Source organism: Rhyacophila brunnea, unplaced genomic scaffold (assembly GCF_057557595.1).
Source record: "Rhyacophila brunnea isolate RB1 unplaced genomic scaffold, BYU_Rbru_1.0 scaffold_17, whole genome shotgun sequence".
Classification (NCBI taxonomy): domain Eukaryota; kingdom Metazoa; phylum Arthropoda; class Insecta; order Trichoptera; family Rhyacophilidae; genus Rhyacophila; species Rhyacophila brunnea.
The window spans coordinates 17,138,302-17,625,888 of record NW_028232827.1 but is presented as its reverse complement, the minus strand read 5'-3'; the positions used below and the strand labels follow the sequence as shown (position 1 = coordinate 17,625,888).

Genomic DNA, 487,587 nt, shown 5'->3' with positions numbered 1-487,587 from the left:
TTTGTTATTCAAAACACAGATCACCTCACCAAACATTTTCTTTAGAATTTCGTTAACATTAATTATTTAATGTTCTATTTTTTATACTTAACTGTATAAAATTATTTATGAGCATACTCTTACAATAATTATGTGATCTGATTTTCTATCTACAGTGGTTTATCGTGAGTTCATTAAACAACAGTCTATTTTAATGTTCTAATTATTTTTACTTGCTTATTGGCAATACTTATTCAATAATAATGTCAAATGTTTATCACAACATTGTTTTATGTACACTTGTTTTTATAGTTGTGCTACAACTGTTAGTTAATTATGAGACACTTTTAAACCATGCCTTTGGACATCATTCTTACTGTATTTTTGAGGGCTTGTCTCTTGTTGCAGAACCATATTCTTATAACTTCTCGTTCGTAGCCAAGCTGGTGCGCCAACCCTGTTATTTCAGTTCCTGAAATCAAAATGATTACTTACTTAAATTCATTAAAATTATTGATTGAACGCAAAGAATTTGAACTAGATGAAGGGTAATCTAATTTTTTTAGTGTGTTTTATTTTTTAAAACTTTAAATCGTAGCTTAGGATATTTTTAACTTCACAAAAGGATAATAAATTATTGAACACTGCTTAAATGCACGTCAACTATAATTATTTAAGTAAAAACTAGCAAATAATATTACCAGGCCTTGGCGGTACCACGTCAAAATTCACATTCCAGTTCTCTCTGTCTCTCACTTTCTCATACATTTACGTGTTTTACTGTCATTGTTCTGGGATTTAACACTTAATTATTTGTCTGTGAGTTGCTGCAACTATAATGTTTCTATTTTTTGAGTTACAGTAAATTACAATGCCCTATCCCTATTATAATTATTAGGTACCTACAGTAAAATCTTTTTGATAACACACTAATTTCTCGATCACTAATGCTATTACCACACTGTAAGCATCTGCTAAACTATTACGACAGTGTTATTAGTTTTCTTACATGACACTATTAAAATAAACGATTTCTCAAATTTTTCAAATTTATAATTAACATTTATATGTGTATGTTTAATAGGTCTTCTCCCTGTCTCGCTCTCTCTTACACGCCATGTTCATATTATGTTTTCAATCATGCATTACAGAATTTGATAATCTGAGACAAATATTTTACTAATTTTAAGATAATAATATTTTCATATTTTTATAATATCACCTGTGAGGAAAAAATAAAAGGTTTAACTGTCATTATATTTCGATGTACAATCATAGATGCCGTTGCTGTTCTTATTCTTTTTGATTAAAGTGTTATAAAATAGTAATAAAGCTTTCTTCGGCAACCAGGTGTACTACCTAAGAATTTTAATAATTTAAATTTTCTTATCTAGACAAATAAGAAGGGTTTCTTATAATAAAAGCTACTTTAAATATGTATTTCTATCTGGTTATTACCTGAAGGATGCGTATTTCTTTCAAAATGTGCATTTAGTAGCTCTAACGCCTGGGGGGTGAATGATGTGCGTCGCTTTCTCTTTTTGCTTGGTTCCATTCCAATAAAGTCCGTCAAGTGTCCTTGACCAGATGCGTACCTGAAAATAAAAGAATGGAACAACGTAAGAATATAATTTACATTCGATAATCTTTAATTAAGTATATCAGTTTCTCTGTGGCAGTTTGTTTTTAATTGCAATTAATTGTGACCATATAAAAGATAGGGCTACTCAGCGTAAGTCCCATTTAAAAAAATCTGTTTTTGGCCATATGGTCAACGAGTTAGGTATTTGAATGTATCATAATAAATATTGAGGATTGGTTGTTACCCACTCGCTCAACGGCTTCTCAAGTCGAGATGACATCACAGATGTCCATGCGCTGGATTCAAATACACATGTTAATTAATTTAATTATTGAAAAATTTACACAGCAATTTTTAGACACTGCTGGGAATCGAACCCAGGACCTTCTTTCTGTACTCTAATTTGAAAATATACTTTATTTGCCACAGCATAGAGTATAGCAATTGAATCACTTTATTGATGTAATAACTAGCTTTGAGTAATAAATTAATAACATAATATTAGAATTAACAATAAAATTAGGTTGTGGATTGTATAAATTAGTGAATATTTATAAATTAGTATTACTTAATATTTCCCAAACTATTGATATAGGTACAGTAAATAATTATCCTTAAGACATTTTGGAGGACACACCGATGTCTTAGAAGTAGAATTTCTATGCAAAACTAGTTTCCACAATAATGTTAAATTTTACTCCTATCAGATATAAATACAAAATGTTTGTTAATACCAATGAAGGTTCTTTAGATTATTTTTAACCTACTAATTTTGCCTAGGTTATAAGTATTGTAAAATAAAATTGATTGATGGAATTTAACGGTGATATAGTTTCTATTTCAATGTAGAATGCGATCGTGTAACTGAAGCTTCCAGATCCTACAGACAATTCTTGCCTTACTCATGTCGATGGTCAATAAAATTTCTTTGTCAAATATTTTAGGAAATCTTATTGTACACCGTATAGAGAAGCATGTAGTATGTATGTGTTACCCGGAAACTTCAGTAACGCGGTGGTTTTTTTTGGTACCGATAATTGATGATGGTGTCTAAGTTAAAGAAAAGGAAATGGTGTACCGCTTACCTCTCTTCGGCTTCTTTCATCCATCTTTCTAATACTGGTTTAATTTTTTGAGCACTCTTTGGCGTGATATCCAATTTTTCAAATCTGCGACGAAACAAATAACAATAGTTAAAAAAACAAAACAACAGAAATAATCTCCAAACGGTTTTAAGGATTTACGTTATAAGCACAGGACATTGACAGACAGGTGTCTTCTATAACACGATTAATGAGATCCATAATATCATAATGGTTTGTTATGCATTCAATCAATTATTGAGGAAACTAGTTCGCTTGCCAATGCCCTGGCTTTCAACAGTTTTCGGTGGGAAATAACAAGTAAACATAAATTTTAAATCAACAATAAAAACATATCACACAACAATCATAAAACATATTTAACTCTCTCGATAAGTCTTATTGTTGGTTCATCAATAAGTGACAGACAGAAAAAAAACATGCAAACTCAAGAACCAATGAGCGTAACAAATAGTCTGTTCCCGTTTCTGATTGGTCGGTTTTCAACTTAAGGTCTGACTGTTTTATTATGTGATTAATATAGAATGTAATGATGTTTTCTAAAGACGTACATGTTTTGTTGCTGAGAAGAGAGCTGGGCAGCAAACATCTGCGAAGCCAGGGCACTGGGGACGAGCATTAAAAAGACTGCGTTAGACAATATCACAAACTACAACACTTACCCTACGGGGCCGTTCAAAAATGACATCGCACGCATGACTAGGAGAGTTGTAGTATAGTTGAACATTGGGGATGTATGAACTTATGTTATTTAACAATACAATGTAGCACACATTTGATTGATGAGAAAGTCATGTAACTTAGGGCAGTATCAATCTAAATAAAAAGTCTGCATAGCAAAACAACATGGTAGCCAGAGCAGAGGTCAATAACGTTTTCCACAGCCTAGTTTGACTGCCATATTGTTTTGCTGCGAAGGCTTTTTATTTAGATCGGTATTGCCCTAAGTCATCTGACTTGCTCATCAATGAAGTGCCTGCATAATAATATCATTAGGTAGGTAGCTATTTGCACTTAGAGTTGAGTTGTGACAGGGTTGCCAGATTCATTGGATGAATTAAAAATACTATCTTTGAATTAACTTTAGTGTTAATTTGATTACGATGCCTTCATTTAAAATATTAACAGCTTTTATGATAATTCTTCAAAAATATTGAAATAGTTTACGTCTTGAGGGCTTAAAAAATGTCATTTTTGAACCGCCTGAAAAAAATAAGCATTAGGTATTTCAACAATATTAGTTTGATTTTTTGCAATAAAATTATTATTATTAAGTTCACTTTACTGACATCTGTTAAATAAATCGATAACCTGTCCCGTTAAGAAACACAGGTAGGTAACTAAAAAATAACAAAAAATTAAATATACTTATCAGTGAGTAATAAATTTTTTGCAATTATTTTTACGATAAGAAATTAATTATGGGTAATTATTATCGAATGAAATCGTTCGCAAAATAATTACACACCACCCTCGATATTATTCTTGTGGGAACAAAGTTTATTATTCGATTGATGTACCTAATAATAGGTTTATTATTCGCCGCCCTTTGTTAATATCTTTTTATTTAATTATACACACAAATCTCTCGAAAATAATAATCAGTTAGTTCCGAAAGAAATAATATTATTACTCTCCTATGAAGTTGCAAATTGGTCTTAGTTAGCATGAAGTCGATTTATTTCCTACCTACTATACCTAATAAATAATGATTTTATTTTAGAATTTGATGCCGTGTTCTACTAGGGACATCTAGTGTCGGAATGATGAAACATGCAATCTAATACATTTTTTAGCTATTGTCATAATATTGAAACTTGGTAATAATGAATAAGGATTTCAAGTAGGTACCTACATATCTACTTAAACATGTTTTTATTTTCAAAGAAATAATGTTTCTAAAAATATTAAGTGCTTAAATAAAAAATATGGTACTGTTCGGTTATACCGGAGGCAGCGGAAAACGCATTTTGAAAATAGCCGATAAACTGGATTATTTGATAGTTTGGGTTAGTTTAGGTTCGGTTAGGTTGGGTTAGGTTAGGTTAGGTTAGGTTAGGTTAGGTTTGGTTAGGTTAACCTAACAAATAATTCAGTTTATCGGCTATTTTCAAAATGCGTTTTCCGCTGCCTCCGGTATAACCGAACAGTACCAAAAATATATTCATAAATCTCTTTTGCACTTTCGAGAGAAAGAACTAGGTATATTTCAATGATAAAAATATGCAAGCTTTCGATGGACATTCATTTTATAACAATTATTTTTAGCTATAAGTTTATCTTAGAATTTAAAAACTATTTACTTTTCTCTATAATATTTTTAGATACCTACCTACTCACGTATTAATTATTAATGAGAACACTTCCAGATTTATTTAAAAAAAAAATCGTAATTCCGTCACTATATTATGTTATGTTTAATAGCACTACACTCTCCCTTAAATTCGTACTCGTAATATTTTAATGTCTATGACGTGTAGACTACCCAGCGTTTTAAGGGGGGACATGCTCGTCGAAGGTCAAAATTGAGTTTTTATTGTATTTTCAAACCATGATCCTGGACACTCCTTAAACGTTGTAGATAATCTATTTATATAATTTTGAAGCCTTATTATCCTTTGTAGTTATTTTAAACATTTGATGACTGCATAAAGTATTTTTGTTACATAAAATAGTATTCTTTTAAACCTCTCGCTCTAATGTTTTAGAATATAGTCATATTTCGGTACATAACTGTGCAGTGGTGTTAGGATTTTTTACATTTATTAATTTTTAAACGCATTTATAAAACCATTAGCATAATTTATTACGAGATAATTTTTGTAAAATATTCACGATAAAAAATTATATTGATAATCTCTGTGATCCCAAATTTGACAAGAATTAGGCATTTTATTATTCAAAAAATCGGCAAGATTAACACATTTGAAGATGATTTTAAAGATATTTATTATAAGCTATGTCTTTGACCATTCAAACGTGATAAACATCTTATGAATAATGATTGCTTTATAATAATTATTGACCTAAGAATAAGGTAGTGTTTTTTTGAAATACGCCATTTCTTTTATCATTCCCCAGTGATTAAGCTACAACATACGGCCGTAGCCATAAATTGACAAACTATAATTGAAGTAAGGAGTAAAATAATATTGACGCGCGTGTTTGAACATGTACCGTTAAAAAAAAAATAAAAAAAAATTCGGTTAGGTACATGTTCAAACACGCGCGTTAACATAATTTTAATCCCTACTTTAATTATAGTTTGTCAATTTATGGCTACGGCCGTATGTTGTAGCTTAATCACTAGGGAATGACAAAAGAAATGGCGTATTTTAAAAAAACACTACTTTATTCTTAGGTCAATAATTATTATAAAGCAATCATAATTCATAAGATGTTTATCTCACTTGAATGGTCAAAGACATAGCTTATAATAAATATCTTTAGAATTTTCTTCAAATGTGTTAATTTTGCCGATTTTTTGAATAATAAAATGCCTAATTCTTGTCAAATTTGGGATCACAGAGGTTATCAATATAATTTTTTATTGTGAATATTTTACAAAAATTATCTCATAATAAATTATACTAATGGTTTTATAAATGCGTTTAAAAATTAATAAATGTAAAAAATCTTAACACCACTGCACAGTTATGTACCGAAATATGACTATATTCTAAAACATTAGAGCGAGAGGTTTAAAAGAATACTATGTTATGTAACAAAAATACTTTATGCAGTCATCAAATGTTTACAATAACTATAAAGGATAATAAGGCTTTAAAATTATATAAATAGATTATCTACAACGTTTAAGGAGTGTCCAGGATTATGATTTGAAAATACAATAAAAACTCAATTTTGACCTTCGACGAGCATGTCCCCCCTTAAGATAACTATTACCGTAAGTTTAATATACTAAATAGGTAACAAAGGATTTTGCGGAGAACGGGAATATTCTATGATATGATTCAGTGTTTGTTTGTATAAGTAGGTATGCCAAAAATTTCAAGCAAATCGTCATTGAAATAATTAAATGTACAAATAATTATATTCTTCTAATGCCACCCTGGTGTTGAGACATAAAATACAAACATTGTCTCACTTTTCGATATTACGAAAATCACCATTACTAAATTCTAGATTTTCGACTACATATTCATGTGAGAAAACTGCTACGGGCATTTCAGTACTTAATAAAAACTAAATAGAGAAACGGAATGCAAGTCAATGCAGCGCTTCGCCTCCAAAATAACGCTGAAGCCACATATGCAAAGATGCACTAGCAGATTTTGCAGTATTATTAACAAATTAGTTTCTGATTATTTCAACAATAAAATATTTCTTAGTGTTCACCATCAGACTACTATTTATATGCCTGGTACGTCCATAATTTATTCTATAAGATTTTAAATATTACAACAAACAAAACACTAAGCAGGTACATAAAATAATAGTTTTATTTTGCATTAGCTGTCCGCGAAATGTATCTTATAATTTCACCGGTCCGCAGGAGTAAAAAGGTCTTGAAAAACTGATCTAATTTATTTATTATCAAATATATATAATATGTATGTCAGGGTGTTTTATTAAATTTTTAATCTATATAATTAGTCCTTTATTATAGACCTTGTTATTTTATATACTGTTGCGATAACATAGCTATGTCGTTCATACTATAACTAATAAGAAAGCAAATCTTCTGATATAATATAGAACAAATAAATACTCAAGCATACTCGTACCTTCACTATTTCTCACTAAGTAGATAAAATTAATTAATATTTTCTTGGTAATTACCTGCAGATGGCACTTTGCGAATAGGCGGGTCCTTCGGTTACAGACAGAGCCTGTCCAACTTGCGTCTGGGTGAGCCCAAGGCTTAGTCGTCGAAGCTTGAAGGCCTTCGCAAACTCTTTGATATCATCAAGGTTTATTCCGTCGACCACGTTGCTAGAAGTCTGGTTGATTGTCGGTTGATCTGTTAATAAAGACAAAGAAAAATATGGTGACTACAATATTACGTAACATGGTATTACATACATGGTCGAAGATACATTGGGAAATAAATAAATGCTTGAAAATAAATACGGTCAAACATAATCTATAAATTTTCACTTTTCTCCAATTATTTGTATTAACCATAAGTTAAAAATAATGCACACTACTAAGATAAATGATTAACTTTTATTAGGGACCCTAGACTAATACAAATCTAGGGTTATTCGAACATATCACTTACTTCCATAATCAATAAAATAGTGATACATTATGATATGTCGTATGATAATATGTCGTATTCATTATCCCGAGAAGTTCACTGTCAGACGTAATATTTTTTTAACACGGTCGCCCATGACCGCATCAACCTCGAGCTGTCAAATGTGGTTGAGTAACACAGTTAATACGTCTTACGTGATTCCTAATGAATTCCAATAGAATCAAATAAGACCTGTTAACTGTGCTAACAATTATTGTAAATAACCGCCTTGTTTATGGAATTGCTCCGAGTGATATCCGTGTTATTTTGGGGCAATAAAGCCAGTGCCTTACACATTGGACTAAAACGATTCCTTGATATCTGCTAATGTACCGACCCAAGTATCACATTCTTAAATATCCCGGACCTACCTATAATTCAGTCTCAAAAAATAAATTAAGAATTGATATTACATATGCGATCTTAAGAGAATCGTAATATTATTTTGGGCATCAGAATGATTTTTAAACATTGAAATTGAAAGCCAATAAACTATGACCTTTGGGCTTATACAAATAAAAACACGGCATAAAAAATGATTTGTAATGATTCTCCAGCACCCTTTTTAGAAAAAATTCTAACACAAAAATTTCGAAACACTAATGTCAGGTTTTTTAGAAACCCAATCCCTAATGGAACTGTCAAAAAATTCTCGGTGTCCACCCGAATTCCGGAGTGGTGTAGGTCATGGCTGGGGAGGGGCTGACAGGGCTCTAGCCTTGGGGGCCCGGGCTGTGGGGGGCCCAGCGTGTCGGGTTGACCAGATAAGTGAGATAAACACATATCATTAATTAGCTTTAATAGTAAAAAAGTCGCCTGCGGCGCTATTATACTTCGAGACCATGAATATTTTCAATTACTTATATAATTGTGCAATATATTTTTTGATTATTATGTGTCGATACTCAACAGCTCCATTATTAAAGTAGATGTATTAAAAATCGCCAATGATTCACTGTATAAGTACCCTTAATTTGAACTAAAACACAATTTGAAAAACGTTAATGTAGTGTTTCACACTGCCTTTAATCTTAGCGGTAGGTAGGGGGCCCACCAAATATCCTAGCCTAAGGGCCCGTTTCAGGATGTGGGGACCATGGTATAAGTACATCGAGTGCAATAGACAAAATACCGATAAACGAGAAATTAGGCTGTGAAGAAGAAAAAGAGCCTATGGGACTGATTTAAATTCTAGTCCTTGGGCCCCCCCAATATTAAATCCTGGGTGCGCCACTGTCCACGACATTATAAGCCGACGCGTTTCTATATAATATTTTTAAAAAACTTGTTTTTATTTTTTCGATTAAAAATTACTCTGATTAATAATTGATTAATGATTTAGGTCTATTCATTTTAAGTGCTTTTTTGATATTAGTAATGTGAGTCATATTAACTAATATATCGACACGTTTAAAATGAGGAAGCAAGGGTGATTACGTGCCGAATAAAACGGTGGTTTTAGTATGTAATTAATGATTGAGTTCGATGATGTTTATCTCATTTCTAAATTCGGATCAATGTCGTATTCATTAATTAATTGCCAGAATGATCGTTCCCCCTTCTTTTGTTTAATGTACGAGCCGGCATCGTAATGTATAAGTGATATTTAGCTTCATTACTGCAATTAAGGTGCAATTACAGCTAATTGTAAGACTGCTGAAATGGCAGCTACTACGTCACAATTTATTGTAGGTACAGAATGGACGAAAAAAACCAATCACAAAAAACAGAAAATATCTGTTGCGTAAGTAACCTTGTTAAATAATATTTTGAATAATGACAATTTTCAACTGCCAACTCTTTATGCTTTGTGTATTCTGTTATATGACGTATTGCCCTTTTATTTAAATATTTTCTTTGTTTTCGTATCATGTTATGAACGCTTTGAATATTGTAAATATTTGTCATATTAATTGTTTGTAAAATAAATTTGAATTTAGTACCTTCCTGCATCGTTACTATGTTATCTAACTATAGAGAATGTCAAATGAACGGCAGTTATCAATTATATATAATCGAATGTTATATTTAGAAAACGTTATAAGTTACATTTTTACCAAAGGTGAATTAAGTTGCAAAAAATCTTCAGATTACCTAAATACACTAAAGCATTATGAAAACGTTCTAAGTCATTTCAGAGCATTGCAAATATGTATGTATTTCGAAAACTTTACGATTCCAATACAATACTATAATTTTGATTCCGCGAAAAATGTTAAAGACTATAATTTACGTGAAATATTCATATTTTTTATAAATTAATATGACCTGTTCTTCGGTGAAGCCTGTATTTTTTCGAAATATTTTTTGATTAATTCATATTATAATAATTGAGGTGCTAGAAAGAAGTGCACCAGTTGAATAATTCAATTTCAAAGTTAAATATTCGCTTGTAAATTCTACATAACTGGTTCAAAACTCTGTAAATGAGGTCTTGTTAGGGTTTTAAGGAGGATAAATTACACAATAAAATTTAAATTATTATACATGTGTTATGAAAATTATAACATTTTATACATAATGTCCATGGATTTAATGCAATGTTAGAAATAAAATGCTTATCACTTTTCATACAAAGCAGTCTTATTTCACGCGAAAATATTGTAATGTTGAAACTCTTTTTCTAATTATATGTCGCTTGTATCTATTAATTATTTCATCCTAAACAACTTAATTAATAATGGCGGAGTAAGCGCACAAAATTAACATCTGGAATACATTTAATAAAATGGCCATAGTTTTAAAATCATTCCAGACCTACTTGTAAACAGACGTGTTATTTTTCATAATATCGTGTTGACGTAAAACGTCAATAGTATTGTATTAGAATCTATCTATCGTAATAGAATTGTACAATGCATTTTTTTTTTAATTACTAACTTGACCTTTTTTACAAATTAATAATCACAAATTGCACTGCATCTAATTCTTACCCCACTTAAATGTCTCAAGTAGTGTATACAGATCTTTTTTTATAAATAGGTAGCTGCTCGAATAAAATGTCATATTATTTCGAAAACAGACCCTTGTATTAAATAAATGATATAACCATAGGTAGGGACATGTGTACTGTTAATACAATATAAAATATATTGTAGTGTATTGCCTACCTATTGTGCAAATACGACGCACGTGACCAGTTATATGATATTTTTTCACGATATTTAAATAAAAATTGGTCTGTTTAGGGGCGGTTAAAAAGGGTGACCAATCTACAATAATTTCAATGGGGAAAATGTGATACATATTTATAAGATAATTTAGACATTATTAATTTGTAATTCCCATAGTAACTTCACGCTATCGATTAGGCACAGATTATGTGATCGATCTTGAGATAAGTTTTGTCTTGGAATAGGTACTAGAAAGAAGATGGTTTGGCTTGAGATCTACGTTTATTATTCATATTTTCGTTTGTATATTTAGTAGGTATTTGAATTTATATTACATAAAAAAATGGATGGTTGGAATACTGTACACGAGTAGGTTCAGCAAGCAGGCGGTAAAAACGACTAGCGGCTCTCGTGGTGCAGTGCGTAAGGTGCTGGCCTTCTATCCCGGAGTTCTTGGTTCGATTCCCGGTGAAGTCAAAATATATTTACATAATCTAATTCTAATACATATGTAAATTCCTCAAGCTTGGGAGTTTTATCTGGGGATTCACGGCCTGCTGTGGTGTTTAATAAAGAAATAAATAATATAATAATAATATACACCAGATGAAGCTTACGGAAGATAGTGAAGAATAGAGATGCTTCAAAGACATAAACGCATGCATGTTGAGTTATTTACCAACGTTTATGATTTATGATGACATATTACAAAACTATGGAAAAAATCCTTAAAGTTTATACCGAATTAAATTTAATTCACTCGTAGTAATATGTAAAGTAACTTTTACTTTTTTTATTAAACTTTCTTATTTTTGTGGCTACCTACTTAAAAAAATAATGCAGTTAAATAGACTGACAATAAAATTATTATCTTTAGCGATATGGATAAGATAATGCACGCATATATGTATTTATTAATACATAATACATTACTAATTCCACTTTTAATATCAAAATATGGTCACGCGACTGCATTTGGGGGTAATTTTATTGCCCTAATTATAGACACACACAATAATATGCTGACCGGATATTAAAAAGTAGCTTTTTATATGACTCATTACGGTATCTAAATATATATGTGTACCTATATTTTATATTTGCTTACATATAAAAAATGTTACGTTTTTGCTAGAGTCTGGTCTCAGTAAAATAAATTATATGATCATACAAAATAATAATATATTGCATGGAATCACAATAAATGACGTTTCTGAACGATAATTATTGTGGCTTTGGTTCTTTAGTACGAAATATAAGACATTGAAGATAGTAGCACGGCCAAACCAACTACACCTGCCGTGCACCACACTCGGTCATAATCGGGCGTATTACGGCACCTTACGTTTGGATATGAAGCATCACATTGTATGACAATGAATGCATCAGGAGCTGTGACTCAAGACCCATGCTAATACAAAACTGCCGATATTATATAAGAGATCTTTACATTGGCAGTATGACGCCACAACTCGTCACAAGATAAAGATTAAATGCAAGAACGACAACATCGGAAGGTTCGATGGGTCCAACAGCTGATTGAACCGAATTGAGCAGCTTTTCCCTTTCCGTAGAGATTAGGGCATTCCCAGAGGATGTGGTTTACACCCTGTATTTCTCCGCCACATGGAGATGTTAAATGGATAACAACCATACTAGAAACAAGACCGAGCTCATTGAGCCTGCTAGCAAAGCCACCATATCCAGTTAAAATTCATTAGTGTAATGATCCGAAGTCAAAGTGATTATCTCCATTCGCCATTTTATATTTGAAAAATATGTAATATATATATATATATATATGTGCCTATGATTATGATCTATATTAAATATCTCATATCTACTATCCTTATTCATTGTTGTCATCCAGGCGCTTAACTATTTAACGAGTCTTCAGTCGCCCATGATGGATACAAAGGCAGTTATTCGTACACTACGACCGTGTCAACTTGATACAGTGTGACCGTCGTCCAAGCAATAATTCAATTCGAGTCTCCTTACGAACTCCTTATTAGACCACCAATCAAGCCGTGTTACTGGTAGAGGGTATCTTATACGAACTTGTCATCATCATTCATGTTCATAAGTGTAACCATGCGAGTGATAGACATAACCATTTGCATCCTAGAGACCGACAAGTTTCCGCGTTGCAGCGGAGCCTCACGTTAAACTTGTCGGCCTCTAGTGCATGAGTGGATGACCCGGGACATGCTCTAGCCAGAAAGCCGAACAACGTCAAGGTTAGTGCCTGGATCGACTCCCGTTTAAATCGCCTTCCCCCAATATCCACATCCACAATCATCCAATATTACAGTCCACTAAAAAGCGCTGGCAGTAGGTAAATATGAACGATTTAAATTTAACGTAAGTATATAGATAAATAAATGTCTTAAAGCAGAGCTGGAAGATTTCTATTATACGTAACAGTGGATAATAATATTATATGCGAAAAACAACAGATCGAGAAGTCCAATGCACACGTCCCATATATTGCAATAGGTAGGTATGTGATTTAAAAAAAATGTAAACAAAAGAAAAAAATCTGTTAAATGATTCTGTGGGTGTGTAAGTAAGGTTGTGCGGCCCTAAAATAGAAATTATTAAGCCAGCTGTTTACTGTATTGATCCAATGCATCAATTATTTAGCAAGAGTTAAGGTAACTATTTATAACTAACTACACAGTTTCATTTTGATGGATGTTGAAGTGTTTAGTTAGGTACGTATTATGTGGGGTGAAATAATATCAGCTCTCATTACATGATACTCACAATAGGTACTATAAAGTCTATAAACTAAAAAGTTATTATATTTTATTATTGAAGTATATAAACCAATAATAAATGACGTTTAAGGTTTAATTTATATGCTCCATTTTTAATAACTTATTTATATAATATTTTAATTAAAACTTATTATTATTACTTTAGGAAGGTGTGGGTACTTAGATAGGTTATAGTTGCTAGAAGTAAAAACTGAAATTTGAAAAAACTGTGACGCCATAATTACATTAATCAAGGTATGTAAGTAATGTTATTTATTATTTTGATTTTTTTACGAGCAATGGTTTCTATCAATGATGGAACTAAAAATATCGACATGGATCTTAGTAAAGTGTTTGCCCCGAATACGATATAAGTACGTGGATTCAAACTTCGAACACAGTGTCGTTCCTAAGTTTTTATTGTTTTAGTGTACCTATATATAAAAGCTTTTCCTACAACATTTTAGTTTTATTCGACGCTATCTTAACTTGTTGGAAGCGGAGCATTTAATTACCGCATTTAAATAACATGCTAATTATATCGAACGGCCAATTAATTAGCGTACCGTCCGCGTAGAAAGGATTAAATAGATAAATACAATAAAAATGTATCCACTAAAGATTGGAGTTGGTAGTTGCCAGCGACACAGGCTCTATTCTAATCTACGTGGAATAAACTTGTAAAAAGTTTTGTTATTCACATGTTTTCTTTGCCCCTAAACAACACATGACTTGTTTGTCGTCACGAAATGTCACTATTGAAACCCCATTAGGTCCAAGATTTAAAAAATGATTTTCTAATAGGCATACATATTTATGAAAATGCTCCGAATTATAATCGAATTACCGATATAACTATCAATACACTAATAAATGGCAGCCTTTCTTAGCGTTATCTACATTGTATTTCATTACCACTGTTCTCGTGAAACCAGAAGGTAGAAAAAAAATTATCGTGTAAAAGATTTAATTATTTATGCAACCACATGTTGCACAACACTGCAAGTACAAATAATTTGATAAGAGATAACCAGTGTATAGTCTTACCCGGTGAGTCAGCCAGGAGGTCTGAAACATCAGTGGAGGCGGGAGATGGTTTCGAGGGGGGCGTCCGACCGCTACCGGGTGATCCTGCCCCTCCGCGCGCCGCTGTTATCGTCAGTTCGCCATTACTTGCTGCCAATCTATAACATAATCACACTATTATTATGTAATACTAAATAATATAATATTAGTAACAAAGTTGCAAATGTACATAAGTAAGTAGGTAGTGTGACCATTGTAATACTAGGTAATAAGTAATAATATATCGAAAGCACGTGTGAACTGATGTATTATTATATCGTGATCGTGATTGATTGACCAAAGCAGAGCCAGTTTAATTTTTGTTTGAAATTAACACCATTTTAGCAAGGTTTCTAATAATATCAATCAGACCTAATAAAAGAAGCCATCTAACATGAAGAATGCTAAACAACCCTTAAATATCTTTCTTGTAAATTCTGATAAAAAATTGTATTCCTACTCTTATACTTGTCTTATAATTTTATTCCATGTTCGTAAAAAAATCGCCGGAGTTGCAATTTTGCTTAGTAGTTATGTGAATTTGAAAATTGTGCCTGGACTAACTACAATATGTTATTTTAGTTTTAAGCTTTTAATATCTCAAAAAATATAGCACTGTGCAATTGGCAATATTAAAATATTGTATTGCACCTTCCATACACGATTAGATATAAATTATATGAATTTTAAGTTAAGGTTTTAAAAACGATATTTTTTAATACCTAATAGATCAATAATAGAATTGTTTAAAAAAATGCTATGACGGAGACACCGGATTATTAGACTGCCCGCCGACGATGTACAACTACTAAAGCAATGCAGTAAATTTTGGGGCCAGTCGGCGAACACCCTAACAGGCCCAATACTAGGTACCTTTCCTTGACAAAACCAATCGTACAATTGAATGTAGGAAATAATAACCAAACGATGGTTGAACGAACGCTCATTTTATAGCAGTTTTTTTAGATTGCTTGTTTATCTTCGAAAAAGAATAATATTTAATATTTTGTTTTTAAAAATAAATAATATAAAATTTAATTATTTTAATAACATATTGTCCCTATTGAATTTCATGTTTCGCGATTCAGTCAATAGATGTCTCTAGCACTTATTATACTGCCACTTAGTTCGTATAAATACAATTAGAATGAAATTTTACTAACCTCCCGCAATTATAATATAGTGGAGATAATCTTTCGTTTAAATTCTTACGTGATTACGGTTAATTTTAATATTTACATTCCATTGTGTTTTTATTCTGAATACCTACGTATAATAAAAATGTAATTAGGTGTATTCGATGTTCTATGAGGTAATGATGTATTTAATAGGGCAATACAAATTTAAATTGCTGCATAGGTATGGGGAGACGGTATATGTATGAAACGTTACGAAATCCACATTGTGTGAAAATAATATTGTCTTTTCAAATATTATTAAAAAAATAACAAAACTATATTTTAATAGACGAATAATAGTAATGTATGTATGCATACTGTAAACATTTAAAATGATTTATTATTTATCGTGAACAATATTTTATAATACTTATACTAATATAATACATAATAAATTGAACGTGTTATAAGAAAATTAAAATTATTTTGATATACATGATCGCGTTTGTATTCCTCCGTGGATGAAAAAAATATGTGCAAAAAAATTTTGGGGGGAAATTTTAATGTTTCATCGAAGAAGCGACGCGTGGTCAGGTAATATGTTTTTTTGATTGAAGCACGAAAATTATATTATATTGTGTAAATTGTCTAAATTACATTCAAAGTTATAGTAATATTAATTGCAGGTATGTCATTTGCTGAGTTTCAAAAATTTTAAAGAGTGAACCATGCTTGGACATTAATTGTGTTGGGACAGGTGTTTACAGAACAAGTGTATAAATTTTTCACGAAGATAATATGTTAGTATATTGTTCTGAACTAAGAATAATGGTACCTAATACAATATAGGTACATATTTATTGTAATGGTAGTTTTAAATTTATTACCTAGCTGTACAGTAGACAGCATCATGCAGAAGATAATTTCATTTCGTCCTCCGGTGAGGTATTTTATAGTCGTATTGTCTAAGGCTATACTTCAGTTGAGGCTTGGTCTAAAAAAATCGTGGCTAGGCGAACGAAATATAATTTATCATAAAAATCCAACATGCGTCCATTTAATGTTATGTTTATTGTTATATTACTAATAATAATAGTATAGTCATTGACATGTTTTCTTTTTTAATACTAAAGTTAGTTAAATACTAATTCATACGTAAAGTTTTTTAGTCATCTTTACACGATTTAAGAATATTTTCATCTGACGCCATGACAAAAAAAATCGACGTGCGGACACCTCGACCGTCTGTCTCTGATTGGCGACTACTACGGCGCACCTACTGTTGAAAATTATTTGCCGTTTCACTGAAGTACGCTCTTAACTATTAAGGTGCAGATCCGATGCCATTCCATGCGTAAGAAGTAGGAGAAGTTAATATGTCCACTTATATCGCCGGCAGTGCTTAAATCACGCCTGTCGTATTGCCCTGTCTCGCTCGACGCCCTTTCCATTGTTTCGTGTTTTCTGCCTACACTATTGAATCTTATATATAATGTGGTAAATTATAATGAAAGCAGAAAAGTTGAAAGAGGTTTTGATGGTATGGAAATGAATACGTGCTTGTATTACAGGTGTATAAATTATTAATCGCTCACAAAGAAAAATGAAGAAGTGTTTTGAAAGAAATATCGATCTAGTATTTCATTGAAAGTTAAAGAGTGCAATTATGAAAAATACATGCTTGCCCGATAGGTTGACAGGTTTGGGGGTCTCTGTACGTAAAGTTTTTGCGTAGGTACTAATTATTAAAAATATAGCAATAGATATGTCGTGAAAAATTTGCATATATTTAAAATAAATGACTAAGAATCTGTTTCATGGAAAGCCACATAAGGACGTTTGTGTGATGCCCATAAAGTTAAAACTAGAACATGTCTTTATGATATTAATTAAATTTATCAGATGGTAACATTTGCGTTGAACCTTGTGTAATATTGTGAATATTATTACTTAAATGAGAAATGATGGAAAGAATGGGGCAATTTACAATCATAATTATAGCCAATAAAGACATCTATAAAGTCGGCTATTTCATGTCATTATGAGTTGTAAAACACATGCATAATTAAAACAATTATCATAATTCAATTCAAAGTACTCAATCGCTTCGAAAAACGCTAATGATATTAATTTGATGTGTATTTTATAGTAAGCTATAATATCTATAATAATAATGGAACATTTCCATAGAATCGACGGCGGCACAACTTTTATTGGCGTATAAAAACGTAATTATATAATTATATGAATAAAAGATAGAGTATTTTTATGATAATATATCCGAAGTCGAAAGTTTAATTAGTGTAGTTATGATACTAATTATATTATAATGAATATGAGCTAGGATTTTTTTCCCTAATATAAAATCATATAAAACCTCTAATGAAAATTTAAATAGTTTAATTATAAATAATTAGTCTGACGTTAATAACAAGATAATATTTTTTATGGTACAGATCTACAATAGAAATATAATTCTATTTGTGGTTTCAAATAACTTAAGGTATACTAGTATTTATATATTTATGTATATCAGGCATCTCAAACTTCAAATAGACTGTGACATACAACTATCTAATAAGAAAAATGGCAGTGACCTACCACAGTCTATCATAATAATTCTAACAAACGTTTTATATTTGGCTGAGGACAGTGGGGCGATACTAATTAATCAACACGTTTTTCACACAATCACAAAGAAATACTCAATTTTTCATTCGTCGTGAAACTGATGTTTTTTTTTTTTTTGGCAACTTATTGCACCCATTGTCAAACTATTACATATCATTTATTGTCTTTGCACAATAATACGCCTCGGTTTAAAGCACGGGAATTCACGAATTTTCGTTCTCTCCTTCTTGCGGGAAACCATGGGCCTTATGTTGTAACTTGCGAGTTGAAGTCGCCCGGTTGACATGGCGTCATATGACATCATTGTGACGTACTACCGGAGTGCGTCAATAGCATTCGAGATATTAACGCTACTCTAATACTGGCGTTATTCATTGTCCCCATACACAAATAGGTGTTTCAGCATAATAATATCTATGGTGAGCCGTGTGCTTGGGCGGCTCGCCTCGATGCGTGTATTGAGGTTACGTCACAATTACGTCATGTCGTCGGGTGACTTCATGTCACAAGTTATAACATAGGGCACCATGAGTAACACAATATAAATCAGGTGATATGACGACATCACCCGGAGTTTCTCATGGTTAATTTTAAAATGAATTTCACTTGAGCTGGTTAAGGAAATAATAATAAGAATAATTAATTCTTATCCTTCGAAATCCCAATAAAACCATAATAATATATCACAAATTGATGAAGATACACGATTTTTATATTTTCGCGACTTAATTTCTATAGTGTTATCCACCAAAATCCATCCCACGATCGACGCGTTAGACTATCTGGTATATATAGCTACAAGAGTACGTATTTTTTACAATCTTGAGTATAAAAGATCAAAATACAAAAAATCCAAATTCTATGAATGGAGATTAATTGCACAACTATAATTGCATAAAAATGAGCTAATCCAAACAACATTAGAAAACACTCGCAGAACAATAATGTAAAACCAAAATATAAAACTGTAGGAACACATTTCGATGTAGGTATTTCAATGTATTTATCAGGGAAAATAATACGAACTGAAATACCTAGTGGATGTAGAGTAACAGGCAACCGATCTCGAGCGAGGATGAATATGGAATAAAGAGAATAAACGCTCGTTCAGAAAACAGCTTTCGGTATATGCACTGACGCTCATTCAATATTGGTATATTTGAAGATTGCAACACACACAATTGCACGTCTATAATGAGTGTTTCATTTTCGTAAGACACTCACACATTCAAAACCTTACGTGAAAATGTAGTGTTTAGGGGTATAACCTATCGGAATTATATTTAATAATCTGTTCTGTGGTATATCTTTATTCAAGAATCACCAATACATAGTATCTATGTTACAATATTAGTTTGTTTCGACGAGTCCGAGAGTGACAAGCTAGGTTATATCTAGGAGGAGTGGATACGATATTTTTAATCCGAAATGTACGAACATAATAAACGCGATCGTTGAGGTGTTAAAACTTCGATGTGTATTTATATTAGACACCATTAAATTAAAATGTAATTGATTATAAATACCTCATATTTAACATGTCATATTTTAATAAAAGGTAAATATTACAAATAGTCAACGACGACAAGCTATTTATATAAATCTGATTATTCTCTAAAGCTTACAAAAAAATAATGTTTACCTATATATTGTCTGTGCTTATAAAGTAGTTTTCATCTCTCCTGTAAAATTAAAATTTTGTCTCATCGTGTAGGTTTTAGCAGCCACTAACCATGACTCCCCGTGCTATATGAATTCATAAAAGTCATCAATTACTGTATAAAAAAGATAAAACGACTCAATAAGACTTGAAGAATGAAGAAAATATACTATAATATGACAAAGGAAAAGTATTAAAAGTAATGAATAGAGAAAGTTGTGGTTGTAGCGTAGTCAGAAGCACCGAAGATCGTGGCATTTTTTTAAGAGCGTACTTCAGTGAAACGGAAAATAATTTTCAGCAATAGGTGGGACGTAATTTCGCATGCGTTGCCAGTCGGAGAGCAATAGTCGACCTGTGAGCACGTCAATTTGTTTTGTCATGACGTCGGAGGAAATAATTCTTAAATCGTGTAAAGATGAATAAAAAACGTTACATATTTACTCGAAAAACAAAATATTGTCAATGAATATATTAATATCATTATTATCACTTAAATAACAATAAACATAACATTAATTGGACGCATGTTGAATTTTTATGACAAATTCGTATGGACAATCTGCGGGTCGCGTAGTCACGATCGTTTTAGACCATGCCTCAGCTGAAGTACAGCCCTAATGTTGAAGTAGGTTGACCAAAAATGCATTTTTATGCTAATTTAAAAAGTATTATAAATAAAAAGAAAACTTGCCTGCTAATACTGTTAAGGGCGGCAGCCGCAGCTGACACCGACTGGTTCCCACATGATCCATTCATTCCATTACTCAAACTGCCTAAACTCTCTCTGTGTTCTCTGTCTCGATCTCTCTCTCTTGATCCCGTCTTCTCTCTTCCAAGATCGCCAAGGAAAGAATGTTCTCCGTGACTACTCTGGTGGTGATAACTGGAAGATTCTTTATAATGCCGTTGGTTCTGTTGATGATGCTGACTCGATTGGTCAGACCAATTGTTTGAAGAAGGAGAATGTTGGCTTCCTTGTGACCCTAAGAGATGGTGTTGGGACCCCATTTGACCCATTGGCCCGGAATGTAAATTGTGATTCTGGGGTATCTGTTGCTGTTGTTGCATTGCTTGTAAAATTTGTTGCGCTCCTACTGTTCCATTGGCTAAAAGTCCAGGAATTGCGGCTGGGTTCAGTAGCGCATTTGTCAGTGCTGCATTCGCCGCATTTTGACCCATTAGATTATTTCTCATCGATGAATTTGATCCGACTTGGTTTCCGAGAATCTGGTGGGGCTGAGCCATTGCTTGTAGATTTGCAAGCGACGTTGTGACCACTTGACCATTATTTAAAGCCAGGTTCACCATTTGGTCGCTGGAGTTTACGTGGTTTACGGGAATGGTCAGGATCGTTTGAGTTGCTATTCCTAGAAAAAAAATTATAAGACTAATTAAAAAATATATATTTACATGTTGAATATATTCAATAGTACCTGATTCATTATCTAGTACATATAGGGTATTGTATTAAATCATAATGGTATACACTGAACCACTATCAAGAATTATATTATATATCAGTATTCAGTGCATTGTTATATTTTAATCGATATATTTTTAAAACCTTGTATAATCCATTTCGGATCCACAGAACATTGAGCTATATAACATATAATTTGTAAGAATTTTAAAAGAACAATATCAATACTGCCCTGCTAAGTGAAAAGACAAGTTTTAAACTACTTTTTCTCGTATATTATATAAAATTATTGGATAGTTTTGACATAATATAAGAAAAAAGGCACTTTAAAACTTGGGTTCTCATTTTACTATAACCGAAAACGCTATCTTTTACTTAGCAGGGCAGAATATTACTATCGTAGACTAAGGGCTAAGACATGTGGCTTGGTGCTGTAAGTTGCCGCGTTCGTTCCGCGTTGTTGTGGATGCAAGGATGGTTTTGCACAGACGATGCAATGCACATCTGACATCGTCAAATCACTTAGTATCCGCGTCGACACGATGTGAACTTGCAGCGCCGTATGTCTTAGCCCTTAAAGTGATAATATGAACACTCAATTATTATAATTGGGTACATTTTTAAGCGTTGTAATGACGTGATGATTTAAAATTTATGCATGGAAATTATTTTAATCAAAAAAATGTGATAATTTTATAGTCTATATAGAAAATTACTGAGAAAAATAAATGCCAATGAGTTGCTTAACATGGTTCAAATCTGGTAGAATCATTTATTATAATCCATGTTGGTAAATAATAATATTAGGACTGGGTTAAATCGTTAAATAAAATCAATGTAATATAGTAACTACATAGTTCTCACAGAAAAAAGTTAAGTTATTAAATTTGAAACGTGAAAAGCAATAGGTAGATGTAGCGAGTCGGGATGTATCCGTGATGAGCAAAGACAGCGTGTAAAAAATAATGAAAGATAGTGATGTTGTCGGCGCATACGAAGCGTCGTTCGGTGCGCAGGCGCGCGATTAGTATTGCTATCGCATAGGTGTTGTGAATGACATGTATTATACTATTCCTCTGACTCTATGATGATTATTGTAATTCAGATATAAAATTTTTAATGTTATTAAGCGATTATTATAATATGATGTACCTTGTGAGGTTGGTATGAGTAGTTGTGCGCCTTGAATTCCCTGGACCAACTGACCGGAAGCAAGAATTAGTTGTGGCATGGGTGATGGCAAAGCCGGTTGGAGAAGACCACCTCCTCCGGCTGCTCCAATTCCTGGTCCTCCATTTGCTGATGCCAGTCCTCCTGAATAAAGTTAATATTGGTTTAAAAAATAACTGATTCTATTGACTTTTGGATAATTATAAAAAAGGCGTATAGTGATTATTTTATTAATTGAACTGGCGTTTTATTTTAATATGTACCTACTACTCAAGTATTTTTCAATAATAATTGTTCTTCTTGTTAATCTTGTAATAGTGGTAAAATATCGTTAAATACTAGTGCTTTAAATACTAGTGCTACACACGATGGTGGTTAAACTTCATGAGTAGTGTAATGGATAGAGGCCAAGGCCTGAACAAAAACGAACCATAAGTGGGAGTGAGAAAGTATTCGACACAATATGAGTTAGAGCAAGATAGAATTTCTACGGCTGAATGAAATATTTTCATACACGTCGCCGGTAAATATTGGTTTGAATGACTACATTCATTCAAACACTGCGAGCACGTATTGCTGAAATTTATTGTTTTTGTGTTAAATAAAAAGTAAGTGGTAAATTTTTAGTTAATTTAGTAGACCATAATATTATTATGGTTAACTATGTTGTGCTTAAATTTAGTAGCCGTACTGAAAAGCAACATGATGGTTTATGGTTGATGATGGTAACAACGTTTCATAGTTAAGTTAATAATAATAAAATTGAGGTTCTACTGTGCGTTATACGCAAGAAACACGGCTTCATATAGCTGAACAATATACACTCTCTTTATATTATTACTCTGAGGTAGAGGCACTATTTAATTTTATAGTAAACAAAACTTTTGCTACACCGATATAAGATATTATATTTAATATACATCATCGATATGATCTATATAGCATGGTAGAGATGTCGAAAATTATGGATAATACTACTTCTTTGTTGTAATATCTACCAAGTATTGATAGATACGTTTTGTCAATTTGGAATCCAAACATTTAGTACCAAATATATTTCGGATTATAATATTATGTATAGTTGGAATTATAAAATTTAAATATTTTTCGATAATCTTACCTCCACCTCCCACACTGAGATTAAGTGGTGAAGTGATGGTAGGGGCTGGAGCAGGTGCGTTTGGAAGATTTGCTAGACCCTGCAGATTTGCAGCCAGCTGTGACATCTGCTGAGATATCTGAGGAAGACCAGCCAGCCCTTGTAGGCCGCGAAACATGCCAGGTACTGTAACAAAAAGTGATAATTTCTTACAAGTTAATCAATATTATATCAGTAAATCTACAACTAGAGTATATAGTAAACGCCTGATCGTTTTTAGTTTTCTTTTATTATATTATATTATGTGTAGGTATAAAATAATTACAAGTTCTCACGAAACATCGGCATCGATCGACTGCTTTTGAGTGAAGACAATATTCGTAAACAAAAGTTTAGATTATTTTAAAATCTTATATCTTTCATTGCCTCTACAATTTGTCCAATTTGTCTTCTAGAAAACAGTTTTTTCACATTTTATGCCAGATTTAAAATCTTTATGTGTAATCAATTCAATGACATAATAAATAATATTGTCGTATTTTCCCCATGTATTCTGATACTCTACTTAGACTATGTTTAATATCACACCTTATATTCTTAGTAGGATTTACCTGTGTGCCCCTGATAACTATCTTACAAATTGGATGCTCCAGTTATTGAGTCTTAGTTCTTGAGACTAACCTGCAGTTGGTAATGCCGATTGGGCGGGCAGTAGCTGCGTTCAACCAAATCGCTGCGTATATTGATAGGTAGGTATATTCAACTTGTATGAGTGGATTTGATGCATTAATGAATATGATGTTTTATAAATTCTTAAAATATATAATTTTATACAGTGTACTCCGTTTTTTGTATAAATATAGTTAATACTGTAACGTATTTCATTGTTTTCTTTCCCCCCTCCTATGTCATGTTGGGCAAGTCTTGCATTTATAATTTGTAAAGTTCACATGGTTTATGTTAAAATAAATAATCTTGATAACGGCATCTGCAAAGAGCCCGAAATGTCGAGGAAAGAAGGAAGAAGGACACACGGTGGAAACCCAAAAATCTATTACGATAAAAAAACAACCGTGAAAGCCTAAAACATTATATAAAAATAAATAAATTTAATTTTAAATTTCATCATAAATTTTCTGCAATAGGTACTTACCTACTTACTTAGATATTTCACTTTTTAATTCGTCTATTAGGTACTTAATTTTTACCAGTAGGTCCAGTAGTAAATCCAGAGATAAATAAATTTGAAACCTTTTTTATATTTTTTTAATACATTTTGAATACATAATTTCGTCACTGTTCTGTCAGAAGACAATAATTCGAAAAAATGACATTTGAGTTAGTTATACCAAAATGTTCCTTATTTCAAACTTTACCGTCTGGAAACCTTCTTAATAAATAAACAGTCTTTATTTTAAAGTCATCCTTTTTACGATTACTTAATAAACTCACATTATAGACCATTTCAAACATTTTAACAACTTCAAAGTCAAATTACTCAAAACTAGTATTCTCCAGCTAGTGTGTTCTGCCAGAACAGAGACGATTTGTTTCACACTTAAATGAGAGTAATGTTCAGAAATGAAAAAAAACTATCAAAACTACAATTAAGATCTGATGGGTTTACGGTATTGGAAAAATACGTATTTATAAATAACCGTACATACTACATAGGCACCTATTTACCAAATAATTATCAATCAAGAAAGTGTTAAATGTGAACATTCTTGTTTATTTTTAATATTATAAATTCAAACAATGTTGGTACTTCCACATAGTAGACAAACAAAAAAATATGTACCTATACGAGAAATTTCACTGGTTTTTGTCTCATCTCGTATTTTCGTGAATGCAATCAGTATAATAATATGTCAATTATTGTAGATGCATTTGAATAATCCATATTCTTGCAGAGATAGAAATAACATTATTATTTACTAAATTAATATATTCTTACCATAATAATGTTTTGATAGTTAATAATATTTTAATGCTTCTTATTGATTATTTGAAAAGTGGTAATGGTATACCAACTCACTGGGGGAAGTTTGATCAGTGGTGCGCGGAGGGGTGGGGGAGGCTCTCTGAGGGGTAGGGGTTCCTCCGCCACTGGACCGCTCTGACTCCTGCTGTAACACAAAAAAAACAATTCATTAATTCGTGGTATTATTAATTATAATAATATAACTTATCGGCCAACGGTGGTTGTTTGAAGTTTTAATTTATGGAAATTTAGACATAATAATTTTGTTACGAATAATGATAAAACTCTTAACTAATTAGATCTAGCCTCGAAAGTAACTGACTTATTTGAATATGAAGTAAGGAATAATCGAAACGTCGCTCCTAGTTTAATGCACATTAATATTTTTAAGATAAGAAAATGTCACCAAGTGATATTATAATAAGATCAAATATATTGGCTTGTATTAATACTATATTTGTAATCGAGTTAATTATACTCAGTTCTTTCAAGTCTCTAATAGGTAAATGTATCTGTTTTGTTTTATTATTTATAGTTTAGTAATTAATTCTGAGATTCATTTGTAACTATTTTCGTTGAATTTGATATTATGCTCATTATTTGTACACAACATAACAATATTAAAAAGTAAAACTGTTTATCAGGAGAATGTATGGATAATATTGAAAACGAAATAACCTATTTTACAATAAAATTAACTTCAAAACAATTATTTGAAATTAACTATGCATTAATTATTGTGAGCAAATGTATTTTATATCTTTAATAGTGTCAACTGTCATTATTTATTAGTGAAAAACGTTGTATTAATTAGAATTAAAATAAAAACTTTACGTGGAATTTATTTTTCTTATTTTAATAATCATTAGGACCGGTTTAATCCGCTTCAATGGAACATCGTCAACTGATACAAAATGTACAATATTACACTATAATACTAATGTTTTCAAAAAATCTACGTAAATTTAATTGATTTATTTTTGTATAGAGGATTTTTAAAATTTTTATTCATGTCTTCAATAAATGGTTTTGATTACACATTTTATAGTTAAATACAGATAAAAGTTGTCAGATTATTTAACATACTTTACATTACAGTTAATTCGAATAACATCATGATGGTGTATGGTTAAACTATCAGTATTTCATATTAAAAAAACAACAAAATTTTTATAGTAATTATCTGGAAAATAATAAACCATACTAAATGGATTATAATATAGAAAATACCTGTTTCATTATTTACATATTAATAATAATATGAACACTAACTTTGAGTAACAAATAATACTGTATGTGTAAAGAAAGATAAACTATCTACTTAAAGTTCGTAGGTATATTATATTAATATATTACAAATATTTATTAATGAATCTATATTTTTTTTTGATACAAGAGTTAATTGCAAATACTTTTGTGAAAAGTCGTTAAATATACACTAAAGAAACATTGAAAAAAATATGCTCCAAAAAGTTGAACGATATTACAACTACTTCTTGATCCATTAGCGAACTAAAAAACACGAACACTCATTAATTGCTTTTATCTGATAAAAAAAAGAAACATTATTAATTATACTCACACAAGATAATGTCATAACGCCGACTATTTTCAGCACTTTCAGAGAACAAAACCTTTTTTAACACCGATTTATTATAAGTATTAATCTTTTAACTTTTAAAGTTGTGTTGACTGTGTGAACTAGATTTATAATGATTATTTTAAGTTATGTTTAATTTGGTTTGTTGATTTGAGTTGTTATATTGTGAGAATTTGATTTGGCAACAAAAAAAAGTCATTGGCGTAGTTTAAATTCGATTACGTATCGTCCAAAAAAGCATTATTGTTCGTTATTTGAAATTGGCCGCGCTGCACTCTTTTGTTCGCACAATGCAAGAGAAAACACATTCGTATATTTACGTCCATAAGTAAACCTCACCGACTACGAAATGAAAGCGCGTCATCAGTTTGAAAAATCAAGCGCTATCCCAACCCCTCACACACACAATAAACACACACATACAAAGGGGATACACACTCAAGCGTACGCTTAAAATCAACCCCCTCCGCCCCCACAGTGCGTGGTAGGGGGGCGCGGAGAGCGTCCGCCAAAATAAAAAAAACGAATATGGAAAAAGGGGTGAAACACGCCAGTTGTAGAGTAGAGTAGATATACTAGGTAGGTTTTACTCATTAATTTTAAAACGCCCGGTTTTTTCCGCGAGCGGCTCGCGGCGGGCCGAGGGTGGCAGGGGGAGGGGGTTAAATAGATTGGTCTGCATGCGTGGCGGATGGGGGTGGTTGAAAAAATATAATTAAAAATCGAAAAAAGGGGTCGCGATCGCGGCCGGGGAGTGGGCTGTGGGAGTTAAGCCTACCCCCCACGGTATCTGCGCGCATCTACGCCTCTGGCGAATGGAAAACGGGCGCTTTCCACGGCGGAACGTTAACACCTTATGATTTTTGACCACCACGATTAAAATATGTCCAAAGAAAGAAGTTTCCACGTGTTCCTCTATTTGGAAAACACTATACCTAAAAAGTTCCACAAAATATGAACATAAGTAAACTTATAAGGACACAAAAAGTGAAGCCGTAGCTTATAATAATACATTCTTTGAAATTTGATTATAACCTTATACATACATGAGAGAAAACATATGAGAATTTGTAAGAGAGAGAAAGACAGAGAGAAGACGTATCAAACATACACGTATAACAAAAATTCTAAATTTAAAAATTCGGAGGATTTGTTTATTTTAATCGGGTCGTGAAATAAAAAATAAATGATACTCTCGTAATAGTTTGATAGATGATTACAGTAGGGTCATAGCATATAGAGTATTCATTCTAGAAATGAGTGTGTTATCCAAGAGATTTAACGGTAATTATAATAGGGATAGGGTGCTGTAACCTACTGTAACCTTAGGTAACATACACAATCAATCAGAAAATAGTAATATTATGGATGAGGAAGATTCACCAGCTAAGCGTCGCCGCTTGACAAATGGACAAGTTAACCATATTATTATGGTAGGTATGAAAGAAACTAGTATTATCACTGGTTCGATTATTGTATGATTTACTTAGATACCTAAATCTAATCTAATTTGGTACCTACACTTTTAAGCATATTACAAGAAATTATGCAAAGGATAGAGCTACATTATGGCAAAAAAATTGATGAAAACGATAAAATTAACAATCGTTGACAAGTAAATAGTTTTAAGAAAAGTTTATAAATTATAATATACATAAGGTAACTGTTTTAAAAGATCATATTATATTATAATAGAGAAGGTAACAAATTTCTAAAACCGATGAGTCTCAACAGCTATTGTGGTCCTGAAAAATAGACTTTGCCTAAGTTGTCTATACACAATGCATAATTTTAATATTTAAATATCTATGTAAATGGTGACTTTATTAACTATATTATAATACTTTCTTTCAGCAGTAATTTATCTATTAAAACAGTAAGTATTAATGACTTCAGATCAACTTTGTGGTCAATGGTTAAGTATCATAAATGCAATAGTTTAAACTATTAAATCCCTGTAACGAAAGAAAAGTGGTATTTTTTATAAAACAAATAGTACAATGATTTCAATAGTTTGGATTGAATAAACCTAAACGAAAGAGTTCACGATACTTTTGTTGAAAAGTTGTATACTGTATATTTACTTGAAATTATCAATTTTGACTTTATCATAAATTGACCACAAACCACTCTATTTTTTATTATTTTTATTAAAAAGAATTTTTTTAATGAATATTACATATCTACGTAAAACTGTCAAGTTATGGTAAGTAATCAAATGTTTCCACGAATGAAAAAAATAAATCAAATGATTTGTATGGACAATATTAATCAATAACGTTCCAATTGAATATGAAACAACATTAAAGATATTACAGAGCAATATGATTGTAATTGCCCGGCAATATTAATAAATAAATAATTAATTGAATGATTCTCCTGTCTTTTGTTATCTGTTCAATCTACAAAGTATGATTAATTGAATGAAATGGGTAATTTTTATTACTCATTCTAATGTAGTGTTATTTATCTAATTTAATCAAAAAGATGTTAGAGGAAGGAATTGGAGAGAAATGGTGATACAAGACGAATCTATTTAATAGAGCGCTGATAATAAAATAAAAAGAATTTTGAAATAGATACTCAAAAATAACATTATTATAATATAATAAGGAGTAGGAACGATATAGAAAATCTTGTAATGTGTATGTTCATTCATATTTTTGAAAAAACTTGTATGCGGATTCCAGTGTCTGCAATGTAAAATACCTTTTTACAAGTATTTTTAATAAATCATTATAATAATGAAATGAAGTAGAGAAAGGAAAGAAATACTATTTGTGACTTGTAGGTATAAGAAACAATAAATTTTGTTTCAGTGCAAGTTTTGCTATCAACTAAAGCAGTGGTTGACGATGTTGATACCATATTACCATTTTATATTATTATCTTTAGATCAGCGCTCGAAATGGAAAAATTTACGAACCGGAGCGCTCGTCAAATTTTCTGAAGATATTTACATAGTCATCAAATCGTATGTGTATTTTATAAAAATAAGTGTGTCAGATTTTTTATTCTATGGCCTATCTAGCTAAGACGGTCAACATATTATTTCCACGAGACGGAGCGATAATTTTACAAATTTCACGAGCCGGAACGGTGCTCCGGTGCGTTCCGTTCCATTTCGAGCCCTGCTTTAGATACATTTGATGTGTGTAGAACACTCAAATCTAACCGATTAAATAAATTATTACAGATTTACAGAATGATATTATAATTAGTGAGTTTGCATAATATGTGCCTGGAGTAAATTGATTAGATATAAGTGGAAATAGTAGATTATTTATAGATGCTGCGTTGCCGACTTAGCATTTTTTGCCAGATCTAGCATTTCTAAATATTTCTAAATCTACCTTGCAAAAATCGCATCATGACCTTAAATCAAACGTTTTAACTATTCATAATAAAGCTGAAATATTACACCAGATTACTTTAAAATGAATATGCTGGCCTTTTGTCCATTATATTTTATAAATAAAACAAATACTACTTTCTAAATGATCATTAAATTTGTTACCTGGTTCAATTAAAAAAAAAAATATATTTAATATTATTACATCATTAAATGCTAGTTTCTAGACACTTTTTAAATTTTGAAACAATCTAGCATTTTTCCTACCATCTAGTTCTTATCATATCTAACACTTAATTTGTCTTAGTATTCAAAATAAACTGTATGTAAAACTGCCCCAAGTGGCTACGTTTGCAGTAGAATTAAACACCTAGAAGTGTATTTATTTCATTACGAATCTAGATCGATTTAATAACGAGTTAGCTAAAATGATCTAATAATTAGTGCAGCCTCTAACCTCTCTTTACTAAACGCACAAAATAACAACACGCAATCCTTATGTTTAAATTGCATTATATAAAAAAAAAGTATATATTATCAACAAGACTTCTGTTTTACATTTCTATCTGGAAACCGTGCATGAGGAATCTATTAGTGAAGATTTCCGATTGATTAACAAGTAAGTTTATTGAAGAATATTGTATGTTTACTTCATGGTTGGAGGACCAGACCCCCTCCAATTTTTAATAAAATATGACATAGTCACCGCATTTGCTACTTTATATTGTAGCAGATTGTATCTTAATTATTATATTATATAAGTAAATTGTTTAATTATATATTGAGTTTCTAATATCGCATACGTAATAATTACTAAATGTTCTACCACAAATTCAAATTATCAAGTAGCGCTCAATTTATCGATATTTCACGTAAAAACTACAAATAGAGTGACCAATATCAAACACGCAACCGGCAATTAAAAATAAGATCACGCACTTGTAAAAAAATAAATTAAATGTCGCTTTGGCTCGTCTAATTTACTACTCTGGAGTAATTCAGTCTTCGGAATGGAATTGAGACTAGCACATAAACGATCGACACATGCAAACATTATTGAGTAGTATATTATATTTTTATAAACCGTCTCTATAAGAAGGGGGTGGATAAAACCCTCGTCCTGTAGCGAATTACCAACCACAGACAGTTAAATGTTGATATGCGTAGTCAATAATTGCTACTTTTATTATATATACTAAATAGGATTTAGCGTTTGCTTGAAATATATTTTTTATTACCTTCAAACATAATAATCAAAATACCACACTTATTAAAACTAGTTTTATTAATATAAAATTAACATTTTTTTAAACAACACGACAACATCAATAACGTTATCATTAGTTTAGCAAAATATATATTAAATATTATTCAATACACTGACAGTGCCAATTCTAACTGACAATTATTAAAGCAGATCATTTAATAACTTGTCAGAGATTATCATTATTAAAATAAGTATAACTTAAATATTATATGTACCCAATACCCATACAATAAATTAAATATAAATTTAGTAAGATAATAATATATTTAGTGTTAAATCACTTTGTATTTGTTTAAAAATACACTTCATACAATTTAAATCCATTCTATATTACCAGTGAGCTCTAGAAAAATATAGTTTTTTTTATGTTGAACTTCTTCATTTATTTATTTTATAAAAATACTGTATTAAGGTTTTTGGCATATGCTTCACAATGTATCTATAGTTGTATTCAAATGCAATTCACACAATTATATAATAACTGTATCTCACAAAAAGGAAATTAAGCTTGGTTACTATTTTACATCATCTTTATAGCGCTATGAAATAGGCAAACCGCACGATAGAAAACATCATGCACTACTATGTATCTCCTGTGACGCAGTATTAATTATGAAGGATTGACAATTAATTAGGTACATTATGTACATAATAATATATACATATACAAGTACGATATTGGGGGGAAAATTATTAAATTATAGTAAAGAAGATAGTAACGTTAAAGGTACGCGCTATTCGTTCTGGTGTGTTGAAGTGTTATATTATATATTTTTTTCATAGAAGTGTAATGTGTGAATGTGCGATGAAGATTTATAATCATAATAACTTATTATGATATTTTTATAATTTTACCATATACTTTTATGGTTAGTATATTCCCTACATTAATATATTTATAACTGACTGAAATATTAATACATGGAAAATAAAAGCTCACTCGATTTTTTATAACACTTATATTAGGTTCCTATATAAGTTTTTAATAAAATCACTGTAGTCAATGAGGTTTACGCGAAACATCACAGTAATTAAATATTAAATTAAAATCTAACATCTGGCATCACTGTTGCGTATATATCTAAAGAGTTGATCACGTTAAGGAAAACCGTCTATACTCTATAGTATAGACGATTTTTTTTTTAAGTGAAGCTGAAAATAAATTATCAAAATGATTAAATAGCTACGATCACTGTACATTGTAATTTCGCACAGTATATACCTATAAGTACTCCATAAGTTACAAGATACGAAAATATTGCGAAGACAAACCCTAAAATCGAATTTATTATGAATGGTGAACTATTATTATTTAGATAAACAATTATAACAACACTTCACAACATGCAGCCAAATGCAGCGGCTATAAATAAGAGTTTATAGCAGCCACATCTCACTACGACAACGTAGGCTATTCATTATTATATCTATAGTCTAAGATTGTATGGCTACAAATATATCCATACGAAAGTGTTGTAATTTAAACAGTCCACAAGACTACCTATTCTATAGTCTTATTTCTTTGCATCAAACCATTTTTTATCATAAAGAGATGTGTGAATATTTTTTTTTGTTGAAAATGATGTTTAAAATATGTATAGAATGTTTCATTTGTAGGTACCAATGATAGAATTACTATTATTGTGAATCCCAAAAAGAAATTTTACATTTAGTATAATTTAGTTTATAAGATATTAGTATTATTATAATAGTACTAGCTGAAGTACCCGGCTTCGCACAGGGTCGCTTCGTGGTTATATTTATCTTAGATATTTGAAAAATAATAAGAGGTAATTATTTTTTTAATATTAAAATATCTGTGTAATACAATATGGCAATATGAAAACAATTCTAATAGGAGTAAAGATCAAACATAAGAACACTAAATTAAAATCGAATCCAAAATATGAAAACGTTATTAATGTTATTAATATGTAGTAAAAAAAAAAAGAAATTGGATGGAACAAACAAACAAAAAACTTTGTATTTTATATATTAATAATTTAGAAACCTTCGCGGGTGTGCGCACAACAACTGACAAAAGTTTCATCGCATTCGGATGAATGGTATAGGAACGCATACGAATAGTAGAAGAAGATGATGGTTGTACTAATTCAAAAACCTTCGCGGGCGTGCGCACAACAACTGGTCAAAATTTCATCACAATCGGATGAATGGCATAAGAACGCATACAAATAGAAGAAGAAAAAGATGATTGTACTAATTCAGAAACCTTTGCGGGCAAGGGCACAACACTTGATCAAAATGTCATTGCAATCGGATGAATGGTATAGGAACGCATACGAATAGAAGTAGAAGATGATTTTCTAATTCAGAAATCTTCGTGGGCATGCGCACGACAACTCACCAAAGTTTCATTGCAATCGGATGAATGGTGTAGGTACGCATTCGAATAGAAGAAGAAGATGATGGTTGTACTAATTAAGAAACCTTCGCAGGCGTGCGCACGACAACTCACCAAAGTTTCATTGTAATCGGATGAATGGTATAGGAACGCATACGAATAGAAGAATATAGAATAGAAGAAGAAGAAGAAGATGATGATTTTTTTCTAATTTAGAAACCTTTATGGGTGTGCATACAACCACTTACCAAAATTTCATTGCAATCGGATGAATGGTATAGGAACGCATACGAATAGAAGAAGAAGAAGATGGTTGTACTAATTCAGAAACCTTCGCGGGCTTGCGCACAACAACTGGTCAAAATTTCATCGCAATTGATGAATGGTATAAGAACGCATACGAATAGAAGAAGATAGAATAGAAGAAGAAGATGGTTGTACTAATTCAGAAACCTTCGCGGGTGTTGGCACAATTACTGACAAAAATGTTATTGCAATCGGATGAATAGAATAGAAACGCATACGAATAAAAGACTATAGAATAGAAGAAGAAGAAGAAGAAGATAGTTGTACTAATTCAAAAACCATTGCGGGTGTTACCACAACAACTGACGAAGGTTTCATCGCAATCGGATGAATGGTATATGGACCATACGAATAAAAGAAGATAGAATGAAGAAGAAGAAGAAGAAAAAGATGGTTGTACTATTTCAGAAACCTTTGCGGGTGTTAAAACAACTGACGAAGGTTTCATCGCAATCGGATGAATGGTATAGGAACCATACGAATAGAAAAATATAGAATAGAAGAAGAAGAAGAAGATAGTTGTACTAATTCAAAAACCATTGCGGGTGTTACCACAAAAACTGACGAAGGTTTCATTGCAATCGGATGAATGGTATAGGGACCATACGAATAAAAGAAGATAGAATGAAGAAGAAGAAGAAGAAAAAGATGGTTGTACTATTTTAGAAACCTTTGCGGGTGTTAACACAACAACTGACGAAGGTTTCATCGCAATCGGATGAATGGTATAGGAACCATACGAATAAAAGAAGATAGAATGAAGAAGAAGAAGAAGATGATGATTTTTTTCTAATTTAGAAACCTTTATGGGTGTGCATACAACCACTTACCAAAATTTCATTGCAATCGGATGAATGGTATAGGAACGCATACGAATAGAAGAAGAAGAAGATGATTGTACTAATTCAGAAACCTTCGCGGGCTTGCGCACAACAACTGGTCAAAATTTCATCGCAATTGATGAATGGTATAAGAACGCATACGAATAGAAGAAGATAGAATAGAAGAAGAAGATGGTTGTACTAATTCAGAAACCTTCGCGGGTGTTGGCACAATTACTGACAAAAATTTTATTGCAATCGGATGAATAGAATAGAAACGCATACGAATAGAAGACTATAGAATAGAAGAAGAAGAAGAAGAAGATAGTTGTACTAATTCAAAAACCATTGCGGGTGTTACCACAACAACTGACGAAGGTTTCATCGCAATCGGATGAATGGTATAGGGACCATACGAATAAAAGAAGATAGAATGAAGAAGAAGAAGAAGAAGAAGAAAAAGATGGTTGTACTATTTCAGAAACCTTTGCGGGTGTTAAAACAACTGACGAAGGTTTCATCGCAATCGGATGAATGGTATAGGAACCATACGAATAGAAAAATATAGAATAGAAGAAGAAGAAGAAGATGGTTGTACTAATTCAAAAACCATTGCGGGTGTTACCACAAAAACTGACGAAGGTTTCATTGCAATCGGATGAATGGTATAGGGACCATACGAATAAAAGAAGATAGAATGAAGAAGAAGAAGAAGATGATGATTTTTCTAATTCAGAAACCTTCATGGGTGTGCATACAACCACTTACCAAAATTTCATCGCAATCGGATTAATGGTATAGGAACGCATACGGGACAGACACACAGACAGACAGACATACAGACAGACAGACATTAATTTTTATATATTGGTATAGCCTATACTCTTCGCGCAAGTGCAAGCAATAAGTTTACAAAGTTTTATTGCAATCGGATGAACGGTATGGCTGCGCATTCAATACGAACAAACAAACACACAAATATTAATTTTTATATATTAGATGTATAGTATTATTTCTGAAAATTGTTATTTTTAATTATCTACTCATAACTACAACAATATATAGATATTTTAACCCTTAACCCTTTTTCTAATCGTAACAAAGTAAGATAATTAGTGGTACGTATGTTTATAAGTTTTTTTTTTTTTTTAAATAAGTACATAAAAATATATTCAATTTCGTTAAATTATAATGATTTAATTATTTTTTGAAAATCATATTATAAGTACTTAATTAATTCCGAAATCCCGGGATTCAAACATTTTCAATACCGGGATCAAAATAATGCGACCATGCGCATCTACTCTACACACAAGTTGGCTATGGGCGGCTATCGGTGGCTATCGAGGTTAATTTATCATATTTATGTATTGATGCGGTTAATTGTTACAATAAGATTACCATATGAACCAAGGCCTGAACAAAAACGATGCATGAGTGCGAGTGAGAAAGTATTCGGCACCCTTACAATCTCTGCGACACGCGCTAGAGTAAGATAAAAGGTCTACTAGCTACAAGCCAGTTTCCAAAAGTATCGCCATCAAATCGGGGCGAAACGCTTCATATAGCATCGATAACTTGCGAGCTCGTGTTGCTATAATTGATATTTTTTGTGTTAAACATAAAGTCAGTGGTAAATATTTTTGATTAATTAAGTAGAAAAGATGGTTCTGTGTGTTGTCTTAAAATGTGGTAGCCGTACTGATAAGCAAGAAGATGGTATTACGTTTCATAAGTAAGTTGATACATGTTCGTGATAATTTATTTGTATTTTATTATATATTTTAATATCAGTGACCTAGTGTTTCTTTAAAATAACTTAAATTATGGATATCTTTATCTAATGGTTGCATTTTGACCGCTTAAAAATACTATATAACGTAAAAAAATAGAAAATTATATTTTAATTCTGAGCGTCTAGTGCGAGCACTTTGGGCGAGCACTAGCGAAATGGTCTATGGTCTCGAACATTTGTAAACGAATGCGTTCGCTCGCTCACAAACCAAACGCAAGGCACGCGGCTTCATTTAGCAATGCAACGGGTGGCGTCTAGATGTATCTATAGTCTAAGATATGAACTGTCAAAAAGTGCCATGTTTTAACAGCACCTCTCTTGGCTGCGTTAACTTTTAGAGCGAGATAGACAGTTTTGATAGTTTAGATGGCTAACTTATTATAACAATTATAATACCTCATAACATAAATATGATAAACTATCCTCGATATCCGCCTTATGTATAAAATAGATGTACAGGATTACAACCCTAGTTTATAGCTAGTAATTCAATGCCTAGGTAGTATATTTTAATTAAGCTTATTATTTGCATCTGCATGACTTGGCCGTGTTTACAAAAGCGAACGAGTTAAAAAGCTTGGCACGGTGGGTGGAGGGGGCCAGTATGCATGGCAGTAGGAAAGAATTAGCCCTAATGAGTCCAATTGATCATCGCTCAAGAGTCGCATGATTAGGGGACGCAGAAAGGAAATTAAACGATAATGACCCAATATCCTAGCGCTAATTACGGCGACACTCGTGCGATGGCTGTACGCTGACGTACCGCGTGTGTTTATTGTTTTCGATCTACAGTCGGCGGGTAACGGATGCCATATTATTTAGTGGGCTTTAATTCCGTTTTCACAAACAACCTAATTACGTACGCTTAATAAGATTATTTTATTCTGCATTTTAGAAATGACTTCTGAAAATTATACACATGCCATTGATTTTTATATCTAGGAGGTGAGAGATTGTATCATGATCCCCCATTTCCTGAAGCGCCCCCCCTACCTATCGCTATGGTTAGAATGTTCGTTTTATAACTTTGCACTTTTTTGTACTTTTTACTACACTAATACGCCTCATTGTCTGATTACCTCGCATAAAATTCGATTAAATGATATTCACTTGTATTATTATATGGAGTAATAATAATTAAATATATAGATAATTTATATGTAAAAAAGTACCTAATTTTGGAATATATCACATAATTTTTATGAAGCATATACTCTAAGGGCAGTGTGACGCTATACAGAAGCGTTTTCTAAATGTTGTTTAAGGTAAAATCAAGGGTATTCAGTGTATTATTAGCAATTTTTAATACATCCACTTGAACTATAAAGTTGTCGAGTATCAACACACAATAATCAAAAATTATAACGCACAGTAACGTATTTTAAAATGTTATTAGCCATGATGTAAAATAGCACCGCAGGCAATTTTTTTTACTGTGAGAGCGAATTTGTGATGGGTGTTTATCTCACTTAACTTGGCAACCCATTACGCCGCTCCTCCTGAGTCTAGGCCCTCAGACTAGAGCCCTATCAGTCCCTCCCCTTATGGGGGTAATTGATTTTATATAAAAGCGATAGGCCAAATGGCGTAAGGGGCATATAGACTAAAATTATATATGTTAATATTATAATTATTTTATTTATCTATCGAGAAAGGGCTTAGTTAAGATATCATCTTCAGCGTCCCAAAATTTACGTCAAGAATTATCCCGTGATGAAGTTACAATATTTTTTTTTATATCAAATCCCTCTTTTGTCATTTTGCAAAGAATAACTTATGCTCCTTTTGTTTTTTCCTTTTCTTTTGACCATGTCCGATCCTAATAGGACCATAAATGGGCCTCTACAGCGTGACGGTTTGTATTAACAAATTTTTGTTTTTTTTAATAGAAACGGATGTTATCCACTTACTCAACCTATTAGGTCCATACTCTGACCCCAAAACACAAACACGTATTTACCAGACCCATGATTTGACCCTGGGACCTACGACATTATAAGCCGTCGCGTAAGTTGCTCGGCCATTGCGGGTGATTTAAAAACATTATGTTTATGCATTTCTTTTGTTTTGGTAGCTCCTTCAAAGAGCCGTATTGTACGGGACCGCTTAGATTTAACCACTGTTTAATGAGCACCGGTAGTTGACAGTTACATCCCAGGTGTTCACCGCACGCATCAGATCAATGAGTATCCAGGTGCAAAGGGAAAGGTCATTGAAGCCCGAAGATGCCATAGGTATATGGAATAAAATCAGAGTCTATCGCACCAACGAGCTGCGGAGTTACCGACCATGCTACTGTTCAAGGTAGCATATCCATCGTGTACAAACGGACCATAATATGATAAAAGCAGCCTTCATCTTACCGTAGCGACCACCAGTCGTAGTCTCAAGTAATAAGCCTTCAATATTAATAATAATATATCTCAGATTAATCTGTGTACTAGAACACTTAGGCTAGAACATTGGTCGCCCTTTGATGCAGTCTCAATTATAATTATATAATATTACTTGCTGACCCGGCAAACGTTGTTCTGCCATATAAATTATTTCTAGTGAATATTTTGGTTGTTAAATAAAAAATAACGAATGTATCGTAAGTGTGTGGGGATGGGATCTATGACAGAAAGAGGAATAGAGCGCTGTAGACGATGACCGCCGATGAAAACAAAAAAACATCAACCATTCATTCTCAATTCAAAATGAGTAATGATGTTCATAATGAATGAATTACCTGTGACAGGATCTCGTTGTTTAATGTTTATGCAATAACCGTCTTGTCCCTTCCAGAAAATTAGCGGATATTGGAGAGCGTCCTATGTACGGTTTGTGTCAGCGATGAACTCCAGATTATTGTTTCTTCTTCGAATCACGATTTCTCGGGTCGATGTGCGGTCGCCAACCATGATTCCAGCAATGTCGTCAACAACAGTCGCATTGAATCGACGTACGTGCTTTCCAGCTGGTGTTTTATCATATGATGACAATAGCGTGATTGTCACTTTGCAATTCGTGCATGTGTGCTTTGAAGAATTTCAATAATTCATTGTGCTCATTCAATAGGGCGTCCAGTTCGCCGACGATGCGCCTGGGATTAGGCGAATTGAGGCTATTGTAGCCGCAACGTGCATCCACATGATTGATGTCCTCACCGCCGCGCACATGAAGTAGATTTGTAAAAATGTATGTGGTTCGTTTGGCATTGGCAGCAATGAGCCTACTTTGTGGTATACTTGGCCTTTGATTTTGAACGTAGAATGGAATTGTTGACCATTTGCCGCAGTATTGTGAACTATTTCTGTTGCTCTGGACGAAGTCATTTGGAAGCAAGAATTGAATGTGCGAATGGACTTCAGGAACAGGTTTGAATCTGGAACCGTGCCGATGAGCAAGCCGTTCAAAGGTTCTGGTGGTATCTCAATTTCTGGTAGTTGCACTTTTCCTGATGCGCAACACATCCCGGCTGACTCATGTTTGAATTTGAGCGCATGACAATGGGGACATTCTTTGTCCATAGCACCAATCAGCACTTTCGGATGAGCGGAATATTAAATATCTGGCTCGTACTCGAATGTGAAACGAAGGAACGAAGCGGATGTAAATGTTCGATGTACTTGTTGGCGTTGTCGGTCATTTGCTCTGCGTGTGTTAACTACGAACCGGCGCGCTTGGCTCCGTTCCAATTGTCGTTGTTGATTTCGTTCAGCTCGTGCCTCTTGTGATTGAGATGCACGCAATTTGCGAAATGCACGTTTTTGTTATCTTGTTGGATTTGTTCGTCTGTTCTTTCTGCTCTACTATTTCGCATGTTTGTTGCTTTATTCGTTTGACGACCCAAATGGACCCCCTTGCATTTTGCTGGCATTGTGCACTGTAATACACGCACAAAAAAATAGATAAATAAAATAAATCGTACAAAATTTTGCACGCACTGCATTGTGGTATGCCGAATGAAATGTCAAAATGACGCGACGCTTCTCTTGAATTCTTCTCGGACGTAGCGCCATCTGTCATTCAACAACATAAATAATTTCGTTCTGTTTGAAATACGAACGACGGTTAAATTTGTTCATACAAAAATAATAAAATCGCGATTAAAAAATAGGAGGGTGGGGGTAGGAGGGTGAAAATTTGGGGTTATAGGTATTTTTTATGCCAAATAATAAAAAAATACAAAAAAAAAATTGTCAAAAAAATAAAAGAAAAATTTTCTGGATAGAGATACCCTTATCACATAGCGGTATAAAATATACTTGTTGACCTATTCTCATACCTAAAAAATATACATAAAAAAATTCATAAAAATCGGTCGAGCCATTTCGGAGGAGTTCGACCACAAACATCGTGACACGAGATTTATATATCGCACCGTGAGTGTAAAACCATAGCAAGTGCAAATTTTTCAATTTCGAGATTTAAATGCAAAACAACTGCAAAAGTCATAAACTTGATAATGTAAAATTGAAGTTACTGCAAACTTAAAAATTTTCATTAAAAAAGACAGATATTTGGGTTTTACAATACAAAGATTTACTTCCATTGTTAATGTAAAACCATAGTATCTGCAAATGATATCCATGACTAATTGTGAAACCCGAGCATCAGACGCATTTTTTTGGTGAATGCAATGTGGCATTGTTTTTATTATTGTGATAGCAGGCAATTATTGAAATGATTCAGTGTTAAGACTTTGATAACGCATCCAGACGTATTCTACAACACATTATTGTTTCCTTTGATTCAAGTAATGTAGTGCAGTGTATTTTGTTTTTATCAAATATGAGTTTAAGGATTCGAATGATGGTGGAGTTAGCTTTAAAAGCTGAAAAACTTCTAAAAAGGTAAGACTTTGTGATAAATATTATACTAACATGATATACAAAACTAACCTTAATATTATTATTGTTATGAAACTTATTATTATCGACTTATCTTATGTACCTATGTATTTATTTTATGCACCTACAATAATAAACTCTTTCAATTAACACAACAGTATATCAATCAGATCTATGATATTTTTGTTTTTGCAATGTTACAGATTTTCAAAAATGTGACAAGTACATTTCTTGATGCTGAAGAACCCATGTTGGATATAGATAAGCATGCTGCTGGTTTGCAAGAGGAACAATACCCATTATAATATAGGCTTTTTTCAACCAAACAAGGAACTATGTGACTTTTGTAGAAATATAAAAATTGCAGTAGCGAAGAGAAAAATATAATTCAAGTTAAATAATATATGACATTCATCAAAAAAAATAAACAATTATCGAGAACACAGAAGGCGAAAGACGAATAAAATAGTATGTTGCTATAATCTGCAGGCCGTATTATCAACACCAAATGCCCAGATATCAGTGCTATATTATAAAAGAAAGCTTTCAACCTATAATTTTACCATCTTACACACATTAATAATAAAAATGGTTACTGTTTTGTTTAGCATGGAGGGACTACAAACAAAGGGGCCAATGCAATTGGTTCTTGTGTTGTAAAATTCCAAAAAAGACCAATCAATTGGGAAGGAAGTCATTTTTTATTCGGATAATTGTGCCGGACAGAATAAAAATAAAATTATTACAGCAATGTATTTATACGCCGTCCAGAATTTTAATATCCCGAAAATCACACACAACTTTTTGGTCGTAGGACACACCTTGAACGAGGGTGACTCTACAACACTCTTGCATAGAGAAACAAAAAAATAGTCTTGAAGTCAGGTCCAATTTATATACCAATACAGTGGATTCCAGTGATTCACTGGAAATTGGCACTGACGAGATTTTTGATTTTCACAAGTTAGCAAATGAAATGGGCAATAATTTTCAACTCAACGAAAATAGTAAAAAGGTTAGTTGGGTAGACATTTGCGTTATCGAAGTGAGGAAAAACAATCCTTATTGCCTGTTCTATAAAAATAAGTATGAAACAGAAGTGTTTGATGTAATAAATATTAGAAAACGTCAGGGCGGACGTCAATCAGTACAACCTCAACTACACAAAGCATTTATAAAACCACCTCGGATCTCCGAAGCAAAATTAAATGACTTGATTTCCCTATGTTTGTCCTATTCAGATAATAATTGACGTCGATAAAATTAATTATAAAAACATTACAATTATTGTAATTTGCTATTTTTATTTTGGTTTAAAATTGTATGCATCTATTTTAATAAATTATAGTTAGTAAGCTTAAAATATCAAAATATTATAGGTAAATATCATTATTGATTTATTTAATAATAATATAATATATTATATTATAATGGTATTACCAAAGTTCCCAATAAAAATCTTACTGCAATTCAGGTAACTGCGAAATATCAACATTTTCTATGCATCATGAAAGTGTAAAACCATAGCAACTGCTAAAACTTGTAATCTTGATGGATTTATATGAAAAAAAAATAAAATTAATAAAAGAACATGTCATAATGTATACATACACCAAATATTATGGTTTTATTTTAAAAACTCTATTTATCCTGACCAAATGAAAACTTCAAACCCTTATATCTCCAAACTATGTAATTTGCACATACGTTGGTTTTACACTCACGGTGCGATATATATAGAGATGTAAATGCGTTACAATGTATATACGTATTATTGTTTTGTATCGTATTTCCCATGGTTCACGTTACATAGAATTACATATTTACTTCTATTATATAATATTAAAGAAATAATTGCCAATGAATATAGTACACATTGATTCACTGTATGTAATCAATAATACTGCATACGCATGTCTCAGAATTAAACAACAGTAATTGCTTCTTGTCAATTGATAATTGCTGAATGCCAGTTATGTTCGAGGATATTTACTGCACTTCAAATTTAACAGTAAAGTGCTTTGTTGCATCCGGAAGGCGAAAAAAGTGCAGCGGAGGAAATGAGGGCTAATTAAAGGCTGCAAGTGCACCGAAGAAGCGAGATTGAGGGCGAATTAACGGCGCACGCTAAGCGATCATCCCTTATTATGCTGTCGGGTTGTTACTTCGTCAGTGTTGCGATGCGAGTAATATTATCTTCTGAACGAGTTTTGTGCTTACGGGTTTAAATCGGTTAAATTACAAATTGTATAATAAACAAGTAAGCTACCATTTTTGTACATAAACAGGTCATATATATCATATGCAGGCCTCTATGGAGTGAAAAATATTTTCAAATACTTTTTTAATAATTAATAAGAAGGTAGTTGTCAGCTGTTTGCTTATAGAAGTATATCAATTAGGTATACACTGAAAAAATAACATGCGATTTTTGCTAGATTGGAACACCATACTATGCTTTTTTGAAAAAAGAGGGTAGTAAATATTTCAGACCACTCTGTTCCTATTGGGATCGGACATGGTCAAAAGACAAAAAAAGGAATATTTCAAATATAAACTTAATTATCATCTATAAAATGATCATTTCGTCCCTATGTTTTGTGAATCGGTTGCTAGAATTGAAAAAGTAAGGGAAATATTTTGTGTCTTAATTAAATAACTTACACCCCTATTGTTAGAAATACATAATAAATATACAATATAACACATTTTTCAAAGATTTTTCACAATCAATCTTTTGTAATTCTATTATATTAAAAAATTATATAAAACGATTATGGTATTATTGTACTAGATACAATAGTTTAATACTGTAGGTAGGTTTTATACTGTAGGTATCTTTGACAAAGTCAAGGTTCGGGTGAGGTACTTCTCATTCTCTATATGGTCCGTTCAGGAGAGAAAATTGTATTTTTTAGTTAGCATCTGTAGATTAACAATAAAAATAATACTTTTTAATTTCGATAACTAACCAAGAAATATGGGAGCAGTCTGGATAGAGATTTATCTAATAGAGTTTATTTAATTAACATAAATATAATCTTAACAATAGCACTGAGATAAAAATATGATAACAGGTATTGTGTACATTAAAATACAAAACATGGAAAAGCCTTAAAAATATATTACAAACATCTCGAAGAAAATGAGATTGAAGCATTTGTATTAATTTGCTTTCGAGTGAGTGTTTACTAATTAAACTTAAGTTACTAGCAAATATCTTCTAATAAAGATTTTATATGAGGTATTTTTTTAATTCCGCCAATAAACGACTTCTTACCAACTTTGCAAAATACACAATACAAAATACAAGTTAATAATTAAAGACATTAAGTACATCATAAATTTGATTCGTTGTGTATTTGTTTATTTTATGGCTGCACCAGTATTATCAAAATATTTTTCCACGAAAGCTAAGGTTTGATACAGCGTTAAGCCGGTTTAAAGAAATAATGAGTAGTCAGCATACACTTCAGATATAGCTGATGTAAATACAGGATAAATAAGTGGATATTAAATACGTCTCTTTTATGTGAGATAAGTGTTAGTAAGAGGATATGTCCAAACCGTTGGTTATTTTGTTGAGATTTTCTTCATGTATGGTTTCTCTATGGGACTTTCTGCCATCCACCAAACTGATAAAAATGCACTGGCAAAATGTGTGGTTTTGTGTTTGTATGTTACCACCATATAAATGAATGAATGAGTCTAAAGTCTAAAGAAATTCATGGAGGATTGGAAATTTTTGCATAATTATTATTTGGTTAGCAATTTTATCAACCATGTTAACAAAGCAGTTTATTTAACTTTCCACTCTACGCCCATTTTATGACGTCAACGACAATAATAACTTAAAAAAATTAAAGCGCTCAAATCAATCAAGAAGCCTGTGAATAATTCGAGGGCCACTATACAAGTTTCCCAACCCTTTTAGTTACCCCCATCCGGCCGCCTGCCCCCCTACGCCTCTGCGCGGGCGGGTGGGCTTTAATTAGAATATGTATATTAGTTCCATTATGTCTAATTATAAATTCTATGGCTATTCAGTACTGTTCGGCGTCCTTCCATACATTCGCCAGGCAGTGGCGCGCGGTGGTTGGGGCGCACAGCTTTCGTATTGTTTTCCTTTACAATTGCATGATTTAATGGTAATTGCATGCAATATTATACCTACCCATGTGGTACTTCGAAGAATGGACTGTCAATATATGTCAAATAATAATAATTTTGTTGATTACGATAAATTTCGAAAATAAACCCACATACGTACCGAAGTTTTATTTAGATTAAACATGCTTTTGTTAATCAGATCTACATATTTTTTTGTTATTAAACATGTAATTAAGTATTAAATAAATCTGGTGTATTTTTTACAAAATTATATATTAATAATAAAGGAAAATAAGATAATAAGAAAATATCATACGCAAAGATCTATAATATTTTTTAAACTGTATGGCAGAACAAAATATATTATGTTATATCTGAAGATGGTGACATTAATTGATTATTGCTGGATTTTAACTAAATAAAACTTTTTTCTTAATTTTACGGTAGGTATTTAAGGTATTTATTTTGACATAAAATTTGTTTCGAGTTATAAACCCATCCTCAGAACGACACCAAATATAACTGTTATAGCTCGAAACATATGTCAATATTAATATCACAGATATTGTAGAATTAACAAAAAATCTAAATTTAAAATTAATTTTGTTACAATTACATTATACCTAATAATGAAGTGTGAATAATTTAAAGAATATGAGTAAGCAGGTTTAGAAATGAAGTCTTCATTGATAAGTATGATGTGAATTGGAAAAACTGATTTTTCAATATACGAGGGTGGGTCAATAATTCCTTAGAAAAAAGCATTAAAACAGTTTTTATTTTTGTATTTTTTTTTTTATTTCTCAACATAATCTCCTTGGAGCTCAATACACTTGGTTAGACGTTTCTCAATTTTTTTAAACCGTCAGAAAAATAAGTTTTCGGAAGGTCCTCAAAATAAGCATTTGTCCGATCGACGACTTCTTCATTTGAAAAAAAACGTTGTCCACTTAGCCATTTTTTTAAGTTTGGGAAAAGGAAAAAGTCACTGGGGGCTAAATCTGGCGAATACGGTGGGTGGTCGACCAATTCGAACTTCAATTCTTCAATTTTAGCCATTGATCGTAAACATGTGTGAACACGGGCATTGTCCTGATGAAAGAGGATTTTTTTCCTGTTTAAATGAGGCCATTTTTCTTCAATTTCGTTTTTTAGCTGGTCCAATAAAGATGCATAATAATCCCCTGTTATTGTTTTTCCTTTTTCCAAATAGTCAACGAAAATAATTTCACGTGCATCCCAAAATACAGTAGCCATAACCTTACCAGCTGATTTTACGGTTTTCGCCTTCTTTGGACATGGTTTGTCTTCGCAATCCACTGCTTTGACTGTTCTTTCGTCTCGGGAGTATAGTGGTGTATCCATGTTTCATCTACAGTCACAAAGCGACGAAAAAATTCATCCGGATTGCGTTGCATGAGCGACAACAGGGCTTTAGAGGCCACCACCCTATTGCGTTTATTGTCGACTGTGAGCAAACGCGGCACCCATCTTGCAGAAACTTTTTTCATGCCCAATTTGTCATGTAAAATAGAAATGACGCTACCTTTTGAGATCCCTGTAACCTCAATTATCTCACTCAACTTTAATCTTCGGTCACTTAACACCATATCGTGGATTTTATTGATCATTTCTGGTGTAGTCACCTCTACAGGACGTCCTGAGCGTGGTTCATCCTTTGTTGATGTACGACCACGTTTAAATTCATTTAACCAGTTATAAATAGTTGCAAGTGAAGGAGCAGATATGCCGTGAACTAAATCCAACTCATTTTTTATTTCCTTTGCTGTTAACCCTTTTATATTAAAATGTTTAATAATAGCTCTAAACTCAATTTTCTCCATTTTTGTAAACAAGCAAATTTTTTTTTTAAATGTACGAAAATAAAAAACAACAACCCGACCAATCTGATTGAAACTTCGCAGCATACTGAATCGGTAGTGCCGCTGCATGAAAACAAACCGCTTACAGTACTAGCCGCGCCACCTGTCGGCTTTTCTAAGGACTTATTGACCCACCCTCGTATTAATATTTGATAATACTTATTATGGGTAAAGCATCACGAAGTTTTGGAAGATGATCGAAGATGATCGAAGACGAATTAATATATAAATAAAACCGTTAGAGACCAAGGAAAAAATGTAGACTTAAAAAAACATTTTATTATGATGTAATTATTATGTAAGTAATGTTTGGAACTTTAGAGGCGTTGGTTCTCTTGGACACGAAATCATTTAACTTGGTCAAAAGTATTTGTTGAAATACGGTATTAAAGAATTGGACGAAAAAAATATTTATCTGTATATATTTTCAATAAAATTAAAATAAGAAGTGCTTGAATACGTTGGTATAGTTTTGCTGACCAAAACATATTACAACTGAACCAGCTAAAATCGTAAATTAGTCCGATAAATGGGTTATTTAAAAAAAATAACATTAAAGGGATTTTTACATTAATAAGTTATACTTTTCTTATATGTTTTCTATAAATGATCGACTTACAACTAGGATTTGTAGTTATGTAATCACAAATCATATCTACATATTTTGATCTAAAATACACTTTTTGGAATTTTTCAATGAATATGAGTACATTATAGGGAACAGTTACATTAATTGTTTGAATATTTATGAGAAAATGACACATATGTCTTAATATTCATATTGTCGATTATTTTAATAAATACTGAATATGTTATCATTGACTTTATTCATTTGTACTATATTAATTGAGACGATAACTTATAGATTATATTTTTAAAAGCTCACTAATACATTTTTAATGTATCGGAACAGGAAGTAAATTCACACAAATATATGTATCTAACTATCCCACATACTATCATAATGAAAGCTTGTGAACGTGAAATATTATTGTCATTCTTTCTTTGCTAGCAAAAAGTGTATGACAAACAAATTTTTGGGCATAATCTTAAATGATTTTACAGCTTCCGGAAACGTAATCGGGAATACTAATTTCAAAACCCAGAATTGAAAGTTCTGTTCGAGCTTTCAATTACTATAACCAATACTTCACAGATTAAGTAACGTAGAATTCGCGTAATTTATGTTGTATGTTTAAGTATCTATTTATCATGTTTGTAAATTTAATATTCTCGGTAGAATGGTTTGGGTATTTCTTTGTACTAATCAATTCTTACAGTTTTATCATCATATTAGTATAACAAAAACGATATAAGACATTTATTTTTACCTAAACTAAAACAAGTTTTTCAATTTGTATTTGGAGACAGAGTATGGACATAATATCGTCACTGTTCTGGCAGAAGACACTATTTCGAAAAAATGACATATTGAGTTAGTTATACCAAAATGTTCCTTATTTCAAGCTTTACCATCTGGAAACCTTCTTAATAAATAATTAATCTTTATTTTAAAGTCATCCTTTTAACGTTTACTTAATAAACTCCCATGATAGACCATTTCAAACATTTTAACAACTTCAAAGTCAAATTACTCATAACTAGTATTCTCCAGTTAGTGTGTTCTGCCAGAACAGAGACGATATATTGAGGAAGTGGCTAACGTCCATATCTCGTAAGAACAAAATTCTGTTAATACAAACCTCCACTATGTAGATGCCCATATGATCCTATTAAAATCGGACATCTTCAAAAGAAGAAAAAGAAACTAAACTATGTTAAGGTTTAGTTTTGCGTGAAGTAAAATTTTGATTAAAGTTTAAAGATTAAAGATAAAAGTTTGATTGAATTTTTACCAGATAGCTGTTTTATATATAAAAATAAATTCCATGCAAAATCCACAATTTTAAGATACTGACGTAAAACCACCAAACGCATTTATGGCTACAAATAATAAATAGTTTTTGTTTTATAATGATTAGAAAAATTAAATGGCGAAATTAAAGTACCTACATAAACCAATTAAATTACTTAATTAACTATTTCTTTTATCCAACGAATAATTCACAAGATTTAAGAATGTACCATTCTAATTACGTATTATTTTAATTAAAAATGTACCATTCTAAACAGCGTTCTTCCAAATCAAGCTATGAACAGGTATTAAAAGGCCAATAGTTAAAGTTTGTCGTCATTAGTATGTCACCTCATAGCATAGTAGATAATGCGCGGATTGGGGCGTAAACCCAGGAAATGCAGGTTCGATTCCTGCCGGGTGTCTTACTTTTTTCAAAAAGATTTTTTCTATTGGTTATAATATATTTTCTCAGAAGTGTTTTCAAAATTATGTATGTTCAAGTTAAATTAGGTACATTAAAAAATTGAACAAAAAAATATTTTTAAAATGACTGCTAATGTATGTAACCAACTATACAACCAACATGTGGTGTAATGCTATTTTACTATCAAAATGAACTGAATTCGATCGTTAATAAACGTACATACAATTGGAAAATACTTATAGATCAATATATTGAAAAATAATCGATTTCCCAAGTAGTGGCCTCTTTGGGTTAAGTGGGTAGGGACTTTAGTCAATTTAATTAAATAATTAATAAATAGTTAATTAGTTTTAAGATAAAAACAGTAATAAAGAAATTTAGGTTTATTATCTAAACTAAACAATTGCTCGTTTACAAGTACAATTTATTTCATTATCATCTGGATAAATAATGTTATTTGTGAAATTATATTTATTTCCTGCCATTGCACACCGTTTCATTTCTTATTGAGCATTAAAAGCTCCAACACGTTATTCATTTCCCGGTAAAGTCATAGTAGAGCTTTTGCGTGAAATGATGCACTGTGCCTTCCTAACTTCGGCCATATCTGAGTAATGTACTTAGCGCTATCCTGTAGTTAGTTAGTACTCTGTCAATCCTGGACAGTAAATGGCACCGTAGCTACGAGTTTAAGCTATACTTTGTGATACGGCCTTAACTCAGTGACGATGTATCTATCTTCTACAGGTATATCATGTTTATGGCCAACTATGTAGATTACAATTATTAGGGATTACTATTTACCTGTAATAAGGCTTTGTTAAATACGTTGTTGTTTCAAAGATACACAATCTATAGTGTAAATTATTAAATCACAGCTAGGCCGCTCATACTTTTTGCGGTTTGAGGTGGTATCGGTTTATTTAAATTTTACGCGATATTAGATCGAGTATTAATTAACATATGATTGTCAAGCGGTAAGGTGTTGGTTTAATAATTCGTGAGTCCCGGGTATAACAAATTAACATGTCGTTTTTTTATGTGAGACGGACCCATAGTATGGACATTATAGATTAAGCAACTGACCAACATTGAATTCTCGTAAAAAACAAAAAAAAAACTGTTTCTTCAACTTCTATTCTGTGGAGTGTACTAGTGAGGTAATGTAATGTAATTAGTAGCTTGGTTGGTAGGTATTAACATCAGGTTTTAGTTGAAAGATGAAAATTATTATAATGTAATATTTAATATTTATTGAATTCCCACTTTAGTATGCAAATAATTGATATAATTTCACGATGTTTTTATACCAAAAAAAATATATCATGATTTTAATTTATACTTTTGGATATGTTTATCATTGTTACAGCATATTAATAAAATAGTATTCGATGGATACTGTTTCGAGTCCCATTCGGTAGCATATTCTTTTAAAGACAATATTTTCTAATATGTATATTACTAAGACGTTTTCAATCGTGCGACCGTATGAAAAATTATTTATATTCATTAGGTTTGTACAATGTTGATCTCTTTAAATATGTGGGTACATATTTTTTCAAAATAAACCGTAAAAACATTTTAAAATTCAAGTTTTGGATTAGTATAAAATGGGCGGTGTAATATATAGGTGCATACTTGAGAAAACTTACCTAACCAATAAGCAAAACTTAAAACTAGTACGACATTACTGAAATAATAGCTTTAAAATTGGACCTGATTAGTTAACTTAAGAAAGTTCGAATTACAAAATTTTCTTTCGCTTCAAATAAGCACTAACATTTTGAATTGGGAACAGAACGATTTCAAATCGTTCAAAAATCCGGCACCGATTGTCAACTTACCCCCTCACTCGTCATTTGGCATAACCCCATTACCGCCCCGTTTTCTGGCCTCCCAACCCCCCGGCGATAGTCTCCCAACCCTCTGCCGCCATCGGCTCGGTAAACAATAGAATCCATTCTCATTATTATTACTCTCTCTCTCTCAATGCTTATGTACGCCTACCCCGGCTTAACCCGTTAGGTGACGCCGGAAAATGGACATTTGGCACAACGGAATGTCTCGCAGATATGAAAATAGTTTTAGTAAAGTTGTCTCTCATAATATTATGAAGGGTGTAAAAGACAAATTTGCATTGCATCACAGAACTCGCATATTTCGTTACATATTGGAAATAACCCCAAACGGAAGCAATATCATTATGAAACAAATTATCAAAATTAGTTTAAAAAAGCAAAGGAAAAACATTAGATTGAAGGTACTGCTGAAAATTAAAATTAAAACATGATCTATTTTAATTTCAACCACTTAGGAAACAATGTGAACAATATGTTTTCATGGACTATTTACTATCAGTTGTTTTGTTTTCTTCTTATATCAGAGCTTTTCAAACTGCGTACCGCAAGATATTGCTGCATTTCATCAATAGATATTAAATAATATTTTTTACCATTTAGCTTAATATTTTATAATCAACATGAGGATCATCATCATCGTCATCAGCATGAATCTGTCCACTGGATGAAGGCCTCTTCAAGCTGATAAACGTTTAAATTTTTTTCCCTCCGAATTATTTCGAGTAGCTCTTTCCAGCTTCAATCTAGGCATATAAAAAATCATCTTGATCTAATTATATTACATATCGTATATTACAAGTCTAATATTTTTATTTCTCAAATTAAATTAAGTTTTTTATGAGAACATTTTCATTTTGCTTCAAATATCGATATGTTCCATTTGCGCGAGGTGAATTTAGTTAGATAATTTTAAATGTCTATATAGCTCACTGAATATACTCCACTTTTTACAACGTTTTTCTTAGCTCGTATTCTTATTTGTCCGGTGGTTCTTTGTCCGGTACAAATCTTGCAATCGATTTTTAACAAACTTTCCGACTAGCTAGACATTTGAAACTTTTAGAATATATCAGAACACGATGCCAATGCCATCTTTCAGTAGAATTGAATTCATTTTCAGTTAATTCTGTTTTTTATGAAAAGTTATTTCGACACCATTATTGGTTACTAGCTGGGGTCCTAGCAATTAAATTATTAATATATACGTGCGTTACTATGGAAATCAGTATGACATGTCAAAATGACATTTCAGTATTATTTCTATCAAGTACATTTTTTTTGATCGTTTAAGCTAGCCAAGTCAAGTTTATATGATTCAACAGAAAATTTAAAAACGTTGTATATAAAACCTTCTTTTCATCTTGTAATTATTAATATTTATATAATAATATATATTTATTGCATTATATTGCATTTAAATAATATTAGGTAGATACATATTTTTCTTAGTAATTTGTAATGCCTGTTATGAAAGTCATCCGCTTTTACATATTATTATGTATGTGAGTAAAAGTATCTATATAAATTTTCTATTAGTTTTTTTGATGTTTTTATACCTACAGTGGAGTACAGGCAGTAGCCGTATTAAATAATATCGAAGATCGCGAGTTCAAATCCCGCACCTGGAAAATATCACTCTTAATTATTGTTTATAAGACAAAGTAAGTTTGATTCAGACAAGGAGTCAATTCGTTTGGTGAAAACTTATTTCATAAAAAAATATCATCTCAGAAGCAAAAATAGTAATTTATATTTCTTTAATAAAACTGACGCTATTATAAATAATAACACGAAACTTACACCTGTCTGTTTATCGGAAATTGATTTTTTTTAAATATGTTAGTTTGCCAACCATAATAGTAAAGTTTTATTTTAAATGAATATTGAATAATTTACATAATATAACTTTAATAATTCAGATTGCTATATTTGCTTATGAACTTATTTTATACGAATATTCCAGAAGGTTGTGTAATTTAGTTGATGTTATAATATTATTTAATAATCAATTATATGGAAAATGGATAGCAGAAAACATGATTTATATAGTTTTAAACTTAAGTGGATTTGCTTCTACTGGCATTCTTGCTATGCAAATGTGTAAATAAATTTATATAAATAGGTACATTGTATGAAAATTATTTTTAGTATTGACTAGTACCATAAGAAACTAAGTCGTTGGCAGATGGCTCTGAGGTATTTTATATGTTGATCCTACGGTTATGATAGATGTTATTATTGCCTTAGGTACAGTTGAAAGGGTTAAAGGCTAACTAATTTAGCACGTTCATATCGACGCGGGGATGTTCGTTCATTATACGACCGGCCTGGCTACTTACAACCGAATTTGCATATATTTGTGAATTACGTAGTTTGCGAGCCGGCCGTTAAATTAAGGCGGAGCTACTTGTCTTCAATTTATTCCACGTATTGTCCGATATTACGAGGTGTTTGATATTAAATGCTGTATACATATTCATAATGTGGCACTCCGGAGACGTTATTGCTCAATTTAATACTTTGTTGTTAACTTTGGCAATACATTACACTTCCATTAAGACCTAAACAATGATAGCGCTGCGGTAACGTTCGTTTTCTACCTCTGCGTATGATTATTTACATATTACGCAAATACTTTAATAAATCTACATTAAACCACAAACCATACTTAATGAAAGCTAATGAAATTAGCCGGGAAGTTTACAAGTTCACTGTGGAATATTCGCTTATAATTACTATAATATAAAAGAGAGTTCGCGCCAAGTATGCGATTTTGAATCTCTACGTCATGGATTTGACACTCCATCTGGTATAGTCACATGTTATTATTTTTGAATATATGAATTAATCCATAACATGAATCTAATTTATCTTTACTTGTTTTTCATGAGTGAACATTATAAATGATCAGTTTCCAGACAATATGGTTAAGATCTTGAGTGGGATGCCCACACTGACACTGAGGGCTATCTACCACTTTAATTTTGTACAATGATTCGTTGAGACTGTAATGCCCTGTCCTGCTTCTAGCTATTGTCACTATTACATCTCGCTTTATTTTACAATGTTTACTAACCCAAGTTTTAGGAAATCTACTATAATAATTTTGATAGTAGTGTGTTTTTTTCTTTTTTCCTTTTTTTCCCCAAGATTTTCTAAATATTTACCGTTATTTTTGCTCATTGTTTGTTTAAACTGGGCTTTAAAATCTGCGTATGAAATTCTTATATTTTCTGATGGGTATTTTACGGATTTTTTTGCCAATTGATCAGCAATTTCATTGCCATTAATTCCTTTATGTGCTGGAATCCAGTATATCTGTATATTTGTACCGTGTTCGTTACTATTGCTAAATTTGGAAATGTTGGTTTTAATATCATTAGAATAAAGAATTAAAAAAACAACAGCTGATGCTCCCGATAAGTGAATAGCTAACAAATTACTTTTGGTAAAAAAAATAAGACTTCATCAGAAGCGAGATTTGAGCTGTTCTGTAATAAGTAGTTTTCTTGAATATAATATAATAAATAGATTATAAAGGTATAAAGACTTAACTTATCTAGGTTTTTAGCTTATTACACACTTTCGGTTATAGATACTTACCTGTAAAATATATTCATGATAGAAATTCACACATATCGTACTGCTTGTTCAGCCAAAAGAATATGCAATATTATTGAACATACGCGTGTGTATACTGATATAAATAAAATATTCAAATATATCGCTCAAGTATATAGTTACGTGTATATCTGACTTTAATATAAACAATTATTATTGGTTAATTTGGTATTCATATATATTTTTATTCAGTTATTTTAACATAATAAGCCACACCTATTAGTATGATCAACCGTTTTTGGGCCGCGAAATACACGTATGGTCCGACGATTATCAACCCCTGGTATATAATATTATTATATCCCTAAATATTAATATTATTATGGTAAATAATTTGTTGTGAAAAAAATTGTTTCTCAGAATTGCCAAATCTCTAACGATATTAGGTTAAATAAATTGAAATTAATTGTAGAATACACTTGTCAGTATATATATTATAATATTATATTTATTTAGTTGAGAGTAATAACATTTTCACGGTGATAACTTGAAATCACATTGGTTGATGCTGTCTGAATTTCTCTCAACTGTAGATATCTACTTGCACAATGTAAACATATTGCAATATTATTGCAAAGAAGACTGGACCCTTAAAATTATATATTATTTTACTCAACAACATTTAGAAGTTAATTTTATACAAAAAACATAAAATATGTGGATTGGTTGAAATAACACATAATTTATGGATCAGAATGTGATATATTTTTAAATATTTTCATTGGTTAACTGGTCTATTGCAATACCTAGCCTTTATCAAAATATAATATTATTGCTGGTTTTATGACAAATTTTTATTGTTTAAGTTTTGTAATATTCCATTTGAGTAATTATTGTGACTTAGGTTTCGTCGTTTTGGCATCCTCATGCACTATGCGCACTCACCAATGACAAATGCACACGGACACTGACTGACTATGTAATTATCTAGTTCCATTGTTTATGACTTGTGACATCTTAATAAGATTGCTTAATGTATTACTGTTAACAGTGTTTAATCTTATATACTACAGCATTATCAAACACTTAAAAGTTTTTATACTCAAAATTTTACTTAGTAATACAGTTTTGAAATTATTTTATTAAATTAATTTATATAAACGAGAATAAATTAAACGTATTCTGTGTTGCGTGAAGCTCGGATCGGAAAAATAGTATAAAATATAAAGCAATTTAAGAATATAATTTTAAATTCCACCAATTCGGTAGGACCAATTTTCGTTATTTCAGAAGACCCAACGTTGACATTTATAATAATATCAGTAGAATTACATATAATTATATTATAATAATCCAAAAATTACTCACATGGAAAGTTTATTGAAATGAAAATACAATACTCAATTAATATTATTATTCTTGCAATATAAACATGTTTTTAATGAAAGCTTTTTATAAATTCTGGAGAATATGTTATTGACAGAAACACTTATACAATTAAGAAAAATAATATGTCTTATTTATTAGACACGATACGATAGTTAATTACATGCCTCTAAACATTAATAGGTCACTTGTTAATGTATCAATCTTGTTTTAATTATATTATTGTTTGTATACTTATAATAATTTATTATGTTGATATAGTAGAGAGGTATGTACAGTAATATTATGTTATATATTCTGAACATAAAATAAATTGATAGTTTCAATTAATAATTTGCTATATGGGTACATTTTGGGATGAAAAAAAAAGATTTTTTGAAAAAAAAAATATGATCAGTTACTTTAAAAGCATTAATTCTTAAAGACGAAGGTACTAATTATTATATGGATATAATCGATTTTATTGCATTATATAATAACTTGAAATCTCGAAACAAAACAATCGGAATATCTTCCTCTGCTAAATAATGTTTCTTGCGAAATCTCAACACCAGAATTGCTTTAATTTTAGTATGCTCGATGCAATATTTGCATACAACTTGTGTTCCAGTTCTGCAGGCTGCAGTTTATACTCGAATCCCGTTTTGCGACTGACTGTAATGGTCGCTTAATAACAGAGCCTCAGTAAGTATTTATTTTCTTTATTTATTTATAAAAAATATATATACATTCGAAATATATATATATTAAATTGAATGTCACATGAAAACATTACAATCAAATCGTTTTTAATAATAAAAGTCGCACTGAAGAATCAAAAATTTTGCAATTACTGAAAATATAAACTTTTGAAGAATTTTTAACTAAAATATAATGATTATTCTATTATTGTTAACAATTTATTAAGTTAACAACTTATCCAAAACTTTAATAGGATGTTTCACTATTTAATAATTTATTCATATAATAATATGCACATTTGCATAATATCGTCAACATAATAATATAATTTGATACTATCAACTGTAACAAGTGCAAAGTGTACATGATGGAATTGGAATTTGATTTAAGTTTTGTACTATCCTTTTTGAGTATTTTTTTCCATCCAGCATTTTGCCTTTCGGTCTTTTCAGGCACTAAGCACACTCACTAATGACAAAAATGCACATTGACACAGAATACAGTTAATTTTCGTAATATATAAAAAACAAATTAAACCAATAAAATAACGTGAAAATCGTATTACTAACTATTACTATAATAGAACCAAGTACTTATGTATTAATTTTTGTTGTTGAAAATTGTTTGTAAAAAAACTCTAGTTGATACATTGGATACTCACTACATATTAACACATCCAGTAAGCGCATTAAAATATCATTACATTACTCAAAAACAATGGAACTAGGCAGAATGCTGGAAGCCTAATAAAATTAGGTACTACCTTTCTAATGAGAGATCTCACTAAATATATTATTAAATAAAAACAAATAAAAAATGTTAAAGTATAATCCATAACCGGTAAATAATCATGAACGCAACAACTGTGATAGGTATACAGTATCAGGAAAACCTGAGATTTTTGGTTTTAGCACTGAAAAAGTTTTTACAGTTTGAAGTTATATTAATTAACAGTGGTTTATGATAGCTGAATAAACTAGTATAATTTTTCGATTAAATCTTTTCAACAAACGTCGATAGATTTTAGCACAAATATAGCAGTGTATAATATAATATACATTAGACCAAAATTGCTTTGTTTACGATAAGATTGAAATGGAGTGATGATATATTACTACAATATCGACGAATCTATTTATACTACACTGTTTGAATATGCAAAGAAGATTAATAATCTAAATGACGTCATTTTTGCTGCATCCGATACTGTGTAACAGTAGTCGCTCCTAATGAGATGAATTAATATTGATGAAGTGTGAGACGGAGGTGAGCTTTATTATGCAGAGCTTTTGTATGAACATAAATTATAGTATCATAAAAATTCAAACTTTCTTGCAATACCGGTTGAACTAGTGTATTTATTACTTGAAGTAAGTATCTACTATTCGCAGTTTGATACTTGAAAAGCACCTATATAAATTCTTATCTTACAAGTCAATAGTGAATTTGTATTAAGATATTTATGGTCATAATTTTCCATGGATTACTTTCATGAATATTTAAACAATAGCGTCCATAGCGTTACAAATATTTTCATACACTGATGTTAACACCTTGTCTTAATGGCAGTTTTCGATGATAGTGGAAGATTTCAATAATTTCGTATAGTCGAAATTATTCAACTATGAGGCACGCATTACACACTCCATTTGGATCGCGGATCATAGATCTTGGATATCGATTCAGTTTATTAATTAATCAATCTGCTCGTTACACATTCAATCTTGATCACAATCCTACATTAAATTGTTTCTGTCGGTCGTAATCCAGATTCAATATTTTACTATTATAATGGTTCTACTATGTAACGCTAATTCAATTAATAAATCAGAAATTTTTATTCAACCAACTAGGCCTACATACCTACTCTAATTAATGAATACCTTGTCGTTATACGACGTATCCTAGTTTACCTTAATTGAATTATACATAATTATGCTTATAAATTATACAATAATAATTTGTTTCATTCTCTTGATTATGTAGTAACTAACAGTCAGCGATTATCAAACTTTTTCGATTCACGGTGCATCAGGATTATTCCATGGCGCACGAAACAAGTCTAAGCCGAAGTCCCAAAAAAGCTTTTTCAAAAATGTCGATTGATTTTTTTCGGCTATAAATTATTATGTTTAAAACACGGGTATTTAAACAGTAAAAACTGTATGTAATATTATAATTATGCATATATTTGTATATCATATAAGCCCAATCGCACATTGACCATCGTCTCGACTGAGATATTATCGTGCTCATAAATCATAGGCGAGACCATACTGGGACAGTGATATCATGCGGCTAGCCAACATGAATGACGAAGAGCGACATTATGGTAAATATTATACCTGCGCCCTATATCCGGTGAAATTTGTTGCTTGCGACAAGAGCGGTTTTTTTTCAAACTAAAATGTCGCATTCAAGCTATGACGTATGTGTTTTGTGAATACCAACAAAATCACCTCGACTTATTCGATGTATTGCAGTCTAGATAAGTTAACAGTCATGATATAAACAGTTTTGTTTTTGATTATTGAATGTTTTTTTTTATTCCATAAACTAAATGTTTTTTCACTCTTCTTTACTTGAAAAAAAATGCAATTTTTCTCATATAAATGACGGGATTCCGGGATCATAAAATAAAGTAAGATCTCAAGATTGCAAACCCGTATTATGAAAGCATGACAATACCTACATAGATCTCCTTGTTTTTTTCCATTCGTTGCTTTAAAGAATGTACGCTATTTCGGTTGGCAGAAGCTACGGTGGGTATCGCTTTCATTCAGAGAAATGATGCGCGAAGACAAAAAAGCCTACCTACTCATTGTATTTATTTTAAATAGGTAATTCATTTTGTCCTAGCGGAGCCAGCTTGATGTTTTTCGACATGGCAAATTCTTAATTCGAAATATAAACTGACACGAGCAAATAAAAGATTCGTTTATAAACGGGTCGTAAAAGAAAACAAATGACAATCATTCTCCTATTAGTTTGACAGCTGAATACCAGTGCAGCGTAAATCATATAATATTTTCGTAGTAATTAGTAGGGAAATATCACTTTTCTTCAGTTAAAACTTTTTGTACAATAATCATAATTTATAGAATAATCATTGTGATTTGTGATATATCGAGTAAATAGAAAATATTAAAAGACATTACAATTAATTTGTGATAGATAGACAAAGATATTATGAAAAAGTATGGTGGCCGATAGAAAACGCGTTTTTGAAAATTATATATTTCTGAAAATGTAAATTTATATAAAGATAGGCTCGATTTAAATTGTAGATATTTCGGGAGTGTGAAAATGTTTAAAAATTCAACGAAGCGTCGTTTAAATAAAAATTTATTGTGATATCCATTAGATTTTAGATTGATTATTATATGGATTGTTATTTTACAATATTATGCTCCTTTTGAATCTAAGATATATTTCAGTAGCTCTTCAGAAAATAATTTGGACGAATAACAATAATTTATAAAAAATGCATAAATACACAAAGTTTTAGAATGATTGATTCTTATTGTTGAACATACATAATTATGAATTTTTAAAAATTCGTAAACTATACTTTATTTCCCATATTAGTATGGTAGAAGCTCATCATTGGCTTTACAATACAATGTGGATGGTGAAATTGAACGAGGATACCCACGTTATCAGAAGCAGACATTTCGCCACTTAGTGGCGAATTATCCAAGAATTATTAAGGCTACTGGTATTAAAAGTGGAAGCAGATGGCTATTCATAAATACATAATAATTTTAGACAATCTTAATTCAATGCGCTAATGCACGATCATAATAATGTGCGATGTATTTATGATAGAGTTTTATTTTTGTTTGAACATTGCATAGTACTTTGTCCTTATTTGGCAGGGCACCGCGAAATAACCTCTACATAGTACGATCGCTGTGAAACGAAAAAGTTTAATTATCTTGGTCTATAATTTGGAGCTTACTTCATATTAAATATATTATAACTATTATCAAACCTATGACGAATTGATAATACTAAAAATAAAGCATATACGGTAGGTATGCATTAGATAGGTTATTGATATCTGATAATATTTATTGGGATTCAAAACCTAAGTTTTTTGCAAGATATTCGATATTACGCGTAGCATTGTTACTAAATGACGAAGCCATAAAATATTTATTCGATCTTTGTTTGCAAGAATAATGATTATAATATTCATCTTAATTGACTAATTATAAATTTCAACTAGATTTATGTGGAAAGATATTGTTTCAGAATTTGATCGCATTATAATTTCTCATCCAGATATATTAAACTAAGTTATTATTTTTTCGATGGTCCAATTTTATTTATTTTTACAACTCATTTGCTACAAATACGTATGCCAGATATAAAAATGATTTCCTGGCTCACGGTGGACGAATGATAAGGTTGTGTTCGCTCATGTAGGTGAAAAATTTAGGTTCGTATTTCGGGTCTGGTACATTCACAATTTGACAATGAGTGCGCTCGGACCCACAGCATGGGTAAATTAATAATATCCATTTCTTGTAAAAAATCTGTGAAAATCATTATTTCAAGTTGTACGTATATATGTTTTCAAATAAATTAATATAAACACCATTAAAACGATAAATTAGTCAAAAAATCTTTACTATTGATACATTCGAGCTAAAGAAAAAAAATCTAATAATAAATATGAAAGAATAATGATAGCTAATAATAATTACATTGTAAGTTTAGCTTTTACTTAAAATTTAAAAAAATACATTTCGTTTTAATATTTCTAGATACGTATTCATTAATTAATATACTTTTAGATGTACATTATTTTAATAGGTATATTATCTCAAATTGCAAGTTTCGTATTTTTCCGCTAGGTTCCTCTGGTAGGTGGTTTAGTAAAAAAGCAAAGGTCGACATCGGATTCGATTGTCAAAAAAAAAAGGATTTAATATGGTAGTCACATTACCAATGAGGAAGTTTTAAGACAACCCAATATGCCGAGGTATCTATACCAGTGACGAAGGGTAGAGATCGGCTGTTGAGATCCGATATAAATAGTGCATACTAAAAATTGTCAGTCAAACGTATTTGTTTTCATTGAACTAAGACTGCAATGTGTAAATAGTGTTCGTTATTTTTTTTAAATTCAATTATACCCTGTTTAATTCAAGCCATAGGAGATAATAGTAAAAAAATATTCGTTTTTCTATAAAATATCTAAAATTATGTCTTTAAACCATACGTCATTTTAGATATTGTATTATCGATTATAGTTTGGTTGGTAGGGCACCATAAAACACCATTTTGTAATATGTATTCTTAATTCAACCAAAACAATAATTAAGTATGACTGAATAAATGTGTTCTATTTTGTCGGATCACCCATAGCATATGTAAACTATTATGGTTTGGTTTAAGCAGCGTTTATTTGGATTTTAAAAATTAACCAGCACCACCTGCAAATTGTATTAATAGTTCAATACATAAAATAAGTATGACTGACAAAGTTTAGTGTGCACTATTTATGTCGAATCTTAATAGAGTAGGTATCTCCACCCCTCGTTACTGATCTATAGCTACCAACAAAGCTGCATAATTCTACTGTAATTAGTAGAATGATTTACTCAACCTATAGGGTAGGGTAAATTATTGCAGGGAAATGTAGAAAGCAGCAGAAGCGTAGGTAGAAGGTGATTATATTGGCTAGGTAACCTCCCTAAGTGGCTGAATGTATATATAAGCCGTTAAGGCGTTTGTGTTCTGATACGACAAGCCCAAGATCTGTAATTTGGTCGACAACAAGAGTAAATGTTATATTATAAATTTCCTTAAATTATTTTAAATACCTAATCAAAGAGTTATCATACCTAGTGTGTGAATTATTAATAACCATGTCCTTGCTTTTTCGTACAAGGTGGTTGTTAGTAGGTAATTTTGAACAATCACAAACACCCAGGCTTTGAGAAAAACACATAAATATTGTGTCCTCACCGGGAATCGAACCCAGAACTCTAGGGTGAAAAGCCAGCGCCTTACGTACTGCACCACGAGAGCCGCCAAATAACGATATTATGATATACCGACATAGTGTGAATATGCCATTGTTGTGCGCTCATAGCACCTGAAGATGCCGAAAGATGAAACCAGAGTCGCATAAAAAATACTCAAATAGAATAGTAAGTATAAAATGTAAATCAAAATAAATTTAAATTCCATCAAGGACCCTCAGTTGATAAATAGTATTAATTAACAATATTACACGATGCGACCCATTTCGTGCGTGCGAATGAAATATCTCTGGCCAATACATCCATGGTCTTTGCCCGAGATGGGAGTATCGAGGGATAGATGAGCGCACGGGGTCAGACTCGATTGTTAAGATGAAAGCCGATCTCGGAGAAAAGGGATAATTTATGGATTACAACATTGAGAAAGTGCTTATAATTAATGTTAGCCTCAAACAATGTGGTATACAGCGAGGCAACTTGGAATATATTTATTCGGAGCGTCTCTTGCCCGAAATCAGCCATTCGTGAATTTTAATCATAGAATAGGTACGAACGTTAAATTAATAACTAGACAAATTAATGGAGATAATCGGAGAGGGTTGGCGCATTATCGGACAAACCTTTGGGATATTTTCATAAATAGTAATAATAATGGAAATTTTGATGTGTTTGTGTTATACAGAATCCGAAATTTCAGCATTGCGGAATAGGTAGTTCTCAAGGCCCACTATAATCCGGCTTTGACACGGAATTTTAAATTAAGATCTTAGTGCTAGTTTTTCTGCAATTATATTGCATTTAAAAAAAATCCGATGTCTTATTGCGGACGTGATGATCTCTTCACATAATTTTGTTTGTCCGTATTGTTTCAGCTTTGTTTTTTTGTATCTTATATATCATAAATTTATTTATTTCTGTTAAGTCTCCGTGCTTTTCTCTCCCATGAAACTTTTTATTAAATTACATCTTTCAGTAAACTCAGTCAAAGCTCACTTAAGAGCGTGGCTAAGACTTAGGCATCTGCTCATTCCCAGGTATAAAAAAACTGCTTATGCTTCACACCCAAACGTAGGGCTTCATGGTACGCTCGATTAAGACCAAGTGTCATGCAGGCGGCTTGGTTTGGAGGAGTCTATGTGTGCCCCTCCTCCTTTAAATCAACATGAACTGGAGAATTTTGCATTTTCGAGTATTATAAAAATATTTCGTTATTACTTTGAAAAAATCCACTTAATAGATATTTATACTTAATAGCATCAATAGTGTGTTAATTAAAATATCGAAATAATAACTGTTTACTCATTTCAAATCATAAACGAGATGCGTTGTCGTCATTGTAGTGTGCTATTGAAAAGTTGTAAAATTGGTAAACGTAAAAATGTTCTGCTAGATGTAGCTTACCGGCAAGTTCGCCATTATCGTTCAGACGTATCGGCAGAAATATCACACAAGTCCAATTATCGCGTGAAAATTTAAAGGTGCTGAAATGCATGCATGCATGCAATCTCGCAACTTGTACGATAATACGTGTTTACAAGTGCATCTTCTTATTATGACAGCGATAATACGCACGGTCAGCAGTTAATCCATGCAAGCATACCTACCGCTTATTTTGCTCGAATGTCCATCAAGTTTCCTTATATTTATTGTAAATCTATAAATTGATGATAAGTCTAAATAGTATCATGTTATTAAATGTTAATTTGTAAGTAATTGTCTCATGATATATTAAACTTGTTAGATATTAAGTGGAATTTTCACTACACTAAGCCCTGAATTTAATTTGTTTATGATAAAAATAATTAGGAGCTTCGTTAATTGAATTCCTAATAACTTTTCGTTGTAGAAATAATAATATTTACTTTATTCAGCTTAATTACATAAATTCAATTATAATAAGAATTTTATGATAACCTAGATAAATAAATATATTTAATTTATTTTGAACAGTAAATTTCTTGGAAGATTATTTAATTTTTCAAAATATTGTTTTACTTTTTTTTTATAAATCGTTAGTATCTGTATTATTATATGATCTTTGCTAGTTGATAGTGCTCTGAAGTGGATGAAATCAGTCCAGAATAATATTGAGTAAGTGAAAAAAAGTATACTGAAAACACTTTCTTTTTTATGTTAGTGATATATAAATTTACTCGTACTTGGTATCTCCTGTAAAAAAGAGAAAAATAATTTACGTTTGTTCGGTCCAGAAGGGCAGTTCATACTTCGGAATTCAGTGCCCCGGCCTGTCTATAATAGTCAGCCTTAGGTTGCTCAAATTAAGCTGTTCAAGCTTTCACTGTGGCTACTGTGAATATCTAATATTCTACATCATATTATTGTCGAGTACCTGTGTGAATTTTCACCTTGTGTTCCTTGGTCCTTACAATCAACTTTTTTAAATGTCTAAAGCAGTAGCGTAGATAGAATTATTGGATGATAGTCAAAATCGTCAAAAATCAAAGTTGAGATTTTATAAAGCTCTTCCTCGATCTATCCGATCTATATTTTTCGTGAACGGTATAATATTATAAAAAAGAAAATTAATTATATGAGTTTGAGATTTAGGGCCTGTTAGGTTGGGCCCTAATGTTTAGCATACTATTGCGATGAGTTATCTACGTCACTGGATTAAAGTTTAAAATGTTAATTTTCCTTTCTATGTGTAATTTTTACATGATATTTATAGGCACCACCGCAGACAGATTGGTTCTAAACTTTCGGAAAAGCTAAAACCAATGCAATTATTCACAGTGAAGATGCATATTGACATTAGCCACAAGAGTACAACTTCCAAACCACTTAGTTTATTTGAGATACGTGTAATAATTATTATAATATTGAAATGTCGCAACTCTTTTTTTTTGTAGCGGGAATTCAGTGTTGTGGTTTAATTGTATTAACTATCAATTATTCTTACTAGGAAAATATTATATTATTATGTATCTATATAATACATAAAGTACAAAGTATGTTTACTTGTTCCTTCTATATCCAAATTTTTACCACAGATTACAATAAAATATTTTAGATTCAATTGAAAAATGTAAATATTAATGTTTTGATAATAATATGTAAGATAAATGTATATCGATCAACGACGCAACCTTGTACGAAGCTGGGTAGATTGGCCACTTCATTACTCTGACTCCGGCTCTAAGGTGACAATGATGTAATAATATGTACTAAAAATATATTTTTTTACATAATTTATTATCTATTTATTCATTTATAACTGCATATTAATACAAATGAATATCATTTGATCTAATTTTATGCAAGGTAATTAGGGAAAGAGACTTATCAGTGTAGTAAAGAATGCAAAAAAGTGCAAAGTGTAAACTCTACTTTAGGTACGAGGGTGGGTCAATAATTCCTTAGAAAAAAGCATTAAAACAGTTTTTATTTTTGTATTTTTTTTTTATTTCTCAACATAATCTCCTTGGAGCTCAATACACTTGGTTTGACGTTTCTCAATTTTTTTTAAACCGTCAGAAAAATAAGTTTTCGGAAGGTCCTCAAAATAAGCATTTTTCCGATCGATGACTTCTTCATTTGAAAAAAAACGTTGTCCACTTAGCCATTTTTTTAAGTTTGGGAAAAGGAAAAAGTCACTGGGGGCTAAATCTGGCGAATACGGTGGGTGGTCGACCAATTCGAACTTCAATTCTTCAATTTTAGCCATTGATCGTAAACATGTGTGAACACGGGCATTGTCCTGATGAAAGAGGATTTTTTTTCCTGTTTAAATGAGGCCGTTTTTCTTCAATTTTGTTTTTTAGCTGGTCCAATAAAGATGCATAATAATCCCCTGTTATTGTTTTTCCTTTTTCCAAATAGTCAACGAAAATAATTTCACGTGCATCCCAAAATACAGTAGCCATAACCTTACCAGCTGATTTCACGGTTTTCGCCTTCTTTGGACATGGTTTGCCTTCGCAATCCACTGCTTTGACTGTTCTTTCGTCTCGGGAGTATAGTGGTGTACCCATGTTTCATCTACAGTCACAAAGCGACGAAAAATTCATCCGGATTGCGTTGCATGAGCGACAACAGGGCTTTAGAGGCCACCACCCTATTGCGTTTATTGTCGACTGTGAGCAAACGCGGCACCCATCTTGCAGAAATATTTTTCATGCCCAATTTGTCATGTAAAATAGAAATGACGCTACCTTTTGAGATCCCTGTAACCTCAATTATCTCACTCAACTTTAATCTTCGGTCACTTAACACCATATCGTGGATTTTATTGATCATTTCTGGTGTAGTCACCTCTACAGGACGTCCTGAGCGTGGTTCATCCTTTGTTGATGTACGACCACGTTTAAATTCATTTAACCAGTTATAAATAGTTGCAAGTGAAGGAGCAGATATGCCGTGAACTAAATCCAACTCATTTTTTATTTCCTTTGCTGTTAACCCTTTTATATTAAAATGTTTAATAACAGCTCTAAACTCAATTTTCTCCATTTTCCATTTTTCCATTTTCCACAAACAATTTTTTTTTTTAAATGTACGAGAAACACACAACAACCCGACCAATCTGATTGAAACTTCGCAGCATACTGAATCGGTAGTGCCGCTGCATGAAAACAAACCGCTAACAGTACTAGTCACGCCACTTGTCGGCTTTTCTAAGGACTTATTGACCCACCCTCTAGTTTAGTAATATAAAACTCAATATGTATTATTTATTCAACATAATTTAATGACTTTTATGATCGGTGTTGTTTACTTCAATATCAGTGAAGTATGTCACATTGAAACAAATGAAACTGATTATATATTACATATTATTATTACTACGTTTTTATTAGCTCGTATTCTTGTTTGTCCGGTACAGATTTTTTCTTGTGTGTCCAGTACAAATTTTTTCTTGTTTGTCCAAGATTTGTATTGGACGATTGAAGATTTTTCCCGACTAGCTAGACATTTGAAACTTTTAGAATATATCAGAACACAACGACAATGCATTCTTTTAATACTTTTGGCCATCTTTGAGCATAATTGAATTCATTTTCAGTTAATTCTGTTTTGCATATTTCGGAAAAAATTTGTTAAAAGTAAAACACTATTATTGGTTGCTAAGGGGGTCCTAGCAACTAAATTATTAATATATACGTGTGTTACTATGGAAATCAATATGAAATGTCAAAATGACATTTAGGTATTATATATGTACCTATTCAGTACTTCTATCAAGTGCAAAAAAAGTATTTATTAATACATAGAATTGTCAAGTTTATATGATTCAACAGATAATTTAAAAACGTGGTCTATAAAAAGTTCTTTTTATCTTGTAATTATTTTTATTATAATTCTTAATAGTTAATTTTGAATCAGAATATAATAAAATTATAATTACGTACCTATGTATACTCATTGAATTGGTGGGGTATCTTTGTTCAGGTTAACTTATTCAGTCGAAAAAAATGATCTATTAAAACAACGTATCACTCTAGTTGAACATGAAATATAGTAAGTTTGATCTAAATTGACGGTTTAAAATTACCTGAGCTTTGTACAGGTATAATTTAATTGTGTTTCAGTATGTGTACACGGTTATGTAACTATTTTATTATATAAGTGCTAAAGGGAAACATTTTTGGCTAGCTATTCAGATATTTATGAATCCACCGATTGTTTTGCAATTTAAATAAATCAAATCCTTACACATCGTTGAAAGCGAAATAAATCAAATTAAATGTAAAAAAATGCCGTATTACACAATCTTCATTCCCAATGGGTTTTGTTATTTTTTGCCGCTTTGAAACATACTTTATCGTTTTAATTTTTAATCCAATTTGCCGGGGATTAAATATGTAATTATATTTTTTCGACTGCCTTTCGCATTCGTATGTCCGTATGCACAAACACGTACATACGTGTAAAACGCGCTTTAATTAAATTTGGTCTTAATAGGAAGAGTGGGGCCAAAAAAATACATGCATACGGGTAATACAGTTGAAAAGAATTACGAATTTTTTCGGACAATGGCATGGTATTAATTATTTTTCGCCCCATTGTTTTTCCAAGGGATGACCACTGCGCGACATATACGGAAATTGAATAGCACTCACTTGTGTGTATTTAGATAATGAATGAATAATTACGCAAGTCCGCAGCAACGCAGTTTCCCTGGAAAGCTTATTACTTACGTTACCGGTTCAAAGCTTTGTCTCGTAAAATTAATAGGCAACTTTCGATATAATTTACAAGTGCCACTTACATAATATGTCATCTGATGTGTGCATAGTGTGCTAATACTTCAACTATCATAGGTACCGAAAGAAAGCTAGATACACATTTGTTATAGGTCACGCGAAAGACCAATAATTCAGATGTAGATACTTACACTAAGTTTTCATATTGAATTTCCGTCATACTATAAGGCTCTTTAATAGAGCCCATACTCTTCAAATTCAGCAAAATCGCTACTTGAAGTTAAATTGTAAATAAGAAAATTAGTTTTTAATGAAAATGAAATAACATTTTCTTTAAATGTATTAGTTGAGACAGAATTTACTTTGTAAAATTCCGTTTTACAAAATTATAATATAAATTATATCAAATTCTACAGATTGTTATTTAGGTCGATATATATTTCGGTTATAAATTATCATTAATATGATAAAAGTATATGACTTACCTATACTTAAGGTTAACACTCAGAAAATGAGACGGGATGCTCGCTCTTCCTCGCAATTTGACTATTCAAGAAAATACTTACTTACTTATTTGGAAACCGTATTAATTTATTTTCCTACAAGTAAAAATTTATAACGTTTGTGCAATATTTATAATTCCATATTTTAGACACAATTGTCTTTTTTATCCTAATCAAATTTTATTGATTTAGAGATCTGGTTACTTATATACAGAAGTAGCATTAATTCAATGATTACTTATCTTCTTCTTGGTCGTTCCCTCGTGGCTGAGGGTCATGACCATATTGACATTCTGTCATTTTTTGAGCGACCAAGACTTTTCATCCCCCTCGATCCATAGGTAGCATTAATTCAATGATTACTTATGTAGATTGTAACTTGGTACCATCTTTAAATTTGCTTTGCTTATTTAAAATTTTTGAATTATCCAATTTCTTAAAATAATTTATCTCCCTAAAAATATACATAGCTGTATTATTATTATATTGTATTTTGTTTTGTTTGCTTATAAATTGTTTCTTCATTGATTGCAGAAACTTTGAAAGGTATTTTTGGGAAACTTCGTGAGAAAACGAAAAATATATCAGATGTATTTTCAGAAGTGAAAAGCTTGTGAAAACATTTTTTGAAATAAATTAAGTATTTATCATTAAAGTTATTTAACAGCCAGAGAAATGTTTGTATTGATTTTGTAATTTTGAATAGTATATTTTTATTGACTTTGCGTTAGTAAACTATGTATTACTTCAGACTAGAATTTAGATGTTAGTTTTAAGTTTAATAAATCCATATTATTTTTTAAATATTATTATCTTTAGAAAATACTACAGAAAAATAAAGTTTTATCTAAATAAGATATTTCACACCCACTATAAAATTATAGATAGTCTTTAAAATATACGAACGTGATCAGTCGACTATTGATTAATGAATTTATTAAGACGTCCTGCATTTTCAAAAATATTATTAAATGTTTTATTCATCTTGGTATCTGTTGATGGCAAGCAGCCTAATGTCTGATGGGGAATACACTCACGGCATCTCACCAAAATTATTTGGTTATTTATTTTAGTGAGCCTAACAATGCCAAAAAAATACGTTTGTGTATCGTTTGTCCCCTGGATTTCAAAATATTTGGATTCTGAGGATTCACTGCTTTGAAGAAGTTGGCTGAGATCATTTGTCCCTTGAATGGTAAAGCAGGTGACTGCCGTTCAACTGAGTAAATGAAACAGCGAATAATCATAAAAATTCAAAGACGCAATAATTATAATTACTGTTTTTATTACTATTCAGGTATCCAGGGAATATTTTATACACTAGGAGAAACCTAAGATATCAAAAGATTTATAAACATTTTAGTTTATATAATATAATATGTAATATTAATCATTTAATTTTATATCTTTACTAAATGTTATTTTGTTTTAGTCTTTTTGTATTAATATATTATTAAATTCTCTATCTACTGTTAAAATTAATTGAAATTAACATGAATAATAATTGAAAATACAAATACATTAGAGTTGACACTCTTCATCATTGAATTTATAGAGATAGTAATCATTCAAAATATTCAGCGGACTGACGAAATCATAGACAAAATTTGTCGCTGTGTTAGCATGTGAGTGATCATAATGTAATCACAGCAATAAAATCTCATTTTTTATGACAATCATATTAGTAAATTTACCACGTCAATATAATTGTTACATTATATCATAAGATATTTTTGCTGTACCGTTTAGGTACAAGTTGTAGTACTTTAAAAGATGGTTTTCAAGATATACTAGCACCGACGTTTCATCAAAAGAATTACCAACGCCTAAATCAAGTACCTGCACAACGAAATAAAAAAAATGGTCAATCGGATTCGTAAGTTGTACTACTATCGTGCGTGTTTTACACAAAACACACCATTTTAAAATGGTAGTTAAACATTTACGTTAATTTGGACGAATAACCAAAAAATATTGAATTTATCAGTTTTTGAACGATACGCATTTAATATAGTAAATGTGAATTTGAGTGTGTATTTTTGTAAGTATTGATTTAATATTTCGACAAGTTGCAATTAGATAAGTACGTTATTTGAAATGAACCAGCTATAATAATGACAATATTGAAACAATTTTCTTAAGCGGAGACGAATGACCTAAGTTGAATTGAGCGCAGACGTGAATGGCCGACTTTGTGTAAAGGTCAGGACCCTAGACTATGTCGATGATTTATTCTAGATAATAAACTATTTTATATAATTTTGGATGGATAATATTATATAAATTATTTTGAAATTTATTCATAACTTATCCGTAGATAAAGCCATGTTATAAAAAGTGTAAGAGATAATAATATGAACAACCTGAGAAAATCGTAAGTAAACACATCGATAGCCGTAAAATATTAGTATTTACACAGATTTTTACAATTTCATGAATAAAACTGTACCTACACGCCATATGTTTTTAACGTAATATTTATATGTTTCAACCGGATTTGTTTCCTAAAGTAGGCGCTACAGGGATCTGGGGGTGCATCGCTAACCCCAGGGGTAGTTGAGGTGCGTTGAGAAGCAAGTGGGAAATAAATAATATAGAGCCTAATATTAAAGATAAAATATAAATGGGTAACATAGCACAGGCTCATCTAACCAATTTATTATTATTATTTTTTTGAATTGCTTAATTAATAATATTAGTGAGTAATGAAACCTAAAATTTATAAATAATAGTTATATAATTTCAGTTCTTATTTGTAGTTTTATTTTCAAATTCCAAAAATCGGTGAAATTTATTAAAAAAAAATTTTTTATTACTAGTTGAGGTAAATATAATTTTCTATCTCGGTGCTGAATAAAATATTTTTTGAAAAGAAGGCATGATTTGAGTTAGTCCATCTCCGCCCGTCATGTATATGCAGCCGCAATTTGTACATGGCCGCCTTCTATGATGCTATAAACGTGTCAGAATGAAAAGATGTTAATGTAACACTTCCTTGTCTCTAAAAACGAAGCTGTGTGGGACTGAACAACCATGCACCTTGGTGCTTAAAGAAAGAGTTTAAAAAAATCTTGACTTGCTCTGCCGTCATTTACCTTTAATGACACGAAGTGTCCTCTGTACCCGTGTACTGACACTCTGCCGAAACAAAGTCAGAGTCAGGAGTTGAAAGTAATGAATCTAAGGAGGGATCGGAATTATTCCGTCCTCCATATGACTCAGCAACTTTTTCAAATGCAGTGATTCAAAAAAAGAATCTAGATGTACCAGCTTATTATTTATAATATGTCTATAGATAGATATACCATCACCTTAGCTTTATTTCGTTTTTTACATACGAGTCGATATTAAAATGCTCTATAAATATTAGTACCTATATTACATTTTTTTGTTGTAAAATAAAATATATATTACTAATTACGACTACTTATATCGCAAGGAAAAGTTTAGCATTTGATATTATAAGGTGACATAAGTTTATTTTTGCTACTCATTAGCAATATAGAGCTACCTACTAGTTATATAACTGCGCGAAAAATAAATGACAACCTTTATGAATATTTATACATAAGATATAGCCAGCCGATTCGTTCGGACAATACGCCACCCCAAATTTAATACAGAAATAAGTAAGTACTTACTCTTTTAATAATTTTGAATATCGTTAAGTTGACTATTGCCGATCGAAGTATGAATCACAACCCTTTAGATTTCTAGACGAGCTGAGCACTACGGCTGGGGGTGAACGAGGCAACGCGGGGAAGGACGAGTCATAATTATACATTTATGGTAATACAAGTAAGACGCGGCCCGGTCGATCGATATCACAAACAGTAATTATAATCAAGGGAGTAGCCACCTAGCCCCACTTTCCCCTTTTCGAGTCTCCGTCTGGGGGTGGGGCGGGAGGGGTCTCGCCTCTGGACAGTGAAGGGTTGAAGGAGGTTCGCACTGTCAAAATCAGATTTGTTTTTAATGAATATTTAAATGTAAGTATTTCTTTAATTTTAAATAAAGCAAAACACGAAGAAAATTTTAAATGAAACGGTGACATTATAATAATATATTATATATACAGTTTACGTTTGAGAATTACCTATAGTAATATTTTTTTTTGTAGTAGGTATCATTTAAATGTTTATTGTAGAATCAATATTTATAAATGTTATAAGTTAAAAATATTATATAGCAGAACCGAGTAATTTTGGGAGGATTAGCCTTCGGAGGAAGGTCGTGAGCTTCCAATTACAGCAATATCATGAAGGAAATGACTGAACTAATAATCGCTAAAATATCAGGATCACCGAAAGATTGCTCCGGATTTACGAAAGTTTTTTGAAAATCTTTCAGTAATGACGCAATATAAATGATATTATGTAAGTAAGTTGTTTTAAAAAAATCATTTACTTATCAAAAATAACTTACTTATATCATATCATAACTTTATAATACATAATAATGAAAATTACTTCCAATATCCATTTTTATTAACTGAGGATGCAATGACGTATAATTTTATTACACTATAATATGAAGCTATCTATAATAATATGTTTCTGGAAAACACAGATATACTATCACGACAGAATTCATGAATTTTTGTTTGATGCCTAGCTAGAACAGTAGCTGTTACATAATATGGTATATACGCCTGTAAGGTACCAATAATAGATATGTATTTACCATGATTCATAGACGACGTCCAAATTTTAGTCTTAACGTACCTACTTGCTAACTAAGACTAAGCTAAGACTATTTCTTTTCATTAAAGAATAATTTACAAGATTTAGGAATATAGCGTTATTTATTTAATTGAATATATTATAATTCGGAAACCCCTATTGTAACGTAAATGGTAACGATCAATTAATCCGTCAATTACATTTTGATATTTAATTCAAATATAGTTTTTGTCAACAGTAAGTAACTGTACAAAAAGAACTTCAATATTGTGATAACATTAATATTCGACTCTTAGATTGGTGGTAATTACGGGAATGACCATTTATCTTTATTAATATGTTGCAATAGTATAGAAATTTTTCAGTTTTTAGTCTGTTTTTGAATGATGAATATGATGAATACGAGTCATTCATTGAAATGACAATAGGAGTTGTTTATAATTTAATAAAATTGCGTAGATAATTATTGATTTTAATTTTCATTTTTGACGCTTATGTTCAAATTATTTTTTATAAATTCCATTCCAAGCCATTAAAAATAATTTATTTATCAAGCACATTAGCGTTTCCGCGCTCACTTTAAAAATGGTTTAAAACAAGCGCTAATTAATTTAAACAACAAGCCATAAAGCATTATATTATAACACTGTGGACGTAATTACAATTTATAAAACCCGATGACACATGTGAGACCCCCCAGCGACCGTACCACGATATCAGGGGCGCGGGCGGGCAGGGGGGATCCTACAACATTAATTTTGCGAAATGAACCTAATTTACATTTAAATAAGGAACCTCGCAAGGGTGCGTCTAACCCCCTCCCACTCTTCGCCGCTAGAACCAAAGCCTTCGTTTTACCCCTTTCTCTCATAGTTTAACCAAAAGTGCAGTGATTGATAAGCGTTCGCAGCTCGAGAGGGAAAACTGAAGTAATATAGTTCTGTCAACGGGTAATTTTCATGAGTAGTTATTCGACTGATCTGATGAAATACTGCATGATCCTATGTTTTCACTTTTTGTCTGCCAAAGTCGCAACATTAAATAACTACCTACTACAAGAATCAGCTGATCTCAAAGCTCAAGATACGTAGCAATAAAGCTGCGACGTACCTACTTGGCTCGGCGATGTGTTACAGAATCGTAAAGGAATGTATTGCAAGTGTAAATACATGTTAATTCCATTAGTAATCTCCAAGCTAGAGATGAGAATAATATGACAGTAGTCAACGAAGAAATTATATAGCTTTTTATGAATGATGTATTGGTACACTAATAATAAAAATTATTTACAATTATGGTTTTGCAATTATTTAACTATTCCAGGCAATCTCAAAATGAAGTGTGTGGTTAAGAGAATTACTTGACTACATGTTCATAATTATTATGTTAGTAAGAGAAAACATATGATATAACTAATAAGGGACATGCCCTAGATACTTCAAGTAAGTGTATAACTTTGAAGATAGTAATAATAATTTTTAATTGCTGTATAATATTTTTAAATATCTTGTTATTCGAATTTTAACAATTTAAATTTGGAATCCGTTCGATTGCTGTTATATCGAATGCATAAAATGTAATAATTATTTTATTATGGTTGGTAATTACTGGCGGTGTATTCCAACTAGTGTTACTTGTGACGATATTATTATGGCCGAGACTTAAGTGAGAATACATACTATTGTGGGGATAGTGATAAGGTTTTGAACCACACTACTTATAATATAAAACGGACTTAGGTATAATATGCGATGGGTTTGCAGATACCGGACTTACTCGTAGGCTGTGTCCGTTCTTTAATTAAAGGATTGCGTATAAGGTGTGCCAAAATAACCAGATATAACTAACAACCACCAAGGTTTGTCAAAATAGATGTATCAAATAATTATCTTATTTATTTACAAACAAGAAAACATATTATTAATATTATAACATATATACAGTTTGACAGTACTTATGCATTACAGCATCATGTCATGTACTACTAAATAATGAAACTAATACATTTATGATAGTGTTAGTAAGAGCAAAATGCATTGATATTTACAAACTTAAATTAAAAAAAAAAACAGTAATATATGTATCATACAATGATAGCAGCGTATAACTGTATATGTCAAAACCTTTATGAAGTGAATTTATATGTTATAAAGAGGCATCTCATAAACCCGATGCGAAAAAATATTCAATAATTAATTAGTATGAGAAGCACAATTAATTCTTGGATAACTAAGTGTCAATTATATATTCGCCCGATATGTAGAATTAATTTTCCATTAAAGATCTCAATTAGGAGAGAAATAGTTTTGTACAACTAAATAATTGTATTTCGATATATTTTATTAACGTGAGAGTGAGTATAGGTTAAGTTTTTTATCAATAATATTAATACTATCAACTGAAGGTACTTGATGGAATTTGAATTTAAATTATAATGGATTTAAGTTTTGTACTATTCCATTTAGAGTAAAAAACTTAAATCCATTAGAATTTTTATCAATACTTAATAAAGGTTATGTGTAAATTATTAAAAAAATATGGTAAAGTCTAAGGTTGTTAATAATTAATAATTATTATTATATTTACTTGAAATGTGAAAGTTGGAGAATGACTGTGTAGGAGATCAGGGTTGTACCTTGAGCTGAAATGTCATCAAAGAAGTATAGCAACGATGACATAATAATAATAATTATATAACTCTTCTTTATTTCTTTTGAGGGACAACAGCCCTTGGATGGACCTTGGCCGTCTGAAGCAGACGGTGATACCATACAAATATAATATTAAAAATTATTCTTAACCATTCGCGTAATACGGTTCACACGTTTTTTTTTTAATGTATAGCTTTCGCTTTCCTAAGGTCGCGTCTTTGAGATAATATATTATGTATAGGTATAAACAAATCTCATTTTTTTCAAATAAATAATATTTAACTATAAAAATAATTGTTCACATCGTAATGAAAATAAAAATGGGGTTACCAGGATCATTAATTTATTAGAAACAAATCCAGTAAGTTCCTGTATTTTTTCGATGTAAATATTCCATGATATACAAGTGAAAAATACTAATCCAGTTGCATGTGGTAATTATTAGAAAAAATCGTTTGATATAATATTATACTAGCGGTAATAAATAACAGTCATACGACTGGAAATTAAATTAATATAATAATATAATAAAGCATCCGAAAGCATGACATTTTTTATAGACATCCAAAGGTCCGAACACAACATACGCGATGCCATAGTTGCCTCTCGTCTGTTAGCTTAACCCCCTCCCCCTTAAACAACCGCCTTTGAGACCCGTTGCTCACTTATACAAACTCGTCTCAACTTAACTCAAACCTTATCTATTTACACAACTGAGTTTAACAGATATACGAAGGCCGCTGCGCAAAACGCGCCGAGTTACATAGATTCTAATTAATTATGCTAATGAGACAGAAGACGCTGCTAGGGGGGGCACCGTAGGGGGCTCGGGGGGCGTAGGGAGACCCCCCGGCGGGAGTAAGGGAGTTATTGTGGACGGAGAGGGTAGCACTACTATCTTTTGTTCGCTGTGTAATTTGTGAAAGAATAAACTCGAAAACAATTATTATAATGTAAATAAAATTCTAATTCAAAAGTTCTGCGATGCGATAAAATTTTCTTTATAATTACCTACACAAATAAAACATACTTACCAACTAATTTATGGTGAAAGTATTATTTATTTTTATTAAAAAAACATAATTTTGAAAAGCCTCATATAGGAAAAATTAAAAAAAAACATTTGGATCAGTGAGATTCGAATACACGTAATTATGGGTAACTCTTAGCCAATAATTAAGCTAGGTGTTTAAGGGGAAGAGGCATGCCAATAGAGAACCTAGCGGAAAAATACGAAGCTTGCAATTTGAGTTTTTTTTTTGAAAATTTACAATTTCTTAATTTACTATTTATTAATTAATAAATATGTATCTGAAAAAAACTTTAAGTTATACACATTAATATTTTTATAAAAATCGATGTTTTTTTTAAATAAATATAAAAAATATTAAAACGATGAATTAGTCAAAAATCTAAACGACAAAAAATAGAAAACTTAATAAACTAAATTTTAAAAATAAATATGATCACAAAATATAATGTAATAATAAGATGTAACCCTGCAACGAATTCACATTTTATTACATTTTTTTACAAATGTAAGTTTATCTTTAAATAAAAAAATAAATAAAAAAAATTCTTAATGTTTTCAGATACATAATAATTATTTAATACAGATGAAATTGTAAATTATCAAAAAAAATCTCAAATTGCAAGCTTCAAATTTTTTCTCTAGGTTCTCTGCTGGCGTGCCTCTCCCCCTTAAGTATTCTTCTTGTGATTTTGGAATTCCAACAAGAAATTGCTGTCATCTTTCCAAAATTTAATTTTGACAACGATGCACTTGGTCAAGAAATTAAATATATTTTTAATCATTTATAAATCTAGCATTTTTATCGAAAAACACCAGAAATATAATACTTATAAAAAAATTCAAACCGAATAGATCCAAGCTTTTTTCCGGAAAGTGAAAGCTGATGTATACTCAAAATTTATGAGCTTTGCTTGAAGACCCACCACTACTTATTTTTAAATCTTAGAATGAATATTTTCTAACTTTTAAATAAAAACTTTTCATAGTTATTTTGATTTTTTTTAAAATATAAATGATTAATTTAAGGAAACTAATATAAAATTATTTATCACATGCTGTTTGAAATTTATTAATAATATGTATTGAGATATTATAACTAACTGGAACAAAGATCAAAAAAAATAGTCACAAATTGTAGTGTATACCTACATATCCATTACAACATTATAATATTACATTGTTTTATAGTTAACGGTGTATTTATTTATTGGAGATACCTAGATAAAAACTGTATTGGATTTTGATTATTATTATTCTTCTTTATTCTAATATCAAGAGTTAAAAGTACCTACGTAGAGAACATAAATGTTGTTGTACAAATTATACGATATTTTATCATGATCAGGGCAGGTTTCACAAAGAAAGCATTTACTACTGCTGAATTTCACTGGCGAATCAAATATTTATCTACCGTTTGAAATATCATTCTCAAAACGTACAGAATAATATCGCGTTTGACAGCCATTATTCCAAGAACCTTTCCGAAAGGGGTAAGTAAGTAAAAGGTGGCCACCATTGTAGGTACAAGTACTAACTAGAAACAACAGCATCGCTCGCAGCTCTTCTCACCACCGCACCACTACATCGGCAGACATAGAATAATAATTTACATAAATAATAATATAATATGGAAAGAATTATGGAAATTAGCACGGCGTAGTTATGAGTTACTTATTCCACCGCGAGATGGCGACGAGCGTTTTGTTCGGGTGACATATTTCGACCGACGAATTCCCGCCACTTTTCCCAGCTGAGGTGAGATGACGTCACGCAAAGGATTTTTCAGACGACTTTCAAGGTCGCCCGGAAAACTTGTAGACGTAAGTTAAGGCTTCGACACTTTTGTTATTTCTTACTTCGACCGGACTATATAATATATACGTTTGTCTGTCAACTATTATTTCGCATATCTCGTATATCGGTAAACGAGTACCAATGTAGTGACGATAATATATTGCTTTAAATTTGATGGCTCCAAACATTGCTTTCCCATATTTGATTAATTTTGAATTATACATAGTATATGCTACAAATTTATGTCATATTCACACGAAACTGTTGTAATAATAAAAAAAAACAATCCCATCTATACGTTGACGTATTTACGATAACATTATCATTTTTTTACATTAAAAAATATATGTTTTTAATTTTTTAACTAGACCTATTAATTCAATGATAAAAATATCTGTAAGCACATAAAACTTATTAACTATTATTATTGGACATCTTGAAACAAGGCCCACCATAGTCAGGCCGCGACAAGAAGCTGTAAGCGTTGATGGTAGTGATAGTTATTGCCCATCTTTCGAATACAATATGGTAAACTATTTGTAGAAAACAATGATTATTACATAATATTTAAATAAATGGTAAGTAATAATTTAAATGAAATATGTAATAAAAATCTTTATTTATTGCATTCGAAGTCTTAATTAATATTGCCTTCGAAAATAATCAATAACTAAAACCACCATCATAATTTACAATGCAGTGCCGCGGCCTGAACGTAGTTGGCAGTGCCTTGAACGAATCGATATAGTTATTTTATAACTATTGTTTTTTTTTTTATCTAGTTCTTCTTTACTAGACGAGGTCCAAATATATAAAAGTAAAACTTTGAAATAACTCATTGACTCATGTTTAAATTAGGTGTAAGTCTTTGCACATTATAATATACCTATAGGAAACTTCAGAAATACTATCGTCTGCATCTCTCAGCCAAACTGTCAAAAACCGCAAACATTTCAAGATACATTCAGATATAGTCAAACAGTCAATTCTGTATATTATTTTTATTGATATACCAAATTGCGCTAAATGTGTGTAGTTTTATTTTTAAATTAGATAATATTTCCGACGGTATAAAAGACGATAATAAGTTATCCAGAAATGATAAATCGTCAAATGGTTTCTCAATTTGGAATTACTCAATTATTACCGCAAGTTGGCGGATTCAGCATTCATATTTAGTAAATAAGAGCAATCACAAATATGCGTAGTTGTATCATCCGTACTTAAAAATAAACAAATAATGGAAGTGGATATAAACAAGCATGTTCTATATTTAAATTTCAATCACCCGAAAAAATATTGATTTTAGTCTGGCTATTAATTCGAACATACTAAGCACATTTTATTGATGAAATTTAATTCATAACGATTTCGATCGTTACAGTCAAAAACTTTTGGTTAGAATGTTTAAGAAGATAATTTTTCCTTACAAATATGTGACGTGAACGTAACCTCAAATAATTTGAAGATACACCATATAAATACTTGGGTACCTAACACCACGGTTAATGTAGAATTAGACACTCTGATAATTTCATAAATCTAGGTCGGCTTCCAGTCTTCAATTTACTGTACCATTAACGATAATTATGTTGAAAGCCGATAATGTGACCGTAATAAGAATAATACGATCAAATATTTGCACGGCATTAGCGGATAATATCAATAATATTTGGTTAACTCTATGGAATAATTCCCATGCAAATGAAAAAAAAAACATCGATGTGTGTACTCATGTACGCGCGTTAGAAGTTATACTTCTTTGGCGTAACAAAATAAAATAATCGCACACCGCGTTAGTCAAAATTCACATCAACCAAAAATATTCAAACAGAAAATAGTTTTCACATTAACTAAGTATGTAATACCAAACAAAAGTAACGTACCCATCACACTTAAAAATATTAAGCTTAGTTTTGACAGCTAATCTAATATATAAAAATTAATAATTGTTTGTGTGTTTGTTTGTTTGTTTGTTTGTTTGTTCGTATTGAATGCACTGCCATACCGTTCATCCGATTGCGATAAAACTTTGTGAACTTATTGCTTGCACTTCCGTGAAGAGTATAGGCTATATATTATATATAAAAATGAATGTCTGTCTGTCTGTATGCCTGTTTGTCTGTCTGTCTTTCTGTCTGTCCCGTATGCATTCCTATACCATTCATCCGATTGCGATGAAATTTTGGTAAGTGGTTGTATGCACACCCACAAAGGTTTCTGAATTAGAAAAATTATCATCTTCTTCTTCTTCATCATTCTATTTTCTTTTATTCGTATGGTTCCTATACCATTCATCCGATTGCAACGAAACTTTCGTAAGTTATTGTACACACACCCGCAAAGGTTTCTAAATTAGAAAAACCATCTTTTTTTACTTCTTCTTCATTATATTTTCTTTTATTCGTATGGTTCCTGTACCATTCATCCGATTGCAATGAAACCTTCGTCAGTTGTTGTGGTAACACCCGCAAAAGTTTCTCGATAAGTATAACTATCTTCTTCTTCTTCTTCTTCATCATTCTATCTTCTTTTATTTGTATGGTCCCTATACCATTCATCCGATTGCGATGAAACTTTCGTTAGTAGTTGTGCCAACACCTGCGAAGGTTTCTGAATTAGTACAACCATCTTCTTCTTCTTCTTAATTATATCTTATGGTTCCTATACCATTCATCCGATTGCGATGAAACCTTTGTCAGTTGTTGTGGTAACATCCGCAAAGGTTTATGAATAAGTACAACCATCTTCTTCTTCTTCTTTTTTATCATTCTATCTTCATTTATTTGTATGGTCCCTATACCATTCATCCGATTGCGATGAAACTTTCGTTAGTGGTTGTGCCAACACCTGCGAAGGTTTCTGAATTAGTACAACCATCTTCTTCTTCTTCTTCATCATATCTTCTTTTATTCGTATGGTTCCTATACCATTCATCCGATTTCGATGAAACCTTCGTCAGTTGTTGTGGTAACACCCGCAAAGGTTTCTGAATAAGTACAACCATCTTTTTCTTCTTAATCATTCTATCTTCTTTTATTTGTATGGTCCCTATAGCATTCATCCGATTGCGATGAAACTATCGTAAGTGGTTGTGCCAACACCTGCAAAGGTTTATGAATTAGTACAACCATCTTCTTCTTTTTCTTCATTATATCTTATGGTTCCTATACTTTATACATTATTCTTTATACTTTATACATTATTCGTATGGTTCCTATACCATTCATCCGATTGCGATGAAACCTTCGTCAGTTATTGTGGTAACACCCGCAAAGGTTTCTGAATAAGTACAACCATCTCCTTCTTCTTCTTCTTCTTCATCATTCTATCTTCTTTTATTTGTATGGTCCCTATACCATTCATCCGATTGCGATGAAACTTTCGTTAGTGGTTGTGCCAACACCTGCGAAGGTTTCTGAATTAGTACAACCATCTTCTTCTTCTTTTTCATTATATCTTCTTTTATTCGTATGGTTCCTATACCATTCATCCGATTTGCAGCCATTCGATCAGATTTCATTCATTTGATCAAGCAGCATTGGTCTAATCTCATCGAATTTTACAGTACACATTTACTTTATTATGTAACTATTAAAACTGTTAGTTCGTATTACTGATCACACCGCGGGTGTTTTTAACATATCGACTCAAAACAATTGACTACTAACAAACTGTCAAATTATTTATATTTAAAACAGTGTAGTTATCTATTTATTGATTGCTATTAGTACAACATATTTTCTATTAAAGTGAAAATAGTGGCAATGCAAATTAATGCATTTTCAATCATCATTTATATGCCATCTATGGAAAAATTATTGAATGATTCAATACTGGCAAAAAAAGTATTGATAATATTTAGCGAAGGCCCTAGCTATCTTTACCTAGCTATTTTTGAAAATACTTGAATTTAGTTCTGAGGATTTTCATGTTGACTAGTTAGTTATAACTTATTGCATTTAAAATAAATAAATAAAAATACATTTTATGCAAAAACTGTAGACGCGAAGAAAAAGAACCAAAAAAAAAATAAAGCCGCTTATTACGAGGGTTCAATAAAATTCGCAATTAATTATCGTGATCGTAATTTTTGTGTAAATCTTTTTACTTGGTAATCTAATAAATGTTGAGCGGTAACGCAGGGGTGGATCAGGCGAATCCCCCCCACCCCTCCTTCAAGTAATATTAAAACCCCTCTTAACAATTCGTAATTGTCAGGCCACTTAAGTCATGGGAGTGGGGTGGTAAAAGGTGGTGGGGCGCTAAAGGGGCAAGGGGTGCAATGGGGGACTAGGGCGCCGACTGCCTGGCAATTAACCCTTCCGGCGCGATTTCGGTACAACTTGTACGTGCGGCTTGTCAATCGATAGACTTTTCTGAATCGATACACGAGTTTTATTCTATTATTTATAGTGAATGTAGGCAAATTAAAATGATATGACAGTTAAATACTTTTATTACATACATTTATGTTGTGTTATTAATATAAATTTAATAAAATGTTTGCAGTTATACTTTATTTACATTGTTACTTATATGATTATACAGAGAAATATTTTTAAAAAAGAAATGTAATAATAGAAAAATACTAAAAAATAATTTGTTGTCGTTGACGATCAAAATGGGATGCTATAGTACCACCTTCAGATATTGGTATTTTGGGGTAAATTGATATTAATATTATAACCTAATCCCAACCATAATCGAGTGTTGCAAGAAACTATTTGACATCATCGTCTTTGATTTGTCAATTAAATTATTTTTTAAACCAGATTCAATCGTTAATACCTAATTAACTTCGAAAATAAAAGAAAACCGAAAAGTCACTTATCTGTAGAATGACCAAAAATGGAACTACGAACTACCATAGGACGCAATTATGAAAAAGTCATTCGAATGTCATATTTTGTTCAGTTACGAGTCTTGATTGGGTAATTTACGACAGTGGCTTCCCCATCCCATTCTTCATATAAGTTTGTAGGTCTGTAAGCAACTATTTTATTCTGTTTTTTTTTTAAATTCAGACAGTTCACAAAGTCGAAATTAAACAAAGTTCACAAAGTCATAGTTAAATGAATAACCTGTATGTTTATTGATATAACACAATAAGTCAAAATTGATTGTGTGTTTCATTATCAAACTGTTTTCTATTCAATAAATACAAATAGTTTTAAACAAAATAGTATTTAATACAAATGTTCTTAATCTTCGATGTATTAATATGAATGCTTATCGTATTTACTTATCGAATTATCAATTTTGAAACAAGTCTATGGTCACGAGTATAATGTGGCTGTTGGCACAATTTTTGTCACATAGCATCCAAGAGGTATACAATCAAGCCAACTTAATATTTATGAGGAGATTAAAAATTATGGATGCTGAAAACTGGAAATAGTGTCATAAACTAAAATGGCATTATGATATTATAAATAATATAATATGTAGGTAAGGAGAAATCTCGAGAAAATGTTCATAATGAAAAATCAATGTTGAACAAAAAGCCAATAGTTTTGGTTACTTATAGGGTAAGAGCTACTATTATGGGCCAGCTTCAATTATTGGCCACTTGCAGATAAAATCTAGTTCTATAAGGTATTAAATCAACATTGCCGTCTCTTAACTTATTAAGAAATCTCGTCAATTGTTCCTCCGTTGGTAAAACAGGTAATTGTTACTTTTAGCATTACAAAAAAACCTCAAAACCGCATTTTTATCTGACAGTTCGAGCGAAATCGTGAAATAAGTGAGATTTGTTGTAAATTGTACAAGGACATGACATCTGTTGAAAGGTATGTTAAACATTTAATATTATACAAAATGCTAATCCAATTGACAAAGTATCTATGTATTTAATTTATGTATACATCATTAGACATATATTTTGGAAAAAATAGGTGGGTAGGTATACCATGATGGTGGCCAATAACTGATTCCAAAATACGTCGATTTTCCTTTATCGGCCGGCCTGGCTAATAATAGAATATGTGACTAATTAGTAAAGTATTACATTTATTTTTATTGGTTGAATAGTGTTTTAACAGTATTATTAATCATCTTTGTTTTTATTATATTTCTCCGATATTCGTAGATAAATGTTGGCCACCGGGCCCATAATTGTAGTTTTGATGGCCGATAATAGAAACTTTTTTCTTGATTGTTCCAGAATAAAAATGCATCAAAATAAACGAATGGAATATAGTCAAGAACGGAAGAATAAAAGAAGCAATAGAGTATATGAAAGACCATAGTGAAGAGTCTTTGCGTTCAGTAACAAGAAACACGCTAAAATTCAAAACTAAAATTCCTTCCGCAAAAATCCTCTACTGAAAAGTTTTGTATGCTGTTCCGACTGTGGGAAAACTTCAATGATTCTCATTTATCCTCTATGCTACGTCAAGATGTTTGTTAACTTCTATGTATTAGGTAGTGGACTGAACAACATCTCACTTCAGCATCTGCAAGACAGGTTGAAATCTAGCGGCGTGTTCATTTTTTTGTAATGTGTCATTATAACGCAATGGATTAAACCAGTGTTTTTCAACCTTTCTGAGTTTAAGACATAATTTAAGACTAACTAACTAGACATATTTAAAATAATTATAGTTTTCGAAAAAAAATCCGACACACTGATTGGGAAATCATTTTATCATAGCTGTCAAAATTAATATGTAGTACCTACCCAATTTTGATCTCAAATAAATAGTTTAACCAATTTATCATAGTATTAATAAATAAAATGACATAATGACCAAATTGAAAATATTATAAAATATTTATAATATTGTTGTTCAGCGTGTATTTAAAGTAAAAAGCGCCACACATAGCCAGATTAATGAAAAAAAACATTTTAATAAAAATTAAACAAAAAATTAACATTTTTTAGACTGTTTCAAATGTTTTAAAATACGTATGCAGTGAGTAGGACCACAGAATTTTGGCGCCAAAAATTCTAGTCACATTTTAACGAAACTGAGATTTTACGAAATACACTGTGTCAAAGAATGCAGGATTTTTTGTGTATTTCAGACTTGTCACATATTTGCAAAAATATATTTTTTAAATGGGAAAAATAACATAGGTTTAGAAAGACATTTTTTATCCTGAGTAAAAGCTAAAATATTTCACCATACTGAGACTTTAATCATACATAACTAATGTAAAATATGCATTAATTAACTTCTAAGCTACAGTATTTTGAAAACTGCGGTTTATTTAAAATGCGATTATCTCAGCTGCACCCAAACTGATTTAAGTACGTTTTACCCAGAAACCTCAGAATTTATGCTTGGCCTGTATACTACAGTACTACAGATGGACTTAGTAAGCGAATTGCTTAGAACCGTTCCTCGCAAAAAGTTTAAATAATTCCACTCGTAAGCTTATATTATTTTCATGTCATTTGTATATTTGATTATAACGCGATTTATATCAGTAATATTTATTCAATACATTATTTCTTGTAAATATATAATAATAACCCGGAATCAGTATCATATTATCTTTGAATAAAATTTTAGTTCCAAGATTTTACATAATAATAATATCATATTGCATGTAATAATATGTTCTAATTTTTTTTACGTTTACGTTTACAAGATAAAACATATTATGTAAATGTATAAGAGAGAGCAAGACAGTGAGAGGACGTATTAAATGGGTTCAGATTAATGAAAAGATACACGTAAATGCAAATTTTTAATTTGAAACATAAGCCGACATGAAAATAAAGGAATCGTGTATTTTAATGGGGTTATGAAAGACTTGACAAGTGATTTTAAAGTTTAAATGTGATTGCAGGTAATCAAAATAACTTTTGTTGCAGAATATCCAAGAATATTGACAAGTGGCGCACTGGCAACTGATATTCTACATAGTAACAAAATATGAAAATTGATTGATTGAGATTTTTAGTTTAATGATAGATGATCAATGTTGTTCACATTACTACACTCTTGTGACAAAGATTGTTACGGAATATAACATTATAATAAATATATACATAATATATAGATATATATATATAATATACATGTGTGTTTTTGTAATTAAAATAGTTTTAGTACGGTAGTTTTACTTCACAAATTATGATATTTTAAACTACTAGAAATGTAAATCCCAGTGACAAATTATTCTAAAACGTGAATTGATCCAGTAATTAAGCCTTTAATTTATAATTATACTTAACCCCATACACCCCATATACCAGCCCAAAGAACTTGCTTTGTACTAACGTCTAATTTACATTTCCATTTAATACTAATACGGATTTAGGCAACTACAAACTGCAAACTCGATTATGAGCCTTAAATCGAATAACGCAGAGAACAAGTTCCTCTGGCACAGTCGTATTGTATGGGAAAGCATTTATGGATATACTCGATTGTCACAAATGTATAATCAAAATGAAATTAGTCAGCAAATGTTAAGAATTGTTTGCTTTGCAAGAGCCGGCCGTTAATGTTTAGCAAATATACGTACATACTTACTTGTGAGACAGTTCTAATGAAACATTATTGTCAAGCAAAAAGCAAATAAAATATTATTTAATTAATTAAAATACAAAATAACACTGTTATTACTAATCATAACAATGAACGTGTACTAACAATTGAATGCTGAAAACACACTAAAAGTTAATATGTTTCTGTTTCCACAATTATGGACAACAAAAACACGTTAAGTAGGTACTTATTTTAAAATAATATTGACGTAATTATTGACGATATTACAACTAGCTAAAATTCATATTATTAATTTTATCATTGTAAATTCCACGAATGTAGGTAGTTCTTTAATAAACTGAAATAACAATCCATTTTATTTATGATGCTACTACCGTTAACGATTATTAAAATATTTATTAATAAAATCCTAAAATTATTTTATTATAGGAACTTTCCTAGATATAGTAGGTGGGTAGTAATTTATACAGCTCTTGGAATAATATATTACATTATTGAGTATTTTTTATTTCTTTTATTTTAACGTCGCTAAAAATAACATAAAATAGTTCTCGTTGAAACTATGATAAATTATATCTGTACCCGAGAGCTCATATACCGTAGGTATGTCAGAAAATAACAAACTTAAGACTTTTTAGCCGATTGACGTCTATAAACTTTCGCCTTTTAGTATGAGTATACTGAGCAAATTCAATGTATTCTGAAATTATCGAGACAAGCCGAATATTAATGCTAAGTTTAATTGTTCACATACTTATCGGTTTCTATACTCGTTTACCCTTTTCAAAAGACAGTCTTTACCACTTGTCTTCTATAATAATATATTATGTATCTCTAGTATTTTTACGAATGTAATGTTGAATATACACAAAATTTGAATTGGCTCTGAAATATTATTATGATGATATAAGTACAAAATGTCTTAGCTCATTTTCATTAAACAGACGATTACAAGGTAGCACATTAGAATTAGTTATTATTAGAAATAATCTTTTTGTTATTTTTATAACATTTTAACTAAAAAAAACTCTAAGATTATATTTTTTAATAAGTAAATAGATACACAGAAAACTATATTAACAATAACTAAAAAATTGTAAAACAATCATGAATATGTAAATAAGAATTTCAAATATAAGGTAAGTACATTTCCGTATAACGCTACTAATTATTTACCCTGTAAAGTGAAGCTATGACCTCTTAGTACCAGTGTTCGGCCATTCATAGTAAGGTATTGATCAGTGACAGAGTTGTAGAGGAAATGGTATGCAAGACATGATAATTAATACCAACAGGGAAGTGAGCATTTCACATTCGTGCCGAAGACAAAACGCCTGTCAGCCGACAACCACTGTTTCCGGATCCGAAGTGTTATGCTCAATAGATTGCGTATAATATAAGTTGTAAATGTTTTTGAAAAAACCGTAATTTAAATTACACAATTATTCATATAACCGAGGCAGAATATAATACGAGAAGTCGCTATTAATATAAATTATTTTTAATTATAAATTATACAAAAGCCTTTATCAATGTATTTTTTATTTATAACGAATTTCTTTACGAAAGACTATATTAAATACCTACTTAAATAACTAACATTATCTTAGAACTGATTCTACTTAATTAGTTTATAAATAATCAGGCATTTAAATCGTTTCTACAAAATAGATAATATATAGATAGGTACCTACGAGTACCTTAGATATAATATTATTTAAAAGATTTCTTTTATTCTGAACCAGTGTTTTCTAATCATCTTTTGGCGAAAATGAGATAATTACAAAATTTTGTACATAATATATTATCATATTATATATACGTAATGGCCAATTAACGTTTTGATTTTATTCGTAATATTATAAAACTAAAATTGTTAAAACCATAAGGCCCCAAGTACATTAATATTAAAGGCATGAAAAATCTTGAATTTAATTTACTTGAAAGTGTTTTTGGACTTAAAATACACTGATTCTCAATTAAAAATTTAATATACTTACTTATACTTACATAGTTTAATGATTCTGAAATGGTATATTTATCTTAATTTAAATTACAAAGTTAATAAGTAGTCATTTCATGACAGAATTTGAAACAACCCATGCAGTTCTTAAAAAATATTCGTAATGTTGACAGATGGACCAGTAGCTTAATGGATAAGAACCGAAAATTAAGCTCGGTTACACATTAAAAAATCGTCTCAACTGAGATATGTTCGTAAATCAAAACCACCGATAAAGTTATAACTTTCTTCCGACGATCATTCCGGGATAGTGACATCACAAACATGGCTAGCTGAAATGAATGAAAATGCAGTTTCTGCACATGCGCCGATGCGATGTTTTGCTACTCTACCTGCGCTCCATGTCGAATGCAATTTTTAGTCAATGTCAATGTGTTGCAGTCCAGGCGAGTTCATGTATTCTTTTTAACACTACAACAGGCCTAAAAGCCCAATGTCAGTAGTGTATTATAGTAATAAAAGTAAAACAATCAAAAACACCCAGGCTTTGAGAAAATCACCCACATAATACATTGTGTCTTCACCGGGTATCGATACCCGGAGCTCACGGATAAAAGGCCAGCGCCTTACGTAGAATACTGCACTACGTGGCAAAAATAGAGGGTTTGTTGAATGCGCCACTCTGTTAAAAATGGATTTTTAATTATATGTATATATAGAATGTTTCTTAGAATTTTGTGTATTTTTAAAATATAAGTTTTGTACAGAGTTTTAACCCAATTTAGAGAATTTAAAATACGTATTTTTTCATCTTTAAATATAGATTTGAGAAAGGCCAGGTATTTTATATATTATTATTATAGAAACTTTTTCTCTGAATCCAAATTTATAATTCGAAATCAGACTTGTCGAATACAATTTTATAATCTGTTCAAGTAAGAAATACCAACAATCGACACATAATAGATGGGGAGAACAAACAATTATTGAGGACACGCCGATATTCGCGAGTTCATCTATTAGGCAAATTGGAGCAGTCGTAGCCGTCGTCAGTCCGATTGCACCCCTCCCATGTTTCCATCCACCCACTTCTAACGCCCCAATGCCAAAATGCCGAATGCTAGAACACCCGGGTACCGGGGTGGATGGCTCTAGTTTAGGTTAGATTATAGAAGTTGAATTACCCAAATATACCTTACATAATTCAAATAAACCCCAAAAAAAGACTTTCAACTGCCCTACATTCCACGAAACGGTGATTTTCTTTAACGCAAATGACGCAATCAATTCATCGTGGTATTTAAACGGGGGCCGTTAAGCAGTTCAAACTAGTCTTAGAATTTAATCCTGCACGCGTAGAGGGTATATATACTATTTATATTCGTGCAAAAATTAATTTTTGGTGCAAAAAATTATACATGTTTATCTATTTAATTTGTGCTTGTTGGCAATATTAATTATCTTATTTTAAAAAACAAAATGTTATTTCATATATTTTAATAGAATAATGGAAAATTTATTACGAATTACTCGGAAATTTAAAAAATCATATACGCCATTTTACGTGTGAAGGTTCAATTATTAAATTATACCAAACACTTAAATGTTATTTTAATTTGATCAGCCAATGTGGCGGGCTTCTACGTTATTTACAATATTTTTTGTTGTCTTATTGATATAGATATGCTCCATCTCACCGGTTTAAAGAGTTATATAGATATATAATACATATACTTTTATATTTGAACACTACGTAGTGTAGTGAAAAATAGCGTAGTTATTAATAAAGAAGAAACACCAAGGCTTTGATAAAATCACATAGATATTGTGACTTCATTGAGAATCGAACCCGGAGCCCCCAGATGAAATAACACAATAAAATGTTATCTCGAATCATGATGTTTTATAATTGTATACTTATATTATGACGTATACGTATGTATTGATTCTCCGTTCAAAGTTTACAACGTCAATGAAGAAAGTGTCAATACTTAGTCATAATTACCTATTGTAAAAAAAAACTTTAGTGGACCGTAGTATCTGAACACCTAAGCATGTAATACCGATGTAGCTGGGTGGTAGATTATTTACGTAAGAAGTCATGGGTTGCTTATTCAACATCCGCGTATGATAAATAAATGTATGTTTGTACATGTGGATTTTCAATTTCTGTTTTCCACTCGGCTAGCATTAATTTGTCGTAAAATAAAATATGTGAAGAAAGTTTGTCAGAAGGCGGTCAAGATTCACATCGTATTATAGATGACAATGTAATACCAATACAGTTAATTTTATAATATTAACTCCACAATCTCGCTTTGCAATGTAGTCCAATATATATAATTATGACTCACATCTCTCGAATCGTCCAAACACAGGGTAGCACTAGTAGACGGAGAACCATTCGCATTAATTAATTATAATTAAGTTTAAGTTGACGCAGAGCTTGTTAAGGCTCGCACGGAGTGGGGGAAGGGTGGATGGAGAGGGAGTTGTTATGAGGGGTGGTTAAATCGGGTGAATGTTCTGCGGGGCGAATGGGTTTATATGCGGACAGTTCGCGCCTGGTAAGCTCATCAAGCTTTGACAAACAATTATCTTATATACAGAAAAGCTCCAGAAAATGTATCGTTCTTGTTGATTTAAATATATGGACCCGATAGGTATCTAAGTATAGTGGGATATTTAAAAAAATGCATTTTTTTCAATTTTAGTTGCAGAGTTTTCGCTTTTCGGCATCTGTAGGCACTATGAATATCTGCTTATGGTACCTACTTAAACAATATACAACTGAAATATATACTAGTTAGGCTTCATCTCTATATACTAAATTAGCATATTATTAAAACATAATAAATATTACACAATTCGTAAGCAAATAATCGCTCAGTCTTTAGAGAAATATTGTATGTTGGATTTAGTAAACTTTTCAGTAGAGGTAATACCACGAAATTTCATCTCATTTAAAATGCATGCGATTTTAATTAAAATGCATAATATTATAACATTATTAATAACGACGTAGGTGCTGAAATTTGGGATCGATTGCATATATATATATATATATATATATGTGTGTGTGTGTGTGTGTGTGTGTGTGCAATTACATGATGGAAAAAGTAACGGGTATACATTATCTCATATGAAAAATTATCTAATTATAAACTTGGGCTTCTAAGTTTAATAACGATAGGTATTATTATAATAATGTTTTTAATATTAATACTATCGAACGAGGACACTTGATAAAATTTGAATTTAAATTACAATGGATTTAAATATTTTTTTTTTTACTAAAACTCAAAAGCAAATAGTTCTATAAAACTCAATTTGTTTAGAATACATATTATTATGCTGGATATAAATAATTTAGTATTGTACCATTCTTCTAAGTACATCATATGAAAATTTGAAACTTGTATTTTCCATTTTTATGTTAGAATTGCTAAATTGTTGAGAAATATCTAAACGAAACTATCAACCAGTTTTCCCATGCATTACGTAAATTTATTGAGAAGTCGATTATTATTTTCAAGACCGAACCTACTTTAAAATATATACATCGCGTATAAATCTTTGGTTATGCTTCATTTGTGAAGTATATTATGTACATATTGTATTAATATATTCATTACCACACTGTTTTTAATGTAATTGCAATTTGATATAATGTAAAATGGCGGTGTAAACTTTTTACAACAATAAGAATAGTACTACTTGATATTGATTTATCGTTACCGAGCATAGATGTGTTTGACAAAATATCATGGAATAGCTCTTTTGAAACGCTGAAATTTCGCCATAAAGTCCAAATGTATATTACATTAGTAGATAAATGATTCAGATAAAATAGCTAGTCCATTTTCTATTGAACATATATATATTTCATATTAAATAAATTTTATATGCAATGAACAGAAATGATTTTTTTTTATTAAAATATCAAACCAACGCTGAATTGCTTGAAAGGGTAATTGATGTATCCGTAGGTGAATTGTTTGCAAAGTTTTCACACACTGGTCATGGAATGGGCTACTGTATCGAGTCGAAGGCTTTGACGGAGATTTCTACGTCTTATGGTCAGGTTTAGAGGTTCGCATGGCTGTGTTCTTGGATATTAGTGAAATGTTATTGGATTTAATAATCGCAAAATGGCGCCGTTATTTATAATAACATTTCGATATTATTAGGGTGTAATATTAAGTATTTCGATTTATAGTGCAGCCATGTACAATGTAAGTAATATATGTTATTAGTTTTCTATAGTTTTGCATTTTACGTCATTTAATTCCCACATTTTGACAATCATATGTTTTATTATCATCTATCGGTGTTATGTAAATACTGAACGTAAGTTTATTTTTGTATACTTTTCCCAAATCTAAGCAATTTGTTGTTACGTTTTTGTGCCAAAATTCTACGGTTCATCTTGTTTTTACTTTATTTTTCTCATATACTCGGGTTACTTTTTTCACTGTGACGGGATAAACTTCCTATCACACCATAAAGTCAAATATAAAAATAATAATATCAATATAATCTTAATAACACGTCTCCGTGTAAAAAGTAAAATATTGAGACTAATAAAAGTGTAACTTGAATAATTAAAGTCCAAAAAATATACTCAAATAAAATGTTTGTATATGTCGATGCATCAAATATACTCAATACATATGCATTCTATGTGTAACTTTTTTTCTTCAAGGAATTCCTTATTAAGGCTAAGCGTAGAGTTTTATTTAACAAAAAAACTAAACAAGGATGAATAACATGTAATCTCAAAATACATGGATTAATTGTAAGTATGATACAAGATTATCTGGTTTCATAGCTATTATTAGACCAAAGAAATGGAATTATGTATGAAAATATCACTATTTTAGAAATAATGTAATATAGTCAATGTATACATATCGTCGGTGTTTTGTAAAAAGGGCGAATTAACCAAAATGCTACTTTACAGAAAGAGGATTTTTAACTTGTAACATTTATTTGTTTTTTACCTGTTGATGATTATAAACATCTAACAAGTTTATAATAAAGCTTAGAAAGAATACTGTCATTATAATAGGTATTATTATATAATATTTTCAAAGGCCTAATATGTCACATTTGCTTTTTATTTCGTAATTTTAATTAATTTAATTTTAATCGATTATCGTTTTTAAGTACTTTTCTGTGGAGATAAAAATTCGCCGTTTTTACACAACAGAGCTAGTGGGGTACATATTGTATTTTCATTAAAATCTCGATTTCGCCAAAATGGTTGATTCGCCCTTTTTACAAAACACCGACGATATGCGGTGCATCTAATGAAAAATAAATATATCCATAAGTACTTATATTATTTGGAATAATAAATAAAAATCATTATTTACAGTTTAGGTATATAATTAATAATCGTTAAATGTTGATTAGGTATTACGAAAAACATATCGTAAAGAAAATCGATAAATATTTAATTGTGGATTATTCTACTTTTGATTCCATATGAGGCGAGGCACCATTAAAAAAAAATGATATGTTCTGTGATACATTATAATGAAAGATCTACAAATTTAAAAACCCGCATAAAGTATTTTAAAAATATTTTTAAAAACTTAATGATTTCTAAAAACTGATTAATGGTTCAAATAAATGACAATTATTTTGCTTGTATTTAAAGCAATAAAGGATAGGTGTTATATATGGTAATATTATATTATCGACAATTGAAATTATATAACCTTGGGCAGCAGTGAAAAAACTACTGCATTTAATATTATGTTATCCTTTACCAGAGTAAGTCTTTCGTAATATCTATGGAGATACGATACATTACAATATAATACATTAATCTGTTTCTGAATGCTGAAGTAATAGAGCTGGTTTGGCAGAGGAACATGCCGTCTTTTCATTGGGCAAAATCGACCCATCACTACACCGTGACGGTCAAACAGTTAGAATGGGATTCTGCCATCCATTCAGCCTGAATATTAATTTGTATTAATGAGGATAGTGATAATCCTCAACGGGTTGAATATATTGAGCATATTTGTATCGAACGGCATATATTCCATAATATATTCCAAATGGGTATAGTTTATAACAGCTCCATGGACTGTTAGTTAGTTTTGAAAAAAATATAGCATCTAATTCCTACCTACAGTAAACCCAGACATTAGAGTGGCCTGCGATCTGTTTCAATGTGTGGAACCGAGTAAAAAAAATGTAAGGACCTATGTATTATTTTTCGATTTATGATATTTTCCTACTTACTTATAGAAGATAATAATAATATGTAAGTGGTTAACTAAACATCCCTGTAAATAGTGTGTTGAGATACTTTTATTTATGTTTATGGAAAGTGGAGTTTTTTACAATTTTTTGGCTATAAAGTCATCTAATATTACGATGTGTGAAGTCTGGGTATTATATATTTGTCTTTATTTATCTATCTGTCTGTTTGTAAGGCAGGATCAAAAATATATGTAATTGTTTAGGATAGAGCGATACAGAGAGGGAACGTGTTAAAGGGGGTAAGGTGAGATAGAAAAAAACTGACATGCAAATAAAGGAATCGTTTATTTTAACCAGGTTTTGAAATAAGACAAATGATAATATGACACTCTCATAATAAGTTGACAGGTGTTTACAGTGCAGTACTAGCATATTGAGTTTAATTAGCATATTAAATTCTTATATAAATAAGTCTATATTTATATTACAGAACTGAGCCATATCCAAGAATATTGACAAATAATAGCACTACTGTATTTTTATAGTCATAAAATATTAAATTATAAACCATATTATTTGTTTTTTTCTCTATTAAATTTTATACAGATGTAGGTAAGTACTAGTATTTAAGTAACTACGTTTAAGTACTAGTACTAAATATTAAGTAACATAAAATAGTTATAATACAGACAGTAAAGATTTTTTCATCTATTGGCAAAATCTTAACCAATAAAATACCTTCATTATAGTAGGTAATTTATTCGTCATTTTTCTCGAAATTATAAGGTCGTTATAGAAACAAAACACCGGTTATTTTTCGAAATGGAATTTATTCAGGTTTCGGCAAACACTGTTCAGAGTAAAAAAAAAAGTGAGGATTATCAATATTAGCTGCAACCAGACCAAACAATTTTGAAAGTATCAATAAATATCTGCATTAACAACAAACAATGAAAAACTTATTGGATTAAGCCAAATAATTTGGGTCGTAATATGACTTCAGTTGAAAGTTATTATCTGATAAAAATCAAGAAACACCGCACGTGTTCTCAAAAATAATTAAGTACACTATTATTAGAGGTCATTAGTAAAATTTCTTGTTATAGATGCGTCTTATCCAAAACGTCAAATTTTTACCTCAGTTTTAAAAAGTTTTGCAAGAAAAACAAGAAACTTTTTATGCGTACAAGATTAATGACGGCGATAACCTTGTTTATGGGGTTGTTCGCGCATTCCGCAGAATTCAAAGGGGGTGGGAGAATTCAGCTCTAAGAGACTTTTAAGGGTGGCTGGCGTACAAGTAGGTAGGCGCCTACTAACTCGCGATAGGGAAAAACTGAGAGAGCGAGCGCGGAGAGCGTGCGAAAAATTCTAACTGGTAATGGGAGACCCGAAATAAAAACACTTTATAAAACAATTTTGTTTTTCATTTTACTCAGTCATTAAATTTATATTAACAGTGCGAAAATAGATATGAATGAATATTTTTTTAATAAAAAAAAAATGTCAATATAACATATAAAATGCTATAATTAAGTTATCGTCAATAATATTGAAAGAGGTCATATGTCAAGAGATATCGAGTGTTCAGTAAGCAAAAAAAAACGTTGGAAATGAATCTCTAATAAACGTGATTTCTTATGATTGCAATAGTGCAAGATTGCAAATATTTTTTTATAACATAGGTAGTGAATTGATTGGGTGTAATTTTAAATTACTTTCTTTTTATTGATATCCTAGATATTTTTTATTGAAAATTAACGTTGGCTACTCATTTTATAAATTATAATATCCAGTGCTTGGCCAGTTTGACAAATTATGGCCTATTTAAAAAAATATGTTTACACTCCCGTGATATATGACTCTACTCCTTGGCATATTGTGACGCTCTCACGTTGTAGATAAATATACATATGTTGGTTGCTTTTATGTTAATATAACAATATTTATGTTAGTTTGGCATAGTTACGATCTTTTTCAATATCAAATATTGGTATATTAGTGAATAGTTATTTCGATTATCATTGATCACGATATTATCATGATTTGACACTGGTGAGATAACTGAAGAAGCTATAAACTATAAAACCAATATATGCTAAACGAAAAAACGATTATTGCTGTTTTTTAAAATGAACTAATCATTGGACATGTTTGGTTACACAGTTTCTATAAATAATACAAATAATGACGAGAAAATATATTCGAAATTTAAGATTTCTATAAATTTCTTCCATCTCTCTCTCAGAAACAATTAGTTATAATGTAAGTTTAAATAAAACCTGTCTACATACGAAAAATATTATACAGATGTCTCATTAAAACGTTATTGGAAATTTAGTTATGAAATTAGAGCTTTAAAATTATTTACTTCACACAATTGAGATATTTAAGCAATAATTAATAAAATATATACATAATAATAATAACGATTACTATAATTATTGTGAATAACAAAATACCACAGATAACTAATTACCGATAGAGTATTTTGATGTAGTATTTTTTTAAAGACACACTGATTTATGATACATCGTATACCTAACTTTTAAATTGAATATATAATATTTAAATGCATGTCGATTTTTTCGTCCACCTTATATATGCAAGAGGAAGAAGGGTGGCAAAGTAAACGGCACCTGTTGCTCATCCAAGCCGCACACTTATTCCAAACCAACTTCACATTATTATTTTCGCAATATTCTTCTGCTGCTAGCTTTTAACATTTTCCCAGCGAAAGCTCTACCGTGTAGGTCAAACGTAAAGTCAATCGTTAAGAGTGTTTGCACGGAGTAATGCTTATATTGAATTTGTTACGTTGAATGCTTTCTCTTATATTATTTTTTATTAAGTTCCTTTTTTGTTGGTGGTTTTTTATTTGTTTCTTAACGACGGTATACCTACTTTTAAAAGCATATTCTTACCTACTAATTTTGCAAGATGTTACTTTTTTGTTACTTAAGCCTTTTTAATAAACACGTCTAAATAATTATTGTTCTTCTTCTTCAGAGGGCATCTGGCATAATCACACTAGGCTTGTATCTGCGATAACGACAATGCAGCGCCCTTTGAACTTCTAGAGCACTGGGTTTTAAATACCTACTGCATCTTCAGGTTTTTCCAAAGTTGAGCTACAGCTATTTCTACATCATTTGGAAGGTCTGACAAAAAGACGACTTCCACAACATAGTTATCAACTTTTTTGTATTGTAATTATTATATACTTAGAATAACGTATATGCCTTTAGAAATTTGAAAATGTATTTTCTCTGACGACGTTCGACGATAAATTTTTGCCTATCTAACAAAATTGCGTGTGAAGTGGGCAAGTTAAATGTAACTGATTTACATTTTTTTTAATAGATGCACTATTCCACTTGTGCGTAATATAGTTATATTATTATTCGACCATGTCCGATCCTAAAGGTTCATTTTGACCTCTACAGAGTAAAGGTTTTGTATTAACAGATTTTATTTGTTTACGAGAAATGGATGTCAGCCACTTGCTCAACCTATTAAGTCCATACCCTGACTCACACACAAATTGAGAAACAATATGTGTACTTGTCAGACCCAGGATTCGAACCTGGGAACCACGGCGTTATAGTCCAACGCTTAAGCCGCGCGGCCACCGTGGGTGTATAGATAATATACCAAAATTAAACAGGACAACAAGTAATAAATTATTCAATTCACACTTATGGTTACATTGTATAATGTAAATAACAATAGTTTGGATTTTTGTTTTATGTTATGTTGGAATAACTATTTTTTGTGATTTACTATAAAGCACCCAAATGATTACCACATTATCAGTTAAGTACATGTAACAGAGCAAAATCTGGTGGTCTGTAGGTAAAGAACGATGAAAGTAAATCCATACAATATTCGCGATCGTATCCGAAAATTTGTACGTAAACAGTTCACCACAGGACACTTATTCGTGCGCCGCAGTACGTGTAACATGATTTCGTGTAACATTCAATCAAATGACGAGTTCTTCGTTGAATATTTTACCGTGGAGTATATCTGTACGTTTGCTACAACATGTGGTGAATTTTAAGAGATGTCTTTACTAGGTTAGGTTAGGGTTAATCTAATTGAAACAGTACTATTTGCAAACTATCGCCGCATTTTGTAAGATAAGTAAAACATGTATTCCACGGTAAAATGTTCAACGAAGAACTCGTCATTTGATAAAATGTTATACGAACTCATGTTTCACGTACTGCGACTCACTAATAAGTGTTTCACGATGAACTGCATACGTACAACGTACATATAACCATTTAATACAAGTCTGTCTATACATAACCAATAAATTTGAAAGTGTATTAATGTAAAGCAGTGTATATGTTAATGAGACGTTCGTATATTAATATATCAACAAGAATTAACTAAATTGATTAAACTAGGTCTGTATGTATAATGTATAATTATGTTGTAATCGTAATGAAATTCTCGAAATCATCCAAGCCCATTGCCGTGCTATGTCAAACTACTTTGGCATTTCGTTAATTGATAGAATCAATTTTACAGCCATATGCGCATGCATGGCATTTTTATCGTTAAATTAGATAATTGGTTTATTTGTCTATATTAATTTATATTAGGTACGTTTAACTATAGGTACAGTAATATAAACGATATAAGTACTTGCATAGTTGTAATTAGCTAAGTAGATTAAAATGCAATTGGGAATTTGAATTATTTGTATTTTTATAAATGTTGGCAGATATTTTATTAGCATTTATAAAATATCATATATTATTATGTCTATAGTTTATTACTCTATTGATTTTAACCGTCAATTCTTTGTAAATAGTCATTATTTTAATAAAAAATAATACAAAATATTAAAGCTCGCACTGTTGAACTGCTCGAACTGCAAAATCGATTAATACCGTATTTTATTCACTTTCAAGAACAGTTAACAATATTCGTCAAAGCATTCGAAACTGGTCATGATCGTTATTTGATTATCCATGACGATGCCCGATCGTAATAAGATCAAATGCTCATCCATGGAATGAAGGTTTGTTTTAACAGATTTTTGTTTTTACGAGAAATTGATGGTAGCCACTTGCTCAACCTATTAGGTCCATACTATGACTCCAAACACACATCTAAAAACAATATTATGTATTTGCGAGATCCAGGACTCTAAGCTAGGACCTACAAAATTATAAGGCGATGCGGTAGCCGCTCGGCTATCCTTGTGTGTATCCAGCGTGATTTAACATAAATATAATATTGAATATTTAATCGTCAATATTTTATATCAAGAAATGAATAATAAATATATTTTTTTTAAAATATTTCTGCGGTGGAGTAGTGAGTAGAACGGTGATCTCTCAATTTCCGTCTCGAAACGTCTCGTTTCTATTCAGTTCGCCGAAAACTTAAAAAAGGGGTAATTGGTAAAATACTAATCACCTTGAAATTTACTGGCTTTTTCGTTTGTATTGAATACTTTACATTGATTCTTAGATGGAGTCAGGATCTCAGTAAAATTGAGTTTAAACGTACTCACTCGCATATGCTTATCGTGACTGAATATACATAATTTGGAATATCGCAAACATATATTATTTTAAATATTGGTACCACGTGGGACTCAAACCTGCATCCATCGGATCCCAACAGTCTGTTCTGTAGATCCCAGTCAATATGTAGATAAAATTATGATTCCGATACGTTTAAATTATAAAGCAAACGTAAGTACAAGATAGTGGGTGTATGTAATATGAAGGTTGAGGAATTGCTATTCCATTTTGATTTGTTTGGTTTCTCCGGGTAATATTTCATCTTAAAATCGAAACACGTCGCTGAAACCGCATCGCCGCCAATCGCGTCAATAGAAAAAAGGGTTGATTTTTAATCGAACGGCCATTTGAAAGCTCGCCCTCCCCCACACAGAGGTACACCCCCTCCCCCTCAAAAGGACGGAGGGATGAAATCTTCACATCGATTATTTCGTCGGGTCGTCGCTCGGCATTAATTATTTCCAACATTTGCAACAAGCACCACCGTTTATAATTACGAACCCCTTCCCCACACTACCGCCAGAGTGGGACATCAGGCTGCAAAAAGTAGCGTGCACAAGATTAATAGCAAAGGGTAAATATGTCATCAAAATTACATCAATTCAATAAATTGATGTAAAAGTGATATAACGTAGGTATTAATAATTATAACGATTATAACACATACTGTTATTATATCCCACGGTGGTGGACTATCACGCCGTGGGTTTCAGGTTCGAGTCCTGGGTCTGGCAAGTACACATATTGTTTTTCAATTTGTGTGTGAGTCAGGGTATGGACCTAATAGGTTGAGCAAGTGGCTGACATCCATTTCTCGTAAAAAACAAAATCTGTTAATACAAACCTCTACTCTATGGAGGCCCATATGATCCTGTTAGGATCGAACATGGTGGAAAAAATATATATTATAGAACAATTTAAGTAGCAAAAATGATTATTTGATTCATTTTTCAAGTTATTATCCTTCCTTCCTCTTTTTGTCTATTGAAGCAGTGGCGATGTTTTTTGACGCAGTTGACGCAGTCGATTCATCAAATTATTTTAATGAGCTCCGATACAGTTCAAACCAGTCATTTAATACATTGGACGCTAAAGACGCACCTAGCGCGTAACGATTAGGTTGTCATTCGTTATTATTAGCATGCTATTTAAATGAGGTAATTAAAAAGTAATTATCTAGTAGTAGTATCGTGAAAAAAAGATACGTGAAATATTACTAAAAGTATACAAAAACCCATGCATCTAACATAAAGCGGTCACGTCACGGTCACAACCACTTAAACAGATACGTACTAACAAGATAAATCGCTAATATTACTATGTGGCATCGCTGTCATCTTTAATAATAATTATTTTTGTTTACGCGATGCTGTGATTCTAGTAAAGGTATACATTGATATTTTGCTAGGTACCTACACAGGTAATTGGAATGTATGGTTTTATTTTCATTTTTTTTTATCTTGGGAGTCCCAACGTCAGTCGGTACCGCGGGCTTTGGACCCCGAAGTCCTACAACCTGCCACTGTATTGGAGAAGAACATCTCAGGTAAAGTTCGATATATTCTATCTTTGAAATAGTTGTAAAGAAAATTGATTACTTGGATAAGTTATTCAATATGCAGATACTTTAGTCTAAGACAATTAATATGTAGTATGAAACGCTCACGAGATTGTTAATGAGTAATTAAGATATCTTCTTTCAATACGAAAAGTATTGTTTAATACTAAATAATTAATTATTGATTTGCATAAAGTAAGTATGAAAAATATACTAAATAATAGTTTCATTATCTTATAAGCACGCCTCTGATAATTCAGTACTATTCCCTCAGACAGACGACGCCTTTCCTCTCCTATAACACCCTCCTCCCGAAAACCCATACTCCAGTGTCGTAATTTACATTAATCCAATAATTGCAAGGGGGTACCCTGGTTAGAAATTCAAATGAGGTGGCGCTAGAGTGAGACAGCGCGAGATGTTGGTCTCCAAATGCGGCTGGCAGACGGAGATGGTCGATTGCTTTACCACGATCGATAGATCGATGCATGCAACTTCGAAGGAACTATTTTTTTAATGATTCCCTATGCAATCAATTTTGTTCTAGGAAATTTAAATATTGAAGGAATGTATGGCGATCTTTTGTGCCCTGAGGTTTGAAATTATTTGAGCAAAACGATTTATACATAATTAAAAAATATATATTTTATTCACTTTTAAGCATTACATTTTAAAGGCAAAAATTTATTAATATTTTTTTTTATACTGCAATCATCATCGTAAGCTCGCTTCGCCTACTGTGGAGATTTTTTAATATCTATAAGTACAAGAAATGGTTGTTAATCAGTCGATCAGCTTATTAAGGCCAAAGACTATATATTATTAATATAATAAAGATTATATTATTCTGCTATAATATGTGGCTGTTTTCTATGTGTTGTGCAAATATTTCATTTATCCAAACTAATTAGGATCAAGGTACTCTAAATAATGATAAATTCAGATAGTCGAAAAAAATAATAGTAAACCCATTTTTAATTTAATTTTAAATCAAGCGTTATTCTTATTAAATCATAAAAAAAACTGACAATTGTGCGAGCCGGATTATCAATAATCTGAGTATCGTGGTTGGCATACTGGAGAATCTACTGTATTAAAACAGTTTACGTATTTATAAATTAACCACTAAATATTTAACAAACATTTAAGTTTGACTTAAAAAATATATATATTATTTAATTTTAACACACCGCACTATTATTTGCCTGATCACCGAACAGCCAAACACCGATAACGCGGTTTCACAGTAGTGCAATTTAGGCTTATGTTTCAGTTTCTTCAATCTTAGCGGTTCCAAAATTTCTTTGTATCATTCTCATATGCTGGTAGTGTTCAGAACCTGGTCCAAATGTATTTAAAAATGCCATATGTACTATACATGAAATAATGGTTTTAGAAGCGGACATTATGCTACTCATTTATCATGGTGACCGTCCTATCATTCTAATTTCAAGCGATTGAACGTAAATAAAATATATTATAATTCCTGCACTTTTATACTTTGTACTACCATTGTACTTTTTTATTAAATATTAAAAATATAAAAGCTATCAACATTATCAAACTAAATAGATATGTAAAATCACATTATATAAATAATTTATTATTGAAATTCGATATTAGTCTAAATAATATAATATATACGAGTATAATAATTATTATACTTATGTGTTTAGTATTTTGTCACGTTTAGAAACAAACAATTAAATTCTGAGTTTCATTAGTACGTTTATGTGTAAATATCGCATATAGGTATGTTATAATTTTGAAGATAACATGAAATAATTTCGTCCCCTTATTGCAGAACTAGCCTAACTGATTTTTTGTGATTTTTTTTTTATTTGAGAGAAAAATTCCTTTTTTGATTCTCTATTTGGAGTCCGAACAGGCGTATCTGAATTATCAATATAAAAAAAGTTATCAGCTTAGATCATTCCAAGCCTAAATTCAATCTTAAAAATATTTTGGAACTAAATTAGCCTAACTGACGTTAAGCTAGTTCTGCACGCAAAAGTACACCTACACGTTGGCAATATCGCCTCTTTCTATTGCAGTTAGGATTTATTTGTACTAGTTCGCTGTCAATGTCAACTGCCAACGTAATTACGCTGATGCTGTAATTACCGACAAGTATTGCAATTATTCTATGGACCATCTAGTGGCTCCTTCCACATCTAATTCGGTTGATGATGATGAGATAGTTAACACATTTTCTACCGAAATCAGTGGCATGACTGGAGTTCAATCAACACCAAATCGATTGATCCCGCTGACTCCAAATAACGAAGGAGAAATCAGTGCCACAGTGGCCCACTTTACATTAGAACAACGAGGTAATTATGAGTTTTATTGTTCACTTTTACAACAAAAATAAACACTTTCTTGACTGAAATAAGAACTGCAATTTGCTTCTATCCCGCACATTAGCTCAATGATGTATATATTTTCAGACTCTGTAATCATCGACAAGGTTTGCAATAATTTTATGGATGATCAAGAGGTTCTTTCGACATCTGATTCCTTTGATAATGATGGGAAAGTGGACCCATTTTCTACCGACAGTGTATCAGACTATGAACCACCACAGCATTCACTATCATCACACAGTGATGAAAACTCATCAAATGGTATTGGTAATATTGTAAATCGACTTTCAGCACCTGTCCTAGAGGTGTATAACTCAAGTCAAGCAGGGAAAAAAGACTAGGAAAAGACATCGTAATGAAGCTCTGTGGCGCAGAAATGTAATAAAAAAGTAGCGAAATTCTGGAAACGAATTTATAAACTGGAAAAACAATGTAATATGTGAGCGTCAAATGAAGGAACCCTCTCCTCGAACATGCAAATTTGGTTGTTCTATAAAAATTACCCAAGAACAGAGGGTTGCAATATTTCATCAGTTTTGGAATTTAGGTGATATAAATAATCAACGTGAACCGCTTCGTTGAATTTAATAAAAAAAAAGAACTGCAATTGATATAAGTGAAGGTCGAGAAAGAAGTCATCGTAAAATGACTGACAACTCAAATTTTCTTTCAGAAGATCTTAACAAGATTAAAATATGCCAATTGTTTTTAAACTCATTGAGCATACGTTATCAAATGGTTAAGACTGCTGCAAATAATTCATACCACCTTAATTCAAGCACGGTTGCTGATGACAGCAGAGGGTTGCAGAGGATATTTGCGGTAAGCGACCACATGAAGCAAAACGTGAGGGATCACATTAACAGCTTTTCTACAGTAAGCAGCCATTATTGCCGAAAAAAGACCACGAAGCAGTACTTGGATGCAGCATTAAATATAACAAAGATGTTTGACCTATATAAAAAGGACTACGAAGGAAAAAGCTTGACAGTAGCCATTGCTTCAATGTACCTACATATAGAGGCATATTTTGTAATGAATTCAATTATTCTTTACTCCGAAGAAGGACCAGTGTGACTTTTTCTTGAAATATGAGCAGAGCAGTAATGAAGAAAAAGATATTATGAAAGCAGAATATTATGATACTCATTTAAAAAATAAAGAAATTACCCAAAAGTTAAAATAAATGTCAAGGAGCAGGCAAACTTAAATAAAACGTTCCTATTGCGAAACAAGTCTTACAAATCCCAGAGCAGAAGCCGCACAACTATACTATAAACATAAACGAAAGTATGCCACATACAATCTCAGTATTCATGATCTAGGATCACAACAAGATCATTGTTTTATGTGGCATGGATCAATTGGAATGAGAGGAGTGTGTGAAATTTGGAAGCTGTGTCTTTGATTTCATCAAACAACAGGTATCGGAAGGGATAAAAGAATTCATATTTTTTTCAGATAATCGTGCTGGAAAAAATTGTATCCATTTCATGTACTGTATGTACATGTTCTGTGCGGCCAATTTCTCTTGTAAAATAACACATATCTTTTCAGAAAAAGGTCACACGCAGAATGAAGTTGATTCGATTCATAGTGTTATTGAAAAGGCTGCCAAGAAAATACCAGTATATACACCGAGCTAGTGGTATTCAATAGCACGATCAGCATGTAGGAAGAGACCCTACGCCTACATTGCTTGAAATCAACAACCAAAAATTGGGATTAGGATGAACGTGGAATCAAATTTTCTTGGCAAAAGATAAAACGAATCTCAGTAATGCCAGAAAATCCACACACACTCCAAATCGAGTACAACTTGAAGATTTGCCTGCACCAGTTAATACAGCTGAGCGTAGCCGTGGACCACTAATTCAAAAGATAACTGACTTCAAATTGATGCCAGTAAGAAGTTCGGTCATACCAATAGCTAAGCTAAAACATTGTGATCTAATGTATTTTTGCCCGGAGAAAATAATCCCTGTTGACTACCATTCTTTCTATACAGGACTGATCACCTCACCACAAGAAGTGAATAGGGATGAAACCGACAGTGATTAAATTAAAAATAGTGCTTATGAGTAATAGGTTTTATTGCCTTTTCATTTATATAACTTCTTGAACTTTAACTTTCATTAATAACTATAGTATATTATAAGTACCCATGTTCATTGAAGTGTTTGGTAGATTTTGTGAATAAAAAAACTATGTCGTGAGATTTAATTTTTATTTTGTAGTGCTATACAAATTTAGCCTAACTTCCTAATGCGCTTAAGGTACCATTTTTTATTGCCTTATGTTCGCGTTCAAATACCTTAACTCAATTAAGATAGTTCTGATCTGAATTATTGTAGTACAACTATATCCTAATAGTTATGCAGAACAAGCTTAACTCAAATAAGATAGTGCTGATTTCAAATACTGTAGTGCAAAAGTAGCCTATCTGCATAAAATATGTGACGGAATATACTTTTTGGTATTTTTTTTTCACATAAACAAAGCATTTAACCAATGCATTATCATATATTTAAATCAATTTTTTTATATTTACAGTTTTCAAATTAATGACGAAATAAAGTTTAAAAGTGCTCTCCTGTAAAATGTCCAAAAATCAGTTAGGCTAGTTCTGCAATAAGGGGACGATTTATGCCTCTCTAAATATTCAAAATTTTTTATCAATAATGTAGAATGTTTTTCGCTACATTACTCGTATTAGGATAGCCAATAACTCCGTATGTAGACGTAGTCAATAACGAAATAAAGACGCCGACTACATATTATTATATAGCAAAAAAAATGCAGCTTGAAAAGACGCCTTTACTCGAGCATATTCATAACGTATGCTGGTTGAGATTTTTTTGCTGTTTCAACACAATAAATCAGGTTATATTGTACTAGTCCAATCTAGTGATCGATTGTAAATATAAAAAAATCTTCAATTATCGTTTCAAAAAAAAATATTTCATACTATCAATTTTTTTTTTATTGAAAACATTATCATATAATAGTTTTTTTAAAAAGCATTATATTCTGATCGTCATTGTTTTGTATTCAGTACCTATATATAATGGATTAATGTCATGAATATGTTGGTATTTTATACTTAAAAAGACTGCCAACCTCTGACAATCGTATGAACCGTGCAAAAGCACAATCATTAAGAATCCAATACTATCGAACAATGTTCACGAGAATATACAATGTATAGCTAGCCATAGACAGGGTTAAGTCTAGATGCTAAAATATAATTAGATTGCGAGCATCTACTTATCGAAAGCAATCGAGGGTTGAAATATACTTACACACACACACTTACACATCTGCCCACTTCTAAAAAGCAAACGTATCTACAAGGGTTCACAGTAGGTACTTCAATATTATTAAATTACTGTATTAACATTTTGCATGTAATCATGATAAAAAAGAATAAGTTTATTTTACTGCAATTTCTTGACGGAAAGACATGATTTTATTAAGTAGTATATCTGTTGTTTATTTTATAACTCCAATATAGATTTTGAAATGAGTACTAAAATAAAATATAAATAGTGTTTATTAATTCATTCAATATTTGAAAAAGTTAATATTTATTTAGGTGTTTATATTTAATTGGATGTAATCAAAGACTATTTTCAGATAAATTATATTTTAAAGAATAAAGCATTTTAATTAATTATTAAGTTCCTATATAAACATAAACAAAAAGTCAAATAAATATTTCTGCAATTCAACGACATAATAAGGAGGTACATAGTATAAATAAAATTGAAAATAAACATTGAAAATCGAGCGTTCATTGTACTACCTCCTACAGTATTCTCATCAAAAATAACTTCAATAAGTTTTTTCAAGTAATTCACAAATTTCAAGGTAATATACGTTTAATTTTAAATATATATTATATATTATATATATATATATATATATATATATATAAGTGTTAGTACGTCACTATATAATATTTGAAATATTTTTAATGTTTACTGATTAGATATAATTAAAAATTATTTCAAGATATAAGTAGGTACTTTATTCTTTAAAAAAAATATTTTTGTAATTACTGATTATTTACTAAAAAAAACTTTTTAAAAAAAGTTGTTGTAAATATTTCTCGTTGTAAAAACAGCAGTTAGTTGTTTTGGCAAACCTCACATAAAAATAAATTGAGAATCTAAATAATTATTCTTCGGTATTTTATAGAAATCGAGTTTACATAATTAATTACATAAGTAAACTTTAGTTCACATAAGTAACAGTAATAAATACCCGCCGATAATAAATATAAATCTAATAAGAATACATACTCTGTAGGTTGAATTATCAAGCATTGTACAAATCCATAATAATCGAAATAATTTCCACATAAATTCGTAGATGGGTCTACGGCGTAGAGGTACATAAACAAAAGCTCAGACGTAAACCCACACTGACGCGCATCTAACAACAAATACACCTCACACACTTTCAAACAAATTACTTACAGTGGTGTGCTCAAAGAATTTATTTCGTTAACATTATGATATAAATTTTTTATCAAAATTTAAAATATGTAGGAAATATATTTTAAATATAAATTTTTATAACGAGCTTATTCATGTTTTATAATGCAGAATACGAAGGAAAAATCATTAACTCGATATAAAAATGGTCAAAATGTATAGTTTTAAAAAAAATTTATAAAACTTATATTATGAAAAGAATAAATGATAATATGTTGAGTATTTTATGTGGTTTTAATCTTATTTTCGATTTCGATATAAACAAAAATACATTACATGGTAAATGTTCCCAAAAATGGAGATTACTGTAGTTTACGGAAAGTGCATACAATATTGTGAATTTTAATTGTATGTGTAAATGTAAAGTGCTAAGTCAAAGAGGTATAAAAAATATAATAAGTGTAAATTAAGGCTATTTGTATGTTTAATGAATAATACAGATAGTTTAATAATGTAGCATTCGTTATTCGTAATACTGCAGAAACATACATTATGTAAAAAATGCTTCGAAGATATGTTTAGGCACCGGGTGGGACAGAACCATTTAGTGTTCTAACTGGTTGGTAAAGTGCGACTGCATAATATTATCATCACGACTAAGATGACACTAAATTCAATATATACTCCGGTCTTTCACGAATATCTCTGTACCCCCACCCCACGCATTCGTCATTAGGCTACCTATACAAATAAACCAATAATAACATCAAACTAGTTACTTACCGCATTTATATATAATGTTTTCATAAATAATTTTATCGCGTTATCTTTAAAGACTCGTGCACGTCACTGGGTGTATTACACTCAACACTAGCAAGTTTGAATCATTGGACAATGTAAATGAGGTTCGCACGATGTTGGTCGAACCCTCCGACACCTCAAACTCCCCAAACTGTGGGAGGCTTAGAACCCTGCAAGAGGTGAAAATCAGGGGTGGATTTAAGACAATATTGCGATAAGAAACTTAATAATAAACAATAATCATTGATAATATAAATTTAATCGTGTAAATCCAAATACTATATAGGGTGTATATCAAATAAATTGAAGCACGTGGTTATATCATATTATGATTAGAATATTTTGTATTACAATATTTGATGGCAATTCTAGAATATCTTTTAATACGGAAGAATTTGTAAAAAATATATTCTCTGCATTGACAGAATTGTTGATTTGTTTTATGTTAAAAAGTTAAATTGGGACCTACTATTTGCATGTTTCTCTTATTATGTACTTATCCATCGATCAAATATGCAATTATTCATACCTTTTCATATAAATAAAGTCGGTTTAATTCGTTACAAAATTGTTTAAAAGTATTTTTCTACAATAGATTTCACATAATCGGTATAAAACTTGTAACAAATGAATCTGGGATTTTAAAACATATCAGTTACGTAGAAAATATCAACATGAATAGCAATTGAATCGATAGCTTAATTGCTTAGCCATAGATTCGAATGTGACTGATTTCTTTTTCAAGGCCTTTTCTAATAATTATGGTTTCTTGTACATTTTAAGTAATTTATCTTGCAGTATCACTGTTCACCACGATCTGTCTTACAGAAAATAGATAGATGTATAGTATTACAATATAACGCGCTGTTCGTGGAGCATTGCATACAGTAATGTTCTAATTTTATTAAATTCAATAAGAATATATTGGTATCAAATGTCTGATATGAATTCTGTCATTATTATCACATATTTGATAACTAGGTGCGGTGCTACTTGATACTTCCAAATACCTACCAGAATTTTATATAAATACCTATATAAAATATGGTTATATTTATGATTTAATTACCTACCTATATTTTCCTTGCATTCAGGCGGTTTTTATTACGTATTTTTTATACGTATTACGAACATGCACTCAATAATATCAGGCTAATATTTTTCCGAAACAATAGTTCAGTATGAACCGTGATACGGCCAATGGAAAACATTCCATTAGGTATGTTACTGACACTATCCTGAGTTATTTATTTTCAATGAAGAACGTTACATTATTACACCTTGAATAAAAAATGATTTAATATTACTAGAAAATGTTGAATTAAATTAAACTGACGGAATTAAATAATTGATCTTAATAATATATGTTGGTTTATAAGAACACCGTTGCATTTTTTAAATCGTTTTTATATACTAACAATTGCAGTTTTTAAATTAAAATTATGCTTAATAATTAATAATCAATACTAGTTTTCAATCAGTGGTTACGCAACTAGAATAATTAACATGGGGTGGTATGTATAGAGCCTCCTTGTAAAAGGCCAAGGGGGTTAAGTTCAACGTAAACTTTACAATTATGAATACACTCTGAGGCAGGCGATTTTGTTAAGCTAATTATGCGAGCCCGCAACAACTGGAATATATTATTTACTAGACTGTGTACACACTCTTATTATTTTGCTAGTTGTAAGTATGTAGATTCGCTGGTGTTTGTATGGATGGTGCGTAGAAGCTTTTTAGTTACCCTGCCAAATTGTCTCGACGAAGTTTGAGAAGTTCGGCAATGAAATACGTAAATTATGTTATTGTGTTAGGTACTGTTGTTTGGAATAAATTGCGAGTATGTAGATGCAAATTTGTCTGTTTTAATCTCATTCAAAAATTTACAGGTTTTTTATAATATAATAAAATTTACTGTTGTTGTTAAAACACCCTGTTAAATTTCCTGTCCTGGATATTTTGATTTATTTTTATTTATACGGTGATATTATCAACACCAGTTTGTCTTTTATTATTTAGTCAAGTTTGTCAATGAATTATAAAATAAATGCCGCTAGCCGTCGTCCATCTAGCAAACCTTAAAAGATAACAAGATAACTGTGCCTCAACTCTGTTATAATTTCATTAATACAGACCTCACCATCTAAATAAGTAAGACATTATTATTTTTTTTCTTTACTGAATACCAAGGCCTACTATTATAGACAAGCCGGGGCAGTAAATTGCAAGTTATGATGGTAGTGTTTGCTGATCATCGATTTTTGCCGAATGTAATAAGGTAACCCTAGAATTGTACATTTCATTCAAATTAACAAAACTATTATCATGTAATAAATTACTTATTTTATTCAATGAATAATTTATACGATTTGAGAATGTAATATTCTATATTATATTGAACATACGTATATAATTTTAAAATATCTCATGCATTTACGATACAGAATTTCATGTAAGAAATACTAGTTAAAATCGTTATAATTAAGTAAGATTCCAGTAGATCAATTGGAAAGGCACACTTGCAAGAAACCAGCAGTTACAGGCTCACATCCCTACAGGTTTTTTTTTCTAAAATGGATTTTTTCTAATGGGTAATATATTCATGATATTTTCTCAAATTACATAATATGTATTATCATATATTTCAATATGTAACAATCGTAATTATTTTCAACAGACAGTTTATTATATTACACTCAAAATATGAGCAATAATTAACACTACGATCGAAATTTCCAGTTTCGTATTAAGGCCTTAATATAGTGAGCATCACTTTACCTTACAGATGGTGCACATGGACTGAATTCAATGAATAATCTAGGATTCGGGTCATTTTATACATGAAAAGTGTTTATTTTAAACATATTGTATTCTCTACCCGTTAGCATTGAGCTTAAATACATGGAGTATATGAAATTCTTAATCTCTTTTACGACAAACGTAGATAAATATTTGTACGTTTTTTTATTGTTTATACCAGTACGAGTGCATTTAAATCCGCAGATAGTGAGTTCGAATATAGCATCCGACTAATTAACATGTTGCTTAGATACAGAGGATAGACTATGATATACAAATGGCTAACACTCATTTATCGTAAATAAATGTTTTATAAAACTTCTTTGTATGGTGATTGGTCACCAAGGCTATTCAGCCAAAGATAAGATAATTTTCCCGAATATTTCCTCTAGCTATATACATAGTAATATATTGAGCGAATAGTTTATAATTTCTAAATATCTATCTACATTATAGTCATTTTTTCTTGGGGAATCATATCGATATTAGGGGCCAACTAAAATGATACTACGGAAGTTATGGTAAAAATTATATTATATTTATGGATTATTTACAATGTCATATTCAGCGTCCGAATAATGGCATCGGCAAGAATTATTCCATAATAAAGTTACAACACTTTTTTGGCGTGGTAGTTAAATAAAATAACATATAACGAAACCAATACAATTCTTTTGTAAATTGTTCTCTTCTGAAGTTTCAGATTATATATTCTATAATGAACAAAGTTAGTTTGCAGTATTATAGGTATCTACTCGTAATTACAATTATTATTTGTTTAAATTTTAAAACATATCCAACGAAGCTTGTCATTATTTTATGGTTTATAATATGAGAAAATTAAAATCCACGTTTCCCCACTGTTTTGTAAATATGATAAATTAGTTAGTATGATTAATATTGAGTATCAAGAGAAATTTTATTATTTCGAAATATTCATATAATAATATTATGCTAATATTTTCATGAAATACTTATAGGATATTGAACAATAGGTATCCATTGTTTGCACAAATAATAATTGTAATCCAAATAAGATTAATGAAGGAAAAGGAGAAATATCTTCAATTCATTAGCACATTTGTAAGATACAGTCACCCAAACAGGTTATGCTAATTTCGCCCGTCCTCTGTTCTTGTTACCATACATATTAACTTTCAGTACAGGGCTGTATCCCGTGCATATTGTTATATAGAGGCGTGCGGACTTTGCTAAATGAAAATGATTCATAAAGATATTCTTGTTTGCCATACATAATACATAGTTTTATTTTATTTTAACAAAGTAACGGGTGACTAATAGTTTTAATAATTTTAAATTATACCCAAATTAGTCATTTAAAATAATATTTATAATATTAAATTTGCACAAAAAATACATTATATAATTTTTTTTTCAGAAGGTAATTAAAAGGTATCGAACGACCAGAAAATCAACGCAAATAAAACCAAAGTAATAGCAACTATTCCAATCGAGATTTCTCTCTGATCAGTAATGAAAACTACAATATGTATAAAGAAGTAGTGTCACCTGTCTCAGTTGCCAGTTTCGAACCGTTAACTTTGGCTCAACAATCCGATTTCTTCTGTATGGATGTCGGTCACCTTTATGAAGGTTTCTTAATACATATTTTACGAGGAAGCCATTCATGTTATGATATAATTAAACGCAAAGTGAGAAGCCAACATTAATCATCAAATTGTATTTTTTGAAACTTGCTTCTTCTTCCTGGCGCTATAAAGCTATGTGGGGCTTGGCTTCCGTGAGCATCTGCCTCCATCCAAATTTATCCAAAACAGCTTCCCTCCTGTTTAGAACTCTTTAAATCCAACTCTTAATTATCCCGCTATCTTGTACTAAGTCAACCAGGTATTCGTTTATCTTCTAGCTTCCTGAATGTCAGTTTTATTTATCATACGTGAGCCGTTTATCCTGCATACATCACCTAACGCGACCAAATTTGTTTGACTGTACGATTTTCGGGCTAACTCATTAATATTAATATATATTAATAATAAAAAATACCTAATAATTATTAGAAAGTGCAGGACGCCATAACAAAAATTTGGATAACTCTGGTAAGTGATATTTTTACCATGATCACAATTCAAATCGGACAGATGGTAGCATTTCCGTAGCGGAGTTTTAAATATTTCCGATACATAACGGTGTTATTACAATTAATTCACTTAACTCATATATCGATATATGGCTTATAAAGATAAGATCACTAACACAGACAGTGAATTATCTAAGTTAACCGAATACCACCCGATCTTACTTTTTTCTAATGGGTTATCTTTACTTCCAAGGTTAATAAAAAATGATGTATTTTCAATATTAACAAATTAAATTTTTATGTATATTCAGTATTGAACTTAAATATAATAAATAGTGTAATTTATTTACTTTAGTGTTTATTTAATTACGTAGACATTTAATATGTTTAACAATCCGTCATAGTTGTAGATATAGATATCATGGGTACAAAGAAGAGGGTTGATAATAAAAATAAGAATAAAGTCGTTGCATACTTTCCGTTCCGAGTATTTTCTGATAAAAATAAAATCACTAATGAAAACGACTTATATTTATCGTATGAAAACTATTACGTAACGTAGCGTATTATGTTTTAAGAAGATAAAATACCTTTAATGATTCATTTTTATATATTTTTCAAGAAATTTGAGATTTATCGTAATTATATTAAAATTTATTAACGTTAACCAATTGTTTTATCTTATGATATTCATATTTAATATGTGGGAAGGAAACATGTAGATCACTTTCCATCGATAGCATTAATTACCGTTCGAAAATTTCGAGGCATTAATTTCAACACATTCAAACACACCACTGGTAACTCTGTTAGTTATTTCAATATAGGTACTTTTACAATAATATATACGTAAAAATTAAATGTGTAGATAGATCTTGGTCTCTATGCAAATATAGAATATAAATTACTTAATCTAGTATTATAGATCGCTAAAATCACACATAGGTGTGTAAAAATAAATGAATTAGTTTGTTTGTCAAACTGTTAAAAAATTCATAATATTAAAAACCCCAGAAACCATTCTACACGTATAAAAAAATCGATCTAGTGCACACTTGAATTATTTCCGTCATAAATTCACTGTCTTTGTGAAAAATTACTAACGACGACGCCATATGTAGTATTTCAAATTTTATTAAGACTGCCGACATTGTTTTGTTTAATTTAAATAATAAATCATTTTGAAAAGTCTCAGATATAATTTTGGATCAAATTAGATCCGGATACACATCGTTATGCTCTTAACCAATGAAGCAGTCGATCCTTGCAAATAATTCTTAATAACTACGCCATCTGAGGCGTTTCAAATACCATCAAGAAATGGCTACCAACTTTGTAATTTAAATCAAAGTGATGAAATGATTTGTAGCTGGTTTCAGCAGCAATTTAAATTTAAATTGTTACGTCCTTGTACTAATTGCTGATAATTATTATTTCAATTATTTACTTTATTTACGTCCAAACTGTGACAGCATTTTTCATCAAGCTGAAATAGAGTTGGCACACTGATGCTTAACATGACGTAAGTATGATCAACTTCCGATAAAGTTGCCGATCAGTGAGTGCGTGCCCTAAAGAATGGTAACTCCGTAAATTACACCAGGAAGTGTCAACACTAGGAGTGATCAATTGACGGAATCGAACACGTTACCATCACTCACACTAATAAACCCAATACGGGAGACTTTACAAAGGGGAGAAGGTGCAAACCGAACAGACGGGGAAAGCGGCCAGGGTAGACCGGGGAGAAACGTTACGTAGGGGGGTGGGGATAATTAAAATCCGTTGATTAATATGTAAATGTAATAAGATTACCCGGCGACTGCCACGCCGGCTATATGTAATGACGTGCATTGTGCGACGGGGCGGGGCGGGGGGAGGCCGGGGAACGGCTGGGGCCCCTTGCTAAACCTGAATACATTACCCCATTGAATACCGATTCTTAATATAATCGCAATAAGCGGAGACTATAACGCCCCGGCCTCCGAATGCTAATGTAGCCCCAGTCTACCCAAAGTGGATGGCAATTTAAGAAATGCTACACAAATTAAAAGTTCAATTGTCAAATATTGTGGCGGATAAAGGGAAATTATTAAGACAACGAAAGCATCAACCCTTTTATAACCATTTATTTATCTAGTATCCCCATCATTAGATGGCGTTGATTTATTTCTAAACTAAGGTTTCTTTTAGCATTTCCAACATCTCTCTGTCATTTTAGAACAATTAAATCTAATTTTGAGGTAAACTAATAATAAGTATTGTTAAAAAATAATACAAAACTATTATTTCATAATATAAAATACCACTCAAATTTAATAATGAAAGCGTTGTAAAAAATCTTTATAAATATAACAGAATCAATCAATAGGAAAGGTTTAAACTATGTTATTCTGTGCAAGTGTAAAAGTAGGTATGTACATATTTAATAATAGCAAAGATTTTTTTTCTGAATTACAATGTATTTTTTAATTATTAAAATACACATAAATAAAATGATTTACATACAGATTATACAACCATATCTACTGTTTGATGGATTACGTAGACAGATATTATTTATTATCCGTGATAATTATTTAAAAAAAAATCGAAAACATCAGTTCTCACAGGGTAACTAACCTACCATTGGAAATGACAATTGGGAGGGCAATAACTGTGTTTCAACAAATTACTTAGTATATTGATATATTTTGATATATTTCACGACTACGTGATGGTGAATTTAGGGGGTGTTATTTTATAAACTCGCAAACCAAAGTCGGTTTACATTTTATAATTTTTGTTTATATGAACTCTTCTTATTATGCAATTTTTATTGAATATTTTTAATACTGTTATTAAAATATCCTTGTTTTTTACGTAAGATTACGTTTTTTGCAGTATTTATGGGGTATCGTGACACTGCATCACGAAATTGGAAGTAATTTAAAATGCTGATTGATTCAAAACTATTCAAGATTTTGCAACGAGTGAAAGTATAGATAACAGAGAAAAATATGATAATGCAAGAATTATCAGTAACGATGTGGGATAAGGTAGTATGTTATACAATTGAGGGCACAAATGTCGTCAGTCACCCAACGATCACCGCGCGTAGCATAATACGTACTGTGTATCGCAGTAAAACAAATAAAGCCTACATGACGTATTTAACATTAAAGTTTCATTCGAAAGTTATGCAATAAAATTGCGCACATATAATATGAACAATTAGAGTCAAATAAAATGTGGTCTATTGAAAATAGTAGACTGTTATTCACCGCTGCTGCAAAATGTTTTAGACTTTATAGACAGAGAGATAAAAGGCGGTCTCTCGCGCTAACAGTGACATTACATCACCAAGATTAACGACGTCGGGCATTATAGCTACAAAACGAATCAAAACTAAGATCTACAATAGCTTGTACTTTCATTCTTACTCCGATCACAAAATCCGACTCACACAGGCGGACACAGGGAATCACACAGGGACAGCCATCGCATTTTTTTACAAACGCTATAATTTTATAAGTAGTTCACTTTATATAAATAAATATAATTTTAAATAACTTAATATATACTTAATTTTGACAGTTACATTCGTGTCATGACTATTTTATAATTGGATATAATTGAATCCTCATTATATGTTTTTAGTTTTTTCATGTAGGTACCTATGTAAATATAGTTTTTGAAATTTTTATATTTAGTAGATTCAACAATGGAGGGCTCTATAAATATAATAATTGACCAGCTCGGTGGCTGGTGCTTAATCATGTTATGCATTTCTTCCAGGCGTTCTTAGGAGAGCCGGTCGCTGAACTATCGATCTATTTTCAAGTCATCGATGCGCGTAATAACTTAAGAGGTGGCCTGCTACTTAGTACATACTGGCTGTCTTATAAAATATACGAAAATTAATTTTAGACGGCGGATAGCAAAGTGCTTACTGGGTTTTGCGAAAATGACGTGCAATACTATATCTCGGGGAACAATGTTTAAAAATGTACTTTAGTCAAAAAAATAATGAAATGAATTATAATGGATTTAAGTTTTGTATTATTCCATTCCTATACTATTACTCAAATGGAATAGTATAGAATAACTACATTTTTAAACATAGTTCCCTGGTATATAGTATTGCAGGTCATTTTCGCAAAACCCAGTAAGCACTTTGCTATCCGCCGTCTAAAATTAATTATCGTATATTTTATAAGACATTTTCATTTTCTGAGCTGAGCTGAGCTGGAGAGGAAAGGCAAGGAATCGATCAGAATTAGGGAGTTAGCATTAAACAGTCAATGATAGTCACCAAGTTGTAGTGCCAGAAATGAAAAAGACAAACTTGTTTTAAAATTTAAAATAAAAGTCACTGCAAACTCGCCCTAAAGTTTAATAATAACAATGTATCAATTATTTAAATTCAATCCGACTGATTGAAGTGATATGCGAGGGCTATACTATCATATTGAATTTTCGAAACTGATTTTACCATACATTTTTTTATAAAAATTAAAAGCCATCTCCTTTCTGTTTAACCAAATTAGTTTATCTGGAAAGAAAATCTATCCGGCAAAAAGACAGGCGGTGAAAAGGGTAGGAATTGTCATCAACCTGTTGCTATTTTGCAGTAAAAACTTTTCTCTATATAAGTATTCTCAACTTAAATAAAAGTTTATTCTATTAGTACTTTAAATCGAAGTTAATAATAGAAATGACGCTGAGCGGCTGAATTCGAACAGTCCAACCTTTGCTTACCTAACATTCCTTCATATAGTATATTAACTGAGCAGAATTTTATTCGCTATTCAAGTTCAAGTATATAGATAGGTACCAGTGTGGTGACTTTCGTTAGTTGGTATGTTGTCAAAAATACATATATATACATTACCTACTACATGTATTATCGTGTACTTGCACCACTAAAAGTTATGCGACTAATCGAATCATGCATCAAGGTCTAAGTATAACACTACATATGTATTATTTTCTTATTTCTTCCTTACCACCTAATTTTACAATAAAAATATAATATTATCAATATATACTATTTTATCAAGTGTTTTTGGTCATGCTCCGTATCCGCAGCGTCTATGGGCCGCACGCTACTTGTAGGTTCATATGTATATATATCTGATGGTAGCCCGAACATGGTTCAACATGTCCAGGTGGTTGAAAAATACAGAATGCAAACCACATCTTCTGGGAATATCCCAAAATGTGTACGGAAAGGGAAGAGTTGCTTAAATCACTTCAGCCAACTGTTGAGTCCATCAGATCATCCGACCTGGTCGCCATAAAGATAAATGTTGTTGCATTTAGAAAAATTGCAACTTTATACTGTTAACGTGAAAGATCTTTTTACTTAGATTATTTGGCAGTTTTGGATTAATATTTTGCTTCTATGTACCCCTTTCTCCTATGTGTACTCTTAACATAAAGTCATATAAATTCAGTTAAAGCACGCTCGAGTGCATGGCAACCTCAGTCATGGATAACTCCTCCTGAGATGTTCTAAGTCATAAAAAAATACTAGTGCTTCATTAATACCGGGATTGATGCGGGGGCGGCTGTGGTTTGGTAGGGAATTTAACTTCAATGACGATAACTCACCTTAAAATCTAATTAGTATATTGATTAGTGATGTAATGTAGATAATACAAATTATAATTAAATCACGTATATTAACTTAAAAGTGTTAACATATTCTTACATAAGCATTGACGATTCTTTCAATAAATTATAGCTACGCCACTGCTTTTACAAAATTGAAATTAACTAGGCTTAGAATAATAATGCACTTAAAATATTGCACAGTGCAAATGCAGCTTAAATTTACAAAATACGCACATTGCATTCTAATTAGATTCTTGGGGTGTATGGGAGATTCGTGAGAATTAATTTCTGAGATATAACACCGTATTAGCATACTGAATATGCTAATACTTTGTAGAAATGCTCAAATATCTCATCTATACGTCTTATCACGGCAAATTGTATGTATAAATGTTTGGAAAATATGTTTTTAAATATTACAGTTTTTAAACATTTCAATAAATTTATTAAAATAATAACTAATGCAGGGCATACGACATAGTTTTTTTTAACGTGTCTTAGATGTAGTTTTATTTTTTGTTTAACCTCAAGATAGTCCTGATTCACCTATAAATATAATTCGGAAAGTTATGCCTTTAGTATATTGGCAATGTAAAAATGATCACTATCATGATAACATTGATAACATGAGTCGCTAGATTTCAAAATCAGCCAAGTCCATAATAGATGAATAGGAGAAAAACAGCGTTTTGTTTTCTCAAATACACAGTCACAAGGGTGAAAGTTTATATTATTTCGAGTATAGAATATTTTAAACTAATAAATTCCACATTTTGATAATGCAGAAATGTTAGAAAGCAGTAGTTCTTCAGCAATTAACAAAAAAGTCAAAAATACCTAAAGGTGGACTTGGCTGATTTTGAAATGTAGCGACACAATAGTCTTAAAAGCTTCGTACATAGAACAAGTAACTTCAGACCGCATATTGTCTTAGACCACTAATAATATTATAATATCCCGTCAAACAAAATATCAAACATCGCAATTCTAATACATAACTATGATTTCGTACTATATTATAAATAGGTGTATTGTTAGTTTTGGTAGGTGATCAGTGAAACACGTGTGAACACTTTTAATATATGTTTATTTGGAGTTCATTATACAATGTAAATTTATGAACATGCTCATTGCAAGTATGTGCCACGGACTGACTCATTCGGAACGCTGCAGGATCCCCCTCGTAGTGAAATACTTCATGAAATGAGATCATAGTATTGTGATAGTATCTATATGTGACATAATATTTAAGCAATCTTGTTGAATTAGTAAGTCCATATTCGCTATCAGCAACTGTCCCGATATAGATTTACCTCTGATTAATGACAAGAAAAACATGGAAAATATGGATAACTTTTAATATCCGAGATTGCACATCACGGGAAATTTGAGCTCGCTATCCTAATCAAAACGATTGGAGCAACATTTAACTCTATACTGAATATCTGTCTTTTATGTCTGTACTCAGTTATGCCCCATGTTTGACTGATGTTTGTATTCTGACAGTATTTCTTTACACTTTTAGAGTAACGAGCAATGTCATATTACAAAAATTGATAACAGAATACTAAGTTTATTGAACAATTTCTTGCCTTGCCTTGAGTACTAGGTGGGACTTGGTCAGTACATCAAAGGTCATGGTATAATTTTCAGATTAACAAGGAGTTAAGAGGGTGGATCATTCTCCCTCACTTTTAAAGTGAAGAAGCGATGTTGGATTTAGCTCTTAACTTGGTCTATCTTATTTATACAGATAAGAATAGAAAATTATGTTAATTAAAATATTATGACAGAGAAGGTATTTTTAAATACTATCTTTATATGTATGTATATTGTTTGGGAAGTGGTCAAAAGATATCAACACAACTGTTATAATGGGTCTGTCTCTTTAAAGTAGTTTTCTTTCTCCGTCCCTCAGAAGTCGGTACATACAGCAATAATTAGTACGTCAAGGCGTCTGCGCCGATAATAATTACGCGCCTTATAATTTATAGCGTCTCAGTCGGTAATTATTGAAGTAAAGCTTCTCAAATGAAAAGAAAGCTACGACTGTGTCATTTATCATTGAAAAAAGGTATAACCTCATTTTCTTATAATAAGATTCCTTAATAACATAATTGTTGACATTTACACAACGTATCGGAATCGTACTATCTTCTGAACGGATGTAGAAATATTCTTCGCCAATAATTCATCGTCCATAATTCTCCGCCTATAATTCTTCGCCTATAAAAAAATTGTCTACATCTTTTCGGTCTAATAAATCGTCGATTCCACAAACCTTAATGTACCTGTAATGAAATCTATTTAAAGTTTTGTACTATTTTTTTTTTGACTTGTTTTTTGGGTGATGGGTTTTATCTTTTGGAATCTTCATACACTATGCGCACTCATCAACGAAAAATACACAATGAGAATGAATACAGTTAATTCTAATTTACATAATAAATCAATGCAATAAAATATGAAAAAAAAACAATACTACCCACTACGCATAGGTTAAAGTATAAAAACAAATTTCGAATTTTTGAAATTTTTGTAAAAACCCGTAGTAGTTACATTAGATACTCACTATTAACACTTCCAGTAAGCGCATTAAACTGTCATTACTACATTTTTGTGAAATCTATTCCGTATATAGGTATTACTATTTTTAACGATATTTAAACTTTGTTAAATACATAGTGATACTATAGACTTGACTGGTGTTTGGAAATTCACAGCACTTCTATATTATATAATTTTAACGTGATTCTAAATCAAAACAAATATAAGTTTGAGTTAACCGACATTTTACAAATACTTAATTTTTGTGTCAATATACTATCATAAAATTCTTCGTATGATTATACTAATGCCAATACTATAATAATGTAGGTGGGCAACATCTGACATTATTGCTACAGAGTACAGAAGAATAGGGAGTGAAATTGAGAGACCTATGTTCCGTACTAAATGAAAACCAATTTAAAATAATGAGTTGTTCTTGATATTCAAGTGAACTGTGTTAACATTCTTGGAATTTTTAGAGCTCATTAAATTAAATAGTATTTTTAAATAGTATGTTCATCGATCAACTCTTAGAGAGAATGTTATAATAGATTTTCTTACCACTATACATAATAATATGTAGGTATTATTTTGTATGTATATATGGGTTTGAAGTGGAGCCGTGCGCCGGTCGAATAACGAATAATTAATTTGGAATGATAATACGGATAAAAAAAATCTAAGAAAATGTGATGGTCATTATTTCACTGAAAGTGATGTATCGTAAGAAATTACACGATTCACACGTCGTTATTAACTCTTTCATGTCCTGCGTATTTTTAAATAATACAAAAATAATAAAGAAGCTTTTTTACAATAAAATTGAGCTAACGAGTTGACATTAATTAAGTACTTACAAAAAAAATATGGCGGATTTTTCAGATTTATAAAAAAAAAAAATTTTTTTGTGTAATGTTCATGATGAAACGTCTATTATAATTCATTTATATTTTTTTCATTGTAATTAATAAGTATTTCGTAAAAACGTGTGACGTTATTTATGGACGACATCTTAAAAGTGTTTCTTTTTACCGCACGAAACATTGAGCAAGGAAAAACATTGAGTTATTCCAAGTTGTACCGAAGAAGGCAAACAATCTTATCTATCTATAAGCATTAATTAACTTTGGATATTTTCATATTGCTTTTAAAAATATAGTGCATTATTACCACCAAAAACAATTAAAAAATCTATATGTAAATTTACGAGAAAATCAAATTACTTTTACTTCTTTCTTCAATGGAGTTGAACGTCAATCATTCTTGGTGGATAGACATTGTATTAATTAAAATAAAACAAAATAATATTTGGTACTTATTCCACAGTATAGTTTATTTACTAAAAAAAATACCAGGTGGCAGTGCAACCTGTCAACATTCTTGGATATAGCGATATGCTAGCACTGCACTCCAAACTATTGTAAGAGTGTCTTATTATTTGTTTTCCTTCACAACCCGATTAAAATAAACGATCCCGTCATTTGCACGTCAGTTTATGTTTCAAATTTGCTCCTACACATTTACATACGTTTTCTCTCGTGCGTTGTTACATAATATAAACAGATAGATAAATCAAGACAAATATAATATTGTAAGAATTCTAATGTCTCCATACCGCGAACGGATAACTCTTTTAACTTAATATGTATTATCATACTGTTGGTTGGTTATCTAGTGGTTGGTTATTGTATCTCAAAGCGTTAGTTATAAATTATGCTCCGATAAATCTTGATCGAAAGGTAATGGTCAGAGGACGATGGCAATAATTATCATTCTGAAATCCGACTATCGTCTCGTCCGCCATGATAAAATGAGTATCACTGAGAGTTTAATTCAAACATCATAACAAACTACACACAAAACACATACACTTATTTCTAGTTTTGATTCTGTTCTGAGTAACCGGTATGTTCATGAGATTCTACTGTTCTATATAATTAAATACGTGTATGACTAATGGCTTATGTTCGATAAAAAGCTCAGTAATTTGATATCAGTAATAAATCCATGAAATTATATATTTTCAATGCAATAGTAATATTTTATCATCGTTAATTCATTTATCCTGCTTGGTTCGTGACTTCAAAATAGTTTTATTGGTGTGGGAAATGGTATTTTTTTTAAACTATAAATATTATTTGGATATTTGACATCAAAACTTAATTTGCATTACAGTTACAAAAACGTACTTTAGAAAATAATATTTATTATGAATCGAAATTATAAATTTTCAACACAGATATTTTCTACAATAAATTATGGTCGATCTTCTATGTTTAGTAATATAAATTTAATAATATCAACCGAGTGTACACAGAATTAATTGATTTAGTTTCGTACTATTCGATTTGAGTCGTTTTTCAGTTGACCTTTCTTAATAGCTCATTGCTTTATTTAATCTAAGAGTTTATATACAAAACTATAATTTAAAATATATGTATAGTACATAATTATTATACGGAGAAAAAGAAAACAAAAGGGGATACGGAGAATTTTTTTTAGCTAATACCTATACTTTCTTTATACCTGGCATTGTGGTGATGCGGCTTATGTATTAGGTTTTTTGATTATATTATGTTAAAATTATTTATTTGTTATTTATGAGGTAGTAGTAGGTATATTATGTAGTGACATTTCTCATTAACTAATTTTATATTAAATTTCCATTACGTTACGTAGTATTAGTAAGAAAAATTTAATACGCTTACTGAATGTATAAATTTATATTGGGTACCTAGCTAATATATATACTACGTGTTTTTACAAACATTCCGTACATTTCAAAAAATTCTAAATTTGTTTTCATACTTCTACTATCTTTACTCGTGTTAAATTATTGCAAGTGCGTTGGAGTCTTGCTGGCTTGGAGGCTTGGATTCTTTCACTTAATAATGTACTAGAAAAAATATTGGGTGGCATGAAATCACATTTTGAGCCACTTGCAAGACTCCGTTAACTACAAAATAGTATATCCTATCGAACACCTAACTTCCAAATTAATATTGATATGTCGTTTAATACTTTCAATATACTCGACATGCATGTACTGCACTGTAAGCATATGTCAAACTGTATCCTATCATTTTATATTTTTAGTTTACGACCCGATTAAAATTAGCCTTCCTTTGCTTGTCAATTTATTTTTTAAATTTAGAATTTGCATTTACATACATGTTTTCTCACATGTTTACTTTTCTCTGTCAAGCTCTCTTCTACACATTTACATATGTTTTTTCTCGTGCATAACAGATAGATATAATAAATCAAGACAAATATTTATTGATGATAATATGTAACTTTCCATGGCATCAAATTTGTATGATCACTCCTGGTTTTAGGGTAATATAGTATTTACATTAATTTCTCGTGATGCAAGATGATAATTTCATCTGCATTGCAAATTACGTGTTTATAAATCAATCCATATTAAATACAAGAATGAACACAAATTTTACTCAAAAAATCAGTCTACGGAACAATAAAGCGTCAATTAATCATAATTTTTATCCAAACACGTAGCGTTATCTTTCGGTAAAATTATGAACGAAAAACGGGTTCAAAAAAGTTTGCGTTTTTTAGCAATATTGTATCGGCGAACGAACGAAAAACTATTGCTCGATAAAAAATGATAGGACCGGTAATAAATTATTTGTTACATTTTTTAATCGAGGTAATAAAGTATCGCTGGACGATCCGCTCTCCAAACCTTTGACGTACGTCTCTTTTAAAATCATATTTTAGCCCAATATTTCGGTAAATATTGTAATAAAATCATAATACATTGTAAAAGAAGATTGCTTCGGAATCAATTTGTGAACCTTCATTATATTTTTAGAGCATACAACTTATGCGCCGGCTAGACGGCAGCGACTTGCCTGTGCGGTATAACTTGGGCAAAAAAACACTTTTACAGCACTTTGCGCAAGCTACAGTGTTCCCGTCCATACACACGGGCTTCTCGATACAATCCGGTTTGCGCAGTAAAGCATGAGCATGTAGCCGGCGCATTAGACACAGAACAGATTAATAAATATAACTCCGATATGCTATATCTCAATACACTACATTTTAACGCAGGGTTTTTGTCCTACGAAAATGACCCACCCATTATAGACATGCAATAGTGTGTGTTGAAACTTTCAAATACACCAATATTGAATTATCGTCAGTGCATAAAACAAGAACAGTTGTCAGAATGAAATACAAGCGTATTCTCGACACACGTTTAAGTTTATCCCATATTCTTCAATCCTTGAGATCGTTTGCCTGTTTCTCCATACCCATTAGGTATTTCAGTTCCGATTATTTCTAAATTCCTTAAACTAAGATATATATGTACACCAGTGGCGTACCATATATGCTGTATATGCTCCGCATCCCCGCAAATAATCGATGTAATACTTTGTAATAATATCTATTTATTATACAATAGTTTGTTAAAGTCTACTTAACTTTAAAGATTTCTTCTATATGATTTTTTTTTCTAGATGCGTTTATGGATACCTCGCATTTACGATCAAAGTTTCTTTAAGAACTTTGGCACACAAACTAGTCTACGTAATGCCAAGTAAAAGAAAAATTGTAACGGTTGAGAAAAATGCCTTCTTTAAAACAATTCGTCTATGTGCATCTGATATTACTGATCTGGACTTGACCAAGGCATATAAAACTGCCTTTAAAAAAAAATGAATGTAGGTAATTATTTTTAAAATGCATTTATATCAAAGCGACCAAGCTGCAGAACCTCACACTATACTGCTTATTAATCGATCATTCGCTAAAATTGAATTAGTTTCAAAATCCTAAGCAGTAGCAAATATAAAGTAAGTATATTATATTAATAACCTCCCTAGAAGTACAAGTCATCGCACGCCACTAATGTAAGCATATCGTCGGCTTAACTAGAAAACTGCTTATCTACAGTTTAGCAAAATGTTCAGGAGAGCATAAAAACTGAATAAAATCAGTTGTAACCAATATCATGTTGTGAATTTTACATATGTTACGTAAATAATAATTTTTGTTGATTTGGCATTCAAATATTAAGAAAAATTTTAACCTGTCTCCCAAAAAACACAAAAAATGCAGATACGTATTATTCTCTTTTCCTTACCAACATAAAATTTGGAGATACGCAGTTTGCGTAACTTATTTTAAGTATGCAAATTTAGTGTGAGGATACTAATATTACCCAATTATCAACACACAATGAATGTAACAGCATGATATAACAAGCTGAAAGAAGTACCTACATAGCAAGCTTTTCTCCTACCAAGTATAATCATAGGAAAATAAGTTTGAACTATTAACTTATGGAAGAATAATATTTTATTAAAATGTTAACATATAAAATTTTTACAAAAATAGTTTCTTGCACACTCTGACATATCTATTTCTGCATTTTAAGGATAGCACAGTGGAAGTTGATCTTCTTGATGCTTTTTTCGTACTGGTTTTTCTATTTGTTGCATTAACTGTTACAAGCGTATTAACCAACACTTTCTTTTCTGCCCAAGATAACTTCCAAAAAATCATTAAACATAACTCTCCTCTCTTCTGATATCGACTGATATTTTATAACAGAGCGATCTTTCTTTGAGGAACTGCAATTAAACCTTTCTTTCAGTGTTCTTTTCTCTTTGCCGATGCCATACTTCCATTTTCCATTTATTTTCTTTTTTCCTTTGTAAGATTCACCCTTTTCTCTCTTTTTTGCGATTGCCCATTGGTTTTTATCCATCTGACCCGTTTGAGATCTTCGTTTATCAACTGTGTTATCTTCAGTTGACAGACTAGCATTAATCTGTACCTCCTTTTTTGTATGTATTCCTTCCACCTGCTCTGCAAAGACTAACACATCGTCTAGCGAATTGTTATTCGAATCCATTTGGATGTAGTTTTGAGTCTCCACTTGCTCAATCAAACAATGAGTTGTCTCTAAAATGTTATTTGACTCCATTTGGATATAGTTTTGAGTCTCCGCTTGCGCAAACAATGAGTTGTCTTTTCTTCATAACCATTTTCCACCTGTGCTACCGAAATGCAAATTTCACCTAATTCAAGATTGTTTGAATCAATAATTGTATTTACAGTCCTTGTCTCCACTGGCTCAATTTTCTTTGTGAGACTACCATCATCATTGACGACGTAATTTTTAAGGGCATTCATAATTTTATGGGCTCTTAACGACGACATGGTTGATTTCTGTAACATAAAAATTCAATGTGTCACTAACCCCTTCCGTGAATTTTAATAAAACAAGTAAATAACCATAATAATATTTATTATCAAACTGTAAATTATTTTCTATACTTTTGTAGTGTCAGTAATTAAGTTTTAGTACAAGAAATGGGATCAACAAAAATAATAATATCATATTAATCGTATTACAAACGCCCGCAAACTGCGTATCTACTGACACACTCTTATGAGAAAAGTAGGTATCTACCACAGTGAATTTAAAGTTCATTTTAAACATGTAAACAGCACTTTTTCATATAAACTTAATATTTAATGATATTATAATGACATAACATACCTCGAATAATGTGAAGATTCGTTTAAAAACACCAAATTTGAGCAATTGAACTAGTCTGAACAGGAACGTTGCTCGCTGCTCGCCAAACTTAGAGCGAATGAAAGCAGATACGCACTTTTCTTGTCACTAATATGATGTTAGAAGTTACGCATTTTTCTAAAGCGAAGATTGTGCAAATGCCATATTTTTTTTAATTATACGTAGTTTGCAGTTCGATGACGTATAAAATTCTCTACAAAATGGCGTTCTCAACTTTTTTTCGACCAAATACGTAGATAAGCAGTTTTCTAGTTAAGCCGACGATATGTACATAAATAATTAATTTTTAAAGCATTTGGCGGTACGTATATTTGGGGTAGAAATTTAAAAATTAGATTTTCTACATAAAATTATAATATACTTACTACATTTCCAATTTTCTTACTGTAACAACGCAAAATATAATATCAGTTATGTACGTATTAAATAAAATAATTTAATATTTTTTTAATGATTTTATTATTTGTGTAAGTGTAATAATTTATATTCATATGAACTTTAGTTGCTAATTTCAACACTTATACTGTTCAATTGAACACTTAGTTCGTTGTGCAGGCGCTTCACGTTTATCACGTCTTTATTCAAGTCTTCGCGTATATGGCTAAGACTGCACAACCGTCCTTCAGAATCTCTATCCCGAGCCTCTACCTCCAGTTGGAAAAAAATCAATGCTCAAAACTATCTCCACAATATACCGGATAACATTATAATTATTGTATTTTGAACAGTTGAAACTATTAAACCACGTGATGTAGTCAAAATAATAAAATATATTTATATTATATTCAATACTGAATAGACACAAGATTTAATAATTTTAAATAAAATCAGTAAGATGTGAGGTTCGAGTCCCGCTTTGCTCATTTTTTTACAATTTTTCTAATATGTAAGAGGAATTTTAAAATTATGTATTAAAAATAATTATTTTTTGTAAATAGTGAGCTTTTTATTTAATTTTTATTTTTTAATCAAGAATATACGATTGACCAATAGGATTTTTATTGATAAAACTTGAAATAGCCATGGAAACACGCATATTGAAAAATATCTATTAAAACTCTTGAACCGATTAAGATTTTAACACACATCTATTGCGTGTAAGGTAAATAATACGTTGACCAAATAAACTAGCTTAGATAATATCTACGTAACTGAGGTGTTACTATTTAGATATGTGCTAAATATAAAGTAGTAAGGCGTACATGATAAAATCAAGGACTATATTGATAACGATATTTAATAAAATTAATTCTATCGACTGAGGGTACTTGATGGAATTTGGTGCCATTTTTATAAGTAATTTTAATACTCTCGTTGTCCTGTGCGTAAGGTACTGGCCTTTCATTCGGGGGCTCGGGGCTGGATTTACAGTGACGTCACAATATATGTAAGTACCTACCTATATGATTTTCTCAAAGTCTGGGTGTTTGTGATTATTTATTGGGGCCTCATGGTCTGTTGTAGTATTAAAAAGAATATTTATATATTTAATAGATTTTCTAAATATTATACTAGCTATGGGTATCTAACGCACTAGGTACTAGGTAATTTACAAACAAAAAAATTTGCAACATTTGATTTTATACTTGGTGTTTTCATTATTTTTTTTTTTTTATATAAACGAGAATTACTGTGTATTTTGCAATAGTGCCTGAAATGTAGAAAAAGAACCCGTGTTGCAAAAAATACTCAAAAGAAATTATAAAAAAACATAAATAATTAGAAGAATAACGATATTTTTGTCATAATTTCTTCAAATAATTCATATAGGTATATCTTATATTTCACAAAATTAGCTTTGTACCAGTGCATGTTAGAGCAATGCTATAAACTATTTCCAGAAAATCAATCTCGCTAATTTACAATGGTATACTGTTATAGTTAGACTGCAGTGAAGGTATGTAATGCACATGCCCTTAATAATTTGTACTTGCAAACTAATACCATTACCCACCTATTGCATTCAGTCACCAATACGGTTACACAAACTGGGGCAGTAATGATATTATGGATGCTAGCTGGCAGCGGAACCTCGTCAATTTCATTACAGAATGTTTAGAGTTTCAAAAAAACCAAATATAAAATTATTAATCGTACATTACAATATACTGCTGACGATAAGAAGGGGTGTTATCGCAAGACAATGATATGCCACATAATTATGAATTTGTTGATTTTGAATAAAACCAATTCCCAGGGCATACACTCACGTTTTACTTAAGGTACTTTTTTTTTAAAATACACAGATGTCTCAATAATTATGATCAATGTGTAGTTCTTACAAATTCAAATTTTGCTATAAAAATGGTTATAACAATAATATGATATGCCATGCCAGTCAAAACTGATATCGGTCAGTCATCCATGTCTTTTGCTCCAAGCAGAATAATTATATGTGAGATAGATCGAACATTTTAATGAGGATAGTAATTTTTCCTGTTACAATAGTGAACGATCAAGAACATTAAATTGCTCATATCTCCAAACTATGTTTCTGTAGCATAGCATTGTCTTACAATAACTTTTTCGATTCTTGGTGGGAAAACATTGTAATAATTTAAATTAAAAAATATATAAATAGTGAATGCGAGACTGGGAAAAACAACTGCAACGTATTTGAAAGAGGAAAAATATTGGCAATCGACGAAATACGTCTTTTACGATCAATTGTTTTCCCAAATTGTATAATATAATAATACTTGCGATATTCAGATGATTAAAGCAAGGGATGTATTTAAAATGTCACGCTTGAGGCGAATGCAGAAAGTCTCGTGGATGGTGAAACGTACGCATGGTTTTATCATCAATAAACTTCATATTCCAGACAAACTATCCTCATTTGATCAGGTTGAAAGTCGGAGAGGATGAGATAAAGCTCGCGGTAGATGAATGGGTCACGTTGATAATGCTACAAGTTTTCCACTAACATTGGCCCTGCGTAATGGTGTAACCATGCTGTGGAGAAGGCGAAGACACGATCTTCAGCTATATCATGGTGTTAACGAATAAAAATAAGTAAATATTTTAGTTTAAAAAACATGTTAAAACATGGCGTCAACGAAATGTACGTTTCGAAGCATAGAAATGATAATATTCCATCAGAGATCAAACAAATATATCCGACCAATGTTCCAAATTGAACATGTGACAAGACAAAAAAGAAAATTCTAATATACACATGTGGATAGTATATATGTAACTATGGTTCCATACACTGTAATCTACAAAAAATCCGATGACTATCCGAAGGGTAAAAAGGCAGATTCGTTTGAATATGTACTATGTATTAGTTTTAACTGATCGATTTCCATATACCTAACAATTAGATTTAATTATTGAAAATCATTTTATTTAGCCTGAAGTATATACATATTATCGTTTATGTATATTAACATATTCTATGATATACAAAATGTTTAACATAGATGTTTCTTAGATTATTGTATTTAATTAGTGTCCATGTCTTCAATACAAATCATATTTTCATTTTCATTTCAAATATTGTCCCACTGAAGCAGAATAAATTAGTATTGATCGTTGAGTATTAAATAATGTGGAATACGTATTATATATTTTGTTTTATTTTAATTACTACATAAAAGGCTACCTCGATTTTTGTTCTACCTGCTACCTCGATTATCTACAATGTTTGCTTATATATGTCAAGGCTATGCCTTATTATATTGTTTACTATATTTAATAATTTAAAAAAAACAGTAATTAAACAAAATAATATATGTAGGAACATATTGTAATTGTCTGAAAACATATAGAAACTAATCACAAACATTCGGGATTTTACCAATATCAATGACGAGACTTCGGCGTGAAAGCTCTAATAGCATCTGCGCCTAAGCTTTTACGCATTCGTTACAATTTTGACATACAAATACTCTAGATATTTAATATGAAAATATTTATAATGTACGTATTTGGAGAGTAAAAGCATTCCACGTCCATGATGCACGTGGTCCGGCCAAGTAGAGATGACGATGAGAGATGCTGGCCGTAAATCAAGCCAACGGACCGAGCCTCGGACGTTACAACTACCTAACACTACTCGCACGTACGTTCGCAACAGTGGGATGGTGTTAGTATCTACCCCTGAATTATTATGGATGGATTTATAATAATATGCTAAGTCATATTTCATTAACGAATCGCCAAAACCAGAAAAAATCTAAGCAATTTTTAAACACTTTATTTCCATTAATTATTATATAACGAGATATCATTATCTATAATAAGTGATTATTTATAATGCAAAATCTCTTATAACTTACTTAATCAGTTTTATTTTTTTGCTACAATTTCGTAGAGTCAGGCTTTATATCTATAAAATAATGTTATTTCAACATCTTTGGAGAAAAGGGAATAAAAATTGTGACAGTATGGCGGTGTATTTCGTAGAAAAGAGGGTTTATATATGTGGCGGTGACGATTCCCTGGTTTCTTAATAATTGGTGATTTGCGTGTTTAATGCTCAGTCGATAATAAAGACTTCTATTGCATTTATTTATCCAATATATTAAAAAAAAAACTGAGCATTAACGTTATCACTGCCACCCAATTTTTACTAGATGGACACTTTTGTAGGCCAGCTATTTTTCGAATAAAATAAATCCTTCAATAATATTGTATATAGTATAAAATAGGTACAAATTTTAGTCATTTGACCGAGTTACTCGTCCATGGCCTGACGCGACATATTAAATGCTTTGATTAGTTAACTCGGCTCTGGCAGTGATCAGGTTAGGAAAATTATCAAGCGCTTCGGCTCGTAATATTTTCCATTTTTAGCGCTGTTATAGCTCGTGGTTGTATCTTCTTTGTCACGTACGGTGCCTTGTTTCTTGGGCATATGCATCAGTTTCGTGCGGTTCTGTTTCGGGACGAAATGAGCGCTTAAAAATCACTTCTTTCAGATACGTTTGTAGTGTCATGGAAGGCGGCTGTGCATATCCATGGCTGTACATACATGACGGGTGGTGGTGGGAAAACAAAGGTTCCAAACACCCTTCTTAATATTACCTTACTTTCAAAGATATCCAGCTATCTATTATCTTTACCTAACACTCAAGACGTAAGTGAGACAGGTAACTATAGCAAATGAACTAAACGCATTCAACTGTACAGTATTGGTGATTCCATCAAACGCATGTTGGTCAGAACTCAGAATATGTGTTGTATAGAAATTCTTCTGTTTGAATTAACGATAATGAAACAAATTTGACTGGTAATAAATTACTTTCCGGGGCAACGTACAAAGCATCCTAACCAGGACGTCTCCCCCACCTCTCCGCCACCAAAAGAGTGCACAGGAAGGGTGTGGCGAATGGGGAGGCGTCGTTTTTCCGCATTTGTGCCCATTATTTCAACGAACGAAAATAAAAAAAAATGTTTAAAAAAATGCATCCCAACACAGTCGCAAAAGCATCCCGCGATTATGCATACATGCATGTCCAATCGCAAACAGCGATTGCATACAATTTCACAACACAAACGCGCGGTGTGCTATGGACACTTTTTTACAGAGATGTATCAAAGAATCAATAGGCACTTAAGTTTTCTTGTTAAAAAAATCTGTCAACGTAAAATTTTATCAATTACATATTTTACCACCACTGTTTTGCATAAAAAATAGTATCTGAAATCACGTAATTATCTATGGCCGATATCAAAACATTTGTGACTTCCTAAGTAGACTAAATCTTCAGTTTTCTTAATCCACACCACCCTTAATCCATTGAACGTACGTATTGTTGTATTGCCACCCCGCGAAGAGGTTTCGAAACAGATTGTTTTACGAAGAGTGATATTTTACCCACTTGCTCAACCTGTTAGGACAATGCTCTCGGTCCAAACACACATTGACTAAATATATCTACACGTGAAGAAGGTTTATTGTACAAAACTACATCTTTCAGTAGTAGGTTTATTTGACAAAGAATATAAGTACAAGATGAGAATGAGAATAAACAGAATAGTATTTAAATCGCCCATTGTACATCGCCCATAATGACAAACGTCGAAGTCTTGACACAGAACAGATGAAGAGTTCCCTGTTATAGTTTTTAGATGCATATACATATAACTAATGTCAAATTATGTGAAATCTAAATAATGTCAATATAATAATTATTATGCATATACCATAATTCAACTATTCCTATATACAATTCCTAGACAAGAGAAGGGTAATTATTGAGCCCTTCACTAGAAAACTAGCGTTATCGCCACAATGCTATCAGTATACATTTTCTTATAATATATTAGCCGAAAATCATTATTTAACCTCGACAAAAGATTGCACAAGAATTATTGGAGTCTTGGACAGTCGCGTCGTGTTGCTGTGATAAAAATACGAATATGTCAGTATAATAACGGTATTAGACTAGAAAAGATCAATGTTTTAAGATCATTCTTTTATCTAACACGAGAGAGAGAAAATTATTACATTGCGTGAAATGTTGTAAATAAGTTTAGTTTTAAATAATTACAAGATAAAAAGAACTTTTTATATACAACGTTTTTAAATTTTCTGTTGAATCATATAAACTTGACTTGACTAGCTTAAACGATCAAAAAAAATATACTTGATAGAAATACTGAATAATGAAAATAAATGTCATTTCATATTGATTTCCATAGTAACGCACGTATATATTATTTAATAATTTAGTTGCTATGACCCCCTAGCAACCAATAATGGTATCAAAATAGCTTTTCATACAAAACAGAATTAACTAAAAATGAATTCAATTATATTTAAAGATGGCTAAAAGTATTTAAAAAATGCATTTGCATCATGTTCAGATATATTCTAAAAATTTCAAATGTCTAGCTAGTCGGGAAGTTAGTTAAAAATTGATTACAAGATTTGTACCGGACAAACAACCACCGGACAAATAAGAATACGACCTAAAAAAACGTTGTAAAATGGAAAACGAATTTATGTTGGCTTGTACGTTTATGCTTGCAGTCATTCAATTCTATTTTTGTGGCAATTATTATACAGCATTGAATATTTTTCGTTTCCAACAATCAACAATTTTATTGACTAATTTCTTGCCGTCTTCCATTTTGAAATGAGCTGTCACAATAGTCGCCAAACAACGTTGCCATATTTACTAAAATTTCAGTAGATCTACTGATATTTAAAATTGGATGAAATGTCTCATTTGCGTGATTTTAGAAGATATTTGTGGGATTATAACAATAGCAAGACTTAAAGGTCAATAATTAATTGTTTTTTTACACATTTTTGTCTATATACCTACTGAATATTGAAAATTTCATCTTTCAGCACTGTTGTAAATACTTATTGCTAAGAAACAGCGATTGAAATAGAAAAGTTTACGAACCGCAGCGCTCGACATTTTTCTGAAGATATTAGCATAGTTATCAAAATTTATGTAACTTTACGAAAATAAGTGTGTTAGATTTTTTGTTATATGGACTATCTAAGCTCAGACTGTCAAATTATTTTTTCCACGATACGGAGCGATAATTTTACCGATTTCAGGAACTTGAACGGTACTCCGGTGCGCTCCGGTCCATTTCGAGCCCTGGATAAAACGTAATGAACTTTTATGTAATAATATATGCTAAATATACTATAATACTGTTAAGAGCGTACTTCAGTGAAACAGCAAATAATTTACAACAGTAGGTGCGACAATATTTCTCACTAGTCGCCAATCGGAGACTGACAGTCGAGGTGTCTGCACGTCGATTTGTTTTGTCATGGCGTCGGATGAAAATATTCTTAAATCGTGTAAAGATGACTAAAAAAACTTTACGTATGTACTAAAAAAGAAAACATGTCAATGAATATACCATTATTATTAGTAATATAACAATAAACATAACATGAAATGGACGCATGTTGGATTTTTATGACAAATTATATATCGTTTGGCATGCGTCATTTGCACAATCCGCGCATCGCCTAACCACGATTTTTTTAGAACATGCCTCAGCTGAAGTATAGCCTTAATTATCTGTATATAATATTGAAGATCTTTGATTGTCTAATACCGGCCTAGCACTACTTTGGTGATTCTGGCAAGTAAGAATTAACAAATCAGAATTTTAAATAAGGATAAGCTTGCCCATAAATATCAACAACTAAAGTAAAGTGACAGTAGGTAGTGAACTTATAAATTACGTTACAACCAAATTATATTGGTAATAAATCTCACGCCTGCACTGCAATCAAATGCATCCGTACGCCCGTGCGCCGTGCGTATGTGACGCGGCACACATTCAAAAAATGCCGTTGGGTATCGCTAAAAAGTATAAAAGAATCGTCGATAGGAAGGCGGCCGCCCGAGAGCAGGCCGATGAGGGGGCGGCAAAGCGGGATGACGCAGGGGCGCTGTCTGGCGGGGGGCGGTGGGTGGCGCGCTGGTCCGACGAAAAAAATTATGCCGAGTCAATTTTGCACGAGCTGCTTGCTAATGGTAATGACAATTGCGAGCCTAGAGTTATTAGATCACTATAACGTACTTTCATTATTTACTAGGCTAAAATTAGGGCATTTTTTAAAGTGTTCGAAATTCGGTAAAATAAACTAAATTACTAATTTCAGTTTAAACTCTCATACACTGCTAACAAAATTATTTCTAAAAAATATTATAAAATTTGACACAGATGGGCTTAGTTTAGTTTAGTTAGTAATACATATTTTTATGACATTATTTCGAGTCATTATATAAAAGGCACAATATGGTATTTTTAGCCATCACAATAATTACGTAAAATTTAAAAAAAAGTTAACAACCATATTATAAAATATTCAAAGCTGAGCATAATATGAGCCGAAGGTTATATTAACAGATCTTTTACGAGAAATAGTTGTAAGCCATCAATTTCAATCCATTAGAATGGTGTAGGTTTTTTATTACCTTCCCAATAACTGAATTTCAATAATAATAATAATAATAATAAAAAATGTGAATAGTATTGACAATTTTATACATTATCTCATAAGGAGCAGCTCCGCTCTCATTCTTTTACCGATCTCGTGGACTATTTATTCACTTCATATTATGTTCTATTATTGCTAGAATTAGAAAATATTAGAAATTAATTAAAATATAACACATTATTTGATACCGGTTTTATATTATATTATTAAAGTCTGAACAGTTGAGAATGTATTATAACTAACTTATAATTTATAATATAGTACAATAAAAGCATTCGAAATATAATTATGTGGATGACTACGCCATAATAATAGTATTGCTACTATATTTTAAGGTTACACTACAATTATATGAGACTATGAATCATGATAGCATAATAAATTAATGTTTATTTTGAATTCTAGTGACGATTTATGAAATTATTGTCAACCCGACATTAAAATAATTTCAAAATTCATTTGACAACTTCTGCAAAACGGCGTCAGAGCTGCTGCAAGCGGCGGAACAATAAAAACGCGAACCGTTAGCAAGAGCAAAAAAAAAGTTCCGAAAAAACACACGAATCGAACGAAAAAGTAGACAAAGAGGAGGGCTTGCTCTGCGGGAGGCTTGCCGCGCCTAAATCAACACGCCCCCGTGCGACTGCCCGCTGGCCTACGCCTGATGCCGGCCCTGGCACACGTAATCGACAAAGCTATCACCCATTGCCAATTCCAAGTCGCGTAATCGGATTTGCGGATCGTGAAGGTGATCCTAATGATAGTAACGACGTTTTCATAATTGCGTGATAAAAGTGATATCATAATAAGAATCATCTACTAAAAACACTAGAATAAGACGTCAACTGAACATTAAAAATATAAGACGTCACCTACACTGCATTATCTAGTGGATTTGTCGCTAACTTCACAACCAACCATTTTCGCGCCTTTCCTTCTTCTAATGAAAACCATCGTCGAGTAAAACATTTAATTCTTTCCGACGTAAAACGTAATTAAATATTTCAACTAAATAATCCACTATATTCTCGGATGTTTCAAATCAATTTTACCCAATATGTTAACCGCATATGATCGAACTATTCAATTAGTCTATGTTAATGCACTATATTATCAGCTTTGTACCATAATTAAGTTATTACCTATATCTTTATATCTACCTATTCTAAAAATATTGTACTTCCAATCGAACTATGGTATCTATGTCAAATGATAATCTACAAGTGAAATACAGATTGAATGTCGATTTTACCTTCGATTCGAATCATTCAAATTCGATTATCTTTAAACATGCAAACTGTAAACAGGCACAAAATATCAACGATATCTAAATGTTACATTAATTATTTTCATACAAACTACTAATATAAACTCACATCGATAACTTTACTGGTGAATAGCGTTTTTATTAATATACCCCGATACTTCTACTATAAATAATTTGTCATCACCTAAAATATCACAAAAGATAAAGGCAGATGTACACTGAAAGATTGTCGCATCATCAACTATAACATAACTTAACGTCGGTCTTAACTAAAACAAAAAAGACTCCACTCTGCCTCAATCTACTTCAACTGCAGTAACTTCAGTTACTATGTTTCTATCTACACGCAACAACAAGCATAGTCTAGGTATCCCGACCATCCTTTTCTCTACCATTCTATTAGCGAGGAACCTCTTGGGTTAGTAGTTTTCATCCTTCCTTGAAACATGATTTTTGAAAATTTTAAAAATGAGACAACAAGGAGACCATTGTACCCACAACTCGTATTATAGTTTAAGGTTGTATCGTCTTCGTGGCAGATCATCTTCATCGCATGCGTCGCCGAAGATTCTTCTCAATATCTTCCTTTCGAATATGTATAATATATTACCCATCAATTCAGTCATTTTGTCAATATGAGACTTTAAGCTTTATTTTAGTTTCCTTTGAAGTATCTCTGTAAATTGTAATATAATTGCTATTGTGAAAGATTATCTATCGTCAGATAGTTTATTAATACTATCACATAAAGGCCTAACATATTACACTGTGATATCAAAGTAGATCGTTATTAGACATAACCTGTAACCACGTATAATAGCAGATCTCCCTATGTACAAAGGGTAGGTATATCAAATTTTTTTACTTGCAGACAACTTTATATGGACATATTTAAGTTGTTAGTCATATCGTCAGCTGATCTAGGTATATCCAGAGTTTATTCATAAGAAAATGAATAATATGACAATAATACATGTTGTAACCTTAAATATTATGATCAATTAAGTACACAATTTATCTATAATTATTATTTGTACCTGTATGAAAATTATGTTTTTTCAGGCCATACTGCCCCGTTCATATTTTTAAAACTAAAAAAATATGATATACTCAGGCAAAGCCTTTTTTATATCTATTTTGAAATATTGGTTCAAATAATATATAAATAGTTTGCTGCAATATAAAGAACAGATAAATCTTCCTAACGAAAATTGGTATGTTCCAACGCAATCGTTTCTTCACTCGTTATGATTTTTAATCGATAAATTCTTTTGTTAATTTCCATTATTGTGAAACTAATACATTTCCGTTGAGAAAAAAATGGCTGATATTCGGAATGAGGCAACGACGATTGTTATTCTCAAAAACGAATAAATAATTTCTACTTTAACCATAGCGTTGCAGAATGATAATTATAGTTTTTATGGAAAGTCGAATCTCTGATGATGCCATCAGCATAATACATTCAGTTTTGAATTACAACATTATTGCGAGCATTTTTAAAGTTAGTAAACAGGTAGGTACGAGGGTGGGTCAATAATTCCTTAGAAAAAAGCATTAAAACAGTTTTTATTTTTGTATTTTTTTTTTATTTCTCAACATAATCTCCTTGGAGCTCAATACACTTGGTTAGACGTTTCTCAATTTTTTTTAAACCGTCAGAAAAATAAGTTTTCGGAAGGTCCTCAAAATAAGCATTTGTCCGATCGATGACTTCTTCATTTGAAAAAAAACGTTGTCCACTTAGCCATTTTTTTAAGTTTGGGAAAAGGAAAAAGTCACTGGGGGCTAAATCTGGCGAATACGGTGGGTGGTCGACCAATTCGAACTTCAATTCTTCAATTTTAGCCATTGATCGTAAACATGTGTGAACACGGGCATTGTCCTGATGAAAGAGGATTTTTTTCCTGTTTAAATGAGGCCGTTTTTCTTCAATTTTGTTTTTTAGCTGGTCCAATAAAGATGCATAATAATCCCCTGTTATTGTTTTTCCTTTTTCCAAATAGTCAACGAAAATAATTCCACGTGCATCCCAAAATACAGTAGCCATAACCTTACCAGCTGATTTTACGGTTTTCGCCTTCTTTGGACATGGTTTGCCTTTCGCAATCCACTGCTTTGACTGTTCTTTCGTCTCGGGAGTATAGTGGTGTATCCATGTTTCATCTAAAGTCACAAAGCGACGAAAAAATTCATCCGGATTGCGTTGCATGAGCGACAACAGGGCTTTAGAGGCCACCACCCTATTGCGTTTATTGTCGACTGTGAGCAAACGCGGCACCCATCTTGCAGAAACTTTTTTCATGCCCAATTTGTCATGTAAAATAGAAATGACGCTACCTTTTGAGATCCCTGTAACCTCAATTATCTCACTCAACTTTAATCTTCGGTCACTTAACACCATATCATGGATTTTATTGATCATTTCTGGTGTAGTCACCTCTACAGGACGTCCTGAGCGTGGTTCATCCTTTGTTGATGTACGACCACGTTTAAATTCATTTAACCGGTTATAAATAGTTGCAAATGAAGGAGCAGATATGCCGTGAACTAAATCCAACTCATTTTTTATTTCCTTTGCTGTTAACCCTTTTATATTACAATGTTTAATAACAGCTCTAAACTCAATTTTCTCCATTTTTGTAAACAAGCAAATTTTTTTTTTAAATGTACGAAAATAAAAAACAACAACCCGACCAATCTGATTGAAACTTCGCAGCATACTGAATCGGTAGTGCCGCTGCATGAAAACAAACCGCTTACAGTACTAGTCGCGCCACCTGTCGGCTTTTCTAAGGACTTATTGACCCACCCTCGTAGTGGTTTTAATTTTATTAAGGGCACTTGAAAAATCTTTTATAGTTTTAAAATGACAAATTTTGGGCATCATTGGAAGTTGAGCCATAAAATATAGAGATATATCAATATTGTGCGTGGCTTTTAATTTATATTTACTTATACCTTTACCTATATATACTTAGGACCGATAATGATAAGATGCTATGTCTTTGCAGTACTACAATATGAAGTAGAGGCGTAGAAACAACACTCAGAAAGCTTGCAGATTTCGAAAAGTAGATGTACAGATGCATGCTTCGTATCAGCTGGAAAGACAAGGTTACGAATGTCGAGGATGGAAAGGACCAAAGACATAAAAACTACAATGTTCGCACTAGAAGAGAAAGAACCTCATGGCTGAAGAATCTTACGAGTCTGATTTGATCTCAGCTTTCCATCTCTGTTAAGGGCAGCAGGGACAGTACGTCTTTAGTAGAAATCATCGCCGACTCTGACAACGAGTATGATGAATAAAAGAAGAAGCCAATAGATATGTCGTAAAGTAAGCTTAGTTTTACAAAATATCGTCTTTATCAATTAGACCGTCAGAATATATTAATTGTTAATGATAAGTAATGATTATCATCATCTTTATCATAGGTGGCCCAACAACCCAGGGCGGGTCCTACACTTCTCTAGAACTTTCTCCATCTTCCCCTATCTTGGGCTAGTCTTCTCCAGGTATCTGCACCGGCCGATCGAGCATCTTTGTTGACACCGTCTTACCACCGGCGACCGGACTTAATAAAAATGATTATTTGATGCCCACGATAGCTGAGCGGTTACCGCGTCAACTATTAATGACGAGGGCCGCAGGTTCGAATCCTCGGTCTGGCAAAATTCACCTAATAGGTTGAACAAGTGGCTATCATCCATTTCTCGTAAAAAATAAAAATCACTTATAAATACTACATCCACTAATCTCCTTAGGAAAAAATATTGATAAAATAAAGCAATAAAAAAACTCTATTTTAGCGAAAACAAAAGAATAAGTAGTTTTAGTAAATTGTCAAAACCACGGAAATAATTCTTTACTTGTAATTATTTATCGATTGTATTGTATTTCATGTAGATAATAAGTTTTTTACGTATGCAAAATTTGTAAAAAAAAAATACCCCTTTTTACATAAAAAAATAATTAAAAACGGAATTTTAAAATACAAGGTGGGATGACACATCTAGGCGAGTATGAGTAGGGTGGGCAGTGCAGCGGGTTAAAAAAAATATGGATGGGTGGGAGGCGAGTGTCGGAGGGGTTGAAGCAAATTAAAAAAAATAATGCAATCAGATTAACTGCTAATACATGAATAATTTCGGCACGAATCGAAAAAGTGCAGACGTAGCAAAAAGTAGAAATAAAATTTACCGCATTGTGGAATATTATTATGAATACAAATTCAGTGATTTCAGTACTTATGTGAATGAATATTGATTAAAATAATATGTGTATATTTAACAGGTTTTTGAAACATCGTTAGAGCCTAGTTTAAAATACTAGCTATAATTAGGGTCCTAAAATTAAACATTTTTTAAAAATTGGTTAAATAATAATTATATTTAAACATTTGTATTCCGCCAACATAGTTTTTCATTCAAAATTACTTAAAAACAGTGTGACGTATACCTTACGTCAAGGCCCGTATGTACCTATATAGATAAATATCTACTTTGTTTTTACAACCATGTAATAACGCATCTTTTTTTGTTTGTCAGTTTGTTCCGTTATAACTCAAAAACGATTGAAGTATATTGATAAATTTTACACATCTTATTGAGCGGAAATAATTATTGATGTGCTGATTTAGAAGGTGTACATCAACATCTAAAAATTGTTACAATAATTATTAGACATATTTTACTTAAGCCGCGTTGACACTATCCAAGTTTACTTGGACCGAGCGCACTCGTATGAGACATCTGCATACTAATTATTCCTATCCATGCTAGCTTGGATGAGTAGGACATGGTCCAAGTAGCTTGGATAGGAGTAATTTGTATGAAGATGTCCCGTACGAGTGCGCTTGGATGGCGCTCGGTCCAAGTGTACTTGGATCGTACTTGTGGCAACGCGTGGCAACGCAGCTTTAGGTCGTGCTTAGATAATATCATGAAAATATGTCAAAATATTAATCGAATGGAAAATATTTACACACATTAAAATGTTATTATTACTATAGATATTCTATAGCATTCAGCCTATACTCATTATTGTATACTTATGTGTAATTCCGTAGTGGTTAAAATTATTATTTATTTATTAATTATTATTTAAGTATTTTTGTAATTATATAGAAACGACACTTCAATTTAACTAAAAACTTATGTACTTATATATTTATTGATTGATAACACTCCACCTTTCCTTTTCTTCCAAAAAACGTTCTTTCTACTATCAACATTAAATTTAATGTAATAAAATTATAAGAAATATTTATAAGTAAAAACATTATCGTAAATTATAATAATTTTGTCTGAAATATAGGTAAATAATAATAATACAAAAACATTCGTAATTATACCAATTAAGGCTTTTCCATAGACGAGTATGTATTTTTATGGCTTATATAATAATCGGTACAGCCTTTCAGTTCTCGTATATATTTTCCAAATGATTCCATTTTTGGGTAATCATTTCACTTGAAAAGGTTTACAGTTTATTACTTCACAGGGTCGAATTTAATGAAGTGGACTGGGTCTGTCTGTATACATATACTTAAATGAGAAAATACAAAAGAAGAAATAATACAATGAGGGGGCGAGAATTATTATTCAATATAAAAAATTTACATTCGTAATAGACGTATTTTAAAAGCAAATCCTTTAAATGAGTCCATTTGTACTGGTTGGATGCATGTAGGTACGTTTTGTTATAATGTACGTGACTCCGCATTTTAATTTGCCCATAATAAACAGTTTTTTTAATGACGCCCATTCTAATAGCTCGATTCAATTTTTTTATTACGCCGAATATATATTATAGTAAGGCCTTCCAAACTGGAGTGATCCCGAAACCATTAAAAACACTTAAATCTACAACACAAATATGGACCCTTCCAAACCAACCACCTCGCACCACACTCGGTCTTAATCGAGCGAGGCTCTACGTTTGGTGTGAAGCATGAACAGTTGTTTACGTCTGGAAATATCTCAGGAGCAAAATACTGAGATCGCCACGCTCTCAAGTGAGCTTTGACTGAGTTTACTGAAAGACGTAGTTTTAATAAAAAAAAGAGAGAAAGGCACGGAGATTTCACAGAAATTAATTGATATATAATATACAAAAAACAATACGAATCTACAATATAATTTCGAAGCTTATTTTTAGTACTTACTGCCCGCTGTGGAAAAGTGGATTTTAATCTAATTATTTCCGAAGTCATAGACTGCGGCATTGAATTCTGCTTCTGGTATATTAACATTTCGTTAAGTTACACATTATGCGAGTTTTAATCCAGAGCATAAACATTATTGGTTGAGAAACTGACAACTATTTTTAGAAAAAATCTATTAAGAATCAAAAAAATAAGAAACGGAAACCGGCTACGAAAAGTAGCCAAGATCCACATCAAATAAATGTAGAGTCAATAAAAACCACTGAAAAATAAATTAATGTCTCATGAACTGAAGTAGGTATTTTCTAATTGCAAGAAAATATTTTTTTAAATATTTCATTAATGTTATATTAAATATAAGTGTTGGTTTCGTTTTTGACTGACGTTATTTAAAAAAAAAAATGGCTGAGGCCACGTGCTTAAAAAATCCAATTATCGTACAGTATCTGAAATATATATACTAATCACCGGTTTTTATGATAAGTGAATGAGTGAAATAGAAAAGTATAAACTATGATTGTGCTGAGGATACAATAGTGGTGGTCAAACTGAGATATATTTCATATGATAGTATTACATTTATTAGACACGTTGTCCAAATACATTAATGACAATCAGCAAGAAGTGTTCAATAAATTACATTAATTTAAAATTGAAATATATATTGCATTCATTTTTCAATCTCATTTATCTATTAGTTGTTCTAGCAGCCTCTTGGCTTACTTTTCGGATGTTTTTCCACTTTTTTATGATTAGATTTACGGGGCGCGGTTATCCCTTTTTCGCGTTATGTATCAAAATCATTTCCATTCCACTTCAGTACAGCTATCTTTAGACATTTATTGGGCCAGATTAATGTGGTTATTCACCAGCTCGAGCTGAGTGCCACCGATGAGTACCTATATCTTTACGATCACCAAAGTAGTTAAACCTAAGTTCATTTTTATTCGTCTAATATATTATATGAATTTGAATGAGTTAACCTCAATATCTAGTACAAGAGTCCATATTTTCATAAAGTATATTTTTAATTGTGTTTTCACTCTCATGATATCATAGCTCATCTTTTATTGATATATCTAAAGCAATACACGTAAGGACATGTATAATGCGTATACTGGCAGATACATGCACACCATTTAAATATTATCAAATAAAAAACGCTTAAATGAAGACTGGAGAATAAGAATATCTACTATTATAAAGCGTTGAATAAGTAAATAATATATGTTATACAACGAAAAAATTATACCTAAGTAGGTATATATATAATATATATATACCTACTTAGGTATATTTATATATAGTATAAAAATACTGACACATACTAATATTAGTTTGTACTATTCTTATTTTATGATGTAAGAATGATTTTTCAAAAAAATAGATAATATTATTATGTAGGTAAGTAATTCAACTTAACAATAATATATACTGTGAATTTTAATATATAGCATAAAACCCCACTGTACGAAAAAATGTTCCTACAACACCAAATGCTTCAATATCTATATTCTCCACATAATTAATTAACATTAGTTTAGTAGGTGTTGTAACAAACATTATGAAACCAAATTTCAATACCTATATGTAATAATACTATGTAATAATTACTAGTAATATTACAATTATTAATAAGATTTTAAAAATATGTTAAACAAAAATGTTCAACGAAATTTGAAAAATGAAAAATATGTTAATGAAATAAAAGCAAGCTTATGAATTATAATAAAAATATAAAATAAAATTATAAAATGGATTTTTATTTTCCTATTTTCTAACTCAATATATTGTAAAATTTTAGATTATTCTTTTAATATTATAATATGTTACGTTTTAATTAAAAATCTTAGTAGCTACCTATCGGAATATAATTGAATTTGGCTTGATTAAAAACACTAAATTTAAAAAAAAATCCCAATTGCTATTTTATTGTGCCGAGTTATTAATAAAAAGCAATAATCATAATAATTATTATTTCTTGTTTATATCAGTTCGCTTTATGGCTCATTTCCTTTTGAAGAACGTTCTTACCTCCGGTTTGAATAAAGAAAGTATAATTATATGGTGATAGCTTGGCATTTGTGTTAATATTTCTCAGAAAATAATCGACAACCACACACACATTGGTATATTTTTTTTCTTCATAAAAGCTGAGTGCTTATGTATGCTAATTAGTAATTATTATATTATACATATTATGCATATTTTCCTTACAAGCGGGTACAACGTCTCAAAAGAGTAATTTTTAAATTTTTTATTTTAACAAGCATTTTCTTATAATCTGTAGATATCCGTTGGATTCAAGTAAGAAAAATAAATCAAACAAACATAATTTGACTTTTATACACTTATATATAGATTGTACCTGGAAAAATCTACTAAAAACCTTGCACCCTTATTACACGGTTATTTTATAGTAGCAATTTATCATTGATATACTACTAGATGAGGAGTTCCCATACAAGTGTCATTTTAAAAATGTACCACAAAAGAAGATATTACGAATATCGTCTTATAATATTTCCTTGTAGGTATAATGCGTTAAGACCGTTAACATGGACTTTCGAATTTCACCCGTATTGCCCTGGTTATAAAACTAAATTTGCGTTCTTGGAATAGTGACCCTAAGGGTGTCCGCAACCTAAAGCTTGCAAGCTACCAAAAATGCATGTCTGAGCGGACATAGCAAGTCGTCATGCGCTGACTATTAGTTAGAGTAAGATGCAAGCTAGATCGGGCTTACTCATAATTATTGCCAGGTCGTTTTCGAGACAAATATTAAGTGAGCTTCCGTCCTAAGTCCGCTGATATTAAAACAGTAAGTTTTAACACTGGCCGAGTCGCTGAAAATCGGACGTCATTTTAAGAAGCATATGATTCATCCAGTAGTATATCAATGCAATTTATGATATTCAATTTAATTAGTTGCCAATACGGGTTATGTAATTATTCAAAAAAGTAATGACTACCTACCTAAAATGCATTCCATATATAAATGTACCTACTCTAACATGGACTATCGAGTCATCGTGCAAATCGGTGTATATGAATAGAAAAGTTGTACATAAATAAATACTGAGAATGCAAGATTTAGGAAACAAGACAGTTTAATTAATATATATTTTTTTATAATATTCAACGAATATTTGTTTGTGATTTATTATTATTAATATCTATTTTAATAAATATATTTTATTACAGATAACATTTGCTCACATAACAAGCTTTGGCTAATAGTATTATAATACCTACTTACCAATATTATCTTCTGATGTGTGGAATAGAAAACGACAAAAGTACTGTGAGAAAGGGCAGTTAAACGAATTTACAAGTTACAATACAATTATTGTGTATAGTGTATATTGAATATTTTTATTTATGATGTTTTTCTGTGAGCGAAATACGTGTTGTAAAATACCTATTATAATATGTATCTGTATTTAAACGTTTGCTTTTTTGTGTACCTCGACTTTTGTCTCATTCCCTATATTATATTTGAGAAAATACTAAGAGCATAATGCAGAGTTGTCGACGTTAAGGAGCCGTTCTAACAAGAAAAACACGTTACATATTGGCCTATTAAAATTAGGCGCATATCTTAGTGACTTACGCATCTAAGTATGGTTCTGCATCGCGCTCTACAAACAAATTCCTGCTCGCAATGAAAATGTGTGTATTCCCTTTGCCTCAATATAGTTTTTTGGATGCTTCATACTTACTTACTTAGTATGTTGTTTGTGAAATAAATTGATGAATTAAGAATATAATTTATTGTATAGAGCTCATTCGTAGTGAAATTGTCTATACGTAAAATAATAATTAAAGGTTCTCGCTTTGCCTTTGAAAAATCAAAATTTAAGTGGTAACTTAAATTATTTCTTTGATTGCCGTCTGAGACGATTCGTCAATTAGAATTTGAATAAAATGTAACGATCGGTGTGAGTTATTTATGTTATCATTTTTGTAATCAGTCTTTTCTAAATAGCTACTTTTTGTTAAATTCTACTTACATTCAAGTAAGTAATTAAATATAATAACATAGAGTACCACATTACTAAAATTTTAAACGGTTTATTAAATTTTTTATCAATCTTGTATCAATACAATATTACTACAGCTAGACTTTTATCACATAACATTTGCCGACAATTCCGAAATATATGAAAAATTTATATATTCACAACTCAAAAACAACTGACTATCACATATCGATATATCTGAATAAAATTGGATGAAAATGTTTTTCGGAACAATCGAGTTTCAACGCTGGTAATCTAATGAATAGGAACTTGTATCAATAATACCAATAAAATTCATAAACATAATTATTTGGAGGGACATGTTGAATAATGTAAGATAGAAATCAAATACAAATTCAAATTTATGTATTTACATATTATAGTGAACATTATCAATTACAAATCCAACGCATTCACAACATGACAATATGAAGCATAGCAGAGTTGTCAACCACATTGTGTAGACGAATAGAAAGCATATTTCGATTCATTTTACACGTTTTCACAATATTATATTGCTTGCCGTGCAGTATTTGAAGATAATTTTTAATTTTGCCTGTTAGAGGCACCTAGTGGCAGAATTAGAAGCTTACAATGTAATACAATTGATTAATAATACATTTAAGGCGAAGTCTTCATTGAGCCTTTTTTAAAGAGGCACCTAGCGGAAAAATACGAAGCTTGCAATTTGAGACATTTTTTTGATAATTTACAATTTCAACTGTAATAATGTATAAATATGTATTTGAAAACATTAAAAATAAAAATATTTTTTATTTTAAGTCAAAGACAAACTTACAATTTTAAAAAATGTAATAAAATGTGAATTTGTTCTATCGGTCCGCACCCTATTATTACATATATTTTATGGTCATATTTATTATTAATATTTAGTTTATTAAGTTTTCTAAGCATCACTTAAGCGATTTTTGACAAATTCATAGTTTTAATATTTTTTATATCTATTTTAAAAAACATCGATTTTTATAAAAAATATAAATGTGTATAACTTGAAATCCTTTTTATTTATATCAAATCAATTATTTTTTTAAATATAAATAAAATATTTATATTAATATAAATAAAAAGGATTTCAAGTTATACACATTTATATTTTTTATAAAAATCGATGTTTTTTAAAATAGATATAAAAAATATTAAAACTATGAATTTGTCAAAAATCGCTTAAGTAATGCTTAGAAAACTTAATAAACTAAATTTTAATAATAAATATGACCACAAAATACATGTAATAATAGGGTGCGGATCGATAGAACAAATTCACATTTTATTACATTTTTTACAATTGTAAGTTTGTCTTTGACTTAAAATAAAAAATATTTTTATTTTTAATGTTTTAGATACATATTTATTCATTAATACAGTTGAAATTGTAAATTATCAAAAAAATGTCTCAAATTGCAAGCTTCGTATTTTTCCGCTAGGTGCCTCTTTAAAAAAGGCTCAGTGAAGACTTCGCCTTAAGGTGAATACTTTACACAGCCATTCTAAAAGAGGGATCTAGCGGAAAAATACGAAGCTTGCAATTTGAGACATTTTTTTGATAATTTATAATTTAAACTGTATTAATTAATAAATATGTATCTGAAAACATTAAAAGGAAAAATATTTTTATTTTAAATCAAAGATAAACCTACAATTTAGGAAAAATGTTATAAAATGTGAATTTGTTGCAGGGTCCCACGTTATTATTACACATTATTTTATAGTCATATTTATTATTAAATTTAGTATATTAAGTTTTCTATTTTTTGTGACAGAGATTTTTGACTAATTAATAGTTATTTTTTTTATATTCATTTTAAAAAACATCGGTTTTTATAAAAATATAAATGTGTATAACTTGAAAACCTTTTTATTTCTATAAAATTTAGTTTCAGTATTGTTACAATATTCAAGCTCGATTTAATAAAATTCTTAAAGAGCCCAGCATTGGTACATAATATACACATCGTGTTTGATTATCCTTTACCGGGTCAAGTATTCTTCGGAAAATGTTTTTAAATACTTGGATGTCCTTTCATGTATCTCCGTCTTTCAAGGATCTATATTTTGATTTTACAATAAGAATATAAAAAAAAATATATAAATATATTTTCTGATATAGCACCGGCTTAAATGACAATTTTCAAATTAAAAATACAGTGTTACCACATCGCGTCGTGCGGTTCCTTTTATTTCCGCGAGGAACGATTTTAATTCGCAAAACTCTCGCATTTTTTGTACATATCTGTCGCTGGTGGAACAACCAGCCACAAGCGCCTAATTAATAATGTTGCTATAATCATAAATGATTCAACAAACAGTCGAAAACAAAACGGGAAACCAGATTAATCATTTGCCCAGCGAGACAATGTAAAGAGAAGGGTTGGGAATCATTAATAACCCTCTTTCAGTGGCGCACAGAAGGGGTGAGTAAGAGGAGCTGAACTCTAATAATATTCTATCGGTACCTACAAACTGTAATTCAAAATAATTTAATATTCATCTCACCTAAATCATGAAAAACTATATTTTGTTAAAATATAACAATCTACAGACATTGAGTAAGAGATAATTTTCGAAATACGATACGACTAGTTTAGAAATCTTAAATTCTAAAATACTTTAATAATATCTATGTAACAGTAATATAAAATTCATATTTGTTTGTAGTAATAAGATATGCCTAAATGTGTATGGGTTTATGCTACATAATTTTAAACACAGTAATTTATAATATTTTTTACAATGAGAAATATGATTTGCTCAAAGTCTAAATCATAATATAAGAAAAGGTAGATGACAACAACGTATATAAATGAAAATTTTCTTGGCTAAGAAGCCTCATTGAGTGACTTAATGTTAAAGGCGTTGGAGATCTGATACAACTTGCCCAGGACAGGGATAATATACGAGTATACCGCAAGATTTTTATATACATCAATTTTATTATTTTAAACGTTGTTTAGCCTTACATTTACGATGCTAATATTTTTTTTTCCGTTCCGATGATGTCACCTTGTATGACCTACCGAGCGAGATTGACAATATTACAGTAAGTAAAAGGAAAATGCATATTTGGAAATATATATGTCTACAAATTCATTATCATTATCTGTTTTATCTGTTAAATGATTAAAATGATAATCATACTAGTATTTCTATCCATATTGTCCACAAAGGCATAATACTGTCATGATTACACCACTGACTTTTATATCTCGCATAATATACTTTTAGATGTTTAATCGTAATAGAATGCGATGCACTGTTTGCAATGTGCATTTATAATTTATGATTTGTAAATAAAATCTAACGGATTTCAATTATATTTACTAGATAATGCTATCGATTTTTAAAATTTATTTTGATATATGAATGATTCTAAGAATAGCTAAAATATGAAAATGACGAATTCAAACTATTAACCATGCAAGACGAAGATAAGAAAATGTTAAAATGTAGATATTGAATTTGATTTAAGGTATATATATTTGTTTTTTTGGCACATGCTGATTGATCTAATATAAGTTTTATAATGAATTTAAAAAATCTATCTAAATCTCTCTATATCTCTAAACCCTTTTGGATGCAGATGGTGGTAGGTATACCAAATGACAAGAGCATTTGAAAACTATTTTGGGAGTATTTCAGAAGAATCCTTCAAAGTGCCCGATAGTGAAATTGCAACCTGGATGAATGAATTTGAACGCAAATACTTTCAACTAAAATGTCTTGTAACAATGAATACTATAACAGACTACTACTTAATTAGAAGTATAGCTCATTAAAAACAAAAATATTTTGGCTCATTGAGAAATTCATAATAATAATTATGTACGTCATTGCTATCAGCAGTCCCCTCTACATACCATTTGTTTCGTTTGGTCGAATATAAAAAAATACAAAACACCACATGCTTATATGTTACGTATATATTATTATACATGTATATTTGCAGAGTTTCGTTTTAAAATTCGCACATATAAAGAGTTCTCCTACTTGCATTTGTGCGATTAATAATTTACAAACAGTGTGAAGCTGAAAAAAATAATGTAATATATTCGCGCTCAGTAAAAATTTGAATCAAAGGGTAAATACACTTTGGAGTACCTGGTAACACTGAGTGCAAATGCCTATTCATGTAAGTATTTGCCACGTCATAATAATTAATATTATTAGCATTATATACTGTATATTTTTTTTGTTCTTATAAGATTAATGTTTTAAAATCGTTTAAATAAATTGTCTTTTTTTTCATTTGCTTATCCTAAAATACTATAATAGATATTTAAGAAAACTGTTATGTAACGAATAATCTTTTCACGCGTATTATCAGATGTTAACAAACTACCTATGAGCTACACACACAATTAATTATTTCATAACACTCCCTACAGTCCCTACAGATTGCTACCTAGAATATTTTAACTAAAAAGAATGATTATTGGATTATATACCATGCTACAATATAGAGTTGGCCATGGACCGATATTACCAAAATTACAAAAATATCCATTTTATATTATAAGTTGTAAGTTTGAACAAAAAATAATGATCTCTTCATATATAACGGTAACTATCTACTTATTAAACTGTCTCTGAATAGCTACTTTGTAAAGTAATATTATTATACCTAACTTAAATGAGATTATAGTATTTGTGAGGTTTATATACAAGTCAGTCATACGATCTGAATCAATCTGAAATCTGGACTTCCAAAGGATCTGATATGAAAATAGTTAACATATTCAAGATGTGGTTGTGAAAAAGGACGCTTTGCATTTCATGAGCACGAATATTTCCACACTGGAAAAGGTGAGTATCAAATAACGTTTTTTAAGTTACTTCTGCATGAGACGCGGTATTCAATTCTTTGATTACTTTATAAGAGATCTGAGTGCCCTAAAGCATATAGTTACTGGTGGTGTTGCCGCAGGAAGATTGTGAGGGCTTCCACTTCTCAGATGGAGTAACATCGTCAAGAAAATGACTGAATTAACAATGACAGAAGCAGTGAAAGAAAGGAGATTGTTGGCAAAGCCTGTAATTTTAGAGATTACGTCCATATGTAATGAAGCAAATGATGTAATATATTGATAATGAGTACTTATATTAAAATATTTTACTTCGTATCAATATCAAATTAATTTTGAACTATAATAATATAAGTCTTGTTTGAAGAATGATAGTTAATTTTGATATATTGTAGTTTAGCTGAAAAGATGATGACAGGAAAAGTATAATAGTACTATTATGACAATCAATTAAAATACAATATCATCAAAACTAGTAATATTCGCAAGATACGAGTATTAATAAGTTATTATAACTTTCCGGTTATTTTAATGAATTTTATATTAGCGTGCTACTGAAAATTGATGTGTAATAAAATTTGTAAGCAAAGGATTTGATTCGAAAAGGAGATCGATTCTAAATACAAAAAAAAAGCTTCGAAATCCAACACTCATCACCATGTGAAGCATTCAAGGCTTACAAAGCGACTCTCTATGCTCAAAAAGTTCAATCGCATGCTGGCGTCCCAAAAATCAACGAAAAATAGCCTTCGTCGCTTATGGAACACTTGCCCTCCTAACACGGTACAGTAGTTTGTAATTTGGAAAAAGCTGCATAGCTACTCATAATATGCCATAGAAGAGCTTTTATGTTTGAACTTTGCATGTTTTGTTGATGAATAAAAGAGCTTTTGAAATTAAAATTTTGAATATATCGGACAATATTTTATCTACAGGGAATATTATAATATTTATTGCACGAAAAAAGGGTTTGTTTTACAAGTTATTATCGTTTTAAATGACGTCAGTGTGTCTTCTGATCAATATGAAGTAGATTTTAAAACCGGACTAGTAATTGTCAATATTTTACTTAAATATCGTAATTGAAAAGTAAATGTGGTATCTAATGAAATATAATATTCATTAAATAAATTAATTCAGTAGCATAGTGCCTTTCCAGTTTTGATTATTTATATAGAACAAACACACATCCATTCCATAAAAAAAATACGTTAAAGACATATTTTAATCATATGGATTCATGGCAAAACAATATACAAATAACAAAGTGTTTTTAGTATAGGTATAAAGGAATTAATATATTTTATAAACTATTTCTTTTATTTCAACGAATAAATTATTAACGCAAATTGATAAACATTTTATGTAAGAATTACTATTTAAATTCGATGTAATTAACATTCTACGCTCGTAGTTTAATTGGAAAATCCCACTGGCACAAATCCAGCGGTTACAAGTTCAAGTCCCATCGGGTGTCGTATTTTTTTCCTAAAAATGATTTTTTTTAGTATGTATAATATTATGTATATGCATGAGTTGTTTTCAAATTATGTATGTTTAATATATATTATGTTGAAACTTCCTAAGATTACCTGTTAACATCTCATTACTGTAGATGTACGTAATATGCCATACTGTTATTTGTATATAAATATTTTAAATAGTACTTTTTCATTGTATAAAAAGCTTGTTTAACGTTTTTTAACACTAATGTAATACTTTTGTGTTATCTCTTGCATCGTCGCAAATACTTACCTACAGTACAATAGTACAAAGCACAAAATTTGCTACAAATGAATTTCTCATTTGAAATTACTATGTAACCTAGCCTTTTATCATTCATATAGTATAATAATTCTACCTCCATTATAAGAAGGTTTTATTCGACAACTTTTGATCAATGTGAAATAATAAGTATATTCTTACAATAATGTATAGGAGCACTAAATATTAAAATATGTTCATAGGAACTATATTTTTATTCTAAATGCCATAATGTATGCATTCTGATTTCATCCGGAAGAGGCCAAAATTATAACATAATGTATCAAAATATGAGTTCATAACAAATAGATATTTTCTAAGTACTTATCCTTTGAAATGAATGTGTGTTTTTTTTTTATTTCGCGATGAATAATGTATTTCTGTTTATTTGACGCGAGCCCATTTTTTACATAAGTAGGTACCTTAGGTGATAAAAGGGTTAGCTAGCCCCCCCACACTTTCCAGTGACGTGCGCGAAATTGAACAAGTGTACAGAAAACACGGTCCAGCCAGTGTTTGCTTTTATGTATTATGCAGTATTAACAGATCGGTGTAACACGGAGAGGAAAAATTCTATCTCAAAATTTCCATCTCACTCAACTGGCCCGAGTTAAAAAAAAAATAGAAATTTCATTCACACGTTTGTTGCTCTTTTGTTATACAATATTTATAATTCAATTCAATTCATCTTAATATTTTTTATAGTTATTCGAATTTTGATCGCTAAGTCCCTTTTACCTTCATATGAAGACTGATGAAATAGTTTATCCAATATCTGTAAGTAAAGGACACTCATGAATTGAGATTACTTAGTAGAATTCAATTTTAAAATAATTAAAAAATATAACTGTACAATGTAACATTCTTCGTTATTTACTTACGTTTTTGTTTTGTATGTAACAACCTCTTAGCATCAATATCATATTGGCCCAAATACTTAAGTATAGACCCCTGCCTCTTCCAAAATCACTTACAGGTTAACATCTTCACAATATAAAAATAATGCCAGATTTGAGGGATTTTTAAGTTCATTACAAATGTTATTATACTGTACTAGTACAAAATAGTGTACTGAGGTACATTTACATATACTTAAGTTAAAAATAATAACATTATTTGGTATAATTTGAACATTTCAAAAAGTGACTTGTACATTTTAAAAATTGAGAGAAACCTGCTTACCCGCCACAAATCTTTACACTCACAACTCTTCATATAAACTTCACCTTTTTGCAACAAAATTCATAGAAAGCTTAATAAATTTATGTCATCTATACATTTTTTTAACACTGCTACTATTCAAATTATTATGTCAATTTAATTTCAATATATGTAAATGTCAATTCCATTCAAATAATGAATGTATTATAATACTTATGGTACCTATTTAAAATAGTATTAAATTCACTATTTTAGTTTTTATCCGATAATTATTTCGGCTATTCGACCATTGTCAAAACCAGCTTAAATTAAGGATTTATTTCTTGATGGGATGTTATGTTTTTGTCTAGTTTTGTTTCTAAATATAAGTACTTATTATACGTAATAACTTATTCCATAGATGAGAATGAAGCAATGTACCAAGACTGTGCCGAGTTATCTTTGTTTCTGCTATAGAACGATACCAGAATTTACTTATTATTCATAATCGGTATTTCGATGCACTTAGGTTTATTTTATTTTAGTATATTTTTATTACAAAATCTTACGAACATAGTGTAGGATTTTGGTAATTATGCAATCAGAATTTAGAATCGCAAAACTAATAATCGCTAATATTTAGGTTTTTAATGAAAACTGAATTTATAATAATCTTGCACTTTTCTATGTTTATACCTTCCCGAAACGAGATTGTCATAAATGTACAACTCATATAAAATAGGATCACCTATTTTTTTATATAGTTTCAACTGACATACTCTGTTACTAACTCTTCTCAGAAAGAGAACAAATTTTCAATTCGGCCTTATCGTCAGTAATAAAGACAATGTCTCAAATCTTAAAACAACCCAATGCTATTAAATTTATCTTCACGCATTTTGGCCCAGTAAAAATAATATAATCGTGATGTTTATTGATGTTAGTCATAATATTATACTTATATGTCATATATAGTGACATGTATTAATAGGGATACAATAATTAAATCAGTATAGTGAGTTGAAACATTCTTACAGTTTTAACAGATTGGTGCGACGCGGAGAAAAATGGTCCCAGTATTATAGAATTGGACTTTTTTCATTTCATTATGGCGCGCGAAATTTGGCTGGACATTCTCCACTCAGGACGAGATATGGGGGGAAGTATTTGTAGATATGGTAATTCAATTCAGTCTAACAGTGTTATATTATTATTAACGTTATATAATGATTCGCGTTTTTGAAGTTTATTTAAATGCTACGATATGGTATTTTTGGTTTAAATCTTTTTAATCAATTACCTACATAAATTTCAACGGATTTATAGAATTATAATGGCATATTATTAACTTAATCAATCAAAAAATGTTTTATAATAATAAAAATTTGAAAAGCCTAAACTTACAAAATAAATTAATACTTATATACTTACATAATGCATTTAAAAAAATAATAGAAATAAATTAAAAATGCCCTGCTATCAATATATAACAAAAATAAATACGTAAAAATACCATAGTAATACTACAAAGCGATGTTTGTCAATAATTTTGCATAAATGTTTTGCATCCTCGACAACATACAAATCAATATATATTAAAATAAGTTAAATGTTCTTATACGTATTACAAACATATTATTTTATACAATTTTCGAATACCTAGTTTTTACATAGTGTTCCTTTAATCACGATCTGGTATATTTTAGTCTGAACTAGGCATAAATTTTAAGACGAAAATTATAATATAATGTGATGTACTTATTACTGCTCCATGGTGCTCTTTTATGAAGCCGTATGAATTCTTGTGCCAACCAAAAATCACATGCTATTTTTGCAATGCAAGTATACAGAACTACGTCATAATTTTAAATAATAATATTAGAAAAAATACCTACAACAACAGTGGCGAAGGGTGGAGGTAGGCTATTAAGATTCATCATAAATAGTGCACATTAAACTTTGTCAGTCATATGTATTTTTTTTCATTGGAATAAGACTACAATTACAGACGCTGTTGGTTAGTTTTTAAAATTCAATTAAACCCTGCGAAAACCAAGCCATAATAGATAATAGTCAAAAAATCTATCTTTAAAATATCTAAAACTTTGGAGATTATAATATTTATTATTATATAATATTTTTATCTAGTTTTGTTAGGCAGGGCTTAATAAATTTAAAAAAAATGAGCCAACAATAATATGTCTAATATGTATTCTTAATCCAACGAAAACAAATAAGTATGAATGAAAAAGTGTGCACAATTTTGTCGTATCTCTCAAAATATACCAAAACTATTATGGTTTGTTTTAAGCAGGGTTTCATTGATGGTATCACAATTTGTTATGTATATATGTCCTGATGTTTAAAGACTAACCAACACCACGGTAAATTGCAGTATTATTTCAATAAAAACAATCAATACATATGACTAATAAGGCAACTATCTATGGCAGATCTTAACAGCCTACCTCCACCTTTCGCTACTGTAAACTACAGTAAAAATAATATGTACGCATGGTGACATAAATTTAAGCTTCAGTATTTTTATATAAATTTATTTAAATATATCGATATGCTTAAAATAGTAAATAGAAACTTAAGATAATAAAAAATATGTTATGTACTTACATTATGTAGTTATGTATCTGGTTAATATAAATTCACAATTTTCTGATATATTATTTTAGTTCGCATTTTGTGATGTTTTTAATAAACACTAACCATAAATATTGTTCTTTAACGAATAGAGACCATCATAAAGATGGTATTTTTAATTAACACCGGGAATACAAAGCTGATTTTCATAGAGTCCGCGAAAATTATTTACCAACACACACATACTGTTAATATTACTTCTTTTTTTATATCACAATGATATATTCATAAAAACACAACTGCAACAGTAATAAAATTAATCATTGACGTAGAGTTAAATGATTATTTTTTTAGAAATTTAATACATTTATTATTTTGAGTACATTCGTATAATAATTAAGTAAACTGAGTTTTTTTAGTGATTGTGTTTAAATATTCGTAAAATTAATGGTATTATTATCATCAGTTCGAATCAACCTACTGCTGATTAATACTTTTGACGCTGAAGACGCACATGCGCGTAATGACCAGGCGGCCGATCGATGTAATTAACGTGCAGTTTAAAGGTGCTCAATTCGTACTTACCATAAAATAACAGTAAAAATTGTAAGTAGCCGAAATCCATCTGTTAACTATAGATTATAGAGATAAGGAATCCTTAACCATAGACTACTTTTGTTATGAACTCGCCTCCTTGCCCCCCTTCCGTATTGCCATTTACCACTGACAGCTGCTGTCAAAATAAATTGACGTGTCTTTAAAACGGCCAATACACTCAAATTCATTTAACAATTGATCTCAATATGGGTATTGAACAACTATTAAATATCCATGACATTTAATACGACATATTTTCCTTTACTTTCTTGATTCTGTACATGTCTTAATTTAGTAAAAACCGATTATCGAATTGAAATGTCAGTGTCAATGAATTATGAATTAACTTTTATTATTCAGATTTAGATATTTATGTAATATTAAACAAATAGATAGGTAGTTGAAATATATAAGTACTTAGTTACCTACACACCAACATGGTAATATTAGTTTTAATCACTCTATATAATTATTCACATCATGGCATATATTTGTAATAATTGTAAATGACAAAATCTGACATTTCAACGGCAAGTTTACCGTATCGGGAAAAGATGGTCAAAAAATAACTTATATTATTCACTAATTGCGGAGACATTTAATCATTTTTATTAAATATTAATTGTGTATTTATAGTTAATGAATTTATTTTGTATATTTGTCATATTTTTGTCATCGTTTAACAATTACAAAATAATTTACCTAAATTATGAAAAAGAGAATTTTTTTATATGGTAATATTTTCAATAGAAAAACAGAACGAAGCTATTGCAGATTTGGTGGACCATAGACAACTCGATCATAACTATGAAAGGCTTTCTGGATAGTGTTTTGTTGTAATTTTGTTGTAATTATGACAGACGATTGTGCATAGGGCTTTTAGTCACGAGTCTCGGATTTGAATATCAATCTTGTAAAATTGACATGTTATTTTTTCAATATGTATTTGGACCCAGAGTATGGACTTAATACGTTGATCAAGTAGTTGATATTAATTTCTCGTAAAAACAAAAATCTGCTAATACAACCTCCATAATATTGTGGAACAAATATTTATTAACATCAATCAGTGAGTACGAATATTTATATATTTTACATTTTTTCTTTTCAATAAAGTGCATCACAATTTGTTAGGTATATTATAAATGAAATGGTTTCATCATTTAAATATTTTATTATTTAATTTTGCGTATGGTTGTTTTAGAAAATATCTTTTACAGACTACGTCCCTGTCCTTATAAATGAACGTTGAAAAATCTGATTATTTTTTATCCGCCGAATGAATTTTCGCACACACATTATTATAGGTACGTATTCATATTAACCATACACTCACGTACACACATGTGAGTACCTTACACAAAGTTAAATTGTCCACAATGTATTTTTTTGGAGTAAAAAATGATCTACGAAAGCTATGCTCTCATCCTGAAGAGAACAATTAATATATTGCTTTGTTTAATTTAAAACAATACAATTTTGATAAATAAAACTAAAAAGATTATGCTTTCTGATAATCTAATATTTATATATCTAGCAGTTAGTAAATAATCAGTTATAGTGTTACTAGTTACATAACATATTAATTGCCATAATAAGTATTTTTAAAATAATGGAAAGATGATACAAGAGTTCAATTGTCTGTTTTTGTCAGGACCTCATGACTCTGAGGCTAATTTGGCCACCCAACAGCCTTCTCAGTGGCTTTCCTCTTTCCCTCTAGGCTTCCCTGTAGCACTCTTAATTTGAACTATCCATCTGGAGGGAGTTGTTTCTCGGCTTCTCCAACTTTCAACCCGGTCTAACTTCACGATTTTTTCACGATCTTAGACCAAAAAAACTGAAGAGGCCGGCAAAGGCAAACTGATGAGAATCTATCTCGAATCTGGAGTTCACTGATTATGGAGACATTGGTACGTTCGGCTTTCGACGAAATTCTTATCATCTACCTCCAGCTATACATTTCAAAGACGTCTAGATACTTTTTTCCTAATATTTTAAGGGGGGACATGCTCGTCGAAGGTCAAAATTGAGTTTTTATTGTATTTTCAAACCATGATCCTGGACACTCCTTAAACGTTGTAGATAATCTATTTATATAATTTTGAAGCCTTATTATCCTTTATAGTTATTTTAAACATTTGATGACTGCATAAAGTATTTTTGTTACATAAAATAGTATTCTTTTAAACCTCTCGCTCTAATGTTTTAGAATATAGTCATATTTCGGTACATAACTGTGCAGTGCTGTTACGATTTTTTACATTTATTAATTTTTAAACGTATTTATAAAACCATTAGCATAATTTATTATGAGATAATTTTTGTAAAATATTCACGATAAAAAATTATATTGATAATCTCTGTGATCCCAAATTTGACAAGAATTAGGCATTTTATTATTCAAAAAATCGGCAAGATTAACACATTTGAAGATGATTCTAAAGATATTTATTATAAGCTATGTTTTTGACCATTCAAGTGTGATAAACATCTTATGAATAATGATTGCTTTATAATAATTATTGACCTAAGAATAAGGTAGTGTTTTTTTGAAATACGCCATTTCTTTTGTCATTCCCCAGTGGTTAAGCTACAACATACGGCCGTAGCCATAAATTGACAAACTATAATTGAAGTAGGGAGTAAAATGATATTAACGCGCGTGTTTGAACATGTACCGTTTAAAAAAAAATAAAAAAAAATTCGGTTAGGTACATGTTCAAACACGCGCGTTAACATAATTTTACTCCCTACTTTAATTATAGTTTGTTATTTTATGGCTACGGCCGTATGTTGTAGCTTAACCACTAGGGAATGACAAAAGAAATGGCGTATTTCAAAAAAACACTACCTTATTCTTAGGTCAATAATTATTATAAAGCAATCATTATTCACAAGATTTTTATCACACTTGAATGGTCAAAGACATAGCTTATAATAAGTATCTTTAGAATCATCTTCAAATGTGTTAATCTTGCCGATTTTTTGAATAATAAAATGCCTAATTCTTGTCAAATTTGGGATCACAGAGATTATCAAAATAATTTTTTATCGTGAATATTTTACAAAAATTATCTCGTAATAAATTATACTTATGGTTTTATAAATGCGTTTTAAAATTAATAAATGTAAAAAATCTTAACACCACTGCACAGTTCTGTACCGAAATATGACTATATTCTAAAACATTAGAGCGAGAGGTTTAAAAGAATACTATTTTATGTAACAAAAATACTTCATGCAGTCATCAAATGTGTAAAATAACTATAAAGGATAATAAGGCTTCAAAATTATATAAATATATTATCTACAACGTTTAAGGAGTGTCCAGGATCATGGTTTGAAAATACAATAAAAACTCAATTTTGACCTTCGACGAGCATGTCCCCCCTTAATTGGTTTCAATTTTGACATACCTTTTATATACATAATAGAGAAAAAATATATTTTTTTTAATTATGGATAGTAAAGTGTCTGAACCAATTTAATATTGAGCGATATTAAAGAATACAAGTAATGCATATCACTCATGCATTGCGTATTGTCGCGTAAATTCATTGGGATACCTAAGTAGGTACGGAAAATAATAAAAAAAAATGTATTAACGCTTCTGTGTGAGTGTCAACACGGACGTGTAAGTGGGGTAGTTAGAAATTCGGAGGGTAGGCAGTCCAATTCCTCCCGAATGGCTTTCATAATTTTTCAAACATAATAACAATAATAAATGAAATATCTGTAAAAATATTACCGCAGAGTGAGAGCACTGTGGGGAGGGTTGAGTTTTTCCACTCATTGGTGTATTTTTTACAATTTAATATTTTCTATACCCTCTAGGTACATATACGCAAAATGCGTAACTCGTCAATCTGATTACGTATTCGGTAATTATAAAAAAAATATTAGTATTTATCGTTACAATAAAACGTATCACTTAAAGTTTAAGAGCGCGATGCTCAATCGTCTGTCAAAATTACAACAAAATACAACAAAACACTATGCAGAAAGCCTTTCATAGTTATGATTGAGTTGTCTATGGTCCACCAAATCTACAATAGCTTCGTTCTGTTTTTCTATTGAAAATATTACCATATAAAAAAATTCTCTTTTTCATAATTTAGGTAAATTATTTTGTAATTGTTAAACGATGACAAAAATATGAAAAATATACAAAATAAATTCAATAACTATAAATACACAATTAATATTTATTAAAAATGATCAAATGTCTCCGCAATTAGTGAATAATATAAGTTATTTTTGACCACGTTTTTCCCGATACGGTAACACTTGCCATTAATATTGCCATAACAATGTCAGATTTTGTCAATTACAATTATTACTAATATATGCCATGATGTGAATAATTATATAGAGTGATTAAAACTAATAGTACCATGTTGGTGTGTAGGTAACTAAGTACTTATATATTTCAACTACCTATCTATTTGTTTAATATTACATAAATATCTAAATCTGAATAAGAAAAGTTAATTCATAATTCATTGACACTTACATTTCAATTCGATAATCGGTTTTACTAAATTAAGACATGTACAGAATCAATAAAGTAAAGAAAATATGTCGTATTAAATGTCACGGATATTTAATAGTTGTTTAGTACCCATATTGAGATCAATTGTTAAATGAATTTGAGTGTATTGGCCGTTTTAAAGACACGTCAATTTATTTTGACAGCAGCTGTCAGTGGTAAATGGTAATACAGTAGGGTGGCAAGGGGGCGAGTTCATAACAAAAGTAGTCTATGGTTAAGGATTCCTTATCTCTATAATCTATAGTTAACAGATGGATTTCGGCTACTTACAATTTTTACTGTTATTTTATGGTAAGTAAGAATTGAGCATTACGCCCTAAGACACAGATCTTGTTAATAATAACAGATACTTTCGTAATGATACGTCATATTAGTAAAAATTATAATATGTAGATATTTCCTAAATTACAAGCAATCAGGATTTAAGAATAAGTTAAAAAAAAAATTTCAACCCCATCTACTCGACTGTAATGTATAAATTATCCAACTATGTATTCAAATTATATACCTCCCCTCCCGCTATTTAAGCATTTACAATAATAATTAGATTATATTAATATATAAACTACACTGTAAAATGTAAAGTATTTAAAGAAAGCTTGCGTCTTATTAACGCTTTCGCTGCTGAATAGATAATGAGATTTTAATTGCCCCCTTTAAAATGCACGTTAATTACATCGATCGGCCGCCTGGTCATTACGCACCGTGTGCGTCTTCCGCGTCCAAAGTATTAACTAATGTTTATATGTTGTGAAGTTATAATATTTTTTTAACTATTAAATTTGATCTATCGCATAATGTAATGTTTGATATTTTTTCTAATATCTGTACCTTGGAGCCATTATATCAAAATTAGCTAAATTCAGATTTTTTTGCATAAAGTATATTTAAGAACTAGAAACCTTAAACAAAACACAAACGTAAAATTAATAAACAAAAAGTCTGAAAGTTCATGGACCTCAAGTGGCTTTTTTAATTGCGTTTGCCAGAAAGTGATATTTTTGGACATAATATAAGATCAGATAGATACATTTATATTAATAAACACACTTAATAAAATATAACTAGTTATATTATTTATTTAATATTGCCGTAGTTTTAATTTTAATTCTAATTAAAATATAAGAACACCGAATAGTGTTAGTGTATCCTTTTACATTAATATAATCGTATCGATAATTCTATATATATTATAATATAATGTGTGACAAAATATCTTGTATCGACATTATTTTCAAGACGTTCTCGGGTTTCTTTCTTACTCTAGCATTCATGTAATTGCCTTACTAACCAAGAAAAACTGTCGTCTCCACACACTGAGACACGAGAGCCAGCAGTCATGCGCAAGCTATCCTACAACGTACTGAACGTAGGATTACATTAATATAATATTATCTTTTAATAAATCATTGCAATATATTTCAGTGGCGTGCGGTGACTTTTACTGTTGGGAATGCTTTTGGAAAAATAATCATGTAGGTACTTATGATTATAATATCATTTTTTACATAATATTATCATCGTAAGGTATGTAATATAAATACTATCGACCGAAGATACTTGATGGAATTTGAATTTATATTCTAATGGATTTAAGTTGTGTACTATTCCATTTGAATCGTTTTTTGCGACTCGGGTTTCGCCTTTTGGCATCAGTAGGCTTTGTAACTTATTGAATCTCGGCGGGCGGCCGATAAAGTAATTATATTAATATTGTGTGTGGCATTACGGAGTGATAACATATCTGCGATGTTTTGAAAATTTTAACGTAATATTAATAAATAATATATAACCTTTAGAATTATTATTGTTTAGTGAAAATGTACAATATAATTCTACAATAAATACTGTTTGCGCCAATATGTCTACAAAATTCACACCAAACATTCCAAACCATATACCCCTCCAATTATTTATATCAAAAGGCATATTACCAATTATTCAGATATAATTCGACCTATAATAAGCAAACATGTACAGTGTACACCTCCGTAACTCAATCATAACATCAAAAAACAATTAGCAGAAACAAGTACAGAGTGACTCGGCGAGTGATAAAACGGCAAGTGATAAAGAAGAGTGATAAACATAACCATAATCAAATCCATTGTGCGAGTGAGTAACCCAGCTATATCGCTACAGACATCCAACAGTTCGACCATTAAAAGGTTAGTACCTGGACTATATCCATGCTTCAACTATTCTCCACCAAACTCCAACATCTTCAAATACAGTCCACTCAATATAATTGCCAAATACGTAATATTATTATTACTACATACTTCTTTATTGAATTATTTCTGGGGATGCTCTATATCTACAGCATCTATGGACCGCACGCTACTGATAAATATTATGCTACAGATCGCCCTCGATATTGTCCGTATGAAATTCTTAAATAAAATTACGATAATGTCATATAAATATATAATATAATACTTATATCTAAATGCCTGATTAGGCCAAATTGCTCCAATAACTTATTAATTAAGAATAGGACAATAGTAGATGATCTAATAGGTGTATTCAAATTAATTACAATAAATTGTACCTATATGTCGCTTCGTCACTGAAAAAATGCAGTCTTAAAGTGGTACCCATGGCCATTTTATATCCTGCTGGATTGACATTCATTGAGTTAATCAAAAATATGTTGTAACAAAAAATAAAGATCAATATGATTGAAACGAGCTTGGGAATAGGTACAATATATTATTATCTATCAATGAATCGACCCATTATGACGATAATCCTATGAATGTGCGTATAAATAATTGTGTGTTTTTTAACCTTTTTTCTGTCTTATAATTATAATGTGTACTACACTTTCCCTTAATAATTAAATGTTCTCATAAGAAAAAATGTTATTATTTGATTTTTATAAAATAAAATCGTGAAGAAATTTGGCACCACATTTTTGTTTTGCGCCAATTGAGATTCAATAAATTGTACTATGTTGTACCAAAAATTTGTGATTTTGGTACAATATAGTACAATAATTATAAATTATTTTTGAACGTGCCATAAACTGCCGTTGAGTGGTGTGGTTATTATTAATGGTGTGAAGATGCTACACTTTGATTGATTTTTACACTCAGATTGTGAAAAATATGCACTAAAGATTTTGCTACTTTATGGCGAAGCGAATGCATAATCTGCTTCATAGAAATCACTCCTGATAATATATTATATATTATGGAGAAAATTACAGATATTATAATTTTCAACAAGATATAATATTGTGACTATTTATAAATGGTTTATAAAAATTACAATATTATACATATTGTTTTAATTATACTTTAAGGTGGAAATTATTTTATTATTGCAAACAAACAGTAACATATTATTATATAAAATTGAGAATTGTGTCGCTAGATTTCAAAATCAGCCAAGTCCATAATAGATGAATAGGAGAAAAACAGCATTTTGTTTTCTCAAGTACACAGTCACAAGGGTGAAAGTTTATATTATTTCGAACATAGAATATTTAAAATTAATAACGTCGACATTTCGATAATGTAGAAATGTGAGAAAGCTGAAGTTCTTCAGCAATTCGTAAAAAAGTCAAAAATACCTAAAGGTGGACTTGGCTGATTTTGAAATCTAGCGACACAATTATATAGAGGAAAAATAATATATGATAAAAGAGTAAAACAAAATAAGAGACAAAAAGTTTGAAAATAAACGATAAAAGTAAATATATATATATACATATCGTCTCTGTTCTGGCAGAACACACTAACTGGAGAATACTAGTTTTGAGTAATTTGACTTTGAAGTTGTTAAAATGTTTGAAATGGTCTATCATGTGAGTCTTTTAAGTAATCGTAAAAAGGATGACTTTAAAATAAAGACTGTTTATTTATTAAGAAAGTTTCCAGACGGTAAAGTTTGAAATAAGGAACATTTTAGTATAACCAACTCAATATGTCATTTTTTCGAATTAGTGTCTTTTGCCAGAGCAGTGACGATATATAAACTAATAAAATAATAATTATAAAACTATTGATATAATAGGTTTATCAAAGTATATAAAATACCTCTTCCAATCCCTTGGATACCTCAAGAGTACCTAAAACAGCAACTGCAATACTTCTTTGGATTTCTATACGTATATTCAGTTGAACGGTACTCACCTGTATTATCAATTAACTCTACTACCGTCTTCAAAGCAGAAATTCTAAATGTCTCAAAATCCAGGCAATATAATTAGGTGACAGACAGTCGTATTTATTGGCATTGTTAGACTCAACGATTCGGAATCGAAGTCGGCGATTCAACTGATTTATTTAGGTGAGATGCCGCGAGTGTATCCACCACAGTGGCATATATAATATATTTTATAGTTTATTTAAATTACGATTTTTTTGTAATTTTACGTAGGTATAAATAAAATATTCCACATGTAACCCAATGAAAACACAAAAATGGCTAAAGTAGACTTATTCAATTTAAAAATTTATCCAAGTAGATACAAAAAAATCATATTATCAAGTATTCACACACACACACACACACACGTGCAAGCAGTGGCGGGGAGATAGGCGCGCATTATTTATTTGTTCCCCGCTATTGAAGAGCCGAAGATAAATCCTCTATTTTTTAAAATGTTTCATTAAAATCCTTCCACTCATTTATTCTCAATTTCCTATTCGGCGGGCTGGTCGCCGGTCCCGTATATCCATACATCTCATAAAAAGTGTTCGCAGTTTGTTTTTCCGTAGTATTGGTATGAATGTACATAAATGAAATGTACAGATATTAAAATTTCCCCCGCCCCCTCTTTCAGTGACGGCGGACCAATGGAAAAAAAACAAAATATCTTTGTTATTATAACATCATGAGATAAATTATTAGACTAATTATTTTTAATTTCATCATAACCATGTTCCAGTGTGCCAGCAGTGGAGTAGAGAGATGAAAGCGATCAAATTCACCGTTATCATTTTTTTCAATGTCTGTTTTGAAAAATAACCTTCAGACGGCCAATAATAGTCTTTCAGAAGATAAATATGTACCCTAAATTATTTATCATTTTTACGGCACTTCTGGAAAATTATACGTTTAATTGCAGTTGGCCATATCACAGTTCACCGTGAGCTGTTATATCGGAAACCGAAGGTCGTATAGTATTATCAAATTCACGTCTAAATAAAACACTTCAAAATGGAAACCATTGTAGCTTGACGTGTAAAAGTGTTTTACAAAATGTTTCATGACAATTAGGGGTCGTCTATATGTGACGGCACGCCCTGAAGAGAAGAAGGGATTTGACATGAGTGATGATTTGCGAAGAAGGTGAGGGGGATTGTAAAAAAAGTGACGTCATAAAGCCGGCAAGATATAAACTTCGTTTTATTCTGTGAATAAAATATTCTGTAAGAACATTCAAATGTAACGTCATTTCGACAGGAGGTCAGTGAAAGTCTCTATGAAAACGAAGGGGGAGGAGAGTTAAGGTATCGATAGTCACATGATTTCATTTATGGACGACCCCTAATACACAGTTAGTAGGAACTGCAACTGTATAGTATTGAAATATGTATAAAGTTGAACTATGCGGATTGTTATATAATTCTTTTAATTCAAAATACTGTATATTGAGTTATTTCATTGTAATTGGTCGATCGGTAACAATTGAAATTAAAATTTAAAAAGAAAGCTTCATTAAAATAAATTCGGAATATTAATTTTAAAAATACGTAAATTCACAATTTCCTGAATAAAAAATGAGCTTCGAATAAATTCCGATATGGCGCGTCACCAACACAAACGCAAGCACCACCCCCATCAACACACGCAAATAAAACACATATAAATATGAAACACACACACACTTTGACGGACGTCCACAATACACAAAAGGAAATAACATTGATAAGTCGCATTCATTTGCGGAGTTTTTATTTTGTGTTTTGAAATTTCCATTATTTTTGCGAAAAAAATAATGCAGCGCAGATAAGTCCGCCACACGCAGCGATGCCCAACCATCTATGTCGTCTGTCCACACTAAATATTATATTATATTCTCATCATAATATTTTTTTTATATATTAACGTTGAATTTATTTTAATAAGTGAAATTCATACTAAGATTTTATATTATAATGCTAAAATACTCGATGATACTAATGTCACAAAAATGTTTTTAAAACTTTACTTTACCATTTATAATACAGCTTAAGAACCTCCGTGATTGGTACGAGTGCAGGTCCACTGAACTGTTAAGAAGAAGAATACAGCAATGCTTACCTATAACGTGATATACTTTACTGTACCTTAGAGTTTAAAGTCTGGAAGTCACATATTCAATATTTTGCAGGAGAGCCGTTTTAACAGTGTTAATCTAATCTAGTTAAAATACTCACTCGCGTTTGGACTAAAACTCCGTGTGTTGGACTTCCGCGCTTTTTCAATGAATCTTTTTGCTATAGCTTAAAGAAAAAATTACTTAAACTGGACATCCAATTTAAATCAGCATACTTAACTCAAAAATGATAAAAATGTGACTTTCGCACTTTTAGATCTAATTTACAGCTTTGTTGATCCAACGCAATATGTTGATAATTTTATTGTTTTATATTTAAGAAGTAACTTCTGAAAATCGGGACTAATAGAAGAAGAGAATTGAAGAGATCAGGGCTCGACTTGGGCTGTAGCACCATTGTAAAAAGTAGAAATGATTTCTTAGGTACAACTTTTATCAAATTACAATACTATGTATACATACTGCAATACTGCCCTGCTAAGTAAAAAGACAGTGTTTTTGGTTGTAGTAAAATAAGAACCCAAGTTTTAAACTACCCTTTCTCTTATATTATGTCAAAACAATCCAATAATTCTACATATTACCTATAGGAGAAAATGTTGTTTAAAACTTTGGTTCTCATTTCACTAAAACCAAAACCAACCAACTGTGTTTTTACTGAGCAGGGTAGAATAGAATCTCAGCGTGCTTGTCGTTTCTTTAAGTCGCTTTGAAGTTAAGATAAAACTTCTCGAAAATTACGCACTTACAATAATTAATCACGAGTTTATAAAGTGGTTTGATATCAGCGGTGAAGTGGTGAAGTGAGGTGCGGATTTACATCCAACAGTTGTCAATTCCAATGGATAATTCAGATATAATAATAAAACTGAATTAAGAGTAAGTAAAGCTGCCCGCTTATAACAAACCGCACGTCGCAGCTACTTTCACCCCTCTGCACAGCACCCAACATAATCGAAGAACACTGAAGAATCGTTGCTTTCGACCCCGCCTGCACGCTTCTTACGTACTCCGCGGAAAATAGTAAGAGAAAAGTGGCTGCAACGTGTGGTTTGCCGTGGGCGGGCAGCCTTAATTGGTCAAATAGTATGTGCCTAGATACAACCATTGTCTTTATCATTGATTTGAAAAAAATGTCGATTCAAATCAATCTGTCTCTTCATTCTGTACCTATGTCTGAAATCGCCAGTATATTATTATACGGCCATGGATTTAGTTTATCTGTTTTCTTTATATATAATATTGTTTTAAAAGATATTAGACACATTGTATTAATTATAAATAATAACACTTATATAGGACTTTGTGTATATTTCAAAGATTATTTTGGAAGAAGAAACTATTTATTGTTAATAATACATTTTGTTTTTAAATAATACAACTGTTTACATTAATCCATTTGCAGATAACTAACAAACACATTCTACACATAATTTGTATGGATACATTTATATAGGATGCGTCGTCGATCGCCGTACGTACTTCAATTCATACTCGATACAATAATAAAAAGGCAACTTATCTCGACTCAATAATACAAAAAAAATGTTCTTTTTTTAGTTTTTTTTTCACAATATTCCGCCATTTCCATGCACAGCGTTGTACGTAACCAGTATTAATCTACAGCACTCAGTTTCTATCTATTAAATTGTGCTTTATTCTGTATTCAATCGCTTCGAAATAAAATAATAAAGCCAGGGAAAAATAATATTGGAAATAGATGAGTACCTACTGGTTTTACGAGGATAGTGTACAAATACATCACATAGAAAATAAAATAGTTTAACTAAAGATTTGTTAAATATATTTACTACTAAAAATAATATAATTAAGTGGTGGTAGTCAATAAACATTTTTATATCAATTATTAGAGTCAGCATTTACTTAGAATTCTATTTTACAAAATGATATCGAATTCTATACGGGATATTTTTTAAGTCGATCGATTTCTTTGTCTTGTCTACGCTTAAATATAAAACTCATAGAATGAGATAAAATAATTTCTTTCCCCTGGCCTGGGACTATTAAAAAACAATACCTGCTTACTTAGAAACCGTAATATTCTTGTCTTTTGTGTAATAGTCCTACGGTTTTTTGATAAAAATCTAATTTATGTTAAAATTATTATAAATTCCAACGTCAAATCGTTTTTAGTGACGCGGATTTCGTTCTTCGGCATCTGTAGGTTTTATGTATAAAACAATAATTCTCAAAGTGAGGGTAATAATTGTCCCCCTGGGAGGGAGAGTAAGCTGTATGACGCAAAGATGGTATTGAAAATCAAGGGTGTGGTATGTTTATCAATGGGTAAAATAATAAAACCATATATTCCTTGTAAATCGGTTCGACCTTGAACTATTTTCAATTTTTATGAGTGAAAGAGTTTTATTAACTAATATTTTCAACTTTTAATAATCAATGAAGATATTAAACATAAATTAATGTCTATATAAGAAAACTTATACATACTTGCAATAATGCAAATATGTAAAATAACAAACATCGTATTTAAATGGTTCAAGTAGTCAAATTCGCTGCATGTACGAGTATAATATCGACTGTGTTTAGGAAAAAGGGCGTAACCCTCGATTTTTCGAAAAGTGCTTTTATTAGATATTAACAATGTATACAACTAAATACACGTGCTGTAAAAAAGAAGTAAGCCGCAAATGCCGATTTATCATTTAAATTTGGGTTTTAATTGAGCTTTAATTAAGTTTTTTTTAGAGAAAAAGCATTTACCCTCAATTTTCATGATTTTTCTGTAATAACTCTTTAATTATTATTAGATCGAAAGATATTACACCAAACCATAATCATGCACCTAATGTCTGTGCCTATTTTTTTTTATTAATATTGATCCAAAATCATTACAACAACGTTTTTTGCCTCTCCTGTAAAATTTGTTCTGTGTGGGTTACGCCATTTTTCCTTAACACGGTTGATAAGTAAACATCGTATTTTTTTTACGTAAACGCAATTTTTATTTATCCATTTTCATGTCAATCATAAAAATTGTGCAAGCAACTCAATAAATCCTATTGAAAGGGGATTTATGGGGTAGGTAGTATTTGTATTATATTTTAAGTGCCCTAATCTTCTGCTTATTATTATATTAACAAAATAAATATTGATTCTTTATTAATTAAGATTTAATTTTCATTATTATCACTGATTTTATATGAGGAGGGTGCTGAAGGAATATATGCTCTAAAAAGGGTTGTAAGCACTGTCCAACCTCTTTGGGATATAAGCAAAAAAGGGTTGGGACTTCCGCTATACACTATAGAGCAATAGTGAAGAGTGGCGGTAGTCTGGTAAGATCCGACATAAATAGTGCACAACAAACGTTGTCAGCCAATACTTTTCTATTTTCATTGAACTAAGAATTCAAATTGCAGATTGTGCTGTTAGTTTTTAAAATTCAATTAAACCCTGCTTATATTAAATCATCATATTTGACGTAGGCTGTAATAGTGTAGACTTTGTCAGTCATAGTTAATTGTTTTCATTGAATTGAGAGTACAAATTGCAGATGATTTTGGTTAGTTTTTTTTTAATTCATACCTAAATTAAACCACAATAAATAAAAAAAATCTTCTCTCTATAAAATATCTAAAATTATATATGATTTATACGTGTGCATTATTTTTGTCTGATCTTAACAACCTACCTCCACCTTTGCTACTGCTACACAGTATGGTCAACTCAAAGATTTTCTTACTTTACTTTACTTTTGGCATTTTTCACTTTCCGTAAATGAATAATTCGATCGGGCAAAATTATTACACCAAACCATTATAATTATAAAATCAAAAAATTTCCCACAAAACTGAAATGTAAACTCGTCTCACATACCTACCTACGCGGTATTATTTGCTTCTCGTGATTGTTGACGGTTTAATTCGTAGTAACAATGCCCACACATAATTATTATTTGATATATTCTAGCTACCCAATTAAAAATGAATTATGTCTTCATTGATCATTAAAGCTACGCGAACTAGAAGAGAATTTAATATAATGTAATATAAACACGTGACCTTTCTGCTAATCAATGCATATACAATACAATAATTTGGTATGTGGCTTTGAAGATACAAACAGCGGAATCATTGCACTCAGTTTGGTTTTACTTATAAATCTTATCTACTATTGCAGTCAATAGTATATAAATCAAACATTATAATACTAATAAGCTACATACTTTTATACGTATACATAAGGGAACTGCGGCGAAGAATAGATACTTTTTGTTTTTGTAATAGAACGAGTTAAGCATGCATATTGTATGTTGGGTTATTTAACACTCAATTGTATTTTATGTTAATCAAATCAAAACAGGATTCTTAGATTTTTGTAAAAAAAAAATTAAATACTTAGCAATATTGATATATTATATTATATATTATTTGATAATTATGTACTTGTTTCACTGTTTCATATAAACAATAGATCACGTCCCAATAGAAAACTTGACGTATAAATATCACAATTTTAAAAATCTGCAGTCAATTCATTGCTTTAAACTTAAAAGCTTTAAACCATCCCATATAAATAAAAAGGATTTTAACTTATATTCTACATATTTTTTTCTATAAAAATCGATGTTTGTTAATTATAATAAATATTAAAACTATAAATTATTCAAAACCCTTTCTAACACATTATAGTGAAGTTAATAAAATATATTTCAATGATAGAAATACCCATGAAATAATTATATTTAAAAAGTAATAAAGTATTCTACTAGAGCTTTTTCCCAATAGAAAACTTGCCGTATAAAGATCACAATTTCAAAAATCTGCAGTCAATTTATTGCTTTAAACAAACCAAAAAGCTTTAAACCATTCCCTGTCAGGATTTTTCACAACAGTATCCACGAACTTTTGCAGGATGCATTAGTTAACTTATAGCAAGCATTTTATAAACTACCTTAGCCTACTTCTCTAGAATGTTGTATATCCAGTATTAGGAACTTTCACAATAATCGGAACAGTTCCCCTATAAATAAAATTACTTTTATCGCAATTAAAATGTAAAATATAGATCAGACAATTTTTTATTATCAGGTCAATCACTCCCTTATTATTCGCAGTTCTTATTTTTCTCATGACTTCCTTGTCGTTGTCCTAGTCCTTAGACTAAGCTAAACGGACTATTGAACGAATACATTGTTGCATTAATAAGTTGATCGATCTAAAGTGCATATCTTAATCCATTTCCTCTTTTACTATTTACACTGCCAATCATCACCAATATTTATAACCCATTACGCCCTTGGGTCTACAAGTATCCATAATAGCTCATCAAGGATTAAATTAGTTTGTACACCTGGCAGTAGGTACAAGTTATCTTCAGTGTATACCTCCAATACCGTATCTAAAAAAACATTGTTCCCTTTTCAATTCACTGCTTTTATGACACGGGTTTCCTCTGCATAAGTATGACAAATATCAAGAATCTCTACGAGAAAGATGTTATAATATACTTACTAAAATTAAATACATTCTGTTAAACCTAATAAATAAAAACTGTGCCAGCTTTTACAATTATTAGTATGCATCTATTGAGAATTATTCAAACATAAATATAGGCGATGTAATATATATTTGTAAGTTTTGTATTTTCACAGTCATATAAATAATATACTTAGTAAAATTTTGAGTGGTTGCAACTGTTAAAAAAACAAATATTGTATAATGATATTAAATATAAAATCCTTAAAATTCGAAAATTCGTAACGAATTAAATATTAGTTATTTGTTTTACTTAATCTCTTGGATTTTTTCAAATACGTAAATAGCAGGATTCTTTTAACTATAATAATATGAACCTTTTCAAAAGTATCCATTTTAATTAATAATAATCTAACTTGTGTATATTGTACATTTATTCTTCAATACCAAGGAGTCATTCTCTTTCTAATAATTCTGTTCTTCTATTGGCATGTTCAAAAATAGCTTTAATCTATATTACGCAAGTGCAAGGATGTCAATAATAAAGTTGGTTAACTCCGGATGCCATTTATATTAAAACCGTGTGATTTGAACCGTTTCCTTGATTAAGCAGAAAACTGTGTACATTTTCATTGGTAGCGTTTTAAACATTGGTTAACGTAGTTGTAAGTATTAAATCACATAACTGATAAACTGGTCATTAGCTTAAAGAAAAAATCACTCACTCAGACAGTAAAGACATCCCAATAGATCCGGTCCAACTTTTTAAAAATCGGAATGTTTCTGAGGTTTTTCAAAACTGTACATATCAGTTAATTGTTGTTTTATTATTTATCTAACATTGCAATATGTGAACAATTATTGTATCGTAAGTATGATTTTTGTAGCTATGAAGTGCTTATATGTTATACATATATAATAGGCAAACAACAAATGTCATCTGATGGTGGTACGTATGACAAGATTGCTCACAGAAACAAACTGGCAGGGAGTGCATTTGGGCGACTAATTAGTATTTTCAATCCCCATTGTGTCTTCAGCGTTAAGTATGCAAACAATGTATGCTACAAGTGATTATGTATGTGTGTGAAACGTGGACTCTTAATGTTAGAGAAATGCAAAAAAAATCGAGTTGCGTGACATGTTGGGCATAACGCGGAATAACCACACAATAAACCTATAGATAAGGAATCAGACAATATTACGCGATGTCATAGAGGTTTGTAAGTAGATGAAATGGCAACAGGCTGGACATGTCGCTCGGCAAATGGACAACCGCTGTATAAATGCCGTCATATAGTGATACGTACCCAAGAGGCACTAAACGACCACAAGGACGCCTTACAATCCGCTGGATAGACGAACTCATTAATCTAGGTAGATGTACGTGTCAGTGAAGAATTATAGACCTAGAAGTGTAAGAAGTAATAATTATCAATAAGCAAAAAAATATTTTTCAAATAGTTAACTACATAGGTGAATTCAGTAACCTTTCCATACTCAATACTAAAGCAAAGCATAAAGGTAGATATTGTATGTTTCTATAAGGGTGACCAAAACCGAAGAGCTTTGGTTAACATACTCGTTGGGTGTTTGCAAATTTATAGAGCACGGGGAGAGGGTGTTATTCAATCAGAGTTATCCTGACTGTATACATAACTATTTGAAATTATAGAATAGTTTTTACTTATAAATTATAATAAATTAATAACGCTTAAAAAATAAATCCATACATTTTAAAAAAGCTTCGGAATCGTGCCCATACTAAAACCCGATTACATGTAAATAAAAAAGATCTCAACTTTTTTTTTATACAAAAATCAATGTTTATTAATTATAAAAATAATAATAAAACTATGCATTATTCAAAAATCTTTCTAATAAAATTGATTTAACTTATTAAACTACATTTTAATATTATTTAAAAAGTAATACAGTGTTCAACTAGAGCTTTTTAAAATTGTAAGTTCATCTATGAAATTATTTTAAAAAATATTTTGGAATTGTTCGTATTATAAATACATACATATTATGATCCAAGCTCATAAGAAAAGAGCACTTATTCGGACAGTGAGTTTAATTCCCACTCGGTTCAGCATTTTTTTTTTTAGATTTTTTTAGAAAACTTTGCTAACCATTCTTAAATGTTGTTTATATTTAGTAGGTATTGAAAAAAAATAATAACCTAGGTATTAATTATTTAACTCATTCGCTGCTGACTATATAATGATTTTTTAATTAGCACCTTTAAAATGCACGTTAATTACATCGATCGGCCGCCTGGTCATTACGCGCATGTGCGTCTTCAGTGTCCAAAGTATTAAAACACTTTAATTTGATAATATTATATAATCAATATCTATAAAATTGCATTATTCGTATTGTGTCATTATTCACCATTCCCTATTTAGAAACACGTGGCGTGTACATCGATTTAATTTTGTGTTCTAAATTTAATGATTAGATAAATTGCATATATTTTATATGGCCACCGTCGGTACAAAAAGATTGAAAGAACTTGTGTCATTTTAAATTTAAACTCACCCAACCTCAAATTGAAATATCGCCTCATGGCCTTCTGTCTATCTAATGAATGTTAACATTTTACGATATATTATACATAATTAAATATTAATTTTTTTATAAATTATTACTAATTAATAAATTATCACTACTGTTTATTATTATTTTGAGACTCGCTGGTCTTTGGGAAAGGGTGTGTTGGGGCAAATCGCGCAGGGCAGCACTACCGGCGGACAACGCCATCAGTCTCTGTTCACCGCCCGCTATTTCATCTTGACAGAGCCGCACTCAACATTTAAACCCGCTCCGGGGAGTATCTGCCGAAGATGAAAACTTACTGCCGCCGAATTACGTGTGCTGCCGGATCACTCACTAAGAGACCTGTTGTTGGTTATCTAACAAAAACAACCTATCGATATAATCAGTCGCTATAACATGTACGTGTTATTTGGTGGATTGTATATTTTATTGTTTACATACAATATATTTTTCTAATTTCATACAACACGTAAACAGTATTCATCGTTCATAAAGTATGTGTAGATACAAAACTTCTATTGTATAGCAATTCTAATACTAATTGCTTTCAAGTAAACGCTGATTTCTTTGAATGAATTAATCTTTTCTATCATTTGAAGGAATCTTACTATATTTTTTATTTCAAATGTTAGTTAGCTAAAAGCTTAACTAAAAGCCGAAAACTTAACCCGCGTTAAGTAGGCAGGTATATCAATTGAATTTTCTATAAAAAAAAACATATACTTATATTAATTCTGTTATTGTCGTTAAAAATACCATAATTTTGTAAAATTTAGTTTAATTTTAAACAGAACAAATAATACAAAATAAAATTATTTACTTCAAATTAGATGTGTATTATTTTCAGCAGCGTATCTTGATTAGAAGGCTGAAATAGCACGAGTTCCAATATGGAAGAGTTGTTCGTAACGGACAACGGTATTTATTTTAAGATCAAAATATTATTGACGTGAAAATTATAAGTTTGACATCACGTCAGAGTGTCTGTCGGTTTGATTTTGGACGGTGCAAGAAATGTTGGTATCAGTAGGTATGTAAGTTTAAACAGTTAATATTTATTTTGAATAAAATAGCTCATTTGGATACGTATTCATTTATTATCACGTCAGTAAATAGTTACTATATATAGTATAAAATAAATGCACTGTATCAAATATATATGATAGGTTAAAACATATGGATGGTGAAACTTTCCAAAAATTGAACGAGCAAGTTTATGAGGATATTTTTATGAACAGTGTGTAATTTTCTTTTAACCATATAGAAAGCTGAATAACTTCTTGAGCTCACTTTACAGTTTTTGTTGATGAAACGATAAGGTAAATCTAATCTAAATCAATTACAGTTTTAGTGATTACGGTACATATAAGTAATAACATTTACATGTTAATAAGGCAAAATTAACAATTTGCTCGCAGGCATTCGCGCACGTGAAAATGTCGTTATCATCATGGTTCGTCTACTTTTTTTCCACCTCACATGTTTACGACACGTTCTAAAACTTAATAAAACAGAAGTTGCCCGGGGCGCATGTGCCCCCACACTCCCCTTTCGCCGCCCCCTCACCCCGTGCCGCCCCGTCCAGAGACGGATTACGCGTCTCGTATAGTTGGGCGTTATTAGACCGAGCGCTCGCTAGACACAAGTTGAGATTGATTAATGTCCAATATGAATCATAATCAGGAGCTGTGAGCGGTGCCCGCGGACGGCGTTCGAGAGATTATTCGAGGCGTGGGGGATACCGGGGGCATACGCACACAGGTGAAATTAATATTCGGTGTAATTTTATGCTTAAATATTTTTTTAATTAATTATATTTTGTCTTACCTTTTAAGCACTTACATATATTTTAGTGAACTAGACAATGAACAAATAACTTTAAAAAGCAAGTAATCTTTTTAAAAAATTGCGTCCTAAGACAATATCGGTCCCGGGGCTAAAGAATAAACCATTTTAGATTAAAAGAAATTAGTGTTTGTTGTTAATTTCTTTTCACCGTATGAATGACAATGAACCGGCAAGGAGAATGATATCCGGCAATCCAATCGGGCGTAGAAGAAGAGGCAGGCCAAAGATTCGCTGGTTGGATGGAGCTGCCGATGAATGCCGTGTTCTAGGGGTACCAAATTGGAAAGCGGCCACACTGGATAAGGACAAGTGGAGGGAGCTGTTGGAGGAGGCCAAGACCCACACCAGGTTATCGCGTTCCTGATGATGATGATGATGATGATGTTAATTTCTTTTAATATCACGACAATAAAAAAAACTACTTTTTTTTAATATTAGCATTTAACTTATTTTGACACCTTTTGCACCGTTGGTATAAAATACTAAAGCGTCATTACGACATTAGCAGAATACGTATAATAAAATAATACATACTTTTAATCTAGTAAAATTATTATCATTTTGTCTGTCTTAATTGTGTATGATAAAAAAATATGAATAAAATGATGACTAGGTATTACCAGTGTTGTCAATATTATAGACAAAATATGTCAATTACGGTAAGAAAATAAGTAACAAAAAATGATAGCTTCCAAAAAAATAAGCCATAATTATCAACAATGGTTTCACGGGGTTAAAATTGTTTAAAAAAAAGTTATTTCACGGATGCTAACAACTAAAAAAATATGCAGATAAATTAATTATTGATGATCACTTCTTAAATGTCATACACCATATACAAATTTTGCAAGCTACATGTCAATTCAAAAAAAAATCTGGCAACAAAAACTCTAAATTCAACGTACTCGTACAAACAACGTAATAGATGTCTTTATAGGAAAAATGTAGAGCGTATCCAATCCAACCCAATCTCCTCTTTTATGGTAAGTGATACAAGATATAATTATAAACAAATTTAATGTCTGAATATGTCTGTATGATTTACTTTTTCCGTTTTCGGAACCCCAAATTAAAACAATCGTCAAACGGAGCTGATTACGAATTATGAATCTAGACTTTTAGATATAATTAAGAATCATAAATTACTGTTGCTTATAAATATGATTAATAATAAATCAAAATCGATAAATACTGCTTTATTTTTCATTTTAGTGGACCACATAAAAAAGCAACAATGTAATTATTGTTGGAATGAAATTCTTATTAAATTTAAAACTGAAATTGATGGTTGAGGATTTTTTGACAGGTCTCGGGATGATTAAATTATAATGATTTAAGAAGGTAGCGCAATCGGAATTAATTACCTGCTTTGATTTTTGGGAGTCGAAAATGTGAGGTTACCTGCTAGAAAGGGTCATAATAAATCTAGATGTCGTTTTTTTCCTGCATTCATCTTTTGTTACGTCTTCTTAACTTGAGAAGAAGCCAGCAGTTATCTGCATTATATGCACAGTATTAGGTTCTAAAACTAATCACAGAGTTTAAACTCATTAAATATTTTACTACAATAATATTTATTGTTTATAATATGTAGTATTTACAACTCAGTCAATATCTCGTCGTCTGTGTTTTAATGAAATTATTTATTTAGATTTATTAGATCAGAGATTCTCAACCCTACGACCGGAGCGCAGGTGTGCCATTTCGAGAAAAAAATAAATAGCTGGTACCAGCTTCACCCTGTAGTATATTATCAATATCACCTCGTAACGCTGTGTAGTACAATTATATACCAGCATATCACTTGATATTTTAAAAATATTGAATTTTCAACGTAGAATTAGTATTATTTAATTAACAACACTGTGCTTAAAATGATATTTATATGTAGATAAGTAACGTTTATAGTTTAAATATATATATATCAAAACATACCTACCTAAAACTTAAATATATAGAATTATTACACAGGGTAGTTTTACTATTAATCCTGTACCTCTAGCTGTTAAATGTCTTGGCGAAATCTTTATAAATCATCTTTCTTGTATTGTATCTGTAAAATGTTACCTGACACACATACACCCATCTCTATTCATTTGTGGCATATCATGTTTATGTTTGCACATTCCTTTTCAGATCCCATACGGATCTACCCGTTAGAACGTGCCAGACGTGTTGGTCAAGCCGCAGGACTAATAAAAAATCCGTCATGCAATTTAAATCGTATGACTGTATAATTTGTGTAACTTTTAACACGTAATATGTAAAAATAAACAGAAGTTATGAGTTATGATGTTAGCTTCCGTATTATGACTCCACACCAAAGGATACAAAATTTCTGTTCTGTGCTCCACAGTGATCCCGTGTCTCCCAAAAATTTCTCTAATATGTACTTGGCTATGGCCGTCATTGGTATCGATGGGTACATTTACACACGGGTACACGAATACTAGAATCGAGACTTTCTATCGATACCGTTCTTATAACCTGTTTGCACGTGCTGACAGTAGGTAGATACATATTATTGCGGCCATAATAATAAAATACAGTTGTAAACACGTATTATCGTGCAAGTTGCAAAATTGCATACATGATTAAAAAAAAAATCGGAAGCTTCTGAATTTTCACGCAATTATTACTAGGTACTTGCATGGTGGGTGTGCATGCGCATGCGCAACAGAATGATAGTAGCGAACCTGCCGGAAGAAATACGAACTACACCGCACAGACTGTTTCGTCTACCATCTACAAACTTATCCACTGTCAAATAGCTCCAATACGATGACAACATCACGTCTTGCTTATAGCGCTTGTACACGTGCATGGATTAACTTGCACCAATAGTATGTATTTTAAATTATCGTGCTTATAACTGTTCATACGTAACAGTGCTGACTGCCTCGCAAATATCATTCTTCAAGCTTACGGGAGACGCAATGTTGTCAGTGTGTGGTAGATACTATTTGACAGGTCTTGAAAATTGGTTAATCTCAAAATAAGTTTCTGCGCTGTATAATTCGTTTTTTTACTGGCAGGTTCGCCACTGATATTCTACTGCGCAGGCGTACTAGAATGACAGTCAAATTGTCGCGTGAAAATTTAGAAGCTTTTGAAGTATTTAAATCCATGCAAGCAATCTTGCAATTTGCACGATAATACGTTGTTACGGCCGCAATAATACGTACTGTCAGCAGTAAATCCGTGCACGTGTAAACGCGGTAATAAGTTATAATATCATAATAATTATTATAGAATGTTATCTTAAGTGTGTTATACAAATTCTCTAAAAATTATTACGCGCAGTTCAGCCCTGTTTGATAAATAATTTATTACAGTTCGATTAAGTATCTGCTCTATACTTGATTACGATATAATTAATTTTCTCAGCGAAGGTAAAAACCATAAGTAGTATATTGAATTTGCATATTGCTCATAATTCCAATCAATTCTAACTGCTTCGTGAATATTATAATGAATAATGATTGCGTAGTATATTATTTTATACCGATATCTTACGATAATTACAATTATCGAACATAAAACACAATTGATTTCTTGGCAAAACTGGGTTTCACTAAATTGAGTCTTATTAGAAATCAGCCATAAAATAAAATTAAGTATTACAAGTTGCCGTAATGATTAATTAGAACAGTGTCTTGGTACAGCACTTTCAAATCAATACTCAATTAAAATTAAGTTAGACGGAGTGATTTAAATATTCACTTTAACTTGGGTTGGGGCTCGGATTGCAGGTGGGTCAATCAGTACGGAATGCTCTCACATAAAATGAACCTAAGGCCCGTTTCAGAGGGGACACCGGTGTAGCGCTCGATATAATATAGGACGCCTTTGTAATCGAATAAAAGGGCCTTTGTATTATGTTTATGAACGCCCCAGAGCTAATGAGCCAACGCGTGTCCGGTACACTTTTCCGTCGGAAGCTACATTCTCAAACCGCCGATACACTTGTTTTTATAACCGCAGCCAGTTTTAAGTTCTAATTTATACCGCGAAATTGTGCGTTGACTCATTAGCTCTGGGGCGTTCATAAACATAATACAAAGGCTCTTTTATTCGAATACAAAGACCTCCTTATTATATACGAGCGCGACACCAGTGTCCCGTCTGAAACAGGGGTAACTGATACGTTTTCTTAAAGTACGTTCCTAGTCTCAATGTCGTAGGCTATCGCCACAAAACAGATTAATAAGATATAAATGTGAAAGCCAGTCGTCATAAACCAATACTTTGAAGAGAAATTCGGTTTATTACTTTAAGACGGTCAGGTCATAAAACGCAATAAATACAAAGCGCGCTGGATGACCTCAAATTACCAATATTTAATGTGCATACTATCATACATACTAGTGAAAAGCATAATATATTCTTTAACAAGTGTTTTAAGTTTATCCCATATTTATCCATATTCGATAATAATACTTTCTTAAAGCCTAATCTAGAATGTAACCCATTTCTATTATTTTTGTGTTCCCTGGCTTCATCTATCTTGATCTTGGGCTATTTTACACCTTGCAGTCCTTTACCTTTTTGGATTTTTAAGTCATGATGTAATCTTTCTTCCTTTACTCCAGCACACCACAATGTTGCCCTAATATCGATAATTAGGGCGGCTCTCAAGATGCAGTGGGTAAGGCGCTGGCCTTCCACCCGAGAGTTCTGGGCTCGATTCCCGGTCATGACAAAAACATTGATGTGTTTTTCTCAAAGCTTGGGTATTTGTGATTGTTCAAAAATTACTAACAACCACCTTGTACGAAAAAGCAAGGACATGGTTTTTAATAATTCTAAAAAAAAAAAATATCGATAATTACTGCCGGTTCGGGTAGATAAATCACAAATTAAACTACGTCTTTCTTGTTATAAGCGTCACGTTTTGTCAATAGAAGCACATAGTGAATAATTCGAACGTAAAGTTAGGTACACAGAGGGGTGCAGCCTATTCGGCTGACGATTCTCTGCCATGAGGTTCCGATGATGAAGAATAATAATGTTAACACCAAGGAAACAAGTTTTTAAGACTTATATGTTCTAATTTTCACTAAACTACTATCGTAGAGTTAACAAGAAAATTTCACAATCAAAATACTAGTGTGTACTGTTTGTGCTTTATTTTAAGGCTCATGCGCTTTATAGAATGTAGGTATAAAAGCCAATAAACTACATGACACCGTGCATATTCATGAAGTCAAAGGCCATCTTTAAATAATATTCATAGTCAAACCGCGTCTCTCATAGTATACATAGAAAACTAAGGTGCTCGCACAGTGCCATTGTAATTCAAAGTTAAGGGAGTAAGGAGTTGAATCCACGACCACTTATGGTGCTGCCACCATGATTTTTCTTGTATACCATCGTCCCATGTAGATGATTCACAAAATAAACTGTGTATATCATAAATAATGCTGGCGAATTTGAAGCGCGACGACAGTGCCCATCAAGTACATACCAAGCCAAGTTATGGAGGTGAAGAGTGGATATCACGACAATTTTCTGGCATTGCACCATGATGGCGACAGCCGGTTACGACTTTTTACGAAATTCATAAAATCCATAGCTAGTATACGTGACCCAGCTTATTAATTTTCCGAGCCTAGTCGCTCCCACCTTTCCTGAGGAGGAACATTCCTTATTCCCAGAATCCGTGCTCTGGTTTTATTCATAAACACATGGCGTACAGCTATAACTACTGATGGCTAGCTCACATATATATCGCACCCACAAGAGATTGGCGTATGCACACTGTATAACTGTCTTAAGTATAAGCACAGTTAGTGTTCGTTTGTATCACTTGCGCCACGCAGTCAAAATATTTTTGGTAATATAATTATAAGCAGTATTCCATTCTCTTGTGATTAATTTTCGTTCCTGGAGGGGGGACATAATAATAGAAGTATTCGTGGGCATTTAAATTGAAATAATAACATTTTTGTTATTTTACATACATTTTGAAAACCTAATAGGTGAATACTACTGTATACCTACAACACAATTTCGAAATATGAGCAAAGAATGAACAAATCGTGCATAAACATGTTGACCTTCAAATATTTTAATCAAACATTTTCAAGCAATTATACTCTTATATAAATCTTACCTCTAGAGCAGCGGCTAGGTCATCATCCCTCTGGTTAGGGGTTACCCTCCCATCCCCTCCTCCGGCACTCCCCCCGCTCCCTCCGCCCGCCCCTCTTGCCCCGCCGACGCACTCCGCCATGTCAGCCTCGCATCCTGACTCGTCTGAAAATTAAAGACACAGATAGTTTTAATCCGAATACATTTTTAACGGTGAATAATTGATTGCAACTAGGCCACTACTATGAGATTCATTACATATTTTATTTTTTTCCTTTTTAAGAATGAAATAAACGGGGATTCAAATATCATTTAATACATTGAAAACAACACAGTTATAGAGTATAGGGAAAAACATGTATTTTATTTCATAATTTGAGTTTTGTTGTCACTCTGTTGAGAGTCCAGAATTATTCTAGGCTTTATAAAAATAATGTTTGCAGTGTTAGAATCAATATAATTAAGTAATACTTAGTTAAAAGCTAATGGCAAGTGGCAGAATATCCGTTTTTGAAGCTGTGAGTCACGGCCCACGGGTTTATGTTTTTTTTAACAATGCACCTATTTAAATTCTAACCATTGACCTCGTAATTTGAACGTATGGTTAACAAACATTTATTTAAAAAAAATATGTATTACTAACTGATTGTTGAGCCAACTTATATAATTATAATTTTGTAAGTCGCAAAATTTATCTAATTCAGTGTCAAGTCTGGCGTCTATGACCACGTCTAGGGATGATAAAAAAAAACTATCAATACCTTTCGATACGTTACCGATGCGATATGACGTCTCTAGCCACACCTACCATGTGGACGTAAGTTTTTACCTTTTATTATCTCGGAAAGTAGATTGACGACATAAATTTATTTATATTTCCACCTCGAAATTGAATACAAAGATTTTAGATAGGACCAAAAAATAGAAAGAAGGGCTAGTAACGAAAGAAATACTCGGCGCTCAATAGCCCGCGCACTATTTTTCGCACCGTTATACTTAGCGGCCTTAACATTAAACCCCGTTTACACGTGCATGGATTTACTACTCACAGTTAGTACGTATTATTGCACTCATAACAAAAAAAATGCACGTGCAAATACGTATTAACGTGCAAATTGCAAGATTGCATGCATGAATCAAAAAAATTCAGAGCTTCTGAATTTTCACGCGACAATTGGACCGTGGAACATCTGCGCCTGCACAATAGAACGATAGTAGCAAATCTGAAAAGAAACAAACTACACCGCGCAGACTCATTTTGATGTTAACCGATTTTCACAACCTGTCAAATAGTAGCATACAATGATAACATCGCGTCTTGCTTACTCTTGAAGAATGAGATAAGCAAGACAGTCAGCACTTTTACGTTTAAATAGTAATTATCGCGATAGTTTAAAATACACAATATTGGCTCAAGTAAATCCATGCACGTGTAGATCACATTTTGTTTTGGTTGAGTAGTCGCAATTGTTGCCCATGCCATCATTACGACGCCTTTTGTGGGTTCGTGCCCAAGGCATGTAGATCAAGCTTGTAGCGTCACCACGACGATTAATTAAAGTTGGTTAGTATCTTTCTTTACTAACCTTGAATTATGCTTACATAATACCTAATATTGTGTAGGTACTACGATTAATATTATTAATGGTAGCAATAAAGCATTAATATAAAAGTTCGTTTTTACAATAGGGTCGTAACTTTAATGATATCATTTCAACGCTAATGTATGTTTGCAAAAGTATGATTCATAATTATTATTCGGGGTGGGTATATATTATTTTGTTTAAATGCATACCCCTTTTGTTATAGCTACTTATTATGTAGGAGTACATGCACTTAGCATCCCTTTTCATTCCGATTTTAAGTGCTACTCTTCCAGAAATAATAATTATTATAAGTGCCTCACCCTTCTTTATTAGAGAGAATCCATAAATGATATTATTATTCCGTCGACTATTGTCGGAATAATAATTAGGTACATCAAATTAAATTTCTACGCTATGATTGGATCTACATAGCATTCGCTTATATAATTACAATAAACATAATATTCCTAGAACATACACGCAGATATACATAAATATTTAAAATAAGATTCTAATAATAAACATTATGAAGATGAATAAATTATGAATATAAGCGATCGCTGACGATAACTGTATGTACCTACAGTCCGGCTACAAAATCTCGTCGATAACAGGAAGTCGCAGTAGTTGCATATAGAAGACTTCGCAGTGACGTATACCTGTCATGGCGGCAATGCATGTTTAAATAATGTATCGACTCTCTTTTCAAATGTGACTCCTTTGCTTCTTCGCAATAAACCAAAAGTTTACTAATAATAATTTTAACATTGTTCCTGATCATTTTAGACGTATTTTTATTATCAAATTACTTTAATTGATAGATCCGTACACCACGAAACCGTAAAATAAAATGATAAGTTTGGGGGAGTTCCTCATTTGAAAACGGAAGTGCGATTAACTGCACAGGAGGGACTTGTTAGTGCACAGTTTTAACACGTAGACAAGAAGTTCTTGTTTGACAATACCTCAGTTACCTGCAGTGGTGGGCTTAATGACAAATGTATCCGATGCACTGAATGATTATGAGGTCCCCATGATAAAAAATAAAATAGAAATCAGAAAAAATTTCGTACAATTATCAATTTAAGTACCTGTTTCTTTCCTAGAATCAAATCCTTTAACTAAAGGTAATTTATTATTGAAGATGACAATGATGGCACATAAAAATATTAGAGGCTATCTTTTTGTGTAAGTACACAAAAGTACAAGTAGGTAGTTGGGGGAATGGGACAACTGGGCGCCAGGACAATTGGGCGCCGCACTGTTGAATAAAAGAAATAGACGTTCGTTACGATTTTATACACAAAGTAGACGAGGAATTTTAATCATTTTCTATCTACTACTTAGTAGTTTTAATTTATTTTGCTCTTAACATAATGGTTTTTATTACGGACTGAGAATAATTATCATGCCTGAGGTATTATATAAAAATTAAAGAACTCTCTTCTTCTTGGAACTTAAACATATGCACAATTAAATCATTATTTACGTTTACATATTTAAATTCTCACCAAGTTTTAAGTAATAATAATTTAAATATAAATAATAATATTAAATATAATATATTTTAAAAGTACATATATATTCACGAACGTCTATTTATTTTCGAATTTCATTCAATTGCGTGGCGCCCAGTTGTCCCGGCGCCGAACCGTCCTAGCCCCCTATTTGGATGGTTATGAAATATGCCCATTTTGGTTGCAGAGATTTTCTTATGATTTTAGTAATATTATAAAAGTCCGTAGTCGATTTGTAAAAAATACGCATCTTATTTAAATGTATGTATTATGTATGTATTTACAAACGGCGCATGCACCTCTAATCTTTGAAATTTTTCGAGGCTTTCTTTTAAGTCTTCTGACGAATCGATTGTGTCATCTGCGTTAGAAAGAAAATCACCTCTAGTTACTCGATAACTAACAATATTCGTTTAGTGGAGAAATAAGACAGGCAGTCGTAGCAGCATACGGGCAGGGCCGGTCCTAGAAAGCATGAGGCCCGATTGAAGAACAGCGCGAGGCCACTAGCTTGGTAACTAGGGTGTACATTGAGTATGAGAATGATTATCTCCTTTCAAAAGCGAATGATGAAGGGGTATTAACAGTACCTACGAAATTTATCATTTTTAAAACGATTTAATAAAATAAAAACTAATAAGTATGTACGATGTAGGTACTATATATAAGTACTTATGTGATCCCCATTATTTTTAAAGTTATCAATTTCCTAAACATGTTGATAATGAAACGCAACTACTCATCTACATATTAAAGATGATATTTTTAATGCACACATAAAATTAATAAAAAAAATAATAAAATTTACTCTTCCCTGAATTTGTTTTAAGCCTTTGCGTACCCTCTACTGGTTCCCTGTGCGAAAACGTTGATTTCATCTCTGCCTATTGGTTGTGATCCTAAATACCGCAATTTAAAGAAACTAGTTATAGTAATTAAGGAGACAATAAATATTATCTTATTTAATATAAAATAATGACGAGTTGGTCAGTAACAGCATTATTGATATTTTGCTTCTAGTTCTTTTTTTTTCATCTGGACCTCAAGAGTTTCTAAATGTTAATGTGAATCAATATTTGAAGATTTTAATAGCAATTCCAATTCAATAATAAATTATGTTAATTCAATGGACTACTCCAAAGTCACAATGATGCATTAAATATGTATGAGTCGGTGGATGTTTTTTTCATGCGATAACAATTTTAAACGCTGCATGCTCCTTTTTCTTATCGCAGACATTACGCACATAGCCGAAATCTATATAAAAAAATAGTTTTGAAAAGCACCTATCTCAGCTTAGGAACAAGTTTCAAAAATAATATCAATAACATAATAATTCAATGAGCACTCAGTCTAACTCAACAACATAATAATAACGATATTCTTTCGATTACAAAACAGTTGAGTTGTGGATATCCGTAAAAGATGAACTGGTGAATTTATTCATTTTACAAACGGTGCAACCTTTGAGCGGAATGCAGAATCCAATATTTCGATCTTAATGATAAGTTGCCGAAAAGGACGACTTAACTATAGACTATACTCACTATAGAGTTAAGGAATCCTTAACCATAGACTACTTTTGTTATGAACACGCCCTCTTCTGTATTACCACTGACAGCTGCTGTCAAAGTAAGTTCGCGTCTCTATAAAACAGTCCATACACTTAAATTCATTTAACAATTTATCTCAATATGGAGTTAATATAGTAGTTAATTCGTTTGGCATGTACTTGCAGATTATTATTTTACTTTTTATACGCCAGTCCGCAGAAATACAAGATGTCAGACAGAACGACACTTGACGCTAGTGTTACCATGTTAAAAAAATATCTTGCGGTGCCTATGAAATCACGTATAATGACTTATAACGGAAACATAAGAGTATTGTAATTAAATATTAATTATGTATTTATAGTTATTGCATTTATAAAGTGCAGTTGTCATATTTTTGTCAACGTTTAACAATTACAAAATAATTTACCTAAACTATACGACAGAGAATTTTTAAATATGGAATTATTTTCAAAAAAAAACACGAACGAAGCTTTTAAGACAAGGTTAACCTTAGACAACATGATCTTAACTAAGGACAATGTTTCTGCATAGTGTTTTGTGCTAAGGAAATTTTAGTTAAGACAATTGTTTCTGCATTCCGCTCTTAGAATATAAAATATTATTTTTTTGTTGTTTAGTGAAACTGGATTATTATAAGTATAAGTCAGTACCTACTCAAATATTAATCATAATGAAAATAGGTAAAAAAATATAAGGCATTTGCAACATCATACCTCTGCAAAAATAAGTTTTCACGCGTAATTGTGATAAATAGGTCAACGGGAAGTAAGGGTTACTGTGTCTAGTTTAGTGGTTCTTAACCTTGTTGGAGGTACTGATCCCCACCAGTTTCATATGCGCATTCACCGAACCCTTCTTAATTAGAAAAATAAAATATGATTTTTTTCAAATTCAAAACATAGGTATATATTTTACTGGTGTACAAAATAAACCATCATCAGTGCATCAACATCACTGTGTTCAAAGAACAAAACCATTAAAACATGATTTTCACACAAAAACATAATAATGAATATTTACTGCAAATCAGTGTGACTTCTACTGTTGCCTTTCAGAGACCAGATCAGAAATGCGCGGCTTCACCTTGGCAAGTGGCACTTTCATGTCATTTTCGCAACAAAGTCTGTTCCTTTTCTTCAATTTTATGTCCAGCATCCTCAAAAAGGATTGCTCGCAAAGATATGTTGTAACAAATGGTATGAAAATCTCCAGAGCTTTCTTAGCAATAACAGGGTACGTTACCATTTGTAGACACCAAAACGTTGAGAACGTTGTTGTTCTGAAGAGTTGCTGTTGAACCTGGCTCTTTGCGAAGCGGGGCGTGTCATCACGAATCATATGAGTCGGGTGTGTGTCTTGACCTCCGCCGAACCCCTGATACTGACTCACCGAACCCCTGGGGTTCGATCGAACCCAGGTTAAGAACCACTGGTCTAGATTAATTCGAGAAACTGTATGGTGAATAACAAAATCACCCATCTCGTTAATTGGTGTTTTAGGACGCCGAGAAAAATGTGTATGTATACACGGTATAGGTACATCGAGTCTGAAAATCACTGGATATTATCACACATTTTTTTACATCTGACGGAATACAACAAAATATAACAATTTTGAAAGATATATATATACCTAGAGTCCGATTTTTATAAGCTGGCGTACACGGCATCACGGTTCTTTTATGAACTAGTGGAACTAAATCCCCCCCGTTTCAGCATATTAACACTGCATTACGTCCGCCCCCCGCCAAATCCATCGACAATGCGACGCGATGACGTGTACGCCAGCTTATAGAAATTGGAGTCTACCTCTGTGAATAGAAGTTAGGTCGTTTTTTAGATTTTTCATTGTTTAGTTACCAAAATATTCAAAAGTTGTAAACCTACAAAAAAAGAAAATTAAAGAAAAAAAGGCAATAATTCTATGTTCTTTATACTCATTTTATCTCTTAAATATTTTGCTAAATAGCTACTAATAAATAATACTTATATAATTTTATTCATTTATAAATTGGAATAGTATGAAGAAACTGAAGATTTAGTACATTAAAAATAATTATTTTATATAAGTACATCATTATGATAACCGTAATTTTTAAAATGGTTCATTTACGTCGCCTGAGAATTCCGACTTACTATTTATTAGTCAGGCTGAATAAAACGATTGAATGAGATATCATACTGAAAGGTGGGTATTAAATATTTTAAATAAAACACATTTTATAGTAGGTACCTAGATACTTAATTTACATAATTAAATACTGAATGATTAAGGGTGGTTTTGTCATTCTCAACACCCATTTATACATGGTACATAGATTTTGTTTCTTGTGAAAACATGTATAATATTAATATAAGTAGGTACCTATAATAATTTATCATTTAAGGCCATGTGTGAAAGAAATAATTTTCTTACCTTAACTCTTAATAATAAATGATTTTATATTTATGGACCCTAAGGACATTTATCATTCAATTCGTCCTCCCAACAATTCACCATGCCAACAAAATATAGTCAACAATTCGATTCAAGAAGAATATCATTTAAGTATATTATTATTCAAATAGTAGGTACTTATTAAAAAAAAATATTAGTAATATGTTAGAATTTAATTGGAGGCAGCATATTCGTACAATTTGTTAGATTTTAAAGGCTAATAATATTTTACGTCAGCAAAAATACAAAAAATATATTGAAGAAGTGAATTATCACGGCGGTGAATGGTCCGGATACGCAAATTATAAGGGCAGTATTGGTCTGTGGTTTTCTCATACAATAATGAACTTAATAATATAAAGTTAGAACAATACCTTCGCGGGATACGAAACACGAAATAATAGTGCATAATACGGTAACTCGTCGACTACCAAGTCACGCATAAATTATTATTAGAATCGAAACGTTATTATAATGCCGAGTATACCGTTTAATCGGGTTTCGCTCCCCATTGACTCGGCTTTCTATTATGTCCTCCAAAGTACACCACTTATAAAATACACCCTTGTGTACAGGGCCATTCAAAAAAAAATTAAAGTTTTTTTTTTACAAATCTGCTTTTCATTGTTTAAAGTCACGGATTCGTCCCCCGTCCCCCCTCCCTTGCTTCTCATCAAGAAAATCATTATAACGCACCACTATTAAATGAGAAGGGGTCCTCGTAAAAAAACGCTTAATTCTTTTTATTTCTGAATAAAAATAATTAGGTGCTCACCGTTTCCCCCACCCCTCCTCTTCGAATTTGATCGGGTGACAGACGAAAACGGGGGTTATAAGCAATTAACATAAGTAAAAAAATCTGAACGAGATTTTTTTCTTCTAGTTTTATTACCGGTGAAATTCTTTAATCAAGAGGTGTACAAATGATACATTTAATGTTGATTACGAAAATAATGCGAAACGCTAATATTACAACACGTAGAATACTAATAATTTAAAATCTTTAAAACTATGCTTTATTATAATATGGAGATATCGGACTGAATTCTTCTTATTGTGCCATCACCTAGCAGAGGTCATCCACCTTCAGGGTGATCTTAGCTTTGTCGTCTGCTGCGTCATACCAATCATGGAGGTTCTTAAGCCACCAAATGCGGTATCCTCTTTGCCATGCCTGTCTTTGATCTTTCCTTGGATGACAAGTTGGTGAATGCTGTACTTTGGTCCTCTCATAATTTAGCCGAAGTACCTACTATAGTTTTCTGGTTTTTATACTACACAAGATTTCTCGACCCTTTCCCATTCGATTGATAACTTCAACATTTGTCAACCGGTCAGTCCAAGGAATTTCGAGGAGCGTCTATACAGTCACAGCTCAAAAGCTTCAGCTCTTGTTTAGTTTCCGACTGTATCTTCTACACATATTTAACCACGACTCGGATGTGACCTGATCGGCTACAAGTACGATTCATAAACTACAACAGCCAAGCCCTAAGTATCCGGAGTAAAGGCAAGTAAGTATTTGCGCTCTCTATGACATATTGATTTATTTGGAGAATATCTTTCAAACAGTTTCACGGATAACAGGATGGTTCGACAATAATGATACACTTTGATTTTACTAATTATCAGGACTCGAAATGGAATGGAGCGCCTTTCCGGTTTATCAAATTCTGAATATTATCGCTTTATATCGTGGAAATATTAAATTGACCATCTGAGCTATATATGACATAAAATAAAAATCGAACACACGTATGTTTATAAAATAAAAATGCAATTAGATAACTATGTTAATATTTTCGTAAAATTATTGAGAAAAAAATCCATTTCGAGGACTGCTAATTATAGCACCTACTTACTTAGGTACGTCGTGACAATGTTATAAATGCGTTAATTTTATTTATTACTATACAATAACAAAATACGAAAATTGATGATGGAACTGCACTAGGTATAATATTAATAATAATGGTTTAATATTAAAAAAGTTAACGATGTGAATCCCATATACCCTTTTTTAAATATGCACGCGCACATTCATAAACAATTTCACGCATGCACAGATTGAATTAAAAATGGCGAAAATTAAAGGGGGGAATTCAAAACAATTACAAGCACTCATTCAAAAAACGAATCTTATTATTGATCGTTTCAATCAATGCAGAAATAAATTATTATTATTATTAATATTAAGTATATGCGTGCCGAGTCATAATGAGATCAGAATGTTATTTATCTTGAAATGAAACGTTGCATGTGAAGTTTGTGCGGCAAACCCTTATGAGCTTTATGCATAAGCAAATAAATTGCATTATACAATATCAATAAAAATGCACTTTGCGAAGTTTGTTTGCACAACGGGTGTTTGAAAACAGAACATGTGGGCATAATTTGTAGCGCATGTGTTCTCTTTTTAGCGCGGCTTGATAGCAAAACTTGATAAAATTGATTTATTATAAATGTTGTATGTGATTGACGTTTATCATTTTATATGTTTATTATGGGATTAAAGCAGGCAAATAGATAAAAACTGTCGATATTAGATAATATAAGAGTAATGTCAGACGTTGAGACAACTTTATATTATGTTGAAATTAACGTCATTATAACGTTATGTCGTATTAAAAACCTGTCGATTTATAATCTTTACGGCCGCATAAATAATATAAAAGTATAATAATTAAGTGTTATTAACAGTGATATTATAGCTGTTTATGAAATAAGATTGTTGTTTACGCTTATAATATTGATTGCAATATTAAGGAAAGGTCCTATACTACTATTAATCAAACACTATATTGTATTATAAAACCTGTTGTTTGTAATTATGTATAAACTAGCTATTATATAATATAATAAAGAATATATAATAATTTTTTCGAAGCAATATTTTTTTATATTCTATTATATGAAACCAAATTAAAATCGTAAAATAATGGAATGATTGAATTATAAAGACGGTTAATAAACTAAATGTAAAATTTCGTGGACACCACTGTACCTATAAATAATACATAATAATAAGTAATTTTAAATTTGGAATACTTTAATATTGGTGACGATTTATATACAAAACATGTTGTTTTATTTTATAATGAGTTTAATGACTTAGTTATAAAAAAATAATATTTGGAAAGTTCATCTAAGTATGTACGAAAAAATATCTAAATTCTTGTTAATTACTAGAATCTTTATGCCGACATCTATAATAATTATTTAGTATCAATAGTACATATATATGCCTGATGTAAAATAACTGATCAACAATCTTATCAACATTTTTACATCACGAAAAATTTCTTGCATTTGTAAAAATATAATTAGGTAGTATTAACGACGTCCAGAATGTCTTCTTAAATCTTTCAATAAATATTTTTCATACTTGTTAAGGAACCACCACAATATTATGTTATAATATACACGTACAATTTAATTATTGTTCAGTACTACGTAATAAGAATGACAGCAACGCTATTTTCATTTGTTTTGCTCGTCTTTCTATCATTTACTTTAAAATATTATTAAGATAAAATTAGAACTACGCAGAAGACGCATGTGCACTCCAGTATATTTTTTAAATATGTAAAATTATAGTAGGTGGTAAATATTTACTCAATTAAATTTTACTTTTTGAATACGCTACCTACTGTTTGAAGCACAAAACAATTATAATAGGGTGCATGTGCAATTTTAAGTAACATAATTATTATGTATCTACCTATAAGTTAGAAAATTCGAATTTTTAAATTTGGAATAGTCAGTGAAGTAGTTAACTAACTAGATGTTTAAACTTGATTTTAAATTTAGAAACATGCTCGTATGGTGATCGATTATATTTAATATATTTACGATTATGAAATTAAAACTATAATATTTTTAATAATTGTAGATATGGTAATATTGTGGTATATCTTGGGTTGGACTGTTGGGAAAATCACATTTTTTAAAGATATACTGCGTATCGCCCGTGTCTCATAGTGCGCCTCATTAGTGCTGTAAATTTTTACTTGACACCTAATTAGCAAACATGTCACACAGCATACGAAGACACGAGTGCCATTATTCATGAAGTTTTGCGACTTCGTGTGCGGTATGACACGAATATGACACATTAAAATGGCCAGAAAATATTTTTTTAGATTTCTCCAGTAGTGGGCTTAGGGACGTAGCTGGCCAACGTACTGACTGATTGTAATGCCTTCCAAGATACTTAAAAATAAATAAAAATCATGAATTCTGAATATTTTTATATGGATTGCCTTAACACGTTCAATAAAACCATTTACATAGGTACGTAGTAAAATATCAATGGAACTCTTTCCTAAAGTGTTACATCATTTAACCAGAAATAATAATAAATATTATTATTCCATGTTTAATGGTTTATTTTTTGTCTACAAGTGCGTATCTGTTACGCTTTGTGTAATATGTTTTTATAGAAATCGGAACCTTTTTAAATTGTCGGTATAGAGTAATAATCTCATGACTAGTTTGAACTGTTTCGAAGCTCCCTTTTAAATTTTATGACGAATCGATTGCATTATATGCGTCAAATAAAGTCGTTAATTCTAAGTACGATAAAACGTTGTCTAGTTTACTACACCGAATAAAATATACAAATCGGCATTTATAATAAACAGTGGATATTATTGAAGAAAATCAAAAAAAATATACTAATTTTACATTCGCACTACATATTTATTTGAAATTGATTGAAATTATTTTTAAAAAATCTATCCAATAATATAAATTCACTATTACAAAACTTCATTATACACTGATAGTGCAATGAAAGTCTGCAGCGTTTGTCAAACCTGCTAGTGAATTGCGATTTCAAAAAAAAACTTGATGCACGTAGATGAGGGAATTGAAAATATATATGCATGATAATACATTAACATATTAAAAATGCGCTTTATAAAAATAGCAGTACGTTACCCATTAAAAAATTTCGCCTGCAGCGCTAATTCATTTCGATGTTGACACAAGAAAAACATTAAATAATCACACATCTGTCTTACACTTCTTCTAAATATATTTCATATTATTAACCCTTTCTTTTCACCTATATCTCGTTTGTTTATATGCCAAAAAATATGTATGACTCAAATATGATACAAAAATATAACAATTAGATAATAATATAAGATGTGGTATTGACGAAATCTTCTCTACAAGTTTAATAAACATTTTTATTTTCTAACATGATCGCAAATGAATGTCTTTGAGCCAAACAATGAATGGCCAAACAATTATTATAATATTATTCAAAAATAAGGTAACCGTTTGCCGTATATTTCATAAATTCATATACCGTTCACACATTGTTACTTGGCCACAAACGAATACATAATTTATTATGTAGTAAAATTCTCGTTTCATTGATTTCTCATAGAATTTCTGTACATTAAAAATTCTGATACGTATTACAAAGTAATGTCTTATTACTTCGATATTTCCTGAATAAAAAAAAAATAATCAACACTTACACACTCTGATCAATTAAAATTTTAAATTATTTCGCTGGTAATCAAATAATAAATCATTGTTCTCTTTTTTTTGTATTCACTTCTGTATTTTAATATAGTTTAAATTAAGAAAAATGAGTCACAACAATGATTCTAATATTAATATTCTATAATAGTATTATAATAAAACTGTTTAATATTGATAATATTTCGTAAACGTGGTATGGTTTTACCAATAAATCATTATATTGTTATGCTTTTTATTGCTGACTTTCTTTACTAATTATTGTAAGTACCTACTATATTCAAGGATTGGAAGGATTATATTATCATTAAATCCCCGTATTTTTCATTTATATTTTAAAACTGTACTGATAGTTATATATATAATATTTAAACGTAAGTATTCAAACATATAAGATAATAAGGATCAACATGTTTGTTCTTAGTATCTGTGGTCTTCGCAATGACATATTACACAATATAATATTGCCATCCCTAGTTCATTTTATTCTGTGAACAAAGTTTACTCTTAGCTAAACAGATCTATTTTATATACACTTGAACAGTCATACAACTAACAGTACACTTCTCTATATTTATCTCTCGAGAATTCTGTCGAAGAAAGAAGAAGGCAGGACATGCGGTAACAACCTAAAAATCTATATGTTTGTTTGATTTGTTTAACTATACATAGGTATCGGCTAAGTAGACAATCAATTCAAAAATGTATAAAACATTATTCATAAAAACTCACCTCACATAAATGGAATATATCATTGATGGTGTTACATTGACGTGCATAAAGTATTTATTTTTTGTATTTTTTTACGGCTTTAAAATATGAACAATATAAAAATTATATTTAAAAAAAAAACACTGATTCCGCAGTCAATATTGTAATTTTAAAATCGAATATTTTTTACTGCTAATCCATCATACTAAATCTTTGTTTTATCTTCTCACTTAGAATCATCTAAATATTTTGCAAATCTTTCTCAAATCATAAAAATCCAATGGGAAATGTTAATTCAAATTTACAAAATACAAATCCAAGACGTTCGCAATATGACATGATAAGTAACAGTATTAGCAATAATTAAATAGCAGCGAAATCAGAAGACTAAATTACGAAAATAATAAAAAGTACTATATATATTATTTTAAAAATTATAAAACAATATCTATTCGTCTCACGCAAGTGGAATATAACAATGATTTTTGTGTTATATTTGCGTGCATATTATTCTGAACCTGTGCTCTAACTCCGATTGGTTTGGGCCTATTTATGAATGAGTTATAGCTCGAGTTTGACGAATCGGTGCTATAATCAGAAACTTTGGTATAATAATATTAGCAGTTAGTTGTTCATTAACCTCTTTGAAATAGCGCTCAGAGCTAATGGCTAATGGCTAATCGATCCAGTTTCTTCCATTCTTATGGCATGGCTGATTTCAAACAAAAAATAATATCTTTTCATACCGACTGCCTTATTAATTTAATTACAAAATTATGGTAATAAACCAAGATCGCAATAAGTTTATACTTTATACCCAGTGCCTAATGCCTGTACATAATTAGAAATGGTTATATTTTATATTATTATACATCTAAGCAGTTAAACATATTTAATGTATAAAAATGAACTTCAATACCGAGCGATACGAAAATAATAAAATATCTTTATACAATATTTCATATTTTATTAGTAATTTACACCTTTTTTTTTCATGGTCAATTTCATGTTTAAAATAATAATAACCGATCTGCAGAACCTGTATGAAGAACAGCATGTTCACTATATACGTCATATTCTCCACTTTAGGTGTTTCCCAAACTATCATACGCTGTTATTTTTTTTGTTGTGAAAATATTTGCAATTGTTGTGCTGTTATATTATATAATTTGGTACAACTCGGTTATGTGGAATACAGCGGCAAACATATTTTTAAAATAGCCAATATACTAGATTATTTGTTATGTTAACCTAACCTAAACTAACCCAAACTAACAAATAATCCAGTATATTGGGTATTTTCAAAATGTGTTTGCCGCTGTGTTCCACATAACCGACTTGTAGGTACCCAGCATGTTCAATATATTCGTCATATTCTCCACTTTAAGTGTTTCCCAAACTATGGTACACCGTTATTTTTTTTGTCGTGAAAATATTTGAATTTTTTATAATATTATATTATATAATTTAAAGAGAAATAACTTATTTTTTGCTAAGATACACAAGCTAACCACCATTTCTTATATCACTAAGATTCATTTAAATATAAGGGTATGCCAATAAAAGCTATATTTATCTCTAAATTTAATGGATGCGAGTACGTTGTAAGTTTAAGAAACAATGCGTTGCTAAGATACAAACTACTATAGGTCTCTGGTAGTATTTAAGATGATTTGGCTGATAGCTATCAGATGATTTAAGTTAATTACATATATTGTCAGATAAATACTTGATTAGTATTATACTGGTCTAGTAATATTGTTGTATATTTTCTAACATAAGTCTAATATCAGTAAAAAAAAACCTTAAAAATGTAAAAATAGCTTCCAAATATAGCTTTTAATAATAATTAAAATAAGTATAATATTATTGTCATATTTCTTAGGTTTTGCAATTCACATATTTATTATATTTATGTATAGTATCTAATTATAAATAAATGAAATTAAGTAACTCATATTAAATTTCTTAAAATAAATTAATTATGCTTTTGTATTTTAGATAATTTGAGAATTGAATACTTATACAAATTAATTCAATGAGTGAAGACTTTTCTTAGTTTATAAACTATAATTTTTTTGACTTCTTAATATAAAATATATTATATAAAGCCAGTTTCTTGAATACATATTTTTTATACAATTTAAAAATAAATCTTTTTATGTATTACAATTAAATTATAAATGTACACAATCAGTCAGCAGGCAATAAAGCAACGCAAAACAAAAACATATTTTTAATCGTTGAACTAATAAACTTTATGTCATTCTTGTAAGTATTGAGTTTAATGGAGCACTTAAGCAACGAATTAAATTGCTTTGATATTAAATTGTTGTTGTTTTTTTTGGGCCACACAGTCTTGGTCCTAACATAACCGAACCAAATCCAGTAATCAAACATACACAGACGGATTTCTCTCGAGCCCAAATGACAAGCTTTTAAACAACCCGTCACTATGTTAGATTACTATTTAATATTTACCGTATTTTCAAAATACCAAATGTTTTATTTTTATTTTACTACTGTGAATTAATTTAAATCATTCAAAAATGATTATGCATTCCATATGTAATTAATTTATTAGAAGGAAGTGTTGTTATTTGAACAAGATTCCTACAATTCCAATACATAATATACAATATACGTTATTCAGTATGAGATAGACAGTGATAACCAATATAGATAACCAAAGTTGAAGAAAATAATAAATGTTACTTCGTTTTAAAAGAACATTAAACTAAAAATACACTATTACTAACTATTAATTTATTAATATTAATGTTTTTCAATTGATAACTCTTGGGCGTCCACTAAACTATTTTAAGTTGACCTTGAAAAACATAAATTTATTGCAATACCATCTTATTTTATCTTACAATCTAATAAAAAAAATATGCTCGTTCATATTTATACCGAAAAAATGTCACATGCGGCGCAATTTTTTTCGCTTTTAATTAACATTACATAAATAAAATAGGCATGATACTCAAGCAATAAATCATTATCTTGTATTTTCTATTTATTTATGTAATTTAACAAATTGTCTAGTCTTTTTGACCATTGCAGTTTTTTTTTAAATCGGACTATACGACTTATAGCTGCAGTTTCCGGTTCGCTATGTTTAGTATTAGCGATAGAAATACTTTTTTAAATCTATGTATTTGTTTAATGAATGAATAGTTTGCATAGTACCGTAACAATATCTGTATGGTTGAGACCTCACTCATAAAATGCCAACCGGAACGCAGTTATCAAAGTATATTTCCCCCCACCCGCTTCGCTGACCTTAAAAAGCACACCGGTTTAAACCAGACGTCAATATATACTTTTATCTACATAGAGATATAATTTTTATTTCCGTATTTATTTTAACACTCTTTTTAGGTATCACCGAAAACAAAGTCATATTAATGGTAGGTATAACAATAATGTTGAGTGGATTTTCGTATAGATTTGCACGTTTTTTGGCCAGGCAGTGAAATGAAACCTGAACATCGTTGAGTGTGTGGCTAGCTAGTAATACTGCCATAAAATGATTACGAATAGTAGCAACTAATTATACATTTTTGAACGATAAAAAATTAGATTTCTGTTTCGGGGGAACGGGTGAGGATATCAAAAATTAAAATCGCTAATGACTTTGGCCATTAAGTTAATAACTTTAATAGGAAGTTGCCCTTATTTTTGTGAGTTGTATTCCAGAAACTTAATGATGGCGGTATTATTAATTATCCGTGTTTCGTTGGTTGCGAGCTTTCCTTTATAATACTAAGTACATGTTACATAATTTTAAATACAAAAAACATCTTTTGCTATGCAAATATTGAGAAGTTTTTAGCAATATAATCAATATTAACAGTGACCATTTTTATAACAAACTATTTTTAAAAGTCAGCAAATTTACTTACTAAGTATGGAATTAAAATCAAGATTGAGATGGCATTTTAAAAAAATTAAAAAGTCTCTTTTGTAATCGAGACATAGGTCTGGGCACTCCGGACTGGTCGATGCCTGGATGTTAAATAAACGGACAATGAGAAGACTGGAGGCTTTTGAAACATGGTTGTATCTGCAAAATATGAAGAAATCTTGGACTGATAAAAGTATACCTACATTAGATAAAATAAGGTTTTAAAGACGAGGCAATAAGAAAAGAAAACATATTTCTACTCCCAAGAATAGAAATATGTAAATATTTTCCGTAGTGAGAAGTATGATTTAATCCAACTCATAATGGAAGGTAGAGTGCACCAGAAGGGTTAATAGAAGAAGATAGCCTTGGCTACACAATAGGGAGGTGTATCAATCGTATCGTTCTGAATCTTAATCCCATGGCCCTTTCTCTATCTTCAGTCGGCCACACTCAGCCTTTCTGCCATATAGCTAGTTGTCCACCCATCTTATCCAGAGGTGGCCCAAGGGCCAAATGTCTACTGGGGTTCTTTCATAAACTATATTATCTATATTAAGCTTTAATTTTTCGGTGATCTTAGCGTACTGACGGATCTAACCAATTCAAGTTTCATTCAGACAACGAGAGTTTCATAACTTAAAAAAAATTTGTTTATTATTTTATGTTATTTGATAAAGGGATATGGAAAAAATAAACTGAGCTTTTTATTAAATAAATGAGGAAAGCTCCAAGTTATAGATTTCACTTTAATTAAATAACATTTTTTTCGATTAAATAATAGAGAAAGTTGAAAGTGGTCTACCCTACCACTATAATACAATCGTTGTTTATCAAAAGGTGGCACAAGGAATCCTGGTTAATATTTTAAAGGGTGCGTGATTGAACTGTTTACTTGAAAAATATTTTTCTCAACAGTAAACCACACAGTGTAACCAACCGTATGATAATAACTACAGTATGCACTAATTTTGGATCTTCGTACTCTTTTTTTTGTTATAAGAAATCTATTTGGCTACCTGTTTGTAACATGAATAACATGACTTATTCGTCATCAAGGGGTAAAAGTATTATATATTTTATGAATAACTGATATCGAATATTGAGTCATTTTTTGTAGTCTGTGGTCTCCAACTTTTCTAGATAATAAGACTACCAATAGTTCGACGGGGAAATTCAAGTATCTTTTTAAAGGAAATTATCCATGTTTTCATGAAATTCTTTGTCACAATGAAAAGAATTTTCTACAAAAGTATGTTTTGTTTAAATTGTTTGGTCATTATTTGGTTATAATTTTTATTTTTCTTTGTTACAATATCAAATATTTGTATTATAGAAGACAATATTTTAATAGGGGATGATTTGCACCTCACTTGCTTTTAGATAGTTCTCCGTATCAGTAAAATTATGTTTAATGTGGGTGTGGCTGATTATAAATTAAATAAAATACGGTTTTTTACACTACATATTTTTCCAACCTTCGTTATTATTAAATTTTGGTTTTTATACATTTTTTATTAGTTTTGCTTAACCATAGAAAACTTGAAAAAATTTATACGTATCAGAACGTAATAGTGTTAGTTGGCACTAAAGAATATTTCATCGTAAAATAAATTACGGTCGGATTAATGATAATATTGTGTGTGAAAAAATACAGTGGTTTCGAATTCAGACTGGTTTTTAATAAGCAGTCTCTGGGGACATGATTTTTTTCCAATCCTTAATAACATATTTTTAAATATTCATTAAGGTTATTTATAGGTTGAAAGTTAAATTGGACCACTTAATTATTGATTATGTTCGATAGAAGACAAAATATTTTAATCGTTTTTTTTTACTCTGGAAATTTATTGTTTGGAAAACTGGTCCTATCAAACAAGACAAATACACGGGACAATAAAATTATCTTTTCACTTTTTATTCATTCATAAAACAATAATAATTGGCAATGAACTAAGAAAGATTTAAAAAATTTAACATGGCTTGTACACATTTAGTAAATCTTATCATTTTGAAATTCTCTGTAAATAATATTTTAAAAAGTTCAATCTTGAATCTCGAAAAATTATTTTTTCAAAATTCTCGAGAATCTCGGATTAAAAAAAACGGCATGAAGAGGTGAAAAGAAAAAAAAATCTCGATATTCTCGAGAAAACAAACCAATCTTGAATTATTCCCGAGCAAAAAATATTCTTAAAAATCTCGCGAAAAATCGAGACTAGCTCCAGCACTAATCAATCGGATTGAAGAAATAAAAAATAGTCAATCTTCCTAAAAGAATTTTTATGGAGGTATTCTGTTATATATAACTATGCCGTGTTTTTAAAATGCCTAACACGCAATATGCTTATATATATTACATATGCTTCAAAGATACCTACGTCTAATTTGGTTTATGAATGAAAACTAATTAAAATTAATAGTATCTTGTAATGTTCACATATATTTTAATTGCGTGAAAAAAATGTTTGCATAATATTACAAAACTTCATATGTACATACATATTATAATAAAGGTAAGATATCTAGTGCATATTATATTATGTTTTTTATGGTTAACATATTATTATGTAAATGCATTATACGACAATATCAGATAGATACTTGTTTTAGAATCTCTGTTATATGCCACGAATTTTTAATAACTATTGAATGGAATCCATTCCGCATTGGCAGATATTAAAAAAATGCCATTACAGGGAAAACAATTAAATATAAAATAGCATAAATTACTCGTGTAAAAATCCACTCTGGCCCCCTCCGTCACACCCCCCCCCCCCTAACCCTCCCACACACAAATTATTGCGGTGATCTCATTATTTAAATATACGAGATACAAAAAAAGTTCTGTATAATTCATAAATTAGATAATTACAATGTCGGTGTATTTTTTTTTTCGCGTGAGAGAGTACACCCGTGCCGAGTGAGTGAGAAAGAGCCTATTTATTGATAACGCTACTAATGTATGAACTTACGTATAGTGACCATACTTTTACCTCCCGAGGTCTATACATATATTTCAAATATTTCCAAACGCTTCAAAATCGATTAAGCTATTTTCACGATATATTAAATAAAAATACATAAGAATTTTAGTAAAAATGTGACTATTACTATAAAGCTACATGTAGGTATTCACTCTCACCACGATATAATATTTGACTTAAGTTAATATTATATAAATGGTCAATTTTTTAGTTTGATTTAACAATACTAATTACTGAATGAAGAAGTGTTCAAACCGTTGTTAAACATATGCTTGGTTGTATTACACAGTTTTAAAAAAACATTGCTTTCAATTTATTACTTTATATTTTCTATGTCACAACTGTATTCAACCCTGGAATACAATATGGTCAATATGTGTAATGCAAAGTATTAAATATACTAAAATTCATGTTTTTTTAATTAAAAATATTATCTCTTATATTTTCAAAGATCATGCCCACTCCTTAGTAGGGGCATATGGGCACCATGCGGTATCTTTAAGAATCTAAGTCGCTCACAGTCTTTTTGCGTATTCCCATTTCATTTCAGCATCCCATAATTCCACGGTATACACCCTGTGGATAGTATTTAATGCTCAGGATGCTAAAATCTGATTAAAGCATCCTTAGCACATCGCCGAGCTAGGCTAATGTAGCATGTTGACCTTCCTGACAAAGTTTTATACAGTGTCTGTCGCAATTCAGTCTTCCTAAGATGCCATGAGTTACTAGCATAAAGCAGAATTGCTATAATGTAAGCATTAAACAATGGCATTTGATTCTGACCGAGTACACCTGTGAGTCACAGACATTTTTATTCGGATAGCGAGCTCTTTTTACGAAGTGATATGCACCCCTTTTAACGTGTTGTGTTATGCAAGGCAGACCGTCAACCGCTCGGTAACTATGTCTAAAAAATGGAAACATTATAATCGCTTATAAATTTTAAGGAAATAAACATAGTGGAAAACAATGTATACCACTGTATCAACACTTAAGTATTTTAACCCTCAAGAACAGCATGACTGATGAGAAAAAACAGGCTTCGATAACTGCGTTCTAGAGGCCATTTTATCCGTATAATTCCGTGAAATCTCAACATACCAAGACATTTACGTTATAATTAGTAAACTATTCATCCATTCAATAAAAGATCATTTTTTTTTACCAAATTCATCCAAAACCACCCTCACTGATAAACGTAGTTACTCGTACGTCCAAACTCTCTATCTCAATTCGCAATTAGTACGTAGGTAGGTACTGAAACGTTTTTATATCCCTTTCTGAATTATAAAAACTAGTTATTTTAAAACAATTTAATAGTAATGGTTTTTGCTATCACGGGTATGGAATTAATACGCATGTGTTGGTAGTATGTACCTATATTGATATTTTTTTGACCCGGAGAACCTTCAAAATCTCAATGAGCGAATATGCCATAATATTAACGTACACATTAATTAGATTAACCAAATTGCTAATAAGTTTTTGTACTAATTCGGTGTTTGCGTGTTCGGAAAATCATTATTTAATCGCCAGTTTCTGTAAAATTTAAGCAATTGCAGACATATTAAAATAATTGCACTTAATGGCATTTTGGATAAGTTTATAAATTTAATATGATCATTCAATGAATAATAGAAATAATTGATTATAATATAATATTATATATCTATTATCAGTAATTAGACTAATGGGTGTCAACAAAAAATCAACCAGACACTCTAATCACGATCTAACCTTTCTCTTATACCTACTATTATGTATTGTTTGACGATATACTTTTAATAGTTTTTTACTGGGAGAAAAACTTAATGAAAATATTACTCAATAATAAACTTGGCTTGCGCCTGACGTCAGCTGCGGATTAGTAATGTCATAGTTACTTTAATTGAATACATAAGTTGATTGCCTCCCAATTGGCGGAAAAGTTCGCGTCACTTCCCTCCGTCCATCACCAACTCTCGCGCCTCCTGCCATGCCGTACCTACAGCGCGTAGGTCGCTTTCGTAATACCGTTGCAAGGTGAGGAAGGGCCTATCACGGGGATGGAACCCTTGAAGTTTTGCTGCAAGGGTACGAAGTATCGCACTCTCTAACGGCATCCGGAACACATATCCCAGTCACATGAAGCTTTTCTTCGTAATTACTTCAAATTACCGAGGGCTGCTGTATACGCTCACGAACTAGAGTGTTTGTAACGCGGTTGTACCAATGTAGCACTAAGACTCGGTGGAGACATCGACTGTCAAAGTTCAAAAGCCGAGACCTTTGAAGTTTAGTAAGATACCACGCCTCATGCAGAGGCACGTCATGTAAAATGCACCCGTTAAACAAATGACATTTGCATAATTTAAAAAAATTTAAATCCTCTTGGTGGTGTTTGTTCATAATATTAAATATAATTTCAAAATTTAATAAATAGTCATGTCAGACTATGTTGACATAAAAGGAGGTAATTACGTATGTTGAACAATGGTGTTAGCGTTTAAAAGTCATAGAATTTTAGAAGATTTTCCTCTTGACATTTTTGGGCCCTTGGGAAATAGGCATGGCCCCCACAAAGGTGGGCTGGCAGGGCTCTGGCCTGGGGGCCCGGGCTTAGGGGGGGGCAGTTCGACTAGTTAAGTAAGAAAAAAACACACCACACATTTTCTCCCCTATAGTAAAAAAAGTCGCCTGCAGCGCTATTTTCCCTAGAGAATAATAATATTTTAAAGTATGTGGCTGTGCAATGCAATTTGATATGATATGATAATTCACGCGTAGAATTTTATGTTATTATTATTTTAAGTGTGTTTCCTGACAATGATTATTTATCTAATGTGGCGAAGGGTTGCATGACACTTGGCTATCATAAAAAGAATACTTATATGACGATGAGTACCAACAACTCAATAAATCGACTGGAAAAGATCGCTAAAAATACATGGTATAATAACTGTGGGGTACCGCGGAAACCATTTGAGAAAATCACAATGCGTTTAACTTGGCGATATGTAGGGGGCCCGCCATACATCCTAGCCCGGGGGCCCACTCCAAGATGTGGGGGCCATGGCTACTGGTATAGCCGTATTTATTTATATATATATTATAATAAATCGAACCTTATATAGACAGTTTTATTTCAGCATTAGAGATTGCTAAACAGATAAGTGGAATTCGGTTATTTTTAACATTAATGGTTTATAATAATTAATACATTGAAATTTATGTTCATGATATTAATGCTAAATTTTGACTAATCGTCGCTATAGGATTGGTTTCCCGAATATCCGTTTATGTCGAAATCGACCACTTAATGCAAAATGTTTTTTTGTATCTAATTGGACGAGAACCATCCCTTTCTTTAAATTACTTTGTAATGGTAATGAATACATCATCCATATGCTGTAAAAATAATAATTTAAATATCTCCATGTATTTAAATAGAGGATTATGAAATTTGTTTTTTGTCTCCTGAACATTTGGTCTATTCGGGAAACCAAACCTACAACGACGTAATGTGTGTCCCATAAAGTAATTAATGAATAATTGTCTTCCTATATTAAAATTTCTTTAATGTACAAAACCTGTTGATAAATTCTTACATACAAAATGTCTTGGTTTGTGAGATAATTACCTTATTGCATTATCGTTGTTAATTTATTTAAATTGCAATCGAGCATTTTACATACTTACACATACAATACAACTCTATCAATATACTTGGTTGGTTAGTTAAATTAGCCATTTAGCCTAGAATGTACAATTTATAATGTGAATTAAAAAATAATTTAGATTATGTACAAAGTAACCGGGTATTATAAAAAGTAGAATTGGATATTCTGTACCTAACTCAATAACTAAATATTTGCGTAACCTAATACAATTATAAAATGGTTCAACTTAATACACATATCACAATAGTAAAAAATCCTATATAGATATGTACATATAAAATATTTGTAATTAAACTGTCAACATTACTACTTTTTCGCATATTTATCATATGTACGAAATTTGGTAAACATAATATACTAATATGGCCACATTACATTATATGATATTCTAAATTAAATAAATATAATAACCTCATATTAAAATATGTTGATACTTATAAAATGCGCAACAAAGCTCTCATCTAGGGATGAAGTATTTACGGTGGGTTTATGATTAAAGTATGTCACTATTCAACAGTGAACATAATCGTACATATTGGTATAAACAAAGAACAATACTTAAATACCTACTCTTGGTTCAATATTTTTCTAACGATTTGGTTCGTTTATAATAGTGTCTGTCAAACTGTGTGCCGCGAAAGATAAGCCTGTAAATTTATGCGTATTGTTTAATTAAGAGAGTTATTAGGCTTATTGTGGCGTGATTGCTTATCCTATTTAGAACCGCGTTTTAACATAGATAGTTCTTTCTCAAAAACAATCGTATCCTTTTCACTAATAAAATTATTACATATAAACTACCTATCTATGCTACATAAATATATCATCATCATGATCAGCTGGGGTCGATTTACTGCTAGATAAAGGCCTCCCTGAGCTACCTCCACTCTTCTCGGTCCTTGATTTTTTGCTGCCACGTACATCCACCTAATTTTATGAATTCGTCTATCCAGCGGGTTTTAGGGTGTCCCTGTAGGTATTTAGTGCTCTTTGGATACCACTGTATTACGAAATTTTTCAGCAGTAAGTTGTCCACTCTCCGAGCGACATGTCCAACCCATTGCCATTTCGTCTGCTTAGTGACATCTATCACATCGCGTACCCTTGTTTGCTTCCTTATATATTGGCTTCTTTCGTGATATTTTGTGAACATAAATATTATATTGATAAAACAATATTATTTTATCGTTACCTATATTTTACCGATTTTTTTTTATTTGTGTGTGTTTATGGTGTACTGCAAAACAGATTACTACTTCCCAGGGTGTTTCATCACATCAAAATATTTGGCAGGCACTGGTTTATAGCGTTAGTGTTTTTTTTATAATATATTATTTATAAAGTATTCTTTTTAACACCACAAAATCCTATGCCGCCCAATGACAGTTTTATAGCGAAACACTAGTGCAGTACCTTGTAGAAACGAAACGATCCCATAAACACACAGTTTTGAGAAAACCACATAATTGTAACCTCACTGGAAATCGAGCATAGAGCCCCCTAATAAGAGTCCAATGCCTCACGCTCTGCACCACGAATGATAGCATATGTACTTATTTTGTGTCATTTTAAACATTTTATCATATTTTATTAGCGTCGTGAGAGCTGATTTTCAAGTTTACAAACACAGGTTATATCATTATCTCAACCATTGCGACCTAACTATGTCTAGGTATATAATATTTACTGTAATTTAAATAGTAAATATCACCTGAAAATTTCGCACCCAAATTACCACCATTCCTATAGTGACTAGAAATTCAATAATTACTCATGCAAAGGGCACGAGAAATTACTTCCGTGAGAATGTTAGGACAATGCAAAATGCAAAATATTTGTCACCATCCAGTAATAAATTTAATATTGAGGCACCTGAAATAGAAGAAATATTTAAATCATGTAGTCTTACTTACTGAACGTACTTCAAGACCATACTGTAAGATCATGATTCTATTTTTAATGTAGAAATATGTCTTCAAAGAGCAATTCTTTATCATATGATATAATTACGCATGTTCAAAATTGACAAGATGAGCGTTTCAACGAATATGCAAGAACAGACATAATTCTGCCGAATTTTCAATAGTTTTTTTTTCTTTTTAAGTGAGTAAAAAAATACACAGTGAGTTGGTAGTTTTATTTGCAAAGCATTCAGCCAATCATATTATTAGCCAAGATTTTAATTACAAATAATAGACTCATAAAAAACCCTAATACTTTTATGTAAATTAAGCTAATGATAATTATGGAAAACAAAATTGTAATGTCTGAAATATACAAGATAATATAAATGTAATTACTAATTACATTTGTACGTTTTTGTATTTCGTCATATTCTCACGTGTACATTTAATCAAGATTAATTAAGTTATTTACCTCATAATGGCGCTGTCCTAATAAAAGTAGATCAAATTACGTCTTTAAAATAATTATTCTAATCACAAACGAAACTCTCATATAATATTAATGTGTATACGAATAAAAACGAAATTACCTTTAATGCAGCATAATTTATATTTTAATTAGAAATGCTAATTTAAAAAAAGTAATTATTCATTATTTTTTAGAATCTCGCTAACGACTTTTTTGAGATTAAAATATAATTAATGGATATAGCTGGATTTCCAAGGTTATCTATTATTAGCAAATTATACATTATTTGTTTTGCATAACCTAAGTCTATATTGTGTTTTGTTGACTGCTCTTAAATATAAAGATGATACTTATACACCACCTACAAATTTCAATAAATTTATATAGTTACAAAAGATTTTTGAAGTTATACTTCTTTAGTCGCGTTGTGGTAAACAGATCAGAGTGTATTTTTGGCATGTGACGAAGTTGCACGCGCCGATGTACCACATTTAGCGTGTGACGGAAGTTGCGCGCGCCGATGCAACACATAATTTATGATTATGATTATATTCATTTCGGTCTCAAGTTAGTCGTTCAATACAACGAAGTAAACATCACGTGTTGTATTAACATAACATAACCAATATTGTGTCATAATAAATATATATGTTTATAAACAAATTTCTGGAGACTAATATTCTACACTGTTAATTTATATTCATAAAACATTATTTATATTGGAGTGTATATTTATTTTTCATTGTAAAGATTATGTATCAAGATTTGAGGCTATATTTATGTAAGTATTATTTATGAGTAAAATTATATATCAATAAATAAATAAATTTTGTGAATGTTGAGTTGGTAAATAATTCTAAAAATATATTAAAATTTGAATTTTTATTAATTCATCATGGGCACTTCTGAATCGATTATAACCGCTGTATGGCAAATATGAGTTTTGGTCCAATACAATAATTAAATTACAATTATCATGTGCTATATGAGACACAGATGAATCGCGTACGTTTTCATCAAGCTAATCCACTGTAATATTAATATACTCAGGTAACGGTTTATTTTGTTTTGTTTTTTCCATTTAATGGTTTATAATATCTTGTCGCATTATGATTTCAGTGTTTCTCAAACTGTGGTAAACACGAAGTCTTTTCCTGAATTTCTGTTTGTGAAATGCCACTGCAAACTATCGAGCACTGTATATCCAGAAGTTATTGATGAGTTATTGATTATACTGACTAGGTATATTTTAATTATTAGTATTATTCATTCATTTATTCATATGGAAGCCAGGCGTAGGCGACTTTTCGAAATATACATGAACAAATACACAATCACAGTAAGACAAAATCAGCACTTCAGAGACACCTATAAAATCTCCATGTCAGGTCGTTTTCATCACGTTGGCGGATGTCAAAGAATCATCCAGGATAACATACAGTACGTCAGTCTCAACAACACACTCAGTAGTTAAAATTTCTCCGCACTCACATAAATGAGATGGGTTTAATCCATCCTTATAAGCACAATTGGTATGTCTTCAACGTATGCGGCTTAGGCCTGCGATGTATTTGCGGATTATTTTGTTCTGATTCAACGTCAAGCAGAACGATCATTACGCAGTGTATTGTTGTACAGCGCGACGGTATCTTGAAATGATTTATTGGTGGCATACGGTGCTTTGCAGTAATAGCTTTACAGGGAATCGCTACTTTTCTAGTTGACTCTGGTAATAATAGAACCTTTATATTTTGATCCAAACCATTCGACACTTCAGGTCATTAAAGATAAATGACGTAGAGCTAGTCAAGAATCTTTTCTTATTTCTAAAACTTTTTCTTTAAGCACCATGGTGCGTGGTTACTACAGCTGTCCCATGCAGCGTCGTTTTAGAACAAGGAAGTGTGGCACTAGCATCTCTTCATTCTGACACGTTTACAGCATCATGGAAGGCGGCCGTGTACAAATCGCGGCTGCATATACATAAGGCGGATAATGGGGTAACTCAAATCATGTTCAAACAACTGAATGTCATTTTATGGTGCAGATCATTAGGTGCTATTGTAATACAATATCGTAAAAGTAATAATAAGTGCCCACACATTGAAAAACCAAACCAGTTTTTGCCCTGGTGATTTTGGACGGATCAAACTTACAACCTTTAAATAAAGCATAGAGGTAAACAATCCATTAGTCTGCAGCTACGAAAAGATATTGAAAAGTTCGCACCGCCCTTCCATATGGTAAATTTTGGAAAACGCACACGGGATCTCCTTCAAGATTATCACCATAATCGAATAGCGAATGCTGTGTCAGAATTAGTTAAATTGTCATTACGATTATTACGATTGGAGCTAGACAGGGTTGTGTCTTTTATCCACTTCTTGTCGTCACTTTATAGAAGTTAAAAAAGTCGCGGATTTCAATTACTGACTAGAATATGGAAATATATTATTTAATTCAGACTTTTTAACACTATAACATGCCATGACGTCCAATGTCGTGTATTTAATATTTAGTAATAGAAAAGAAACATTCAAAAAATCCAAAATTACATAAATAGGTATGTTGTCGCCGAGAATTGAACTTATTAAATTGACTTTATTTAAAGTTGTTTTCTTTTTTTTGTTTATATTTAATAAAATAAATGAATTTTCAAATCGATTCAAATCTTTCATTTTCAAATTTCAAAAAAAAAAACTATAATACAGAACTGGACAAACTACATCATTTTTTATCTGCATTTTATTCAGTCTTATATTTTGATTTGTAGTATTATTATGGGAACCAAAATAAAATCAATGATAAATTATCAATATTACAAGAATACGACTTGTGTGTCCTTATATAAAAACTCTTCTGGTATAAATTATGTGAATTTGCTTATATCATTTTGTAATTGATTCAAGCATCAATAGCCACCCAGCTGCATACCTTTTGCTGGCAAACGACCGACGGCAGCTAAAAAACTTGTTTCAATTAAAATGCTATGCAAAAATATGTTATATAATATGCATTTATGAACTTAAAGCACGCGATATAATTGAATTATAGTACTTAACATAACAAAGCTCCTGTTTTTTACACTTCTCTAAGTTTAAACGCTAGTATAGAAGTACTTTTAATAAATTATAATATTTCGTTCATAAAATATGATAAAAAATGTGTGTGGTCTCAACACTCGCTGTAAAAATTATACATAAAACCACAATTAAAGCGAGTTAATTTCTAAGAAAATTACAAGTGAAAGGTACAACTAAATAATGGAATAAAATCTTCCAATGAATAATATGTAACTTTTATATGTAAATAAATGTTTAACTGTAAATCCATGCTGGAAATGCATTGTATTATATAGCGAATGTATACGTGCATGGACTTACTTGAACCAATAGTGTGTATTTTAAGCTATCGTGATGACAACTGTTTACACATAAAAGTGCTGACTGTCTCGCTAATCTCATTTTTCAAGAGTAAGCAAGATGCGATGTTATCATTGTTTGGTACTATTTGACAGGTCATGAAAATCGGTTAACCTCAAAATAAGTTTGCACGGTGTAGTTCGTTTTTTTGCCGGCAGATTTGCTACTATCATTCTATTATGCAGCCGCAGATATTTCATGGTCCAATTGTCGCGTGAAAATTCAGTAGCTTCTGAACTTTTTTGATTCATACATGCAATTTTGCAATTTACACGATAGTACGTATTTACAGTGCATTTTTTTGTTATGGCCGCGATAATACGTGCTATCAGCAGTAATTCCATGCACATGTAAACGAGGTGTTAATTTAAATAAAACGATTTTTTTATCATAATCATTCCAAATTAATTAAAATAAAATCAGTACGATTTAAAAATGTATTTTATTTAAACTAATTAACATTATCTGACAGTAAAATTATTTAAACTAGTTTCGAGCGATTTGTATTATTTTTAAATGTTTCTTTATTTTTTTTGAATCGAATCTAATACCTCCTCGTAGATTATGCTGCCTTAGTACTTTATGAAGTGTGTTTCGTGAAGTATTTTTGTCATTCATTCGTGTAATTTTATGCTTCCCACTAAACAATTTTATTTCTTTGAAAAACTTCGTTAGTTCAATAATTACATTCACTTATCTAACTAATTTGGGTTAAGCTAAGTTCTGATGCGTGATTATTTTCATAGCATTGCCAACAAAAGTATTAACCTGGAACTGCATGATTTGGCTTGGAAACAGAATATGTTTATTTAAAAATTACTAAAATCTTAAATATTTCTCTGACGAACCTTGCATTAAGTAAGTACTTTTTTGTCAAATAATTTTGATAATATAAATTAAACCTCATCATATAAAAATATTAAAATCATTATCACGCGATAATTTTAAAACAAATATTCTACAGCTTACATATTTTATTAATTCATAATATTTCAAAATCAATATATACATTCTATACAGCTGTTTATATTAATTATTAAAGTAGAAAAGCTTTAAGATATAACATTGTCCGTCTATCTGCAATCGCATAAAGCCGCTCGTTCGAAACGAAAGTTCAACTAACGCCTTTATACCGAAAGCATCACTTTCCCGCGCTCTGGAATGCAAAGATAAAAACCCAACAAGTAGAAAACCCGAAGGACCTTGACCCCTAAGGCTTCGCAGCTGTTTGCACACCCTTACGCCCGTCTCTCATCCCTCCCCAACCCGTCCCCTCCCGTATACACCCCTAGGGGCATGTAGTTACCAACGTCTAAGGCAGGACTTATTAACACTCGCGTCGCACTCAACGTTAATTTTCGAATCATGATAAAATATTTTTTTAGTAGGTAGTGTAAATATTATTCCACCCAGCAAAGATGTCACAGGTAGTCAATAAAATTAAATAACCATTTTCTGTTCTAAGCGGATTATATTGGTCTTCAAAGAGTGAAGGCTTGACAGACTTTTAAACGAAGAATAATATTGAAAGTTATTCGTCCAACCCATTGAATTCTTGCTCTGCATCATACATTGAAATAAGAACATCTCTGAATCTAATCAGCATCAGTAGCTTTGAAAACGAGCGCTTTACTAACTACGTCACCGCGGAGTCTATAAGTACCTACGTATCTTTATATAGGAACAATATTAGTTTTTACCCTTTTCTTATCAATTGACTTACTTTATTTGATTTACAGTCAATCCTCTTAGAAAATCTGTCAAAATTAAATGATTTTTTTTTTTAAAAAATCAGGCATAATTGAAATTACATACATTGTTTGAAAAAATTATGAACATAATAGCATGTATATTATATTAAGATGGCTTATTTAGCAATAAAATAAATTAAAAGTTTGTAAATATGTAATTATTTTTAACATTATCGACTTTAGTTAGGTTAGGTTAAGTTAATTTCTTATTGAATTTTTAAATATATATCCATCTAAATCACATCCTAAATATAAAGCATAAAATAAGTGATTACAACTATATACCCACCATGAAATTAAATCTTTGGCGGACATATTCTGAAATACTTCATAATAATAAACGTATTTAATTTGAATAAATAAACAATCACACTGACATACCTACATATATTTTTTAAACTTGCTAAATGGAAAACAACATTCCAAAACTCAAATAATCTATTTAATTAAATAAATTTGTGATAATTCAATATGAATAAGTATTAAAAGTAACAAAATAAATTATCCTAATAATATTTGCAAGACCTGGCTACGGCGTAGAAATACCGTCTACGTTATGTGAGAGGGATAACGTGAGCTTTCACGCCTTCTCGCTCTAGCCGCGTAGAGCTTTTTCGCTTTTCACCTCTTTCCTGTAGTTGCGATGTGTTGACTAGGTCCGGGATATCACTTGAGAGTTATAACACGTCGCTCACCATTCAGCCTATATATTTGAATACTTTTCCATGACTTAGCGGATAAAAATCATTTTAGTTTATTTAATGAAAATGAAATGTCACACTGTTAGCGCAATGCCTTTAATTAATTAGTATGTCATTGTTTGAATCGATCCTTATTCAACTATCAGAAGTTTTTAAATAACGTAAAAATATTTTAACTATCCAGGTGAGTAGAGGACTCCGTTTCTGTGTAGTATACAATAATTGTATTTTTTTTAATCATTTTGAGTTATATATTTTAATTATGTATTGTATAATTATGGTTATTTTACATTACATACTTTTTTAAGTTATATTAAATAAGTATTACGAATCCATATATACGATAAAACAATGTAATATGCTATGATCAGGTCAGTGCCAGATTTATTTCTTAATGAGCCCGGTGCTAATTCGTATTTTGCCCTCCAAAAACTCAGCGTATTAGGGTTGTATAATTTTATTTGTAACATGTGAATTATTATATTGATCTAAAAGAAAAAATCTAGTATAAAAGTTGGCCCGAGTGGGACACAAAATCACATATTTCACTTTCCATGTGAATGCTTTCGCCTCTAAAACAATCGATCCATCTATGATTCATGCAAATTATTTCGGTACTGTTCGGTTATACGGAATACAGCGGAAAACGTATTTTGAAAATAGCCGATAAACTGGATTATTTGTTAGGTTAACCTAACCAAACCTAACCTAACCAAACCCAAACTAACCTAACCTAAACTAACCCAAACTAACAAATAATCCAGTTTATCGGCTATTTTCAAAATGCGTTTTCCGCTGTATTCCGTATAACCGAACAGTACCGATAAGAAATAATTTCTTATGACTACGTTTTAGCTGAGGTGCTTCAATAAGTAGGTAATATGCTTTGTTATCACCGATCAATTAAGATGAATGACAATACAAATTTAATTTTAACAGACGTTTGGGCGGTAGTAGACACGTATTTAATATTGACGTTCTTGCACTTATGAATAACGTTATTAAAATATATAAAAAAAAACTAAAAAGTCTAACATTCTTTCTATTTTTTATTCTAATATTTCTGGAGTTTCATAAAACTATATTATTTCTATAATAAAGTGTCAATAGGTACATTTCATATGGTTTTTATAGTTTAACCTTCCAAATCAGTAAATTCGGATAGCTAGGCTAACATTATTCCAAACTAAAACTTTCGACAGCCCTTAAAACATTGAAATTTCCGATATTACCAATAAAACCATCGAACAACGGTAACTTTTCGAGCGTCATGTACTAAATTTCTATTTAAGCTCATGTAATTTAATTATTTTCAATCCGCTTTCCAACGAAGTTAATTCCGAAATTAGTGACTAATTATTTACATTATGCAAGAACCTGATCATTATAACATGGGCTGTTGCATGGTGTACTAAATCAGTCAAACCTAACTAAAACACATTATAATATAATACAATATAAATGATATTATATAAAGTACTTAATTCAAATAATTTAAATCCGACAATGACGTGTGTCATATGCTTATGAAGACAACATTAGCAAAAATTAAATGTCACACCTTAATTTTACCAATTAATATAATGCTTTAATTGAGATGCTGAATATTAAATGTATATGATTGTACCGGTGAAAAAATTTAGAAAACGGACTTTAAAAGTAAATATGCGTTTGCAAAATTATACACTGAAAAAATTGTAACATAATATGTTTTTTACAAAACGTGAAAAGCCACTTGCTCAACATAATAAGTATATGATCTGAGTCTAACATACACTTTGAAAGATAACATATAAATTTGCCATACCCCGCAGCGGACACTTTACCATTCTTTTATCGTGGGATATCATTATACGATTAATAATAATATAATATGACATTTACCTCTTTTCTCAAACCTACATTATTGTATTGTATAAACATAAATTTAAATATATATATATATATTTACTATGTTGATACTTAATAATATATAGTTATAAGTTAGTTATATTTCTAAATAAATAATATTATTATCATCACTAGCTTGGATCTTTTAATTGCTAGATAAAAAAGTCTTCAAACTGATTCTATTCCACTCTAGTTGCAATACTACAACTAAGTAGGTACTTATACAAAACATTAATACCTATTCAATCCAGCAACCACTAGATCTACATATCGGATTTTTTTTTACTTATTGTGTACCACTAAATAACAAGATTTATCAAATGACTTTCATATTATAAAATTTTTGCTACATCGCAAACCTCCTGATTCAATTATTGATTCCTCATTCAGTATTTTGTTTTTTATCCTGACGCGTTATGCCCAGAATGCACGTTTTATATACCTTCTACTCATGGTAAATTAATACCAACAGTGTTTAGCCAAAAGGGCGCTAGTAATAATTACAGGAGAGCAATTTAGAGCATATTAATATAATATAAAAATGTTATTCATAGAATAACCCTTAGTTAAGACACTTTTGGGATACTCAATATAATATTATTCTAAATCAGCTAATCTCATAAATATTTTTTGGCTCAGACCCTTAATATACATATATGACATAATTTCATTAAATTTTGTAAAATCTGAATTATTTTTCATATGCATAACACTATTCCCAAATTCAAATGTCTTTATGCGACAGGTAAACTAATGTATCTCCAAATCTGATGAAAATGAGTTATTATTTATTACCATGTTGAAATTAAATTTTTCATCATCTATAACATGAAGAATAAATAGCAGTAAATCACACTTAATTTAATAAATAATAAAGAATAATATGTCTTTGGGGGAAAACTTGAATAAAAAATTAAAACTAAACAATGAAAATGCATTAGAAAATATGTGGGTACCTTACTACTTATAACTAAAAATACTTGATATTTAATCACAATTTCAACTCTCCTATAAAGTTATCAATATGGACTTACCATACCATATAAAAGGTTTACCGGAAAAAAAATACCACGCAATATTGACATTGCTTACACATTCACAATTGATGTACATAAGTATATTTGCACATCATGCAATCAATGGAAACACTTGTTGATCACTATGATATAATATGTTTCAATGAATACTTCGTATATGAGAAATGTTCATATTATATTATGTATCTACATTCAAACTATCATTCTATGTACCTGCGCTTATGTCAATAGTAATAATAACAGTTGTCAACACTCGTAGAACAGTTGATTTGTTTTCACTTATCACCTTTTTAACAAAATAAATGAATTACCATAGAAATAATAAAAACATTGTTGTTTGCTCCATTTTAATACAGCTAAGAGTGATAACGAGTGTTTAAAGTAGGCTGATAAACAATGCCTTCTGCTAATTAGCCAGTTAATTGGCTACCTACTTACGGCAGATATACTTTGCTAAAATTAATTATTGAAAAAACGTTCACTTTGTTGAAATGAAAATTCCAGCTTAATCAACTTCATTCCAACAATGCTAACAAATGTAATTTAATGAAATAATATACATAAACTGCAAATACTGAAGATACATCTACATTATTTTATAGCAGTACCTACTTTTCAAACTAAGAGGCACCTGGGGGACCATTATTGTCATTCAGCGGCGGGAAACCGATTGATCAAAAGATTTTAAAGGGAACCTCTAAACAGTTCAAACCAGTTAAACAATTATAAATGTGTACCAAATTCTTAAAAACATCCGTATCCCTCACAAATCGAATATTAAATTTTCGCCAACGCGTAACAACACCCCTGCAAATAACACCAAACTTGCCCAAAACATAACCACTCAAGTAGGTAACTACTTACTTGTACACAAAAAATAATCCACTAATATTATTATCATACTGATAATCTGTCATCATAATGTGATTTATGGTTATTTGGCTCAAATTCTCGTCCTTATGTGACGTTTACTTGACCATGGTCATTCCAGGTGTGAAAAAATACTAATATATAAATTGTAATGAACCTTCTTGATATTTTCACTGTAGGTCAGCTGTTTTTTTATTAAAATAAATCATGCATACAGGTCCTACATGCAGCTGGTGATACGGATGGAGTAAAGCTGTGGAGAATACTTCGCGATGGCCAAGTCATCCATGTTACGATTTAAAGTTATGATATCCCGACAAAAAGTAGATACCAAATAAAAAAAATTGCATGCGGCTGGATTTTATATGGCAATTCTTGACACTAAAAAAATGTGCTTACACGATAATATCTAGGTAGGTAGGTACTACACTTTATTATTTTAAATTATTGAATTGCTTGGCACTTTTGTTTGGGTTATTTTATTTTTGTGCAGTCAGTTGTTTCTTTGTGATACGGTAAGTAGGTATGGTTAATGTGTATGCTTGCATTCTGACGGTGTTGCTTTATAGTAGCGAGTTCTGATGTTGGCGGTAGTATAACTTTATGATGAACTAGGACAGCGGTCCCCAACCTTTTGGACCTCGCGGACCACTAAACTAAAAATCTTGAATCCCGCGGACCACTACCACGTATTTTTCCACACTTGTGGAACATTTGCAGATCATCTTCAGCCAACCGCGTTTGCGACAGCAATATCTTCCTTCGAAATGCATCAATTTAGCGTTGTAATGTGAAGACGTCCGTGTGCAGTCCTTGCAAGGACGCTTTCAACTCGTTTAACAGAGAAAAAATGTCTGCCAGGTATGCATGCTTCACCGGCCAATCGTCGTCAGACAAGAGATTTTAGAACTTCGAATTATTTTGCTGCTGAAAGAATAGCTTGACTTCTTGACGTAGGTTAAACAATCGGGTTAGTACTTTGCCCCTCGACAGCCATCTGTATATTTTCATTTTATTTTATCCCGAACAGCAATCTTTGTTCAATTTATTTCTTTAACATATTGAATATGGAATGACGACGTAATAAGGCTAATATTTCAAAAAGATTATTATAAGAATAAAGGTAAGTACTGAAACTTTTTAATAAATACGAAAATTTCAAATGTATTCAAATTACTCTGCGTACCACTAAAATTCTCTCACGGACCACCGGTTGGGGACCACTGAACTAGAAGATAAGAACGGTGATCACGCAGCCTCTCAATACGGTGAGAGTGAAGTGGCGACATTGGACCCGGCTCGGCCAGGTGCTGTAGATGTCTCCGGATAATTTCAACCTGGCTTGCCTGTTCTTCAAGTCAGAAGGTCACCAAATACCATCCACAGATTGTAGTTGCGGGATGAGTATGGTGTTCATAATATGTTTCAACTAAAGGGCGGATATTATCAAAGAAGAAGAAGAAAAAAGTAGGTAGGTATATGAAATGAGTATATTTTAATATGAGTTTAATAATATGTCAAAATTATTCAAATATGAATGAAGAAAAAGGAAATAGATAAAATAATATAACGTATCTAATTGAATAAAATTGAAAGGTCGTAAGATATAATAAAATCAGGTTGAAAGTAATTCATTCACAAAATATATAGACATACCTACAGTTTTCAACGGATTATAATATGGGGGAGATTCCAACGGTTGATAAACGCGTCGTTTTACCTGCGATCCGGTCCTGCATTTTGCCATGCACTTATGACGCGTACAAATGCATATTAATATTATAATATCGAGTGCAATAAATAACATTGGCACCGCTGTAACGTGTTTGATGTTAACACAACTATGACACTTGCACCTCGTGTTGTTATTTACCCTCTGCTTTGTGTACAATACGCACGCCACTGTGTGCTTTATACGAGCATGAAATCATAAAATGGACAACCACGTTAATATGATTAACAATGATTTAAAAATTATATTTTTTGATAATAGATTATTGAGAATCAAAGATATTTTTTATGACATAACCATTTATAATAATATAGTATTCAGATAAACATAATGACATGATTATATTAATTTTCCAATCGTATAAAAATACACCGTTCTAAGAACAGATCATCAGCTCTGAACAAAATTAAAGACCTGTAGGGTCACAAAGGTACACTGAATCGATCAAATTTAACGAAAATACGTAGCATACTGGTGACTAAGAAGAATGGAGGTAGTAAAGAGAGGTCTTCATCAAACAGTAATGAACTATTCCTACTTTCTTTAAGAAAAGAAAAATTTTCATTTTAAAAATAAAGTATTGTTTTAAATTTTCCAACTACATACCCACTCCATTTAGGAAAGGCTTATGTCCATAGTATTATACTTTTTCTTTTAATGTGAAAATGTTTTATACTAAAAATGGAAATGAAATCGGATTGTCCTTATTATTCTGAACTTAAGAAAAACCAAGAACATACTATCCAGTAAAACATGCGTAAAATAGGAGACAGACGATTAGTCAGTTCAATTCCGAATAGATTATAAGAAAATATTTTTTTTATTTATACTTCAATTCAAAAATTTTGGTAACCATACATCTAAAAATTAGAATTATGTGGAAACCTATGTTTCCAAATACGGGTTGGGGTGGTTCAGATTTCAAAAAATCATTGACCTGGCACTAATTTGTTTAGCAAATAAAACCGCTGGTAATATCTTTTGATCTTACACGGGTGCATTGTTTTTTTCTTAACATAAATAATATATATTATTCCAGTTTATTTTAATAATTTATTATTTTTATTTTATTGTAAAAAAATATTTATTACAAAACAATAATATTATAGTATCCATTTAAACGTAGACGTATTCGAAATAAATAATTATAAATGCCTTAACATAAATTCACTCATTCAAGAAACAATCTTATAATTATACAAACTGTGGGCCTATTAAAACCCGAAGAATTATCTAACCTATCATTTGATCCGGTCGAAAATAATTGTTCTCTAATTTTCAAAAAAAATCACGAGTTCTTTTTCGAAAATCATGGCGTTAAATGCGGCCGTAATAATAAATTATCATTTGGATGAAAAGTTAATACTGAGCAATTATAAACCTTTAACAATTCATTTAGGTAATAAAAGTATCCCCAAACATATTAAGTATAACTACTTAAACATTATTTTTTATTATAATTTTCAGTCATAGAGGAATATTATTTTCAAAAATAGAAGGCGATGTTTTGAATACGGCATCTATTTAAATATTAAAATATTCTGAGGTAGTATGGAATGAATTCTTTCGTATAATGTATTTATTAGATTTACATGCCATATTGATGATTTTGCCATACATTTTGTAAAAAAGACATAAAGACCGTATCTTTCGTATCGAAGATGAACGGCATTTTTTAGAATATAATGTATCTCCACAGATTACGGTGGGTGGGTCCAACCACTGAAGGGCATCTTGGACAGTAGGCCAAAGTCTCGCAGATCGACTGAAAACGCTCGAAACTGTGGCAACAAGAATGCTAAGGCGGCCGGTGCAAATACTTGGAGAATACTGGCGCCGACAGGGGAAAGTAGAGGAAGTTCTTGGAGAAGATTACGAACCTTCCTGAGTCGGTAAACCACTGATAATAAAAATTCTCTTTAACGATTTATATCATCATCAGCCGGGGTAGATCCACTGGCTCGTTCCACTCTTCTCGGTCTACTATTTGGTGCGCAAATGCACCCTTGCCAATTCGGGCCTACGAGCAATCTCGTCATACATACAACTATCAATATGCTACGCAATAGTTCCGACTTATACGCGGTATAAATACGAACTAAGTCTTTCTTGGTGGTATTGACCTCTACGCCCCTGTTAACTATTTTAGAAATCGGGAACATCAGTCGTTTGTTCTCCCAAGGAACAGAACTGCAACATTGCTAACACCAATTGGACGGGCAATAACTGTGTTCAACCGAATCGATTCATATATTCCACCTATGTGAGCATGAGTTCAGGTTGGCGTTGTTTTACAAATTCTTAAAATAGGGTCTACTTAAGTCATTCGGCGTACCTCCGTGTACGTCATATTATTTGTATTTACTCTTTCACATTTTAATACTATGTCATGTTGTGAACGTCCTAAATTTGTAATTTGTGAAGTTATATGTAAATAAATAAATTTAAATTTGAAAATTTTGAAAAATATTTGTGACCCGTGTATTCGAGTAACATTGATGAGGATCGCTTTTATATTTTCAAATCAGTTTATCAATGCTTTTGTTTTCGAGACATTTATCTACCAAAAAACTAAACCTACTTAAAGGCTTTCATTTCTTCCAAAGTTCTTGCATCACCTGAAGGTCATCTGGGTCATTCGCAAAGCTGCAAAGCGCAGTTGACTGAGGTAGGTATTCGCCGTTTTATATAGATATCAATAATAAAGGACCAGACGATAAAGTACCTAATAATCTCCCTGATGATGACCAATCTCCGACAGGGGTACCACAAGAAAAAAATTAATGTGTTAATAAAAAAAAAATATTTTCCCCCAAACGATTACCAATTACAAGATTATTACAATTTATCGCAGGTTCAAACAATATTTTTTATATGTTTATTAACACAATATTGACACAATAAATCACTCTGTAAATTTCTTCTACAATAATGATAATTATGAACAAACATAAAAGTTGTACTTCAACACGGAAATCGGTGTTGAGATTTTCCTTCTTTACGAGCTCGATTTGCAAGAACTCTTTCTTATCACATCTAGCATCTAACATCAGAAATAATAATCTAACGTTTCTCACTTAAACACTCCGTGTTTCTACAAGGCATTACAACAATTCAATCATTTATCATCTCTTTCACGCTACACGGATTCACGTGAAAAAAAACGAAACAGAAAAAAACGTAGCATTACCATTTAGCCACCATCTTAATTTATAAGATTTTTTTAAAGACAAGTCCACATGACGGAATATATTATAATATGTAGGTACATACGTTACCTTAAATTTTATCTGTATTCTTCAAGTCAATATAAATTTAATATTATCACATTAAATTAGAAACATTACCTACACGACAGAAGGAGTAGATATTATTACTTTTCACCAAAATTAAATTTTGATTACTTTTGACAAATTAGTAGGTAATTACAATACCACAGTTTAAATTATAGAGATTGTAACCATTTCTTGACGTAATTTGAAACACCTTGGATAGTGTAGTTATTAAGAATTGTGCTGAAGAAGGATACTTTAATGGGTAACTTAATCGGTTAAGAGCACTCTTCCGAAAAGTGAAAGACGTCCAAGATTTTGTTAGCATTTTCTGTGAGTAAAAACAAACCGAGAACTTTGCTGAAGACTAGTTTCAACTGGAATAAGGATAAAAAAAGATCATAAAATTGTATACTTAAAGGTATTTGCATAAACTAACGATCATAATGGGAATCAATTTAATTAACTACACTTTTAAATAAATGTTATCTTAAGTGGCGGAGTACACTGCAACAAGCCGCGGGATACACCTAAATGGCACTTGCAAGTGCTTTTTACGCCTCTTGCGCCACGCGCGCATCGCACAACCACTCGTGGTGTGCTATGTGACTTACGCATAAAGGAAATATTTAGAATTAAATAATTTGTTAACGACGACTGGTATTATACTAAGTATAAAAGATTTTGACAGGGATGTTTTATATTCTAATACTGGCCTAATTCTTATTTGCTTACCAGTGCAATCGTTATTATTCTTGTGATTATTTTATGATACCTTTATAATATGATCATAAAATGTTAATTCTTCACATGAAAAAATACAGGATAACATAGTGTCATAAACATATTATATCCCACAAAATTTACAGATTATTCAGACTCAGCTTCCAAAGATACCCCATATTTTCAATAATCGACACCTAGTAACAATCTTCTTTCGTTTTATATTTCATTTCAAATGCAATTGCAATATCTCGTAGTAGCTCATTTATAGAAGTTTCGAATATTTTTCCGGGTAGCCATTATACCTATAAGATAAGTAGATTTTTAAAAAACTGTATGTAAACCGTTATTTTTACAAATTACCACAAAAAAACAGTATCACAATTTTTGTACTATTTATTACCATTAAATTCAATAATAACATAAGTGATGTACTGATGTACCATCGTTTGGACATCATACTATGTTTTTTAATGATCGCAAATCGTATTCAAGAATTAGACGATCCAAAGAAACTACGGAAACCAAATAATATCCCTATTGCAACTATCATACAACATTTGGGTTAAATTGCGATTGGATTTTTACCACGCGGTAATTCTTTCAATGACGCCTAACCGCATTCGGGAAGAAGCTCGTTTTATCGGGGGTTAGATAAATCTTTCACGATCTTATCGCCGGCGGCTCCTCCGCCGGGAATATAGTGCGATTGGACTGTTACGATTAGATGTTTCAGTTGCTTTCGAGTGCTGGTAGTTACGTACTAAAAGGATTTGATATAATTACGTATTTTAATTTATTAGCTCGGACAGCTGGTCAGGGCAACCTTTGGTGTAGGTACGGGAAAATAATTTAATTTTTAAAAGTTTTTTTACGTGATAATAAAATAATACTAATCGAATAATGATGCCGTCAGATAAAGGTTCTACACATTGACCATTATTTGTACAATTTAATTTGTATTTTTTTTCTAAACGAATTGTAGATTAAGTGAATAAGTATAATATTTTCGAAATTCTGTATATAAAGATGATCGTTCAATAATTTACTGCCAGTCCCATCGCGGTTATTCTAAGTTCGTGGTATTTGAGGTATTATTTCTTTTATGTACCTATGTAAATATTGTATCGAAATATATTATTTTAAAATTACGAATTAATATACCTTATCTGCATGTAATATATTATTATATAAAGAATTTTTGCATCGGTAAAAATAAATACTAGATAAAACAGATAATATGGTAACCATAATAGAAATTCAATATAATATTTACTCATAAAATGTATATCTGAACAACTTTCAGCTGCACACAGAACTATTCGAACTCACATTTGAAATATTTTACAGAAGTGATTTGGAAACAGTCTACTTAAGTTAGGTATTAATTTATTACTTAAATAAAAAAATGTATACATCATTTTATTCATCAAAAGTTACATAAATTATGATTTATGCAATTATTTATATAAAATAATACATATTTCAAATAGGTTATTTCAAAGAACTCTCAAAGAAGTCCCCATTAAGAAGTAAACCAAACATTTAAGTGACCGAAAATATCTCACTATTGCTTATTCAACGTTTTAACTAGACACCTACCTACGTATATGGATATATTATTTAGGTAGCTACTCAAAAATAATTTTTAATGCAATTGGGAATCCATTTAATCTATAAATGCTATCAAGTCATTAAAAATATAACATCATGCATTTTCATGAAATTCCCAAATTTTGTATTATTTTATTATTTTTAATATTCAAACATTGTATTGAATACACGTTATAATCTGTGATTTCGATACTCGTCGCTAATTTTTTACCAGATTAAAAACTGTCAGGCAAGTTCAGACCACCACATTACTCGGTTTGCATTTATTTTGTTTCGAACTATGAACATAATAATATATTATTATATTCAGCTTAATTACCGCACAGATAAAAAAGCAATGCAAAAATATGTATTAGTTTAGATGCATAATATTAAAGAATATAATATGCTCACTGTATTAATCCCGTAATATATTTTTGGATTTTAATACATTCTGCGCCGTTTTAAAGATTGAATAAAAATGATAATCTAAAATGAAGATAATCTATCGATATATCTTATAAATATGCATATTAAAAAAGATAAATACCTATACCTACTTGAAAATAAAATAATTAATAATAGGTGATATATAGTTTTATTTATTAAACTAGTACAATAATTATAATATTACATGGTTTGACAGATGCACCATAATTACAAGTTATTTATTAGTATTTCGTAATTGATTAAATACATACGCATAAATAAAACTAATAAAATTATTTTTATAGCAATAAAAAGTGATGAAATGGTCAATGGTCATATATTATGACCTTTATATTTCATTTTATGCATAAAGATACATAATAATATCTCAAATTAATAATCAAAATATAGAATACGTACTGATTTCACGTCGAGTCGTGTATATTACATGTGGTTATCAACTTGAAATTATGTATAATGTTAGGAAAATTATATTATATTAACTGTTTGGGTTGTAACTGTTGTAAGTGTTGTAGTAGAATATCTATAATAAAATATATATAGTCGATTCGGTAATATCAAAATCTAAGCTTGTAAATTACAAAATTTTAAAAATTGAATAGGTACTCAAATCTATGAAACCTTTGTATTTTCTAATAAATATCGGTTTTAGCATCTTATGACTTTATCCAGGTACCTACCGATGATATATGTTATTAATAACTGTCTCTACACATTAAATAGGTAACGCTTAAAGATATAAACCAAGGATAACTAAAACAGACTGCAAATTTAAATTTAAGATTATTACAATAACATTGAAAAAAATACACAAAAAACATACTTATATAATTATGTGATATTTCTTTTATAAATTGGTGGTAAATTTTTTAATGTAAAAGTTTTAACAAATTAATATTAATCTTGATTTCCCACCCTCCCACCAACGATACCCGACGCCTTCGCTCATTCCTCGCGTTCGTTAGGTATTATTCAAAGGTCTTATAATTAGGGACATAAATATTAATGCGGCTTTCCATAATTACATCTCACTCTTTCCTCCGCACTAATTTATGTTGGTGTAATTTAGATTTTTATAAATGGCCGCCGCCGCGGTAATTTGTTAGGCAGGCCTCTCCGGGCCGCACGGAGCAAGGAGGCAGCCGACCACCTTCATCAAATATGAAAGAATCCCAGTAATGATAATTATACGGCAGCGGAATGAAAGCAATCAAAGGTTGGGACGCGCGACGCGGGCAGCACAATTCACAGATGCGGCCCTGCCTACCCCTAGGTACAAACGCAGTAAATTAATTGGTATTATAAAAAAATATATTACCAACATGTTATTTTATACAATATATTATTAAGTATACAAGTAATTAACCATTTTCGCTTCTTAGCAGAACATGATATTGTACTGGATACTTTCAATCCAATTGGTATTTGCACTGGATCAAACACACATTAAAAAAAGAACATCTTGTTTTTTATTTCCAACCGTGGGATTGGATTCGCATCTAATATACTTAGAAACAGCTACTCTATCAACTAGACTAGGTCACCATTGGTGCATCTTTGTATGAGTATTACCAGTATGGGTGGTTAATATCGTACCTACGTAAACTGTATACACTTATACTTAGGTAAGGGCAGGGCTCTAAATGGACCGAAGCGCACCGGAGCGCCGTTCCGGCTTATAAAACTCCCAAAATTGTCGCTCCGTCTTGTGGAAAAAATAATTTGAGAGTCTGACGTAGATAAGCCATCTAGCCACCAGCACACTTACTTAAAAAAAAACACGTACGCTTAGAAAACTATGTATTTTTTATATTTAACTATGTAAATATTCTCGTAAAATTATCGAGCGCTCCGTGATGGGTAGAGGTGTTTTCTTTGATCATTACATCACTGTTGATTACAATAATTTACTTTTTACATTAAGACATCAAAAAATGTGAAATAATAATATAAATGACACAATTTCTTAATATTAATTTAGTCAATACTGTTGTGATTAGTAGAAAAAGTTCTTATATGACGTGACGATACGTATTAAAATTATTTAATATTTCATAGAACAGAAAAGAAATGTAAGTCCCTTTATAAAGTGGGTGTTTTATAATATCGTATTTGTTTATTCCATTTTATTACCCATATATGGATACATTATAGTAGTAGAAATTTTAGTATTTAACTGTAACATGTAGGTACCGTTTAAAAATCAGTTAGGTACATGTTCAAACACGCGCGTTAACATCATTTTACTCCCTACTTAAATTACAGTTTGTCAATTTATGGCTACGGCCGTATGTTGTAGCTTAACCACTGGGGAATGCCAAAAGAAATGGCGTATTTCAAAAAATCACTACCTTATTCTTAGGTCAATAATTATTATAAAGCAATCATTATTCGTAGGATGTTTATCACACTTGAATAGTCAAAAATATAGCTTATAATTAGTATCTTTAGAATTATCTTCAAATTTGTTAATCTTGCCCATTTCTTGAATAATAAAATGCCTAATTCTTGTCAAATTTGGGATCACAGAGATTATCAATATAATTTTTTATCGTAAATATTTCACTATAATAATGTCGATATAAATTATACTGATGGTTTTATAAATGCGTTTAAAAATTAATAAATGTAAAAAATCTTAACACCACTGCACATTCATGTACTGAAATATGACTATAATCTAAAACATTAGAGCGAGAGGTTTAAAAGAATACTATTGTATGCAATAAAAATACTTTATGCAGTCATCAAATGTTTAAAATAAATATAAAGGATAATAAATAGATAATTTACAACGTTTAAGGAATGTCCAGGATCATGCTTTGAAAATAGAACAAAAGCTCCATTTTGACCTACGCTGAGCATGTCCCCCTTAATACAAAACCACTCTGTGGAGGCCCATTATTAAGATCGGACATGGTCAAAAAAATGTTTAAATATTTGTACGATTTTTAATAAATGCATTTTGTGTAAAATTTAATGGTTTTAAAAATGCTGATATCCCGAGATTTGCATAATAAAGAATACGAATTCCGAAAACCCGGAATTAAAAATACTATCCCGGAATGCAATCCCTAATGCGAGCTGAATAAATTAATTGTACACACATTCTCACTAATATACAGAGATAACTTAGTAGACATTGCATTCGTTTGATTATTCTTCAAGATTATTGAGGCTTTACAACAGTGGCGTACAGCAACAGAAATTAATAATCCTGGTTTAGGTTCGAGATTTAAGAAATGAGAGCGGTCATCGTATACTTTTTTGTACATATTATTATTTGATATCCCAAAACGGGTGTTTGAACCATGTTTTGTTATGATTTCCGTTGAACGCGTTACGGTCTAAGCCACTTATCAATTTATTGTATTTATTCAACAAAAGAAAAACATATAGGTATGTATGGAAATTAGCAGCATGCACAATAGTGTATCATAATGTATGTACATACACAACTAACGAGTATAATATAACAAATAAAAAAACTAAAGACAAGGGTTTTGTCAAAAAATATAAAAAAGGTGTAGATTATTTAAAAGTGTTAACGCATAAGGGCACAGTTTTCAACATTACAGTAGAGCAATTTGAAAAAAGAACATTACTGGTTTTGTTAAACATTTTTTACTAACTACCCTATCAAAACAAGTTATACATTTTTGAACACTGAATGAGACATTCAAAACTAATTAATCTAACCGTATGTAAAGATAGCTCATTTTTACAATAAAATTTCGAATGTCATTTTGTATTAGTAACCTTCATACTCCTCACTACCCTGCCATAACATATCTGTAACTTATTCGCGGAATTCGTGCTGACGTAATTTTAAGACGCTGAAGATGAAATTATAACGCCATAAATAACTAATTTTCGCCATAACCTCCGTCGTGTCCGGAAATTTGTACGTATACAGTTTGCCGTATCACACTTTACCGTGAAATTTTCTATCGGAAATATTATATCGTCGTTTCCATTGCAAAATTGAATATCTGCAAAATTTCAAGTTTTCAGGGGAGCATAAAAACAGTTTACAAATTGTACGGCACTTGAATCAATTCAAAAAAGGTTTTCATAATTTAATCGATAATGCAATTTTTGTAAATTGTGTTATTTTGCATGTGTGTAAAGGTGATTTTTGCGGTTTTAATTATACAAAAATGTCAAAAACGCATATTTTGCAGATATACAATTTTGCAATGGAAACGACGATATGGTCGTATATTAAAGACCGTCCCACCTCTTTGAGTCATTTAGTAGTGAGATACAATTCATGTCCAAATAAAACACGGTTTTTATCGGTTGACAGGAAGCCAGCGGCAAACAAATTTTGAATAGCCGATATACTGGATTATTTGTTAGGATCTGCAATACAGACACGAATAACGCGTATTTTTTTCATCTCAGTGCTATAGAGATGACCGTACTGTATGTATAGTATACAGTCATCTCTTTCCGATAAGAAAGCTCACGGTGTACTGTGCTACGGTGAAATGTAATACGTACAATTTACATGTAACCAACGTCCGTAACGTTCTTTTGACTAGGTATAACAGGCTTCATAAGTGACGACCACACCACCCTAATTGACTTTTGAAAACACACATTGAAAAAACAAAAAATCGTTATTTTTCTATGTGCAGAATTTAGACTCGCAACCCAGTGTGAGTTAAATGAAAGATTTTTTTTAAATTCAATATTTTAATAATGTAATGAATAAAATAATCACTCACCTGACGTGTTGGCAAAGAGCAGTTCTCTGTGGAGGGCTGCCGTTTTGAAATGCGGATAAAACAGCTTGCTGCCTTCAATTACTTCCGTTTTGACTATGAATACTTCAAGCGAGTTATTATAATCGAAGTGTGATTACTGATTACGATAGTGAGAAACCACTTTCTAAATATGCGCCGTGTATTGTTATTTCAACGTCCTCTACTTCTTTCAAATGATTGTATATTTTTCTTCTTCGATATTGGCTGCTCACTGATGCCAGGAATCTGAAAGTTAAACACAGTTTTTATATTAGTAATAATATCACTAATCATATGCCCGAGTCGAATAATGAACAACATATTATTATGGGCACGGTAGGATGTACAAAATAGATAATAATGAATAGTTATTTTAATAATAAACGATAAAATCTGATTCTGTACAACTCCGACTATCTTAAGTACATACTATAGGTATGTACTACATACATCAAAAAATATCTTGTTACACTGCCATTAGATTTTAATTGATTTATATACTTATATAGTATATTATTTTACAAGTTTTTACATAACTTTTACCCACAGTGAATAAATAATAAATATTTTATATACATATAATAATCTTTCATCCAGAATCACTGATATAACTGAGTCTAATATTTGTATGGATATAGCAAAGTTGAAATTATTGAAAGTAATAAATACTGTTAAGGACCGGATAAATGGGAGTAAGTATTTCACTGCAGTCCACTTCAGTACAAACGCAATGCATATTACGCATTAACAATAAGACCGCATTTTTATGAATAACTCCCAGGGCTCGAAATGACCGGAGCACACCGGAGCGCAGTCTGGTTCGTGAAATCGGTAAAATTATCGCGCCGTCTCGTGGAAAATGTAATTTGACCGTCTGAACTAGAAAGACAATAGTATAACTAAAAATCTAACACTCTTATTTTTATAAAATACACATAAAATTTGATAACTATGTTCTTCGTCTGTTGTCTTCAGGAAATTTCGAGCGTTCCGGTTCGTAAACTTTTCTATTTCGAGCGCTGATAACTCCATAATAAATAGAGTTTAGATACCAAAGTTTTACCGTTGGATAGATGATTGAACCACAAAGACACGCTTCACGTGGTTTGGACATGTGTTCCGGGTGCTTCGAGGGTCCTGTTGCCGTGACCAACCCTCCCTCACCCCACACCGATTCTACAAAAGCGATCTACGAGCTGCAGGAAGGCAGGAGGCGTGAGACGTGGTGACGTATCGAGGGAAATGGCGAGACATCATGCTTGCCCTTTGCCCCAACACTGTGGCGTGACAAGGTGAAGTAAGTAAGTAAACTCAAAACTGCACTTTTAGTTACTACAGTCTGGTTCTAGGAGGGCGATATTCATCTAATGAATAAAGTAACATACAAATAATTAAAACTTTGTTAATAAAAAACGGTAGATAGGTATGTACCAACATAGAGTAAAATTGCCTGTTGTTAATTTGCTTAGAAAATAAATAAATACTTAGAAGTTTTAAATTATATTTAATTATTTTTACTGTGTTCTTGTTATTTTGTTAGGTTTTGTGAAGAATTTATTTCCATTAATAACACTTGTATTATTAACATTGTAAAATACATTTATAATAAAATTATTATTACTTAATATATTTATAATTTTAGTATAAAGTTATAATGGAGAAATATTCCAACTATTTATGTATTTAATAATATTTAATTCTGGTTTAGAGATGCTCTACAGTTGGACGAGCTGTTGTATCACATAAGGAGAGTTAAAAAATCGATATTTTTTTACCTATATATATTTTCATGTTTAAATGAATGCCATCTTTATGCTCATTATGATTACTACATTTGAATGGAAAACATTAATAATTCTGGGGGATGTGTTTACATTAGTTTAGTTGATATATATAGATAATCCTGATTAAAAATATTTAAGGTCTCTTTTGGTGGCAAGTTGAAAATGTTTAAAATTCTTAGTTTTTTATTTATTATAAATAAATCTTACGCAAAATCAGTAGTTATTGTGTAATAAATTGATGCTCTCAATTCAAATGTATTTTTCATAGCATATCATTTTCTAATTCATTAGTCATTTCATTTTTTTTAATGGCAGCATTCGATAAACTAATGATAGATTATAATAGGTGGACTTCCTATATTTACTTCGTAACTGCAGCAAAGTGCCATTTTAGTTTGGTAAAAATGATAGGTGTTTAAAATGGAGTGAAATTTTTGAAGCCTACGTCAATTAAGTTTGATAAAAGTCAAACTTTTATTTTAGTCGGATATAGGATGGAAATTGTAATAGAAGTTTATTCTCATATACTTGCGTTTGATCATTTCATCGTCTAGTCATCTCGATGTCAATTCAAAAGTTAAACTATAATAATATTATTTTAATACCATCTCACTTGATGACATTTTTCATTGATCCTGAAGAGGGTCTTGTGGCTGTCAACAGATTTGTATGATCGAGTTCTCTAATTAATATCATTGATTTAATTGTCATTTATATATTTAATGATTCACAAGCCGTCAGTAGTTTTGAATAACGCATACTCGATGAGAAGTACAAAAATAAGTTGTTCATAACATATATTCTTTTGCATACAAAATTCACACAGTCAAATTACTTCTTGCAAATAATCACTTGTTCACCTCAGTAACATTATCAAGGTTTATTAATTTTTTTTTAAATCTCACCAAAAGCCTGGAATACTTGTGTAAGCATATATTTTAACCGTGTTGGGCTAAATAAAAAGGCTAGAACAATCGAACAAATGTCTCACTCGTAATACTCCCTCCGAATAGCTCATTCGATCTTTTAACTTCGTACACTCACTCCGCATTGTATCTAGCTAAAGAACTTAGTGCCTCTGACAATAATACCTATCTCTTTGTTATATTACACCATTGTATCACTGTAACATTGTATTTCTGTCAAACTCGCAAATAAACATCCAATCTACTTCATCCTCAGACTTCAGTTCATCTCCTCCATCGCTTATCTATCCATCACCACTATATCGCCTAAGTTAACTATGTTTTATTCAATGAATTATACGCAAAATTTAAGAATGTACCGACGTAGTAAATATTTGTTGAATTCATTGATATAACATAATTATGAAATATTAGTACGTTAAAATTAAAATTTAATTATATCCTGACGATGTCTAGGAAATCAATAATATTAAACCTATTGCTAGTGTTCTTGATTGAAAATCACATAATGTGGTAGCCTTGGATATAACACATCGGTCGTGAAATTTCAGTGTGATTAGTATTATATACCTACATTCTTTGTTTGATAAAACACATTGAGCGAAATCTTTTTTATTATATACGTAATATTATATATTTTTCAGGTGCTCCAAGTTGTGTATGTTCATTAAAAATTTATTATATTATATAGGCATAAAATTAATTATACATAAGTATATCAACTTTTGCATTTCGTTGTCGTTTTTTGTCCACATAATGTACGTATTATAAACAAACACGTAATTAAATATTTTGTGGTCAATAATATATTTGTAATGTTCCATTAAGTTTGTCATAAGCTTATAATAATATAATAAACTATCTCGTCACCGATAGAACAAGCCGAGAAAAATGCTTTTTTCATATATGACGAATAACTTTGAATTTGTTTGCATTTGAAATGTACCTATACGTTAATTCAAATTATTCGGTGACCATAATCATACATATCGATTATATTATATATATATATAAACATATTATATATCTAAAAAAATCAGGGCAGCTAAACCATTTTATTTTCAGAGTAAAAAATAGCCTCAAATGTATTAACTACAAAATATTTATAAGTAATAGTATGTAACCATATTTTTATAAATATTCATGAAATCTTAAAATGCGAAACCTAACAGCTGCGTAGGTATTTTAGTTATGATAGAGAATATTATGTTCTGCCTTTTTAATTGGTCCCAGAATACAAATAGATGTAAAATTTTAATTTTTTAGGTATATGTACCTAAGTGAAACAATAACTTTGTTACAGCAGACAATTCAATTAAACCCCACCAATTCTTCTCATAAATTTTATCAGATATTGTAAAACCACTAAGTATTTAGTGAATTAAAACCTACCTAATATATAACAATCATAAGTATTAAATACATTTTGTTTTGATCGCTTTTCTTTTTTCCGAAAGAGATCAAAGATTTTTTTAAATTTTTAGTATGAAAATCACCCAAAATCACCAATAAAAAATTCAATACGATGCAGACAACGGAGCTCTAAACATACCATTTTGTTTATGTAATAAAATTCAATATATTTTTGATAATATTATTAATAAATATATTTGTGTATTTTGTCGCCTGGATGCTATGTAACCTTAACACCTACCACTTGGCGAAAAATGGCGCCACTGGTTTTCCTTTGCAATTTTCATCAGACGTGGGACAAAACAAACCAAAACCTAACACAATCTACTAAATAGATACTTATTTCTAGGTTATAATAGATTGTGTTACGCCTTGGTTTATTTTTTATATTCCATGCCGAATTGGATAAAGCGTGAAAACAGCGCTCCCAAAATAGAAAACTCGGTGGCGCCATTTAGATGCAGAAGTAATGTGTGCCTTAAGTATGCCTTCTAGCTAATTCTTTCATTGTTTTATTGAAAAACATTTAAATGTCTACATTTTAAACGCATTTAATTTAACTTGTTATGTCCATCTTTTGCTTTTGACCCGGCCTTATACAGAATGTTGGCGACCAACTTGCAGTAGGTATCTACTCCACGCTATCTCATTGAAGTAATACTACAGCCGCTACGCACCAAACCAACTCTTAATCAGGCGTATCACAGGACTCTATGTTTGGTGTAAATCATCATTTTTATATCTGGAAATATCTCAGGAGCAGTTACGTTTTAGTAAGGTTGAGAGTATCCATGTGAAAGAGGAGCAAGTAGAGGCAAAATTAAAAAATGTAATAAGTAAAAAGAACCAATTCAAAACTATCGGACAACCTATGTAAATAGATCTTTACGTTGGCAATATGAAGCCGCAAAATTTCTAAATGTAATAAAATACAACCAGATCGGGTATTGTGATAGGAGCAACAACTGCTTGACCAGTTTGAGCACATCTTCTCTTTCTTTACACATTTTAGGACATTTCCAGAGGATGTGGTTTGCTTTCTGCATTTCTCCGCTACGTAGACATGTTAAACCAGGACATATCCACAATGCCTTTGATATAGAGATACTTACGGAGGTAACGCAGCCAAAAGAATCTCTTTATACCAACGCTTCTGTTGCCGTTTACTTTTCCCCACATTATGACTTGAAGAAAATCATACCTACTTCTCATTGGGGAAAATATAGCCAAATAAAACCTCCTTATTGATAATATAATCAGTCTATCATAATATCAGTATAATATCTTCATTGTACGCCAATACAGCCAAATCTCGAGTAGTATGTTCATAATAAATTATAATAAATGAATTTAAATTTAATGATTCATCTAGCCCTGCTTTACCCTATTGAATAAGTAGGTCCTATTTATAAATTAATTACATACAATATCAGAAAGTATGCTTAATTATTCCGCAGTCATTATTCAAACCTCGCATAAATAGAGATAATTAAAACGGCGGCGAAACATCCCACGCGTTTACCACTGTGGCGAAGGAAAAAATAATAATTACGACCAGAACACAACTCTTTCAGAAATTCGGCTTAAATTTCCCGGAAGAGCTGAAAAATTCTCGCTTTAAATCCGGTCGAGTGCCGTTAGCCAAAGGAGCGCTTTCCGTTAGCGGCGTCGTAAAAAAAAGTTTAAAAAATAAAAAAAATAAACTTTTCACGAAAGTTCGCACTACTGCCACCACTGGATGGATATTATTAGCAAGAATCTGAGCTCTCGTTAACAAGTTGACTATCCTCAGATGCTTTCAACTTTCATACAACACTTTGGCACATTTTAAAAATATATTATGACGACCATTCATTATTATTAATTTATAGAAAAAGTAGTGGTTTGTTGAGACAATAAACCCCGATATAGGGGTAGGTATCATTATATTTATTAGTATTTCTTTTTTGTGATATATTAAATTTTATTTTTCCACTCATCTACATCTACATTTACATCTTTGAACCATAAAACACCGAAATATATTTAGTGATTTTCGCATAATGTATGGTAAAATACAGAATTATATAAATACATAACATTAAAATGACATATTGGACGTAACATGTTAGTGCATAATAATTGAGTCCGTTAAAAGCAAATTGGCTTCTCTTCAACACCTACACCTTGGATATTGAGATCTGCGGATAAATAATTTTGAGGGGATTTAAGGTATACCTATTATAAGTTTTATTATACTATAATAATATAGTAGGTATAATGAGAAAACTAATCCATTGTTTAAAATAAAAATACAAACTTTATTTTGTCTTTTCATTTGAACGTTCCATAGAGTGGCTGAGTGCAATTTTAAAATTGAAAGAATCCTTTGTGCTTCTAACTTTTTTAATTATGATAGCATGAGTATTTTTTTCTACCCCTATATTAAATGGAAGTGGGAATACCTCAAATACGCTCACAAACTGCTAGCATTACAGTGAAGAAGCCGTAGGATACGTAATTGTTCGTCCACTGGTTGGATCTAATTATATCATCTACGACTTGTCGGAACTTGGAAGCCAAAGAATTTGGCAGATACGTTTAGGCAAATCTCTCACACGGTCATGACGGAAGACCTATTGTAAAAATGGTATGACATAGGTTGCACATACTGGGTACCTACCTGGTAATAATAGATGACAAACATTTGCATAATGTCTTGCGTAGAAAAAATACAATCGAATTGGACGGATTGGAATTGGATCTACGTACGTCGATACCACCTGTCCGAAACTAACTTAGTTTTTACCTCCACTGTGACACAGGGCTCGAAATAGACCGGAGCGCCGTTCCTGTTCGTGAAATTGGTAAAATTATCACTCCGTCTCGTGGAAATAATTTTACCGTCTGAGCTAAATAGGCCATATAATAAAAAATATAACATAACACTATCTTTTAATGAAATACATATAAAATTTGATAACTATATAAATATCTTCAGAAAACTGTCAAGCGCTCCGGTTCGTAAATTTTTCCATTTCGAGCGTTGCTGTGACCTGAGAATTATTTGATGATTATATCGATTAAATTCAAGAGACAATAAACAAACTACATCTTTAAATGGTCTAAAGATCAATGTAAATAAAACCAGCGCAAAATTCAAAAGCACATATCTTAATCTCCCCAAACACGTTAGCATAGGTTTAATAAAAGTATCAAACATCGTTTAAAATTTAACTGATGTGTTGATATCAGAGACTACTTTTTATAAACTATAGTTAATCCTATTCGTTATGTTATCAAAAGAGAATAAAACCTAAAATCCTTAAAATAAAAACGATAAACACACTGAATATAAAATGTACCTACTGTCATTATATTATTACAAAACTCATGCTTTAATGCTTTTCTTAATGCTCAGTGTAAAGAATCCTTAAAATTGTCTTTAAATTATTTAACACTTCCAACGTTGCATCTGCAAATTCTGAGAACTTTAATTATCAAATGGCTGACATTTTGAATTATTATTCGCAAGTACGAAACAGAAAATTTACATAAATTTACGCTAATTAAAGTTAATTAACATCAGCGACTGAAGATCCTTGATACATTAATCACGTTACCGAGTAATTATAGCCAAAAAAATAAAAGTCTTCATTATCTATCAGGGTTCGTCTGGCATTTACAAAACATTTTTTTATGATAGTGTTTAAAACGAGTAGGTAAGTATTTTTTAATCATAAATATACAACATTTACTAAAACAGTATCTTGTCTAACTTAATAGATACCTCACATAATAGTTTAACTAAGGATTCACGGTTTTTTAATGTAATATCACTCAAATATAGTATTTAAAATACAATATGAAGATTACTTGTCAATGTGATATAATATAATATTATTATGTACCTATCTACTATAAAAAAATGAGATTGTCTGCAATATAAATAAAATACGATATTGGGCTAGAATAGGTACCTAATACCTACACAACATTGTAGTCCTGGCGTCTTGGAATTTTCAGCAGTATGTACCTAATGTCAATCTTGAGTTTCAGTGGGTGAACGTACCGTGAAAAATACTCACTTTATCTTCACCCGCACTATAAAGTATCTTTATACAAACATGTTTCCGAAATCACTCGAACGCCATAACTAATCGCACAAGCTTTATTAGTGGATATTCAATAAGGTATCTAATCTGCACATCATTGATTATATTATGTATTACCGCATTTTCAGTCTAAAAATTAAAAAAGGCAAATTGTCAAACTTTATTTATTATAATTACTGTGAGTTTCATAAAACGCTTTTATTGCAATACGGATAAGAGTTATTTGTATTCAAATTCAAATAAACCTTGAAAATATTTGCAGAATGAATAATCATAATTAACTTAATGCATAAGTATGCTGAAATGTAAAAAAGTGCCTAGATAGGTGCAATATTATTTAAGCCCAGTAGGTACATTATAAGTATTAAAACAATGTTATTAATTTCCAGATCAAAAATATTAGGTATATATAGGTACTGAGGTACCTACTAGTGGTTTATGTGCTCATTTATTTTTTAATATTTTATGCTTATTACTATGTACAAATAACTGCAGTTTTATTAAATATTTGTCTTCTAAACTAGTGTTTTTGTTAGTCCTTGGTCCCAAATAAACAAAATCTATATGTATTTATATACAAAGCTGTACCCCGACTTAGGTAAATTCTGAAGGATTTCGATTGTACAACAATATGGGATAAACTTAAACACATTTAAAGAATACACTTATCCTTCGTTTTGACAACTACTCTCAGTTTATGCACTGACGCTCATTCAATATTGGTGTATTTGAAGGTTGTAACACACACTATAGCACAATCTATAATGTGTGGTTCATTTTCGTAGAGCACTCACACACATTCAAAACCCTTCATCAAAATGTAGTGTATTGTGGTAATAGCCTATCGGAATTCTATGTATCAATCTGTTCTGTAGTACCTACATACCTTTTTAGGCACAGAATAGATTAATAAATACATTCATAGGTTATGACACAATACACTACATTTTGACTTTGACTTTTTTGGGTTTTGAATGTGTGAGTGTCCTACGAAAATGAACCACACATTATAGACGTGCAATAGTGTATGTTTCAATTTCAAATTATTTACACCAATATTGAATGAGCGTCAGCGCATAAAACGAGTTTATGTATCAGGCCGAAATACCTACAAGCGTATTCTTAACACGTCTTTAAGTTTATCCAGTGACGTCCCTAGACAAAATGCCGCCCCTAGGCAGCACCAAAATTTAAATCCCAATTTTTATACTTACAGTATTTTTATCATCCTTTCATGTCTCCGATATCTAAAAAATATATTGTATGGGTACATTATTAACAAAATATATACCTACCACTAAAACTAACATAACTAAATTTATAAATATTTTTCCCCAAAAGAGGGGATTTTTTGACTTTGTTAATACAATAGTTTCTTACATTTCTTTTTTGCTGTACATTAATTTGCTATGTCATGAGGAATTAAGGGCGATTCATGTCACTTTTCTTCTAATGGAAAGATATTTTCGTTATTACTAAGTTTAGGTAGCTATTTTTATATACCCATACCTTATGATTCTCCTCGATTTGCCGCCCTTCGAGTAACTGCCGCCCCCAAGCGACGCTCAATCTGCCTACCCCCACGGGACGTTACTGAGTTTATCCTATATTCTTCCACACTCGAGATCGATTACCTGTTTCTCCACATCCGTTAGGTATTTCAGTTCCCTTTATTTCTGAGTACCCTGTTTTAAGTAATGAAACACGTGTCGTAAAAACAATCATTTTCAAATATTATTATTTATCGTCATACTTATCTGGTTCGTAATCTGTACATGCCATTTTATTTTACAACGTTTTTATTAGCTCATATTCTTATTTGTCCGGTGGTTGTTTATCCAGTACAAATCTTGCAATCGATTTTTAACTAACTTCCCGACTAGCTAGACATTTGAAACTTTTAGAATATATCATAACACAATGCCAATCCATTATTTTAATACTTTTAGTATAATTGAATTCATTTTCAGCTAATTCTGTTTTGTATGAAAAGTTATTTCGGATGAAATCCGTAATCCAATCCACTATTATTGGTTGCTAAGAGGTGGTCCTAGCAACTAAATTATTAATATATACGTGCGTTACTATGGAAATCAAAATGACATTTCAGTATTCTATATTTGTTTGTTTGTTTGTTTTTTATTTACTTCATTTATCAAGTACAAGTTTGAGCATATTGAGCATAATAATTCAACAGAAAATTTAAAAACGTTCTTTTTATCTTTTTATTTCATACTTATTTCGTCTAGTCTAGTAGATAATGGTATGAACTTCAAATATAATTTGCAGTAGTTTTAGTCAGTATATTTCTCTGCGTATGATCAAAAATTATTTTGAACTTTTAGTAACATTTACGACGATAGATTAAATTTAACAATATCGTGATACAATTTACTACTATAAAAATAAATCTCATTTTCTTTGAAGAAGTTCTATTGAACCTTTGAAGTATCCATACAAACCTGTTTGAAAATACGAATATTTAATATGGAGAATATATTATAATTAATGATAATAATAGTCAATAACATAATACAACAGCGTAATAAAATCATAAAGACACAATTATTATTTTCTTTGTGAGATAATTAGCCTGATTTAAGTCATATACAACCCATAATTGGGAGGTAAGGTAACCTCTGGCATATAATTATCGTATTTTTATCGTAGATAATAAGCCCATTACAGCTCATTTTAAATAAATAGCGTTTTATTATGGAATAGTGCCGCAATAAAATCTTTACTATGACATCGTTTTTGATTTTATCTTCAAAATTACGCAAAATATTTCAATAATAATATGACGTACCTACATTATAGCATTACAATACAAAGATATAATATTATAATATGTTTACTTAAGTATTATTTAATACTTTTATATCATGTTTTACTTGTTTAATGATCTTTCTGGGTCTTTTTTATACTTATGGGTAAAATATTTATATAAATACATATTTAAGTAGGTACTATAATTACTACCAATATTTAGTTTTAAATATTGATTGCTTTAACGCTAACTAATTTTCAGAGTTGAATTCTTCCCAAAATTATTTCATAAAAATATTAAAGATTTTAATATTTACAAAAAGAACTTTTTAATAGCTTTATCTACCTAGGTTCCCACCACTACCCGTCATGTATGTACAGACGTGGATATGCACGGCCACCTTCCATGACGCTATAAACGTGTCTGAAAGAAGTGATTTTAAGTGCTTATTCCTCATGGGACTGATGCTACAACCATGTACCGTAGTGCTTATAGAAGGAAGTTAAGAAAGAAAGAAAAAAATTGGACTGGCATAGATGTCAATCGTTCCAACTGTCATCTTATTTAATTCTTTTTTTTTAATGCAATCAGTCTATTTTTTCATAGAAAAACTTTTGCCTGTGGCGCAGTTTCATTTAAAGGACTTTTGGAGAATTGTAAAGTATCAGGTATGCAGATATATAATAATATATCTTAGGTAAAATATATTTTGTTTAGAAGTTGATATTTTGGTACATAACAATATTTAAGCAGATTGTCATCTACAAATATTTAGATATACCTTCTAAGTAGGTACTTAAAATTTATCTACATATTATTTTTTTTTTTAATAAAATAAACATGCATGTTTTATAATAACAATATCGGATACTTAGAACCAATTACAGTAGTCAGACTATACTTAGGTACATGCTACGTATGAATATAATGAATTCAATTAACCATAATTACATGTTTATATTTTTATTATTATGAACTGTGGAGTTACTGATGCTTGATGAAGGTTTATATAAGCACGTTCTGTAAACTGTCTGCAGCAAACGTACCTACATATAAGTACATACATACACCAAATAATATGAGATCGCTATGCATACGATTAAAATACTAATTAAATACGTACACACTCTTTGCCAATCAATAATGCAATAAATATTTATATAACTAGAATACTTTAAATACTGATAAATAAAACATTACCAAAATGTGTATGCAGTAAATTTATTTAAAGTTTATAAAAGAAAATGTGTCTACGGTTTTTCCAATTTAATTAATTCAATAAATAGTTATATGTATAAATAAAATATATAAGAAAAATAAAGCTATGTATAATGTTATGTAGTAAAATTATTAAAAATCTAAAAATCTGAAAACTTACCTAGGGTTTTTCCTAGTTCAGTTAACCCAAAAAGCTTAGTCAAACATCACTTTTGAAATTCGAATTGTTTCAGGTTTTTCTTGACACGGTAACAACGACGTGTTCGAAATTCAAAACAATTTATTACGATAATAGACAACACCCATCTAGAACGTTCTCCTTTAGCCGGCCGCATACAAAGTAACACAACGATAATTAGCACGAATGTCAAATACTAATTTAAATTAGCTATCATTAACGACGGTCGAGCACGACTGCAAAACAACGTACGGCACACTAATATAAACTTCGCAGAGACAAATAATAATAATTATTAACTACTTATTACGTTCACATAACATAATTGTAACTAACAGCGGCTACTGTCTGCGAAAAATAAAACGTCACAAAACATTATTTCAATTAAATTCTGTAAGCATAGCAATTATACCATGAGAACATTATTCATCACATACGCAGCATATTAAATAGAAACGTAAATATATTTATTTAAACACGGTTTTAATAATATTCTGTTACTAACGAACATTCAATTAAATATTAATTATCAAGATTAATTAGGCAAGTAGAGAGATTTTAATTATTAAAATCAATTGTTAAAATATTGTTGTTAAACAAATTGTCTTTAATGATTGTTACTGTCTATTTTTTTGTTGTTAATAACAAACTTTTAATTATTATTATTTTTATACGTACTTATATGATTTTTCACGTTGGTATGTTAAAGTTATTCTTTCACTTAGAAGTTTAGTAAACACACTTTAACCGTCATTAAATTGTGGTATATTACACTTTTTTGTAATTAATAATATAGTATATTTACTGTGTTGTTGTTTTTTTTTTAAGTTAAAATATTGAAAACCACTGTATTTATTAAGTGTTATTACGTCACGTGTAGTTTATTATAGAGTAATTTAAATATAAACAGTCAAATTTAAGTTTATTTTACAAACGAATGCAAATTATATTGGTCTGTTTTGATTTACGTCACTTTCAAACTGAGTTGACAGCTAGTTTCGCGCGTTTTTCTGCCGGAAAAGTGTCTCGTAATATTTTTTTAACCTCTGGCGGCAAACGTCGCTTACATACGCATCACACGCTACCCGCCGGGTGTACCGACAACGACTGGTTCGAGTTTTGCTTTTGGCCGGCGGAGGCGGCGATATAGTGGCTCGCAACTTGACGACAGCTGGATAGAGAAGAACAGAAATCGTCACATGGCGTGCGAGAGGGACGATTGCCTTTTGGAGGCGTTTCTCAGCCCTCTCTGTCGAAAGAATAAATTATTATAAGACGGTTTCCAACGAACGACCGCTGCCTGCAAGGCTTTTCCTAAAAAATATATATGAAAAACATTACATCACAATTCATTCAACTTTCCTGCGTTAAAGTGTTATGAGTTGTTACTGTCTATATTTTTTAATGGAAGAAAATCATTATGTTAGTAGATACTACCTTAATTAAATATGATAACATTTACTTGGCAAAGGTATTAGTCGAAACCTATCACACCATTTAAAGAAACTGTCTCATCATTTTAATTCTGAAATAGCTCACCTAAGTTGCAGGATTGAATTTAAGAAGTTGACGTCCTTCATAAAAAAAACTTTTATTTTATAACTTATGTTCGTTATGCAACGATAAGATACAATAAAATATAATTATCGATTTTTGGGAGCTTTTAAGAAAACTTTTATGAATCTCATAATTTTTCGAAAGCATCTTTTTCCTACATTTACATATTATGTATCCAATATTTTATTACCTACTTACTACCTGAATAAATATAGATTTAAAATTTAAAAAGTCTTGGAATAACTTTAATTAGGTGGGTACCTACCCGGGTTAATATTTTTTTAAATACGGAAATTCATTTTGAACGATTGGTATATAACTGTGACGGATATACAAATATTATATTTATTATTAAGTAAGTATAGTAAAAATAATGCGTAAAATTCTATAAGTATATCAACAATAAATACTATTATTGATTGATGTATGTACCTTTCCTATATAGGTAATTCGTAAAAATAATAAAAATAACTAAACTAGTCGATGGATGGATTGGGTACGTGGAAGTCCGAGGCACTTACAAACTTGAAGGCCTCTTGTAAAAAAAAGGTTTGTGCGGTCAACTACCATTGGATAATAATAGTTGTCGCATACCTAATAGATTTTTAAACTTATTGTGGAAAGAAATCATATTTCTACAATTTTAGTAGTTTTTATGAAGCGCACATCTCATCTGCTCAATGGAATGGAGGAGGGCAGAAAAGAGTCTTTAAACTACCTATACAAAACTGTATTTAGGAAAGTATTTTTAATCAACTTTTCCATAAAAATCGTGCTGTACATTTATTCAATAGTAGGTATATTAATATGTAGATAAGTACTGAAAATGTTAGAGAATATTTTTTTTCAGTCTACAAAACTTTACAACCAACCTTTAATTGTCATGAAAATTTATAATTAATTTAAAGTTTTGATACGATTTTTTTTTAATGTTCTTCATAGAAACCAATTAAATATGAATTGTACCAAGTCCAATGGTTATTTTCATTGTCTTCCAACTTTTCAGATAAAAGTTTGTTGCATGGAAAACTTTTTAAAATGTTTACGTTGGATTGACACCGGTCAGAGAGAGATAGCCGTACGCAATTTGAGCGTCTTGTAATTTAAAATAAAAATATTAATGAGAAACTATCGCCGTTTCGTCGGAAGGCTAAATCTGAGGACAGACGATGGAAAGGGACGGCGATACAAATGGGCGGCGACCCGGCGTTCGAAAGCCGTGCAACTGGGTGGGAAGAAGTTGCAAAAAGGCAAAAAAATCTCGACAAAAATGGAAATAAATAGTTGAAAAAGTAGGAAAATGCACACAGAGGTGGTGGCGATTTTTTGGCCTCTCTCTATTATCATTGGAGCAGGAAATAGTGACGTCTATGTGTGTTGGATAATCTGGTTATAGCACACAATCTATGATATTTTATACAACATGTCGACTATCGATTGTGGAGGAAAGCTGCACTGGACAATCACTTTAAAATCCGTTCAATCTTTTCCCGCGTTCACGTGGCAACTTCAAAGTTTTCAAATATTCTTATGTTGAACTTTTAGTTTCAGAATTTTCCGCCAGGAAAACATTGGCTCCGCGAGAAAACTTTTGGTATGAGAATTATACCTGTAGCTACGTATCTATATCCTTTATCAACATTTTCCTTAAATAGTAATTTAAGACAATTAGTACCTAGCGAAGTAAATATGTCTAATTATACGTAAATTTATTAAAAAACATTATATCGTTGATAAAAAAAAAATTCACACCTACCTCCCAATATCTACATTTATTTTAATACTTATTATGTTTTGCTTCGCAACCAAAATAAGGTAGGTACATACCTACTAAATATATGAATAGGATTATGAATTATCAGTAATGTTATAAATCAGTGCCTACTGGTTTAAACAGTGAAAAGGCTAATGAAAATTAACTTAGTCATAAGTCCTAAGTTTTCTTATTAAACCCATTTCAATAGTAAAAGTAGGTAGATACCTATTGCGATACTAGGCTGATTGATGTTAGTTTACAATTTAAATTTGAGGTATAGGTAATTGACAATAGGTACATCATTTAGGCTCGGGTACGACGAACACACGTTTATTTTGATACTAATTTAAATCAAAGCACATTTATATGGTGAATATACTTAGGTATACGGTTGTGAAATGTGGATTAGATTTTTAACTTATTGACGGGGTTCGAGATTACAACACGGTTAAATTTTGAATAGAATCTTGCACGTGTTACCAACTGCGAAGTACAACACTGAGCTTTCATCCCTTGTCAGATACATATACGAATTCGTCGTAGCAGCGTGTCTTGTTAAAACAGCGTGAATTTCAAACTACGTATAATTAACCTGGCTCTGATTTGGTCAATAGTTAATCATGATTACAATAATACCTATACCAGTTACACGTCTTACCGATATATCATTATGACGATACCTAATACTATGTATTATCTCGTAGGTAGGTACTACACACATACCTACCTATATTATGATCTGTCGATCTAATAAATACTGGATATATATGTGTATTATGGGTAGGTATACCTATACGCTATTTAGATTACAAACGGGTGTTACTATAATATAATCGTATATACCTTAGTATTGCCATATTAATTAAACTAATACCTACTAAAATATGATTAAGGATACCTAGTTTATTTTGTCTATTATTTTAATGATAAATTTTATACCTGAGTAGATAATATAGTAATAATTTTAGTACTAATTAATTAGAAATAACGCTTATTACAATTTGGCCAATTACATACCTTTGATATTCAAGTAATCTCAATACGTGTACAAATAAAATTAATGTATATGATTAGACATCCACACTCTACTCTTTGTTGATTACATACTCGGCATAGCGTCTAACTAAATATTAACATATTTATCGAGCAATAGATTTACTTAAGTTAATTTTGAAGTGACCATCATAGTTTCTATGCGAACCCTCCCCTAGCTCTTTCCATTCTCCCGGCCCTCCTCCCTTCCTACAGAGTGACTACTTACCTACAAATACGTGCTAGATTAGAGGCCCGTAATTAAATTGTGTGTTCCACGGGATAAACTTACCAGGCACTCTGTACTCATCTAATTATCTATGAGTTACGTCCAGCGTAGTTTGGATGAGGGGGCTTTGTGGGGTATAAGGGAAGTCTCTACCCGGCGTCTTCCCACTTTGAAAGTTCCCCCTTAACCCGTCACTCGCCCACTGCCCTCTCGGCTGAAATCGCCCTCACACTTTGAGGTGTAGTTCGGGGGGTGTTGAATGAGGTTAGGGGCGGGAAGAAAATGAACTGATTGACCAATTTAATGAATTAACACACGTCTACAAAAGATAATTTTATTATCTAATAATTAAGAATATTTTACGATACCTAATAAGCTAATAAGACGAAAATTTTCCGTGAATAACTTCAAAAGTATTTTGTTTTGTTTTATTTTTTGAAAAATTTGAAAATAAAAAAAGCAGAAAAAAAACCCTTATTGATTTCACCTCCACTCAAGCTCAATTTCTTTATAGAGGTAGGTACCTAATTATCATTTTTTTGTTTAAAATACACATTTTAAGTTGAAATAAATTAGCTTTTTCAATGCTGAGTAGGTATTGTTTCTTCCGTGCAAAGTGACTGTTAGCAATGTCCGACCACTTAGAGGATCAAAAAATTCGAATTGAAATAGTATATTAAAAATACTCAAACAAAAATAGGCAATGAAGTAGGTACGTAACTAAAAATTAACTGAAAACCCATAGATCAGATGCAGCGGCGATTTTATTTGACGCAGATATTGCAATCTATTCGTCAGAAAATATAATAGGGGGGCCACGAAACAGTTCAAACAATCATTAAATTATACTTAAATCATACAATTATACGTATTTTTTACGTAAATATTATTTATATTAAAAAGAAATGCAATACGTATACGATATTTTGAAAATTTTAAGAATAAGTAGTTAGAATTTATTGTTTTTAATGTATTTTTTTTATCATGAGGCGTTCAAAATCATTCAATGCGTAAGCCCGCCACTGATCAGATGCGGATTTTTTTATCGTTAATGATGTCGAATTATACATTTGAAAGAGCACCGGTTTTCATTTTTTTAATTGGTAAGTCATTTATATAAATTTATTTTATTACTATATAGTTTATAAAAAATTACACTATTCAATTCATTTTTTTCTTAAATGACCTATGAAATTATTATTTGCATTATTAAATGAAAACACTATTTATCAATAATAGGCTTCGAAGTTAAAGTAGATAAAACATAATCATTATGATTGTTTTCTCAACAAATATACAGTGTGTATAGTTGAGTCTAGGTACAACCAACTATTGCACTAATAATGTGAGTAATTTGAACTTTGAATTCAATCCCTATTAGGTAATGTATAATAAGTATACGTAAAATTAACTTTTTATTATAGATATACTTAGACGCTGCTTTATTTGCGATAAACACAAAAAGCCTCTGTAATCCTACGTCGGTGTGCAAGAAAATTCCATTAATTTGTATCTTAAAAAAATCAATGTGTTGCATTGGTATCGATACCTCCGTTTTCGTTTCCGTAACTGTTGATGACCATGACGCTTAAAATATTCTAGATTAATTGTTTTTTTAAGCGATCCCTGCATTCCACTATCCGCATAAACTGGACGTATTGAAGGACCCGTTGTTCTCACCATGGCGAACTTCTTCTTCCGCATCGGCGATTCTGATGACGACAAACCATGTCATTATTACATAAACAAATTATTGTTTTCCATTCTGGCCATGTCTCCAAAGAACCCCAGATGTTTTTAGAGACACATGTTACAGAAACGATTTTTCCACGAAAATGCGACTCGAACTATTATACATCTGATTCCGGAAAAAGTACTTTATCAATCGAACCATCTACGTCAATGTTCAATAAAGAATGTCACATTCTCAAATCTTGTGAATTATTCCATTATTATGATCACTAAGTACTATTTTTTTTCTGTTGGCAATTGAATTTTAACTATTTTTAGCGAAAGGTGTACTGTAGGTAACAACCTAATAGCTATTAGTAAAAACGTTATATCCAACTTTTACGCGAACGCTTTGTTGACAACCACTGCTATAGGTAATAGGTACCTACATGCACTTGATATCCGGTTATCTACATAGATTATTTTCTGTTATGATTTACTTGATAGAGTTTTAAATTTTTACCTAGTGGTATAAGATAAATTAAATTTGATACTCGTATGTACACATTCGGTAATGATTCGCGTTTAAGATGATATCATTTGATTTAGTTAAGAACATGAATTGTAGGTTAAATTCATTTTCAAACCCCGGCCTCCTCTCAGTCGCTGAAACTAAGCCCGCCACCTACTTAAATTTCACATTAGCGCAGTATCATCATCATCATCAGCCTGAATCTATCCACTGCTGGATGAAGGCCTCTTCAAGTTGCTTCCACTTCTCTCGGTCCTGTGCATTGCGTTGCCACGTACTTCCGCAGAACTTTATCATTTCATCGATCCAGCGGCCTCTAGGTCTACCTTGTGGACGTTTTGTACTTCTTGGATACCACTGGATGACTAGATTTGTCCAACGATTGTCTCTTCTTCGAGCTATGTGTCCAGCCCATCTCCATTTAAGGCTTTTAATAAACTCTATTACATCGCAAACCCTTGTCTGCTTCCTTATCCACTCATTCCTCTTTTTGTCCTTTCGCGTTATGCCCAGCATGCACCTCTCCATACCACGTTGTGCTACTCTAAGTTTCTGGATCTCTCTTTTACTTAGGGTCCATGTTTCACACGCATATGTCATCACGGGAAGCACACACTGGTTGAACACTTTGCGCTTTAGGCACAGTGGAAGGTCACTTTTGAAGACATTATTCAGGCGGCCAAAAGCACTCCAGCCTAGCTTTACTCTGCGAACAATTTCATCAAATATACATCCATCTATAGATACTTGTTGTCCCAGATAGATGTAGCTTTTCACCTGTTCGAGCTGAGTGCCATTGATGAGGATCTCTTTTTGGCCTGCAAAGCAGTTGAACATGACTTTCGTCTTTGTTACATTTATTTTCAAACCTACTTTGTTGCTTACTTCAGCGAGTTCCTGCATTCTGCTTTGGAGGTCTTCTGAGTCTTGCGAGAAAATTACTATGTCATCGGCAAAGCGCAGATGACTCAGGTATTCTCCATTTATGGGGATCCCTTTGTCATTCCAGTCAAGTTGCCTGAATAAGTCTTCAAGGGTAGCTGTAAATAGTAAATAGCGCAGTATAACTATTTCTAAATGAGGGAGAACGGGGCGGTGGAAGGTGGAGATGGAAATATCTGATTTACCGAGTTAACCCTTTACTGGCTAGACGTCTATAAACCTAAATCATTTTAAATCATCATATTTGTTTTGATTAAATAAAACATACCTATACTCAAATAAAGTAAAATACGTAGATACGTATGGTAACGGAAAAGTCCTCATGACATTTATTATTTTGAGAATATATTTTTTTTGTCGTCAGATTAAAAGTGACTCCAAGTTTAGTGTTAATCAGTGTTCAGTAATGTGAATTTAATAAATTAACACATTTATTTTTCTTTTGACATTTTTTTTATTTATAGAACATTTTAAGTTATTTTACATTTATATTGCAAAAGTTTTTAAATATGATCATAATATTATATATAGGTACATGATGATACTAGTTAATAATTATTATCAACTATACAAAGTGGTAAAGTGTCACATAGGTACTAAAAACGCGGTCACTTTGCATTTCAGTCTTTCATAATATGACATAATACAAATTTCGTAGCAACTTTAGGCTTATATTATTATTTTAAAAAATATTACACTAGATTAAGATGCAAAAGTTTACTACCTCTATAGAAACGTGCACCCGAATTTCATGAAATTATTGCAAATTTTTCTCATTTTATTAACTTATTATTTTTTTTACCATATTTAATTTAATCTGCCGACATTTAAAATGATGATAATTCATAATATTATATTTTTTATACATACATGGTTGATTTCCAGGTCGTTATTTATACGGGGAGTTATTTACTGCGGCTTATTTCCAAGGGGTTTTTGTTCGGGTGATAATTGCACCTAATGTCACCTGTTATTTAACTTCTAATAATTTCTTACAGATTATATTACTTCACTCATTTAAATGCTTACTTATACATATTATAGCTAGAAGTATGTTATTATAGAATAATACAATATAACTTTTTTTGTTTCTATACAGGTATTTATTATATTAATATATTTATATATTGAACGCCAAAGTGTTTCGTCCAGTGTTTCCTAAAATGGATATCAAACGTAGGCGAAAGGAGGTCCGAGTGAGAACTTTGGCGAATTCAAAGGGTGGCTGGACGCTACAACGCAAGAGGGTTGTTCTCTCACTTAGCAGGGAGGCAATATTAAAAGTGGCGTGCTTTTATTTCCTTTGTGAGAATTCACCTGTATAGTCATATTAATCGTACAAATGTTGATATAAATTTAATTATATTAAATTCTACAGGTGTTTTTTTAAGTCACTATCTATTTCGGTTTTAACACCATTGTCAATGGTATTACAATCCCATCCTTTGGAATTTTACATATTTTTTACTATCATTTTGTCAAATGGCATTCTACCAAGTACTCACTCAATTAATGATATTAATCGAATTTAATAAAAAAATAATAACGTATGAATCCCCGCAAACTATGAAACACGTGACTTAATACCTATCGAAATATATATTTAAATATGTAAATATAAAAAAAACATTAAAATTATGAATTGGTCAAAAATCTTTACTGTAGGTAGGTACATTAGAGAAAACTTAATAAACTAAATTTTAATAATACACTTGACCATAAAATAATATGTAATAATTAGGTGGGATATTTTAACAAAAATGTTTTAACCTTTTTTTTTAATTTATTGTACTTTAAATGAAAAATATTTTTCGTTTTAATGCTTTTATTAAACCTCCCCGGTATTCTGACATAAGATTTTAAAAATATTTTATAGATTCATAACATTTACGCGCCACTGGAAGGAGGACACAGGCTATGGTGAGTAACATTAGGCAAGATACTCGTACCTACATAATATCTTAGGAGGGATGCATGGTCATCGACACTCCAGACAATGGCATACGCCATCTTGAATGTGGTACCATTTTGGAAGTGATTGATATATTAGGCTGGAGCTGTTTTACTCAATATGCACGCGAAGCTCTCTCAGGTAATAGATAAATGGGCATAATATTATGTGCAGTGTAAACTGCAGGACCGTTTTAAATTAGTTTCATAGATTTAATTTTACATTTTTTTCATTTCAAAATTAAGTAAATATTGGTACCTACCTAAGTGGTTTTTTTTCAAGACTGCTTACCAAAAACACTAAAAATAGGCTTATATATATAGGATTATCGGCTTAACAGTAAATATCTTTTATTTGTTGATAATATAGTGTTTATTTGGGAGAACTTATATTTTTTAATCATATGTACTTATATGTTTTCATTGAGCCGCACAAATAGGACCAATGACAGAAATGTACAATATTGAGAACTGTACCTACTGAATAGGGGTTTATAATATACAGTTAAAAAGGTTACGAAGAATCACATGCAGTACGGGTAGCAATTAAAAATAGTTAAAAAAAATTAGTTCCTAACAGTAAGCAAATTGCCAGATAATGAAAAATAAAAAAAGTGTATAGATATATATTTATATAAAAGAGCAGGTAATATATTATAATATATATATATATATATTATCTTATTTTAAACGAGGCTAGAGAACAAAACCGTGCCACTCAATCAATATTATGTAATATAATTCATAGTTATGCAAAATAGGACCACAAAACAATAGCATCTGATTTTCTATGTGTGTTGATAAAAATTAAATAAGTCATTATTACGTAAGTCGTAACCAATTTATGTTTCAATCTTGATAATTTAATATAGTAACGTTAAGGCTAATTTATTTAGTTCATAGAATTATTATTATACAATGGTATCGATATTAATAATGAATGGTTATATCATACAAAAAATGAAGCTACATTATTAAAAAATAGATAGGTGTACGAAAATCTCTTTATCTCACTTAGGTGTTTAAGTTTTTATTAAGGTAATTGAGAACATATGTGATTAAGACCATGTCATTTCTTTAATAGGAAACTACTTAACATAAAAATATAGTCCATTATAAAACCTATTTATCCATTGTAATATTATCTAAACATACAATTTAGACCAGCGGGCGGCTTGACCAGTAGAGGTAGTGGACGAAGGCAGTGGGTGGTTTTAAAGGGTGAAGTTCGCAGTGATCAGACGGAGGGTGGAAAACTAAGAAAAGCTCGGAATGGGTAGAAACATCGCTTTGTGTTCTAAGCACGAGATAATTTATTTTAGGGGAACACACTTCATAGACAATCATTCTCTATTAATGATAAAGACAAAATTTGTATATTTAATATACGGTTGAACGTAGGACAAAACTAATAATTAAGTTAGCATTTAATTGATAGGATTCTATTGAAACATGTATCAGGTCACGTTTCAATAAAACATCTGTCTGTAATACGTAATGTAGCCCCTCAACCGATAAAAAAATATTTTATTAATACATTGGACGCTAAAGACGCACCAAGCGCGTAACTATTAGGTGGCCATTCGATATAATTAGCATGCTATTTACATATGGTAATTAAAAAGTTATTATTTAGTCAGCATTCAATGTGTGAAAATTGTTCAAATATTTCATCATTGGATTCTGTTTAATAATTTAATTTTATATATTTTTAACAAAATGATTTTCCAGTTTTTCGCCTTCCCCTTAATTCTACTGCCCGGATGCTGTGCATCTCCAACACCCCTCACCCCCGCTTGGCTCGTCTATAAGTGTAAAATATCTTATTGATTTGTCAATCAAAATTAATTGCGTATTGCATTTTTTTCCACTTTTTATTCATTGTCCATTCTGCTAATTAATTATAAAAATATGTTCTCATAATATATTATTATGGTGGGTATTATAACACCTGTTTTCATACATGCTGAGACAAATGTATTGCTTTAGCCGGAGTGAAACCATAGAGTCATATTGGATCACCTATTTTTGCCCAAAGATGTTAAATCTACCTCCAGATGAATCCTTCTACAAGTTCTAGTGTCACGTAAAAAATTGTAGGAATACGTCAGTTTCATTTTTTTTTCTAAAAATTAGATGTCCTCTTCTGTCTCATTTTACAACGTTTTTATTAGGTCGTATTATTGTTTGTCCGGTGGTTGTTTATCCAGTACAAATCTTGCAATTGATTTTTAACTCTTTCCGACTAGCAAGACATTTGAGGCTTTTAGAATATATCAGAACACAATGCCAACGCATTCTTTTAATACTTTTAGCCATCTTTAAGTAGAATTGAATTCATTTTCAGTTAATTCTGTTTTGTATGAAAAGTTATTTCGGAAGAAATCCGTAAAAAGTAAAACACTTATTGGTTGCTAGGGGTCTGGGGTCCTAGCAACTAAATTATTAATATATACGTGCGTTACTATGGAAATCAATATGAAATGTCAAAATGACATTTCAGTATTATTTCTATCAAATACATTTTTTTTGATCGTTTAAGCTAGTCAAGTCAAGTTTATATAATTCAACAGAAAATTTAAAAAGATCTTTTTATCTTGTAATTATTTATATTATGTTAAGCTCCATCTCTATATGTGTATTGCAATAATTAAGCATACCTATGTCTAATACCTACATAACAGTAACTTAATGAAAACAATGTACGTACATAATTATACAATATAGGTACGTCGTAAATGAGGAAAGGTTTTCTTCTTACAACACAATCAAAAATTCTTTATAGTAACTGTCGTTCAAATAAATATATAAATAAACTTATGCAAAAAAAAATAACAAAACTATTAATTAAATTAGTGCTTAGGTAGTTGGTAGAGTTCTAATTTAAAAAATAATGATATAAATTAAAATAGTTTGATTGGCTATTTCGGTTGTCATACTATTATTATATCATAAGTAATTTTAATAACCGTTTTTAAATAAAGTTAATAATAATAACATGGTTTCCAAAAGTAAAAGTTATTATTTTTAATAGTTCTCATATAGATCCATCAGATTAAGTTTTCCTTTGAGTGAGAGCGCACATGCTAACATTTGACACATCATCCAATACTTTCTATACTGTGACGAGTTTAGTTCTAAGTTCGAGCACCGGACGATTAGTAATGATATATTATAATATTATCTATAGTGGATGTGCAGGAATTTCTCATCCTTTTCTGTAAGTTACGTAGTACACAATCATACATATCGTTTATCTTTGAAGTCTTGATAATGATGCGAAAGACGAAATAGCTATCGACTAATAAATCTACTTGTATAATTTAATATGATTTATGTTATCATTTTTTAGAATTAACTGTTTGCCAAGGTTAAAATTGTTATTTTAAGCATAATGAATTGATTCAACTGTAATATTACAATTAGATTTATTAGAACTGCCTTATCATTCCTGTAGTTCCGTTTACGTACTAGGTCCGTTTGTGATTTTTTTTTTATATCAAAAGACGTCATGTAATAATTGATGAAGAGTGACATATTCAGGGCTCGAAATGGACCGGAACGCACCAGAGCGCCGTTCCGGTTCAAAAAATCTCCAAAATTATCCCTCCGTCTCGTGGAAATATTAATTTGACCGCCTGAGCTAGATATGTCATATAATAAAAAAATCTAACACACTAATTTTTATAAAATACATATACAATTAGATAACAACGGAAATATTTTCATAAAATTATCGAGCGCTCCGGTTCGTAAAATTTTACATTTTGAGCGCTGGACATATTATTATGTAGTACCGCCACACGTTTTCCCGCCAATTTTCCACATCTTGCTCGTTTAGTGTCGTAGATGACTGACTAATTCACTAATAAAATAAAATTAAGATTTTGGTATAATCGTAATATTACTGGGACCCTTTTTAAATCGAAACGCCACTAACGACATTCACGAATCACCTATAATGATATTGACAGACATATTCTTTAATTTACAAAACATTTTTGTTTCAAAATGGTAGCCTAAATTTGTAAGCAAGCAGCAACACAGATTGCCGGCAGCTTATTGGATTAATTATATTGATAGAATTCGATACGGTGTAAATTATGTTTAAACATTTTAAGCGCTGATGAAACTTTCCTTCAACTAGTCCAAGGGTTTTGGCGAAGGCTGAGTAACAGGGTGGAGTGAAGTCGCTATCAGAACTATACACCAATAAATTTTATTAACATATTTAATTGATTGTATTGTAGCAATTATCAGTCACAGTAATAATAAACAAGTAGGTATTTATGATTAGGCTCATTGGATCTGGATTCTTCCTCTAGCACCGAAAACATATTATATTTTCCATGCATCATTAAAAGTAGCTGGTAGATAATAAAATGTATATTTATTTAAAACTTTATACGTAGTACTATTTAGAATTGAAACAACAAATTTCAAATTTATCCACAAAACCTTTCGATATGTCTTTCTTTTCTTTCGACCATGTCCAATCCCAATAGGATCATATGGGCCTCCACAGAGTAGAGGTTTTGTATTAACAGATTTTTTACGAGAAATAATATTTCTTGTTTATTGATCTATGCAGTATTATGATTTTTTGAAAAATAAAGATATTTTAGTAATTTTAATTTCAACTAATAAAAATCAGTGAACAGTGAATTTAAAAAATTATTCTTAAAACATACATTTTTTTAAATCTAGAAAAATAGTTTGACCGAGTGGGTCTCGAACTCACGTCTTTCACTTTTCGGGTGAGTGCGTTCGCCTCTAAGCTATCGTTCCATATATGATTCATGCAAGTGAATTAAAATTGATAAAAACCAGTGAAGTTTCCAAATATATCATGGCACCTATAGGCAGGCATACGGGTAGAATGGTATTTTTTTGCCGACCATGTCCGATCCTAATAAGATCATATGGGCTTCCAAATAGTGAAGGTTTTGTATTAACAGATTTTTGTTTTTACGAGAAATAGCTGTCAGCCACTTGCTCAACCTATTAGGTCCATACTCTGACTCATACACAAATTGAAAAACAAAATGTGTGCTTGCCAGACCCAGGATTCGAACCTGGGACCCACAACGGTATACCGACGCTGAAGCCGCGCGCCCATCGTGGGTGTAATATAAACCTTAATAAAATATGTTATGCGTTCATTGTCGCAATCAGTCGGCGTCGATATCTTATTAGATGACAGCGTCCCCTATCTTTTTCCATTCTTGTCGGTGTACAGATCTTCGCTACCTCGTGCATTCGCTGAACTGGATAAATACGTCGAGTCAACGAGTTTTACGGCTGCATTGTGGACGCTTAATGCCCAATGGGTATCACTGTACGACTGCATTTATGCATTCGTGGTGCACCATATCATTGCAAAAACATAGGTGCAGTGTAATATGTTAATTAAATTTTGATTATAATGTGAATTCTTCTACTTACCGCGTCTCACTGCATCCACTGCATCCACTGCGGACCACGCACTTTTCCAAATACGTTTCCAATGGCCAAACACTATCCGCTTTGATTAAGAGATGAACACCTGACTTGTAGTTATACCTACACCAGTGGCGCACCCAGGATTTAATATTGGGGGGGCCCAAGGAGGAGAATATAAATTAGTCACATAGGCTCTTTTTCTTCTTCACAGCCTAATTTCTCGTTTATCGGTCTTTTGTCTATTGCACTCGGTGTACCTACACCATGGTCCCCACATCCTGAAATGGGCCCTCAGGCTAGGATATTTGGCGGCCCCCCTACCTACCGCTAAGATTAAAGGCAGTATGAAACACTAAATTAACGTTTTCCAAATTGTGTTTTAGTTCAAATTAAGGGTACTTATACAGTGAATTATTGGCGATTTTTAATACATCTACTTTAATAATAGAGCTGTCGAGTATCGACACATCATAATCAAAAAATATATTGCACAATTATATAAGTAATTGAAAGTGTTCATGGCCATGAAGTATAATAGCGCCGCAGGCGACTTTTTTTACTATTAAAGCTTATTTATGATATGTGTTTATCTCACTTATCTGGTCAACCCGACACGCCGGGCTCCCCGGCTAGAGCTCTGTCAGCCCTCCCAAGCTATGACCTACACCACTCCGGAATTCGGGTGGACACGGGGAATTTTTTGACTTGATTGAGTTTCTAAAAAAACCCGACATTAGTATTTCAAAATTTTTGTGATAGAAATTAAAATCTAAGAAACTTTTCTAAAAAGGGTGCTGAAGAATAATTACAAATCATTTTTTTGCCGTGTTTTTATTTGTCTAAGCCCAAAGGTATAGTTTATTGGCTTTCCATTTCAATGTTTAAAATCATTCTGATAATTTTCATGTTTGGGGGGTGCTAGGGCCCCTTGCCACCCCCTCCCCTGGATGCGCCACTGACTGTTGGTCACTAAAGACTAAAATTTTTGGGGAGGTGAGCCTTGAATTTTTATCTTCTGATTTCGGGGGCCCGTGGTATGAAAATATTTTTGACAGTTCCATTAGGGATTGGGTTTCTAAAAAAACCCGACATTTTCGAAATTTTTGTGTTAGAAATTAAAATTTAAGAAATTTTTCTATAAAGGTGCTGGTGAATTACAGTCTGATAATTTTTATTTTGGGGGGTGCCAGGGCCCCCTGCCCCCCCCCCCCCCTGGGTGCGCCACTGACCTACACAGTGGAATACTATAGTACTACACAAGCGACTACTGCGTGATCATTGGCTAGTTAGACTTTTTGTCGTCCGCACTGCGCTGCTCCCTCTTTTAGATTAAAAGTAAATATTTCAAGAATAAATATATTTTATACATTATGGATTAGATTATAAAACAATAGTGTTGGTATAAAAATACTGTTGCAGATCATATACATTAATATCGGAGATGGCGCGTTTGTAGAAAGCAAGTAAAGTATCTCTTCCGACACTGTTATCCAAAGCGGTTTTTTATTTATTCTGGATTGAATAACATGTTAAAATACTGTAATCTCGTCCTAGCTGATTCATCAAATTTTAAATGCATTTTTTATGTGTCAGTGCATATCATTAATAATGAGATATCGATTATTTTAAAAATGACATTTAACTATTAGATTCCCCATATCCACCTGTCATTTGTGGATATGCAGGGATGCCTTCCATGCGTTTAAAACGTGTCTGAAAGAAAAGTATTTACGTAGTCAGTCTGATGTAACAACCATGCACCGTTGTGATTAAAGAAAATATTTAGAGAGAAAATAAAAGGGTTGGACTGACTCAGCCAGTCTCAGTAACATTAAGTGTACTCTTTATCCGCATACTGAATATCAAGATTTGAATTTGATGATAACTCTACGGATGAATCGGGATCGGCAAATTTCTCAAATGCCCTAAAGTGGGCCTCGGTTGATATCCAAAATTTTGATACAACCACTAAAGTTGATATTATAAATATGGCTACAATTTGGTAATATTACATAGATGTTGTCTAAATAAACCGTTAAAAATGCGTTATTTATAGGATTAAATTATTATTTTTTTATATTGCCACTTTTAGCATCCGATGTATGGACCAACAAAAGATATTCCATGAAGAATTTGCAACATTTTTTTTCTACTGTAGTTAACGAAATATCAATAAACCATTTAAACATTTTCAAAATACTCACATGTAACACATAAAATCATTACTAGGTTTAGCAAATTATAAATGTCTGCTTATTTTGAATCAATATTTTATTGCATTTTTTTACCAAGTTATCAAATTTATTGAATCAAATCTTACGTAATCAACATTATTACAATAATTCCACTCCACCCTCCGGTGTAGGTAATGTCCGAGGCGGTGCTGAAGGGAGGGGTAGTTGAATAGAATCTAAAGGGGGTTAGAAGGTCCAGAGCAGAGAGGGGGGTTGCTCCGTAATTAGATTTCCAGAGTCCGAATACACTGGATAGTTTGGCTCGCTCTAGGTAAACCCGCTTATTAGAGCGGAGACGAAAGTCCATCGGTTCGCAGCCGCGGATCTGTTCACCGAAAGCGTCCCTCTGAACTTTGCTATTGAGACGTGATATTTACTATCGGTCAAATATAACTTATAGAGTTTAAATTTGTCTGATTACACTTATTAACAGTTTTCCCGATAAAATTATTTATTTATGAATTAGCAATCGCTTGCGACTTTGTCCGCGTGAATTATGGATATAAAAAGTAAACAAATATGCATAACGAAGAAAACGTCTGATTTGTCTCGATTGGATCTGGGTACGAGCCGCGTTATCCACACCTCACCTCAACACCCCATATGCTGTATCTGACTACTTTACCTACCCGTGATGAATTGTTGCGAGTGCATTTTTTTCTAGAAGTGTATTTAGTAACTTCGGAAGTTTTTGATAAGTATATAAAAATGAAACTAAATAATTAATACCAACAATGTAATTTAGATTCAGTGCTAGTTTCAACAATAATTATTCAGTAGTTTTTGCCTTCTGATGGAACAGATAGACTGATTGGCAAAAAAAGAACTATCTTTTAATATTATGTATCATGAAAGATAAATATTTCAAAATCACATATACATACTTCAATGTTACTTATTTATTTACAAAATACATAATATAGAAATAAAGATGCATACTATAGAAGTATAAATATATCGTCACCTCGATACTACAACAAGATAACTTGATTTTCACTGTTTTTGTGTTAGCTATTGAATATTATTCTACATTTTCTTCTCTGCAATATGATAAAACTAGGTAAGTCAGAAGTTAATGGGAACTGTATACTAATATTACTATATTCTTCATACAATTGAATATTATATAATTGATCCCAATCAGACAAGCATAATTTTCTATTTTTATTTTAAATAATAATTTTAGCCAATATGCGACGATCGGGGCGTTTACCCGCGTAGATGCAGGGTTCGATTGCCGGCCGGGTGGCTTACTTTTTTTAAAAAAGATTTTTTCTATTGGTGATAATATACTCTCTCAGAAAGTGTTTTTCTAAATTATATAATGTTCAATAATAATCAAGTAAAGTTTAAATTTCATTTTATCAACAACAGCCAAATCAGAGTTGAGGTGACGATATGTAATGGTATTTATTTGTTTATTACGTAATAAAGAATTGAATTTAATTCTGGCGGATTAAATTTTTCACCAGACTAAAATTTTGGAGTCATTTTATTTTCCACACACTAGTAACACACTACCGTAAGTAGTTGTTGATAAAATTTGGTATCGGACAGTGGCGCACCCAGGATTTAATATTGGGGGGGGGGCAAGGAGGAGAATGTAAATTAGTCCCATAGGCTCTTTTTCTTCTTCACAGCCTAATTTCTCGTTGTCTATTCCACTCGGTGTACCTACACCATGGTCCCCACATCCTGAAACGGGCCCTCAGGCTAGGATATTTGGCGGCCCCCCTACCTACCGCTAAGATTAAAGGCAGTATGAAACACTACATTAACGTTTTTCAAATTGTGTTTTAGTTCAAATCAAGGGTACTTATACAGTGAATTATTGGCGATTTTCAATACATCCACTTTAATAATGGAGCTGTAGAGTATCGACATATAATAATCAAAAAATATATTGCACAATTATATAAGTAATTGAAAATGTTCATGGCCATGAAGTGTAATAGCGCCGCAGGCGACTTTTTTACTATTAAAGTTAATTTATGATCTGTGTTTATCTCACTTATCTGGTCAACCCGACACGCCGGGCCCCCAAGCTAGAGCCCTGTCAGCCCTCCCTAGCCATAACCTACACCACTCCGGAATTCGGGTGGACACCGAGAATTTTTTGATAGTTCCATTAGGGATTGGGTTTCTAAAAAAACCTGAGATTAGTGTTTCGAAATTTTTGTGTTAGAAATTAAAATCTAAGAAATTGTTCTAAAAAGGGTGCTGGAGAATTACAAATTTTTTTGCCAGTGTTTTTATTTGTCTAAGCCCAAAGGTTTATTGGCTTTCAATTTCAATGGTTAAAATCATTCTGATAATTTTCATGTTTGGGGGGTGTCAGGGCCCTTTGCCCCCCCCCCCTAGGTGCGCCACTGTAACCACCTCACTTTAGTGTGAAAAAGCAAACATTCGTACTTAGCTTCCATAGAAATGCAAAGTTTTTTTTTAAAAATGCCTGTTTTTAAAGGTCTGGATTTAATGAAATTTACCATATTGGTCTAGTACAGGTTTTAGCACTGCGGTAATGTTTTCGAAACTATAGATTCCCTGTGTAAATAAAACAGTGCGTAGATATAATGTTAGGGTTTCTTGTCTTTGCGAGGGTAACAAATCCTTTAAATGAGCCTAACATTGACGGAGCACCATCCATACAAATTCCTCCATGATATTTTAGATTGTTCTAAATATGAAGAAATAGAATCAAAAACATCTTGTCATGTCGTACCCTCGGTGAGTTCTTTGCAGCATAGATATTGATCCACTATTTTGATTTCATTTATGAAACGAAAACCTGTGAGGCCAACGGTAGACGCGTGCGATCGATTCGGCAACATCGAAATCACATTAGATCTTTCATCGGCTTTCATAATTTCACGAAGGACTTTTTCGGTTTTCGCTATTTCGCGGATTTTTCTGCTTTTATCATTATTTTCGCGGTGCACTTGCAACAAGCCAGGTTAAGAACCACTGGTCTAGAGCCACAATATTTATGCTGAATTCCAACGAAAAAAAAAATTATTTACACCACCACCGACTGTGGTGGGCATGGCCTCCACATCATGAATATTTGGCGGGCCCCCTTACCTATCACCAGGTTTAAGGGGAATGTGATGTTTTACAGTAGTGTTCCCAAATGGTATTCCGTGGATTTATCTATATTGTTAAATAATTCCCTTGAATTCTTGATTTGTCGGACTTCATATCATATTATCGATCGTTATCAAACTATGAACCACTGGTCGCGACTCCCTCTTGTGGTAGCCAAGTAGCATTCGACCCTTCGATATTGGATAAATAACATTTTTCTATAAACACTAAAAATAATTGTAATATAAAATGATACACGTGAATTATTTTCATGTAGTTACGTATAACATATTTTCATCATACTTCATATTTTTTATGTTAATTTTGATGAAGTAGTATAGCACCACATGCGATTTTTTTTTATAATATAACATATTTCTGGTGTGTGTTTACCTCACAATTAGACGAGCCGCGACGCCGGGCCCTCTTAAGCCCGGGCCCCCAGGCTGAAGCCCTGTCAGCACATGGTAGTGGGTGTAGTCGTACTTTTCGCCGAATTTTTATCGTCGATTTTGGGTTTTTTAATAGTGAAGTTCCAAAATATGAATTGAAAATGGAAAAAAAGTATTATTGCATTTAACTTATAGGTACACAAACCTACCCAACAGAACACAGCCTAATTTCTCGTTTATCGAACTTTTGTCTATTGCACTCGGTGTACACCACTCCGGAATTCGGGTGGACACCGATAATTTTTTGACATTTCTATTAGAGATTGAGTTTCTAAAAAACTCGACATTAGTGTTTCAAAATTTTTGTGTTAGAAATTAAAATCTAAGAATTTTTTCTAGATGGTGCTGGAGAATTTCAAATCATTTTTTTGCCGTGTTTTTATTTGTCTAATCTATTGGCTTTCAATTTCAATGTTTTTGGGGGGGCCAAGGCCCCTTGGCCCCCCTCCTGGGTGCGCCACTGGTATCGGATCCTAAGCATACATGCGTCGTGGATGCACGTATGATTTGAAATATGTGACTCAGAGGTTGCCCGTGAAACAGTCACCAGGTTTTATGTGCATATTATGTGGCATGACTGATTCAGTTGTCATAGCAAAAAACTACGTTTCCACCCAGCCAACGTATTTCATGAACAATCTGAAGATAGGAGCAAGTCAGACGGTATGTAGTGAACACTTTGAAGCTGAAGCAAATCCGAGCGGTTTCCGTGAATGCGTTCGATGAGAATTTTCGTCATTCGTGACTTGAACGAAATAATCAGTAAGAACGATATACGAAATGTAGTTGACGTGATAACTTGTATTCAATTTTAAGTGACTCGTTTCCCATAACTACAATATATTTGCTTATACATTCCAACAGTAGCAAAATGTATACTTCCTGAACAATACATTACACCTCATAATTTAAAAAATATAGATAGGGTGTTATGATTATTAGACACTTTTATCCTGCAGCCGTTAGACGTTAGATAGTAATATCTAGCGATGAAGCAGAATTATATACGTACCTAATAATATATTAGAAAAATAAAAAAAATAATTCTTCTGAGAACGTATTTATAATAATATTATAATATACATACATGGTTATTCAAGACAGGTGCTGGTTCAAAGAACTGGTGGGCTTGAAGACGTATATATCGTCATGAAAGGAAAATGTATATTATGGGAAACTCTCGTCTCTCATCCCTTTTTACTATAATAATCCATCCTTATATCTCCAGATACTAAGGGTCTATTTCAATTTCCAGTATGTAGTATTTGCACTTGTTTTGTTTTTTCTAGTCCCTCGTAAATCAGCCGTATCCCACTCCAGACATAATTAATATATCTGGCCAAGTTAATAATTAAATTACTTGTTATTAAATTCATTTGTTACATATATATTTTTCCCTGATAAATGTGTAAACTTTAATAATTAACGACTCAATAAACGTGTACTGTGCAGTCATTTTATATTATGCAAATGTGTTTCAATTCAACAGTAATATATGTTTCTTCATCCTGTCTCTCTCATGTGACTTTCGTCACCTCTCTTCGAAGAGTGCTCGTGAGGGTGAGTTATCACCATATATGGTGTCTTCTACACCCTGCCACTATAAATACAGTGAATTAATGAATCGAGGTGAAAATCTCCCATTCAATATCGAAAATCGACTATATGTGATATATTATTAAATGTATACCCAGTGCCTAACCGATACGTTTGTTATTTTACATGTTGAGCTAATTACATACTTAATTAATTTTCCTTATATTTCGTATTATACGACAATAAAACAATGAGGAAATATATACATGGTGCTCAATTTGCGATACAATAATCAAATGTATTGTTGAGCACTGAATGCATTAGGTATGAGTGAATTGTGTAGCGCCCTCTGTTGTGTAGAGGTTAGTACTAAAACAGTGAGAGAAGATGTGATGGCTGACTTTATTGAGGGAACTTAATTGAATTATTGCTTTAACGTTAATGTACACAAATAATTAATGAGGCAAGACGTGAAGGGGGCGCAGAGGGGAAAGAGGGGCATACAGTTAGCATAATGGCACTAAAATGAAATTAATTTGATTTTAAAAAATGACAATAATTGTACAAAATAGTGCAATTTAATATTTTACCAAAGACTCGATTTGCACTCGGCACTAGGACGGCTGAACGCTAGGACAAGTAGGCGCCGTACTGTGGAATGAAATAACGCTCATTAATGAAATAAGTAAACGTTCGTTACGATTTGATACAGAAAGTAGACGAAGAAGTTTAATAAGTTTCTATCCACTACTTAGTAGTGTTTTAATCGATTTTGGTCTAACATAATGTTTTTTTATTTCTACATAAAATTAAAAGAACTCTCATCTTTTTGGAACTTAAACATAATATGCACAATTAAATCATTATTTAAGTGTAGATATTTAAATTCTCCCCAAGTATTAAATAATATAATATATATATTAAATATAGATATATTTTAAAAACACCTATAATTCACAAACGTCTATTTATTTTAGAATTCAATTGGATTGCGTAGCGCTCAGTTTTTCTGGCGCCGAATCATCCTTGACGTGGATAGAGCTTGTGGATTCTCGACTTCTTTAATTCTCGAGATTCTAGAATAATTTAAGAATTAAGGAATTTATTTTATTCTCAAGAAATTTAGTTTTGATGAAGTATTGATTTCTCGGTAAATATTTTCCTTATGTGAAGTATTACTTATGAATCTTTTTTTCCGTCCAAGAAGTCGAGTTTTCCGGCACAGCCCAAATATTTTTCTCTTATCCCCTTAGTCGAGAGATTTATTTTACTTTCACTTCCAAAATTTAAATTTCTAGAATCCGAACTTTTAATTAAAATACAGTCGCTATAATATTTTAATATTCTCAATCGAACATTGAACAGTGTTTTAGAGCAGCGTTGGCATGTCACGTTTAGCACACGCGGAAATTTTGTTGGAACGTTAAAGAATAATTATAGAATCTCAATCGGGACATCGCATAACATCCCGAAATTTTAAAGGTCACCGATGATACATAACCTCCGGTAAATGTGGAAAACTAACTCCCTTGGATTCTGGACGCATATTTCTTTTCGGTGAAAAAGGCAAGGAAATTTAAATGAATGGTTTCTAAATACAGAATATTATTAGATTGTGTTGTTTAATTAGTAGGTTTTGAACTTTTCAATCAATTATAAATATAAAGTAAAATTTCTGCGTTAGTCAACTATAACCCTCATGGCTGTCCTGATAAAAAAAATGTTTATTTAGTACAGTTTACTTATTTACCTCATATTATATCGGTGGAAACTTTCTGCGAATGGTAAAAGCTTCTTACGCCGGTCAACCCTCGGTTGGACCAGTCATCTAAATTTTCTCAGCTTTTGAAGATAATGCAGCGTAGACCGTAATTATTTTAACGAGTAAGCATTGATATAGTACTGGATGGATCATATTATTATGCTTCTTAAAATGACGCCCGATTTTCAGCGACTCCGCCAGTGTTAAAACGTACTGTTTTAATATCAGCGGTCTTAACTCGATATAAGCTCACTTAATATTTGTCTCGAAAACGACCTGGCAATAATTATGAGTAAGCCCGATCTAGCTTGCATCTTACTCTAATTAATAGTCAGCGCATGACGACTTGCTCTGTCCACACAGACATGAATTTTTGGTAGCTTGCAAGCTTTGGGTTGCAGAAGCTCTTAGGGTCACTATTCCAAGAACGCAAATTTAGTTTTACAGCCAGGGCAATACGGGTGAAAATCGGGAATCCATGTTAACGGTCTTAACGCATTATACCTACAAGGAAATATTATAAGACGATATTCGTAATATCTTCTTTTGTGGTACATTTTTAAAATGATACTTGTATGGGAACTCCTCATCTAGTAGTATATCAATGGGAGTAAGTATTTTTTCGTCAAGGCTTGACCATCATAGATTAAATCAAAATGTAAATTGCTCACACTCTAGTGCTTTGAGATATTTCTAATTAGATACTCTCAGCACAAATTTTAAATAGATTTAACGTTCATTGCGCCACTGTATACGCTACTGTGTTTAATTATTTATTTATTTTTTAATGAAAACAAACAGTATCTTACTTTGTTTATAAATATGTAAAATATTGCAACCAGTAAAGTTTCTGTAGATAAAACAATATAATAAAGTCTATTAACATAGTAAACATATATAAAGAATAGTGGTATAGTATAAAGTTTTACATTATAGTGTATGAAAGAAAGAAGAATAAAAAGGGAGAAAATATATATTTGAATTGCGACCAGGGTTGGTTATAGAATATGTTGGAAATGGCGCGTTTAAAGAAAGCATATTAATTATTAAATATTATATCAAGGGTGAACTAATTATTATTGCATTTGTTTCTTTCATTTTTTTTTAATTTTAATAGTCTGTGACAGTGGTGTACATGATATTGTCTTTTTTTAGTATGTTTACAAAATACTTTCTTTATAAATCGATTATTTATGTAGAGAAAGCATCGTGCCGCATCGCTTGCTGTTAGCTACACTGTACACCAGTGTAATCAAAACATTATGGCTTCTCGAGCTATTTAATTTTAAATTAACCTAAATTTCATACAAGGGCACGAACAAAATAATAATTATCATCGCAGCTCTTTCCACCGACATCACTACTTGTGTCGTTAGTTGCCATGTCGCACCGAAACACTAATAATAATTTAATGGAAGGCGACCAATAAAACACGTTAATTGAGATAATTATCTTTTTAGGGGACACTTTTTATTCGATTTAAATCAAAAGCTCACTGCAAATAAAACGTATTACTTTTTTGTAACCTATTCGACACTTCCCTGGTTTGACTACATCCATAGTTGTATTTACGAAAGGTGAGCTTCACCTTTATCTGAACAAAGTAAGTAGCAAAGGTATATCATTTTTATACCTTTTACTTGTTAAGTAGGTATCGATAGTACTTGAACAAAACAAACCTTAATACCAATGTTTAATAATACTATTATAAACACGATTTTGCCGTTACATCAATACAACAATTATTAATCAATTGCTCTGTCATACTTGATATCCACAAGGGGGGGGGGCTAACAGGGCTCTAGCCTGGAGTCGTGGAAAATCGACCAAATAAGTGAGATAAACACACATCAAGTTTGTTTTAAGAGTTAAAAAATTGCTAATAAGCAACGCAAATTTAGAAAGCGCTTTAGAGATTTATGTAAAAATCATTAATTAGTTTAGTCACAATTAGATAAGACACTTATAGCTTAGTGTTCAGAACACATGGGCGGGAATCCCGGGGCGTGCAGGTTCGAACCTGCTGGGTGTGGTTTTTTCTTCAAAAAGATTTTTTCAAAAGTGTTTTCAAACTATATACTTAAGTATATTCAATAAATGAACGTTACATTCTTAAATCTTGTCATTTCTTCGTTGAATAACGTTTATTATAACATTTCAATAATTCTAATAAACAGGTGTAATAGATAGTAAAAAAATCGCTGGCGACGCAATTTTTGTTTGTGTTATTAAACATTATTTTTGCTATAATATAAATATTTTAAAGACAATAAATAGGTACGTTCATTGTTTATTATATTTCCATTTAAAAATATTTTTATATGTATTGGGGGCGGCAAATTTAGGTTGGCACCCGGATGGCAACCACCCTTGGCGCGGCCCTGTTCGCTCCTAATTATATATTAAAATACAAAATGTACTGTGTGTACAGAGTTTATAACTAGATTTTATCCATAGCCACAGTAATTGAATACCTGAAACCGCTTTTGAATTTGCGATAATTCCTGCTTTCTTTGCTGACTTCACTTCAGACATACATATTGACTTATAGTAGTATAGAAACAATAATTTAAATCAATTGCATAAAATCGTTGCCTTGTTTGATCTCGCGTGAGTCACAGCAATAAACGCTCTCGTTTCGTATTCAATATTATTCTTTAGTAGACTTGTGCCATTATAGAAATAATGTGACATGTAAGATATTATTTTACGTAGCGTTAATTATTATGTAAAATACAGCGTATTTTACATAAATGTTTATTATTTGATATAATGGCACTGATCGAATAAAATCCGTAACTTTAAACTGTCATTTAGTAAACTGGTGATCAAAGGGTCTCAGGCTCGATTTATAGATAAATGAGTGCGTACTGCGTAGCAACCTAAGTCTTGGGTAGATGCCAGTGGGGAAGGGTGACTTTTGGAACGAGGTAAGCTGTGGAGATCAGAGAAAAACAATACACTTGTCAGCTATATCTACGGGAAATAAGAAGATACTTAATATATTATACGCAAATAATTATACGCAAAGATTTTAGACTTACGTATTAGCGCACATCGTTTTGTATAGACCGCTTCAGACATCCTGAGGTCACGTGATATAAAGTTCATACAAAAAACATCACTATTCACAAATAATTAGACAAACTGTTGCATATTTTTTCAATCTTTCTCTTAATACATTCCTACTTTCCTACGTAATATACTACAGATGTCGTTGGCAAATTAAATTATTTTTTATAAAATAAAGTGACTATACTTATAGGCATGGCCCCCACATCTAGGACAGGCTAGGATGTTTGGCGGACTTCCTTACCTATCGCTAAGGGTAAATGTAGTTTGACGCGCTACAATAGCGTTTTCCATGGTGTACGCGGTAAACTTAAGGTGTATTTTTAGCGATTTTCTGTATTTATAATATGTACATCCATTTGAATTATGGAGTTGTCGAGTATCGGTACACACAGCTAAAAATTGTATCGTACAATCAAATATTTTAATTATTAATAATTATTGAACTGAAATAGCGCCTCAGGCGACTTTTTTTACTATTAGAGCAAATTTGTGGTCTGTGTTTATCTAATTTATCGGTCGACTCGTCACGACGGGCCCTCCTTGAACCCGGGCCCCTAAGCTAGAGCCCTGTCAGCCTCTCTCTTGTGGGGGCCATGCTTATAGGTACCTACATCAATATGTAATTTAAAAATATTTTTCTTAAGAAGGTAGGCTTTAAATAATCGCCTAGTATGTATGGAGTCTTCGCCACTGGTAGATAGATGCTAACATGCTACTTGTCATCATCATCAGGTAAAGCATATAAGAATTACCTTACTTAACATTTCACATGCCATACAACCGTGGCTATGTTTAATTTGTACATAAACATTTTGGTCAAAATCATTTTAAGGTACGCTGGTACGCATTACAGATTTCACAGAGTGGTAATTTTATACGAAAAAAAAAACATGTGACATACTACCCAACTACGAATTATAGAAAAATTTAAGTAAATAAGTAATTAATAAAAAAATATTTTAGAAGTACGTTTTATATAAAGTGACGATATAAAATTGTTCAAACCCAATGTGAACATAATATATTATAAGTACCTGCAGAAATAATGCTGAATGATTAAAACATAGTTAAGTAATTAAGTACCTACTTATAACTAACTAGCTGCCATTATCATCACATATTTAATACGAATCAATGTCAAATGGTCTATTTAATTAGATTAGAACTTTACTGTCAACAAATAAGCGACGCATCTCAATTAAATGGCACGTGTACATGCAAAATTACTAGACGTGCTATTCGAAGAACGTGTATTACCGTCTCGACGTGTTTCTCCCGTCTGAAATTTGTACAAATTAATGTTTTTGGTCAAAATGTATTAGTAACAAATGTTTACGTACACTTTAGCTGATATTTAGAAGTGGGTGAAGTGGAGGAGATATAAAGTCGTTAGTTAGCCGCAGTTATTTCGTTATGATTTGGAAATATTTTACACTCAATTTGTGAAAAATACAATATTGTGATCAAAATTTAAAGATTTTGCAATATTTTATCAATAATTATTATTTTAAGACTTATTGTGAGCAATTATTTTATGACTAGCTAAGTTTCAAGCCCTCCCCCCCCCCCCTTTTTGAAATACTCTGACGAGTCGATTGTGTTTTCTGCGTTAAAGAACATCGCTCCGAGAGAAAATATGGTTGGGATCCCGTGATTTTGATATCTATAAGAACTTGGCGTTTAGTGTTTAAAAATCCCAATTCAATAATTAATGTGCATTCAAGTTCCAGTCGGTCCAAGTTTTTAGATTTGTTTCGGCTATATGTTTGTTTATAAAACTATTGCAAATTATTTCACGTTTATTATTTGAACGTTTAATCAGATAATGAACTTCAATGCGAGTAATATTTTAAGCATTTTGCTGTAAACTCAATCGTAATTAACTGCAGAACAAACCGGTCGTATAACAATTTCAGCTTATTTGTTCATTTACTTAGATAATGGTCACATTTTATTTCTATTGTGATCAATCGTACGCAAAGACAATGTACTGGTTAGTATCAAGTCAGAGATTGGAAGCCATTTTACTATAGGTAAAAAATTAAATTACAATCATGTCTTTCACATCGTCTCCCCATTTTTTTCTTTTATCAGACGAGCCCTCGTGAATGCACATATTCTTAATTATCTTTATCATTACTCTAATAATAAAATATTATCTGTAAATTAAATCAATCTACATAATAATTATATTATCGCATATTCCCAGTATAAAACTAAGTAAATAATATAAATCCATATTTTTCATCCATTTTACATAATATAATATGCCACACGTGGACCTGAGCTTTTCTCAGCTAGCACAACTAAAACTAAACAAAATCTAGTAAATTATGAATAATTAATCATTTTGGTTAACTGGTATATCTTATCAATAAGTAGTAAAATAACCAATAAAATTCTTTTATAAAATTAATAGATACTATCGACTTAGTGTGCTTGGAATTTAAAACTAAACTCTATTTGATTTTAGTTGTGTATTGTGTATTATTCCGTTTGAATCAAGGTTTGAACAAAAACGATGCATAAGTGCGAGTGAGAAAGTATTCGGCACCCTTATAATCTCTACGACACGCGTTAGAGTAAGATAAAAGGTTTACAGAAGTGGGAGATGGTTTGCTACGGTGTCGCCACCAAATCTTACTTTATTGCTTAACTAAGCGTCGATAACCGTGTTGCTAAAATTGCTATTTTTGTGTTAAACATAAAATCAGTGGTAAATATTTTTAGTTAATTAAGTAAAAAGATGGTTCTGTGTGTTGTATTAAAATGTGGTAGCCGTACTGATAAGCAAGAAGATGGTATTACGTTTCATAGGTAAGTTGATACGTCATGTTCGTGATAATTTATTTGTATATTTTTATGTATTTTAACATCAAGTGACCTAGTGTTTCTTTAAAATAACTTAAATTATGGATATTTTTACCTAATGGTTGCATTTTGACCGCTTAAAAATACTGTATAACGTAAAAAAAATATAAAATTACATTTTAATTCTGACCGTCTAGTGCGAGCACTTTGGGCGAGCACTAGCGAAATGGTCTATGGTCTCAAACATTTGTATACGAATGAGTTCGCTCGCTCACAAACCAAACGCACGGCACGCAGCTTCATTTAGCAATGCAATGGGTGGCGTCTAGATGTATCTATAGTCTAAGGTTTGAATAGTTTTTCACGACCCTGAAATTGCCTTTCAGTATTTTCAGGTATGTAGGTACTATATGCACGTTAAATTATAATACATATACCTACAACTGACGGTTTATATATTGAATTTATATATAGACAGATCGTTTATAAACATTTAAAATACCACTTATGAACAATGATATATTTTAATATATAAGTAGTAAACATTTAAAAATTCCTCTTGTTTTTAGTATTTTGGTTTCGCCAATGGTCCAGTGGTATCCGGAACATTTTTCTATACCAAACGCGCTCCAATACTTCTCCGAACAATTCTCATCAATATGTATTATGTTACAATATATAATAATTTGGAATGACGTGTATATAGAAAATTATATCGTTGATTTTAAGATGGAAAAAAAATCTAAAACCACAATACCTAGCTTTTTACATACCAAGTAATCTGGGCTTACAATGCAAGAGAAATGATTGGTCAGTTCAATTACGAAATGATTATCGCAAAAATGTTTTGCATATTTTATACGATAAAAGTCGATCTTCAACTTTACGTCGCTTTGATTTTTTGTCGGAACCTATTCGTCAAAATATTAAAAAATATTTTTTTTTATTTAACACTACAGCACTGATTTTTGCGATCTTTTAATACTGCATATGTAAATAATTATATAAGCCGCTAGTGATCTGCATGACCATTGTATAATTATCACAAGTGATTGTTTATAGTAGGTACTTACTTACAAAAGCAAAAACCGAGTCGCAAAAAATGATTCAAATTAAATAAAACAAAAATTCAAAATTAAATAAATAAATAAATAAATTAAAAATATTTGTAATGCATTTTGCGTTGGTTGCCGACCGGAACTGTGCGCTCGATTTCAACAACAATACTATAATATTATGTATAAGTAATATATTATTATTATTGCGATCGTACGAAATCTGCAGCAAGGAGATAATAATTGAACCAGTCCTATCCTTACGTGTACCGGTTTTTAATACGCGTATATTATTATATTAGATTGAGTGACTCATAGTGGCATTAAATGCATTTACATTTGAGACAATGCATCTGAAAATTGCATTGGAAATTATTTTACGATTGGTTATTAGGTGACGTCGTTGCAATTATTGTTTTGTTCGTGAGAGGACATACATTGAATGATTGGTAATATACATATCACATCTGCAACCTTCAATTAACTTTTGAATTCATTTCCGTGCCCTTCTTTGTCAGCAAATGAAAGCCAGGGCTCTTAATGGACCGTACCGGACAGCTCCGGTTTGTAAAATGGTTGTGAATAATCTTGTAGAAGAAAGAAAAAATTGGTTCTGGTTTGTGAATTATCAAAAATAAGTAAATTAATATAATTTTTAAAGGTATATAATATATATAAATCTTTCTAATGTACATACATTTTTTTTAGCTCTACAATCCGATATAGGATCTCGGCCGCCTCACTAAGAAGTTTCGTAAGATATTGTTTTTTTGATTTTTGATGATATGAAATAAATGACAGCCCTTTGCTCAACATGTCCTTCATGTCCTGGATACAAATACGCATTTAAAAAACAACGTATTATGAATTCCCCATACCTGAGATTTGAACCCGAGATCCACAACTTCATAAACCGACACGTTACCGCTCAGCCATCGTTAATGATAATTATCATAATTAATGATATAAATTCTACTTAATATGGTATTGTTAAAAATTCCGATTCATAAAATTTTCCAATTCGAGCGCTATAAATATGTCACTCTCACTTTGTTATTTGACAAATTTTAGTATTCCACCAATGCATTCGAATGTATAAGTTTTTTTACTACATATTTTATTTGAATCTATTTTTACCAACTGGGTTTCACTTTTCGACTTCTTTAAGCATTATCTGTGGGAAATCTCGCATCTAGAAAGTTTTCATACATCTGGCATCACTGGTCTATCTCAATTACGAAGTTGTTCATGTGTATATTACTGCACAAGAACTTTTCAACAGTGCACGACAAGATTTTTTTGTAGGCACAAATGCAATATAAAATTAGACGGAACATTGATCGGCATACATACCTACTCAGTTTTTTTTTCATATTTTTTACTACTACAATATTCTGCGAAGGCCCAATTATAGTAATGTAGTAGAAGTAGTGAAACAATCACTAAACCATATCATAGCTAGCTTAAAAATAGAGATCTAAGAGAGAAACCTAGTCACCTGGTGGTACTGAAGAGGTGGAAAATGTCTTAAAGGTAAACCTAGAGACCGCTAGATTCACGAACCAGTTATATTCTGCAAAAGTACACACCAACGAATCGTACAAGACCGATAGGAATGAAATCAGCTTGGAGACTTTTTCATCGAGCAGTGTGCTTTCAGCACCACTCAAGGCCTTTATGGAAAAAATCTACCTATTTAGGTTGGTACATAAATAGACCATAATGCAGCTACATAAAATGTGAAAAGGATTTCGCATCACAATTTCTAATTATCTATTTCTTACATACAAGTAAGGTAGGTAGCTACATCTTGCTCTTATAGCCCAGTGCGTAAAGCGCTGGCCTTTCTTCCGGGGGTTCTGGGATTGATTCCTGGTGAGGTCACGATACATGAATGTGATCTTCTCAAAGTCTCGGTATTGTTTCGGTGATTTTTTTCACTTATATTATTATCACTACTGTTTCACCAAAAAACTGTCATTCGGCCGTATGGCCTGCTGTATTATAGGTCAAGCAAACATAACCTATTGAACGCGACAACTTAGCTTGGTCGTACATACAAACTCGTCTCGACTGTAAAACATAAAATTTGTCGATATGATTTTATTGTTATTCACAAAATAGATCTAACTTAATATACTGCTGCACAATATAGCGTCGGTGCGACATTTTACATAGAAAAAAAACTGCTTGTCACATCTATCAAATTTCACTCGACATTGGCCGCAGGTATAATAGCACAAAATTGCATAGGCGCATGTGCAAATGCTCCCACGGTGACCGAGTGGTTATGCGCCAGGCATATAATGTCGAGGATCCCGGGTTATAACCCCGGGTCTGACTAAAACTCACATCAACGAGCAATAGGTTAAGCAATTGGACCTCTATGTGATCCACATAGGATTATAGAGATAGTTACAAAAAATATATGCAAATGCTCCTCTTTCATTCGCTTCGGCTGGATTGCCACGTGATGTCACTGTCCATGACCGCGTACAGGAGAGATTTTCAACATTACCCACGATTCTTATGTACCTATGACATATCTCAGTCTGCACAATTTTGTATGTACGACCGGGCTAAATATAGTTGTTATTGTTTTCATCATTCAAATACTCATAAATAAACACATATGTGTTACTTTTTACGTTTTATTCCAGGCCTTTATTTGTCATGTAATCATATTTTAGTGAAGCCCTAGAAAGTTCGTAGACCCATAGGTACTCTTCCTATTATGCCTTTTGCTGCGTTTGCTATTTGAAAAAATGTGTTTTCAACAATGTTTGAAAGCAAGTACATAACATATTCTGGTAGGTACACTTTAAAGTTTAATGCATCGTTGCACTTTGAATCTAAATCTAGAGACAATTACTTTGCAAAATGAACCAGATGGTAGATAAATAAATAATCATTATGAATTATTATTATTGTAAGTAGTCAGTTCACTTTTTACCATACGCAGCCCGACTGTAATGTTGCTCCAACTCATTTAAGTAATTCTGTCTTTTATGCCCGGCAAGAATCATTATAATCTGTCGTTAATGCATTCTGTTACGGAGTAATTTGTATTACATATTAAAAACGATAAATTACGTCGGTTACGCATTGATTGCCTACATGCAAGTTTGTAAATGCACCTTTTACCCGTGCTGTAGCATTTCGCCTTTTTATGGGCCCTTAAATTTATTGTTCGCCTGGGGGCCCACCGTTCGGTAGCCGGCTATAACTCGACTCCGCCGTATAAAAAACTTGTTAGCGTACTATTGGAGGCATGCGTGTTACAGATAATAGTAGGTACATACCTAAATACTACAGATATGCTCCGATTTTGATCAATTCGCGGATGTGTCTGAGTTTACCTGAGAAGACAAAATCAAAAGGAATTAACAAAACAAATCAAATAAACACGTAAAATCAGTAACAGCACACAGAAAAATTGTATGGGGGGGGCTTCATTTAAAAAAAATATCCTTAATAATTTAATATTGTTTTTTAAAGCTACGGGTTAACATAATCTAGCCAATTCCAATGAGTTCTGCACTACTAGATACTATTTATTAATTCTAGTCGCTTCAACCACGGACCTCCGCACTTTTCCGGGTACATTCCCCATACCCTGACACTCCACGCTTCGAGTCTAGCGATAAATATCTGATCAGCAGCTATAACTACGTGTGCTTATTTAAGAGACACAGCTACGTGTCGCTTTTATTATATTATGTACATTATTGTTCCTCGCTTTTTTTTCTTTGAAAAACTTTCAGTCTAGTGACGAATAGCTGACCTATAATTTTAACTATGGGCAACGCCAACGAGTTACTATGACCTATCCCACAAGTGGTTATCAAGTGCGCGTGGTCCAATCGTCATGATTATTATTAGGATCGTTAGTATTCGTTTGTGTCGTCTGCGCTGTCTTGTCTCTTAGACATGCCATGTTAGGATATTAAAAGCATACATAGGATGCCCCAATGCTTACCAATCCATGAGTTATACGAGTCTTCTACTGGTACAGCCGTGCTAGCCATAGAAATGTGTCGAGCGGATAAGGTTGTTCGACAGCTTTGATTAGGTACCTAAGTATACAATATATATAATACTTTCCACTATGTGAAGTTCTATATTATTATACATATTCCAACATAAGATTAAGTTTCAGTATTTCTTTAATAATATTATCAAAAACATTTTTTTCAATATTTGACGTACAATAAAACGTGCCATCTGGGTGTTGTGTACTCTTAACAATCCTTGTGTATTTTATGTGAAAAAATAGTACATATTTTTCATGTATATATTTCTACACCGATAGGTTAAAGTTCCCACCACCACCCGTCATAATATATGCACAGCCGTGGATATACACGGCCGCTTTCCATAAACGTGTCTGAAAGAAGTGATTTTAAGTGCTCATTCCGTCCCGAGACGGAGCCGCACGGAACTGATGCTGCAACATGCACCGTAGTACTTTTTTTTGTTATTGATGTAAAATTATTTTTTTTTGGTTTTTGGACTGGCTTTGCTGTTCGCTGACGTTAAGCGCCCTGTGTACCCGCATACTGAGTGTCACGAATTGAAATGGTTTCCTTTCAATACGTAAAAATCTCTCGCCTTCTACACCGATAGTATGAATTTCCCTGTTCATTCTATGATTGTTCCTTCCTAATAAATACATGATCAGTCAAAATTTTCTAGCCCTTAAAAGTATCGCGCCAACTAATATACAGTGTTAAGTCTTTACCAATGCCGTAAAATTAAATAATAATTCATTATAGTACAGTCATAACATAACTTATAGTAGGTACCTACCATAGATTAACACCTGACAAGTGACTAGATATTAACTCGTATTATCACGTTTATATTTTTTGTGAATCAGGTTTTTTAAAAGATGATTTTAAACCCATACGCATATAAGAAAATTGATCTAATTTGTTATACAAATTAATCGATACATTCTTTATATGACGTAATATATCAATGTAACTATATTATTATAAATTACAGCAATATGTCATTAATTACAAACGTAATCGCAGTAGAAAATCAATTAATGGACCTTTTTCTAGCCTTCTGGTTTTTTAGCCCATTTAGCAGTTGTATACTGTGCAGTAATCAACGTTAAACACTAGCGATTAAGAGTGACCGTCTCGATCACCATAGGATTCCACCAACTTTTAAAAGCTGGCAAATTTCCCCTCGTAACTACCGAGACGCAATGGCCGACCGGTGCATCTTGCAAAGTTCTTGCCTATCAATCAGTATAAAATGGGGACACTCCCAGAGAATTTTGATCAAGGAACAAATACTATTATTAGGCCAAGCTAACAGAGCTTGGTGACAAATCACCGTATATCATTAATAAAAAGTTCTAATGATCTGGACCTATCAACTAGGTGTGCCACATTATATTAATTATAATAAAAATCGAAAAAAAGACCAATGAGTAGGTATATCTTTTTGACGATTTTTATCTCATTGGCACCACCGATAGACTAAATTTTTCAGCAATATTTTCTTTAATAGACTTTTTGTTTTATTCAACGAAACAGATTTTTTCTAGTAGTTATTTATTTCTCTGCGGTGTTTTCAAATTACGTATGTTCAATAAATAATGTTACATTCTCAAATTTTATAAATTATTCGTTGAATAACAAAAGTATTTTGTTAGAGTATTAGCAAGTGCAAGTAGGTACGTTATAACTAAAATTTGGAGAGATCCTGGCACCGGTTAGTTATAAAAGATAATTGATTAACAATTCAAAAGCCGACTGTCAAAATTAAAACAATTGATGAAAAGCTTTAAAAATTTAGAAACTGCTAGTTAATTTAGTTGTAATTAGATAAGACACACATACCTCAGGTGGTAGAGTACATGACGCGAATCCAGTGAATGCTGGTTCGAATCCTGCTAGGCGTCGTATTTTTTTTTAAAGATCAGTAGATTTCCAAATTATGAATATTGTCTTTCTTCGGGCTATGCGTCCTGCCCATTTCCATTTCAGGTATTCAGCAAACTCTCTTATACCCATTATTATATCAATGCTTATACCGCATATTCTTGTTTGTTCTTTTACTTATTTTTGTCTTTACGAGTTGTAAAAACATATACTATTTTATAATAATCATTCTCAGTATAATAAAATTATTGCAAGCAGATACCCACTTACTCACATACGTAGGGTAATAACATATCTACACATGAAATAAACCAAATTTCCATAGCTTTTGATGCCTTTTTCCGGCGACGCCGTGCACTCCCCCCTCCACTTCATCGACGCTTTCTCCCTTGCCTCTCACCCCTCACTTACAGATCCTCCGCCCAATTTTTTTGCCCCCTCTCATCCAACGCCCTGACCAGCAAAAAACTCTAGTGGACTTCACTGGTAATTTGATGTTGGTCAAAGCAGATACACCGAATTAAAATTATTATAATTTCCCAACATAATTGTTTTACACTCAATAATATTCATTGACGAATCCAATAATGTACAATGTATGTTTAAAACAAAGCCTTTTAATTCATTCATACTCAAATTATATTAAATAACAATATGTACTTACCTAAGTTTGTACTTACATTTACAATATATATATATATATTAATAATACTTTGACCACAGTACGTTGAAGTAACGTTCAACAAAACAGAATTACTGTAGTGATATTTCAATTTTTCATTTAATTTTGTATACGTGTGACCGCGAAATTGATCTTCTTCAATGGCTCAAATCGAGCAAGTCAACAACTACATCTATCTTCGACAACTGACTCTCAATTGATATCAATCTGTGGTGTGTATGACGAGATTGCTCTCAGAAACAAACTGACATGGGGGCACCTGAATAGTATCTTCAAATCTGTTCAACAAATATGTGCTACCAGTGCTTACGTACACGTGGGAAACATGAACATTTAATGTAAGAAAAGAAAAGGTACATGTTGCGCATAAGGCGGAAAGACGTGATGAAAAAAGAGGTTGTTAAGTGGATGAAATGGCAATGGGCTGAACATAAAGCTCGGCGAGTGGACAATCGTTTGACAAATGCCATCATACAGTGGTACCCAAGAGGTAGGTACTAAACGATCACAGAAGTGCCCTAAAACCCGCTGGATAGACAAACTGATAAAGTTCGGTGGATATATGTGGCCACGGAGAACTAGGGACGAAGAAGAGTGAAAGGAACTAAGGGTGACCTTCGTCCAGCAGTGAATCGTTTCCACGTCGAAAGTAATATTTATAATATAGGAAATCTTGTTATACATTGAATCAAAAAAAATACAAATTCCGTTATAATTATGACATCGTCATAGACGAGAGTTGTTTCTTTTGGTAAATAATTTAATATGAGTGTAAAATTAAAAAAAATTAAATATTTTTATTTCTTATAATCTTATTATAACCGCGTGGTAAAGCGTTCTGCCCGCCGCGATAAGCGCCGACGCCTGGATGACCTCATTCGGGATGCGGAATCTGCTGCCTGCAAGAATAATCCAAGTGCTCTCTTCCGCATCACCAGAGCAATTTGCGGTAAGAAACGTCCAGTGGTCACTGCATTACGCAACTCTGACGGAGTGACAGTCACCGAACCTGCAAAGGTCCAGTAGCTATGGCGCCAACATTTCAGTGATGTCCTAAATCGCCCACCTCCATTGCATCCCTTCGATATTCCGTCGGAGATCACCGCCCTCGGAATCACTACTGCATCGGGATTCTGCGAAGATCCTCCGACAACTGCTGAAGTTAAAGAGGCTGTCAAAAGACTGAAGCGCAGGAAAGCTCCTGGAGATGATGGCATCCATGCAGAATTTCTGCTCTGCGGACTGAGCGCTGTATTGCCGTCCTTGTGTGACCTTCTGCACGAGGTGTGGGAAAGGGAGCAGTGCCCCAAAACCTGGAGGGATGGTACCGTTGTTACTCTGCACAAAAAGAGTAACCCACAAGACTGTAATAATTACAGAGGAATCACTCTCCTCAGCGTTCCCGGGAAGGTGTTGGCGCAGATTCTCCTGTACAGGATTAGAAGTCCCATGCTGGACGTTTTGCGTGCGCAGCAGAGTGGATTTGTCCCGGGGAAGTCCTGCTCAGAGCATATTTCAACTCTCCGAAGCCTTCTGCAACAGTACCAAGAGATGAATATACCTGTCGCCTGCTGCTTCGTGGACTATGAAAAGGCATTTGACAGTCCTCATCGTGAATCTCTGTGGCAAATTCTGCTAGGATATGGTGTCCCACGGAAACTGGTCGCCGTGATAAGTGCTCTCTACACCAATACAGAGTGTCGCGTGAGAGCAGCCGGCACATCCTCTGACCTCTTTGAAATCACGCCAGGAGTCAAGCAAGGATGTGTACTTGCGCCCTTTCTTTTTATCATCATGATGGATTTCATAATGCGTAAGACGGTTTGCCCCGACAGTGGGATACGCCTACATCATGATGACACAAGCGATCTATGCGAAGAAAGACTGTGCGACTTGGAGTATGCAGACGACGCAGTCGTGTTTGACTCGACGATCGAGAGGTTGGAGGTGACCGTGAACAGGCTAGCCGCGAACTCGATGCGTGTGGGTCTTCATCTGAATGCCGCTAAGACCAAATCCATGTGCAGTGCTGCTTGCATCGACGCCGACACTCCTCTGCGGGTTTCTGGTCTGCCCGTCGAGCTGGTGTCCAGATTCAAGTACTTGGGTGCCACGGTTGCCGATGATGGTGGTATTTCTAGTGAGCTTGGAATCCGCATGGGTGTGGCGGGCTCTGCGTTCAACCAACTTGGAGTCGCATGGAGGTCAAGGCTGTATTCTGTGAGGACCAAATGTCGTTTGTTTAACGCGTGCGTGCTACCTGTGCTCCTGTATGGCTGTGAGACATGGCATCTTACTAAGCTTCAAGAGTCACGGCTTTTGAGCATTGAGAATCGATGTCTCCGCAGAATCTTAGGGGTACATTGGTACGACCGCGTTACAAATATCCGAGTTCGTGAGCAGACACAACAGCCTTCGGTGATTGAAGTTATCACGAAGAGACGATTCACGTGGCTGGGACATGTATTCCGGATGCCGCCAAAGAGTGCGGCACTTCGTACCCTTGTGGCACAGCCTCAAGGGTTCCGTCGCCGTGGCCGGCCCTCCCTCACCCTGCAGCGATGCTACAAAAGCGACCTACGTGCTGCAGGTCTGACATGGCGGGAGGCACAGGAGTTGGCGATGGACCGAGGGAAGTGGCGCCAACTTGTGCTTGCCCTATGCCCCAATGTTGGGACGTGACAGGGTGAAAGAAGAAGAAGAAGAATAATCTCTAAAACGCAACCGATAATTTTTTTAATTTTAATAAAAATTAACCATAAACTAAATATGCACAAAATAATAAGATAAACCCGCAGAACAGATTAACTCGATAGTTATGTAATAGCCATTACCAAAGTTTTGAAGCAGGGTACTTTATGATGGTCTGGCCATAAAACTCAAATAATAGAAAGTGCACTGTTTAATACAGATTATTATGATATAGACATGCGTATTAAAAATAACATTTACTACACGTGTATAAATTTATCCCATAATTGTCCACACTCGGGATCCCTAACCTGTTATAATACCACACCCAGTAGTAAGTAACCAATTCCCATTAATGTTGTGCTCCCTGGATAAAGCTCTTCGGGAAACTCACACAAAGACATTTGTACGTTTTTTCTTTAATTTAAAACTGATTTTTTTTAAATGTTTTTGATTCGACATAATTAAAACTTTTTAAAATGAGAACTTCAGTGTGCGTTACCTAATATGAAGTTGTGATTTTGTTAAAACATTAAAAATTGAATAAAAATTCCATTTCATACATTTTGGTCTTAAAATATTACTTTTATACATATTTATTTTCATAAATTGTGGTATATTTAATTGTAATATAAAGCTAGTCATTCGACGTGCCTCAAAAGCGGGTCTGGCCATAATTTATACAGTAGCAAGCAGCAGCGAGTGCCCTGTAAAAATAACTCCATCTACATATCGGCGATGTGTTAGGTTCTAGTACACACTGCTCTGGGCCTGCCTGCTCTTAAGCCTGCATTTCAACCATATTATTTTATAAAATACCATTACCCTATATATCTAATTGATAATACATATATAAAAATGTACAAGAGCGAGCGAGCGAGACATGTAGAAGACTATATTATGTAAACGCAAATTCTAATTTTGATAAATATAGAAATAAAGAAAATGCTTATTTTAAGCGCCGGCTAGACGCTCATGCTTTACCACAAGCTTACCTACGCAAACCGGTTTGTATCGGGAAGCCTGTGTGTATGGATGGGAAAACTGTACGCGCAAACCGAAAAGTGCTGTAAAAGTGTTCCGTGTTTTATACCGCACAGGCAAGTCGCTGCCTTCTAGCCGGCGTCTAGCATTAATCTGGCCATAAAAGAAAATAAATGATAGTGTTACATATTATGCTTACAGTGCGGTAATAGTTTATTGAGTATATAAAATATTAAATAGTAATAAACGACATTACATTTGTGACAAATTGACAGAAAGATCCAAAGAAGTATATGCTGTCGGATAGGAAACACGATTTTGAAAATGATATATCGCTGGGAATGTCAATTTATATAAGAGTAAACTCGATTCCAATAATTGAACCTATTTCAAAAATGGAAGTGTTAAAAAATCAACAAAGTGGCCTATAGATACGAAATTAGTATATTATCCAAGAGATTTAATGGTAATTATAATAGGAATACGGTGCTGTAACCTTAACCTTAACTATAACCTTGGATAATATAATATATAAACAATAAAATAATAGAATCATTATGAATGAGGAAGAAGCATCAGCTCGTCGCCGTTTTACAAATGAACATGTTCGTCGATAGCGTGCTCGGCAAGGCCAGGCTGATACAGCAGTTCACAGACAAATAATAATTGAGCCTGAAACAACAGAACAAATACGGTGAGAGAGAACATACACGTAAACGTATGCGAAAGAGGGAGACAAGGAAAAGACGTATGAGAATGTTGAGTGGTTCTGCTACTTGGTATCTGATATCTGTGGGTCTATTCTATACTTATCGAACACTAAATTGATAAATAGTATCAAACTTAGGGTAGGTTTGTATCAAAATATTAGCACTTATTGTAACAATTACACGAAGCCGGTTTTTATTGTTGCAATAAGTGCGATATTTTAACAGCAGCAAGATAGGTGCTGTTAAAATATAGCACTTATTGCAACAATAAAAACCGGCTTCGTGTAATTGTTACAATAAGTGCTAATATTTTGATACAAACCTACCCTAAGTTTGATAATATTTTTCACTTTATCACTTTAGCGGTCGATAAGCATAGAATAGACCCACTGATATCTGATATCTACCTTATAATTTACTGATGTATGATAGATGTTTGCGACCAACACTGGGTGTATGGTGGTATTACTTTAGGAGTAACTAAGAAATAATAGAACGAACTAAGCAGTGTCTCATCACTATTACAGTGAAGAGGCGACTTTTTTTTCTAGATGCCTTTATGAATACCTCGCATTTACTATCGAAGTTTCTGTAAGGACTTTGGCACGCATACTACTCTACTTGATGCTAGTCAAATGAAACTTGTGCCGGCTGAGAAAGATGCTTTATTGAAAACATTGGATAGGTATTGCTTTATTAATTTCGGCCAGGGCCTATGAAACCACCTTGCAAACACCTTGGAAAATTCTTTGTAGCGCAAGGCGGTGGTGATTTTCATGAATATTTTGTCGTATTCATTGGAAACTGAGAAATACGTTTTATAGCCGAGTTTTTCCCGTGGTCAATGAGATGTTGCATACGACTGATATTCTGAGCATATACTTATCCTAACTTATATGACTGCAATCACTGAATCTGAAAGGCATGAATCATCTTCGACGTTTGACATGGCTCGGCCACATGCTGCAAATAACAGAAGAGAACATTAATTTGGCTTGCCTGTTCTTTAAGCTAACCGGATTCCGGCATCATGGAGCGCTGCTTAAATATTATCTATAGAGTATACACGGCGGAGCTTAGAGATGCTGCTATGACATGGAACGACGCAAGACGACTGGCTATCGACAGGGATTCTTGGAGGCGCCGCGTCGTGTCCATATTATGCCCCAACTAGGAAATCCAATCCCGAGCCAAAATTCTGATCCCGGGATTTCAGGATTACAATTTGACAATCCCGGGATTGGCATTTTTTCCATTGTTAATATAAAAATTTTATATTTACAAATAACATTGATAAAATCGGTCAAAAATAAATCTAGTATAATTTGTACTATTTAAGACATTTATTGTTAATATTGTAAACGTTCAATCTTTAATGGAGTAAATAATATTGTAATATAAATAATAATGTGAATATAATATGAGAATGCTTTTTCTGATAGTAAAGACTTATAGAATGGGTTAGCGAGATTTAAAATAGTAAAGCAAATCATGGTGTACCTACTTATGGTCGGTCCGCTTCATAAATGTAATTATTCAGCCAAATATGAAACTACAGTAAAACGTATGAGATCATGGTGGAATTACTTTGTTAATAGTGCGAAGCATTCTTTTTTTCCAATATTTCTCATTTTTATTAATTTATGTGAAAAAATAAAATGAATCGGCAATGAGTATAAATCAAACTTCATTCAAACTCAATTTATTTCTAATGTAGTTATTTGTTATTAAAAATATTTTTTCCGTTATATTTTCGTTTTTATTTTATTTTCCATAAAAAATGATGAAAAAAATCAATCCCGATTGGAATCCCTAGCCCCAACTAAGGGGCGGATATGGCAGAAGAAAAAGAAGAATAATTTAAGTTTAATCTCCGCCATAATATTTCGAATGTTTCTTTTTATTAAACCACTTCCGTAATATACATTTCCTTCCTGTGGGTCTATTCTATACTTATCGAACACTAAAGTAATAAATAGTATCAAACTTAGGGTAGGTTTGTATCAAAATATTAGCACTTATTGTAACAATTACACGAAGCTGGTTTTTATTGTTGCAATAAGTGCGATATTTTAACAGCAGCAAGATAGGTGCTGTTAAAATATAGCACTTATTGCAACAATAAAAACCAGCTTCGTGTAATTGTTACAATAAGTGCTAATATTTTGATACAAACCTACCCTAAGTTTGATAATATTTATCACTTTATCACTTTAGCAGTCGATAAGTATAGAATAGACCCACTGGTCTACTTTTGCCTTAGAATTTTTATACAACATTAAAAAATCGAATCGTATTATTCGAAATAATTTTATTATATTGTGCGATGTAACCGTGAACGTTCGGCTTTACCGACTTCCCCAATAGGCGCCGAACTGAACACATATATTACTGTTTGACATTATAATTATAATAAGTTGGTACGGTATTAAAAAAAGAGAAAAAAAGAATGTCGAAAGAGAGAATGCTGCGAGACAGAGAGGAGGGGTATTCAAATGAGGGAAGGATGTATTAATGGGAAAATATAAATATATCGCTGAGTGTAATCCCCAACATGAATATTGATGGTGTTCACATATTTTATGGTACCTATGTACTGAAAATAATAATTATAAAATAATACTCGATCACGTTTAATGGGCAACACTGATTAAATGGCTTCGTATTTAATGTGCTATCGATTTTTCGATAAAATATAATATTTAATACCGCTCTTAGCCTTAAACAACCATTAAAATTTAGAGACTTATTTTTACGATAATATTAAAAATTATTTATATTTTATACCGTCATAATTATTATAAGATATTGAAATAAAAACAAACTTTCAACGATCGTTTCAAGAGATTTACCACTTGGTGGTAACTCGTGATAATTTATATACAATGAGTTTATCACAGAGCACGGAACATAGATCGATTAAAAACGAGGGAAGTTTTAGCAGGCTTATTGCACTCTCTAACGTAGTAGTGTGAAGAATTGACCATTGTGAAAAACGTTCTCAATGATTATGACTCTCGGATTAGCTTAAATTACATGACTGACTATATCATAACATCTCTGTATATGGCAGTAGCGAAGGGTGGAAGTAGGCTTGTTTTTATTGAACTAAGACTACAATTTCCAGATGGTGTTGGTTTAGTTTTTAAAAATCAATGTAACTCTGCCTAACCAAACCATAATAGTTTTGGTATATTTTAGGTGATACGACAAAATTGTGCACACTTTTTATTCATACAAGTCGTTGGATTAAGAATACATACTATTATTACACATATTGTTGGTTCATTTTTTTTAATCTATTAAGCCTTGCCTAAACCAAACTGTAATAGATATAAAATATAATTCTATCTATAAAATATCTAATATTGTTATGTATGATTTAATTTCATATTTTTAAATCGACGAGTATTTTTTGACTATTATTTTGGCTTGGTTTCGCAGGGTTTAATTGAATATTAAAAACTAACTAACACCATCTGTAAGTTGTAGTCTTATTTCAATGGAAACAAATACGTATGACTGACAAAGTTTAGTGTGCACTATTTACATTGGATCTTAACAGCCTACCTCCACCCATCGCCACTGGTATATGGAGTAGATGGAGTATTCTGTGATTTTCTTATAATCACTGGGCAAATTTCTGGAAAAAAAATATTTGCAAAAAGGTAAATAATGTAATAACTTAGGGTTTGTTTGAAAATTAGTGGTCTACCCCATCCTCTCTTTTTAACTAATAGGTATATCTTGAAATAATTTCTATATCTATTTCTTTCTTACTTACATAGCTTTCTTCCTCTTATCACAAAGTATTGTCAACATTACATAAACTCAAACATAAATTTCAGTTCTAATACTTGATAATACTGACAATCTTATATATATTTTTTAATACATCATGTTTTACCAAAATATGTCTACAAATTGAGTACTTAAAATACCAAGATTATTATTATTTACTTACTTAGTAAAATATACCACCCCATTAAGTTATATCCCAATTTAATCAATTATCATTATATATCTAAAAAAAATAGAGAGACCTTTAAAAAGATCTACGTTGACTTGGTGGTATTTCATGATATTTTTTTATAAAATATATTTATCTCGGAGACCAGTATTGTACTACGGTTCAATTACGTCAACTAATTCAAAGAAGTTACAGGTGTTTCAGCGCACAATCTTGCAATATATCTTCATCTGGGAGGATGACATTTGGCGACATTGCTATAACCGTGATTTCTAAGGCGACTCTCGTAGTGTAGTGCGCAAGGCTTGGTTCGAATCCGGTAAGGACACAATATATTTAAGTGATTTTATCAAAGCCTGGGTGATTGTGATTGTTCAAAATTACTTACAAATACCTTGTACGAAAAAGCAAAGACATAGCTAATTATAAAAAAAAAAACAAAAAAACATGATCTCTACAAGCACATCTCGTCAACTTTCATAATTCGATGCGTACTGACTTTTATTTCATGGGCTCTGGGTTTTATTTCCAGTGAAATCACATAAAACACATATATTTTTTTTAATACATTTGCTATTAGGGTTTATAACATGTTGAATAGAATAAAAAAGAGACCTTTAATCGTGGAACAGGAAAAGTATTTAGATGGCATTATGACATACAGATAGACTTCCAAACGGTAAGAATGATCTACTGGAAAAGAATAGAGGAATCTGCTTGCACGATCCGAAAATATAAGGTCAGAGTTGACACTAGGACAAGAGAACTAACAACATGTCCATTAATTTGTTTTTCGTAAAGTAATATGGAACTATAAAAATATACAAATGCAAAAGAAAAACGTCGATCAAAACTGGGTACAAACGTTAGTATTATATCTATAAAATCATATGAAAATGTTGGTTCCTACTTAATTATGCTTACTCGATGAAATTTACAGTGTGATCGAAATATGTGTAATATTTAATATGTTTATATTATAATACTATCGTGAATTCTATGTACTTTCCCATTTTCCCAATTTAGGGTAGGTTGCAATTGGGTACATACCTACAAAATGAAATTTTTCATTGGTTTTAAAAAAAAATGAATACCTAGTGTTTTATAAAATATATAAAATAATCAACAGTTACACGAATTGTTCCGGTAGGTAACAAATTAAAATATATTGGACATCCTCTCCACTGTACATCTTTATGATCACATGATCTTTTACTAGGGTCGTTTGTTAATCGTTCACTAAATACAAATTGGGCAAGAGAGAAAAATAAGAATATGGCATACATAACCCTAACAAAATACTAATTGAAACAAAAATATTTAAATTTGGTAGAGATAGCGGAATTTGAGCGTAAACATACCGTTGCATAGTGTCTACGCAACGCTAGCATCTGGGCTATTTAAAAACAATGCAGATTTTTCCACTATTTATCGTGAAAACAGAAATTGTAAGTATTCAATAAAAATTATCACAACAAACAACCTAATATAATATGTATACATAATTATATTTAATCAGTTAATAAGCATACCAATATTTAAGACCCATCATTAGTTTTTCTATCTCAATTTATAGAGTTTCCCGGCTTCACCTCCAACAATTATTGTATCTATCTGGGACATGTTGGAATGATATTTTTATGAATTTGTCGCTGAACTGAAGCGCTTTGGCTTTCTAAATAATATTTTCAAACATGAGATTCTATTGTATCTAAAGCGCAACCCACATTGAGGTGCATGTCGCCTACTGTCACGTTGTCGCGGCGAAAATTTAGTCTATGATTTCTTCATTTTGCTGAATATTTTGAACGTGCACCATCTCATTAAATTCACTGAAGAATGATACTGATGAAAAGTGCCTACTATAATGTATTAGTAATTTGAATTATTAATAATTATACATGCTTAATTTTAACAGTTTATACGTGTGCGTACGTTAAAATACTTGCGGAATGACATCCATAGATAATACAACCCAACCTGCAGACCATACTTAATAGACAATATTTTTATCGAAAATACATAGTGCCAACAGTTAAAAACAAAAAATCGTGATTTTGACATGACGTCCGAAAAGTGTAGGCATGTGGCATTATAAAACGTTCAAAACGTCATGCAGGTTTCGATGCAGTGCAGTTCAACGTGAGGTGACCTCATTATTGTTTTAGTGAATACTTTACTGACAATGTTCGTTTAAAGGTTCAAAATGTGCTACGGGATGGGAGCATCAGTCTGATATCATTTCAAACACCAAGAACAACGACATTACACACTTTTTCCCGTAGCGGTAGCCCGTGACAGTAAGCGACATGCACCTCAATTTGGGTCGCGCTTTAAACGCAAATAATTATATTATATAAAATTACACTGTTTTTTGCTTTGCTGTATAAAGAATGTGGTCGTATTCAAGTTAAATCTCACACTTTCTTTCCAGTGCTAAATTTTCTCGTTCGAAATATTTACCCATGGTAAAGGAAGTAGAAAGTGTATTGTGTATTTTTTCAATAGGTACAATTTTATCCCAGTTTGCGTGATGCATCATTTGTTACAGTTTGCAAATTACCGGGAAAAAATCTTTACTGAAAAAAGCTCATTTGAGCATACATTTACATTTACATAATACACTTTGAAATTTATGTGTGGTCGCCTCACGACCACTTGCAAAAATTTACACATATCGCGACAAGCGTATCAGATTAAAGAGATTTGCAAACATTTTTTTACACTGCCCCATCAGGGATTGCATATGATTTAATCTTATGCGTTTTAAAAAAATATAAAACAAAAGTGGAATTAAATGATGTACGTATACTACAATAAATTTAATTTAAATATGTACAAATATCTGACGCCATCTATTATTATATAGTGGGACAATTATCTAACCAAATATCATAATATGCGCATATGCGATTTTTAATCATGGTATGACTCATCTGATTATTACTATGGTTGTCATTGTCGACTGTACTAACATCAAGCCCACTGCATCAATTTCTCTCGCTTGGTGCCTCATCGGCTTTGTTTTGTTTCCTGCCAGAACTATCGAACCTCAGTACGATTACGAACGGTAATGTGGTATGTTTATAGTCGTAGTTAGTACTTTTTTTTTTTTTTTTTTTTTTTTTCGACCATGTCCGATCCTGATAGGATCATATGGGCCTCCACAGAGTGGAGGTTTGCATTGACAGATTTTGTTTTTTACGAGAAATGGATGTCAGCCACATGCTCAACCTATTAGGTCCATACCCTGACACACACAAATTGAAAAACAATATGTGTACTTGCCAGACCCAGGATTCGAACCTGGGACCCACGGCTTTATAGACCAACGCTTATGCCGCGCGGCCACCGTATACTTACTTATACTTATTTAAAATCACATATAAGTTGATTGCCATGATTGACGAAATGAAAAATATCTTAAGGGCGGACGTGCTCAGCGTGGGTCAAAATGGAGCTTTTTTTCTATTTTCAAAGCATGATCCTGGACATTCCTTAAACGATGTAGATAATCTATTAATATAATTGAATACCTTGAAAGAAGAACCACTTAAATCACCTTAAGTGGTTTTTCGGTTCTCGTTGTATTTAGCAAGGTTTATAACCTGGCTCTTAGCTCTCAAAAAATTATTTCTGTATTTGGTCAATAGAGCTCGTTATATTGATTTAAGTTGGGACACCTCACAAGTTGTTCTTCCATCTAAGATTTTGCAGCCATTTAAGTGGTATCATAACCTCACTTTTATCTGTCAGATACATTTGTTGTAATTGTTCTTTTAACATATATTTTCGTTTTTTAACCATAAACAGACATCATATAATATCAAGAAGTAGTAGAAGATAGCAAGACATGTAATTATGATTAATTATTCACATAATGATCATTCAGAGTGACAATCGTACACAAAATGAAACAATCTCGGATGCATCTGATAGTGACAATGTCGTGTCAAAAAATCTTGGAGTGTAACGTAAAAAGTGTAAAGAAAATTGGAAGAAGGAAGTAGCTAAGCAAAAAAGGAATTCTGGTGTAACATTACAGCAAGTACTTGGAAAAAAGTTAATGGAAAATCTTTTGTTTGTGTCCAAAAGTGCTGTCCAAAACAGTGCTCGGATAAAATTGGATGTGTAGTTCAAAAAGAGTTTTTTGATAATCTTTGGAACATTGGTAATAAAAATGTCCAAGATACTGCTCTTTTGGCACTTACTGATACAATAGAAATAATAAAGAAATGTAATGCTACAAAATCCGGGAAAAATAGACAACATTCCTCTGTATACAACTTTCGGTGTTCTCAAAAACGAATAAATACTTTTTAATGTGTAACTTATGTTTTTTTAAGTCCGATTAAATATAATTATTCTTTAAAACACTTTTTAGTTAAATTTATTACCATTTCCTGTACATAATTTATCATTTTGTTCCACTATTTATTTAAAAAAACACATTTTTATAATTTGTACCCTGCTGTGTGGAATAACAACTTAAGACCTTGGGTCATTTACAAGGCTATATTTTCTTTACTAAGATAATGAAAAAAAAAAAAAAATATTACGTAAGTAGCTGAATAATGTCAAAATATTATATCAAAAGCATACATATGTAAACATATCCTTTAGTAGAAAGAAAATGTTTCGAAATGTTTAACACTGAATATCTCAGAACAAGCTTTTGAGGGTTAAGTGGTTCTTCTTACAAGGTCCTCAATTTTGAAGCTTCATTATCCTTTATATTTATTTTAAACATTTGATGACTGCATAAAGTATTTTTATTACATAAAAGAGTATTCTTTTAAACCTCTCGCTCTAATGTTTTAGAATATAGTCATATTTCAGTACATAAATGTGCAGTGGTGTTAAGATTTTTTACATTTATTAATTTTTAAACGCATTTATAAAACCATCAGTATAATTTATGTCGACATTATTATAGTGAAATATTTACGATAAAAAATTATACCTTATCTCAAAGCTATGATCTGGTTTCGGAGCTTTCACTTTTTTCCATTAGGTATAACACTGTAATTATTACTGAATTCGATAAACAAAATTAAGGAGTTATCCATTAGTTAATACTCCATCAATAATATTTAAATTTAAGATCTAAATTTAAGTACAAAATTATTAATAAAATTGAAACACGTAGATGGGTGTCGACAGTCAATTTATAGAATTAAAATGCAATGCTTTGTATTTCATTATTAATTGTATTATTCTATGAACTGAATACCAACTTAACTAATTAAAAAAATGCATCCGTTCAACTTCACTGCAGTTGTATACAGTTCTAATGTAAATTCATGTAAAATTAAAGTTACCTACAACTAAACTTTTGAATATAATTTTATGTTGTTTTAATATAGAATATTGATACTTCAATGCATAATACCTATAACCGTTTTGCAATCTTTCTTTTGACTATGTCTGATGTGAACAAGATCATAATGGGCCACAATAAAGTGGAGGTTTGTATTAACAGATTTTTGTTATTAGGCCTATTAGGTGCATACTTTGACTCCAAACACAAATTGAAAAACAATACGCCAGACCCAAGATTCAAACCTGAGATTCACGACATCATAAGCCGACGTGTAAACTTATCGGCAATCGTGTGCACCTTTTGGAATACTGACTTGAAACTTAATTATTATTATAGAGGATATAATATCTACATTTATTAATTAATTACTAAACACATCTTTGTCACGTTGACTATTTTCTATTCCCTATCAGCCTCTTTACCTGTACATTTTCCACATATAATATTCGTCACTGTTCTGGCAGAAGACGCTAATTCGAAAAAATGACATCTTGAGTTAGTTATACCAAAATGTTCCTTATTTCAAACTTTACCGTCTGGAAACCTTCTTAATAAATAAACAGTCATTATTTTAAAGTCATCCTTTTTACGATTACTTAATAAACTCACATGATAGACCATTTTAAACATTTTAATAACTTCAAAGTCAAATTAATCAAAACTAGTATTCTTCAGTTAGTGTGTTCTGCCAGAACAGAGACGAATTATATACACACACTCTAATTATTTCATTATGCTTGCGGAATCTTATATGTAGGTATATGCATGGTTATTTCCGTTTCCTAATTAATCATCTTGGCAAACATTTTTACATACCAATTCCATCCCCACTCAGCCAAACCATGAAATATGAATATATTTTTTTAAGTTTGACTTTTTCGAAGTTTGTAATCGACATTCTAAAAAAACGTTATATTTCAGAGACAAAAATAATAATTAAATTCGTTAAAACCCGTTACGTATAATATTTTAAGAATATTGTATTTCGTTTGTCAGCTTGAAGAATGTCATTATAACATTATAGAGCTCCCGTTATAAACCATTATTATGGGCATCAATAGGTCAGTACAGCGTCCAAGATGCATTACATGCTTCTCGATCAATTTAGCTCACGTCCCATAATCATTTATAATATCTCCTCAGACCTCGTTAGACCATAAATCTTGGAGGTGATCTGTCTTTTGTGTCTACTAATATGACAATCAAAATGTAAATTGACACTCTTATATGCCAGTATATTAATTGAAAGTCATTTATATATATTCTAATATTACGTTTTTCTAATTTTGGAGCCTGAAATGCGTCGGGTCTTTGGCGCAGTTATATTTTCAAAAATATTATTCAAATCAAATTTAGGTAATTTTCAAGAAAGAAAAACTTTTTTCCGATATTAAAAGTTAGAGTGTTTTAGGTGTACTATACCTGTTTAACATCGTACATAGTACGCGGACCAAAATTATGGTACAAATACTATAATCATAGTACGGTTGGCAACATTAATCCAATGTTGCATAAAATGACTCAAATGGAATAGTTAATGTGTATCCAAGTTCTAGTACGCATTTGATTTTTACATGCAATAAAGCCAGTGTTTCACGAGTTGTATGTGACCCCATCCTATTTGAAACATCGAAATCATTTATTTCTGGCCACAAAAAGTAAGTTATCATTTGCCAATACATCTCAATTCGAACCTTGGTCGTATCCACTGTTTTCCTCCAACCAGCGCAATTCTCTGTAACCTGTTCTCGATAAAAAACGTTGAGAATGACTGTTGCATAATATATCTTCACTACCTTTCCCTTATGATCCGCGGCCTTCTGACTAGTATATTTCTTCCCGGGTTCTCAATGAGGACCATTTTTGATACTATATACACTGACCTATACAGTTCAGTCTCAGCAACGTTTTGTAGATGGAAAATTTCAAATCCTGGTACATACGGTACAACTCATCACGACCCTACAATAAACCTGATTATCTATACCACACCCTCACTTATAGCCATGGGTCATAAAGGTGTCGATTAGTCCATCTGCTATCACAGCCAGTCTCCACGACTCATCACATACGCTATCATTATGCCTATGGCACTTTTTACAAAGACGTTTCTGTAGACACCTTCGTTTGGACTTAAAGATTGGCGGCAGGTACAGCCTGAAGTATGACTTATTTGCAACGGAAATTTTGTTTTACCTTAACAATACAAAAAATATAGGTTCTGACATGCTGTCTACCTATGTATTTATATCCCGCGCTCTAAAATTACTTAAGTAAATATACAGTAATCAAGATACAAGTATCTATCAAAATGCATTATTATTTAATATAGTTACAATTATTTATTTAATATGTTAATTTATAACATTAATAATATTCAACCCGATGGATAATATAACTTTCTCAAGACTTTCTACTTAAAATTTGAGATAAATGAAAATCAACCAGTACCTAATCACAAAATAACAAACGCTTCATTTTGAAGGTAATTTTGTTTAATTGTAAATACACCATTATAATCACATTTATTTAAATTTACGCCAAGACCGGCTTTATCTTTCAATCATCTTCAAGACGTTTTCAATTAAAGATATAAAATATATTTTAACTTTAAAAACCTAAAAAAATCTTTGACTGACCGGGTGAGTACTCCGTTATGCTGCCAATCCATCTATAACGAACGCATGCTAATTAATTCTAACAACTACATTATCTAAAGATATTGAAATTTAAGAATCCAATATTAATTAAATCCAATGTAGAATAAAAAAGTAATTTGAAAAATGTAATGAATCGATTCATAAGATAGAAATATGAAGGCGGTCACCATGAGCGAAAAATTGAAGTAACGTGTGGTACCTATATTATGACTTTTAATGAAGGTCAGACCATCAATCCCAAGAAATACAAAGCCTCCGGTGTTACACTTATTTATATTTAAACTGGCTTTATGATAATGTAATATATATATAATAGATTATGTGTTGGACAATAACTCGTTAACAGTCTGATTTGAGACATTGATTAAATGCAGTCGATGCTTGCTGAGTTGATACTGATTTGAAAAGCTACTATGATTCTATATAAAACAAAGTTTATCAATGCATGCATTTCCAGACGTTTAGATTAATAGAAAAGCAGACTCAAATAATACAATAAAGGAGCGTGCATTGGATAAAAAAATACCTTATCAAATGCATGCCAGACATCCATAATGCTGCTTATTAATACTTGTTATTGATAAAAAATGGTGATCAAATTAATACAAAGACAGAGGCGCAAAACTGCGAGGCACCGGAATTTCCTCAAATATTACCAATATTGAATGCACGTTTCGTTTACATGACACACTTTTATGATGCATACATAACTATTGAAAATAACATATTCTTTGATACGTGATTATTTTTTTCCATATTTACCTACACTCGTTAATTAAACAAGGGCTTCTAACCGTTATTATTTTTCGTTTCGGTTTTCATTCCGGTTCAAGTAAAAATATATATATATCGGTTCGGTTCCAGTTTTCGTTTCGAAAAATACCGATTGATTAAGTTTTAAATGTTTTTATTTGTATTAAAAAAATTTAGAACATTCTATATTACCTAGGTACTTATATGATATCCTGGCGTCACGCTCCGAAATCAATGGTTATGCTGCACCGCATGGCCGTAGATGTATTTTTTTTAAATAATATATTATTATAAATATGAGAATTATGTACGCGCGTATTTAAACATGTACTGAACCAAAAAAACTATATTATTTTCGGTTCGGTTCCAATTTTCATTTCTACAAAAATAACGATTCCGGTTCGAACCCCTGACACACCCAGTGGCATTAAGTATAATAACGTTGACCTTATTAAATAATATTATTATTCTCGACATGACGTGCTGTATCTGGTCTTCGAAATTAATATGTATCTAAAACTGATACTATTATCAGTTAATAATAATATTAATACATCTCTATAGAATGGAAACAAACTGTAATAAATGATAACAGCATCGTAATAATAATCATGTTTATTGGACATTGCCGATTAGCGAAATAATGGGGTGGCATAAGCATCAATTGGTACTGCCTTAGGTAATAAACTAATAATATTATTAGAGATACATCGCTATTTTCATCAAATCAATTGAATGATGGCCCATTATGGTCGAGCATCGCGGCCATGCGCCATTGTCGCGTCGATCGTGACCCTTTTGTGACGCTCCTGGACCCGTCTTGTGTGCCAATTTGACAACAAAACATGATAATATAATAATATAATGAAGTATGCAATCGAGACTCTGCAAAATTGTTAGATCATCAAAATCAGGTGGTTGAAGGACGTTTGGGTACATTATGCAAGTCAGTCAGTCGTAACAACTAGGGATTGCAATATTCAACTGAATTTTTAATCCCAGGACTTGGGGATTATTGTTTACAACCTACTTTTTAATTTTAATTACTGGAATTATTTTCACTCACACATCTGCGTACAAGCAAGCTTCTAGGATTCATCATGCGATAAGCTAACCCATTCAAGAATCAATATGTGTTAGGTATAGGTACTACCAGTGGCGGCTCGACGACTTTCTAGGTGGTGGGGTTTAGCCATTAATTATTAAATCTACATACCTACCTACATTCATATATTATACAATATGTACCAAGCTACTTATAATAATATGATTTTATTAATGAGAAAACGAGTATTTTTTCATAAAAAATAATATGATTATCTCAGTCGTTACTTAATCACGCCTAAAAAGCGTACTTAATTAATAATAATGATTATTATAGACGTATCATTATCAGTTTCATATAGAGGTCATTTGATTCGCTCTCCAGTATGAGTACACTAACGCTAATCCATTCACATCCTTTGTAGAACTAGATTTGTGGCGACGGGATGAGACTGAGTGACCCGGGTCAGCGTAATAAAGTAGGTATATTATGCAATGATAAAAATATCGGACGTGTATTGTTGACATGATAACGATGTGGGGATGGTCCCTACGAACCCTTAAGGTAGAGCCGCCTCTGGGTACTACCATAGAGGTATTATAAAAAGAGGAGCAAGGAATCGGCTTTCTCATACAACTAAATGAAGCGGGCTAACAATAGCCGACAGCTTACGCGAAATAGCGACGCGATAAATAAAATTCAGAGCATCACGGAGGATTTACTTTGGTCATTATAATGACGTATCCATATAATATAATGTTAACGTGGAAAATTTGCCACAACTTGATTACCAGCCCGCTTCACCATTCTTTTTCACCATACCAGCCTGCTTCACAATACTTTCATATAACCTGCCGCCCCTAGGTTACTACGTATCGTTAGTAGGTACCTACTGAGTATTCCAGTGGCGATGGGTGGAAGTAGGCTGTTAAGATTATACATAAATAATGCAGATTAAACTTTGTCAGTCATACGTATTTGTTTTCATTGAACTAAGAATACGATTTGCAGGTGGTGCTGGTTAGTTTTTTCAAATTCAATTAAACCCTATCCAATTTAACAGCCTACCTCCATCCTTCGCCACTGTAGTGTTCTTAAATATGGAACCATTATCATGGGTTCTTATGAGGTTTCCTATAAGTTTGTTTTTAGAGTGTATCTAGAAGAAATATTTTCAAGACATCTTTATTTCATCATATATTATGTATAACTATTTTCATTTTGATAATTTCTCAAACGAGTATTTTCCGACTATCTTTTTTCAAGCATGCTCGCCTTTCACTCTCTTGAATTTCGTAGGTCACTTCTGCTCTTAAAGCATTTTTCCCTGCTCTCGCGTCTTATATTTTCCAACCTTGATATTCTGGAAAAAATTTAATTTTTATGCACCCACCAATTAAATGCGTAGTTGGAGTCTTTACCTCGTTTGAATAAAATCTGTTTTCTCATGTTAGGCTTATAAGGCACCAATATTAATCGCTATGCGGTTGGTCAATGCACTTCCTAGGTACGTAGACATTTTTAGTGATGCGCCATGCATTCTGTTTTTAAATTGTATTTTATTGTTTAATTTGTTTTTCTGCTATAATTATTTATTATTGATAATTGGTTGGCTTGTTTCTCTATTATCTGTTCTTTTCATTCTAAATGTCATGTTATGGACGTCTTGAATTATTAATTTATTATCCAATCAGTATGTCTTTTTTTAATTAATAAATAAATATTTTCAGGGCTGCGCCATACATGCGAAATGTGCATCGCACAGGGGCAACCGCATTCAGAAGTTGACCGAAATTACCGTCAAATACAAATTAAAGAGTTTATATATTCGTGGCCTTTGTATTTTACAAAGACATCTTCCCAGTCAAACAAAAAATACCATGAAACTATAACATAAACTAAATAAATACACCAAACGCATATTTTAGCGAAATTGTTTCGTTATTCCTTACGAATTTTAAATAAAAGGATATCAGGTTATAACCAACTATCAACTATGCTAATTTTTATCGAATTCCGTACCAACCCATTTGGTTATTTTATTTTGAAAATACACTTCACAGTACCTACCAGATTACATTAAGCGCAGTGATATATATTATATACAGAGATACGTTGACTATAATAATGAAAATAAATTCTAATCTTTTGAATTCAATTTTTGTTCCTAAAAATTTACGTCTTTATGTTTATTGCACAAAGACGGCTCGGGCATTTAACATTTACATTTACTGACATATTTTATTATTTTTTAACAAAATTTTAAGTAACTCTGAAAAAAACACAGGTGTTGGACGTATAAGACAATTATTTGTGTCATTAGTGTAACAAACGTTCACAATATCATGTAAATAATATTAAAAATCACAAATCATTAAATAATTTTATTATATTTCACAAAAATAATTATTTTATCAAATAAAAAATACTTAATGTAAAAGTTTTGAACACTAAAATCACAGACTTCCATTATTTTTAATCCTGTGATTTCGGTATGCATAAATCTAGCAAAATCCCGAGATTCGGAATTGCAAGATTGAAGCCCCTAGTAGGTACCAACTAACAATGTAAAATAAATCAAGACGACTACAGAAAGTTACTTTAGAATCCAAAAAAATGAAGCGTTGTATTTAAATAGCTAGATATTTTAAATTTAAAGAAAACCCCCATACCTACGGAAAGTATTCAGTTGTCAAAAAATATTGGGAAGTAGGTACTTACATAGGTAAATTGAGTGTGATTAATTGTGTCAAATTATGTTCAAATAAAAAGTAATTTTATGAAGTATGCAACAAGGTCGCTGAACAATTATTACCCACGTCAACAAATAAGACATGATATGGACATGATTAGGTTACAACAATTCTGTCAGAGAGTCGTCTAAACAGTGACAACTACAACAGCTGAATGTTGATAAGTGACGAAAAAATTTTGAGCAGCCTGTAGTAATGTCTACCAATTCGAAAACAAAATGTTAGAAAATACAGTATGCAATCAAGCTTTATAAAAATATGACACTATTATCCAATTTGGTAATTTACTAAGTATATTTATATGTTATTAAATTATCATTTGTATTGACAGTGGTAACTAAAACTAAATAACCACAAGATACCGGCTTTTAGTTATAATATTGTGTAGTTTGTATTAATTAATATTTTGATAAGTATAGTTTTAAAAGATAAATAATATAGAAGGACATCTATTTACGATATTTTTGACACTTTGATAATAATTCGGAATTAATAGAATCCAATATTTTATATAAGATGAATCAACATCATCATCAGTCGGGGTCGATCCACTCCTGAATGAAGGTCTCCCTAGCTCCTAGATGAATAATTGGTAATATTAAATCATTCGGTAGTTGAAGAAATTTAATTAAATTTTCCACTTCGAGCTCTGGTATACATATATCTTTGAATTATCTCCGGAATCAGGTATACAAAAATATTACTATAAAATCATAAATATAATATGAACATAACGTAAGAATGTATATTTTTATGGGTGTATAGTAAAAGAATAAATATCTATCTCGTGCAATGACATTAATATGGACGAAGCACCTGGAAAAAAAATGACGCTCACTTTTTTGTCGGGTCTGCCGAATGGCATAATCTGTTCTAACGCCATTACAATAAAGGTGATATTGCTATAAATTCCCTATGATTTATGTCGGGTCTGCCGAATGGTTCGGTTCGAACGGGTTCGCTCAAATGAATATTGATACTAAAAAGACTGTTCTAATGCCATTACAATAAAGGTGATATTGCTATAAACTCCCGATGCGTGATATCGCATAATGGAAATTACGCAACGTCTACGTGCGAATGTCGCTATGCGTGAATTTACTTTCTAGCTACTGTATTGAGTGTGTTGTCCTTTAATAATGTCATTGATCTCGTGTCAAAACAAAAACTTTAGACTTAATTAGTCTATGTTGATATTTTATGAAATAAGTATCTGAAAATTTATAAAAAAAAACTTAGCTCTTTCATATAATTTATTCTGTAATTGCAGTTTACATTTTATTTCTAAAAATGTTGAAATTTTAAAAGTAAACTTAAATTTTTACATTTTTTAATTGCTACACTTTTTCGTTTCGAGCACAATAGTAAGTATTCTTACAAAAGCCGCCCTCATTTGTCTTTCTACATTTTAAACATAACTTTTTTCCGGTTCCCCTTTAATACATTTCTTCTTTACAAATTATAGAACAAAACAGCATAAAAAGATGAGAGCACCCACCACCAAAAACCACGTAAATGTGGGTGTCTGGAATCACGCACTCGGTAAAATAAATATAATTCTTTTCCCAACTACCCCAGCAGGGTTGTACCAATATAATATTGAGAATACACATAAAAATTGCATGATTAATTACCCACTACATTATTTTATCTCTACCATTTTGATACGAACTACGTGAGTACCTACCACATTACGAGAAAATTGCGTAAAGCCTTATACGAACTAACATACTTACACTTTTTGCAAAAAAAATGTATAACCATCAAGGCCCGAACAAAAACAAACCATAAGTGCGAGTGAGAAACCATTCGGCACGCTTATATCTCAGCAATATGCGTTAGAGTAAGATATAATTTCTACGGCTAAATTAAATATTTTTGTACACGTCGCCGGTAAATATTGATTTGAATTACTAGTCATTTAAAAACTAAAAGCATGTGTTGCTGAAATTTATTGTTTTGTGTGAAATATAAAGTAAGTGGTAATTATTTTTAATTAATTCAGTAGAAAATATGATTATGAAACTATGTTGTGTTTAAATTTGGTAGCCGTACTGAGGAACAATATAATGGTATAACGTTTCATTAAGTTAATAATAATAAAACTGAGGTTCTACTATGCATTATATGCAAAAATACGTCCTCATTTTACCGAACAATACCCACTCCTTTATATTATTACTCTGAGGTAAACATGTTCAAATGGGCTGACAAAAATGAAAAACTGTGGACATGTTTGCGGGAAAATGTATAATATTTCATCGGAAGTAGCTAGTGTTGATCTGATCAAAGTTCACATTTTTTTACTACGTGAACTGTCCAAACTACATTTGATTTAATATTAATGTTTGCGAAGCGAAAAAAGTTGTAAGTAAGAATCTCATTTAATTTTTTTCTAATAAATATGTAATGGAATCTTAAATTTTTGTGTATGTTTATTATGGAATAAAAAAAATAGCACGTAAGTTAAGTTTTCTATAACTAAAATTGCATTAATTGCGTTTAGTGATTGCTATAAATAATTCATGTAAATATTATCATACCTCGGTTTAAAATACAAAATCAGTAGTTATGTATTTTAGCAAAAATTGGAATACCTACGTTAAATAGCGTTTTTTTAGGAATTAATAATTAAAATAATAAAAAACACAGGTGTATCGGGAGTTTTAAGAGTGAAATAAAAGTGAGTTTAAATACCACGTCTTAGTAAAAAAATGAGGATGTTTTTTTGATGAAATGGGGAAAATAAGGATATAATATATGAACCTAATCTATGCTTCTGAGGTTTCTGAAAATAATGTATCTTTAGTAAAACATTTAATTAAATTCTCAAGTCTACAATTCTTTAAAAATCAATTATCCAAAAGTATCTAGGTACTATACTACTAATTAATTGAATAAAACACAAATTTTTTAATACTTTTTCCACTTTCAATAAATAAATCTGGACCGGTTTCATCCGCCTTTGAGGATATAATACAATGAATTTACACCATGAATAAAATTATTAACAGTTAACACAATGAAAGAAAAGAATATATCAAAATAATTATCTCATGATTAGTGATTTTCTTACATAGTCATATTATTATCCGAAAATCGTCTCTTATGTGGATACTCTCTGAGATGTCGATTTTATTTTCATAATGGTTGAAAAATATATTCAACTGAAATTTTATAAAACAGAATATTATATAAAACACTTTTTCATTCAGACCGCGTGTAATGAAATTAAAATTTATGTTAGTTTTAAGGAAAGGCTTAAATTCCTAAGTGCGATGTATTTATTACGAACAAACAAAAATGTAAGACAAACGAATGGCTGTGGGCTCAGTAACAATGGGTTGACTCCCGGTCCAGGGGCGGAGTGCACTAAGAACAAATAAAAAACGGAGTGTCGAGTGTAAATTGTCTTGTTAATTTTAACCCCTGCGGCAAATTTCGCCCAAGTGCCGCTGCATTGTCCCATTTCCGCACTTTTATTGCCCTAACCCTTCGAATCCCCGTATATCAATTAAGATTTTGAATTAATAAGTAAATATATTATTTTTAATATTCCCGCTTGATCAACGCGTTCTCTTGTTTGGCTGTCAGACGTAGCATCCTACCAAGCCTAAAAAGTCTCCATTTTTGAGATTTGGTAGTCAATGTGTTCACCAAATCTTGGGAGTAGACAGTAATAAGACTGGAAATGAGTCCAATAAATGTCAATTTGACGAAGAACGGTTTTAATTTTTTAAAAAGAGCGTAGTAAAATATATGTATTCTATAAATTCAGAAAATAAGTTTCTACCAAAATGACCACTCCGGTATGGACTAGATTTGACTGCTGACTATTCTCTATTCTTCGGTGCCGGTGCTCTATACGGCAAAATTTTATACCTATTATAGCCTGGTTTCTCAGAATTTGGGACCAAGTAAAAAATCATGATATTTATTTGACCAATTTCACAGATAATTTTGAAATTTATAAAACAAAATGTAATATTTATGTATTTATTTAAAGTACAGCTATCTCCTAGTTATGAGACCGTCACAAGTTAGTTTCGGACTAATCTCCAAATCAGGTTAATTTAGTAAATGTAAACTGGTACGAAAACGTTATAAACACTCCATTTCATGAGTAACACGTCACTCATTGGTGGCTGGACTGTGTGTTTCGAATGCCCCCTGAGAGTGCAATTCTCTTTACCATTGTAGCATTTCGGAACGGATTCCGTCATCCTCAGTCTACAGCGATGCTATTAATGTTATCTACACGCTGCATGTACATATTACATACTGAGTAGGATATGGTAATGTACAGGGAATCAGTACAATCTTTTACATGGTTTATATTTCGATACTGTGTGAAACTAATGAATATAATTCTAATAAACCAACTTTTACATGACTCGATTAAAACAAGGCATTGATAATTAATATTTTCGTCAGAACGACCCTAATTACACGTAGAGGCTTTGTAGAGTCAAGTGTTCTACATATTAATCGATTTTTTTTTATCAGCTTCCATTTTTGAAAAAACCTTCCTAATACAAAACAAGTCTAAGACTAGCCGCATACAGAAAGGGAGAGGAATTCCAGCTTCGGCGACTAAGGATCATTGCGTCAATATTGGAGTCAAATGAAAAATCTTGAAAGAAAACAATCGTGGATAATTAAAATTGTCCCATCAATTGTCAAAAAAAAAACAAAATAACTTAGGTAATAACTTTAAGCTAGATAACGGTGAGTGATAATACGCTGATTTGAGCTGAGATGAAGTATTATAGCGCATTAGTCGCAATTATGAAGTATTGTATTCAATAAAGAATAATTAAAACGACATAATATCTCGATTGGATTTTTTTCGAATTAAAATATTCACAAATAATAAAAGTTATCACCACATGAGAAAAAATACGCAGTGACCCCCAATAATGTATTACGGTTATGTTCATCATGCCCGGTATTAATATAATTTCTCTTTTTTAAATGTGCAAACAGTATCAAACATTGTTTTTATGTTTTAATATAGATGTTCTCTTTACAATTATTACATAAAATATACATTGAAATTAATAAATTAATAATTGATAATCATTATATAATAAAATCAGACGCACAAAGGGTTATCCCACCTTTCATCATTGTAAACGTGAAATAATGATCCTGCCCGCCATGGAATAAAAGTTCCTCCCACTAAAGTCCGGAAGGTAAAAATTTGCTTGCGTTAAAGCACCATTCTTCATTTTTGAGAGCGCCAGTACACTTTCATAATAAGAAAGAGTGAAAATTCCATTCTTTTCACAAAAGTTGACATGCATTGTTTGAAAAAAAATACACAAGTATGAACTTTACATAATACGGATTATGTTTCACGGCTACTAACAAACTGCATTTAATAAAATACCTTTCAGGTTTTAAGTTAAAAAGTAAATTAACATTTTCCATCCTAAACGGACTATATTTCTATATATCCTTTTTATAATTATTTCGTTACATCGACTTGCTCTAATTATACAAAATCTTAGACTTACAAAGTGTACTAAATTAATTTAGAAAACTATTGTCTACATATTTGATGGTAAATTGGTTTTATATTCAAATCCATTAGCACACTCCCATAGTAGTTGTATCGTAGGTATACTTATATTAAGCATGAATATGGCGACTAGTAAGGTGAAAACCATAGTTACAAAACAGAATAATTTGAAAATATCCGAAATTCAGATACGTAGATTTTTAAATAATCATAACCATTTTTAAATTATCATTATGTTTGTTTTATCCACGCTATTTACAAGCATTCATTAAGGGCAACTCAGGATATGTCGTCCAATATTATCTTCTTTTTCTGACACTACAACCTCGTGTAAGTTTTGGCCTCATCCTGCAACCACCTTCAAGAGTATCTATGCTGATCGGCATTCATTCAACGTATATTGGTCTTTCTGCATATTTCTGCTTATTACAGTTATTTACTTTAACAATCTAATTAGGTACTCGTAGGTATGTACTAAATCTGTACTAATAATAAATGTATGTGTCCGTGTGAAATATTTACCTATTCATTTTAATGTGACTATTTTCATGATGCCATAACCAAAAAAATATAATACACTATTTTTTTAATTCCACGAATAATTCGCAAGATTTAAGAATGTAACATGCTTTATATTGAACATACATAATTTTAAAACACCATAAATTATTAGTAAGTGAAAGTACGTTAAAAATTAAAAATATATATATCTACCCTATACAATAGGAATAGGTGATAGTCAAAATTAACACAGATCACTTCAACATTTATAAAACCTATTAGTTAATTTTGTCGAAATTAGATAGGATGCCCGTGTCTTAATTGGTAAAATATATTAGCCTGAATTCAGTGGATACGACTTCGAGTAGGGTCGGGCGTAGTATTTGTATTAAAAAAATTCTAGTAGGTATAATATATCTTAAGCATTTAGAAATTATGTGTATATGTCAAAATGTGCTTAATAAATAGTCTTCTGCTTGTTATATTATAACTCAAAAATTGCACAGCGTATATGCTACATTATTGGTATGTACGTACCAATTTGGTAGAAATTTGTCTCATGACTTGATATCACGCGTAAGTAAAATGGTCAGATAAAAACGGTGGAGTGGTGATGTGATGTGTGGGTAGAGAAGCGCGCGCTTGGATTCAACCGGTGTGTAAAAAAAACGATTTCGTGGGCTAGTAAATACAAAATGAAAATAATGTAATTAAATATTATTATTCCTCGTAATATATTTTTATGTTATGCTTTGCAGTTAATAGTAAGTTATGTGTTCACTGAGACATTAAACAATGTAGAGTTTTTACACAACACAGTGCACTCATTTAAATGCGAGGGTCCCACTCCCAAATACTACTTAAGAATTTTCTATTAAAGTGAACATATAAAATGCATATTATATTTTATTTTTTATTAAATATCATTTTCAAGATGGCATATTGTTCTGATGTTTATAAAAACTTATTTTATAAATTCAGGGTTGGCCAATTAAATGTTTGTAATAAAAAATCACCACGTCTTCTTAATCAGAACTGATTCTTTTTGTAGGCCCTCTTTTAATCAAATACGACGAGCTATTGTTATTTTAATTTACGTCTAGAAAGTGCATTGGTCAAACCACTGACATAGATTCATCAGCAGTAGTCCGCTACGGATGTAATTTCAAGTAAGTATATTTTTTTATTATTTATTATTATTCTAAAAATATTTTAATGACCACTACAATAAAATTATTCCACTTAAACTATATTATATTACATACGTAGGTATGTATACAAGTCTTGCAATTAATTTATTGTTCGATGAGATCAACACAAATGATTTAAATACTATCTTATTGTATACTATCGGAGTAAATGATTATAACTATTTTTTAAATAAATAAATAAACTATAATATGTATTCATAAATTAAAATAATCACAAAGGTACGTTCTATAAACATTTTTCAATATGACTAAATAGAAAACGAATGATGATATAAATTTTCTACACTTGAAACCATTTGACCTAGATGTACATGGATTTTTTTATGGAAATTTTTCAAAACTTCATTTTCATATATCTTAGTAGGTGACCAAACAATCTTTATTACTCTCTTTTATTTTAGCGCAGTGTCTTTTAGATTGACATTAATTTTAAAACCTCAGTTTTTTCTTTATTTTGAAATCGTGCATTATTATAAGAAAATCTTTAACTTTCAATGTTTTCCCATTTTTCCAAAAGCGTTCTAGAAAACAAGACAGAAAATAATCGATTCTGGACGGTATATTTTCATTCTTTTTGTAAGAAACTGAAACAAAAATTGGAAAATTTTGGTTTTAAATCTGGACGGATTTTTTATGAATATGTAAAAGTTGAATTCATTTTCAAAATAAGTTCCAGCCACTTTTTGTCAATTGACAATAATACAGGTAAAAAAATTTGAAATATGTCCACTATATTCGCCAAGGAAATATGGTCACCCACATATATCTACACATAAATAAATAAGTGTTTTCAAACTAGTTGTATTAAACAAATGTAACATATAGCTACAACATGACTCCTGTAATATTCTCTAATTATAATATTTCAACGTATAATTTTCCATCCCCCAATCTCAGTGTATCATTTCACCCCTACACGTAGAAATGCACTTGAGTCGTCTACGCCACCTTGAGAAGTCGCCCCATCGAGTTGGAGGCCTCTCGGGCTTTTCGCGCCCCTCCCTGCGTGCCCGCAAGCTTTTGTAGAGCCTTCTTTGTCGGACATCCCGTAAGGAAGCACTCTTTAAGATTTTTTTTAAGAAGAGAGACCTTTTAACATTCAGTATCTTATGTTAGTATAATGTAGCGCGGGAATTTTGAATTACATCAGTAGGTACCTACATTGTTTTTTAAGTGATAAGATATCAGAATAAATATTAATTTAATACTTACATAATATGAATACGTGTATTAATTAAGGCGCTAAGTACCAAAAAAATAAAAACTGACATTTTTATAGAAAAATGTTCTACATACCAACACCAATAAGTTCAACTATAGTCTAAGTGCCTCAAGCAAGTCAAAAAAATACAGCAAAATAATTAAACCTGTCGACGTTGTAAGTCCGTTGGCGTGTTTTATTTATAATGGTGTAAGTAGCACTGCAGTGATCAACGGCATTCAATATAAAATAGCTGACGATGGTGTGTTGACACTTGCGAGTTCTTAATACCTAAAATTATAGAAGCTGCCGTGATTGCTTCATACAGTAAAACATTTTTCAAAAGGTCTGCTTCATGAAATTTTACTGCAATGACTCGGTATTTTGTAACTACAGGCAATACTACTTTTTGGTACTTAGAGCCTTATTTAATACACGTATTCATATTATTTCAATCTTATTATTTATGTATCCGTGCAGCAAAGGTTACGCTATTAATATGGTCAATCTATGGCTTGATTTTCGTATCCTCGCTTAAAATCATGTTTTTGTCTTCAATCATAATTTGAATTGAAAATAATTTGAATATGAATGTGTATAATGGTGTTCTTTCAATCCCCCCCCCCGTATCTCTTACTAATGGTGATACGTGATTATGTAATGTTAAGTGTAACAATCATTTGAATAAAAAAAATGTCTTTAAATACTACGTAAAATGTAATTCCTGTAATACAGTGTTAATAAAATTATTACTTCATCCAGAGAATAGCTGTTACTTTAAATACCATGCAATTATTGGGTCTGCTATCATAATTTAATATATAAATCCAGAGTAAGAGGGTTCAGTTCACTGCAATATTCAGTTTACTGCAGGTATGTTCAATTTCAAGTAGGCTGTACTCTACAATCCAGTATCGAACTGGCACTGATCTACCACACTCCACTATTATCATTTTTTAACTTGAACAAATGTATTATATTTTGCGAAGGATACTGAGGCGTTACAAATTAAACAAGACCTGTCTTTCACTGTCACAAAGAAATATTCAATTTCCCTTTAGTTTTAAGAATCACATGTTTTGGTCATTTTTTGAGCACTCATCGTCAAACTATTCTCCTACAACACAGAGCCTACTGCGCAACGGTAAATGGCACTACGCCTCAACATAAAGGGCGGGGATTCATATATTCCCTGTCTCGCATTCCTGAGGCATGTGTAAATTAAGCAATATGTAGTAATTAATAGGACTAGAGCAAGACAAATTAATCATCATATTTTTATTTTAAAACGACTCATATTTACTAGTTGAGAAATAAAAATAGGAATGGTTAATTTTTTACCTTCAAAATCTCAATAAAATTATATTATATTACAAATAAATGTACACAGTAATCAATTTCTATGTAAATATGGTGTGATCGCCCAGAAATTCATCCCGTGGATTCGATTAAGGTCCCTCAAAGCTGTTCCCATTATTTCTTCCGGCCGTATGTAGATATGCGATGCATTTTCACGTAATTTTAAAGAACTATTTCGTTCTACGTCTACTTTTCTGACATTTTCTACCAATCACATACCTTTTTTTTAGTTATGACTAGGGAATCCAATCCCTACTGGCAACCTCATTAAATTTTACGATATATATCATAATATACTTATATACGTATAATTTCTGTTTCAATAATTTCATCAGCACTCAGAAATCTCATCTAGAAAATGAGTCACGGGTCGCCAACCCGGTGCGCTCCAACTCCTGATTAAGTCAATAGAAAAGCTGTTAACAAAATACATAGGAATAATCCATAACCAATTGAGTAGCCTAGGGTCATATTAACTCACATTTTGCATTTTTGACATTTTTGAGTAAAATATACCAAGTGATTATAAGGGAATTAATCTATACAAAGAAAAATAGTTGGCTAACCAAAGTCACTTTAAACCATGTGAAAATCGTTAAAAAAGTTGACCACAACTTACATTTTTCAATGAATAATGTGAGTTCTGTCATCAAGGCCTTTCTAACCAATCATTGGCATTTTTTCCATTGTTAATATAAAAATTTTATATTTACAAATAACATTGATAAAATCGGTCAAAAATAAATCTAGTATAATTTTTACTATTTATGACTATTTAAGAGAAGATTATGTTAATATTGTATACGTTCAATCTTGGAAATACACAAGTTTAATGGAGTAAATAATATTGTAATATAAATAATAATGTGCATTTAATAGGAGATTGCTGTTTCGGATAGTAAAGACGTAATGAATAGATTAGCGACATTTAAAATAGTAAAGCAAATAATCATGGCGTACTTATGGCCTTTCCGCTTCATAAATCTAATTAGTCAGCCAAATATGAAACTGCCGTAAAATGTATGATAGCATGGTGGAATTACTTTGTTAAAAGTGCGAAGCATTGTTTTTTCCAATCTTTCCATTTTTAATAACTTATGTAAAAAAATAAAATGAATCGGCAACCTACACATGGGTATAAATCAAACTTCATTCAAACTCAGTTTATTTTTAATGTAGTTATTTTTTATTAAAAGTATTTTGTCTGTTATATTTTTGCTTTTATTTTTTTTTCCATAAAAATTGATAAAAAAATCAATCCCGAAATCCCGGGATTATGTTTATCAATCCCGGGATTCATATGTATCGAAAATAGCTCGGGATCCCGGGATTGGAATCCCTAGTTATGACATAATGAATTTCAAGCATAATATAACGCATTGATCAAAGTACGTGTTCGTTACTATTATTTTTGTTTGTTATAATCGTATACCTCTCTCTATCCAATAGCCAATTTTTGGCACTGAAATATATGATATATTAGCATATTAATATGCAATTAATATTTCGTACGTTATTAATAAATAGATGCACATCAAAGCGCAAATAATAATTATTCAAGTCACTGTCATTTCATCTAAAATGGTAGTGGTGTTGTTACAATTTTAAAAAAATCCATAAATAAGATTGCGCTGTCCCCTCCATCCACTTATATTTTCCCTTTTCTTTTATGGCAACCCTTTTAGTGAATAAAAATATACGGCGGCGTAATGCAAATCATAAAGTTTAAAAATGTACTGGAATCTAATTATTAGTTCTCCCCGGTCACCCTTTCCCGCTTTATTTTATGTTATAATAGGCACCCGGAATTCTTTTTTATTACACCACCAATATTTAATTTTCATATATAATATCATCACATTATAATACTTTGAATTAATTGAACCCTTAAGTACCTAACTCATTTCATAAACATACTATAATAATATTATGTATTAGGTTATACTCAGATATAGTTTTCATCTCCCAGTAAAATTGACATCTTTAAATTCGTTTGTTATAGTTTTTATCAGTAACGATGAGCACAAATTATTTTTTTATTTAGTGTATGTTTTTTGAAACACATGAAATACCCGCTTTCTCATAAAATTTCCAAAGTAAAAGAATCTTTTAAACTTAAAAAAAAATATAGTTAGACTCTATTACCTATGTATTTTTAAAAATTAATATAAACTGAACTTTTCTCTCGTTGCTACAACCAGTGGCGAGCTTAGCGACGTAGATGTCCAAGGCTAGAGGTTGTGATCAACAAATCTCGTCTCAAGAATTCTCGAGAAATAATTAGTAGAAGTTCAATCTTAAATCTCTTAATTATTTTCCACAATTTCGATAATTTTCATTTTTCGAGATATCACTAATGAGATTTTCAAAAATTTGAGAAATCGGTACTAGGCAAAATTAGCAATGGGGAAAGTTGAAACGGAGAAAAGAAACTGCCGATCAGAATGGGATTTTAAAAATTCACCGGTTAAAACAATTGAGGTATAAAAAATCTAGTAAAAGCCTTTTTTTATTAAAAAAATCTTAAAAAAATTTTGATTGTTTTTAATTTTTTGGTGATTTTTTTATACTCTTTCCAATCACATCCTGTAACTAACAATACTTAATATTGCATAGTATGACAATGATGCCACCCAGTGTGGACTGCATTTAAAATAGACTTTATTAGGTTCGTGTTAACTGATTGCCAAATTTAATAAAAATATTCACCAAAAATATACTTTTGTTTCCCAAAAATAATAAATGTTCACCAAATTTTTGACCATAATCTTAAAGTGTTACTAGGTACTACTTTGGTACTAGATATTTACTTATTGTTGCCATACTAATCTTACTTACCTAATAATAATTTGACGTAATAAAAGTATTTACAATAATTTAAAAAGTTAATAATATATAACATTTACTAATTCGGTAGGAGTTTTTTGAAGTTCTAGAAATATAATTTTGTATACCTTTTATTACGGTAAATTTTAGATCCCATTTTATTATGGTAAATTATATATACATACACCGACATTGGCCTAGTCGGGAGACTTGCCACCTTTGTATAAATACGAAGCAGTGGATATCGGGCTCAAACCCTAGGTTGGTCGTACTATTTGTATGAGATGATCGCACACACAGCGATCGCTGTGTCGAATTGGCTCCAATACGAGCAGTGAGTTCATTTTAAATACTACCATTATTAAATTTATTAAGGTGAAAAAAATTAAGCCGCCATGTTCGCGTTGAAGAAACACAATATATACCTACTAACACAAACTGGAAAATATAATATTAATATACATTTTTACGAGTAATTCAAACGAGCCATTCGCCTAATTCATTTGAGTCCTGCCACTGGAACAAATACATATTAAAAATAATAACTTGTCTTTTTTCGACCAGCAGCAAATTCGAACTGCTACCCACAGGATCATATTTATATACGTGTCCGGAAACTTGTACGTATGCAGTTCGCCGTATCACACTTCACCGTTAAATGTTGAATCGGAAATATATGGCCGTATATTAAAGACCGTCCAACCACTTTGGGTCGTATTCGTATAGTACTGACATAAAATTCATGTTTAAATAAAACACGGTTCTTGTTGGTTTACAGGAAGCCAGCAGCAAACAAATTTTGAAATTATACAATATACTGGATTATTTTTTAGGTTAGGTTAGGTTAAGTTTTCATACTTGAATTCATGAATTTTGCCAAAATCAGCTATAAAAATTGAATTAATGTTCATTTTAATAAAATTGGAGACCGTATAATATACGATTATCTCTTTCCGATAAGAAAGCTCATGGTGAACTGTGCCACGGTAAAATAGTTTACGTACAATTTACATGTAACAATTTCTATAAAGGTGGTGCATCTACTAACTAGGATATTATATTGAAATAAATAGCATGTGAATTTTGTCGAGTCAAAGTCGAAGAAACGGTGAATCCTCTTCAGGATAAAAGATTTAGCGTTAATAGTAGGTACTAAATAAATACGCGAGTAATATAAAATATCATATAATAATTATTCGTATTCAAAATACATATGGAATCTTCATGTTTTAGTGCCGTCTTCTATCGAAAGTTGAAGACTGGAATTGCAGTACCACTTAACCCAGTGGTCGGCAAACCACGGCTCGTGAGCCACATGTGGCTCTTTGGCCCCTTGGGTGTGGCTCTGCCACAAATGACCACGTATGGGCTAAAACAGTGAAAGATATAACAGTCAAAATGTCTTCGAACATAACCAACCAGCAAGTCGAAGATCTTAAATTAATTTCAGCTTTATCAATAGCAGTTAACGAGTCTTGTGACATAAATGATACAGCACAAGTTTCACGTTTTGTACGATTTATTTCATTTACAGGTCCTAAAGAAGAACTTTTAGGATTATTGCCACTCAAATATCAAACACGTGAAGAGGATATTGCAAATGCTGTAATTGAGTGTATGGAAAAACGTCATATTCCAATCGATAAAATTATGTCAATTTAATGTTTCAATTTTAAGTATGACCGGCGTAAGAAAAGGGGTTGTTGCTATTTTGAAAGAAAAAAAATCACGAGATACTTGTTTACAATTGCACCATTCGTCAAGAAGAGCTTCTTGCGCAGACATTTGCAAAGTCATGGAATTGGTGATTAAGATTATCAACTCTATTATAGATAAAGCTTATGGATAAAGAATTATGGAGCTCTAAATTTGAACATCTCTGTGCTGATATGGACATATTGGAGAAAAACAAATGTGAACATGTTTCACAGCACAAGTTTAGTAGTCTGCTTTGAAAGACCCGGAGAAGGAAGACATGATGAGTTTAATACCTGGAATAGTATTCCTGACTCATAGTTGAAAAAAACTAGCGTTTGCTATTCTTTCCCTTTTCGGTTCTACATATTCATACGAACAATCTTTTTCAAGCATGAACCTTATCAAGAGTTAATTGAGAAGTCGCTTTATTGATGCAAGCCTGGAATCGTGCCTAAAATTAAAAACAACCACATACAAACCTGACTTACCCAAATTTTTCAAGGAGATGCAAGGCCATTGTTCACATTAAGTGTTTGCCAGTCATTGTCATGATTTAATTTTATGGATACCTTACCTACAATTTAATTTTTATCAATAAATAAGATCATTATGTATTAAGAATGATATCACGTTAGCAGTGTACCTACCTATATAGTAAGTTTAAAAAATTTGGCTCTCAAAAAAAATCTCAATCGTTGTACTGTTGATATTTGGCTCTGTTGACTAATGAGTTTGCCGACCACTGACCTAACCTAACCTGGACCAGTCGTTTGACGTTAAGTCCTTTACGGATTTTTTGCTGCCCTTTAACTTTCCCTTCATTATTAGCTAAAGTAAATCATACTAGAGTAAGAGATACTGTCAAGCGCTATAAGTTATTTTGGCTTTTTGGCTGGTCTTAAAATCTCATCATTGGTAATGTAATCAACTTAATTTCATCTTGTTTTATTTATAACACACACGCATACACACACTCTTTATCTCTGTCTGCCAAAGGTATCCACAGCTAACAATAAGCTATCTCTCTCTGACATACGTTAATTTGCATTTAAAAGAGTTTGCGTCTTTATTGCGCGACCGCATAAATATAACACAACTGATGCATACCTCTCATGCGCACTGGACTTAACCGTGTATTCACGTATAAAACATTTCGCTCACACGCTTCTTAAGGCATTCACTTATTTTTGTTGAACTTTCATTATTTTTATAAAGACAAAAATCTAATTAGAAACCTACCGATAAATATTATTAAAATTAACGCGTTCATTTCGCTATGGATATTGTTACTCTATATTGCTTTGCTATGATATTATAATTATACTAGGTACAATTGTTAGCTAAATAGTATTATTGAATGCATCGACAAGAATGTACAAAGTTGGCACTGCCACCTGGTATTTCTTTTTAGAAGATACCTATATACATAATTGATAAAAAATACTATCCAGTAAAATATAACGCACAATATGAATAATGTATGGCAAATATTACGCGGGCTAATGTATAATACATATTATATAATATAATATTTGAAGTCATAATATAAAGAAAAAATATATATTAATGCGTACAAACCACCATAATCAATGCGGAATCAAATTAAAAACTACGCATCGGCCCACTCCTAATGGCAATAAAAGCCAAGTTGAACATTAATGACCCAAACTTTACATATTTATACATGGTACTCTACTGTTTCAAATTCTTCCCACCATCCCTAGCCGAAAAGGGGGGGCGAATTCCCCCGAAATGTCCCCATAAACCCCCACCCCCTAAAACCCCACGTAGCTGATCATTTATAATGCCAAAATGTTTTAATTAAGATGGTGTAAAATGTAATTTATATGCAAATTCGGTTTATGTTAATGCAGGGACCCCACACTAAGTTGGCTGAGTAGGTCCCTCTAGCCGTCGGGTTGTCTAGATATAAATGCCCTGAGTTAATGACAAGTAAAGTTTGGGAACGAATCTATAAGAGGGTAATCCATGCTTTAATTCCATTGCTTTGTACTTGATTCCTACAGAGCCAGCGCCGTATAATTTTGTTTGCCAAACTTGCTAGAGAAGAGAACTGGGGTGGTATTTTTGTCTTTATTGTTTTCGCTCCAAAAATGTTTACGGTATTCAGTGCTAATTTTATGACAGGTAGTTTGTTTCGTATCAATTTATTAATGATCTCAATCTTTTATTATATCTTTGATTCTATTGGCAAGGCATCGTAAAGGGTATTCATTACACAGAACTGCTTGAGAACCATTTTGAAATAAAGTAATATATAAATTAACTCTCTTTTAATTAACGACACCAAAAAGTGATTCTAAAAGTATTATCAAAAACAATTTTAAGTAAACAAAAAAACTTATGAATATAATATCTAGTATCTGATAGACAGCTCTATCTTAAATACATTTGAACCCCAAAAATCATTAATATTATAATGATACATTATCAAAAATGTCCTGTCCAGATGTACTTTTTCCTATGGAAGCAAATATGCTAAGTATATTCACATTTAATCTAATTTGGAACTAAATTGTAAATGACAGAATCTCCACACAAATTTGTATTAAAAATCTATTTGTTTTCACTGCAAATAATGTATGTTAAATTTGAAATATCTGACTAGAATACCTAACTATATGACAAGTTTCCTAGTACGACTCTCGATGGTAGTAAATTTTATATTCTATAAAAATGGAATAATATTATCACAATATATCACTATTAGTAACAGATATGTATGTATACATAACTTAATAAAATTTAGCTTGCCCACTCTACACCCACGGTGGCCGCGTGGCATAAGCGTTGGACTATCACGCTGTGGGTCTCAGGTTCGAATCCTGGGTCTGGCAAGTACACATATTGTTTTTCAGTTTGTGTGTGAGTCTGGGTATGGACCTAATAGGTTGAGCAAGTGGCTGACATCCATTTCTCGTAAAAAACAAAAATCTGGTAATACAAACCTCTACTCTGTGGAGGCCCATATGATCCTATTAGAATCGGACATGGTCAAAAAAAAAAAAACTCTACACGTAAGCAGTGACAGAAGCAGTGCTACATTTTTTAAATTTCTGTATTAGAGTATTAAATAGAAGTAATATATTTCTAACTTCGATAAAAGCGTTATAATATAATATAAAGACACATTTCAAAACGCCTACGCGATGTTAATATAATAGGTAGGTATATAATAATATATATAAATTTATATTATGTAAAAATTTTAAGAGTATATTATGTAAGTATAACTTTAAAGAAATAGATGTAGGTATGTGTTGGGTTGAGTGGTTGAGTCACATAAATGTCCGCTTCTAAACCAGTGGGTATCAAATTCACATGTTTTTCAGTGTATATTTTGAGTTCTAGGTTGAATTACTTTTCGCAATCAAATCTTATAGGAAATTTCTCTCCGGTTCTCGAAACAACAAGCCACCCAAAAAATAATACTTATTTAGTAATATTAATCAATTCAAAATTTAATATAATTTCTGAAAATTTATAATATGTTAAGTGGATATTACATACATTACATATTATGCAATAAGTAAAGATTATTTTAGATTTTACTCATTCGGAAAACGTGATGTGACGCTTATGTTAGAAATAATGTATTTATTTATTACATATTAATAAAGATGTGTTTCCGTAGAACGGATTAATGAATATAATTCCGATAGGCTATACCCCAATACACTACATTTTGACGCATGATTTTGAATGTGTGAGTGTCCTACAAAAATGAACCACACATTATAGACGTGCAATAGTGAGTGTAGCAACCTTCAAATACACTAATATTGAATGAGCATCAGTGCATAAACGGAGAGCAGTTCTCAAAACGAAAGACAAGCGTATTCTTAATACGTGTTTAAGTGTATACCATATTCTTCCACACTTAAGATCGGTTGCCTCGTGCCTGTTAATCCACACCCATTAGAATTTTCAGTTCCCATCATTTCTGAGATCCCTGTGTGTTTCATATTACTGATGCATTTCGTAAAATTGTCAATCTTATTACAAGTGGCATTCCATTTATATCACCAAGAGAAAGTTTGTAGGCATATTTATGCTAAAGTCAACATTGTTTGATAATATCCTTTGGTTTAATTATTGACATGAAACGTGTCGATATTCTAGAAGGTAAGAGTAAATTATTCCACAGTGCCACTATGAGTAACGCAAAAGCGTCTTACAACTATTGGTAGTGGTATTGTTCACTAGCATTAACACAGGCACTGTAGCGAACAATGCCAATACACTCAGGAATCGCCTATAGCCAGTGACGATCCGTGGGGCAAATTGAGGAGAATCATTTAGTTTATATAGAAATAGCTACATAAACTTAGTGACAATCTTTCCATTTAAAAAAATCAGCTCACTGGTTGCAAACAAAATGTATTAACTACCCAAAATAAAAGGTTTAACAGGACTGTATTTAGTCAGATTTTCGATGTCTAGTTTACTTCCATTGGCCTGCTACATGAATAAATGTTGATGAAATCACTGTATAAAAACTGGGGCGGCATTTTGACTCTAGGGACGTCACTGCCTATGGTGCCACGTAGAATGATTAACTCACCCTACCCGCACTTACAAAGTGTGCAGACTTAACGCGGACAATTGTTCTGTCTTTGTTTATGACACGATATGACTTTTTACTTGTGTTTAACTCAATTGCTTGCAAAATTTTCTATTGATGGAATATAATTATGATGATTATTACTATTTCCTGTATGTTCTAGACTTGGTCAAATCAAATTTAGCCCCCTTCGCTTCTCGCCGTCCTTGTAATTACAACTCCGTCTATGCCGCCCGTAAAGCATAACAAGCAACCCTTCATGTGCAGTGACGTACTAAATGAGCGCACTTAAATAAAGATCATGATCATCGAACGGTGGTCACACATTTTTTTTTTTAATATTGCAGTTTAAAGTCTAGTAAATAAAAAAAAAATGCTATCTCAGTCTATTTTAAAGCCGGTATTAGAGTTATAAAGATATTTTTTAACAAATATATTTTATTGCTGTTCTTTTAAGAACAATCTTTTATAAAAAAACACTACAGTGCATATATTATTATGTATAAAATATTGTATGAACGCTAAGTTTAAAAAATGGACAACGAATGTATGTTTATGTTTTCAGACTTTTTTATATTTTTATAATCTGAATATCAATTAATATGTAGCATTTCATATTGTCATGAATGTTCTATAAACGAATAATTTTGTTTGTTAATTTCTTGCCGTCTTCCATTTTGTAATGAGTTTACAAAACAATTAATAGTGACCCGGTGTTGCTATGTTTGCTGAAACTTCATTAGATCTACTGATAATAATATGGATATAGATTCGATTAAAAGTCACACTTGCGTGATTTAAAAAATTATGATAATGGCACGATTTGAAAGCCATAATTTTTTTCATCAAATAAAGATTTTCTTACATTTTTTACAATCTACTAAATTTTGGAAATTTCATCTGACAATACTGCAAAACACTCTTTACCATAAACTATTCTCTGATAAAAGATAATAGCGTGATTCCATATAAAATCACAGTACTAATAATTAACCCTGCGTACTTCTTGAACACGAGAAGATAATGGAGTTACGCACCTTATTTTAATCTAGTAGGGTTAAGGCGAATGCATATCCAACCAGTGGCGCTTAGTAGAAATTTGCGACAATTTGTTGTTGCCATACATTAAAATGTTTTAATTAATCAATAAGTATCTAACAACGTGAAAAACGAAAATATTTTATAAACTTACAATTTAAACAAAACGTTACTTTATGAAAGGTTTATTATATATGAAGCATTAAAATTAACTTTATTCAGTTTTCTCCTATGTATATAAATATTGTTTAAATAATTTTAATGTATTTTAAATTTATTAAATAAACATCGATTTTTCCCCTTTTTAGTGCCTACTTAAATCAAATCGAACAATATCATGTTCATACCGAATCTAGATTAACGAATTCACATTTTATAACGTGTTTTTTAATTGTTTATCATTGACTTTGGAAATAATATATTATAGAAAGTAATCCTGAATTAACCCGGAATTTTTGGATCTAGAAATCAAGCTGTGTTATAAAATCCCGATTTATAAACCCTAGTATAAACATAAGTTGCCTTTCACTGCCTAAAATATAATTTATTTAGGCGCAATTCATTTTACCCGCCCAGCACTGCCCTTGGTATCGAGCATGGGGGTACCGAGAGAGGGGGGCAACACTCATTTAAGTATCATATAATTAAGTTTATTTTGTTGAGTTGAATTGAATTGAGTGCCAGAGTGGCGGAGAAAAATCGAGGGAGCGACAAATCGAGAGATTCTCGCGTCAAGTATTTTTTCAAACTATTATTAGATGTAATTTTTACCCCCTTTAATGCTTTTTGCTTTTCTGTCTCGCAGCGAGGCTCTTTCTGCCCAGAACAAAGGGTTAATTAAACTCTGTAATTGAGGAAGGCATATTTTTTGTCCGTCTCCTCTTTTTGGGCTTTATGGTAAATAATTTCGAAGATGTAATCTAATTTCGATAACTCAATGTAAAACGGGGACGCTCCGAAGAGATGTAAAAAGCATTCGCTGTAAAAACTTCAAACGCTTTCAATTAAATTTATGTAATGTTAACAAAATATTATAATACTAGGGGTCATTCGAGTCAAGAATAATTATTTTTTTGTTTTTTATTGTTGTATACTTATTAATTTCATATTATGATAAACCTACCAAGTTTAGAGTTATTATATGGATAAAATATACCACCTCAGCTAAGTTATTCATAGCGTACGCCATGATTGAGTGCCAAATATCCGCTTCTAAAGACAGGAGTCACAGGTTCACATCCATCATCTAATAATTTCACATTTCCGTAAAAAAAAAACTGTTCCTCTTCGCAAGGCAGTCAAAATCCATAATTGATTATAGAGACGATGATAGTAAATATTTACAACCAATTCGAAAAGTTTTCCAAACAAGCTAAAAGGTGGACATTCATTTTTACAACGTTTTTCTTAGCTCGTATTCTTATTTGTCCGGTGGCTGTTTGTCCGGTACAAATCTTGCAATCGATGTTTAACTAATTTCCCTACTAGCTAGACATTTGAAACTTTTAGAATATATCAGAACACGATACCAATGCATTTTTTAATACTTTTAGCCATCTTTAAATAGAATTTAATTCATTTTCAGTTAATTCTGTTTTGTATTAAAAGTTATTTCGATACCATTATTGGTCCTAGCAACTAAATTATTAATATATACGTGCGTTACTATGGAAATCAATATGAAATGACATTTCATTATTCAGTATTTCTATCAAGTACAATTTTTTTTTGATCGTTTAAGCTAGTCAAGTCAAGTTTATATGATTCAACAGAAAATTTAAAAACGTTGTATATAAAAAGTTCTTTTTATCTTGTAATAATAATTATAATGCCCTATGCATATTCATGAATTGGTGTTTACGTGGCAGAACTCCATTATAATGGTTTCGAAACAAAGTTACTTTGTTAAATCTACTCTAACTGAGTGATGTACCTACGTGAACAGCTGTGTCGGCCTATAAACCCATCTTCAGGACGGTCGACTATAACTTCGTTAAAGTTAAAGTAGTATAACAAAAATAGCTTTACTTCAAAATCATTAAAACATTTTCATCATTTTTATAAAGGATTGACAGCAAATATTTTAAGATTATTTTTGATACGAAGTACAAAAAAATTGACAGTGACGATCCAATAATATGTTATTATTCAATACATTTACTATCGATTCATGACATATTTACTGAAAAAACCGGTTCACCAATTTCAAATAATATGTATTCGTACATAAAAAATACCAAATATTTTTAGCTAAAATAAAATTGATCATGTATATTTTTGATCTGTTTTAAATAACTTCATAATAGTAAATTATATATACTCTTGATAAAATTATTCCATTGAGCCATAAATGCGTGATGACAACCCTTTATTATACCTGCATATTTCTTTCCTAGTCGATCACGTTTAATTTTTAATATTATTATAAATTAACATAGTGGCACCTGCAAATACAAACTATAACTATTTTGTCAGAACACTTTGTCCAAACTGAAAGCTTTTAAATAAAATTTTAATCAAACAATTAATATACTTTAAGAATAATACAGTTTGTTGCTGAAAGGCAACACCATGCAATTGAGGGTTAATTTAAACTAACTATTATTAATTCTAAGAAGTTTAGTTAATCCTTTATAGAATATATAATTAACAAAAACTTTATTTCAAAACCAAAATATTATAATGCAGTTTTACAATGTAGTTATTTAATAAAGTGTTTGTTTATTTCTTACTCCACAATCAATACATTTATTCAGACGGTGCTCATTTTATTTCATTATTATCCCGTCTGTCCATAAAAATAATAAGATTTAGTTTACAATTACAATCTATTCAAAACCTTCTTATTTCTTTGATAAAACACAGATACAATATTTAATTGTCACTTTGAACAATCAAAGAAAGGGCTGATAACATTAATTGTATTTCTTCAATTGAAACTGATAGCATAAGATATCACAGAGAAATAATAATTTTGTTAAATAGCGTACCTACTTATGCCTGTTTAATTTTTCATGCCAACCTTTGAAGCTTTTAGCAGTCAGTACCTATCAGTGGCGTGCGGTCCATTCGTCCATATTTGCTGAGAATGCACCGCACTCCCAAATTATTCCAATATATTCATATTTATACATAATTTTATATTTTACTAGATATTATATAAAAACCACTGAACCAATTTCAATGCTTAATGGTATGAATCTGGGTCCCAAGATAAGTACAAAAATAAAGTAAATTACAAAAAAATATTTTTAATTATTATATGGGTACCTTCTTCTCATATTCTAGTATATTCTAGTGTGTATATAAGAATATGTCATTCTAGTATGTCATTCAGATGATATACGATGACATAGGTACTATATAAACAGTAATAATATGTACTATGTAGAGTCATAACAGCGAATGGGTGCTGCTCTGGTCTATAAAATTAGCTAAAGTCTCACATCCTCTCCCGTCGTAAAAAAATCTAATGTAGGTACAAGACGCTGATCCGACCAATACTGACTGGATTGCCACCAAGGCCGATGAGCGTGCGCTCTATATTATATTCGAGAGAAAGGTGATACATAGGATATAAATCTCCATACTAGAAGGAGAATAATTGCTACTTTTGCATAATCTGGAGCTCTATAACCTCTTCTAATAAGAATGTATCTCCGCATTTGTCAAACTTGGTATATTTCGATGGGCGGGCCATGTATCAAGAGTGGACAGTACTCAATCGCTAAGGAGAAACTTAAATGCCAGACGGGATTGTTGGAGGTCTATTGACATAAGTGTCAACAAGACATCTGGAAGACACTGGTTCTGGTCTTGAAGGCGGCTAGGACCCACCTTGGGTTGTTGAGCCACTTATGATGATGGTGATATGTATTATATGTACTGTCAAATAAAAACTTCTCGTCAACGTGTTAAAACTATGAATCAAGAATCCCCTCCAGTATAGCTTATCACACATCCGTTTTTCAAATAAGGAACGCCCTTAAATTTATCATTTCAATTTACGCTTCTGTAGTATACGGATCTGTCAATTAACGTAATTTGAAGCTTTTTATGATAAAAAATGTCTAAAACGATTAGGAGTGATATTATAATTATTATTAGTAAACTTCAGGTTTATTGCGAAGAATAAAATGAGTAGCATCTAAAAAGAGAGCTTTAGAACATTATTTAAACACGCCTCTAGCATGCGTTGACGCACTGACAGGGATGTCACTAGAAGTCTTCTACGTGCCATTACAGCGACTTGATGTTATCTCCGATTTCTCGTTGTTGGATAATATATGTGTATACTATACATCTATAGGTAGGTAGGTGGGTAGTTACCTCATAATATGATTCTCTACAAATACTAATTACATTTTTTTTTTCTTTCAAATATTGGATTTTAGTTTCCTTAGCGGAATAATTTCGCCATTAAATCTAATTATTGCCGGGTGCATCATAGGGAATAACTCAATAAAGGTTCCCTCGAAAACACTTCAATTATGAATTCATTACGATTTATAATATGCCGATAGACTCATTTCCGATTCGATTTTGAATGCTTGTAAGCTTCTATATTATGAGGGAACCACTACCTGTTTAATTTTTTTTCACCCCCTAAGATGTCAATTTGCCATAAAAGAAAAGCAATTTGGAATCATTTTACACAATGATTGAGAAAAGTGGAGGCTTACCGTTAAATGAGTTTTGGGGGTGAAAAAATAGTTATCTCATAATGCACAAAAGTAATTTTCTTTTCGGCCTAAATTTTTAACGCATAGAAATTAAACAAACTTTGTATTAAAAAAATGCTTAATAATGAAAAAGCTCGGAGCATTAGATAAAATTATGTTAATATTAAAATATAACCATAAAATAATATGTACCAATTAATAAGACGGCATATTTCTACCTAAAGTTAATCTTGATAATATAATAAATAAAATAAATCTTTTTAATGATTTTACAACTGTGTCTTCCAACACCCGCCACGTTTCCATACCCGTTATGCGGGAGTATACCGTGGCGTAACTCTAAAAATATCAATTTATATAAAAAATATGCTTGATTTAAATTGAAAAGATTTTAAATGGAACTGAGAATGTTAAAAAATCGACCAAGTGGTGTTTAGATAAGAAATTAGAGTGTTATCCGACACACAATCAATCAAAAAATATAAACATTATGGATTAGAAAGAACCATCAGCTACGCGTCACCGCTTGACAGATAAACAAGTATGAGCCACATCCAAAAAAAATGACAGGTGGCACTGCCACCTGATATTTTTTCTAGTTTTTTAGACGTTCATAATAAAATACCACATTTAATCCTGATTATTCAGAAAAAACCTTTACTATGTATTTATATAATTTTTTTGTTGCAAGACTGTATATGAAACCATTTAAAATATTTATGAACAATGTTAATATAATGATAATAATATATAGCAATCTTTTCTATTTCTGAAAAGAAAACATCTTTTTACATCGACGTAACATAATATAATGAAAATGTCTACTGCAATTTTCCGCCCTACATTTTCTATTATAAGCCTACTTAGTTTGGAAAATCGGGGTATTTTCCCCTTTTTTACATTATTCAAATTTCCTTTTCTAATTAAAATTGCCAGCAACTGACAAAGTTTATGTATTGGAATAAAAAAAAAACGAGTAAATAATATAGGAAAATAAAAATCATTGTACCTAATAATTTATATACGCCCCCAATGGAACAGAGATTAAAACGTTCGACTTGTGATCTGTAGACCGTGGTTTCGAATCTCGGGCTAGGTCAGGTTTAATTTTTGTTTATAATTTCAATGAATATATTTATTTATAAATACTTAGATGTATTTGTACCCTTTGGGATGAAGAAATGATTATCTACTTATCCGCGTAAAATATTATTATTTGCCTCAAACTGAGTGTTAGTTTGGAAGGTTGTTGTATTAAAAATGGCACTGGAACCTAAACAAGATTCCACCTTATATGTACAACATCTGTGATTACTGATTAGATACCTTCACACTTTGAACGCCCAGATACTCCGCATTATAACAGTAATATTGATCAACTTTTGTGTAAATGATGACGAAATAAAAAAGACAATTAGCAATATTCGTCGTAATTGCCTTGTATTGTTAAAAAAAATATACATAAATTTTTTTCACAAATCAAACCAAACGTTCAATAATCACCACTGCTATAATATATAAGGGAATTTTAAATGTATTACTAACATTAAAAAATCTAATCTAATCTAAAACTATAAGATTAAATTATACCCTGAGGGCAAAGGAACCGAAGATTATTGATGTTTTGGAAATGTGGTGTTGACACCAAATGCTTTGTATTTCTTGGAAGCATAGAACGAACCAGGTGCCCTATGTTATAACTTGTGACATGAAGTCACCCGACGATATAACGTAATTGTGACGTAAGCTCAATACGCGCATCGCGGTGAGCCGCTCAAGCCGCCCAAGCACACGGCTCACCGTAGATATTATTATACTGAAACACCTATTTGTGTATGGGGACAATTAATAACGCCAGTATTTGAGTAGCGTTAATTTCTCGAATGCTATTATCACTCCGGTAGTACGTCACAATGATGTCATATATGACGTCATGTCGACCGGGCGACTTCAACTCGCAAGTTACAACATAAGCCCCCAGTCAATCATCCAGCGACTCGGGATAAAGGAATGGTTATCGATGTATAAAACACCTTCCGTAATTTTTCGGACATATTGTTCGTCGAGAATCGCACAATCTGTAGAGGTTCGTTGTTTTGGGTAGTCTCCAGGGAATGCGAAGCGGAGGAAAAACCTCGATGTAGCGATCATGTCAGCGAGGATCAGCGAGGGCAGACTTCAATATGTCCTGAGTGAAGCAGAAGATCGTGATGGGTGGAGACTTTTGATCGCACGAAAGATCACTAAGTTTAAGATTTATCACAATCCTATAATATATATTTTGTGATGAAATCTTGAGAAATTAATTTGCCAAAATTTCGAGAATTCTCATTTCTCGTGAAATTATCAATGATATTCTCGATAAATCAAGCTGCCGAATTATTGGCTGAAAGAGCTAAAACAAATCCCTCAACTTTGGTTGTTTGCGGAGTTTTCGAAATTCCTGCGTTAATAAAAATTTTAACCGAAAGAACTAAAAAAGCTCTCGATTTCTCGACGAATGAAATTTGTCAAATTTCCTGGTACATAAACAAATTTCTTGACCGGAGGAGCTAATAAAACGTATCGACTTTTATTGTGAATGGAATTTATTAGCTTTCTCGAGAATATCGAGAATTCTTGAGGAAACTATTATTCTCGAAACTTGAGAAATGAAAAAAGTCGAGAAATCACAACCTCTAATCGTATATAAAAGTGCAAAAGAAAGTAGGTATATAGATTAAAATTTTCAATGTCGATAATTGTATTTATTACAAGTAAGCCATTAAAGCGCAAATAATTCCATGCATGAAAGCCTCCCCAGTCTCTCTTCAATCTGAATAATCTCGTGTCATAGCGATTATTCAAAACAAAGCGGTAGAAAAACTTTTAGGGGAACATAAGCCGCCGGTACTCGAATCTGCTCTCCCGCGCAAACAACTGACGTGTTCGCCTCTCAGTCTGCAATAATATCTGGTGACGGTGTACAGCGGTCACTGCCGATCGTACGCACTGTATTCTGTTACCTTCAATGTACTAAGTATCATGCTCGGATATTTTTTGTTTTAAAATGATATAATTACATAACCCTCTTAAGGTCAAGTGTTACACTGTGGGGCTCCGCAAGATCTGTCAAGAGCTCTGCAAGAATTCTTGAAACCTCTTTGGTAATCGAATAAAATCATGGGTTAATGTAATAGAGTTTGGAAAGGTCAACTTGTTTTAGTCTAGATATCCTATGATGTTATGCTTTATTGACTACCAGAAGGCATTTGACTGCGTAAGATGGAACTGTATGTGGAAGGTACTTCTGGAAATGGGAGTTCCATCACACCTTACCTGTCTCATCAAAAACTTATATAACAATAGCCACACAAAGGTGAGAGTAAATAGTGCGTTTTCTGAGAGTTTCCGAACCGAGAAGGGAGTTCGTCAGGGATGTGTTTTATCTCCCCAGTTATTCAATATATATGGAGAGCATATAATGCGAAGAGCCCTAGATCATTGGCAAGGCGGAATAATAATGGGAATAAAACCAAGTTAATGGTTGTTGATCGGGCCAACCTTCTACCAACACCAAGTACACTCCAAAACCTCGAAACAGTCGACGAGTTTGTATATCTTGGATTGACCATCAGTGGAAAGGGCGGATGCGAAGCGGAAATAAGAAGGCGCACACAAATTGCAAAAAGTGCGATGACACGCCTTACCACTATATGGAAAGATCGGGGAATTTCGATTGCCACAAAAATGATGCTTGTGCAAACATTAATGTTCTCTATATTCCTATACGGAGTCGAGTCGTGGACCCTGAAGGCAAGATAACGGAAGGCAATTGATGCCTTTGAGATGTGGTGTTGGCGCCGAATGCTTTGCATTTCTTGGACGGAGCACAGGACGAACCAGTCAATCATCCAGGGACTGAAGATAAAGGAACGGCTCTCGACGATATGTCTGAGAAGAATTCTGCAGTTTTTTGGACATATTGTCAGGCGCGGACCGGACAACCTGGTAGTTTTGGGTAGCCTCCAGGGAAGGCGAAGCAGAGGGAGAGCGTCTGCGCGATAGAGCGACCAAGTGAAAGAGCTGACTGGGGGCACCATCCATTCTGCCCTGAGAGAAGCGGAAGATCGAGAAGGATGGAAAGTCTTGGTCGCTCAAAGGATGGCGGTCACGATCCTCAGCCATGAGTGCACGACCAAGAAGAGATCGTATCGTAGTCATCATTAAAGTAGAGCAAATTCTATTTGAAAAGAGACAGACCATAATTATTATAAAGGAACAATAATTATTGAAGAATTCATTTGTATTAAAAACTATTATATATAATTACATGTTTTTAAATACGTAGATACCTACTAACCCTACAGGCAGTGACATACCGTACCGGGGTTGTTGGTCAGCTGTAAATTCATGTCCTGTGACCCGCCGGCTTAGTTTATTAGTTAGTTTGCCAGTAAGTGATCAAATAAATGTCATCTATCTCCTCTGGTATACCTACTTAAATATGTTCAAAATTATATTTGGTAATACATAATATAATAATTTATAATATCCTCAATGATAAAAACAGAAGGAATGGGCTATTTCAGTTAATCGTAAAACAATATTGAATTATAAAATATAAGTATTAATTATTATTGTAAAGTACAAGTCGAACTCACACAGATACTAACAGGCCACGGAGCGGTGCGAGCTTATCTAAAAAGATTTAAATTGAGGGATGATGACTGTTGTCCATGTGACGGCAACACATCTCAAACTGTGTGGCATGTCATCAACGACTGCCATATACTAGAAAGGGAGCGATGGACTCTCAGGACTCGGTGTAGACAGCATAATCATGAAATTGACCTCCAAAAGCCTCTCGAAGTACTAAGCAATAGAACAACACAAGAACACTACACAAAATATTTAATCCTGGCCATAAAGAAAATTAAAGAAAAAAATGGAGAAACCTAATTAGCCCCACATCAATGCAACTAACCCACCCAACCACCTTGTACAAAAAAGCAAGGGCATGGTTATTAATAATAAAAAAAAGTGTATCCTTGAAAAGACTATTCTGTTTTCCTTGTAGAGTAGAATTTAGCAATAAGATTCTTTCGAACACATGAGGCATATTATGAAGATAAAGTAATAGCTGCAAAGATATGTTTTCTATGCTTTGATTAATATTGATTGGGTAGGTACTTATTAGATATTTCACGCCATCTGACCCCACTTACTAAAAGATGCTAGAGCCGCCACTGCCAATATACTCAATTATATATGGATAAGTAGATCAATCAATATTGTCATAGAGTGGGCGTATTGTTAAATTTTAAGCAATAGTCTTTTTTGATTTTATAGAGATGATAATATTGATAAGTATACATAAGTTATTTGTATACTTAATCATCACCCAACAATATATTATTTAGAACGTAAAACTGTAACAAAATCAACAACATATCCCTAACATATAAAATTTTCTAGACATTTAAAACGATATCTGCTTTATACACATTGCCAGTAACCCATCTACTCTCAATATATTTGCCGTAATGAAATGAATTTATGCAGAACCGACTGAATATTTAGCGCCCCCCTCCGGTTTGCACCCTGGGCCGGCGCCTCCGCCCCCTTTCATCCTTTACAATTTCGTCACCGGCCCGACCAGGCCCTGGATTCAGTGCCATCCATTTCGATCTTGCGGTAAATGCGTCAATCACTGATGGGTTTAATTAAACAATCGAAACAGCGCGTTTTTCCCGAAGACTTGACAGACGTGTGACGCATTTAAGTTATGCAATCGATGAAAAAAACAAAAAAATTATGTAAATCATTGTTTTGTACAATGGATAACATACAAAATTTTAAGTATGAGACATTCTTATTTATGTGTGCAAAAAAAAATTATGCTCATGCTACCTCAAGTCGATAAGTTGAATGTTGTCGATCTTTTTTGCAGGAGTTAAATTGTATTAGCTGCATGAGTGAGAAAACACTGAAAAAAATAAATGAGTGAACTGATTTCAATTTTTCAATAGGGATCCCTCTTCTGTTTTCTTCAGAAATTTTCGGTAGTTTTCTTGCTTTTGTGGGGCACTTATCCTCGGCATCGTATACCTGTAAGGTAGAATTAGGCATCATTAGACATTTCTAAATAATATTTGTTCGTTAGCGTAATATTATGTTGAGTGATTATCGAAAAAATAATAATGTTTATATCACAATACCGTGTCCACACTGGCAACAAGAAGCTGGCAAACTCATTAAATTTCACGATAATTATCAAAATTTGTTTGACCAAAAATTATTTTAATCGAAATTTAATGAGGTTCCCAGCAACTTGTTGCCAATGTGGACACGGCTTAAGAGTGCGAAATTGGTAGGTATGTAACAGTCCCACTAGTTTGTGCAATTTTCTAGATTTCTCAATGATAGTCTTCAGGAAAATAATTTTAAGGTAGATACTTTAAGCCGATAAATAATTCTAGATATTTAAAAAAATTAAATTAAAATTTTCTTTCTTTTTGTTTCTGTTCAGGATTTATTAAATTTTAAAAACTCACTTTAATATATCTCGTATATATAATAACAGCATCTATTGTTTGATTTTATTATACTATAAATTGACAATAGTTTATACCTATTAATCAGTAGTAATACATCTATATTAGTTTTTTATAAAGTCCCGTAATTACCTAACTACTTCCAAAGGTCACTGATATTTAGTAAGGATATTAATTATTATTAACTCAATCGATAAGTAAAATTATTTTAAATATACTTTTTTATTCGAAATTAAACCTTTAACACTCGCAAATTAATAGACAAAACATTCCAACTTCTTGATCAAAGGCATATTACAGATAGAGCTATGAATTTTATAACAACATAATATTATATGGTGAGTTAGTTTCTTTTTTGCATAAAGCAATGCTGTTAGACCCCCTGTGGTAATACGGAATGGGGATTGTTTCGCGCAAATTATTGCAAAATATGAAGGGTGCGTCGCACAAGGGTGTCTCTGAATGTCACTGGAAGGATGAGGAAATGAAAGGTTTGTGTGTGGACATCATTGCCCCAGACATTTTCATCACGACTCCCTAATGTTGTCATTGCACAAACAGAACACTTGCGCCATTTGGCTAGCAACAATCAATCCTACGAGATTTCAGATATAAACATTTTTATTTTGTTTTTATTTAGGTACTACCATTTACCATTTCGTATTTCTGCTGATCGGTGGGTTATGATTGTAAATTCCTCAGCTTGCGTATCACGTCTTATTTATTAAATTAACTTAAGTATATATTCGGAGTTCAGACCTAGTCCATCAAAATAAATGAATGAAAGAAAATAAATGAATGACTGACGACCAACTCAATCAATATTAATAAATATTACTGTATTATATTCTTTCCTGTATCCATGCTTGCTAGGGTTACATGTAAATTGTACGTACCTAACTATTAAATTTTGCCGTAGAATAGTTCACCGTGACCTGTCTTACCGGATAGAGATGGCCGTATAGCTTTTAGATCAAAAAATAACACGTTGTTCATGGACCATTAGAGACAGTAAAATTCCAATTTTATTAGATTCAATCAGAGCTTTAATTCGATATTGACTGATATCGAATATCTGATAACAACTCTGTTATTATTATCAGATATCTGATAGGTACGACTTGATACTTACGAGCAGCCACCAGAAATTTATATTAATTATACAATATGATTGTATTTCGAATTTACTTACACATTAATTTGATCTCAATACTATACGGCCATCTATTTCCGATTCAATATCTCGCGTTGAACTGTGATTCGGACAACTACTTACACATTTCCGGACACGACTTACTTGATGGAACTGTGCCAGCTCAAGTGAAATCGCCCATACTGAAGCGGCAAGGAAACGAAAAATCAACTACGGGACATGGATCGATTTAAAACTTCATTTTGGTATGTCAATAATTGCATTAACTAATGTTATAGTGTGACGATTGGATCATTATAAAAAAAATAGTGCTATGCCGTGTTACGATATTCTCAGCGTGTACGACTCTGGAATTAGTTTAAATTTCATGCACATTTTTTTGTAATATTTTATATGTGAACACTACATCTATGCGATAAATAATACCGTTTTTATCATAGTTTTACGCATAATATGCATTTTCATATGCGTCGAGCAGCAAACTATGGCTATGGCGACAATATATCTGTACCTCAAGGGCAGACGGATGCAAATCCAAATACCCAATTGTTCAGGAGAGCCAAAAAACAATTTTTATTTTAAACGAATACTCATAACTTCTAAGAAAATATACATAAAATGATCATTATTTTTTTTTTCTAATTCAATTAAAGTACTTCTGGAATATGTAAGAAAGGAGTAAATATAATACAATTTTATATCTAAAAAAATAAAAATAAAAAACTTAGTGTGGATTTGCATCCTTCTGCCTCTAAAGATATTTTGTTAATGTGGATTTTTATCTTATTTACCTTGCCAAAATAAAACAATTTATAAGTTAAAAAAATTATAATAATATATAATAATAAATATAATAATATATAATAATATATAAATATATTATAATAATATATAATAATAAATATAATAATATATAATAATATATAAATATATTATAATAATATATAATAATAAATTTATAATAAATTATAAATATAACAAAGCAAAACACATTTTTTTTAATTTTTATTATGTCATCATCATCATCACCAGCCTGAATCTATTCACTGCTGGAAGAAGGCCTCGCTAATCTCCAAGCTGATTCCACTTCTCTCGTTCCTGTGCGTTGCGTTGCCAAGTTTTTCCGCAGAACTTTATCATTTCATCGATCCAGCGGCCTCTAGGTCTACCTTGCGGATGTTTTTTACCTCTTGGATACCACTGGATGACTAAATTTGTCCAACGATTGTCCTTTCTTCGAGCCATGTTCCAGCCCATTTCCATTTGAGGTTTTCAGCAAACTCTATCACATCATTAATCCTTGTCTGTTCCCTTATCCACTCATTCCTTTTTTTGTCCTTTTGCGTTATGCCCAGCATGCACCTTTCCATACCACGTTGTGCTACTCTTAGTTTCTGGATCTCTCTTTTACTTAGGCTCAATGTTTCACACGCATGTGGTTACGGGAAGTACACACTGGTTGAACACTTTGCACTTTAGGCATTTTCGAAGAAATTATTCAGGCGGCCAAAAGCACTCCAGCCTAGCTTTACTCTGCGAACAATTTCATCAAATATACATCCATCTATAGACACTTATTGTGCCAGATAGATGTATTTTTTCACCTGTTCGAGCTGAATGCCATTCATGAGGATCTCTTTTTGGCCCGCAAAGCAGAATAGTACAGAGCTTGAATCCATTAGAATTTAAATTCAAATTCCATCAAGTACCTTCGGTCGAAAGTATTAATACTTTATTCTTTGATACATTTATTTTCAAGCCTACTTTGTTGTTTACTCCTGCAAGTTACTGCATTCTGCTTTGGAGGCCTTCTGAGTCTTGCAAACTACTATTTATTGTTATCGGCAAAGCGTAGATGACTCACGTATTCTCCATTTATAGGGACCCGTGTCATTGCAGTCAAGTTGTCTAAATAAGTCTTCAAATGTAGCTGTAAATAGTTTAGGTGAGATTGTATCACCTTTTCGGACTCCTTTACTGATAGGAAATGCGCGATGGTTTGTGGAGATATTGTTGCGCTACTGTATATATTATTGATCCTCCTCTTAAGCTCGTTCTCCTGGCTGGTTCTCGTCTAGTACATATTGCAGACGGTTTGAGAGAATTTTATCTTAGTGGATTATTGGATTTGCATCCTTCTGCTTCTAAGGTAGGTATGACATTTGCATCTTTATGCTATGCATATCTTGGACTAGGACTTTCATCTCTCTGCCACTAATAGATAAAGCCTTTAGCATGACGATTCTTAAAAAAACTCATTTTCCCCAAAAACGGAGTTGCATCCGTCTGCCTCTGAGGTACAAATATTAATGATATTGTTTCGACACAATAATATTATTTATTGAGGATAAAAATATTTTGTCGTGTTTGTCTGAAAGTCAATATACTAGGATATTTTTAACATATTTCATTTCGTCTACAATAATTGACATGACGTATCGCAGGTTGTGCGCCGCTGACAAAATATATCTTATTAAGATACCTACTTCTCACTCAGTCTGGAAAAAAACTCTTCTTTAGCATTACTCTATTATTGTTTAATATGTATTAGCGGCGTCAATTAATTGATCAACGGTGAAACCATAGACAATTTTTTGAAGACGATAAAATTATCAACAAAAAATATTATAATATACAACTGTCTACTTTTAACATATTATTATAACGGTTCCGGTCCATAGTAGTTTCTCTGCATATTTACATAATAATGTATTTTTTGTTTTATATATGCTCCAAAAAATCCATGGTCTTTACTCAAATTATCCTATTAAAATTGCATTTAAAACTCTACCAAAAAACTTGTACTACTTTAAACATAACTTATTAAATTGAAATGAAGCATTTTAGGAGAATTTTCTACGCATGAATAAATCAACATATTTATTATTATTACACCAAAAGATGGAGAATATATTTTTACGAATACAAATTAAATATTTTTTTTATTAAAAACTATATCAAAGGAAATAAATATGGTTCTAAATGCCGAAGCAGTGAAAACAATAATTAACCTTATACCTAATATATGGTAATGATTTTAATTTTTATTCAATTGAAATTTAAATCGCTTTATCTAGTCATCTTCTATCTCTTTGTCATATTATACAAAAATCAACTACCCTTGTAGAACCCATTTGTGAAACGCAGGTTTTATGTATAGGTATAACACAATTACTCATTGGTCAAGTGTGTACTATTTTTCTTTTCTTTCACTAATCGTTCACCTTCATCGAACAAACAGTTTTGAGCATTATTCGGAGATATAATAATATAATACATTCGTACTCTACATATTATTATATCATAATATAATCATTATTATATCATAATATAATTATTATTAAATAATAGTATTCTTTTTAAACCATAGACATAGACTCAAGCACTAGTCTGAAAATATCTGAATACAATCGAACATAATGTCATCAAACTATTTGTTTGGAAATAACGGCATTGTGAGATTGCCTGGTATAAGTACCATAGATTCTACATTTACACACACATAGACGCATATATGTATACACATGTGTGCCTACACAAAAATTATGTATCTACACGAATTTTCAGCGATTTTTTATTTGAGTTTACAAAGGCGATACAATTCGACATTGTCTATTCCTATTGGAACATTGTATTTATCAGTATGTATCATCAGTTATCATCAAACAATAATATTATTATTATCTTTATGTATGTATTATATATCTAAATATTTAATACATATAGTGTATCTGGACATCAACTGTGTGTGGGTATTTTAGCATTTTATTGAATGGAATATGAGATAATAGTAAAGTTTGCTATTTTTTTAGAATATTATCCTCGTTATCTCCGTTATTATCGTTATTAAAACAAATTTCGTGAAAATTTACTATTTTTAGGTAAAAATATACAATATGAAGAAACAAATATTTGTATTCAAAATACTCTCCTTTAAAGCTTCAAATTGCGATTTTTTTTGTGAATTGTGAAATTTCGATATATTTAATCATTGTATAATAATAATATCATGGCGAATAGCCATCGCTAAGCCTTACAATTTATTCAATATCACGAGCCGATTACAAACTCCAATATAAAGTTTTGGCGAATACAATTTATTATTATGCAACCAAACCATCACGACTGTGATTTCTTAGCGAAAAATATAGTTTGAATGATAGTTGCGGAGAATTTGTAGTTCCCCAGACCCCACTAAGACGTCCACAGATATAATATTATAACGGTCAGTATATAACTATTTTTTGTAAGCATTAAATAGATATAATATTATAATGTACGTATTGATGAAATAATAATTGGAAAAGGTGCATTATCCACGGTTAATGAAACAAAACATAACTTTACCGTGAAATTTAAAAAAATATTACTTTTGGTATGGTATAAAATATAATTATGTAATTATTAATTAGCCATTCTATGCTAATAGAGATATGATATTGTATTACCATAAATATCTTTCCTGCAGCCTTTAAAGACTGTCTAGGCTTCAAATATGATGAAAAAAGTACAAAAATTTTCATTTGTAATGCCCAACGTGCAATAAATAAATAAACGAAGTAACATAAAAGTTTACAAAAAGATTATGCCATTGACCACGCAGGTCAAAAAAGGGATATATAAATGATGTCCAACCGGTAGCTCTCTCTCGGGCATATAGAAAACCACGAAGATATTTGAAGACGATCTTAAACAAATGAATAACTTAGTACAAAATTATTCCAAAGAGTATTATTTTCCTTCAATCTTTTCATAATCTTATCTTTCAACACAAAATCTGTTGTCTCAGGCGCAGTTTTAATAATCTTTGTTTAAATAGTATGCATATTTTTAACTTCTTCAGAGAAGAATAGTATACTGTAGGGGACGAGCAAAGTTTTTTTTTAAATAGTCAAAGTAGCCCTCTACACCGTGGATAACTCGGGTACAAATATCTTTAAAGAGAAGGTGGTTTCTTCAACTATAATAAGACTTTCTCAGACTAAATAAAAGTTTTCTCACAGATGTCCCATCTCTTATACCGACGAATTGAAAAACTAATGTACGTATGTGTTCTGTTTCTGTTCTAAGTTCTAAATTTAAATTATTTCGATACGTCTTAAATCTCAACGGATCGATTCGATCGGTGGAAGGGCAATTACCGAAAATACATTATGACAACAAAAAGGGAGGTTCTGTAGGTACTTCCGCAATATATTTCCTATCTGCACACTGATGGACGAAACGAATTTAATTCATCCAGCTGTCCCTGTGTAATTAGAAAACAACAGAAAAAATACAAAGGATTGCCATTGGGCTCCGCCATTTTTAATTTATTTTCCCGCGCTCGTGTGCATGGTTGTGTTAGTGCGGTTCGCTCGTGTGGGTGAATGGGGTGTTTGTCCATTTTGTGTATGTGTATACTTGAAAAAGGCCCAAATGCATTAAAGAACATTCGATTAGGCTGCCATGATGATTTTTATAAAATGAGCGAATATCCATCTATGAAAAATACCTCCTCTCTAATTATTTATTATAATTTCATTACAACTAAATGAACATACTCATCTTGATTTTTCAACATGTTCGTGATGTAAATGAAAACTTTTCTAGTCTATCTTAATTATTCAGGAGCACCAGTAGCAGTTGCAGAATTAACCTGTAATTAAGCGTCCAATAATTATGTTCAACCAAATTTCATTGGAAATTGATATATTATTCCACCTGTATGACAGTAAGTTTACATCGGTTGATGTAGATTTATATTTCCTTGGGATAGCGTCTATTTAACTCACTGTACTTCCTTGTACTATTTATGGTGTTGTATATTTTTTGTGTGTTTAATGTGTATTTTGTGATAATTATGTATTATATCACATTTTTATGTGATATTGTGAACGTCTTAAATTTCTCAAAGTGCTGTAGATTGTAACAACCATTTTCATTATATAATAAGATTCTCTCTTGACTTGTTGTTTATTTTTTTCAAATATTATTAACTCACCCATTTATAGAAACCTTACAATTTTACATATAGGTACTAATAATTAATTCACAAAATTTTGCCTTGACCAAAAAAATATTGAAAAAATATTGGCTGCATATTTATTTAGCAAACAAAAATATAGCATTGTGATTATTTTAATTATTGGAAAAATGAATTGGAAATATATGAAATTTACGAACACCAAAATGTCAAGGTATGCTAATAAATAATTTAAGAAAAACAACATTTGTCCAATAAAAAAAAATACACAAATTTTAATTCAACGTTAACCCTTTGACACTGTACTTTTTCGAACACCAGATGATTGTGCATGTATGTGTGTTGTGTGCGTGTGTCGTTGTATGTATGTGTAAGTCCGAACGTCAAATCCCCGAAGCTTTTTCTGCAAACCTAGGTACCAATTTATTCCATTGCTATTCTGTAATTTTCCTATCCGAATCTCGCCATCAAATATATACGCGAACTCAACCGATCACCCCTGTGTTCTTTCGTATATGAGCCAGTTTTCTCTGCCTGCGCTCGGAGACTAACGCCGTTGTTGATGTCGGAGGCGTTATTTTTTCCAATGCTATTTTTCCAATTCCATTTTACCGCTTTGCAGTAGGTACAATAAAAAAATGAAAAATTAAATTCGCGAAAAAAGTGCGCACTGAAAAATGTTAAAAACACTGATCATAATTTTGTATGGAATGGACCGCTCCATAGCACAGTGGAAAAGTAATATTTTAAATATTAATTAGGTACATGTTTTTACAACATTTTTTTATCAGATTTATAATAATAATAAAACAATATAAAAAAATATTCCTTTTATTTTGTTAACTGTCAATTCATGGTGGAACTGCATTGTATTATTGTTTGACTTAATAAAACGCAATTTTTTTCGTAGTACTTATTCCACTTTAATAAATAAATTTAGACCGGTTCCGCCTGAAAATGTCCGTCAGAGGCGGACGAAACCGGTCCAAATTTATTTATTAAAGCGGAATAAGTATTACAAAAAAATGCGTTTTATTCAAACAAACATCAACAAAAAATATTCAATACCATTTTACCAAAATAAAACCTAAATATTCTTGCTGTCTAACAATTGATTCACAGGTACGCCGCCAGGGAAAAACCACGGTTACCAACACACAACCACATTGCCAAGCAGATAGATGCACCTTTCCATACCACGTTGCGCTACTTGTAATTTTTCAATTTTTCTTACATTAAAAAATCCACATGCTCACGTATACGTTAGTAGCACACATTGGTTGAACACTTTACGCTTAAGTCACGGTGAGAGATCGCTTTTGAAGATACTATTCATTCGCCCAAATGTACTCTAAGCCTTGGACGACAAATTTATTATATTCGTTGGCATTGTGCATATACTATTGATGAGTGTGCATAGTTCCTTAAGATATCGAAACGCGAAACCAGAGTCAAAAAAATGACGTGAATGGAATAGTACAAAACTTAATTCAATTAGAAACTAAGTATTAATTCTGTTTTAAAATCGAACTACCTCTCTCAGTGGCTTATGATAATATTTTCTTTTGTATATAAATTTATCACATTTTAATGCTACAATTAATGTACCTATATGTTGGGCATATAAATAATAATATCGCTATTAAAATGTCATGTCAACCCGGAGGTCAATGGCTCGTATACCACGACAAGGCATCTGGATGACTCTTTAGCGTATACGATAAACCATCCACGGACAGTGTTATTGAAAGAACCTTTCTTTTATACAGTTTTTATTTAATTATCTCTTCTTTATTGCATGCATATTATTATATGAAAATATTTTAAGAAGGGGGTGTAATAAGTGCTAAGAATATCTAGTGACGGAATTATGAAACATTCAATAAAATAGATTTTTACTTAGCCGGATTTGAACTAGTACATTACTAACCATACCAACATTTCTTAACAACTATACATCCGAGGTGTGAGTTAACTGGATATTAATTATTAACTGATAAAACATAATTTTCAGAATGTAATAGATGCAGGTATGTTTATTTCTGAGGTGTTCCAAATTATGTATCGCAAGTAACGAATTTGTTAATTATTTCTGTGCTTTAAAGCCAGAGGGTCTTATATCAAAAATTTGGCCAAAAATGAGTTAAGTAGGTAGGTACCTACAAACTTGGTATTTAATTTATCGTATCTGCCAAACTTAATTTATATTACTCATAAGATCATAATATGGGCCTCCACAGAGTGGAGGTTTGTATTGACAGATTTTGTTTTTACGAGAAATAGATGTCAGTCATTTGCTCAACCTATTAGGTCCATGCTCTAACCCAAAGACAAATTGAAAAACAAAATGTATACTTACCAGACCAAGCATTCGAACCTGAGGCCCATGACATGACATGACGAGCCGGCGCTAAATAAATATTAAATAACTTTTCCCAACAGTGTTATTTTTAGATGATATGGCTTAATGACCTACGTAAATAGAATTTACTTATAAAATACATTTAACAGAATGTTCATTAATAAATAAAATATCTAAATAAAGCATGTCATCACCGACTGCCCAATATTACAAGTTATGAAATACTAATCAACAAAACGACACAAGACCACTACACAAAATATTTAATTCTGGTCATAAAGAAAATTAAAGACATAAATGGAAGAATATAATTAACTGCACACTTCACCTAATAACTGTAATCAAGAAAAATTTTGAATATCACTTTAAATGCGAATTTACAAATAAATAACTGAACGTAATTAACAATCTCAACCACCTTATATGAAAAAGCAAGGGCATTGTTATTAAAAAAAAACAAAAAAAAGTAATCCACAACTTATAATAAACTTATAATAATTGGCGTTATTTAATAAAAGTATTACATAATAACGTGTAGCTCCATGTTGGCGTAGCTGATAAAGCGCCCATCTCTGAACCCGTGGATCAATCTCGCGTCCAGAAATATATATTATATGTATTTTAAATCTACATTATTCAATAGATTTGGGTGATAGATACATGATAACATTTTGCTGAAAATTTATATGAAAATAACCAACAATCTGTAGAGGTCCATATGCTATGTTTAAGGGTTCAATTGCTAAAGCATTATTTTTAGGGACTCTTCGCCAAGAAATACTTTAAATTAATGAATTTGTGTACGGGTGTCGAATGCCTAGTTGTCTATGTTTTGAGACGATCGAATTGATAAATATTTTTTGGCGGACTGTACCTACATATCATGTATTTTAATAAAACATTATTCACAAAGCTATGATGTAGACCTGTGTTTTAACTAAATAAACTGAGTTAACGTATAAACTGGACTTCGAATTAGAATCATAATAATATGTGCACAACCCTTCGAAACCATAAAATATCGAATTTGTCGAAATGGCTTAGAAAATATTTTTGTGAACGAAACTTAAAGACTTTGGTGATATTTTGATGTATTAAACATTCTCTTTGTTTATAGCATTTGTCACAAAATTGTGTAACCCGAATCTCAAATATTATTATTTAAACACACAAACAGCGAATAATAATCAGAATAACCATATTTTAATGCTTCACATTTCCATTCTGGCTGTTAGTCAAAATCCATTTTCCTTCAAATTAAACTGTATTTATTCACAAATTAATTATTCACAATTAAGCTGATTTCTGAATGAAATACAGAAGCCATTCGAAATATTATAAAATGGCCTTTGTTCTGATTCGTCAGTAGTCAGTACCCCTTACTAACCCGACTGGTTATATTCTTGAATTTACATTCGCTAATTGTATTAATATAAAATGTCTCTACTAACTGTGGCGTGTCCCATTGTCGACAACAAATAATTCAAAATTAATTGTTAAATATAAATAACATGTTTTACATACTAATAATATTTTCAGTAGGACTTATGACCAACTATAATTATTGGTAACACGCCCATTTCCAAAGCCGTGGATACCGTTAAAAATCAGCAAAAATTACACAATGTATATTTTTTTATGTAAAAAAAAGGAACGTAATATTTTCAATGAATGACTAACAAAAATTTCTCGTAAAAAGGTCTTATTATAATGTATTTGGAAGGTGGTCAAGATCCACAATGAAATGTAGACCCAATACTTAATAATATTATAACAGTTGACAAAAAAATATAAAATTATTGTACTTCATACTATTTTTGATAATATTTTTTTTTAAATAGTAGATTAATGATTAGGGGGTACTAAATAAAATCCACCCTTACTACACCCGGTCTTAATCGGTAACAATCGATAATAACTTAAATTTGAAGTCGCGCGCACTCAAGTCTGCGATAATAAGGTTCCGATGATCTAACTAAAGGTTATATAGATGACATGCAAGCAATATTTTAATCATTCATTCATTCATTCATTATCGGCACGACAATCCAATGTGTGTCCTGGCGTCTCAATAAAACATTATCTCCATTCACCTCTGCCGTAAGCTGCCCCAATTTTTAGTCTCTCGATCATTGCGTCTGGTTCTACACAATCCAACCACCGCAGTCTAGATCTTCTGACTTCCTTCTCCTTTTTGGACTGTTGAAAAGAAGCCTTTTGGATAACATATCACATTACCGTATTATTATGTATGCTTCAAAGAAAATTTAAATGTGTGCCTAATTTGCATGCATTAATAAAAAATACTGCAGACAAGCGTGAAGATCGATTATTGGAAACAACTTTATAAGTTTATTTCTAACATTGGGCGAAGCATGACCTGACTTTTATTCAATGTCATAATTCTAAGAATCTAATAAAAATAAGACATAACTAACAATTGTTTTTCATACTATAATAAGTATGTATTGATATGACTTTTGAAAGTCTACTTAATTTACTGAATGTTGAACATAGTCTTGTAAAATTTACAATCGTATCTAGCCGGGATAATTTATTTTTATAAATGTGTAATTGTACAACATTTTATTTATATAACATTTTTGCACTATCGTCACATTGAAAGTAAAGAAGCGGCATTGGAGCGGGCTCGACCAAGTGGTACAGACATGGCCCCAACATCCTGAAGTGGGTTCCCAAGCCAGGATCTTTGGCGGGCCCACCTACCTATCACTAAGGTTAAGGGCAGTACGATGCTCTACAGTAGTGTTTCACAAATTCTACACGGGAATTATCATTTAAGTATATCGATCATGATATTGCACATATTTACAATATTTAACAGCCCTGAAGTATAATAGTGCCTTTTTTACTATTAGGGAAATTTTTGATGTGTATTAATCTGATTTAGCTGGTCGACCCGCCCGCCACACCGGCCCTAAGGTTAGAGGCCTGTCATCCCCCCCCCCTTGTGAGGTTATGGGTACAGATGCCTCAAAAGTCAAGTATTACGGCCTGCATTTTCTTGAAATTAATCGGGTTCTGGCATCATGAAAAACGGTTGTATATATATTTCATTATTATTATTATTAATAATAATAATAATAATAACCATGTCTTTGCTTTTTCGTACAAGGCGGTTGTTAGTAATTTTGAACCATCACAAACACACAGGCTTTGAGAAAATCACATAAATATATTGTATTCTCGCCGGGAATCTCACTCAGAGCTCCCGCATAGAAGACCAGCGCCTTGCACACTGCACCACGCGACCCACCGACGGTTATATTTTACCAGCAATAAATTGTATACAACATAGATACGGGATGCTGGCGGGGTCCAGACAAAAGCGCCCGCACTAAAAGCGCTCAGATATAAACGCCCAGACATTAGCGCCCAGACATAAGCGCCCAAACAAAAGCACGTAGTGGTCATCGTATGAGAGTTCGGATGAGTCAAGTTTGAGAGCCATTTTAAGAAATGAGACTGCGTGGCTATGGAGTGAAATAATGGTTGATGGACGACTTACCATGGAGGGTTTCTTGGGTATAAAGGAAAACATATTGCTAGAAACAAACATTCTGGAACTCCATAAAGTGTGTAGTAAATAAGGGAATCCAATGATAAATGTGTATTTATCGATTATTTTTTAGCAATTGTAATGGATCAATTAAACAACTTGTGAATATTGTGAGTAACACAATACGTATGTTCAGCTTTTAATAAAATATTACCTATTAAACAGTATTTTTATTGAATGAATTGATCTTTAAATCCTTCAAAACCAAAATATCTACCGAGTTTTGGCTGTTGGATAGTTTTTAGTTGATTACAAATTAAATTCCATAACACCACTTATTTTTTAATTAAACTAATTGGAATATGTTATTGTCTATGCTAGAGAACGGAAATATAGTTAGACAGCAGACAGTTAATACAAAAATATTACATTAAAGCAAATCAGACTACAACTATTCCGTTCCGTGAATATTAATTTTAGTTATAAAATTAATCAATATTTCTATCTTATTTGTGGCTTTTGATCATATAATTATTATAGGTAATAATAAAAATATTAAGGCAGGTTATTATACAACAGAGCATGTGACAATTATCTATGATGAGGAGAGAAATTTGTGTTAAAAATATGAATAATTACATTAACTACGAAACTGATGATGGAATCTTTCCTCATGAATAATTCAGTTTCACCTAAATGTATCTTACGTTGTTTTGGCTTAGTATCGCTGCACAATATTTAATTTTGTATTAAATACTTTATATTATATTTGCAGTTTTATATCTAAATACATAATATTTCATTTAGTATTTTAAAAACTTAATCACAGCAACTTATATTAATTTCTAACGTATGATTAGAAACAGTGCGTCAGGACGGGTCTAGGACGATTTGGCACCGCGAACTGGCCTCCGCCGATTGGCCTCCGGTAATTGGCCGCCGGTACAATCGGACGCCGGCCCAATTGGACGCCGACCCAATTGGCCTCCGGGAGGATTGGACGCTGCACAGTTGAATTAAATGCGCAATGGAATAGACGTACGTTACGATTTGTCTCGAATTCGGCGGAGAATCGCTGTCTCCGCCGAATCTCAGGGGTACATTGGTACGACCGTGTTATAAGCACTCGAATTCGTGAGCGGACGCGGCAGCCCTCGGTAATTAAAGTAATCACAAAGAGACGCATCACATGATTGGGACATGTGTTCCGGATGCCGCCAGAGAGTGCAACACTCCGTACCCTCCAACACTTTGCAGCACTACTATAAAAACAATATACACGCTGCGGGTCTCACATGGCAGGAGGCGCAAGACGTGGCGATGGACCGAGGGAAGTGGCGCGACTTTATGATTGCTATATGTCCCAACACTGGATTATATTCTCTTTTCTGCGGTACTCATAACCCACCCTTATTTGAAAATAAAATACAAACCTCATTAAGTCATCTGTTATGCCCATTTTCTTTTTCATTATTTGAAAAAAATTTAATACCTAGGTTCCTAAATATTTTATAACCCTTGTTAAATTGATTCGATGTTAAAGTAGGTGTACAAAGGCTTGTGGTGGGGTAAATTTCTGGGAACGTATTTAGGCATTTGTAACTTATATTATTATTAGGAAAAAATGGGAATCAAGTCATTATTCGGGGCCCATTTAACTTATTTTCAGTTGAAATGAAACAATCATTATAATCTCTACCCATTATTTTTTGTCCCTTCGTTCGCGTACTTTCACCCTTTCTCTAACAAGCGATATTTTTTTCATTCATTAAATGACATCATTATTTTTACCCTTACAAAATTCATTTATTTCCATCTCGTATAATTTATTAGGAAATTTAGCATAGCCGCATCTTTAAATTTCGCCGTTCGCTGTCCCTCTTCGACGAGTCGGCTTTGCTATAGCATCTCTCACTCGTTCATTATCGTTCGCTCTTTTGGTTTGGCTCGGTTTCAGGTTAACTGCTTCAATTTAGTAAAAATCAAAATATTTTACTCAGAATTACATTTTAAACTAAAGTATTCACATCAAAATTTTACAAATTATTCGATAACACGTCTACTTTATAACTCCCTTGACACATTTCTGCCCTTAAATAATATGAAGCAACACTGACTTAGTAATGGTGTCTGGTATATATCGCTTTCCTGAAAATAAACTGTAGAAAGTATCTCGAAATAATACAGTTTTGAATTCATAGCGGTTGAACACTATTTTCTTAATTCAATTTTATTCCGAAACTATTCACATAATACAGTCTTATTTCCGATGAAATTATGTGAACATCTATACAGGATTAGACTGTAGTAAAATACTTACATCTGTTTATCCATGGCTTCGAAACCTATTACTTTCGACATAATAATAATATATACTACTACACGTCCGTTATATCAGTGTAGTTTCTAGACATATTGATTATTTTTTATAAAAATTTTGAATCAATTATCTCAAATCTATGATTGTTTTACATACAACAATCTCAACCCAGGATAGTGTTATACAAGTTCAACATATTTTTCTGTTATTTTCTATTATTCAACATAATATTATTCAGAATGTAGATAAAAAAAAAATAAACTCCCCCGACATTGTGATATGAATGATTATTACAAAGACGCCTTCATACCATTATTAGCGGTCAAATATATGAAAATATACTAGCATATTTTGCTACCTTACTTTGACAATTTTTTTCTATGAAATATGTTAAAATGCATTCATTCATTATTTCTTTTAAATTGTATTGTGTTACAGTATATATCATTGTTAATAACATTAACGTCACTCCATAACGGGTGTGTCTGCATACATCATCTGAAGGCGAATGAACAGGGTTTTGCTTGTGTTTTTTTATATAACGAACATTCGGCTTTAACAGACACCCGCATTAGTCCGTTATATCGAGGTTGTACTAAGTATATTTATATTGTTATGGTGGCTCATCGCACAGATAAAATTTTCACAAGAGTGCCTCTAAACCTGTCAGTCAAGTACTTAAAACTACCACTGTTTGAGAGTAGGTTTTGTGGAAATCCTCTAATTTTCGGTAGATGGTGTATATCAATTTAAGATTTTTGGTGTATTTGTATGTTTAAGATAGCTGAAAATATATATTCAGATAGGTAAGTACCTACTTACAAACTTGAAACTAAAAATAAAATAGGGCGGCATTCTAAGTCTGCTTAAGGGCGGCACTTTGCCTCGGGACGTCACTGGTCATGTCATCGCACTCTGTATATCGTGACGTAAAAAATGTGAGGCGCGTTTCAAAATTGTGCCTAGAGTGATACAAGAGTATCCCCCAAGAGCCCTACGACCTTAGTTAGTATAGATAGAGTTTTCGTTACCTATTTATATCTACTATAATTCAATCTGTTATAGTTAAGCTAAGATGAGAAACGACCACATTGATATTTTTACTATCCATGTAAGGTATATAATAAAAATAATCAATCTTTTGTTTATGTTCTAATTAATATATTAAACAAAGTGTCTCTAAAGTATAAAATTTTAATTTATAAAAAAACCTCTCCGCGGTTGCTATAAAAAAAACCTCCATAATTAGCCGTGTCTTTTATTTATAAAGAGGTTTTTTGCTCATTTTTTCTTCGTGCAAAATATGTTAGTATATGTAAATTGTGTCGATAAATTTCAAGCGACAGCTATATTACATTCGTTACAGATTTTATAATAAGCAACATCGCACTATACTTCACTTTACCAAATCAGAGCGATGTTGGTGTTTAGTGATTGCAATTGGATTCGGGATTAGTATATCTAAACCGAAATTAATCCGATTCCGCCATCTCTAAGAAGCCTACTAATGTCTAAATGCACCATCAATGAGTATTCTATCTAAACTAAACTAACTCTAAACTTTTTAATTAGGTTATGTATATATATATATATATATATATATATATATATATATATATATATATATGTATTATTTTAAATAAATAAAAACAGTTCTATATATTAAAGTAACCGACAAGTAATGAAGTAAAATAAGTAACACCTAATGTAATTTTTCCATACTTAATGAGAAAACGAGTGTATAAAATCATGTTTTCATATATTATATTATATACTACTTTAATTATTAGAAACTAAGATTTTTTCAAATAACAAAAATATGTTCTTTGGATTAAAACCTAATCCGAAATGACCTCTGATTTATAAATCTCCCGGTTTTGTTTGTGTACCTACCTAATCAAAATTATATACCAATGTAACAATAATATTACACATAGCATGATGCCAAAAACTAAATATAGTGGAATAATATAACGTAATATATTATTATACCTACTGTATTATCCAATCTATTATAATATTAAAATATAACTTACAAATATATTGTATTCAGCGTGGTTAAGTCAGCCTATTGTAAAAGCATCAACATATATAAATAAATGTACTCATATAATATGCTACACTTTATATGTATAATAAGTTAATCTATAGAATTGTTGGTTTTCGTGGTACAGATTTTCCGGGATTTTAGTAGCCGTAATTAAATATATCGGGAAATTGGACGTCAGAATTGATTAAGTACGTGTTTTTCTTATTATTTTGTTTGCTTTATTTTCACTACACTTTTTCTGCTTATTTGTCAATTAGAACAAAACATACCGCCATAAAATTGATTGACTCGATACACAGTCTCAAGCAATATAAATGACTCGATAGAATCCGCTTTTTATATTATAATAAATACTTCAAAAATAATAATAGATACCTATGAATTGGAATGTTTTTATTGTGTAGCTCACAATATCAAGCCTTGTCATCTTCAACAGCATTCCTCCGACAGGTTGAGACTTGATATTATTTAATCTACTATGTTAAACCTCTTTGTTTTACCCCATCACCCATCTTAAATATGGTTTTATCTATGAAGCATCCATGTCGCCTGTTGCCCTCCGTTGCTCTCTAGATTTTACATTGTATATCAATTTAAACTTATAATTTGTTAAAATTGACGAAAATTAAAAGCTAAATGGCTTTTCGAGAAAATGCGTCATTTCCAAAACAAAGTTTATTTAATTTTAGGTCTTTTGAAATGAAAAATGGACGGCTAATTGCTCGCCTAATGTATATCAAAATACTAATTTGCATAGTACTTATCGACAATGCTAATATCATTAAAATTCAGAATATCTTCGTCAAAATATTTGTCTTTAAAAACAAGTCCTCCTCTGCTCCTACATCTGGAAAAAATATTTTTAGTATGTTTAATAGACAACAAGGACCAGTGTTGCTAACTATCGTCGAAAAAAGTATGTTATGCTGACTCGTCAATGTCCGACAGACAAATTTACTTAGTCACATGATGCTCACAATCAAGGCAGCAAACGCGTTGGCTGGCAAATGTTTTCCGTCTACCGACGCAGTGTCGGTGTTTTAACACGAATCAAAAATCGCCAACATTAGTCTTGCTTGTACCATTGTGAAGTGGTAACATTAGATGGACTAATAAAAAAACATAATATCAGGGGGAAAGTATGAACAGCTCAATGAAAATATTCCCTTCAGAACCAGATTCGAGAGTTTATTTTCCTCCCGATATTGTATAAGTTGTTCACGCATGATCTACAATTTAGTAAAGCAGTTTAAGAAAGTGCAGGTACGTTAAGACAAAAAAAATGGAGAAATCCTGACCCTATCTAGTAATCAAAGTAATTACATACTATTGGCACGTTGATTCAAACCACAAAAGTCAGTCGCCAATATTAACTTAATTCATAAAGCGCTTCAGTTTCATTTTTCATTTATTTATTTTCGTCGTAATTATGTAGGCCACATGTGACATAATTGGTAAAGCACATTTTCCGGTATCCACTGGACGCAGGTTCGAGTCCCGTCCGGCGCCATATTTTTTTTCTTGGTATTTCCAAATGATGTAGGTATGTATTCGTTCGTTTTTTTAAGAATTGTAGAGGGAATATTTATAATAAATGTTCCGCCGGGTCAAAATTGAATATTAATGTTATTATTCAATTGTAGATAAAAACACAATCAAACCTGAAAAACACAATATTAATCATATTTGAAGTTTGCCATCGCTAATTTTATTATTGTTACTGTGGTTGAACTTTTATAAGGAATATAATAGTATTACTTTGCTTAAAAGATCAGAACAAATATAATTTTACAAAATTATGTATGGTTTTAGAGATTCAACTGTTGATTTTGCGATTCTACCATATATATTTCAATACCATATACTGCTGATGATGATGAAGAGCACCCATTTAACAGGAGCATAGATGGCCGTAAAGCAGAAAATATACTTTGATTAATTTCATTCATATTGTGTTAGCTTATCATGTATATTAAAACAGGCACTAAATGATCAGCTGACCGAGACGTATGGTAAGTCAATGTATATAATAGAATGGAATACAAGAGTCTGGATTGAATTAATATTCACATTATTATGATAATTGTAAAATCAACGAATTAATTACTATGAAATTAAAAGGATTCTTTGGCACTGAAGGTAATAATATTAAATGGCGGAAAATTTATCACTTTCCTGAGATATTCGTAATTTTATTTTCTTTGGTCTGAGGGCGAGCGCCGCGGCAAGCCACTCGGGAACATTTTGCATAATGGCGCTTCTTGGTGAGAATATAAAATAAAATGATGGCGACTGCACCCCTGGGGGCTGTAGCGCACCTAATAAATTTGACAAAAGCATCTACTAAACTACACCCCTTCTGCAATATGCGTTTCGAGCGGTATCCTATTCAGATTTTTACCCGCCAATAACGTATTCCTTTTTCCAAATTCAAATAAACAATGCATATCATCATCGAAACAGTACACGGCTAATCTCGAAGGGCATTTAATTGGTTTAAATTAAATTTCACATTATAATCGAAGAAATACAACACAAGCATTAAGGTTTTCTAAAGTTCCTGACATGATATGACAGTTTTATTTTTATTTGTACTGCTACAATATAATTATTCTTATAATAAGGACGCCAGTAGTACATATTAGTGCCAATAATGAGAGTAATAATTATTATTTGATTATATTACATAATAATTTAGATTGTTTTGTGACTTCTATGAAAACCCCTTATCCGGGACATCATTTTGTGCAATTAACAATAGTATTATAGAGTATAGAACGTTATGCTCAGATCCTAAGTTTTAAGCGTCAATGTTGATGATTGATTCCATGTTACCGTGGTAACGAAACTCCAGATTTACGAGACCCGCCACCTTAGCGAGTGTAAAATAACGCGCGAGGAGGTCAAACCTCGAATAAGGGTTCACAGGACATAAAGCTTTTATGCGTCATAATAATTTATCAAAACGCCCACCATACACTTATTAACTGCGTATAGCATTATTATGGAAAAAATACGCATATCAGCCGGGCGTTTTACGATGCTGAATAAATTGTCTTTAGCAGGACATTATCGACGCTGACATTGTGACGTGAATGTTGTCAGAGCTTTTTATAAGTATTGTTAATTTTGCGATGTAGGTATAAAGGTAAATAAAGCACGTGTGAGCTTTCACAGCTGGTTGTACCTTTGAACTTGTGGAGAACATCGATGATAATAAATGAAACATTTTAATACTCAACAAAGTTTAAATATATCCGCTATATTTATATACTAATTTATGATAGTTTCGTATAACAACATTAATAAATACGGATTTTAGAAGGTTTGAAGATATTGGTAACTGGAAAAAATCTGCATTTCCCTGTTGAATGGAATACCAAAAAATACTTGCCCAATCTTGAACTCGTACTTTGGACAAATTTTAGATTGTTATTTTCAACTTTATGCGATTGTTTATTTTAATGATCGTTAAATCTCACGATGGCTGAGCGGCTTACGCGTCGGCTTCTAATGTCGTGGATACCAGGTTCAAATCATGGGTCTTGTGAATACACATATTATTTTTCAATTTGTGTTTGGAGTCCGAGCAAGTGGCAACATCTAATTCTGATACAAAAACAAAAAGAAATCTGTTATGATGATCCTATTAAGATCGGACATTTACATGTAAAATATATCTCGAAATTTAAGAGTTATCCAAATCGGCTCAACTAGCAGTTGGACTTTGTTTTATCTTCTAATCTACTTATATTTAATTTTCTTGATTTTAGTTTTCGCTCCTATGTGAATTTTTAACTACTATTAAACTCAGTCAACCGCCTCGTGATTCTGTCGGGCGGTGCGGAACGAGCGAAATATGAAATTTATAAAATATAATCGGACATTTATTCTCAGTGACGTCCTGTGGGGGTAGATAGAATATGCCTTGCTTAGTGGCAGCAAATGAAGGAACGAATGCAATCATTACAACTTTTGACAGCAGTGTCAATTTTCTTTGTGGCCACTTCGTGGGCCTCCAAAATTCAGTTTTCCACGTACAAGTACTTAAAACCACCGCTGTTTCAGAGTAGGTTTCGGGGAAATGCTCTAATCCTTAGTAGATGATATTGTGTATATAGGTCATTATTTTAAGATAACAAAATAGGTGGATATGCATCTTAAAAGTTTGCAAACAATTTAAGACTAAAAAATATGAAAGGTGACATCATTATAATATCTCCATAAAGGCGGCACTTTACCTAGGGACGTTACTGATATCACTTGCCTTGGTAATCATAATATATTTTTTTTTTATTTAAATATTTGATAATTATAATCGAACGTAGGGTACTGATAAAATTATGAAATCAACATAACGTCATTCATAGACAAAAAGTCTGCGCCGTAGGGTGTCAGTCGTCCGACAATTAGCCGGCAAGAGACACCCCCGTCCGCTGCATAAATCATACGTTACTTTGACATAAATTTGCATCAACTTGCAACGGATGTGGACAAACACACACACACACACACACTCACACGCACTTCAGAGCTAGACTATGCAAACAAATATTATTATGATCAATCACTTAATTGTCAAACACAAAGACAAAAGTATCCTCTCTAATTTGAATAGATTTTAGTTTCATTTCTAATTGAGTCAACAATTTTTAATTGGACAAAACTACGCATTGAAATCAGCCCGAAATTTTATCCTGTACAATCTCTTTGTAAATCCAATCACATAACTGTAGATACGTTTAATATATTTTTATAACGTGAATAACACAAATATACGTGAAAGTATATTTTTGTGAATCAGATTATGTCTATAATTTTGACTAATGGCGTCTTGGGACAGAATATCATGAATCTAGGGGTACTATCTTGGTCTTGCTCGCTTGCTTATTCTTTGTTTTTTTAGAAAATTTGGTAATCTTGGGACCCTCGTCTTTTATTTAAGCCATTCATTAAAATATCGAAACAGTGATTTGTGCATTATTTCTATTATAATCCGGAATCACAGGCGCGCACACACAACAATTTTGGAACCGGTTCTGGTTCCAAAATAAGGCTTAATTCCAGCTACATTTCTAGCTCTGATTTGCACTGTTTAACATATCATAGGTAAAATCATCAGTAGATATGTAAGTAATAATAATAAAAAATACTTTCCTTGTATTTCCACAGATCTTATAACAAAAATCAAGACGAATTAATCAGTTTTTTTTTTTTTATTAATAATAACATTGATAATAGCCACTATTGAAATAATTACTGTCGAATATGTATCAATAATAATTGTCCTGTGGCTATCTTCACAATATATGTCTACTCATACGCCAGTCATATGATACTCCGTAGATTAGTAAGCCTCCGCTCGAAGGTAAGTTGATTCTGCTCCAGAGAACTGTTACCTGGGAGCAGAACTCGGGTGAATGCATAAATAATGACGTGCGTCCACCTACGACATCATCTGCGAGCCGCTCGCTAAGAACGGGCTCGATGATGCTTGATGGGAATCAACAGACGATATAAATTACGTTGATTTGTACAAATATGGCGCGAGTTATTCAAAGTGGAGCTTTAAATATTTTACTTTGTATTTATTATCAAGCCAGGCTTCAGTAGCCACAGGTTAGCGAACCTTATTCAAATATGTTACAAGTGAATGTTCTAAGGACCCTATGCATAGTCATATTTATTGCCTATATAAAAAGTGGGCTTATGCGTTAGGTATCCGATTTATTTTCAGACACATAACACATCACGAGTAATAGAAGTCAAATGACTACGCACTGTTCAAAGATACTGATTAAATATAGGTACTTAATCTATTTCCCGCAAAGCAAATTTGTATTGAGCAGGCACTGAATATCTACATTAACACGAAAGAGTAGCAAACGGCATTCTGGAATTTCGCTGACTATTAAAGACTATTGTGGCGTAGAAGCAATGACATTAATATGGACGAAGCATCTGGGGAAAAAATGACACTCACTTTTTTGTCGGGTCTGCCGAATGGCATAATCTGTTCTAACACCATTACAATAAAGGTGATATTGCTATAAATTCACGATGCTTTTAGTCGGGTCTGCCGAATGGTTCGGTTCGAACGGGTTCGCTCAAATTAACATTGACACTAGAAACACTGTTCTAACTCCATTACAATAAAGGTGGTATTGCTATAAATTCCCGATGCGTGATATCGCATAATGGAAATTGCGTGACGTCTACCTATACATGTGCGAATGTTGCTATGCGCGAATTTACTTGCTAGCTACTGTACCGAGTGCGTTGTCCATTAATAATGTCATTGCGTAGAAGAGATGATCAGCTGGAGGAACACGATACAATAATAATGTAATAATACTAATCATTATACGAAATGAATGCTGAAAGAAATACTTCAGACACTTCATGTACAATCTATCTATCCCTGATTTTCAAATTATTGTCTTCTATCCTAACTATGTATCCAAAAAACTGCAGAACTCATCGGAGACATTTTTAATGAGCCGATTTTACACTTTATTTCTTTCATAATTGAGAAATTCGTCCTATTTGCCGTCTATGGAATTCTTATCATGCGCCACCAACACCGTATTTCAAATATGGTGTTACGTTTTATTTTTCCTTGACCTTGAGTCTTGACCAGGTGAACTTTGTTGCATTTTGATGTTACACTACTAGTCTATATTTTGTTCGAGCTTATATCAATTGAACCATTTGCGATGACTATTTTGCGATTAAACCTAAGAGATAATTTAAGTTCTCGGCCTCTTAAGTTCTTGAAATGCAATTTTTAATGTGTATTCATTTATCTTAAGAAATGATGCTCTACTTTCCACGTCTACGAATTTAAGGAGTTTAGCCATTTCATTTCATTACAACGAAGTAGTGTCAAAGTCCTCAAAACTATTATGAAATGGAAAATAGATCAACGACAAATATGAAAAAAAAAGAAGGGAAAAGGAAGGAAATAGGAAAGAAAAGGAAATAGGAAGCCCTGGCTGCGCGTCCTGGTTGACAAATACAAACCACTTTCAGGAAATACAGAGTCAAGAATCTGATGCCTGAATCTCACAACCTAAGAAACTAAAATTGGAAACGATTCCAAATAAGTCATTCTTAGATTATAATTATTGTATTATTGATTTGAAATGCATCCATATTGATCAGTTGTAGTGACCCGAGGTTTTCTTTGAAGGTTTTTTTATTTTATTATAAGTACACACATAACAACAATGATATACTGTTTCCATATACAAGCTTTTCGTATTTTCTGAAAATATATTATAATATACGGTAGGTATTATTAGTGTTGCAATACTTAGAAACAAAAGAAATAGTATTAGCTTGTAGACACCTTCATCCAGCGCTGGCTTTAATATTTATTATAATAATTTTATTTTTATCAAAATATTTAAGAAAGATCCATTATTTTTAGTAGAACTATACTAAAAACACTAATCACATTGTAAGTATAATAAAATGAAATTTAGAAAGCCATCTTAATGGCAGTTTACATCACGTAAGTACTTTTTCTTAAAATGTCTTTATAATGATGTCATTAAAACTCGACTTAAGTACATTTTTCAATATACGACATTATGCATGCAGATTTTAATAACATCATTTTATATTTTAGTCCCCAAGTATGCATAATCTGATAACATTTTTATGTAGCCATCTTATAAAATTCAATAAAATTAAAAATTCAAACAGTCAGTTGTCTTGTTGCCTTCTAATTGAATTAGTATCTCATTTATCTTTCTTTACTTGCATATTATATAAAGATAATAAAAGATTAGTGTAAACGCCTGTGTCTGGAGACTTTTCTGCTTTTCGTATATTCATATAATATACGTGTAAGTATAGATTTATCGACGAAAAAAATTAACTAAAACTAGTTTCATTATTTAAATCCATTGAAAAGCAAAATAAATATTCTAATTTCAAAAAATTTAAAATTATGATGACATCAATACGATTCCATCTCAAGTGACCCGTATTGCCAGAGGTAAATTATTATTAGACGAAGTCGTAAATCTCTTTGGACAAAAGAATTTTATCGATGACTACTTCTAATTGAATCGTATTGAAGTGATGAAATTAAGAATTCTAAATTTAAAATTTGCGAAGGAAACAAATGACATCTTACAAAATATTATGACAGTTGTTTTAGCGGTTTCGTATTATAAGATATTAAGATTTGCGTAGTAATAAGTGGGTAATTATGCACTCTTTTAAGGCTACCTAACATATATTTTCGTATACTATTGATTGATTTGATATTTTAAATGGAATAGTGTAAAAAATAACGTATTAGGAAGTTCTATGTAAGCGTATTGAATTTAATTTTTTGGCAATACTGGTAGCTACAATATTATGAAACCCATTTAGTTGTGTCAAATTTTTAAATGATATAGGTATTTAAGTGCGTATGTTTCATGAAAAATAAGTGACGTTATATCATGTGTAAATAAATTAAAGGAAGAATATAAGATACTCAACAAAAGTGGGGCTGACCCATTAAATTTATACCTTCATCAAAATCTTTATGTGTAATAATATGAATGATGCTTGTATTAAAATCCATTATGTTATTACCTATAATCAGATAATTCAAATATTATTATAATATGTATGTATGATCGGATAGGTGCGTACATTTATTTTAAAAAATCTTTCGCGAGAATATTTTCAAGGAAGCCAACGCAACGGTAGCTGATTCAATGTGTTAGTAGATATTATAAAGCTGGTTAATAAACCAGAATCGAGAAGTAATATTTATTATTTCTTAAACGCAATAACTTACCATAGAGGAGCTTTGTCTTTTTAAAAAGCATTCTTCTGATAAAATTATTCAGTTATTCTGACAAATTTATGATTGGCTCGTGGGAGATGTAACAAAAAACAATATTATTAGGAGAATAAATGCGGTTTGTATTTTGGAGTCTCAATTGATAAGGTATATAGGAACACAAATATTGGATAAATTGTTATAATATAGGTATAATTAATAAAGTAAATACATAATGATTTTTTTATAAAATATTTCATGTACATACCTAATTCATACTGGGAAGCAACACTCTCAACCGTTTTTGGAGAAGAAGATTATAGCATACCTAGAGGCCTCGCGCATATGTTCAAATCGGGCCTCACACTTGCTAACACCAGCCCTACCAGGAGATGTTTTGTGGTAACCATATGATCCAATAATGATCAATACATCGAATGAAGATGAATGTTAATGAATGTACCTGAGGTATAGTTTCATATTATGTCTGTATCTCTTTTTCCATTTCATCTTAAACGAATATCTACAGGTAATACCTATCTATTAACTAAACTATTCTTAACGTAAACTGTATAATAATAAAATTAAGAGACGTTTATATTAATATGTGTTGTAGGATACCATATTGCAGTATCGAAGGGTGGAGATAGGCTGTTAAATCCGACATAAATAGTGTACATTAAACATTGTCAGTCATAATATGTATTTGTTGTTATTGAATTAGGTCTACAATTTATAGATGGCGTTGGTTACTTTTTAAAAATCAATTAAACCGTTTCTAAACCAAACCGTAATAGTTTAGGTATACTATGGGCGATCCGACAAAAATAATGCACACCTTTTCAATCATACTAATTTGTTTTCGTTGAATTAAGAATAAATATTACAGATGGTCTTGGTTAGTTTTTTCTACTATGGCTTGGATTAGGTTAGGTTTAATTGAATTAAAAAAAATAATAACAAGCACTACCTGCATATTGTAGTCTTAGTTCAATGACAACAAATACGTTTGATTGACAAAGTTTAATATTCACTATTTATGTCGGATCTTAACAGCCCACCTCCACCTTTCGCCACTGCCAAATTGTAATTAGTATTTTTACACGACCATACTAACGAATTACCATTGAAAATCCTTCATCTTTTGCAAATTGTTATAAAAAGAAAAATTATTTGCCTCTCTGTATTGCATTGTTGAAGCCCAGAGGCGGGGCAAGAAATCAATTAGTAATGAATATTATAAATTAATTATGCATACAATCAGTTCGAACCTAGAGGACTAGCGGTTGATCGGAACAATAATTATATTTTAATGAAGCGTGGTCGATATTATTTTTTTGCAATTATAAATACCTATCTTCGCACGTAGTTTTAATAAATTCTTATACCATAAATTTTAGTACATCAATATGTCAATACATACTAACATCTCGTGCCACGCCTTGTCTAGCATAAAAGCACAGGGCAAGCACAATGACGAGCATCTTTCCTCATTTCAACGTCATGATCCGCACCTTTTGCACTACTTTAGTAGATCGTTGTTTTAGCGTGGATGCAGCTGATGGAAGATTGGCCAGAAAGACGGAATATCTGGAGCGCTGAGCCCACAAAAAAGGTTGTAACTTAATTACGAAACAACTCTTACAAACAGGACAGGACAGGAAAATATATTTTTTTAATATCTGCCTAGAAATCTACATATTCAAACTAGATTAATTCTACATATGTAATTTAACTGATTGTGTTACACGTGAACAAATATTCAAATATGCTAATTATGTACAATCTAAATAAATCTGTCGTAGAAGCCTTAATTCTATTTCAATATACATCAATGTTCTTATTGCAAAATCCTGACGATAAGTTATAAATGCACGCCTCGCGTCCGGTGTTTCAATCTTTCAGAGTGAATGCTAAAGTATAATAGTATGCATCTAAGTACACAAATCGCAGTTTAATACACCTGGAATGATGGCTCGCGAAATGAAAACTTTACTTAATTATAAAAAGCATTAAATTTAAAACGTATTTTAATTTTCCATTATTATATCGAAAACAACAGCTGTTTATCGATACCATACACAAAAGTTATTTAATATACACAAAAAACCGCATGAGTTCGAGACACGCTTTCAAATAGCAAAAATCTAATGAATAATACAACAATGAATTGAAGTAACTAAATATGCTTTCGAATTTTTATTTAGTTTAGATGTTATTGCAAAAACCATACGAAATGAAATATTATTATCAAAGGTAATAATAGCGGTAGGTAAGAGTGCCTATTTGTTTTTTATTAATTTATTATATCGCTATATTTTTGTACTGTTTATAAAACTGCTTTATTTATTGATTCACTCATAAATATAATTGCACAGACATTATTAATAATTAGAATATGACCAAACTAGTTTCTCGTCAGCTAAAGATGCAGTACGTTTTTCAGGTTTTTTTTTGGGTTCGTTTTGAAAACTGATTTGTATTCGAAAAAAAAACCATTACAAACAAAAGTTATGCCATAAGGAGAGTAAATCACATCAATAATTATTAATGAAATATTGTGTGAACTGTAAAAATAATATATTGAATTATTTTATATTTTAAACACAAGAAAATAATGTTCACATAATATACTTTACGTCATAATATGCTTAATGATACATCCACGATGTCTGCGTGGTTTAAGCGTCGGCCTATAACGTCGTGGGCCCCAGGTTCAAATCCTGGGTCTGGCAGGTACATATATTGTTTTTCAATTTGTGTAGAGTCAGAGTATGGACCTAATAGGTTGAGCAAAAATGGCTGACATCCATTTCTCGTAAAAAGAATCTGTTAACACAAATCTCCACTCTATGGAGGCCCATATTATGATCTTATTAGGATCGGACATGGTCGAAAAAAATATACCATAGAATATAAATTCATAGTAAGTATTTATTTAAATATGCTTTTATGTTTTCTTTTCACAATGAAAAATCGATAGAATTAACTGAATATCTTCCAAAAAAAAGATTAAATAATACACAGAGAAGGTTCACATCTCACAAATATTTGACAACAGCTTTTTCATTGTAGTATTTATTGATGTATCGGTGTTCAGAGGACGTCAGAGTAGCAGCTACCTCTCGAAGGCTCCGCTAATTGGGCCCGAGGAATATCGCGACGCTGTGGACCCCCCACAAAGCCTGCCTGCGACCCTAAACAAACTCCACGAAAGCCTCCAACCAAAATAATTTGCAAGCGCATAAAGAGATATGATAATATGGAATTGATAGAAAAGTGTGATTGAGTGTAGGTACTCATACGATTTTAATATCTTATTTTAATACATTGATAATGTGAACTAGCTAACTATCTAGATAATTAAACGTTTTAAATTGGTATTTCTTAAAAGTTCATTAATTTTCATTAGTAACACATAACTCTTATCTATATATACGTATATATTGGGAGTCATAAATAAAACAAGGTTAATTTAATTATATATTTTCATTGTCAAAAAATTTTCAACTGAATTCCAGCATCCTGAAAGGGAGTTAAATATCATCCACAGGGTGTATACGTGGAGCCATCATGTCCTGAAAAGACACAAGAAGACGAGTGACAGGGATTCTTAGAAGTGTCGCGTGGTGGTTGACATGGACTAAGATGGCGAAGAATAAATAAAAAGAGCACGCGAAAGTGTCAGCTTCATGATGTTTTTCAATGTCCGTTTGTAATTTGGATTCAGATCATGGATCCTAATACGTCGAGCAAGTGACCAACATCAATTTCAAGTTTAAAAATGAATTAAGAAAACTCTACAATAATATCAAACAGCAAGTAGGTAGGTACCCAAATACTAGTTAATTATTAAAGTTCCCAAACATATTTTTTTTATTTTAATGATCCCCATGCTTTCCGACGCCATAACCGATGGGTCGTTATCGAGAACTACTATATCGAGACCGTGACACAAAACTTTAATCTTCGATGGTAGTGCTAGTTATTGCTTATACGAAAAACAATAATAATTTGGACGAAATGTGCAATCGAAAACCTTAATTTATTGCGAACAGATTACCGCATTACATTTCAAGATAATCAATAAGTAGCACTGCTTCAGTACCACAGCCAGAATATAGTTGAGCTTCGTCGTCATTATTTAACACTACTACAAGAGTGAGCCACTTACCTACCTCAGAATTTTCATGGCAAGAGGTAGGGAACTTAGCGCCGAATTGAGTAAAATATTCTCGTGTTTACCCTATTACTTGAAGCAAAGGTTTTATGAAAAGTGTGCTAGTTAATAGTGTTATTTCGAATTGTTTTTTTATTAACATATGCATATTTATTGCAGTAGGTATCTCCCAAAATAATTTGTTTAAATAGTTTTTCAATTTGGATTTAGTATAATAAATGAATACGTGTATTAATTAAGGCGCTAAGTACCAAAAACAAAAAAACTTACATTTTTATAGAAAAGTGTTTTACATACTAACGCCAATAACTTCAACTATGGTCTAAGTGCCTCAATTAAGTCAAAAAAATACAGCAAAATATTTAAACCTATCGACGTTGTAAGTCCGTTGGCCTGTTTTATTTATAATGGTGTAAATAGCACTAGAGTGGTCAACCTCATTCAATATAAAATGGCTGACGATGGTGTGTTGACACTTGCAAGTTCTTAATACCTAAAATTATAGAAGCTGCCGTGATTGCTTCACACTGTAAAACCACATTTTTCAAAAGGTCTGCTTCATGAAATTTTACTGCAATGACTCAGTATTTTGTTAATACAGTCAATACTAATTTTTGGTACTTAGAGCCTTAATTAATACACGTATTCAAATATTACACTACACAAGGCAGTGGCGAAGGGTGAAGGTATCCTGTTAAGATCCGCCATAAATAGTGCACATTAAACTTTGTTAATCATACATATTTGTTTTTATTTAACTAAGACTACAATTTACAGATTGTGTTGGTTATTTTTTTTTAATCAATTAAGCCCTGCCTAACCAAACCATAATAATTTTGGTATTCTTTGGGTGATACGACAAAATTGTGCACACATTTTCATTCATACTTATTTGTTTTCTTGGATTAAGAATACATATTACACATATTGTTGGATCATTTTTTGAAAATCATTAAGCCCTGCCTAAACCAAACTATAATAAATTAAAAATATTATTCTATCTATGAAATATCAAAATTTATTTATGATTTAATTGCATAATTTTAGATATTTTGTATACAGACTAGTATTTTTTGACTATGGCTTGGCTTTCGTTAATTGAATTAGAATGAAAACAAATACGTGTGACTGACAAAGTTTAGTGTGCACTGTCTATGGCGTATCTTAACAGCCTACCTCTACCTTTCGCCGCTGACACAAGGTATCGTACCTTCAGTAAAAGACATATTTCATGAGATTAGCTAAATAAAATTTTAGAATATTCCTGTACTACCTATTAAAACATTTTCAATACGATTCTAATCGTAAACTTTGTTAATACAGCCTCATAAAATACAATTAAAATTAAAGATAAGGTGGTGAGCTTTCTGTTTATGCATGTACGCATATTTATCAGAAAATTTACGAACATTGCTATAATTACGTTACATTGTGTTAGTTATCTTGAATCATATTAAAAGGCTTTGCGGCATAAAATGATCAAGATTTTTCTTTCGCATAATATAATAATAATTAAAACCATTTTTAACAATTTTAAATATTGTAATTACTTGTAATTTCTTACTAAAAGCTCTAGCATCTGAAAATGTTATTTAAAATCTGCAGCTCAAAATATATGCGGTATTGCTACAACTGGAGAACCCAAAGTCACAACCATACTGCCCTGTCAGAATAAATAACTTTAATATTATATAACTATATAACTAAATATTTTTAATAATTATATAACTAAAAAATAACGTTAACTCATTAATTAGGAAACACATGTCTCGAAGTTTTAGGAATAACATGCTCATAAAAGTATGCAAATACTTTGATGAAGTGTTGAAATAAGATATTATACATTAGAGGTAATTAAATTTTTAATTTTATCAAAATAAAAAAAAATATTAAGTAGGTATGTATTTAATTCATCTAATCTAATAATTATCTCGGTTGGTTTCATCCCCTAGGGAGACGGAACATTGCCGGCAGCTGTCGATGGTAGTTTATCATATTTATTTATTGACGTATTATAAATTTTACAATAAGTTAGCCGTATCAAAACTGTATGTATCGTTCTAAAACTTAACACAGCCAACAGAGAGTCTCAATAAATAAATATGATACATTACCGTCGATAGCCGCATTGTGTATAGAATAGCTTTGCTGGATGTGATTTTCAAAGATTCGAAAAATTTTGCAAAGTGACAAAATGAGATGTTTTCACTCTTCCTTATTAAAAACTGTATGTTTACTAGCACAACAAAACAAACACGTCGTCTCTTTGATCACATTCATATAGTAATTTCGTAAAATGATGCCTGCCTTTTGATGACGTGATTGGTTGAAATTAATTTGACGCTCTTTGAAAATAAACGTGCTGGATTTATCCAGTATTGAAAAATAGTCCCATGTTTGGTAGAATTTTTTTTTGCGATTGATTTTCGCGAGTTCTGAAAATCAAAGTCATAAAATGAAAATCAAATCAGTCACTCTTTAGCCATTTGAGAGTGACATAGCATCTGTGAAAAAAATAGACCTGACTACTTTTGAAAATTACCTACGCCTTGAGTGAAAACATCTTATATTTTTGGTATTAAAACAGACAACTCCCTCATTTATATGGATAGCCCAGCCCCTCAATATTCATCTTTAAGTCTTGCAATCCCAGAAGCTCTACCAAGTTATCCTGCACTACTTTGATTCTTCATTGGAATTCGCAAAAGATTCCTTTCGAAAACCGCGTGTTAGAACGATACACATAACTACAACTTCAAATTACATATTTTTTTATTATTTTATTAAATTGATTTTTAAGACAGTGAATCACATCAGAAATATTGTAAATTCTGTAATGTCGATAAATAATTATTGTTTCTGTTTAATACCTATTAACTATAAAGCATTATTCACTACCACGCACAAAACTATTGCATTACACACACTAATGAGTTACATTGTTTTATGACGTAAGACACAGAAAATACTGCCTACCAGCTTCTGACATACACCACAATACACATACACAAATTTCGCTAACACCATCATAACGACAGACTAACAATGTACAGGAGAAATTTATACTCATCAAAATGAGTTCAGGGTATATATTTCGCTGATGAGTTTCTGTACAAATTGTCGGTCCACGCTGGAGAAACTTTGTCGCTACATTTGTAATAATTTCTTAGCAATCTGTGGCGGCGGCTACCGACCACTCATAAATCGACGAGAAGTTATACCACACGTTACAAAGCAGAACGGTATACATGGGATTTAGTTTAAATTAGTTGTTTTTCCATTATACGATTTTTTGAGTTTGAAACTGAACGATTAAGCAGTCGCCTAGTACTCAATCAGAACGATTCAGATTCAGAAGTTTTCCGAGTACCAAGTTTTGTTTTTGTCAATTCCACAACATATTGTCTGCCTTACCTGCTGTTTATCCCGCATATATTCAGACGGATGGTTCCTACAAACGCTATGTCGGAAGAATCGACAGGCGTGCGGAGGGTTTTAACGTAGTGATTCTCAGGAATTGGTGATAATCTAGAGAGGGGATAGTGACTACAACGCGTCGCTGTAGTGTGCTCTGGCTCTTATATAAATTTAGATAAGCTGTGTATATTGCGTAGTAAATTTAATCAAAGGGAGTACTTATTTAGTGACTGAAAAAAAAAATGTTTTATTTATTTTCTAATTAAAACGTGTTTTTATTCAATACCCAATCTACATCAAATTTAATATTGTTCGATTCTTAACTACGCTGTTTGATGCATTTGAAATTTCTCAAGGAATGTAATTTAAATCAAGGTAACCAATACGACTGAGCGATCTAAAGTGGTAATGAATTATTATACTATTAATAATATATTTAGAAAACTGAGGATACTTGATAGAACATGACTTTCAATTCTAATTCGTTTTATACCATTCCATGGGAATCGGTTTTAGTGAATCTGCCGTCACGTCTCAGTAGATTCGGACTATATTTATTCCATTCAGCTGGTAACGGGAGAACTACCCCTGGACAAAAAGCCCATTCAACAATTAAGAATCCACATAATAACTCCCTGTATGTATGTATATCCCTGAAATGTCAGTGGATTAGATTAAAAATAATAAAAAACAAAATGAGAAAATTTTGGATTAGACTGTTCATTAAATTCTGCTATACGTTTCTTTAGCACTGGTATTTTGACTGAGTATAATTTTAAATAATAATAAACCATGTACATACCTACCTTAATTTTCTGTTGAAGATCTATCTCTAGAATATGCGAATTATATGTACCTAAGTATAAGTTAAATAATATTTTCATATGATAAACTTTTGTGTCCATTATTAATTTGTTGTGTCAATGAAATTTTATTTTTACACAGAGAGATATTTTTCGGGGGGTTATTGTCCTATAACTTTAGTGATCATGTCTGGGGATGCTCCTCATCTACAGCGCATATGACCGCAAGCCAAAGCTTACATGGAAAACCAAAGACGTTTAAATCGACTCCAACCAATAGAATAGTATAAAAATATCATATATTAGAATAATACATTGGTTTTTTATGCCATTTAAATTCATGAATGACTTTATTTAAGCCTATGTATCACATACAATTTTGAGGCAATATAAACAAATAAAAAATCGTGTAAATGATCACTTCTGCTCTAGATATAGATTTACAAATGATTTATGTTAGATTTATACATCTTGTATATTCTATGAACCAAACGCGTAACCTAAGCTGATATTTGGCTTATTAACATGCCAATATGATCCACGTAGAATTTTCGTAAAAAAATATAATGCAAAAATGTAATTTACACATTTTTGTTTTACTACACCTGGAAATGTAACAAGTCAAAAGTAGCCAATAAATACTTGTATAATGTTTAAATGCATATTTGCCCGCTGTTTTGATGTAATGCATGCATACTCAGTCCAAGATATTGTTAAAATTTAAAACATGCAGATTGGAGATGTATTATTTGATATCCCATCGCTTCTGTTCTTCGGGCTAATGAAGTACCAGCAATCTCTTTAATCTTGCTAAGCTACGCAAACACTAATGAGTAGACATACAGGTAAAACTATAGACAAAAATAATATCTAACATTAGAGTCGTCAGTTATTTTTACTTTAAATAAATTGTCCACAATACAGTCATGAGTATACAAAATGGCTATCGATTTTCTTCCAATTATGTTAAACGTCGTCGTAACCAACACTATCTCATACTTCAGAGACACTACATGAGCGATCTACGGGTTGTAAGTTTGACATGTCAAGAGGAACAGGACCGAAGATGGCGCAACAATGTGCTTCATCCATACTTCGATACTGGAGCGAGACTGGGTTAAGTATTAGTAATTGGCAACGTAGATAATTATTATTAAAACGTAGATCACACGGGATGTCATGTTAAAAGACTTTTTGTGAGTCGACTGTCATTTCTTTGCATAATTTCCATGAAGAGGGTGGTAAAAGAGATAAATAATTTTGAAACATTACAAGCATCAACTATTTAGATCAAAATACACAGAGTCGTATCGCACCAAACTCTGATCACATAGAGCCGAATGAAATTAAATAAATATTCTAGCAATTCTTGTATGTAACTCTTAATCGATGGGAAGGTCGTCAGTTCACAAATTAATATGCTCAACTAGGAGCTGATGTGGAAATTTCATAAGATATCTTTCTAACATCATAATAATGATATATTATCATTAAAGTGATCGAATAAATTATTCGACAATTATTCATTACCTATATGGACGAAGCATCTGGAAAGAAAAATGACACTCAATTTTTTGTCGGGTCTGCCGAATGCAATAATCTTTTCTATCACTATTACAATAAAGGTGATATTGCTATAAATTCCCGATGCTTTTTGTCGTGTCTGCCAAATGGTTCGGTTCGAACGGGTTCGCTCAAATGAACATTGATACTAGAAACACTGTTCTAACGCCATTACAATAAAGGTGATATTGCTATAAATTCCCGATGCGTGATATCGCATAATGGAAATTGCATGACGTCTACCTATACATGTGCGAATATCGCTATGCGCAAATTTACTTGCTAGCTACTGTATTGAGTGCGTTGTCCATTAATAATGTCATTGGGTGAAGCAATTTAAGAAGAAAATTGAAAAATATTTATACTAAATAAAACTAATTCTGAACCCTATGTATAGTTAACATTCTAACAAAACAATAAATAACATGGCAACATCGTTTTGACTGCAGTAAGTGCCACCGTTTATTAGTTAGTTTCCTTAGTTTATTCAAATATTTTAAATTTATATAGAAACTTAATACTGTGATAACTGCACAACATAAATCGATTAAACTAAAATTAATAGTTAATACAAATCCTTTATCATGAGGTTATTTGAATAAATGGATTCACCGCGGATATAGTGTCCCTATCATTTGGACAATGCCACTAGAATAATAAGTCAACTGACGTATGCGTAGAAAAATGATAAACTAGTTTTAATAGTTTTAATAATATAATTATTATTCTCTACTTTATTTCTGTAACCCTCATGTCTGAGAATCCTTGAGAGCCTTGCAGTAGAAGCTATCAGTTGTTCAATGAATTCCTTCACTTGGTCACTTCACTTTATCGGTGCTCTCTCTCTGGCTCATTTACCTGACACATTGCCCAAAACAATTAACCGTTTAAGGCTTTAGTCTACCATACGGCGGAGAGTAGATCGAAAGAGTCGTAGAACAAACGCAAACATAGAGAGGACAGTCTCCCGCAGGTGTTCAATTCTTGCAGTACCAAAGCATTGGTTCTGTATTCCATCCAAGATACCTTCACCAGTCGTCGCCAGCATTGCATCTAGAAAATGTTTAGATTTTTCTTTCCTTAGCATGGGATATACAGGATTACCCGTACGTGAAAATGGAAAATACAAATGACAACATTAGCCATATGTTTTAGTTTCTTGTGATTATTACGACCTCTCTCCATATAGGTGTCAGTATAATAATTATAAAAAGACAATTATTTTAATAGGTACTTCTAGTCTTTCGTTTTTGTGTAGATTATCGGTAGGTAGTCAATAAATGTAGCGTTGTCGGAAACGAGTGAACGACATTCAATACTATATTTACTTAATTTGTATTTTATTATTATATAATATTTTTTTTACATAATAATTATGACTAGGCATATTTCTCTGTATTATATTTATGACTCAATTCTCAATGATGATTAAATTATTTCCAAAGTCATCGATAGCATATCAACTATAGAGGTATTCAAATAAAATATCAATACATAATAATTATGTATTAATATTTTATTTGAATACTTATTATTAGTAATTATTACTAAATATGATAGATTCTTAAAACGTAAAAGTAGGTAGGATTAATAGGTACATTCAAATTATCTCAAAGAACATTGAACGTTAGTCTTTGTATGTAAATTCAAAAGCTTCGCCAGACAATTTGAGTCAATATTAAACGCGCGTCATAATTTGTAATCAGTCCAGTGTAACGATAGGTATCGTGTATAAGTAATCGAGTACTGGGTACCGAGTAGCAGGTACCTGTTCAGAAGTATGGAAAACTTCTCTTATTTTCTGTCATACCAGCTGCTAAATGTGAGATGCAGTAGCAGTCAAACAATCTGTATGATTTCGTTACAGAGACATAGTGGCGTAAAATTTTTAATAATAATTATAAATTAGTTTTCATTTAAAATATTTACACATTTTTTGAATCTTTAAATTGTAGTACATCCATAATAATAAAACGTGTTATAGTTTATTTAGTGGTTTAACTAAATTTATATTACCAATTCTACTCCCTGTTTTTATAGTTTACCCCTATTGAGGGTATTAATATTTCAATGACTTCTCTAATTTAAAAAAAAAACTGCGTAAAACAGTGCTCTATATGTTTATTTAGTAATTATCCAACTTTCGATTCTGCGTTAATTGAGACTTCGTTAAAATTGATCGACTCCGATGGGCGGACCATGCAGCAATAATGGACAGTGTCCAACCGCCGAAGGGAATCCTTGGTACTATACCAGACATTCAGAGGTCGACTGATAGGCCCAGACTCCAGAAAGAAGTTCTTGGAGGAGGTTAGAATCCACCCTGGGTTAAGCTAATGATAATGTTAATTGAGTACCGTGCAACGTGTGAACGGAAATGAAGGAAACATATAAGGACATGTCGGACGAAGCATAACCCATTCCTGATGAAGATGGTAATGATTCTCTGAATGGAAAATCTCACAAATAGGTATGCCACACACGTTGATTTGAAAAATAATTAACTATTCAGTCATGCTCCCACCATAAGAAAAAATAACACGCTTTCATTATTGTATTTTGACTTAAGATTTCATAATGTATTACAATACTTTACTCAGAATGGTATTTAGTATCAAACTTTCACAGCGTTTAACTCCACGGTGGAGTAGTGATAAAGCTCCCTCTTCTAAAGCCGTGAGTGACAATCGTAATTACTACTGTTTATTTCCATTGTGTATTTGATCAATAGCGAGGATGGACAGGTCGGGATAAGGATATATCGGGATAGGGGTAAGGATAGGTCGGGAACAACTATCCATTGGAAAGTCTTTGTAAACTCAGTCAAAGCACACTTTCGTGAGTGGCGAATTCAGTCTTGGTTATCTACTCCTGAGACATTACCGGGCATAAAAAACTGTTGATGCTTAACATCTAAGCGTAAAACCTTGTGATACGCTAAATTAATACCTCGTGGTGCGGGGCTGGTTTGTTTGGAAGGGTCTATGTTTGTGTTGCCAATAAATATTCGACTTTATAAAGGGTCATAATATGCGCCGATTGGGAACAAAAATTGTAATTTACCCTTTTCACGGGTAAATCTCACCAAATTGAACTTTGGAGGCTTCTTTCTGTTTTCCGGTTCAAACTCAAACGGAATAACAATAACATAATTAAAGGCTTATACTGTTCCGGCAGCATTATTGTCTTGCGACAGAGGCGTGCGCCGCGGCGAAGGCGAGGGGGAGCAAACGAACGAATAGCCTTTCACAATTTACATATTTTAATGAGCAGATCGGTTGCAGAGCAAGCTCGCTAATATATGACGTTAGGCGGCGCCCTATTAACAGCGACTTACAAGCGACATTATGTATGCCTTCGATGACGAGAGATTGGAACTCCTTATTTCTGCATCATCTTACTAGAGTTTTTCTTTTGTTGTTGCATATGTAATATTACTGCAGCGATAGTGCATTAGTATCACAAAGAATCCAGCAGATGTGTGAATGATTGCATTATTATACTGGAAAATTAATGTTTTTTACTTAAAAATCATGTTTGATTTCCGCAAACATTTAAAACAGAACGACCATTTTCTTTTGAGTGAGAAGAAGTTGTTCTTTCTCTAGTGCCTAGTACTTTAATATCTAAAATATAGTTGTGTCAAGAAGAATGTGAATTTTAAAGTTTAAGTTTATTAGAAAAGAGGGAGGGGAAATCGATGCTGCATGTAGGGCTCTTGAATGATTAAATCTGCCCCTGTCTTTTTTAACACCAACACAAGTATCAGTTTTCGATGTCGTGTGATAGCTAAATTAAACCAAAATGTCAACATAATAATATTTGCATGTATGTCTCGCTTATCACTATATTATTAGTTATTTTGACCATCGATTAGACTGATTAGAGCGTATTTTTTGCCGTTTCTGTCTACCGTATACTATCCCTAAGTATTTAGTTCTGTTTTCTAAATATACACTTATTAGCTTATAATAATACAAAGTTTAGGTTACAGTGCCACAAATTTAACTGAAGAATTGATGGGGGAGCCACAGTCGGAAACTACACAATCAAGACTCGCAACTAGAGATTCCAATCCCGGGATCCCGAGCTATTTTCGATACCTATGAATCCCGGGATTGATAAACATAATCCCGAAACTTTCGGGATTGATTTTTTCATCAATTTTTATAGAAAACAAAATAATAACGAAAATATAACAGAAAAATACTTTTAGTAACAAATAACTACATTAGAAATAAACTGAGTTTGATTGAAGTTTGATTTATACTCATGTGTAAGTTGCCGATTCATTTTATTTTTTCACATTAATTAATAAAAATGAGAAAGATTAGAAAAAACAATGCTTCGCACTATTAACAAAGTAATTCCACCATGATATCATAAGTTTTACGGCAGTTTCATATTTGGCTAACTAATTAGATTTATGAAGCCGAAAGGCCATAAGTACACCATGATTTGCTTTACTATTTTAAATCTCGCTAACCCATTCATTTAGTTTTTACTATCAGAAATAGTAATCTCATATTAAATTCACATTATTATTTAAATTAAAATATTATTTACTCCATTAAACTTATGTATTTCGAAGATTGAACGTATACAATATTAACAATAAATGTCTTAAATAGTATAAATTATACTAGATTTATTTTTGACCGATTTTATCAATTTGTAAATATAAAAATTTTATATTAAATGGAAAAGAATGTCGATCCCGGTATTGTCAAATTGTAATCCCGAAATCCCGGGATCAGAATTTTGACTCGGGATTGGATTCCCTACTCGCAACTGAACAGAATCTGACAGTGGAATGAAGTATTCAATATGGCATCATAGTAGGACCATTTTTGTCCGTTATTCAGATTAGTTTGTGGGACTGTAAGTAATTATTTTATGATGATTCCTAGTTTTTTACTACTGCCATAATCACGGGTTCATCTCAAATAATGAAAATGCTCGTAAAACCAAATGACATTGTTGTATGTAAAAACCACTCACAGCCGGATTGCAAAAAATATATTTCAAAATTAATTAATAAACACTTATGCGAGATTTGTCAAGGGAAGTGGTGACGGACGCAAATAATTAATTTGCATTTAATAAAGCATTGTTTTTCCTGCAATAAAATAAAATAAAATATATTTGAGTGAAGTGCGGTGAGCACAACATCAATGACTTTTATGAACACGTTTGAATGTCAAAATTTAAGCGAAATGTATTTGTGCTGGCCGAAGTTGTTTTTATTAAATTCCGCTCCCATGTTCATGATTGATTGAAATAATAACTGTTTCCTGCGGTGCTTTGTATTTTGAAATCATAATATAGATATAATAAAAATATCACAAAATTAGGTATTGGTTTATGATTATTTTTTTTTTTTTTTTGTATGATGCCTAAAAATTGTTACATTTTTACTACATACCTTATACTGTTTTGTGATGCTTTGTCATGTTACGTAACACGATACAACTTCGTAGTTTATCTAAGAATTAATAAAAATTTACTTAATTAGACTTTACGCCTACGCGAAAATTTTAAAATAAATAGTAAATATTAATGCATCCTTTTGTTTTTGTTTTTAACATGTTTTTTAGTAATACTATGTACATACATAGGTATATATTATATTATGAATTTTATCGTATTAAAAAATGTTTTACTTAATCTAACAATGTGCTTACATTTAAATGTTCCAATTTTTAAATATTACCCAACAACTTCTAAAAAAAATTTCATAAACTTTGTTATATTTCTAGTTTTGTGTAAGCCTTTTTTATAAATTCATACTTTGCTTTTCCCTCCATCGCCCACCATTCCCTCACATGTCATGTTATTTACATGACCACACTTTTTTTATGATGGCAACTCGGCGCAAAAAGACTACCTCAGGACGCATGCGCGCGTCGAATAGTTTGAACAAAGTTCGGTTGAACTATTTCCGGCGCCAAGCGGGCACGGCTTTTTAACTTGAAGCAGAAGCAAGAATCAGTCTCTCAGTTTCTGGCGTCCGTACGAAGAACATCGTCTCAGTTCCTGGCCTCCGGCCGAAGCACATCGCTCTCAGTTTCTGACGTCCAATCGATCAACAGCTCTCCGTCTCTGGCTCTCGAACGATTAACATGGCTCTCATTTTCTGGTCGCCAGCCGAAGGACGTCCCTCTCAGGCTATGGCAACCGATGGGAGTCCATGGCCATGAAACCCTTGACGACACACGATGGAGGGTCACCTTTCGATTCCGCCTTGGAAGGAATCGAGGACGAAAGAATCTGAGGTCATTTTTAACGTGGTATTTATTTTAATCCATTACGTTACGGTCCACCGAACCTAGCATATTTTACCTGTGATATAAATTAACTAAATTATTTTATGGTAGGCGCTCGTTACAATTAATTAATTATACACCTTTATATTTACACTCTTGCCTGCTAGTTATTTTTATACATCAATTATACCTCTTAAAATTTAATACCCGCGTTTTATTTAATTACTTCTTCATTGTCTTTATGCAATTCATAGAGTGCCGTTCAAACCGATCTATTCATCATTGCAATTATTTTATATTTCAGCAGTAACCGAATGAGCAACGCATACCGACAGGTAACTCGGTTTTGGAGGTAATGTCAAGAATCCCACTACCCTGCATCCCGTGTCTCATTGTTCTGCCGCATTCCTATCCCATCCCACCCTCTATCCCATAGCCACGCTCCCCATGCCCAGGCGCACCTGCCTTTTCCTCCTAATTCCCATCCAAATCCCATCCTTTCCTACAATCCTACCCACACTCCTACATCATTTTTCCTACGTTAAAACCCATTATACAGACGTATACTGTGACGTAACGAACGTTAGAAATATATAGATACCATTATTTATATCACTACAATCCTTGCAAATCTTGGTTTCATTTGATAGCATCTGGACGATCCAGCGCAGCCACTCCTTATGCATCCTTAGATCCTCTGTGGCACAGTTCTCGTGCCTTCAGGGGGTTCGTACATAGCCCGCCTTTCTTGTATCTCCTCCGACAAAACACGCGGCATAATATTGTGTAATACAGAGGTAATATTGTATTTTTAGGTACACACTTACCTAACCAAACCTTAACTACTAATAATTATTGTGAACTAAGGATGTTCCTAGACTCAAAAATTATGTTGAACATAATATATCTTATTATATTCTTTATTTATATACTAGTATATCTATATGTACTCTTATTAATCTATTAATATACATTATACCTCCACGTCTATGGTAATTTACCTTGCCTTTAACGGTTTGTAACAAATTGACAATATAAACTAAATATTTAAAAATAAATATTTCTATTCAGATCTTTTTATTTATTTTTCCTTTATATTTTTATTAATCACTAAATCATCACTAGATTCTATATTTATACTAAATATTGTAGTTTACAGAATCGAAATGGCAAATTATACTAAAAGCCAACGATAATAATAATAATACACGTACATCTACGCGAATTCGGATTGTACCGTGAGCTGATTCGTAAAGCTTCATTTGATGTTACGTTTCAATCTTTTTGGTACAATGACCAGTGACGTAGATTATAGTGTGCGTTTTTTGAAAACATTTTCATGTGATATTTAAATATTCTATTCTTTTTCTTTGACACGACGCCTCAAAAAATGCTAACATAATATTATATTAAAGCCGAATCTACAGTTCGTTAACATCTATTGTAGGGATAAAGCATACATAATTAGTAGGTATTGAATAACATATTAATATATTTGTTTTGTTCCTTCAAAACCGTTTATGTGTTTTTTTTTGCAAAACTATACATGAGAGGCAAAAGATAGTGAGAATTTTATTACGTAATTATGTCATATAACATTTACACACATTTTAAAACAATTTCAGAATATATTTTGAGTCTTACGAATTGAAGCATGGACCAAAATAGAAAAAGTTACTAATACAAGTGAAGACAGATTTTCAAATCTCATTTTTACAAAGAAATTTACAGATAATAATTACATGTTCAACAAATAATTAATAAAGAGTTATTCTTCATCGTTACTCTCGTGACTGAGAATCGTGATGTTTCAGAAATTGGGATGAAGTAAGATTCTGACTCAGCTTTCTTCAAATATCTCTATCAATATAATACAATATAATTATTAAAATGGAAAACAACATTATCTGCACTGGCATTTTATTAATTCATATATTACGATCACTCCATATAGATAGGTATCAAGCGTGTTATCACGGACTTGATCATTGTCGCTCTTCATTTTATTTATGTCGTCTATAGTCTAGCATTATCCCATAAACCTACTTTATAACATATTACGATATTGCACCAGACTTCCTATACCCACTCACAATTGTATAAACAGCAGCGGAGACAAGATGCACACCTGTCGTACACCTTTCTCACTATTTTGAGTTTTTTAAACTATCGGTAAAAACATCGCCATCTTTGAATCAGAATGAGATTTTGAATGCAAAGATGTTATGATACTGATCTAAGCTCATTTTCTACTGACAAGATAATGATTTTTTAATTACCACCTTTAAAATGCACGTTAAATACATCGATCGGCTGCCTGGTCATTACGCGCCTGGTGCGTCTTTAGCGTCCAAAGTATTAAAGGAATAAATTGATCAACACCCATATGAATGCTGCATACTACAAACTGTCATTAATTACACCGTTCTATGAAAATCTACAACAGCAGAATGATTTAATTGAAAAAAATGAATTTCTTGTATATGTATGTATATATATTTATAATATATATATATGTAGGTATTTATATATAGTATATAACATAAGTAGTTAAAATTGCCACCCCTAAGGTCCTTATTTCGACCAGCTTTTTCTAACACGATGGTTTCATCTAAAGTGCAGAATGAAAAAACATACAAAGGAGAAGATAATCCAGTAATGTTGTGCATTTTTGTGAGTATTAATGCCTCAATAGTATTTTCATAAATCTAGTTATTATTAATAATATTGTACGTATATATTTGTTACGCTACTGATCTGGGGATGAAGCTATAAAATCGTTTCATTAAGGAACTTTGAGTGCACTTTGGAAATGCATGGATTTTGATGTAAATATGACAACGTTTTCCACTTTAAAAGATACAGGCACCTATGTCAAAAATAATTATTTACTCAAAATTTCAACGGTAAACGCTTTTCTGTGTATATTTTATTCATTTGGCTAAGTGTACCGACAATAATGAACGATTAATATAAACGAATATGGATAAACTCAATCATCATTCTTCTACCCTCGTAGTCCAATGCGTAAGGCATAGGCTTCTCATACCGGGGGTTCCGTGTTCTATTCTCGGTAAGGTTACAAACCTACAATACATATACCTCTATTTCCCGTTGATCACAAAGGATACGTTTGGATTCGGTCGCAATAAGCTAAACTTCTTCGATCAATAGGCTATTTGAAAAACAATACAATTTAAAATATGAAAACGTCTTTTTAATAAACATCTTACACGAAATAAAAGTAATTTAATTTTGCAAGAAACTGAAAAAAAATACATCGTCCTCGCTTTCTCTCGATGAACGAGGGTTATTTAAATGTGATTATATCAAACCCTGTGTATTTCTTTAATTATTTCGTTGCTGCTATTATACCACTGTTTTACTGTTACTACACTACTGTTGTGAGAACAAACTTAACAACTAATACTTCCGATTTTAGATAGTTAGTTATCACGGACAAAATAAGTAATATAATTTTTATTTAACTATATGTGAAAAATCCATAAATTTTAGTTTACTTGCAACCCAGTTTGGGCCACCTTTACGAAAACTCACTATACCCATATTATATTTTCCGTAAGTTTTTTCCACGAAGATGCACGGTCTCTTTATTTGCACTATGACCGCATTAGTGTATATAATATTCTTCTTTTCACGTACCTACGGTCTATTATAGAAGAGTCTCTTGGGTGATTGGGTGTATCCTTGAGCCTACCCAAGTCCTTCCTGAACATTTTTTGTGAGAGTTAAAAATAAAGCAATATTGAAAACTCAAAATTTGGAAAAAATTATATTTTGAGATTGGCCTTTTCTGATTTTTTCTCGAGAATTTTCGAAACCGAGATTTCTCGATCACATCCTCTACCCATACATGTGTTAAAATTTTTAATCTGTGAATATAGTTATATTAAATTGATGTAACTAATTATTAAAAGCATGTATTAGATACGTACGAATACCGACTTAATTAGGTACCTAAAAAAATATACATGAATAAAATATATGTAGTTAACTGGTTGATTGATAACATTCTATCTGATTTTTTTTTAAATTCGGCCAAGCGCGCAAATAAACAAATCTCTTGCGAGTGAAAAATAATCTTAGCTCTATGAGGACGAAACTCCAAAGTGTCGGGAAAAGTTCTACCATCGCTGTTATTTTTGTTAATGTCTACTCACCTCGCCATCTGTTTGTTGGCGCAGCAACGACATACAAGTACAACATGGAAAAAACCTCCAAATGTCGAAATATGAAAAATACCCTGCCGTTCGAAAACCGCGACGGCCAAATCGAAAAATAAGCGGCCGCAGATTTTATTTTATTGTCGTGGCGGGCGAAACAAAGCGCACGGCTAAAAACGGCATTTTATAAATAATTAAGTTAACCGAATATTGTCAATTGCACGACTGTTGTATGCAACGGCCACTTGACACATTGTGGGGAGGGGATATGGGAGGCGAATATTAAAATGATTGAAGTTTTGTAAATTAATGCTTCCATGAGTTCGGTAATGAAATATCCATTGTGTAGAATCAAAAATGAATTTAAATTACTGAAGCATTGAGAAGAACAATATTATATGTATGTCGACAATTAATATTTTTATAACACATAGTTATTATAATATTAAATAAACTGTAGGGAGTTTTTTTCGTGACAAAAAGAAAATCTAGAGGAATCTTTGAAATTTAGATTGTTGAAGAAAATTTTCATAATAAATTCACGTTTATCAGGTGAGCTTACTAGGTTACCTACGCAAGTTTTATGTTAGGTTTTGATTTATAACATCTACATACTACCTACTTTTTTTTAAATAGTCAAGTATTATCAGTGGCACATGGCTTTAACTGGAACTACATTTTAGGAAATATTTTATAATATGGTATAATATGAGGCAGAAAGCTCAATTCATCTGTTTACTCACGAGTATATACATGTAGGTAACAAAAAGCACATGGTTACATGAAGGGCTCTTTTTTGAAAAACAAAGGTGCCCGAACTCACTTCTTGCCAAACTTCTTACCTACTAAAGATAACTATATACCACTTATTATAGCAATTCTTCCTATGCCACGAAGCGCATAAAAATTAAACAAACAAACATAGGTATACAAATAAACAACTAAAGTTGTAAAAAATAAAATTGTAAAAACATCATATTATATTTGAATAAAAGTATATAGTGATTTACATGGCCCCCACATCCTGAAGCGGGCCCCTAGTCCAGGATCTTTGACGGGCCCTTTACCTATCACTTAAGTTAAAAGCAGTGTAAGGATCAATAGTAACGTTTTTCAAATGGTGTTCTAGGTAAAATTAAGGGTATTCAGTGCAGTAGCGCACCCAGGGGGGGGGCAAGGGGCCTTGCCCCCCCCCAAAAACATTGAAATTGAAAGCCAATAGATTAGACAAATAAAAACACGGCAAAAAAATGATTTGAAATTCTCCAGCACCCTCTAGAAAAATTTCTTAGATTTTAATTTCTAACACAAAAATTTCGAAACACTAATGTCGGGTTTTTTTAGAAACTCAATCCCTAATGGAAATGTCAAAAAATTCTCGGTGTCCACCCGAATTCCGGAGTGGTGTACACCGTGTGCAATAGACAAAAGTCCGATAAACGAGAAATTAGGCTGTGTTCTGTTAGGTAGGTTTGTGTACCTATAAGTTAAATGCAATAATACTTTCTTTCCATTTTCAATTAATATTTTGGAACTTTATTACACTATTAAAAAACCCAAAATCGACGATAAAAATTCGGCGAAAAGTACGACTACACCCACCACCATGGGCTGACAGGGCTACAGCCTGGGGGCCCGGGCTTAAGAGGGCCCGGCGTGGCGGCTTGTCTAATTGTGAAATAAACACACACCAGAAATTTGTTATATTATAAAAATAAAAATCGCATGTGGCGCTATACTACTTAATCAAAATTAACATAAAAAATATGAAGTATGATGAAAATATGATATACGTAACTACATGATAATAATTCACGTGTATCATTTTATATTACAATTATTTTTAGTGTTTCTAGAAAAATAAAAATGGTTATTTATCCAATATCGAAGGGTCAAATGCTACTTGGCTACCACAAGAGGGGGTCGCGACCAGTGGTTCATAGTATGTTAACGATCGATAATATGATATGAGGTCCGACAAATCAAGAATTCAAGGGAATTATTTAACAATATAGATAAATCCACGGAATACCATTTGGGAACACTACTGTAGAACATCACATTCCCCTTAACCCTGGTGATAGGTAAGGGGACCCGCCAAACATTCATGATGTGGGGGCCATGCCCACCACAGTCGGTGGTGGTGTAAATTTAAAAAAAAAAAATTTTCGGTGGAATTCAGCATAAATATTCTGGCTCTAGACCAGTGGTTCTTAACCGGTGCGCCGCTGGCTTGTTGCAAGTGCACCGCGAAAATAATAAAAAATGGGCCCTGACACCCCCCAAACATGAAAATTATCAGAATGATTTTAACCATTGAAATTGAAGCTTAGACAAATAAAAACACTGGCGAAAAAATGATTTGTAATTCTCCAGCACCCTTTTTAGAACAATTTCTTAGATTTTAATTTCTAACACAAAAATTTCGAAACACTAATGTCAGGTTTTTTTAGAAACTCAATCCCTAATGGAACTGTCAAAAAATTCTCGGTGTCCACCCGAATTCCGGAGTGGTGTAGGTCATGGCTGGGGAGGGCTGACATGGCTCTAGCCTGGGGGCCCGGCGTGTCGGGTTGACCAGATAAGTGAGATAAACACACATCATAAATTAGCCTTAATAGTAAAAAAGTCGCCTGCGGCGCAATCATACTGCATGGCCATGAACATTTTCAATTACTTATATAATTGTGTAATATATTTTTTGATTATTATGTGTCGATACTCGACAGCTCCATTATTAAAGTGGATGTATTGAAAATCGCCAATAATTCACTGTATAAGTACCCTTAATTTGAACTAAAACACTTGAAAAACGTTAATATAGTGTTTCACACTGCGTTTAATCTTAGCGATAGGTAGGGGACCCGCCAAATATCCTAGCCTGAGGGCCCGTTTCAGGATATGGGGACCATGGTGTAGGTACACCGAGTGCAATAGACAATGAGAAATTAGGCTCTGAAGAAGAAAAAGAGCCTATGGGACTAATTTACATTCTCCTCCTTGCCCCCCCCCCCCAATATTAAATCCTGGGTGCGCCACTGATTCAGTGTATCAACAAACATTTACCAAAAATTGCAATTACACAACCACATATTTTAAGATGTTAATATGCCTGAAGGAAATTAGCGCCGCAGGCGATTTTTTGCGATTAGAGCAAATTTGTGATGTGCGTTTATTTCACTTATCTAGTCAATGCCGCAGGCTAGAGCCCTTTCAGCCCCCCCCCCCCCCTTTGTGGGTGACTTGGTGACTTCAGTCCAATTTTCGTCTCACAAATCATCTTGATTCCTTTTCTTAGTATTAGAGTTTATGGCCGAATGTCTTCCACTGAGTAACCACCGATCAACGTATTTTGAAGGACTAAAAAGTGTCAAAAGTGGTCCGACGAGTTTGATGAACAAAACTCTTGAAACTGTTTTGGTCTTCAACAAAGCTCTTATTGGGGTAATAATTAGATTCATTTGCGAAAATTCGCGTTCACATTCACGTGAAAAAAATGGTAATAGAATTCAATGCATATATCAAACGCGATAGACAGATAACTTTATTTTTTCATATGAGATGATTCAGGAAAAGTAACTTGTACTATATAAGCGTGAACATTGTTTCACCTAGTTGCTTTTGAAACGTCAAAAATACTATGAAAAAAAGGTGCCGGAACGTCGTTCCACCACGTTACATTACAAAAAAAGCCCTGGTTACATGTAAATTGTACGTAAAACATTTTACCGTGGCAGAGTTCGCCGTGAGCTTTCTATCGGAAAGAAATGACCGTATGCGTATACTATACGGTCTCCAATTTCATTAGATTCAATATAAACATTAATTCAATTTTCATAGCTGGTTTTGGCAAAATTCATGAATTCAAGAATGAAAACTTAACCTAACCTAACTTAACCTAACAAATAATCCAGTCTATCGGCTATTTTCAAAATTTGTTTGTTGCTAGCTTCCTGTAAAGTATAAACCGACACGAACCGTGTTTTATTTAGACATGAATTTTATGTCAGTACTATTCGACCCAAATAGGTTGGACGGTATTTAATATATGGCCATATTATATTTCCGATACAATATTTCATTTACGGCAAACTACATACGTCCAAGTTTCCGGACACGAAAGCGCAGAAATTCTTCATTGTGGGTCTGAGGAAAGAAATAAATGGGGAAAATATGGGTAATCCAGCGGGTTTTCTTTCAAATTTACAAATCCATCACTGTAAAATAAGAAAATTAGTATCTACAGGTAAAAATTACAAAATACGGTATTCATCATAATATGTTGCGGTTTAAGTACCGTAGAGGTGTCATACACTTTAGACGCCCCCTACAATATAAATTAAATTAACTTTCAATTTTTAAAAAAAATTGTATTTTATGACAGATTTTTAGCGCCCATGTAGTGCAAAGTTTTCTTTTTCATTCTATTGTGAAAAATACGAATCAGTTTAAGATTAGATAATAGTTTCCACGAAAACCGCCAGTGGGTATATTAACAGATTAATTTACGAGTAATTTCTTCTAATAAAATATTTCTATTGGAATATAATATTATATTCATAAAAATGTGATAGATAGGTAAATACAGAAATATTATTAAAACCCGCATTAGCGAATATGCACATGTTTTGCAATCATCGAACGCAATCAATCGAACGAACCGCAAATTTTTAAAAATCGAATGAATTTTTCCCATTTATCGAATCTATCATACCTACGTTTCAAAATGACAAGCAATTCGGGTTGGCAGATATTGACTCTTAATCGCCAATTGATGTTAACATCATATTAATAAACAAGCTTATTCTATTCTCCGTCAATATTTATATACGTTTCGATATTGCTTTTGACATACCAATAAATATAATAATATTATTAAAATAAAAAAAATGTATCAACTGTCAAATCGTTTAAAAATATTTTGACTGTCGACTTAAAAATTAAGATTACTTCTACACCCTTTTTGTAGCACATGACCGTCCAAGACTACTTCAAGCTACTTCAATCACCAAGGACTGGAATCCACTCAGGAACTCGAGTGTTCGTAACGCGGTTGTACCAGTCTCCCCTAAGATTCAGCGGAGACATCGATTCTCAACGCTCAAACATTGAGGCCTCTGTGGGTCTATTCTATACTTATCGACCGCTAAAGTGATAAAGTGATAGATATTATCAAACTTAGGGTAGGTTTGTATCAAAGTATTAGCACTTATTGTAATAATTACAACCAACGTATTGTAATTGTTACAATAAGTGCTAATACTTTGATACAAACCTATCCTAAGTATAATAATATTTATCAGTTTATCACTTTAGCGGTCGATAAATACTGAATAGATCCCGATGAGATGCCACGTATCACAGTCATACATGACCACATATATCACACACGCGTTGAACAAACAACATTTGTTTGAACATGTATATTTATAATAAATAATAAAAACATACCTAATATAAAATAATTGCGGTGTGATTATTGAATAAATCTATTTTTATTAGCTTATACCTAATATTGCATCACATATTTGATTTTAAAAAGCTATTCACTAACTAAATTATTATTTATTACTTACCTACCTAACTTTATTCGTTTACCATAACCAATAATTAAAAGTATCTAGATAGGTAAGTAAACATCACGATTTCCCGGAAGCAGGCACTAATACCAACACAACAATCTGACCAGAGACAATCATCGTGGGCGAATCAGTGTGGCATTATTCTAATCATTCTTTATTTTAAAAAAAATATATTATTTATAACCTAGGCATGGCATCGTACCGTAGAATAATATCAAGACGAGGCAAGAGGCTGTGAGATAATTAAGTACCTACACGGTAGGTAAAGAGCGAAACCCGATAATTATATATGCTAATGAGGAATTAATTTATTTATGGTAATGAACCATGTCGACTAAGATATGGGGCCGAGATATCGTTTTAATTTACACTCATGCGTGCGGGAGCATTGGGTTCGGCCAGAATCGATCAGATCAATTAGGTGAAATCTTTCTTGTCAGACTTTAATTAAAAATCTTACGATGCTTGGGAGCCTTTATAATGTCGACCGAGTGTATTTATTATTAACGGAGGCGTTGTTTTGATTTTAATTATCAAAATGCGTTAAGTGCACTTTATTCTCTTCTATTATGAGGCGACTACTACTCTTTGATGCTTTGGTCCAATTGGCTATGTGCAGCGATGATCTACTTTGATGCAGATGATGCAATAGATTCGGCAGAAGATTTAAAGGGGGCCTCTAAACAGTTCAAACTGGTCATGTAATTGAATGTAGTTATGCAGAAAGTAGCCAGTCCATAAAGAACACAACATAAGAGAAATATACATTTTTGCGTTAGGTGTGATTATTTAAAGCTTTACACCTTCATAGAGATTTTTAATGACAAATAGAATCTATAATGTTGTTTTACTTTTTTTGTATTGTGTTATCTGTCATTTTAGTGTCGTGTGATTATTTTCTGCAAATATAAAGTGGGATTTTCTGCAAACAGTAAAATTTTCTTTATGGATTTGTAGAGCATTTATTTATGAATAGGAGAGATTCTATGTATTAATTGAGTTAGCATTTACTTGGTAGAAATCCATTTTAAAAGAAATGAAAATATAATTAATATTAAATTCTACAGGTTTTTTAAAAAGGTTTGTCGATAGCTATTTCGGTTGTAACACCATTATCAAGACTAGTCAAGTTATCAAGACTATCAAGACAAGACATAGTCTTGATATAGTTCTTTTAGTTCTTTTTAGTTCTCATAGTTCTTTTAAGATTCTATGTGTTTATGGAAAACGTAAAAAAAAACATCCTAGATTATGTTAAAGATGATAATTCGTTTTTTACCAGATTGCGGGCTGACCACTCTCTGCATAACTACATTAAATTATATCAAAATATCTCTAGATGCGTATTTCTCACAAATGGAGTATAAAAATAGTACTAATAACTAAACAAAACCTCTGCAACTAACATCGAAGGGGCTCATAACATTACAACTATGTTCATAAAATTAGCACTCACTCAACATATACGTACTTTTATACAAAAAATAAAACACTAATATTATTATGTGACTAATAATGTGAAAAATATTTTTAGTTAAAGGGTGTGATTAATGAGTTTTCTTTTTAATCGTGGGGGGCATCAATATCAGTCAGTTCGTCAAGCCTCCACGCCCTTAAACCCACCACCATCTTACTTTAATTTTACTACTTAACATTAATCCGCGTAAGGAATGTCCTGTGAGAGATGGAGAAGATATAATATTGTGACTGGAGTGGAAATTCTGGGAGGAAAGGGAATCGGAAACTAAAAATTTCTGGTTGAAATTTGACTCATTGAAATGGTACTATAATAATACATTTTAAAAATACACCGTTGTTAATCTTATTCGTCATCATCATAGATGTTTATCTTTTTCTCATTCCATCAGTGTCTTCTTCATAATATTTATTAGGTACAAGATAGACTAAATAGTAATAAGCAGACGATAAGATATTTATATAGGAATCGTCGACATTAGTGCAATGAGCAAAATAATTACCCTCATCAATAACGATGGTGTATTGGACGAGAGCCAGTGAATTTAGAGATCGGCCTAAAGATTCGTGTTTTTGTTCTCATTTATTGTGCGCAGTAAAATTATAACAGATAATTAAAAACTTACATAAACAATTTTTCGCAATGGCAATATTTATAATTCCACAGCATTCTATAGTTTGTTTAGTTTACGCACTCCTATGCATATTAGAAAACGAATAATTTATTACATCTAAAATTATTATTACCAACATAGCAAAGCTAAATCTGCCGGCAGAAAGATTCTTATTTCTCCATACCGAGTCCCGATAAGTTAATTTTCCTGTATTACCCGACACAAACGCATCAGCTAAAACCATCTTTTCCGCATTATATTGTCTGATAAAGATCGCCGGGAAGGATTTACATATTACCCTTCACAGCCGATTTCCTTCCATCCCAATCTCATGTAAATTATTTGACGGGCTGGACATTTTAAATCACCACCAGCATTATAAATTTGCCTAGCCGGTAAGTGGATGTTTGTACATCCTGTATCGAAGAGCAGAAACAAGAATCAGTCGCCATTTTATCTTCAATTAATTAAATCCTGATTAAATTTATCAAAAAAAGTTGTTTTAAATTAATATTTATTAAATTATTTTACGGTTTATGTTCCTACCTTTTCTTTGAATTACCTTCATTAAATTTAATCAGGTATCGTAAACATGCAGTCGAATACAAAAGTAGATTGTTAACTTAAGGAGGAGTGTAGTGCTACTTAGAACATCTAGTGACGGAATTATAAAACATTGAATTTAATACAATTTATTTTTAAAAATGTTTTAATTAATTAATACTAATTAGGTACCTATGTCAAAACATTAAAAAGAAAAAAATAAGTTATAGAAAATTTTTAAAAAATTAAGCATTTGTTAAAATTTTCTGATTTTTATAACACATTGTATATGATTAGTTCTATCATTTAAAAATTATTTTAATAAACTCTCGAAGGTATATGAGAAATTTTTAATATTTTTTCATAGTTTTAATATATTTTTTTGGTTCTAGTCGGTTATGCGGAATACAGCGGCAAACACATTTTGAAAATACCATATATTATACTGGATTATTTGTTAGTTTGTGTTAGTTAAGATTAGGTTATGTTCGGTTAGGTTACGTTAGGTTAGGTTAGGTTAGGTTAACCTAACAAACAATCCAATATATCGGCTATCTTAAAAATGTGTTTGCCGCTGTATTCCACATAACCGACTTGTGCCTTTTAAATTTAATTTAATTTAGAAATGATTTTTTTTTAATTTGAAACCCTTTTTATTTTATTAATCACCCAAATTATATAGACAGGATTCAACAGATAGGTAAATGCGATTAATTAGATTAAATTCAAATCATATGCTAATTACTATTTTCTAATTTTAAAAAAAATATTCAAGGAATCATACACATGAATTAATAATGTAACTTTTACTCTTTATTAGCGATACATAATTTGGAGCACCTGATATATTTCAAAATTATGTATGTGTAACACTGTAAGCTGAGTGTAAGCTGTAGGTACTATATTATTTTGAGAAGATTTTATTTTTAAATAATACTCGATAAAGTTTGGTTTTCAATGCTTTCTTTGGGACCAAAAGTATTTCAAATAATAATTAATTTTGATTTTTTATCTCATATCTATTTTTTAATCAAATTAATAGCCTACTTAATTGCCCAAACTTAACTAGTATCACAATAATTACTGTAAGAGAGATTGTAATAATATTTCTTATGATGTTGTTATATTGGTACGTATCTTTAAAAAAAACCGATAAATTGCCCATGAAAAAGCTTCCGATTGGAAGCTCATTTAAAATTTATATGGGCGGGACCATTTTTTAAATTAACTACCAACCAAACAACCGTTCAAATACAGTAGTCTTCTACATACTCGATACATTCAAACAGGATTTTCTCTATACAATAATTTAATATTTATTGTTTCATTCGTATCACAAACAACTTACTGTTAACTTTGCCCAAAAACGTTTACAGCATGACATAACTTATTTTATAAATTAATTAATAATTATTATTACTTCTGTCTATAATTTAGTTTTATTGATATATCGATTTACAATGTTGTTTGTATTAAAAGAAAATCTTTCAAAAATGGCACTCGTTAAAACGTGGTCTATAAATTAAAAAATTTAATTTTAAAAAGTGACCGTTAATTAAATTTATTAATTATTTTGTAATACGTATATCAATATTGAGCTATAAACGTTAGTTAACTGTGATCAAATATAAATATACACGATTACATTATTATATTGTACCGTTTTTTCGACTTTCGACACGAAGAATGTAAAAGTAGGTAAGTATCGACCAATCATATTATTATACCCGATATAAATAATGTGTACTGTAAAGTAGAGTTGCCACTTCATAATTTTGCACTCCGGCTCTAGGATCAAAATAATATACTTACTTATATATTCTTAAAATATTTTTTTACGTATTATATTATGTATTTATTTTCTTATTCCTACATAATTATATTAATACAAACGAATATCATTTGATCTAATTTTATGTGATGTAATCGGGCAAAGAGGCGTATCAGTGTAGTAAAAAGTGAAAAAAAGTGCAAAAATATAAAACGTATATTCTAACTGTATCGATTATGGGGTGGACTTCTAATACTATATACCTGATTTTTTTTTTTACACGAAACCCTATTAAAGAATCTTTTATTTGTATGAAATATTCTTTTCAATAAATGAATATTGATATAATATATTTTTATTTTTACTAATACTAGATCTACTTTGTGGCTGTTTTATCAGATATTAATATATTTTTTCTCAACTATTTTTCACAAAAAGTTAAAAGTTTGATGGGATTAAAAATTAAACAGAATATTAAATTCCTCGCATGTACCTATGTTCAATGATAAATAACATTTTAATAAAAAGATATTCGGTAATTGCTACAGCTCCCTTCTTATTGTACGTATGAATTTTCATAATTATTATCATCATTTGCACTACAACCAAAATTGGCTCTTGGCGGTCTTCAGGTTCTACGCCCACGTGTTTGCCGCAAGCTCCTTCCACTGCCTTAGCCTTAGAGACACAGTCTTGTTATTTTTTCTACATAATCTAAACACATCGTCTCCCTACTCTCCTCAACCCTTATGATCTAGTAAATAAGAACCTATTGGGTGATTGGGTATCTTCCGTCCTTGATACATAGCTTATCTAATTGATTCGCCCCAGAAGACATAGGGCCCAAATGGCTCAAAAGACTCTTCTCAAAATCTTTCAAAGATATCCAACTTCCTCTAATCTTTTTAGAAGGCCTCAGCACCCTAATTCATATATAAATATAGGCCTCATAAAGATTTTGTAGAGCTTTATTTTACTTTATTATTGAGAGATAAATCGTAAAAGGATTTGTTTCATATTTTATTTTAGCACAGTGTCAATTTGAGGAGCAATGTGTGATCTCGTGTATTAGGCATGTCCACCTTGAAGTAACCTGTGATCTATTATCAAGTATCAAAACTGGCAGTGATCAACCAATTTCACTTTTCTTCCTTCAATTATTCAAAGAAACTTATTATATTTGACACTGAGGCATTACAAATTATACACAACACTAATTAATTGTCTTTCACAACCATAAAAATACTCAATTTGGTATTCTTTTGTGATACTTTTTGCACTTATCTACAAACTATTCTCCAAATGTGTAAAGAGCTTACTGCGCGACGATAAGAATAAATTACGTATCAGTTTAAAGCGCAGGGATTCATGCATTCTTTGACTCCTCGGCAGGTCATAAGTGATGCAATACGAATCAAGCGAGAGAACGAGGCTTACTTGTGGTTAATCTAAAAACGACTTTCAAGGAAACTGGTAAAGGAAATGAAAATAAGATTGGATAATGCTTCCTCTTTACAAATGCAATGAAATCATATTATATTACAACAGAATGTCCACGCTTTTTTTACATTTTCATAACTCTTTAGTTTAGGCTTATGGTGTGATCGACTAAATGATAGTTTCTTAACCGGTGGTCCGCGAAGATTTTTGGGTGGGCCGCAAAAATTTTCTGCAGTTCAAAAATAGTTACCTGGAAACCCAACATTTGAAGTGGGGTTTTTGTTTCAAAAATAGTGTTAATATAAACATTTATTATTTTATTCCAATGTTGATGGTCCGCAAAACATTTTTTGATTTTTTTGTGGTCCGCGGATGTCAAAAGGTTAAGAAACATTGGATCAAATCATTCATAGTTTCTGTAAATATATTTTTTTTTCACGATCAAAGTGAGATTTTCATCACAGCATCGCACTTTAAATTAGAGTTCATTGTTTTTGTTTATGTTTGCTGTTAACACAAGTAGGTACATATAAAATCCATTAATTTTACAAGTGGTAAGAGATTGGACATAAATAAAGTATGAGACACAAAAGATTACCATAAAGTATTTATTGATGACGTCAATAAATCAATAAAGTGCATTAAATTCCACGACACACACATACACACAACTTATGCTTCATAAAGACTACGCACAGTGAACAAAATTTAAATTTCGCATGTTATAATGAGCAGAGTTTATCCAGCAAATCTGCACCATAAAGTTTCTTCATTAGTAAAAATGGTGTTTCACAATAATTAATGATGGGATAAAATCTTCCATAAACTTGAACACAATTATGTAATATAATGTAAAGCACTTGATTTTTCCCCAATACTTTTGTTAACATTTAATCAGGGCCCGAAATTAACCGGAGTAGACTGGAACGCATCTCCGGTTTGTGAAATCCTTGAGCTTGAGACTATCACTCCGTCTCGTGGAAAAGTAAAAAAAATCGGTATTACAAAAATAGTTAAATTCATTTAGTTCACATCTTTTTCTTTGTCTTTTCTTCTTCTAACCGTGTCCGATCCTAATAGGATCTCAAGGGAATCCAGTGTGGAGATTTGTATTAACAGATTTTTGTTTTACGAAAAATTTGTGTTAGAAACTTGCTCAACCTATTGGCTCCATACGGTCAAATTATTTTTCCACGAGACAGCGAAAATTTTGAAGATTTTATGAACCGGAACGGCGCTCCGGTGCGTTCCGGTCCATTTCGAGCCCTGCATTAATTATTAGTACAGAGCAGCGACGTAACGTAGACATGGGCAGATCTTGTAGCAGTATGTGCTGCTAATAGGCGGTGGATAAGGAATACATAATAGTTTACCTACTCGCGTAATCTTCAGTAAATATTTTAATATTTTATTGATAAATTTAATATTTGTGCAACATTCCGGAAATTGTTACCATCAAGGCGTCCGGTTTTCAAGATTGTCTTTAAACTGATTGACTACCTTAGTCAGAATCTGTTCAGGAGAATCAAACCCATTTTACAACTGAACCGTTTGATTATTAAAAGAATATTTGTCCATATTTTAGCATGTTTGATGCAAATTACTTGTCATTTATACGTCAACATGCAGTTTGTTAAAGAATAGTGAAATATTCTTTTTTTTACCATAAACATTATAATATAAATTTTCTTTTTATGGAAAAGGGGAACATGTCCCGGAAAAATGCCATTCTTTATACTAAAACACGTGAAAATCCTAAAAAGATGCAAGAAGTGAAGAATTGGTCGTCAAGCTAATTTAAAATATAAAGCCCTCGACCTCGATTCTGGGTGGAAAAATTGATTGGAAGTTAGAGCTGAAACTAAGTTTTGGTTTATGACAGATTTTTTTAGGAACACTGAGGTGGGTCCTTGAATAATTTTTGGATAAGAACCAAGTATTTCTAGCTGCCTACACCACTGGGCAATAGACACATCTTTGTATATAAGTTGCAACTAAATCATATTATTATATTACTCGTACATAGGAACTCTCGTATTATACACAGTTATTGTTTTGGTTTTATTTTATAATACTGATATTAAATTAATGTATTTACTAAAATGAATTCCTTTATGTATCCATTGACCTGCATAATTTTGACGTATTTCATACACTGGGACGGATGCAACCGTGAAGTAGGTAGATAGGTACTTCTCGTATGCTAATTTACAAATAATATTATGTTCATTCAAAAATTATTTTAATTTAACAACAAATGATACCTAATTGCACTATTAATATGCTAAATAATAATAATCACAAGACATTATAATGAGAGAAACAAAATCGCCTACGTTGCTATGGTTTCATATTCTATTTTCAAAAACCACTCTTTATCAATGTTAATGAGGTACTGAAGATTAAATGAGTACAAGTAACAAAAATTAATAAGTCAGGTACAATTTTCACATCACCGCAAGAGTACCTACTAACCCGTGGATCAGGATTAAAATAATGCAACTGCGCTGAAAGAAAAATTATGAGCATTTTATTTCTTACTTTGAATAATTATTGTATCATTAGGACAATATGTAAGTACATAGTTATTTTTCAGAACAGCATAATAACAATGTAATTTAAATTTTTCTACCAAATCTCGTACATCTCGTAACGTATTAATAAAAATAAAATAATCTCTTTTGAGTCAGTTTTAATGATCGTTTGGTCTATGTTATATGGTGGCAATACTAAGTTTGTTGAACTACATTGTGCAATTTAAGGGATGTCGACCAATTTGTAAATGTGTGGATTGTATATGCACACTATTGGGCTGACTCTTAGCAACAACCATTAATCTCTCTGTATTACTTGGTGGTACAAGTTATACGTGTGCTTTTTTCCGTAGTTTATTCCGTAGTGCGGCGCCAAGATGTCCGCAGTCCAGTTCACTAATCATCCTGACGTCAGTCGCCATCGCACAGTCGACTGTTTTAGAGGTACCGAATCGTCTTAGATCTTTACCTTAACAACTAAGTAGCTTAATATTAATCTTCTTTCAAAGTATTAGAAAAAATACAATACATTTTTTTGTGTGTTGTATACATAACCAATATTGTGTCATAATAAATATATGTTTATAAACAAATTTCTGGAGACTAACATTCTACACTGCTAATTTATATTCATAAAACTTTATTTATATTGCAGTGTATATTTATTTGTAAAGATTGTGTATCAAGATTCGAGGCTATATTTATGTAAGTATTCTTTATGAGTAAAATAATATATCAATAAATAAATAAATTTTTGTGAATGTTGAGTTGGTAAATAATTCAAAAAATATATTAAAATTTGATTTTTTATTAATTCATCATTGCCACTTCTGAATCGATTATAACCGCTGTATGGCAAAGATGAGTTTTCGTCCAATACAATAATTAAATTACAATAATTATCATGTGCTATATGAGACACAGATGAATCGCGCACGTTTTCATCAACCCACTGTAATATTAATAGACTCAGGTAACGGCTTATTTTGTTTTGTTACGCCAAAGAAGTATAACTTCTAATGCGCGTACATAAGTACTCACACAGTTTTTTTTTTTAAATTACACTTACTCCAATTAAAAAATGTTTTACATACACGATACTTAATACTAAAAAGAATATCAAAAATCGGCTACAAGATGAGACAATGCCCAATTTTTTGGAGAAAGATACTCTGCCAATGTTTTGATAGATTTTTCTTTTATCAATAACTTTTGCTTCATTTAGCGATCAAAAAAATCAGTAAAAATCTCTTTCATAATCAGCTAAGGTTACTAAAACAGTGTCACTTTGCTAAGGTCAATACATCGAAAAGGCGCACACACACATCTGTACACAGCCGCCTGCACACCAATGCAAAATCTCATTACACAAAACTCCATTATAAAGTAATTATATTGTGTATAACGAGTTTTTTAGCTCGTTAATATCGGACTCGTAATAAATTGTAGCTTTACATGACGCATTAAAAGCGCGGCCTCTTTGTATTAGTGAGCTTTTCCGCGTATGTGTATACGTATGATTATGATTATAAGCCAGTGTGCGTTGGTTTATCTGGGAGTGTGTGTGTTTTATTTGTGTGTCGATTGGTGTAATACAGCATGTACTCAAAAATTGCACCTTGGCTCAATAAAAGCAGTGCTAATAAATAATTCAATGTTTGTAAACATTATTAAGGTGACGCATCAGTGAAACGCCAAATAATTTTCAACTGTAGGCGCGACGAAATTTTGAACTCGCTCGCATTCAGTGAGAGAACGTCGAGCCAGAAACACGTCACTTTGCTGCGTGATGGCGACGGGCCAATTAATTCTAAAATCGTGTAAAGATGACTAAAAACGTTACCCATTTACTTTAAAAAGAAAACATGTCAATGAATATATTATTATTGTTACTAATAGAACAATAAACAGAACATAAAATGGACGTATGTTGGATTTATATGACAAATAATATTTCGTTTGACAGGCGTCATTTGCACCCGCGACCCGCAATCCGCGCATCGCCTGGCAACGATCTTTTTAGACCGTGCCTCAACTAATGCATGGCCTTAAGTACTTCATAGCTACTTCAAAATAAAATATGGAATATTGGGAGAAGAAAACTAAATAAAAACACACTATTCTCGGCGACAAATATACCCATAGCTAAAATTTTAAACTAATTTCGTTATGAAAATAATATTACAAGAGAGCGAAAAAATGCGAATAGACTAATTATTTTCATCTCACCTTTTTTTCTGTGAAAGAAATATTATTATATTTTTTCATTAGACAATATTGCTGTCTCTGCATAACCTGATCCATTTTTATTTACCTATCCATTTAATAGTGGCTTTCGTCGTGTAGTGCGTAAAGCGCTGGCCTTTCATCCGGGAGCTCCGGGTTCGAACCCAGTGGGGTCATAATATATTTATGTGATTTTCTCAAAGTCTGGGTGTTTGTGATTGTTTCCTTAATATTACTAAATACCAGTGGCGAAGGGTGGAGGTACGCTATTATGATTCGCCATAAATAGTGCACACTAAATTTTGTCAGTCATATGTATTTGTTTTCATTTAACTTAGGCTACAATTGACAGACGGTGTTGGTTAGCTTTTAAAATTCAATCAAACCCTGCGAAAACCAAGCCATAATGGATAATAGTCAAAAAATACTCGTCTATCTGTAAAATATCTAAAATTATGCCATTAAATCATATATTATTATGGATATTTTATAGATAGAATAATATTTTTTTTCTATTATTGTTTGGTTTAAGGCTGGGGTTAGTGAATTCAAACAAATTAACCAACAACGTGTATAATATGTATTCGTAACTCAACTAAAACAAATAAGTATGAATGAAAAAGTGTGGATAATTTTGTAGGATCGCCCAAAGTATACCAAAACTATTATGATTTGGTTTAGACAGGGTTTACTTGATTTTTAAAAACTAACCAGCACCATCAGTAAATTGTAGTCTTAGTTCAATGAAAAAAAATACGTATGACTAACAAAGTTTAATGTGCACTATTTATGTCAGATCTTAACAGCCTACCCCCACCCTTCGCCACTGCTAAATACATTACTATTTCACTAAACTACTGTCATTGAGCTTCTTGGCCTTTTGTAGTATTTATTATTGATAATAATTTTTTTTTAAATTAAAAAAATATGTTAAGTACATTATTATTGTTTAAAAATGTATCAAAACTAGGTTGTAGTTTTTACGGGTCGCCCTTTACTGGAAAGGGCGGTTGTATAGATTAGTTGTTCTCAAAGGGTCAATCGTGAACTTGTATGTACTTTTTTTAAATCCATGTTTTGTTACTTATATAATTACCCGTTCCATCGATTTTTTTAATTAATACCTAGGTATTTAATTACCAATTAATTTGATATTCAAAAGACACTACTTCTTTAAAGAAGAGTAATTATATAGGTGCAGTAATCGTGCTACAATTCCATAGTTTTGGATTATATTATTTAAATATAGATACATACAATAGCAACCAAATATTAAATTTAATACATAAATTATTATGCTATGTTTTAGAATAAAATTGCAATTGTCAGCTCTCCGGTTATTCACGAAGAGGATGATTATAGCCGTAATACAATAAACAGGCGAAATATCTGGTTGTCCAAAAAGTGAGTGACTTTTTGTCATTGGAAATAAAAGGCGAATTTGTAATGGTAAACAAAAACTTTATTAAACAATATATTGACAATTTTGTACGATTACCTTTTGCCATATTTCAGGTAACTGCATCATTCCACACTCAAAACAGTTCTTATCTCTTCCAACAGTTCCGAGAGCGATTTGATATCTTCATCGACAGTGACGGTTTTACCATTCAAGGCGTTTTGCAAAGATCAAAACAAATGGTAATCTGATGATACCAGGTCAGGCAATGATAACGTATCCCATCCAACCTGCAACCATTTTTGGCGAGTGACCAGACTTGAATGCAGATGACGCAATCGTCAGAACACCACTATATATCGAGGGCTTAGTGTCATCTACAAAAGTGCAACTTTACAGGAGAGCCAAAAATCGTTATTTTAGTTTCTTGTAACTCAAAAAGGGAAATGTTTATTTAAAACTTAATGTTAATATTTTATAATTTATTGTGTATTGTCCATTTATCTTGCTTATGATGATGTTAAAACTTATAGGGATAGTTTTTAAAAAATATGAAAAAAGGGTAACTTATGTAGTTAGCGTTAAACTTTACTGACGATTTAATAAGAAATTAGAAAAGATTGACATAACGTTGTTTGACTATCATGTAGCCGTAAATGTAAAATAACGTTATCTCAAAAAAAACACTTTTTTGTAGTAGATAACGTTGTCTGACTTTAAGCACTCGATATATACCAATATTAAATTATACCAGAATCTTAAAAGATACGTATTTTATCTCAAATTGAAACAATATTTCCCAACGTATAACAAATCCTTGTAAACCACCAAAGAAGTTCATAACATAACCACTCAAACAGATAATTACTTCAACACAAAAAAATTAACTGCCAATATTATTAAGTGTCATTAATTTATTCTTAAATAATATGTTTTTAATCGTAGGATGTGATTCTAGGCCTAGGGGAAAGATACCTTGATAATATTACTAGGTTGGTAGTTGGAACTTAAAGCTTTTGTTTTATTTTTTATTGTGAGATGCCTAATAATCAGTCACGAGTTTTCACGTCCCTACGGTCGGCATTGCTTGAATATGTTCTAGCGTTATCACAGCACCTTTGCCATTTACTGATTGTGGAGGGATCTGTTTGATTGCACCATTTAATTTATCCATTTGACGACAATACACGTCTGAATTAATTTGTTTGGTTCCTTGGAAGTAGCTCTAAATATACCTTTGTTTTCCAATTTCACCAGACTAGCAGTATAACCTTCCTTTGGTGAATAATGTATCATTTTGAGCAGGTTTCGACGTGTTGTAAAGTAGAATGTAGACATCCATTTTTCATCTCCTATTGTTTGTCTATTTGTTTATTTAGAAAAAAGAGTTATGGCATTACAGAGATTGTCCAATGCGTCATAATACATAATAAATACAAAATATATAAAATTACAAATAACAACCAATATAACAAGAAAATAGAAGAGAAAGAATGTGCTTATGTAAATATTGAAGCAAAATGATAAAAAAAAATATAAATTTAACCTACTTATAACAAAACCACGAAAATTAATTAGTTCAAAAAAAATCAACTTTTATGGTAACATCAAACATGTTAATCGCACGATACACAGCTACAATACAGCTTCATATGTTTCTAAAATGGATAGTTTTGTTCACGTTTCAAGAGAGAGTCGCAGATATAGTGAGATGAATAAAATGTGTGGTACCCAAGTATGCAAGTTGTTTAAAGTGGTTTTCAATGGTCGATTTCGATATGTTAAGATTCACAACAATCTCGGTTTGATTCCATCAGTTCCTCTATTTGGAAAACTGCCTGGTAACACTGAATTGAAAAATTGTGCCGAGCTAACAACCGGTTTTCTCAGCATAATATGAAAATGTGACAAATATAACGTACACCAATGTTTAGAATCACTGCACTTCAAAATCAGCTTAGGTATGCTGTTGATTACTTATTACACACATTCGTAATTTATATTGTTGGAAATTTATGCATATTAAGTACGCTGTGGATACTTCCTTTTATTAAGATTGGATAAGATGTGAGTTATATTGAAATCTTTGACGTGGACCGTTGATGCTGTGCACGAGATTATGGAAGACTTTTGGCTGGATATTATTTTCCGAACTGGTTATTAAAAATATGTTTTGTTTTATTCAAATGCGTCCTCGAAACAATGAGATGCAAATTAATTTTTCGTCTGCTCATTTCGTATGCTCTTTTTAATTATAATCAGCGAGAGATTTTTCACGACGATAAAAATCAGATTACTAAATAATATGTAGGTAGAATTAATGCTTAGTATTTATTTTCCTAACCTTGTAATTATTGTCTAATACTAATTGAGATATTCTCAACTCTCCCTGTCTATTTCAAATCATTTATATAACTCCTTTGAATAGTACCTAATAACACTAATAACCCTTGAGGTTTAGCATTTTAAGATCAAATACTAGTAGCCTATATCAATACGCTTCCGGTATGGCGGTACCTACTAGTTAATCACGTGATCATTTATGGAGATATTAGCTGGTACAATAGTTAATTACTTCCAAAAATTACTCAAATGATTGACGCGCTATTTTATTATTCGTTTTTAATATCTCGCTTTAGTAATTAATTAACATTGTTACAGCTTACATAGGTACCTACTGTAAAAATGATCATCAATATTATACCGCATGGTTTTAAAGTATGAATTCTTCAAAGAATGTTTAAATTTTCTGTATACGAAAGGAAAAGAAAGATAAATAATTAAAAAATAGTTAAAAATTTCCAAATTAACTATAGTGCATCATAGGTAATCCGTAAATGAAAAAAGGGACGGGTGGAATAAACGCTTCTGAATTATTAAATCACACATAGAAGTTCGCATAAGATTTCGCATGTTTGTCTGTCCTGAAAAGTAGTAATGTTAGACTTCTCTTAATTTTCTTGATATCCAGGGCACCACAACACCAAGGAACGAGACCTGGTGTTTAAGCAAATATATTGGTCATTGATATTGAAACCTGCATAAATAAGTAAATACTTCAGACACATTTCCATAAATAAGAAATTTGGTCTACTAATTACTCACTTCTTCTTCGGCCATATCTGCCCATTATTTGGAGCATATGGATACCACGCGGCGCCTTTAAGAATCCCTGTCGCTCGCCAGTCTTCTTAATTCGTCCCAAGTTAAGCCTGCATCCCGTAGCTCCGCCGTAAACACTATATAGATAGTATTTAGCGGCCTTCCAGGACGCCGGCATCCAGTCGGCGTGAAGAACAGGCAAGCCAGGTTGAGGTTCTCTTCTGACATCCGCAGCACGTGGCCGAGCCGGGTCCATCTATTAATAACTCACAATGCAAGGAAATACATAGAGAGAAGAATATAAAGAGTTTTTTGTTCGTTGGAGAATAAAATTGATGCCGCTAGCACAGGTCAGGATACTATTGCGATTTGGTCGAAATACTGAACACATATACGTATTGATTTTCAATAGCGAATAGTATGTTGTTAAATATTGTCTACAATTTATTGAATAAAACATGTTACTACTATATTTTAACAATTGGATAACCAACATTGTATTGGTGGCACAACATAACTCGTGACAATTACTTTAAATTACCCAAGTATCTGCTTACAACATAACATTCATGCTTTTAATATTATTTCATAGAATTACCATATTATTATAATTATTATTATGCAGCTTTGTAGATTATGTATTTTATATAAGTAATTACTATTGAAAAAACTAGTAGTCGATATTCAGATGGTAGAAGAACCCATCTGTATTTTTTTCTATTTTCAACTTTCTTCCTCAAAAGTTGTTAAATACTGGCAAACAGACCCATCTGACCAAATGCCATGGACTTTAATGTGATCCACACCATGTATGGATATAAAAGGCAATGTCAAAAGAAATTACCATTTTTATACCGGGGGATCACTAGGTACAATTTGGTAAAAATGTTTCTATTTAAATAGTCATTCTCACAATTATGAGACATTTGAAACAATTTCAAAAACATGTCGATGACAAAATAGTCCATTTGTCTTATAATGTCGAATAGGTATCCCAGAAAACCAAATTTATGATTTTTTTTCTCTAACTAAACTAGACATACAACACCCAACCATGTTAAATAATACCTACTAAAATATTGAGTATATTTTTATTTGCTCGACTAATTTTAAATCTTATTTATGCTCTCCTCAGCATTTTCAAAATTGACAGATGGGCCCTTCTGCCATCTGACAAACGTAGTCAACAGGCACGTAACATAATATCCTGATTCGAGGTCCGGTTGTCAATAAATACATTACACACAATGTAAATTTACGACCAATTAAATAATATATTATATTATTATAATACAAATTACGGTCTTGATGGCAGAATTATAAATTATAATTGAACAAAAATATGGGTTAAGTACAATAAAATTGCGTCATCAGTGACCATGACAAGAACAATACGCTTGCATTATAAAACGACTAAAATGCATTTAAATAATAAATTATTAGAACATGCATGTTGCACACTCTTGTCGTTAGCACAGTAAGAACGCCTAGACAGTGATAATTATTTATTTATTCTCTGGTTTATTTAGATAATGCGATAATTAAATGTGTCGTCATTAATTGATTTTCTTAATTGCATTATCTAAGCGTATTTCTGTTGCCCACGCGTAGGCAATAATAAATCAATGCCCGGGGAGATTCAAAATGTGGGTTAAATATCTTTATACGTAATATTAACATAAGATATCATTTCTTCTCACTCAAATGTCTCATCTTTAAATATCTCACCCCACGTGCTAAACATTGTTTGCTAGTTTCTAAAATAATAGTAGTTATTGCTCAATAAATAATTTAGTTGAGACGTTAGTTGAAATTTCTGTCTGACCTCAACATTCCTAACCGCCAAGATTATTATGTATCAAAGACTAATTATTATTATTCTATAATATACACAGTGACGCACACTTAATTTTCCGCCCCTGTGGGGGGCGCTCCCATAAGGAGTAGTGCCTCCCAACCGCTCGGTCTGATCCTGGTAGTCAATGTACCACCGGTTAGATGATTACGACCCTCGACAAAGCAGAACAATATTTAATACATGTAGAAGTCCCGCAGTTTGCTCTGGCAAGTCCCACCACTTCTCAGAGTGAACTGTGGAAGAGATAAGTCGGTCGCAGACCATGTAAATATAAGGTAATAAGGTAATAGGATTAAATTTAGATTAAATACATGTTTAGTTAAAGGGTTAATTAAGTTAGATTAAATGTAAGATATGATTTGATTTGTAATTGTAATGTGTAATGTAAATTGTAATATAATAGGTAAATTTAATATAGATATGCAATGGGTTAGTCAAATAATAAAGCGAGACATATGGACGGGCGTAATAGTATATGGTAATTAATGTAATTAAAGTAATATTAATATTAATCATATTATGTACATCGATATCACTATATGTTTGGTTGATAGACTGACATCCGTCAACCTTATATAAATGTGTAGCATATGGCGGTATCGGTTTGAATGGGTAAGAAATACGACCACCCCTAACGGATAAAAAGGCAAGGTTCTAAAATCCGATCTTCAGTCTGTTTTGGGGATTCCGGGGGTCGCTTCGGCGACGCTTTGTTGCCCCGGGACCCACGCGATCTCGTCTGCATAACTAATTAGAAATAATTAAGTCAATGTTAAATAATTAGTTAATAATAATCAAGTTAATTTTAAAATAATTAATTAATAATATTCGAATTAATTTTCAATTAATCAGTAATAAATGTGGTTATTTTTGTGGACTTCGAGATAAAAATAAATTGGACGTTTTCAAAAGTTTTTTTTTTAAATTCCGAGATTTAAATAAATGACTTTTCATAATTTACTTGTGAATTTCGGATGCGAACAATTCAGACCTTTTCCTTTTGGATAATTGTGGCTTGTAGACGTTAAATAATTTCGACATTCGACTTATTGTGATTGTTTAACGAGAATCTAGTTACATAGAAACATTATTTCACTGACATTTGATTATAAACTTTTGAATAAAGGGTGACCATAAGTTAAATTGTGTAACAACATTGATAATATACCAGTTATGAAGTTTAACCAGTGTTTTCTTGAGTTATCGACTTTCTTTCTCTACCGTAACTTCTTGGTTACTCCACGTCTATGAGATTCCTGCCTGTTCCTCCACATTAATGAACCTCCACTTCCAAGTGCCTGAGCTAGTCAGGAAGTCGGAGGCCTTCAACAGCTTATAACAATAAGGAAATAGGGCATGAATGATGCATTTTTTAAAGATAATATAATATTATTTAAAATGCAATACGAATGCAATATATATATATATTTCTTGGAAATGCTGTAATTTTCAAAATAATATCGAAAAAATTATATTCGTAAAAAAATGGTGAAATCATAAAAAATGATACAGCGAACTATTTTTAAACGTAAAACCATTTTTCTTAAACTGAAAGCTTTTTTCTTGGCAAAATCCGTTTGATTAAAAACTAAAAAAACTGTCCAATAGCGGGCTCCAAAATTTTTTTGAAATTCTATTTGGATCCAATGAATATATTGTTTATTGTCATATCGGCTATGACAATAAATTGGACAACATTGTCGTCTTTACGGACAAATCAGATAAGATGCGCCACAATACTTGAAAATACATATTTTATTATTTTATCAAACTGTCCTTAATTTCTCAAGTACGTAAATACCTCATTTATATTGAATCGATGGGTTAAACGTCTCTGTCGCATCGTCTGTAGTTTAAACCCACCGTTTATAGCATATTGCGTTGCGTCCTGCGGCCAGCCGTCGCCGTGGGCCTTTATTAACTGCAACAACTTATGGCAAACTGTGGTAAATTCTGGTCTCAACCTTTACCTCAGCACGCCGCATTTATGCAGTGATTAACGATGCATATCTGAGTACAGTCATATGAGCGGGCACAACCCTGTTGAACAATTTTTTTTAAATAAATACTATGCCCACATCAGAACCGATATTGTTTAAATATTATAATGCTTGCCCAGAAAAAAATATCGAATGTTTTCATTATCAGTAAAATTATGAATCTAAACATTAAATCTGGGGCTGAGAAGCAGAAGGCGGTAAGTCACAAAAGTGAAATTGTTCAGGGGAGCAGTTTTAAAATTTAAAACTGCTTTGAATGGTAAAAATATAACAAATGAGACAGATAATGATGGTTTTTTTTATTTCAGTATAAAAAACATAATTTTCTTATTTTCTTTTAAATTTTACTTATCAAAATTAGTGTATCTTTTAATATAAAATTAATTGAACTAGAAGAATTACTGTACTTTTTCTACTTCACTCTGCTACTGAAAATGTTGCCAGCCAAATGAAAGACTTTAATAGCACAATGAAGTAAGTCCAACATTTTTCATATATTGTAGTCGATAATAATTATGATTGTCACAATTTAGAAGCGTAATGCGATAAGTCACTCTGCTCCATTCTGCTTCTATAGGGTACAGGACTTACTGCACAGATTTATAATTTATCTTTAAAAGTACAACATTTTTGGACTTGTTGCAATCTGCTTCTACTAGATATTAGTATCATTTATAAATTGGCACCAAAACATCATTTACGACAAAAGTGGACTTACCGCCATCTGCTTCTGGCCCCCAGAAATAATAATATGAAATATATAATTTGTATGTATTTTAATTGATTAGTTTATTATAATCGAAAATTTAGTGGCAATTTTATATCGGTAATTTTTGGAGTAGCATGTTTACAGAGTGTTAATTCTCGCAAGCCTAGAATAATGTGTGAATTAACTGCTGTGTAGTACTTGGTGTGATAATGTAATTGCTTAGCACTGAGGCGGATGTCATTTGTGTTTTGGCTAACAATCAAATTGTATAACAGTTATATGGTCCAAATGCATCATAAATGCAATGGCCTCTGCATTTGTAACGGCTTAATGTTGTCCTTAATGTCTCTGCCGTCACTATTTCTGTTTATTAAATGCAAACATTTGTCACTCTTCATGGAGATTTAAAAAATATTGGATAATATATTGCAAAAGTTTACAGCACACTGAATTTTGTTTCAATTTTGTAAAATATGACCATTGATAAAATATTTTTTCAAGTATTTTTAGGCATGATCAGGGCCGGATTTACGTTTGTAATCACCCTGAGCTTATAAATCTTGACATAAAAACAGCAAATGTCACAAAACACTTTTTTTTCAGGAGAGGGAAAAAACATAATATCTTGGTAGTCAAAAGTAATTTTATTAATTTGATAATGAGGAATTATAGAGAAACCTTATATGCACTATATGAATGTAAAAAAATATTAAATTTATTTCGGTTAAATAGATATTTAAAAAAGAATGAGTGTGACATTTGCTGTTTTTATTGCAAAGTTGAAAAGATTGAAATGTAAATACGAGTAGTATGACTAAAACTATAATTTTATTAAATAAAATAAAAAATATATATTTCTGTTATTTTTTAATCATAATACAACTTTTAATAAGGTTTGGACATATTATTTACCTATTAACAAACGACTTAAATTTTTCTAAAAAATCAAGAATTAAATATTTAAAGAAATGCTTTTATCATGTGCGGGTTAATACTGATTAGTTTCATATTATTATTGATTTAATTTAATAAAACACATTTTTTAGTACTTATCTACTTATTCCACTTTTAATAAATAAATCTGGACTGGTTTCGTCTGCCTGTTTTTCTGCCAACTGTTTTCAACAGTTGAAAATGTCCCTCTAAGGCGGACGAAACCTGTCCATATTTATTTATTAAAAGTGGAATAAGTAGGTACTAAAAAAATGTGTTTTATTAAATTAAATCATTAATACAATGGATTTCCACCGTGAATTGATAGTTAACACGAAAAAAGAAAACCGATTAACTTCGTCTGACACCTTCACTATCAGCAAATTAAACGATGCATTTATTGGGTTTTGTTAATATTTAGCTAATTTTAAAATATCTTTTTTTTAGCTCCTTTCAATGGAATTAATCCATCATATTATGTTGTTTTGAAATGCAATCCTGACTGGCATTTGATTTTTCTTCACTACATTGAATCTATCCCACAGCCCAGAGAAACTGAAATGTTCGCAAAGCACTTCCCTCTTACTAGCCTGGTACATTATTATAATTAGCCTACAAATTTTTAGCGAAAATGCCAAAGATTTAACCTATATTTGATATTAATAAAATCTTTTTCTCTGGTCTCTTTAGATTTTATAATGAAGGGCCCAGAATTTTCCTTATTACATCCAATACCACCCTATTCAACTGAACTGAACGATCAACTGAACAATAATGATATTCACTGTTATTTGGTAAAAATGTTGCTTGGTTTTGTTCAGTTGTTTGCTTGGTTTGCTTGGCTTGTCTCTTTCGAGACGTTTCAGATGTCTATATGCTAGTAATATCCATGATAAAATATAAAAACAATTATAAGAAAACGTTATAAAAAGCAATAATTAAACGAATTAAAGATAATTTGACAGCTCAGACACTAAATAGTTTGGAATGTATACTAACATTACTAACGCCGCCTGGTGATAAAAGTGTAGAACTAACCTTTGCTGTTTTTATACAAAAATACCTGGACTATTGCTAATAATATATAATATGTAATCATTCACAGGGAATAAAAAAATGCAATAAAATGAAAATGGAAAAAAAGTGGACATTTGATGTTTTTATGCCAAGATCTTCAAATGTCCGGGGCTCCCAAAAAACACGAATTAAAATGGCTCTGTGTACCTAGTATTCTTTTAAAACTGTTCATGTTTTGATACTATATTATAATATTATAGAATAAAGTACCTACCTATATTTTACTTGTTTTTCCGCATTTATTTTTATCATTACAGACCAGCGGTTCTCATATGCGGCCACCAGAGGATTTTGCTGCGGCCACCAACATCAGTATCAGTACCTATATAATTTAATTAACTGGGCTAACGTTAAATATGCGTTATTGGAAATGAGTCATGACCAAGTACAGTTGAAAAATTTTGGTCGAAGTTATACGTTGACCAAGTATCAAGTCAATTCAAAGATTGGCAACAATTGCTTTATTAATATTGTCGATTTTTCCTACTACTGTATACTGTGAAAAATTATACATAAAAAAACAAATGTCAAAGCCAGTTGACAGCTGATGTAAACTTAGAAGCAGCCATGCGGCTCGCATTACAAAAAAGGAGTATTGAGGAATTTCCATTTGCATATTTTTAAATAAATAGATTTATGTACTAAAATGTTGAAATGTCTTTTATTAAATGGACTTATCTATAAAGAAGTTGATCCATTGTTTTAGTAAATAAAATTTAGCTTAATTTTTTCTATCGCAAAAAGTGAAATTTGGTGCGGCCACCAGACGTTTCCATAGAACTGTCAATGTCAATTGTGCGGCCATAGTTAAATTTCACGTGAGAACCACCAACTCTGTTGTGAGTACCTAGTGCAAGTTTATCGACGTTGGCTAATGTTTTTGCATTATTTTTTTTTAATATTGTGACAATCTCTCGTCTTGATAATTGTTTTTGTTTTACCATGTCCGATCCTAATAGGATCATACGGGCCTCCACAGGGTAGAGCTTTGTATTAACAGATTTTCTATTTTACGAGAAATGGATGTTAACCACTTGCTCAATCTTTTAGTTCCATACTATGACTCCAAACACAAATTGAAAAACAATATGTGTATTTGCCAGACCCAGGATTCGAACCTGGGTGCAAGTGGGTAACATCCATTTCTCATAAAAACAAAAATCTGTTAAAACATAAGTTTACAGTCGCTTACTAATTTACTTTGAAGTCCAATTAATCAATTAGGTCACTCATGCACTTCAATTCAATCCTCAGCTCCTTCACATTAGACAACTAATACCATGTAGGTACCAACTAACACTATGTACCTGCAATGCAAGTATTAAATGGTTTTGAAAAAGTTGTAAACCGGTATTGTTTGCACGACCAATACTTTTTTTCGTATGGCAACTACAAACAGTGCTAGTGCCGATTACCCACAGTGAGAAACACTTCCTCCATAGCTCTTGGTAGCAGCAGTTTGCTTCTCATTCATTTCTGCCTTCAATACCTATTCTTACCTCACTACAGACCTACAAACTTATCTAGAGAATGGCCAAAAATGCAACTACGAACTACCATGGACGCCATATTGAAAAATGTCATCCGAATGTCAGATTTTGCCAGTTACGAGTCGTGATTGGGTAGTTTTCGACAGTGGGTCCCCCATCTCATTCTCCAGATAAGTTTCTAGGTCTGTACATAACTTCCATCGTCTAATTAATTTATCAAAACTATCATAAACTTCTTTGGGATCATAAATGTGTAAACTAAAAACCTTTTGTTCGATTTGATAATACACCATCATTTTAATTACAATTGTAATTTTAAAAAAATGTTATTCCTAAGTAATTATTTATTTACATTGACTCGTTTCGCATTTTATACAACATGGTTGTTAGACATCCAGTCAACCCGTGCTCTAGATCCAAAAACACATTGAAAAGAAAATGCCAAACGATCCAAACCTGTGACCCACAGCTTCAGAAACCGACACTCTGGCACTATTAAATAATTATTATTAAAAAAATAAATACCTACCTCTTTAAATTCTTTATCTCAGGGTCGATCCATACAAGTAAAATACAATGTGTTATAAATATATGCATACATCATAGTTCAAATTATAATAATAAGAATAGTACATAATACCGAAATAGCTTTGTATTTTGTTAGATGATCAATAATAAAATAACACAGCGACATCTAGTTGAGACACCTTCTCGTTGTGATGTTTAGGTTCTGCCAATAAATGTATTCCACAACAAAGTTCTTGAACCCGATTGCCATTTTTATATGCACTTAATTCCTCCAAGAACCTCATTTCAAAGAGTCCATGATGTTGGCGGAACCATTTAACAGGACGATGCAAAAGTATCTTGGTAATTATTACTACAACACTGTTTGTTCAAAGGAAGTTATGTTTTTGTAATTCAAAATTCTAATGTATTTATCTAGAAATAAACATAATATCTTATTGAATTTAGTTATGGATTAAAAACAAATTGAAACAGTAATGATTTTTATTATTTTTATGTTAAATCAATTGTGTCATCGTTTTGATCCATATCATAAATGCTATCAATATCATATTCTTTTGCAGCTATGCTCTTCATCAAACTAGAGATTGGTTCGATTCCCTTCGGAGGTGCCATAATATTATTATTGATGCCACTTGTGCTAGGTTGTGCGGTGTTGCTATTCGAGGGTGTGGAAATTGTTGTGCGTTTCTTTTTGGATTCTTTTGAAGGAGGATTCACATTCGTCTCTGCCAGTTTGGAAATGTGGGCCTTCTACAAAAAAAAATTATCATTTAGTAAGTCAAAAATTAAACATACATGCATTAAGTATAAAATATCTTTAGCATAAAACTCAATAAAACTCCCAATTGATATGAGAAAATACTTTTAGTTGTAAATCATACCAATGATGGATTTCTTCTTACAAGCAGCTTTATGTCTTCTGGTTTTATAGTGCTTCGCTTGGCATGGCTGAAAATAATCAAAAATAATGTTGCATTACACAAAAATAATGCAGGAACAGGTCTCTCAGCCAGAGTTGAGGCAGGCCATAGCGAATACAGATACGAAAGATTGTGTGTATTGGTGTATTTCTGAGGCAATAGGCATTGCACAACGCCTATGAGAAATAGCCATTTGTCTTGCTTACACCTACTTATTGCGCTTATAGCGAAAAGAGGACAACATGCGTATACGTTGATTTTCTGTTTGTAAACAATGCGTCTGTGTGAGTATTGCTTCGCCTCAACTTTAGTTAACACATCTATACATATTCCCCTTCGGATACATTTTATTTCAATATCACGATGACGCAAACGAGGTAGGCAAGAAAGACTGTGCGATTTGGAGTACGCAGATGACACAGTTATATTTGACTAAACGATCGAACAGTTGAAGGTAACCAAGACAAGACAGGTACTGTGAGTGAAAAACTACAACTAAAAAAATATTCTATTAACTCGGTGAATTAAAAGCAAATATAAAATGATCAATTTAAAAAAAATCATGGACATTAAATTCAATGACTTCCTTGTTCCTGCCCCTCATCAATAATTTAGTTAAAACATGGAACTTTCTTCCTGGTGTCGGATCCGCAGGTCTGTCTATATATATACAATTCCAAGATTTTGTCTTCATTGACAAAAGAGAACTAAATCCACACACAAGAACTCCAGAAATTATGTCATTGCAAATTGAATGAGGACACAGAGTACTTTTCCACCAAGATCATATAACTTAGTTATCTAGTCACCATATTACATTCATTAACCTCTATAAAACTTTGATTTCTTCCCACACCTCAAAGAACCGGGCTTGAAAAGCTTGTCCTCGTGACACTAAAGCGTCAATTACATTGAGCTTCTTTACGAGCTGTTTGTTGGCGAATTTATAATCTGCCTGTAAAGTCGCCCAGTGTAATCATCGAACAAGCTAACAAGCAGGTTGTAAACACTCTACCGAGAAAAGTTGAAAGCCGGTCAACTTTACACGCTACACGCCGGCATGTGGGCCTACTGCGTCTGCGCAGTAGAGCGCAGTCGCAACCTCCCGGTAAAAAAACGAACTACGATCTGTCAAAATAGTCGCTGGCTTATGGCTTCTCAGCGAATGGAGAGTTTTGTGTGTAATCATCAAATCGCAGTAGCTGAATCGCCCGCTTTTAAATTCGCCATCAAACAGCTCGTAAAGAAGCTCAATGTAATTGACGCTTAATGAACTTCTAATTCTAATGAAAATGAATAATTGGTTCCTGAAAAGGTGTGCGAATGTTGAATGTTCGAAAGTAGAGGGTAGTAAAAAAAATTAAACTGTGTGTATTTTGAAATATATATTTATCAAGTAAATATAAGATGTTTAAGAGACATGTTTAAGTGGGGTTTGCGGGTGTTTCCCTTAAAAAGTTATCAAGAGTTAACTGTTTGCCACTCTTCTTTTTCTTATTTTAAATGGTAAATCTACAATATTGCTTAACTGCTGGCACGAAATGTAAAGTGAACCAATCTTTTAATATTAACGCAGTAAACCCAGGCTTTTTTATTTGATTACTGGAAGCAATTCTTTATCCTTCCCTTTCAATGCTCTGGGATTTTCTGGTTGGTAAATTAACATTGGCATCAATTTTAAATCACCAGCCAAGTTTCCACCAAGAAGCAATGTCAATCGGTTTTTAGAAGGTTTATGCCCAGGGGCAAGTGATTCTTCCTTAGATAAAAATGTACGACTAGGCATTTTTTCCAAAATAAACCTGTGTCAGCATTAAATATTTGGCTAGAGGAATATTCTCCATCTTCAATAATTTTGGATAATGAGGAAATAAATTCTTTTGCAGCATATTTATCCGCATCAACCGATTCTCCAGTGAATTTAATATAAACCAACCGTTACTTGCTTGAAAAATCGTGTTAGAATCTTCTTTTTCTAGCCTTCCAATCTTTGTACAAACTAAGAGCCTTCGCATGAATAATTGAAATATTCAGAGGGACATCTTTTTGATATTGGTCGTCGATCCATGATGACAAAATATTTTTCCATTTCATCCATAACTATGCCGTGTCTTTTGGAAACAACCTTTAAAGATAATATATTTCCACAATTTTGAACGTATTCCTTAATTTTATTTTTCAAAATTGAACATATCGTATCAGACCTGTTTGTATCATACGAACGTCCGATTGAAGCAAAAGATTCACCGCAATTAGAACGTCATGTGAAGTTTATAAGTCCTTGATTTCTTTTTGTTCGTATCAACACTGCAGTTTTTCCGTTTCTCACTCATGTTTATAAATTTTTAGGGTGAAATATTTCAAATGAAGAAAATTAGCAAAACGCACAACATGACACGCCCGCACGCGCTCCTGTGCAAGACTATATCAGCTATCCTAGCTAGCTCACGCAAGAAATGCACTTGCTTGTGAGCGAGCGAGAAGGGGATATCTTAACCCCACGGCCAGCGCGACGTTTTAAAATTTTGAAATGTGCGAAATAGCGAATTGTGCGAAAGTCGAACGTTCGTAAGTCGAGGTCCGCCTGTATAATTAAATATTTTGAAACTGTCACTTTAAGCGCAATGCATACTGAAATTTGACACAACAATTCACGGTGTTCCAATAATTATTGGAAGGATATTTTGTAACCTGAAATGACATTTTATTATGATAACCGCCATTTAACAATTTTGCTCTTTGTTAAATTTTGTTAAATGGTTAAGTGGTCCCCAGAGTGACGTGGCGATTGTACATACTATGTTGAAAAGTGACTGGCGCACTGTAAAATAGTAGGGACTCTATGCGGCATTGTAACAATGACTTTTTGAAGTGCACACAAGCTACATTCAAGTTACACGCTTCCAAATTTGTTACATGAGACAGCAGATGGACGCTGTATACGAAGGTATATTAGTTGCATTATTTTATGAATGCCAGCAAAATGACATCGATAAATTCGTCATGTTGCAGTCAAGACGAATTTGTATGTGCATCCCAGCTTCATTTAGCATGGCTTTAATCATGATCAACATTGCTACAGCCTCCAGATATTTCGATATGTTATTTCTTTCCAATTTATTACTACCGTTAATATTGGCAACCTTGCCGGGAGCTGTCATAATATACAGTAAAGTACATAAGACATATTATTTTACTAAGAAAATAAAATTAATCGTACCTCGAAAACAGTTCCAAATCTGTTGCATAAACTTGTATTTTCTTCCAAGCTAGCTCCGCAATCAATTCCATTGCGTGAGCTTGCATCTCCATCCCAATAAAATGAGTTGCTTCTTGACATATTGCTCGTACGTCTCTGTGTACAGTCATACGAAGTTTCTAAAAGTTGACAATTCTTTAAGCAATAAAATACAGCAATGTGAATTATTTTATACATAGCAATGATAGTTAACTAACATTTTCTTTCGATAAATCGATAAAACAATATCAATAAAATTACCTGTTCCACTGACAACGAATCAAATCCGCTTCCCGCCATTACATTTGAGTAGTTTGACAGCTGTCAAAATAAACCATCGACAAGATTGGAAGGAATATTTAGTGTTACCAGTATCGTAACCTTTTTACGTAAATATTTTAAACATTCTCAAATTTTTTGATAATTTTGATGAAAGTCATTAATGAACATTATATTATAATACCTACTTCCCGGGGAAAATCATCCATATTTCTAAAGGAAAAGCTACTGTTTCATCGATGCAAAAGTGCGGGAGACTATGGAAATGGAGAAGACCAATTCTTGAATGAAGCACTACCGAAGTATGCTAGAAGTGAGTATTAAACCTGCTAACAGCAAGTTCCAGCCTGCTTCATAATGCGATAGTGTGTTCTCCAGTGTTCCATATTTTGAAAGTGGAATTATAGTACAGAGCCTCCAAAATTATAGTATTTGGGAATAAAATATAGTACGCGTTGTCATCTCGTCGCTATAGGATTTGTTTCCCGAATAGACCAAATGTCAATTTTTCAGGAGACGAAAAACAAATTTCATTGTCGTATATTGAAATATCAGTAGATGTATCAATCATTCTTTCTACACTGTATGATTACAACATTATCTAAGAATAGATTCCAAGAATAATATACTGGTATAAATCAGTAAATGCACAGAAAATGCGTTTTATTTACAAGTACTAGTTGTGGATATTCGGGAAATTTTTAGCGCTCTCTCAGAATAATGGATATTCGGGACAAAACATAGACGTTCGGGACTTAAGACCGTAGCGTATTGCTGCACGGCCCACGGATTACTGAGTGGTTAAAAAGTACGCACCTCAAATGTTATATTTATTTACACGATAATTGGTAATGATTACTTTTACTCTTTAAATACCTAATGATCGTAATAACCCAAGTTCGTAGGTAATAATAACATGCGGCATTCGCTTTTTTTCGTAATAAGTAATAAAATAGTTTTTAATAATCTTTTTTTTTTATTCAACGAATAATTCACAAGATTTAAGAATGTACCATTCTAATTATTGAACATACATAATTTTGAAAATCACTTCTGAGAAAATATATTAAAACCAATAGAAAAAATCTTTTTGAAAAAAGTAAGACACCCGGCAGGAATCGTCCCTGCATCTCCTGGGTTTACGACCAAGTCCACGAATTATCCACTATGCTACGAGGTGACATACTTATGACGACAAACTTTAACTATTGGCCTGTTAATACCTGCTCATCAGTATTCTTCAAAATCAAGCGACTATTGGCTATCGGTTTTTGTTTATTAAATAAAAGTAGGTATCTACTACTTCAATTACTAACCGACGTCACGGATTTCGCCAATATTTTTTGATGGTACTTACTCGTACTTGCTAACAATTTTATATTAATACTTTTTCAAAAAAAAAAAAAAAACTATGTATATATATCTGTATATTATTATACCTATATATTTCTATAATTAACAATTAAACTTATTACAAACCACCAAATAAATATTATATATTTACTATTGGAATGACAACACAAAATAATAGCATCTATAAATTAATTACCATTGGCTGCTAATATTAGGTAGGTACCAATATCCTAAGTATATAATATTCACCAAATAAATAGTTACTAACATACATATTAAATTAAATTAACTATCAGCGCATTCAAAAATAAATCATAGCATCGCCTTTATTTTCATAGAAATACCTAGATTAAAAGTAAAATAAAGACAAACAATGTTTGATTAATAATAATTTGAAATAATAATTATTTTTTACGTCATAGTAGTTGCCGGGTCATACTGTAGAATTCATATAACCGTTGGGATTTTGTGTCATTTATCAAAACAAAATGCAGTTATTTAGGTTAAAATACTCACTTCCATAACTTTACTATAAGTTCAGGGCAAACTGGTGATGTATCAGCTATAAACAATCTCTTCAAATTAGATGAATTCACTATTAAAACAATAGTAAGTTTAAAAACAATATCAATAAGATGAAATTTGAAAGAGGATTCCAGACGGCCGAAAAATATGAAAGTGGGCGTGATTGTTTTAGAGCTAGACAGCGTGAATGTGGGAGCGAGATGCACGGCGTCAGCGCGGTTTGATTGGCTAAAAGTCATATTCGGGAAATAAAAACTCAGCCAGAGATTTATTTCGACCGAAATTAACTTGGATATTCAGGTACGAATAGTTGGACATTCGGGAGAACAACACGGAGTAATTGTAACTTAACATGGCGTATTCGGGTTTTTCAAAAAAATATCTCTGTTCCTAGATAAAAAAATATTTTTTTTATAAATGATTTCGGTAGAGTTCGATAAAAGAAATTGAACTGCATTAAAATGTCGATTTCGACAAAAATGGATATTCGGGAAACAAATCCTATAGCGACGATCTGTTAAAAATGTATAGGTTTTTTGTAACTCAGAATAAAAATAACGGAGAATTTAGTAGAGTGTGTATATATAGTATGATAGTTATAGTATTTTGGGCGTACTATACCTGTTTTATATCGTGCATCATAGATGTTCTAAATATAGAGATAAGTAACGAAGCGGATTACTCATGCAACCAAATGAAGCATGTCGACGACAGCCGATAACTTACGAGAAAAAGCGACGCGATAAAAAAATGCAGAGCATCACTGAGGATTTACGTTGGCCCTTTGACCGTAGTACCTTACGAAGTTACTACGTACTCATATAATATAATAATGTATAATAATGAAGGTTTAAAATAACAACACATTTTAGTATAATTATATTTGAAAGTTGGGAATTTATGAAAAGATAGGTAGGTTATTTAGGTACTTACTCGATATGTCTTTCAAAAGTAATACTAGTAATAAAGTAATTATAATAAAAGCAATAAAGTAAATAAAATTATAAAAGGTAATAATATATATGTCATATTATTATATTAATCAAAAATAAAGTTTACATAAAGATATAGAAAACACATTATTAAATTCTTGCAATTATCCCATCACTGTAATTAATTCAGCCGTAATTAAGTTTAACATACATATTTGTAATTAGTTCGGGTTTAATTAAGTTATACTACAATATCTCTATATATATAAAAATCTCGTGTCACGATGTTTGTGGTCGAACTCCTCCGAAATGGCTCGACCGATTTTTATGATTTTTTTATGCATATTTGTTAGGTATGAGAATAGGTCAACAAGTATATTTCATACCGCTAGGTGATTAGGGTATCTCTATCCAGAAAAACTTTCTTTTATTTTTTTGACAATTTTTTTTTTTTTGTATTTTTTTATTATTTGGCATAAAAAATACCTATAAATCCACATTTTCACCCTCCTACCTCCACCCTCCCATTTTTTAATCGCGATTAAATTATTTTTGTATGAACAAATTTAACCGTCGTTCGTATTTCAAACAGAACGAAATTATTTATGTTGTTGAATGACAGATGGCGCTACGTCCGAGAAGAATTCAAGATAAGCGTCGCGTCATTTTGACATTTCATTTGGCATATCACAACGCAGTGCGTGCAAAATTTTGTACGATTTATTTTCATTTATCTATTTTTATGGGCGTGTATCAAAGTCACAATGCCAGCAAGACGCAAGGGGGGCCATTTGGGCCGTCGAACGAATAAAGCAACAAACATGTGAAATAGTAGAGCAGAAATAACAGACGAACAAATCCAACAAGATAACAAAAACATGCGTATAAGCATGTCGCAATTGCGTGCATCTCAATCACAAGAGGCACGAGCTGAACGAAATCAACAACGACAATTGGAACGGAGCCAAGCGCGCCGCGGCGTTCGTAGTTAACACACGCAGAGCAAATGACCGACAACGCCAACAAGTACATCGAACATTTATATCCGCTTCGTTCCTTCGTCTCGCATTCGAGTACGAGCCAGATATTGAATATTCCGCTCATCCGAAAGTGCTAATTGGTGCTATGGACAAAGAATGTCCCCATTGTCATGCGCTCAAATTCAAACATGAGTCAGCCGGGATGTGTTGCGCATCAGGAAAAGTGCAACTACCAGAAATTGAGATACTACCAGAACCATTGAACGGCTTGCTCATCGGCACGGTTCCAGATTCAAACCTGTTCCTGAAGTACATTCGCACATTCAATTCATGCTTCCAAATGACTTCGTTCGGAGCAACAGAAATAGTTCACAATACTGCGGCAAATGGTCAACAATTCCATTCTACGTTCAAAATCAAAGGCCAAGTATACCACAAAGTAGGCTCATTGCTGCCAATGCCAAACGAACCACATAAATTTTTACAAATCTACTTCATGGGCGGTGAGGACATCAATCATGTGGATGCACGTTGCGGCTACAATAGCCTCAATTCGCCTAATGCCAGGCGCATCGTCGGCGAACTGGACGCCCTGTTGAATGAGCACAATGAATTATTGAAATTCTTCAAAGCACACATGCACGAATTGCAAAGTGACAATCACGCTATTGTCATCAATCCTGATAAAACACCAGCTGGAGAGCACGTGCGTCGATTCAATGTGCCTGTTGTTGACGACATTTCTGGAATCATGGTTGGCGACCGCACATCGACGCGAGAAATCGTGATTCGAAGAAGAAACAATAATTTGGAGTTCATCGCTGACAGACACCATTCATACGACGCTCTCCAATATCCGCTAATTTTCTGGAAGGGACAAGACGGGTATTGCAGAAACATTAAATAACGAGATCCTATCACAGGTAATTCATTCATTATGAACATCATTACTCATTTTGAATTGAGAAAATAAATGGTTGATGTTTTTTTGTTTTTATCGGCGGTCATCGTCTACAGCGCTCTATTCCTCTTTCTGTCATAGATCCCATCCCCACACACTTACGATACATTCGTTATTTTTTATTTAACAACCCAAATATTCACTAGAAATAATTTATATGGCAGAACAACGTTTGCCGGGTCAGCTAGTAATATATATACTTACAATATATATAATATATAAACAACTTTCCTTTCCTAACTTATATAATATATAGTACGTACATATCTATGGGTATGTATATGGATTATAAATATCTGAACACAAACACGTCTCATAATCAATTAATATTGTAAGCAAAATAAATAAATATATATCACGTTATTCACAATCTTAAAAAATCTTGTGTACTGGTATTCCACGAAGAATTAACAATGAATAATATCAAAGTATCAACGCATACAATGATAATATACCAATGCTCAAATATACGATACAATCAAAATGTGTTTCTTATATTCAATTATAATATTAATAATCAATGCGTTCACTTAAATACGGTCCTGAGCAATACAAACACGACTGCTGTGTGTTGTATGTAAACAGAGTAATTCGGAACGAATTTAAACACGCGTTATGCAGCCGAGATAATTTTAGATTATTATTTTAACATGTATAAAATTAATTAAATACACTCATTTGTGATAGTACGTCACGGTTCCTAAGCGTTTATTCTTTTCATTGTTGTCGTTTTTACAATTTAACACACTACACACAACCATTTTTACTGAATATTACCTAGCTCAGGTGAACCTTCCACGTTGATTTACCAATGCAAACTGAGCGTCAATGTGACGCACGTTGAAGTGCTACCATAACTTGATTACCAGCCTGCCTCACCATACTTTCATATAAGTTGCCGTCCCTAGTCGTACATAGTACGCGGACCAAAATTATAGTACAAATACTGTAATTATAGTACGGTTGGCAGCACTGGACTGTTCTCCGACGCTTCCGCGGAAGTATACCGCTTCGCCCTGTGTCCAATAATGCAACTTAATATTTGCCAAAAATCGGGTGTACATTAATTTATGATCACCAGAGTTTGCATTATATATTTGTCTATGCCCTCACTGACAGCAAAATTTGGCGCGCAGAGAAGTTTTATAATTTATATCAACAAATACGTCGGTAAGTGAACGTCATTTGAACATTTATTTCGGATATATTGTGTCTCTTTTATAGAATAGTATCTAGAAATCATACTAAAAGTGTATTTATTTATTCCTTTACAGACAGAAAGGAAAAATGGCAATTGCGAATCGTGTGCAGATGGAAATGCTGGTAGAGTTAATGGAATGTAAGTACTTACACACAATTTTTATTCATTTCATTGTAAACATATCTCGTATACTCGTAAGAAATGTACCCTACTAAAATAATGCCAACATGTGGTAGTACAAACATTCAAAATTAAATTTAGATATTAATAAATAAATAAGCGAATAAATATAATATTAGTTAGACACTTACCCAAATCACCAGAGTCTGAGATGCTATATGGTTGATATGTCTGACACATTTGGTTTGTACCATTTAGTAATACCTCTATGCAGATGTATTATTTTCACACCATTTTTTCTATGCTATTATTGTACCCTTCAGCTACTGTAACTCAAACTACCTTAACCGCAATGACGATGTGAAATACTATAAAATTACCCTATTTTCCTTAGTGCATCCTGAACTCGTCGCAGGAAGGATATCCAACGACCTCACCTGCATTGAAATCGAGAGGCAGTGGAGGGAAATTGCAGTGCGACTCAATGCTTGTGGGAGGTGCCACGAAAACATGGCGAGATTGGAAAAAGGTGATGTACTATTACTATATAATATGTTTAATAATTATTAATTCTTCGATTATCAGCTGTTTTCATAAATTAAACCACGTCTTTTGAAAGTATCCCAAATGTCACTGCCGTGTACACAGTACTACAGTCTGTATTCTATAAACTGGCGTACACGTCACACGGAAAACATTGTGCCATCGCGTTGAACTGTTGCCAGCTTTCAATGGGACGGAACGAGATGGATGCGGGGAAACCGGCACGCAGCTTATAGAAGACAGACTTTAGATTGTTAGGTAGGTAGTAATATTGTTGAAATTGAAAAATTAGAATTATTATTGTTTTAACAGGTATACATGGCGCAACACGCGGGCCAAAATGGCCAAAATCATTATTTCCCAGAGGAAGACAGGAGGCGGCCTGCCCTGTAGAATCCAGCTGTCTGCTCTCCAGAACCGAATTTTGGCTCTCATACAGCCAATAACGGTTACTGGTGAGCACATTGGACAGGGGAGCTTCTCTGGGGTAGGTCATTCATAAAATTCTATATTGATTAAGAGCGGAATGCACAATCTAAGATTTCGTTCCTAAGGATAAGTCGCCGAAAAGCATGACTTAACTATAGACAATCCTGAGTATAGAGTTAAGGAATCCATAACCATAGACTACTTTTGTTATGAACACGCCCCCTTCTGTATTACCATTTACCACTGACAGCTGCTGTCAAAATAAATTCGCATGTCTATAACACAGTCCATACACTCAAATTCATTTGACAATGTATCTCAATATAGATATTGATAGTGTTAATTCGTTTGGCATGTACTTGCAGAATATTATTTTATTTTTATACGCCAGCCCGCAGAAATACAAAATACCAGATGAAGAATGACACTTGATGCTAGTGTTACCATGTTAAAAAAAAATCTTGTGGTGCCTGTGGAATCACGTATAATGACTTATAACGGAAACATAAGAGTATTATAATTAAATATTAATATGTATTTATAGTTATTGCATTTATTAAATGCAGTTGTCATATTTTTGTCATCGTTTAACGATTATAAAATAATTTACCTAACGAGAATTTTTAAATATGGTATTATTTTCAATAAAAATGATCTTAACTAAGGACAGTGTTTCTGCATAGTGTTTTCTGCTAAGGAAATTTTAGTTATGACAAATGTTTCTGCATTCCGCTCTTACAGTATAAAAGGATTCATCCGTCGCATGTTTACTTATGATGATTTTTTTTTGTTTTTAGAATTATTAATAACCATGTCCTTGCTTTTTCGTACAAGGTGGTTGTTAGTAATTTTGAACAATCACAAACACCCAGGCTTTGAGAAAAACACATAAATGTTTTTGTCATGACCGGGAATCGAACCCAGGAACTCTCGGGTGGAAGGCGAGCGCCTTACCCACTGCACCACGAGAGCCGCCTACTTACTTATGATGATTACATTTAATTTACAGATGCGTCATGATGTCCTGTCGCGTATTGGTGCCGCTGCAACTCCTCCTTCTGCAGAAGTTGGTGCCGCGGAGTACTCCGGCAACAGCATGTGGAGCGTGCACCCTGCAACTCCTCCTTCTGCAGAAGTTGGTGCCGCGGAATACTCCGGCAACAGCATGCGGAGCGTGCACCCTGCAACTCCTCCTTCTACAGAAGTTGCCGGCAACACCATGCAGAGAGTCGGGGCTCGGAATATGTCACCATGTCGAGCTTATGCTGACGACATAGTGATTACAAGCAGATCCAAACAGAGGATGATCGACCATGGTGGCACTATGAAAATAAAAGCAGAAAACGCTGGGCTGCAAATAAACCAGTCAAAAACTAAATATATGGTCAGCACACGCGATCAGGTACCGCTGCAGACTATAGACATAGGACAGCATGCATATTGATACCGCCTAAACCATGGCATCCTCAGAGGATCCAAGGCCATGAGGCCTGAATCATCATTGGGCTGATTCATGCAAACATGAACAGATCGACTGCGAGGCAAATTTCTAGCCCGTAAGCAAATAGTAATAATTATTAATATCATTTTTTTAATATTATTACCTACATTATTTCATCCAATTTTGACCAATATTGGAAGCAAAGTTCCCAACCATACAATGTACCTAGCACCTAGAATATCTGATTTGAGATTACTTTGAAAAAATATGTATTTGTACCTAGTTCAAATATTTCAAAATATGTAGCTAACAAGCAAAGAAATGCAGAAGGTAGTAATAATTCCAAGAAATTCACAGCCCCTTTCCAAAGCATGTACCTAGAAAAGGTCTGAAATATGAGACCTGAGGTACCTACTTACAAGCCAGGTACATATGCCAGAGGCTGTTTTTGTCATTTTTCAGAGATAGAATAATAAAATTGTGAATTGTTTGTTGGGTATGATTACTACCTACTCTGCCCTACCAGCCCCTATTAGGGTCATTCGGGTTTTGGTCTCTGCGGACGTCGGCTGTGGCGCCGCGCTCCCGGCGTCACTGCCATTTTAAATTTAATTATTTTTTTTTTAATATTTTTGTTAAATATTTTGTACGCTGTACTTTATTGTATTTATATTCCGAACAATAAACGCCCTGTTTTCGCCTGTACTTCCGCGTTGTCAATCAACACAAACATGTCCCCGAAAGAAGCAGACGATACCACCGTGACTTGACATGACATTACATCATCAGGGGGGTCCAGTCCAGCGCTAATACCTACCCCCCCCCTTTCGGAGGTGACAATATGAAGGGGTGGACAAGCTCACGTATCTCGGATCCAGCCTAAATACCCAAAATAAGACAGCAGAGGAGATAAAAATCCACCTTATCTCCGGGAATAAATGCTGGCATGTCTGCAAGCGACTGGTAGGGTTATAACTGATAAAGTTTGCTGTGCACTATTTATGTCAGATCTTACAGCCTACAAAAATTCCTTCGCCACCGAGACATAATATACCGGCACAATCACGCGATTTATATGTATTACGAACAGAATACCGCATTGCATTCGAAGATAATCAATAACTAGCACTACCACCGTAATTCAGTGCCGCGGCTTTCGTGGGAAACATGAACCTAACAGCTACAAATCAAACCTTTCAAGAAAGTCAATCCGGTGTTGCATATGAAGACCGCTCCCATCTACCTAGTGACAGTCGCACGTAGCCTTCGAAACGTATAGATATTTGGATGCGGCGATCGGCGAACCAGTGAAATGAGGAATGACTAATCCGTACGTGTTCGTATGTTTCCTGGCGTTTTCGACTCTCAGCCCGAGATGCATGCAACTTGTCGATTGCAACAGTAGATGTTTTTTTTCAAACTAAAGAGTCGCATCCGACCAATCTGCGGAGCTCCATTTGGCAACGTGTGCTTTGTAGATAACGATGACATCAACGTATTCGACACGTTGCAGGCGGACGAGTTTTGATGTGAGAGCTGACTTAATATAAGTGTAATCTAATAATTGATTGCGAGTAGTGCAACGTGGCATGGCAATGTGCATGTTGGTCTTGATACGAAAAGACCACAAACTAAACCAATGGTCGCTAAGCAGATGAAATGGCAACATGCTGACATATAGCTCAAGTAAGTTGACAACAGCTGGATAAATGTCGTTATACAGGTCAGTAAACGAACACAGGGATGTCCTAATATTCGCTGGATGGACGAACTTATAACATTCAGTGGATATACCTACATACGTAATGGCAAACAATTAGAAACCAATAAGAGTGGAAGGAGATGGGGAGGCTTTGGATGCATAAGGATTGTGAGATACCCGGGGTTCCGGCGGCTAGCTCAGGTGTCCATCGAACCCCGGATTCACAAAAAAAAGATATTTTAAATTGAGGAGAAATTAAATGAAACCACGTCTGTCTCGTGTGTAACTTAGTATTATCTTATATTTTACATTTTCTTTACACGTTTACATATTTTGTTTTAACAATAAGTTTCGCAGGTCCGTACATGTTGGAAAAGGGACGCTAACTACTTTTTTTTTCTTTTTCAAACTTCGCGTACCCACGCCGTCCAACAAAAAGGACTCTCGTGATTGGCCAAATTTTATCGCGTGATGTTTTTGATTTGACGAATCACGAGGACCACCCCGGCGCAGGCGCGTGGAAATTTGAACGTTGCGGGCAAGCGCGGCAAAATTTATTATATGAATACTTATATTTAGTCTTAAATTATCTCTTTCATCCATCATCATTTATACTTTAAAATCTATCTTAATTACACCTCCGCCCAGCAAGTGATTTTCATGCACCGGACGAAGGCCTTTACTCATGAATAAAAAAAATTAAATTACGTAGTTGAGCAAGGAATCGGATTAGATGTTTTATGAAGCCGTTTCTAGAGGTCAGGGTTACGTTTCGACTTATGACTACTAAATGATTATTTTACAGCGGGAGAAGCCTGCCTGTAACAGGGGTGTATCAATTGCAATACCGAATGAAAATGTCAAACCCATTTTTCAGTATTTCTTATTGAATACCGGTATTTCTTAAACATTAAAAAACAGAAGTAGGTGCTTATCGATAAATAAGGTTATTATTTTTTTTTTTTATATTTTATAGCAAAAACCTACATACTTACCTACATTTATTATGTTGACATTTAAAAATATGTATTGATCATAATTGTAGAAGTAGAACTAGTGACTTTTTACAAATAATTTGAATATATTGATAATTTTAACAAAAGCCCTCAAAAGTTCATCAAGTGCAAATAAGTCCAGCTGCGAGAAAACCTTCTTAAATTCAACGCTTGTACACAGTCGTCAATAATAAAATTATAGAATAATTGAACATTTTTGTCACGGATGTTTTCTATTTTGAAATACTATTATGATAATTCATCACGACAATTACTTACATAAATATATTTGATGAAATTTGTTTTATTATTTTTTCACCTCTGTTGGATTCACTCAATATATTTGCATCGTAGCAGCACATATAAATTATAATTCATTTTCAAAAACGTAAAAGAGAGTTCGTTAATATCGAAAATTCCGGTATTTTGGATTCTTAAAACCGGTATTTCGGTATTGATAAATACTGGAATACCGGTTTCGAAATACCGGTATTGCAATCCCTAGTTGTGCATTTCTGAAGAATAAAGAATCAATTTTCCTAATTTCTTAGATAGTATAGAAAATACATAGATTGACACTAAGAATCTCAGAGTTTTGGTTGAATTAGGAAATGGGACCAGTCTCAGGAAACAAAAACAAAAATTTTGAAAACAAAAAGTGTCTTTCTCAAAATGAGTCGCTTCCTTAGTAATGGAGTCCTTTACCTAGATCTGAGACTGCATGTGGATTGTTGTTATGTTATCTTAATCCTTTTCTATGGTATCGACGCTAAAATATGAGATGTGATCTATAATTCAGGCTTCCGAGATATGTATAATATTACTATGTATTTATACAGACGCCTACTGAAAATGTCTTGGACTAAACGAGTTACAAATTTTGACATCGGTCCATTCTCAAACGAATGTGATCATATTGGTAGTTTTTTTTTTTAATTGACTTAAACCCAGTCTAGACCAGACTATAATAGTAGAAGTAGGCTGCAGAGATCTTAGAAAATAATGCACACCTTGTCAGTCATACTTATTTGATTTCATTGAAATACAAACACAAATTGCAGTTGGTTTTTAAAATACGATTAAGCTCTACCTAAACCAAACCATAATAGGAAAATAATATTTTTATCTAAGATCTATAATGGTTTACTTTATGCAGGATTTAATTGTTTTTTAAAACTAACCAATTGAATCTGCAACTTGAATTCTTAGTTCAATGAAAACGAATAAGTATAACTGACAAAGTTTAGTGTGCACTATTTATTTTGGATCTCCGCAGTCTACCTCCACCCTTCGCTTTTGAATGTACCTATGTCCTATATCATAATATTAAAGGATTTGTTTGCATGTAACCGTTTAAGATAGCCCTTGCAGAAATAATAAAATCAAGGAAATTATAAAAATATTTACATAACATTTGACGCTACCCACAAATAGTAAGGGGCGACAGTTTGAGCATTCATATAGATATAGATTTGCTTATGTATGTCATTACTTACGCGTGTATTTTGTAATGTATCTCTCTGGACCTTAGTGTGTCATCAAGGTAGGGTTCTCCGAGATTATACAGAATGTTCAATCACTCATATCACTTACCTACATCAAATGACAGAGTAGTGTCAATTTGTCTCAAACTTTATTTCGATCGACAGCATTTTCAAATATTCAATAAAACGGCAAAGATTCTTATGGGTAATTGGATCACTGTAATAAAACATCATGTAGCAAAAGAAGATACAGAGAAAAAACCTTTTAAAAACGAGTAGACTCGAACAATTCATGATGGTGTCCGCAACATCTTATTTTCCCACAATTCTTGGATCAGCACCATGGCCTCCACATCCTGAAGTGGACTCCTAGGGCAGGATCTTTGGCGGGCCCCTACTTATCACTAAGGTTAAAAGCAGTGTTACGCTCTATAGTAGCGTTGTGTTTGAATGATGATGAATTTGAAATGATGTTTGAGATAAAATTAAGGGTAGGGTTTAGGTTATTGTATTTTTACATATTTTAAAATGTTAATATGCAACTAAATAACGCGCAGCCGACTTTTTCTTCACTATTGGAGCAAATTTGTGGTGTGTTTATTTCAGTTATCTAGTCAACTAGTTAACCCGTTGAGCCCAGGCCAGTGGGGGTCATGGTTGACACTATAGTTTTTTTAAATACAGCAAAAACATAGTTACATTGCGAAGCAGGATTAAACATACTATTTTTTTTAAATCAACATAATTTTAAAGACGTGTACACGAAACAGTTTTGACAAATCTAAAATATATTTTTTTTTTATCAAGGGCGAAAAATGTTCACAGAAGAATGAACACAGGACAGTAGTGACGGTGGCTTTCTCCATGGCTTGGCATTCAGGCATCCATTTGCCACTCATGATTTATAACATCCATCTGAAGGAAGTTCTTTCTCACACTCTTCAACCTGTCCAAATTCCAAATACCACGAATTTTTCCATGGCATCTATCTCCCCGGTGAAGCCAAAAATTACAGCGCCCGGCACAGTCAAACGAATGTCTGGTCTCGTAATTTCAACCATATTTCAACCAACTCGAAGACTTTCAACATCAAATAGAATAAAAACAAAAGAAAATAATATTTGAAAAAAGAAACTATTCTTTCGAGCAGTATTGTGATACACCCCTGTTACAGGCGGGCTTCTCCCGGTGTAAAATAATCATTTAGTAGTCATAAGTCGACACGTAACCCTGACTCTAGAAACGGCTTCAGAAAACATCTAATCTGATTCCTTGCTCAACTACGTAATTTTATTCTTTTTTTTTTTTATTCATGAGTAAAGGCCTTCGTCCGGTGCGTGAAAATCACTTACTGGGCGGAGGTGTAATTAAGATAGATTTTATAGTATAAATGATGATGGATGAAAGAGATAATTTTAAGATTAAATATAAGTACTTATTCAAATAGGTATAATAAATTTTGCCGTGCTTGCCGGCAACGTTCAAATTTCCACGCGCCTGCGCCGGGGTGGTCCTCGTGATTCGTCAAATCAAAAACATCACGCGATAAAATTTGGCCAATCACGAGAGTCCTTTTTGTTGGACGGCGTGGGTACGCGAAGTTAGAAAAAGAAAGTAGTGAGCGTCTGGTTTTCAAATCGTACGGACCTGACGACTACAACTGTAAAAATCCCAAATATAATTTGTAAAACTAAAAATTAAGAAAATATAAGAAGACCACGTTACGAGCACGAGACAGACGTGGTTTCATTTAATTTCTCCTCAATTTAAAATATCTCTTTTTGTGAATCCGGGGTTCGATGGACACCTGAGCTAGCCGCCGGAACCCCGGGTATCTCAATTGCCAATTTTGAAACTAGGTATCATAAACAAATTAATTATCAATGTTTTTTCATCAGCTATTAAGGGGCCGCTGAAGAGCTCGACATTCAAATATAATTCAGTATGAAAAGGACCTCGGCGTCGTAACTACGTAAATGATTTTATTTCAAGAAACATTATTATTATTATTGAAATTGTCTGCCGCTGAACTTTATTATTATTTTATAAACACCTGCAAGTATAAGCCGATCAGAAAACAGGGCTGTCAAAATAATAATAAGAATTAATATTTTTAAAATGTTAATTTCATCATAGTTTTTAATCAAACCTGTGCAAGTACGTACTGATAACTTGGGTGGATTTTGTAGCAAACATACTATTGATATATATACGGGTATATTAGTATTATAACCCAATTCAAATTGAACATAGGTTGATACTCAAATACTATTATAGTATGTTTATGATTTCGAGAAAATAATACGATGGTATAATTAATCCATATCAATTATTTGAAAACATTACATTCGCACTTTGCAAAGATAACATCAAAATGTGTATATACTTATCTAAATGACGAATGACATGCATGAGTGAGCACGGCTGAAAGCTTGGAAATGTGTTTTTTTCTATTTCAAAATCTTTTAATTGTGTATTATTTTATAACAAATTCAATGCCAACTTCATATAACTAATAAAAAATACTGTTTGTTTCTACGAATAAAAAAAGACAGGAAGGAAGATGTGTACAAATCACGGCAATCAGAAAGGCTGGCAAATATGGCTGACAATGCGTGATACACAAACATAAAATACACAAAATTACAAACACATTCGAAGTTTGCCGCACACGTACAGACCACGTGATATTTGTTTACGCAAAATCGTCGCTTTTCAAAATGGCGAAATTGATTGCCAGATTTTACTGCGATGAATCAGTATGTTCCTTCTTGTCTTTTTTTATTCGTAGGTTTGTTTACTATGTACACCGAGAAATTTCCATTTATAAAATCGGAAACGAATTTTAAAGAAGAGTTTTGGAATAGGTATAATGCAACCAAAACTGGAAAAAATTCTATCATGGGTGTTGACTTCCTGAATTAGTTAACCCCAGGTCCATGCCACTACGTGAACCACAGTGAATATTAAGCCATTTCCACACTGGCAACAAGTTGCTGGCAACCTCATTAAATTTTACGATACTTACCATAATTGCTTAAGAAATTTTACGATAATCATCATAATTATCGTAAAATCTAACGAGGTTGCCAGCAACTTAACTTGTTGTCAGTGTGGACCCGGCATTAGATGCACAAAACTTAAATAATACATATTATAAATAAAAATTTAAAATTATAATTATTTATGATTTATGTCTTCGACAGCCCTGATGAAATAAATGTGAAATATGAGTCTGATCAGTCATAGAGCAAATTTATTGACACAAACAACTTTCACACGACCTTTTTATATAAACTAGTAGATCAGATATTATGGACCACATGTTAAAAAATCATATTTTCAATTCTCAAGGCCAATTCTGTAGAACGTCCTCTTAACATATAAATTGGAGAGACAACGATAATAAAATTGTTAATAATATTACGGAATGTGTTTTAGCCGTTTTGGTAAAATATTTACCTATTTATATGAATTAGTTGCATTCTAAAATGCAATCGCTGGAATCTGAGTTTTATTGGTCGTAAAACTCCTTTCAATTATTTCTGTATGCCCAAATTCCTCATATGAACAGAGTCAAGAAACAAAAGTTCAATTCGTAACAAATGCACTTTGTCATTACAACGTTTTTATTAGCTCGTATTCTTGTTTGTCCAGTACTAACTTCCCGACTAGACATTTGAAATTTTTATAATGTACCTATCAGAACACGATGCCATTTAATACTTTTAGCCATCTTTAAGCAGAATTGAATACTTTTTCAGTTATTTTGTTTTGTATGTTGCGGAAAAAAAATACTATTATTGGTTGCTAAGTGGATCCTAGCAACTAAATTATTAATATACATATACGTGCGCAAATAGATTAGACTGTGTGAGGAGTCCAATCTCTTTGTACATGCGTTACTATGTAATTAATCAAAATGACATTTCAGTATTCTATATTTGTTTGTTTTTTATTTACTTCATAATATCAAGTACCTACAAGCTTGAACATATTGAGCATAATAATTAAACAGAAAATTTATAAACGTTGTATATAAAAAGTTGTTTTTATCTTGTAATTATTTTTATTTGTCCTGTATGACGACGCAGTTTTAGTAGACATGAAGCAATTTAATTTTTGCAAAACGTTTATTCTATGTATGCAACATAGATAACATAGTTCTGCTAAGCTTGAAAATAACTCTAATTCGGCATTCAGCTGACGGTGTTTTATATTAATTTCGATAGGTAGGTAGGCACATATTATTATTTCTATTTCAATTTTGAATGATTATTGAATGGATTTTTAATTAATTACACTACGTCATTGTCGGTCTATTTCTATGAGAAATAATAAATATTTAAAATGGCAATACCGTCGTAACCATTTTTGTCTATGAGATGACTTTATGCATACTTTATGGTAAAAGAGCACCCGATCATCCGATGGCTGCTTCATAAGATTGTTTAATTTAGAAAATTCACAATAATGGACGTGAAACGTGAACCGGACGAATTGAACACGTATAAAGAAGGAGACCAGCAATCGGATGATGTGCAAATATTTCGATCAAACTGCCGAACAGACCGAGTAATAAAGCAAGAGAATGCGTTCGATGACATTTGCACTTTTGAGGTGAGAATTGCAAAATGGATTTTTGTTTTTTTGTCTTAAACGACCGATACACACAATCTAAATAGCTTTGCGAAATGCAAACATTGTGCAGTTAATGGACCCATGATAACATTAATAATATTATACCCACCCGTATTTATTATTATATTGGTACAATCTACAGCGACTATTTTGGCACAGGCTATTTTCTAATAGGTACATTGTATTCTTCACTTATCTCGGGACCGATTAATTCTTTCATTCAAGCCATCAAAAATAGAAGTAAGTTTTGTGGTTTTCATATAATATCAAGTAGGTACGTACCTACAAAATAGTAGGTAGGTGCTATCGTAATAAAGTTGTGTTATAAGTTCGAAAACACGTGCGGCAGTGTTGCCATCTTTTCAAAGTGGAATTATAGTACAGAGCCTCCAAAAATAAAGTATTTGGGGAAAAAATATAGTACACGTTGTCATCTGTTGAAAATGTGTAGGTTTTTTGTTTCTCAGAAGAAAAATAACGGAGTATTTGAGAAACTCCGAGACCCCTTTTTATTTAGGTAGGTACCTCTTCCGACCAAAAATACCTACCGAAGAATCCAAGAAATTTCATTTTAAACCAAAGTTTTTTTTTTAAGTTTTTCGAGGATTTTTTTTCCAAGTTCTCCAAATCTTCTCATATTGCGAAATTATAGTACATACTTTTCACCATTTTATCGAACGAAAATATCGAAATTTTTGTACTTCTAACATATTTCTTCCGATATTCAAAATTATAGTATTTTGGGCGTACTATACCTGTTTTATATCGTACATAGTACGCGGACCAAAATTATAGTACAAATACTATAATTATAGTACGGTTGGCAACACTGACGTGCGGTGACGTCAGTGTCCACGTGACTTTAGCGACGCGCGCCGAAATATCAGATGGGTCGAAACGATTAAATTTGAAAACGTAACGGCACTGCCGTGGTGGCCATTTTGTATTCGGAAAATAAAAGTAAACACAACAACGCCTCCAAGTGACAGTTGGTCAATAATAAAATAAAATAAAGTTATACAATTGATTAAACTAAATAATAAGTGAACTAGCTGAGCCAGCTGGCGGTCGCCAGTCTGTCTCGCTAGGTCTTGCAGACGGCTTGGCGGTGTTGGATTTTAATATAATTGTGAAATATGTATAGATGACGCCATAGTTTTCCCTTCGGGATGGGTTTTTTATTCACGTCAGACAGTTTGACATTTCGCTGATTTGTCATTTTTACGATTCGCAAATCGTCATTGCCAATATAAATTTGGACTCATATGCGTAGTCTATTCAGAAGTCTGGCCTTCACAATATCGTCTAACACCGCCTTAGGCTTGTATGCCTAGCAGAATCGCCGATTGCTACCACTGACATTTTAATTTTAATACAATATATGTGTAGGTATGTGCAGTTAAATATGATAAATAATTATACGCCTCAATCATTCGAATATAAAGCAATACATTATGTGATTATCATAAATAGCGATCCAATATAACGTGATATTAATCTCCTTCGGGTCCCATTGAGATAATAGAAGAAGATTAGCAGTGTAAAAAATAAATTTAAACATTATTTTGTTTCATTGTCTATAAAAAATCAATGCTTGCAGCCATAGAATATTATATTTAAAAAATCTAAATTTGAATTAAAAATTAACCTTAAACAATATAGTTTCCCGGTGCGGGATATTCATATCCAGACAAATGTTGATAAATAATGAAGCAATACATTTATATTTGAGAGGAATAGAACAATTCTGATAAGAATAGGAATTTATAAGACCTCAAGATGTGGAATCAGCTTAAAGAGGCCTTCATCCAGCAGTGGATTGATACAGGTCGATGACGATAAGTAATGACGATATAAATGGATAGGTATATAAAATCACAAATTTAAAAAAATAATGCAATTTATATGACCAAGTAGAGTAGATTTAGGTTGGGATAACCTTCATCCAGCAGTGGATTGATCTTGGTTGATGATGATAATGACGATATTATGAATAGGTAAATATAATATCAACAATTTTGATAAACATAGCAATCGTTTAACCGCTAGTAGTAGAATCAGGTTGCGGAACCCTTCATCCAGCAGTGGATTGATCCTAGTTGATGATGATAACGATATGAATATTATGTAGATAAATATAATATCACCGATTTTTATAAATACAGCAATTCAAATGACAGAAAGGAGTAGAATCAGGGTAGGGAGGCCTTTATCCAGCAGTGGATTGGTTCAGGTCGATGATGACGATATGAATATGTAGATAAATATAATATCACCGATTTTGATAAATACAGCAATTCAAATGACAGGAAGGAGTAGAATCAGGGTAGGGAGGCCTTTATCCAGCAGTGGATTGGTTCAGGTCGATGTTGATAAGGATGATAGAAATAGGTATAATATCACAAATTCGTAGTTGAATCAGGTTGCGGCACTCTTCATCCAGCATTGGATTGATCCTGGTTGATAATGATTTAAATAATAATATGTATATTATAACACCAATTATTGTTGAATACCTTTTAAATATTTTTGGGTTATATGAGCTAATTGAATGTATATAAGTTTCATTGGTTTAAAAAAATTATCATTTAACAGCCATAAAAAAAATGTAACGTTATCAAATTTTGAAATATTACTCTATGGTTGATCCAGTGTTGCCATGTCTACTGAAATTTCAGTAGATCAACTACTGATATTTTTTGCCAATATACTGAATTTTTGATTTTTTTTCGAAATTCAAGAAATGTACTGATATTTGTGTTTCTCCATAATTGTAAATTAACTGATGATTCTTTTAATAATAAACTTGAAATGATTTACGCATGACCTTTTTTGATGTTATACACTTCAAAATTGACATAAAAATCATTGTAACTCTACCCAAGAGCGCCATTTTACCCATTAATATCATCATTGTTTACAATAAATTAATATTATATATATTATTAATATCACCTGTCGTTTTTTACATAAACAACTACCTAAGAATGACGGATGGTAGTTTTTGTGACTTTGTTGAGTTTTATAAAATTGTGCTCGCTTCGAATTATAGCCACTCGAATGCATCCGCTAAGTAAATATGTAGTGTCAAAAGACTTTCTTTCCGTCAGAGGTATAGAAACTTAACTTAAAACAAAAAGCTTAATTCATAAAAATATAAATAAATCAGTTCTAATATGTTTATCGGTTAATCTTATTATGATTAGTTTGTGAAAATTGATTGTATGTATCGGTTAAAACGCGTTTTAAATTTAAAGCGGCCATCTTTGGTGAGTTGGTTTGAGTGTTGCAAACATTGTGAAAAAATTAATTCCGACATAATCAGTTGTCAATAAAGTCGCTTGTCGCTGGAAAATGTATCGGGAATGAACAAAAATCACCGAATTTGAATGGAATTTAATCGTGCGGCTGTCAACTATGGAAAACCCATTTTGAACGACCCGAGAACCAATTATTTTTTTGAACCCATCGGACATGACGAATAAGGCACACAATCGCTCGCCAAAACCTGGGAAAGCTGTAAGATAATAATATATAGGAGATTAATATTGAGTCAGCAGCTCTCAACATACGCCCTTTACATTATATAAGGTTAATTTTAATAAATAGGTACTAACAAGTATTAATAAATAAGATGTAGTCGAAATATAAGAAGAATAATAATCATACAGCGGTTCTCAAATTGAGGTCCTAATTGTTGTGTAACATAAACATTCACTGCTGACTAGATAATGACTTTTGAATTACCACCTTTAAACTGCACGTTAATTACATCGATCGGCCGCCTGGTCATTACGCGCCAGGTGCGTCTTCAGCGTCCAAAGTATTAAGGAGTTATTATTACCACAGCGGCTTCCAAATATAGGCCCTAATTGTTTTTGTGTAACAACAACATCAATAATTAAGTAGGTAATTATTATTATCACAGCGGCACTCAAATAAAAGTCCGATTATTTTGTGTACCTAACTAAAGTGGTCGTAAAGGCTATGAATCGACTGTATCAATGAAGAACTAAAATTAATTAGAGCGTTGAAAAATTCTACGAATTTTATTGCTGCCGAAAACATTGTGCTTGTACTGACTTACACTTCAACCAAATAAAAGAACGTCATGTCAACGTCATCAAATGATACATCATGTAAGTAGGGATTGCAATACAGAATGAAAGTATCAATACCGGTATTCTTGGAAAATATAAAAAACAGAAACCAATAAATACAGATATAAAAATCTCTTTAAAATATTAATATTTTATATCAAAAATATCTGAATAAGTACACATACTATGTGTGTACTAATATAAAAATAGGTAAAGGCAAGATATGATAGAGATACTGATGTTTACAAATACCTTAAACTATTGGCACTTTCTTCTTCGAATGATCTTTCAATAAATTTATTTTACGAAGTGTTCTTGGATATACTCCACTGGTAATTCTACCTAATGTTTTGTTACACTTTTTACACTAAACTACTTCTTAACTTCGATCCCATAAAAGTAAAACCAATCACAATATTGCTCACTTTTTTGTTAAAAAAAATATATTTCTCTATTATTCTATAAGCTAATATTGAGTAGATAAACATTAATCTATTGCGCAGAGCCAAAGCCATTATAGTAGACTTACTATTTATTATAATATGTATAAATATTCGCCACCAGGGCCGAGGTTTCTAATGGTTATACAAACAAACAGTAGGTAGATATTTAAGCGTAATTTCAGATACACCTAAAAATAGACCTGGTAACTTATAAGATCCGCGGGCGACTGGTGAAAATATTTTGATAAAACAAAAATCAGGGAAGTAGGTACCTACCTATAATGTATTTTGCAAATCTGCACGTGTTCTTACTGGTCACCAAGGTCGAAGGCCAACGGAAATAAACCAGACGGACAAAAAAAATGTCCTGCTAAACCTTTTATATTAATTAATACATTTTATATCCACTTTCAATACCGAATATATCGGTATTGTCTGATTTTTAAAACCGGTATTTCGCTATCGAAAAATACTGAGATACCGGTATTGCAATCTCTACATATAGGTAATATAAAATAGGTGGGCATTTTCGCCAAAATTTTAATATTTATAATTTTGATCTATCCTAGTTCTAAAAAAGTACCATCAGAGCTAGCCAAGAACTCCGAGATATGACAGTACCCGCAATGTGGTATTACAATTGTATAGATTAGTTCTTGGGAGGTTGACTTTTTTTTCAATTCTGCAAATATGCATCACGTGCGTCTGTCCTGTTTTGTATGTTTTCACAAAATCATTTTATTCTCCTCGCAATAACATGAGTGGTGTGAGCCTAAATTTACACAATTATTTTAGTAGGTAAGCGATGTAATTTACTGTTGGTTCCTTAGTTTGGTTTTCGTTACGAGATTCAACCCAGATATGCTGGTGCGCCAAATAACCGGTGGTCCAATAAAGTGGATTCGTTGTATCTTGTTTTATAAATTATTAGAGCGTATTTCATCACTATATTTATGTGCCTAGGTATTTGCAGGATTTTATAAAAAATATAAATATCGTTTTTTCACTTTTAGAGCCATTTTGTGTGTAAAAGGAAAATGAATTCAGTTCGTCTGAAAAATTATGTTTAAATATTACAGCCATCGACTTTTTGGGTGGAAATTTGCTTGTTACTTTTTATTGCCGATATTTGGTGAAATATTCATTTTAGATTCGTTATTATAAGTGCTTTCAAATGTAAGATCACCAAATGGCATATTGCGATGAGACTGATTGTATCATTTAAATCGTGAGACCTTAAATATACAAAAGAATAATCAGAAATCACTTGAAATAAAAAAGTCTCTCGACAGGTAGTTTGTCAAAAAGAATTGTTTGACATCATGTGACAACGGTAGTAACAGGTGCGCAAGAAACCCGATCTGCAGTACGACTTTGCGGACATTTGCATTTGGGACTGTAGTTTTTCTGCAAAGGACATAAATATTTCCCTTACCACACTGTGGATCGGTATTGCGACTTTCAGCATTTCGCTTTGTCCACATCCTATTGTCAAAAGATTTCTAATGTAGGGTTGGGTCTTAAGTCTTCATGTGGTAATAATTTATCATTAAAAAAATGTATCGTCTCACCAACTGATTCTTCTTTGTAAATGTTTTTCTTTTTAGTTTGTCGCTCGAAGCTCACCAACGGCCAGCATTGCCAGTCTTGGCAGTCTCAAATCGTTGTCGGAGAATACTGATGTCCAAGATACTTGGGCAGACATACAGATTGACGAACAAGACATTAAGATAAATCTCGAGGAATACATTGAAAGGTTTAGTGATAGAAACGCGATCTGTCGCCCTGCCAAATGTGATAATCTAATGTTTAAAAGGATTAGACAATGTGAAGCCTTTGTGTACTACGATTTATGTAAAAACATAGCTGTAGGACCCCACAATTTATGTGAACAACACAGAAAATTAAAAAGATTATTTTGTGACAAGTATCACCTTATAGAACAAGGTTACGACAACATGAACTATTGTGTTTTAAATGAAGTAGAATTGAGTTGTCGAGAAAACTTTGAGAGAATATTTAGGATCAAAACCGAATAATTTACAACGAATAATTCACATGAATTGAGAATTTAAGTATGATAGAAAAAAATAAACAATCAAGCAGCAGTAGTTTTTATGCTTTTAGCTACCATATTTCAACATTGCCCATACAGATTACAGCACCAAACCTTTCTTATCAGATGTCAGTACATCACATTAGCCTTTGGCGTGAACGGTTCAAGTCCTGCCCGGTGTAATATTTTTTTCCAAGGTATTTTCAAATATTGTACATTAATGAATTCATTATTTTGTTTTTAATTTTTATAACTGTAATTCTAGTACATATTTAAGGGGCATCTAATTAAGAATAAATAATTGTTTTCTCCCATTAGACATATGGGCATAAATAGCACAACAGATAGGTCGGTAAAAAAAAACAAAATATCTATTTACATATTTCAAAAATATTGAAATATAACGTATATTATGGAGCCAAAAATATAAATGTAAATGTTATACAACACAGTATCATGTAAGTATGTAAAAAAAACATATACATAAACATCTATTTATCTAAGAATTATTTGATACTTGAATCTGTATTTTATATACCATATTCGATGGATGTATGTGGTGTAGATATTTTGTAAAATATTAGGTACTTATTTATTATTTAACTAGGCGTATTTAATTTGCTACATGGCCTGTAGCTCTTTTATAATCACAAATTATTGTTGAATGTTCCGAAAATGAGTTTATGTGCCGAAACAGCTGTCAAGGTAAATGACTCAGTTAAAGTAGAATTAACAAAAATAACTACTATGTTTCAAAACCATTATAGTCCATCTACATGTAAACACCATTTCAAGTAATAAAGAAATAAAAAGTTACCTAATTAAATAATATTATACTAGAAAAAATATACTATCTATATACTTAATTTTCATTTAAAGTTGTAAAATGCCCGGTTACTAAATAGAGGAAGGACAGATTCTTCTGGGACGACCGAATCATATTGGAACGGTGTTATTGTCATTTGAAAGTAACAATACTGACACTTCAATGAGTCGCCTGCACTGCCAGAATCATCTGACCCCTTTCTACCTATCTATATACAATGTATTGTTATTTTTTGTCATATTTGTCCATTTTATTACAATATCGTGTTACTTTTAAAGCTCATTGTAATTCTAATAATTATATAAATATTTTTCTTGTATTCTGTGCAAAAATGATTATTAAAACTTTCTTAACCTAAACCAAGTATTTTTTATTGAATGATCCTGCAAAAATATTTAAGTACAGTTAAGTGACATATTTTGTTTTTGTGTATAAGCCATAAATAAATATAAATAAATTATATTTAATACTAGCTGACCCGGCAAACGTTGTTCTGCCATATAAATTATTTCTAGTGAATATTTTGGTTGTTAAATAAAAAATAACGAATGTATCGTAAGTGTGTGGGGATGGGATCTATGACAGAAAGAGGAATGGAGCGTTGTAGACGATGACCGCCGATAAAAACAAAAAAACACCTACCATTCATTTTCTCAATTCAAAATGAGTAATGATGTTCATAATGAATGAATTACCTGTGACAGGATCTCGTTGTTTAATGTTTATGCAATAAACGTCTTGTCCCTTCCAGAAAATTAGCGGATATTGGAGAGCGTCGTATGAACGGTGTGTGTCAGCGATGAACTCCATATTATTGTACTTCTTCGAATCACAATTTCTCGCGTCGATGTGCGGTCGCCAACCATGATTCCAGCAATGTCGTCAACAACAGGCGCATTGAATCGACGCACGTGCTCTGCAACTGGTGTTTTATCAGGATTTATGACAATAGCGTGATTGTCACTTTGCAGTTCGTGCATGTGTGCTTTGAAGAATTTCAATAATTCATTGTGCTCATTCAATAGAGCGTCCAGTTTGCTGACGATGCGCCTGGCATTAGGTGAATTGAGGTTATTGTAGCCGCAACGTGCATCCACACGATTGATGTCCTCACCGCCCATGAAGTAAATTTGTAAAAATTTATGTGGTTCGTTTGGCATTGGCAGCAATGAGCCTACTTCATGGTATACTTGGCCTTTGATTTTGAACGTAGAATGGAATTGTTAACCATTTGCCGCAGTATTGTGAACTATTTCTGTTGCTCCGAACGAAGTCATTTGGAAGCATGAATTGAATGTGCGAATGGACTTCAGGAACAGGTTTGAATCTGGAACCGTGCCGATGAGCAAGCCATTCAATGGTTCTGGTGGTATCTCAATTTCTGGTAGTTGCACTTTTACTGATGTGCAACACATCCCGGCTGATTCATGTTTGAATTTGAGCGCATGACAATGAGGACATTCTTTGTCCATAGCACCAATCAACACTTTCGGATGAGTGGAATATTCAATATCTGGCTCGTACTCGAATGCGAGACGAAGGAACGAAGCGGATGTAAATGTTCGATGTACTTGTTGGCGTTGTCGGTCATTTGCTCTGCGTGTGTTAACTACGAACCGGCGCGCTTGGCTCCGTTCCAATTGTCGTTGTTGATTTCGTTCAGCTCGTGCCTCATGTGATAGAGATGCACGCAATTGCGACATGCTTACACGCACGTTTTTGTTATCTTGTTGGATTTGTTCGTCTGTTCTTTCTGCTCTACTATTTCGCATGTTTGTTGCTTTATTCGTTCGACGGCCCAAATGGCCCCCCTTGCTTCTTGCTGGCATTGTGCACTGTAATACATGCACATAAAAATAGATAAATTAAAATAAATCGTACAAAATTTTGCACGCACTGCGTTGTGATATGCCGAATGAAATGTCAAAAAATGACATGACGCTTCTTTTGAATTCGTCTCGAACGTAGCGCCATCTGTCATTCAACAACATAAATAATTTCATTCTGTTTGAAATACGAACGACGGTTAAATTTGTTCATACAAAAATAATAAAATTGCGATTAAAAAATGGGAGGTTGGGGTGGGGGTAGGAAGGTGAAAATTTGGGGTTGTAGGTATTTTTTGATGCCTATTCATAAAAAATATTCATAAAAATCGGTCGAGCCATTTCGGAGGAGTGCGACCACAAACATCGTGACACGAGATTTTTATATATATAGAGATATACATGTATACTGTATGTATAGCCACGGTTGGTAGTGCACTTGTTGCTGTAGCTATGTGATCTGGTGTGGTCCATTATCCAAAAACGCTCAATCACATCCCTGGTCAAACAGCGGGCAGCCGTGTAGCGAGCCTTCGGTGAGTCTGGCTGGCCTATGGTGGCACTGTAGAATGACTTCAATGTACACAGTCTGTTAATTTGAATATGTTTTCGACTGAAAGATGTAAAAATATTAGAAATGAGGATTTAAATAATTAAAAAACTGTTTCATTAAATATCATATTCATACCTATGCAAAATTTTGATTCCTTTGAAGTATACAAAATACGGATGAATATAAACCAAACAAAAATATTTGTTACTGGTACTGCCATAGTAAAGTAAAGTTTAACATACTTCCCTAATAGAACAAAATTCCCAATTCTTGTCGTTCTGTAGACGTTTCATTTCAGTTTTTACCAACGATCCATTTAAATATGAATTGGTCATGAATCTGGCACTCACTGCCAGAATGTCCATGTCAGATACCTGCATAAAAATAAATGTCATGTTAAGATACGAGGGTGGGTCAATAATTCCTTAGAAAAAAGCATTAAAACAGTTTTTATTTTTGTATTTTTTTTTTATTTCTCAACATAATCTCCTTGGAGCTCAATACACTTGGTTAGACGTTTCTCAATTTTTTTTAAACCGTCAGAAAAATAAGTTTTCGGAAGGTCCTCAAAATAAGCATTTGTCCGATCGATGACTTCTTCATTTGAAAAAAAACGTTGTCCACTTAGCCATTTTTTTAAGTTTGGGAAAAGGAAAAAGTCACTGGGGGCTAAATCTGGCGAATACGGTGGGTGGTCAACCAATTCGAACTTCAATTCTTCAATTTTAGCCATTGATCGTAAACATGTGTGAACACGGGCATTGTCCTGATGAAAGAGGATTTTTTTCCTGTTTAAATGAGGCCGTTTTTCTTCAATTTTGTTTTTTAGCTGGTCCAATAAAGATGCATAATAATCCCCTGTTATTGTTTTTCCTTTTTCCAAATAGTCAACGAAAATAATTTCACGTGCATCCCAAAATACAGTAGCCATAACCTTACCAGCTGATTTTACGGTTTTCGCCTTCTTTGGACATGGTTCGCCTTTCGCAATCCACTGCTTTGACTGTTCTTTCGTCTCGGGAGTATAGTGGTGTATCCATGTTTCATCTACAGTCACAAAGCGACGAAAAAATTCATCCGGATTGCGTTGCATGAGCGACAACAGGGCTTTAGAGGCCACCACCCTATTGCGTTTATTGTCGACTGTGAGCAAACGCGGCACCCATCTTGCAGAAATTTTTTTCATGCCCAATTTGTCATGTAAAATAGAAATGACGCTACCTTTTGAGATCCCTGTAACCTCAATTATCTCACTCAACTTTAATCTTCGGTCACTTAACACCATATCGTGGATTTTATTGATCATTTCTGGTGTAGTCACCTCTACAGGACGTCCTGAGCGTGGTTCATCCTTTGTTGATGTACGACCACGTTTAAATTCATTTAACTAGTTATAAATAGTTGCAAGTGAAGGAGCAGATATGCCGTGAACTAAATCCAACTCATTTTTTATTTCCTTTGCCGTTAACCCTTTTATATTAAAATGTTTAATAACAGCTCTAAACTCAATTTTCTCCATTTTCCACAAGCAAATTTTTTTTTTAAATGTACGAGAAACACACAACAACCCGACCAATCTGATTGAAACTTCGCAGCATACTGAATCGGTAGTGCCGCTGCATGAAAACAAACCGCTTACAGTACTAGTCGCGCCACCTGTCGGCTTTTCTAAGGACTTATTGACCCACCCTCGTATTATACGTAATGAATATGAATGTATCAGAAACAACATAAATTTTATTACCAATTTCACATTTACAGAAAAATTTCTGCGCTCATTTTTGAAAGTCTCCAAGTATGATGGGTATATTCGCACATGGGTGCAGTTAATGCACCCAATGATTTTCGGGAAACCTGCCCTTTCTTGAAGTTTGAAATTAAAAAATATTTTTACCGACACAAAATAATATTCCCGTTAAATTCTTATTGAGTAGGTAATTTACTTGCTGTGTCTATGCGCAAATACTACGACTAATAAATAATAATTGTTTTCCCCCATTAGACATATGGGCATAAATAGCACAACAGATAGGTAGGTAAAAAAAAACAAAATATCTATTTACATATTTCAAAAATATTGAAATATTATAACGTATATTATGGAGGCAAAAATATAAATGTAAATGTTATACAACACAGTATCATGTAAGTATGTAAAAAAACATAAACATCTATTTATCCAAGAATTATTTATTATAAAGCTATTCTAAGCTCTAAGTCTAAATTAGCATTAGTAATCGTTAAAGGAGTTAAATTAGGTATGGTAGCATTGAAGTTTTCATTTCTGATACAACAATCTTCATTTACTATATTAAATTCACTTTTAGTCACAGTAACATTTTGTTAAAACATCATTACTTGCTTTGAATTGTAAGGTTTTTGTATAAGCTTTGCAATTAGCTTCTAATTTTAATAAACCTGTACCTAATATGTCTAGTTCTTCTAATTGTCTGGAAGGACAATCGATAGTTACCTTTGTTTTTTCTGATTGAACAAATATCCATCTACTATGAGATACCTATTTCATGGCATATACTCAGTTTTCCGAATATAGTTTTTGTAGAGCAATCAGAAGGTATTTTTGAATTTTTTTTTTTTCGACCATGTCCGATCCTGATAGGATCATATGGGCCTCCACAGAGTGGAGGTTTGTATTGACAGATTTTGTTTTTTTTTTACGAGAAATGGATGTCAGCCACTTGCTCAACCTATTAGGTCCATACCCTGACATACACAAATTGAAAAACAATATGTGTACTTGCCAAAACCAGGATTCGAACCTGGGACCCACGGCTTTATAGTCCAACGCTTATGCCGCATTATAGTTTCAGTTAATATTTTTGTTTCACAAATTCCATTATCTAATGTAGTGAAAATGTCTCTTATTCTACATATTTAATGTATTTTCGTTAATGATTTACATTTGTCTAAATCGTTGAACTTTATGTATTGCATTTTCATTCTAGTTAAACCTATATATTTATATTCATTTTGAATAAGTGAGAATACATCTGGGTTTTTTGGATTATGCGGAATTGGTAAAGGCGTTACATTGAATATAGTGAAATCTTGCATACTGGTTAAAGGTACTGATATAACATATTATATTATTTTAGTTTTATAAAAGTATGCTGTGAGAGATGCGATGTCCATAATTGAATGTATGTTATCTATAGTAAGCGGTATTGGTAATTCGCGTCCCTGAGATAATTGTCCTACGTGTTTGGATCTAAAAACAGATTTAGCATAATATTTCATTTTTGAAAATGTTTTTTTGCACAAGGAAGTAGGCCGTTTTTAATTTTATTCATTTGAGTATGTAAGTCAAACAAAACTTAAAGTTGAGCAATTTTTGAAGTTTCAAAGGAAGGTGAAAAATATTTTAATAAAGTATGTCACCTCCGAAAGGGGGGGGGGTGTAGGAGTTGCGCTGGACCCCCCCCTGATGAAGTAAGGTCACGGCTATCGTCTGCTGGCTTATTCTTTCGGGGACATGCTTATTAATTGACAACGTGGAATTACAGGCGAAAACAGGGCGTTTTATTGTTCGGAATACATTTACAGTCAAGTTACAGTGTAAAAAATATTAAAAAAAAAAAAAAAAAAAATTGGCGGAGACGTCGGCCAGCGCAGCGCCGTGGCCGACGTCACGCTCGAGAGTCCGAAACACGAATGAATATCTTCTAGGGGCTGAGGTAGTATCAAAGTAGGTAATAATAATACACAACAAATAATTCACAATTCTATCACTGAAAAATGACAAAAAGACAGCCTTTACACCTTATGTACCTGGCTTGTAGGTACATTGGGTCTCATATTTCTGAGAATTTCTGGTCACAGAAACAGACCAGACCTTTTCTAGGTACATGCTTTGAAAGGGGCTGTGCATTTGTTGCAATTATTATTACTGCATTTCTTTGCTTGATAGGTACATATTTTGAAATAGCTGACCTACAAAATGAACACAGACATATTCTTATAAATACAATCTTAATATACATAATTTTAAACTAAATACATTAGACATTGAAAGGCTTGGAATGAATGAATTTATAGGTATTTAATTATTATTATGCATTACTTTAATATAAGTACCTAGGTAAGTGCTTTTACGGATGTTCTTTTTTATTAAAGCTAGGTCAATGATTTTGTTTTATGCTAGGGACGAATTTAATGGCAAGGCTTCTGATAAAATTATTAATGGTGAGAAAGTAATTATTCATAATACTTATTTAGTTTAGACTTTGTTGGCTAAGTTTCTAAAGGGTGACTATAAAATTTTCTTACATCTAAGCTTACGGGCTAGAAATTTGTCTCGCAGTCGATCTGCTCATGTTTGCATGAATCCGCCCAATGATGATTCAGGTCTCATGGCCTTGGATCCTCTGAGGATGCCATGGTTTAGGCGGTATCAAGTACCTACCTAGGTATTATTTCAAATTCAAAATCAGACCTATTTCAAGTCTTGGACCGCCTGCCTGTCATTGGGCAATGTGACCCTAGCTAGGATGAAAAAGTTTGGAGACCCCTGGAGCAAATCAAAGCTTCTCATTTTACTTTTATTAACATGATCTAAATATTATTACAGCAATCCCACACCAGAAATTGATGAGAAATTTAATAATGTTCGATGACGGCTGTTTGACAAACACAATAAGAAGTACATTGATATTTTTTTTTTTTTTAGAATTATTAATAACCATGTCCTTGCTTTTTCGTACAAGGTGGTTGTTAGTAATTTTGAACAATCACAAACACCCAGGCTTTGAGAAAAACATATAAATGTTTTTGTCATGACCGGGAATCGAACCCAGAACTCTCAGGTGAAAGGCCAGCGCCTTACCCACTGCACCACGAGACATTGATATTGCCGATGAACTTAAAATAGATCCGACCCGCAAACGATGTTTGGCGGATGAATCCGAAACTTCGCTTTGCCGTCTGCGCGCAGCCTTACACGATTAATAATAAAATTTACATTATATTATAATATAATATAAACCTGAAGTTTTGTTTTTGATGTCCGTATTAAACGATTACCTATTAGAAATATATTGATGAATTAATTAACTAAGGCCGGATTTAACATAGTACTAAAGAGTCTATAGCCCAAAGTCCATGACAGAGGCCCTGGAACCCTAAAAATAAATTTTGAAAAATCCATTAAAAAAATTAACCACCATTAAATCCGATCCTTTAAATTAGATCCATGCCGTGGATTCCCTGCACTGGTTGGTTGAAAAAACAGTATGTGAATTTAACCAACAGCGGAATTCGAATAATACGAACTGTGTAACCTCTATTCTACATTCGGAGTAAAACAATAAATTATTATACCAGTTTAATAAAACATCACATCTTTTCCAATTTTTTTAATCATGTACCTTGATTAGGTTGGTAATAAAACAATAAATTCAATTTTTTAAAGAATTTTATTTTGTAATTATTTGTATAGTATTTTTTTATTAATTTAATTGGCGTATCGGGAAGAGTTCATCCCATACCTTAAGCTTATCACAATAAAGACACTTATCTATTTTAAGTTCATCGGCAATATCAATGTACTTCTTATTGTGTTTGTCAAACAGCCGTCATCGAACATTATTAAATTTCTCATCAATTTCTGGTGAGGGATTGCTGTAATAATATTTAGATCATGTTAATAAAAGTAAAATGAGAAGCTTTGATTTGCTCCAGGGGTCTCCAAACTTTTTCATCCTAGCTAGGGTCACATTGCCCAATGACAGGCAGGCGGTCCAAGACTTGAAATAGGTCTGATTTTGAATTTGAAATTTGAAAAAATACCTAGGTAGGTACTTGATACCGCCGAAACCATGGCATCCTCAGAGGATCCAAGGCCATGAGACCTGAATCATCATTGGGCGGATTCATGCAAACATGAGCAGATCGACTGCGAGACAAATTTCTAGCCCGTAAGCTTAGATGTAAGAAAATTTTATAGTCACCCTTTAGAAACTTAGCCAACAAAGTCTAAACTAAATAAGTATTATGAATAATTACTTTCTCACCATTAATAATTTTATCAGAAGCCTTGCCATTAAATTCGTCCCTAGCATAAAACAAAATCATTGACCTAGCTTTAATAAAAAAGAACATCCGTAAAAGCACTTACCTAGGTACTTATATTAAAGTAATGCATAATAATAATTAAATACCTATAAATTCATTCATTCCAAGCCTTTCAATGTCTAATGTATTTAGTTTAAAATTATGTATATTAAGATTGTATTTATAAGAATATGTCTGTGTTCATTTTGTAGGTCAGCTATTTCAAAATATGTACCTATCAAGCAAAAAATGCAGTAATAATAATCGCAACAAATGCACAGCCCCTTTCAAAGCATGTACCTAGAAAAGGTCCAGCGCAACTCCTACACCCCCCCCCCCCCCTTTTGGAGGTGACATACTTTATTAAAATATTTTTCACCTTCCTTTTAAACTTCAAAAATTGCTCAACTTTAAGTTTTGTTTGACTTACATACTCGAATGAATAAAATTAAAAACGGCCTACTTCCTTGTGCAAAAAAACATTTTCAAAAATGAAATATTATGCTAAATCTGTTTTTAGATCCAATTTGACTGATAGTGATAATTGGAACTATAAAAGTTGAACCGTAACTGCAAACTGCAGAAAAATAACAATTTCACACTAATTACATATTCTCATAAATAAACCCGATATTTTTTTGTATACCTACATACTTATTTTTATTTAAATTAATTTTTTAGGGCTTATACTGTCTGAAAATATTTTGCAATATATTGACGCATGAAACTGTCTTCATGAAAACTAAACCATTTATAGTTATTCCGGATTTTTGGCGTACCTATCTACTAAATATTTTTTCAATAAGTATGTATTTGTGTATTTTTTAAAAAGCAGCTTAAAACTGCGTAATCGTTAAAACAAAATAATATGAAGATTGCGGGCCAGGTGCAAGGTATCTGCTTTAGGCCATAGTTTGGAGACTCCTGAAAGACAGCTAAATGATTATTATACTGACCCATAGTCAAAATTTGTCAAAAGTTTCGTAATTTTAAATATCATTGAATATTCTTTATCCTTGACACTATAGGCATCTGGAAAATATTTCTCCACTGTGAACATGTAAAGTAACTCATCGGCATGGACTGGACCTGAAACAATAGACAAAATATTAGTACATAAGTTCTAACTATAATAATGTTTTAATTTATATTGTAGTATCAAATCTCATCTATTATAAGATATATGTTTTTTTTCCTATTTTGGTGACTTTGAATTTGGGCGGTGGCATACAATGAGCCCTTCTCCATAAAAACATGTGTGCCATACATTTTTATCTGCATACCAAATCATTACTTAATGTCAACAACAGGTGGCACTAGAAGTCAGTGGTGACACACAGCATGTATCATTTGGTTGTTGAACTGGTGCATTGTGCTTTTATCTTAAAACAAAGATTTCAGGATAACACCACGTTTCCAAAGTAAGGCTCAAATTTAATAATCTATTTTAAATGCTTTTTATTCTCATTATAATATGACACCATTGATAATAAAAATTTTATGATAATTCAATATTTTATTTTTAATATTTAAAAATAAGGGTCCTTCTTATAATCGATGGCATCTTATAATTGATTAAATATGGTAAGTTAATGTAATGTGCTTTTAGGTTATTTCACTTATTTCAATCTGGTTTTATGTATTCAAAGTTTTTGACATATATGGCCCGAACACATTACCAACAGTCGCGTGACACGATGATAATATGTTCAGGCCATTATAATTCTCCCAGAGACGTAACGAAAGTACTACTTGTTTCAAACTCCATTCGTTAAGATTGCATATGCTTGTCAGATCTTGTCTCACTCCGGGTTTTGGTGATTAATGCTAGTAGAATGAAAAAACATCATAAAGTAATATCATTTCATTAAATATTATAGATTGATAGCTATAATTTCAATGTTAAACATAGAGCAGTAAGACTGTAGTTAATTTTTATGCATAACATAACATAATATATGTTGTGGATACAAAGGCAATCAATTAATTTGCGTGAATTGTATTGATACTGACCCATTGGTATATTGTATTTTTTATGATCGGTGAGGAGATCAAGAAAGGTGACTTTTCCCAAATAACTAAAACGATAATAGTATATTTGATTTTTCTCATTTTCAGAAAGTAAATCAACACCGCGCGGTGCACTGGAAAAGCCATCATGCCGTCAGAAAACAGAGCTCTTAATTCTTGTAGAGATTTTCATCATCGGTGAGAATTTGAGAATTCAAATAGGATTCTTTCAATTTTTTGCTAATCATGCTTGATCTGGAAGTGTTTCTCTCGTAATTAAAGAACACCGGTACTCTTTGATCCCATTCTCGATTCACATCATCAAATAGAGGAGGAAGTGACATAATAACTAAAAAATAAACAATATATTAAAAGAAATAAGAGGATAGAAAGGTTTTTATCTTTAATGAGAAATAAAAAAGTTTATGCTTCATCACAAATCACTATTGCCATAGACTACAAGTCTCCAACTTATGCCTTCATGAAGAAGATGATGCATTAAAAAAACCAAAAAAAAATTACATTCAATTTATAATAAATCTTCGCACTTTCCGCTTCATCCAACAATGAATTTAACACAGCCGATATGAGTGAAATTTTAAAAAAATGTACTGTTTAGTAGAATGATGGTAAGGTATACTGAATCTTTCATACCAAAAGCTGGATAGCTATATACATATTCTGACATGCCAATTATAATAGGAATATCTGACAAGTCAGTTTGTCTGATAAGTTTTTCTGGATCATCAGTCAGAAATCTCTCTTGTCCAAAATCTTTTTCGACTACTGGACCCCATGTTATGATCGGCAAATCGTTAATATATTCCTGAAATTTAATCACCAAAGATGTTACATGATATAGAAGATGGAGCCTTATATGGTAAGCGAGTTCTAGTTTGTGATAAGTGCCATTTTTCTAAAAACAACCTTTCAAACTCCTCAATCTTCTTTGTTATCTACAGCTTTTATTTTCAAATTAGTTTTCTGTAATAGAAGAATCAAATTTGTGTGTTAAAGATAAAGAATTTTTTATTTGTCACATGTAATTAATAATTATGTCCATCGCCATGGCCAGCCCTCTCACCCTGCAGCTATGGTATACAAGTGATCTACGCGCCGCAGGAGGTGATGGACTGTGGAAAATGGAGCGGCTACGTACTTGCCCTATGCTCCAATTCTGGGGTGTAATAGGATGCAATAAGTAAGTAAGTACCTACCTAATTAATATGATTTTTTTGCAAATAATTCATATTTACTTTGGAAAGATTACATACAAACATATTCTCATAATTTTCTATTATATGGCTTGCATCAATTTTCCGTAAGCATGCTAACATCTCTTCTGAAGAGTCGGTTGGACAGTTTGCACGAATCGCTTGTTTTGCAGTGTAAGGGAAATCGTTGTTCAATGGATTCCACACTCCACTCATCGCAATTGCTTTATGAAACAGACCTATAAATATAATTTTTTATCATTATTATAATAGGAATAAATAATATTATATAATATTATGAATTGAAATATTATTAACAGATCTTTCAGAATTGTAATTTGATATTATTTTTAATTTTTTTCATTTCCTGTTATTGCGTGAAACCGTGCCAATTGAGAATTTAATTAAATTATGACTTGGTAGCCAACTCCCTCGCACAAAGCCAATTTACACGATACTTACCTTTAGACATTGGCGATACAAGGTGGGAAATCACACTTATAGAGCCAGCGCTATATCCAAAGAGGGTAACATTATCAGGATCACCGCCAAACGATGCGATATTTCTTTTCACCCATAACTAAGACCTGGTCTTTCAATCCATTATTTCCTGGTGCTTCTATGTCACCAGTGCTGAGAAAACCTAAACAGTGAAACCACAATATTACGTTGTTGAAAGGACTAACAAAAAAAACAATGTAAACAAGTTAAAATGAAAAATTATACAAATTGTTTTGGTGCATATGCCAACGTATTCGTTTAATCAATAAGGACGAAATATGTCAAGAATCAGCTAAAATAAATGATCACCCACCGATCGCGTTTATATTTATATTTCATATTTCAATGAAAAATATAATATAATATGTAATACACATACATATTCTTTTTAACGCTACAACAGGCCATGAGGTGCAATCAGAGTAGTGCATTAGTAAAAGCTAAATGATCATACGAACACCCAGGCTTTGAGAAAACCACATAAATATATTCTGACTTCACTGGAATCGAACCCAGAGTATCCGGGTGTGAGCCCAGTGCCTTACGCACTGGACCGCAAGGGCAGGGCGTTGTGTAATCTTCGTTTTGTATACTACTGACATGCTTATAAATACAAACGCACAAATTATGAGTCTAATTGCCATTCATTTAATTAAATATTTAATTTTCAATATGTAATTTTAAATGATTTCAACTTTTCAGGAGTAAATTGCGGGAAATAAAATCGTAAAACCAGGAATTAAATGTACTAAAATGAAACGGGACTGCAGAAACTACACTCAAATAGCAGGAAAACTTGAATTATGGACAAATACCTATTATATTCGGGGTTCCTCTCTACCAATATGTAATTTTAACAATTGGATATTAATAAAACATCCATGACTGATACTAAATTATATTGTCATATATAGAACTAAAATATGCAGGGCTCGGAATGGAGCAGAACGCACCGGTGCGCAGCTTTGGCTTGTAGATTTCTCGAGGATGGCGTTCCTGTTCGTAAAAATCACGAGGATGGCGTACCGGTTCGTAAAATCCCCGAAGGACAGCGAGCCATCTCGCAAAATCCTTGAACCCCGTCAGAATACTTAATATTGCATTGCGGTTCAAATTTAATTGAAATAAAAATACCTAAACATGATATAATAAATATTTTTCTACTAAAAATAAAGTTATTTGTTTAGTATCTCAGAGTTTGTAATGACTATTAAGGTGTCTAACACGTATGTGGTATTTATTTATAGTTACTGAGATATTGACAAAAATCACAAACTCGTATATCAAAATTCTATTTTTTTATAAGTTTTAATACTCGTATCTCAAACAATCTTACTTACCTAATATAAGTTTTTAAAATTTGAATTATTATTTTATTGTTTCATTATTTTTTCCATCTCCTTTTTAAAGATTATAAAATAAATCAAATGTCCAAAATGTGTTTTCTTTTCAAAGATAATAAAATATAACTATATTTATTATAAACATTGAAACCAAGTAACTCAATAAAAATCTTACATTGGAATAACAAAAACTTTGTTAAATACTGCCAAATCTATAAACCACAAACCAAATCCAAACTGTACAAAATGCCCCACTTGATTAATTATTAATCATCTTCTAAAACAACTTTGATCATGTTCTTAAAGAAAATTTTAAGTAAAACTGTTTTTTCATCCTCCTGAACATTTTAACATTTTTCGATACGAGGTCTTCGTATCTTAAGAACATACTTCAGTGAAACGGCAAATAATTTTCAACTATAGGTGCGACGAAATTTCGGACTCGCTGGCAATCAGAGAGCGAAAGTCGTGCTGCGAACACGTCAATTTGTTTTGTGATGGCGACGGGGGAATTAATTCTTAAATCGTGTAAAGATAACTGAAAAACGTTACCCATTTACTTGAAAAAGAAAACATTTCAATGAATATATTTTTATTATCACTAATAAAACAATAAACATAACATAAAATGGACGCATGTTGAATTTTTATGACAAATTATGTTTTGTTCTGCACATACCAGACACACCTAACGGAAAAATATGATACTTCCAATTCGAGACATTTAAGCTGTAGGTATTTATTATTAATAAAATATCTACCTACCTGAAAACATTAAAAAGAAAAAGATTTTTTTATTTTGGGTCAAAGATTTAAAAAAAAATGTTATAAAATGTGATTTCCCACCAGAATTCCATCTTATTATTACATATTATTTTATGGTCACATTGATTATTAAAATTTAGTTTATTAAGTTTTCTTTATAAATATATATAACTTGAAATCCTTTTTATTTATATTAAATCGAGCTTCATAAAGATAAAGATAGCTAAATAAGATTGAATAATCTTTTACAATAGATTCTGTTTAGACGAAAAATTTTGCCTGCTGCGCTGATGACTACTGGTTACTTTTAATTTTAATGGATATTATGTAGATCATATTTTCATTGCAAATTATCCATTAAAATAATAAAATGTAGTAAGAAAAGAAGGTACTGTTCGGTTATACCGGAGGCAGCGGAAAACGCATTTTGAAAATAGTCGATAAACTGGATTATTTGTTAGTTTGGGTTAGTTTAGGTTCGGTTAGGTTGGGTTAGGTTAGGTTAGGTTTGGTTAGGTTAACCTAACAAATAATCCAGTTTATCGGCTATTTTCAAAATGCGTTTTCCGCTGCCTCCGGTATAACCGAACAGTACCGAAAAGAATTTACACAAACATTACGTCATAAAAGTTGGATTTGAGATTACACAACAACAATGAAGGGGCCAGCACTTTACCTAGAGACGTCACTGGTTGGGTACCTATGTTTTTGATTATTATCATATCGTATTATTAGCATTATGTTTGAGGTATCTGACGTAGATTATTATCCATCTTTTTTTAATAAAATTACTTTATAGTTATTATTTTGAATATAAAATTTTTGTGATGTCTGCATTTTAGTCTATGGATAAAACATTATTTTCATATGACCATACCGATCAATAAAACATGCTTTATCAAAAAACGTAAACGTCAAATTCAGAATCTGACATTCTGACGTAAGTGGACGTAAGTCGGACGAAATTCTTTCGTGAAACCTTCAGTCGAATTGATAAAAATAACAATTGCAGTCAAGCTTAAAATTAAACAGACCTCGCATCGTCAACATTGCAAAAGGTCACAATGAACAGTATAGGCGATCATTGTACCGATTTGAAAAAACAATACGATGACTGCTTCAATAGTTGGTTTTCAGACAAATTTTTGAAAGGAAGCACAGACGATGCCGTGTGTTCAGGAATATTTCGTGTCTATCAACAGTGTGTTAAGGTCAGTAATCGTTAAAAGCCAAGTCGCTCATTTTTTTGAGATTGCAAACATCTGTTTTCATACCTAATATACTTCAATGTTCACAAACTACTGTGAATTAATCTTGTTATTAAATATACAGTTTACCATTTTTTTTGTCTTGCTAATACATAAGCAGCTGTAGTCTATTACGCTCATTTAATTCTGCCTAGTAGCTCAGTCATGGTCCCCGCAAGGGGGGGCTGACAGGGCTCTAGCCTGGGGGCCCGGGCTTAGGAGGGCCCCGGCGTGGCGGGTCGACCACTTAAGCGAATTAAACACACCACAAATTCGCTTTAATAGTAGGCTAAGCGGCGCTTTGTCACAAGTAGAATTTTATTTGGTGCAAGTCAGTTATGGGGAAGCCAGCGGCAAACACATTTTGGAGAAGCCAGGCGGGAACCGCGTTAATTGTCATAGCCGATTTTGGCGAAATTCATGAATTCAAAACCTAACCTAAACTAAATTAACCTAACAAATAATCCAGTATATCAGTTATTTTCAAAATGTGGTTGCCGCTGGCTTCCCCATAACCGACTTGTACCTTTTATTTTATAATTATTTTTAGTATGTTCCCTGATTAATAAAAATGAATATTTTATCCGATATGACGAAGGATCGCATGTTACTTAGCTATCATAAAAGGGAATTGCGAACAATGCTTCATAATAAATGATACCGAGTGTTAACAATTCAAGTGAATTTATTTAAATATACACGAACACCCTTTATTTTACACGAAGCCTGGAGTTCCTATTGTAGAACATTACATTACCTTAACCTTAGCTATAGGTTTGGGGGCCTGGAGGCCCGCTTAAGGGTGTGGGGGCCATGAGCTCAGTGTAGTACAGTGATTATACTGACATGAATACTAACAATATTGTTTACAGAACACTAGCTTTATTAGTTGTGGGTTCATCGATTAATTGCTATAAAATTGACAATAATTAATCGACTATTTCACGTGCCTCAAATATTTTTTTTCAATATTTCCATTCAAATAGTTTACGGAGGGTTTCGTTGAATAGTAAAAGTAACTAACCCCCTCCAATCTGCAATTTGTATTCTTATTTCAATGAAAATAAATATGTAGGTATGACTGAAAAAGTAATTATGCCGCAGATGGCCGCATGAGCTTTTATCTTTTTATTTTTTTACGAAAACAGTTTATTCCATGTAGTCAATTATATTAAATACCATTTTCTATCGGCGCAGATGTTTTTCGATCCAATAATTGTTAAGTTAAAATTTGAAATATTCATACATTTCAATGCATCATTATCACACACTGAGATTATATTAGGTTGGGGTAGGTTAGGTTATGTTAGGTCTAAAAAGAAAGTTATAAAAACTCATGCGGGCATCTGCGGCATATTCACTAAAAAGTTTAGTGTGCACTATTTATGTCAGCTCTCCACCCTTCGTCACTGAAACTTGGTCACTACATTGTTTGAAAATAGTAGGTACATATTCTAAATAATTTTAAATACTTACCATAATGATCCGAACACATTATCATCATGTCACGTGGTAGCCTCTGTCTCAACGTTTTTATCTCTATCTCTGGTAATGTGTTCGGGCCATTATAATCATTACCATTATATACATTGATGTTTCTTATTTTATATTTACAGGGAGCCATAAAAGACCAGAACATTGAGTTCCGAGAAGTGGAGAAAGATATCCTGGGAACAGATGAAGAATGCAAAATCCCTCCAAAAGCTGATAAACCGAGTTGACATTTCCCGAGGGTGCTTTGTTTATCTAATCCTCTGACAATCGTCAGGATAATCTGGGCAGAGCGGTTTCAAAAAGATACCGCACATTCAAAAGAACTCAAGCATGCCCACGAGATCAAAGTAGATGTAGAAAAATGTGTTGATATTAGCCAAGTATGACAAACCAATGTACATTGTGATTATGTTTATAATTTATTTTAAGTTTATATGCATAAGTAAATGGCCTGATGTTATAATATTAGGTATATTAATTTAAAACACAACAGGTATATATTTTCATTCCTTTATTTGAAAATGAAATAAATTATGTTTAACAATATGGAAATATTTAATTTTAGTCATTATTTGTTATGCCTTATGAAAAAAAATACCAATCTTACCAATCGGTGTTATCGACTGTTGAAAGTCAAAAAAGTGATTTTTGTGATATTTCCTTTTTTGTATTCACAGTTCATCATTTTATTTGCTCTTGCAGTCTGATGAACCGAAAAAATGTCTCCTCACCCATGTCACATCTTAATAATAACACACATATTATTAATTATGATTTCAAATTGTGGTTGTATTATGAATTCATTGTTTTATCTTTCAAAAGTCAACATGACACATTTAGTGCTAACACTCCGACTGGCGCTTTTGGAGTACTTGGCCATTAGATATAATTAACGTGTTATTTAAATGTGGTAATTACAATGACAGCAGTGATTGTGTTAAACCATTTTTTTTTAAGTGGTAAAACAATCACAAATATTCAATGTCTTTCTTACACATGAGACATCACGTCATATTATATGGACACACCTAATATTGTATGAAGGTTCATGCCCGATATGAGAAAGTATGAGAATAGTAAATCTTATTGTTATATTATCAACTATTTAAAGGCGAAACCTCACAAGTAACTATGTACTAACTTTTCAGTCGAGCAAAAAATTTTTTTAAAAAAAGTCAATGTAATCTAAATTTAAAATCATGTGATGTTGATTGCAACATGATAGACATTTTTTTGATGTATACAAAAACAACAAAGTTGTAAGTAATATTTATGTGAAGATACATTGGGTTGGCGGTCACACCCGGTATACCCAGGAAATCAATAAGAAAACCTCATGACAGTTACTGTGAAAGCATTTGAAAAAATTTTTCAAGACAATTTTTTTAATGTATTGACCGCTTCCAAATTATCCTAATACAATGTAGGAAACTTTAAAAAGTATTTCACTTGAAAATCTGCAGTAAATTATTTATCTTTGACTAGTATCTCTTGGCCTGTAAACTATTCCTCTGCTTTTCATTTCTCTAATTACACCGGCTGGTAATCGCCCGGAAACAGAAACGGCGTACACTCCTTTACAAAATCGATCTGAAAATAACCATATACATATAACATTAATTTTAAAATTGATATCGATATTGTTTGTACATTTTCCCAAACTGAATAATAATTCTGAAGTAAAATTTGGCATAAATGAGTTTAGTACACATCTACGTTATCATATCTGTCAAGCCCAATTCACACTCTCAGAATCTATACACAACAGAAACTAGAGATTCTCAAAACAATAACGCTGAAAATCTTAAAATTGTTATTTTTGGACCTAAGGTAGTTTGACTCCCAGGTACAGATATAAAAGATAATATCTTTTCCTAAGGTGTTTTCCAATATGAGGTCAAACCCTATGAGGAGGAGGGTCTGATATAATGTGATGATTTGTGACGTAGGGGATTGTAGCATAGCATAGTGTAGAAAATATGACATTACAAAACCAACAAAATATAAACTCTTTTCTGAGAATAAAATATTCTGTGAGAACTTTTAGTGAAATCATTTCAAAATTGTGATGTAATTTTGATAGTTATAAAAGATTTTGTGATAATGTGGGGGTCAAAAATTAAGGACCCCCAATACACTATGGGCTATCAAAACTATTAGCTGTTTCAGCAAAATCCATTTTTGAAGTTATAGATCATAACATATTGTGTGAAATTACACACAGTATATATTATGTACATATTTGCCCTGTTGTTGAAAATAGATGCCTCAAAAATGTAATGAAGCGCTTTAATTATTGAATAGGCACTTCAATATTTTTTAGGACTTGGACAATTTTTTGACATTTGCTCAACCTATTAGGTCCATACCCTGACTCACACACAAATTGAAAAACAATATGTGTACTTGCCAGACCCAGGATTCGAACCTGAGACCCACGGCGTGATAGTCCAACGCTTAAGCCGCGCGGCCACCGTGGGCGTTTATATTGATTTTACTGAATTCAATTAAAATTTAATAACAAGACATAACATGTATTATTAAAGCATAACTTACTAATTCTTTGCCATTTACACACCCAACTATCTTCAGGAGACATGACTGCAATCATGCTGTAAAACAAAAATAAACATTACAATAAGTACACAATAAATTTTTCATAAAAACTGTGAACTCGGAAATAACATGAATAATACCACACCAGTCTCCAGTCACGTCTGTTTTTTAAGAAGTAGATAATATCATGTATCATAGCAGGCTTGTATTGTGGATGGTGTGGTGTGTTCAAATTTGATGCGTGCATTGTTGAACTCTAAATATATATTCACACTAGTTTGATTCTGTTCCTGAAAGTCCAAACGCCGATCAAATGGTTGGAAACAATCAAGGATCGGTTTTTGCCAGAAGCCTTGAATAAAATATTGCCAACTGATGGTCAAAGTGACTGATGACATGACCAAAAGCAATGATGTGAGGCTACAATGTCAAATCATATTATATTCGGGTAAAACATTAGCCATCCATAAGTTGCATATTCTAACTAGTCCTCTTCGAACAATCGGTAAACTGTTTTGGATTTAATATTGACAAAAGGCTTTGAGATTTCAGTCTCGGCTGAGATACTTTACGACTCCATAAGTACTCCCAACAATGCTCACCCTGCAATGATTGTGCTAGTAAATCATTTGATAATCTTTGTAGACAAAGGCATGGTGCATATTTAGTTCCACAAAATGCGGTAATGACGGGAATTGCACTCATACAATGGTGACGTGGTACTTTACACATGAAAATTTTATTGAACATACAAAATTCTGAAAACACTCATGAGAAAATATAGCCAACAGAAAAAATCTTTTTTGAAAAAAGTAAGAAACATCAATATTATACAAACATGAATGGAATACATTCTTAAATCTTGTGAATTATTCGTTGAATAAAAGAAAAAAGTTAATGAAAATGTTATGTTTACAAATTCTGGTATTAAATTATACGAAGAATATTATTTACTTAATAGATTCTTACCCATCAAAATTATTACTAGTGCAGTCGTAGACATTGTCTTTATTTGTTTTCATACGCAGAAATTCATCGCAATTATCACAGCCGTCATTTTCAAACTGGTCAAATGTCTGCAAAATAAATTGAAGAAATGAGGTTTAATTGTCATGTGTTTTCTCTCCTACTTTCTGTGACGTATTGGGCTCATTGCAGTCAATCCTCTAAGATGAGAAGAGATACTATAAAGGATACTTCGTGCGCCTGAAAAAGGAGGCCACCGAAACCCTGATAATATTAATGACAGTGAGTTATGTATAAAAGTATCATTGCTTCTGGCTGTTTCTGGTCGCAAATAACACGGCAAACTTTCTTTCTTAATGTTTATATGATTACGGTATAAAACCCTGGCGAGTGCACCAAAAAAATTTGTTTCGCGTTTGTAAAATAAATGTGGATAAACACCATGACACCGCGTAAGTCCTACCGAAAAACGTATTCTACATTAAAATAGAAAATTTTATATTTTGAATCTAAACTCAACGATATTCTAAAAAATAATAAATCCAACAGAATTACAAGCCTGATTTCGTACATCAAACAAAATGGCCTTCCGATTATCAAAATATCATCACCTATAAGCGTGCAAGTTACATTTTACACAGATATATCTTAATCTGTGTGTACGTCCTCCATTGGTACCCAAGATGCAGCAAAAAATCTGAAGGTAGACAGACCTACATCTAGACCCGCCGGATTAACGAAATAGTTAAAGTCTTTAGAAGTAGATGGCAATGCCAATTAATATACAGCTGACTGATGACGATATCATAGTCGGCACTATCGTACAGTATTGCGGGTACTGTTCGGTTATACGGAATACAGCAGAAAACACATTTTGAAAATAGCCGATAAACTGGATTATTTGTTAGGTTAACCTAACCCAAACTAACAAATAATCCATTATATCGGGTATTTTCAAAATGTGTTTTCCGCTGTATTCCGTATAACCGAACAGTACCGTATTGCGTTATAACCTTAGATTATAGAACAGATGACGAAATTTTTCTCGCGCTTGGGTCGCCCCCACCACGCGTCCTTCACGCCCCTTTCAAGGGTTTTTCGGAAATACATGACAGTGTGCGTGAACATTTGCTTGGCGTAGTGTTGCCAGATTTCGAATGATTTTACAAGCGATTTGTTTTATATTATATTAATAAATATTAGCAGAGTGAATTTTGGTAATAAGAAATATATTTAGGTAACACACAATCTCAAAAATACGATTAATATTTATTACATTCCTAAAGGTGTTCGGAGAAATAATGTTTTCATAAAATTTTATTTATTATTAATCAAATAATACATTCAATTAATGATTCAAACATATTTGCTATATAAATTATGTAGCAGGTACCTACCTACTTAGAAGTATAAGTAAAGAAAAATATAAAGCGTCAATTACATTGAGCTACTTTACGAGCTGTTTGTTGACAAATTTAATAGCGGGCGATTCAGCTACTGCGATTGTGATGACACACAAAACTTTCCATTCGCTGAGAAGCCACAAGCCAGCGACTATTTTGACAGAACGTAGTTCATTTTTTTACCGGGGGGTTGCTACTGCGCAGACGCAGTAGGTCCACACGCCGGCGTGTAGCGTGTAAAGTTGACCGGCTTTCAACTTTTCTCGGTAGATTGTTTACAATCTGCTTGTTCGACACTAAGCGACTTTACAGGCAGATTGTAAATTCGGCAACAAGCAGCTCGTAAAGTAGCTCAATGTAATTGACGCATAAGTAAACACAAAAATACCACAATTTATAAAGATTTTAAAAATAGACCCATTATGATAAAAATCGGTTTATTCTGAATTTTAAATATCGAAACATTAGGTAATGATTATATTAGAAAAAAAAAGAATTACAGATCTATGGATACATGCTTTCCCCTCCACCACCCGCCACGTCTCAACACCCTTTCAGGCATATACCATGGCGTAACGAATGAGAAGCGTCCTTCAAAATTGTGCTGGGAGCATTCCCTTTCAACCGATGAATGGGAACACTACCATAGGATGTGATTGGCACCCTGCTATTTGCCACATAAGCATGTATCGAATTTTATTAAGCCAAGCTGACAGAGCTCGTTGACGAAGCCACCGTAAACAGTTAAGAACTATGAAGTCCAATGGTCTGGAGTCTTTTGGTTATCTCCATGCGCCACATACTATTCGGAAAGAACAAAGACGTTTACACAAATCTAGTAAATCTAAAAAAATAACCTAGTCAAATCAGACACATAAAACAAAATCAATAATTCAAATTTACGTAAATTTACAATCATATAGTAGGTACATCGGAGATGGCGCATTTTAAAGAGGCAAGTGTCGCGTTCGATAAATGCTGGAGAACACGTTATGAGTAGCTAACACTAAAAATGAGACATATTTAGTTTAAATGCGAATAAAATATGTACTGGAATTTGCTAGGAAAATAATTCTGACAATTAAACATGAATTTTAATATAAAATGAAAATTCATAGACATTCAAGGAATAAGAAATTATAGCCCTTGGTTTTGGATTAATTTTTTTTTTAAATTGTCGTTTTGTATACAAGTTTTTCAACAAACTCTGACGTTTCGAAATATAGTGTGGTACTTACTTATGGTGATACGAATCCGATAAATAAGTGATAAATGATATTTAAAAACTACCGCTATATTTTATACACCAGCAGCCGTAGCTGATTTATTCATACAACAGATAAGCTTGAATACGAAATATTAAAATATGTGTATAATATCGTAAAATGTGCAATATTATTTTAAAACAGATGAAATCAAAAATCACAAATCTGGCAACATTTTTACCCACACTTGCAGAATTCTGGCGTGTATGCAACGAAATTTAAGCTAAGCAAGGAAATGATTTCAGATTACAGAATAATATAGAATAATCACTGTTTATGAAGTACTTATAAGTGGAAAGAAATCCCATGTTCCTTTTTTGGTTAGATGTGTTTTGACATCGTTTTATAGAACAAGACGGCATATTTTCCGATTTTCGTGTAGATGTTGTCGCCACAATGTCAGTTTATCGACTGACTGCCGTTTTCGTGGCGTGTTGGCTATGCACTTGCTAAAACATGACTCACTAAAATCGGCTATTGCGGAGGGCTTGGTTATAACCCAATGTGTGTTTTGGCTACCCGTAGCTTCTATTCTTGAGATATGGACCGCCAAACGGACTTGCCCCATTTTTTCATAGGGTACAATGAAAATTACTCCAGAATGCATAAATTTCATAATTGTACCTATCTCGCTAGATCCCATCTTCACATAAGAATGAAGATTACTCTCAATGTCTACAAATATTAAAAACTAACTTTGAGGTTAATTCAAATACCTTAATCAAGGAGCAGACTAGACACGCTCGTAGCCCTCTCAGATCTCTAGGAACAGTCTCAAGCGCCATTGATTACTTATGAAAGAAAATTGGCAATTAAAAATAATCTAATTTCGAATAAATAATAAATAATGGTTTAGCGGTGACACGAAAGTTATTTATTGACAGCTCGAGCTTTGGTTTGTTTCATAGACTAAAGCTGAAAATATATTTTCTGTGCTGCCATCTAATATGAAAAATATAGTATTTTTCTAAAAAACTACAGTATATGTAACGAATTCTTCAAAATTATAGTACCTATTATTGGCATATTTGATATATAGTTATAGTACATCTTACTTGTTAAGTGTTTTTCGGAAACAATTTTTTTTAATAAAGAACCATTGTCAATACTGTTCCAGACAAATATTACATAAATGTTGCTATTTAAATTGTATTGAATAATAATTATTTGGTAACCCTCTTCAGAATAATTATTGCAACTAGCAGAGGTTTAATATCAAACCTTTAATTAATTTTTCACAGAGTGCACCATAGGCCATGATTTGTCAGAATAATAAAATCAATCAATACAATTATTATTATATTGTTGACTGTTAGGCGCATATAACTGCATTGTTTTGTTTTTATTATAATTTATAATATTACCAATTTGGTAATAACAATATATTGTATTGTTGATTTTTTGAACACATCCCGAGATTCGGAAATAGCGTTGCCAACTTAACGTTTTTCTTGAACTTCACTTTTTACTTACAATTATTGTTTACTTTATTTATTTTAATTTAGTTAATATTTTAACGTCTGTTCTTGTATATTTATATCCATGACTAGTGCCAGGGCTCGAAATGAACCGGAACGCACCAGAGCGCCGTTCCTGTTCGTGAAATCGGTAAAATTATCGCTCCGTCTCGTGGAATAATAATTTGACGATCTGAGCTGGATATGCCATATAATAGAAAATCTAACACACTTATTTTTATGAAAAAAAACACATAATCTTTGATAACTTTACTATATAAAAATCTTCAAAAAACTGTCGAGCGCTCCGGTTCGTAAATTTTTCCAATTCGAGGGCTGACTAGTGCTGAGAAGGAAGCTTTAGTTTGCACGCGTTGATGAACTGGCGATGTTGGCTATGTTCATGTAATTTTTCCTTCCCTGTTTTGGATTACAACCAGATTACCGTAATAAAACACAGACTAGTATTATGACAATCAACTGAATCAACGTTAATTTTAATTATAGGGTATCATATTTTCTAAAGAAAGTTAGAAAAATTAAAACTCCAATATTTTCATTACCCATAGGAATATTATTTCATAAAATAAAATGCATGAGATTAAGAATGAAATGAAATACCTAAATGAATTATTATTAAACATTAACAACAAACATAACAACGTAATTTGTAATTTTTACAAGAGACAGCGCTGACAGTCTCAAAAATATTACGAACCCTTCTGCTTCATTTCAAGCCCTGATTTTTTTTCACGTATCTCAAAAATTAGTCAGTGTGTCGTGAAAAAATATTTATGAAGGTGACTTGAAACGAAAAGGTTGGAAAACCACTGGTTTTGAACATTTTTATTCACACGCCTTCAGTAGTGTATGCTACTTTAATTTAGTATGGATAACAAAATCATTCTGTTGCGGTCGATAAGAATATTGAAACGATTAGTCAATTCGCCGTCAATGTAATAAAGACCCCACAATATCTTTCGAGCAGCAGTCGTGCTATAAAAAATAAATAAATCGAAAAACAAAACGCTAATCCACGAGGATGGAAGTAGGTGCCGGTTTTGGGACTAAAGCCAAGTTTCTCATCCGACTTTTCAGTGGTGAAGTAAATACTATTATAGTAGCTATAATTTATTTCGATTAATTAGAATAATTAGATAGGTAACTAACTACCCACCCCAACCCCATTTTCGTTTAATTACCATTTCAAAAAACTCGATATGAAGAACATTATTTGTGTAATTCCAATTGAATGTATTGATACATCACAATGATTGCTAACAAGTGACGTCATGTGGGGGTAGGCAGATCATAGGTTTCTTAGGGACAGCATAATCTAAAGGGAGGCAAAATAAAAAGAACATGAATATTACAAAATTTTAAAGTAGATTATATGGAGATTATATTTATTCGCTTGTAGCGCTGATTATGTGTGCGTTATTGTCGTTTGTTCGTCACTGTACGTTTAAGGTAACGTTGTGATCGAGAATTTTCAAGAAATAATCAGAACACGTCAATATGCAGTATCGGAAAATGAATTTATCGAAATTTCGAGAATTCTCATTTCTCGAGAATTAGTGAACGGGAAAGACCGTCGATTTTAATTCCGGATGGACTATCTTAAATTTCCGAGAGAGAAAAATGGCCGGAAATCTAGAAGGGCTGCTAATGAGTGTGGGCGGATTTTCTGTGCATATTATATTATATACGATTAAGATAGCAATGCAATAATAATTATATATACTCGTAGTTATTGAATTTAGATAATATTGGACACAAAACATAGTAATAAGCGATATTTTAAGTTTGCTTAAGGGTGGCATTCTACCCCTATGTTTATCACTCTCTACTGTGTTTCAAATCTAATTTGTAATTAACTTTAATCTATTCTGTGACCTTAATATTTATCAGCCAGCTAGGCAGTGGTTTCCCGAAATTTAACTAAACATTTAATTGAAAGGATTCCGCCTAACAAAAAAACTTGAAAATTACTGCAATATACTTGAAAAGAATCAATATTTTTTGAATAATATTGTTATTTTACCACGTTTTTCTTAGCTCGTAATCTTGTTTGTCCGGTGGTTGTTTATCTAGTACAAATCTTGCAATCGATTTTTAACTAACTTCCCGACTAGCTAGACATTTGAAACTTTTAGAATATATCAGAACACGATGCCAATGCATTCTTTTAATACTTTTAGCAATTTTTAAGTAGAATTGAATTCATTTTCAATCAGTAACGTCCCTAGACAAAAAGCCGCCCCTAGGCAGCGCCAAAATGCCGTCCCATTTTTTATACAGTATGTTTTATCACCCTATCATGACTCCAATATCTAATAAATGTGTTGTATGGAGACATTACTAACAAAATATATAACTAGGTACAACTAAAACATACCAAATTAAATTTATATATAAAAAGCGAATAAATAAAGTAATTTTATTATGTTAAACACTTGCCCAAATCATCAGAGTCTGAAGTCCTAATTGGTTGATACTTCTAACACATTTGGTGTGTACCATTTAGCAATACACAGATTTATTATGTTCACACCGTTTTTACTATGCTATTATTGTACAACATATAAACAAAATACCTACTTTTAGCTATTTCTATATATTATACCAAATGATTATCCTCGATTTGGCGCCCTTCTAGTAACTGCCGCCCCCAAGCGACGCTCAATCTGTCTACCCCCAAGGGACGTCACTGTTTTCAGTTAATTCTGTTTTGTATGAAAAGTTATTTCGGAAGAATCCAATATTATTGGTTGCTAAGTAGGTGGTCCTAGCAACTAAATTATTAATATATATGTGCGTTACTATGGAAATCAAAATGACATTTCAGTATTCTATATTTGTTGTTTGTTGCAAAATAGCAAAAAAATGATTTGTTGACCTTATTTGTCCTAAATTATTAATACATAGAATTTTCAAGTTTATATGATTCAACAGAAAATTTAAAAACGTGGTATATAAAAAGTTCTTTTTTATCTTGTAATTAGTTTATATTATCATGTTGTTACGCAAAAGGCATTAAACGACGGAGCCACTCAAGGGAACGCTTGAAATGGATCGGATTCGAATCCTGAAATCCTGAGAGCCCCGAAAGTAATTTTGAAGCGGAAACCGGACTGGAACCCTTGATTTTGAATTTTGAGAATTCATGGTAAGATTGTTGGGGTTCCGCAGGGATAATTGTTTCTTTTTTTAAATTTGGTTAGGTTGGGTTAGGTAAACTGAGGTCAGTAATTGTTAAAAATAAAATATATTAATTATTAATATATGTATATAAGTACCTACATACCTATTGTATTATTTCATTTACAATATTTTCGTTGGTTTCCCAAAAATATGGTGACCATATTATGCTCCACCTTGCAAAAATTGTATAGTACCTACCTAACATATTTTTTGAGTTTTGAAATTAAAATAAATTATTCAATATTACACTTTTGATTATGTATTTGGGAATAAGTCGTAATAATATTGTTTTTTTTTTAAATAACTGAATTTTATTTGTTGGAACCAAACTGTAGAGCTGAACCTCATTCGATATTGCCAGTGGAACCAAACCCTTTTGTGTCACTACATTTCAAAATCAGCCTAGTCCACCTTTAGGTATTTTTTACTTTTTTGTGAATTGCTGAAGAACTACTGCTTTCTAACATTTCTGCATTATCAAAATGTGTAATTTATTAATTTTAAATAATATTCTGTACTCGAGATAACATAAACTTTCACCCTTGTGACTGTGTATTTGAAAAAACAAAAAGCAGTTTTTCTCCTGTTCATCTATTATGGACTTGGCTGATTTTGAAATCTAGGACGCATATACATGAGGCAGGTCTCATCAAAGACCCCAGGATTGACATATTAGATATCATTACAAAAGTGTACGCGGAGTTCCTCAAGAAAAAAAAGAGACAACATTCCAGACCCATCACAGTTTTAATTTCCGCTTCTCGCTCGTAAGTCGTGACGGATGATGGAGAGGTTCACGTAGCTTTTATTATGATAGTATAATAATATAATCTTATTATTTTTTCTGATTCTCGTGATCCATGTGCACCACTTGACTGTCAAGCAGGCGGCATTTGAAAAAGGACAACACGTCCATGAAGACTTTGGGAGTAATGAGCAAGTGAGTGATAATGCACAGGTGTCGGTCGCGCATCTGTCCGCCTTGCGACATTGGTGGCACGGTGCCGGTGTAAGCACCTCACACATCATCAGACTTGGATGAGGATTGCGGACGGCATCAAAAATAGACCAGACGGTCGCTGACGTCACCTGACGGCGAACATCCAGCCACAGAGACGAGGTTTAAACACAATGTTATTCACACACAGGTAGGTAGGTGCCCACTTCACGTCTATATCAAGAACCGAAAGTTCAGCTGCAGGGTTGGATTGAAAATTATCAATATGTTTTGTTTACTATTTTCATCTGTCTTGTATTTTCGGGTGAAAGACCAGCGACTTACGCACTGAATTATGAGGACCGCGGGTCCCGGGTTCTAATTACGGGTCTGGCAAGATCACATATTGAGTTTAATGGTGTTTGAACCCAGATAATGGACCTAATAGATTAAGCAAGTGGAACAACCATAATAAGACAGTCTCTTTCGATTTTGTCCCTACATTGTTAAAGAAAAGAAATATCAAAATGAACTGAAAGATATATCAAATTGACCTAATAGATTAAGCAAGTGGAACAACCATAATAAGACAGTATCTTTCGATTTTGTCCCTACATTGTTAAAGAAAAGAAATATCAAAATGAACTGAAAGATATATCAAATTGATTAATTTCTTAGTTAGTACCTACGGCCAAAGAAGAATCCGCTCGCTATGTTGTTACTTTGAATGTCAGAATCACACCACACTGAACTAAAACTTGCACTAATACGCATGGACTTATATCAATGCACTCATTAATTTCATTCGCACTAAGATAGATTTTTATTTTCTAGGTGCTTTTACTAACAAGGACTTTGTTACGCAAACTACTGTACTTGATGCTAAGTCAAGAGAAATTTGTGCCAGCTAATAATAATGCAAAAATGCAGATTATTTAAAACAATTCATCTACCCGCATTGGATATTGCTAATTTGGATTTGGCCAGGCCCTATGAAACCACCTTGCAAAAACCCTGGAAAATTCTTTGTAGCGCAAGGCAGTGGTGATTCTACTGAATATTTTGTGGTATTCGTTGGAAAATCACTACATACTGCGATTTATAACCGGATTTTTCTAATTTTTCCGTGGAAAAAATTTCGTAATAATGCAGAACTTAAAAAGCGCATCACTTCCGGCCTCATTTGTTATGGTCCCCGGAAGGTCTCGGTTGTGCGCGTCTGCCATGTGTAGTAAAAAGTTCAGGTTGCTGTGTACAATCGAGGATGATTCGAAGAGTAGATGTAAGACATCCTGGTCGCTTCCGTCGTCGCATGGGTAGGTACGTCAGATATTATTTTAAGCCAGTGACTCCGCGACAGCAACGTCTCAAGGCAAAATGGCTAAAGAAAGCCGTCCCCTTTCATTTTTAGTTTTAAATTGTATGCAAAATTGTTAGATGCCTCTAAGCAAATGCAACAATAAATGACGTAGGTACTCACAATATACTGAAGATCAGAGCATTTCCACTAAATCTTCTTCCAAATTGCGGTGATTTTAAGTACGCAGAGGTCTGAGGCGCTGACAAGTATAGAGCCCCCCTCGTGATGTTTAAAAACTAAGATGTCGGTATTTTCGAAAGAAGCGACTGCATCGTCCGCTTCATGAAAATCCGTCACTTTTTCCAAAAAAATGTAATGCTAGTAGTCGTTCCTTCATTCTTCGCTCTTTATATTTTGGCGCCCATTAGAAACACATGACCTGCCTATCCCCACGGGACGTCACTTGTAAGGATCTGAGTAATCAGTGAGGTAGATATTATAAAAATCGCCATACAAAACTATTAATAAAATAAAAATATGTTATGAATAATTATCACTATAAAAGAGACTTCGGTTCTGTCGTGTGTATGTATATGGATAGTCTCACAATATTACACACAAGATGTGTTAGTTCACCACTGCTCCCAATGCGCTGGCTCCACTCCGTCTACCGAAGCTGCTTGTAGCAAATATAGCTATGTCGGATTAAACGATTAAAGCTTCCATTCTTTATATATGTGTACCTACCGGTATATAGTATACGTGAGTTTATAGAAAGTATCACCATATTAATTCGTAGAGATTTTAAAATAGGCACTCAAGTTCAATCTTAACAATCCAACATATTATGAAAATTTATATGTATGTCAGTTGCTTCGGTACTTATTTTCCTAGTTGTAGCAACGAATGTAAATGAAAAACCTCAGACACTTGAATATTAGGGTAAAAATCTAGAAAAATGTGGGACTTAGTAGGATTCGAACTCGAGCCCGAATTACCCGATTGATTGATTGGTGGAATATGAAGTACCTCAGGTTAAGGGGGATCACATCAAAGATTACTATTTCGTAGAGCCATCTATTATCCGAATTACGAACCATACACGCTCACATTATATTATTAGAATCCATTCCAATACAATTACTTTCGAGGCATCTTAACTAGATGTCACTGTAATTATTATAATTAAATATTAATAATAAATATTCTAAAAACTGATGTTATTATAATATAAGAAATAGTTTACATAAATCCAAATCGCAATTTTCACATCTGCTCTCATCAATGGCAGATTATTATCATCACTAACTCTAAAAGCATCACTAACAATACTAAAAATAAATCACTAGTGACTAGATGGTAGATAAGAAGAGGATGAAAATAAACGCCTAGGTGCCTCATAAAACTTAGATTAGCCAAAGCAAAGCAAGAATCGCGTAAAATAAAAGTACGTGAGATCGAGTCCCACTCTGTCCATCTTTTTTTCTAAATTTTCTTGGTACTCGTTGGTATATGTTTAAGGTTTTTCAAAATTATATTTTAAAATGAAAATGATTCACACTTAGATAAAATACATACCTAATGACCCTAATGTACAAGAATTAATGAAAATCTTCTTCTTTTGGTACCGTGTTCTATCGAGATTGGCTACCAAAGTACAATTTTTTTCTTTCTTTTGACCATGTCCGATCCTAATAGGATCATATAGACCTCCACAGAGTGGAGGTTTGTATTAACAGATTTTATTTTTACGAGAAATGGATGTCAGCCACTTGCTCAACCTATTAGGACCATACTCTGAATCATGCATAAATTGAAAAACAATATGTGAACTTGCCAGATCCAGGATTCGAACCTGGGACCCTCGACACTATAGACCGGCGCTTAATCCACGCGGTCATCGCACAGGGCTCGAAATGGACCGAAGCGCTGTTCCGGATTATAATATATATTATGTCATAATATCTCCTATAACAAACTTAATTTTATGAAATATACAGAAAATTAGATAAATACGTTAAGTAATATTTTCGGAGAATTATTATCGAGTGCTCCGGTTCGTAAAATTTTCCATTTCGAGTGCTGCCAACGCCATGGACATTGCGCCACTTAGGACTCAGATACACGGCACTGCATTTAACATGCGTCATGACCGGTCCGAAATCCCTTTTAGCTTTCCACTATTCCTACATGTCCATAAAATATGCCAGTGTCTTGAAATCACGTCGATTACTTAGTTTTCAATACACCCTAAACGGCGTAAACCGGAATACTTACAATAATTAATTAACATTATTTAGTAAAGAGTCAGTCTGCGTTGTAGAGATATTCGAATTACACAGGCCATGGTCAAGCCAACGGTCGAAATGGAAAACGAACCGGAGCGCTCGACAATTTTCCGATATACTAATATAAATATTAAGATAGTTATGTAATTTTTATAAAAATAAATGTGTTAGATTTTTTTTATATGGAATATTTAGCTTAGATCATCAAATTATTTTGTCCACGAGACGGAGCGATAATTTTGGGGATGTAATAATTCGGAACAGCGCTCCGGTGCGCTCTGTTCCATTTCGAGCCCTGGGTCAAGCCATGTCTACCCTGCTGTTAATTGTTCGACCTAAACTTTGTTGCACTATCATAATACTGGGAAACACTTTAATAAAATTGGTGCTGTCTTATGACGTCGATTACAATATCCACGAGACCCGCATCACGTAGCTAGTCATCACGCCAATAAATGATTACGTACTTACAATAAATAGGTAGGTATCTCTCAAAGTAATTGAAGAGTGCAACGTGACAAGTTAACCGCAGAGAGATCAAATAACCGCACGCGAATTAATATTATTGCGACAATATTCTCGGGATAATTAATATCCTGCTACATAGCAACACTGAAATGGAAAATTTTATTGCAGGAGAAAATAACCTTCCCTGTATAGACGGTGGGTCTCGATCTGATGGGTCACGGCCCCCGAGGGGTTGGCAGACTAATGAAAAATAATTGTGCCAACAGAGTATAAATAATGTTATTAAAATAGTAAATAATCTAATGTACCTATAATGCAAGCAGACATTTTGGCAAAGCACTAAAGCGTCAAAAGCAAAAGTTTTGATAAAATATATATTAGAAAATAATAAAAACAAGGAAAGTGGGCGTGGTTGTAAGAATGTACGATTTTCTAGTGCGGAGATGTACGGGGTAAACTGTTACACGTGTTAAAGAATAAATATTTCTAATACGTTAGGTACGTCTGTATAATAATAGTACGCATTAAAGTTTGTCACCAAGACCTAAACGAAACTAGTAGGTACCTACCTACATAAATTACAATGTTACCTATTTTACAACGTTTTTCTTAGGTCGTATTCTTATTTTTCCGGTACAAATCTTGCAATCGATTTTTAACTAATTTCCCGACTAGCTAGATATTTGAGACTTTTAGAATATATCAGAACACGATGCCAATACATATTTTTAATACTTTTAGCCATCTTTAAGTAGAATTGAATTCATTTTTAGTTAATTCTGTTTTGTATGAAAAGTTATTTCGATAACATTATTGCTAGGACCCCCTAGCAACCAAATTATTAAATAATATATACGTGCGTTACTATGGAAATCAATATGAAATGACATTTCATTATTCATTATTTCTATCAAGTACGTACAAATTTTTTGATCGTTTAAGCTAGTCAAGTCAAGTTTATATGATTCAACAGAAAATTTAAAAACGTTGTGTATAAAAAGTTCTTTTTACCCTGTAATTATTTAATATAATAATAAAATTAATTAGGTGCCTATACGTAATTGTGATATTTTTTCGAAAAAGTTTTTTTCTAACGGTTGTTTTCAAATTATGTATGTTCAATAAAGAATGTGACATTCTTAAATCTTATTAATAATTCGTTGAATATAAAAATAATTAAATAAATCAGAGGGTTGGAGCGGACCCTTTTTTGAGTTGCTCTGCTCCGGGTAAAAAGTCTCAATAGGTATTATATGTATACAAATGTAAAAAAAAAAAAAAGTAAGTACCTATTTTATAAATAAGGTTTATTATTCGTCATTTTCATTATAAAAATGTATCCAAAGTGTCAAAAAGGTAAGGTAATTTATCACTCGGCAGTGTTGCCGTATTTCAATTAATTCCAGTGTTGCAAAATGTCAAATATAATATTTTCATTTGATTTTAGGACGAAAATTTAATATTCATAAAAAAAACACCCTGAGCAATGGAGCACTACAAATTTTCGTTGCTCCGGCTCTGCTCCTGCTCCGGGTAAAACCCAATTGCTCCACTGTTCCGTGCTCCTGCTCCGAGCTCCGCCTCAACGCTCTGAAATAAATACCTATTATTCATACAATAATTCACCCCAATAATAGCAACAGTTGAAACGTCAGTTGGATACGATTAACAACTCATCTATGCACTACTAATATGTTAAAATATTCAGTTGATACGTAAGTAGGTCATATAAGTTAAACATTTTATTTATAAAGTAGAAATAACGTTAATATTTGTTCTTTCAAGTAGGTACCGTCATAATTTTATTATTTTACTTTTTTTATACACTTTTTTGACTGTCCTAAGAAGGTCATTATATTATGGGCTTCCAAAAGTGGAAATGTTGTATTGACAGATTTTTATATTTTTCAGATAAGTTGATGTTAGCCACTTACTCAACCTATTAGGTCCATACTCTAACTCCAAACACACACTAAAAAACAATATCTGCATTTACCAGACCCAGGATTCGAACCCCGGATTCACGACACTATAAGCCGACGCGTTAGCCGCTCAGTCATTGTGGGCAATTGTCAATTTTTGATGAAAATACAGTTAGTATATTAATTAATTAATTAAAATACTATTATAACTTTCACTTACAATAATATGCTAAACTAGCTCGAGGGCTATCATCGCGATCGGATAGTTTTTAAATTCACGTAGGTTGATACGTATTTCTTAAAATGGGTAAATATATTATAATACTATTATATTATATTCCACATATTATATATGAACAATGTGTTTTATTTTATTTAACTTTAAATAGTATTTTCATATACTTAAGTCTCTCAAAAAGAATCTCATGTTGCATACTGTCTATCTGTATGTGAATATGTTTTTTTTTGTTCATTAAATAATAAATATTAATTGAATTTATTGGGTAACCTACCGATAACTTGAAACAACGACAAATTAGTTTGATTGTAAGAAGACCTAGGTACTTTAGAGTCCAGAGCAGTGGTTCTCATGTGCAGCCACCAGAGTGTTTTGCTGCGGCCACCAACATCATGTTCAGTATCTAATTTAATTAACTGGGCTAACGTTAAATATGCGTTATTGGAAATCAGTCATGACAGAGTACTTAAAAAAAAATTTAATAATACCACGGTTGAAAAATTGTGGTCGAAGTTATAAGAATCAAGTCAATTCAAAGAATTGGCAACAATTATTGCTTTATTAATATTGTCGATTTTTCCGACTACTGTATACTGTGAAAGATCATTCAGTATAATGCACTTCATAAAAAGAAATATCGAAGCCAGTTGACAGATGTAAACTTAGAAGCAGGCATACGGCTCGCATTGGAAAAAAAGAGTATTGAGGAATTTCCATTTGCATTATTTTTCAATAAATAGATAAGTATGTACTAAAATGTTCAAATGTATTTTATTACTCGTAAATGGACTTGTTTATAAATAAATTGATTCATTTTTTTAGTAAATAAAATTTAGCTTTAATTTTTTCAATCACAACAAGAGTGAAATTTGGTGCGGCCACCAGACGTTTCAATAGAACTGACAATATCAATTGTGCGGCCACAGTTAAATTTCACGTGAAAACCACTGGTCTAGCTAGACAAAGTAGTGTAAGTAGGTATAAACTAAAATTATGTGTGTGTTGGTTTGGTATTGATAGCAACTTGTTGGCAGCAGACTTGCTAGACTAAGAGGCACCTTTAGGCTGAACAAAAATACGAGTGGAAATCAAGCTATTTTTAATACTTCATTCAGTCAACCAATTACGTGGCATCGCTACTATATTTACAACATTGAATGTTTTTACTTGGGTCTTTTCGTTGACTATACGGACATGTAGCCGGGGATCACAATAAAAATATATTACTTAACACCGTATATGGCACCAAAATCCTTCACGGGTCTTGGACTCCTTCAAAAACTTCCTCGATCATCCGACACTCTTCAGCATTCTTAAATCTCCTGTGGCACAGTCCATCCATCAGTTTCGGCCGTCCAGGTCTTCTCTTGTCCTCGGGGATTCTATGCACATGGCCAATCCAATGCAGTCTCAGCATTTTCATATGCCACGTGATCTTTTCGCCCCCATAAAGTGTGTATAGCTCTTCATTATACCTTGACCTCCAAATGCCATCTTCTTGAATAGCCCCAAAGATTCTTCTCAAAGATATCCACATTTCTCTCATCCTGTTTGCCTAATGCCCAGCATTCTGACAGATACATTAATACTGGGCGAAGGAGAGTTTTATATAAGGTTGTTTTGGTTTTCCTTGGGAATGCCTTGTTTTTCAAAAGGCTTTAGAGGCCAAAATAGGAACTGTTGGCGAGGTTGATCCGACGATTTATTTCGTCTCTTGTGTTATTAGTGTTTGTGAGAAGGAACTAAAGGAAGAATACACAAATGAATCCACAGTTTCAAAAGCATCGCCCCAATAATAAGACGTATTATCATTTGTTGCACTGTTGTAGAGAACTGGCTTGTAATTTATTTTACATTCATTTATACGGAGTCGAATGTTTGCAGCAGCTAGTTGAAATAATTGCCTGTTTGAAGGCTTATGGGGATCGGGCAATGATATAAATATCATCGGAATATGTCGATAATTTAATGGATTTATGGAATATTATGCCATTGGCTACTTATAATAATTATATGGCTATATATATATATATTGGCTGCTTATAATTTTGCGTCAATAAATTAGTTACCTATAGTAAAAACAAAAAGGCTAAAAAAAATGGAAACCGATAGTTCGTAGTGACATTTACCGATGGGACTCAAGTCTGGAGGGCGGCGTGACGGGTCAAACAGTTAAGTGAGTTAAACACATGCCTACCACAAATTGGCTCTCATAGTAAAAAAGTCGCCTGCGGCGCTATTTCGCTTAAAAACTATTGAAACTTATGATGATTGATAGAATTAAATGAGAATTTTCCTATAGAGATGTATTTAATGTGCTTCCTGCCTAATAAAATGGCTATTTATTCAATATGGCGCAGGGTCGCATGTCACTTAGCTAGGTACCACAAAAGGGGGTCGCGATCGGTGCTTCATAAGATGATGTAGGGGGGCATGCATTTACCGACACAACCAGGAAACATAATATTATGTTCTGTAAATTGCGGACACACCCCACTCATTTGGGATTATTCTGTAACTGTTACGTAATAATATGACGTAGTATCTTGGTTAAAAGTGTTATCAAAAGTCTCTTTCTTTGTGTAGTGCATCTGATAAACCAAAAAATATTTTATCATAAGGTTTTAGTGCCTGCCATTTCATTTATTTTGCGTAACCCTAGGGTACGCGTACACTGGTCTAAAGTATATTTTACTATTTTGGAAAGAATTTGTTTAACCCTTCTGCTTTATGGTTTTTCCTTTTCTCACAAGACACCAAGAATATCTGGTTATGAGATTTATATACTAATATAATTATTATGACTGTCAATAAAATGCTTTTTGGACATAGTGTGTGGCACCGTCATGTCAAACAATTAATTAATTCTGACAGTTACAAAGTCCATTTTATATTAATTATTAATTGCTGCTCAATAAATTCTAAGCGGTATTTTTTATCACGCGGTGATCATTGACTTATTTTAATAGTAAAACACAAAAATATAATATGACATAATGAAATAATTACATAATATATTATTCATTTATTAATTATTTATGCGCATGCACCTATAAATAAAAACCATATAAAATAATACGGTAAATCTAAGAAATAATGATAAAATATTACAACCAGGTAAAATATAACAAAAAACATAATATTATGTAATATCATTAAATTAGAATTTAAAAAAAGAATAAGTACAATGAAATCAGCATATAAAATTATGAAAAACAAGACGAGTAAGTACACTACAATCTTCAACAAGTTTTTTTAATATTACCCTCGTAGTCAAGTTCGTAAGGCGCTAGCCTTTCATCCGGGACTCTGGGCTCGACTCGGTTAGGTCACAATATATTTATGTGATTTTCCCAAAGCATGGGTGTTTGTTATTATTTCTTTTCTATTACTAATTACACTATAATTGTTTCACTACAGTCATGGCTATTTAGCGGTCTCGTTCTAAAGGGAAGATACTGTTATAGGAGGTTACCGGGAGTTGAGAGGAGAAGTCAGATTGGTGGTTGCTTCGATGAATGGAAGAGCGAGTTTGTATTGCAGCGTAAACAGTCGGTACAATTGTACATATTTTACAAGAGATATGTTACTGGTCCGAGGTCCGAAGCTCGGTGGATGAGATGCTGTGCGTAGCGATGCGGAGACGAAGATTACTGATCGGACTGAACTGATTGATACAACGACTACTGAACTGACCGAGCTTAAGGTTGATACTAAGATTGATCCATCACTATGATTCTTTATAAACATGATTATTCGGTAAATCGCGAGAGTCATTGTTGATATAGTTTGCAATTGGGAAATCTACCAGCCTCTGCATTATTGCAACTTCAAGCGTTTCGATGATCTAGCCCGAGGCAGTCGAGCCTCTTCGAATAATGTCACGCATGTAGAATATGCTGATTGCTGATGCTGAGATGGGACGATTATGCGCTGATTAATTGACTTGCTAATTCTTACATTGTTGAAATAATGCTGACAAGGCCCGAAGTCATTGACCACTAAAACTAAACTAATATCATTGGGCCTCACAGTCTGTTGTGGTGGTAAAAATAATATAAATAGATTAATAGACATACATATATAATATCTCTTGGGTTCATATTATGAGTGCATGATAAATTTTATCGTTTGTCCAACACTGTTGAACATCTACTACTCATTTTTTTTTTTTTTTTGATCCTTGCGCGTTATGTCCAACACGAATCTCCCCATACCGCGTTGTGGTATTCTTATCATTACGTAACGAGTAGATACGCATGATATCAGTTATGCAATCCAAAGACTTGTATCGAATGACCTCTAAATTCTCAAATTACTATTATTAAAAAGTAGCTGTAAGGTAGGTAGATATCTACTGTGAGCCAGTTCTTTAAGTAGTTTAAGCGTTATTAAATCTAGTGGCGTGAGCCATGGCGTAAATATTTGAAGAATTTATCCAAATTCACACAGGTGCATATAATAATTTGATACATATTCGGGCACGAGTGAATAAATGAAAGAGCCCCCTAGCACGACATAATTTGGGGCGATAACACGCAACTGGGGCGCGCGGTGCACGCGTGCTAGTCGATGCTGGCCTTCGCACCCAAGATTTGCAACACGGCCGTTGAACCGAATACTGACAAGATAATAATTATTATTCCGAGCACTCTTATTATCAGTGGAGTGCCCATGACAGGCAGTCAATATTGAATCAAGAATTTTTGTAATATAAATTCTAGACCTACAGGGAACAGAGCTTTTAGAACCCTCGCTTCTTTTAAAGGTTCGGTACCGAGTTCGGTTCTGTCACATCAAAAATCGAATCTCCATTTCCGATGTTCATTTCAGGTTCTTAAAAATGTCAATGTACTTACCTATCTAGTAGTTGTATTAATAATATTTTACTTGCATTAATTTCAAACTCAAAAACTATAAGACGTATGTTATGTTATTTAAAGCTATACCTACATACCAGGTGTATATAGACGTCACAAATTGTAGGCATTCAAAAAGATGTAAAACCACGTAGAAAAATATCGGAACGTATGACATATTTTTTTGCTTGTTTTAATAAATTCATGGTTAATATTCATGGCTCATATGACTCATGACTCATGGCTCATGAGTGAACAATTATTACATATTATTTAGAATAAAACATTCCAAAATTAAAAATTAACATGCCATGAAATCTCGGAAATTCCGATTACATTTCGGAATTCTAAAATTTGATATCAAGGTTCCAAACAAATGAATGTGTTCTCAGGGTTCGGTTCCGATTCAATTTTCAGCTTTGTGAAAATTGTGCTTGTGCGAAAGCCGGCAATGTGTTAACAATATAGCAATAGTTTGTTTGCTGGATTTCAAAAAATCTTTTACAGATTTTTTGCATTTAGCCTGGGAAAAATGCGCATTTTTTAAAAAATATGTTGGTAGGTACATATTTTGTGATGAAGCGACTGCCTCGTTTGATTCATGAAAAACCGCCACAGTGCGGGGTCGTCAATGACTACATAGTGTCGCCCCAGGCTACACCATTTTTCCCGACTTGTTGGATCGCGTTGATGTTGCATTTTAGTGACAATTCCTCGCGTGAAAATTTGTTTTCCATTCTTTGAATTTCGGTGCGTATGCTGACATGGTTACCAGAGATTCTCTATATATCTATAATACCTCTGTGGATTCTCCATTTCACCATATTTTATCAAGTATGCCTTTCGTTAGTTTAGGCTTCCTATGTCTGTTATTTTAGACTTCGAGGGAAAAACGCTCTGCTGACCTCACATATTGTTCTACTGTACTGGTAGAAGAAAACTATTTTAGGTGACAATATAGTTCATTTCTTTTTCAACTCATCTTCAAAACAATGCAATTTGCCCTTGTTACTATCTTGAACATTTTTTAATATTTAATCGATCACAATGACTCCTTGGAAATTGCAAAAAACAGTGCTCGTTACTTTCCCAGCCAACAAAACGGTATTCTGCATATTTTCACCAGTCATTATCTTTTATTTTTGACTCTGTTATGTACAGGTAGATGCAAATGTTATCAAATGTAACAAATCAACCGGAAAGTCTCTCCGATTGCGGTTAAACATCGGCCAATACTGCGCTGTAATGTTCATTGAATTCGGCCAATTCGGGTGCATTTTTGATTGATGGTTAAAAATCTCAGCACACATCGCGTAGACAGCATTTTCTATTTTTTCGTGAACTGCATTGAGCACGTCAGGTCCCTTGAAATTCCCAATAGTCATGGTAATATCTTTCATTATGATTGCCATTATTTAAAAAAAAAAATGATTTCCTCTGTGGTGACCTCAATTTAGCATCCAGGACTGCGATTCATTTTCATTTATCCTTATCCAAAAATAAACTGTCTTAAACGCTGGTGCAGTCTTCGTAAACTTTGATATATAAGTGGCCGCTTAAATCAAAATATTTTGTGACGGCATGGAACTCACTTTTTTCCATTGAAGCAAATGCGAAAGTGTACGATTCAGTTGACTGTCAAAACTCAAAACGTTACCGAGACTGCAATTTTCACAGAAGTTGTTCGAATTCACGAATTGTGGCGCCATCTAATATAAATTTGATAAAAAACCTTTCAAAATTGCCTAGTAACGAATACAAGTTCATATGAACCACTATAATTATTAATTATAGTCATAAGACGTTGAAATATTATGATTTATAATAATTTGACCTAAGTAGGTAATGTTTTATTATATTGTGACAAATACGCACGTTACTGTAATATGAGATAATATAATGTAATTGCCCTAGTCCAGAAGCATTCAACCAGGTGTCAATTTTCCTCTGCACAGGTAAATAATGATGATTGATGACTTGTACAATTAGCAGATACATAATTAGATTTAAATTGTATGGAAAATAAATATAATAGATTATAATATTTCTTTTAAAAAGCTGGAATTAATGTGCAATCTACATAAAATATTACAAAGTAACATAGCTTAAGTACAATTTAATATACCTTGATACTTTGTTAAGTATAATGTATTCGGTAGACATTCTTTCAATAATAATT

At 31.9% G+C, this 487,587-nt stretch overlaps 5 protein-coding genes and 2 long non-coding RNA genes across 7 annotated transcripts; 4 read left to right on the top strand and 3 right to left on the bottom strand.

The window, feature by feature from the left end:
- Positions 1–246: 246 nt before the first annotated feature.
- pdm3 (POU-domain protein pdm3) lies at positions 247–251,855 on the bottom strand. The gene is made up of 13 exons (XM_085944799.1): positions 250,729–251,855; positions 238,346–238,609; positions 189,939–190,081; positions 26,007–26,097; positions 23,990–24,154; positions 22,852–23,013; positions 20,971–21,646; positions 14,850–14,986; positions 7,468–7,648; positions 3,216–3,269; positions 2,647–2,730; positions 1,438–1,574; positions 247–451 (listed from the first exon to the last, which is right to left on the bottom strand). Exons 3-13 carry the CDS (start codon positions 190,056–190,058, stop codon positions 327–329), a joined length of 1,932 nt encoding a protein of 643 aa, XP_085800925.1. The 5' UTR covers positions 190,059–190,081; positions 238,346–238,609; positions 250,729–251,855; the 3' UTR covers positions 247–326.
- Positions 251,856–416,450: 164,595 nt separating this feature from the next.
- On the bottom strand, positions 416,451–420,854 carry LOC147073785 (centromere protein S-like). The gene is made up of 4 exons (XM_085944598.1): positions 420,774–420,854; positions 420,495–420,652; positions 417,236–417,302; positions 416,451–417,104 (listed from the first exon to the last, which is right to left on the bottom strand). Exons 1-4 carry the CDS (start codon positions 420,810–420,812, stop codon positions 416,844–416,846), a joined length of 525 nt encoding a protein of 174 aa, XP_085800724.1. The 5' UTR covers positions 420,813–420,854; the 3' UTR covers positions 416,451–416,843.
- Positions 420,855–426,655: 5,801 nt separating this feature from the next.
- On the top strand, positions 426,656–427,656 carry LOC147073784 (uncharacterized). Its single transcript, XR_015070390.1, has 4 exons — positions 426,656–426,712; positions 426,817–426,881; positions 427,258–427,392; positions 427,589–427,656. It is a non-coding gene; the product is annotated as an uncharacterized LOC147073784 (long non-coding RNA).
- Positions 427,657–427,718: 62 nt separating this feature from the next.
- Positions 427,719–430,057, top strand: LOC147073783 (uncharacterized). Its single transcript, XM_085944542.1, has 2 exons — positions 427,719–427,893; positions 428,845–430,057. Exons 1-2 carry the CDS (start codon positions 427,747–427,749, stop codon positions 429,277–429,279), a joined length of 582 nt encoding a protein of 193 aa, XP_085800668.1. The 5' UTR covers positions 427,719–427,746; the 3' UTR covers positions 429,280–430,057.
- Positions 430,058–437,861: 7,804 nt separating this feature from the next.
- Positions 437,862–459,129, top strand: LOC147073782 (uncharacterized). The gene is made up of 4 exons (XR_015070394.1): positions 437,862–438,077; positions 456,090–456,179; positions 457,057–457,186; positions 458,399–459,129. It is a non-coding gene; the product is annotated as an uncharacterized LOC147073782 (long non-coding RNA).
- A 1,567-nt stretch (positions 459,130–460,696) lies between these two features.
- On the top strand, positions 460,697–463,087 carry LOC147073781 (TP53-regulated inhibitor of apoptosis 1-like). Its single transcript, XM_085944544.1, has 2 exons — positions 460,697–461,015; positions 462,668–463,087. Exons 1-2 carry the CDS (start codon positions 460,869–460,871, stop codon positions 462,770–462,772), a joined length of 252 nt encoding a protein of 83 aa, XP_085800670.1. The 5' UTR covers positions 460,697–460,868; the 3' UTR covers positions 462,773–463,087.
- Positions 463,050–469,646, bottom strand: spt4 (Transcription elongation factor subunit spt4). Its single transcript, XM_085944543.1, has 4 exons — positions 469,452–469,646; positions 466,071–466,177; positions 465,102–465,157; positions 463,050–464,135 (listed from the first exon to the last, which is right to left on the bottom strand). The coding sequence occupies exons 1-4, from the start codon at positions 469,518–469,520 to the stop codon at positions 464,017–464,019; spliced, it is 351 nt and encodes a 116-aa protein (XP_085800669.1). The 5' UTR covers positions 469,521–469,646; the 3' UTR covers positions 463,050–464,016.
- Positions 469,647–487,587: the final 17,941 nt, after the last annotated feature.

Excerpts from the sequence above, each read along its gene's own strand:
- LOC147073781 (XM_085944544.1), top strand. The coding sequence starts at position 460,869 with ATGAACAGTATAGGCGATCATTGTACCGATTTGAAAAAACAATACGAT. Across the intron at positions 461,016-462,667 it reads TCTATCAACAGTGTGTTAAG|GGAGCCATAAAAGACCAGAA; the intron begins GTCAGTAATCGT and ends TTATATTTACAG.
- pdm3 (XM_085944799.1), bottom strand. The coding sequence starts at position 190,058 with ATGGCGGAGTGCGTCGGCGGGGCAAGAGGGGCGGGCGGAGGGAGCGGG. Across the intron at positions 24,155-26,006 it reads CACTGATCAAACTTCCCCCA|TACCTGGCATGTTTCGCGGC; the intron begins GTGAGTTGGTAT and ends TTTTTGTTACAG. Across the intron at positions 3,270-7,467 it reads TCGCAAAGTGCCATCTGCAG|TGCCCTGGCTTCGCAGATGT; the intron begins GTAATTACCAAG and ends GCTCGTCCCCAG.
- LOC147073785 (XM_085944598.1), bottom strand. The coding sequence starts at position 420,812 with ATGGCGGGAAGCGGATTTGATTCGTTGTCAGTGGAACAG. Across the intron at positions 420,653-420,773 it reads ATTCGTTGTCAGTGGAACAG|AAACTTCGTATGACTGTACA; the intron begins GTAATTTTATTG and ends GTCAACTTTTAG. Across the intron at positions 417,105-417,235 it reads TAAGAAGAAATCCATCATTG|AAGGCCCACATTTCCAAACT; the intron begins GTATGATTTACA and ends TTTTTTTTGTAG.
- spt4 (XM_085944543.1), bottom strand. The coding sequence starts at position 469,520 with ATGGCGCTTGAGACTGTTCCTAGAGATCTGAGAGGGCTACGAGCGTGT. Across the intron at positions 466,178-469,451 it reads TAGTCTGCTCCTTGATTAAG|ACATTTGACCAGTTTGAAAA; the intron begins GTATTTGAATTA and ends TTTATTTTGCAG. Across the intron at positions 464,136-465,101 it reads GTGTAAATGGCAAAGAATTA|ATCGATTTTGTAAAGGAGTG; the intron begins GTAAGTTATGCT and ends GGTTATTTTCAG.
- LOC147073783 (XM_085944542.1), top strand. The coding sequence starts at position 427,747 with ATGGCCAAAATCATTATTTCCCAGAGGAAGACAGGAGGCGGCCTGCCC. Across the intron at positions 427,894-428,844 it reads GACAGGGGAGCTTCTCTGGG|ATGCGTCATGATGTCCTGTC; the intron begins GTAGGTCATTCA and ends TTTAATTTACAG.